At 37.3% G+C, this 576716-nt stretch overlaps 3 protein-coding genes across 3 annotated transcripts; 2 read left to right on the top strand and 1 right to left on the bottom strand.

The window, feature by feature from the left end:
* The first annotated feature begins 18182 nt into the window (after positions 1–18182).
* On the top strand, positions 18183–34695 carry LOC150103695 (uncharacterized). The gene is made up of 4 exons (XM_090396497.1): positions 18183–18707; positions 25411–25540; positions 31469–31546; positions 33112–34695. The coding sequence occupies exons 1-4, from the start codon at positions 18192–18194 to the stop codon at positions 33264–33266; spliced, it is 879 nt and encodes a 292-aa protein (XP_090252623.1). The 5' UTR covers positions 18183–18191; the 3' UTR covers positions 33267–34695.
* A 1852-nt stretch (positions 34696–36547) lies between these two features.
* Positions 36548–73619, top strand: LOC150103694 (Golgi-associated plant pathogenesis-related protein 1-like). The gene is made up of 6 exons (XM_090397056.1): positions 36548–36652; positions 44443–44667; positions 51611–51703; positions 54790–54910; positions 58470–58559; positions 73465–73619. Exons 1-6 carry the CDS (start codon positions 36548–36550, stop codon positions 73617–73619), a joined length of 789 nt encoding a protein of 262 aa, XP_090253182.1.
* A 61773-nt stretch (positions 73620–135392) lies between these two features.
* LOC150103693 (solute carrier family 53 member 1-like) lies at positions 135393–427071 on the bottom strand. The gene is made up of 16 exons (XM_090397054.1): positions 426869–427071; positions 398871–398922; positions 374329–374430; positions 338517–338622; positions 318402–318582; positions 300948–301049; positions 284181–284261; positions 283849–283927; positions 275447–275634; positions 243371–243550; positions 220722–220869; positions 203509–203706; positions 167619–167827; positions 165902–166035; positions 148606–148794; positions 135393–138536 (listed from the first exon to the last, which is right to left on the bottom strand). The coding sequence occupies exons 1-16, from the start codon at positions 426935–426937 to the stop codon at positions 138464–138466; spliced, it is 2091 nt and encodes a 696-aa protein (XP_090253180.1). The 5' UTR covers positions 426938–427071; the 3' UTR covers positions 135393–138463.
* Between the last annotated feature and the right edge of the window lie 149645 nt (positions 427072–576716).

Here is a 576716-nt window from a genome sequence, read left to right as displayed (position 1 = left end):
TAAGGTTTTAATGGTATAACACACTAACTAACTAGTTTCGGTTTTTGACAGCCTTCTTCAGGTGTCTTCTAAGAATAGGAAACAGTAATAAAAACACTGAAGTTTAAAACTGTGAAGCACAGGAAAATTGCACTACATAATTAACATAAAAACGTTGTATTTACATTTAAGTTCTTACAAACGTGGCATTGTTTGTTGAGTGCGTGCTTGCAGACTCTCGCGAACGCCGGTACCGAACAACAGCAGAGTGGCTATCAGGGATGTTGTAGCTCAAATTGTTATTTAAATTCACAATTAAGGATGATTTCTCTGGACTCCACAATTTTTCTCTCAAACTCATCATGGCAACGAAAGATGTTTTCGGATCTATCCAGCAGGCTGAATGACCCTGGTGTTCATCATCAGGATTGTCCGAGAAAAGAACATGATAGACAAAGCACTGGCATAAACAAATAAATCTATCGAATTACGTATGGAGGAACATAGGAGAGACATCTCTTACAAAAGAACACATGTGAGCGCCTTGTCTAGTCATGTTCTTTTCTCGAACAATCCTGATGATGAACACCAGGGTCATTCAGCCTGCTGGATAGATCCGAAAACATCTTTCGTTGCCATGATGAGTTTGAGAGAAAAATTGTGGAGTCCAGAGAAATCATCCTTAACCGTGAACATTTAAATAACAATTTGAGCTACAACATCCCTGATAGCCACTCTGCTGTTGTTCGGTACCGGCGTTCGCGAGAGTCTGCAAGCACGCACTCAACAAACAATGCCACGTTTGAAAGAGCAACTTAAATATAAATACAACGTTTTTTCATATCAATTATGTACTGCAATTTTTTCCTGTGTTTCTCAGTTTTTTTAAACTTCAGTATGTTTATTGCTGTTTCCTATTTTTAAAAGACACCTGAAGAAGGCTGTCAAAAGCCGAAACTAGTTGTGTTTTTATTTCAATAAAGCCTTACTATTATTCTCGGTTTAAGTCATTAAATCCTTTTATTAAATACACACACACACACACACACACACACACACACACACACACACACACACACACACACACACACACACACACACACACACACACACACACACACACACACACACACACACACACACACACACACAAATTTCCCAGTAAGATAAGAATGCAGCTCAAGGACAGTGCTTTCAGATAATGATCAGCATGAGACTATTTGCATGAAAGCTCCTGCACCACAGGAAAAATAACTCTCGTGTCTTGCAATGCATTTGGATAATTGTTTCTTCAGTCCGTGGTTTACTTAGTGCGTCGTACTCGTGAATTTGTTATTGTAAATGCTATTTTTTCGTTTAATAATGAAATCGCTTTTCTGGTTTGCTTACAGAAAACTGCCTTTTTAAAAATGATCTACTGACTCTTTACGTATCATATGAGCATCGAATTATTTCTAACTTTCCCACGAAATCTGCCGCTCTTCATAAATTTTAGAAGAAGATCTCTGTATTTACTGCATTTTTATTCCGATTTTTGAATGAATCTCCTGATTCGTTCAAAACTTCCTTTTATCTGTGACTCTGGATTTTGGGAGCTTATGATACAGTTTATGAGTTTTTGACATCAGATTAAATAAACGTGTGAACAGAATAACACCCAACATGATGTGTGAACGATGTCGTAATTTCTGACGCAACCAATTGTTTCAACCGACTTTTTTTTTAACGCAGTTCGAGTTCCCCAGCAGAGGAGTAAGTTCAAGTTGCATTGGATAATTTAAGGATTATCGCGTTTCGCACGAACCCAACCCTTCACAATCGCTGCTGACAGAGCAATTGTGTTTCGCAAATCGGTATCCTGCTCCGATAATGTTGTTACGGTGAAACAGCCGATTGGGAAATGCCGGCAGTGGAATTTACAAACGCATTTACAGTCGATCGATTGTGAAAAGGTTTTCGATAAAACGCGTCGAGATAAGCTGGGCGAAATTCCAAATATAAAAAGTAGTTGCAGGTTTGATTGATGTCAGTTAAAGATTAAAGAAATGACGCCGATCACATGACTTCCGGTAAGAGAAATAAAATTCACAAAACTGAAATAAAAAAGATCAATTTTATAAACACCAATAAATACATCGACGGCCTTTTATCAATGAGGTTTAAGATGGATTCATAGGGAAGTGCTTGTTGATAAGTTTTCTTGTTTCAACGCCAACACGCACATTTTTGTTCCCTCAAATCGTAAAATTAGATCTGCCTAAACTACCTTGATGGACCTGTGGTTTCAGTCAGGATTTCTCCATGACTGAAGGTCGTAAACAGTCCAGCTATTGCTGTCTTGGATCTTTCTTCTCCATTTTCTTCCGGCTTTCTTAATCATTGGGTCTTCCCACCTTAAGGCTGGTCTTCCAGGTTTCCTTTGGTATCTCTCGGATACCAGTTTGTAACTCTGACTGTCCATCTGTTGTCTCCCATTCTGGCGAGATGTCCTGCCCATCTGCTTTTGCTGTTGTAGATTGCTTTTATTACATCTTTGAGTCCAGACTTCTTCCTGATTTCTGTGTGTCTTACTTGGTCTATTTTGTTTACATTGCACATTCTTCTTTCTATTGCACGTTGAGTTGTTATTAAGCTTTGTTCTTCTTTTAAAGTTGTGTTCCATGTTTCACTGCCATAAGTTAATGCTGGTAAGATGTGACTATTGAAAAGATGGGCTCTTATTTCTATATCTATGTTTTGGTTGGTAATTGTTGTTTTTATTTTGTTGAAGGCTACCCAAGCAGCTCTTTTTCTACTTGCTATTTCATTTGATATGTCGTTATTCATTTTTATGGACTGGCCAAGGTAGATGTAATCTTCAACTTTTTCGATGGTGTGGGATTCTAGAGTGATTGTATGATCTTTACAGTATTTGTTTTTCATCCATCTTGTTTTGTCAGGGTGTATTTCCAATCTATTTTTCGGCAGTTTTGGTTTATGTTATTCAGCATTGATTCTGGGGTGAGTGAGATATCAATACCACATCATCGGCGAATAATAGGATATTTAATATTTCACCATCAATGTTTAGTCCATCTTTCATCTCAATTTTTAGGATGATGCTGTCCAGAGTAGATGTGAAGAGATTAGGTGATAAGACATCACCCTGACGTACTCCTCTACTTAAGTTAATTTTAATCGGGTGATTGCAAAGGGTGATATTTGTTGTGCCTTCTTTGTAAATATCTGTTAGGAGTTGGATGTATGCTTTTTCTGTGCCTTGTTCTATTAAAGCTTGGAATAGTGCGTTATGCTGAACAGTGTCAAATGCCTTTTTAAAATCTATAAAAAGAAGACAAAGTGGGATCTGGTATTCTCTGCATCTTTCTGTTAGCTGAGTAATAGTTTGAATGTGATCTATTGAGTGAGTATCAAAAGGCTATTGTCGAAAAGTCTTTTTTGAAATCGGCCTGTTCTTTGCAGCTGTTTTCGTTGATGGAGGTGTTTGTATTCTGTTTAGAATGACTCTGGCGAATATTTTATATGCGTGTGCTAATAGACAGATGGGTCTGTAGTTACTGATGTCTTCTGTATTGCCTTATTTTTATGCAGAATATGGTCTTTGATGTTTTCCATTCAGTAGGTGCTTTCCTTAATTGTATATATCGGGTAAACCTTTCTGCTAGAGCTTTAAAGAGTATTTGTCCACCCATTTTTAATTCATCGGATTTTATACCATCAATTCCTGGTGATCGGTCATTTTTCATATGGTGGATCGCCATTTTTATTTCTTCAGGTAGGACAGATGGTATTTTTCAAATTTTCATCTGATACTGGAGCTGTTATTACTTCTTTAGGTGAGTAAAGGTTCTCATAAAACGATTTTAGTATTTTGTCCATTTCACCTCTGTTTGCGTGTCTGTTTCCTTGAAGGCTGACGGAGGAAGGCTGAAGGCTTCCTCAAAACGTAAAAATAGATCTGTCTAAATATTCAACGAAATACCAATCGTCTAGTTATAAGCTTGCGCTCCGAGCAAATCTCAGGAAAAATTTCACCGACTTTAGTGCAAGGAAGGTTGCTTGAAAGTGGTGGTGTCAAATTTGAAGTCAAGTACGATTATGAGAAGAAAAAAAAAAAAAAGAAAAGAAAAAGAAAGGAAATTACAACACGTGCAACCCAGAGGTTGTGCAAGAAAAGAAAAACTGCATTTGTTAAAGACACGCTCTGATCATTAAAGTACTTGACGAAATCAAAGGCTTTCTTGAATTCCATGATGCAGTTCATTGGGGAGTTATTAATGATCGAAGGAGTTTCAGATTTCCTGGGATTATAAGAAAGCACTAATTGATCATTTTAATGCAAACAACGAGAGCATCGGCGATGGCAGAAACATTTAACAGGATAAACATGCAAAGCATTTCCGTTGGCTCCGCTTTCGAGATAAGAAATGCGATCTCCAAAGGCAACTTCGCCAATTAAACCACGTTACAGAAATGTGCTCGTGTTAGGAACTGAGAAAATGGAAGTCATCGCTCACCCGAGGAAACTCCCACAGAGAATTTTTGATTAAGTGTTTTGAAAAGTTTCATTACCCTATTAATTACCATTCAGCGTGTTCTGATGTGTGCGTTGGTTCCAGTATGAAGGAGGAAATGCGAAAGTAAAGCAATAGGATTGTCCAAATCATCTGTGGGCGGCTGATATTAAGGGAAAAAAGCTTCTTCAGGAAAAAAATACATTTCGGGAGACCATTTACTTGTCGAAGATGGAAAAGAAAAGCGACATTACGGAGAACAAGAATTGGACGGGCAATGGCAGTCACTAAAGACAAGAATCTGAAACACTGCGTGAGGCAGGTAGATGGCAGCAATGGAAAGGTTCATCAGTTTTATCGTACAGCGACATGTTCGAGTGATGTCTTTTTTACTAAAATAATAGAAACAAATATCCCAGTGTGTTTGTGGGTTTATTGCGTGTGTTCTTCTAACAGGTTCGGATGATTGTGGGATGAAAAACTAACGGTTTCGTTGATACCGGCTAAGCTATGGAGGCTCTCACAATGCCTTTAGATACGGAATTTCTTCTGGATTGCTGTAAGCGGGAGAAGTATTGCTTAATGACGATTGATAGTTCCGAAGAAAGGAAAGGTCGCTGTATTGAAAGAAGAAACAACCAAATTTCAAAATGACCGAAACAATCCTAAAAAAAAGTGCGTTTGTAACAACATTCTTGCGTGGAGCATTCATGATGACAACTGGAGTCGTTTTCTAGCATGTAATTTTGTTTTGGTTAAGTTTGCCATTAAAATGGTCCGAAATATTAATTTTTATTCAAATCAGTGCAACGAAAGCAGAGTTGCTAATATAACTACGGCACGTGGACAGACCAAAGCAACCTAATACGCGATTACGAATTCTGAGTAAAACCTCTTAAAGACCTCGCTGTAGGAGTTGTTTTTTTCGCTACAAACACTACCCCCTCATAATTCAGATCTCCCCCCAAATCTCCTAAATTTGAATTAAAGAAAAAAGATGAGATGTAAATAGACAGACCACTTAAAAGGAATGACCTTGAAAATAGAAGAGTTTGAGAAAAAAATTACCACCTTAATCCATGAGGGGAGTCATGAAGTAAAAATTAAGGAATTGAATTCCTTAAAACTCTTAATTAAGAATCGTCGTAATGATTTATTCCACTCATGGAAGTTGTCTGCACTGAGCGACTGCAAATCCCACTCTCTCGGGATGGGATGGGATGGGATGGGATGGGATGGCTTGTAGAGCCTCTGAAGACGACAGACAGGAAATGTTTCTCTCGAGAGGGGCTCATCCCCATAAAGCAACACGAGGAAAGGACCTCACTAAAGGACTCAAGCACAGGATGGGCGGGGAGTGAAAAAAGGGCCAATCGGGTAATTGGTGAACATTCGGAGAGTCCGTCCGTAATTTCTTCGTAGGTCAGCAAATGCCTTCTTATTCGGACAGCGTCTTCCACTTTAGTTACGCACACTGAAGTGGTGTAGCCGCAGATTTCATCCTCCCAAGCCGTGCTTGGGCAGATAAGATCCTTTTTCGTAACAAACCATTCTTCGTATGCAAATGCGATTTTGGCGAATGGAAATAGCCTGAAGGATGTCAAGTCCACGATGCAGCCACTCGCACTTTCACTCACTCACCCACCTCATGGAATCGAATTTTGAGTATTCTTTTCTAGGAAGCAAAATTGTCCTTCAGAGGAGAAAAATTCTCGTACGAATTGTGAGATATTTTTGTCACTTCTTTAAATACTTCGTAAAGTTGAAGCTGCTGAATGAGACACAACCTTCGTCTGTGGAAACCACAGACGAAGGTTGTGAATGACCCAAGTCCCAGTCGCTTTCTGAAGAAAAAAAAATAAAAAATGTGCCGATCAGGAGTCGTGTAAGCAAAGCAAAACCAGAACATTCGAAATCGGGAAGTGTTAAGACAAGCTTGCGTTCACACACACGAATTCCACTTACCGTGTCGTTCTTGCAGCACGCTGTGTGTGACTCCGCATGCATCAAGAAAAGCTCTTCGGGGAAGCTTTCCCCACCTAAGCCCCTTCCCTTCCCACCCACCCAAAGATGTCGCCATCGAAACGGACGTTCGTGATTGCAACTAATGAGCCGGACGAGTTACAGTGCAGCTGTCGATCCTGATATTTTGTGCCGTCTCTGTAGGTGACTCAGTGCCACTACGCAGCGGTGTGTCGATTGAGCTTCCGTCCGTTGACGAGACGGACATTGCGAGACTAGCGGAGATTCCAACAAAAGCGAAAGAGCGGAGTGTGCTCGGGTCGCTCCAGTAACAGTATTTAAATATTTTAACTGCTCTGACCTCGTTGACCCGAATTACGGAGACAGAATCAGTGGCGACGCCACACTCGGAGATGACTTTCAGCACCATTCGCTTCTGGTCGGTCTTTCCGCTTACGACGACAGCAGCGTTGATTTGTTTCGTGGCTGCCGAATCCGGTGAAGTAAGTTCCCGAAATTATTAAACCCTTGTCGTCTGCATCTTCCTGTTTCATTCTTTCTTTCTTTGACGAGTACAGAGATGGCGACAGCTGAAAATTCTTCCGGAGAGTGGTCTCCACTCAGAAATGAGGTCACTTGATCTGCACGAGCAATTTGCCTCGTATCAGATCCGTTCGAACTTCCACTGAGGTAAACCCAAGCAAAAATGCGTTTCTCCTCTCGCCCAGCAGCACTTAACGTGAACCCCTCATTCTGCCCTTCACCCTTAGAGCCAGGGTAGCCGCCAACCTTCCGTTAGTCCGTTGAAGTCTATTGAACAAGTTTTAAAAAGCACCGGCATCTGCAGAGATGCCCGCGACCCGCTGGTGAGCGAAGTGTGTTCAAGTTTCTAATATTCCGGCCACGCAGCGTATGCGTGATTGTCTGGAAGAGTCGGAATCCGCGCGTGCTCTTTTATCTCCCCTTTCTGTTAACAGGCCACTTCCGTCCGGTCTCTGTAACTTCCGATCTCGCGCGCTCGTGGTTTGAAGGATCATTGGATTTTGTTGGATCCCTTCAAAGTGTTTCGAAGTGCAACCGCGCTTCTTACAGCGACACAACGCAGGTCAATTCTCGCAGCAGATCGTTCGGTTGAAAGTGGTTTTCGTCTGTTGCCCGCTTATTAAGGGTGGCCGCGTAGAGGTCGTCGTGAGGTCACCTGAAGGGCTTTGTCAGTGGAGTGGAATTTCATTTCGGTGAGTTTTTGTTCGACTACAGAAATCTCTCTCTCTCTCTCTCTCTCTCTCTCTCTCTCTCTCTCTCGTGTGTGTGTGTGTGTGTGTGTGTGTGTGAGCGACAGGGTTGTGTTTGTCCTTCGCTTTCAGACATGCGCTCCCAGACACAACGTCTACCCCAACACGTGTCACACATCTTTCTGCACACACACGTACGTACGTGCGTATACGTGTACGCATTGTCTGCACGCTTGACAGCTTTCGGTTCCATCGGTAACTAAAGTGTTATTTCACGCGCAACTTCCCCGACACAATCCGCAAACGATAAACACGAGCCTCGCAATTCTCCTCTTTTGTGAATGATTATCGAATCGACTGGAACTTACCTTCCCCCCTTCAACCCCCCCAAGCGAGCCTGCCCGAAAATCTCGACCTTCAAAGGACGGTGGATGCAACGACGGATTCCCAATCTGCGATTCGCCAGCGTGTTGCGTACACTTCCGGCCGCCATCTTGGAGCAGTAGGGGCACCCGCATTGTGTGTAACCTTTGCCCGAAAGATTAAACGTAGCGACCTACGTAGAAGTGAGCACAATAAAGCCGACCGTGTGGATATCACGTCCGCCACACGAAGAGAACGACTAAGAAAACGTAAGTACTCTTTGCTGTTAGTACTTTGATTAGATGACTTGTTTGCTGTAAGAGAAATGGCTTCGATTCTTTTCATTTGCATAATAGTTCCTCACCCCCCCCCTCTGTGGTCCTTTTCTAGTTCAACACGATTCTACAGTATTTGATTCATTACTTTCGATGTCTGTCGTTTCGAGCATCTCAAAACGGTCTGAGACCTCCGCTTTTACATCCACAGCGACCGAAAAGCGCGGATCCTTTAGGTGAGCGTTCATTTTGGGTAAAACGTAGAAGTCGCACACTAAACGTTCAGACAAGTGTCACTTCTTTCAATACTTCTATTGATTGCTGCTGTTCCTGACATCTAGTGGTGAATATGAAATGATTATTTCATGATTATTTCGGTGAAATTGTGAGCAGGAAATATGCAATGTCGAAATTGTGCTGTGTGTGTGTGTGTGTGTGTGTGTGTGTGTGTGTGTGTGTGTGTGTGTGTGTGTGTGTGTGTGTGTGTGTGTGTGTGTGTGTTCAGTGCTCAGTTTGTTTACTTGCCTGCTTTACAGGTGAAGGAATCCGAGTAATACAGAGGGGGGAAACCCTGCCATCTACATATGGACCACCTAACCCGGTCTCATCTTAAATGTGTTTCTAAAAGTCCTCTGGTCGTTGAAAGAGGTTCGGTCGTAACGATCCAAGGCTTTTGCATCCACCAGTACAATCTTCTTCAGTGCAATCGCGTCTTGAACAATTTTCCTTCGTATCACCGAAACTGGTGGAATGCGATTTCACTATTTTCAATGCTTTTCCTGGTTTTTTCGTTTCCTGGTCTCTTTTCTCTATAAAATGATCACACACACTCCAAATCGTTGGACTTGGCCTGGCAACTTCTATGGGAAACATTCAACAGCGCTTGAGGATACTCTGCATCAGCCAGAGTATCCTCATGTCCGAAGGAGATGTGGAAGGATCTAAGCAATCCTCTTAAGGCCTTTGATTTAAAATGTTTATAGTGTTGGTAGCAGATGAGACATCCGTTGATGTTTTCTTAATTATTTTTATTAAGTTATTTTAATCCACTCTTCAATGCTCTTTTAGTTCTTGTCCTTTTTAGCACAAAATTTCTGATTTGCGTCCAGTCTGACATTTGGAGTTGTGGTCGTGTTAATCCTTCCAGCTGCTTCTAAGCGATCGAATACTCTTACGATACTCCCAATATTCTTCCAGTACTGTACAGAAATTAAATATTCGGCTGTCCAAAAGAATACAAAGTTGTTAGTTCAATATTCGCTCGAAGACTTTTGGCAATCGCAGAATTCGGTTCCAGTGCTGGCCTTCTCCTTCAGCAATGAATTAACCACCAACGGAAAATCACACTGGAGGGCCAACCTTCGTTGTACCAAAGATTTCCAGCTGCTAGAAAAACAGTGTTTGTGGCTAACAAGTAAGTTCGCCCTATCTGTTCCTCTACTTCTGCGCAATCGCATTTTATTGGCTGAGCGACGTTCCTTTGGCTTAATGAACATCAAAGGATCGGGGGGGGGGGGAGAAACAGTCGGACGAATAGCCCTTCGAGCGAATTAGTAAGAGTGGTGCAGATGCGTTAATAACAGGCTGCATTCCAGCCATCGCGGTGTCCACATTACGAAGTGCCGATTAAATCTTCACGAGGTTGGCAAAGTGTCATGGAAGGTGCGTACGTTTCTTCAGCTACTCGAGATTAAGCTTTTTTTATTCCTCCATTACGATGGAAATGCCAATTCCGGGGCTTTCTCTCATTGTTCCATCTGATCGAAAAAATAATAACAATCTGATCATTCGCTCGAAATTCCCTTTCAGCCTGCGGACTTGGGCCACCTCAGAGAAGTATTCGCACCTGAAATACCCACGGGGTGTCCGCTGTTTGCATAACCTCGCAGCTGATTGTGAACTGCTCCTAAAAACCAGAAACAGTTCAACAGTTTCGCCGTAGTCATCGGGAAAGAGTGCTATTGTTTCCGAGGTCTGCAGTCTCATCTGTGACTACAGTGGAACACAGTGGCTTCCCGTGGATCCATCAATCACCGATAAAAGTGCGTTATCGAGGCCTTGAGCGAGATATGACGGGTGGCAACTGGAAGCCACTAATAAAGTTCCCTTATCGGGGGTCAAGGAGCTACTTGTAGCGGTGATTAGATATCGTCCGTCAGCATTCCTTTGACGACGAGCGAGTGACTCATGCTCGGATGATCGTTCATTAAGCATCGGCGCTCGGCAGCTGCGTTTTGTCTCCGTAGCTGTGCTAGTGTCCACGGGATGCTTCGTTCGAGGAACACGCACACACAACGCTGAGATCAGCTGACAAAAACGTACTCTCACACGCTGCAGATAACTTCGTATCACGTGCGGTAATTGAACTCCCCAGGAAGTTTGTGTTTCCAAGGGCATATTTTTAGTTTTACTTTCATAAACACTGTGGCAAGTTTGTGGAGCGATGCGAACGCGGATAAAAACCACCCGGTGGGTGGATGCGCAGCGATCACGAGTGTCATGTGATCCCACGAAGGCCGCGCAATCATTGGGACAAGCTGAGCGTGCGAAAATGCAAGAAGCAAAACCTTCTCCGAAGACAGACTTCTGTTCTCTGCACTTCCTTCGCAGCCTTCACGTACTTCGGGGCTGCTCTAAGAGAATTCCTTGCCCGAAAAGTCCCCCCCCCCCTCTCTTATGAAAGGTTCAGCAACGTTGACAATAATTCAAAGCCGGTTACCTTGAAAGTGGATTCGCTCGAAATTTCTCGCCAAGCAATTCACCAGCAGCTCCTTAATGCTCGCTGCACAGCGAACAGCATACGGTTCGATAAAAAAGGAGAACTGCTCGAGACTGTTCTTCATTTTCGATTAAAGTCCTCCACGGAAGTGATCCAAACCCGCATCGAGGTTTTCTCTGTTTCTCCTAGATTGGAGCAACGACATGTCTGAAGTACTTTAGTACAAGCTTCAAGCAAGTTCCAAAAGCAAATAAAGAAGCAACACACAAACAGTACACTTCTTTAGCGACAAAAGTATTCACCACACTACCATTTAACAGTAAGAAATGAAACTAACCCAAACAAATACAAAACTCTAATCAAAGAGTATTTATTTTCCCACAACGAGGAAGCTCTGTTCAAAATAATTGTATAAATTATTGGTTTTTAGCATATTTATATTCAAAGATCCAGTCTTATGTGTGAAACGTAAAATTTAAATGCTATTTCACTGCTTGGTTTTATTTTGTTCCTAATTAATTGTTATGCAACTTTCTCTGTATGATGAAATTTTATTTTATTTTCTATTCTATTATGTAATTATATTATAATAATATGTATAGTATATGAATATACATATGTGTATATAATGAAAATGCATTACATCAATTTTTGTAACTTTATGCATAGCGTAACCCGGATGAGCTGTTGCTCTTAGGCGTGATATTCTTCAACATTTGGTACTATTATAGGAAGCATACAAATAATAAATAAATGACATGTCATTGCGTGTCTGTCATCAGCACAAAGCACTAAAGTACTTCGTGCTGATGAGCTCGCGGTTTGAATTGAAAGGTAGTTGTTGCAATCTGAGAACGCGCAACGACGAAGGAGCATTCGAAGTTGCAAATCTTTGACATCGTTCCCCCCACTGCGTTACCTTGGGGGATGCGAACAGGATTTGATGACGACGCGATGACTTTTCAATATTTTTCAAGTCGTGGAGGAAAAGAAGACACCTATCCGTCCGTCGAAAGCGATGAGTAATGAGGCTATTCTTTCACTAAACTGAGCGCGTTGCTAGGTCACAGGTCATCCAACATTTCTGTTCGGAATCATCTTCGCAATGCCGCCGAAGAGAAGGGTCGGGGAAAAGAAACTTTCCTGCACAGCCAGCTCAAAGTGGGCAGCCATTCTGGTCCCTGAAAACGGAATTGGTTCAGTGGTGCGACGGTCTTCGCTTGTGACCCCCCCCCCCCGTCCCCGCTCGACAATCCTCGAAAGGCAAATGTTTGTTTGATGACACGAGTCAACAAATCAGAAACCGAGTTCACCTTCTGGTGATGACAAACTTTTTTTGTCACAAATTGCACTAACAGAACTACTCCACGTTGAAGGGGATTCATTGCTTCCCCCATCTCTCTCTCTCTCTCTCTCTCACCTGTAAATACAAGCTTCGACAAGGGTAATTTTATGGTCCCCAGATGGCGCTGATCGTAGAATGAATCTATTTTCTAAAATTAAGCGAACAGGTGGAAATTAGCGCAGATGTCGGAATGGCAATATGCACCGCTGCATGCAATACTCGAACACGTGCAATCCCCCCCCCCACATCCGGGAAGTCGAGGAGTCCCCGGAAGTTCCTGCTCCTTCGTCGATTAATCTGCCTCTTGCCAGGATGGCCAACGACTGCCTCGCACTGTTAAAGGTCGTTTCCAGGACTACCGAATTTTTTTTTTTTTTTATTGTTGTCCGCCGTTAGATGCCGGAGAGTCGCTATTGCTGCTGCATTGCGACACCGCCGGGTGATGCGAGGAGAAATTAATCGGACGGGCAGTTGCAAGGCGCGTGCTTGACTAGGAGCGCAGCGGAGAAGACCGAGAAGCGGTAAGTACCCTTAAGGGGGATTCTGTTGCAATTAAAGGGGCGATCACTGCTTGGAGTGTTTTATGGTTAACTGCAGGCAGCGGTCATGGGGACGCGTAAACAGAGGTGGGGGGAGAATCATCCGTGCTATCTTTAAAGACACCGACCCCCCTTGTGCGAACCCATGTGACCTCTCTTAGTCAATAGCCTCAACTGGGTCGAATGAGTTGGGGAGGGGGGGGGGGGCGAGTGCGCAAGTTTTCCAGCTGTTTCTTCTGCTCGCTAAGAATGCGGTATGAATTGAGCTCTGCGATGCCTCCGTTCGCACAGCCGAGACGTCATCACAGCAGAGAATGCGGTTGCAGTAGCTGAAGAGGCTACGACTGCATTCGGCTCTTAGCGATTAGCAATTTACCCGATTTAACCTTCTCAAAACTCATTCGATACGGAGTAGCGCAAACAGTTGCAGTCGCGAATTATTTATTAAAAAAAAACTGTAATTGGAGTATACGAAGTGACGTTTTAAAAGAAACATCTTTAAAACGAAGCACTGGACTTTTGATTTCAAAAAAGATGTCGTAAAACCTCACGCGCCGCTAAATGAATACTTCAGAATAGCGAGCCAACGCGTGCCAAGGACTTTGCATCGCATGTGAATTTATGTAATCAGCAGCCTCACGTGTTTATCCAGGAGTACACCTCCTCGCTACTCCGTGATTTTAGGGCAGATTCTTTTTTTTTTTTTTTTTTTGCTATCCTTAGTTTGGTCCGGGAACAATATCTCTTTTGGAAACACTATGCGCATGCGTGGAAGAACAATAGCCCATGCACCACCCTGGGCAAGAGCGTCTACTGAAAATTTAACGAATAAACATCTTTTTAACTTTCCATTTCTTGCAAGCGTCTTGAGCATTCTTTCTTCTCCAAATGGTGAGTTTTCTGGTGCAAAGCGGAATCATTAACTTCGTCTGAAATGTTGAGATTCTTCTTTTGGTGAGTCGGGAAGGGAGGATTCTTCGGAGAGTCTCCAACATTTCAATGTTGTAATTCCAGAGTGCAGCAAACGACAGTTCTCTTGGGCTCGAGTCCGATCTAAGAAACGAAGAATCCTTATATGGAAGCAACAAGGTTTTGCTATCTACAAACTCAAGTTTTTGCCTCTTTTTCTGAAGCTGCCGCGTGTGTTACGCCCATCTCGCGTCGTTAGTTACCTGCACGTAATTGTAGCCAATTCCAATATGGTTGGAATTGGCTACAATTCAAACCGAGAACTCCCTCAAGTCAAACCGCCCGCTTTCACTTGAGGGAGTTCTCGTCATCTCGCTTGCTGCACTTGATGAACGCTTCATGTCTTTTTATCGTGCATCGCACTGTAATTCGGAAGCCACACGTTATTTTTACGGAAATTCTAAACACGAGAAGTTGTTCATCTCACACAGCACTGCGGATGGGTAAAAGGTTGAGAAGAAAGAAGGAAAAATGTTCAACTAGGTTAGGAAAAGTAGCGTTTAGGACGCACATACGAAGAGAGCTCATTTCGAAATACACCAAGGAATGGAAGGAACGAAGAAGAAAATGTTTTACCGATGAGATGCTGTTTGCTTTAACAAGCTTACAGAAGAGCGTCATCGATGCACATTCTGATGGAAATATTTGGGGAAAATATAAGCGAGAGGACATTTGTGGGGAAAGAAGTTTCACTCGAGTTGCTTCTTAGCTGATCTGACTGAGGTATTTTTCACAAATATTTAAGGCAGAAAGAAAATAATAAATCAGATTTGACTTCGGTGCGAAATTTGCCTTGCTACGAACCAATTTCCAAGAGGATCCCTGCGCACCCGGTACAAGCACATCAACAATCGAATTTGATCTTCTCCAAAGCACAGACAACCTTTCTGAATGAAACAATTGCTATTTCGTGAAACAATTCGCATTTACTGTATCACATTCGTTGGTAAATGCAGTAACTTCATAATTCCATACCAAAATTGCAGGTTTTTTTCCCCTCTTTACGAATATCAAAGTTAATATTCGCCATCAAGAATTCTCTGTTTTAAATTTATAGTCTGCACATAAAAAGGGGCAAAATAACTTTTACGGCCAAGACTGAATCCAGAGGTGTTGTCGGGGATCATTTCGGCATGGGACGGAGCTTAGAAACTTAGATAGATGAACTGGGAAAAGGTTTGCGGGATGGGGAGGCACTGAGAAGTGAAAGTTATTGCAGTAAAAGCAGACGTGGCGTTTTCAGACCAATGAAGAAATGGGCAGACATAAGATGGGGAACTTCCAAGTCGCGTGGATTTGATTACGCTCCTGCTGTGGATGTTGCACAATATAAACTCCATTATTATGATCAATCAACCTTGAGTTTTATCTCGAATTTCTTTCAAACGGGTGAAATTCTACCGGGAATTTTAAATCTTTGTGGAGTTCGGTTGTAACTTCATTGCAGAGAAACTATGCCTAGCGCATGTATTTTTTTTTTGCGTGTGTCAAAGCAATATGACTAAGGTAGAGATCCTTTACTTCCTTCTACGAGTTGTTCTCTCTTATATCTACTTTCCCAAATAAATTCCTGCAGTTGAAATGCTCTCCACTCAGCATCAAAGACACTTAATCCCAAAGCCAAACTGAACTTGATCCAGGTGGACAGGTAAAATGCGACAGCACGAACTTTGTTATTCCCAAAGTAAGTTGACTCGACTGTAATGCAACAGTTTTCCTTAATAATGCTACTCCTAAAGAAAATTTAGGACGACATCCCCAAAACTCGGAAGAAATATCAAATGCCTCGCTCTTCTCCTCCTTTATTATGCGCCGTCCAAAAGCTGCGGGGAAAATTAAAAAGCTTTTCCAGACGATTTAAACTGCGTCGCTTATGACTCGTCTACAAGTTTTTCTTGTTCTTCCCTGTCCAGCCTCATGTCATTATTTGACTGGGGGGGTGGGGGGGGGGGGGGGTGGGGGGGGGGGGGGGTGGGGGGGGGGGGGGGTGGGGGGGGGGGGGGGTGGGGGGGGGGGGGGGTGGGGGGGGGGGGGGGTGGGGGGGGGGGGGGGTGGGGGGGGGGGGGGGTGGGGGGGGGGGGGGGTGGGGGGGGGGGGGGGTGGGGGGGGGGGGGGGTGGGGGGGGGGGGGGGTGGGGGGGGGGGGGGGTGGGGGGGGGGGGGGGTGGGGGGGGGGGGGGGTGGGGGGGGGGGGGGGTGGGGGGGGGGGGGGGTGGGGGGGGGGGGGGGTGGGGGGGGGGGGGGGTGGGGGGGGGGGGGGGTGGGGGGGGGGGGGGGTGGGGGGGGGGGGGGGTGGGGGGGGGGGGGGGTGGGGGGGGGGGGGGGTGGGGGGGGGGGGGGGTGGGGGGGGGGGGGGGTGGGGGGGGGGGGGGGTGGGGGGGGGGGGGGGTGGGGGGGGGGGGGGGTGGGGGGGGGGGGGGGTGGGGGGGGGGGGGCTTAATAACAATTAAACATGTTGAACAGGAATGCGTTCAAGCTCGTATTTTTAAATCGAGCTAAAGCAGCCGAAGATTCTTAAAATAAGTTTCCAATATTACGACAGTCGCATCCAACTCAGACGTCGTCTACATCCAGCAAGAACAACGCGTCTGGCACTCGCTGCTACAAGGGATGCAGGAACAAGGGGGGGGGGGGGGGGGGGATCGTGACATGCACGTCTAAACAAACGGAGTTGTTTAGACGCGTGGTGTTTTATGGTTTGTTCCAAGGGAATTTATTAACATCACATTTTATTAATTTTTAACCAATTCGACTCGAATTTTAAACTGTTTTTCAATTTTTATTTTTAATTTCGGCAAATCTGATTGTGCACATGCTACACACTGCACAATAATACATCGATATATTTTTCACTATGGAGGACACCCTCAACTTCAGAACCCCCCCCCCTGGAGGAACTTTTGATATTCCAATGAAAAACAAATTTCCCAAGCACCATTCGAAGTCGGAGATGCAGCGAGTAACCAGAAAGAAAAGAAAGAGAAAAAAGCTCCTCTGGTTTTTAATGTTGATATCGACTCTACCGATCTTCACTCGCGTGCACCGAGCATCTCGGCGCCATCGTTGGGTTAATAAAGGAGCGAAACAGTTGGCCACGATACAAGTTCGGTGCCCAAAGCAAACAAACAAATAAATAAATAAATAAAAACTTTTCGTGATTTACGAGCACTCTCCAACTAAATAAACACCCTAACTGAAGCCATTCACGCCAATCCGCATCTGATTTCAATTCAGCCCCAACGGAAAGTACTTCAAATGTTCCTCATCCACGGGGAGGAGATTTTCGCACGAATCAAAAAAATCAGCCGCGCAGCCACGCCGATCTGTCCACTCGGGAGACGCAGCCAAAACGAGGGATTAGGAAAACAGACGGAGGGGTGAAAGAATGCGCGGAGGTTTTTCCACACGGCACGTGTAGACTTTCAAAAAAAAAAATAATAAAGTAAACGTACAAAAGCAGTTTCTGCACTTCGAACTGCAGGAAGGGCGGAATTCACTGCGGAGAGATTTCAGAATACGTGCGGAGAAAAATGGGAAAGAAGGGAAGCAAACTGAGCCGAGCGGATAAGAAGGAGGTGAGCAATTCGTTCAAATCCAAATGAGGTTTTTGTTTATTTCAATTCAGGTCGCCACCGAAAATTTTCGAAATGCAGTCGTAAATTTGAGAGAAATTTGTAGCGGGGTTTGCAAAATAACTTGGTTATAAAAACGATTATTATTTTTACATTATTTTAATGAGGACGTTAAAAAAGAAATAAAAGTAAGTAGAGGGGGAGGGGTGTTCTCTTAGATTTTTTTTAAAGCAGCGCCAACAATCATGTGTTCTTAGGAATGTCTCAAAGACCAACAACATTACGCACCTCCACTCCAGGGAGGTCTCACCCCTCATTTAAACGTGAATTTCGATACCCGAGGTCAACTGAACGGTGTGTAATTAATCGAAACTAATGTCTTAGAAATAACAGCAATGAGAAGGCACGGAGTGAGATACACTCAAACACGTATTAATCTTATGTCCATCGAGTATTGTAAAACAAATAATTGGCCTTATTTCATAACAAATAATTATAGTTTATAAGAATTAATTAGCTTCAATATAATTACTTTACTGATGGATTCCTTGGGTTAAAAAAGAAAATCAACGTAACAAAAAGATCACTTTAATTCCCAGAACTCGTTTAATGGGGGTTATTTAATGAATATTAATTTGAATTAATAAGAATGTGACGAACTTTCGCCACATTCTTCTTGGTGTAACGGATCTTTCCTGTTCTTCGTTTCAGGATAGCAAGACCATGGTGAAGGAGACCATTACGACGATGAGGACGCAAGATGGAATAAGACGGGAGGTGAAGACCTTCAGCACCACCACGCTCACTGAAGGCGACTTCAAATCTTTGTCTTTGTCCGATGGCGCCTTCAAGTCTCCGTCGGTCAGCGAGAGTCGCACGGTCACTTACACCACCTCCGACAAGCTCATGTCCTCAAGAGAGGAATTCTTCAAGAAATTCGACACGAACTCCACGGAGGACTTCTTCAAGAAATTCGACACGAAAACCTTTTCCAGCGGATCGGATTTCAAAACGACAGTCCAGCAGAAACCAAAGATCCAGACGGCAACGGCTTCGCCCCAAAGGACGACGACGACGAAGACCTTCTCGAAGCCAGCCCCTAGTGCGCCAACCTACTCGCCTTCCAAAGCAGCTCCCTCCAGTCCGGCGAAAGCAGGAAGCTTCGAAGAAAGTTGTCTCAAGGCTCACAACGACTACAGGGCCAAGCACGGCGTTCCTGCTCTGAAGCTTTCGCGAAAGGTGAGTGTCGTTTGCCGTAATTTGTGTTTGCGAGTCCAGAATGGTCAATAATTCCTGCATCGCTTGAAAAGAGCAGGCGAGAGTTTTGTATTTCTCAATTGCTACTTTTGGGGGTGGGTGAAAACCAGATGCGTTCAGCAGTCTTGGAAGTATGTTCAATAGAGACGAACCCCCCCCCCCCAAAAAAAAAACTTAGGAATGGTGAACGCTCAAACACTCCCAGCTTTAATGGGGTTTCATTAAAGTTGTTCAATTTGTACGCTTAAACTCGAAGAACAGGCTGCTTCTGTATGGTTATTCCACCAGAAACGGTGATCGACAAATGTAGGTTCAAATCCCGTAGATGACAGCAACGCTATCTTACAGAATTTTACGATCACCGTACAATAGTAATGATTTTCATCAATTGATGAACCACCAACTATTCCTGTAAAGGATCTCAAAGTATTGCAGAATCACAGTTCGATGATTAAACTCCAGAGCATACTTTTGCCGTTCACAGACACCCGGATGTAACTCGTAAATTTTATTTTTGCTCATAACGATCACTTTCACGTGCATCCTCCTCCTAATCTTCGGAGTCTAAGTGTCTCGAACGAAATAGCCGCGTTCCCGGCTTATCTCTGAATGGCCCATCAGTGGTACAAGCGAATTTTGGGGGGTGAAGGAGAGGAAAAGCAACCATAACGATAGTGTAATGATGGGAGGGGACTTCTTGACAATATCTGCCATCGACACTTTTTCTGAAACAAACAAGAACCGGAAAGAGGTTTTTGTTGGGAGTCCTTCCTGACCTAGCGTACGGCATCCGATTCATTTCCACAGCACGAGAAAGCGCTTTCTATCGCACGTGTTTGTGGAAGGAAGTGTGGGCTTATTTATTCCGTCATTCGCTTCCTTCCTCAGCGGAAGGAAATTTAATTAGTCGCAAACCTCTCGGTGGCAAGGCGGATCTACTCGATCACAAGAGAACGCACGCACGCACTGACACACAGCTCGCATTCATTGAACGCAGGCGTTCTCAGAAATGAGTTTTATCGCCGGCGCCACTCCAGTTAGAACTGGACGCGTATTGCAAAAACGGCGCGTTCGTCAGTGAACATTACGGCAAGGAGGGGCGTCACGGGCCTTTTACGAAAAACAATTAAATTCACCGCATGCCAATGTCTTTCGTCAGTTTTCTTCTGTCCGTCCTCTCCACTGTCTCAGCTGCGAGGTCTCGAACCATTCGTGCGCGAGTGCTTTGAAACGATGCGAATGTTTCGCCTGATCACGAGGTGGAGGGGAGTGGGGATAATTATTTCCTCGTGTAATTAGGGCAGTCCTCGTCACGTGACTGGGTAAAAGTAGCACCGGTGCGAATCCACAATTGGCTCAGCCCCAGGAATTTTCACACTCAATTATAAAGAATCGTCTTCATTACGAGATGAGTCCTAAGTATCCGAAATAAAACCTTAAAACAAGAAGCGGCATCAAAGTCTTCAGAGCCGAAAATTCTGCAAAAAAAAAAAAAAAATGCCTGCCAGGTTGGTTATCGTATCCTCTCTCCAGCCAAGAGGCTGCGGGTTCGAATCCTGCGTAGGCATGAATGTTTGTGATTGCCTTCCACATTCTTTCACCCCAGTACAGATACTCTCCCAATACGGACTGGGTCACCATGGGAGTAGTAGACCCAAAACCTCCCGCAATGGGAGAGGCCTGCGCCCTGCAGTGGGTAGAAAAATAGGCTGATCATCATCATCGTAGTAATGCGATCTTTTCGTTTTATAACTATGAGGATAGCCTTTTTTTTGAGGGGGGGATTGACGTTCTGCATGATGAACTAGTCAATACACGGCGCTGCTGTACGTTTCCTGAAAATGAACGAATCTTTAAAGAGACCTCTTGAGAAAAAAAAAGTAGAAGCGGACGCACTGGAGCATCCGCTGCATCCTTCTAATGCAAGTTCCTACGCATCGACTTGCGTAAGTGTGGAAGGTCAATGAATCTCCAAGACGGGGCTTTCATTGCAGACAGATTTTTTTTTTATTACCGTGCAGGCAGGAAAAGTCTGCAGAATCTTGCCGGATGATTTTTCGCACTCGGTCTCGAATCAATAACCTGTGGGATCGAGTCCTGCTCTTACATCGCTCGGTGTGAGATCAGAATTCCTTCCCCTTAATATGGGTTTGAACTGGCTTAATCGTTGGTATCCAGCAAGATTCCATATTAGATAAAAAAATAGGAAAAAATTCTTAGGCAGCCCTCGGTACTATTTATTTTGAAACTCATTTAATACTCGTGGGAGTTAAACAAAAGAAAAACGTAAAAATTCCTCAACCATCGTAGCTGGGGACAGCAGAAATGTTGTGAAGCAGAGTGCTGCCATCTTGTGATGGGATACTGTAACGTGTTTTTTGTTATATAAGGCAAAAAATTCTTGCTAGGCAGCGCGTTAAAAGAGTCAATCACGAGTCTTCCCCCCAGCACTCTGCAGCTTGGTGAACACGATTTCAGTGGATGTCGATAAAAAATAATTTGATCACTCCTCGCGCAACTACCAGCAAGCTATCGTTGCCAGGATATCGGACTTTTACGCATGAAAAGCATTTCCGCAGCTCAGGGTTGGCCGTAAGGCGAAGACGGCTCATCCGAAAGCAAACGAACATTGGGAACGAAAACAGCGAGCGGGGGGGTGGGGAGAAGATGATTTTAACGAGGCGCGTTTACCGAATGTTTACAGGCAGGCGGTAAACGATGCTTCTCCGTCGGATTAATGAGAATCTACGGACACGCGCAAGTCGGTGGATGACATATTCATCATTCGAGCTACGCAGGTTGGGGGGGGGGGGGCGGTTCTGCCTTGTTGCGGCCTCGTTATTAACTCGCCTGTTGTTTGTTATTAACGGGTTGGCTAACGTGGCTTTCATTTCGCAGAGATCGATGCGAGTGGAGGACGTGCCTGCTGTTTGTTAATTACAGAAGTGAAATTGAACTTTGCGTCGGAACTCCGAGCTTGATGAGGGTTGATTGCGCAATCCGTTTTCTCCCGACTGAAAAGTGGACTTCGTAATGTGACACGCAGCTTTGATTGGACGTGTTTCAGTTTGGTTCGTGAAAATTGTCCCAAAATCTTCGGAGTTATTTTGAGTTCACTCAGGAGCGCGCCAGTAGTGTCCGGCGCCTGCTGTGTGCAAAACTTTAGTTGCCGCCCCTTCCCCTCCCCCTCCAATAAAAAAATCACTTTAAAAAAACGTTTTTTTTTTTAAGTATTTCCTCCTCTTTGGCGCCTTTACTATCCTGGCGTCTGTGTGCGTCGCACACATCGCACGTATGGCCGGTGAGTTCACTAAAAACAGATCCAGAAATGATTTTTACTCTGATTTTATGAATTCGTTTCACTTTTCTTGATCTGGTTTCTCTTCTGTTGACTTCGCTCCATTGCACGAGCATTCTCGGTGTGTCGTTTGTCCACTGATTAGCCATAAACTGATACGCGAACATTTTTAGACATTTCAAAATGATCAATTTTGTAACTCGAGCATCTTTCCCTTATCTTATATGCGTTGGGATTTGCAAACGCAGAAAAATCGGAATCCCTGAGTGCGTGCAGTATTAATATGTACACTTCGGGGTTTACTTCCCCCCCCCGCTCTCTCTCTCTGTCTCCTTACATTCTGGTCCAGTTCGGCAAAAACTGTCAACGGAACCGTAAACAACGTCGTAAGGAATAAGTATGATTGAAGAACGCGATCTGCAGAAAATATACCCGTGCAATTCCCCCCCCCCCGTTTCTTTTTTGTTTGTTTCAAGTGGGCTCGGTTTCTTAAGGCACGCTAAGAAATAGATGGATTCCAGATTTAGTCTGGTGAGCGTTCAGAGAAGCGGATGAAGAGGAGAGAGGAAAAAAAAAAAAAAAGACTCGTTTTGGGTCTGTTTTCAAAGTACTCTTTTTTTTTCGATTACATTCGTGCTTTGTATTTGCCTGGATCCTGAGCAATCTCGTGGCTGAGCGATGATATTCAGCTTAGAACAGAATTTGCAGCAAATCGAACTTCAGCCCTTGGAATAAGAGTCAGAAGCACCGAACTTAAAGCTGGATCAATCGGGCATGCGCTGTGTGATGAAGTAAGAGATTTTATAAGATTCTGAAAAATATTGCTGATCCAAAAGGAAGAAATTTTATTTTAATATTTTTTTGTAAAAGTGTAATCAATAAACATATATTATTTAATTTTCAATATCGCTTATCCCCAATATCTCCTGATCACAAATTAGAAGCCTCCCAAAGTGCCGCATACTAAGCCTATTACGGTAACTCTGTGATAGGCTTAGTCGCTTCCTCGACTCGCAAAACTTAGATTGGAATGAAAGCTGTAATTTTTGGAGAAAAAACGTGCCAGTTATATAAACACACGCGCAATTCCTCGATCTGCATACTAAGTGATCGAGGATGAGGCAGAAGCTACTTCGATACGCTTCGTAATCAACCTGACACATCTTTTTAAAAAATCATGCAAATTAACGTTTTGCTAAGCCCTGTTCGGCAATTTAAGCAAAATCTTACGCGCCACACAAAAACATATACTCGCCCAAGATCCTTTTTAATATCCCAATAATTCAGTGAGTCCTAAAAACTGACTGATTTGGTGGCGCTGCATCTGTTTTCTTTAAGATGAAACTCATTTCGAAGCAATCTTTTATTTCCAGTGTGCAGCCACTCGCACAGAATTTCTCGAACAGTGGCTAAGCCTATCTCACTTATCGAAAGGTCGTTCTGAAATAATTGAAAACTAAAATCAATGTGGAGGCAGCAAACATCATTTCCTCCATTTTACGAGAGGAACGAGGTGCGGAAGAAACAAATTTGATAGACGGAAATATTTCTTCATGGCTGACGGACTGCGCTTGGATGGATTTGGAGTTGCGCATCTGGAGAAAGTTTCATTCGATGAGAGGACGAATGTGTAAAATGAGGGAAACGAAACCAAAGCTATTGGGCTGATGCAGGTAAGCAAGGGTCCCTTGAGGTGAGAGAATCGAGAAAGAAAGAATTGCGGAACCTTATGACGTAGAGTGGAGTCAATGGGGATAGACATGAAACGGGTGACATGGATTAGAGGGGGGCTAACGGAAAAAAAAACATCGGAGAGTATGCGATGGATCTGAATCAGAGAGGAAGCGGGTGGCCAGTGATGTGTACTTGAGCTCATTGAGATTGATTTCGGGGCAGGGGGGGGGGAATATCCTGTTGTGTGCATGAATTTACCCTCAAAAAAAAAAAAAAAAAAAACCGGGTAAAGAGCACTGAGAGGCGAGCCAAAATGGCGATCGTTCTTTTGAGTGCTTCGCATGAGGACAGCAGGATGAAGACTTGTGGGTTACAAGGTTTTGCAGAAACAAGGGGATGTGATAAAGCACGAGTTATTAAAGGGGTCTTTATAGGGTAGACGCTGAACACTATTTTAATGCACAGGGAAGAAGAGAACGAGGGTATCTCACAAAATTGTTTTCGAAATGTGGTCAGCAAGAGGTGGACAAGATTTTCTCTGATGGAAAGGCTGCCAGGTGTAATTGTGAGTGGTGTTTCCGTGATAGTCAGTCGTTGAGTGTGCGATGGATGGTCAGTGAGAGTTTTCAGCAAATGAGATTTCATCGCAATAATACTTACATTTTGAAGTACTGAAATTTGAATGGATATTAACCAATAGCTGCTCGTATTTTTTAGATTTAGAAGATGCTTTTCACGAACCATCCCGAATATGCCGCAAAAATTCCACGATTGGCGAATTTGCGATGTTCAGAAATGTTTTAAGGCGGAAAATGCCTTTCCAGATTTTTGGAAGGATGAGAAAGCCACGAATACGTGCTACGAAAGAGGAGCATGCACTGGAAGAGAAATCCAATCTTATCATTGTAGAAGATTTTTTAACATTGTTTGATGGAACTGTTTTTTTTTTTTTTTTTTTTTTTTTTTTTTTTTTTTTTGCGAACACTCATTTTCACTCCACTGAACAATGGTAAGGAGAGCGTTTCGAGTGGCTGTCACGGCCAAAACTATGGACCGGTTATGAAATTAGTAAGAAAATATTATCTGTGGGTAAGTGGCGTATTCAAGAGGAGGATGAACTGAAGTACGGAGTCTCGAAACATTCCTGAATTGGTGAGGAAATCTGAAGATTGGAAATCCGTTTACCAAGACGCGTAATAAACGATGTGAGAGAAAACGGACCATTCATTTGCAAAGTGGGAGGGGATCATAACAAAGTAGGGCTTTATGCCAGACCTGATCAAATGACCTGCGAAAGCCAAAAATGATCGCACAAGTTCCCTTCAACCTTTCCCATGCCTTGCATCCAGAAGAGGATGTTGTGGGCTGTGAGATGCATTTCTCGAGTGTCTCATACGAGATACGAATGGGGCCGAATCCATATTGGTAGTCGCTGATTATTTAGATGGTCTCCAAGTGCCGAAGAAGATGGTTGTTGCAACCATCTTCTTCGGGAGAACTAAGATTAGGATGATAAAAAGATAGTTTCTGTGGTCAAATTTTATGTCCTTTTCTGTTTCGAAATGGGCTAAATATAGGCTTACTTCCATGCTGTAGGAAAAATTCTAAATGTGTGAGGTGAAAATAAATTCTCTGTAGATTATTAATGGTACGCGAGAGATAAACGAAGCAAATCGATGTTTGTGATTAATAAGTGCGGTGTTTGTCTTGCAGCTCTGCAACTACTCTCAGGAGTGGGCCAACCAACTGGCCAAAACGGACTCCTTCCGACATCGCGATGAGCACAAATACGGGGAGAACATCTACATGAAGTGGAGCTCGGATCCAAACTATGTCGTACCAGGTAAGCTCTCTCTGTCTCACACACAGCTTTTTGTAGAAGTGTTTAGTACCGGATTGGTAGGCTTTTAGAAAAATGCCCGTTTTAAGTTCTATTGATTAGAGGGAACTGTTCTTAAGTCTTTCTTTCTTTCATCCTGTTCGATGGAGTAGCTGAAACTTGAGTTTTTACATTTGATCTCACATTGGCCGAGTGGCTAGTGTACTCGCTCTCCAACCAGAAGGCTGCGGGTTCGAATCCCGCCATGGGAATGGATGTTTGTGATTGTTTTTAGGTGCAAGATGAACTTCACTGTCCGGTGTGAGACCACTTCCCCGTCTATTCGAGGCCTGAAAATTTTCCAGTTTGGTCTCTCCGGAGACTATGCATAATAATATTAATAATAAATAAATAAAAATAGAAAAACAATTCTTTAGCCCACCCAAAATACAAACTTTACTCTAGGTTTGCAAATAACCTTCCGTGGATGGGAGCATCATAAAGTAAAATAAGAAAACTCGAACAAACTTTAAGTGACAGTTATAAACAACATAAATCACTAGATGGCAGCAGTTTTCTGCCGTGCTGTTTTTCGATACTTGTAACAGTTACCGATAATCATTGGCTCGGCTACTGGTGACCGGTAAGAGTGAAATCTGGCTCCTCTAGTTTCCTAAAAGCTAAGGCTGAAGCAGCCTTGCCTGCTGCCTTTGACGAGTAAAAACGCATGAGAAGATGTGTTTGTTTTTATGCAAACTGTTCATACGGCTTTCGACTAGAAACGGACTGTTTCAAATTCTGCTGAAATAGACTTGCTCAGGGCCGTAACCGAGGACGTGACGAAAGGGACCCCGCCTCGGGCGCAACTAGATTTGGGGCGAAAAACGTTAACAATAAATAAATAGATATAAAAGTCCGCTATTTTATATTGTATTTTTAAATTTCGGCAATACGCCGCTTTAGACACACGAATTCTGCAACTCATTTTGATGGAGTTAATAGTAAGTGTTTAACATGTTGCATTTAGTAAAATGATTTTGTCATTTTTGGGTTGGGGGCCGCAAGTTAGACACTTGCCACAGGCGCTTCATATCCTCGTTACTGTACTGGACTTGCTAGTAAATCCGTACTCGCGCTACAGCATCGTCCTTCCTACTTCATTATGGCACGCGGTGGACTTCCCTCCAAGCCCTGGAAAATTATCGTCTTAGTGACCTCTTCCCATCATAGCAGCTTACACGTAATAATTTTCATCTACTAGAAATGAAGGGAAGCGGATGGAAATAGTCAAGGGGCCGACAAAAACTCGAAGAGATACCCGAATACTTGTTGCTGAGGGAGGGGGGGGGGTGAAGGAATTCGTAGTAACGCTCCTTTTTTCCAAGTCCATAAATAAGAATCTATTTCACCTATTTATGGATTCAAATTGCCATCGATTGGGGAAAAAAAATATTTTTGATCTCTGAGACGTTATTAAATGCAAAAGAGTCCCAAATATTTCGGGCTTCGACTGAGATTGAATGCTTCGGGACAGGTAAAGAAAACGCATACAAAACAAAAAAGAGAACACACCTTCCGCATGAGATTCGTTTAACTAATCGAATGTAAGCGGTTTTGCCTAAAACCATGCAAGCTACATCACCTCATGAACAAGATCTCTCAGTCTATTTCTGATCCTGAACTGCACGAGAGGAGGATGATCCATTAGCATGGCGATATTGGATGAATAACATCCTAACCCGCCATCAAACAGCCAACAACTGAGAAGGGATTTTCATCCACGTGGATGAAATAAAGGAATTGCTTGCGAAGAGTTAACCGAATAATGGTGAACTTAGCAATCCATTAATTAAACCTAACGAGAAAGCGTGATTGTGGTTGGGAAACACCCCGGTGAGTGATGTCACAGTTAACCGAACAGTAAAAGCTGTTTCGGGGTTCCAACAACACATTACGACACCGCAAACGCTTCCTCGTGACTCAGACACGCCTGCACGAATGATGTTGCGCGTCATGTCGTTTTAGAGGGACCTTGAGAGCGAAAAATGAAGGGGTTGTGAAAGGAAATTATCACGGGACCAGAAAGAGGTGACGCAGATGATTTATTGCGACGGGAGGAGACGCGTAAGGAACAGCAGCTCCTTCTTTACAGCAGTTCCAGGTGATATTCTTCGGAACAGCAGTTAAAACACTCCGTTTACAAGAGATGCGCGCGCACATAAACACGCAGCCTTCGCTCTGCAAGTATTCATTACATAGCGTGCCCCTACTGATAACGAAAGCCTGCTGTACTGACATGCTAGATCATGTGACGTCTTTGGGAAGGAATGGACGTAATACGGTGCACTGTTCATGTCACGTTCGTGACTATCTCGTGATGGCAGGATCGAATCTTCTCAAAAGGTGACGCACTGAGGACTCTTGTTGTGGGTCGGAAGCCCTGCGTTTCTGATATTGCTGTTAGTGATGTTTTGGTGTGAAATTTCAGAAACTGCTACTGTCAACAGTTAACTTTTTTTTTTTAAAAAAATATCGACAGTAAAAAAAAAAAGCCAAATGACTGTTTTAATAAACTGCAGATAACCTCTTCATACTTCTCTCGCTTTTTATTCATGTAAGATGTTTTTTTATGAGAAGTGGGCAAAACTGTCAAAATCGGTTAAAACATTGTGACGAGCACTTCCCCTGCTCCCCCCCCCCTTATCATTTTGATCCGCCAGCGTCGTTATTTTCAGCGGAATTGAAGCGACATTCCAATTTCCTCTAAACTACTCCATCGATGACATATGAAGACGTCAGAATGTTTTTGGCACTTTTAGCTTCAAAAGGATGCATTTCCTTTACTCAAATGGATTGAATGCTCCGAATATGGCAAGCTGCTGTGGCTTGTCTTTTGGGAAGAATCCATCTGATTTGGTAATATTCAATTTCAAATCAGAATGACAGAAATGGAATTGGGATCGTAGTGATCCGCGTAATAAAAGGGGTTCACGTACTCTTCTCAGTCTGAAAGGTGATTTAATCAGTCTCACACAGAGGGCGATGGGTTTTCCCCTCCCGGCATTTCATCTCTGAAAGCAGGGAAACAAACCTGTCAAGAGAACAGGCAAAATTCGTAAAACACTGGCCTCATAAACTTAACTGTTAAAGCCAAATCCCAAACAACTCTCTTTTCAGCGCTTGGCTTATTGAATCATCACTTAATTCTTCAACACGCTTTATTTTCGCCACAATTCTGGCCACGATTGCTCAGACAAGCCCACATCTATGAAGGTTCAGCTTCTCATACAAGAACCCACTTATGAAAAACTTCGCCACGATAAGAGATACTTGTGTCCACATCTCATTTGAGGACGATTTAATATTTAGTTGCTTTTTTTTATATAGAAATTATGGACTTTACAACCGTGTTATAAATAATTATTTTAATTTCCTAACGTTTCGACCTTCATATTAAGGTCATCTGGAGTATGGACAAGGTGAGTTATATTTCACACAGTATGCTAAAGAGACAATGATTTGATCAACGGTTATTCTACTGGCATGACCTCTAGTGAAATTATAATATATATAATAAAAAAAAAAAAATAAATAATACAAATAAAATTAATTAGAAACTACATCAAATCTATATTCTATTTAAGATAACACCAGAGAAACATTCTTTCGTATAGATAGTTTTCTTACGTAACAGTGATGTTCTGATTTAACATGGCAATTGTTATATTAGATTTAAGATTCTGGATTATCTACAGTCCTGTTTATAGTTAACTCTTAGGGAGAAAGGTTCCGTGGGTAGAATATGTGCCTTCCATGTGCTTGGGATTTTTAGACCATCATTATTGTTCAGATTAGGGTGAATGATAAGAATCTCACAGGCTTTCTTAAATTTGGGTTCATACCATGTTTTGGTGTGATGTGAACAACTGGTGCTTTTCCATCTGAGGAAAGTGTCTAATGTCTGGAGATCCCATGGCCGCCAGACATTAGACACTTTTACCTTAGCCACCTAAACAAACAACACAAACGCATACAGTTCACAACTGAAATTGAAAAGCAGAACACGCTTCTGTTTCTAGTCTTCCTTCAGTCTTTCCTTCACTGTTTAGAAATCGATAGATTATGGCAAATATATACACATAAACTCCTACCATAACTCAACACAAAAAAACTAGGTGTCATTAATACTCTAAAAAAACAGGGCTTTGAAGATTTGCTCCAGTGAACAAGCGCTTAAAGACGAATTTAAAGTTATCAGCAATACTTTTCTAAAAAAAATGGTTACAGCCACAATACTATCAACAAAATTTCTACTAGACCTCACTAAGAAACAAAGATAAACTAGACTATAATAAAACTATAACATTCCATACTTTAAAGAAACATCAGATAAAATAAACAGAAAATACAGAAATATAACCTCAAAGCCACCTTCAAACTTCCTGCAAAATTAAAAAGCTTACTCAACTCATCCAAAGAACCCCTCCCTCCGCTCGCCCACCATGGAGTATACCGTATTTATTGCACCTGTAATCTACCATATATAAGGGAAACAGGACGCACAATTCCTATCAGACAAAAGGAGCATAAATGACAGATTAAATATAATAACTATGGTGAAGCTGGCTGATCATGCCCTGAACACTTTACATAGGATTGACTTGAAAAGCACCAGTTTACATCACGTCAAAACATGGTACGAACGTAAATTTCAGGAAGCCTGTGAGATGATTCGTATCATCCACCCTAATCTGAACAATAATGATAGTCTAAAAATTCCAAGCATATGGAAGGCACATATTCTACCCACGGAACCTTTCTTCCTAAGAGCTAACTATAATATAGATAATCCAGAATCTTAAATGTGATATAACAATTGCCATGTTAAATCAGGACATCATTGTTACTGCAAGAAAACTATCTATACGAAAGAATGTTTCTGTGATGTTATCTCAAACAGAATATGGCTTTGATGTAGTTTCTAATTAATATATTAATTTTATTTGTATTTTTTATTTAATTTTTTTATTATATACATTATAATTTCACTAGAGGTTATGCAAGTAGAATAACCGTTGATCAAATCATTGTCTCTTTAGCATACTGTGTGAAATATAACTCGGCTTGTCCTTGTATATTTGTGTTATACTCCAGATGATGACCTTCATATGAAGGTCGAAACGTCGGGAAATTAAAATAGTATTTATAACACAGTTGTAAAGTCATAATTTCTAAAATGAATGCTGATCACCATGTAACACTAAAAGAAAAGAATATTTAGTTGCATTTAAATAATGACAAACGTAGAAAGGCTGCTGCTTAATCTCTTAGCGAATAATGAGAAGAGTAGCCAGTTCTAGAAGAGCGTGTGTGTGTGCGCACACACAGGTGGCAAGATTTGCAGCAGCCTTGACTCTTCAGGCAATCCAAATCAATCCAAATCAACCGAAAATCCAAACGTTCAGGCAAAAGTGAACAAGACGCTTGTGTGGAGGACTTCTCTTCAAAAGAGAAGAACAGATTGAAATGCTCTGACATCGGTGCAGATTGAAGAGGCACTGAAGTCGCGTAGGGAAGTTCTTGCTTTAAAAACGAACTAAAATAATAACAAAAAATCCTGAAGCGTTGGGACTGCAGTAAGAGAATGAAATTTCTTATAAGTTTGATATTTACATTTAAGCAGTGAGAACCTCGACCTTGCAAAACTGCTGTGGATCATTCTATACTTTCAGGAAAGTCTGCGTTCAGTTCGTTTTCATTCATTCGGCCAAAACAATCGGGACGGTCCCCACTCGACTTCATATTTTACAAATCAAATTTCAGAGTAGTTTTTGCCGCTAATTGAGTAAAAGAAAGCGAATTGTACTTGATGGTATTTTAGTACGTAGATCGAATTCAAAGAGAATTTCCATTTCCTTTATAATTTTTTTTTTTTCTTTCTTTGACCCGCAGGAAACGAGCCCGTGGACAGTTGGTACAGCGAAATCCAGTTTCACACGTTCGGAGTGGAGCCGAGGAGTTTAAAATCAGGTAAGAAGTCGCTTCTCTTTTTAACATCCTCAGGTAGATTTAAGGATTCCACCAAACCTCACTTCATTTTCAGATAAATACAAATGAAGAGATTATCTGTTTTGATCCGCATTGGAACCTTTCGATGAGAAAGAACAGTTTCTGGCACGAATCTGCCATCAAAAGATCCACGAAATGAGCGGGTGAAACGGCCCGAGAAGGGGGGGGGGGGGTTGTGCAGTGGTTGTTTTCTACGGATATTTGCACAGTCGCTGGTCATCATGCAAATCTGTTTTAAAACATGCGCGTCGACTTCCATTTGTCCGTCCGAAGTTCAACTCGTGCAGGAGGAAATAAGCAGAATGTGGGTCAAACACTTCGCGGAGAATCAAAAGTTTAGCGAACTTTTCAGTCATCGCCACACGCGAGAAACTTTGTAAGCAGATTCCTGCGGCTCCGACAGGCGCGTTAATACAAAGGCAATCGCCAGGTGATGGCAGAGGAGAAGTCCCACCTTGTAAGAGCTTTCGGGGGGGGGGGGATATCGAAAATTGATACACCCTCAGCTCTGGCGTAGTTGAAGAGATGACGATTAATGGGTTCGTCGGCTGTTTGCGGAAGATCAAAAATAAGTCGATGAAATAACTGCTTCCCTTTCGAACGAATAACTTGGACTCGCAAATTTTCTTGCCACGTGATGAACACCAGGTCATTGGAGCGATGCCGTCCTGGGGAAATCCCGTCATGCTTAATCCAAAATCTTCATTCTGTCTTAACGCTTCCGGGCCACTTTCTGCATGCAGACTGGGTGGAATTAAAAGTAAAAAACGATGTCTTATGAGCCCCTTCGGTGCTGGCATTTTCTTGGGAGTTTTTTCTGAGTATTTCTTCGTCGATGTGACCACCACATCATTCTTATGGACGGCTAGACGAGACAAAATCGTTAAACCAATAAATTAAAAAAAAAAAAAAAACAGATAATGTTGCAGTGAAGACTGATTCAGTCGTTCCGACTCTTGGTGATCTTGAGAACAAAATCTCTCCTCTTGTATTTTCTTTCAACAATCATAAGTAGGTAAGTTCCTCCGGGGATCGAGAGTTAGAAAGATTGAATGACAGGGAGAATGTGTCGCGAGATTCGGAAGTTCAATTGGATTGGATGAGGCAAGAATTAGTTTAATCCTTTATCCAGGTGTGAGCAAACAAAGTTTGCGCCTGAAAGTATCTTCAGGACTGAGGAAGGTAGTACAACACCGGGCAACTCATAGCAAAGGTGGAGCAAGATAACATCACTCCTATCCCAGTATCTCCCTTAATGCAAAACACATCTCCTTGCGGATATGTTATGTATTAAGGGAAGGGCCTACCCAGACCGGTTTCGACCTTTATTGAGGTCTCGTCAGTGGGAGCCAGGCCCAGATGTCAGGCAGAATGCCATTAATACAACTGATCACACAAATGTTCATGAGAAATGATTTTCATTAATCCCAATAATAGTTAATTTGGAGCACGTTGTTAATAACCGAATTAATGTTTTTCGAAGCAAGCATTGCAATTCGGACTTCATTTCTTCTTTCTCTTTTCAGGCCACTTCACTCAGGTCATCTGGAAGGGCAGCACAGAGGTCGGGATGGCTTTCGCCCGCAGCAAGTCGGGAAAAATTTTAGTGGTCGCCAATTACGATCCAGCTGGAAACATGATCGGCAGTTTCGCAGGAAATGTGCCTCCTCCAAAGAAATAATAAACAAACTTTTCTAGTCCATGCCACCCCCATTTAAGGGGTTCACTTATTCAAGGGTTCCTTGTGCAGCAGCAGTTTGTACGTTTCCTTTGTTATGAGCACTCAATTGTTATTCTCGGTGTTGAACCTTTTCTATCGTATTAATCGAGTTAATTATACCAAAGATGTCACGTGACACGCATTCCACTCTACATTCCACGAATCGAAATATTAGAAGCAAATGCCTCTTTGTAAATTTGTAACGGAGTTAGTTTGAACGGTGTGAAATATTCCCGTTTTCTGTACGTAAACAAAAAAAACATTCCTTTTTCATATAAAAGCTTGTTTCTAGTCGACGTGAAGCTCGAGGGGTAGTTTCTCTTTTGATTATAACTTTTATTTTACTAAGTATTTATTCGTAATAATCTTCCTTCCGAAGACCGGAAAACACGTAATCTCAATGTGGTTTTGTGCGATTTGTCCTGAGTCATTAGAATCAGACAGGATCCTCCGAAAAGCTGTCTTCCCTGCACTTGTACCGCTGGGCTGCTTGAAGCACTGTAGGTCGCGGTATTGCTTGACCTTCCTGCTACTTTATATACTCCATACGTTACTGTATGGCAAACGAAGCCTTTTCACAGCGCTTCTTCGTGTACTTTCACGCCAATCCTTTGCTTAAACAGCCTCCATTGTCACGCGGAAGAACGTGGAATTCTACGTCGGATGTTGGCTTGCAGTCGCCTTCGTTGAGCTTCAATATTTGATGGCGCTGCCCTGTTTTAAGTGCCTTGTGATTTGCGGAGTGAGCCTCAACTCTTGTGCCTTTTTCTTTTGTAAATAAGAATGCTACAAGAACGGAGAATCCAACCGAAAATGCACTATTTAACCGTCTTTTAAGGAATGAGCTTCATCCAGTATGTGATAAAAAAAAGTCCAGCCAAGCCATCTTTTCACTTGTAAGACGATGTAAACTCTTTTCGTTTGATAGCCGTTCAAGGCTTTCATTTTCGCTAATACAATTGCAGAAAGAGAGAGCGAATTATAGAAAACAACCTTCCGTGATATTTAAGATGCTCACTTTTTTCGTAAGACAGGGAAGTCATGGGTTCGAAATACACAAAGTTCATAAACCTTGCTGCGGTCTTTCTCTACGATTTCTACCACGTCCACTGCACAAATCATAAATGAGGACGAAACGATTCTGAGTGAGTACACAAGTCCGTTCCGGGGGAGGGGGGTGATTTCAACGTTTTAAACCAAGGTCGGCCAGTCATGATCTTTAGAAATGTTTTTCGATGTTCCGCTTGGCAGACAGTCCCTTAACATTCTCCAGAATTTAGAGCTTCCTTCTCGTACAAAAAAGAGAAAAAAAAAGCATTTCTGAGTCTGTAAAGTTTTCTTTTTGTAATTATTGTACAACTGAAAGAATAAAACCTTCGTTAGTGCGTGATTGTGTTTCATTCACTTCTTTCAGACGTACACCCCTTAAAGGAGAGCGCGACATGAACACAAAATGACGCAGGATATGTTTGTTGTGAATTATAAATCCCAAGCAAATAAATTGTCTGTCTCAAGGCAGAAGAAAAATTCCTTCCGTTGAATGAGACCAACTCACTTGCTTTACATTGAAAAACCCTTAGAACAGTTCTTTGAATCCTGGAGAGAGAGAGGAGAAGGAACACCGAACCGAGTTCTGTCCGACCAAAAGGCATGTATATATATATATACATGCCTTTTGGTCGGACAGAACTCGGTTCGGTGTTCCTTCTCTCTCTCTTTCACACACACACAAAAAAAGAGAAAATGAAGGAAGAGCCTTAATTTTTTTTTTTTTATGTGCATCCCATCCACGGAAAGGTCGTGAGTGTATGAGTACGGTGAGTGGGCTAAGGAAATACAAGAAATGTTCACGAGCAGAATTTACCGCATGAGACGAATTAAACTTTCCAAACAGAGATCGTGTTCACAAACTCTATGCATGTGCTGCATCCCATCCACAGAAAGGCGAAGATTGCAAATACAACTCAAAAGATAATTGCAATGCTGAAACGAACATTCACATGTAAAGATAAGGATGCTATTTTGCCTCTTTACAAGGCCTTGATGAGACCTCACTTGGACTATCGTGAGTAAGTCTGGTTTCCGTTGTGATTCTGATATATTGGAGAGAGTACAAAGGAGAGTGTTAAAAATGATATCAGGATTGTGGAATACTGATCATGAAGACGGATTGAGAATTTGTAGACTGCAAACACTAGCAAACAGGAGGAAGAGGGGGTGATATGATTAAGACTTACACACTTCTGAAAGGGTCATACAGGATTTCAATTGATGGAATTTTTCAATTTATGGAGGGTGGAGAAAAGACGAGAGGGCATCCTTGGAAGCTGAGAATGAAGGCCGCCAAGATGGGTGTGAGGACTAGATTTTTCTCTCAGAGGGTGGTGCATGATTGGAATAGATTGCCTTTGGATGTTGTGAGTGCAAGCAGTGTGAATGAATTCAAGAATAAGTATGATAGCTGGTGTGTGTGTAGCATGTGGCCTCCCTCTACGAGTCCATGACTCCCTGGAGGTCTTAATAATAATGTGGATGGGCTGGAGGAAAGAAAAAATGACACATCGTTATGAAAGCAGTAGGCTATAGTTTTTAGAAAATAAATAAGAAAGGGCGTTGCGAAAGACAGCAGTAAGAAAGAGAAAATGAAGGACGAGCCTTAGTACGGTGAAAGTACGCTGAGTGGACTAAGGAAATAATCTGGACATCCTGCTCTAGACGCCAAACAGCGAACTTACTTCAAGCCATTTCTCGACTTTCTTAACGAAAGTCGAGAAATAGCGTCTAAACTTTTTCTTGTGAGAGTGGGGAGTCTCACGAGACCCACGGTGGAGATCGAATCCCCAACTTGCCGGTTGGAGAGCAGATGCATCAAGCGATAATCCCCTTGACGTTATTCGCAGTCGAAAAAGGACGTGAACTGGATATCATTTTAATCGCTTAACCTCAAAAAATTTCGGTGTTTGTTACTTTTGAACTTCTGACATGCGTATTAGCGACATTAAACTTGGTAGAATGCAATTGGAAATCGGTCCTGCAAGAAGTTTCTGTTCAGAAGCGATCTGATCCAAAGGCGCTGTTCACAATTTGAGAGACAGCCTCCAGTGGTTGCGTTTTTAATTACGAACGTCTCTTGGTCAGCAAAAAATAACTGGCAAAACAAATAATGTCGTTAAGAATACGACGGCAATCGAAACTATCCGCGGCAGAATTTTTTTGAAGAGAAAGTAATAACGGTGTCAACCATGTGGAATGTTTCACAGCAGCTTCTCAAAACATCGTCCGTCCACAATGGATCCACGAATCGAGGAGGTCAGAAGAAAGCGCGAGCACTTGAAAGGCGTAACAAAGTAATTCCGTAGTCTCCTCAGATCTGGCATCTCTAGAACTTTCTCAGTTCTACGGATGTTAGAACCGAGGGAGTAAACGTCTTCATTTTGCCACACATGGCGAAAGAAAGCTGTTGTGTAATTGAAAACGCATCGAATTTCGTTATTGCAACAGAACACGCAGCGAAAGAGTCTTCATTTTAGACTTGTGATGCAGAACTCGAAAAAAAATCATCGCAAGAGGTCTTTTGCATAAAACTCCTAATCAGAAGTGGTGTGTGTGTGTGTGTGTGTGTGTGTTTGTGTGTGTAACAACACCGCAATACGCAATAACAACCTCCAATCTGTGCTTGATCGTGCTCTCTAAAAGGAACCATCCGACAAATGAAACGAAAGTCCGGTCTCTGCTGGTTAATGAAAATCAGAAAACGAGAAAGAAAGAAAAGAGCTTTCTCTTTAACTCCCACAGATTGCAGAGAGTGGAAATGAGTTTTGGGATATTGAGCAGCTCTCGTGTTGCTGGTTACAAAAACGAGGGTATTTTTTCAATTATAGAAGAAATGAACGGGCAACCAATAAATCTGTGAAGGCTTTGCCTGCACAGGTGATACGTGGATGGCCGAATTATTTTGAAAAGTTCGCTTTGATACCCGTCTAGAGTAGCATGAAATATGTGGACAGAATGGCGTGTCCGTCGACCTGTGTCGCTTGAAATAACACAGATTAAGTTAGAACGGCCAGTGCAGCTAAACCAGTCATCTTCCTTCCCTTCATTGCGCAGCAATCTGGATATCGGCAAGTTTCGACAGATGAAAGATTTTAAGTTCTCACATCTGATCACAAACGCAGAGAGGATCAACTATAAAGTGGCGTCGAAATATAAGTGACGTTTCGGTACAGCAAACGATCGATGACTGAAAACATATTCAAAATTGCGTCTTCATTTAAAATCATCTCCGAAAGTAATCTTAGACTGCTAGTCCAAGATCATCTGAATGCTGTGAACCCACATCTATTACACAAAGAGTGCCTTTCATCCGAATAGGCTTAAACGATGGTGCAAGAAGGATGAGGACCCGCGAATATCTTTAGAAAAAGCAAAAAGCGAACATCTGTGAGAGATTGTCCTCTTCCGATCCGCATCGAGAATTTTTACAGAGCTTATTTGTGCACCACTGGAATGGTGAGAGCGGTGTGATGAGTGGGATCGAATTTCGCACCATTGGCACCGATGAGAAGTAGTTTTGAGTGGAACAGGATACTTTGGATGATTTGGGTAAAGCCCAGAATGGGGTGTGTTTGTGTCCCAGTAAGGAAGCAGGTGTAAGTCAGCTCAAGGAGAGAAGCACGATCCTCAGTGGAGATGATTTTAATGAATGAAATGCGATTTAACTGGAGATTTGACGTTATCGAAGGGAAGTGAAAGGAGTGTTGAAGTGGAATATTTTTTCCTCAGAAATAAGACTTGACTGTGTTTTGGTGCCATAAAAGGTCCCGAAGTTGTCCTGAGATCTCAGGAGAATGCTAAGGAGGACGATGTGTAAAGTATTAGTGGAATGATTGCATGCTACGAAGTTTGTGAGATGAAGGAAAGAAAAGAAATTGTGTTAACATCAACAAGACAAACTGTGGAGAGCATGCGAGGTCATTAAAAGAAGAAAGGTGGATGGAGTCGCAAAACATCATCTTTTGCTGAAGCTTTACCATCCATAAATCCAAACAATAGTTGATGTTTTGTGACTCCATCCACCTTTCTTCTTTCAGGAAATAGCTCAATCTAATAATAATAATAATACATAACGGGCACGTACATAAGAAACAAGTGTGTGTAGATATTAGTACAGCTATAAAACTGATCTTTCTTTTTTCAGATCTCAAACGACTCAGTTCCACATGAGCTTAATTGCACAGGCTGTAATTACGATCAAAGCTAACGAGGTCAACGTAATTCTGTCTTTTAACCCTTCCTAGCCGGTTTGCCTGCTAGAGAGAGCACTCGTGAGACTGGCTTAAGTAGCTTTCACTTGGAGAAGTCATATTAAAGGTTTCTCGAGTTCTAGACGACATGATACGAATCGAAGGTTCTCTCCAAGTAAAAGACGAATGTCCTGCGATTGCTCCACGGAGATGTTCTCAAAGTAGCAACCTTGAAAGTCAATACTAAGCTAAATAAAATTTAATTCAATTTGTTTTTAGCAGCTTACAGTATCAGATTTTTTTTTATCTAAACAACTGAGTAACTATTCAGCAGAACGATTTAATATTCAGCATGATGTGTGCGGCAGTGGAATTTTATTTTGCGCAAAAACTGAAGCTAGTTCTAAAAGTTGCCATTAGGACGATATGTGGCGCTGCAATATATGTAAATTATGTATGATACTTCTGGTATGCAGTGAAAGGCTGCGACCGTACTATTTATGTAAATGACAAATGTTCCCAATGACGTATGCTTCGAAAGGAGCTTCTATAAAAGCAGGTAGCTGCGGAATGCTTCAGTTCATCGTCTGTGAGCAGACAACGTGTTAAAGCAAAATGTCACCTTTACCGAAGGCCCGGGCCCCTCTCGTGAAGTTGTTTAGCGAAAAGAACAGCTGTCTTGACAGCATTTACCAAAAGAACAGCTGTGCCTTGTATCACTACTCAGCAACCTCTTTAAACTCTATGAACAATTAATTTCGAATAGGCTACAACCTCCAATCGAACTCCATCTTATTGCTGAGCAGGCTGGTTTTACACCAGGCAAATCCTGTACATCACAAATTCTCAACCTCACTCAATATATAGAAAATGGTTAATTTTCTAAAGATGCAGATTTTTTGGGAAGGGTCTAAAATAGAACATTCCTGAACCTCAATCTACCTCGGTGTAACACTCAATCGCACTCTTTCATATAAAACAGACATAGAAGAAAAAAAACAAAGGAAAAAGTGAATGCGAGAAACAATATACTAAGAAAGCTTACCTCCTCCAAATGGGGTGCAGACCCTATCACACAGCTCTTCTGCCAAGGCAGAAGAGCTGTGTGATACCGGTCAGGCATATTCAGCAGAAGAATAGCCCTTTGCTTTTCTTCTGCTGAATATGCCTGCCCGCTATGGTTCAGATCCTGCCGTGCTGAAACATTTGACCCAGCACCGAATGAAAGCTGCCGCTTAACTACAGCTATGCCTTGTGGTGTTGGTTTCGGGCAGTGACACCACTAAGAGACTGTATACTCTGGCTGGTATTGCACCCCACCTTCAATCCGAAGATCTACATTCTCAGCTGACGAAAGAAGCAGACAAATGAATGATGAACGATCCCAGTGCCCCAAAGAACTAAGATCCCGACATAGCTTCCTAGCAACTGTCGAGCCACCTAAAACTCTCCAGGGACAAGATTTCAACAGTGGCTTGCACTATACCCAGAGAATAATACTAGGATTCCAACAGCCAAACATCTTCCACGTGGTGCCCACTTGGACTGGAATACGTGGAAAAACCTCGATAGACTTCGAACGACAGGACGCTGAAAACAAAACCTCATCAAATGGGGCTACCTCACTGGACCAGATAATTGTGAGTGTGGGACAACCGAGTTCATGCGCGGCAATCGCTTTGCACAAAAGAGGACCTTATATCCTGCGCAGAAAGAGCAGCTGATTGCGCAAGATACTGGAGGAACATCTGACCATATTTATTGTATGTAACTTATGTATATATTTTTTCTTCATATTTCACCTGTGTAATTCACCTACTAAATTTAAGCTGTTGTTATTCGTAATGTATCCTAATTTGTTGTAAATAATGTTGTACCACTTACTTACTACTGTACCACTTGTGTTTAGATACGAAATAAATAAATTGCCACACGAAATAAAGTAAATTGCCACATACTCATAGTAACTTAACTTCGAAAGCGAAGTAAAAATCACCGAAATCTAAATAATTGCAGCTCTCCCAATTATCAAAAAACTGTTCAGAAGATTAAATTTGAAATATTACAGCTCCGTACCGGAAAGCGCATATCTTCCCAGGATAACGATGGAAGCGATTAAGTCAATTCGAATTCCTTCGTTGCGGTTGCAGTATGGAATCCGTGCTCTATCTCATCAGCAAACGTATAAATCTAGATTGTAATGCAGTGCCCTCTTTAATGCCCTGTTTCAACACATACACAAAGCTAATCTTTCTTAATCCCAAGAAAAAAAAATATTTCAGGAGATTTAATCGAATTTTCAGTGGGCGAGCTGAAGTCATAAAACACCTACTTTATCAGGCGCCATATTGAATCAAATAACGAATTCAGTCGCACAATGGACTGCACCTGCTGTTCATTATTCGACTCGATGCCGCGCGGTATGCGACACGCACTCACCTTTCCTCACGTTTGATTTTAGCTTATAAAATCTTTCCAAGTAATTTCCGTTATCGCTAAACGACTTTGTAAAACACAGGAGGCTTAGTATATGATTGGTTCCCCATGTCGAACGTAAGCTTTCAATTTGCTTCCTAAGATTTTCAAATGCACTTTTAAAACTTTGCAGATGATATTATTAATGTTTACAACAGTTATTACCAACTGTCTGTTCTCTAATAGATTTTTTGGCCGAAGGCAGCGCCCTCTTTAATGCCTTATTTAAACACATACACAAAGCTAATGAAAGATCTTCCTTAATCATAAGAAAAAAAAGAAAAAAAAATGTTAGCGTATGCTTGTGACAACAACGGATCGAAGCCTGTGTCCGACTTAATCCGTAAATTGCGCCAACAATCTGCGTTGAGTGGTAACAGGAGTGTACGTCGAGATATGCGTTATTTATGTGGCCACCATCGAAGGCAGCGTATCGGGAAATATGCAGGCGCTGCTTGCTTATGATAATCAATCAGTTGCGTACAATTAACCCGCATGAGGTCATCATTAATGTCGCGTTTGTTTATGAATGCCTGGAGCGCTACAAGGAGTGGGGAAGGAAGGGGTAGAGAACTTTTCGTCATTCTCTGAGCGTGTCAGGCTCGACGGTCTGCCGTCCCAACCAGCTCGCTTGACTTCGTAGAAGCCTCACTGATATCGCAATAAGGAGGTCAATCCCACCTGCATAGTCCGCCGTGTCTGAAAATTGCTTGCTTATCAGAAGAAAAAAACCTCTCTCTACCGTACGAGGTCAACTAACTCAGCTTTAATTAGAGGCTTTCCGTTCTTATGTGCAGTTGGCAAACCACATTTTTCGTCAACTTAAACGTTAGTTAGGCTGACCGTATTTCCTTGAGACAAAAACGAGACATTGGGATGGCAAAAACGGGGCGGAGGTTATGTAATATTCTGTATTCATGAAAAAGTGAGACGGTAAAAAAAAAGTTTTATTACATAAACATATTTTGAGCTTCCGATTATTCTTCAGTGACAGAACCCAAACAAAAATTTAGGTTGACGTAAAGGGGGGGGGGGGCTGTATTTCACTACGATCGCAAAATGAATATTTCTCCGATGAAGTGATCTTATGTTCGGTCAAAGTTCGGTCTTTCAACATCTCATCATAAAACTTCTCACACTCCATTATGACACAATTTTGTCTTACAACTAACACAGCCCTCATTGTCTCACCATTTAATCTAGATTTTGACTTTGACTGTTCATAACAGAAAATATTCTCTCAACAGGTGCTGTACTTCCTGGAAGACAAAGAATAAACTCTCTACAATATTACAGTCTTGAAAGTGTGGGCGTTTTTCTCTCATTTCGGAAAAAATCTGTCCCCATCTATCAGATACAGGAATGTTTTTTTTTTTTTTATTCCATGTATTCAACTGTCTCACAATTATAGATATTTTGAGAGGCCACTGATCGAATACATGAGTGTCTTCTGTTTCTGTGCGTGTGATGATTTCCTCGTTCAGGCTCTCCTGTACTTGTTTATTACATAACAAAGCACCGGTTAGCATCCAGGCAAAATAAAAACTAATGCTACAGCAGAACAGACGCAGCGTTTGAGACGCGCAAGTGTTGCCAACGTGTATTTTCTATTTTCTCTGAATAAAGCACTGCAGATATCGATATTTAGTATCGAACAATGCGACTCCATGTTGATACAAACTACTGCGATCCATGATATTGATATACGAATGAATAATAATTTATGATTGACCAATATTCAAGTATATTTATAGTTTTTATTAAAAACGGGACAAAATTGACATTTTTATCAAAACGACGAGACGGCCACATAATATGAAAAAAAAACGGTAGTGTCCCGTTCAAAACGGTACTTATAGGGTCAGCCTATTATTAGTGGACTATTTTTCTACATCTGGAATCCTTCCAGACATCTTTCCGTCCATCGCAGTTTTCGTTCTGATCAGACGTGTAAAATTGGTTGAAATGTTTGGAAATTTCACGAACCATAAACTCTTCCCTCGTCCTTCAGGGATGGGCGTGGAATTATGCGCATCGATACTGAGCATGAAAGCTTTTCGACGAATTCCATTTCAGCTTCTTTCTTGTAATAGCCAAAGAACATTACACCATCATCCCCACAACTTGGTGCCAAAAACCATTCTGGATGGTAATGAGGATGATGAAATGAATCGCTATACTCTCATCAGCCAAAACATTGCGACCACCCAGCTAATTCTTACCTGGCGATTGTCTCGGAACAGGTATTGCCCTGCATGTGGCCCGATGGATCTACAGTCTTCCAGCAAGACAACACTCCGTGTCACGAGGCTCGCACTACGGAAGCACGGTTCGAAGAGCATCCGAGCATTTCGTGTGCTGTCCTGGTTCTCTGCTTCTCGTGATTTGAACCCCGTCGAATATTTGTTGGATTACGTGTAACGCAGCATCTGCTGGTTCTTCCCTCGGACGCTGACGTCAAGTACGTTATTCTGTGTATCTGTTCTGTCCAGAACACTTGTGGACACCTTTTGTGGTCCAGTAGAGTGAATACAAAAACAGGAGCATGTGGTTATCTTGGCTAGAGAAGGCGCAAAACGCTATACAGCATGGGGGGGGGGGGCATAATGTTTGACCTAATGAGTGTACAAGAATGAGATTAGGAACTGCATTTTTTTTTTTTTTTTTTTGATCGAATGGTAGTTTCTGAGGGTCTAGACAGGACACGAACTCAGACTTTTCTGATCAAGAAATATCGTGGGTGCCAATCCAGTGATAATTCACTTCCCTTCATGTTTTTGGCTCAATTTTCTGGAAAACAAAATATTAAAAAATCCATGGAGTCCTCTTTCTGCTCAAGAAAGAAACCGAGTTTCATGTACCCCTCTCCCCCCCCCCCCCATACACATACACGACTTTTCTTTTCACGCCTTCAATGTTCAAGTGGATATAAAAGAAAAGGAAACCGCAAGCTCCATGGAAATCGGGTTGCGCTTATTTTCAGGCTTTCATCTGAAGTGCGGATTGGATAGTTGAGAATTTGCGTGAATTTAATTTCAGTCGTTTCTTGTATTTGCAATGCACACTTCGGTTAAATGATTACCAAGAAGATGTGATAATTTTTTGTTGATAATAGTGTCGTTCATGCACTGAACGACATTACATCAGAGTTAAAAAAAAAAAAAAGTGTTTCACTGCTTCCACTTTGCGACTGCTGATGACATTTCATGTGAAACGATACGCGATCGCTTTTCTCTTTCAGTATTCACAGATTTGACATGTCTCGTCATTCACGAAATTATTGGGATTAAACAGACCAACCTATCATCGTTCTAAGATGTGTGAAAGAACATCCATCTGTGCATACATGCTTACAACTTTTCGGGTTTTGTTAAAAAGTGCATTTTTATTAATCATCCTTCGTTATTTCAATATTGCAGGCCGGTGAGAAGACTAATTCAGCGCCACAGAAGGAGGACAGCAAAGACAATGAAAGCGAAGCCAAAAAGGAAAGGTCCCCACCCAAGGAAAAGGTGAAAAGGGTGACGATACTGGACATCAAGCCACCATCAAAGGTCCAAGCCCCGCTACATTTAGAGGCAGCTGAAAGAAGCGAGAAGGAAAATCTTGACTCTGTCGAGAAAGTGGAGCCGAAAAAGAACAAGGTGAGTGCTGCTTAGTCCATTAAGAAGGGTGGAAAGAGGCCCCCCCCCCCCTGAAAGTGGGAAATATTTTAGATGGCCAGTTATTATCAACATACAAATATATACGAATATTAATATTCGTATTGGGCTTCCTCCTTTTTTTCTAGTCCCTTTGGAATTGCAGGTTGAGCCCTCCAGATGAAGGATTAATTAAGTATATATATTTTTATTATTGTAAATCTGTGTGTGTTCACGAGATCGGTTTGCCTCAGAGGGACGAAAAACCCGAGACCGACTAACTCACCTTTAGTCCAAAGAGACCAGATGAAGGTTCCTCACGTCATGAACAGGAATCAAACCCAGGTCTTTCTGACCAAAGGGCTTCGTCTATACCGACTGAGCTACGGAGGCTCAATGAATGGATATTTCTGTGAGACTCGAAAGCCAGTTTTAAGGTCTGCGGGGAATTACGCTGCAATTCCTTCATAAAGGCTACAAAGCGGAAACAACAGGTGAGAGAGAGAGAGAGAGAGAGAGAGAGAGAGAGAGAGAGAGAGAGAGAGAGTGAAACGTGTGCATATTTTCAACATGAAAAAGTGATAAATTGCCAGCACTTCATTCTTCCACTCCCGAGGGAAGCCTCTTTCTCCATTCGCTTTCCCATAGTTCATCTGTGCATTCTCTTCCGCAGGTCACAATGAATGTCATCCCCCTAAAGCACCTTACTCGAGAAAGGATGACCTGATTTTGCTTAAATTTAATATTTCAGACTCGGAGAAATAAAATAAAATAAAAAAGTATCTCACAATTAGTGTTGGAGAAACCGCACCCTAACACCGAAAACATTTTTCGCAGCTCAACTTCACCGTGCGAATGGCGCACGCAGTGGACTGAATTTACCTCCGGGCCGCCCCCGGATTTTTAATCTCTTCTTGGACGTATTAATTGCGATCGGCGAACGTAGATATTTCGTGCTTCTCTTCTCCCGCTTGCTTCTCTTCATCAAATTCTCTGACTCCGTAAGCACATTTGCTGACCCTTTTCCACTCTGGACGATTCGATTGACGTCGCTGTATTTCTGGTTTCAGATTTTCGTCGGATGGAGGGAGAAAGTGCGAAATTTTACGCTTCTTCCTCTAAGCAGTATTCAGGCTAAAAATGTAACTTCAGTTCCTTCCCTAGTTCTCTTTTTTTTTTTTTTCTTTGCTTCTTCACAACACCTTGATACTCTCTCTTCTCGTCGATGCCTACCAAGAAAGAAATGAAGGTGCCCCGTTGATAAAAAATAAATTCCGTGCGATGATACAGCGTTCCCCCTTTTTACGGTACCATCTAGTCCCCCCCAAATTTTATCCGGGCTCAGGAACCGGCATAGGTTGACGAATCAACCTATGCCGGTTCCTGACCCAACCTATGGCTGGGTCAGTATTCCTGACTGTAATCCGTGTGTCCTCAGACCGGTTGGCCTGCTTGCGGGATGAAAAACGCCAGATAAACTGGCGGAAAAAACCCTGCTGTCCACGCCCAAGATCGGCTAACTTGGCTATGGCTGAGGAAGATCCTTAAGCTCCTCACGTCGTTGACGGGAATCGAACCTAGGACACTCCTTCGCCAGGTATATGGTTGCAAAGCCAAAGCCACTAGGCGTTACGTGCGGACGCCCTGTTGATGACGTCACACGTTTATATCGCATTTGTCATGTTCACTTCTCTGCCCTGTTTTGGGCGTTTAATGATTTATGTGTGTGGGGAGGGTGGAGAAGGAGGACTTCTGGGCCTTAAAAACGTGTTGAGTATTTCCCTAACGATATTGGATTATCATTTGGAAAATCTGTATCGATTTAGAAGGGATTCCGTTCAGCCAAATTTCAGATTACAAGAGAAAGTTTAGTACAGCTCGAAAAAACTTTATTAATTATTTATTAATTAAAAAAAATTAATAAATGAGATCCCCGCTGCAATTATTGACGAGACTCACGTTTCTCGATGGGCCCATCCTGCTACGGGAACTCCGCTTAGTTAATCGTTCATACAATAACGAAGAGTTGGCTCGCTTGCGGTATGCTGAAGATTCGTGACTTCGAGGGGACGAAAGTGTAACGGTGGGAGGTGAATTTCATGGCCCGATGTGAGACCACTTCCCCGCTTCCTGGAGCCACTTCATGCCTCCAGGAAGCTGGGGGGAAAGTTCGATGTTTGGCCTCTAGAAGCAGTTTCTGGACATGATAAAAAAGAAATGAAAAAATACAAAAAAAAAAAGAAAAGAAAAGAAAAAGACACACACACACACACACACACACACACACACACACACACACACACACTATTAACAGCCGTAATAATAACGCTGGCCGCAGAGCGTCAGTTGTTTCGTCGGTCATTCAAGCCAATCACGATCCCACTGAAACAGCAAAGTTAATTGAAAGTGATTTTGAGTGTCACAGAAGTTCTGCAGGTTGCAAAGAGTTCCACATAATATAATAAATAATAAAAAAATAAAATCAGAAATAACAATAAAGTGTGTTGGATTAACCTTTATTTTAAAAAAGGAAAAATTTCCTCGAAATGTTTTTATAACTCATCCATCGCTAGGAAAGGAAATTCGTATTCCTTGTAGCGATGTGGCTAAATTCCTTGACACACACACACACACACACACACACACACACACACACACACACACACACACACACACACACGTGGTCCTGAAAATACGACTGGGAGCACTGTGATTTCTTCGTGACAGAGACAGAAGAAAGCTCACGCGTGGATTGGACGAGGAGGAATAACAAGATTTGTTGTTAATGCAATTTTTCTAGCACTTCATATTCCCTGCGCACGTGTGTGAACACTCACATAAACAACAACAAAATAAATTAAAAAACGAAGACCAAAACAGCAGTCGGAAGCCCTTTTTCCAGGGCTCAGATCCACCGGTAATATAAATTGTTCCGCTTACGTCACGCGAACGCTATTTCCGGCACTTTTTCGCGGCAGTGTGGATTTACTGCACATCAGGGACATCACCGAATTTACACTCGGTTCGTTTTCGCATCCCTGTGGCGCCAATAACCTTCATTCAGGTGTTTGTTTGTTTATTTGGTTGGTTGGTTACCCTTGAAAAAGAGAGCACTGCGACAACACGACCCACAAAAAATAGAGAAACTCCGCGAGGAAACAAAACTTCGGAACATTTATTCAAGCGCAAGAAAGCTAAAAGTGGTGGCCATGAGATTTCCCTTCGGAAAGTCTTACAACTTAAAGGATGGTTGCGGGAATCGCAAGCGTAGACAAAGGCACGATGTGCATGAGCCTCTCCAAGGATTCTTTACTGAACTACGGAGCTTTCCCTCGTGCTGGAGAACCACAAGGGTAAGTACCACTTAAACGCGGTTCTTTTTCTTCTCCCTATTACGAAAACGTGTCCCCGAAGTCGTCTGTAACTTCCATAACGCTAGATGAACAACAACAAGAATAAGAGACAGGAATAGGAATTTTCGTATTTTCGCACTCTTATTTATTTTTATTTTATTTTATTTATTTATTTTTCCATTTCCGACGATAGTAAATCTACCATCGAACTAGCTGGTTTGGGCAATCTTATAGAAATTTCTTAGGGTTAGGAACACAAAATGGCTGCAGTTCTTTTGCTGCATTGTCGTCAAACGTAAGTGTACACATTGTTCGTAGAGATGAACTCAGTCCGATGATCGAGAGCGGACATCGGCTGCCTGCGGATTTCAAAAGTTAGGGAGACTAAAAGTTACAGTTCCACCTTTTAGGAAATGTTAGAGAATTCTTCGATTTGTTTCAAGGATCGACGGAGTCAACATTCCCAACAAGACGAGAATTGAAACAAGATGGGACGGCGTCGGGAATATTTCCTATTCCATTCCTGTTCGATTCTCATCAGATTGTTGCATGAATGAAGCCGCACTGGTTTCTGGTCCTTTGGAAGAGTTCTTATACGCTTTGCGATGCAGTCTTTGTGCTGCCTGGTTATTAAGACTTCTCGAAGATTTTGTGGAGCGATGTTTCATGAACCAGCTGCAGACAGATAACCTCGTCAACTTCAACGCTAGTAAAACGCAGTTCTGTCTTATTTCCCACAAAAAAGAACCATTTTCCCCCAGTATTGTTTTCGATAACACTCAAATTCCCAGACAAGATGAGATTTCTCTTCTCGGAATTACCCTGACATCAAGCCTCTCCTGGAATAAACACATCCCAACCATTGCATCCTGAGCTTTCAAACAACTAGGCTTTCTCTTTCGCTCAAGACGCTGCTTCACCTCTAAACAGCTGTTAACATTATACAAGTCACAAATCTGCCCAGCTATCGAATACTGCTCCCATATTTGGAGTGGGGGCTCCTAAAAGCTCCCTCAAAATACTCGACTCAATACAGAGGAGAGCAATTAGACTGATAAACGATCCATCTCTTACCAACTCACTCCCCCCACTTTCACATAGACGTTTAGTCTCTGCGATTTGTATATTCCATAAATACTTTCACGGGAAATGCTCATCTGAAACAGAATCAATAATTCCCCTACTCTGTACTAAACCCATTGGAACACGTACAGCCACCTCCCAACATCCCTTCACAGTACACCTCGAAACCCACCGAACAAGTTTCTTTTCCTCCTCCTTCATCCCTGCTACTGCGGTACTGTAGAACAGCCTTCATTTCCCAAGGAATACAACACACAGGCTTTTAAATCGAATGTCAACAAGTTTCTCCTTTCACATCCCACTACCCATACGTGGTACTGACGTACTATAGGTTGACCAGACAATCTCGCGTATATGGGCCAAACATAAAAAAAAAAAAAAAAAAAAAAGACAAGAGCATCTCTGGTGTCAATGCATTTAACTCCAAAAATAAATGTAACATGACCGGTCAATTCCTCATATTAGCAACTTGTCTTTCACTACGAGGGCTTAACTGAAGGCGGAAGTTGCTAATCCTCTTTTACCAGCACTCTGCCGTGGCTATTTCGTAGGCAGTTTCGTCCGCTAAAATCTTTGTCGAAACGTTTTTAAGCGTTTACAATTCGACACGCGAATATGAAAATGCAAATCGCTGTTACAAACGCAAATATTCGACTAGTCTAATTAATTTTACAAATTTCGGATTCACAATTGCTCGTATTTCATCGCTAGAAGTAGCTTTGATTAAATTCTGAAACAGAAATCCTGAAATTATAGATTGACGTTTACAAGTGTACTGTATTTACATTATAGTAATTGCAAAACTGCAAATCGTTATTTTGAGCGATCAGTTTTGACGATATTTGTTTAAAATTTTACAAATGCAAGATGAAAAAATTCTCCACATAGCACGCCTTATTATATAACACAAACGAAACAGTTTTTCGGTTTAAAATGAATGACTTCTGAGCAGGTCTGATTTAAAATAGAAATTTAACAGAGCATAGCTTAGATTTTTTTTCCTATTACCAATAAATAAATAAATAAAAATAATAAATAAATAATAAAAAACATGGATTACTAGTTGTCTGCTTATCAAATACAAATTTAAATAAAAATTAAGACAAAAATTTTATATCAATTATCGCAGGGTGCAAATTAAGATTTAAAAATTGCCAGATTTTTTTTTATCTTAATTAATTTCTGGGGGGGAAAGGCCACAGTTCCATTGCGAGAGAAACTTTACTTAGGATATAGTGCAGTTTTTTCTTCTTAATTACTTCCTTCTTAGGAAGAAGGAAGTAATTTAGAAAGAAAAGCCGCAGTTTAATTTTTCGAAGAGAAGAATAATCCACTCAGAGTGAGGGAGAAAGAGGAACGACCTGTCTGAGAGTGATGACCAAAGTGCCTCCACTCCTCCAGAACTGAAATAGGATACAAGGACATGCCGTGCAGATAAATCTCTTTCTTGTTCTCTACCTGAATGGAGGGGGACAAGGGAAAGCACACTCGACTTTGTCACATTGATATTTAGACCTGAAAGAAGCCAGCTGCTAAATTAAAAAGTTCCTTCAAGTCCTGTCTAACAGAAGCCATGAGAGTAAGATCAGAGATGAATGCCAAAGAATTAACAGTGCTGTCAAGGGAGTAGCCAATGCAACGAAAAAAAAAGAAGTTGAGGGCCTCCTTGGCTACATCACTCCAAAGTGCAGAAGCTTTCCGTACGCATGTTTTTCGAAGTAAATGTCCGAAGAAGAAGAACATATGCACGGAAAGCTGGTGGACCTCTTGCACACAGCGCTAGAAGTATAACTTCAAGAAGAAGGTCTTCTGGAAGTCCGAGGGAGTCATAAAGGGAGGCCAAAGTTGGCTTCTGGATTCAGAGAGAAGAGGAAAAGAATGAAAATATTCCCAGCACAGCCATTCGCAGGGATGAAGGCTCCATCTAATATCAGTTGGATGTATGACTAAGACGTATAGCTAAGACCTTATGAAAAATGACGTAGAACATAAGCAACGGACAGTTATGAGGGTGCCGATGGTATACATTTGGTAAATAGTACGAGATCAATTAGCTCTTGCAAGATAAGCAGTGGGACCCGTTGAAGCTCATTAACAGTAAAGCCGTAAAAATCTGAAGTTCTTTCCGTGTGCAATTGACAGTATACAGACATGCGGTTGGATCCGAGAAAGTGTTCTTAATAGTGGAAGTAGAAAGACGAAAGTGTTTCAAGGTGCAGTCTTACTCGTCGAAATTTAGCACGTGTTTCGAATGGCACATCTTTAACAAGGTGTTGTGTGGAAAACGATTGCGAATCCATCCAGAATGGCTGCATGGTCTCCTTTCTTTGGCACCCTTTGCCTTTCTTCGAAATGTTCAACACGTTTGCGAGTTCAAAGGTTAAACACGATGATTTTCGAGCATTCATTTCGGTAAATCTAATAAATTATTGTAAATCTAAGAAATTATCTGCAACACATTTTCTTCGTTCTCTTTCCAAAGTGTTTGTTTATTCTAAATTCTACTGCAGATCGACAGACAGAAATTCATCAGTGAGTGTCTGCAGCAGCATAACATTCTACGCGCCAAACATCGCTGCGATCCTTTGATTCCCTGTCCTGAGGTAAGCTTTTCACATGTACTTCATTTATTATATATATATATATTTTTTTTTTTTTCGAAGTCTGAAAGTTCTTTCCACATGCCGTTGACAGTACAGTGGTATGTAGAAACGGGCGCTATGTGTATATACAGAATTCAAACAGGCTCTAGATCGAAAATTAGAGAGCTGGTGAACCAGCTCTCTAATTAGAGATTAATTATTCAAATTAGAGAGAAATTATTCAAAACAAAAAAAAAAAAAAAAACGGCCCCGAAGCTTTCTCAGTACCAATACAAGGAAACAAACACGCTCTGACCAACATCTCCCCCCTCCCTTCAAAGAAAGGTTAAAGTGCGCACATACGGGTGTGTCCATTTATGAGTGCACTCGCTTCCACACCCTAACCGATAGACTAATACACATACATGTAATATATATAAACAATTATCGCAGATGATTCCAAACCACGAAACCACCACCGCCATCTAATATCTTCAGATAAACATAGCACGTGCTTCGAGAAAACCTCACCAGAACAACAACAAAATAAATAAACAAATAACTATAAAAATAAAAAGGGCAATGCAGCAGTGAGAAAAACAGTTATGGGTATTTACCAAAGAGAATGTTCTCAGTATCTTAAAGTGAACAGTAAAGAGGTAATAATAAAGTCTTAACTCTGCATATGTAAATATTCCGTAAGATTAAGATATAAAAGCCGATTGTGATGTATAAAAGTTATTATTATAATCGCTATTGTCAACTCACTGAATATCCATGTTCAAGTTTTTCTGTGTAATTATCATAAGATACCCTTATTAAGTCGTCTTAATTATCAATTTAATTAAATAAATAACTTAATTAGTAGATGAAAAATTACAGTCATTGCAGGAAAAGACGAGACTGTACCAGCACCTCATTGCAGATTCTTGTAAAAGAAAACGTTGAATTGAACTTAAAATGTTCATTGTAAATAATTTTGCAATAAAAATTTAAAAAAATCAGAGAACGCCTTTTATTCCGTTATATGGAGTAGGCGAGGCCGTTTTAGCCCTAATATTTGGAGACTGAGGGGAGAGTTCAATCTCCACCGGTAGCCGGTCACAGTTAGCTGGCCCGAGATTAATTTTTAAGTGGCATCCAGTGAAGAGATTGGCAGACGAGTGCTTCTGTCCTCTGATCCCTAATCCTAACACAATATGTTATTATCTGAATTTGTGTGGGTTCTACAGTCGATTTTCTTGAGTTTACAGGACGAACAAACATGAGTTTCCTAGTTGAAACCCTTCTCCTGTCAAAGATCGACTAAACTCGGGAACTGGTCGAAGAAAGGCTTAGAATAAGTTTTTCTAATCGGCAACTAGAATTGAACTTTGGCCGGCAGGCCGAGGAAAACAGAGATCTCCAATAAGTGATCGATTGGTAATGTTAGAATTGTTCCAACAATTCCTCCATTCATCCTCAGGAGTAAAGTTGTGAGTTTCCAATAAATGTCCCTCAGTCCAAAGGGAGTGCGTGATCTGAGAGAGGGCAAAATAGGAGAGAAGTCCTATTTTGCCCGCTTTCCACTCCATTCGCATTTTCCTAGAATTGAGACTGAACATCCTGAGTAGAGTCGAGCTGCCAATTTGATATTCCATATAATCCTATTAAAATCTTTTCTTCCTGGTTCTGCAATATGCTAAGACCTCCAATTCATCTACCATTGTTCTCAGATCAGTTTTTGTTGAATGGTACAACTTGTAGAGTGGTCCCTTAGGAATTGAACTATTTCATCATCTTCAGTCGCCTTCCACCATCAGCATTTGTTATCTTTCCGTTTATCGAGAAAATGAGGAGGAGCTTTCAGGAGCTGGATCTAATTCGGAGGATGCATAAAGAAATGAATTGTTTCTTTTTAAGTTTTGCGTGATGTGAAGTCTTGAGTTATTTTTATAGGAAAACAGGACATCTTAAAAACCCATTATTTAGCTGTAATACTGCTAAGGTATACAAATTGTTGGGGTTGGAAATTCGAACCAAACAAGGAAACCAACCTGAGAAGCGCATGCGATTAAAAACGCGATGCCCCGTAGTGGCCTCATAGCCTTAGCCGCTTCGGATGTAATTCCAAACGTCCAACCGTATTAAAAGATTCTCAACTAAAGCAGCCAAAAGACTGTTTCCTTCTTTCCTCTCAGGTTTCTAAAACATCAAAAATTTTCAATTGTTTTGTTTGCGTCCCTAAGTTTGTCGCACCATCCATTTGGTTGTGAATCCACTATCAATGCATGGGCTTGATTCTTGCGAATTCATTAAGCTTTCTACTCTTCCTTTTTTTAAAGCTTTTAATTCAAGAAAAAAATTTGCGCTCCGAGTTATTTTGACATTTGTAAATATTATTTACTACAAATTAACAAAAATAAAATAAAATAAATTACAAACTTAAGTATAAAGAGCTAATAAGCTTCATTTCGGCAATGAAAACATTACTTAAATTAAGGGGATATTAAATTCCACATTGTTTTAAAACCGAATAAGAAACTCAAAGATTGGAATCAGAGAGTTTCTTGCCGAAATACGGTTTTAAAACTATGTGGGATTTAATATCCCCTTAATTTAAGTAATAAATTACAAAGTTATTTCTGTAAGCTTTTGCGTCCGTTTTCAATCTCTTGTTTTGTTGATTCAATGTTTATCAACTTTGCAGTAGGACATTCGACAGTACATCGTCATCTAATACGCTCACCTACTCGCTTCATCCACTGATGATGCTCTTTAGATTCTTTCCCCCAGCAAACTCTAACGCAAACACGTGATTTAACTCACTTAAAATATGAAAAAAATCGAATTTTTTCCTCCTGTTTGACTGTAAGGCGATTTTTACCTCTCTCAAATGGATGTCTCGTCGACACTTTTTCCGATCTACGAGCATTCAAGCGTTCCACTGTAATGTGCTCGTTTGCTTCATTCGTGACGGCGATTTCTACTTAAAGCCAAACCCTGAGGTCCCCTGAAACGTCCAGTGTGCCACTTCATGCTTTTGCAATTCGTTTTAACAGAATGAAGTGCAAATTTCGCCTGTGGAAAATGCAGATTAAGATTTCATTTTACTGTCTTTCTATTAGCTGTCCCAGTTTTCTCAAGATTGGGCTGATAAACTCGTTAGTCAAAGGAAAGTTGAACACCATCCGGATCGAAGATACGGGGAATGTCTGTACGTTGGCTGTGGATCAACATTGACTTCAGGTAAGAAAGTCGTAATTTAATAATCCGTATCTTTGACGTGAATCCAAAATAATCACGCTGTGAAAAATAAACCAATAAATAATATATATATATATATATATATATATATATATATAGGATCTGAAAAGTTCTGATAAACATCTAGAACAAAAATGATATGAAAGCAACTTGTGGTTTATCAGTTGCTTTGATATCATTTTGATTCCAGGTGTTTATCAGAACTTTCAACACCCTTTCGCAAGTAGAAGTCAACGGATATCCACCATGAGTAAGGTGCATCGTGCCATGTAATGTGCTTGATCGGTATCAACTGGAGGAATGCGATGCTCCCAAGTCAATGCAACTGGGTCCAGGTGAAATAGCTGCGAGAAGGGAACTGACAGAGTTTAAAAGAGGCGTTGTGATAGAATGTCATTTTGCAGGCCTATCTGTTCGGCAAATTTTGACAAATTGGGTCATCCCAAGTCAGAGATCAGTGATACCATACCCAGGTAGAAGCATAGGGAATCAACGGTAAGTGCCACCCGAAGTGGACGACTCGAAAAGAAAAAAAAAAAACACTCACTGTACATGCACACCGATTGCTATGAAGGATATGTAAAACCGCCATTCGTCGACCACACGTTGAATGTGGAGTTCCAGGCATCGACTGGAGCACGAATCTGCTCATAAACATTCAGAACCGAAGCTCACAACAATGGGTTTCCTTGGTCTGACCACAATGTGCAAGCCCCACATTACCCGAACCAATATGAAACGTTGTCTTCAGTGCTGCAAAGAGTGTGTACATGAGACGTGGAAGCTTTCGAATCTTCCAAATCCCACGTCGCTCCATAATACGGCTTTCCAAGCTGTGTTATGGAGCGACGAATCATGCTGCACCCTGTTCCGAGCAGATGCCCGGTGATACCAGAGTGCGTAACTCCAACTACGAAATTTGGAGGTGGCGGTGTGATGGTATAGCACTCTCCTGTTTTTCCTGGTTTGGCCTCGGACCTTTGTTTGTTGTGCCACGAACACTGAACTCCAAGAGGTATTTGAATATTCTGGACAATGCAATGCTTTCTACTCTTTGCCGTTTCTACGGAACTGTCCATTGTCTCTTTCAGCAAGACATGCACTGTGTCGTAAGTCTACGGCTGTAACAGCGGGTTTGTGGACATGAACTTCATCACACTTGATTGGCATCAAAAGAGCCCTTATCTCAACCCTCTTGAACATTTGTGGGATGAACTGAAGCGTCTGGTGACATCAACAGACGTTCGCCCCACAACAGTCCAGGACCTCATTACCTGCCTACAGGAAGAATGGTCCAAAATTCCCATTGATCACTATCGTCATACACTTGTGGAAAGAATGTCACCGTAGGATTGCTGCAGTCATCACAGTGAAAGGAGGGAGTTCATCTTATTAAGGTGGGCGTCATGGCTGCTTGTTCCCCACACTATGGTGTCTGTTGACTTCTTTCTAAGCAAAACTAAAGATATTCTAAATATTTAAATTAATTAATTTCAAATAATTAAATGAAACAAGCAGAATTATGGTTGGAAAAGAAAGCTATCAAAAAGTCTGAAATATGGAAAGGTGGTTGGATTTATTAAATTGGAAATTGAATATTACACATTGAGTATTATTCCATTTTAATAGAACATGTTCGTGCTTCCCAAAACATATTTTCAGAACACCAATATATTCCATTTTTCAATATCCCATTTCGAAGGTAAAATGAGAAAGAAGGGTGGGAGAGGTTGGCAATGAAAGCAAGAGGAGTGATTTTACGTGATTTCATAAGAAAAAGGGATGTCAGTCAGAATGAATAAAGCTCGTTGTGTGCATTGTAATGCCTAAAGATTCGATGTGCAGAAAAGTTAAAATAATGCTTGTCTCAAACGAGCGACAATATAGGGATGATCAGAGGTTGGTGACAGAGAGCAGATGTGTATCGGTAGTGAAAGATTTAAGAGAAAAGTCAGAGATTATGTATTATGTGACGTGTGTGTGTGTGTGTGTGTGTGTGTGTGTGTGTGTGTGTGTGTGTGTGTGTGTGTGTGTGTGTGTGTGTGTGTGTGTGTGTGCGCGTGCGTGCGTGCGTGCGGTGAGGGGAAGTATAGTAATGTACTTCGCACTATATTTCACACACTTGTATGAAACTAGAAACTTGAGGACAGAAGAGATTGCATGATGGAAAAGAACTGTACAAGGGATTAATTGGATTTGAAAAAAAGAGGGATTTAGCATCTGAAAAAGTTGCTTTTTCTGTGATCAAGGAATGGTTTTGGAAATGGGAGGTTGAGTGGCATGTATTGGAGTAGAGAGAGTAATAATGGTCATGGACACTATAGGACTAATTGAATTACACCGCTTTTTCCATAAACTAATACTAGCATTGTGAGAATAAGGAGAATGAGTCTATAGCTTTCATGGATTGATTCTGCCGTGAGATCAGCGAACAAGATTGACGAAAAATGTTCAGCGTTGGAGCGATTTTCCAGAATTGAACATGGGAAAGAGACAACAATAACAAGGGATCACCCCTGGAAGTGTAAGCAAGGGAACGAAAATACTGTACATTTCTTGCATGAAGGTGTTTGGTGCGTGGGATTCATTTCCTGAAAGGTGGCTGGTGAGCAAAGAAGCAAAGAAGTTTAAGCAAACTACCACAGACTTTTGTGCCAACTGGAGCAGAACCTCCCGCAATGAACTTTTTGCCTTAATGCAAGTTCTGTTATAATAATAATAATAATAATAATAATAATAATAATAATAATAATAAATTTAAAAAAAAGAAAGAAGGATTTATTCTAGCAACTCAAGAACAGACATTACAAACTAATGCAATGAAAGCAAAAATTTTGAACATCAATAATAACAGCAAATGCAGATTATGCGATCAGAAAAATGAGACTGTAGAACATCTAATCAGTGCCTGAAGCAAGATAGCTCAAACTGATTATAAATGCAGCCATGATCAAGTGGCCAAAATAATTCATTTTCATATATGCAAAAAATATATGTCTTTACTACTTCTGATAACTGGTGGCAGCCTAAAATAGATATAGCTGGAAAACGAAACAGCAAAAATTCTCTGGGACTTTAGAATACAAACTATCACAATTATCGAACATCGACAGGTTTGGATTATTGATATCGCAGTACCCAGTGATAATAACATTAACAACAAATAACTGGAAAAAATTATTAAATATAGAGATCTGGCAATCGAAGTTGACCGACTGTGGCTTAAACACGCCAAAGTCATCCCAATAGTTATCGGTGCACTTGGTGAAACTTCAAGCTATCCAACTATTCACAGCAATTAAACATCAACGAAGTGACCCCATATGACCTACAAAAAACAGCATTAATTGGAACAGTCCATATTTTACGACGTTACCTGACGGACGATTCTTAGATTCTTGGGTAGAATCTGAATTGTTCTGTATCACCAGTGAAGTTGTTTAAATCTTGTTTTAACTGTGCATCAATTATGTGAATAAATAATAATAAATATTGTCTCATTCACTAGTGACACCTCAATTCTTTCGGGTTCTCTTCACAGGTGCGGATGTTGCTGATAGGTGGTACGAAGAAATCAAAGATTATACTTTTGGAAAAGAGCCAGAAGATATCAACAGTATTATGAAAACTGGTAAGCAGAACCGACGCTAGGGTCTTTGTCGCCCGCATGCAATTTCTATCTAAGCGCCCCTGTAACGATTCGGGAGTGTGTGGTTCTTTTACGATAATAAAAATTTAAATTATTTTAAATTTATTAAATAAATTTCGACAGAACAGCCACACGTTGGTTCGCTAAATGTAACAAACCGGGAGTGTTGACTAGGCAGGATTCTCAAAAGTTAAAGCAAATTTTGATAAAGCCACTTCACTTTAATCGTTGAATATAATGATGCAGGGATTATAGCCTTCTCACTGACCCGAATCGCTAACAAAATTAAAACGAATTTTAATGAAAGTTAAAATTTATTTGAACTAAAGTTTAAAAATTCTTGCATTTTACAAGTTACTAAATTCTTAGTAACTTGTAAAATTTTTTAATAATTTTTATAAGTGGAACTATCTTTTAGGAAAATAAAAGAAACTCAAGATAGATGAGAAAATAAGAAAAGAATTCAGAAATAATTAGAATATTTAATATAAGTATTCAAAAAATAACATATTTACAGAATAACAGAATATAAATTAAATTACATAAATATACTTGAAATTTTTTTAATTAAAATTTTAGGGTTTTTGATTTCATATTCACAAAATTAGAAATAGTTGTCTTAACGTCTAATTCCGCACATATATCATTTTCAATAGCTATTAATGCCAAAACTAACAAGCTTTTTTTGTGACATACTTGTTCTTAAGTAAGTTTTAATCAATTTCAATTTGGAAAAGGAACGTTCACCGTTCGCTACGGTAATAAATAGGTAAGGTTAATAGTATTCTTAAAGCAATTGAAAAGTTAGGAAAAGATAAATTATTGGACACAATAAAATTAAGAATATCGAAAGGGTTTTGAATATTTAAATTATTCTTCCGAAAAATATCCCGGAAAGCACATAACTCGTCATATAGTTCTATTGCATTTACGTCTTTATTGTCGCCGTCCTTCAAGAGAATCTCTAAATAGTCACAATTTTTTGGTCAATCTTCGTGATTAATTTGTAGGTTTTCGAAAGATTCTAAAGCAAGTGTGATGTTCATATTTTTGTTCATTTTACTCACAGGGTTTATTCTGATAAGTAAATCATGCCAAGTTATAAGAGAGCAAATAAATTTATAGTCCTTCATTTTAGCACATAATGTTTATGCTTAATGCTGAGTTTCTTTATTAAAATTTTCATTATTTAAATTTTCAAAAAGTGCATCATAAATTTCTCCTAGCTGATATCGTAGAGGGCGGATTGCATTAATTTTACTTTCCCATCGCGTTTCTGATGGCTGTTTCTATGTTCAATTTTTTACGATGGCCCAACGTTTGTAAGAGAAAAAAGAAATTGTATATTTCTTGAATAATTGCAAAGAAACTAATTGTATCTGCATTCACTTTGGCTGCATCGTTAATGATTAAATTTAGAGTATAAGCAGCACATGGCACGCAAAAAGCTCGAGGATTTTTGTTCAAAAGCAATGTTTTTTCCTTTTCATATTTGCCCCATTGTCATACCCTTGACTTTGCATGTCTTCAGTGCGAATGTTCCATTTTTCCAGTTGTTCCATTATTGTTGCACATAAACCACGTCCTGTGGAATCTGATATATCTGCAAAACCTAAAAACTTTTCCCTGAACTTGACAATTCCATTGTCACAGGAAACAAAGCGAATAATAATGGTCATTTGTTCTGATTTACTTGCATCAGGTGTGCAGTCTAAAATTATGGAATAATATTTAGATTTTCGAATTGATAATAAAATTGTATCCCTGATTGCGTTACTTAAAGTTCCAATATTTCATTTTGGCTGTCTTTACTCAAATAGCGTACTCTATTGTTTCGTTGTGGGGTCCTTTCAACATGATTTTCCATAACGGGATCAAACTTCGCAAACAATTCGACTTATTAAAAAAATTGCCGTTATTCCTTTTATATAATTTATCAGATAATTCGCGAAAAGCTAAATTTTGGCTACCAAGGAATTTTATAATTTCAATCAAGCGTTCTAAAACACTCGTTTAATGTTTCTTTTCCATTTCATACACGCTTTGAGTCTGGCAATCAATAGTAGTTTTGTTTTTTACATTTTTATCAAGTTCCTTCCATTTTAAGAAACTTTTCATATGAGTTAAACTAGTCTCATGTCTGTACAAAGTTGTACTTACATTTCTCCAATCGTTATAACCGTCTACAAGACTACTTGATTCAGTAGGTGAATCGTTTGTACAAAAAGTTTTGTAACAAAAAAAACGTTTGTTACAAAACGTTTGTTAAAACGTTTGTAACAAAAGCAAAATGCAGAATTTAAAGTTTCGGAATAAATGAGCCATGTTCATGGCACGAGCTCCCGTTTTCCATTTTTCTATTATAATACGTGTCGCCAAATTTATGACCATATGTATCTCTGGGATATATTATATTTTTCTTTTGAACAGGCCCCATTTCAATTAAAACAACTCGTAATTTTTCATCAATATTTCCCCATTCACCTTGTTCTTCTAAATTTACAGAGACTAACAATGTGTTAGTTTCGTGGTCAACTACAACTAAATCTTGTCACTTAAATCATGTCTTGTTGTCTTGTTCAATAGTTGCAATAGATCTTTCACGAAAACTGGATGATGTGCACGGATCGTCAACTCAGATTTCTGATGTATCGAGTTGGTTACAATCTGCATCAGAATATTTTAATATTTTAAGGAATTTATTAAGAGCCCCAGTTTGTTTCTTAATATCTGCTTCTTTTGCAGCATGACGTTTACGATTTTGTACACCGGATAACTTTTTTTTTAAATTTTTGATTCCATTTCTTATTTATATCCCCACATTATTACACAACGCCACACAGAGACAAAATAATAGTCTGCACTGTGCTACTGTTAATAGCCTACTGAGATGCGTATACCATATGACAAGTTAACTAGGAACAAAAGTTTTGTACGAAAATTCGTTTCTGCGCATAAAAACCGTTCACTGTTTCACTTTAGATAGACTGCAGTAGACACAACATTCTGCAGGCAAGCATTTAGCCTGCTCTCGCTGCAAAATTGTCAACAGCCCGCTGATCAAAGAGGCAGCAACATACATTTTTTTAAAAATTTTTATTCAGTGTATCCGGCCTTATTTATTTTAATATTGATCATTCTAAGAATTATTTGTTTTTATGATAAAAATTTTTTCTTAAAAATGAATTTATGAACTGTGCACTGGCAGCAGCACCCCCTTTGTAGCAGCGCCTGCATGTATTGCACCCGCTTCTGCCAGCCCTGCTGATAAGTGTAGAATCAGATTCAGGTCTGAGGAAATGGCAAAAAGGAATTCTATTTATTAAACAAATAATAACCTCTATATTTATTTAGAACTGAAAAAAACAATGAGAATTTCCTTTTTCAAGTAACAGAATGTTGTTGTAGCTCAACTTTCATTTTACTAGCTAATATCAGTACTACTAAGGATGCCAATTGCTCATTTAAACGATTTTGCAGGCTTCGTATGAGAAGCATATGTCTGACTCTCTTGATTCCATTCTAACAAAATAATAAATAAATAAATAATATTTTAAGTAAAATAACCGAAATGAAATAGAATTCATGAATACCTTAACCAGCCACTCCAGAAATACAGACTTGTGTATTTATGTACATTCTTCGATACTTAACTTCAACTTTCATCCTACAGATATCACAAAAGGATTTCCACGTATATATGAAGTATGTGCATCACCCAAACAAATAAATCCCATAGCTTCACAAGTTGTCTTTATGTGAGATGTTGAGGGGGGGGATTTTGAAATTGTATAAGATTGTTAGTTGGAGTCGAATTTTGGTAGTCCAGATGAATTCTGCAGAACTGGCCATTTTGTGTTAGTAGTAGGGTGGTAACTAGTGACAAGATCAAGATCAACATAAGGGATTCGTGACGTCATTGTGTGATAAGATCATTGACGTCATTCTGATGGAGGCATGGCATTACGTCATGAGATTGGAATGTTTGAAATTTTTCTGAGGAACATTTGTGTGGGTGTCGTGCCGTGACGTTTGTTTTGTTTGTGTATGGCATTATGGGTGATGGATAGTGATAAGATAAATTTTGGAATGTCTGGAATTTCGCTCGGGGTACCCCCTTCTGTCAGTGACATCATGTGGTGTGTAGGGTTTGCACATAGTATTGTGGGTGTTATTTAGAGATAAGAATCCTAACGTTATGTGTTTGGAAATTCCTGGGGAACATCTGTCTCTCTGTGATATCACATGGTGTTTTGGTTTGCCTATGGAATTGTGGGTGTGTTTTTGTGATTAGATATCTTGGAATTTTCCCAGGGTGACACATCTGCCATTGTCATCATTTTTGTCTTTGGTTGTCTATATTTGGCTGTGCTAATTTTCAAATACATTTTGGGGTATTTCTTTCCTGTTAAAGGGTGGGAATTCTTACAGAGTCGTGATGGCGGCAGTGATTAGGCTTTTCTGAATAATTTAATTTTATCCTGGTGTCGCACAAACAAACACACACACATTAGACATGAAAAGTCGCTAATGCAACCATGTCGATACTCTAATATGTACCTTATGATTATTTTTATGGAAAAAAAACTATTTAGTAATAGAATTATGCTTACCAAAACATATGAGCAGTGATTATTGAAATGAGAGTTATCAATTGTTATGTTTAAGTTAAAAAAAAAATTAACGTACATTTCTTTACAGAATGGGAACATCTTGATACTCTCTAGGATTTCTGAATATTCCAAATTGTTGATTTTTAACATATATTCACAGCACAGAACACAAACACAAGTCTGAAAATACAGTTGACTTTTTCATTATAGGTTACTGGGGCTAACATATTCACAGCACAAAAATACACAAAACATAGGAGTTGAAAGATATTTCTGTAAATAACCAGAAAAGCTAGTTGACTACTTAATTTACATTACTATTCGATTGGTTCTCTATATTAATTCCTTCCCACAGTTGCTCATGCTATGTTTTCCTAAGTTTGGTGAGAAAGTCTATGCACCGTTTTGTTTAGGGTAAATGTTATTTCCTGCTTCGAATCCAGAGTGCTGTTAGAGTATGGAATTCTGACAAGTGAAATGATTTTTTTTTCCAAATTGATTGGTTATTTTCACTATTTCACTTTTAACATTCAATTTAATTACATATTCTAACAGAAGAACTGAGCAAAATTAATAAATAAATAAAATTGTATGTGAATTTATTTTCCAACACTGTAGATTTCTCATTAAGTCTTATCTTAAAGATATCTCTCTTATCCGATTGCCAAATTGTTGTACGTAGGTGAGAAATCGTGTGTTTAGGTTGGAACTCTTGGTTCCCGTGGGAGATTATTGCTGTAGTAAATTGATGCTTACATTTATTTTTTTTAAACCAAGGTGACTATTAATTTTACCTTCGATTCCATGTGCTCATAACCTCTTTCTATAACTGAAATTTATTAATTTTATTTATTTTTCCTTAGCATTAGTAATTTTAAGTAATGGATATGAGACAAACAAGGTTTCGAACTCTCCGCAGTGTTTTCTTTTAGAAATTCTTTTGCCAGCACAACAAATAAATAGTCATTTCTTATTATTTCAAAAGAATATTATACTTTGTTAATTTCTCTATAACATATACTTTGTTAATTTCTATGTTATCTTTTATTTGATTGTAATATTATTAACAAATTATATTTACTGAATCTAACATACAGAAATTAAATGAAGTGAAAAAGACAGTATTTTTTTTCGTATTCTTCTGATTTAACATTTGCACTGATGTTTTCATAGTGTATGATTTTCCACTAGGATTTACATGTAATTCATGTGATTTGTCTCCATGTGACATTTCAAAACAAGTTGAACTATGGTTTATACATAGTTCAACTATGTAAAACTCATTTCCGTTAGTCCCAATTGACTGTTGACCTTTCAGCCCGACATTTATTTCACAGTAGGGATATTTATATATATATTTTAACGCAATTATTATATTATATATTCTTTCCAATGCAAATAAATAATTATTTATTCTTATTTCAAATGAAAATTACCCTCAGAAAATAAGAAAGAAATAAAGAAAAATTGTAAAGAAAAAAAAATGTTTACCCTCAAATAAATATGATCACAGCAAACAAGAAATTCATCAGCTTTTTCAAAGTTTTTGAAATTCATGCACATATTGTTTTCATCATTTGGTATCATTTAAATGAAGAACAGGTGTGGCTATTAAGTTCGTTAATGTTTTTTGATTTTTCTCTTCCAATGGCAAGTATTTTTGGATATATGCATGTTGATTTACTTGTTATTTTTTTGTCACTTTTCAGGTGAAATATTCTCCACTAAAATTGTGCCTATTAATTTAATACCCATTTCCTTTTGCTTCCAAGAGTTTACACAGTTTCTCCAAGTGGATTTTCAAAAAAAAATTTCTCTGGTTAGTTTGTGGCATGAAATATCCCAAGGGAAAAAATTTTATGGTCTTACTTAAATTTGTATAACACATTAACGCCACCCAATTTGTTCATTTAAATTTACATATTTTATTTGAATGAAATATTATTTACAAATTGTATTTACTGAATCTAACATACAGAAAATAAATAAAGTGAAAAATACAATCTATTTTTTGTTCCTTAATCTTCTTATTGTTAAATTTGCACTGTTGTTCAAAGGTTCTTCCCATGCTTGTGGAATTGCCATCATGTGGTTTTTGACAATGCGACTCTCATCTGAAAGTTAATTTTCATTTGGTGATCGTTGGGAATTTATTACTGTAGTAAAATGAAGGGTTGTATATTTATTTTTTTGAAACCAGTACATACATTTCTGAGCATTATGAAAAGGACTGAATTTTTTATTAAGTTTCCAAAACATTTAAAAGTACATGTGTTATGTTTTCACGTTTTGGGCATTCAATTTCATTTAAATCAAGAAGAGGCCTTTCTATTAAACTCTTTAATGTTTTTTTTCTCTTCTTTTGGTGAGTAATATTGGATATTTGCATGTTGATTCTATCATCCAATTTCTTAGTTTGTCCAGAGATAATGTCCAATTTCCCACTTGAGCTGATGGTTATATTTTATTAACCAAGAATTCTGTTTTTTAACTTTTTCAGATAATTCTTTCCAAATACAAGGTGATTTTGTCAATGTATATCTTACAATAATTCCATCAGAAATACAAATTTCTTTAGAAAATAAATTTGAAGTCTTATTCAAAAGAAATTGTACATCAATTATACCAATGATAACTAAAAATTCGTATTTTCCATCCCCACTGTCGATTTTTCATATTCATTTTCCTTCATTCTTCTTCTTAGATTACTTCATATGGCACCACAAATAAATAGTTATTTATTATAATTATTAATATTAATTCACTGACTATTAGCTCTGATCTTATATTTTATGTTATCTTTCTGTTACAAAATTCTGAACAATTGGAACTTTTCACAAAGAAACTTTCAAAGAATTTTGTGGCTCACCCATTATTTTTAGATTACTGAACACAAAACACCACAACACAATACAGCAGCTGCAGTGGATGATAAGTCCAAAGTCACTTGACTCTATGGTTTTATCTTATACACTGACTGTTCCTTCAAAAATGAACCTTTTGCACAGATGACTCAATGACATGATTTTGCATACTGTTGGATATACTGTTGGTGTGTTTTTTATCTTACTTTGTATGGGGAAAGGTAAAATTGGTATTTGTGTTATCTGGAGAGTACGAATATTTTTTCTATACCAAACTTTAAGAGTTAAAGTCATGTTTTTGAGTTAATTATCTGCTATCTTTCTGTAAAACAATCAAATTCTAGCAGTTTTCACTTTTAATTATGTGAACGAATTGTTTTCAGATAACTCAAACAATGTCAATAGCCAATTTCTAAAATAATCAATTACATGGATATCAGTTTTCAACATTTTTTTTTCTGTTCCTGGCATTAATTTCACAGTAGTGATTTTTTTACAATAATTAAACAGAATGCATTAAGGTATGAAGTTATGGATTTAAATATCAAATTCTAATCAGAATAACTCAGTAAAAATTCACTGTGGAAAAACACAACAACAAAATCACCCATCTTTGTTAATTTCAGTTTACAATTGCATATTTTATTTTGCTGAAATACTATTTAGAAGTATATTCACAGAGAAAAAATTGAAACATGTAATTAACAAAAAATATTTCACAATATTTAGTTTACCCTCTTAATATTTTCCAAATAGTTCAAAGAAGAAAATTTTCGTTACTCATTGTTTCTTGGTTACATTACATCAAAATAGCTGGTCATGCAAAATAGTTTTTAAATCGGATACCATGGTAAGCACAGATCCATAGATTTGATATTGTGTCAGTCTGGAAATGACACCATGCCTCCCTAAACTTTCTGTGTATTCTTCTATCAACAAATATTCACAAACAGTTTTCGTAAAATATTTGTAAATGTCCCAAAATAAAGAATCTTTATCAAATTGGATAAAATCTTCAAAGTCAAATTATCGCTAAATGATTAGCGATACTTTTCTCCATGATACGAACAGCTGGTAATTCTGTTTCCAAAAATAGTAAATGATTATCAATGTCATACATTTTTGTTGAAAATCTCTCAGCTTCTTCACAACTAATAGAGAAAACTTTACTTCCATCAGCTGCTGTATCATCGAGTATTAGTTCCCCAGCATGGTATTTCAGAATATACTCTCAGTGAGGTCCATTTCGTAGTCAACTCTTCTTTGCAAGTAGCCAAGGATATCAGACCACTTCCTGCTTAACTTTTCCCAACTGGTCCTGGATTAATACCACACAATGTACATGTCTTCTAAAATAATAATCGGTTTCCGTCCTTTTAGAGCTATGTGAAGAGTTTTGTCTCATGCTATTTTCTAAAGAAATAAAATTTCGATGACTTTTGTGGCTCACCCATTATTTTACTTTAGTTTACTGGACACAAAACACCACAACACAATATGATATCTGCACTGCCTGTACAAATTTGACGTAACTGCAAAGACACTTGACTCATTTGTTTTTCCTTATAGTACTGTTTACTTGACCCTTCACCCTGACCGTTCCTTCCAAAATGAAACTTTCATGCAGATGATTCACAGATATGTTTCTACATGCTGTTGGATGTGATGTTGATGTGAGATTATCTTACTTTGAGACATCATAGGGCAAATCTTATCTCTGTGGCTCGAAGGGTATTCTATATTATTTGTCCTTATTATGTTAAGTATTTTATCCATAAAAAGTGTTTTGATGTTAGATCATGTGACTAGTTCTCTCACTCATATGTCCGAAATTGTTGGGATGGGGAAAAAATAGCATTAGGTGGTGGAAGTGAAAATGTAGTCAAGAAGGTGACAGAGGTCTTCCCTGCAATGCTTCCTCACCATGCCCCTCCCCCTAACCCCATTATCCCCTTAATCTCCCCCCTCTCCTCCAGAAGATGTCTGCTCAAGCTAGTGGAAATGAGCGAGCTCATCATTTGCAAATATCTTTTAGTGATATCACCTCCAACTGATAAATGAGGAGCCTGCTCATCTCCACTAGGCTGAGCAGACATATTCTGGAGGAGAGAGGGGTGAGAGGTTAGAATTTGGAGTGGGGGAGCATTGCAGGGAAGCGTTTCTTTGTTTTTGCTCTGCATTTATCAGTATCAGTTGGAGGTGACATCGCTAAAAGATATCTGCAAATGATGAACCATCTCTACTAGCTTGAGCAGACATCTTCTGGAGGAGAGGGGGAGAATAGGGGATGATGGCATTAGAGGTGGAGTGGGGTGGTGAGCATTGCAGGGAAGATCTATGTCACCCTCTTGACTACCTTTTCACTTCTGCCACCTAATGCTATTTTTTCCCATCCCAACAATTTCAGGCATATGAGTGAGAGACCTAGTCACATGGTCTAACATCAAAAACACTTTTTGAGGAATGAGGACAAATAATATAGAATACCCTTCGAGCAACAGAGATAAGATTTGCCCTATGATGTCTCAGAGTAAGATAATATCACAGCAACATCATGTAGAAACATGTGCATGAACCATCTGTGTGAAAGTTTCATTTTTGGAAGGAACAGTCAGGGTTAAGGATCTTGTTAATAAAATATAACCATCAGCTCAAGTGGGAAATTGGACATTATCTCTGGACAAACTAAGAAATTGGATGATAGAATCAACATGCAAATATCCAATATTACTCACCAAAAGAAGAGAAAAAAACATTAAAGAGTTTAATAGGAAGGCCTCTTCTTGATTTAAAAGAAATTGGATGCCCAAAATGTGAAAACATAACACATGTACTTTTAAATGTTTTTTGAAACTTAATGAAAAATTCAGTGCTTTTAATAATGCTTAGAAATGAATGTATTGGTTTCAAAAAAATAAATATACAACCCTTCATTTTACTACAGTAATAAATTCCCAATGATCACCAAATGAAAATTAACTTTCAGATGAGAGTCGCATTGTCAAAAACCACATGATGGCAATTCCACAAGCATGGAAAGAACCTTTGAACAACAGTGCAAATTTAACAATAAGAAGATTAAGGAACAAAAAATAGATTGTATTTTTCACTTTATTTATTTTCTGTATGTTAGATTCAGTAATTCAATTTGTAAATAATATTTCATTCAAATAAAATATGTAAATTTAAATGAACAAATTGGGTGTCATTGATGTGTTATACAAATATAAGTAAGAAAATAACATTTTTTTCCCTTGGGATATTTCATGCCACAACTAACCAGAGAAATTTTTTTTTGAAAACCTACTTGGAGAAACTGTGTAAACTCTTGGAAGCAAAAGGAAATGGGTATTAAATTAATAGGCACAATTTTAGTGGAGAATATTTCACCTGAAAAGTGACAAAAAAATAAAAAGTTATTGCAGCATGCAGATAACAAGTGAATCAACATGCATATATCCAAAAATACTTGACATTGGAAGAGAAAAATCAATAAACATTAACGAATTTAATAGCCACACCTGTTCTTCATTTAAATGATACCAAATGATGAAAACAATATGTGCATGAATTTCAAAAACTTTGAAAAAGCTGAATTTCTTGTTTGCTGTGATCATAAATATTTATTTGAGGGTAAACATTTTTTTTTCTTTACAATTTTTCTTTATTTCTTTCTTTCTTTCTGAGGGTAATTTTCATTTGAAATAAGAATAAATAATTATTTATTTGCATTGGAAAGAATATATAATATAATAATTGCGTTAAAATATATATATAAATATCCCTACTGTGAAATAAATGTCGGGCTGAAAGGTCAACAGTCAATTGGGACTAAGGGAAATGAGTTTTACATAGTTGAACTATATATAAACCATAGTTCAACTTGTTTTGAAATGTCACATGGAGACAAATCACATGAATTACATGTAAACCCCAGTGGAAAATCATACAATATGAAAACATCAGCGCATATGTTAAATCAGAAGAATAAGACAAAAAAAATACTGTCTTTTTCACTTCATTTAATTTCTGTATGTTAGATTCAGTAAATATAATTTGTTAATAATATTACAATCAAATAAAAGATAACATAGAAATTAACAAAGTATATGTTATAGAGCTAATATTCTTTTGAAATAATAAGAAATGACTATTTATTTGTTGTGCTGGCAAAAGAATTTCTAAAAGAAAACACTTTGGAGAGTTCGAAACCTTGTTTGTCTCATATTCGTTACTTAAAATTACTAATGCTAAGGAAAAATAAATAAAATAAATAAATTTCAGTTATAGAAAGAGGTTATGAGCACAAGGAATCGAAGGTAAAATTAATAGTCACCTTGGTTTAAAAAAATAAATGCAAGCATCAATTTACTACAGCAATAATCTCCCACGGGAACCAAGAGTTCCACCCTAATCACACGATTTCTCACCTACGTACAACAATTTGGCAATCGGATAAGACAGATGTCTTTAAGATAAGACTTAATGAGAAATCTAGTGTTGGAAAATAAATTCACATACATATTTATTTATTAATTTTGCTCAGTTCTTTTGTTAGAATATGTAATTAAATTGAATGTTAAAAGTGAAATAGTGAAAATAACCAATCAATTTGGAAAAAAAAATCATTTCACTTGTCAGAATTCCATACTCTAACAGCACTCTGGATTCGAAGCAGGAAATAACATTTACCCTAAACAAAACGGCGCATAGACTTTCTCACCAAACTTAGGAAAACATAGCATGAGCAACTGTGGGAAGGAATTAATATAGAGAACCAATCGAATAGTAATGTAAATTAAGTAGTCAACTAGCTTTTCTGGTTATTTACAGAAATATCTTTCAACTCCTATGTTTTGTGTATTTTTTGTGCTGTGAATATGTTAGCCCCAGTAACCTATAATGAAAAAGTCAACTGTATTTTCAGACTTGTGTTTGTGTTCTGTGCTGTGAATATATGTTAAAAATCAACAATTTGGAATATTCAGAAAACCTAGAGAGTATCAAGATGTTCCCATTCTGTAAAGAAATGTACGTTAATTTTTTTTAACTTAAACATAATTGATAACTGTCATTTCAATAATCACTGCTCATATGTTTTGGTAAGCATAATTCTATTACTAGTTTTTTTTCCATAAAAATAATCATAAGGTACATATTAGAGTATCGACATGGATGCATTAGCGACTTTTCATGTCTAATGTGTGTATGTTTGAGGGACACCAGGATAAAATTAAATTATTCAGAAAAGCCTAATCACTGCCGCTATCACGACTCTCTATAAGAATTCCCAACCTTTAACAGGAAAGAAATACCCCAAAATGTATTTGAAAATTAGCACAGCCGAATATAGATAACCAAAGACAAAAATGATGACAATGATGGATGTGTCACCCTGGGAAAATTCCAAGATATCTTATCACAAAAACATCACCCACAATTCCATAGGCAAACCAAAACACCATGTGATATCACAGAGAGACAGTTGTTCCCCAGGAATTTCCAAACACATAACGTTACGATTCTTATCTCTAAATAACACCCACAATACTATATGCAAACCCAACACACCACATGATGTCACTGACAGAAGGGGGTGCCCCCAGCAAAATTCCAAACATTCCAAAATGTATCTTATCACTATCCATCACCCATAATGCCATATGCAAACAAAACAAATGTCACGTCACCCACAGATAGGTTCCTCAATAAAATTTCAAACATTCCAATCTCATGACGTCATGCCACGCCTCCATCACAATGACGTCAATGAGCTCATCACACAACGACGTCACGAATCCTTATCTTATCTTGATTGTGTCACTAGTGGCCTCCCTACTACTTATGTTAGTGCTTTTATCCTAAAAATTCCGAGTTTTGCAAAAATGCTGGCCAAACTATAACTGCATGGTAAGCATTTTTTTAAGCTTCTGACTCCTCACATTGACAGACATGGAAAAACAAATAGATGAAACGATATTTGAGGAAGTATATCGTGAATTCATTAGACTAGGTGAGCTGCTTAATAAGAACTGGCCAGGAAAGGTGAAACTTTACGATACTTTTCCTCCGCAAGCGTCACAGGTGTTGACACCGATAAATGAAGGAAATTCGAAGATAACTTCATCATTCGGTAATTACACTGAAAAAAAAAATTTTATAGATAAATGACGAAAGAGCTCAGGGTGGTTATTAGAGTATGGAGATCGACAGAGACAACAAATGAAGCAGATAAAAAGAGAGAATTTCAGGGTATTCCTTGTGGTAGCAGGATTTAATGAATTATGTTCTTCTGGTGTCTTTGTAGCCCTGTGAATATCGCGTTCTCACCAATAGTGCTACGTCGCTCGAAGAAAGATCATTATAAGTTTCGATGCTAGTCGCTGACTAGAGAAATTTCTGAGCCTTTATTCAACAGTTCCCTAATAACACGGAGTCACTCAGTGAAGGCTTGGAAGATGAAAACTGGCTGTCCACCTGTTTTCAAAAAAGACTACAATAGATTTGCCTATACCTTTTGGGAAATAAAAAGGCATTAGATGATTTATTTTTAATTTTGTTAAATTATTTTTTTAATTTTAATTTTTTTTTATGAAATATGTACTATCCTTTCTACAGAAGGAATCGAGCAGAGCATATTATCAATGAAATAACCACATGCCTTCATTTCAGCTAAGTAAATTGTAGAGGATATGAAAGATCCAACCTTATTTCTATGTAAAGCATAGTTTGGATAGATATAAACAGCTGTTGTTGAAGCTGGCGATACTTTTTGAGAAAACAGACCAGTTTTGATTAATGTAATTTTTTGCTCTTATCATTGTTATTATTATTAGGGACACCTTCAGGGAGTCACAGACTCATCGAGGGAAGCCATACATCACCCACACCAGTTGTCATATCTTCTCGTAAACTCAATCACACTACTTTCACTCACCACCTCCTGTCTCCAAAAGTTATATAGGCCACTAATTATTCCCATTCGCAGATTTGTTTATAATTATAATACTTATCAATATAAATACCAACCAAAACCTGTTTTCAGTAAATCATCTTGTAATAGAGATGGGATCAGAACTGATGCATGGCAAAACTCTGAGTCAATGATGAATGTCAGGTTAACTTACTTGATGTTGTGATGGGTTCCAAATGAAATATTCCATTGTTAATATAAAGTTGGAAAGAGTAATAAGAGTGCAAGATGACTATGACTTTTTTTCAACTCCCCCCCCTCCCACAGATTTCAGTGTATTGGGGTCCCTTGAGAGTTTTACAAAGTAGGTCCTTGTAGCTTACACAGAATGCATTGAACACTTGGTATTATTGCCTTTTTTTTTCAAGCAGACAGAAATCAACTTTAATTAATTTATTAGTGTTTTGTATCAGTTTTAAAAAATGCTGTTTTAACAGGTCACTTTACTCAGATGATATGGAAAAATTCAAAGACTATTGGAATAGGAATAGCAAAGGCACCTTACAGCAGCACAATTGTGGTTGTAGCGAATTACAATCCTCCAGGAAACTTAATTGGAAGTTTTGAGAAAAATGTTCCTCTCCCTACTTAATTCCTTGAGGTGCACATGATTTGGTGATGTGCGGAAAGATTTTAGTGACTAAATTAAGTGAGAAAGGATAAGTGACCCCTACCTGTCTGGAATCAGCAAAATGGATGTAATTTTATTAGTTTGATTTATTTTTGCTGTTTATACAGTTTTTAGAAAATTGATGCTTAATGTACAGAGATATGTGTGTATAAAATGGAATTCGTGTTTAGTTATGTGCATATACATTGTGTTTTGTTAAAGTTATAAACTGAAATTAAGAAATTAAAACTGAGTATTCCATTATTAATCAGTAATGGTAATAAGTTTTAATACACACACACACACAGTGATACCAAAGTCATGGGAAATGTGCAGGTCTAAAAGAACATGTCCAGAGAGCTAGAAATTAATAAAGCACTGTTCCTCCGTAATAAATGCTTCAGTGCATTCTGTAAGCCGTTTTATTAAATCCTGGTAGAAAGTTGGTGGCTGTGTGTTCTGCTTCATTTCTTCCACTAATAAAGAGGACATTCTTGGCCAAGTCCTAAATTAAGAAGTCCACTTCATACTGTATATGCATTGTATCTCTGTGCTGACCTACAATGTTATATTGATTCAAATCATGTATTTACACCGACAAATTTGTAAGCATGAGCATTATCGTGTACAAAGATGTTGGTACCATAAAATTGCTGCAGTTGCATATACAGGGTGGCCATAAAATAACTTTCCCTCTTTGGAGGCATCTGTAGCTAAAACCAATAAACGGAATGAGACCAAATTTTATACTGAGACTTTTGAAGGGATGGGGAGATGATTTCTGTGAAATAAAGATTTAGTACCAAAAGTCGCCGATAGGGGAAATTTTGGCACTGGTGGAGCCGAAAACAAGCGGATAATTACATTAAAGGCAGATAAAATGGAATAATAACATTTCAACGGTGTAAGCGACAGCCACGTCACTCATTCCAGCTGGATATGTGGCGTGTTACGCATTACAATGATAATAAGAATAATAATTATACATAATACTGAATTTATACGGATAGAAGTGAAGCAGTTTCAGTAAGATTTTCCAGACTATACCATAAGCCATATCAAGTTTGCGAGCTACAGCACGAGCGCTTGGACCAGTACTGGTCCCTGTGTCGTTGAACACCGCAGTAGCAACATCTGTTACTGTCTCTTCTTGCACTGCTTTCTGTCCTCTGCTAAGTCTAACTCCTAGTGATCCAGTTTCTTCAAACTTCTTAATCATAGCTCTCAGTGCTAGCTGACATAGGACCTGTACACAAGTTATGGAGCCTTCTAAATTCCCAAAGGGTCGCTACGGCATTGCACTGTTTAAGGTAAAACAACTTAACAAGTAAAGTAGGCTGAGGCAAGGTAGGATGCATATTGTTGCATCCTGAATTTAAAGAAACAATTCATTCAGGATTTAACAAGTCAGAAAAATCAGCTGAGAGAAAAAACTTGTACTCGAACAGAAGAAATAAAGTACTAACTGTAAATAGAAATAGAATTACCTCCTTTTAGTAGAATTGTAATACCATGTAAAGAACTTCGTGTATAAATTAGTATTATATGAAATACATCATGTATACAATGAATGGGTAAATTAGATGTAAACATTAGTCCAAAGATCACGGGCGGGTCTGAGGCATTGGCAATCTCGGAAAGTGATGCATATTCGTTTCCCGGAAGACGCTGCTATGATTTCGCGAGGTGCCGAAGTTGCCGCAGACGGGAAAAGATCGCAGAAAGTAGTAAGAGGGCGCTATCACAGCTAGTAAGAGGATGCTAAAAAGGGGGGTAGTGAAGAGAGAGAATAAAATGGGTTTGCACCCCTTTCTCAGGGCTTTTTTCGCCTGTTTTGCTTTTGCTGTATGATGATTTGACTTCTCTCATGGACCGGTGGTTCCTGATGGTGTTTCTTGGCGATAGTTCAATATCGGAGGGTGCGCCTTTCCCTTCGATGTCTGAATTTCTGCCGGTACTGAAGTGTGAGATGTTGGCATATGCTGCCTTCGCTGAAAGTTCTGACAGAATACTATCATGGACGTATATTATGAACCAGCAGCTAGAGATGAAGATGGCCCGAAACAGATCGAGAATAGACGAGGAAAAAAATGCCAGGCGTAGAGCATAGTTTAATCTGATGACCATAGTGACCCATGGCATGGATGCATGCTCATGGAAATATCGAAAGAGAATTCAAACAAAGGACAGTTCAGACGGACCTGGAGACCCTGCCCCAAGAAATGGTAAAATACAGATTTTGTTGTATAATTACCCAGTTGGAAAGATCATTGTAGTGTATTAATAGAGTATGGACAGTATTTGAGAATTTTAAATGATTATTTATCAGTGGCTGATATCCATAAGACAAATTGTTAGGAATGATTATCGATGATTGCGACTAGTTTATTATGCAAGACTAAAATAGTAGGTAGAAAATTTGGTAGAAGTGTATAATGTGTATATTATGTGTGTTAAATCTCTAACTCAAAAGAAGGATTTATTGTTCATGTATTAGAGTATTAATCAGTTTGAAAAAGTTTGATTTAGCATGTCATTGAACTAATTGAAAGTGAGATTGGTCTAAGTGTATATTATGTCTTTAGATTCCAATAAATATTTTTTTCTTTTATACCTGAGTTTTGCCTGAGATATGAACCAAAACTACAACTCATTAATCTGAACCATAGCAGGGGGGGGGGGGAATTGAAAGAAAGGTATAACATGTTGTTATAGATGTTGCGACTGCAAACCAGAATTAACTTAGCCACAGTAGAGCATTTGATTTATGAGTATAAGCACTAAATTTATTCTCCTATGTGCACCAAGAGTCTGGAAAAGTCTCCCTGAATAAGAGTCCTCCCCTCTATTCTAAGATATTGGCTGGCGCAGCTTTAAAAAATAAATTTGTCAATATCTGAAGAGGAGATGGCCCCAGAAAGAAATTAGAGGATTCGTTTCTTTTAGCAAGGAATGACCTTTAACAGTCAGGGTAAGCATGTGAGTAAAATCAGGAATCGACTAGAGATAAAGAATTTGCTTTCCTTATAGAATGAACATGTAAGAAGTGATACAGATATTAGAGTCAGGGAAATTTTATAAGTCTTGTAGTTATTATAGAGAGGTAAATTAATAAAAGAAGTAAATTATTATAGGAAGAGCAGTGACATAAAAATGGTGCACACAAGTAAATATAACAATATTGAGCACAATTCATCAGTCATTCTAATAACTGCCTGAACATTCCCAATCCCTTTTTAAGTGGAATTGGTGGCGCTGCTGTCACATGCGCAGAGTAAAATTTGCATAATCATTTTTACCTGCATTTACTGCAAATATATAACTGCTTTCGGCTCCTCCAGCGCCAAAATTTCCCCTATCGTCAACTTTTTGTACTAAATCTTTTTTTCGTGCAATTCATGTCCCCATGCCTTCGAAAGTCTCAATATAAAATTTGGTCTCATTTCATTTATTGGTTTTAGCTACAGATGCCTCCAAAGAGGGAAAGTTATTTTATGGCCACCCTGTATTTCAAATGCCATACATGACTCAAATGATACTGTTCATTGCAAGATATGTTTCTAATTCTAATTTCCCTTATATGTGTTAAGCCAGTTTTACAAGTATCATTAAGTACAGAGCCGTGTAACACCCCTGGTCACCTCCCTTATTGATTTCACTTCATCATATGCTACTCTCTGATGATTATCCATTAGCCATCCTCTTATCCATGTCACCAGCTTCATGTCCATCCCCATTTGCTTTAATATACATAATGTATTTTCACATATGTATATGTAACCATTTTTTGTATATATAAACAGTTAAAAGCCTGAAGGCCTAGTTCAAAAACAAACCAGACTAAAAGTATACAATGCATTAGCCCTACCAGTCTTAATGTATGGAAGCAAAATCTGGACAATAAATGTCTGTTCAAAGAATGAAACCAGAAAGATTACCAAAACAAGCCTTAAAGTACAAGCCATTAGGAAAAAGAAAACCAGGATGTCCTCTTAATCAGTATTATCAGAAACAACCTACATTATCACTTTTAAACTACGCTATTCAGACAATATATTCAGATAAAACACATTCTTTAGGTATCTACCCAATATGTCCATCTGAGTGAAAAAACATATGTTACTCCACAGGATCACTTTTCTTTGCTTCAGTGCAGGTTCTATGTGCCCATGCCAATCAGTGATGTGTATTTTTTATTGTAACAAATCTTCACTGGCTGAAGTGTCTTCCATGAAAATTCATTGAAAAGCATGTATGGAAATACTTGTGACTACTTACACTTCAAAACAGATTGTCTAGGCTCTGACAGTAACATGAGGTAACTAAGTGGGAAGACTTTCCCAAGAAACATCGACTCCAAGAACTTAGTATTTTATGCCTAGATGATCATATTGTGAGGTCATTGTCACATGTGGACTTAACTTTCTTCAGTACACTGCTGCCTGCAAACTTGGAAGTACCTAATTGCTGTGCAATACATGTACAAACATTTCCCCTAAATGACATATGATAATCATTCCCATCTGAAATGCGGTTAGCTCCTTCCATATGCTCATTCAGCATACATTGTTAAAATTGTTTTTTCTAAGCATAATGCTCTTGTCCTTTATATAGGCCAAAAAACATTATAATAGTAACATCTACTTTTCTGCAATCAGAGGAATAGACTCACAGTTAATGGTAGGAATTACTATTACATATGTAATAGACGAATCAGATTTTTTATTTTTATTTATTTTTAATATTTAACATATGTAAACAACATCCATATACTGTAGCATGACCAACTCTTATATTTGGGGTTTAAAGCAAGGTTATGTTAAAGAGTCCCATTTTTAACTCTCTGGAAACATAATAAATATAAATAGGTAACGTTCCCTACCAATACACTATTAATCTTACTTTACTTCTTATGTGCCAGACTTTTACATAATATACTTATGTACTTATGACTTCTCAGTACGTTTGACAGGATGTAGCATAGAGGCAGCCTGCCCCACGGCACAGCTAAGGCTCTAAACTATTTAGAGCCTTAGGCGCAGCTTAATAAGTACGATCATTCAGTCATATTGCGGTAGACGGTGTTGTTACACTAACAATTCCTGTTAGCGTAGCAAGTTCGGAAAGAAGTTTTTCCAAGCTTAAACTGATTAAAAATTATTTGTGAACAGTAATGACCAAAGAAAGATTGGTTGTTCGAGCTACTATCTCGATAGAGGCAGACATAGCTTATAATTTAAATTTAGAAGAACGTATAAACAGTTTTATTGTGCGATATCCCCATAGAGCAAACATTTAATTAATATTATCATGTAATTGTTTTGCATTAATGTTTCTCTTGTAATAAAAACAAAATAGCAATTGGAGATTTTCTTATTATTTTTGTCTTATAATCCATCAGGAGCAATATTTAATTGTTTGCCTCAGGGCACGATCTAATCTGGTGACGGCCCTGTGACTTCTATTAAACTTTCAATGGACATAAATGCATTCTTCTGCACTTTAAAAATGAATGGATTGTTTACAATCATTTGAGATATATGATGTTCACTAATATGTGCTGCTACCTCAGTTATATTTTTAAGAGGAAGTGACATTTTCTTTTTGGTTCTTGGCAGAGTTTATAATGGGAGTGCACTTGAGCTTGGAAGGCACATGGATCCTACATATAAGGCACTGATGCATAGTAAATTATCAAGCATGTATACTTGTCTATAAGAATCATCATCATCAAATTCCTGATATTTACCCTCAAGGGATGTACAGGATATGATAGTACTACTATCATATCCTGGGGTGCTTAAGGGTCAAAGCTGTATAACTGAGAGGAGACCTCCACATAGCCTTTACAGGAACGTAGAGAACCAACCTGGGCTTCTGACCTAATGTCCAATCCTCACCTTCTCGTAGTGCACCCTGTTAGGTATCTGCCTGGATACTGAATAAACGAGGATGGGCTGGCAATTTGGGACTTAGCCAACCAAATTGTATTCTTATTGGCTTAAACCACAATATTAAATGGTCTATAAAAATTACTTTCCTTATTTTCAGTGAGTTACAAGACTCCTTGCAAGTAGTCTTCTACATATAACAAAGTACATCATGGATCTAAAAGTGATTTTAATATTACTACATTACCGTAAACATTTCAATTAATGTAAAGTGCATGTGACTAATACTAAGAACATAATCATATTAAATCACAGAAAATAATTTCTTCAAGTTTATATACAATTTGGTTAATGAACATTCTGTGATGAGAATTTCCAATTTTTTTAACTCATTCACTATCATTCTTGGTATCTTTAGCATATAATAAACCCAAGGCAAAAAAACTTTCAACATCTTTCTCTCATCCAGAGATTATTTTTTTTTTTTATTAATGAGGTCGAGTACTTTTTTGTCTACTTGTATAGGAGATATATATATGACTTCTGCATTACTTCGCCCATGGTATCTCTCCCGGGTCTGGCTCCCACCGATGAGACCTCAATAAAGGTTGAAACCGGTCTGGGTAGTGGCCCTTATGCATAGTATTTACATGTATGAAAGGAGTGTGTGCTTTGCATTATAAGATACATACTAAGTATTATCCCATAACGTGGGATAATACTTAGTATGTATTATCCCATAACGATGAGCAAGTTGATGTGAAGTCATTAGCTTCTATTATACAAGTAGTCCAGACGCGAATATATTTCACGTGCAAAACATTGTTTTGCTTCCTTGGTAAAGGATTAAAACCAAGTATATAATTTCTTCGTATCTTTAATGTATAATAAATCCAAGGTAAAAAACTTTCAACATCATTCACCATCAGTTCATATGGACATTCCGAAGGCAATGATAACTTCATCTATCTGTATGTTCTGTTATTTTCCAACATCAGAACCCAAAATGTAGAGTGAATAATTGCTAAATTTATATTCTGATAGAGGATAACACTTTGGATTTTGTCTAAGACTGGCTAATTTAACTTTATCATAAAAAGTCCACTATGGGCTAAATTTATGAGGAGAAAACCAATTCCTTATGCAGAAGAAAACAAGTCATACCCATTTCAAATTCATACCCATTGTTTTAATAAAAAATATAAATTATAATAGACAAATTATATTCTTGATTTAATCTTATACCCAAACATCCGTCCATTTACTGGACATCAAGAAATGTCATAAGGTGCTACACCAGTCCTCGCCATGTGGTCCTATTGATTGCTTTTCTGGAGGCTTCAACTCTCTGAAGTTCAGTCACTCCAGACAGATCATCGATCTATCTCATTATTGAGGGTCTCCCTCTTCCTCTTTTTTTCCAGGGACTTTACCTTCTATTACTGTTTTGAGAAGTTCTCCTTCCTCCTTTCAATGTGTTCAATGAGACTCTTCTTTAGGTTCCAAGTTTCACATCCATAAGTCACTATCGAAAAAACAGCTACATCCAGAATCCTTAGCTTTGTTCCTGTGGAGATAGGTCCGTTCTGCCAGATTTTAGACAAGTCCTTGATGTTGCCAAACAAATAAAATTTGTGTGTTAAATATCTACACAACTAGGCTACAAAGGCTGTTGACCTCACATCATGGAAAGGGTCACCACCCAGACTGGTTTCAACCTTTATTGAGATCTCCTCAGTGGGAGTTACCCAGGAAGCTACTGAGGTTAAACCAATGCAGAAGTCATATTTTCCATATGCAAGAATATTATTATTATTATTACTATTATTACGGGCAACTCCAGGGAGTCATTAGACTCATCGAGGGAGGCCCCAAATCATATTCATCATAACTATCTGACATTCATACAGTATCTATCATACCTCGCCTTAAACTCATTCACTGTCACAGCATCCACTACAGACTCAGGGAGCGCATTCCACTCATTCACTACTCTAAAAGTAAAGAATCCAGCTCTAACACCTTTACTAACCACACTTTTGCCCAGTTTCCATGGATGTCCCCTAGTCCTCCCACAACCAGCCCTGTTCTCAAAAATATCTTCTGAATTAATTTTATAGAAACCCTTCAGTAATTTGAATGTCTCAATCATATCTCCCCTCCTCCGCCTATCAACCAATTTTTGCAACCCACAAATCCTCAACCTGTTCTCATACGGTTCATTCCACAGACCTGCTATCATCTTGGTCACTCGCCTCGGATCCTCTCCACATCCTCCCCATCAAGAAGAAACCTAGGTGACCAAATCTGAACACAGTACTCTAGATGGGGTCTTATCAAGGCTCGATAGAGAGGAACAATAACCTGCTTGTCTCTGCTTGTCAACGTATTCTTCAGCAACCAAGTGATTTGATGAGCTGTTTTGGTCACTTTTGCAATGTGTCCCCTAAATTTCAATTCCCTATCCACCAACACTCCTAAATCTCGTGCCTCATCAATTTCCTGGAGCAGGGTTCCACCAATGCAGTAAACTGCCTCCAATCTTTTCACCCCAAAATGCATAACCTTACATTTTGCCACATTAAACTGACATCCATTCTCCTTAGCCCAGACCTCCAATCTACCCAAATCATCCTGCAAAATTTTGACGTCATCTGCATTCACTATTGCCCTACCCAACTTCGCATCATCTGCAAACAAATGAACTGTTCCTCTCAGATCATTTCCTATATCATTTATGAACAAATTAAACAGCATTGGTCCAAGAACAGATCCTTGTGGCACACCACTAGTCACAGGCCGTCTTGTGGACTCTACTCCCGAGTAAACCACTCTCTGATATCTCTCCGTCAACCACCCTCCTATCCATCTCACCAACCCTATGTCCATTCCCATATGCTGCAATTTACTGATTAGAATTCCATGTGGAATCCTGTCAAAGGCCTTGGCAAGGTCCAGTAGAATCACCGTAAACCCATTGCCCTTATCCAGTTCAGCCGTCACTGTGTTATAATACGTGAGCAAGTTACTGAGGCATGACCTACCCTTCACAAAACCATGCTGTCCCCGATACAGTATCCCATTTTCTTCAATCCAATCTTGTATTTTCCTTTTGACTATTTTCTCTAAGACCTTTACAATGATTCTGATATGCTAATCGGTCGGTAATTTACAACAGCAGTCTTGGAACCACCTTTATGCAGTGGAACTATTTTCCCCTCTTTCCACCCGCTCGGGACTAACCCAGACCCGAGACTCAAATTAAACAAAATGGTCAAGGGTACTGACAATTCTTTAGCTGCTTCTCGTACAACACGAGCTGGTATACCATCCAATCCCACAGATGTATTGACATTGAGGTTATGCAATAGACTACTCACCTCCACTTCATTAACCACAATTCCCGTATAATCTACTGGTTTATTCGTTTCTGCAATGTCACCACCTTGATGATATACTTTTGCAAAGTGCTCACTCAGTAACTCAACTATCTCAACTGATTCAGTTACCTTCCTACCATCGGCATTCTTTAAAATCAATCTGCCATGTACATTTTTCCTTTTACTTGCTACATATCTAAAAAACTGTTTAGGATTCTCTTTAGCCTGCATGGCCAATGTTCTTTCGTAATCCTTTTTTGCTTTTCTTACCACACTCGTCACCCTTCTGGCCTGCGCTTTATACCGTTCATGTGCCTGCCGGTCACCCTTCTCCTTAAATTCCCTCCATAGTTGTTTCTTTTTTTGCAACTCAAGCTTAATGGTGTTATTCATTCATTTAACCCCTACTTGATTTATTATTCGGACTCTAGGTATACAGTCAGCCATTGCTTCATGCAAGCACTTCTTAACTACCTCCCATGCACTATCAACTTCTAGTCCTTGCAGTTGTACATGCCATGGCACTGAACCAATCAAACTCCTAAGCTTGTCATACTTTCCCGCCCGATAATTCCACATGTACCCTGTCTTAATTGAAAATTCTACACCTTTAGCCACCTCCCAAGTTAAGACCCTATGATCACTCTCACCGATTGGTGGCAATGTGGTCATATTTGTTACAGCCAAATCCTCAGATGTAATTACTAGGTCAAGCACTCTCTGACCCCTAGTATTTTCCATTACATGCTGTCGCAGATAGTTATCCCTTAATAACCGCATAAAATCCAGTTCCTTCCTCCCGTGTGTCCTCTCCTCACTCCAATCAATGCGACCATAGTTGAAATCTCCCATAATAATCACCCTCCTTCCACCCATTTCTTCTATTTGCTTGTGCATACTGTCACCACCATCTTTTCCATCACCTTGTCTATAGCAGCACCCAATTGTATATTTAGTTCTGCTAGCCACAATCTCACACCAAATGGCCTCAAATGTGCTCTTTTCTCTATCCTGCAATTCAACTTCTATTCTCCTTGGCTGGAGCTCATCAGCTATCATCAACAATACTCCTCCCCCCATTTTATTCTCTCTGTCATTCCTGAACACACTATACCCATCACATTCAATCCCACTAGTTATATCATCTACAGTCAGCCATGTTTCACTAATGCCTATAACCTGTGGTCTGGAAGTGCCAACCATGGCCAAAAACTCTTCCTTCTTGTTCCTAATACTCCTAGTATTAGTGTACATGAATTTAAGACCCCCATTAGCCCCAACCCTACCTTGATGCCTTATATTAACTATCCCACTCTGATTTGTTGTCCTTATTTTCTCTGGCATATTATATTCATTCTTACATTCAACTGCCTCCATAAGGACTGTATCTCTACCCACCCCCCCTAACAAATCTAGTTTCCCTGAATTTGCACATCCACTACATTCAGCAACACTTTCTCAAGTCTTCTTACACCGTAACCATTCAAATGCAAGCCATCCATCTTATATAGATCCTTTCGCCCATCAAACTCACTCCACACATCCACAAATTCCACACCACTCGTCATACATAACCTACGCATAAAGTAATTTGCAATTATAGCCCTCCTTTTAAACATTTCACTGTCATACCGTGGCAAAAGACTAATCATTCTAACTCTCTCACTCTTTTCTTTTGTTACCTCAAACAATTCATTCAGGTCTTCTATCATTTCCATTTTATCTCCTTTCAAATCATTCGTACCTGCCACAACAATCATTTCTTTCACCCTTTCCTTTTGCTCTCTAATAGACGCAGTTACGTCCTTTATGGTCGCACCAGGTTGGTACGATTTTGTCAAATCCTCTACTAACACACCTCGTACTAACGAGTCTCCATACAGCACTCTATCCTTCATTTTGTTCATGTTCACATTCATACGTCTATTTTTCCTGTCATACCTTTTATTATTGATTGGTTCATTGAGTCTACTTTTGTTCATGCACTCTAGCTGCTGTTTTGCTCTTTCTATCGCACTATTCAACAACGCGATCTCACTCAATGTATCTATCTCATCTTTTTTGTTCTCTGAGAAACCATTTATACTATCATTCACACTTTCTACATTCACACTCTCACAATTTTCATGTACAACTTTGCCGTTTCTTGTCATATCCCTATTTCCTTCATTTTGAAGGTTGACAAAAATATCACACTCACGATTCGAAATACGCTTCAATTCCGCATTCTCCCTACATTTTCTACACACATTCAATCCTTTATCATCATCTAACCACACTCCGACCGCACTCCGCAAAGCGTACATTTCACAGCTAGTACACTGACTCATTTCTTTTATGCTACCGTTCTTTGATAACGATGGCGAACCTCCATTACTGGCCGCCATTTTCCTACGCACAGGTGCCATATTTATCCGTAACGTGTTTTGTCAAATTAAACGTTATAACACACCAAAAATAGACGCACTAAAATACGCAAGGCAAATAAAACAAAACTACACAATATTAAGTAATTTGTATCGATAACTGAAAATGATACTTATCTTATCTGGAGCTTGCACGAACACTACTCATTACGAATTCATCTAGCGGCGACTTCCGACATAGATTATGTTATAAAACACTTTAGTACACTAACCACGTTAATAAAGCTCTAATAATATACCAAAATTAAACACTTAAGTCCATTAAATTGAATCCAAAACACCAATAAATCAGCAAAAAACACAAATCTCTCAGGAGCTCTCCGATAGCACGACCGTTCACCAGCTAGCCTCGACACCGCAACCCAAATATAATTTAATTCAGTTGATAACCAAGTGGAAAAAAACAAAACAAAACTTTCTACAACTATCTCTGATTCAAAGTATTTTAAAATATGGTGATATACATTTTCTTACTTCTTGTATATGGAAAATGATGAGCAAGCTGGTGGAGGTGTAATTTTTTTTCCCCCTCCCTCAAACCTCAAAACAAGCAAACTGGCCAGTAGAACACATGCGATAAACAGACATAGGACACTAAGGGAATAAGGATTAACTATCCTGGTCCTTGGATTTAGTTTTGAATGTCTGCATGAAATTGTAAATTAGGAAGGAAGGATACGAAAAATATATGACTTCTGTATTGATTTAACGTCAGTATTTTTCAAAGACAAATGTCCCCAGAGGAAGAAGTGGTCATTTTGGCACTCCAATTCCATGCTAGCCAGCAGCCAAATAACTTAGGAGTATAACTAGCTAAAGGGCTTTGCTTCACAACTCATGTTGATAATATCTGTTGAAAAGCAAATAGAGCAACAGGATAGCTATATCCATTACTTAACCACAGAACTTATATTACTCCTATACAAGATGCTGATCAGACCAGTCTTGATCCACCTATTCACATGGTGGATTCAAATATTAAATTAGGGATTATCCAAAACAAATCTTCACAAATAGTGTTCCACACACCATGGTTCATAAGAAATATTCAGCTTCACCAAAAAGCCCTGAAATCAAAACTTTCTGATGCAAAAGGGCTGCAAAATGCTTCCTCCAGTGAGCATGACCCATCAAAACACAAACATCCCGAAACCATACTGAACAGATAATTTTTTTACCTCACTGCCAGAAGCCTAAAATGGTTAAGCCAAAAGCCTCAATAATATCCCAAGTCCACTGTGGTCTACTACCTAGCAACAGACTAACAAATAAACATTTTGGGATAAGTATCGCAAACCCCTGCATTGAACAGGTAAATTTTTTTTTTTTTTAATTTTACCTTCATGAGAGTGCCATGTGCTCAATAATTACCCTTAACCCAACAATTTACAGATTGGACAAAGAAATATGAGACCGCAGGTTTAATCAATTCATCATGCCAGAACAGTTAAAAGATAACCTCAGTATCTTTCTGGGTCTAGCTCCCATTGAAGAGACCACAATAAATTTTGGAATTGGTGAGGATAGTGAGCTCCATAATTATAATTACAATTTATTATACAGATCTCTTCATGGAGTCAGAAAATTCATTATGGAAGACCCATTATTCACACATCTATCATACCTCTCTCTTTGAACTCATTCACTAACAAAGCACTCACAACCACCTCAACTTTTACCCATTCATCATCCTCCAAGCAAAACATATAGTCTTAAATATCCTAGATAACCACACTCTTAATGTATGGTTAAGGCATGCATTCTGTCAATTTCCATTGGTAACCCCTTGTTCTCTCCCTTCATGATATGTCTTCAGTGTCAGTACTATAAAAACCTCTTGAATAAGTGACATGCTTCTATCATGTCTCCTCATTTTTGTCTGTCAGCTAGTTTTTGAAGTCCACAGACCTATATATTCTCATAGGCCTGCCACAATCTTTTTCACTTACCTATGGATCCTCTACACCTAATCAATCTGTCACCTATCCTAATTAATGTTAAGCTCATCTAATGCTACATGCAAGATGTCCTGAGCATAGATACTAAACAGGTGAGGAGAAAGTAGGCAACCTTGCTTAACTCCCTTGCCAACCTGAAGCTAGTTGGTTTATCCAAACCTGTTTTTTTAGCATGGCTTCTTGCTCACTGTACAAGTTATCTATCATGCTGATAGTATCTGGAGGAAAACCCATTATTTTCATTGCCTTCCACAATTTCATGTACTGAACACAGTCAAAAGCTTTGGAGTAGTCTATGAAACACATTACTATAGAGAGAGTAAATTCTTTATATTTTTCAATGATCTGTCTAAGACAAAGCATCTGATCTCTAGAATCCTTGCCTTTTCTAAAACTTGCTTGTTCCTTGGGCATCTTTGTCTCAACTTTGGCCTCAATCCTATTTCTTCTTCTTATTATTATTAAGAGAGACTTCCAGGGAGTCAGAGATTCATCAAGGGAGCCACATACTACACACTAGCTATCATATTTATTCTTGAATTCATTCACACTGCTTGCACTCACAACATCCAGTGGCAATCCATATCAATCACGCACCACCTCAGAGAGAAAAATATAGCCCTTGCCCACTTCTTAGCAGCCTTCATTCTTAACTTCCAAGGTTGCTGACTTGTCCTTTCCCCACTTTCCATAAACTGAAATATTCCATCACTTGAAATCCTATATGACCCTTTCAGGAGTTTGTAAGTCTCAATCATATCACCCCTCTTTCTCCTGTTTGCTAGCATCTGCAGTCTACAAATTCTCAATCTGTCTTCATAATCAGTATTCAACAATCCTGATATCATTTTTAACACACTCTTTTGTACTCTCTCCAATATCAGAATCATAATGGAAACCAGGAGATCAGACCTGCACACAATAGTTCAAGTGAGGTCTTATCAACACCTTGTAAAGAGGCAAAATGACATCCTTATCTTTACATGTGAACGTTTGTTTCAGCACTGCAATTATCTTTTGAGTTGTATTTGCAATCTTTGCCACATGGTTCCTGAACTTCAACTTCCTATCTACTAGCACTCCAAGATATCTAGCCTCATCAGTTTCTTCAAGCATAATAACACCAATATATAATACCACATTGGATATCTAATCACACCGAAGTGAATGACTTTACATTTACTGACACTGAACTGACACCCATTTTCCCATGCCCACAATTCCAGCCTATTCAAATCATTCTGCAAGTACTGCATATCAGCAGCATTCCTGATTCCCCTACCTATCTTTGCATCATCAGCAAATAGCTGTATATTGGTTGTCAACTCCTTCCCAATATGATTAATGTATACAGATTGAATAACAGTGGACCAAGCACTGATCCTTGTGGAACAACGCTTGTTACCTTAAATCTCGCAGACTCACATCCCCATATACCACTTTTTGATATCTGTCAGTCAGCCATCCTCTTATCCATGCTAATATTGTATAACCCAAACCTATTTTCTCCACTTTATGCAACAGTCTACCTGCTGTATTCTGTCAAAAGCCTTAGTAAAATCCAAAAACATCATGGTGTATCCATTTCCCTTGTCTAGTTCAATGGCAACATTGTTACAGAATGTGAGCAAGTTGCTAAAACATGACCTTCTCTTAGTAAACCCATGTTGTAGAGATAGAGATTCACTGTCAACCCATTTCTGAATGCGATCCCTAACCAATTTTTCAAAATCTTCACCATCACTCCTGAGGTACTAATTGATCTACAGTTGGATACATCGGTCTTTTTTCACCACCCTTGTGCAATGGAATTACCATATATTCCTTCCATTCCTGCAGAATCTTCCCTGTTCTGAGACTAATGTTAAACAGTTTGGTCAAAGGAATGGCCAGTTCTTTTAGCATATGTGCTGATATTCCATCAGTCCCTATTGCTGAATTCTTATTCAATTTGTGCAACAGCTCTAATACCTTGTCCTCATACACCTGCATTTCTTCATCTAGTGAAGAGGTAACAATGAGCTCAATGTTGCACACACTAGGTTGATAGTTTTTAAAATGGACACTGATTAACTCGACAACCTCTTCTGCATCTGTAACCCTCACGCCATTAGGATTTAGAAGAGTTATTGTTTCATATTCATTCTTTCTTTTACTTGCAGCATATCGATAGAATTCTTGTGGGTTGTCTTTAGCATGCAGAGCCAGTTTCTTTTCATACTCAGACTTTGCTTTCCATACAACAGTTGCGACTATTCTAGCCTGCTGCTTATAACGCTCATAATGGACGTCTTAGTATAATAATGCACACGGTATTCTTTCCACATCGTCCTTTTCTTACGAATCTCTTGCTTAATAAGATTACTCAACCATTTTTACTCCTGCTCTATTTATTCTTCGAACTCTAAGGAACATTCTGATATCTCACATAACATCTTACTTGCATGAGATATTAAACTAATAGTTCTATAGTTATTGCAATCCTTCCTATCTCCGTTCTTGTGCAGTGGTATGAAAACCAAATTGCGTGTGTTCTGAAGGGCCGATTTGCTACATTTACGCTAATACACAGATGCTATATTTACCCTAACCAAACATGGCACACTCAGGACTGACTTCCCAAATTCTCATAATGCTCATGTTCCTAACTCTCAAGAACGCCTTCATGAAAAGACTGTACTGAAGAGCACATTATTTTCATAGAATTCCTCATTCTCTTCATCAGGCCTATCCATGTGGGATGCATAAATTACCATGATTGGCACAGCCAAATACAAAGTATCCTGTCATTAATGGGGTTATAACCAAGAAGAGCTCCTGCGTGAACTTTCCTCACTACCACAGCTATCCCATGATGCATTGAATCGCCTCTGAATAAACGAGCTTACCATCCTATCTTTTGAAATTATGTTCTCTATTCCACCTGGTTTCTGTAATTCCCAGGATGTTAATTTTATACCTAACCATCTCCTTACAGACAATATCAAGATGTGACGTCATTAGCCTCTATATATATATACAAGTATCTTAGTAGTAAAGATACTTCATGTGCAAACTTCGTTTTCTTATGCATGAGTATATGATTAAAACAAAAATATAATTTCTTGTCTATTATAATTTACTTGATAAGCAATTGGCTAATGAAACCAAAAAGAATCCTAAAGAGTTCTTTCGATATGTAGCCAGCACAAGAAAGAATGATTATGGAAGGATGACATTGATTGGAGAAAATGTTATAAAGACAGCTGTTGCAGAAGGTGTGGTGGAGATACTTAAGCAATTCATAAAGGATACATGAGCAATTCATAAAGGTCTTTCAATCTTGTGAATGTGACTTTATGGAGAGATTGAGAGCAGTTGAGACTGACTATAAGTGAGCAAGAGGTGTATGGGGAGTTGAGCAAACTAGATGTAAATAAGGCTGTGGGACTTGATAATATATTATTATTATTATTAAACAAGACCTCATGGAGTCAAAGACTCATCTAGGAGGTCCTTTTATCTTACACACACATCTCATCATACCGTGTCTTAAACACATTCAAACTACTTGCAGACACCACGCTCTCAGGCAAGGCATTCCAATCACTCACAACTCTGCACGAAAAAAACCTGCCTCTCACTCCCTTACTCACACCCTCCTTATACAGTTTCCAGGGATGACCTCTGGTTCTCCCCTGATCTCCCACTATTCTCTGTAGAACTTCTCCACCATTGATCCTATAACAACCCCTTACCAACTTGTAGGTCTCTATCATCATCACGTTTCTATATCATCTATATCATCACGTTTCTGCAGGAATGTGCCAGGGAGTTGATGCTGGCCTTGACATATTTTTTTAATATGAGTCTTGCACTCAGTCAAGTTCCTAAGGAGTGGAAGGAGGGCAAAATTGTGCCACTTCATAAAGGAGGTGATAGAACTCAAAGCATCAAAACTATAGGCTTATCTGTATGTCAGGTGTTGAAAGCTTGTGAGAACTAGAATCCAGAACTGGGTTGACAACAATGGTATTATCTTTGATGGATAGCATGGATTTGCTAAAGGGAGGTCATGTTTTAGTAATCTACTTACTTATTACAATAAGGTGACTGCTTCCATGGACAGAGGAGAAGGATACACAGTAATATACTTAGATTTTGCAAAGGCTTTTGATAGATTACCACATGATAAGTTGATACTCAAACTGGAGTGGATGGGGTTGGATATTAGATTGGTGCAGTGGATTGGAGCCTGGCTATCTGATAGGTATTAACAAGTTGTGTATGGGGGAGAGATATCCAGAAACAGGAAAGTTACTAGTGGTGTGCCTCAGGGGTCTGTTTTAGGGCCAATGCTGTTGAACTTGTATTTTAATGATATTGGTGAAGATTTGGATGGAGATATTCAGTTTTTGGAGATGATGCAAAGTTGGGATGAACCATGAATAGTAGAGAGGATCTTGTGGTCTTACAAGAAGACTTGAATGAATTGAGTGATTGGGAATGGGGATGTGAGTTCAATGTTGCACAAAATGTAAGGTTTTAAAATTTGGAAAACAAAAATGGAATGAGAATTTATTCTTGGTGAGGATAGATTGTCAGAGGTGGAGGAAATAAAAGATCTGGGGGTGATAGTGGATAAGGATCTGAAATTTAGGGGACACATAGCCAAAATTCTGAAGACAACACAAAAGCTTGTGGGAATGATGCAGAGGACACTGACTTGTAGAAGTAGGGAGATTCTTATTCCATTGTATAAGGGTTTCATTAGGCCACACATGGACTATTGTGCCCAGATTTGGTCATCTGGTTTTCAGATGGATGAAAAGGCTCCAGAGGTGACTGCCTAAGGTAGTTATTATTATTATAATTATTAGCACCACAAGACCTCATGGAGTCAAAGACTCATCTGGAAGGGCCTTTTATCACACACACACAGCTCATCATACCGTGTTTTAAACACATTCACTCTCTTTGCAGACACCACATTCTCAGGCAAGGCATTCCAATCATTCACAACTCTGCACGAAAAAACCTGCCTCTCACTCCCCCTATTCACATCCTCTTTATACAGTTTCCAGGGATGACCTCTGGTTCTCCCACTATTCCCTGTAAAACTTCTCCAGCATTGATCCTATAACAACCCCTTACCAACTTATAGGTCTCTATCATATCTCCCCTCTTCCTCCTGTCCACCAGACTCTGCAAATTAAATCTTCTCAATCTTTCCTTATACTCGACATTCCAGAGGTCAGAAACTACCTTACTCAGTCTCCTTTGGACCTTTTCCAATATCTCTTCATCCTTTTGAAAACCCAGTGACCAAATCTGGGGATTGGAATAGCCCATGTGTGGCCTAATCAAAGCCTTATACAACGTAACAGGAATCTCCCTACTTCTACACATCAGTGTCCTCCGCATCATTCCCAGAAGCCTTTGTGTTGTCTTCACAATTTTGGCGATGTGTCCCCTAAATTTTAGATACTTATCCACTATCATCCCCAGATCTCTTATTTCCTCTACCTCCAACAATAACAATATATTCTCACCAAGCATAAATTCTGCATCCCATCTTTGTTTTCCAAATTTTAAAACCTTACATTTTGCAACACTGAACTCACATCCCCATTTCCGTGCCTAATCACTCAATCTAGTCTAGTCTTCCTGCAAGGCCACAACATCTTCACTACACTTCATAGCTCGTCCCAACTTTGCATCATCTGCAAACAACTGAATATCTCCATCCAAATCTTCACCTATATCATTAATATAAAGTTAAAACAGAAATGGACCTAAAACAGACCCCTGAGGCACTCCACTAGAGACTTTCCTTTTCCTGGATATCGCTCCCCCATACACAACTTGTTGATACCTATCAGATAGCCAGTCTCCAATCCAATGCACCAATCTAATATCCAACCCCATCTGCTCTAGTTTGACTGTCAACCTATCATGAGGTACTCTATCAAAAGCCTTTGCGAAATCCAAGTATATTACTGTGTATTCTTTTCCTCTGTCCAAGGAAGCAGTCACTTTATTGTAATAAGTAAGTAGATTACTAAAACATGACCTCCCTTTAGCAAATCCATGCTGTCCATCAATGATAATTCCATTGTTATCAACTCAACTCTGGATCCTAGTTTTCACAAGCTTCTCCAACAACTTAACTACAACACCTGACACACAGATAGGCCTATAGTTTGATGCTCGAGTTCGCTCACCTCCTTTATAAAGTGGCACAATCTTGCCATCCTTCCACTCCTTAGGAACTTGACCGAGTGCAAGACTCATATTAAAAAATATGTCAAGGCAGGTGTCAACTCTCTAGACAATTCCTTCAGAATACGCAGTTATATATTATCAAGTCCCACAGCCTTATTTATATCTAGTTTACTCAACTCCCCCAAACACCTCTTGCTCACTTACAGTCAGTCTCTCCTCCCTCTCATTAACTGCTCTCAATCTCTCCATCATGTCATATTCACAAGATTGAAAGATCTTTATGAACTGCTCATTAAGTATCTCCAGCACAAATTCTGCATCAGCTGTCTTTATACCATTTCCTCCAATCAATGTCATCCTTTCATAATCATTCTTTCTTTTGCTGGCTACATATCGAAAGAATTCCTTAGGATTCTTTTTGGCTTCATTAGCCAACTGCTGTTCATACCTCTCTTTAGCTACCCTCACCAACCAAGTCACCCTCCTTGCTTGGTCTTTGTAGACCTCGTGGAATTGGTTATTTCCACTTCTCTTATGCTGCCTCCACAATGCCCTTTTTCTCTGTATCGCATGCTTAATCTCTTTATTCATCCATCTCACACCCACCTTATTTAACCTTCTCACCCTTGGAATACATTTAGACATTGCATCTACTCAACAGTTTTTGAAAATCCCCCAAGCTGCATTGATCTCTTTTCCAGCTAACTCCTCATTCCACGCTACACCTGCAAGGTGTCTCCTGAGCTCTTCATAATCAACCCCCTTGTAGTTCCACATATACCCTTTTCTCACAGAGGTCCTTGAGCTGCTGGCAACTACCCAGGTAATCGCCTCATGGTCACTCTCGCCAATTGGCGGATGATTTGACACTGCATTTATAATTACATCCTCTGATGAGATGACCAAAATCCAAGACCCTCAATCCTCGTGTGCCCTCTGTTACATACTATCTGAGGTAGTTATCCCTCAAAAACTCAAGAAACTCATTTTCTTTACTTCCAGTTGCTATCTCATCATTCCAATCTATATTGCCATAATTAAAATCACCCATAATGATTACCCTTTTCTTATTTGCTTGGCTTATTTGACTATACATTTCACTATCACCACCATCCACATTACCAGGTCTATAACAACATCCCACCAAGTATTTGATTCCATTCATCTCTATCTCACACTACTGCCTCAAAACCACTGGCACTATTTCCCTCTTGCATCTCTACTTTATATGGACATAACTCTTTCTCTATCATCAATAGCACTCCCCCTCCCTTTCTACCTCTTCTGTCCTTACGAAACACATCATACCCTTCGATCTCTATTCCTGTCAGGATGTCATCCTCTTCCAACCATGTCTCACTTATTCCAACAATCTTTGGGTGAACAATCTTCGAGTTTCTGACCTTTGGAATGTCGAGTGAATATCTCCCCTCCTCCTGTTCATCAGACTCTGCCAACTTGCAGTATGGTGGACAGGAGGAGGAGGGGAGATATGATAGAGACCTACAAGTTATTAAGAGGTTGTTATACGATCAATGCTGGAGAGGTTCTACAGAAAATAGTGGGAGATCAGAGGAGAACCAGAGGTCATCCCTGGAAGCTGCATAAGGAGGGTGTGAGTAAGGGAGTGAGAAGCAGGTTTTTTTCATGCAGAGTTGTGAATGATTGGAATGCCTTGCTTGAGAGTGTGGTGTCTGCAGAGAATTTGAGTGTGTTTAAAGCATGGTATGATGAGCTGTGTGTTTGATAAAAGAACCTCCTAGATGAGTTCTTTGACTCCATGGGGTTTTGGGTAATAATAATAATAACCAATCATAAAATTTTCTACAACTATATTCTATAATGTTATTTTTCTAAAAGCTTAAATGGAAAAAATTTTAGTCTGTTCAAGTTTAAATGTAAGTTGTTTTCTATTAGAATACACAAATGACTACAAAAACATTAGAAAGAGTGCCATTTATTAAATTAAAACCAACCTAGTTATGTAGTGTGTATGTGTGTTTATACAACTAGCCCTTCAATATATATGCAGTGTTAATATGCAATTTTTTCATTAAGAACAAGAGATATGACATGACATTCTGGTCTAAATAACACCAAGTAAAATGGCAACAAATTACAGGACTTTTGGAAATTTTGGACTCATCATCAACAACAAAATGCAATGGATGATTTAGAAAGCCTGTAGTCTAAATCTCATTATACATGTATATCAATGTGCTGAATATTAGCTACTGTTCTTGATAATGTAATTTATTTGTACCCTTGGTGACAAACAATCACAGCATCATTATTTTGCGAATGAGTGCTTTCCCCGTGAAAGCACAGTAACAAAGTATTTCAATAATAAACAAAATTATCACAACAATAGTCATTGCCATGATTATTTGTATTAGTGAACATACTCCATCATTACAACAAAATACAGTATTTGAACTTTCAAGTTACACATGCTATGTTACACTCCTCTCAAAGAAACAAAGCTTTTATATAAGAGCCTCTGCAGTTCAGTTGCAAGGATGTTGCAATATTTGTTTTTCAGTTGGAAAAGCCTAGGTTTGAATTCCCTTGATAACACAAGGAATTTTTATAGAACTTTTCAAGGTGAAATTAGCACTGTCTCATATGGAGGTGACAGAGCTTTTCCTGCAGGAATTCAGTTTTTTTTTTCATTTTACATAGCATGCATATCAGCCAGAGGACACGCAAAATTAACCGAAATAGCTGGATTTATTCTCATTGTTTGCTATGTCTGTTAATTCTGTGTGTCCTCAAGCTGATTTGCATGTTATCTTAAATGAAAAAAACTTAATTCCTGCAGTAAAGCCCTGTCAGCTCCATATCAGACAGTGCTAATTTCACCTTGAAAAGTTCTATAAAAGTTTGAATGACCATATAGTATGGTGTGGAATGTTAAATAAACATCAACTGCAGTGGTGATCTTTCTCTCACACACAAACGCACACCAATCAAGAATTTAAAAATGTCCATATATACATTATGAAGAATGACTAAAATACTACTATTCCTGTATTTTCTCAAGAATACTGAACAACAAAGATATATCTTGAATATTTTTCCAGCATTCTTATATCATGAAAATAAATAAAATATACAATAAAAGACATCAATAATGTTACTATAAGTTTACAAATGGTTGATTCATAAATCACACTGAATGTTTCTAAATTAAGATCTAGTCAAATGACAAATATACACAGAAAATGGCACTTTTCTAAGGCATTATAAATGTCTGGACAGTTCATATAAATCCTTGGCTATATTAATGAAAGGCAAATACCCATGGTCCAGGTTATTCATTAAGAAAAAATTACAAAAACTTCTGAATTCAATACTAATGAGTTTTTACAGATTACATAAACACCACATTGTCTAAGACAAAGGCAATATTCAAACTATATTCATAATAGAAACAAGAGTGTGAATATGCCAAGCAGTAAACCATCTGAATGTTACTCTTCTTCATTACATATCTTTTTTTATTACTCCAGAGCCCATTTTATGCTTATTCCATACTGCAAATGAAAACTTATATTAATGACCAACTTACAAAAGTTAGTATTTTATCGCATAAATCCAAATAATATTTGTGTAAAGTGGAAATATCCTGCTTTGAGTGGCAATTATCATGAACCATGCTATTGCATGGTTCTTCTCTCTTCTTCCACATACAGGCTGGAATATTAGCAATACACAGCTTATTATTTTAAGAAAATTTTTATTAATTTTATTAGTTTCACAACTTGTCTGTTCTAGTAATTATTTTAAATTTTCTTTACACACTGCATGTAGTTCAATAAATTAGGGCTACTCAAGACAGCAGTACCTTATTGGGATGTCTGTAATAAGCAATGAATGTAAATTTTAATTTCTGAATTTGCTTAGCAGTACACTATACTGAGAGCTGACCCTTAGGAAGCTAATTAAGCTATACACCTAAAATAAAACTAGAAAATACAGAACTATACAACAAAAAAACATACAGGGCTTCCATGAAGGAAAAAAATGCCAGTATTTTAAAAGTAAATATTTTTCAAACGAAACTGTTGATAGTTTTGTAAAATAGCTGTTCACCTACTCAAAGAGTTTTATCACATAAAATGTATCTATTCCCTTCTAATAAACAGGCATTCAGATGATGCTAATTCAACAAAAAACTTAGTTTTATGTTGAATACTGACTACCAAAATTGTAGTCAGTGATTCATGTGCAATGAGTATTCAGATGAATCTATCAGGGTTAATCCACTTAATGATAAACATATCAAATGGTAGTATAATAAATTTATAGAAAATTGTAATACTGAGAGATCTTAAGCCTAGAAGATATAGAAAAAATATCAATTTTTCCAAATAGGAAGTTGGGTAGATCTCACACTTAGATTGTTTCCTATGGGAGTTGAGTAAATTATACTGTGTACATGAAAAGTGACTTCTGCAAGAGTTAAAGGAAGTCACTTTTTATGTCCACACTTGAAAGTAACAATTTTGGAATACCTATACATTGAAGCAATAGTTACTCCAATAATGGTAGAGTGCACATGACAAGAGTTCAGTTGCAAATTGAATGCATGTGGAGTTACAAATGAAATTTTCATGGAATTTGTTTACCCCAAACAAAAAAACTTGACTATCATTCGAAACTATCACATTTGTTACTTGTATCCAATTTACTTAATTTTTTGATTGATGCAATACAAGAAAATCAGTCAAGAGAAAACATGCAGTTCATAAACAACAAAACTTTGGTTAACAGTAGATGTTATTATGTCCAGATGGAGGATAAAGTAGTAGAGATAACCCTCCCATGTTGAGTCCTTGGACTAGGTGGAAATGTCACAAACTAATAATTTATTTGAATAAATCTTGATAATTAAAATACTAGCATTCTTTCGTGGGAAACCTTTATAATTTTGTTAATTACAATGTATTTAATGTATTAAAATATAGAGCACAAACACCAGATTAATAACTACAAACAGATTTTTCTTCATCCTTTTATTAGCTCTACAAGCAGCTGTTTATTCTTTGCATCTTGCTCACTCTCTCACACACACACACAATAAAAAAAGGGCAAAAGAATTAATAGATGTATGACTAATAAGGATTGACCATCGCACTGTAGATCAAAAATAAAGTTCTCATTGCATGTACAAATTTAGATTGCTATTGCTGCATAGTATATATATATATATATATATATCAAGTAAGCTTGGTTATTTTGCTGTTCTGACATATTTCTATCAATGCCACAGCTAATAAAACCCTATTGCTAAAATAAGGTTATTTGACAGGTTTCCTATTCAGTTCTGCATCGATACATGTATTAATGCAGAACTAACTCCTCTATTCAAAAATTATCCTCTATATAGGAGGACAATTTCTCTAAGTTTTAATTAGGTAAAGAGGGACTGTTCCTTGAAGTTTTGTGTCAAATTGTATTATGTCAACGTATCAATTAAGTACCTATGGAAACAAAATGCCTTTAATTCTTCCTCTAGACCAGTGGTTCCCAATCTTTTTCTACTTGTGTACCCCTTTTAAACCCATTTCTATAAATTATATCCCTTGTTTTTAAAAACTGACACTTTTGTTCAGTGTCAATCTTAATGTAAAATAGTTTACTTTACTTGTTTTTCCACCATTACTGATTATTCTTCGTGTATTCCTGACTGGCCCAGCACGTACCCCCGGGGGGGTACGCATACCACTGGTTGGGAACAGATGCTCTAAACTATTAGGCTTCTCTTTATACATACACACACTTCCCATTCCTTGTCTATACCACAGATAAGGCATGTGAAAGAAATTTAGGAACATGATCTACTTGAATATAAAAAGGAATTACTCTCCCTGTTAACCATTCCTTAATTTCTGGGCTTGTGTTCTCCTGAACAAGACCAGAAATATTGCAAAAGTCCTTTCTGAAAACCCAGATTAATTTTTTAGGAGGGAGATGAATTTCATCAACTGGTGTGAGATTACTGCCAAGCTTATCGGACACCTGAAGTGGCTTGAAAAAAGTTGCATGTTTGGTTTCTGGAGTAGGGTTTCAAAACTATATAAAACTAAATCATGAAAAAAAAAAAAAAATACATATATATTTAATAAAAAAAAAGCAGAGATAAAAAATCCTTATTCTACACATAGCACGAACATACTAATGGTTTGTAAATACCTTTTGTGGGAGGAAGTTGCATTCAAAAAAAAAATAATAATATATATATATACACATGCTGAACAGCCTATTTTTCTACCCACTGCAGGGGTGAAGGCTTCTTCCATTCAGGGAGGTTTGATATATATATATATATATATATATATATATATATACACACATACACACACAGAGAAATGGATAAGGGCTCATCCTTATGACATCAACCCTGTTAACTGAGGATCAAGCATTAAGAACATGAGAAGATACAAGACAAATAATGTTATTAAATTTAATTTAATTTTTATAATTCAAAATTGACTGTAGAACATATGAAAATAGGAAATAATCCAATTAATAGGCTATCAACAGGAACTGTATTAACAAATTCATTAATTACTTTTTAGTGTATTTTTTGTCCACAGATAATTATGTAAATGATGTTGAACTAAGATATATAACCTAATTATACTGTTTATAGTTATGTTTCTTTTCACGACAATAACCTCAATGCAGAGGTTATATAATTATATCATGAATTATGTTCTATTCAATTTTTTAATAATTCAAAATCAGCTATTATCACGTAAGGAGAAATCCAATTAACAGGACACTAATCTATCAGAAGTTTATTAAAATAATCCTTTTAAATAAACATTAGGCTATCAGAAGTAACAAACAGAATCCATTAATTAGTTCCTCTTGAATGGCATTTATTTAAAATCAGAAGTAGATTAGTATACATTTCTAAGTATAGTTATAAGTCTACAGTATCTTTCCAATTGGATTAAGATATATTCTAATTACATCTACTTATAATTAATAGATAAGTTTATGCTTCTGACAATTACTTTGATACAGTTATACCTGCATGTGCCAAAGTGTTTAGATATTTTTGGAAAATTTGGAACTGGGTGTTTGGATGCATTATAAGAATCAAATGGGATCATCCATATTCTAAAATTATCTAGAAACTCTATTAACAAACATATAGTACATGGTTGGGTTAAGGATTTTTTTTCCTATTCTTATATTTAAACTCTTTTTGATGAGGTGGGTATTAGTGAGGATCTTCCATTAATAATAATCATGACAAAGTCCTAATTTGTCATGATTATTATTAGTATTATTTAGGACCTCCATGGGTTCATCATAATTATTAAATCATTAAATAATTATTAAACGTATGCTACAAGTACACTATACTTCTCCCCCACTCCCCCAATATAGCATTTAATTTTTCTAGATATGTGAATGCCAGGAAATGCCAATTTAAATAACTTAATATTAAGTTTTCTTATCAAGTTCATATTTAATGAATCTGTAAGAGCTGTAGACAGAAACTGTTATTATTATTCAGAATCTCTATGGAGTTACAAGACTCATCAGGTGCAGACCATCTTAGACGACACAAAATCCATCATACTATTCCTTAAACTTTCACCATCTGCACTTTTGCCATCTTGTCCGGCAATGCATTCTATAGTCTAACTACCCTCCATGAAAAAAACTGCTTCTGACTCACCTCTTCCTTTTAAGACTTACAGGAATGCCCTCCCCCCGCCCTGTCCTTTCTCTTGAAATCTTCTGTCAATCCTGTAAGTACCTCTCAACTCTGCAGTTTGCATGACCTCAGTCTATCCTCATACAGTCCTGATATTTTTATTATCTGCCTCTATACTCTTTCCAAGGTTACCTCTTTCTCTCAAAATTCCAGTGACCAGGAGCATGACAATTCAGATTAGGTGTGCGCAGGACTTTATACTATTGAATCACCACTCTTATCTCTGATGGTCAATGTCTTTCTCAGCACTGCAGTAATCTTCTGGGTTAGATACTCGTATATCTTGGTATATCCCAGATTTCAAGACCAGATGCATTAAACTGATATCCCCATTTATTTGCCCACTTGCTCAGCTTATCCCCATTTAATATTACTAATAACCAGTGGTAAACTATGGAAATTTTAACAAAGGGCTTGCATCGCCGAGAAAAAAAAAAGGCCTAACTTAGTCCTTATAATACTTATATTGCGACTTTGTAGAGCTTCTGACACATATGATAATTCCTATAGGATATCAATCATTAACACTAGATCTTTTAAAAATTCCAAATTGAGAAGTCGGTTGAAAAAGCCCTTATATTTATCATTCGATGCAAGCTGGGTAATTTGTTCACACAGCAAGCGCCGTTTGTAAACTGCAAGCTGCCCATCATGGTCCAAACACACGGCCGATCTTTAAAATTTCGATACCAAGGTCTTTTGCAATCGTATTTAATTATTACTATCGTGTGACACCTCTAGGGAGTCCAAAGACTCATCGAGGGAGAGCGTGCCAACAGCATCGAACGATTTATCCCCTTTCAACTACTAACCTCACTCAAACTTTCTTAACTTTTTGCTGAGCCATTAGTAGCAGAGGCTCTACCAATCGACCAACCTTTAATTCTCATTGATTTTTTGGTGATTGATGATAAAAAGCATAAATTTATCCATAAATATTTCAAAATGATTTATTTCTTTAATGTTTTTTATTGAATCGTCTAATGCTAAGTGTAAACAATGAGCGTAATGGTAAATCTCAACGTTGGGAAATTTTTGTAGATTTTTTGATACATGATTGCAACACCTGATTTGTTTCCTAACATTACACTAGCTCCATCAGAACAAAATGCAGTGAAGTGATTTTTTATATAATTATTAGTTATCATATAGAAAATCCATACGAATTTAAAGTAGCAATTATAGCAGCATGTATACATTCCACGGTGGTATTTTCTACAAGATTATTAAACAAGAAGAACAAGGGGCTCGCAAATTTGAGAAAAAATTAACAAAGAGCTTGTGCGAGCCCCTTATAGCTCACCACTGCTAATAACCCTTCCATGATTCATATTATCTGCAAACAATCAAATATCACCCTGTAGTTCAGAGACAGTTTTTCTTTCATACTATTAAGAATTTTTTATATTACTTTATATACTGCATTAATATTACATTTTTTATATACTGCATTAATAATTACATAGACAAATCTAATTTGTGTGCAGAAATAATCTGTAAATCGTGTTAATGAACCACATACATGCACTGTAAAGATGAAAGCAATAAGAGGCAATTAAAAGATTTGGGGGGGGGGGGAGATTAAATTTAACTTCATAAAATTCAAATATGTAAACTTTGAGGAATGTAACTTATTTGAGTCAAGACAGCCTGTATATATAATGATTATAACAGAAAAATAGTCAACAGGTAGAATACACCTAATAATAAAAAAAATAATACAATAAATCCCTAAAAAACAGAGTAGATGGAAAGAATAAGGAGAATGCATTATAATCTTAATGTTACCTTTTATTCTCTGAAGATGCAAAACTAAAAATGTATTCAACTCTCCCAATGATCACTTTTCCTCAACTTGTAAGCCAAATTAAGTGCATTGGTAACTTAGCCTGCATGAATAGCAATCTTTACAGAGAATGTAAATAACACATCACATTTCTAAATAATGGCAAACTAGGCCTTTCTATGCATGCCTTGGAAACTTACAGATTGAGGAAAGACACATGATTACTACATTATACCAACACATGGGATGCACATACTGGCTGGCCAAGCAGTTAGTGTACCAGCTCTCCAACCAATAGGCTGTGGGTTAACATCTTGAGCACCCACCATACCTTCCTAACAAAAATAAGAATAGTATCTAAGTCATATCAAAATAAAGGATTTATCATCTTCCTTTAACTTAAGGATCTTAATGCAAATAGCTTTCAAATCCTTAAAATAAGATTTAAGTATACCTGGTTTGGGACTACAGTACTGTCTGAAATGAGTTGATAATTGTAAATAATGAAATTCCATTAATCAGTTTAATCTATAATAAATTAATTTATAAATTTTGCTTAACTTAATTTTATAATGAAATTCCAGATAGGCATCAAGTTGAGTATGAGGAGTACAGTATCCCAAAAGAGGAAAATTCACTAGTAGTGTGTTGCAGGGGTTTGTTTTGGGGCATGTGTCAACTTTGATATTATTGATATTGGAATATGTTTAACTGGAAATATACAACATTTTTGCAGATGATGCAAAACTGGTGGGAAATTTTTCTGAAGGAAGTAGAGGAAACAAGAGATCTGTGAGTGGTGGAAGACAGCGACCTGAAGTTTACAGGTCACAATGCACAAGTCGTGAAGTCACCAATCAGATTTTGGCAATTTGCAAGGCCCTTAACATACATACAGAAATAAAGAGGTTATGGTTCTAATGTAAGGCCTTGATCTGGCATTGTAGGGATTATTGTGCACAGATTTGTAACCTGGTTTTTCACGGAGATGGAGATATATTAGAAAGGATCCAGAAAAATGGATAAAGATAGTACCTACTCTTTGAAATGTGGGGTTATGAAAACAGGTTGAGGGAATGCAATTTGCAAAACCTCAGTGAATAGGAGGAGGCAGAGGGGGATATGACTGAAACATATAAATTAGTAAAGGATTACTACTAGGTTAACGTTGCCCATCTCTCATTCTATGCTTTCATAGAATAAGAGATGGGCAAAACAAGAGGTAATTGGAAAATATATGAGGCAGGTATGTGCAAGGAGTGAAAAATAGGTTGGTGAATGAAATGCATTGCCTGACAGCGTAGTGAATGTTGATACAATGAATGAATTTACAGCATAATTTGCTGAGCTTTGTGTGGGGTGTATCTCTCACGATCAGTCTTTTGATTCCATGAAGGTCTGGTTTTAATATTTGTTGGATAAGAGATATTTATATAAGGTGGTATTTTTACACTTCACAAATGTATTTGAAAGAATACTGAATGACAAGTTGGTGTACATTCTAGAGAATATGAGGACTGATCAGTCAACTGGATATGAGGTTTAGGTGTCCCAAAAAAGGATAGTAATTAATCACATGCTGCAGGGGATTTCTGTTTTCGATACTTCATGTGAATTATTATTATTACTGCAGGCAACTTCAAGGACTCCTTAGATTCATTGAGGGAGGCCCTAAACATCATATCAAGAACAACTATTCTGCATTCGCACAGTATCTATCATACTTTGCTTTGAATTCATTTACAGTCATGGCACCCACAACAAACTCTGGCAGCTTATTCCACTTATTCACCACTCTCCAAGTAAAAAACCTAGTTCTAACACCCTTGCTAACTACACTCTTGCTTAGTTTCCATGGATGGCCCCTAGTTCTCCCATCACCAGAACTGTTCTGAAAAATTTCCTCTGAATTAATCTTGTAAAAACCCTTTAGTAATTTGAATATCTCAATCAGGAATATCACCCCTTTTCTGCCTATCAACCAATTTCTGTAACCCACAGATCTTCAACCTGTTCTCATAAGGTTCATTCCATAGGCCGGCTATCATCTTGGTCACTCGCCTCTGGATCCTCTCTACCGCCTCCCCATCAAGAAGAAATCCAGGGGCCAAGATCTGGGCACAATAGTCAAGACGGAGGGATCTAATCAAGACTTGATAAAGAGAAACAATAACTTTCTTCATGTTGGAGGCTTAATGGATTGTATACAGCACTCGGAAAGGATTAAAACAGAATTTAATACTTCCTATATTTCATCTCAGTCACTGAGACATATTCAGGGATTACAAAAAAACTAATGTAACATCTACACAAATATCACACAACACTAAGCCCAACCACGTGGGTGACTCTAAAGTCTTATCTAGGTGGAGCACCCTCTAAGGGCGGTTGTAGGTGGCCTGGAATGTAAGGTGGGATCTCTGATGATAAGTGTTTCCCAAATCTTAGAAAGCTTAATACAACCTACGGCCGTGGCACATCAGAAAAAATAGCCAAGAGTTTAAAAAGTACAGCCTACATGCTGCATTTAAGCCCCACCACAAACTTGCTTCCCTTATCCGTTCTACAAAAGATCAGCTCCCTCCTCTCTCAGTGACTGGAGTTTATAAAGTATCCTTTCCTGGCATACTTTGGACAGACGGGCAGATCAGCAATCATCAACCTAAAGGAACACGTCATACATCTGCAACCATGACTATGGTCAGTCAAGCCTGGCTTACCATGTCTTGGATACAACCCACAGGATCACATGGAAAAAACCACCATGCTCCACCACAGCAAATTTAAAAAAGAGAGGCTATTTTTAGAATCAGCAGCAGCTCTCAGAAATCAACCAAATCTTAATAAAAACGGTTGCATTAAGCTTCGTAAGATTTAGGAAACACTTATCAGAGATCCCACCTTACGTTCCAGGCCAACTACAACCGCCTGGAACGTAAGGTGGGATGTAAATGTTAGAGAACGTAAATGTTAGAGAATGCTCCACCTAGATAGGACTTTAGAGTCACCCACGTGGTTGGGCTTAGTATTTTGTGATATTTGTGTAGATGTTACATTAGTTTTTTTGTAATCCCTGAATATGTCTCAGTGACTGAGACGAAATATAGGAAGTATTAAATTCTGTTTTAATCCTTTGAGTGCTGTATACAATCCATTAAGCCTCCAACATGATGTCCTCACAGCACTTAAGTCTCTATACATGGGCAATAACTTGCTTATCTTCTCTGCTCGTCAAAGTATCTCCAGTAACTAAGTGATCTGATGACCTGATTTAGCCACTTTTGTTATGTGCCCCCTAAACTTCAACTCCCTATCCACCAACACACCCTCTGGTGTGTTGGTGGATGGCTCTCTCTCTCTGGCTTCATCAACCTCATGGAGTACAGTTCCACCAATGTGATATACTGCTGCTAATTTTTTCACCCCAAAATGCATAACCTTACACTTTGCTATATTAAACTGACATCCATTCTCATTAGTTCAGACTGCCAATCTATCCAAATCATCATGCAAAATTTTGACATCATGCAGTGGCGGCTCGTACATAAGCACTGCGACACTGCAGCACCCCCAAGGAAAAACAATGAAAACATTTAATTTTGTTTGTGCTTATAAATAATAACAATGCTTACAACATTATATAAATGCAATACAACATGTTAAAGATTACAGCTTATGTTTTGACATTGAATAGTTAATAACTGGAATTGTTCGATTAATGCTTTAGATTATGAAACAAATGCACTGCAATCTAACGCAGTGTCAGAATTATCACATTCGGCTAATTGCAGCTAGACTCCCCGATATTCATTTGCGCTTCTCATTGCATGTTATAAGTGATTCTGACACTGCTCGTTTGGGCAGTGTATCGTATGCTTGCATGCGTTATTTCTGTGAGATACGAAACTTTTATTATTGGTTAGTGTGAGGGTGAACTATTTTTTCTAAATCTTATTTCATTTTTTAAAATAACATATTTATTTATTATCAATACAAGGCTGAATTATGACAAGTGTCACTGTTGAAAATATGAAAAGAATTATATTTTTCAATTATCATTATGCGAAACAAATGCACTGCGATCTAACGCAGTGTGAGAATTATCGCTCCAATTGTAGCTAGACTCAACGATATTCGTTTGGGCAGTGTAGCTTACAGATAACTTGTATGCATGCGCTCATTATTTCTGTGAGATATGAAACTTTTATTATTGGCGTTTGTTCGTGGTGAGGGTGAAATATTTTTAATAAAGCAATTTTTTAATATATAAGTTTATTTATTAATAAATCGGTTACTGATTAGGAATAAAAGAATCTATTATTTTATTTTATTTTGTATATGTAGCACCCCCACTTAAAATTTTCACCAGCCGCCACTGACATCATGTGCATTCACTATTGCTCTACCCAACTTGGCATCATCAGCAAATAAATAAACAGTTCCTCTCAGATCCTTTCCTATATCATTAGTGAACAAATTAAATAGCAGTGGTCCAAAAACAGAACCCTGCAGCACACCACTAGTAACATGACTTCTTTTAGACTCCACTCCTGAAAAAACTACTCTCTGATATCTCTTCATCAACTACCTTCCTATCCATCTCACCAACCCTACATCCATCCCCATGTGCTGCAGTTTACTGATTAGAATTCCATTTGGTATCCTGTCAAAGGCCTTAGCAAAGTCCAGCAGTATCACTGTAAATCCATTACCCTTAACCAGTTCAGCTGTCACTGTATTATAAAACGTGAGCAAGTTACTGAGGCATGATCTACTCTTCACAAAATCCTGCTATCCTACATACAGTATCCCATTTTCATCTATCCTTTCTTGTATTTTATCTTGACTAATATCTCCAAAACCTTGACAATTCCTGATATACTGATCGGTCAATAATTTGCAACAGCAGTCTTGGAACAACCTCCTTTATGCAATGGAACTATTTTCCCTTCTTTCCACCCAATCAGGACTAACCCAGAGCAGAGACATAAATTAAACAATGTGGTCAAGGGAACTGACAATTCCTTTGCCACTTCACGTAAGACTCGAGCTGGTATACCATCCAATCCCACAGATGTATTTACATTAAGGTTCTGTAATATACTATTCATCTCCATTTCATTCACTTCGTTTCCTGTATCAGCTATTCGTTCTGTCATTCCTGAAATATCACAGCCTGGATGATATACTTTAGCAAAGTGTTTGCTTAGTAGAAAGTTTATTTTTCACTTGGTTAGAGTATAATAAATTTAGTTTAATCCTTTATCCAAGTGTGAGCAAACAAAGTTTGCGCCTGAAAGTATCTTCAGGACTGGGGTAAGGTGGAACAACACCAGGCCAACTCGTTGCAAAGGTGGAACAAGCTACCTACTCAGCTTCCCATTCTGAGATAAGAGTGTTAGTATCTTGCTCCACCTTTGCAACAAGTTGCCCTGGTGTTGTACCACCTTACCCCAGTCCTGAAGATACTTTCAGGTGCAAACTTTGTTTGCTCACACTTGGATAAAGGATTAAACTAAATTTATTATGTTTGCTTAGTAATTCTACTATTTCAGCTGATTCAATTACCTCTCTGACATTAGCATTTCTTAGAATAATTTTGTCATATACATTTTTTTCTTTTACTTGCAGCATATCGAAAGAACTGTTTGGGATTCACTTTAACTTGCATTGCTAATTTCCTTTCATAATCTGCTTTTGCTTTTCTTACCACACTAGTTACCCTTCTGGCCTGTGCTTTGTACTGTTTGTGTGCCTGCAGGTCACCTTTCTCCTTAAATTTCATCCACAATTGTTTCTTTGTTTGCAGCTCAAGCTTAATAGTGTTATTCATCCATTTAACTCCCGCTTGATTTACTCTACGGACTGTAGGTATGTAAGTCAACCATTACCTCCCTCAAACGTTCCTTAACCACTTCCCATGCACTATCAACATCTAGCCCTTGCAGTTTAACATGTCATTGCACTGATCCACGCAAACTCCTAAGCTTGTCATACTTACCAGCCTGGTAATTCCACATGTACCCTGTCTTAATTGAAAATTCCACACCACTTCTCAGGTCAGGCCTTTCCATCACCCTCATCAATTGGTGGCAATATGGTCATATTCATATAATAGTCAATTTCTCAGATGCAATTACTTGGTCAAGCACTCTTGAACTCCTAGTATATTCCATTACATGCTGTCTCAGGTAGTTATCCCTTAGTAACTGCATAAACTTCATTTCTCTCCACCCATTTGTCATCTCCTCCCTCCAATCAATGTTACTATAGTTGAAATTCCCCATAATAATTACCTGTCCTCCACTCATCGAGTCTATTTGCCTATGCATACTGTCTCCATCTATTCCATCGCCTGGTCTATAGCAGCACCCAAATATTCTTCTTCTGCTGACCTCAATCTCACACCAGATAGCCTTAAATGTGCTATTTTTACTATCTTTAAGTTGAACTTCTATTCTCTTTGGCTGAATTCATCAGCTATCATCAATAACACTCCTCCCCCCATTCTTTTCTCTCTGTCTTTCCTGAACATCTTCTGTTAGCCATGTCTCTAATGCCAATAACCTGTGGCCAGGAAGAACTAACAAAGGCCAAAAATCCTCCTCCTTATTTCGAATACTCCTGGCATTAGTGTACATAAAATGCAGAAATCCCCTAGGCCCACCCCTCTTTTGATGCCTTATATACTGACCATCCAATTTTGGTTTGTTATCCTTCGTCCTAACTCAGGCATATTATACACGTTTTTACACTCGACTGCCTCACTGATGTCTGCATATCCAATTAACAGCATCCCCACCCTGCCTAAAAGTTCTAGTTTCCCTGATTCTGCACATCCACTTTCACTTCATTCAGCAACAATTTTTCCAGTCTCCGAACACCAGATCCATTCAGATGCAAACCATCCTTCTTGTATATATAAGTCCTTTTGCCCATCAAACTCCACACCACTCCTCCTGCATAACCTACGCATAGAGTCATTCGCAATTATGGCCCTCCTTCTCAACTCTACTCTGTCATACCATGGCAACAGACTATCTATCTTAACTCTCTCACTCATTGATAGGGATAATTTCTTTGCTAATGTCAACTCTCTTTTCAGGAAGATTTGAATAGTCTTTCAGCTAGACAAATGAGTAGGATTACAGTTTTGGCATTAATGCTAGGATATGTCTCATGCTGACCATTGTAAAATAATGAATGAGACGCAGCCCAGTGTGAATATATTCATAAGTGAAAGATGTTGCACTCTAGAGTACAAAGGTGTTGTACTGTGTAAACCATAGGTGGCCAACAGCAGGCCTGCAGGAGGATAAAAACTATATTAAATTGTATTATCAATTTAGCTATTAGTTTCGACCGCAGATTTTCTGATTGATATACTAGTTATATTCATTATTTCTGATGACGGAAACAATTTATATTCTCGGCACGGAATCAAAATCGCTTTATAAAGATTACTCAATTTATAAAATCTACTGCTTCACTGCGCAAGTTGTAGTAGTGGGAGATTTCTATGCACTCCAGAGTAACGCATCATTGAAAGTCACTTGCTCTGGTTACAGTGATCAGTTTCACAGTTAACAGTGTTATTGTTGCAGTTTGTGTCCCCTGGTCAGCTTACTTCAGCCTTTGTGTACTATGAGTAAGAAACATAAGATCTGTGAAGAAAACCGGTCATTTCAGGAGAAATGGGAAAACGAATTTCTGCTTATAAACAATAATGACAACAAACCAGAGTGCCTTGTGTGTTTGCAAGTATTGTCTGTGCACAAGGAATATAACCTCAAATGCCACTACATACAGCACCATTCTGCTAAATACCAATAATACGTTGGACAAGTATGTATTAAAATTGTACGTAATTTGAAGAGAAAGGTTAGTGCTCAGAAATCTATTTTTACTAAACCAACATCAATACAAAAAAGCTCACTCTTGGCATCGTTTGTTGTAAGCACAGAGATAGCAAAAGCAAAAAAATCATTATCTGATGGTGAATTTGTAAACCACTGTTCTGTGAAGGGCGTGCATTTGGGGAAGATAAAATTGCCAGCGAGTTCGAAAGCATCCCAGAAATATGTAATTAAATTAAATTTAACAAGTTATATTTAAATCAATCAAGTATTTTATATTGTTCTCCCAGTAGTAAAATGATTTAATAAATATAGTAATTCAGTACATATAACCATTGCCTTGAAAAAATGGAGTTTATTTTTTATTAAGTTCTGTTTTAAAGTGTACGGCCCGTGACTCTACCACTCATCATATATTAGCCCTTGTATAGAAGGAAGTTGGCCACGCCTGGTGGAAACCATACTTCTGAAGTGAACAAGATTAGAGATCGTGAGGTGATAGTCAACAATAGCCAGAAGTTGTGAAGAAATGTTGCAAAAACTACACAGCACAACACTGCAGCTATAAGGGGCATACAGACTAATAAAGAATGGCTGTGCCAATGTATAAGACTACTGTGCTCAAATTTGGTTGACACTAGTTTTCATTATAATGAATTATTATAAAGTAATGGAATGACACTTCTGTAGAAAAAATTATTTCATATCCGTAGCAATTTTGGCTAGGTTTCTTAGTCATTATCAATGCCTTTGAAAAGAGAAAACACAATTAGAACAATACTTAAATTACAAGCACTTGACAATATATGAGGGCGAGCTGGAAAGTTGTGATAATCACCATGAAGGAATTGATTTTATTAACTGCAGGAGGATAATTCTATTTACAACAATTAGAATTTAATGAAATAAATTTAATTACAATTTTATGAAACACAAGAATGAGATGTGCTACTTAGCACTACTTCCCAAAATTGGAAAAGTTTAAGGCAATTGTTTCTGTTGAGGTTTGGTCTATGAATGTGGGCTTCAACAACTTTCTTTATATAATTGTTCAAAAAGGAAATAATTTTTGTGTAAGAATTCAGTTTTTATTACGACACCTCCAGGGAGTCCAAAGACTCATCAAGGGAGGGCACCTACTCTAAAACTCTGTCCACCACTCAATCCACCATCTACACGAACGCCATCTATTGATCACCACCACTAGTATTTTCAGACAATCACAAACATCCACGTCCACAGCAGGATTCAAACCTGCAGCCTTTTGGCTGGAGAGCGGATACACTAACCACTCGCCCAACCAAGCCAGCATTCCAATGAATTCTATGCCTAACGTACAAGGCATAGCTAGCCAAATCAGACTTATTTGCTCCTGAAGCAAAATAGAAATCTGATTTTCTTCTAAACAAATCTGAGATGGATGACCCATCTGCCTATAACACAAAGAACAAATAAAGCTATTTTCATCTTGAAAGATTATATAAAGTTGTGTAGTCCACATTCATAGACCAAACCTCAACAAAAACGATTCCCTTTAATTTTCCCATTTTGGGAAGTAGTCCTAAGTAGTAGCACGTAGCACCCCTCATTCCTGGGTTGCAGAAAATTGTAATTATTAAATGTCTCCATTGCACAATTTGAAGAACGACAGTACATTGTGCCCTTCGATTGGAAAAGGCCATGGAGGTAAGCAGAGTTTTTTTCTCTTGGAAACACAGGTTTTTCATCCCACATACAGATAAATGAGCCTTGAGAACACATGCAATTTACAGCCAAAAAAATAAAATACGATGGTAATTGTGGTTTACTGCAGTTGGTGGATTAAGTGGTGGAGACACTGTAATGTAGATGCCCTACCTCGATGAGTCTTTGGACTTCTTGGGGGTGTCGCATAATAAAATTTATTTCTCTGAATTCTAATAGTCATAGATGGAGTTATCCTTAATAACATATTGTTAAGTGCTGTTTTGTGTTTCAATGTTTTTCTAATATATTGAAAATCTCTAGGAAACCTAGCTGAAAATTCTATATGTATATTATTATATTAAATTAAATAATTTTTCCTACATAATCATTCCGTTACTTTATAATTTAGCACCTCTGTAATGCAACTGCAAGAACAATGAAACACTGCACCCTTCAATTGGTAAAGAAATAAAGAGTTTGATTCTCATCATGCCAAGAGGAATATTTATGTGGATTTTTTCAACTGAAGGTGAGTCAGTCAATCTTATATATGGAGTTAGCAGGGCTTTTTCTCCTGGAATTTGGGTTTTTCATCCCACATACAGGCAAACTGGCTAAGAGAACATATGCAATTTACAAACAGGACATCATGCCATCTACTGGTGGGCAGCAGATAGCATGATGGTGGTAGTGTTGTTGTGTGCAACTGGAGAATTAAGTATTAAGAAAGATGGTGAGATGTTCATGAGATTATCAAGTCCCACAGCCTTATTTACATCTAGTTTACTCAACTCCCCAAACACCTCTTACTCACTTACAGTCAGTCTCTCCTCCCCATCATCAACTGCTCTCAATCTCTCCATGAAGTCACATTCACAAGATTGAAAGATCCTTATGAACTGCTCATTAAGTATCTTCACCACACATTCTGCAACAGCTGTCTTTATACCATTTCCTCCAATCAATGTCATCCTTCCATAATCATTCTTTCTTTTGCTGGCTACATATCGAAAGAACTCCCTAGGATTCTTTTTGGCTTCATTAGCTAACTGCTGTTCATACCTCTCTTTAGCTACTCTCACCAACCAAGTCACCCTCCTTACCTGGTCTTTGTAGCCCTCATGAAATTGGTTACTTCCACTTCTGTTATGCTGCCTCCACAATGCCCTTTTTCTCTGTATTGCATGCTTAATCTCTTTATTCATCCATCTCACACCTACCTTATTTAACCTTCTATTTGTGACACATTCACAAAGAGCTAATCTTAGTAGGCCACATTGGGAGATGAGGGTAGTGAAACAGTTTGATGGCAGGAAAATTACTCAGAGGAAGTTTAAGATCTAAATTGATCTTGGCATAGAAGACTGAAATGTATAATCTCACAATGTTGTAGACAACAAACTGATTACATACTCTGTACCTAGAAACTCATTTTTTCATTCCACAAAACAGGTACAAATGGCTAGGCTTTAGGCATAAACAGCCTATGCCATCTGAGGATGCTCACATAAGGCATTCCAATAACTATAATTATTCTTTATGCTATGTATGAACTTTTTTTTAGTGTGCCAACATGCACATGCCAAGCATGTATATTGATGTATGTTGCTCTGTCTTTGTTATAAAACTAAGATAGTAGAAATACAGTAATAATTGTTGTGCCTGTTATATTTAAATTTAAAGCCAACTCTGAGATCCATTCTATTGGACAGTCATAAAATGTATACTGCATTTGGAATGTAAAAAAAGGTAGCAATGAAAGACATCTGTAAACTTCAGCTAACTTTTAAGGATGTTAACAAAGCTCTTGCAAAGCACGAAAACTGATCTACACAATAACCAGGTATTATTTGAAGGTAGTAGAAGTTTTAACTGACAGAGGTATGAAAAATTAATTCCAACATGCATGTCATTTCCTTTGACATTTTAAGCCTAGTGACCTCCATTGCCACATAACTTGGCTTCACAAATGTTATGATGAGCAATTAATCCTATATATGTAGTCTGCTGTTTTTCAACTACACATTTTCAATAGAAAATGTGTAGTTGAAATATATATATATATATATATATATATATATAGCAAGTATTTCAACTTGCTATATATATTGCAAGATATATATTTATATTTAAAAAAAAACTGTGACCAACTACTGCGCCTTCCATTGAAAAGTCTTTATATAAAGGTTCTTGAATCTTCTAGGTGGGATTTCACCCCAGCTCTTTCCAACCAACGAGCACTGCTTTTGATGACTAAACTAAGAAATGGTTCTAATTTCCTGTCTATATTAAAGAAAATTATGTGAGCATTTTCAACGAGTCCTGGGATTACCCTTATCAACGATATCACGTCACTGAATTCTAGGACTCATTACAGGAAATCACACTATTCTTCATTCACACAGTGCCTGTCACACTTCTTAATCACTAAGATTACACTCAACTACCTCTGGAAATCTATTCCGTTTTTTCACCGCTCTACAAGCAAATATCTAGTTCAACATCCTTACTAATCTCTCAAAGACATTCAATTTCCAGAAGTGACTCCATTGCTCTTTCAACTGGAGGCGAGTTGGCTGATCTCCTTCTGGAAACTGGTTTTTCAGGACACAACAGATAAATCCAGTCATAAGAGCACACACAATTAACAGACATTGGCTTCATAACCTGAGTTGCTTTGGCTGTAAATCCAAACCAACCAACCAACTCAAATGCTCTTTCCCACCCATTAAGTATTGAAACATTTTTCATTAACCTATAAAATCTCCTTAGTAACATGATTCTATTATCTCTCTTTTATGCCTAACCATCAAATTGCCATATCACAATCTTGATTACTAACTTCCAAATCCTCTCCACAATCATTTTTATCATCACAAAACCCATGTAACTTAATCTAAACAAAGAAGCACAGATAGAGCCAAAAATATATAAATGTAAAGCCAGATGACATTTAATCCACCACAACCTTATAAAATCCTCAAATATAACATTTAATTACATCACCTATTGATGTAACGATACATCAATAGGTGATGTAATTAAATGCTGTGGTGAAACAATACTGTAGTTAATTTTTCAGTTTAATGGTAAACTACATAGATGGGTCATTTTTCACGATTAAAGCATATTAAGAATGTGGTGTAGACAATAATGTTTCAAGCAAAACTAAGCATTCAAAACATGATTGTATACTGAAATCAAAAAATATTTTCTCATAATTTTAAGATATCAATGACGTTGCTATTGAAAAAAATTAAGACATTTTCTTTTAACCAGAACAGTGTGTATGGGCAAATGATAAGAGAGAAGGAATCTATTAATGTCTTTGAGTTCTGGGTTGCACTTAATTTAAGGATCCCACTAGTTTTAAACAGAACACTGGTGGATGCTCAGTAGGTGTTGCAGGCAACAAGGATGGCCAACTTGATTGCAAGTATAACTGGCTACCAGCCTAAAAAACATTAAGACCAGTTTCTGCTCAATAGCAGACAGAAAATTATGCCTAGGGAAATGACCATCTTTTTAAAGACAAATGTACATCAAGCATTCAAATTAAGGAAAGGTACAAAAGAGAACATGAGTTCTGAAAAATCAGCAATGATTGAAAAAAAATCTAAGAAAATACACCTTGCTGACTTGTGCAACTCAAGGCATCTGCAGAGCCATCAAAGAATGTCGAGGAATTCTGCTCAAAACCCAAAAGAACAAAGAATGGATACATGGCTGGAGCCATGATTTTGAAAACAGCTGAGCTGATAGTTCTCAAAGGGTGAGATATTCTGGGTTTTTAATCAGTGGAAAAATAGCCCAATTGCTTGTCTAAGAGGCATAACTGTGATCCTCAGAGTGTTGGGAATGAGATCACTGTCATCTGAGAAGGCTTGTATAGACAAACAGAACTTCATGTGTGCAACAATTGACTGAAGCATTTAATGAAAGCTGTTCCCAATCCATATCCTACCAAACTATGTGCAAGGGATTGAAGAGGATCAGTATTGTCAGACAAGCCTATACAGAACCCAGTGATTTCTGCCAAGAACCAGCAAGGTGGTCTACAATGGTGTTAGGAACACGACACTGGAAAAAAAAAAAAAAGTCATGTGGCCTGACAAGTCACAGTGCAGGACAGAAAGGTAATGAGCATGGTAAAGAATGAAATTGTGTGGTAAAAGGAGAGCTCAAGCCAAGGTTAACTCGAGGGAATTTTTCTGCAATATAACAGTTGCAAAGGATATAGTGGAATTATTGAACAAGCACTTTATCATCATATATCATACTGATGTTAATGGTGAGATGCAATATATAGAAGGGAGGCAAGTATTAGGAGAATTGGAAGTGAAAGAATCAGAGGTATATCAGGTGTTGGTTGGGTTAGATGACGTGTATTCGTAAGGAATGCGCACCACAGTTAGCTATGCCCATGACCTGGTTATTCAATGAGTCTTGCAGTGAGTAAGTTTCCTAAAGAATGGAAAGAAGGCAAAATAGTACCACTCCACAAGCATGTTTCTAGGATAGAAGTTTATAATTATACACCAGTATATATAATTGCAGTCAAGGTGCTGGAGAGATTGGTTAGATGGACGTAGCATTCTTTATGATGGTCAACATGGATTTGTAAAGAGTAGGTCCCGTTTTAGCAATTTACTTGCATTTTAAGATAGGGTAATGGGTGTATGTTAGATAAGGAAGAATCACACGGTGATATTCTTGGACTTTGCAGAAGTGTTTGATAGATTACCACATAAGTTGGTGTACAATCTGCAGATGATGGGAACAGTATATTGGTTAGGTGGATCAGAGATTGGCTCCCTGAACAATACCAACAGGTTGCATATGATAGAGCAGTGTCTCACAAAAGGAGGGTAACCAGTGGTGTGCCCCACAGTTCTGTTCTTGGGTCCCTGCTGTTTAACTTGTTTGTAAATGATATATCATGTGGACTGACTGGAGATATTTAACTCTTTGCTGATGATGCAAAGTTGAGAAGAATTATAAGTAGCACTGCTGATGTTAATTCCCTTCAGGAAGATTTGAATACTTTTTTTTTTTTTACTTGGACAAAGGCATGAGGTTGTAGTTTCAATAAGTGCAAGGTGTTGCATTTTGGAGTGCAGAAATATAAGGCTGTGTACTACATCAACAGTGCTGTACTGCAAAAAATGATGAGATTAGCAATTTGGGGATGATGGTTGACTGCTAGTATTGCAAAGGCTGCACATCATAGTGCTGCTAATAAGAAATACTCTAACATGTAAGGATAAGGAAGTGGTTGTGCCACTGTATAAAGCACTAGTCAGACCACACCATCTATTGTGCTCAATCTGGTCACCTGGTTTTCAGTGTGATGTGAAGACATTGGAGAGAGAGATAAGTGATTAAGACAATATCAGGACTTTGGACTGCTGGCTATGCAGAGGTTGAAAAAGCATTGATTACAGAGTTTGGTGGGTAGGAGGAAAAGAGGTGATATGATAGACATTTAAGTGAGAGGATTTTATTAGATTAATCCAGATGAGATTATAAAAAGAGTAGAAGGTGATAGAGGAAAAACTAGGTTATCCCTGGAATTTTTTTTTTTTTTTTTTTAAAAATCTTAGTCTATTCCACATATTACTCATCCATATGTAAGAGTATGGTGAAGAGGAGTATTTTTTACATCAAGAATTGTCAGTAAATGAAATGCATTACCAGAATGTGTTGTTAATGCAAGGAGTGCTAAGGATTTTAAGACTCAACATGATAAATATGTTGTCAGTTGAATGAACCTCCCACAATGAGTCTGCCAACTCCACGTAGGGTGCAATAATGTTTTCTTTCCTGGATGACACTTATAAGTTCTATTTTGCAGAAGATTCACCTCGTTCAGAATGATTAATTCAGATAAAATTTAGACACTTTGTGGATTTCATGCTATTGCCAATATAGATGGACTTAGCACACTTGGAAGCTACTAATGTCTAACAGTATTGTTTAATTACTTCTTTTCAATCAAATGGTTTGTTAACAAATCAACTCCTTTCATCTGATAAACTGTAGTGATACTGATCAGTTCATACAATATCTCATGGAGACAATGGAGTATGTGCTGGAAAAACCAAAAGGAGTTATTCCTACTATAACAGTTATAAGTTTATGAAATACCAAATGTTTCATAGAAAATTCAGATTATATGCATTAAGCAGATCTTTTATTACAAGATCTCCAAATTACTTCCAAAAGTCAATTTGGACTTTCTCTGAATTAAAACAGAATTAATTTCAAGTCCTGCTGCAATGAGAGAACTCCCTGCTTTTTTTTTTTTTTTTTTTAAATCTTAGTCTATTCCACACATTACTCATCCACAGCCTCTGGCTTGTATATATGTTACATCTTATAAAAATAAGATCCTGATAGCTTTTATTCTCTGCCTACTCTGAAGGGAATAGTCTTGTTCAGTGTTTGATAGTAAAGTTTACATCTCATGAATTTGAAAATCCAGATGAAAGTACAGAAGACAACTGCTGCCATCTCATATTTCTAAATCCTAACTTATATTAATGCACATAATACTAGTCCGATTAAAAAAGTCAGATAGCAAGATTAAAAAACCCAATTTTCAGGGAAGGAAAAAAGCCTATATTCCTGCACCAACAATCAACAAAAAGCTGCCTAAATTTGAACTAGTTAGAAAATTGGTAAAAAAATTTTGTCTATAACTAGAATTTAACCTAAAATGGTTTTTCTTCTTGCAGTCTAGAATTAATGAGGTAAAGCAAGACTAGTGAATTTTGTACATTAATTAATTGCAGGACAAGTATGTTGTACTACTCTTGCTAGCTTACCTGTTTATGGAATGAAAACCTGAAGTTTTTTGGGAAGAAATTTGCTACTTCAATGTGAGATTGCCAATTTACTTTCTGGTGAAGCATCCTTATAAGAGTTCATCTGGGATGCAAAGAAGGTTCTTTGCATCCCAAATGAGAATTGAACTCCAGTTTTTCAAATCAAAAGACATCACTGACACCAACTGAGCTATGGAGCTCAATGAGTGTTTCAACTGATGTCCAAGCATAAGAGGACTCTAACAGACAATGTATTACAGTATTTTTCTTTTTTTTTTTATTAAGATCCCACTGATGAGAGGGTGAACAAGCTAACCACAGATGGTCAAGAAGAAACATGTTCCCATTTGATTTGAAATGTGGATTGCATTTCTTGGGAAATGCAAGGTTGGAGGACCGATCAAGAGGGCAGAAGTGGAAGGGATAGACAAAGAGGAGCAAAAGTTTGTGGTTTGAAGATGAACCGTGGGGTAGTGTTGATTAGCTGCCACATGTTGGAATAGATTTAAGGTAGTGGGAGAATCTCTTCTACAAATACCAATAAGTATTTGTAGAAGATGTAAGCAGCAGAAACTGAATGTCTGCATGCAAGTGATTGAACTATATTAATGAGAGGAGTCCATCTAACTACTCCTTTCTGCACAGAATCTGGTCTTGATGGAGCTGATAGAGGCACTATCCCAGATGTAAAATCAATATTCAATGACCAGATTGCTGCAATTTGGATCCAAAGTAATGCCTTGAAAAAGGAAGCCTAATATTTTGGATACATAAGAGGCAATATTTTATGTTTGTACCAAGAGAGATTTGAGGTTAAAGTATCCCAAGATATTTGTGTGTGTGTGGAAGATAAAACAGTACTGTTTTGAAAGCACTGAAATAAGATTACCCTCCAAACCATATTGATGAATATTTTGGAGGTGATAATTTAGGATGGCAGAAATTAAGGTTATAATTTATGCATTGCAAGGTTTGTCAAATGAAAAGGAGCGAGCAATGCTCTACCAGAGAAACTAATACCCTCACTCAAAATTTCAAAAGGAAACTTCAGTGACTAATTTGCAATTTATATTGAATTACCTAGTATTGTTTTAATTAGGTGATTGGGTGTAATCTGTGAATAACTCAAACTTTTGATTTGATATTTTTACTAGTATCAAGTTGGTAACACACATTAAGTGTGTACAATGCTAATTTTTTCCCCTTCTAATGACATATTTTCTAAAGGACCAGTACTGCACCGCATACCACGATTTGATCTATTATTATTATTCTTCAGGCCTCCATAGTCAAAAGACTCATCACAGGAAGTCCTTCCTAAGAAACAGTCTATCAAGACTCATCGTTGGAGGTCCCTAATAGGAAATAAAGTCCATCATACCACTCCTTAAACTCATTGACCTTTCTTGCTCTCACCACTCTATCCGGCAATGCATTCCATTGTTCAACCACCCTCCATGCAAAGAAACCACTCCTCACACTATTGCTCACAGTTTCCTTTCCTAACGTCCAGAGAAGTTATCCTATGTTCTCCTAGCCACTGAAGTATTAAAAGATATCAACCAACTTCAATAAGGGAATGTTTGAATAACTTCATGTTAAAGTCCTTTGAAATTTTATATTAGTGAATTTAAAGGCATAAGGGGAAAAAAACTACCTGCCATTAAAAAGTTCAAGTACTTTTCTTCTAGAGGAGTAAATATCATAAAATCGAATTATCAATTGATGGCATATTTTTAAGAATGGAATATATTGATAAGTATGAAATAGGAGTTAAACAGCAATTTAACTCTTATTTAACACAAATGCCAAATTTCACACACAAATTTGTGTGTGAAATTGCAAAGTACAGCAGTATCAGTGTATCCAACCTTTATCCAACTCAGTCACTGTATTATGAAATGTGACCAAGATACTCAGGCATGATCTCACCTTCACAAAATCATGCTGTCCCTCCCCCTCCATACAGTATCCATTTCCATCTATCCATTCCTGTAGTTTACTCTTGACCAACTTCTCCAACACTTGGACGATTCTTGATATGCTGATCAGTCAGTAATTTGCTTCTTCAGTCTTGGAGCCTCCTTTATGCAATGGAGCTATTTCTCTCCACCCCCCCCCTCTCCTCTTTTCGCTCCCTCAGGATTAACCCAGAGCTGAGACTTAAACAATACGGTCAAGGGCACTGACAATTCCTTCCCTGCTTCATGTAAAGCTCAAGCTAGTATACCATCCAATCCCATTAAGGTTCTGTAATATGCTATTCACCTCCATTTCATTTATCTCAGTTTCTGTATAAGCTATAATAAATTTAGTTTAATTTATTTATCCAAGTGTATGCAAACAAAGTTTGCACCTGAAGTATCTTCAGGACTGAGGCAACTCATGGTAAAGGTGGATCAAGTTCTCACATTACTCCTTGTCTCAGTATCTCCCATAATGCAAAGCACATCTCCTTGCAGACATGTATAATGCTATGCATTAAGAGAAGGGCCACTACCCAGACCGGTTTCAACTTTTATTGAGGTCTCGTCGGTGGGAGCCAGACCCAGAAGTAGGGATACCAAGGCAGAAGCAATGGAGAAGTCATATTTACCTATACGAGTTGCCGAAAAGTGCACCACCTTATTAAATTACTCTGGATTTAGAGAAAGATGTCTGAAGTTTTTTCCCACTTGGTTAGACTATAATAAATTTAGTTTAATCCTTTATCCAAGTGTATGCAAAACTCCTGACTATAGTATGCAGTCTACCATTATCCCCTCAAACAATCCCTTACCACTTCCCATGCACTATCAATGTCCAGCCCTTGCAGTTTTACATGCCATGGCACTGAACCAAGCAATCTCCTAAGCTTGTCATACTTACCAGCCCTGTAATTCCACATGTACCCCATCTTTAATTGAAAGTTACACACATTTAGCCACCTCACAATAACCTGCTTGTCTCTCTCTGCTCATCAAAGTATTCTTCAGTAACAAAGTGATCTGACGATGATAGCCTCAAAACCATATGATCACTCTCGCCAATTAGCAGCAACATGGTCATATTCATAATATGAAAGGGGGATGATAAATCCCTTTATGTTTTTGGTCATATTTAGTAGAGGTAAGTTCATGTTCACTTAAAACCTTGATATTCCAGGTCTACCTACTCACTGATGAGACCTCAAAAAAGGTTGAAACCGGGCTGGGTAGTGACCTCTTCTCATAATGTAAAACAATATACATATATATATATATATACACACATCTCTTAGGAGCTGGGTTTTACATTATGAGAGAATATTAAAATTAGTGAAGGAGCTTGCTCCACCTTTGCATGGAGTTGCCCTGGTGTTGTACTATCCAAATGATCATTTACACTTGGGCCTGCCAATATTTTTTTCGGCATGAAACTATGGATTTCGATCCAAGTTTCGTACCCGGCTATTAAAACAAAGGGATTTTACCATTTCCTCCCCATTTCTATTAACATATTCGCCAGTAAAATAGCCTTTCAGCTTATTAAAATGGTCATATTCGTTACACATTCTCAGATGCATTACTTGATCGAGCACTCTCAAACTCCTAGTATATATATTCAATTACATGCTGTCTCAGGTAATTATCCCTTAGTAACTGCATTTCCTTCCTCCCATGTGTCCTCTCCTCCTTTCAATCTACGTTGCCATAGATGAAATCCCACAATAATAATTACCTGTCATCTAAACATCAAGTCTATTTGCCGATGCATACTATCTCCATCTTTTCCATCCCATTGTCTATAGCGGCATCCAATACACACCACATAGCCTCAAATGTGCTATTTTCACTGTTCTCCAGTTGAACTTCTATTCTTTGGTTGCATTCATATTTAAGGACATAAGGACAAAAAAACACACACATTGAAATGATTATTTTACTTATTAATAAAATAACAAATGACGTTTCAACCCCTGTATTGAGGTCATCATCAGAAAAATACATATGTATATGAAAACAAGCTACATGCTCTTGCACTCTACAAAGGTAAATTGAATCTATGCTGTTAATTGATCTTTTACTTAGCCTGACCTCTAGTTAAAAAAAAATACTTCAAGTCTTCATGTATTGAGATTTTTCTTTGGTTTGTTCTGGTTGCTATAATGGTTCCTACACATTCTTGGAATGGTTAGACCGTCATTTTTTGTTCAGGTTAGGATTATGTTTGAGCATTTCACATGCTTCTTTAAATTTCCTCTCAAACCAGGTGTTGGTGATATTTAGGGATTTGGTACCTTTCCAATAAATTCTGTGGTATATCTGGAGTGCATGGTCTGAAAACCCGGTTTTTCCGAAGTGGATATATTTAATGTGTTGTTCGTGTTTGTTCTTCCTAATTGGGATGGTTCGCTCTGTTTTCCCTATGTATGGGTTTTGAGTTAGTTACATGTGCGTTTTATTTTGTAAACCCCTGGGTGGGCTAGATGTGGATCTTTGGAAGAACTGAGTAGGTGTCTTAATTTTGTTAAGAGTTTAAAGGTGGTTTTGATGTATTTGTGTAGTGTTCTGTCAATTTTTTCCAAAATGCCTCTAACATAAGGAATGGCAATGGAATTCTTCCTGTGGGCATAGGAAGTTAAAGAGGCAGTGAAAGAAAAGAATAAAGCATATCAAAAGTTCCTGGCAAATAAGTCAGCTTGTGCTCATAGAGAATATAGACACAAATGCAAGAATGCCAAATACTATGTAAAACTAGCTAAACAAAAGTCATGGGAGGACTTTGGCAAGAATATAGAAAATAAATATCAAGAAGGTGGCAAAATATTCTGGAGGTTGTTGAAGCTTAGAAATGGAGGAAAAAGTGCTGTAAAAAGGAGTTAGAGATGATAAAGGCGACATGAAAATGGGAGAAAAAGATATCCTTGAAGAATGGAGTAATTACTTTGAAAAACTGCTAAATGAAACAAGCAGTGATTACAGCACAGTGGTAAAAAAACACTGACCAGGCATGCAGTCAGGAATACATATCCATACTTGAAGTAGAAAAAGCCATCAAAGGCCTGAAATGTGGAAAGGCAGCAGAAATAGATGATATTTGACCAGAAATGCTAAACTATGGTGGTATAAAAGTCTTACAGTGACTGCATTGCATAGTTCAGAGAGCCTGGACAGAGGGACGAATTCCCGATGATTGGAGTAGAGGTCTAATAGTACCCATATATAAAAAGGGAAATAAAACTGAATGCGAGAATTACAGAGGTGTTTCCCTACTGAGTGTTCCTAGCAAGATCTATGCAAGTAGACTTGAGAAACGGTTGAGAAGAATTATGGAAAAAAAGCTGGGTGAAGAACAAGCTGGATTCAGGCCAAATAGAGGCTGTCAGGATCAGATCTTCACTTTCCGACAAAAATTCGAGAAATCATGGGAATATAACAAAGATCTGTATTTAAGTTTTGTCGATTTGGAAAAGGCATATGACAAGGTGCTAAGAGAGAAGCTATTCAATACGCTACACTTATATGGTGTCAATGGGGCATTATATCGAGCAATACTTAGTCTTTATTTCAGTTGTAAGTCAGCGGTTAGAATTGAAGTACAAGAAGGTGGTTTAATGTTAAATCTGGTGTGAGACAAGGATGTACATTATCCCCTCTGTTATTCATTATCTATATGGATCACATTATGAAGGAAAGTGGTATTAAACCCAGTATCAAAATTGGAGATGTTAATGTCAGCTCTTTACTTTATGCGGATGATGTTATACTTCTAAATAAATCCGCTACAAGTCTGCAAGATTCTCTGACTAAACTGAATAACTGTTGTAATAGATATGGTATGAAGGTCAGCAATAAAAAGACAAAGACAATGAAAATAGGCAGAATCATTGAAAATGTCACCTGTGTTGTGAATGGAGAACCTGTGGAACAAGTAAAACATTTCAGCTACTTAGGCACAATTTTTAGTGAAAATGATAAATATAAAAATAGACAACAGAATCAGCAAAGCTGGTATGGTGGGAAGTCAATTAAATAAATTCATATGGAATAAGAGAGAAATCAGTCAGAACACTAAATTAGCTGTATACAAGACAGTGTTCAAACCAGTTTTAACTTATGGATCTGAGAGCTGGGTCAGAAGTAAAATACTTGACCAAAGACTAGAGACCGCAGATATGAGAGTCCTGAGAAAGATTAGGGGCATGAACAGATGGCATCAATGGCAATATCATATTAAAAACGAGGATATTAGGAAAGAACTTGACATTGTCAGCATCCAGGAATGTGTTAGCAGAGATAATCTCAGGTGACATGGTCACTTAAACAAAATGGGAAAGGAAAGATTAGCCAAACAAGTGTTCTCTGCCAGGTTGGCAGCAAAACGACCCAGAGGAAGACCAAGATATAGGTGGATTGATACGGTACAAAGTGCCTTAGATGATCGAAATATAAGATCTGATAATGTTGGGGTCTTGACAAGTCACAGACTGATTTGGAGGAAAATTGTAGATAGGAAGCTAGTAATGATGCAATTTTTTTTCATGTAGTACTATCACATCCTGTAGACCCCTTGAGGGCACATGGCAGGAATTTGATCACCCAACACAAAATGTATGGTTGATGATCTCGTATTCCTGGTTTAGAGCTTGCTCATTTGAACAAATAGTTTGAGCTCTGTGTTTAAGGGTGCTTATGACACCTAGATTTTGTGTTGGGTGGTGATAAGAATTTTTGTCTATGTAGTGGCCTGTGTGTGTAGGTTTGCTGTAGACTCAGAAGGAGAGACAGCCTGAGAGGAAATACATGTGACAAGTGTATCTAGGAAAGGAAGAGAGTTGTTTTCTATTTCAATGGTGAATTGGATAAGTTTGTGTTGTTTGTTCAGGTTACTAAGGAATGTATTTAGTGCTTTGCGGCAGTGTGGCCAAATGGTGAAAATATCAACGTATCTGAGCCAAATTTTGGGCTTTAGACACGCTGACTCTAAAGCTCATTGCTCAAAGTCTTCCATATATAAAAGTTAGGTATTGGAGTGGCAAGCCCATGGCTGTACCTTCTTGAAGGTAAAAATTGTTTTGCCACACGAAATATCTGGAGCGGAATACATGGGCAAAGAAAGTCATGATGTTGTGTGGAAATATGTTCTGTAGGAGCATAATAGTATCATTGATTGGGACATCAGTGAAAAGGGCAGTTATGTCAAAGCTAACTAATAAATCTTGGTCGTTGAGTGTAATGTTTTTAATTTTGCTTATGAAATGTGTATTTTTTTTTATGTAGGAAGGGGAATGACCTAATTCCTTCAGTGTGGGCACTAATTTTTTATATAAGTAGTAATTCAAGCTGTTGATTCCTTCAACAATCGGACGTAGTGGCTGTTTTGTGTATTTTAACACATCAAAAAAGATGTGTTAAAAATACACAAAATCTAAAATCTACTGTTTCCAGTAGATTTTAAACACATCAAAATGAAAACAACTGAATTAAATTCATTAACACATGGAAAGAAAGAAACTGCCAAAAAACTAATACCTCATTATGCCTGTGTGCCCGGATTTAATTCAGTTGTTTTCTTTTTGATGTGTTTTGTGGGGTTGTACAGTTTACCATTTGGTAGGTGTTGTGGTCCGATATCAAATGGTTCATTTTTTTCTATGTAGGTTGTCCGATCTAAAACAACAGTAGCATTCCTTTTATCTGCTTTTGTAATTATAATATCCGTGTTATTTATTTTATTAAGGGATTTTACAGCCAGTTTTTCTATTTTGTTTAGGTTGCTGCTTAATTTTTTGTTTGAGTTTAGTATGCAAGATGTTTCCATATGTATTTTGTCAGCTAGATTGGCAGGGAGGGATCTTGGACCTCTCTCAATAAGATAAATGATATCCAGTTTGTTTACTGACCTCGGCACAATGGCATAGTTCAGGCCTTTTTCCAGTAGCGAGAGTTCACCTTGGGTGAGGTTGTAGTTTGATTTTTTAATAACCAGGCCGTGGTCAGATGGTGGTTGATTGCTCCTCTCCTAACTTCGTTTGTTGGTGATTGGCTGCTCCTTTGGTTATGGCATCCTGGAAAACACTACTGGAAAAAAATCATGCACTCCAGACATACCACAGAATTGATTGGAAAGGTACCAAGTCCCTTCATGGCACCAAAACCTGGTTCGAGGAAATTTAAAGAAGCATGTGAAATGCTCAAACACCATCCTAACCTGAGCAAAAATGACAGTAACCATTCCAAAAATGTGGAGGACCATTTGCATCCATTATAGCAACCAGAACAAGCCAAAGAAAAATCTCAATACAAGACCACTTGAAGTGTTTTTTTTTTTTTTTTTAACTAGAGGTCAGGCTAGTAAAAGATCAATTAACAGCATAGATTCAATTCACCTTTGTAAAGTGCAAGAGCATGTAGCTTGTTTTCATATACACATGCATTTTTCTGACGATGACCTCAATACAGGGGTCAAAACATCGATTGTTATTTTATTAATAAGTAAAATAATCACTTCAACAAGTTTTTTTTATTATTATTTATTATTATGCAACACCTCCAGGGAGTCCAAAGATTCATCGAGGGAGAGTGTGCCCACGGCATCAAATGATTGATCTCTTCGAACTACTACCGTGCTCAAACTTGCTCAACTTTTTTGCGAGTCATTAGTAGCAGAGGCTTTACCAATCGACCAACCTCGTCCCTAAATTCTTAAATATGAATGCTGATCACTGCGTAACCTTAACAGAAAGATTCTTTGGTTGCAGTTTATCAGCGATCATCAATAACGCTCTTCCCCCATTCTTTTCTCTCTATCCTCCGTGAGTACATTATACCCTTCACATTCTTCCTACTAATTATATCATCTTCTGTCAGCCATGTCTCACTAATGCCAATAACCTTTGGCCAGGATGAGTCAACCAATGTCAAATATTCCTCCTGCTTATTCCAAATGCTTCTGGCATTGCAAAAGTCCCTTAAAGCCCACCACTATCCTGATGCTTTATACTAACTAGCCCATTCTGGTTTGTTACGTGGTGTTAACATATTATACATATTCTTACACTCAAAAGTCACCCCCCCCCCCAAAAAAAGCTCTAGTTTCCCTGATTCTGCACATCCACCTTCACTTCATTCAATACTTTTTCCAGTTTTTCACTTCATTCAATACCAAATCCATTCAAATGCAAACCATTCTTCTTGTATAAGTCCTTTTGCCCATCAAACTCACTCCACACCACTCCTCCTGCATAACCTATACATTGAGTCATTTGCTATTATGGCCCTTCTTTTCAGCTCTACTCAGTCATACCATGACAGACTCAATATCTTAACTCACTCTTTTCTTTTGCTACTTCCAGAAATTCTTTCATGTCCTCTTAATTCCATACTTTTCTCCTTTTAAATCATTTGTTCCAGCCACTACAATCATTTCTTTCACCTAACTCTTTTTTTTTTTTTTGCTCGAATAGCTTCACTAACATCATTAATTTTCGCATCAGGAAAGCAGTTTGTCAAACTCATTGATTACACCATTTACAATTGAATCTCTGTATAACATTCTCTCCTTGATTGTTTTTCTCAGCCAAGCCTTCATTTTTCTTATCTTGACCTTTGTTACCAGCTGATTCACTGCCAGACATCTTTGCAGTCGCTCATGCTTTGTATCACTGTGCAATCAAGCAAAGGAACAACTGTAAAGTTTCTGCAGACAATAAGCAATTATGAACAGTTAATAGTAATAATTTTTCAAAACTTGACGATTGGCACAAAGTCAAGAATTATACTTCATAGTGTTTCACGTTTCAAGGAGCAGATAATCAAATCTTAACCTGCTGGAATGAAGAATCTGTCTAGTTCCAATGAACTCAGCACCTGGCATCAATAGCATGTGAAGCAAGGCCAGATTTTTTGTATTTCAACAAGATCAAGTTTCAGTAAGCAATTCCAATGATTTTAACTGTAGAAACTTTTACAATTGTTCCAATGAACTAATAGCATAACCATAACCCAGTCAGCACAGCTGTGACTAAGACATGAGCTAGTAAGAACATGCCACACAATTCTTATGATTTGAATGTAGTTATCATTCTTTCTCCCTGATAATGTTATATTAGATCAGTGTTTCTCAACCTTTTTTGGATCATGCCCCACCTCAACGACATGTCAAAGATTTTGATGCCCCCCCCCCCCAGCATAATAGTCAGCCAAATTCTGAAAAAGTATAATATAAATATGTACATGTACATTTTCTAATCCCCCCCATGGGCCACATGCCCCATGTTGAGAAACACTGCATTAGATGAAATATATCACTTTCTGAACAAAATTTATATTTTTTCTACATATGTAAGCAGTATAAGTATCTAACTATATCTAGTACAGAAGTTCATTTAAAGCAGTGTTTATCAAACTTCAGATATCTGCATACCTCTTCTTAAATTTTGATTATTACCAAGCACTCCTTAATTAATTAAAAATAAATAAATTAATCAATTAATTAAAATTAAATATCTATTTTATTTGAATTTATATGTTCATGTAAATAAAAAATTATTTTTAAATTTTGGTTCTCTAGAGATGCCAGACGACACTTTCTTATCAATGAAATTGATAAGAAAGTGTCGTCTGGAAAGTTTCTTATCAATTGATAAGAAAGACACTTTCCTATCCATTTCATTCGATACAGATGCAACATCAACGTTTTCTTGTTGCTTACAGCTACTTTTATTTGCTATATTGCTCTCTTTTGGGGGTTTTATAAATCCAATCTTTAACCAATGATCCATAAGAATTTGAAAGCTAAAAAAATACTGTATTTACTCGAATATAACTTTTTTCCCAAAATTGAAGCTAAAAAATCATGTTGCACGATACGTGCAGAAATTTTCGGAAACTAAAGTTTTCAGAAAAAAAGTGAAAATGGTGCGACTTACCAAGAAGTTCCTACTCACTATCACTACTTTTGGTATCGAGAACAGTTTCTTTGTGTGCATCGTCAAAGTCATCTACCCAAATAGCGTCATCTTCTTTTCCATTATTTCAAGCAAAAATTACCAGTAATTTACAAGACTTGAGATATGTAGAGCAGCAAAGAATTTATATGATTGGTGTGGTATTAACAAAAGATCGCGCGAACCAAAGACAAATTAGCATTTCAACAGTTGAGTTGAAATGCTAATTCCCTTCAACCGAATTCCATAATATCTGAAACACACATTCACTATATATTTCTTAGTTTTAACACGTTAACGACAGGGTGGTGTCAAGCAAAACCATATGTTCCACTGGCAACATATGATTTTGCTTGGTTTATATAGCAGCTTTTGTTGGAAAGGGAATGTGCAATTCATTAGTTAGTGCCGTTTTATCTTAGTTGTCTCTAATTACACTGTTTGTTGAAAAATATAATGAACTTTAATTATGCATAGCCGAAAATTGCCACGTACCCCCCGGGGTTACGTGTACCACAATTTGAGAAACACTGATTTAAAGCATTAGCGCACATCATTAAACAAAAGTAATTTGCGAATTCATTAATTTAGTCTAATACAGACTAAATTTTTTTTGTTTTTTTATTTACTATACTATAAATTAAAGATGCCAAGAAATTATATTATTGGTTTCATCCTTTATCCAAGTGTAAGCAAGCAAAGTTTGCACATGAAGTCACTTCACGACTGGGTTACTTGTATATAGGCTAATGACTTATTTATTATTATTTCCCAAGACCTCATGGAGTCAGACTCATCTGGGAGGTCCTTTTATCACACATCTCATCGTCTTAAACATGCTCAAACTCCTTGCAGACACCACACTGTCAGGCAAGGCATTCCAATCATTCACAACTCTGCATGAAAAAACCTGCCTCTCACTCCCATACTCACACCCTCTTTATACAGTTTCCAGGGATGACCTCTGGTTCATATCAATTGCCTTAGTATCCCATAATACAACACGCATATCCTTACGGACATGTATAAAGCTATGCATTATGCAAAGAATCGCTACTCAGACCGGTTTCTACCTTTATTGAGTTCTCATCAGTGGGAGCCAGACCCAGAAGTGATATCATGCTTGGAGTGATGCAGAAGTCATATTTGAAGTCATTAGCCTCTATATACATAGAAGTACCCGAGTCGTGAAGTGACTTCATGCACAAACTTTGTTTGCTTACACTAGGATAAAGTGATGAAACCAAGAATATAAGTTCTTGGCATCTTTAATTTATTCTAATACAGATTAAGTATGAAGTTTTTACAATGTTTTTAATATGCAAAATGCATATTGGTCTCCTCAGTCTATGAGGAGACTGAACTCAGTGTACTCCTAGTGCTAAAATGCTATAGGTTCAGGGGTGTAGTCCTAAAAGAAATAATGCCAGGGCTCTACCTTGGAAACAAAAATCCAGAACACGAAGTGCAGCATTATTATTATTATTATTGCGACGGCCATATGGCAGAGATTGCCTTGTTTTCTGAAACAAAAATGTTTCAGAAAACAAGGTTTTAATTCTTATAATTTATTATAACGAATTTAAAAATTTTGATAGTTTTAAAAAAGTACCAAGGCATCACCCTGGCCCGACCGCACCCCTGTATAGGTTCCCAAACTTTTATGAATAGATTTATGTATCAGTACTTGAATATATGTTTACAAAAAAAAAAAAAAGTCTAATAATATAGGAATAAATCTAAAAATCTTATTAGCTAGTCACATCACTTAGCAACAGAAGTGACAAAGAATGGATAATTTATTAATTTATTATGCTGTTTAATTTGTTCATTGATGATACAGGAAAGGATCCGAGTGGAACAGTTCATTTGTTCACAGATGATGCAAAGTTGGGTAGGGCAATAGGTGAATGCAGATGATGTCAAAATTTTGCAGGATGATTTGGCTAAGGAGAATGAATGTCAATTTAATGTGGCAAAATGTAAGGTTATACATTTTGGGGTGAAAAGATTAGCAGCAGTTTACTACATTGAGGGAACTGTACTCCAGGAAATTGATGAGGCAAGAGATTTAGGAATGTTATTGGATAAGGAGTTGAAGTTTAGGGGGGGCACATTGCAAAAGTGGCTAAATCAGCTCATCAAATCACTCGGTTGCTGAAGAATACATTGATGAGCAGAGACAAGCATGTTATTGTTCCTCTGTATCGAGCCTTGATAAGATCCCATCTCGACTACTGTGCCCAGATTTGGTCACCTAGGTTTCTTCTTGATGGGGAGGAGGTTGAGAGGATCCAGAGGCGAGTGACCAAGATGATAGCAGGTCTGTGGAATGAACCTTATGAGAACAGGTCGAGGATTTGTGGGTTGCAGAAATTGGTCGATAGGCGGAGGAGGGGAGATATGATTGAGACATTCAAATTACTGAAGGGTTTCTATAAAATTAATTCAGAAGATATTTTTGAGAACAGGGCTGGTTGTGGGAGGACTAGGGGACATCCATGGAAGCTGAACAAGAGTGTGGTTAGTAAGGGTGTTAGAGCTGGGTTCTTTACTTTTAGAGTGGTGAATGAGTGGAATAAGCTGCCAGAGTCTGTAGTGGGTGCTGTGACAGTGAATGAGTTTAAAGAAAGGTATGATAGATACTGTGTGAATGTCGAATAGTTGTGATGAACATGATTTGGGGCCTCCCTCGATGAGTCTAAGGACTCCCTGGAGTTGCCCATAATAATAATAATTAAGTTGTAATATGTTCTTGTAACAAGATCATTTGTGTATGCATGCACAGTCATAGGTGGCAGTGTTGTGTGTGCATGCGCACCCTTTGTTTTAAATCCTTTTAAGTGTAAAAGATCTAACTGCTTATAATCAAACCCCAATTTTTAAAAATAATGAAATCTTATCAACAAGGACATTAAGAATGCAGTAGGTTATTGTGTAATTAAGGTATCTTAGAAGATATTTTTTCTAAAAGTTGAAATGGATCCCAGGATGTTGACTGATCAAATGTGTTAAGTGGTCAAAGTATTCAAGACCTGGACAAATAGAGAACACATTTACAATGAGCAACCAAATAGCAGGCCTATGCAGGATAGTTTAAATTATATATTTAAACTATCCTGCATAGGCCTGTTATTATATTATATTATAGATACACCAATAGTAAAATTACCACTGCTTCCATGCTTCTAATAAGTATAGCAGAGTATATGTAAAATGATGTCCTCACTACTGAACTAAACCCAGATACATATGCCATACCTTTTTAGAAAATATCAAGAACTTCCAATGGATCAAAAAAATAATGACACCACATACACCACCCCCCCACTCCAACCACCAGACACTATGGATCAATCATCTTTCTCATATGTCTATAGCACTTCTGAAAAGTTATCCAAAATCTGATGACCACTTTGATTATATAAAAAAACTGTCTGCTCTTCCAAAGATCAGCTACAAGCCTTAAGACTTGCAGGTATTTACCAAGTATCCACAGCTATCATCTGTCTTACTATGGCAATACCAGCAGGACAGCCAATACTAGAATCTGATATTGGGTGTGAAGAAAATGTAAAGCACCCATCCTTGGACCACGGGACCAGAGTGCCAATCAAATCTCGCCAGTCTCCTTTATGTAATGCTTATATGCATGAATATTTACTTTTTGTTATTATGATTCCAATTTAACTTTGGCAACATATAGGAAAGATTATTTAAATTTAGTTATATCATCTACATTCATTTTCTAAAAAATATTACTATGAGTAACAATGTATCAACTTGAGCACCAGTCATGAAATCCCCCCCCCCCCCCAGTGCAACTTTCACCCTTAAAAACTAAACCAGCAGCACAGTACATTAGAAAGAAAAGAAAAATCCTTATAGCAACTTTATATTATTTAATTTTTTGTATTTTTTTTTATGCATCTCTTATATAATCCAAAAACTCTGCACTGGAGACCAAACACGAGTTGTTTTTCAAGGTACTTCACAGATCTCAGATATGTGAAGCAATTATCTCGCACCAGAAAATGAAATTCATCTCCAACATAGACAATCATAATCAATACCCACAGCAGGATTCAACCTGCAACCTGTTGCAGAAGTAGATGGTCTCTTGTCTTAGCCAACAAATATGGCTAAGACAAGAAAAGAGGAATAAGAATGACTCCTTGTTAAAAAATAAATAAAATAAAAATTCGTTGTTTGGAAAGCACCAGGCAAGTGGAACACACTGCCATTGAATGCCAGTGCAGAACACTAGATAATTTAAGAGGGCATGTAAATCTTACAGGTATAATGGCAAACATATACTTATTAGCAAGTCTTGCAATTCCTTACAAGTCAAGGTAGTAACAGATATAAATTCAAAAATGTAGTCATGTATACTAAGTTGACAGACTTATCATTTTGTGGATTTCTCTGAGAAAGTAGGCCCCCAATTTTTCAGTGTTTTGAAATTTTAAGCTTTGCTTCTCTATGAACATTATGTGCATGGTATAAGTTCTAACACATCCCATACCAATTATTAGGATGTGGTTATACAAGAGGAATTTCAAGGATCATACAGGATTCTGGCATATTCCATGCACACCTTCAAGAAATTTGAAGCTAGCAATCTAATAATAAACAGTGAAAAGCTATATTCTAAATCATAAATAAATCTCACTTTGCTACATTTCATCATTGACTTTGCAGTGCTTTCTGGATGTTATATTGAGATCATATCTGCTATAATTTCAATATCAGCAAGACAGAATCTAATCCATATCCGCATATAACAAGATTTCAGTCCTACCATAATTAAAAAAATAAAAATGATTCTTTCCATTGCATTGCTCATAACGATTCAATTTTTTTTTTTAAAGCAAATCTGGGACTGTGTGATACCACTACCTCCAAGTCAATAATCAGCTAATTACTTTAAATTCAAATATTTGGATGCTATATTCTATGTATTACATAAAGGAGATCTATCTAAATTCACTTTTCTATTAGATGAAAAATGCTACAAACAGATGTTTTTAAGATAATCTTTTCATAAGAATTCGGCAACATTCTTAAAGTAAACAAATCAAATAACACAAGCTGGATAATTTAATTTATTTTGCTCTCAGTTACTATAATTAATACCAAAAATGGACAGTTATAAAGATGTACAAAACTTCTCCCTCCCACCCCTCCATATAAATGCAAAAAATAAGATATTTCAAATGGTATGATTATTCAAATTAAACACCAAGCTGACAATTCTAGTTCAGGCATAAGACTTCATACCAATGAAGCATTATACTCAAACACCACAGTTTTCCCTATGGCTTTGAAGACAACTTTGTGAAAACCGATGCCCCCTTCTCCTATTAGTTATAACTTCTGCTTGAGTTTAAAAAATGTTTTTGATTCCTCATTCAAAGAAAACCTAGCAGAAAACTTCAGGATATACCAAGTGGAATCAAGAAAACACAACTTTACATTTTCCAAAACCATTCAGATATCTAAACTAAACAAAATAGTTTTATGTAACATTTAATGTTAAATGACATCAGGAAATATTTACATCTAAATTTAAAATTGTCTGTTTAGGATGTATTATTCAAACTTAGCTCACTTCAGTTTTTTTTTTTTTTTTTTGGTATATTAGCTACATGACCTATAACTAATTAGAAATTAAATGTTCACATCGTATCTTGCAACAGAAATGGAAGAATTTGAAAGTCAGTTCCATCTCTTTACGAAGTGGAAAGCAAGAAAGAGGAAACAGTATTAAAATTAATATGAAACATATCACAAATTGCTACTGTAAACTAACTATTTTGAAATATATTATCAGCATGATGAACTTACATTTGTGAAAAAACATTTGATCTCCAAAAAAAAAAAAAAAAAAAAAAACTATATTAGTACTATTAACTTTGCAATTTGTATAAAATATGTTGGGCAATTATGCTACTTCACTATGATATTAAGTTGCTGATTAGAATATATTTTTAACATAATAATCTTGATGAATGAGTGTTTCCTTTAGTCAGTTTTGACTAATGAAAATATTGTATAAGCAAATGAAGCAAATTTTCAAATAATTCAATTTCAGATTAATCTAAAATAAATCTTAAGGCTATTCATTATGCTTTATATATGAAGTGCAAGTACACTTAAACCTTTTGACAAAATTTTCCACAATTTTATTTGGAAAAGTTAAACTAGATCAATTAGAAAATAATTTTAGATAAAATTTTATCCAAAACATGTTGCGATAACAATTCAGAGTATAAAGTCATAAGGAGAAAGCAATTTTTTCGAACATTTGTTCTACAATTATAGCACAGCATATATCAGAATTAACTGAAATAATAATAAAAAAAAAGTTTAATTTTGTGCAGAACAATATTTTTTGAAAGATTTTACAATACTACTGTTTTATGCTGTCAAAACACACCCACCCACACAGATTTAGTAAGATATAAATCGATTAATTATATTATCAATTGTTAGCAAAGATTTCAAACAAAGAAATTTGAAGTAAAAAAAAAAAATCCATGAACCAATCCTAAACACTTTAATTAGGGGGTGGAAAGTAGGTGAGAATGCTTATACAAACACAAAAGCCAAATCCTTTATCTGGCTGATTAGTATAATAAATTAGTCTGATAAAATAGTGATTAGTCAATCAGAAAGTTAACTTAAATGAAGCTCTGGTTATTCCTAAATTATTAAATAGACAAAAAGATTGAGAGCTGAAGAATAATTATTGATTTTCAAAAAGAGAGAACAGATGGAATCAATATTAAATGTCAAAACATGACTAATTTAGCCATATAAATTAGGGAAAACATGAATCAATGAGACAAAGAAAGAAAAGAGAACTAGTGTAATGTATAATGAATTTTGTAGTCACTGACTGCTGAAACTGATGTTTGAGATATGCATAAGATGGTAGATAATAGAAAATACAAATTGTATCCCAACAATTATGTTGATATATATACATCTAAAAAGTAAAAACTCATTAAATCCCGATTTTGCATTATGCACAGATTCCCACCAATATTAACTTGTGTTTCATGGCTGAAATTAATAAGCTATAATTGTAGTCAACATAATGAATAAACATTACTTTCTGTAATAAAATATTCAGTAAAACAATAATTGATAACTTAAAATCTAATAAATACAAAACACAAGACTAGTTCAGTATACAAACTAATTCCAGAATTCACAAAACACTATTTACATAGCACAGCTATTTAAAAGAAAAATATATAAAAAATATATTTATATGTATTTGTGCATAATAAAAAGGTATGTATTTCCTAATGAATTATAAAGAAGAAATTACTTTCACACCATTAAAATCATTCCATCAAATTATTAACAAAAAAAGATTAACAGAATGGCACAGAATTTAAAGAACTGTTGCACAAATGAAATTTTTTTTTAAATATACAGGCATTTCCAAAAACAATTAATAAAATAAGCCTTTCCAATTTAAAATCAATTTGTTTTCATTCAAAAAATGCATGTTATTAAATTATGAAATGCAAAATTAAGCTTAGAATTTTGATTTTTTCTATTTGTATGCAAAAATTTAAGATTATCTGGATATCCAATTCTATATGAATGCACTTTTAAAAAATCCTTTTAAGCATGTCAGCAACTGAACTTTTTTTTTAATTAAGAAAAACTAAATGATAAATTCAGAATATATCTAAAAATCCAGAAAAATCAGCAAGACAAAAAAAACATTTAAAAATTGTCTTCAAAATTCACTTTCTAATACGTTCATAGCTTTTTCACTAAATAGGAATTTCATAGTGCATTAATATAATGCCACCCGAAATTATCTGCATTTAATGCAGCATTATCCATGATCTTGTTCAACACATACCTTCCATTTCACAATGCTCAATATGAGCCACATTTAAGAACTAATGTACATGATTTGTTGCTTTTTACAAATTCACACAAATGAAATCTAAAAATATTTCTTACAAATTAATATTACAATATTACAACTACATACACTTTGAAGTCAACCTCCAAATCAGTAATAATTGCACAATGTTTTTTCATGGAATGGATTGGGCTTGCAGCTAAATAGAGAATTGCCACTATTCACACTTTTGAATATGTATCAAGTTGTAACAGAAGTGGTCAATAGTTCATAATTCTTGGTCATCTGTGTCATTTCCTTCAAGCAAGACTCTCGTTTCCTTATTATCATATTTCTTTCTTCTAAAAAGACAAAAAATTATCCCAAATTAACAAAAAAAAAGCAACATATATAATTAAACATTTAACTCTTATGAGAAAGGGAAGCATGTGCACAGACATACCATTTCAGCAAATGCCAAATTTGGCATTCTCTTTGAGATGTCTAAAAATTTCCTCACTAATTCTAAAAGTAGCTTCAGAACAATTTTTTTTCCTTCAAATAGCAAACCCACCTATGGAAGTTCAAAACCTGAATTACAGCAATACAGTTAGGCTAAGGAAAGATTATGTGGACCCACAAATTAGGATAAATCACAAGAGTATTAAATGATGAACACTAAACAAAGAGCAGCTTGGAATGTAGGTAAAGAAGCAATTACAAATTTTCTTGAAACTGAGGCAGAAAATGAAGTCACTGTTGATAAATGTCTCAATACCTACTAAATAAAAAATGGGAAAATTCACTTTTTGAAATCTCATTGGCAGACAATTTCCATGCAGATGTGTAGATATTTCAAATTTGTAATACAGTCATATTTTAGCAGGAAAAAATATAATTTTTTTTAATGTTATATAACATTTAAAAGCTATAGGAGCCATGGGAAGCATTATCCCCATCTCAGGTTAATTATTTAAACTAATAATTTAATCTAATTATCTAGAGGATAATTTTTTTTACTATTCATCCTCAATCTTTCTGGGTCCATTACTGATAGATTAAAGGTTTATGCACTGCTCGAGTTGTAATAGCAACTATGGCTAGACTAGGTATTTTATCTTTTTCCTTTTTGTACAGACAGGAGCATACCAAATATTGTTTACAAGATGCCACTATGTATTGTTCAGTCTGCAGAGTGTGATCAGAACAAACTAACAGCGAGTCAAAGGAAACACCAGTCATATTCAAACAAGAAAATTCATAAATATAGTGACATTTATTTGTCTGTTGTTTTATTTATGCTGGCTCCGTTGATAATCAAAATTCACAGTATGTGTTTTGTTATGAAACATTTATCCAACGAATTCATGAAACACGCAAAGTTGCAGAGACATTTAAAGACAAAGCATGAATGTTATAAGCCCATTAACCTTTTTTTCAAAATAAACTCAGGGGAACTATGTGCTAGTAAAAAATTAAAAAAAAAAAAAGAAGCAAGTATCCTTGTTAATTGTGAAAAAGAGGGACCTCACAATATAACAGAGGAACTGATCTGATAGCTGCAAAAGTGATGGCACTGGCTATGTTGAGAGAAAAAGCATCGAATAATTTAAATGCGATTCTGTTGTCAATTGAAGAATTCAAGAAATGGTATAAAATACAAAAATTAATTATCAGTGTATGGAATAGTCAGTATTATTCTTTATAACTGGAAGAAAGTATATATGCTGTGAACTGCATTATTTGCATAATTTAAGAAAATTAGTCAACTCAGGTCCACAGGGGATTTTGCTATTTTTTTTTCAAATTAAAATAGGGGTCCTACACTTCCAAAAAGTGTTGAGAACTGCTGGTATATACAACTGCTTGCAGATGAAACAAATTGAGATGAACTATGAGGAGTAAAGCAGATTATCTTTACTGGAGGATTTGAATGAGTGTGCAGTGAGAGAAGCTGCCATTTCAATGTTGGAAAGTGTAAGATTTTAAAGTTTAGAAAGCAAATGGGATGGCTAGTATACAATCAGTGAGGATATCTTATAGGAGGTAGAGCAAATAACAGACCTAGGTGATGGAAGATAGGACCAAAAATTTAGGTGAAAAAACACTGCCATAATCCAAAAACACATTGATTATGACAGTGTTTTTTCATCTTTTTGCTTATATGGCATCTTAAAGGAAATATCAAAAACTTTGCGACATCCTTCATTAAGAAAAAGAAATAAAGGTTTTATTTATAACAAAGAAATACATAAATTTCGTAACTCTCTACTGAATTGAAACATTGGGATGTTGCTATACCATACCCCTGTTTGAACACTGGATCATGGCTATGATGCAGAGAAAGCAATGCAAGATTAAGTTTAAGAAGATTAAGTTTCCTTTGTACAAGGACTCGATGAGGCTGCATATTGATTAGCAAGAGAATGAGAAAATACTGGAAATGGTCCAGAGAAAAAAGAAGTGGTTTGTTTCAAGTCTCAAATACTGGACATGAAGAAATTGAGTAAATGCAATTTGAAGAGCCTTTTGGTCAGGAGGAAGAAACTCAAGTGAACAGTGTCAAACACAGTAATCTAAGATGTAGCCATAACAAAGTCTTATAAAGAGGAATGATAACTTATCTTTGGTAGTGTGTTTTTCAGTAACCAAGTAAACTTATGAGCTGTCTTAGCTTTTTTTTCCCAGTATGTCCTTTAAACTTCAGCTTCTACCAACACGCCCATACCCCTTAAGTTCAATTTCATGAAGTACTTCATTTACTGAAAAGATCACACTATGTTTTTATATTTAAATTTTATTTTTAGAAATTTTAGAGTTAAATGTGTGCCAATATTATCTAAATTGCAGATTAAGTATGACAGATATTTGGATGTGGAACATAGTGTTTATGATAATATCTAAGAATTTATTTAAATTCACGGTTTTTGTTAGCACACCGATACCAGATGGAAATGAAAAGCTAATGATTGTGTCGGTCTGCATGGAAGACAAAGTAAAAGGTATGGATTTCTTAAATATAAAATGGTAAGGTACCATAAACATGTGTATGCATAGGAAGATGTCATAGATGTTTACGTAGAGAGGATGAATAAGAGAAAACAACGAACCTGGGTATGTAGGAAATGTGACATTCTGATGAAACATTAAGCTTAACTGACATGCCATCTTCTGACACGGCAGTTGAAGATTGCGCTAATGTTCAGAGTGTGTGGAAGTGATAGTGAGAAAAAAAGTTCGGCTGACAAAGTGGACAATAATGATATTGAAAACATTAAAATTAATGGTAAGGTGGCAAGCAGGGTTGATGGCAAACAAGTGTGTGCATGACCAGCAATAAAATAGCCAGAGTGAATGAAGTAAAAAAAAAAAGGACTCAAGATTCAAAAGCTGAGGTGAATGGAGTGAAATGAAGAGAATTGGAAATATGTAAAAAAGACGAAAGAAATGATAGTTATGAAAAAAAGTAACAAAAGACCCAGGAGTGGCATTGTATGGTGATTCAATTATTACAGGTGTAATAATTTTACACCTGTAAAATTAATTGTTTGTTACAAGTGGAGTAAATGAAAGGACGCACATTTACTTTTACATTTACATTTATTTTTTGGGAATTAAAATGAATAGTGATCGAGACAATAAACATGATAAGTAAACAAAGCAGTTGATAGTGGTAGTAGGGATGAATGACTTATTGTGAACAAAGAGAATGGAAGATTGGATATCAAGAGGTTGTAGAGAAGGATAAAATAGTGTGATTGGAAAGGTAGTCAAATTGTTGCTCAGTGATGAGATGAGGCAGAGAGCAAGAATTATGAATGATATGTTAGCAGAAATGTTTGAAGAGAAAGAAGTGCAGTTTGTTAATGTGTGCAATAAGAGCAAAGGAAGAATTGAACTGTATAAGAGTGATGGACTGCATTTGAAAGGTTTTGATGAGTCATTTGGAGAGACTGCTGCTGCTGAAAAGGAGAGTAATGAGTTCAGAGAATGAATTTCAGCAAGTAAGAAGCAATGTGAAATAGCAGGAGAGTAAGGAAGAAGAGATTGAAATGCTGCTTATAAATTAAGTGGATAGCATGAATGTAGAGAATGAGAGAACGTGTGCAAGACAAACAGAAATGGGGAGACAAACATTAAATGGGGACTGGAGAACACAGCATGAGAAAGGTTGATGCTCCAAGAGGATGTGAATGCGTGTGTAGAAAAATAAGGGAAGGGGATAGCCTGGGATGTAGGGAAAACAGTTGGATTTGAAGGTTCTGGAATGAGTAAGGAGAAAAAGAAATGGCTTCAGGAAAGTATGGAGAAGTCACATCTAATAAATGGTATCAGTGAAACTTGTTATAGATCCAGAAATGAGCTGTTATGTTTGTATCCAAATATGGGAAATGAAATGGTTACATTAAGTTTGTTCACCCTAAAAATTGTTGGAATAAATGAGACGTAGTTGGATGACATCCTGACAGGGATAGAGATGGAGGGTATGATGTATTTTGTGAAGATAGAAAGGGTAAAAAAGGTAGATGGAATGCTTTTTATCTATATGACAGAAAAAGAGTTATGTTCATAGAAAGTACACATGCCAGGGGGAAAAGAGTGGTCATGGTTTTGAGGCAGTATGGTGTGAGACAGAGGTGAATAGGATGAAATACTTCTTTTCTGTGGATATGGCTATAGACTTTACCAGGTCTATAGCAATAAAGTGATGAAGAAATGTATAAGCAAATGAGAAAAGGGCAACTTTAATTACAGCAATATAGACTGGGATGATAAGATAGCAACCAGAAACAAAGAAAATTAGTTTTTGAGAGAACTTTTTTATGCAGTATGTCACAGAGAGCACACAAGGACTAAGAGTCTTAAATTTGATCATTTCATTAGAGGATGTTATTATAAAATAGGTGTCAAATCTCCCACTAGTTGGTGAGTGTGACCATGAAGTGATTACCTGGGTGGTTGCCAATGTGATGGCTTCTGTGAAGAAAGGAGATCAATATTGCTCGATCAAGATCTATCTAGTAGAAGCAACAACTAAATGTATTCTAAAGGTCAGAAAGTTAAATAAGGTAGGTGTGAAATGGATGAAGAGATTAAGCATGCAATAAAAAGAAAAAAGACATTATGGATGCAACATAAGAGGAGTGGTAATCAATTCCATGAGGAATACAAAGAACAGGAAAGGAGGATGACTTGGTTGGTAAGGGCAGCAAAAGTTCAGTATGAGCAGCAGTTAACTAATGAAACCAAAAATAATCCTAGGGAGTTCTTTCAACGTGTAGTAAAAAATAGCTTATGGTAGAATGGCATTGATTGGAGAAAATGATATAAGGACAACTACTGCAGAGGATATAGCTGAGAAATTTAATGAGCAGTGCATGTGACATCATGGAGAGTGAGAGCAGTGAATATGATTTTCCACAACTCTAAAGATACTGATTCATCTATAAATTTGCTACTGGAGTCTTAGAGTCCCTTTAAATCTCTTTACAGCCCTCTTTCAATCCCTTGGGAGTTCACAGAGCTGAGACTTGAACAGCCTAGTGAGAGGCAGTGACAATTTCATTGCATATTCTCTTAAGAAAGTTGATATCTAATCCCATGGCTGCTTTTGCAATAAAATTCTGATTGAGATTTAACTCAATATTTTGTCTACTTCTGTCATCTTGTTACCACTGGCACTTGTTATAATTATTCTTCCATAGTCATCCTTCCTCTTACTTGCCACACAGAAAAGAACTCCTTGGGGATTTCAATAGAATTTTATTTGAAGTTGGCATTTGTGATCTGTCTTAATGACATCAAAAATTTCAAATGCAACTGAACAAACACTTAATCCATGTAATTGAAAATATGGACAAATGTTAGGACAATTGTTTTTACTGTGTTTCGTGAAACGTGTGGGAAGGCTGATGCGTTTGTCGTACATGTTGATTAATTTTAATGGTACAGATGAGAGCACAGACTGATAAGAAATAATTTATTGCTGATATTTTGCTGGCATTCTATCCAGAATCTTCAGAGCAGAAAACTAGTTTGTCACAGCACGCAAGACAACAACAATCCAGTATAACAATGGGTTTGAATAATTGCAATGTACAACACAAAGACTAAAGTCCTAATTTAGGCACCATCTATGTTGGGAAAAAACAACAGAAAGAGAAGGCAGGTATTAATTTAGTCTCAAGATGACTGTCTCCCAAATCTTTAGCAAATTTATACAGCCATACTTGTTGAGAATTAGAGTATGTTTCAAGGCTTCTGTTGATTCCAGGATTACACCCTGGCACTACTGCTATGGCAAGTTAGGTCTAGCAGACCATGATTTAGATACCCCTGCACACAGGATCAATTGGAAAAAAAAAAAAAAAAGTGCCAGAAGCTTTTACAAGTCAGAGAGGTTGTTCTCGGGATCAACACAAGCCTTGAAACGTACTCCAAACCTGAAGTATGGCTGTATAAATTTGCCCAAGATTTAGTAGATAGTCATCTTGAGACCAAATTAATACTTGCCTTCTCTTTCTATTGTTCTCTCCCCCCCCCCCCCCCCCCAACATAGATGGTGCCTAATTAGGAGTTCAGTATGTTACAATTGTTCAAATCAGCCCCATTGTTATACCGGATTGTCGTCTCGTGTACTGTGACAAAGTTTTGTGATCTGAAGATGCTGGATAGAATACCAGCAAAATACCAATAAATAAGTTAATAAATAGTTATTTTCTTATCAGTTTGTGCTCTCATCTATACCATTAAAATTAATCAACTGCATTTCATGGTACAAACACTTCTGCTAGTCTATGAAGCATAGTTTCTGTGGAAGGGGACATGTTTCATTAGGTAGTGATGTTTTTATCCCAGTTGTCTAATTGCACTATTGTTGACAAATATATTACATAGGGTGCAAATATTATTATTATTATTATTATAATTCAGGCCTCCATGGAGTCAAAAGACTCATCGTGGGAGGTCCTTCCTAAGAACAAAGTCTGTCGAGACTCATCGAGGGGAGGTTTCCCCCTAAGAAACACAAAGTCTATCATACCACTCTTTAAACTCACTGACCGTTCTCGCCCTCACCACTCTATCAGGTAATGCATTCCACGGCTCAACCACCCTCCATGCAAAGAAACCACTCCTCACCCTCTTGCTCACGGTTTCCTTTCGTAACTTCCAGGGATGGCCTCTTGTCATCACTCCTTCCTGCTGTTCAACCAAGTGAAAGAACTCCCCAGTGTCGACCCTGTAACCACCTCTCAACAGTTTAAAAGTCTCAATCATATCACCTCTCCTTCTTCTATCTGCCAAACTCTGCAGTCCACATTCCCTCAGCCGATTCTCATAACTATCCTTGTATAGTCCTGAGACCATCTTTGTCATCCGTCTTTGTATCTTTTCCACAGTTAATTTATCCCCTTCAAATCCTGGGGACCAAATCTGAGAACAATAATCCAAGTGTGGTCTGATCAGAGACTTATACAACGGAATAATAACCCTCTTATCTCTGCAGGTCAGTGTCCTTCTCATAATTGCAGCAATCCTCTGTGTTACCTTCACCACCTTTGCAATATGTCCCCTAAACTTCAGGTTTCTATCAATCATCAACCCCAGATTTCTTGTCTCCCCAACTTCCTCCAGTATAACCCCTCCCATAGAGTATGCAGCATCCCATCGATGTTTCCCAAACCTCAAGACCTTACATTTTGCTGCATTAAACTGGACACCCCCATTCATTTGCCCATCTATCTAACTTATTCAAATCCTCTTGCAGGGCTACCACATCTGGACTATTACTAATAATCCTTCCCAGCTTCGCATCATCTGCAAACAACTGAATATCCCCTTGCAATCCACTGACAATGTCATTGATATAAAGGTTAAACAATATAGGTCCTAGTACTGAGCCCTGTGGGACCCCACTTGTAACCTTCTGTCCCCTTGAAACTGCTCCACCATACACAACTCTGATACCTATCAGACAGCCAATCCTGAATCCAGTTGACCAATCTGACATCCAGACCCGTGTGTTACAACTTAAATATCAGCTTATCATGTGGCACCCTGTCAGATATCTCTGTACCTTATTCAGTGATACAATAAAACTACTTGTTTTTCTTGTATCTGTAGTATAGTGGCTGTTGGGGAGAGCCTGTTGTTCACTATATAGAGACATTGCTTCCAGCCTCCGGACAGTATACACGTAGGGAATAAATATTCATCTATTCCTAACTGAAAATAAATTCTATATTCTATAAGTTTGCATCCAATGAAAGACAACACATAACAAGAACAATAAATTGCAAAAGATGATTTGCTCCTCCATTGACATGCATTCCTGCCACACCCACACAAATCATTTGATCAGCATTATTAGACATAAGATAAGCCCCTCCCTATAGTTATTTATTGAGCTAGCAGTGTATATAGCAATGTTTATTAGTTAGTGATTTTATATTTCACAAACAAATCCCTTTCCATCTATTCATAAGGTCTTTTTTTAAATTATGCCTATCATAAATGCAAATATGAAAGTCTACAGTTTATAGGATCTAGTATTCTTCACTCCACCCCAGATACTTATAACCAAAGCAAGCATTTAATATCACAGATACAAACTATTCATAATCCATTTTACAGTACTGAAAATATTTTTATTCACATCTATTCTTTCTCTTCCTTATATTTGCTATTCTTTACATCTTTTAGTAAATCAAGTATAGTAACTAATAATCAAATATCATTCTCTTTAATCTGTTTTTATAATATATTCTGAAAAGACTGTTCCTTTCACTCCCCTCTACCCGCTATGTGGGATTAGTTACAATCGAAGAAACTGTCACGAAAAGTGGCACATCTGGCGACAAGCAAGAACGAAATTGCCAGTTATTCCACTCACTTTGCTAGATGGTTAGGTTTGTGACAAGAGAATAATATTGGGATGGATTTAACTTGTGATATGCAGCTTTTACAGATGATGCAAACTGGGGAGAGCAATGCAGAGTCAAGCAGATGTTATGGCCTTACAGGAGAACTTGAATAGATTACATGAATCAGCAGGTAAGTGGAACTGTCAGCTCAATATTGCAAAGTAGTGGGGGACCTTTAAAGGAAGTAGAGCAGATGAAAGATCTGGGAGTGGTGGACAAGGACCGAAAATTCAGGGGTTACATTCCACATGTTGTAAAGTCATCACATCAGATGATGGCAATAATGTGGAGGACCCTGACATGCAGAAATAAAGAGGTTATGATGCTATTGTATAATGCCTTAATCAGGCTTAATATGGATTATTGTGCATAGATTTAGTCACCAGCTTTTCATGGTGACAAGCAGTGCTTTTTTTTCCTGGCAGTACACAGTACTGGCACCTTTTTTCTTAAGTTTTAAAAATTTGCAATTTATTGACAGCAAAAATATTCCAGTAGTTGGTACCCTGCTTTCCTGTTTCATAGGTTGGTACGGAACCGGAAACAGGAAGTTGTGCTCACTTCCAATTGCTTCCAATATCAGTTTTATCAGTTCTATATTATATAGAACTGATAATACCAAAAGCAAGAAGCGATCTAGAGATGACAAGGGTATATTGAAGGATATGTTAAAAGTGTGGAAGTAGCTGTAATAACATCTTCATTGTGAGTACCGGCACCTTTTTTTTCCCAGAAAAAAAAAAAAGCACTGGTGACAAGGATATGTTAGAAACAGTCCAGAAAAGATTCACAAAGGTGGTCAGTGGTCTTTGAAATGTGGAGTATGCAGAGTTCAGATTGTGAGAATGTAAATTGCAAAGTCTTGTAAATAGGAGGAGTGGGGGATATGATGGAGACATAAGTCAGTCGGGGATTGTTATCAGGTTCACATGGAAGAGATTTTTTAAGGAATGGGAGAGAGGGATAGAACAAGAGGCCATCCCTGGAAACTATAAGGAGGCAAAGAAAAGAGCTTCTTTACATGGAGTGGTTGGTGAGTGTTGTGAATGTAGACATATTGAATCAGTTTAAGACACAGTTGGATGAGCTTTGTGTGATAGCATGTACCTCCCATGATGAGTGACTCCATGGAAGTCAGATGTTAATAATATTCCAACACTTCTATCAAAATCCAGGCTATTCAAAATCTTTCTGAAATCTACCAACAGGATTTTTCACTATTTTCTACAAATAATATTTCCTTTCAAAATCTTTGACTATCAAGACAACTACTCCTTTGTTAGGCTCAATGGCCTGCCACAGTTGAGTAACATTGCTGTGACAGAGTGGATAATTACTATGCATAAATAGCACCTAGAGTTCAAAAGTACTGAAGGCAGGATGGGATGGGTTGCATTCAATGCAATGCCAGTTAAGAAATTTTCTTGGAGGTGTGTTCAATCATGCATACAGTGTCATAACTATAAAACATAATATAACATGAACTAGCAATCAGTGATTCACTTACCTGTGTCCTTTTTTCTTCTCTTTACTCTTCCTGTTAATAACTCCATTTATATCATCCATCATCTTGATGAGAAGTGCTGCTTGATCACTAGTATCTATTGGTGCCACAGAAATATCTCTGACTGCACGAAATTTACCACAGTTGTTCAAGTGTTCATTCTCCAACCGAAAAAAATTCCAGACAAAACGCCTGTAGAAAGAAGGGAGAAAATAAACTCAACCACCAAAATAACTTATTCAGAAACATTCCATTAATCAACATGTGTGTGTGTGCACACACACAAGAAATAGTATATCAAACATCTACAGGAATATTGTATGGGGGGGGGGGGATTACTTAAAGTCAGTGAAGTAACTGGGAAACTGCACAAGTTAAAAGAAAAGCAAGTTACAAGCACTTGCTGGTTCTCCAATGTCCAATACTCACCTCGTAGAATGTTCTTTTTGCTAGGTATCCATCTAAATGCAGAATAAATAAGTTGACAATTTAGGACTTGACTGATGATTTATATTGGGCTTTTATATCATGATGAAATGACATGATGGTACAACATAATCAGATATGTGGGCTAAGGCAGGATACACTTATACAATATCTCCACCTTATACTCTTCGTTAAGGAACCAAGGCAAACAGTGAGAAGTCAACTATAATAACTTCAAAAGAAGTATAGATAATGATGTAACAGGTATTGATAGAAAAGTGGAGTTGCAAACAAGAATCAAACAGAAATGCCATGGATGTATTTGGATCCTAAATTATTATTGCAGCAAATCAAATCTCAGAGTCCTCCATATGGAAGGTCTCACTCAGCAAGCACATTATCTTTCACTCATTCACTTCTAGCATTCAGTGGAACAAAGCATTCCACTCACCCCAACATACTACAGTTAAAATATACTGCTTACTCCTCTTTTTGCATAACTTCCAGGGATGGCCTCTTATATTTACACTTTCCTCATATCCTCTTAAACCACTTCTTCACCTATACCATGAACTTTGCTATATAGATATCTTCAAATCCTCACCATATCCAACATTCGAGAGCACTGACATATTCTCCAAGTTTCTGGCCCTCTTCAGCTTATCAATGGAAACTAGACAACTACATTTGGAGATCACCAAAATTATTTCCATTGTAACTATTCTATAAACACTTGCACTGCTCTTTCTAATGTTGACAATCATCGCCTCAGATCCCAAATCTCTTCTACCACATGAAGCACAGTTCCCAATGCAGAACACTCCTCTGCACTCTAAAGTTCAATATCTATTTTGCATTTATTAATATTAAAACTGTAATCCCATATATTTGTCCATGTAATATCTATTGAAATCTTCCTGAAGAGAAGTGACTTCAGCATCACCCTTTCTAACTTATAAACAATCAGCAAACTGAATATATCCCTCCCCAATTTGATCAGATTTCTCTTCTTCGACTACTGCACCTCTAATTTTTCCTGGCACAACCACATTTCATCTATAGCTTTTCAGCAGCCAGAAAACTTGGTATACTTTTTTGCACAAGAAACTACTACACACCTTTCACAGCTGCTAACTCTATACAAAGTCCAAATCCACCAAGCCACTGAATATTGCTCCCATATTTGAGATGGTGCACCAAAATTCTAAGATTGCTCAATTCTATCCAGACCAGGACAATCCAGCAAATTAATGATCCTCTCTCAAAGATGTTCAAGTTTGACATATGCCTCTTCTACAGATAATTTCATGGAATTGGCCACTATTATTCCTCCACTCACCTCCAAAATCATTAGAACAAGAACCACTGCTAACCAACATCCTTTTACAGTCCATCTTGAAACTCAATGAACCAACTACACTGCCTCCTCTTTCATTCCATCTACTTCTGTCCTTTGGAGTAGTCTCCTCACTCTGCCTTCCCCAAAGATGACAACTCTCAGTGTTCAAGCAAAATGCGAACAGATTCCTCCTATTACTCTTGTCCACACATGGCACTAATGTGCTCTAAGCCATGTGGCTTTTCACATGTGTGAATCAGATATAAAAAAATAAAAAAAAAATGGTATCAGGGGACCTAATGGTGCCAAAAACATTCCTACACCATTACATCCCCACCATCTGCCTGAGCTGTTGTTTCTTAGAAGAAAGGTCCATGGCCTCATGTTTTTACTGCCATATTCTGGTTCTGCAATCAGCATGATGTCAGAACTGGAACTCAGACCAGATGACATTTTTTCCAATCTTCAGCTATCCAGCATTAGTAATCACATGCCCACTGAAGCTGCACCTTCCTGTTCTCAGCTGACAGCATTGAGACTCAGGATGGTCATCTGCTCCTGTATCCCATTCATGACAATATGAAACAAGCTGTGCACTCCAAGTGTACAGCTTAATTATTCTTGCAGCTTTTAAGGTAGACTGCAACAAAACTTGCAAAAATTTTTCCTGAATTAATTGGCAATAGGATTAATTATCTTGTCAATCAATGTCAGGAAAAAATTTGTGGTGTTAGGAGGGAAAAGGTCTTCAAGGATATTGATTTTTCAATTGGAATGTTTGAGAAAGACACTACGCTTAAACTGGCTAAAATACCTGAGGTTGATTTGGATGTCTGCTAACCTACAAAATACGCAGATTTTTTTTTTTTTATGAAGGCGTTTTCAGTGCCAGATATGGTTCATGAGAAGCTTGGAAACACGTAGAGAGAAGGTATGTGGGGCAACTCATGCCATCTACCTTTTGGGTGAGACAAATATCAGATGTTTTTTTTTTTTTTTTTTTTTTTTTTTACATGCTATATAAGCCAGGAGTCACAATTTAAGGATGTCACAATTTAAGGTTCTCTTTTTTTCTTTAAAATCCTTTGAGAAACCAGTGTGTTAGATTAGATTGGTCTGACTGTGAAAACGAGTAGGATCACATTCTTTTCTAAAGTAGAAGATTGAATAAGTGAGATTTTGACATCATAGTCAATGCAGTTTAAGATAAATGTGGTGTAAAAGAGTTTTACACACACACACACTACGAGCCATTGTACAAATTTTACTTTATGTATATACGTATGCATTTCTCTCTTGGCTGTAAGTGGTATTAAATTTCAATATTGCAATACAGGCACACAAGTTTGATCTTAGATAAATAAATTTGCTAGGATAATTTTCTATGCTTAAAATCAACCTAACTTCCTGAATAATTGAAAGGGATAAAAAAATAAAAAAAACCTCAGTTGTTTCACTTCCATATGCAAAAAGTTTAATGATTCCAAGATATATAAAATTGAAACACTAGAAATACGAAAGTTAAATTTAAATTCTTAAAATAGAATTTAAGTTTAACAACAAACTCATCTTAAGGCCCATGATAAATCTTAAGACCCAAATAAATTACATCTTATCTGAGGTCAAAAATGGGCTGGCATTTTTAATCCAATGATTATTTTAAACTTAATTCACACAAAATCGGATGTTTCTCTACTAAATCTGCACTTCTAATAAAAGTTTAAAGAAGCAGTTTACCTCTTCAGCTGGTAGTTCTTTATCATGTTATGGAAAAAAACAAAAAGAGCCAATTGTTCTTTAATCAAATGTAGTAATTTACTGGTGTCTAAAGCAAAGGAAAAACTACATTTTTACCTATATATGAAAAAAAAAAATGACTACAGCCAAATATGGACATAAATTTTGTTACGCATACTAATAAATTATATTATACAAAAAAGTGTGTTATAATTTTCATATAAAATTAAATTGGCAAAAGTTACAAATTTTATAAGGATAGAGTTAAGGAATTAACGTATCTGCTAATGCGAAAGACAGAAGGGATTGTTGAAACAAATTGGTCTGTCTAATAAGAAAAGGGTGATTATTATGAGTGATGAGAACTTAGTCCACCTTTGCCACAAGTTGCCCCAGTTGAAGTATCTTCAGTTGCCCTGAAGATACTTCAGGTGCAAACTTTGTTTTCCTTATACTTGGATAAAGGATTAAACTAAATATATAATTTATAGTCTAACTAAGTGGGGAAAAACTTCCAACTTATTCAATATGAGACAAAAAGGTTTGCAAGAGAAATGACCATTGTTGATTTCACAGGAAAGGCAAAATGGTGCTTCAACTTCATGAGGTGAGAAGGGTTGGCCATGAGAACATGAACCAGAAAACGATATGTCCAGAACTGAGTGAGGCATAATTTCTTAGTATGTATCTTAAAAAATATTACCTAATTACTAAATATGCTTGAATATTTTAAAAAATATTCAATGTGTTCTGTTTTATGGTTAAAATATTGATTTCTTAATTTTGGGTTCGAAGAAATAGGGTTCGTCTTATACATTGGGGCATCTTATACACAGAAAAATATGGTAAATAAAAATACTATACTGTAACACATCTGTATACATAGCAATTGTCTACGGTGGCATTTCCCTTGTCTGCTTTGAGGATTGCTTTAAGAGACCCCCCCCCCCTCTAATGCAGTGAAATAGCTTCTTTGGAGCTTAGTTAGAAATAAAGAGAATGAAGTAATTAAACTCATTTTTAAAGTCACTTCTTCAAATAAATAGTGGCTTTTTCCACACTAACCATATCTACTTTTGAATTAAGGAGTAACTGATAACCTAAAACTTTAAAATGGAAGTTCCCACATGGTTAAGTTTGCAAGATTTACAGCTGCTTTCTCCACAGTAAGAATAGAAGAAACTTAAATCCTTTGAGCAAAAGTTAATTCTCAAAAAACTCAAAGAATTTAAGAAGTGTAGTCTGACTCTCCCCCAACCCCATCTAAATCTTCAATGTATCTCCCATGAAGACAACATATCGATGATAAATTGAGGACAAGAGTTAAACTGTAGGCTTTACTCTTAGATTATAATAAGAAGTGCTTCACTGTTTATCTTCTTGAAGCAGATAGTTTACTATCTGCTTCAAGAATTTTATATATTAGAGAATATATAAAACATCTGAACATATGCAGAATTTATGCTAGTGAGAGTATATTGTTAGAGGTAGAGGAAATAAGAGATCTGGGGGTGATAGTGGATAAGGATCTAAAATTTAGGGGACACATCACCAAAATTGTGAGGATAACAGAAAAGCTTCTGGGAATGATGCAGACACATGTGTAGAAGTAGGGAGATTCTTGTTCCATTGTATAAGGCTTTGATTAGGCCACACATGGACTATTGTGTCCAGATTTGGTCACCAGGTTTTCAGAAGGATGAAGAGATGTTGGAAAGGGTCCAAAGGCAACTGACTAAGTTGAGACATGTGAGAGTGAGACCTCAACATGATAAACTTCATGAAAGTTTGATGATAATGTGGTCCTGCATAATTTATCTTAGGCTATCATACATTTTATCTGAGTCACTACCCAGACCAGTCTGGGTAGTGACCCTTCCCATAATGGATAACATTACACGTCTGTAAGGATGTGTGCTTCACATTATTATTACGGGCAACACTAGGGAGTCCTTAGCCTCATCGAGGGAGGCCCCAAATCATGTTCATCACAACTATTCGACATTCATACAGTATCTATCATACCTCGCCTTAAACTCATTCACTGTCACAGCACCCACCAGACTGAGAGCCCATTGCACTCATTTACCACTCTAAAAGTAAAGAACCCAGCTCTAACACCCTTACTAACCACTCTTGCCCAGCTTCCATGGATGTCCCCTAGTTCTCCCACAACCAGCCCTGTTCTCAAAAATATCTTCCGAATTAATTTTATAGAAACCCTTCAGTAATTTGAATGTCTCAATCATATCTCCCCTCCTCTGCCTATCAACCAATTTTTGCACCCCACAAATCCTCAACCTGTTCTCATAAGGTTCATTCCACAGACCTGCTATCATCTTGGTCACTCGCCTCTGGATCCTCTCAACCTCCTCCCCATCAAGAAGAAACCTAGGTGACCAAATCTGGGTGCAGTAGTCGAGATGGGGTCTTATCAAGGCTCGATACAGAGGAAGAATAACATGCTTGTCAACGTATACTTCAGCAACCAAATGATTTGATGCATTGATTTGGCCACTTTTGCAATGTGCCCCCTAAACTTCAACTCCTTATTCACCAACACTCCTAAATCTCGTGCCTCATCAATTTCCTGAAGTACAGTTCCACCAATGTAGTAAACTGCTGCTAATCTTTTCACCCCAAAATGTATAACCTTACATTTTGCCACATTAAATTGACATCCATTCTCCTTAGCCCAGACCTCCAATCTATCCAAATCATCCTGCAAAATTTTGACATCTTCATTCACTATTGCCCTACCCAACTTTGCATCATCCGCAAACAAATGAACTGTTCCTCTCAGATCCTTTCCTATATCATTAAAGAATAAATTAAACAGCAGTGGTCCTGAATAAACCACTCTCTGATATCACTCTGTCAACCACCCTCCTATCCATCTCACCAACCCTATATCCAACCCCCATATGCTGCATTTTACTGATTAGAATTCCATGTGGTATCCTGTCAAAGGCCTTAGCAAGGTCCAGTAGAATCACTGTAAACCCATTACACTTATCTAGTTCAGCCGTCACTGTGTTATAATATGTGAGCAAGTTACTGAGGGATGACCTACCCTTCACAAAACCATGCTGTCCCCGATATAGTATCCCATTTTCATCTATCCAATCTTGTATTTTCCTCTTGACTATTTTCTCCAAGACCTTGATAATGATTCTTATTATGCTGATTGACTGGTAATTTTCAACAGCAGCTTTGGAACCACCTTTATGCAGCGGAACTATTTTCCCCTCTTTCCACCCCCTTGGGACTGATCCAGACCCGAGGCTCAAATTAAACAAAATGGTCAAGGGCACTGACAATTCTTTAGCCGCTTCTCGTACGACATGAGCCAGTATACCATCCAATCCCACAGATGTATTGACATTGAGGTTCTGTAATAGACTATTTACCTCCACTTCATTCGTCACAATTCCAGTATAAGCTGTTGGTTCTTCCATTCCTGCAATGTCACCACCTGGATGATATACTCTTGCAAAGTGCTCGCTCAGTAATTCCACTATATCGACTGATTCGGTTACCTCCCTACCCTCAGCATTTTTTAAAATCATTCTGCCATGAACATTTTTCCTTTTACTTGCAACATATTGAAAAAACTGTTTGGGATTCTCTTTAGCCTGCATGGCCAATTTTCTTTCATAATCTGCTTTTGCTTTTCTTACCACCCTTGTTACCTTTCTGGCCTGAGCTTTATACTGTTCCTGCACCTGCTGGTCACCTTTCTCCTTAAATTCCCTCCACAATTGTTTCTTTTTTTGCAGCTCAAGCTTAATAGTGTTATTCATCCATTTAACCCCTACTTGATTTATTATTCAGACTCTTGGTATACAGTCAACCATTGCCTTCTGCAAACACTTCTTAACCACCTCCCATGCACTATCAACATCCAGCCCTTGCAGTTTTACATGCCATGGCACTGAGCCAAGCACACTCCTGAGCTTGTCATACTTACCAGCCCTGTAATTCCACATGTACCCTGTCTTAACTGTAAATTCCACTCCTTTAGCCACCTCCCAAGTCATGACCTTATGATCACTCTCACCAATTGGTGGCAACATGGTCATGTTTGTTACAGCCACATTTTCAGATGCGATTACTAGGTCAAGCACTCTCTGCCTCCTAGTATTTTCCACTACATGCTGTCGCAGATAGTTGTCCCTTAATAACAGCATAAAATCCAATTCCTTCCTCCCATGTGCCCTCTCCTCCTTCCAGTAAATGTTACCATAATTGAAATCACCCATAATAATTACCCTCCTTCCACTCATTTCTTCTATTTGCCTATGCATACTATCCCCACCACCTATTACATCACCTGGTCTATAGCAGCACCCAATTGTATATTTTGTTCTGCTAGCCTCTATCTCACACCAAATAGCTTCAAATGTGCTCTTTTCTCTATCATGCAGTTCAACTTCTACACTCCTTGGCTGCAACTCATCAGCTATCATCAATAACACTCCTCCCCCCCCCCCTTTTATTCTCCCTGTCACTCCTGAACACGCTATACCTGTTGCATTCAATCCCACTAGCTTTATCATCTTCTATCAGCCATGTTTCACTAATACCAACAACCTGTGGCCTGGAAGTGCCAACCAAGCCCAAAAACTCCTCCTCCTTGTTCCTAATACTCCTGGCATTAGTGTACATGAATTGCAGAAGCCCATTAGTCCCATCCCTACTTTGATGCCTTATACTAACTATCCCATTCTGATTTGTTGTCCTTCATACTTGCTCGGGCATATTATACTCATACATTCAACTGCCTCCCTAAAGTCTGCATATCTACTCCCCCCCCCCCTTAATAAATCTAGTTTTCCTGAGTCTGTACATCCATTTCCACTTCATTCATCAACACTTTTTCAAGCTTCCGTACACCAAATGTAACCCATCCATCTTATATAAATCCTTTCGCCCATCAAACTCACTCCACACATCCACACCACTCTCCATGCATAACCCACGCATAGTCATTGGCAATTATGGCCTTCCTTCTAAACACTTCACTGTCATGCTGCGGCAAAATACTCACCATCCTAATTCTCTCACTCTTCTCTTTTGCTACCTCAAGTAATTCCCTCACATCCTCTATCATTTCCATTTTGTTTTCTTTCAAATGATTTGTTCCTACCACGACTATCATTTCTTTCACCCTCTGTTTTTGCACTCCTTAGTATTATGGAATAATAAGGCAAGTGATGTGAAGTCAATTTCTATATACGAGTTGCCCAGTTCGTGAAATTACTTCACATGCAAATGTTGTTTGCTTACACTTGGGTAAGGGATTAAACCAAGAATACAATTTCTTGGCATCTTTAGAGTATAACCAAGTGGAAAAACTTTCAACTTCAGTTCCTTATCCACCAAAATCCACCTCTTGGAGAGAGGTTCGTTCAAAGTAACAAATTTTGTTCCAACAAAGCAAATAAAACTGCAGGACACACAGACTAGCAAGAACCATACATGAAGTACACAAAGAACAGAAATAGAAACAAAGAAATAAGAACTAGGAGAGTATGAAATTAAAAATGAAAATCTAGAATACCAGTTCTCTAGTACATTCTTGCAAAACCTTAGCTGATATCCCATCTAATCCTACAGCTGTATTTACATTGCGATTCTGCAATATCGTAAGAACCTCCAATTCATCCCCCTCTGTTCCACATTTGTGCCTGTCACATAGGTTAAAGCAGTAACCTTACTAGGAAAATATATGCTTGCAAAGTGGTCACTCAGTAACAACAATTTTTATCTGCTTCCGTCTCCTCGTGACCACCACTCATTAAGGTTAATCTTCCATAGTCATTCTTCCTCTTACTTGCCACATAACGACAGAACTCTTTGGGATGTCCTTTGGCCTGCTCAGCTAAATTCTTCTCATAATCTGATTTTCCCTTTCCTGCCATGCTGGTCACCTTTCTGCCTGAGCCATGTTATACTTACCCTGAAGTGTTTTATGCCATGGTACAGATTTAAGCTTCTTCCTGAGCATGTCATAATCACCTGCCTAGTAGTTCCATAAATATCCCTTCTTGATAGAATATTCCTCATGTTTTATAATTTCCCAAGTCAAGACCACATGGTCACTTTCACCAATTAGAGGCAATGTCACTTTGGTTATTGATAGCTCTTCTAATCCTATACCAAGTCCAATACTCTCCTGCCCCTAGTCCCCTCCATCAAATGCTGCATTATGTAATTATCTCTCAGCATGTCTATAAATTCTATTTCCTTTCTGCCATGTGATCTTTCTTCCTTCCAGTCTATAGCTCCATAGTTAAAATCCCCCATAATAATCATTTGACCTGTACTCAGATAAATGTGCACCCTTTTTTCATACCTGCTTTTTACCTCAAAATCATCTTACTATACCTCCTCCAAGTTAGACTGCAGACTTACAGCTTAAATAGCTTTCCTCTTGGCACCTTGTATTATGTCTTTTACAGATCAACAAAGCATATATAAATCCTCGTTATATTTCCAAGATTTCAGCTTCAATCCAGCTTGTTCTTTGTTTCAGTCACCCCTATTATGTCGATCTGGTACTTATCTAATTCCTCAGCTAGCTACATATCTTTGCCATTCAGATTCTTATGTTGATAGTACCGATCTTTAACTCTGGTGATGTTGAGATGGGGTGTGCTTTCAAATTTGTTCCAGTAGCTGAATTTTGTTTTCACCAGGGAACCAGGGTGAACAGCGAATGGGTGCCTTATTTAACCGGGCGACACCTCAGCCGGCATGAAATTTTATCATGTTGTACCATCATTTTGTATATTGGTTTAAGTCAATAAGAATACAATTTGGTCGGCTAAATCCCAAATTGCCATCCCATCCTTGTTCATTCAGTATCCAGGTAGATACCCAACAGGATGCATCACGAGAAGGTGAGGATTGGACATTAGGTCAGAAGCCCTGGTCAGTTCTCTGCATTCCTTTAAAGGCTATGTGGAGGTCTCCTCTCAGTTATACAGCTTTGAACCTTTACAAGGAACACTCAGCAGTGAAATATCTCCAATTCTCACATTCAGTTTCTCTTTTTTTATAGATGGATACTACAAAAGCTCTGATCCAATCATCAGAAATTTGACCCTCTTCCCAAGCCTTCTAAAATTACGCAATACAGTCATTGTAAAACCTTCATGCCATATTTGAGTATTTCTGATCAAATTTCATCTACTTCAGCTGCCTTTCCACATTTCAGATTTCTGATGACTTTTTCTTCAAGTATGGGTATGTATTCCCAACTGCAATCCAATTGATTTTTTTTTTTTTTTAATCACCATACTGACATTGTTTGTATCATTTAGCAGTATTTCAAAGTAATCACTCCAAACATCTAGAATATCTTCATCTTCAGTTTTCATATCATCTTTATCTCTGATTACTTTTACAGTACCTTTTCTTCCATTTCTATGCTTTTTCAATAGTCTCCAGAATATTTTGCCAACTTCCTGATATTTATTTTCTATGTAGAAAGTATTTTTAACTTGGGTATAGTTATGTTAAAGATACCAAGCAATTTTAAACCTGGTTTTACTCCATTTTTTCCAAGTAAGCAAACAGACAAAATGTCAAGTTTGCGCCTGCAATTTATGCAAGACTAGCTGATCCCACAGGTAGTGCAAAACCAAGGCAACTCGTGGTAAAGGTGGAGCAAGCTCTGATCACTAATCTTAATATTTACCCTTAATGCCAAAACATATCACTCCCTTCTTGGAGATGTGTTTTGGCATTAAGGGTAAATATTAAGATTAGTGATCAGAGCTTGCTCCACCTTTACCACGAGTTGCCTTGGTCTTGCACTACCTGTGGGATCAGCTAGTCTTGCATAAATTGCAGGTGCAAACTTGACATTTTGTCTGTTTGCTTACTTGGAAAAAATGGAGTAAAACCAGGTTTAAAATTGCTTGGTATCTTTAACATAATTTATTTTCTATGTTCTTACCAAAGTCTTCTCATGACTTTTGTTTAGCTAGTTTTACAGAGTGCTTCACTTTCTGATATTTTTCTCTGTATTCTCTAAGAGCACAAGATGACTTACTTTTATTATTATTATGTAACACCTCCAGGGAGTCAAAAAGACAAATCATTCATCTACCTCTTCACTCTCCCAATATTCTTGATCTCTTATTCACCAGTTCTTCCAGATACACCGAAGAGTTCATCTTTCCTCTCAGCAACTCAGACCACAATCTTGTACAAGTCCAACAAACCCTCCCACCTCCAACCACTCCCAGCATCAAATCCTCTGGCACTACAAAGGAGCCAATTGGGATGACCTCCAGAATTCCTACGCTTCCTTTCTTGGTCTGACTATTCCTTCTTTGCAACCTGACCCCAACAGTTGCTGCAAACAAGTCATAAATTATTCTCACAGGAATGAGGTCCATCATCCATTCAACCCATAATCCTCATCCACTTTCTAAGCCCTGGTTCAATCAAAAATGTGTCCAAGCAGTTGAAGAAAAAAAAATTTTCAGCTTACCTCATGTGGCTCACATCAAACTCCAGCCTATACCTATACTCTGCCTATACCAAAGCATGCAACATATGCACATCAGTCAACAGCAGATGAAAACCTGATTTCAGGAAACCCAACAGCAGAAAACTTGACTCCTGTCCATATTATTCTAGTCATAAATTATTCTCACAGGAATGAGGTCCATCATCCATTCAACCCATAATCCTCATCCACTTTCTAAGCCCTGGTTCAATCAAAAATGTGTCCAAGCAGTTGAAGAAAAAAAAATTTTCAGCTTACCTCATGTGGCTCACATCAAACTCCAGCCTATACCTATACTCTGCCTATACCAAAGCATGCAACATATGCACATCAGTCAACAGCAGATGAAAACCTGATTTCAGGAAACCCAACAGCAGAAAACTTGACTCCTGTCCAAATGAAAGCTGTGCCCTCTGGTCCCTTGCTAAGGCCATTGGATGTAACAACTTCAGCTCTCCTGAACTCCCCCCCCCCCCCCCGTCTCTCATCCTGATGGCACCACTGTTGCCTCATTCAAAGATAAAGCTGACCTCCTGGCATCAATCTTTTCCTCAAACTCCTACATGAATGACCTAGGGAATTCATCTCCTAATCAAAGCATCGTATGCCTCCTCCTAGTTTTTCCGACAAAAAGACATCAGAAAACTATTAAACTTGGATACTGAAGCATTCTGGTCCTGTTATGGCATTTCTCTGGTTGTTCTCATACATTATGCTTGAGCTGACACTGGTCGTGCATCCTCTCTAACTTATTATAGATATCTGGTACTTATCCTATACCAAAAAAAAAGGGGAGATAGAAGTCTGCAAAATGACTGACCAATTGCCATTACTGCAGTCTACCCAAAAATAATGGAGAAAGTTATCAATAGCTAACTGCTCCACTACTTAGAGGCTGACCAATTAATCAGTGATCAGCAGTGCAGATTCTGCCATTCAAGATCCACAGCTGACCTTGTAGTTACACCCACCACTGGACACCTACCATTGGAAGTAGTCTGAAAATCTAGACATAAGCAGAATTCATTATAAAATATTAATATCAGAAACACTTACGTTTAAGTATTTTTATTGTAAAATTTTTGGCTAAGTTTCATAGCCATTGTCAATACATTTATAGGAAAACTCAAAAGAGAACAATTTAATTGAATGCATGTGATATGTGCTATATCGGTTGCAGGAAAATAGCTCTAGCTGCATTAATAGATATTCAAAATAAATGACAATAAATTGATTTGGTTAATTTATAAATTATAACAAAATTTAATTATAATTATGGAACACATGAATGTAAGTACTGGTTAAAGTAACTCCAAAATTGAGTAAGTTGTAAGCAGTAATTTTTGTTCAGATTCGGGTTGTGAATGTGTGCTTCATAGCTTTCTTTGTAGAGTCTTTCTAGAATAAGAGTATAAGAGTCTTACAGTGGCTGCACTTCATAGTTCAGAAAGCCTGGACAGAGGGACGAATTCCCAATGATTGGAGTAGAGCTCTCATAGTACCCATATATAAAAAGGGAAATAAAACTGAATGTGAGAATTACAGAGGTATTTCCCTACTGAGTGTTCCTGGCAAGATCTATGCAAGTATACTTGAGAAACGGTTGAGAAGAATTGTGGAAGAAAAGCTTGGTGAAGAGCTGGATTCAGGCCAAATAGAGGCTGTCAGGATCAGATCTTCACTTTACGACAAATAGTCGAGAAAGCATGGGAATATAACAAAGATCTGTATTTAAGTTTTGTCGATTTGGAAAAGGCATATGACAAGGTGCCAAGAGAGAAGCTATTCAATACGCTGCAGTTATATGCTGTCAATGGGGCATTATATCAAGCAATACTTAGTCTTTATCTGAGTTGTAAGTCAGCAGTTAGAATTGAAGTACAGGAAGATGGTTTAATGTTAAATCTGGTGTGAGACAAGGATGTACGTTATCCCCTCTGTTATTCATTATCTATATAGATCACATTATGAAGGAATGTGGTATTAAACCTGATATCAAAATTGGAGATGTTAATGTCAGCTCTTTGCTTTATGCGGATGATGTTATACTTCTAAATAAATCCGCTACAAGTCTGCAAAATTCTCTGACTAAATTGAATAGCTGTTGTAATAGATATGGTATGAAGGTCAGTAATAAAGACAAAGACAATGAAAATAGGCAGAATCATTGAAAATGTCAACTGTGTTGTGAATGGAGAACCTGTGGAACAAGTAAAACATTTCAGCTACTTATGCACGATTTTTACTGAAGATGGTAAATTAAATATAGAAATAGACAACAGAATCAGCAAAGCTGGTATGGTGGGAAGTCAATTGAATAAATTCATATGGAATAAAAAAGAAATTAGTCGGAACACTAAATTAGCTGTATACAAGACAGTGTTCAAACCAGTTTTAACTTATGGATCTGAGAGCTGGGTCAGAAGTAAAACACTTGACCAAAGACTAGAGACCACTGATATGAGAGTCCTGAGAAAGATTAGAGGCGTGAACAGATGGGATCAATGGCAATATCATATTAAAAATGAGGATATTAGGAAAGAACTTGACATTGTCAGCATCCAGGAATGCGTTAGCAGAGCTAATCTCAGGTGGTATGGTCACTTAAATAGAATGGGAGAGGAAAGATTAGCAAAACAGGTGTTCTCTGCCAGGTTGGCAGGAAAACGACCCAGAGGAAGACCAAGATATAAGTGGATTGATACGGTACAAAGTGCCTTAGACGATAGAAATATAAGATCTGATAATGTTGGAGTCTTGACAAGTAACAGAGTGATTTGGAGGAAAATTGTAGATAGGAACTTAGTAATGATGTAATTTTTTCATGTAGTACTGTCATATCCTGTACACCCCTTGAGGGTACATGGCAGGAATTTGATGATGATGTCTTTCTAGAAGAAAGTAACTTGTGTAACATTTTGGTTTGGTTCTACCAAATTCTGTGTTTTGTAGATAAAGCGTGGTTTGTTAAACCGGATTTGTTGTTGGGTTCATTAAGAGAAATGTATTCCTGATGTTCTTCCAGATGAATTGATGCAGATCAACTAGTTTGTTCATAATAAGATAAGCCACAAGAGCAAGAGATTCTATAAACTCCAGGATAAGATAGAGAAGGAAGATATTTGTCTTTTGGTGCGATAAGGAATGTATAAAATTTGCAAACTGAATGGAAAACAATTTATACATTAATCTGTCTAAGTAATCTTGCTATTTTTTCAGAAAGTCCCTGAACATATGGAATACAAATTCTGCTAATTTCTTCTTGGAGGATTTAGGATGACAGCCGTAATTATTTTTTTTTGATAGTTTTTGCATTATAAACATTTACAGGAAAGATAGATTTGATAGTAAACTTGATACAGAACTGTAAACTGCAATTTACAGTTCTCTGCAGTTTTTCTCATGCAAAGGAGATACCAGTCAATCTACCCTTACCCTCACAGTAATACACAACTCAGCAGACAACATTGGACTAACATTTAACTCCATTCCTTCCTAGCATAAACATGTCACACCAATAGCCTTCTCAGCATCCAAGAAATTTGGATGCTGAGGAGGATTTTGTTCACGAACCATGTTCCTACAATTCCAAACTCACTCATGTTTGGGATGGTGCATCTAAAACTTCCATTATAATCCTTTATTCTGTACAAAGGTAAGCAATTAGGTTCATGGATGATCCCTCTCTTACAGATTCACTTCAACCTTCATTTCACAGATGCAGTATTTCAGCACTGTCTATTCTACAGGTCTTCCATGGTCACTGCTCCAGTGAATTGACAACCATTGTTCCTCTACCTTCTGTTGAACATGTTAATACAAGAGCAGCAACTTCCCAGCTTCCTTTACTGTGCAACTGCAAACATGTGAAAGTTGCTTCTATTCTTCCTCTTATTCCATCCACTTGTCCTCAAAATATTTCAGCTTACCTCATGTGACTCAACATTGAACTCAAATTTAAAAAAAATAAAAAAAAATTAAAAAACCATCTAACTTCAATCTCAGTCTTCATCTGCAACCCACACATGGCACTGATATGCTTATAGGTCCCTTGACCTCTCACATATGGGATTAATATTAAAAATAAATTAAATAAAATTCAGGAATGCAAGTAAAGCTAATCATAGGTGATATGATCACAAATAGATTTAGTGTATCTGCTCTCCAGGAAAGATTAGCAGAGCAGGTTTTTGATGCTAGGAAAGATCCAGAGGAAGACCAAAATTTGTGTGCAATGATTAATTACAAGTGTCTTAGAAGACTGAAATAAGATCTGACAATACTGGAGTTCTTGAAGATAAAAGTAATTTGGATGAATATTGACAGGAATTTAGCAATAATGTGAACTTTACATGTTGTACTATCATAACATTCTGCACTCCTCTTTGAGGGTATATATATTATGAATGCATCTTTATTACAAATTTAAGTCTTTCACTGCCAACGCTTAGGAGTGCATTTTTATGTTAAAGCATACAAGAAAATTGCAGGTTAACGATAAAATGATCATAAACGAAAAAGCATGGACTGTTTACAAAAATTAGTAACACATTCTTGTAAATACCAAAAATTTTAAATTCATATCTAAAAATATAAATTCAAAAATATTGTCCACATTGGTCAGAATAGCCAGCCTGGCTGGCCGAGTGGTTAGTGTATCTGCTCTCCAGCCAAAAGGTTACGAGTTCAAATCCCGCCGCGGACATGGATGTGATTGTGAAAATAGTTGTGGTTGTGATGGGCAGTAGATGGCATTGGTGAACTGAGTGGTGGAGACAGAGCTGTAGAGTAGGCACCCTCCCTCGATTAGTCTTTGGACTCCCTGGAGGTGTCACGTAATAATAATCTTCACTTAAGAGTATTTCCCTCAGAATGTATGCAGTGAACAAAGATTTCATAGGCATGTAGATGGAAATGATATATCAGGGATGGTAGAAGATTAATGTGCCTCTTAAAAACAGAATTATGCATGCACAAGAAGAAAAAAAATTAAGTTTTAAAATACTTTTTTTTTTGTTTTCAATTCATTTTTTTAACAATTTTATAAAATTGTATCTAACTTATTTTGTTCAAATGTTGAGAAACATCTGTAATGTATTTTTCACTTCATGAATTTTTTTTTTTTAAAAAAAGGAAATTCTAAGTAAACCTTCCACCCACCACCAAAAAACATGCCACCATTACATTTCATAGGTTATTTAAATGTCAACCCTATTCAACAAGTTTTGATTTAGATGTCTATTAGATTTATCAAAAGATATCAGTTAAATTACCTGAAGACTTCCAGTGGAGCTAATATTGACACCATTAGATCACTATGAATAAGACCCATTTCAGTAAGGGAAACTGATAATGTCCAACCAAACCTTAGTATGAAATCTTCCACAATTGCGAAGTAGTAGTAATTCTAAATAGAAGATAAAATTGGGTAAGACATATTATATATATAAATGAGAGAATTCTAGAAGCAATTCAGGTATAGTTTTCCCCATAATAATACTTGTTTCCTCTTGGCTATGTGGCAAATTCTATATTTGTTCTACAGTGAATCTATAAGCAACACCACTATAACAAAACACTCACTAAAACTGCCTAAGGAAAGTCCCATAGCCAAAGCTATAACTATTACTGTGTTTTACAAGTTCTGTATAGTGAGAATTAACTATAAACAAAGTTCACTGTCATTTTAAAGAGAATGATAATTGTAGCCCATATCCATAAAAATGGTGCAGTTAGTTTTGAAAGTTTTAGGTGTTTGATAAAATTATTGCTAGTTAAATATATCATGAAAAACTTAAATTTTTTTTTTTTTTTAATATAGCAATCTCAAGCATGGAATGTTCAGACCAATAATATCACAGAAAAAACGAGGGTCAAAAAGGAAAAAGCCAACTTTTTTTGAATGATTTTTGATCTAAATTTGGGAATACTGGTGAAGGAACCCTCTTTCACAAATGTAGGTAGTACAGTTTAAAGAGGAGTAATTAGCATGATTGGTGAGGCTTAAATTGAAGTGTAAGCTGAGTGACTGCTTTGAGTTTAATGGACTTGAAAGTGGTAAAACTATAGCTGTAAGCCAGTTAATATCCACGCATTAGTAAAGAGCATAAACTAAACACCAGGTGAAAAGGGAAATGATTTAACAATCAAGAAAGGATTCAGTTGATAGTTGATTATCATTTTTCAGGTTTTAGAGAACTTTTTTAAATGGAGAATTTTATAAAAGCACAGATCTCAAATTTACAGTATGTATTGAATGATCTGAAATCAGGATGGATGGATTCATTTTTGCAAAGTGAGCTAGAATTGATTTTTTATTTATTATTATTTTTTTTTAGAGACTGAGTTAGGTTACCTTTTTGAATGATGGATATGAAGATCAACATTTAAATTTGATATTCTTGATATATGGCTTGTTTGCAAATGCAAAGTTTTTTGGGGAAAAAAAGTTATGAATAGATGACTGCTGAGATTAGTAAAATCTATGAATAGACTTTCTAGTAAGTGAAAGAAAATAGGTGAACAAAGAGAACTTTGCAATATAACAATAGAAGAACTCTAGAAGTTCAAAAACAAAAAAGTATTTACATGAAATAAGCAACCAAAGAAACATCTAATTGCAGAAAAAGAGGAAGTGCAGAATCTCTCCATCAAGATGGCCTTTATGCCAAACAATCAAATGTCTAGAGACCTGTGTGGCTATCCACATAGGGCTCTAGTCATAGCACTTGTCTAAGGCAAGATCTCCTGTGAAAAAACAGATTAATCCATATCTGATTATGTTCCATTCCCATACCCCTTTCTTCCTATAATTATGATGTATAGAGCAAAAACAATAGGCTGTTTTTGCTCTATACATCAATTATTTAACTAGAGAACCAGGAGCTCTTCCAATAAAGTAGTTTCAGGCAAAGTATCCAGCTGCCAGAAAGTATACAGAACTGAACATAACTTTGGGATGCTTAAGTGATGAATAATCCTACTGCTTACTAGGCCAGGTCGTGTCTGAAGAGAGTTCACAGGGGACGGTGTGCAAGGTGTCCAAGCACTCCCCATGAAGGAGCAGTGATCTGAGTCCATCTCCCCACTACAAGCCCCTGAATCTTTTAATTTTCCTTTTTTTTTTCCACTAACAGACCATGACAGTATAAAAATAATACCAGTCACTGCAGTTAAATCTCCCACAAAAACCAAAGGATCTTTAAAAATATCAGAAGTCCATGCAATTAAAAAATAAACAGATTGATATTAGAATTAAGACCTCAGATACTGGTCAAGTCAATGATGTGCACCACCACCTATGGACATTCAACATATCTGATATGTTATTCATCACTGATCCTCAGCTGGCATCCTCTGCAACATTTCAACATAAACTTTTTTCATTATATCTTCCATAATGCCTTTCATAAAAAAAACAGGACTAATGCATTTGTCAGGTCTAATATCCCATGCAAAAGGATCCTGAATCTCCTTTATATGATCTACTTTGGCTTAAGATTTCCTTATCTCACACTATGCTGCCTCAGCCATCTTAACTAAGATGCCTTTACTGCCCTATCTGACCATCTCTGAAAGTTGATCATATGCTATCTAATTACTAGAACAGTGAGATAATCTTTCTTTGCACTTTCAATGTCCACAATTGTGGCTTCCCTTCTGACTTTGCAGACTTAAACAGTTCAGCTTCTTTTCCAGCTATCAGTAGCGATTTGACAAATTGTTCCCTTACCAACCACCCAGAATTCCAAATAATCCTCTTCATTCTCCTAACACCATGGACTTTAACTAGCTCTCCCTCCAAATACACCACTGATACTAGTGCTTGTCCATGTTGTCTCTTATACGGATCATCCTTCTCTCAGCCTCATATCCTATGGCACTACAAATGGTGTCAACTGAGATTACCTTCAGGACATCTATGCTTTTTCCATGACCTGATCTGCTCTTCTAATCCTTGTACCTGCTCTAGTAACAAATTATTCTTGGGATGAATGCATTTCTCATTCCACTCAAAACCTTCAGCCCTTATCCTAACTCTGGTTCAAAAACTATGCTAAGAAGTCCAAGCCAAAAACTCAATATACATAGGCTGTTCAATAAGTTATAAGACTATATTTATACAGAAAACAGATTACCTTTAATCTTCATCATTTACATGGTCTTTTTCGAAGTAACTACCATGAGACGTGATGCATTTGTCCCAACGTTGCATCCACTTCTTAAACACATGTGAAGGTCCTTTTTTTGAGAGTTCTTTCAAAACCACCTCCGCAGCTTTTACACATGCTTTCTTGCTTTCGAAATGGCGGCCTCCTAGCGGTTTCTCGAGCTGAGGAAACAGCCAGAAATCGCACGGTGCGAGATCAGGACTGTATGGAGGGTGTGGTAGGATATCTATGTTGTTCTTCTGCAAAATGTCCACTACACAACCAGCAATATGTGGCCTTGCATTATCGTGGTGCAATAAGAAGCCATTCTTCAGCAATGGACGCTTCCTTTTGACATGCTACCAATGTCCGTAAAACATCTGCATAGTACGAGCCGTTTACACTATTCCTGGATTCTACAGCGTGTTGGTAAGCAATGCCTTCATAGTCAAAAAACATTATGGTCATAACTTTACCAGCCGATTTTACAATTTTTGCTTTCTTGGGGGTAGGCGAAGACGGATGCTTCCATTCACTGCTTTGTTGTTTCATTGTAGGGTCATAGTGATACAACCAAGCTTCATCTGCTGTAATGATGCGTTTTAAGAAGTTGTCGCCTTCTTGTTCCAGTCTTTCTATTCTGTGCACACATCCACTCGATGCTGCATTTGCTCTGGTGTCAAGAGTTTGGGAATCCATCAGGCGCAAACACATTTCAGTCCCAAATGTTCAGCCATGATTGAGTGAACACTTCCCACAGAAATATTCAGGACAACATGCAGCTGGCATACTGTAATTCTGCGATCCTCCTTGATGATAATCGCTGCTGTTTTGATCATCGTCTCTGATGGATGTTGAAAGTCTTCCCTCACGTTCAAGATCGTCCACATTTCGCCTTCCTTCCTTAAAAGCTTTATGCCAGCGAAAAACACCTGCTCTTGACATTGCTTCAACGTGGAAAGCTTCGCGTATCATGTTAAAAGTGTCAGATGCCAATTTTTGCAAACACACACAAAATTTAATCGCATAACGCTGTTCCAAGGATGCTTCCATTTCGACGACTGGTTGCAGCTTGTAGGCGCGGCAAAACAAGCTTACGTTTAGTCACGTGACACTCTGGCACATCAGCCCATATCTATCAACCTCTTTTGTTAATACAGACAGCAACATTTCTTTATTCCACAGAAATTAATATTGTGATGAGTGGTTTCACGACAGTAAAATTAGTCTTATTACTTATTGAACAGCCCTCATATATATATATATATATATATATATATATATATATACCCAATGGTTGAAATCAAAAACTTCAGCCTTCCTCTCAGCTTATATTACAGCTCATATCAACAAAAAAAATCATCAAATCCAATGCAGTTCTCCAACTATTCCACAAACTACACATAGTATGCCAGAAGAATCAGCAAAACAATCAGTGGCATCTATACCAATACTACCATGCTCCTGGTGGTATTCCTCCAATTATACTAAAATTTTGTGCTCCAGAACCCACTCATCTTTTATCACTACAAGCTGTCAAAACTCAGCTCTCCAACAAACTTTGAAGCAAGCTTTCATCCAGCTCTCAAAAATAACTGAAAATATCAATAGCCAACTGCTTTGAGACTTGCCAATTAGGTGATTGCCAATATGGATTTGTCATTCTCACCTCTGGATGCAGGTTGAGGAAAATTTTATAGAAATTGCAGTGCATGCTCCTGATATTTCCAAGGCATTTGATCAAGTCTGGCATTGTGGCGTTCTTACCAGGCTACAATACTACAGTATTCCTCCATCCTTCAATGAAATAATTGCCAGCTTCTTCTCTGGTCAGTCATTCATTGCAAGTTATGGTGGATGGTTTTCTTTCAGATTTTTCAATCAATGCCGGTGTACCTCAAGAGTTTGTGCTGAGGTGAGAAACACTATAATGAATTGGTGAGGGATATGTTAAAGTAACTATTCTTTCCTGCACTAGTCAAGGAATTAAAGACTCTTACAGCTACTGCCACAACTTACATTCTTCTTATTCTTCCTATACATCAATGATCAATACAGAGTAATGGGTTGCCATAGGATTAACGCTGAGGTTTTTCATAAAATGGTGAGAGATTGGGGAAAAACAAGAGGTCATCCCTGGAAGCAGCATAAGGAAGGTGTGAGCAAGGGAGTGAGAAGCAGGTTTTTTGCATGGAGAGTTATGAATGATTGGAATGCATTGCCTGAGAGTTTAAGGTAAGGCATGATGAGCCGTGTGTATGACAAAGGGACCTCCTAGATGAGCGACTCCATGGGATCTTAGGATAATAATAATCTGACATCCAATCCTATTCATAGCTTTGCTGATGACAGCATTCTCCACTCCTTTTTCATTTTCAAAACCTTGTAGTACTCAGATAATTTGCACTTCAAGATCTTTAACAAACATTTAAACATTGATCTTCTTGCCATTTTTAAGTGGAGTGAGGATAGCCTGGTGAATTTTAATTGCACCAAAATGCAATCGTGTCATTACAGGAAGAAAGACCAGGATCAGTGTTTGTTTTTAGGTTGACTTGCATTAAGCCCATCTCTGCACAGGCACATCAAGGCCACATCTTCCAGACTTAGAAAGGAATAGTATTCTTTTTTATTCCAAATATCATTTCTCTCCTTCTCTACTCCTGACAATTTACAAAGTTCAAATCAACCTAACCTCACAGAGTTTGGGTGGTGCATCTAAGAGCACCTTCGGAATGCTTGATATCCAAAAGCAAGCAATTTAATTCATGCCCACTATGACTTTCTCATAGATGCTTTGTGTTGCTTTTCTATATGTATTTCAAATGGGAATTGCTCCACCTCTATTCCCTCCCACTTTCGTTTAATCGCATAAAAACATGAGCAGCTGCTGATCAACACCTACATTCAACTCCACTTATTAAACAAACTCATCATCCATTGCCTTAATTCCCTAACACCTCTCCTCTTTGGAATAGTCTTTGCCATACTGTTTTCTCTAATGATTACAATGCTTAGATCTTCAAGAAATGCATCAACAAATTCCTTTCTTCCTTCTATCCACTACAGACATATGGCATTGCCATATGTCAGAAGTGGATAGTTCTTTGGAATGTTGTGTGGACTAATTAAAAAATAAAAGTAATCCCACATATGATAAGTTATTCAACCTATAGTACATCAGAACTGTGAATGGAAAAACTTAAATATGCTTGGAAATAAGATTTAAAGACTTGAAGATTTTACTTTAGAACTTCTACTGTTCTAAAGCACAGTAGAAGAGAATGAACAAAGGTTATTTTATAAAAATTCATTCATGATTAACCAAGAGTGGTGATAAGTCATAACATTTAGAGGATTTGGAGAATTAGACATTTTGCTACTGTGTAACATATGCTGCTGTCAGCAAAATTGTGAATTAAATTTGAGGTCAAATGCTAATATATAGAAGAATGACAATAAAACATCTTATGTATTGTGTGACGAGAGAGAGCTGGCAACCAAACTGCAAAAGTCAGACCAGTTATTAATAATATCATGTTCCAACATAAAGATGAGCACAAATTCACATGGAGAGAAGATACAAGAAATGAGATGTCTCATTGACATATTGTTGATAGCAATATCTTTAGGCTCAAGACAAGAGTATACAGAGGATCTGAAATCAGAAGTGATCATCTTAAATTTATGCAGGATAAAATTAAATTCAAGATCAGTGCTATTAACATAAGAACTCTGAATGTCAAAGAAATGGATAAGTGCCAGATCAATACAATAGGGGTGACTGAAACAAAAAACACAAACTGGTGAGATCTCTCTAAGTAATAAATACAAAATGTTATATTCAGGCAATGACAATTAAGGAAAAGAAGAGTAACCAAAGCATTCAACACTAAATGAGGCTAATCTTCTTGAATGACAGGCAATATCAAGTAGAATGACATGGGCAAATATCAGAATGGAGAACTAGAATGACTTATTTATGCCTATGGTCACACAGAAGGTTCTATTAAGGTAGAAGTGAAGGATTTTTTTTTTTTTTTTGAAGCTTTAGAGAAAGCAATTGACACAACGAAAAAGGAAAAATTGGTTCTTGTTGGGAATCTAAATAGAGTAGGAAATGATTGTCTGACATACAGAAATATTTTGGGAAAATTTGGAGAAAGAGCAAAGCTAATAATAATGGCAAATATCTGTTGGATTTCTACTCAGGACATGGGATTGGTTATTGCTAACACAATGTTCCAACATAAAAATGTGCATAAATTCACATGGAGAGAAAAAGGCAAGGAATAAGAAATGTTTCTGAAGCATATAACAGAGTGAAAGTGGCCATTACCTTAAAAAATTTTAGTTGTTTTCAGTCTTCCTTTAGACTGTTCCACAGATTTTCTGAAATTTATTTTTTCATCTATATCTAAGATAAGCAGGGGTCTTCAACGCATGGCCTGTGGGCCACCTGTGGCCAGCCGGCCATTTTGAAAAAACAACTACTTAACATTAAAATGCGATTAAATAAAAAATAATTCCAATGAAGCCCATGGCCCACTAAGCTAAACTGCAATATTTAGAATTGTGAGATGCTTTCCAGATTCACAAGGAACGATTTGCATTTGATATGTTATGTTCCATCGAGTCATTTTCGACTCCTTGCGATCCCATGAACATACGTTCTCCATTCTGACACTGACCATGTCTTTCAGAATTTCCAAGTGCACTCCAGTTGCTTCTGTAATTCCATCTACCCATCTAATACTTGGTCTTCCTCTTTTCCTGCTTCCATCAACTTTAGCAAGCATCATCATCACCTTCTCCAGACTCATTTGCTCGCATTATATGTCCGAAGTATGACAACTTTTGCTTGATGATCATAGCTTCGAGGTAGCAATCTGGCTTTATACTGTCTATTCATTGATTTATTGGTTTGCTTTGCAATCCATGGTATTCTTAGTAAGCATCTCCAAACCCATAATTCAAATGCATCTATCTTCCTTCTTTCACTCTTTTTCAGGGTCCAACTTTCACATCCATACAGTACCACAGGAAATACCATTGCTTTAACGATTCTGATTTTTGTTGCGAGGCTAATATCTTTAAAAATCTTGCTTAGATTTGTCATTGCTTTCTTTTCGAGTAATAATTTTCTTCTAATTTCTTCAGTGCAATAACCATCTTTATCAATTCAGGATCCTAGGAGCACAAAATTGTTAACTGCTTCCATTTTCTCCCCATCTACTTCAAAATCATTAAGTTCAAATGTTGCCATAACTTTTGTCTTAGTGAAGTTAAGTTTAATACCATATTTAGCACTTTCTTCTTTAACTATCATAATAAGTCTTCTTTGCATTCTGCTGGTAAGGTGGTATCATCTGCATACCTCAAATTAATATTTTTTCCACCAATTTTAATTCCAATTGAAAATTCCTCCAGCCCTGTCATTCTTAAAATGTATTCGCTGTACAAGTTAAACAGGTATAGAGATAAATTACATCGTTGTCGCACACCTTTACCTATTGTGAAATACTCAGTTTCTCCAAGATCTGTTTGGACAGCAGCTTCTTGTTCATAATAAATATTCCTCAGAAGGATAATGAAATGCTCTGGGACTCCCATTGTTCTTAACACATTCCACAGTTTTATGATCTTAAGACTTTACTTGCATGAGAAATCAGTGCTATAGTTCTGTAATTTTTGCACTCTCTTGCATTGCTTTCTTCAATAAAGGTATATAAATAAACTGATTTTTTCCATTCCCTAGGCCATGTAGTTGTGATCCAAATTCGCTGACATAGCTGTTAAAATTTTAACTGTCCCTTCTCCCAGGGCTTTGAGCAGTTCAATGGGTATTCCATCTAATGCTTTCTTACTGGATAGCTGTTGCAGTGCCCACCTCACTTCACTCTCCAGTGGTACTGGCTCCTGTGAAAATAAAAAAATATCTTGCTCTTCAAATTTCTCAGTAATTTTGAAGTCCTTTCTGTAAAGGGCTCTGTATACTTTTTCCATCTTTCTTTGATGTCTGCAGCTTCTGTAAGATATCCTTGGCACTAAACTTCCCTGTTAGTTCTCTAATCTTATTGAAAAGATTTCGTTCTCCACATAGCCTTTAAAGGAATGCAGAGAACCGACCAGGGCTTCTGACCTAATGTCCAATCCTCACCTTCTCGTGGTGCACCCTGTTGGGTATCTACTTTGATACTGAACGAACGAGGATGGGCTGGCAATTTGGAATTTAGCTGACCAAATTGTATTCTTATTGGTTAAACTAAAATAAAAAATGATGGTACAACATGACAAAATTTCATGCCAGCTGGGGCATCGCCTGGTTAAACAAGGCCCCCGTTGTTTTCGCCAGGGAACCAGGGCGAACAGTGAAAAGTCAGCTACTGGAACAAATCTGAAAACAAACCCCAACTCAACATCACCAGAGTTAAAGATCGGTACTATCAACGTATGAAGCCTGAATGGCAAATTAATGGAACTAGCTGAGGAATTAGATAAGTACCAGATCGACATAATAGGGGTGACTGAAACAAAAAAGACCAAAACTGGTGAGATCTTTCTGAGCAATAAATACAAAATGTTATATTCAGGCAATGACAATCAAGGAAAAGAAGGAGTAGCCATAGTATTCAACACAAAATACGAGGCTAATCTACTTGAATGGCAGTCAGTCTCAAGTAGAGTAATGTGGGCAAATATGAGAATGCAGAACTGGACAATGAGACTTATTTGTGCCTATGGTCCCACAGAAGGCTTTACTAAGGAAGAAGTGGAGGAATTTTTTGAGGCTTTAGAAAAAGCAACTGACACAATGAAAAAGGAAAAGTTGGTCCTTGTTGGGGATCTAAATAGCAGAGTAGGAAATGATTGTGAGACATACAAAAATATTTTGGGAAAATTTGGAGAAAAGAGCAAAGCTAATAATAATGGCAAATATCTGTTGGATTTCTGTTCAGGACTTGAACTGGTTATTACTAACACCATGTTCCAACATAAAAATGTGCACAAATTCACATGGAGAGAAGATGCTAGGAATAAGAAAAGTCTCATCGACTATGTTATTGTTGATAGTGATGTTTTCTCACTGGTGCAGGACACCAGAGTGTACAGAGGATTTGAAATTGGAAGTGATCACTATTTAGTCTTGAGCAGGATAAAATTGAATTTCATATTGAAAAGAATAACATGTAAGAAAGTTTTAAAGCAAATAAAAGTTGAGCAGCTCTCAGATGTGAACTGTAGACTAAAATAGAGAAAGATTATTGAAAAGAAAATGAAAGACTTTGAGAACAGATATCAAGCCTTGGAGATTCAGTGGCAAACTCTGAAGAAAATATTGATCGATTCTGCCAGAGAGGCATGTGGTGAGGTTGTGTGCAAGTATAAAAAAATCAGAACTCCCTGGTGGACACCAGAAGTTAAAGAGGCAGTGAAGGGAAAGAAGAAAGCATATCTAAAGTTCCTGGCAAATAAGTCAGCTTTTACTCTTACAGAATACAGAGACAAATGTAAGAAAGCTAAACAGTGTGTAAAACTAGCTAAACAAAAGTCATGGGAGGATTTTGGCAAGAATATAGAAAATAAATATCAAGAAGGTGGCAAAATATTCTGGAGGTTGTTGAAGAAGCTTAGGAATGGAGGAAAGAGTGCTGTAAAAGGAGTTAGAGATGATAAAGGTGACATGAAAACTGGAGAAAAAGATATCTTTAAGTATGGAGTAATTACTTTGAAAAACTGCTAAATGAAACAAGCAGTGATGACAGCACAGTGATAAAAAAACACTGCCCAGGCATGCAGTCATGTATACATATCCATACTTGAAGTAGAAAAAGCCATCAAAGGCTTGAAATGTGGAAAGGCAGCAGGAGTAGATGATATTCGACCAGAAATGCTGAAGTATGGTGGTATAAAAGTCTTACAGTGGCTGCACTGCATAGTTCAGAAAGCCTGGACAGAGGGACGAATTCCCGATGATTGGAGTAGAGCTCTCATAGTACCCACATATAAAAAGGGAAATAAAACTGAATGTGAGAATTACAGAGATATTTCCCTACTGAGTGTTCCTGGTAAGATCTATGCAAGTATACTTGAGAAACGGTTGAGAAGAATTGTGGAAGAAAAGCCTGGTGAAGAACAAGCTGGATTCAGGCCAAATAGAGGGGAGTCAGGATGATATCTTCACTTCACAACAAATAGTCGAGAAAGCCTGAGAATATAACAAAGATCTGTATTTAAGTTTTGTCGATTTGGAAAAGGCATATGACAAGGTGCCAAGAGAGAAGCTATTCAATACGCTGCAATTATATGGCGTCAATGGGGCATTATATCAAGCAATACTTAGTCTTTATTTGAGTTGTAAGTCAGCAATTAGAATTGAAGGAAGTACAGGAAGATGGTTTAATGTTAAATCTGGTGTGAGACAAGGATGTACATTATCCCCTCTGTTATTCATTATCTATATGGATCACATTATGAAGTGGTATTAAACCTGATATCAAAATTGGAGATGTTAATGTCAGCTCTTTGCTTTATGCGGATGATGTTATACTTCTAAATAAATCCGCTACAAGTCTGCAAGATTCTCTGACTAAATTGAATAGCTGTTGTAATAGATATGGTATGAAGGTCAGCAATAAAAAGACAAAGACAATGAAAATAGGCAGAATCATTGAAAATGTCAACTGTGTTGTGAATGGAGAACCTGTGGAACAAGTAAAACGTTTCAGCTACTTAGGCATGATTTTTACTGAAGATGGTAAATTAAATATAGAAATAGACAACAGAATCAGCAAAGCTGGTATGGTGGGAAGTCAATTGAATAAATATTCATATGGAGTAAGAGAGAAATTAGTCGGAACACTAAATTAGCTGTATACAAGACAGTGTTCAAACCAGTTTTAACTTATGGATCTGAGAGCTGGGTCAGAAGTAAAACACTTGACCAAAGACTAGAGACTGCAGATATGAGAGTCCTGAGAAAGATTTGGGGCGTGAACAGATGGCATCAATGGCAATATCATATTAAAAATGAGGATATTAGGAAAGAACTTGACATTGTCAGCATCCAGGAATGCGTTAGCAGAGCTAATCTCAGGTGGTATGGTCATTTAAATAGAATGGGAGAAGAAAGATTAGCAAAACAAGTGTTCTCTGCCAGGTTGGCAGGAAAACGACCCAGAGGAAGACCAAGATATAGGTGGATTGATACGGTACAAAGTGCCTTAGACGATAGAAATATAAGATCTGATAATGTTAGAGTCTTGACAAGTAACAGACTGATTTGGAGGAAAATTGTAGATAGGAAGTTAGTAATGATGTAATTTTTTCATGTAGTACTGTCATATCCTGTACACCCTTTGAGGGTACATGGCAGGAATTTGATTATGATGATGACAGTCTTCTTTAGATTTATTTTCAATGCTGCCGAAATGCCAGGCTCAGTATAAATGGAGCTGCTTGAATTTCAAAACAACTCTTCTTTGAGAGAAAAATTATTCAATGTGCCCTTGCTTACATTTTACAAAAACTACATTTCTGAGGATGCATTCTCTAATCTTCGCCAACATGCTTTGAAGATGTGCGCTTTGTTAGGAAGCACATATTTATGTGAGCAGTTCTTCTTCAGAATGAAGTTTAAGACAAGAACTCAGATTACGGACCAACATCTCGAGAATACTCTGCGCATAACGACTACCAACAATGATAAGCTGCCCATTGACATTGTAAAAAATGAATGTTTTCTTTATTAAATTATCTTTTTTCAAGTATTGATTGTATTTACTTATCATGAACCTGACTCCTACCTACATTCTTAAAGAAGAGTTTGTTTATTTTTATAGGACAGTATAGTTTAGCACCCATGAGCTTTATTGAAATTTTTAATGCGGCCCGCACTGTCTGAAAGGTTGAAGACCCCTGGTGTAGATGGTGGTTCAATGTAGTTGGTGGATTAAGTGGTGGATACAGTTATAGAGCAGGTGCCCTCCTTTGATGAGTCTTTAGACTCCTTGGAGGTGTCACGTAATAAATTATCCAGCCTAAATATTTAAACTAGCACTTGTTCATTTTATTTTCTATGACTATTTTTGATCTAACATGATCTCTACCTTTAAATATGATGACTTTTGTTTTCTTTTGTGAAATTTTTAAATTTTATTGCTGGCTTATTTTAATTCATAAACTGATTTTTGAATGCTATCTTCATTGTCTTATAATGTAATCTGATCATCTGCAAACAGCATTGTATTGATGCCAATTCTTTTGGTTAACTGGATACTTTCTTTCATTGTTGTTTTCCATATTTTAATAATTGATCTATCTGTCTATCTATATATAGATATACCAGGTAATCCAAAAGTAACAGAAAAAGTAAAAATTCAATAATTCTGAAAGTATAGACAGTAGCATGATGCAGTTTTCACAGAAATGCACATAAAGACATGGGATTTTTTTAATAACGAAAAATTTTATTGCTAGAATAGTTACATTTGTCACTGACAGGTGGCACTGTAGCGGTCCCAGAGCTGCTGCCTGTAGCTATTTAAACCGTTAGGTATGTAAATTTCAGATGTAGTGAATACTGAAGTTAAACTTTCAGCATTTAACGTTTATTACCGAAGTTAAACGTTCTACCAAGGTGAGGCATGTTATCGTTACGGGATAAAGCACTTTTAATTAAACTGTATTATCAGAACTCCGAATGTGCAAGTGCAGCTTTGCGCACTTATCATTTGATGCGGGGTATTAGAAGTGGAAAGGGACCGATGTCTTGTTCCTCACTGATAGCTATTTTCTTCTTAGTATCTTCCCATAATACAAAGCACATCTCCTTGTGGAGATGTATAATGCTATGCATTAAGGGAAGGGTCACTACACACCAGTGTCGACCTTTATTGAGGTCGAAATCTCTTATCTCCAATCCAGAGAATTTTAATAATAGGGTGTAACACCCTTTGGCAACACATGACTTCTCCATTACTTCCACTTTAGTATCACCACCTCCGGGTCTGGCTCCCACTAATAAGACCTCAATAAAGGTCGAAACCGGTCTGGGTAGTGGACCTTCCCTTAATGCATAGCATTATATATGTCTGCAAGGAGATGTGCTTTCTATTATGGGAGATACTAAGGAAAGTGATGAGAACTTACCCCACCTTTACCATAAGTTGCCCCAGTCCTGAAAGTACTTCAGGTGCAAACTTTGTTTGCTTATACTTGGATAAAGGATAAAACCCAATATATATATATATATATATATATATATATATATATATATATATATATATATATATATATATATATATATATATATAATTAGTAGCATAGCCAAGTGAAAAAACTTCCGTAAATTGTTACATTTCTTTCCACAAATAAGTGAAGGTATATGAAGATAAGTTTTAATATCCTCACAGATGCTTTTAACTGAATCATCAATCTTTCTTCTATTTTCTAATGTCTACAGCCTACAAATTCTCAATCTGTCTTCATAAGTCAGTATTCCACACTCCTGATATCATTTGCCACTCATTTGCACTTTCTCCACTGCATCAGAATTGCCATGGAAACCAGAAGACTAGATCTGCATGCAGTAGTCTAAGTAAGGTCTTATCAAATCCTCGTAAAGAGGCAAAATTACTTCCTTATCTCTACCTGTCAAGGTTTATTTCAGCATTGCAATTATTCTGAGTTGTATTCACAATTTTTGCTATATGATCCTTGAACTTCAACTTTCTGTCTACTAAAACTCCAAGATCCCTAGTCTTATCAGTTTCTTCTAGCATAATCCCACCAATATAATAAGACATTGGTGTGATATCTAATCACACCAAAGTGCATGATCTTACATTTATTAACATTAAACTGACAGCCATATGCCCACACTTTCAGCCTATTCAAATCATTCTGCAAGTACTGCATATCAGCAGCACTCATGATTACCCTACCTATCTTTACATCATCAGCAAATAGCTGTATGTCACATGTCAAATCCTTCCCAATATCATTAATGCACAGAGTGAATAATAATTCCTTGAGACACACCACTGGTTACCTTGAATCTTGCAGATTCACCCCCCCCACCCCCCCAATACAGGACTTTGATATGTTAATCAGCCATTCTCTTATCCATGCTAGTATTTTGATAACTAATATTTAAGGAATTGACAGCGTATACTAGAAATATAGATTAAATAAACTTTAATATATACTTTCCGATATTTCGGCGAACGTCACATTGCCATCTTCTTGGGAACTTACTACAAAGACACGTGCACACAAGTACTAATAACAGCAAATGAGACTGAAGCTAGCGTTTTCCTAAAGTCCTGATGGTGCCCCCTGGCGGGCTATATTGGTAGTTCTTGGCCTTTGGGCTGAAGTTCTTCTGATAAAAGTTTCCCAAATTTGGGGCAGTTTCATGCATCCAAATTTGTTGAGGTTTGGCATGTTCCTAAGGGCCGAGGCTGATTCCATGAATAGTCTTTCATACTTGAACTTGCTGCGGTGTATTACTGTGGCTTTCTTCCATCTTATTCTGTGGCGAGTATCTAGAGCGTGGTCTGCAAGCCCAGAGTGGCTTGCAGACCACGCTCTAGTACTTGTGTGCACGTGTATTTGTAGTAAGTTCCCAAGAAGATGGCAACGTGACGTTCGCCGAAATATCGGAAAGTATATATTAAAGTTTATTTAATCTATATTTCTAGTATACGGTGGCAATTCCTTAAATATTAGTTATCATGTTTAACCAGCGTATAAGCCTCTCAACAAGAATAATGCTAGTATTTTATAATCCACTCTCATATTCTTCTCCAATTTATGCAAAACTCAAATTCCTGACATGTATCCTCAAGGGGTGTACAGGATATGATAGTACTACATGAAAAATTTACACCATTACTAACTTCCTATCTACAATTTTCCTCCAAATCAGTATTACTTGTCAAGACTCCAATATTATCATTATCAGATCTTATATTTCTATCATCTAAGGCACATTGTATCGTACCAATCCACCTATATCTTGGTCTTCCTCTGGGTCGTTTTCCTGCCAACCTGACAGAGAACACTTGTTTGGCTAATCCTTCCTCGCCCGTTCTGTTTAAGTGACCATACCACCTGAGATTAGCTCTGCTAACGCATTCCTGGATGCTGAAAATGAACCTAATATCCTCGTTTTTAATATGATATTGCCATTGATGCCATCTGTTCACACCTCTAATCTTTCTCAGGACTCTCACATCTGTGGTCTCTAGTCTTTGATCAAGTGTTTTACTTCTGACCCAGCTCTCAAATCTATAAGTTAAAACTGGTTTGAACACCGTCTTGTATACAGCTAATTTAGTATTCCGACTAATTTCTTTCTTATTCCATATGAATTTATTCAATTGACTCCCCACCATACCAGCTTTGTTGATTCTGTTGTCTATTTCCATATTTAATTTACCATCTTCACTAAAAATCGTGCCTAAGTAGCCGAAATGTTTTACTTGTTCCACAGGTTCACAACACAGTTGACATTTTCAACAATTCTACCTATTTTCATTGTCTTTTTCTTTTTAATGCTGACCTTCATACCATACTCTTCCATGCTACATTCTGTCAAAAGCCTTAGTAAAATACCATGGTATATCCATTCCTGTTGTCTACCTCAGTGGTAACATTATTATAGAATGTGAGTAAGTTGCTAAAACATGACCTTCCCTTAATAAATCTATGCTGTTCATTTTGCAAATTAGAGATTCTCTGTCAATCCATTTCTGAATGCAAGCTCTAACCAATTTTTTCAAACTCTTCATGCTACCACTTCTGAGATACTGATTGGCTGATAGTTAGATACGTCAGTCTTTGCACCACCCTTGTGTGATGGGATTATCATACATTTTTTCCACTCAAAGGAATAGCCAGTTCAGCTGGAATATCAAATCAGTATTGCTAAAAGCTATCAGTGCTTTTAGCAATATGACTACTCATTAGTTGAACAATCATTTTTGCATCAGTCACCCACACACACAATCTGCATTCAGTAGTTCTTTCAAATTCATTCTTTCTTTTACTTGCAGCACAACAATAATATTCTTTTAGGTTTTCTTTAACTTGCAAAGCTAGTTTCTTTTCATACTCAGATTCAGCTTTCTGTACAACACTTTTGACTCTTCTGGCCTGCTGCTTATAATTATCATAAACTGACATCCTTATGAACATGGTATTCTTTACACATCATCTTTTTCTTACAAATCTCTTGCTTAATTAGATTACATATTCATTTCACTTTACATATTCTTCAAACTCTAGAGACACATTCTGATATTACATCATTTAAGTATTTTTAAACACTTCCCACGCACTGTCGATATCCTTCTCATCAAACAGCTAATGCCATGGCACAGAATCCAACATATCCTCAGATGGTCAAAATTTCCTACATTGTAGTTCAGCATGTAACCTTTTCTGGATGGAACATTCATAAACTTAGCCACTTGCCAAGTGAGTACCACATGATCACTGGCACCAACTGGAGGAAGAATAGTTATGCCTAACTGAAACATCTGACACTTTACTCTGATCTAACACCGACCACAAGTTCCTTCTGTCATATGATGGTTGAGGAAGTTGTCTCCCAAAAACTCAGTAAGTTCAGTTTCATTCGTCTCATGTAAGTTTATAGCTACCCGAATAATGTGTGGATAATTAAAGTCCCCATTATGATTACTCTTTTCACACCCATTGGAGATGAATTTTTTTTTTGTTACCACAACTGATCCACCAGGTCTGTAATAACATACCACTATGCATTTGGTCTCATTAGACTACATCTCATACCAGATGGCTTCAAACTCACTGCCACATAAAAACTTACCAGTATTATAGTCCTAGGCCTCAACTCTAACTGGATTCAAGTCATCTGAATGCAGTACACCACCCCTCTTCTCCTATCCTGCCTATCCTTCCTATACTGTATTCTTTGAATTCGATACCAATTAGTATGTCTGCTTCTGATGGCCAGGTCTAACTAATACCTACAATATGAGGTCCCAATATATACACCAAGGCATTAAAACTCTGCTCATTTGTTCTGATACTCCTAGCATTTGTACACAGACATACATTAACTGCATGCTTTATTGTATACTCATCTGTGGTCTGCATGACACAGTTCAGCAACTTGCAGTTCTGTTCTTATCTAGTTCCTTAATTATTGCAGACATCTTCACACATGCTTGATAGGTCCAAATCAGATGAAGACAATCATTCTCTCCATAATTATTTCCATAATCATTCCCATCATTAACACAATAACTTAACATTCATTGCTACTCTTACACACAGATTCTAAGAATTCCTCCCATCAGAATTCAGTTTCCTGATTCTCTGTTAGGTCCCATATCAACAATTTTTCCATCCCCTTCCCCCGATGGTGTCTCCACCTTGTGATTGGGGGGGGTCACACATTCCAATGATATTGTGAGCTATACTGGTAGTAGCATTGTTACCAGAAGGGCCTCCTGGGCCAGACAGGTCCTCCAGGTTGGATGACGAACATGGGGCTGACAACCCCATTTTTTAATAGGCTCATGAAACATGAGAAGCTTATACAGAGTTAGAGTCTTTCAAGAATTCATACATGAATTAAATAGATATAAAATGGATATGGTATCAATACAAGAGACATGGACAGGAAAAGGAAATTTAAACAAAGAACCTTTGCTACTTTGTGGTGGAAACAACTGATGAACATGAATTCAGAACAGGTTTCATCATTAGGAAAAAACTGTAGTTATCACTGATTGAATTTGAAGCTTTTAATGAAAGAATAAGTTAAGAGTAGCAAAATGTTTCAAGTGCATTTTCTGAGAATAATCTCAAAAAATGCACATGTACCTACAAAAGTCCATAAAAAATGAATACTATGAAAAACTAGAATTAATCCTGAGGAAAAAATTCCCCAGCAGGATATAATAATTTTATTAGGAGATTTCAGTGCAAAAATTGGAAAATAAATTTCAGGGAATATTAGATGAAATAGGAATGCCTCATTAGATAACAAGCTTATACAAAATTTGCACCACTGACAGCATGGTATTAGCTAATTGAGTTAGATGTGAACCTACTGATGTTAAGACAGGACTGAAGCAAGGAGATGACCTTTAGCTCATCCTCTTTAATTTAAGCATTAGAAAAACGCATTTGAGAAATTAAAAAAAAATAAACAGAACAGTAATATTAGGATATGCAGATAATATAACCTTGTTGGAGAAAATGAAGACATTAAAACAACATTTAAAAAATTCAAAATCGCTGCTGAAAAACTAGCATTACAAATCAACCACAATAAAACTGAATTGTAAAATCTTGTACAGAATAAAAACAGAAGCTTTTTTTTCTATGTTGATTTTACATGGGCAATTAAATTACATAAAACACTTGCAATTGAAATAATGTATAACTCATTTCACTGTATTAAATCTGGTAACAGATTGTTAGAATATTTAAATAAGAACCACTAGAATTGTAACATAAATTAAGCTCAGACAAGATTACGCAATGACAATCATCACGGAAAAGAAGGAATAGCCATAGTATTCAACACAAAATAAGAGGCTCATCTTCTTGAATGGCAGGCAGTGTCAAGTAGAGTGATTTGGGCAAATATCAGAATGGGGAACTGCACAATGAGACTTATTTGTGCCAATGGTCCCACAGAAGGTTCTACTAAGGTAGAAGTGGAGGAACTTTTTGAGGCTCTAGAGAAAGGCTACTGACACAATGAAAAAGGAAAGGTTGGTCCTTGTTGAGGATCTAAATAGCAGAGTAGTAAGTGATTGTCAGACATACAAATCTTTTGGGAAAATTTGGAGAAAAGAGCAAAGCTAATAATAATGGCAAATACCTGTTGGATTTCTGCTCAGGACATGGACTGGTCATTACTAACACCATGTTCCAACATAAAAATGTGCACAAATTCACATGGAGAGAAGAGGCAAGGAATAAGAAAAGTCTCATTGATTATGTTACTGTTGATAGTGATGTTTTCTCCCTGGTGCAGGACAATAGTGTACTGAGAATTTGAAATTGGAAGTGATCCCTATTTAGTCTTGAGCAGGATAAAATTGAATTTCATTTTGAAAAGAATGAAATGTAAGAAAGTTTTAAAGTGAACAAAAGTTGAACAGCTCTCAGATGTGAACTATAGACTAAATACACAAAGATTATTGAAGAAAAAATGAAAGAGTTTGAGAACAGGAACCAAACCTTGGAGATTCAGTGGCAAGCCTTGAAGAAAACCCTAATTGATTCAGCTAGAAAGGCATGTGGTGAAGTTGACTGCAAATAGAAAAATTAGAACTCCATGGTAGACACAGGAAGTTAAAGAGGCAGTGAAGGAAAAGAAGAAAGCAAGCATATCAAAAGTTCTTGACAAATAAGTCAGCTTGTGCTCTTAGGACAGAGGGACGAATTCCCGATGATTGGAGTAGAGCTCTCATAGTACCCATATATAAAAAGGGAAATAAAACTGAAGGTGAGAATTACAGAGGTATATCCCTACTGAGTGTTCCTGGTAAGATATATGCAAGTATACTTGAGAAACGGTCGAGAAGAATTGTGGAAGAAAAGCTTGGTGAAGAACAAGCTGGATTCAGGTCAAATAGAGGCTGTCACGATCAGATCTTCACTTTACGACAAATAGTGGAGAAATCACGGGAATATAACAAAGATCTGTATTTAAGTTTTGTTGATTTGGAAAAGGCATATGACAAGGTGCCAAGAGAGAAACTATTCAATACGCTACAATTATATGGTGTCAATGGGGCATTATATCAAGCAATACTTAGTCTTTATTTGAGTTGTAAGTCAGCAGTTAGAATTGAAGGAAGAACAGGAAGATGATTTAATGTTAAATCTGGTGTGAGACAAGGATGTACATTATCCCCTCTGTTATTCATTATCTATATGGATCACATTATGAAGGAGAGTGGTATTAAAACATTAATACCACTCTCCTTCATAACTGCTTCAACACTGACATTAACATCTCCAATATCAAAATTGGAGATGTTAATGCGAGCTCTTTGCTTTATGTGGACGATGTTATACTTCTAAATAAATCTGCTACAAGTCTGCAAGATTCTCTGACTAAATTGAATAACTGCTGTAATAGCTATGGTATGAAGGTCAGCAATAAAAAGAAAAAGACAATGAAAATAGGCAGAATCATTGAAAATGTCAACTGTGTTGTGAATGGAGAACCTGTGGAACAAGTAAAACATTTCAGCTACTTATGCACGATTTTTAGTGAAGATGGTAAATTAAATATGGAAATAGACAACAGAATCAACAAAGCTGGTATGGTAGGAAGTCAATTGAATAAATTCATATGGAATAAGAGAGAAATTAGTCGAAACACTAAATTAGCTGTATACAAGACAGTGTTCAAACCAGTTTTAACTTATGGATCTGAGAGCTGGGTCAGTAGTAAAATACTTGACCAAAGACTAGAGACCGCAGATATGAGAGTCCTGAGAAAGATTAGAGGCATGAACAGATGACATCAATAGCAATATCATATTAAAAATGAGGATATTAGGAAAGAACCTGACATTGTCAGCATCCAGGAATGCATTGGCAGAGCTAATCTCAGGTGGTATGGTCACTTAAACAGAATGGGCGAGGAAAGATTAGCAAAACAAGTGTTCTCTGCCAAGTTGGCAGGAAAACGACCAAGAGGAAGACCAAGATATAGGTGGATTGATACGCTACAAAGTGCCTTAGACGATAGAAATATAAGATCTGGTAATGTTGGAGTCTTGACAAGTAACAGACTGATTTGGAGGAAAATTGTAGATAGGAAGTTAGTAATGATGTAAATTTTTCATGTAGTACTATCATATCCTGTACACTCCTTGAGGGTACATGTCAGGAATTTGATGATGAGGATTATGCAGATAGATCTGAGGCTAGCGACAATCATGAAGGTCACCAGATTATGAGCTTTCCTGCCAAAACCCAATGATAGCATGGGTGACGGAGGAAAAACCCTCCAGTAAATCCAGGGTACTTAATTTGAAGAAGGGCCAAGGTCAGGAGATTGATATGAAGGGCTGAGATTGAGGGGCCAAAGTGCAATCGTTTCGAAGTTTATTCCTTTGCCAAGCCTTTTCAGAGGATGGGGGAAGTCGCATTCCACAAGCAGCAGTTTCAACAAAGATAGGAAGTTCGATAGCAGCAGAAACGATCCTTTCAAGATGTCCTACGATATGATTCTTCAATTATCTAGGTGTATGCTGAATAATTGCTGCCGTAACCTAGTGCCCGATAGGAAGTTTTTTTTATGAAGAAGCAGAACATGCCCGTAAGCCTTAAGGATCTAGGACTGTGTAATGTACTGGCAAAGATTTTAAGTAGAATGTTTTAAGTAATATCCTAGATTGTGAAGTTCAAGCGATGAATGTTAGTTCGGTTATCTATTAGCATAGAAAGTACTAGAGAGGTCGGAAAGCCATATTTCAAGTTGAATATGAATAGTAGAATATAGAGATCTAAGATTTGCTAATGTTGTGCAAGGCAAAAAATTTGAACGTGGTTTAAGTTTTACATTTTCTGTTTATAACGTGAGTGAAGTTATAGTATGTTAAATTCTATGCAAGTGACTGAAAATTTATGTGTATTTATATTGTCTTTGTCTTAAAGCTTGAGCAAAAATGCTTAAATGATCATGTGGAGAATTAGATACGTGGTTGTACTGTTGTCTTAGTTAGAACCAGACGTGATATGTGTTTGAATTTTGTAAATAATTTGTCTTAGAATTAATAAACATGTTTGTTTAGTTAATTGCCCTGATCTTGTTTTGCCAATTCACTGTCTCATAAAAATATCGAACCTGTATGCCTAAAATTAGAGAAATTGCCACGACTGACTATTTAAGGTATTAATTTTAAAAGTTTGTTATTCTATAAGTGGTATAACTATTCTTCCTGTGCCATAACTTTGATTCAGGGTGGTGCAGTCGATAAAACATAAATTTTCCTTGAATTATATCATGTGGGAAATAGTTAACACTGTATCCATGAATTGCTTATTCTAGGTCTTTTGTAGGTAGTATAAAGGATTACAAGCTGGGACTAAATTAATTGGCTTAAGATAGAGAATGGTAAAGAGAACTTATCCAAAAGATTTAAACGAGTAGAAGTAAAGTAGACATAAGGAAAGAGAATCACAGAAAAAAATAGATATTACGATAGCGCATTAGTAACTCAAAACATTAAATATAAATAAAACCTTTTTTTTTTAACAGAATATTTAAATATATGCAGACATCACAATCAAGGGCAAAACGACCATTTTACCATTGATAATCTGAAATTTACAAGTGCCATATCCTTCAGATATCTTGGAACAATGATTACTCATGATAATAAAATTAGTACAAAAATAAAAGCTAGAATGCTGGGGGGTGGGGGGGGGGGGGGGTGGGGGGGGGGGGGGGTGGGGGGGGGGGGGGGTGGGGGGGGGGGGGGGTGGGGGGGGGGGGGGGTGGGGGGGGGGGGGGGTGGGGGGGGGGGGGGGTGGGGGGGGGGGGGGGTGGGGGGGGGGGGGGGTGGGGGGGGGGGGGGGTGGGGGGGGGGGGGGGTGGGGGGGGGGGGGGGTGGGGGGGGGGGGGGGTGGGGGGGGGGGGGGGTGGGGGGGGGGGGGGGTGGGGGGGGGGGGGGGTGGGGGGGGGGGGGGGTGGGGGGGGGGGGGGGTGGGGGGGGGGGGGGGTGGGGGGGGGGGGGGGTGGGGGGGGGGGGGGGTGGGGGGGGGGGGGGGTGGGGGGGGGGGGGGGTGGGGGGGGGGGGGGGTGGGGGGGGGGGGGGGTGGGGGGGGGGGGGGGTGGGGGGGGGGGGGGGTGGGGGGGGGGGGGGGTGGGGGGGGGGGGGGGTGGGGGGGGGGGGGGGTGGGGGGGGGGGGATAAGGATGTGTATTAGTTTCGTGGATCTGGAAAAGGCATAATGACAAAGATTCTAAGAGCAAGGTTTTTCAAAATTCAAAATGGAAAGAGAACAAGACCATAAACATAGTTCATATTTAAGTTGTAGTCAGCAGTTAGAATAGAAGGTAAATGAAGATCGTTTGATGTAAAATAAGACAAAGATATGCAATGCAGTCTTCATTTATTCATATATATATATATATATATATATATATATATATATATATATATATATATGTGGCGATTAGTTTTTACTCGGTTGTTATACATTTCAAAAAATAGATTTAATGACTCCAAGACCGAGATAACATATAAAGATTTTAATGATAAATACTACTAGTTTCGGCATATAGCAGCCTTCTTCAGGTATTTATAAAGGAAAGGAATACTAATAAACATTGAATTATTTAAATAAACAAACTGGAAATTACAGGTACAAATTGCCTCACATAATCGATACATAAAAACGTTGTATTTTTCAAGTTGTTCCAACTGGCGTGCCATTGTTTGTTGCAATTGTGCGTGCAAGTTCACGTGAACGCCAATATTGAATAACTGCAGCATGGCTATCTGGGATGTTATAACTTAAATTATTATTTAAGTGGACCGGATTCAGTAGGATTTCCCGTGATTCTACGATTTTTCTTTCAAACTCATCTTCACAGCGAAAAATATTTTCTGATCTATTCCAGCATACAGAGTGGCTTTGTTGGTCATCATTAGGATTATTTGAAAAAAGAACATGACTGGATAAAGCAGTTGCATGAGATCTTTTGTATGAGATGTCTCTCTTATGCTCTTCTATGCGTTGTTCAATAGATTTGTTAGTTTGACCAAAGTATGGGATATTGCAATCACACCACAATTTATATACTCCAGGGTACTTAAGGTTGTGATGAGTAGGTTTTGGATGGCTGATTAGAGAGCGGATTTTTGGAAGTGTGGTGAAGAAGGTCCTGATATTATATTTTTTAAGGACTTTAGCTATTTTCTTAGAGACTGTGCTAATGTATGGAATAGAGATGCTACCTTTAAAATTAATAGTCTCTGTTGTGCACTGCTTAGGAGGGTTCAGAAGAAGTTTCTTAATTGTTTTTTCAGAGTATCCATTTTGTTTAAAAATAAGAGTGAGGTGATTCATTTCTTTTTGTAGTTCATCTTGTTCATTTAAGAGAGAACGTGCTCTGTGTCCTAAGGTAGATATAATTCCAAGTTTTTGTGGTGGAAAATGATGAGAAAGATTATGCAGATATCTATTGGTATGCGTAGGTTTTCTGTACATAGAGATTTTTAATCTTTCAGAGTATCGTGTAAGCATAACATCCAAAAAAGGTAAAGAGTTATTATTTTCTATATCAGCAGTAAATTTTATATTAGGATGTTGGATGTTTAGATGACGAAGAAAATCTGTGAGAGCTGTGTGCCCGTGATTCCAAATAATGAATATATCATCAACATATCTTTTCCAAACTTTTGGTTTAAATGAGAAGGAAGATATGGCTTTCTTTTCAAAGTCTTCAAGGAAGATGTTAGCTAGCACAGGGGACAAAGGGTTGCCCATTGCCAGGCCTTGTTTTTGTTGGTAAATGGAATCCTTATATCTGAAGTAACCAGAATGAATGCAATGTTTTAATAAAGTGAACATTTTTTTGGATAATTTATCCTGTAGTAATGTAAGTACCTCGTCCGTAGGAACGTTAGTAAATAAAGATATAATGTCCAAACTAGCTAGAATATCATTATCATCGATGGGAATATCTTTAATATGAGAAACAAAATCTGTGGTGTTTTTGATGAAAGATGAAGATTTATTGGAGAAACACTTGAGGTACTTTGCTAAATATTTTGAAAGTTTATATGTAGGTGAATCAATTCCTTCCACAATTGGGCGAAGAGGGATGTTTTCTTTATGAATTTTTGGAACTCCATAGATGCGTGGGATAAGAGGATGTAGAGAGCGTAATGAGAGCCGAATATTATGAGGAAGTTCACTCGCAGTCTTTAACAAGTTGTTTGTACGGTTTTGTAATTCTCTTGTAGGATCTTCCTGAAGAATTGAATATATTGAACTATCTTCAAGTAATTGAAGCATTTTGTTGTGGTAATCTACAAAAATAGAAAAAGCATGTTCACTCATTCCTAATCATTTGGCGAAACTTCTTCGTATTGAATCGATTTTCATTATAAATAATGCCAAACCTCCAACAGATAATATTTCAGTGGCTGAAAGAAAAGCCCTAAAAAATCTAAAACAGAACAGTAACATTATTATTTTACCTGCAGATAAAGGCAACTCTACGGTCATCCTCAACTCTGAAGATTACCACAACAAAATGCTTCAATTACTTGAAGATAGTTCAATATATTCAATTCTTCAGGAAGATCCTACAAGAGAATTACAAAACCGTACAAACAACTTGTTAAAGACTGCGAGTGAACTTCCTCATAATATTCGGCTCTCATTACGCTCTCTACATCCTCTTATCCCACGCATCTATGGAGTTCCAAAAATTCATAAAGAAAACATCCCTCTTCGCCCAATTGTGGAAGGAATTGATTCACCTACATATAAACTTTCAAAATATTTAGCAAAGTACCTCAAGTGTTTCTCCAATAAATCTTCATCTTTCATCAAAAACACCACAGATTTTGTTTCTCATATTAAAGATATTCCCATCGATGATAATGATATTCTAGCTAGTTTGGACATTATATCTTTATTTACTAACGTTCCTACGGACGAGGTACTTACATTACTACAGGATAAATTATCCAAAAAAATGTTCACTTTATTAAAACATTGCATTCATTCTGGTTACTTCAGATATAAGGATTCCATTTACCAACAAAAACAAGGCCTGGCAATGGGCAACCCTTTGTCCCCTGTGCTAGCTAACATCTTCCTTGAAGACTTTGAAAAGAAAGCCATATCTTCCTTCTCATTTAAACCAAAAGTTTGGAAAAGATATGTTGATGATATATTCATTATTTGGAATCACGGGCACACAGCTCTCACAGATTTTCTTCGTCATCTAAACATCCAACATCCTAATATAAAATTTACTGCTGATATAGAAAATAATAACTCTTTACCTTTTTTGGATGTTATGCTTACACGATACTCTGAAAGATTAAAAATCTCTATGTACAGAAAACCTACGCATACCAATAGATATCTGCATAATCTTTCTCATCATTTTCCACCACAAAAACTTGGAATTATATCTACCTTAGGACACAGAGCACGTTCTCTCTTAAATGAACAAGATGAACTACAAAAAGAAATGAATCACCTCACTCTTATTTTTAAACAAAATGGATACTCTGAAAAAACAATTAAGAAACTTCTTCTGAACCCTCCTAAGCAGTGCACAACAGAGACTATTAATTTTAAAGGTAGCATCTCTATTCCATACATTAGCACAGTCTCTAAGAAAATAGCTAAAGTCCTTAAAAAATATAATATCAGGACCTTCTTCACCACACTTCCAAAAATCCGCTCTCTAATCAGCCATCCAAAACCTACTCATCACAACCTTAAGTACCCTGGAGTATATAAATTGTGGTGTGATTGCAATATCCCATACTTTGGTCAAACTAACAAATCTATTGAACAACGCATAGAAGAGCATAAGAGAGACATCTCATACAAAAGATCTCATGCAACTGCTTTATCCAGTCATGTTCTTTTTTCAAATAATCCTAATGATGACCAACAAAGCCACTCTGTATGCTGGAATAGATCAGAAAATATTTTTCGCTGTGAAGATGAGTTTGAAAGAAAAATCGTAGAATCACGGGAAATCCTACTGAATCCGGTCCACTTAAATAATAATTTAAGTTATAACATCCCAGATAGCCATGCTGCAGTTATTCAATATTGGCGTTCACGTGAACTTGCACGCACAATTGCAACAAACAATGGCACGCCAGTTGGAACAACTTGAAAAATACAACGTTTTTATGTATCGATTATGTGAGGCAATTTGTACCTGTAATTTCCAGTTTGTTTATTTAAATAATTCAATGTTTATTAGTATTCCTTTCCTTTATAAATACCTGAAGAAGGCTGCTATATGCCGAAACTAGTAGTATTTATCATTAAAATCTTTATATGTTATCTCGGTCTTGGAGTCATTAAATCTATTTTTTGAAATATATATATATATATATATATATATATAAAGTTGAACGAATCTGGCAAAAGAAAACAAAAGTTGTTCCCATAATAATAGGTGCTTTAGCCACCATCCCTAAAACATTGACAAAACATCTAGAAGCACTCGAGTTAGATGGATTAAAAATTGGGCAGCTGCAATAAAAAGGCCGCTTTGTTCAGCACAGCTTTCATTTTCAGAAAGTATTTCCACAACTCATAGGACCTTGGGTAGGGCCTGAATTGGTGGAATATAACCAGCCTTTTCTTAAGACTGAGGAAGCAAATTAAGCTTTGATGAATATATATATATATATATATATATATATATATATATATATATATATATCGCATTATGAAAGAAATGTGGCATTAAGACATATCATAATCTGAAATATTTAAACTAATCTTGATATAGATGCTTATATCAAGATTAGTTTAACAAGGATAGTCTGGAAATTTGGGATTTAGCCAACCAAATTCTATTCTTATTGGCTTAAACCAAAATAAAAAATGGAACAACATGACAGAATTTCATGCCGGCTGGGACATCACCTGATTAAACAAGGCACACCCGTTGTTCTCGCCAGGGAACCAAGGCAAACAGCGAAAAGTCAGTTACTGGAACAAATCCTAAAACCCACCCCAATTCAACATCACCAGAGTTCAAGATCGGTAATATCAACATAAGCCTGAATGGCAAAGAAATGGAGCTAGCTGAATTGGGTAAGTACCAGATCGACATTATAGGGGTGACAAAAAAGTCAAAAAACTGATGAGATCTTTCCTAACAATAAATACAAAATGTTACATTCAGGCAATGACAAACAATCAAGGAAAAAAAAAAAGGAATAGCCAGAGTATTGAACACTAAATACATGGCTAATCTTCTTGAAGGACATGCACTATCAAGTAGAGTGGTATGGGCAAATATCAGAATGGGGAACTGGACAATGAGACTTATTTGTGCCTATGGTCCCACAGAAGGCTCTACTAAGGTAGAAGTGGAGGAATTTTTTTGAGGGCTTTAGAGAAAGCGACTGACACAGTGAAAAAGGAAAAGTTGGTCCTTGTTGGGAATCTAAATAGCAGAGTAGGAAATGATTGTCAGATTTCCCAATACAAAAATATGTTGGGAAAATTTGGAGAAAAGAGCAAAGCTAATAAAATGGCAAATACCTGTTGGATTTCTGCTCAGGACATGGACTGGTAATTACTAACACAATGTTCCAAGATAAAAACGTGCACAAAACGTTCACATGGAGACAAGAGGCAAGGAAAAGAAAAGTCTCACTGACTATGTTATTGTTGATAGTGATGTTTTCTCCCTGGTGCAGGACACCAGAGTGTACAGAGGATTTGAAATTGGAAGTGATCACTATTTAGTCTTGAGCAGGATAAAATTGAATTTCATATTGAAAAGAATAACATGTAAGAAAGTTTTAAAGCGAATAAAAGTTGAGCAGCTCTCAGGTGTGAACTGAGACTAAAATACACAAAGATGATTGAAGAAGAAATGAAAGAGTTTGAGAACAAGAACCAAAACTTGGAGATTCAGTGGCAAACCTTGAAGAAAACCTGATTGATTCAGGTTTTCTTCAAATAAGTCAGCTTCTGCTCTTAGAGAATACAGAGACAAATGCAGGAAAGCTAAATACCGTGTAAAACTAGCTATACAAAAGTCATGGGAGAATTTTGTAAGAACAGAAAATAAATATCAAGAAGTGGCAAGACATTATGGTTGTTGAAGCTCAGAAATGGAGAAAAGAGTGCTGTCAAAGGAATTAGAGATGATAAAGGTGAAATGAAAACAGGAGAAAAAGATATCCTTGAAGCATGGAGTAATTACTACGAAAAATTGCTTAATGAAAGAGAAGTAGTGATGACAGTTCAGTCGTAAAAAAACACTGACCAGGCATGCACTCAGGAATACATATCCATATTTGAAGTAGAAAAAGCCATCAAAAGCCTGAGATGTGGAAAGGCAGCAAGAGTATATATTTGACCAGAAATGCTCAAGTATGGAGGTATAAAAGTCTTACAGCGGCTGCACTGCATAGTTCAGAAGTCTTGGACAGAGGTACAAATTCCAGATGATTGGAATAGAGCTCTCATAATACCCATATATAAAAAGGGAGATAAAACAGAATGTTAGAATTAGTTATTTCTCTTAGTGTTCCTGGTAAGATATATGCAAGTATACTTGAGAAACGGTTCAGAAGGATTGTGGAAGAGAAGCTTGGTGAAAAACAAGCTGGATTCAGGTCAATTAGAGGCTGTCTGGATCAGATTTTCATTTTATGACAGATAGTTGAGAAATCATGGTAATATAACAAAGATCTGTATTTAAGTTTTGTCGATCTGGAAAAGGCATATGACAAGGTACCAAGAGAGAAGCTATTCGAAACACTACAGTTATATGGTGTCAATGGGGCATTATACTTAATACTTAATTAAATAAAGATTAAGTAATACTTAATCTTTATTTGAGTTGTAAGTCAGCTGTTAGAATTGAAGGAAGTACAGGAATTAATGTGCAATCGTGTGTCAGACAAGGATGTACATTATCCCCGCTGTTATTCATTATCTATATGGATCACATTATGAAGGAAAGTGGTATTGAACCTGATATCAAAATTGGAGATGTTAATGTCAGCTCTTTGCTTTATGCAGATGATGTTATACTTCTAAATAAATCGGTTACAAGTCTGCAAGATTCCCTGACTAAAGTGAATAACTGTTGTAACAGATATGGTATGAAGGTCATAACCCATACATATTAGCAAGGTAGAATAGTAGTAAATATAGAAAGTTTATTTTTCACTGGGTTAGACTATAATAAATTTAGTTTAATCCTCTATCCCAGTAAGAGCAAACAAAGTTGGCGTTCTGAAGATACTGGGATAAAGGATTAAACTAAATTTATTATAGTAGTAAATGTAATTGATATAAAGCTCTTACAAAAGGATTTGAATAGAATGACACTGTGGACAGAGGTTAGTGATTGCCAATTCTTATATGCTCATACACATACATAACCCATATGAAGGTCGCAACCCATACACGGTACTCATGTACCATAGGTTGATCTACCAACCTCTCGTGTATGAGCTCAACATAAAAAAACTGGTATGGTAGGAAGTCAACTGAATAAATTTATATGGAATAAGAGAGAAATTAGTTAAAACACTAAATTAGCTATATACAAGACAGTATCCAAGCCTATTTTAACTAATGGATCTGAGAGCTGCATCAGAAATAAAATACTTGACCAAAGACTAGAGACTGCAGATATGAGAGTCCTGAGAAAGATTAGTGGCATGAACGGATGCATCAATGGCAATATCATTAAAAACGAGGATATTAGGAAAGAACTTGACATTGTCAGCATCCAGAAATGTATTAACAGAGCTAATCTCAGGTGGTATGGTCACTTAAACAGAATGAGAGAGGAAAGATTAGTAAAACAAGTGTTCTCTGCCAAGTTGGCAGGAAAACGACCAAGAGGAAGACCGAGATATAGGTGGATAGATAGAGTAAAAAGTGCCTTAGACAATAGAAATATAACATCCGATAATGTTGGAGTCTTGACAGGTAACAGACTGATTTGGAGGAAAATTGTAGATAAGAAGTTACTAATGATGTAATTTCTCATGTAGTACTATCATATCCTATATACACCTTGAGGGTATACATCAGGAATTTGATGATGATGATTATATTTCTGGGAAGATTCACATGTTATTCCTCTAAGTAAATATTATTTTTATGGCTTTTTAGCCTTTTTTTTTTTTTTTTTTTTTTTTTAGGAGTTCATGCTATTTTTCTTTATCTTATAGCAGATAGCCTTAAATGAACAGCCAGAATCTGTCCACATTATACACTTTTTGTATACATATACCTATTTCCTCATCCTAAACATAATATACCATTTGCATTCTATCATTACAACATTTATAATAATCTTAGATCAACCAAGTCTCACTAATGATCATAATTTTTGGACAAGTTAACTAACATTAAATTCCTGATATATCATCAAATTTTTGCAATGTACCCTCAGGGGTGTACAGGATATGATAGTACTACATGAAAAATTTACATCATTACTAATTTCCTATCTACAATTTTCCTCCAAATCAGTCTGTTACTTGTCAAGACTCCATCATTACCAGATCTTATATTTCTATCATCTAAGGCACTTTGTACCGTATCAATCCACCTATATCTTGGTCTTCCTCTTGGTCGTTTTCCTGCCAACTTGGCAGAGAACACTTGTTTCGCTAATCTTTCCTCTCCCATTCTATTTAAGTGACCATACCACCTCAGATTAGCTCTGCTAATGCATTCCTGGATGCTGACAGTGTCAAGTTCTTTCCTAATATCCTGGTTTTTAATATGATATTGCCATTGATACCATTTGTTCATGCCTGTAATCTTTCTCAGGACTCTCATATCTGCGGTCTCTAGTCTTTGGTCAAGTGTTTTCATTCTGGCCCAGCGCTAAGATCCATAACTTGAAACTGGTTTGAACACTGTCTTGTATACAGCTAATTTAGTGTTCCGACTAATTTCTCTCTTCTTCCATTTGAATTTATTCAATTGACTTCATACCATACCAGCTTTGTTGATTCTGTTGTCTATTTCCATATTTAATTTACCATCTTCACTAAAAATCGTGCCTAAGTAGCTGGAATGTTTTACTTGTTCCACATGTTCTCCATTCACAACACATTTGATATTTTCAATGATTCTGCCTATTTTCATTGTCTTCGTCTTTTTATTGACGACCTTCATACCATAGCTATTACAACAGTTATTCAATTTAGTCAGAGAATCTTGCAGACTTGTAGCGGATTTATTTAGAAGTATAACATCATCCGCATAAAGCAAAGAGCTGACATTAACATCTCCAATTTTGATATCATGTTTAATACCACTTTCCTTCATAATGTGATCCATATAGATAACGAACAACAGTGGGGATAATGTACATCCTTGTCTCACACCAGATTTAACATTAAATCATCTTCCTGTTCTTCCTTCAATACTAACTGCTGACTTACAACTCAAATAAAGACTAAGTATTGCTTGATATAATGCCCCATTGACACCATATAACTGCAGCGTATTGAATAGCTTCTCTCTTGGCACCTTATCATATGCCTTTTCCAAATCGACAAAACTTAAATACAGATCTTTGTTATATTCTCCACTTTTTGTCGTAAAGTGAAGATCTGATCCTGACAGTTTCTATTTGGCCTGAATCAGCTTGTTCTTCACCAAGCTTTTCTTCCACAATTCTTCTCAACCGTTTCTCAAGTATACTTGCATAGATCTTACCAGGAACACTCAGTAGGGAAATATCTCTGTAATTCTCACATTCAGTTTTATTTCCCTTTATATATGTGGGTACTATGAGAGCTCTACTCCAATCATCGGGAATTCGTCCCTCTGTCCAGGCATTCTGAACTATGCAGTGCAGCCACTGTATGACTTTTATACCACCATACTTCAGCATTTCTGGTTGAATATCATCTACTCCCGATGCCTTTCCACATTTCAAGCCTTTGATGGCTTTTTCTACTTCAAGTATGGATATGTATTCCTGATGGCATGCCTGGTCAGCGTTTTTTTTTTTTTTTTTTTTTTTTTTAAATCAATGTGCTGTCATCACTGCTAGTTTCATTTAGCAAATTTTCAAAGTAATTACTCCATACTTCAAGTATATCTTTTTCTCCTGTTTTCATGTCACCTTTATCATCTTTAACTCCTTTTACAGCACTCTTTCCTCCATTCCTAAGCTTCAACAACCTTGAGAATATTTTGCCACCTCCTTGGTATTTATTTTCCATGTTCTTGATAAAGTCTTCCCATGACTTTTGTTTAGCTAGTTTTACACACCGTTTAGCTTTCTTACATTTGTCTCTGTATTCTCTAAGACCACAAGCTGACTTATTTGCCAGGAACGTTTGATATGCTTTCTTCTTTTCCTTTACTGCCTCTTTAACTTCCTGTGTCCACCATGGAGTTCTAATTTTTCTATCCTTGCAGACAACTTCACTGCATGCCTTTCTATCAGGCTGAATCAATCAGGGTTTTCTTCAAGGCTTGCCACTAAATCGCCAAGGTTTGGTTCCTATTCTGAAACTCTCATTTTTTCTGCAATAATCTTTGTGTATTTTAGTCTACAGTTCACATCTGAGAGCTGTAGAACTTTTATTCACTTTAAAACTTTCTTATATGTCATTCTTTTCAATATGAAATTCAATTTTATCCTGCTCAAGACTAAATAGTGATCACTTCCAATTTCAAACGCTCAGTACACTCTGGTGTCCTGCACCAAGGAGAAAATATCACTATCAACAATAACATAGTCAATGAGACTTTTCTTATTCCTTGCCTCTTCTCTCCATGAGAATTTGTGCATATTTTTATGTTGGAACATGGTGTTAGTAATAACCAGTTCATGTCCTGAGCAGAAATACAACAGGTATTTGCTATTATTATTAGCTATGTTCTTTTCTCTGACATAGTATATCTGACTATTCACTTCCTACTCTGCTATTTAGATCCCTAACAAGGACCAACTTTTCCTTTTTCATTGTGTCAGTTTCTTTTTGTAAAGCATCAAAAAATTCCTCCACTTCTACCTTAGTAGAGCCTTCTGTGGGACCATAGGCACAAATAAGTCTCATTGTCCAGTTCCCCATTCTGTTATTTGCCCAAATCACTCTACTTGACACTGCCTGCCATTCAAGAATATTAGCCTTGTATTTTGTGTTGAATACTATGGCTACTCCTTTTCTTTGATTGTCATTTTCTGAATATAACATTTTGTATTTATTGCTCAGAAAGATCTCATCAGTTTTTTTGACTTTTTTGTCACCCCTATAATGTCGATCTGGTACTTACCCCATTATTCAGCTAGCTCCATTTCTTTGCCATTCAGGCTTCTTATGTTGATAGTACCGATCTTTAACTCTGGTGATGTTGAGTTGGGGTGTGTTTTCAGATTTGTTCCAGTAGCTGACTTTTCGCTGTTCGCCCTGGTTCCCTGGTAAAAATAACGGGGGCCTTATTTAACCGGGCGACACCCCAGCTGGCATGAAATTTTGTCATGTTGTACCATCATTTTGTATTTTGGTTTAACCAATAGGAATACAATTTGGTCGGCTAAATCCCAAATTGCCAGCCCATCCTCGTTCGTTCAGTATCCAAGTAGATACCCAACAGGGTGCACCACGAGAAAATGAGGATTGGACATTAGGTCAGAAGCCCTGGTCGGTTCTCCACATTCCTTTAAAGGCTATGTGGAGGTCTCCTCTCAGTTATACAGCTTTGACCCTATTCTCAAGGGGATGTACGGGATATTGTGATAGTACTACATGAAAATATTTACATATAGTACTAACTTCATATGCGGCTGGAGAAAGTTGTCTCGCAACAGCTCAAATTCTTCCTCGAGATTTTGCTACCCAATCAATGTTCAGATAAATTATCGATAATGATTGCTCATTTAGTACCAGTCAAGGTAATTTGGCAATGCATTTCATCATCAACAGCTGAACCTGTAAGTCTATTATTGTTTGGTTCCCCCATTCTTATCCCTTCTGTCCTTTCTTAAAAATACTATACCCTTGACACTTGATTTCAATTACTACATGACAGACTGGTTTCACTAATGCAAAATGTATTCAACAACACAATGAACTTAATGCCACTGTTCCTGATGAGGAGCATTTGTGTATGAATATAAGTTACCTCCTAGCTTTTTCATGTACTGATATATACAGTTCTGCTTGGTCCAGATGGGCAACTTTCTCTTTCCCAGATACACTCAAAAAAATCTGAAATCAAGTTCATTTCCACTCCTTCACCAGATACATAACCACACTCAGTGATATTCTTATTCATTGTCATGTTTGAATACCTTAACTATATTTACACACATTCTCACTGATCCCACAATAATCTAGCTTCCCTGTTTCTCTATATTAGGCCTCATTAAAATATATTTCTCTAGGCTCCTCATGTCAAATTCTTTGAAAACAGGCCATCCGTCTTATACAAGTCTTTTCTACTCAAACTCGCTTCACAATCCACAAACTCATACCCAGCCTGTGGCATATCAGAAAAAATAGCCAGGTCTTTAAAAAAGACCAACTTCTACAAAGCTTTTGAGCCCCACCAGTTCTTGCCACCCTCATCTGTTCCACCAAAAATAAGTTCCCTCCTCTCTCAGTGCCTGGAGTATATAAAGTACCTTGTTCCTGCAAGTTGGCTAACTTTCAGACTTGTAGATCAGCTACTATCCATTTAGAAATGGAAATCTTGCATCTGCAATCATGATTATGGTCAATCTGGCCTTGCAGACCATGTATTGGACACAACTCACAGGATCTTCCGGAAGAAAACCATCATGCTCCACCATAGTAAATTTAAAAGGGAAGACTTTTTAGAATTTGCAGTGGCATTCAGCAATCAATGCAATTTAAACAAATACAGATGCATAAAACCTCCCAAAATTTGGGAAACAATTGTCAGATTCCAGTTTACATCCTAGGTTGCCTACAAACACTCACAGAAGGTGCACCACTTAGATAGGACTTTAGAGTCACCCATGTGCTTCATTAAGTTTTTTTTCTGTGTGTGTGTGTGACGTTATTTGTACTCCCTGAAGATGTCTCAGTGGCAGTCAAATATTAAAAGCATTCAAAATTAGTTTTTAATCCTTTCCTAGTGCTGTTAATACTCCATTAAATCTCCAACATGCCCTTCCAGCACTTAACCTTAACACACAAATACAAAACTTTCATACTTCCATGTTTAAGCATTTTTGGTCAAATATCATTTAATCCAGTTGCCTTTCCATATTTCAAGTTCTGATGGCTTTTTCTATCTGAAATATTGATATGTACTCTTGTTTGTATTCTTCTTGAAATTTTCTCTGCTGCCGTTCTGTCATTGCTCGTTTTATTTAACAGTAACAGTTCACCCTGGTTCCCCAACAAAAACAGTAAAAGCATTGTTTAACTAAGTGATGACTCAGCTAGCATGAAATCTCATGATGCTGTACAATGATATGTATCCATCCTTGTTTGTTCAGTACCCAGCAGATACCTATCAAAGGGCAGCAACGTATGAAGGCGAGGACTGAACATTAGGTCAGGAGCCCTCCAGTTGGTTCTCCACATTCCTTAAAGGCAATGTGGAAGTCCCCTCCCAGTCAAAGATTTGGCTTTGATCCTAAGAGACTTTGTCTTCACTGAATGTCTAAAATGGTTAGACAATGCCCGATTTGAATTAGCAAAATAGTAGATGTTTAGTTTAGCAAACAAATCAAAACTTCATTCCTGTTTGTTTTGTTGAAAATTTTTGAATGGTTACAGATATTAAAAAATATCTTTTGAATTAGGGAAAGAAAATTATTGGAAATATTTGGTAAAACAAAATCGTTAAAACAGTAATTAAAGCATTAAAAAGAAATTGAGATTTACAACACAAAATTATGTATATATAATACCATATGTAAAAAAATAATTAATTCAACTTAACTAGTCAGTAAACAATGTGCGCCCACATACACAGTATATGTTTTTAATTTACCTTTAAAAACATTGAACAGAGTGGAGAAAATTACAACAAAGAAAGTTGTAGAATATTTTCCAGCATTAACAAGATGTGGAAATGCTTCTTTGGTATCTCGATATCGCCTCAGGCATTGAGCAAAACGAAACCAAGCTGGCAGGCAGGCTACTATAGGACGAAGAACAACTCCTACATTGTCTATACATTTCACTGCATCTAGTTAGAAAAATAAAAAATAAAAAATAAAATTAAGAAAAAAATTAGATTAAAAAAATACACAAGACTAATTCAGATAGATAAAACACTTATTTTTACTTGCTGATGATGCTATTTTGATAGTGTTGTTTTCAAACTAGTTCAGGATGCAAAAATAGATTTGAAACAGGAAGTGATATTGTTTATTATTAAGAGAGAATTCCAGGAAGTCAGAGGCTCATCGAGGGAGGTCAAATACTACATATACCAGCTATCATACTTATTCTTGAATTCATTCACACTGATTACACTGACATCCAATGGCAATTCATTCCAATTGCACACCGCCTTCTGAGAGAAAAATTTAGCCCTCACTCCCTTTTTAGTGGCCTTCATTCTCGGCTTCCAAGGATGCTCTCTCATCCTTTCCCCATCCTCCATGAATTGAAAAATTCCATCAATTGAAATCCTGTATGACTTTCAGAAATTTGTAAGTCTCTATCACATCTCCCCTCTTTCTCCAGTTTGCTAGTGTCTGCAGTCTACAAATTCTCAATCTGTCTTCACAATCAGTATTCCACAATCCTGATATCATTTTTAGTACTCTCTTTTAGTACCATACTTTGTACTCTCTCCAATATATCAGAATCACAACGGAAACCAGGAGACCAGACCTGCGCACAATAGTCCAAGAGAGGTCTTATCAAGGCCTTGAAAAGGCAAAATAACATCTTTATTTTTTACATGAGAAAGTTCGTTTCAGCATTGCAATTATCTTTTGAGTTGTATTTGTAATCTTTGCCATATGGCCCCTGAACTTCAACTTCTATCTACAATTCAAGATCCCTAGCCTCATCAGTTTCCTCTAGCCTAATCCCACCAATATAATACGACATTGGATATCTAATTACGCCAAAGTGAATGACTTTAAATTTACTGACACCCATTTTCCCATGCCCATAGTTCCAGCCTATTCAAATCATTTAGTTATGAGAAGAATAAAAACAGACCATTATACTAAAAGGAAAAATAAACACTTCAAAAAAGAATAAAAGTTAACCAGCTTTCAGAAATTGTAGACTCAAATACAAATACCATTGGAGGGAAAGTGAAGATGAAAAACAAGAACCAAACCTTTGAGATGAAATGGTAAAATCCAAGTACCTATTTACATGCTTCAGGAAAACATGAAGTTATCTGTGGAGGGGAGAATCTGCACTTCCTGGTATACTCAAGACATTAAAAACAGTAATCATATCAAAAATTTCTAGCAATTAAGTCAGAACCTGTCCATAAATAATAGCATAAGAAACTAAGTACATAAAAAGTTATGACAAAGATTTAAGATGCATATACAAGATAAAATTGTAAAGGTGGCAAAACATTCTAAAAATTAGAAAACCAGCAGAAAAACTTCAGACATACAGGAAAGTACTATAAAAGGAATCAGATATGATAAAGGTGATAAACTGAAGATGAGGCAAATTCTGAATGCCTGGAATCTAATTACCCACAAAAGTTATTAAATAAGAAACAATTATATAACACTGGAAGAAAATACAAGAATATAGTCAATGAATACATCTCAGTATACTGCAGGTAAGAAAAAAAAAAGTCATTTCTGTAGTACATATTTCATAAGAAATGCTCATATATCATAATTAGAAGAAACACACGTATAAACCACAGTGAAAATTATTTAATTCTAAATATTTCATCATAAGTATCTTAGGACATCATCAGTACAGTATTTAAACAAAAATTAGGAATAACATACAATTAGGGCGCATGATTACAATAGAATCTCATGAAAACGTGCATAACGTGCTAAAGTAGTACAAAAAAAAAAAAAAAAAAAACGTTAATTATTTAACACAGTTTTGCATGATAATTTCCCATACTTTAGGAATAGTAAGAACGTCGTTGCGGTTTAGGTTTGGTCTGTGTAGTAGGGCTTCAGAACTTTCTTTGTATAAATGTTCATGTTTAAATAAAGATCTATGTAAAAGTTTAGCCTTTTCCGAATGGATCCTATGGTTTGGATTTTCAATTCCGTGTTGAGAGAGGCCAGATTTCTGCGGTTTAAGAAGACGAATGTGGTCTTGATGTTCCGAGATGCGTTTCTGAACAGACCTACCTGTCTGTCCAAAGTAAGATAATTTGCATGAGCATGGAATCTCATAAACACCAGGTAACATCAAGGGTGAGAATTTGTCCTTAGAAGGTAATAAGTTGTAAATTTGGTTGATAGGTTTGTAAGTAGTGGCAAAATTGTATTTCTTCATAATTTTAGAAAGACGTTCTGAGATGCCTTTAACGTAAGGTATGGGAATCCTATGCACTTCTTCCTGTCTGGTTTGATGTATGCAGAAGTGACTGATGATTTTTTGAGTTGTTTTGGGATTATATCCATTTAGGATGGCTATATTTTTGATAACTTCTAATTCCTGGTTTAAAGATTCTTCAGAGGAGCAGAATTTGTGTGCTCTGGAAACTAGTGATTTAATAATGCCAGACTTCTGAGATGGATGATGAGCAGAAGAATTGTGAATGTAGCGACCTGAGAATGTAGGCTTGCGAAAGACGGAAGTGGCGATGGAACAGTCTTCTTTTCTTTTGATGTGTAAATCCAAAAAAGAGATACCCTGTGGAGATTCTTTTTCTAACGTAAAGTTGATGCGATGATGGAGGAGGTTAATTTTATCTAGAAACAGTTGTAATTCAGGTTCGGGATGATTCCATACTGCAAATACATCATCGACATATCTTAGTCAAATTTTTGGTTTGGGTTCAAAAGTGAATATTTTTTCCTCAAGGTGTTCTAGAAACAAATTTGCTAGGTTTGGTGATAAAGGAGATCCCATTGCTGTTCCTTCCTCTTGCTTGTAAATTTGACCTTTCCAGGTGAAGTAACCTGATGCAATAACAAACTTGAACAATTCAACTATATCAGACAGAAATTTGAGTTAGTAATTCTATTGTTTCTTTATGGGGAATGTTAGTGAAGAGGGAGACAATGTCGAAGCTGATTAACAAGTCAGTTTTTTATAGTTGAATGTCTTTAATTTTTGTGTGAAGAGACTGAGTGGCCTATGTGAGGGCAGAGAAGGTTAGATAAGAATCTTGAAAATTTGTGATGAAATATTTACAATTAAATAATTTTCACTGTGGTTTATACGTGTGTTTCTTCTAATTATGAACGCAAATTTATGGCCTCTTGCAAGAGGCCATAAATTTGCGATTTCACCAAAGTGTTTCCCATCTTTAGACTTTATACATAATATAGAAAGAAACATCAAACATCTCTCCAGTATTGAAGCCAACGAACTTCGTTTCGAAGTAGCGAAAGTGATCTACAATGCCAAACCTTCAGAATTAAATATCCCACCGTCCGAATTGAAAGCTATTATTTCCTTAAAACGTAACAAAAATTTAATCATTACTAGAGCTGATAAAGGAAATACCACTGTGGTTCTTGATACCAATTCATATGACCGAAAAATTAATTTACTTCTTCGAGATCGTAATACTTACTCCAAATTGCATTTTGATCCTACGAATCGTCAACTCAGAAAATTAAATAAGCTACTTAATGAAACTTCCTCCTTAGATGAAGAAACAATCAAAAAACTTAAGACATACCATGCAAGACCACCTAGAATTTATGGCTAACCTAAGCTACACAAAACTAATGTTCCACTTAGACCTGTCGTAGACTGTATTGGCTGTCCAACGTACAAGTTATCAAGATTCTTATCAACCTTCTCCGCCCTCACATAGGCCACTCAGTCTCTTCAATCAAAAATTCTACTGAGTTTCACACAAAAATTAAAGACATTCAACTATAAAAAACTGACTTGTTAATCAGCTTCGACATTGTCTCCCTCTTCACTAACATTCCCCATAAAGAAACAATAGAATTACTAACTCAAAAATTTCCGTCTGATATAGTTGAATTGTTCAAGTTTGTTATTGCATCAGGTTACTTCACCTGGAAAGGTCAAATTTACAAGCAAGAGGAAGGAACAGCAATGGGATCTCCTTTATCACCAAACCCTAGCAAATTTGTTTCTAGAACACCTTGAGGAAAAAATATTCACTTTTGAACCCAAACCAAAAATTTGGCTAAGATATGTCGATGATGTATTTGCAGTATGGAATCATCCCGAACCTGAATTACAACTGTTTCTAGATAAAATTAACCTTCTTCATCATCGCATCAACTTTACGTTAGAAAAAGAATCTCCACAGGGTATCTCTTTTTTGGATTTACACATCAAAAGAAAAGAAGACTGTTCCATCGCCACTTCCGTCTTTCGCAAGCCTACATTCTCAGGTCGCTACATTCACAATTCTTCTGCTCATCATCCATCTCAGAAGTCTGGCATTATTAAATCACTAGTTTCCAGAGCACACAAATTCTGCTCCTCTGAAGAATCTTTAAACCAGGAATTAGAAGTTATCAAAAATATAGCCATCCTAAATGGATATAATCCCAAAACAACTCAAAAAATCATCAGTCACTTCTGCATACATCAAACCAGACAGGAAGAAGTGCATAGGATTCCCATACCTTACGTTAAAGGCATCTCAGAACGTCTTTCTAAAATTATGAAGAAATACAATTTTGCCACTACTTACAAACCTATCAACCAAATTTACAACTTATTACCTTCTCCTAAGGACAAATTCTCACCCTTGATGTTACCTGGTGTTTATGAGATTCCATGCTCATGCAAATTATCTTACTTTGGACAGACAGGTAGGTCTGTTCAGAAACGCATCTCGGAACATCAAGACCACATTCGTCTTCTTAAACCGCAGAAATCTGGCCTCTCTCAATACGGAATTGAAAATCCAAACCATAGGATCCATTCGGAAAAGGCTAAACTTTTACATAGATCTTTATTTAAAGATGAACGTTTATACAAAGAAAGTTCTGAAGCCCTACTACACAGACCAAACCTAAACCGCAACGACGTTCTTACTATTCCTAAAGTATGGAAAATTATCATACAAAACTATGTTAAATAATTAACGCTTTTTTTTTTTTTTGTACTACTTTAGCACGTTATGCACGTTTTCATGAGATTCTATTGTAATCATGCGCCCCAAATGTATGTTATTCCTAATTTTTGTTTAAATACTGTACTGATGATGTCCTAAGATACTTATGATGAAATATTTACAATTAAATAATTTTCACTGTGGTTTATGTGTGTTTCTTCTAATTATGAATGCACCACAGGTTTCGTTATTTAAAAAAGCTCATATCATGGTAAAGAGTTTTACAGTGGTTGCACTACGTTCTTCAGCAGACCTGGTCAAGTCTAATTCCAGATAACTTGTATATAGAGCTTTCATAATACCCATCTGTTAAAAAAAATAAACAAATAAATGCCAGATGTGAGAATTACAGAAATGTGAATGCTGTGACAAGATTTATATAAGAAATAAATTTTGGGGAAAAAAAAACAAAACATCGTTCAGGCTATTTAAATAAAGACTATCAGGACCAGAATTCCACTTTAAGGAAGCCATCAACAATTCATAAGAATCAAGACCTACATTCAAGTTTTATAGATCCTGAAAAGGCAAAAGATACTAGGAAAATTCTTCAAACAATATAGTGTTTTGGTGTAAAAAGAACATTACATAGGAATGGAATATATAACATACTTAAATTAGTCAAGTCAGCATACAAAAAGATGGTTTGATGTAAAGTCATGTGTAAGACAAAGATACATACCATCTCCACTGTTATTTATCAATATGGCATTAAGCATAAATCCAAAATATTTAACCCAAACTCTTTACACCAGGCAATGATAATCAAGGAAAAGAAGGAGTAGCCATAGTATTCAACACAAAATACAAGGCTAATCTTCTTGAATGGCAGTCAGTCTCAAGTAGAGTAATGTGGACAAATATGAGAATGGGGGAACTGGACAATGAGACTTATTTGTGCCTATGGTCCCACTGAAGGTTCTACTAAGGTAGAAGTGGAGGCTTTAGAAAAAGCAACTGACACAATGAAAAAGGAAAAGTTGGTGATCTAAATAGCAGAGTAGGAAATGATTGCGAGACATACAAAAATATTTTGGGAAATTTTGGAGAAAAGAGCAAAGCTAATAATAATGGCAAATATCTGTTGGATTTCTGCTCAGGACATGGACTGGTTATTACTAACACCATGTTCCAACATAAAAATGTGCACAAATTCACATGGAGAGAAGAGGCAAGGAATAAGAAAAGTCTCGTTGACTATATTATTGTTGATAGTGATGTTTTCTCCCTGGTGCAGGACACCAGGTGTACAAAGGATTTGAAATTGGAAGTGATCACTATTTAGTCTTGAGCAGGATAAAACTGAATTTCATATTCAAAAGAATAACATGTAAGAAAGTTTTAAAGCGAATAAAAGTTGAGCAGCTCTCAGATGTGAACTGTACACTAAAATACACAAAGATTATTGAAGAAAAAATGAAAGAGTTTGAGAACAGGAATCAAATCTTGGAGATTCAGTGGCAAACTCTGAAGAAAACATTGATTGATTCTGCTAGAGAGGCATGTGGTGAGGTTGTCTGCAAGGATAAAAAAATCAAAACTCCCTGGTGGACACCAGAAGTTAAAGAGGCAGTGAAGGAAAAGAAAAAAGCATATCAAAAGTTCCTGGCAAATAAGTCAGCTTATGCTCTTAGAGAATATAGAGACAAATGCAAGAATGCTAAACACTGTAAAACTAGTTAAACAAAAGTCACGGGAGGACTTCGGCAAGAATATAGAAAATAAATATCAAGGTGGCAAAATATTCTGGAGTTTGTTGAAGAAGCTTAGGAATGAAGGAAAGAGTGCTGTAAAAGGAGTTAAAGATGATAAAGGTGACATGAAAACGGGAGAAAACGATATCCTTGAAGTATGGAGTAATTACTTTGAAAAACTGCTAAATGAAACAAGCAGTGATGACAGCACAGTGGTAAAAAACAGTGACCAGGCATGCAGTCAGAAATATATATCCGTACTTGAAATAGAAAACGCCATCAAAGGCTTGAAATGTGGAAAGGCAGCAGAAGTAGATGATATTCGACCAGAAATGCTGAAGTATGGTGGTATAAAAGTCTTACAGTGGCTGCACTGCATTGTTCAGAAAGCCTGGACAGAGGGACGAATTCCCAATGATTGGAGTAGAGCTCTCATAGTACCCATATATAAAAGGGGAAATAAAAGTGACTGTCAGAATTACAGAGGTATTTCCCTACTGAGTGTTCGAGATCTATGCAAGTATACTTGAGAAACAGTTGAGAAGAATTGTGGAAGAGAAGTTTGGTGAAGGGCAAGCTGGATTCAGGCCAAATAGAGGCTGTCAGGATCACAGAGGTATTTCCTCTGTGATCCTGAGGAAATACCTCTTTACTCACTTTACGACAAATAGTCAAGAAAGTATGGGAATATAACAAAGATCTGTATTTAAGTTTTGTCGATTTGGAAAAGGCATATGACAAGGTGTCAAGAGAGAAGCTATTCAATACGCTGCAGTTATATGGTGTCAATGGGGCATTATATCAAGCAATACTTAGTCTTTATTTGAGTTGTAAGTCAGCAGTTAGAATTGAAGGAAGAACAGGAAGATGATTTAATGTTAAATCTGGTGTGAGACAAGGATGTACATTATCCCCTCTGTTGTTCATTATCTAGATGGATCACATTATGAAGGAAAGTGGTATTAAACATGATATCAAAATTGGAGATGTTAATGTCAGCTCTCTGCTTTATGCAGATGTTATACTTCTAAATATAGCTGTTGTAATAGATATGGTATGAAGGTCAGCAATAAAAAGACAGACAATGAAAATAGGCAGGATCGTTGAAAATTTCAACTGCGTTGTGAACGGAGAACCTGTGGAACAAGTAAAACATTTCAGCTACTTAGGCACGATTTTTAGTGAAGATAGTAAATTAAATATGGAAATAGACAACAGAATCAGCAAAGCTGGTATGGTGGGAAGTCAAATGAATAAATTCATATGGAATAAAAGAGAAATTAGTCAGAACACTAAATTAGCTGTATACAAGACAGTGTTGAAACCAATTTTAACTAATGGATCTGAGAGCTGGGTCAGAAGTAAAACACTTGCCCAAAGACTAGAGACCACAGATATGAGAGTCCTGAGAAAGATTATAGGAGTGAACAGATGGCATCAATGGCAATATCATATTAAAAACAAGGATATGAGGAAAGAACTTGACATTGTCAGTATCCAGGAATGCGTTAGTAGAGCTAATCTTAGGTGGTATGTGACCATACCATCTAAGATATGGTCACTTAAACAGAATGAGCGAGGAAAGATTAGGAAAGCAAGTGTTCTCTGCCAGGTTGGCAGCAAAACTGCCCAGAGGAAGACCAAGATATAGGTGGATTGATACGGTACAAAGTGCCTTAGACGATAGAAATATAAGATCTGATAATTATTCTTGTTGAGAGGCTTATACGCTGGTTAGACATGATAACTAATATTTAAGGAATTGACAGCGTATACTGGAAATATAGATTAAATAAACTTTAGTATACACTTTCCGATATTTCGGCGAACGTCACATTGCCATCTTCTTGGGAACTTACTAAAAAGACACGTGCACACAAGTACTAATAACAGCAAATGAGACTGAAGCTAGGAAGCTAGCGTTTTCCTAAAGTCCTGATGGTGCCCCTGGCGGGCTATATTGGTAGTTCTTGGCCTTTGGGCTGAAGTTCTTCTGATAAAAGTTTCCCAAATTTGGGGCAGTTTCATGCATCCAAATTTGTTGAGGTTTGGCATGTTCCTAAGGGCCGAGGCTGATTCCATGAATAGTCTTTCATACTTGAACTTGCTGCGGTGTATTACTGTGGCTTTCTTCCATCTTATTCTGTGGCGAGTATCCAGAGCGTGGTCTGCAAGCCCAGAGTGGCTGTACTGGTGAAATCAGATGTAATCCTTGTGTCTGAGATTCTGATATTTGCTGTCCTGCCTGTTTGGCCAAAGTAGGACAGTTTACAGCTGCAAGGGACCTGGTATACACCAGGTAGGTCTAGGGGAAGTGGTTGGTCTTTGGTGGAGCGGATAAGGGATGCCAGTTTTCTGTGTGGTTTGTAACAGGTGGTCAAGTCATGTTTTTTTAAGATTTTATTGATTTTTTCCGAGGTGCCTCTGATGTAGGGAATAGTGATGGATTTAGAGTAATCTTTTTTGTGAAGGGGAGGGGGTGGTGGGTTGTGGATAACTGGGTTAAGTATTTTTTGGATTTTTTGGAGGGGGTAGCCGTTGGCTGAGAAAGTGTCACGGATGTGGTTTAGTTCAGTGGTTAGGGCTTGATCATTAGAACAGATTATTTTTGCCCTGTTGAATAATGTTTTAACAACTCCATATTGTTGTGAGGGTGGGGGGATTGTTGGTGAATGTATCTGCCTGTATGGGTGGGTTTTCTATACACTGAGAAAACCAAGGTTTAATCAGGTTGGCAGGTGACTAGTGTGTCTAGGAAGGGGAGGTTATTGTTTTCTTCTTTTTCCAGGGTGAATTTGATTCTAGGGTGTTGGTTGTTCAAGTGTGTTAGGAAGGAGAGGAGTGAATCCAGGCCATGTGGCGAAAACATCATCAACGTAGCGAAGCCATATGGTAGGTTTTTGTGGGGCTGAGTTTAAGGCTTTCTCTTCAAACATCTCCATGAAGAAGTTGGCCAAGGGTCGGGAGAGTGGTGAACCCATGGCTGTCCCCTCTATCTGTTTGTAGAATTTTTCCTGCCAAACGAAATAGCCTGAGTTCATTGTAAACTGAAATAGGGCTGAGATATCGGGAGGAAATTTAGCTTGGATTAGCTCTAAGGTTTCTTTGAGGGGGACATTCGTGAATAGGGAGGAGACATCAAAACTGACCATTATGTCATTATGTTGGAGTGTAAGGTTTTCTATACTGGCTTTGAAGTGGGCTGAGTTTTTTGTGTGTGATGGTGTATTGCCAGTATAGTGTGAGAGTGCTTTGGCTAAATGCTTGGCTAGTTTGTAAGTGGGGGAATCAATGCCATCCACTATGGGACGTAATGGCACATTTTCTTTGTGTATTTTTGGGAGCCCATATATGCGGGGGGGGGGGGGGGTCTAGAGTTATAGGGTTTTAGTCTGTTGGTAATCTCCACAGGCCAAGAAGTGACCTTCTTAAGGAGCCTATGGAGTTTTCTAATTTGTGAGTTGGTGGGATTGTAATCAATGGGGAGGTAAGTGGAACGATCTAATAATAAAGCCTTGAGCTTACCTGTGTAATCTTTAAGATGGAGTACCACAGTGGCGTTCCCCTTATCCGCTTTGGTGATCACTATTTTTTTGTTTCTCTTCAATTCTTGTAGTGCCTTGTATTCACTAATGGATATGTTGGATTTTGGAGGTTTTTGCTTTATTGAGAACACAAGCTACATCCAATCTAATGTCGTTGGCGATGTGGGTTGGAAGTTGGCGAATCCCGCGTTCAATTTGAATCATTAATTCCTCGGTCGGTAATTTCCTAGGAGCAATGGCGAAGTTGTGACCACGTGACAGAGCGTGGAGTGCTTCTGGCTTTAAGGTAGCTGACGATAGGTTAACAACAGTGTTGGTTTGTAGTTTGGACGCCGAGTTCTTTGTTAATTTATCAAACTTGTTGATATGTCGGCTTCGTACTCGTTCAAATTCTTTTTTAGCTGCCGAACGAGACGTCATGTAGGATCGACCAAAGTTCGTGATTCAGCGTAAGTGAAAGCTCATTTTCTAGCATTGATATAGCTCTGTTTATGTCGGCTAAGAAATCGCGTGTAGCGGTAATTTGTTCCCGAAGTAATGCCTGGCTAGCACGGTTGTAAATACGGAGAGCTTTCTGTGAGATGAAGCGGTGTTTAAATTTAACACAGTTAGGGATGACATGATTATCCTGGCAGCGTTTTAGGAATGCCAGACGGTTAAGTTGTCTGGATAATTTCAGCCTCAGTTTGCCGTAATGGCGGGCCTTGCGTGCGAAGAGATCTCCGTGGATGATCATTATTCTTGTTGAGAGGCTTATATGCTGGTTAGACATGATAACTAATATTTAAAGAATTGACAGCGTATACTGGAAATATAGATTAAATAAACTTTAATATACACTTTCCGATATTTATATCAATAAAGCAAAACCTCCAAAATCCAACATATCCATTAGTGAATACAAGGCACTACAAGAATTGAAGAGAAACAAAAAAATAGTGATCACCAAAGCAGATAAGGGGAACGCCACTGTGGTACTCAATCTTAAAGATTACACAGGTAAGCTCAAGGCTTTATTATTAGATCGTTCCACTTACCTCCCCATTGATTACAATCCCACCAACTCACAAATTAGAAAACTCCATAGGCTCCTTAAGAAGGTCACTTCTTGGCCTGTGGAGATTACCAACAGACTAAAACCCTATAACTCTAGACCCCCCCCGCATATATGGGCTCCCAAAAATACACAAAGAAAATGTGCCATTACGTCCCATAGTGGATGGCATTGATTCCCCCACTTACAAACTAGCCAAGCATTTAGCCAAAGCGCTCTCACACTATACTGGCAATACACCATCACACATAAAAAACTCAGCCCACTTCAAAGCCAGTATAGAAAACCTTACACTCCAACATAATGACATAATGGTCAGTTTTGATGTCTCCTCCCTATTCACGAATGTCCCCCTCAAAGAAACCTTAGAGCTAATCCAAGCTAAATTTCCTCCCGATATCTCAGCCCTATTTCAGTTTACAATGAACTCAGGCTATTTCATTTGGCAAGAAAAATTCTACAAACAGATAGAGGGGACAGCCATGGGTTCACCACTCTCCCCACCCTTGGCCAACTTCTTCATGGAGATGTTTGAAGAGAAAGCCTTAAACTCAGCCCCACAAAAACCTACCATATGGCTTCGCTACGTTGATGATGTTTTCGCCACATGGCCCGGATTCACTCCTCTCCTTCCTAACACACTTGAACAACCAACACCCTAGAATCAAATTCACCCTGGAAAAAGAAGAAAACAATAACCTCCCCTTCCTAGACACACTAGTCACCCGCCAACCTGATGGAACCTTGGTTTTCTCAGTGTATAGAAAACCCACCCATACAGGCAGATACATTCACCAACAATCCCACCACCCCCCTCACAACAATATGGAGTTATTAAAACATTATTCAACAGGGCAATACACTACTCTAATATCCAACCCCATCTGCTTTAGTTTGACTAACAAATTATGTGATAGACTGATAGGTGGAGGTATCTTGTAAAAGGCAGTCTACGTTTCTCTCTCAGTCAGCCTTATCCATTACCGCTTTTCCTTTATCAGCTTTACAAATATATATATCTACTCTATACTATAAAATAAGCTGAAATTGGAAACGGATGTGAGTAGGCAGTAACGTTTTTGTGTAACGTTTTTGTCAAGTTATATGAAATGTTTTGAAACTCGGAGCTACCCTGAGTGTCGAGTCTTCAGAATTCAATTAGAACTGGCCTACCAGTCCAGAACACGAGGGGTTGGGCACCACAGGCGTCAGAGCCCCCTAGTGTGTGTGTGTGTGTATATATATATATATATATATATATATATATATATATATATATATATATATATATATATATTTTTTTTTTAATGAGGTTAGCCACAGGTTAGTGCACCTATCAACAAATCAATCATAACCCTACAAAAATGTAAATTAAATAATTAAATAAGTTGCTTGATGAAGTTGTCAGTTAGCATCAAAATAGACAAGTTACACTCATTTTAGAAGAACTCATTTATATGGCCTTCCAAAAATTCATAAAGAAGGTTATCCAGTAAAAACCATCGTGAATTGTATTGACTCTTCCACTTATAGAATTGCTAAATTTCTGTCATGTTTATTAACTATCCATAGTGGACAATTCAGATCTTTTATCAAAAATTTCACACATTTTCTTGAACAAATCAAGGATGTTCAAATACAAGAGTTGGACTAGTTTGTCAGTTTTGATATTGTTTCCCTATTTACTAATATTCCATTATACAACACTGTTAATTTACTATATGATGATTACTCTCCAGATATTGCAAAGATTTTTGCATTTGTTATACATTCAGGATATTTCAGCTGGAAAAACAAGATCTATAAAGAAGTTGAAGGTACTGCCATGGGTAACCCTCTGACTCCACCTTTGGCAAACTATTTTTCTGATCCATCCTGGAAGACACCTTGTTCTCATCCATTCATCCCCAACCCTCTCTTTGGTTTCATTACATTGATGTCTTTGCTATTTGGTCGCATTCTGAAGAGGAATGTACTACTTTCCTACAACAGATCAATAGCCTTCACCAATGCATTCAGTTCACCATGGAAAAAGAAAAGGCTGGTAATTTACCATTCTTGGATATCCTTCTTACATGCACAGCCTCTGGTAATTTATCAACCAGTGTTTATCAAAAACCTACCTTTACTGGCAGATACACTCATCAAAAGTCTGCTCATCACACCTCACAAAAAAATTGGTGTTATCAATCAAGTCTAATTAATAGAGCACATAAAGTGTGCTCCTCTCCCTCAAGCTTACAAGAAGAACTTTTCACTATCAAAACATTGATGGAATTTAATGGTTACAACCCTAATCAAATCCAGCAGATAATTGACTACTATGTCCCAACACCTCAGGATTCTTCAGACTGCAGGGCTCCAATCCCTTATGTTTCTGGCATCTTGGAACCGACAGGGAAAATTATGAAGAAGTATCATCTCATTCCCACATATTTTCCAATCAACAAAATTTCTCACCTATTGGGATCTACAAAAGACACACTGGCACGTCTATCATTGGATGACATTTACCAGATACCATGTGAATGTAATCTAATATACTTTGGATAAACAGGCTGTTCTGTGGGAAAAAAGAATGAAGAATACTATATTGTGCTAGACCAGACTGTCTGGCACAACATAGTATTGACACTAAACACAATATCCAGTGGGATAAAGCTCGTCTTCTCCATAGACAAGTTTAAATATGAACTTTTCAAAGAATGCTGCCTTTTACATTGGCCAAATCTGAATTGAAACGATCCTCCCCCCCCCAAAAAAAAACCTTTGGGAGATTCTTATCTTATGTAACCATAAAAAAATAGTTTAAGAATAAAATTTTAATAATCTTTATTAATATTAATTTCTAGGATGTGGCAACAGTTTAATTGGCAATCCACCGACTGTTATGTACTTTGTATTCCATTCCTTTGAATTACTTGTCTACACTGATGTACTGTTCATTTCAGTATGAAATCTGTACTTTTATTTCATTAAAGTTAATTACTGTGGTTATCATGTAATTTATTATTTATAGTTATGAAACAGGTATCTTAAAGATACCACTGTTGTCAACCCAATTCTAGATCATGGTTCTCACCAGCTTCTCTAACACTAACCACAACACCTGACACAGATTGGCCTATAATTTGATACTAGAGTTCTATCACCTCCCTTATGAATCGGTACAATCTTCCCTTCCTTCCACTCCTCTGGAACTTGTCCCAATGTAAGATTCATTAAACAAATATGCTAATGCAGATGTCAACTCTTATGCCCATTCCTTCAAAATACATGATGATATCAAGGCCAATTAGCTTTATTAATATGATTGTTTTATTTTAGTTCTTTTTATATGTGGTACTATGAGAGCTCTACTCCAATCATCTGGAATTCAAAACCAAGACTTCTGAATTATGCAGTGTAGCCACTGTAAAACATTTATACCTCCATTTGAGCATTTCTGGTCAAATTTTATCCACTGCTGCCTTTCCACATTTCTATTTTTCGCTGGCTTTTTATGTATTCCTGATTGCATTCCTGTTGAGTGTTGTCTATCACCATGCTGTCACTGCATATTTCATATATGCAGTCTTTCAAAATAATTACTCCAGACATCTAGAATGTCTATCTTCAGTTTTCCCCATTACCTGTATCATCTTCGATTCCTATTACGGTATTGTTTTCTCTAAGGTTTTCAATAACCTACAGAATATTTTCTCACCTTCGTGATATTTATTTGCTATGCTCTTACCAAATCTTCCCATGACTTGTTTAGCTAGTTTTGGCACAACTACACTGTTTTGTTTTCTTACATTTTGTTTTTCTGTATTTTCTAAGAGCACAAGCTGACTTACTAACCGAGAATTTTTGATAAGCTTTCTTCTTCTCCTTGACTATAGCTTCCTGAGTGCACATGGAGTTCCAATTTTTCTATCCTTGAAGACAACCTCACCACAAGCCTCTTTGACCAAATCAATGTTTTCTTCAGGCTTTACCATTGAATCTCCAAGATTTGGTTCCTGTTTAAATTTTTCATTTTTTCTTGAAAAATGTTTATATGTGTATGAGTCTACAAGTTCGCCTCCAAAAGCTGCTCAACTTTGATTTGTCATAAAATTTTCATACACAGTCTTCTGTTCAATAAGATAAGTTTGGTAAAAATTCAGTTATCCTTCTGAAAAGGAAAAGGGATAAAATATTCTCCACATATCTTAAATGGCTACATGGATGACTTTTCAGTTATCCAACTTTGACAACCTCCCAGAGAGAAAACCAAGGATTTTTAAATTTTCTAGAAGCCTGCAGGTTCATGTAGTTTTGCAAAAATTACTCCATGTGAAGATGCTAAAGAAGCATCTCAGATCATGGCGGTCTTATGAACACAATCCAGATGGCCCTCAGCCACATTTTTACTTCCTCCACACATTGTTTGCTGTATCTAAAGTCTATAGCAGAAACTAAAGAACAATGGTTGAATGTTCTGTGCAATGCTAGAGAACAGTCCCACTAATAAACAATTTTATGAGTAGCTGATGGGGGATGATGCTGTGTCCAGACATAAACATTTCAATAGTTTATGTCAGACAATTTCTGAAGTGGACAATCAATGGCCAGCAGCCCAACTTGGTAGAGAAACTGTATCATTTACTAGCAAGTGACCAATTAATGCTGAGAATGCTTAAGTATTCTGCAATTAAGCAGGTTCTTTTTTTAGAAAGAAAAACTTTCCTTCCACTTTATTCTGTTCTGAGCCTTCTCTTTCAAGGCTGTGTATCTGTCTCCAGCATGTCATCTAGCATTGTTTTCCTCACTCTTCCTCTAGGTCTTTTTCCTTCTATGGCATCTCTGATTATTCCATTTCCTTTCAGGATATATCCAATCTAATTTCCCTTTCTTCTTTTTAACAGAATGAGAATGCTAGCAAGAGTTAAAATATGAATGAGGAATTGGATAAGTTCTATAATTACCACAAACTTGGAGAGGGGAAAATATTAGTGAAGTATGTTCCATGCTGTCTATGTGATGAAGAAAAACTCAGATGAATGAGTACTTACAAAGATTTTGTTTAAGCAGAATAGTTAAACCTCACAAACAGTTTCCAGAAATTACACCAATCACATTCTTCAATAATAGAAAGGGATAAACCATTACAAATTTGTTTCAGAAGGAAGGCCCATTATTACTGAAACATTTATGAGAATCAAGCAGGTATAGCCAGATTTGTAAGTCTCAAAAAAAAAAAAAAAAAAAAAAAAAAAAAAAAAAAAAAAAAAAAAAACTGCACATTGCTACTTATTCTTGTTGCCGTGGCTTCAGCAGATTGTTTCCTAGGTTGAAATTGAGAGTGTTCTGATTTAATAGAGTTTATAAAATCAGAACTTGAACAGCAAAATTAATTGCACACCAGATGAGTTTGAATTTTCCAAGTCTTTCCAAAGTGTGCATGAATACCATAACAAGTACATTTTACCTTCTACGTACCAAATAATTTGTTACAGCATTATATTTTGAGGGAGAGAAGAAAATATTTCCTTATCCATAATTCTGGCTTACTTGAGTTCAGTCTCTCATTGCTTTTCTGCAATACTATTTTTAAATAATAGTCTAATAAAAACCACTAACTGCAGAAAATGAAATGCACTATAATACTGAGTATTTAAATATGTATTTTCTTTAACTTAAATGACTTACCACTATTTTCTATCCAGTCAGAGCTGCTGATGTAAAAACAGAGGAAATACTGGAAGTCTACAAATACTGGCACTAAACTATTGAGCTGATCAGCCAACCAGAAGTCAGCAAATCCCACATAAAAAAATGGAGCTGCTATTACTTTCCCCTATAAATATAAGAGATTATATAAATATAAGAGTTTCAACATTGTAATTTTTTTTTTCTGATGCCTTTAAAGGATACAGAAGTAAACCCTCACCAACTCATGAGTGAGAATGGTGCTGCCATTTGCTTTTCTAACCAGGTCAGTAATTCTGACAAAAAAAAAAAAAGCCAATTTTTTTTTCTACAATTGCTACACTTATGCAGATATCAGAAATCTATGGCATATTCATACAGCATGAAATTGCATGAATGAAATCAATGAGTCAATCTATGGAGGTTTGTTATTATAATAATAGTAACAAACTTCCATAGACTGACTCATCATGGAAATTATTACGTGTGAAACAGATTCAATGACTAGTTTAAGGTTCGTATTGAATCTGAAACTCCTTCAAACTCTAAGCATTCATAGCACATTCCAGCAATACATTTCACTCATCCACCATCCATGCAAAAGAATTATTTCTTCATTTCTCCCTTTCTGCACTACAACTTCCATTCTTTCCTCTGCCTTGTGTATAATCCCTTCTATATGTATCTGGTAAATTATTCCAGAAGAGGTAAACCATAAACATTCCAGAGTCCTGATAGTGTCTTGGTCATTTGTCTCTGAACTCTCTACAGACTTTCTATATCAGTAAAAACCAGGTGACAAATCTAAACATGTAGTCTATGTGTGATCAATGTCTTATACTGTAGCACAACCACCTCATCTATCAGTGTACTTTATCACAGCAATATTCTGTGTAGCTTTTGAAGCATCTGCAACCTGCCCTCTGAATTTCAGTTTACCCTCTACTGTGTGAAGGTTTATCAATGCATCTACCTCTGAGAACAAAAAAATATTTGTTCTAAGATAGATTCTAACAAATGTCTGTTCACAGTACGCTAATTCATAATTACAAGGTACTTCATGCAATCCAGGATGTGATAGAGGATGGAATCTCTAGGTGAACAAATAGGTGTTGCTAATTTGATTGGTTTAATGCAACATGAAGCTTGTATTGAGCATATCACAATTATTCTTTCTGATGTTCCTTGAATATATAGGGGTCACTGTTTTCCTGTTTCCGTATGAAGTAGGGGATGGTAACGATTAGTATTATCTTTATAGAGGTGAAAGCCATGTGCTAAGAGTAGCAACGACAGGAGTGTTCAGTGGCAAGAGTTGTACAATTGAAACGGTCTTAACCTGATATCGATGCTAAGATACTGATTCTCCCCCACCCCTTTAAGGAAGAAAAATGTTTTAAGTAATTCTTTAAACTCATGCAATTATTAACCATTGTACTAGTCCTGATACGTTTACACATTAAACACATGGATGTGAAGTGTCCATTGAAATAACACTTGGATACCATTGATATATTTCATGCACACTGCTATTTGGATGGTTAACTATATTTTGCCATGCTCATGAAGGCATTTTCATAGGCACTGAAATGATATATGCACACATACAACTACAGAAAGGCAAACCCAGCAATGGAGGTCTTAACTGGTGCCCAGTATATGCACAACAAAATTTTGATATTTCAACTGCCAGTTTCATGATCATAGCCTCCCAAATTGAGACAATTTTTTTTTTCCCTCGTACTAAGCAAATGTTGTAAAGCTGTGGTAGATTCCAAAAACAGTAAGATTTGCATTTGAATAGTAGTGCAGATATATATCCAATTAGCATCTTGAATTACACAGAACCCAGCATACCTCAGGGAAAAAAAAATGTTTTTAGTATATTAACCCATCAGAATATTGATTCCTTCCAGTCTGATCAAAATATGTCTACAAGAACAAGAAATATAGATGCCAGAATAATCTAGGCCAGTGGTGTCCCATAATGCCGATCACAAAAACTTAATCAATTGCTAACAATATATTCATATATTCTTGATTCTAGATTACTGACTCATTGCAGTATCAAACAAGCAATGCAAATTTCTAGATTTGGGGAAGTTCAAAATAAGTTTTTTTTATTTTGTATTATTAATAATGCTATCATAAAAGCATTGTTGTCACTGTCCAAATATTGTAAATTAAGTGTTTATTTACAGAGTTATTTGGTTGATTAAAGATGGATATATATTAGAGAAGCAGATCTTATATAAAGATTGGTGGACACAGTGATCTAGGCAATGGAATCTCTTGCTGAACAGATTAAGGGAGATAATTTTTGGTAAGGTCTGAAAGGTTTCAAAATTCTTCGTATAAATATTTCTTATGTGCCCAGGATCTAAAGGATGGTAATGGATTTTTTGAGATCCTTTTTCAGAGAGGGTTTGGTTTATTAGTGTGGGTGGCCATCAGTTAAAAAAAAAGTCACAATTTTCTGTGAAGAAATTGGAATAGTATAAAGAGATTATGTGAAATGTAATGAATACCCCTACCAGCACGGGCAGGTTTCCTGTAGACAAATATGCATTTGAGAGCTGGTAGGGTGAAGAAAAGTAAGCAAATTATTTTCTTTTTAAATGAAAATAAAATCTAGAGTGTTAGCTGTTAAGGTGTGCTAAAAATGTTTCTAACATATCCAAAGCTATGGGGACAAATAGAAAACATCAACACACCACTGCAACATTGAGTTTGGAGTCTGGTGCAATTTTAAAGTTTTCCATGAAAAATTGACAGGGGAAGAGAGCAATCAGCTGTGATACCTTCAATCTGTTGAAGTTTTAATAGCATACTATTGGGAGGAGGTGATGGTGGTATGACAGGCAAATTATGTATCTACCTACATGGGTATTATTTTTTTGCTGTAGAAGGATAAACATCCATTGAGTATAAAGCAATGAGGGAACCAAAGAAGAGCAGACAATTGTCTTTTTGTTAAAAGATGCTAAAAACATTTAACATATAGCTAGAAGGAATACAAATCTAATTAGCATAGCCATATTGTGATTTTGAATGGACTTTAATTTTTAATTTTTTTGAAAGTCTTCCATGAAAAGACTGCTAATTGGGAAAGAGATGCCCACATTTATTCTTTCTATTTGTATTTTTCCTACAAAAAATTATATATATATATATATATATATATATATATATATATAACGATCTGTAATATTAACTTGGAATTGGGATATGTTCATATTTATATATACTGACTTAGAACCGAGAACTAGAATAACAATTAAATTTATTCAAAACGCAACATGTTTCATCAGATTGTCCGACTTCTTCAGGCATGGGAACATAGAAAGCAAATAAAGAACACTAAGAAACATTGTATCACTATAAAAACTACTATTATAAAATTCAGTTAGCTTTGAACTGTAGCTACAGTCCATGTTGAAGTTCTATTGTTGGACATCTGTGCGCACGTCTGATTTCATGAGTGTGCCAATATCGGATAGCAGAGCTGAAAGAGTCTGGTAGATTATAACCAAGGTTATTATTTATATGATGAGGGTCCATAACAATTTTCTTAAACTCGACTCATCGACTAATTTCCTTAGTATCATCTCAACTCTAACAAATCGTGCCAGATCTATACTGTCAGATGATGAAGAGCTAAAAAAATTAACTACAACATCTACAAAGAACTTCACAAGTAATGGCTACTCGTCGAAAACTATTAATAAGCATCTATACCGCCGCCATCAAAACAACTCAGAAACACAAGACAACCCCAAAGGTTATATCTCCTTACCATACATCAGCTCGCTCTCCATGAAACTAAGAAGAATTTTATGGAAGTTCAACATAAAATTCTGCTTCTCTACACTTCCTAAACTAAGATCGATTTTAAGCAAATACAAACAAGCTCACAACCATCTACAATTCCCAGGAATGTACAAAATCACTTGTGAGTGCAGGAAACAATACTATGGACAAACTGAAAAATCCATCCTCCGTCTAGAAGAACACCAGAGGGACATTGCTTACAAAAGAACTAGAGCAAGTGCCCTGTCAAGCCATGTACTGTTTGCATTTGTGTTTACTGTCAACATGAGATAAACTGGACAACAACTTCAAACCTTCATATATGCCGTGACGAGGTGGAGCACCACATAGTCTAGTCTAAGGAAATTGTTATGGACCCTCATTATATAAATAATAAACTTAGTTATAATCTACCAGACTCTTTCAGCTCTGCTATCCGATATTGACACACTCGTGAAATCAGACGCACACAGGTGCCCAACAGTAGAACTTCAACACGGACTGTAGCTACAGTTCAAAGCTAACTGAACTTTATAATAGTCGTTTTTATAGTGATATGATGTTTCTTATAGTGTTTTTTATTTGCTTTCTATGTTCTCACGCCTGAAGAAGTCAGACAATCCGATGAAACATGTTGCGCTTTGAATAAATTTAATTGTTATTCTAGTTCTCGGTTCTAAGACAATATATATATATATATAGAATGAATGATTGGTGCAGCTTTATCAGAGGGAATGAGTCTGGAATAAGTTTGGTTTAAGAAGGGTTTGGTGAAAAGGAAGGCTTTATTGCAATTGAGTATATCTATACGAATTGTCTGTCAAGCAAGATATGAAGTGCACAGTTTTTAACATGAGAGAAAGTTTGGCCAGTAATGCAAGCTCTTGGGCTAAGTACTTGGCCAGCCCATAAGTCTGAGAACCACCAATACTATTGATTGTGGATTTGAGCATCTTTGGCAATCCATAAATGTGGAGGGAGAGAATATCTAGGATTACAGGTTCCATTTTTTAAACTATAATCCTAGGCCAGTTTCTATATGTTGTGTAGGGCTTTTTTCATGTATGGGTGGGATTCAAGATAAATGATAATTAGCTTGCTCTCTGAGTAGGAGGAGGAGGAACAAAAATCATATTCATATCAAGCAAGAATTACCATAACACTACCCTTACTACTTCAGTGATAATTATATTTGGTCTCGCATAGCTTGATCAGCAAAGTGAATTTAGATGAGATTCATTCATCTTGTGGCTTTCTATCTTTCAAGATACTAATTGTGACAAAGTGGCAATGCCTTGTTCTATGTAATCAACAAGTAATTGTTTCAGGGCACTATTAGGTAGTTATGGCTGAGGATCAGTAGCTTAAGTTGAAGCTAACACTTATTGGTTCAAGTGGTAAACACAGTTTTTCTATTTTTTTGGTAAGATCAATACATTTTAATATCCCATGCCTACATTAAGTTCTTCTGCAACGAAGAATCCAAGACATTTCTGAAAATTAGACAAAACTTGATGTTCAACATGCAGGAGGATCACACCCTACAATTGCCTGAAGCATACCAAGCTAGGGTGCACATGGCATTTATCTGCTCTCTTAAAACAGAGCTAATCTGATAGTAAATGCACACAGCTTTTGGAAACTTACATTCATGCTCGACTTTCACAAGTGGCAATGTCCAAATCTTAGCAGCACTGTAAGAATGCTAGTCTATTCAAGTGTAAAAAAAGGCATCCCTAAAATACTGAATAATTGCATAGCCTGGCCACCAGAAACTATTTAAAAACTGGAACCATATAATTCCAGACTACACCTCTGCAAGGAGGGATTGTCATGGTAAGCACACCTTTAAAACTCAGTCCACAGTAATGGATCCCCCACTTAGTGTCCACGCTTGCTGCCTGAATGGTTAGCATATCTGCTCTCCACCCAACAGGCTGAAGGTTTGAATCCCATCATAGACATGGATGGTTATGATTGTTCTGAAGTAGGAGATGAAGTTTATTGTCCACTGAAATTTCTGCTTCTTGTTTGAGGCCTGAAGTGTCCTGAAAAAAGTTGTTTGGTTACCAGCAGGGTTTCTGGATTATGCAAAAATAAAAATATGATAATATAAAATTAATAATAATATTGTAGAATTCTGGTGTTTAACTTTTATGTTGATTATTATTACTTAAGTTTAAGAGAATTAGCAATGTAGATAATATAACTAAACTTCAGTTATTTCCAAATATTTTACCAAAGTTAAATTGGCATCAAGAGAATAATAAAATAGTATCAATGTATGCACATAAGCACTCTTTTACTGATATAGCACCGTGTGAACTGAGACCGAAGTTTCACTGATGTGTCTGCATATAGATACCATTACTTCCCTAATGTCAATTTAACTTTGGTGAAATATCGGAAACAAATGGTTTAGTTATATCATCAGTATCAATTTCCTTAAACATTAGGTGTAATAAAAATAGAAAATTTTTATTACACCTACTGCACAAAAGATACTATAAGGTTTACCACATTTCACAGAATAAGAGTTACATCAAAAGTCTATGTTAAATCTGTACTTCAAATCTTGAATGCAGAATCTTCAAAATGTGGTGACATTTGATATAGTCACCAAAAGTGAACCACACCTATTCATTTTTTCACCTGATATAGCTATCTTGCTCACCTTTACCATGCCCTCTAGTTATTTAGCATGAAAAAAACAACATAGGAAATAGATTGAAGGCACAACTACAGGCTCTCTCCCATTCAAATCTGTTTATAATAAGTTTAGTTTAATCCTTTATCAAAGTGTGAACAAACAAAGTTTGCACCTGAAAGTATCTTCAGGACTGGGGTAAGGTGGTACAACACCAGGCACTCCTTGCAAAGGTGGAGCAAGCTACCAACACTCCTATCTCAGTATCTCCCATAATGCAAAACACATCTCCTTGCAGATATGTCTAATGTTATGCATTAAGGGAAGGGCCACAACCCAGACTAGTTTCAACCTTTATTGAGGTCTCTTCAGTGGGAGCCAGGTCCAAGTGGAGATACCAGGCAGAAGCATTAGCAGGTCATCTCATAAGAGTTGCCAAATGGTGTGCCACCATTTTTTTAATATATTACTCTGGATTTAGAGAAAGATGTTGAAAGTTTATTTTTCACTTGGTTAGAGTATAATAAATTTAGTTTAATCCTTTATCCAAGTGTGAGCAAACAAAGTTTGCGCCTGAAAGTATCTTCAGGACTGGGGTAAGGTGGTACAATACCAGGGCACTCCTTGCAAAGGTGGACGTCTAATGCATAACATTAGACATATCCGCAAGGAGATGTGTTTTGCATTATGGGACATACTGAGATAAAAGTGTTGGTAGCTTGCTCCACCTTTGCAAGGAGTGCCCTGGTGTTGTACCACCTTACCCCAGTCTTGAAGATACTTTCAGGTGCAAACTTTGTTTGCTCACACTTTGATAAAGGATTAAACTAAATTTATTATACTCTAACCAAGTGAAAAATAAACTTTCAACATCAAATCTGTTTATAAAACACTGGAGAAAAAAAAATCAGACTCCAAACACCTCAAGAAAAAAAGAAAAAAAAATGTAAATAAAGTTACCAGTTACTTTAATAATAAATTTAGTTTAATCCTTTGTCCAAGTGTGAGCAAACAAAGCTTGTGCCTGAAAGTATCTTCAGGACTGGGGGTAAGGTGGTACAACACCGGGCAATTCGTTGCAAAGGTGGAGCAATCCTAGTATTCAAACAAGGTATATACAAATTTTTTCACCTCTTTTATTCTGCTATAATTGCCTTCTATACTCACCCATAATGCCCTAAAATATATATACCCCTTTGAGTAATAATAGCCAATGTATTTAAAATAAGGGACACTCCTAAACAAAAACAGGCTATAATAGCTGTAATTGTAATAATAGTGTGTGTGTATAAATGCTCAAATATAGAGGTATAGAAGTTTTGGTGGCTTCATTACATAATTCAGAGGGTCAAATTCAATCTGGAGTAGAACTGTCAATTATCCATAAAAAAAATAATAAAGTAGCTATTTACAACAAACGGTTCAGAAATTATGGGAACATAACAAGGATCTGTACCTTGTTATGTTCCCATGTTTTGTAGATCTTACTGGTGATGACAAAGTGCCCAAACAACTTTTTTTTTCCAAAATACAATTTATTTAGTGGGCAAACTACAGAAAATGTAAGAGCATATATATAAATGATTAAAAGCATACATTTAAAGAAATAGACATTAAAATAATAAGGATTAAAAGCATATATATTGAAAGACAAAAATGCCACTTGCATAAAATATCAAACAAAAACATAAAATATCAAATCTACTCTGTGTAGTCCTTCTGATGTGAGGAGGTGCAATATACCAGACAGCGAGCATAGACGGTCAATTTTTGTAGGATTAAGGCAGCCGGAAATGTGCCAACACGTTTCATTAAGAACCTTATCAATAATTTTGAAATGTGATGATCTTTCCCAAACAGGGCTAGCATACCTGGCTGTCAAAAAACAGAATGCCAGTGCAGAGGTGCACAGTACTTGTGGATTTGCACCCCACTGAGATGATGTTAATCGATGCAGAATATTATTATGTGTTTGAGTTTTAGCTGCCATCTTCTCTATGTTTCGCTTATAATTTTAGGTCCTATCTAGTTTAACACCTAGGTAAGTTGGATTTGGATAATTGACCAATTTCACACCATTCCATTCTACTCTTTCCTTGCCTCCCTATTATTGAGATGGAAAAGACATTTGGGTTTTACTGGGATTTGGTTTCAGTTGGTTTTCCTTATAGTAAACTGTAAGGGTTTCTAGCTCTTGTGTGAGCTGCTTCTCAATGTCATCAAAGGATTTTGCTTGATAAGCTATTGCCCGGTCATCTGCATATAAGGTTATTGACTGTGGGTTTATAGGTTGGTCATTAGTATATACTAGCACACTTCCCTGAGGTAGACCATTTTTCTGGATACGCCATCTGCTCTTTTTTCCTTAAAAATCAACAAAGAATCTCCTGCTGAACAGCAGTGATCTAAATATCTCCACTAACTGATAGCTGTTTGTCATGCTGTAAATTTGTAGGAAGTAGGTAGGAAGTCAGTTGAATAAATTTATATAGAATAAACAAAACAGTCAAAACACTGTTCAAACCAATTTAAACTCATGGAGCTGAGTTATAAAAATGTTCTGTATTTTTATATTACCCTGCTCTGTCTTTTTTTTTTCTTTATTTAATATTCGTGGATGGACAACTGACTTATCTATCGACTGCTACCATTTATTTCTATTAGACTACATCCTCATGCTCTATAGTCAAACAAATTTGTTTGTTTTACGACTGTGCTAGGTAGACTATATATTGAGTGCGAGATTATAAGATTTTTAAACTAAAGGCAAAGCAGATATCATTTGTATTCCCCACACATTTTAATCCTTACCTTAAATTAGTCATGGCTTAATTATAAATTGCGCAAACTTCTATCTTATGCAGGTTCATATTTTTTAGGATAGTACATTGGCACTATCCTGATTTAGGTTTGTGTTGTTCACAAACACAAATCAGGATAATGCAATATCCTGATTAAATGGTTTGTGTTGTTCACAAACCATTTAATTAAATCAAAAAGGAATATTTACAGCATGATTCACATTAACATATACATACATACGCACAATTTCATTCCAATTCTTGTTATTCTCAATTCTTCCTAATCCAAATTTAGTTCTAATTTTCTTCCTTTAAAGCTAATTCACAATCTAGAATAACCTGCCGATCATATATACATTAACTGACAATACAGCATACCTTGTGCAAGCCTAATTCGATATCAATATAGATTATCTCATAAACACACACACTTGATATACATTCTTGTTCAGAATTATCACATGTATAACTACTTACAATTCTCGTTCAACACATTGCCTTTTATGTGAATCTTTTGTTCGCACGTAAGTGCTCCTCGTCTTTCTTTCCTTTTGCTAGCTCGTTCTTTATTTCCTGCCAAATTTCTTCCTGGACCGAGTCAATTATTCCATGCCCTATAGGACCTTTAGTGTGGCAGCAATGAGCAGCTTTCTTAGCGAGTCAACACTTCTCACAAGGTGGCAGACAAAGGTAGAGATTCCGAGACTATGATGCTTCTCTTTAGATTACCAACAGCGGACCTAATGTAATGGTGGACCCAGGTAAGTGAAGAAATGGAAAACCCTAAGACAAAATTCCTTCTCGATGTCTCACCTTATATACACTATGACTTCTGTTGTATGCATGCACGTTTCTCGAACTTTCCATACATGATCATGTATTGACTTTCGGACATGCTGAATTCATTCTTCGCGCATCTTTGGAAATTTCCCTCTATAGCAATTCTTAGAATTCTTCACTATTCTCAGAATTAACTTACTGATTTGACACGTTAACATTACATGATGTCACGTGCCACATTATTTCAACAAAGGCTCATTTAAGTTATTGAAATTAAAAGATTATTACAGACAAAATTAATATTTCTCTAAGTAGATTCCTCTTTAAAAAAAAAGATGTAAAAGTGAACATGAGTTACATAATTACACATCATGAGAGATTTTACAGAGAGCTGGGTTGGAAATATAACACTTGATCAAAGACCAGAGACCTCTAATTCAAGTCCTGAGAAAGTAGTCAACTAATAGCATCAATGGCAGTATCATATTAATAATGAGGATTAGGAAAGAACTTGGCATTGTTAGCATTCAGGAATGAATTAGCAGAGCTAATCTCAGGTGGTATGGTTACTTAAATAGAATGGGAGAGCAAAAATTAGGAAAACAAGTATTCTTTGTCAGGTTGGCAGGAAAAAAGACCAAGAGGAAGACCTAGATGTAGATCGATTGATACAGTAAAAAATGCTTTAAAAGACAAATGTAAGATTTGATAATGTTGAGTCTTGACAGATAACATATTAATTTGGAGGAAACTTGTTGATCAGAAGTTAGTAACTTTCATGTAGTGCAATCTTAATTATCCTGTACACCTCGAGTGTATACAGGATAATTATGATATGGAATTTTACGATGACAAGATATCATTGATAATATATCCAGTTGTTTGATGTTAAAATGGAAAATACAGAAATAAGTGGTCAGAAATCTTGCAAGATGATTTAATAAACTGATATAGAAGACAAGGGATAATAGTTGTCACAGTTCAAAGTGACAGTATGGAGTATTGAATGTTAGCTGAAAAAGACAATTTCTCTTCTATCAGTACAAGCAATGCACTGATAGAACAGAATTGCAGGAAATTTCAATGGATAAGGATTTGGGAGTGATCATGGACAGGGAGTTGAAGTTTACAGATCATATTACAATGAATAAAATAGCTCATAGTAAAATGCAAACACAAAAGTAGTTAGTTTTTATTCTGTATTTGTCTATAATACATAGCCAAACAAAAGATCATTGATGGGATCAAGCCTAGAGAATGCTTCATATGAGAATAGCATATCACAAACTTGTTTTTCTATGTTGTTATAGTATGCTGTTTGAACAGCACTGAGAAAATGTTTAAATTTTGTGTTGCTTAGATAACTCCTATATTAGACATCAATTTTTCATGATGTATTATTTTGTCTGCCCATACAGAAATGGGCAGACAAACAAGACACACTCTGAAAGAGCAGCATGGGTCCTAAAGGAAGATCATGTTTTAAGCAATTTGCTCATATTTTATAATAATGTTATAAAATATGAGCAAATATTTTATAACAAGCTAAGTTGGATAAAGGGAATGGATACACTACAATAATCTTGGATTTTGCTAAGGCATTTGATAAGATACCACTATTGCATAAACTGGTCCCTTGACAACCATCCATTGATCCCTTAACTTGGATCAGTGGATGGTTGACAGATATGTGGTATACAGTGGGTGTGAATCTGCCAGAGTTAAGGTGTCCAGCAGTATACCTCAGGGTTCAGTCCTTGGGCCATTGTTTAATCTATGCATTAATGACATTAGAAAGGGTGTAACAGGAGATGTGCAATTGTTTGATGATGATGTGAAGATAGGCAGGGCCATCAGGGATGCTACTTGATATCAAACACTTACAAAATGATTTGAATAAGCTGGAAATTTGGGCAAATGAAAATTGCTATCAGTTTAATGTTTGTAAGTGTAAAGTTATACACTTTGGCATGACAAGAATTCCAGTAGCATATTGTATTAGTAGAGTTATGCTACAAAAAACTGATGAGCCTAGGGATCTTTACATATCCCAGGTTCCAAGGGGATAAAAAAAAAAAAAGCTGTGAAAAGGATGCAAATTGAAGATTATATCTGGATTATGAGATTTAGGTTATGAGGACAGATTGAGAGTATGTGAGCTTGAACTATCATTAAATCAGCCTGCTCAATTTCTCCCAGGTTCCAAGGGAACCTGGGAGAAATTGAGCAGGCTGATTTAATGATAGTTGTTGACACAACTTGAAAGGTAAAAACAAGGGGGAAAAAAAGCTGTGAAAAGGATGCAAAGAAGAGTTGAAGATTATATCTGGATTATGAGATTTAGATTATGAGGACAGATTGAGAGTATGCGAATTAGAGACTGGTTAACAGGAGAAAAATAAGCGATATGACAGAAGTCTATAAAGTTTAGAATGGGTGTTATAGGATATTCTGAAATTGTTATATGGAAGGTGGGGAAAGAACTAATTTGGGTGATTTATAACCTCTTTTAATGAGTCCTTGATTCCCTGAAGGTTTCAGATGATAATATCAGTCATATTTGTTTGGTGGTGGTGGTGTGTGTGTTTACAATTTTTTTGTATTCCTTACTAATGGAAAATATAAAAAAAATTCAGCTGCAAATGGAGTTATCTGATCTTCCCTAGCAGAATGAGATGTGAAAACTTAAAGTGAAAGATTTATAGATAGATAAAAAGAATGAGTATTTATGGTGTATGAGAAATGAAACAGTACTGGTGCATTTGAAAAAAAAAAATGCAAACATAATAAATTCCCAAAAGATAAGTAGTTTCAAGTAGTAAAAGAGGAGTGGAAGAATATATGCAAGAGTTGGTGAAAATGAAGAGCAAATTGAAGTGTATAGAGAATGAAACTGAAAATATGAAGCTATTGGCTAATGTGAATGAGAGGAAGTCACTAAGATGAAGTGTCAAAGTGTGTTTCTTTGGCAATATGGAAATGTGATCGTTAGGTGGTGTGCTAAATAAAGTGCATATGTTTTCTAAGTGATACAATGAGATAAATGAAGCATTACATGGATGAAATTGAGCAGGCTGATTCAATGATAGTTGTTGACACAACATGAAAGGTAAAAACAAATGTTGAAAGGAATTTGAGGAAACTTACAGATGAATAATAGTTTTGGAAAGTGGTTAACATGCTGCCCATTTACAACAGCAGTAAGTTGAGGGGAGCAGAGATTATGAAGAGTATGATAGCTGAATTGCAAAACAAAGGGTGTACAAAGTATAGACTGAATGTGAAGGGAAGTTAGAATGGTTTAAGGTAGACAGGATACATTTGTATGGGTCTGGTGTTGGATATTTAGAGCAACATGTTTGAGGGGAGATTGCATTGAAGTGAAGATAAAAATCGGTGTGGCCAAGACTCAGACTAAAACATAAAAACCAGGTTGTGGGAAACAAAGACAAACAAGTATTATAAAGCTGACAGAATGACAGCTTTCATGCATATGAGAGAAACAATGAAAGGAAAAGGGAAATAAAGTCAGAGTGAGTGTATAGCAACCAGTGATGAAATGTTGCTTGCAGGAGGGTCTCAAGGAGTGGAACTTGTCTGTATATTGACAAGAGAGTATCAGAAAATAAGGGACTAAGCTTGTGGCAAATGAGTCAGTATGCCCAATAATTGGCATAAGCAAAATTTAATTAAATCAGGATGATATACAAGCAGGAATTAAAATGGAACAGTCAATCTTTCAGAAGGATAAGAAGGAGAAAACAGGAGGAGGAGTATACTGCTAGAGCAGCTGTACCTGATGAGGATGGAGGAGTATATACAATGTATATAATATAAATACATTGCATAAAATATATACAATGGCTTTGAGGCTATTTGGTGCAAGAATGAAAATAGAATAGTATATCCTAATAGGATGCTGTTATAGGGCAGGAAACAAATGGCACTAACTGAAATATTTAGATAATTAGTTGGGCAAAGTAAAAGGAGAATGATCTTAATAGATTTAATTATAAGAATGTGGATTGAAAGAAGACAGCATATGGAAAAGAGAATTTGTGGAGTTTCAGGGATAATTATTTTAGGCAGCATGTAATGGAAGCAATAGAAGGTTTTAGAGTAAAAGCTTTGGTTATATCCTCACAACACTGCAAGAAATTGGTGAGCAAACTCATACGGTACTGGCAGGTTATTAAGTGAAGGTAATCATGAAGGTATGTGGAAGTAAGGTGAGTGATTGTGAGGGGGCACCATAGCTAACTGACTTCAATACCATGGGATAAACTGGAGAAAAGATGCAACACTGGAATTATTTAGGATTCATCTGGCACAAGCAGTGTGCAATTGTACACCAAGAGTTAAGGAATAATTCCTGTCAGAATGAAATTAAACAACTAGTGTGACAAGTTCTCCTTTTGTCTGATAGGAATTGTGCCTGTTTCCCTTATATATGGGATATTACAGGTGCAATAAATACGGTATACTCCAGGGTGGGCCAGTGGAGGGAGTGGATCTTTGGATGAGTTGAGTAAGCTTTTTAATTTTGCAGGAGGTTTAAAGGTGGCTTTGAGGTTGTATTTTTGTGGTATTCTGTTTATTTTATCTGGTGGTATGGTCACTTGAACAGAATGGGCAAGGAAAACAACCCAGAGGAAGACCAAGATATAGGTGAATTTATATGGTACAAGTGCCTTAGACGATAGAAATATAAGATTTGATAATGTTGGAGTCTTGACAAGTAACAGACTGATTTGGAAGAAAATTGTAGACAGGAAGTTAGCAATGATGTAAATTTTTCATGTAGTACTATCATATCCAGTACATCCCTTGAGGGTACATGTCAAGAATTTGATGATGATGATGGTGGTGTGACAAGTTCTTATGAAAGATTAACACTCAAATTTAGAGGAATATAAATTGCAAGACAAAAATATATACAACATGAAAAGAAACTAAGCAAAAGAAAATTCAAAGGAGAATGTAGCATGCAAAGAAAGAATTATAGAAGGAATGGTAGATGTTATAGTAAGTAGGGACAGCCACAAAGAATGTAGTGTTTTATTTTTTTTTTTTAAATCTGACTCCCACCTACTGAAGGTTGTAAACCAATGGCACCACAGCTAAGGATTTTTTTTTTCAATTAATTTTCGTAATTTTTTTTTTTTTAATTTATTTTTACTTGATTCAGGAAACTGCTCTAGAGACCAAAAATGATCTCACACCAAACAATGAAATTCACTGCTCACTTAGAGCCTCTGTAGCTCAGTCGGTATAAACAAAGCCCTTTAGTTGGAAAGACCTGGATTTGATTCCCATCCATGACGTGAGGAATCTTTATCTGGTCTCTTCTGACTAAAGGTGAGTTAACTGGTCTCATATAGAGATACTGCTTTTTTCACCTAGAAATTCCAGGTGAAAAAATACTTAACCACTATGAGGGGGCTCAATCCATACAAAGGGATGGGGGGAGAAAAGGGGGACTCCATATGAATAAATAAGTCACTCACCTAAAGTCAAAAAAATACGTGCTGAGGAAGGATTTGAACTTGCAGCCTGTTGATCAGAGAGTAAACATGCTAATCACTAGGCTGACAAGTGAGCACTTCAATGTATAGCATACTGGTTAGACATGTATTAACATCAATCTCATTATTTCTTTAAACTTTCCTACTGATCTGGCATCTACCTGAATGCATTTAAACAGGCAATTATTTGGTCCATTTTTCAATAAAGGGTGAAGTGATATGTCAGCTAGGAAATTACTGATCACACTGTAAATTATACATACTTTACAAGAAATTATATAACTGTTTAATCCTGTACCTAAATATAAGCAAACAAAATTTGCACATGATATACCCTCATGGCTAGGTTACTTGGTATATTGAAGCAGTTGACTTCACATTATCTCATTATATATAATGCAAAGCACACTTTCTTTCTGAAGCACATATTGCTGTTCATCAGGAAGGGTCACTGCCCAAAACTGGTTTCATCGTTTGAAGCCCTATCAATGGGAATTAGATTCTGAAGATACTTAATGCAAACTGTTTATTTATGACTGAGTAAAGGATTAAACAAGAATATAATTTGACAAGCAAGTATAATTAACTTTGTAATCAAGTGAAAAACATTTTATAACTATCTTCCCCACTGCTTTCCTTTGAATTTTCTGAAAAAACATGAAGGCCATTAACAATTAATTTCTACACTAAGTGGACATGCAAAGTATTGTAACTTGTTGAAAATGTTGAAAATTTATTTATCACTAGGTTAGACTATAATAGATTTAGTTTAATCCTTTATCCCAGTGAGAGCAAACAAAGTTTGCGCCTGAAAATATATCTTCAGGACTAAATATAGTGTTGTACTATCTTATCCAGTAAGTAGTGCAACACCAAGGCAACTCGTGGCAAAGGTGGAGCAAGCTACCAGGCACTTCTAACCCAGTATCTCCCATAATGCAAAACACATTTCCTATGTGGATATGTATACTGTTATGCATTAAAGGGATTGGCCATCTACCCAGACTAGTTTCGACCTTTATTGAGGTCTCTTCAGTGGGAGCCAGGCCCAGAGCTGGAGATACCAGGCAGAAGCAGTAGCAAGTCATCTGTGCCTATGGGAGTTGCCAAAAGGTTTATCACCTTTTTTTAAAAATTACTCTGGATTTAGAGAAAGATGTTGAAAATTTATTTATCACTAGGTTAGACTATAATAGATTTAGTTTAATCCTTTATCCCAGTGAGAGCAAACAAAGTTTGCGCCTGAAAATATATCTTCAGGACTAAATATAGTGTTGTACTATCTTATCCAGTAAGTAGTGCAACACCAAGGCAACTCGTGGCAAAGGTGGAGCAAGCTACCAGGCACTTCTAACCCAGTATCTCCCATAATGCAAAACACATTTCCTATGTGGATATGTATACTGTTATGCATTAAAGGGATTGGCCATCTACCCAGACTAGTTTCGACCTTTATTGAGGTCTCTTCAGTGGGAGCCAGGCCCAGAGCTGGAGATACCAGGCAGAAGCAGTAGCAAGTCATCTGTGCCTATGGGAGTTGCCAAAAGGTTGAAGTGCCTGGTAGCTTGCTCCACCTTTGCCACGAGTTGCCTTGGTGTTGCACTACTTACTGGATAAGATAGTACAACACTATATTTAGTCCTGAAGATATATTTTCAGGCGCAAACTTTGTTTGCTCTCACTGGGATAAAGGATTAAACTAAATCTATTATTATTGTAACTTGATTGGATATGGCACAGAAGCCTGCTCACTAAACTATAACCGAGTAATTATTCAAACCTTCAGGATCTTCCATATCAATGCTTTACATTTACTTGTCATTTTCCAATGGGACAAAAAACCTTAATTCTAATACTACTGAAATGCAGTCTTATCATTTTTCGCACAAATAAAGTTCATTTCACTTCCCCTTACCTTTCACCCCTTAATCCCTTGATCAAGGGATGAAATAACTCTCTCTTAACATTATGAAATCCCTCTCCTTGGGTCTGACTTATACCTCTCACTTTTTTTAATGGCATAATCTCAGGCACAACTTCAGCCACCAAAAAGCTGGGTACTCAAGACCTCACACCTGTACAACTTCAACTTCTAACACTATAAATAACAAATCTGCACAAACTTGGAATAATGTTCCCACATTTTTCCACATCTCTGGTGAGGTACCAGAAAGTTCCTAAGAATATGATGATCCAGAAGAGAGCAACCTGATTACATGATTCCTCCCTTCACTCAAATCACTCTCATACTATTTCTGTATTATGCCTCTTGTACAGGCATTTTCAGATATTTTGCTGATGTGGCCACTATCATCATTCCTCCACTTTCTTCTAAGAAAGTGAACTGTTGACCAATCAACGTTTACTGTCCAGATTCTAAACCTGCCAAACCAACTCTGATTTATCAACTTTCATTCCATCTGCCTCTGTATTTCTGAAAAACGAACTCCCTCTAGCCATTTAAGAACTCTTATTTTAACTTCTTGCACATGCATGGTATTGGTGTGCTCTATAGTACTTTGCAAATGAGACTAACAAAGTTTTCAGGAATACATGTTTGTTAAAATATAAAACTATGCATTGTTCCATCATTTTATGAAAAACTTGGTTTTCTACTTTTCTTATATTTTTCTACTTTGTTGTGTCTTAAAATAAAATTAAGCTTACTTGAGTTCAATATATATATATATATATATATATATATATATATATATTGAATTTCAACGTTTTAATGCTAATTATGTATAAAGACTGTCTATAATGTTCATATAACTGGTAATTAATTTACGGAATTAACAACGCATATAAAGTAAATTAATTAAAGATAACTTTAATGAATCACTTCTATATTTCGACAATGTCACACTGTCATCTTCAGGAACATAAAGATATGGTATGTGCACTACAGGAACTAACAAAGCAAATGAGGAAGAAATTAAGACACTAATTTTGTTCCTAAAGTCCTAATGGTGCCCTCTTGCGGGCTAATTTGGTAGTCTTGGCCGTTCGGCTGAAGTTCTCATAATGAAAGTCTCCCAAATTTGGGGCAGTTTCATGCACCCAAATTTGTTGAGGTTAGGAACGTTTTTTAGAGCTGCTGAAGATTCTTTGAATAATCTTTCGTATTTAAACTTGCTGCGATGGATTATTTTTGTCTTCTTCCAACGAATTTTATGGTGGGTATCTAAGGCATGGTCTGCCAGCCCAGAGCGGCTGTACTGGTGAAACCGATGTAGTCTTGGTGTTCTGAAATCCAGATATTTGTTGTTCTGCCTGTTTGGCCAAAGTAGGACAATTTGCAGCTGCAAGGGACCTGGTATACACCAGGTAGGTCTAGGGGAAGTGGTTGGTCTTTGGTAGAGCGGATAAGGGATGCCAACTTTTTATATGATCTGTAACAGGAAGTAAGGTCATATTTCTTGAGGATATTAGTTATTTTTTCAGAGGTGCCCTGGATGTAGGGGATAGTGATAGACTTGGTGTAGTCTTTATTGTTGAGGGGGGGAGGGGGGTTGTGGTTTTCAGGTTTTAGTATTTTTTGGATTTTTTTGGGGTTATAGCCATTGGCTAAGAAAGTGTTGAGGATGTGGTTTAGTTCCATAGTCAGGGCCTTGTCATCTGAGCAGATTAATTTTGCCCTGTTATATAGTGTTTTTATCATCCCATATTGTTGTGAGGGGGGGTGGTGAGATTGCTGGTGAATGTATCTGCCAGTGTGGGTGGGTTTTCTGTAAACAGAGAAAACCAAAGATCCATCAAGCTGGCGGGTGATTAAAGTGTCTAGGAAGGGGAGGGTGTTGTTTTCCACTTTTTCTAAGGTGAACTGGACTCTGGGATGTTGGTTGTTTAAGTGTGTTAGGAAGGAGTGGAGTGAGTCTGAGCCATGTGGCCAAATAGCAAACACATCATCCACATAACGAAGCCAAATAGTGGGTTTTTGTGGGGCGGAGTTTAAGGCTTTTTCTTCAAATGTCTCCATAAAGAAATTGTCCAAGGGTGGGGAAAGTGGTGAACCCATGGCTGTCCCCTCTATCTGTTTGTAGAACTTTCCTTGCCAAACGAAATAGCCTGAGTTCATTGTGAACTGAAATAGGGCTGAGATATCGGGAGGAAACTTGGCTTGGATGAGCTCAAGGGTTTCTTTGAGTGGGACATTAGTGAACAGGGAGGAGACGTCAAAACTGACCATTATGTCAGTGTGTTGGAGTGTGAGGTTTTCTATACTGGCTTTAAAGTGGGCCGAGTTTTTTATGTGTGATGGTGTGTTGCCAGTGTAGTGTGTGAGCGTTTTGGCTAAATGTTTGGCTATTTTATATGTGGGGGAATCAATGCCATCCACTATGGGACGTAATGGCACATTTTGTTTATGTATTTTTGGGAGTCCATATAATCGGGGGGGGTCTAGAGTTATAAGGTTTAAGCTTGTTGGTGACTTCCACAGGCCAAGAAGTGACTTTCTTAAGGAGTCTGTGGATAGTTCTAATCTGAGAGCTGGTCGGATTATATTCAATGGGGAGGTAAGTAGTATGGTCTCATATTAAGGAATTTAGCTTACCTTTGTAGTCTTTTTGATTGAGTACCACAGTGGCGCTTCCCTTATCAGCTTTGGTGATTACTATTTTTTTGTTGTTTTTTAATTCTTGTAGGGCTGTGTATTCGTTTTTGGATAAGTTGGATTTTGGAGGTTTGGCTTTAGTGAGAACACCGACTACATCCAGTCTCACGTTGTTGGCGATATGGATAGGCAGGTTGCGAATTCCACACTCTATTTGAATCATGATTTCTTCAGCAGGAATCCTTTTTGTAGCTAGGGCGAAATTGTGACCACGTGAAAGTGCGATGAGTGCTTCAGGCTTTAAAACTGCTGACGAGAGGTTGACTACTGTGTTAAGTGGTGACTGGGGTACAGAAGTAGAAGTCTTGGTCAGGTTTTCGTATTTTTTTACGTGCCGACTACGTATTTTTTCGAATTCCTTTCTTGCTGATGACACAGACTCCTTAAGAAAGTCACTTCTTGGCCTGTGGAAGTCACCAACAAACTTAAACCTTATAACTCTAGACCCCCCCCCCCGATTATATGGACTCCCAAAAATACATAAACAAAATGTGCCATTACGTCCCATAGTGGATGGCATTGATTCCCCCACATATAAATTAGCCAAACATTTAGCCAAAATGCTCACACACTACACTGGCAACACACCATCACACATAAAAAAACTCGGCCCACTTTAAAGCCAGTATAGAAAACCTCACACTCCAACACACTGACATAATGGTCAGTTTTGACGTCTCCTCCCTGTTCACTAATGTCCCACTCAAAGAAACCCTTGAGCTCATCCAAGCCAAGTTTCCTCCCGATATCTCAGCCCTATTTCAGTTCACAATGAACTCAGGCTATTTCGTTTGGCAAGGAAAGTTCTACAAACAGACAGAGGGGACAGCCATGGGTTCACCACTTTCCCCACCCTTGGCCAATTTCTTTATGGAGACATTTGAAGAAAAAGCCTTAAACTCCGCCCCACAAAAACCCACTATTTGGCTTCGTTATGTGGATGATGTGTTTACTATTTGGCCACATGGCTCAGACTCACTCCACTCCTTCCTAACACACTTAAACAACCAACATCCCAGAGTCCAGTTCACCTTAGAAAAAGTGGAAAACAACACCCTCCCCTTCCTAGACACTTTAATCACCCGCCAGCTTGATGGATCTTTGGTTTTCTCTGTTTACAGAAAACCCACCCACACTGGCAGATACATTCACCAGCAATCCCCCCCCCCCTCACAACAATATGGGGTGATAAAAACACTATATAACAGGGCAAAATTAATCTGCTCAGATGACAAGGCCCTGACTATGAAACTAAACCACATCCTCAACACTTTCTTAGCCAATGGCTATAACCCCAAAAAAATCCAAAAAATACTAAAACCTGAAAACCACAACCCCCTCCCCCCCTCAACAATAAAGACTACACCAAGTCTATCACTATCCCCTACATCCAGGGCACCTCTGAAAAAATAACTAATATCCTCAAGAAATATGACCTTACTTCCTGTTACAGACCATATAAAAAGTTGGCATCCCTTATCCGCTCTACCAAAGACCAACCACTTCCCCTAGACCTACCTGGTGTATACCAGGTCCCTTGCAGCTGCAAATTGTCCTACTTTGGCCAAACAGGCAGAACAACAAATATCAGGATTTCAGAACACCAAGACTACAGCCGGTTTCACCAGTACAGCCGCTCTGGGCTGGCAGACCATGCCTTAGATACCCACCATAAAATTCGTTGGAAGAAGACAAAAATAATCCATCGCAGCAAGTTTAAATACGAAAGATTATTCAAAGAATCTTCAGCAGCTCTAAAAAACGTTCCTAACCTCAACAAATTTGGGTGCATGAAACTGCCCCAAATTTGGGAGACTTTCATTATGAGAACTTCAGCCCAACGGCCAAGACTACCAAATTAGCCCGCAAGAGGGCACCATTAGGACTTTAGGAACAAAATTAGTGTCTTAATTTCTTCCTCATTTGCTTTGTTAGTTCCTGTAGTGCACATACCATATCTTTATGTTCCTGAAGATGACAATGTGACATTTTCGAAATATAGAAGTGATTCATTAAAGTTATCTTTAATTAATTTACTTTATATGCGTTGTTAATTCCGTAAATTAATTACCAGTTATGTCTAACCAACGTATAAGTCTTACCACTAGAATTATGATGTTCATAGTCTTTTAACCCTCAATGTTTAGTGTTTTTTCTTTTATAATGTCACCTGAAGAAGGCTGTTACAGGCCGAAACTAGTAGTGTGTTTATATTAAAACCTTTTTAATTAAATCTCGGTTCTAGTCATTCAATATTTTTCATAATACTATGTATGTTAACCGAGTCAATGATCATTCTGTCATATATATATATATATATATATACACACTTTTTTTTTCTTTTTTTTAATCAGTCCTAACCTAAGTTTTATATCATAAAGATCATCATTACATAAATTGATATTACAGAAAAATAGGAGGTACAACTGTTTACTGTTATGTAAACAGTAATGCTAATTCAATTTACTCACCAAAACCCTTAGAAGCCAAAAACGTGCATGATGATATAGTGTCCTAGTAGGATTGAAGAGAAACGCAAGCATCACAATAACAAGAGTTAAGGGATTTGCATAGGCAGGGATGGACAAGGCATTACTATACAGGAAGGCAAGAGCACAAAGAGCCCACATTACTCCAAATATTGCTGCCAGCTGAAACAAAACCCATTTATGTAAATTATTTAAGTTTGCCACAAATTTTTGGAAGTAAAATAGCTTTCATTAATTTGAAGTTAAGACACTGGAGAGTAATATTAAAATCATTCACTTTTTTAATCCATCATAAGCTAATATAGAAACCAGGGAATATTCAAACATGATGGTGTAAATTTTAATATTTTGCAAGGAGATGAGCGCTATCTGAAAATATAAATTTAAATCAAAATGCAAAATTGTTTGGGTATAACTGTTTGGTTAAAAAAGACATTTTAATTATTTGATATATTGTATTAGATGGTAGAGGGGAAGGAAATCAAATGAGCTTTAACAAGATTAACTACAGGTAGTATTGGCATTTATTACTAATATGAACAAACATATGTAAAAAGGTTACCATAACAAAATTCTCACCCACTGAAGATAGCTGAAATGAACAGAACACAAAAACAAATGGCTAAAGGGAAAAAAGCAACAGTGCAACAGTGCAACTTGACAACAACAACTTGTCAAGAAATTGACAAGCAGTCAAGAAGCAATCATTTCCATCAAGGAGACAAAACTGTCCATAAAACCTGATAACATCAAGCCAACTTAACCACCCAAATAATCATATGGATGAAATGCATCAAATGATTCATGCTTTATATCCATGTTATCATTAGACTTTAGTATTGATTGTTACCATACTAAAGCATTAATATATCAGTGATTTTTCTGTTAATGTGTACATGTTTTTTTTTTTCCTATTCATTTCATACTAAATGATTTCTATGAAATGCAGGTGAAAATTATAGTAATTTTTTTTAATGCAAGCTCAATTTAAGAAGTTATGTGAAATCACTTATTTTGTTTATTCATTTAGCAAATGAATGCTAAAGGTGCTTAAGGGTCAAAGCTGTATATAACTCACAGGAGATCTCCACATACCTTTAAAGGAAAGCAGAGAACTGATCAGGGCTTCTGACCTAATGCCCAATCCTCACCATCTCATGGTGCACCGTCAGGTATCTACCTGGACACTGAACGAACGAGGATGGGCTGGCAATTTGGGATTCAGCTGACCAAACTATTCTTATTGGCTTAAACCACAATATAAAATGATGGTACAACATGACAGAATTTCATGCAGGATGGGGCATCGCCCGGTTAAACAAGGCTCCCGTTATTTCTGCCAGGGAACCAAGGCAAACAGCGAAAAGTCAGCTACTGGAACAAATCCTAAAACCCACCCCAATTCAACATCAGAGTTCAAGATCAATACTATCAACATAAGAAGCCTGAATGGCAAAGAAATGGAGCTAGCTGAGTAATTGGATAAGTACCAGATCGACATAATAGGGATGACAAACAAAAAAGACAAAACTCATGAGATCTTTCTGAACAATGAATACAAAATGTTATATTCAGGCAATGACAATCAGGGGAAAAAAGGAGTAGCCAGAGTAGACTAAATACGACACTAATCTTCTTCAATGGCAAGCATTATCAAGTAGAGTGGTGCGAGCAGATATCAGAATGGGGAACTCGACAATGAGATTTATTTGTGCCTATGGTCCAACAGAAGGTTCTACTAAGGTAGAAGTGGAAGGATTTTTTTGAGGCTTTAGAGAAAGCAGCTGACACAATGAAAAATGAAAAGTTGGTCCTTGTTGGGGATCTAAATAGCTGAGTAGGAAATGATTGAAACACAATATTCAAACAAAAATGTGCACAAATTCACACGGAGAAAATAAGGTAAGGAATAAAAATTTCATTGAGTGTTATTGTTGATAGTGATGTTTCTCTCTGGTGTAGGACACTAAGTGTACAAAGAATTTGAAATTGGAAGTAATCACCATTTGGTCTTATTATTATTTGACACCTCCAGGGAGTCCTAAGACTCATTGAGAGACTGCACCTACTCTACAGCTCTCAACCTCATCCACCAACTGCCTCATCTACACCAATGCCATCTACTGTCCACCATCACCACTATTATTTTCACAGACAATCACAAACATCCATGCCCACGGTGGGATTCGAACCTGCAGACTTTTGGCTGGAGAGTGGATACGCTAATCACTCACTCAACCAGGCTGGCTTGAGCATGATAAAATTGAATTTCATATTGAAATGAAGAATATGTAAGAAAGTTTTAATGCAAATAAAAGTTGATCAGCTCTTAGCGAACTGTAGACTAAAATACAAAAACATTATTCAAGAAAAAATGAAAGAATTTGAGAACAGGAACCAAACCTTGGAAATTCAGTAGCAAGCCCTGAAGAAAACATTGATTCATCCAGAGAGGCATGTGGTGAGGTTGTCTGAAAGGATAGAAAAATCAGAACTCCATGGTGGACACAGGAAATTAAAGAGACAGTGAAGGAAAAGAAGAAAGCATATCAAAAGTTCCCAGCAAATAAATCATCCTGTGCTCTTAGAGAATACAAAGACAAATGTAAGAAAGCTAAACACTGCATAAAACTAGCTAAACAAAGGTCATGGGAAGACTTCGGTATGAACATGAAAAATAAATATCAGGAAGGTGGCCAAATATTCTGGAGGCTATTGAAAAAGCTCACAAACGGAGGAAAGAATGCTGTAAAAGGAATTATTATTGACACTCAACCTCCATGGAGTCAGACTCATCGTGGGAGGTACTCACTATTGCATACAATGCTCATCTGACCGCGTCTTAAACTGATTCAATGTGTACACATTCACAACACACTCAGCCAATGCATTCCACTCACAACCCACCCTCCATGCAAAGAACCTTCTTCTCACTCCTTTGCTCACAAAAAATATAAAAGTGACATGAAAACTGATGGTACAACATGACAAAATTTCATGCCGGCTGGGGAGTCGCCCGGTTAAACAAGGCCCCCGTTGTTTTCACCAGGGAACCAGGGCGAACAGCGAAAAGTCAGCTACTGGAAAAAATCTGAAAACAAACCCCAACTCAACATCACCAGAGTTAAAGATTGGTACTATCAACGTAAGAAGCCTGAATGGCAAAGAAATGGAGCTAGCTGAGGAATTAGATAAGTACCAGATCGACATAATAGGGGTGACTGAAACAAAAAAGACCAAAACTGGTGAGATCTTTCTGAGCAATAAATACAAAATGTTATATTCAGGCAATGACAATCAAGGAAAAGAAGGAGTAGCCATAGTATTCAACACAAAATACGAGGCTAATCTTCTTGAATGGCAGTCAGTCTCAAGTAGAGTAATGTGGGCAAATATGAGAATGGGGAACTGGACAATGAGACTTATTTGTGCCTATGGTCCCACAGAAGGTTCTACTAAGGGAGAGGAATTTTTTGATGCTCTAGAAAAAGCTACTGACACAATGAAAAAGGAAAAGTTGGTCCTTGTTGGGGATCTAAATAGCAGAGTAGGAAATTATTGTGAGACATACAAAAATATTTTGGGAAAATTTGGAGAAAAGAGCAAAGCTAATAATAATGGCAAATATCTGTTGGATTTCTGCTCAGGACATGGACTGGTTATTACTAACACCATGTTCCAACATAAAAATGTGCACAAATTCACATGGAGAGAAGAGGCTAAGAATAAGAAAAGTCTCATTGACTATGTTATTGTTGATAGTGATGTTTTCTCCCTGGTGCAGGACACCACAGTGTACAGAGGATTTGAAATTGGAAGTGATCACTATTTAGTCTTGAGCAGGATAAAATTGAATTTCATATTGAAAAGAATAACATGTAAGAAAGTTTTAAAGCGAATAAAAGTTGAGCAGCTCTCAGATGTGAACTGTAGACTAAAATACAGAAATATTATTGAAAAGAAAATGAAAGAGTTTGAGAACAGGAATCAAACCTTGGAGATTCAGTGGCAAACTCTGAAGAAAACATTGATTGATTCTGCCAGAGAGGCATGTGGTGAGGTTGTTTGCAAGGATAACAAAATCAGAACTCCCTGGTGGACACAGGAAGTTAAAGAGGCAGTGAAGGAAAAGAAAAAAGCATATCAAAAGTTCCTGGCAAATAAGTCAGCTTTTACTCTTACAGAATACAGAGACAAATGTAAGAAAGCTAAACAGCGTGTAAAACTAGCTAAAAAAAGTCATGGGAGGACTTTGGCAAGAATATAGAAAATAAATATCAAGAAGGTGGCAAAATATTCTGGAGGTTGTTGAAGCTTAGGAATGGAGGGAAGAGTGCTGTAAAATGAGTTAGAGATGATAAAGGTGACATGAAAACAGGAGAAAAAGATATCCTTGAAGTATGGAGTAATTACTTTGAAAAACTGCTAAATGAAACAAGCAGTGATGACAGCACAGTGATAAAAAAACACTGCCCAGGCATGCAGTCATGTATACATATCCATACTTGAAGTAGAAAAAGCCATCAAAGGCTTGAAATGTGGAAAGGCAGCAGGAGTAGATGATATTCGACCAGAAATGCTGAAGTATGGTGGTATAAAAGTCTTACAGTGGCTGCACTGCATAGTTCAGAAAGCCTGGACAGAGGGACGAATTCCCGATGATTGGAGTAGAGCTCTCATAGTACCCATATATAAAAAGGGAAATAAAACTGAATGTGAGAATTACAGAGGTATTTCCCTACTGAGTGTTCCTGGCAAGATCTATGCAAGTATACTTGAGAAACGGTTGAGAAGAATTGTGGAAGAAAAGCTTGGATTCAGGCCAAATAGAGGCTGTCAGGATAAGATCTTCCTTTATGACAAATAGTTGAGAAAGCATGGGAATATAACAAAGATCTGTATTTAAGTTTTGTCGATTTGGAAAAGGCATATGACAAGGTGCCAAGAGAGAAGCTATTCAATATGCTGCAGTTATATGGTGTCAATGGGGCATTATATCAAGCAATACTTAGTGTTTATTTGAGTTGTAAGTCAGCAGTTAGAATTGAAGGAAATACAGGAAGATGGTTTAATGTTAAATCTGGTGTGAGACAAGGATGTACATTATCCCCTCTGTTATTCATTATCTATATGGATCACATTATGAAGGAAAGTGGTATTAAACTCAGTATCAAAATTGGAGATGTTAATGTCAGCTCTTTACTTTATGCAGATGATGTTATACTTCTAAATAAATCTGCTTCAAGTCTGCAAGATTCTCTGACTAAGTTGAATAGCTGTTGTAATAGATAGGGTATGAAGGTCAGCAATAAAAAGACAAAGACAATGAAAATAGGCAGAATCATTGAAAATGTCAACTGTGTTGTGAATGGAGAACCTGTGGAACAAGTAAAACATTTCAGCTACTTAGGCAATATTTTTAGTGAAGATGGTAAATTAAATATAGAAATAGACAACAGAATCAGCAAAGCTGGTATCGTGGGAAGTCAATTGAATAAATTCATATGGAGTAAGAGAGAAATTAGTCGGAACACTAAATTAGCTGTATACAAGACAGTGTTCAAACCAGTTTTAACTTATGGATCTGAGAGCTGGGTCAGAAGTAAAACACTTGACCAAAGACTAGAGACCGCAGATATGAGAGTCCTGAGAAAGATTAGAGGCGTGAACAGATGGCATCAATGGCAATATCATATTAAAAATGAGGATATTAGGAAAGAACTTGACATTGTCAGCATCCAGGAATGCATTAGCAGAGCTAATCTCAGGTGGTATGGTCACTTAAATAGAATGGGAGAGGAAAGATTAGCAAAACAAGTGTTCTCTGCCAGGTTGGCAGGAAAACGACCCAGAGGAAGACCAAGATATAGGTGGATTGATACAGTACAAAGTGCCTTAGACGATAGAAATATAAGATCTGATAATGTTGGAGTCTTGACAAGTAACAGACTGATTTGGAGGAAAATTGTAGATAGGAAGTTAGTAATGATGTAATTTTTTCATGTAGTGCTGTCATATCCTGTACACCCCCTTGAGGGTACATAGCAGGAATTTGATGATGATGATGAAAACTGGAGAAAAAGATATGGAGTAATTACTTTGAAAAATTGCTAAGTAAAATGATGTGACAGTACAGTGGTAAAAAACACTGACCAGGCATGCATATCCATACTTGAAGTAGAAAAAGCCATCAAAAGCATGAAATGTGGAAAGGCAGCTGGAGTAGATGATATTCATCCAGAAAGGGTGAAGTATAGATGTAGGTATAAAGGTCTTGCAGTGGCTGTATATATAAAAAGGGAAATAGAACTGAAAATTACAGAGGTATTTTTCTACCTAATGTTGCGAGTAAGATTTATGAAAGTATACTTAAGAAACGGTTGTGAAGGATTGCAGAAGGGATGCTTGGTGAAGAACAAACTGTATTCAGGCCAAACAGACTGTCAGGATCAGATTTTTACTTTACAACAAATAGTTGAGAAATCATGGGAAGATAACAAAGATCTGTATTTAAGTTTTGTAGATCTGGAAAAGGCATATGACAAGGTGCCAAGAGAGAAGCTATTCAAAATGCTACAGTTGTATGGTGTCAATGGGACATTATATCAAGCTATACTTAGTCTTCATTTGAGTTGTAAGTCAGCAGTTAGAATTGAAGTAGAGGAAGATGGTTTAATGTGAAATGTGGTGTAATACAAGGATGTACATTATCCCCTCTGTTATTCATTATCTATATGGATCACATTATGAAGGATAGTGGTATTAAATTTGATAGCAAAATTGGAGATGATAATCTTAACTTTGCTTTATGTGGATGATGTTATCTTTTTCTTCTTCTCTCTTCCATCATCTATGCGGATGATGGCAAGGTCGAATGAACTCTTTCCACTTCTCTCTTTCCATTTCCACTTCGGACCCGGGAGAGTCCGAACAATTCTGTCCAGTTTGGTGTTGCTTGTTGTGATTTGGTTTTCAGGTCCTCTTTTAATTTGTCTGGATGATGTCATACTTCTAAATAAATCCACTACAAGTCTGCAAGATTCCCTGACTAAATTGAATAACTGTTGTAATGGATATGGCATGAAGGTCAGAAATAACAAGACAAAGACAATGAAAATAGGCAGAAGCACTGAAAATATCAACTGCATTGTGAATGGAGAACCTATAGAACAAGTAAAGCATTTCAGCTACTTGGGCAATATTTTTAGTGAAGATGGTAAATTAAATATGAAAATAGACAACAGAATCAAAGCTGGTAAGGTAGGAAGTCAACTAAATAAATTTATATGGAATAAGAGAGAAAATTAGTTAAAACACTAAATTAGCTGTATACAAGACAGTGTTCAAACTAACTTTAACTTATGGATCTGAGAGCTAGGTTAGAAATAAAATGCTTAACCAAAGACTAGAGACTGCAGATATGCTAGTCCTGAGATAGATTAAGGGTGTTGAACCAATGGCAATATCATTAAAAATGAGGATATCAGGAAAGAACTTGACATTGTTAGCAGCAGGAATGTGTTAGTAGAGCTAATCTCAGGTGGTATTGTCACTTAAACAGAATGGTATAGGAAAGGTTAGCAAAACAGGTGTTCTTTGGCAGGTTGGCAGGAAAAAGACCCAGAAGAAGACCAAGATATAGGTGGATTGAAACAGTAAAAATGCCTTAGAAGACAAAAATATAAGATCTGATGCTGGAGTCTTGACAGGTAACAGATTGATTTGGAGAAAAATTGTAGATAGGAAGTTAGTAATGTTGTAAGTTTTTCATGTCTTACTATCATATCCTGTACACCACTTGAGGGTACATGTCAGGAATTTGATGATGATACTGAAGCCAGTTACTGATGGGGACATGAATAACAGACACCTAATGCTTGTGATCTGGCCAAATTCTGGGAAGCAAAAATTTGACAGATCCTCTAGCATACATACTTTTACTTATTGTATTTATGATCTAAATTGTTTTTATTCTTCATTTTAACTCCAATCTTATTTATATATATGTAAAAAAAAATGTTGCTTCTTGACACAAATAAATAAAATAAAGGGCAGAGACAGTAAGAGTCCTTGGAGAGGTTACCAGTACCTTATCTCAAATTCTTGTTCTCAAATTCATGATTCTAATTTTGCTTCTGATCTCATGGTTGACAGTACTCTAATCCTGAATTGGATTTTTCTTAGGCTTAGTCTTGAAGATACTTCAACACAAACCTTGCTTACACTTGGATAAAGGATTAAACAAAAGTATAATTTCTTGGCAATTTAACTTACTTAGGCATCAGGAGATGCCTAAGAGACAGGTCCCATTATCCCTTGGTTTATTCTCAGCCAATGCTCTGCATTCAAGTACACCTACAGTGGATTCTAATTATTGCCCAGATGTTCTTGCCTAAACAATGTATACATATATGATTAATGATAGTCTTTGTAAGATGCAAAAAGTTATTCAAAAGGAAAACTGCCAGCTCTGTGACATTGGACAACTCGCATTCAATTAAAAGTAAGCAACATGGATTACTATAATGATAGTAACAAATGTCAGCAGTTCTTGTCTGAATTAGTCTAACTTGCAGGTATAAACATTTAGACATGATCAAGGATTGAACATGTCTTCAATGAATTTCTAGTTGGAAATGTAGCTAAAAAGTGCTGGAATGATTTATTTAATATCTCAATATCTTTCAGATAGCCTTTGGTTATAAGGGATAAAAATGTTGCTATGATTGTGTTGTGGGAAGTGGCATGCCATTTTACCTACTCATGAGAGTTGTAGCCAATGACTTAAATTGTGTGGCAGATAAGTGGTGTATTATTTAAACAAACAGCCTTGTTATTACAAGTATATGCATAATCATATATGCTAATATTTTAAGGACACTATTGTTAGTCTAGGTTGAGTTGGTTGGATTTAACGTCTTGATTGCACATGTTCTCTAATGTGCTGAGGAAGAAAAGCCCTGTCACTTCTATATGAGACTGGCTGAATACTTTCCATTGTTAGTTTGGATAACTATTTACTATTACTAGTATTAATTAGGTACCAGAGTATGTCAGGGACTGGGTTTCAATTAATAGAGCTGTGGACCTTTAGAAAGATGTACAAGTGTTTAAGAAAGTAATCCTCTATTACATAGTTTTGGATGCCAACTATATGCATACATTTCATCAAAATTGTAAGTAAATGTGTCTAAGCATTAGGCTAAATAGTTAATGTGGCACAGCAAACTGTGGGCCTGAGTATCAGAAGGAAAAGTTGTTAAGTTTCGTTTATAGAAACTGGGTAATGTAGGGAGACCTACATCAACTAGCTTCCTTTCATAATTAGCTTTGGTCTTCTTTATCACACTAGTCAACCCTTCTTGGTGGTGTTTTTTACTGCTCATGAGCTTGCTGATGACCTCTTCATATACATCCTTCACAACTTTTCCTTTAACTCCTGCTCAATGATGCTGCTCATTGCCAATTTATCCTCCTGAACCTGGCCTGTACATACAGTCTGATACCGCTTTCTTCAAACACCTGCTTGACCATTTCCCATGCCAAGGCACTCTAAACCAGCTCTCTTCGATTTGTCATAATCACCTGTTTTGTAATTTCATATATATCCCTTCTAAACTAGAAATTCAGCATTTCAGGCAATCTTCCAGGTCAAAACTGCAGGATCATTCTCCCCAGTTTGAGGCCAGCAGATTCGACCTGGAAGATTGCTGCCTTGTTTATCTTCGTTACCGCCATGCTGTCTGATACTATCACCACATAAAACAAACATTTGCAGACCCTGAGTCCCCTTCCATTACATACTATCTGATGTAATTATCTCTTAGCAGTTATATAAATTCCATTTCTTTCCCTCTGTGTGAGTATTTCTTCTAGCCTCTCTTGATAATTGAAGTTTCTAGCCTTTCTTGATAATTGAAGTATTCCATAACAATTAGAAATATATACACGTTTACATAAGAATAATGTTTAATTTGACAAATATTTCGGTCTGAATATTACAGACCATCTTCAGTGGCTACATAGAAATAGTTTTAAAAAACAAGGTGGAATACGAACAACTGATCATTCACACAGTGATATGATATCACGCGGCTCGTTCTATGTGTGAATGATCAATTGTTCGTATTCCACCTTTTTTTTTTTTTAAAACTATTCCTATTTAGCCACTGAAGATGGTCTGTAATATTCAGACTGAAATATTTGGCAAATTAAACATTCTTGTGTAAACGTGAATATATTTCTAATCATTATGTCACAAGTATCGTTAAAAAAATCAAATTACATAATTACTCATATTGCACTCATTGTGCTAATTTGTACACAATATATGCCATCTACATTCTCATGTATCTCTTGGACAATTGCAGTGACCAGCTATATATTTCATTCAGTTAGTTTCACACAAAAATCACTCCAAATGAACTTCCCTCTGCATTGGTTTCCTCCTCCTCCTCCACACACACACACACACACACACACACACACACACAAAATGCACTTTTTTTGTCTAGCTTTAATTTCACTATCATTATTAAAATCCATTCCCCCATCCTGTCCTGTCTGGCTTTGCTGAAAATACTAACCCCCTTAGTATTGTATCCCTATATCATCTTCTGTCACCTAGTATCAACCAAGTCCCTTATTCCAAACACTTCTGGCATTGGCATGCGAAAACTCTAATAGCCACTTCATCCCACAACCTCATACCGTCTGTTGTATTATTCCACTCAAGTTAAGAACATGAGAGGCTAGAATCCTCTTATCATGAAGTCTCAATACAAAATTCCCTTCTCTCTTCTGATTTCATTTCTCTGCCCTACTACATGCCAAGCATTTCTCCAACCATTTTACCATGTTCAGTCCTGCGAAGGACTCCACAGGAGTGTGCTCTCATCATTCACCATCTGGTCATTCTCTTCATTTTCTGCAATTTTATTCTTGCAATCACTTATATATCATGCACTCACTACTTTATAAAAACCTCAGATATGCACATCACATCTGTACATGCTGCAACTAACTAAATTCTACATATTGAAATCTGCCATTTTTACAACCATCTCGAGAGTCTGCTATTTTAAGTACTTTATTTTCTATTAGTTTTTCTAAAAGCCCTTTCAATCTTTGTGTGTGTCCAAAGTATTTCAAGCTTTCTTCTGTCAAAGTTCTATAAATCCATTCTAGCACTCTTTTTTTTGTCCACTTTTCAGTATGAGATTCTCAGCCCTTCTTGAGATTGTTGCCATAACTCGTCTCCCATATCCTTATGATCAATGTGAAACTCATCTCTCCATCTCCCGTGGCTTAATTCTGCCCAAATTTCATCTGTATCATGAGCCCTACTGCTATTATGCTAACCTCATGCCTGTGTGGAAGTGGTTTCAAATCTAAATTCTCCTGGTAAAGGGAATCTTATTTCTTATCCTCTCTGTTGTACACTTCATCACAGTAATTTGTTTTCAATTTGGTCTTCCTCTGTTAATACTGCTCCATTTCTATCATTTTATAACATTGAATTTGAGGTTAAATGTGTGCTTAAGATTACAAACTAACTCAAACATTCTTTTATTACTGTGTCTCACCTGATAAGGAGGCACATAACCAATTATAATACATTACATAGAGATGTTAGAAAACACATTAGGCAGGACAAAGAATAATCTCTTTACATTTCTTAGCATATTTTTCCTTGCCCTACCTTATGTCTTTTCTGACTTCTCTATGTAATTTTATATTCTTCAGTACCCACATATTCGTCCAACCACTCCTTTTAGATACCATGTATGATGAATCTGAGATCAATGGATCTCTTGGTATTTTATGGACATAGATTCTTCTTGGCTCTATCCTGTAATAAAACCTTGATTCCTTCCAGAACATTTCAGGAGTGGCCTAGTCTCAAAAGAGCATCTGTTTTGATGCTTCTGTGAATGAACCTCACTAGGTCCAACATCCAGTCTAGGACAGGACTGACCTAGAAGGTTTCAGAGTATCTTTGGCTCTTACTAGTTGGTCACTCTGAAACCAGAATCTGCTCTAGGACAAGTATATACATCAAAGATGATCATAATCCAACACTGGGAGTGTTAAGATGTAATCTAGTACCTTGACTATCAATGTTTGATGTATAAGTAGAGGTACATTGCCGGCATTTCTGAAAGAAGATTAGTTGTCACTAATCTGTTAGCAAGGGCAAATTCCAACTTTCACCATGGATGTTCCATTCTCTCAGTCCAAACCTACAACACTCAAGCCTATCGCATTCTCTTACTTTTGCATCGAAATCCCATATAACAAAAAGAACATCTCTCCCTGGTAGATAGTCCAGAACAGTTCTGTTTTCATAGAACTAACTCACTTCATCAAGTTAATCTGTGTGGAATGCATAAACAACCATCATTTGATATCCTGGTAGAATGAACAGCCTCAAGTATAATAAAAAGTATTGTCATTAACAGGCTCATAACCAAGAAGAGCTCGTCAGTTCTTCAATCACTACAGCTACCATCCCATGATGCTTCGAATTACCTCCAAAAAGAAGCTTTCTATTCTCCCTTCTGAAATGACCTCAAATACATAGGTCTCTAATTTACAAAATGCCAACTCTCTCTCTCCACCCCCCCCCACCACAATATCAAGAGTGCCTCTTTAATCTTTTAATCCTACATATGTAGGATTAACAGATTAAAGAGGTACTCATTCACCATAACACTAACTTGTGTGAAAATTAATATACTTCTATGCCCCTGAACATGGCTCCAATTATTTTGTGCAACAGTCAATGCAGCATATAAGTTGTTATAAAGCAAAACCATATTAGTATTTTGGAGAAATAACAGCTCTTAAAAGCAAATAAGAAACACTCAAAAATCCAGTAAAAAACAATAATAAAATAATTTGCAGCTTTTGTAGTACCAATACTATGGTTGAATATATTCTTATTTTCATATGCTGAGATATGATGTTGACTAAGTATAAAACACTGTCGAGATACTTTGAAGTACAATTTCTATGTATAACTAAAGAGATGCTATCAAAACCAGGACTTTTTTTTGGTATCCAAGTTAAGATTTTTTTTTATTTTTATTTTTTATTATTTTTGTCTTTTTTGAAAAAGTTATATATTAGAACTTTTTTGTGGTAGAATGATTTGTTGGTCGTAATGCAGAAGCTGGAGAATGATGATACATCAGCTTTATCCTTTAGGTGCTGTAATACTGGTGCCATCTGGATGAGAGAGATGGAAACAGGAGTTGCATCACATGACTTTTGCAAGGGACCAAGAAAGCCTGAATACCATTTGGTTCAAGAAGTAAATTTCCTGTTGCCAGGGTTTTCAAACATTTAGATTTGCTTTGCCTTGATAGGCAGATCAACAATTTAGAATATAGCCAGTAGTTTGCAACAAGAACCAGTTGCATATTCAGCCTAGGTTACGAGAGTGGTCTGAAAAGTTTTTGGCCTAACAATGAAAAACAAATTTATAATTTCAAAATTATTTTTATTTTTCAACATATAGACTAATACATTTATTCCTGTGATACTCCAGCACCATTATCCTGTCCCCGTAGTGGTTCTCACTAAGATCTACAAAATACTGCTCTACAGCTGCAATCACCTCTTGATTTGAAGAACTCGAACCAGCGAGGAAGAGTTAGTTTTGGGAAGAGATAGAAGTCAGAGGGAGCCAAATCTGGGGAATAGGGTGGATGTTCGAACAATTCATAGTGCAGATCCCTTCATTTTCTCATTGCCAAAACACTTGTGGGCAGCTGCATTGTCCTGATGAAAGATGAGATTTTTTCCTTCTGGAAACTGGGTCTTTTCTCACGAATTTTTTCATCTAGTCTGGTTAAAAGATTGGAATAATATTCTCCGGTTATTGTTTTACCCTTTTCAAGATAATAAACAAAATGCCTTTAGCATCCCAAAACACTGCTGCCATGGCCTTTCCTGTTGATGGAACCGACTGTCTTCTTTGGCACTGAACAACCAGCTTCTGTCCACTGTTTTGACTGCTGTTTGGATTCTGGTGTGTAATGGTAAATCCAAGTCTCATCCATAGTAATAAATTAATGCACAAAATCAGTTTTATTCTTGTTAAAACAATCCAAGCACTGTTCAGAGATTTTCATGTAAGTGCATTTTTGATCTGCTATGAGCAAGTGTGGCACCCATCTTGTGCGAAGCTTTTTCATATGCAATTCTTCATGCAAAATATATCCTACACATTCTTTTGAAAATGCCTATAGTCTCAGCAATTTCATGCACTTTGACTAGCCAGTCATTCAATACCATATTGTGCACTTGATCAATGATTTCTGGTGTTGTTACACTTTTTGGACATCCTTCGATGTGGATCATCTTCGGCCACATTTAAACTTGGCAGCCCATTTCTTAATTGTCGAAAACGAAAGAGAAGAGTGCCTATAAACTTCGAATGAATTTCTTTTGCCGTTAGAACTTTTACAAAGAATTTTATAATCACACCATACTCAACTTTATCCATTTCAAGGGATACAGATAACACTTTTGCTTCAGAGAGCTGTATAAAACAAACTACTTGATAGAATGACTTGCAATTTCACATGGATGGTTATGACATATGTACCAACCTATATATATATATATATATATATATATATATATATATATATATATATATATAAAAATCTCTTGCTGATAGTGTTGCCATCTTATGGTCGAGAACTTTTCACACTACCCTCTTATGTTAAATCTTGGATTGGAAAGTTGGCATGAATTTGATGGAGTGAGAATGAATGCCTTCATGCCAGTGACAGTAATTTCTGAAACTCAAAGCAGGTGTATGGATTAGAGGAGGTTGAAGTAGTCTGACTAAAGAAAGAGCAGAAATTCCAAAGTATATTCCCTCCCTTGCAGCCAAAGAACATGGAAGTTGGGAATGACTGAAAACATTATGGAAGGGAAACTTGCACAAAATTATGTTCGACAATAATTAGAAAAGTACCTTTTTAAAGAAATATCAAGGGCACTGAGTTGGGGTTGCTAGTAGTTGTATGGTTGGAAGATCAATGCATATATTTCCACATCTCTTCTAGTTTGGTCAGTGAAATTTAAAAAAGGAAAGTAAGCTTGAGCTGTTTCCTTTCACATTTTTTTTAAGCTTTTTCTCAAGTGTGCTTGTGCATAGTAACATTTTATGCAATGGTTCATAGAAGCAATTTGTTTTAGTATATGTTTCATAACATAGTTATTGGTAGTATTTTGCAATTATTTTGATTACTACATTTGTGAAGCTTAAGCTTAAGTTACATAAATAATGTTCATGGCATCAAATTGAACAAGAATGGCCAGAACATCATTCAGGGGGATTTGACATGAAGGATTTCCTGCAATGTATCCTGTGTGCACTCTATATAATCTTTATCGAGGAAAAGGGATTAATGGTAAGAAAGCTAGAGTGGAGAAAGAGCAATGTTTTATGAGTGGGTGACAGAAGCAGGAAAATGAAGTGACAACTTTAAAGTTCTGAAAGGATTGACATCTAGTGTGATAAAGAATGAGGCTAAAGGAGTGAGCAATAGTGAAAGAAATATGAACAAGAATCTATTTTTTTTAAAATATAGATTCTTGTTCCTATTCAAAAAAGTTGAAAACTACTTTGAACATATTCTTGTTCAAAAAAACTGATGGAGGGAATGGTAAGGTAGCACACGAGAAAGAAGATGTGAAAGGCAACAAAAGAGAATGCAACTGACAAGGTAGAGAACATGAATGCCAGTGAAAAAATATGAGGGTGGTTCCATAAGTTTCAAGCCTAACTTTTAGAGACGACAGAAAGAAAACTGTCACTTTTCAACATAATCTCCCTTTACTTCACACATTTTAATTAACATTTTATGCCCTTGAAAGAGCCTGTGTAGCTCAGTGGATGTGGTATTTGCACACCACGGCACTTGACCACACGAAGGAAGACTTGGTTTCGAATCTAGTCGTTGACTAGAGGTTATTTTTCTAAGCCTTTTTTTCGACAAGTTCCCGAGTTAGTCGATCTGACATGGGCAAGCAGGTTTTTTCTCCCAGAAACTCAGGTTTTTCGTCCCGTAAACTCAGGAAAATCGACCATAGAACCCACATTATTTCAGTCAATAAATATATTGTGTTAGGATTAGGGACCGCGAGATGGCGGCACTTGAGCTGTCTCTCTTCACTGTGTGCCGCTTAATTAGTTATAGCCTCGGGCCAGCTATCTCAGATTGGCTGCCAGTGGAGATTGAACTGCCCACTCAGTCTCCAAAAGTTAGATAGGGCTAAACAGCCTCACCTACTCCCCACACGAGAATAAAAGGTGTTAGCTGATTTGATGAAAAAAAAGTCTGTACTTTTTTCTGCAAAATGGCCTAAGACTGCATCTTTCACCTTATTGTCATCTACAAATTTTCTTCCTCTAAAGTCTTTGGTTTCAAGAAGAGGTAGTAGCCACTGGATGCTGGATCTTGGCTGTAAGGTGGATGTTCCATCTCCTGGAAGCCACGGTCCTTCCCTGCAGCCTTTGCAACAATAGCCATACGGACTGAAGCATTGTTGTGAAGAAGGTAAACAACATGACTCAGTATTCCTCATCTCTTCTCCTTTATGGCATTGAGCAGTGTGTGCAGCATAATATTCTGCATTCACAATGCTAATCCTTTCCTTGAAGTCAATCAAGAGAATTTTCTGGCAATCCTGAAAGATTGTTGCCATGATCCTCTTGGCAGACAGTGTTCTCGGCAGTGCTTCGTCTCGTTTGCACCATTTCATGGAGTCCCTTTTGAATAGAGGACCATAATAAAAGGACAATGCTTACATTCCCAGTGATAATGGATTCCAATAACAATTCCCTTAGAAAAGCTCTAAAAACTTGCAGGAACAGGTCACACGATGCTCCTTCTGAATTGAAGAAAGAAACCATGGTAATCCACCTTGCATTGACCTTCATCATGTGAAGCTGCTCGTGAATGATGCAAAAGACTTATAGAAAGCCCCAACCTTGTTGATTTGAATTTCAGGTGTCTGTCATTGAGCAATTCTCAACAACAGACATTTTCCTCAATCATCACTTCCACAGGCTGACCATTGTGAGGATCATCTTTGATGCTCTCTTTCTAAGTGAAACTGTTTAGCCCATTCCTTCATCATGGAATATGAAGATAGCACTTGGAGAAAGCCTTTCATTGGTGAAAAACTATCACAGTCCTGTACTCAATTTTTAACATTAGTCAGTTAACATACCATGTGTTCGTCAAACAAGTGCCTCCAACTGAATGATGCAGGTAGAGAGTAGAAACTGGTACACTAATCTCCCCATAGATAGTGCTATTTGTCATGCATGCCGTTTTAAAATTCTCATGCACGAATTTTGCATGTCAGGCTGGAAACGTTTGGAACCTACCTCATAATTCAAGACATGAAAGCAGAGTTGGTGAAGATGAGACATATGGAATAAAATTAGAATTATCAATATATATGGAAGAGTTGAAGTAGATGAACAAAAGATGGTCATGGTTATCGGGAAGTTGTTCAGAAGAGTAAGATAAGTATTATAGAAAAGGTAGTATATGAAGCTCAGATATGACAGTGATGACAATTTTTTTTTTCACTTGGTTATATTATAAATTAAAGATGACAAGAAATATTCTTGGTTTCATCCTTTATCCAAGCGTAAGCAAACAAAATTTTCACGTTGAAAGTTTATTTTTCACTTGGTTAGAGTATAATAAAATTAGTTTAATCCTTTATCCAAGTGTGAGCAAACAAAGTTTGCACCTGAAAGTATCTTCAGGACTGAGGTAAGGTAGTACAACACCAGGTCAACTCATTGCAAAGGTGGAGCAAGCTACCAACACTCCTATCTCAGTATCTCTTATAATGCAAAACACATCTCCTTGCAGATATGTCTAGTGTTATGCATTAAGGGAAGGGCCACTGCCCAGACTAGTTTCAACCTTTATTGAGGTCTCTTCAGTGGGAGTCAGGCCCAAGTGGAGATACCAGGCAGAAGCATTAGCAGGTCATCTCTACAAGAGACTAAAAGGCAGCACGAGTAATTTGTACAAGCAATAAGTTTGTCATTGTACTATGCTTCAGCATAAGCAGAAGTTCAAGATGATTGTAATACAAATTCTTTCATTGGATTGCTTTATAACATTACTTTTTGAACTATAGTCTGAGTTTGGACAGGTGCATCTTCAATCTTCATAGGTACAAAAGGTATATACTATCCGTGAACACAGGCACAACAGTAGGAAGGAACACAGTATAAAAAGAGATCATACAGGTCTAAAGCTGATATGGGTTATACTTGTCCCACTGAAGGTTTTCAAGATTGTTTCCCAGATTTTGGATAGGGTGAGGCAGCCATATTTATTCAAATTTGGCAAATGCGCTGTAGAAGATTTCAAGAATAGTCTTTCAGATCTTTATTTGCTTCTATGTAACACTGAGGTATTCCCACCGGATCCAGTAATCCATGTTGATGGCATGTCTGCCAGCCAAGAACTGTAGTAATGGAGGTAACGGGCAATGTTCATTTCTACATTCATTCTCAGTTGGACTCAGATAAACAAATCTTTTGGTGAACAGATAAGAATAGTCTGTATGATTTACATGAAGTCTGTATGTTGTGTCTTAAGAGTACATGAATTTTTTTTCTGAGTATGCCCAAGATATGAGGAAAATACAATAGATTAAGATTTTTTTTGGGGGGGGAGGTGAAGTTTAAGGATGAAATAAGGATTCCTCAAACTAAATTGAAGAACTGGAGTGACAAATTTGGTATGAAATTCAACAATGAAAGATTATGAAAATAGGAAGGAACATTGAAAACAGCTTCGTTCTGAACGGGATAACTTATACAGATTTCGATTCAGGATGATGTTAAAACATCAAACATTTAGGCACAATTTAATGAAAATGGCAAATTAAATATGGAAATAAATAGAATAAGTCAGTATGGTAGTGAGTCAAGTGAATAAGTTTATATAGAACAACACTGTTAACAGACCTGGCATCGGTCAATCATTAGGTAATTTGAAACATGAGTGTCATACTATGCATATCTTATTTAATATAAGAAAGGTCATTAGAGTGTGTGGAGAAGAGCAAGCTATTGTAAGCCAAGGAGATGCTGCACCACTGAATGAATAATAAAATTGACAAATTAGTTCTTATGTTGCAAACTTAAAATACTACATGCACAATTACCACTTGAGCCTAGGGAAGGAAAGACCCAATCAAAGTTTGGGGGTACAACTGAAGTGCTTTGGAAAGAAAGTTCTTACGATTTAATGAAAGCTTGTTGCCAGGTTGGGTGAAAAGTCATTTATCTCAAAAAAAAAATGACTTGCTTGAAAATATTTTTTCCAAAGAACTCATTAAAAAAAAAAAAAAAAAAAAAAAAAAAAAAAAAAAAAAAAAAAAAAGGTTGAATACTTTCCTTTGCACCAGTGGTCCATTGGAATTTGTTATAGTGACTGCACTATTATAATTGTTTCTAAATTGACATAGCACCAAAACCTTCAGTCTGATTGTTCAGAAGACTTTCTGCCTTATGCCTTTTCTATTAGAATCTACATGGCTGCTAATCAATGGCACTAACATTCAATAATCCATATAATTAAAAACAAAAACAACTGGCCAACATCTATATCTAGTCCAACTATATCCAACCATACTGCTTCTTTCCCACACACCCTTTTTCATTCTCACCATAACTTTGGAATACTTTTTCCCTCCAGTTTAAGGACAACTTGCAGCTGTTGAAAACAATTTTAGTTTTAGTCCTATTCCCATCTTTAACCCACATTTGCCAAAGTATTAAATGTGTAATCATGTTTCATGACAACTCCACTAATGAAAGATTGTAAATGTATGCCATATTAGTAATCTGGAAACTACTCGAGATCAAACAGTACTTTTTCAAGCAACTTCAAGCTTCTAATTATTGAATTTAATGAATGAAGAACATTTACAATGTCATGGATAAGACATCCAGTCAATTCTCACAACAAGTTCCAATGTCCCACAAATACAATGTTAAGCAAATCTACTATAACAAAATACTATTCTGTGCTACCTGCAAGTTTGCTATAGGAACAGCGGATTGCATAAAAAAAAAGCCTTTTTATTACGACAATACAAATGAAATTATGTCAGTATAAAGCAAGTGAAATCAGCAATTTTTCAAGTCAAGCTCTTCACTTTATGCAGATATTATATTTCTAAATTTTTCAGGAAAATTCTCAGGAAAAAAGACTCAGAGGTAGACCAAGATCTAGATGGCTTGATGCAGTAAGGAGTGCCTTAGAAGACAAATATATGATCTGATAATACTGGAGTCTCAACAGATAAGATTAATTTGGAGGAAAAGTGACAATAAATAATGTAACTTTTTTCATGTCGTGTTATCAAAATATCCTGTACACATTGGGAACTTAAAGTTCCTTACATTAATCTAAGATCAGAATCTGAAGAAATAATTGTTAAAGTGAACACTTTGTTTTAATCATTCAAGTGAAGACATTGCAGTTGCCATTATAACAGACTGATGTGAGCACTGAGATGAACTGGAGGTACTCAGCATATTGAGAAATACAGGGTGGCCATAAAATAACTTTCCCTCTTTGGAGGCATCTGTAGCTAAAATCAATAAGCAGAATGAGACCAAATTTTATATAGAAACTTTTAAAGGCATGGGGAGATGATTTCTGCAAAAAAAAAGATTTAGTACCAAAAGTCGCCGATAGAGAAACTTTTGCAGCTGGCGGAACCGAAAGCAGTCAAATATTTGCAGTAAATGCAGATAAAAAGGATTATGCAAATTTTACTATGTCAGCTGTAACACTGAGAGATATGATTAAAAAGTTTGAAGAAACTGGATCACTATGAGTTTGACCTGGCAGAGGACGGAAAGCAGTGCAAGAAAGGTCAGCACATCAAAAATCGTGTATGTGGTCCAGGGGACCCTGATTCTGATGAATAAAACATTATTTCCTGTGAGTTCAATCACTACATTAATTTCTGTCTCTCTCGCAAGTTGTTGTTTTAGTTCATTATTATTAGACTGGAAGAAAATTTTCAATAATTTTCATTCACTGTAATGCCGCTAGAGGGCCAGGGGAACGGTCGTGTTTTCAGGGAGCTCCTGAAAGCTAAGTACAATTTTGAATGGAAATTAGAATATATGTTAAAAATCATAACGTAATATTGTCTAAATTTGGTAGCTTGTTGTGTCTGTGTGATTTTGGTGTAAATTCCGTAAATTAATTTAGTCTTTAACGATACGTTTCATATATTTGAATATGGCACCAATGCGACGTAAGATAATGGCGTCCAAAAATACGACGCCATTGTTCAAAAACTATAATGTGAGAGAATTTGTCCAATGTGATGTGTGTGGAATGTATGCATTCCCGAATGAAGCTGGAGTATGGATTGAAAGTGATAGTGGTGGGAGAATGTGTAGAAAGTGTATGCAAAATGAGGAGTCGAAGTATGAGGAGTCGAAAAACATGTACAGGTTGTGAGACAGTTATGGTTGAAGAAAGCCAGAATGCGAGTGAAAATAGTGGATCGATAGGGAATTGCGGTGTACAAGATGGCAATGTGAGCGGTGATATAAGAAAGAGCGAGAGCAATTATACAGAAAGAGAAAATGGTTTGAATGATAAAAAAAATGAGGAATTATTTGTAGGAAGTTAGATCGCTAGGCTGAGCGCAGTGATACAAGATGCGCAGCGGCAATTAGAGCACCTGCAAAACTCTTTCCAGAGTGATTCGGCTAACGTAAATAAACAGCGTGGGCGAGTTTCTGAAATGAAGGAGAGAGTGTTGTATGGTGACTCGTTATTAAGAGGAGTAATAGATGGGAGTGTAACTAAATCGTACTTACCGGGTGCGAAATTTAAGGATGTAAGTGAGAGCATTAGAGCGCAAAAACAGAGGGTGAAAGAAATAACAATTGTGGCTGGTACGAATGAATTGAAAGGTGATAAATTTTTTATGAGAGAGGACTTGAAAGTATTGTTAAAGGTAGCGAAAGAAAAGAGTGACAGTGTTAGAATGGTGAGTGTTACCGCAGTATGACAGAGAGGAGTTTAGAAGGAGGGCCATAATCGCAAATGATATTATGCGCAGGTTATGCGGACGGTGTGGTGTGGAATTTGTGGACGTGTGGAATGAGTTTGATGGGCGAAAGGACTTATACAAGATGGATGGCCTGCATTTTGAATGGACTTGGTGTGCAGAGACTGGAAAAAGTGTTGCTGAATAAAGTGAAAATGGATGTGCAGAACCAGGGAAACTAGAACTACCAAGGAGGGGGGGAAGTGGATATCCAGACATCAGTGAGACAGTTGAGTGTAAAAATGTATATAATGTACCTGAGCCAGCAATAAGGACAAAAAATGGGAATGGGATATTTAGAATAACGCATCAAGATAGGGGTGGGACAAAGGGAACACTGCAATTCATGTATACTAATGCCAGGAGTATTAGGAACAAGAAGGAAGAATTTTTGGCCTTGATTGGCTCTTCCTGGCCACAGGTTATTGGCATTAGTGAAACATGGCTGACGGAAGATGATATAGTTAGTGGGATAGAATGTGTAGGTTATAGTATGTTTAGGAGGGACAGAGAGAATAAAATTGGGGGAGGGGTGTTATTGATGATAGCTGATGAACTGCAGCCAAGGAGAATTGAAGTATTGCAGGATAGTGAAAGGAGCTCATTTGAGGCTATTTGGTGTGAGATTGATACTGGCAGAATAAAATATACAGTTGGGTGCTGCTATAGACCACGTGATGGAATAGATGGTGGAGATGGTATGCATAAACAAATTGATGAAATGAGTGGAAGGAGGATAATTATTATGGGGGATTTCAAGTATGGTAACATTGATTGGAAGGAGGAGAGGACACATGTGAGGAAGGAAATGGATTTTATTCAATTATTAAGGGATAACTATCTGAAACAGCATATAATTGAAAAAACTAGGGGTGTGAGAGTGCTTGACCTGGTAATAGTATCTGAGAATTTGACTGTAATGAATATGACCATGTTGCCACCTATTGCTGAGAGTGATCACAAGGTCTTGACCTGGGAGGTGGCTAAAGGTGTGAAATTTGTGATTAAGACAGGGTATATGTGGAATTACCGTGCTGGCAAGTATGACAAGCTTAGGAGATTGCTTGGATCAGTGCCATGGCATGTACAACTGCAAGGGCTGGACGTCGATAGAGCATGGGAAGTGATCAAAGAGCATTTACAGGAGGTTATGGCTGATTGTATACCTAAGGTCCGAATAGTGTAATAAGGAGGGGTTAAATGGATGAATAACACCATTAAGCTTGAGCTGCAAAAAAAGAAACAACTATGGAGGGAATTCAAAGAAAGGGGTGACCTGCAGGCACACGAACGGTATAAAGTACAGGCCAGAAGGGTAACGAGTGTGGTAAAAACAGCAAAAGCCGATTATGAAAGGAAACTAGCTATGCAAGCAAAAGAAAATCCCAAACAGTTCTTTCAATATGCTGCAAGCAAGGAAAAAACTGTACATGGCAAAATGATTTTAAGGAATGACGATGGTAAAGAGTTCACTGAACCAGTCGATATAGTGGAGTTACTGAGCGCGCACTTTGCAAAAGTATATCATCCAGGTGGCGACGTTGAAAAAATGAAGGAACCATTAGTTTATATGGGAACTGTGATGAATGAAGTGGAGGTGAATAGTCTATTACAGAACCTTAATGTGAATACATCTGTGGGATTGGATGGTATACCGGCACGGGTCTTGCATGAAGCGGCTAATGAATTATCAGTGCCCTTCACCATGTTGTTTAATCTGAATCTCAGGTCTGGCTTAGTCCCGAAGGCATGGAAAGAGGGGTGAAATAGTTTCACTGCATAAAGGAGGATCCAAGACTATGGTTGCAAATTACCGACCGATCAGCATATCAGGAGTCGTTGTCAAGGTCTTGGAGAAAGTAGTCAAGGGAAAAATACAGGAATGGATTGATGAAAATGAGATACTGTACAGAGGACAGCATGGCTTTGTGAACGGTAGATCATGCCTCAGTAACTTGCTCAAGTTTTATAACAAGGTGACGGCTGAACTGGATAAGGGAAATGGGTTTACAGTGATACTGCTGGACCTGGCAAAGGCGTTTGACAGGATACCACATGGAATTCTAATCCGTAAACTACAACATATGGGAATGGATATAGGGTTGGTGAGATGGATAGCTGGGTGGTTGATGGAGAGATATCAAAGAGTAGTTTACTCAGGAGTAGAGTAAACGGCCTGTGACTAGTGGTGTGCCACAGGGTTCTGTTCTTGGACCACTGCTGTTTAATCTGTTCATTAACGATATAGGGAAGGGTCTAAGTGGGACAGTTCATTTGTTCACTGATGATGCAAAGTTGGGTAGGGCGATAGTGAATGCAGAAGATGTCAAAGTCTTGCAAGATGACTTAGATAGATTGGAGTTCTGGACTAAGGAGAATGGATGTCAATTTAATGTGACAAAATGTAAGGTTATGCATTTCGGAGTGAAAAGATTAGCAGCAGTATACCACATTGGTGGAACTGTACTCCAAGAGATTGATGAGGCCAGGGACTTCGGAGTGTTGGTGGATATGGAGATGAAGTTTAGGGGGCACATTGCGAAAGTAGCTAAATCAGCTCATCAACTCACTTGGTTGTTGAAAAATACCTCGGCGAGCAGAGAAAAACAAGTTATTGTACTTCTGTACCGAGCCCTGATAAGACCTCATCTCGACTACTGTGCCCAGATTTGGTCACCTCAGTTCCTTCTTGATGGGGAGGAGGTGGAGAGGATCCAGAGGCGAGTGACTAAGATGATAGCAGGTCTATGGAATGAACCATATGAGAACAGGTTGAAGATTTGTGGGTTGCAGAAACTAGTTGATAGGTGGAAAAGGGGAGACATGATTGAGACATTCAAATTGCTAAAAGGATTCTATAGGATTAATTCAGATGATATTTTTGAGATCAGGTCTGGTGGTGGGAGAACTAGGGGACACCCATGGAAGCTGGGCAAGAGCGTGGTTAGCAGGGGTGTTAGAGCTAGGTTCTTTACTTTTAGAGTGGTAAATGAGTGGAATAAGCTGCCAGAGTCTGTTGTGGGTGCTATGACAGTGAGCGAGTTCAAGGCAAGGTATGATAGATACTGTGAGTATGTTGAACAGATGCGTGAACATGATGTTTAGGGCCTCCCTCGATGAGTCTAAGGACTCCTGGAGTAGCCCGTGGCAATAATAATAATAATAATACAAGAGTAAAGAGAACAAGGTTGTCATCCTTGGAAATTGTTTAAGTTTAGTTAGTAAAAGTGAAGACTAGTTTTTTTTTTTTTTTTTTTTTTGTTTAGAATTGTGAATGACCAGAGGTAGTTGTAAATACACACAATGAATAAAGGAGAGGCAGTAGCATAGCTTGGGGGGGGTCCGCACTTTCAAAAGATAGACAATTTTATTTTTCGACGATTCTTCTATTTATGTTAACTTAGTAATTTTATTACTTAATTAATAATCAGTTTTCAACAACTATACTTACAACTAACATAAACATAGTGTTTTAATTTCTTTCCCTATCATTTTGACTTTTTGTAATATTCTTGGTGTATATTGAGAGGGGTGGCAAACTCAGGGACTGCCCCGGACGGCAAAAGCTCTAGCTACGCCACTGAAGAGAGGTATGGCAAGTATTGTCGAATAATGGTTAGCATGAGACTCCTACAATGAAATACTCCATGGAGATACCTGTAATAATTTAAAGTTCAGGAAAAGCAATAAGCCTATAGATCCTACTATACTGACATGGTAGAGGAAGTCCATGGTGATTTCAATGCAAAACTATATTTTCTGAACATCCCAGATTGTGGAAGCATGATAGTTATATATCATCATCATCAAATTCCTGCCATGTACCATCAATGGGTGTACAGGATATGACAGTACTACATGAAAAAATTACATCATTACTAACTTCCTATCTACAATTTTCCTCCAAATCAGTCTGTTACTTGTCAAGACTCCAACATTATCAGATCTTATATTTCTATCATCTAAGGCACTTTGTACCGTATCAATCCACCTATATCTTGGTCTTCCTCTGGGTCGTTTTCCTGCCAACCTGGCAGAGAACACTTGTTTTGCTAATCTTTCCTCTCCCATTCTATTTAAGTGACCATACCATCTGAGATTAGCTCTGCTAACGCATTCCTGGATGCTGACAATGTCAAGTTCTTTCCTAATATCCTCATTTTTAATATGATATTGCCATTGATGCCATCTGTTCACACCTCTAATCTATCTCAGGACTCTCATATCTGCGGTCTCTAGTCTTTGGTCAAGTGTTTTACTTCTGACCCAGCTCTCAGATCCATAAGTTAAAATTGGTTTGAACACAGTCTTGTATACAGCTAATTTAGTGTTCCGACTAATTTCTTTCTTATTCCATATGAATTTATTCAATTGACTTCCCACGATACCAGCTTTGCTGATTCTGTTGTCTATTTCTATATTTAGTTTACCATCTTCAGTAAAAATTGTGCCTAAGTAGCTGAAATGTTTTACTTGTTCCACAGGTTCTCCATTCACAACACAGTTGACATTTTCAATGATTCTGCCTATTTTCATTGTCTTTGTCTTTTTATTGCTGACCTTCATACCATATCTATTACAACAGCTATTCAATTTAGTCAGAGAATCGTGCAGACTTGTAGCGGATTTATTTAGAAGTATAACATCATCCGCATAAAGCAAAGAGCTGACATTAACATCTCCAATTTTGATATCAGGTTTAATACCACATTCCTTCATAATGTGATCCATATAGATAATGAATAACAGAGGAGATAATGTAAATCCTTGTCTCACACCAGATTTAACATTAAACCATCTTCCTGAATTTCCTTCAATTCTAACTGCTGACTCACAACTCAAATAAAGACTAAGTATTGCTTGATATAATGCCCCATTGATACCATATAACTGCAGCGTATTGAATAGCTTCTCTCTTGGCACCTTGTCATATGCCTTTTCCAAATCGACAAAACTTAAATACAGATCTTTGTTATATTCCCATGCTTTCTACTATTTGTCGTAAAGTGAAGATCTGATCCTGACAGCCTCTATTTGGCCTGAATCCAGCTTGTTCTTCACCAAGCTTTTCTTCCACAATTCTTCTCAACCGTTTCTCAAGTATACTTGCATAGATCTTGCCAGGAACACTCAGTAGGGAAATACCTCTGTAATTCTCACATTCAGTTTTATTTCCCTTTTTATATATGGGTACTATGAGAGCTCTACTCCAATCATCGGGAATTCGTCCCTCTGTCCAGGCTTTCTGAACTATGCAGTGCAGCCACTGTAAGACTCTTATACCACCATACTTCAGCATTTCTGGTCGAATATCATCTACTCCTGCTGCCTTTCCACATTTCAAGCCTTTGATGGCTTTTTCTACTTCAAGTATGGATATGTATTCCTGACTGCATGCCTGGTCAGTGTTTTTTTATCACTGTGCTGTCATCACTGCTTGTTTCATTTAGCAGTTTTTCAAAGTAATTACTCCATACTTCAAGGATATCTTTTTCTCCTGTTTTCATTTCACCTTTATCATCTCTAATTCCTTTTACAGCACTCTTTCCTCCATTCCTAAGCTTCTTCAACAACCTCCAGAATATTTTGCCACCTTCTTGATATTTATTTTCTATATTCTTGCCAAAGTCCTCCCATGATTTTTGTTTAGCTAGTTTTACACACTGTTTAGCTTTCTTACATTTGTCTCTGTATTCTGTAAGAGTAAAAGCTGACTTATTTGCCAGGAACTTTTGATATGCTTTCTTCTTTTCCTTCACTGCCTCTTTAACTTCCTGTGTCTACCAGGGAGTTCTGATTTTTTTTATCCTTGCACACAACCTCACCACATGCCTCTCTGGCAGAATCAATCAATGTTTACTTCAGAGTTTGCCACTGAATCTCCAAGGTTTGATTCCTGTTCTCAAACTCTTTCATTTTCTTTTCAATAATATTTCTGTATTTTAGTCTACAGTTCACATCTGAGAGCTGCTCAACTTTTATTCGCTTTAAAACTTTCTTACATGTTATTCTTTTCAATATGAAATTCAATTTTATCCTCCTCAAGACTAAATAGTGATCACTTCCAATTTCAAATCCTCTGTACACTGTGGTGTCCTGCACCAGGGAGAAAACATCACTATCAACAATAACATAGTCAATGAGACTTTTCTCATTCCTAGCCTCTTCTCTCCATGTGAATTTGTGCACATTTTTATGTTGGAACATGGTGTTAGTAATAACCAGTCCATGTCCTGAGCAGAAATCCAACAGATATTTGCCATTATTATTAGCTTTGCTCTTTTCTCCAAATTTTCCCAAAATATTTTTGTATGTCTCACAATCATTTCCTACTCTACTATTTAGATCCCCAACAAGGACCAACGTTTCCTTTTTCATTGTGTCAGTTGCTTTTTCTAAAGCCTCATAAAATTCCTCCACTTCTACCTTAGTAGAACCTTCTGTGGGACCATAGGCACAAATAAGTCTCATTGTCCAGTTCCCCATTCTCATATTTGCCCACATTACTCTACTTGAGACTGACTGCCATTCAAGAAGATTAGCCTCGTATTTTGTGTTGAATACTATGGCTACTCCTTTTCCTTGATTGTCATTGCCTGAATATAACATTTTGTATTTATTGCTCAGAAAGATCTCACCAGTTTTGGTCTTTTTTGTTTCAGTCACCCCTATTATGTCGATCTGGTACTTATCTAATTCCTCAGCTAGCTCCATTTCTTTGCCATTCGGGCTTCTTACGTTCATAGTACCGATCTTTAACTCTGGTGATGTTGAGTTGGGGTTTGTTTTCAGATTTGTTCCAGTAGCTGACTTTTCGCTGTTCGCCCTGGTTCCCTGGCGAAAACAACGGGGGCCTTGTTTAACCGGGCGACTCCCCAGCCAGCATGAAATTTTGTCAGGTTGTACCATCATTTTTTATTTTGGTTTAACCAATAAGAATACAATTTGGTCGGCTAAATCCGAAATTGCCAGCCCATCCTCGTTCATTCAGTATCAAAGTAGATACCCAACAGGGTGCACCACGAGAAGGTGAGGATTGGACATTAGGTCAGAAGCCCTGGTCGGTTCTCCGCATTCCTTTAAAGGCTATGTGGAGGTCTCCTCTCAGTTTACAGCTTTGACCCTTAAGCACCCCTAGTTATATATTTGGTGTGTATTTAAATTGCTAATTCAGTTATCCCAATAATACATGTCACTGCAGCATTACTGTATAATGCTATAAGTCTGGGAACTGAGCTGGTCAGCTTCCAAATTTAAATAGCCAGCATATAATCTAGAGCAGTGGTTCTCAAACTTTTTGAAGTCGGGGCACATTTAAAATCCTACAAATAATTGTAGGCGCACTATATACAAATTTCTGAGAAATATGTTATAATAATTAAGTCAAATATTACAGAAAAAAAATAATGTGATAAAAAAAATAAATAAATAAAATGAAACATATCTTAAGTTTATTCATTCTTGTGTTTATGAGAAAAATGAGCCTGATGTGTCCTAGCGATTGCTTCAATGTTTGGGCATATATTTGAAAGGCAAACTCATTTCCTCGTCAATATATTGAAGAGTTCCTCTCTTTTTACACTTAATTGTGGTGAGGGTAGAAAATCCTAATTCACATAAATATGATGTTGAAAATTGTAGTAAAATGTTCAAAGCTTTTTTAGATATTGACACATATTCTTCTTTTATAGAAATCCAAAAGGCTTCAAGAGACAATTCCTTATGTTTAATCATCAATCCACGATCAGTGGATATAGCTGCCAGTTCTTCTTCTTCTGTTAATGTTAAACCAAACTCACTTGAAGTTTCCATAAATGGGTTTCTAATCCAATCGTATTGTTCAGTGTTAAGTATGGAAAATAAGAACTAAATTTTTCTTCTAAACTTGTTAAATGTTCGACTATTATTGGAAGTGTTTCATTTATGCAAGTGTTACTTACCAATGGAAACATTTCCAAATTACCTTCAACAGCTTTTCTTTTCCAAATATGTAGTTTTCTCTGAAACGCTTTCATTTTGTCAGGATGCGAGAATATTTTCTTCTTTCTCTTGCATGCTAGTATTCAAAATATTGAGCTGCTGAAATATATCGGCCAAATACTGTAACCTGGCAATCCAAAATTCGCACCAAAGGAGGTTACAAAAATGTAATTGTTTCATCTCTTCAAAAAATGCAAGAAGTTCTTGTCGTAACTCGTGTACACAGGTAAGTACTTTCCCCCTTGACAGCCACCTCACCTCAGTGTGTAAAAGCAGCCGTCTATGTTGTGAATCCATATCGATACAAAGCTTTTCGAATAAACGTGATTTGACAGGTCTCGTTTTAATAAAGTTTACCATCTGAACAACTTGATCCAAAACTTCTCTTAATTTTTCTCCCAATGTTTTTGACATCAAGGCCTCCCTATGAAGAAAGCAGTGAGTTACGATAACATTCTCATTTTGTTTTTGTTACAAAAGATGTAAGGCCCTTAACACAGCCTACCATAGGGAAGGGGCTCCATCTGTACAAATGCCTACACACGACTTCCATGTTAACTGCCATTCATCAAGATAGCTATTCAAAATGTTAAAAACGTCCTCACCTTTTGTAGACACACTTAATTCTTTGCAAAAAAGAAACTGATTTACTATTTGATCTTCATTAATAAAACAGACGAATAATAAGAGTTGCGCCTTGTTGGTAATGTCTGTTGACTCATCAACTTGCAATGCAAAATTTGAATACTGAAGTTTATTACTGCATACATTTTTCTCGATATCAGAAGATGTTTCTATAATACACCTGTGAACTGTATCGTTGGAGAGAGGAATCTTGCTTATTTTCATTGCTGCTTCATTTCCTAGCATTGTCATGACCATTTTTTTGCATGCAGGCAAAATAAGTGACTCACCTAAAGTATGATCTTTCATATTTTTTGCTATTAGTTCTGAGACTTGATAAGAAGCAATTTGAGCTTTATCAGAAACAGTCATACTTTTAAAAGAATTTGCCGCTTTTGTTTGCTGTTCAGACAATCTCTTGAAAAAACTTACAGATTTATCTTGTAAATTAGAGTGTATAGTTTTAAAATGTTTACTCAATTTACTAGGAAGCAATGATTCATTCACCATTTTACATCCACATACTAAACATAGCAGCAAAGGATGATCTTCACTTCTGGTCCAAGTGAAACCAAAGCTTAAATAACTTTCATTATATTTGCGAGTAGGCTGCGATTTTTCTTTCTTACTTGCACTTAACTTTTGCTCACTTCCAGAATCTGATTCTTCAATATCACGCTTCTTTTTGAGAAATCTATTCATTTTATTTGGGTGTATTTATCTGAAAATAAGTAATATGCACATAACATCCACTTCCAACACTTTTAAAATAAGTAATATACACAACAAGAATAAACCATATTCTTGTTCTCTTTGCAAGAAAAACCACTGTTAATTAACATAATAATGATGTGTTGACAAAAAGAGCGGTATATCCGTAATGAAAAGGTATAATAGAGTAACTATTTATTTTTATATCTGGACATATTTCTCTGGAATACCACAGGGTGCACCTGGAAATCTTCTAGGGTGCACCAGTGTACCCTGGTGCACCCTTTGAGAACCACTGATCTAGAGGTATATATAACCAGGTGACACTGAGCTGTAGCATGTATCTGAATTTGCATATGCTACTAGATGAATTGCACATTAAAATATTTAAACTTTTGTTAGGCATGCATAATTTTTTTTTGTACCAAATATTTTCACCTTAACACTTTCAAAGTTAAAAACAGGCAATGTAAATCAATATCACAAATTTTTAAATTTTATTTCAAGTGGTCAGTTCTACAGATATATCAAGTGATTTTTAAAAAGTATAAAGCCAAATGGCAAATGATTATTTTAAGTACCATTATAAATTAATACCTCCATTAAATGCTGCTCTGATAGATGATTTCTAGGATCTAATTCAAATATAAGGACATGATTCACACCTGACGTCCTCCATCCATAAACATTAATTCCAATTAAAAAAAGAAAAAGAATAATTAGAAGTGTTCCTCGATAGAGCCTGAAAACTATACGCCAATCATCCCTTGAGTGATGAAAAATACCTGCAAATATTAAAACAATTAATTAGCTCTTGAAAATAATATATATGATTTCCATATTGCATTAGTTTGATAATGTTGTCCCTGGATTATATAAAAAAAAAATTATTCCCAGACCTCCATATAGTTGGTAATCATAGAGGCAGATCTTGCAGAGAGATGCCTTAAAAATCACTGTTTACACATACACACACCTTACTATTGTGTATATGCATTGATTAATTTCATGCAATCAGCGCACACTTCATTTTAGTTCTTCCTTCATTCCACATGCCTTTGTCTTTTGAAATGATCTTCCCCATAACATGTTCATCATTGAATATAACACCTAACGCTTCAAGAAACATTAAAATTTCCTTCTCTAATCACTTATACACATGAGGCACTATGTAGAATAGGTTTGAGATCCTTCATGTATGGGGCAGACAAAAAAAATAAAAAAAAAACAGTTAAATACTTAGAACTTCAGAGGACAGATTTAACTTCAGGGCACTGTTAATTACCACAGTATTTCTCTTATAACAATAAAGATATTATTATCCATGACACACCTCCAAGGAGTCCGAAGACTCATCGTGGGAGGACACCTATTGTAGAACTCTCCGTCTCCACCACTATACTGAACCTCTACTACCAATCATCAATATCAGCACCATCTACTGGCCACTACCACCACCACAGCTAGTATTTTTTTGTCTGTAAATTGCGCGTGTTCTGAAGGGCCAATTTGCCTGTATGCGAGATGAAAAATCCGAGTTTCCGGGAGGAAAACCCTGCTACCTCTGTATGAGATCAGCTAACTCACCTTCGATTGAAAAACATCCATATAAAGATTCCTCCCGTCATGACGAGAATCGAACTTAGTCATTTTTTAATCAAAGGGCACAGCATACTGTCATTCTTCCAATTGCGCTACGGAGGTGCTTAAATTTTATATCCATTCATGTTCCCAAATAATGAGCACTCGCTAATGGTTGAAACCTCTGATTAGCGACACTTCTCAATGCATAGCAATATACATGTCTTAAAGGAAGTGTGCTTCACATTGTGAGATACTAAGGCATTAGATGTATATAGAGGCTATTCACTTCACAAGTAAAATAGTCTAATCATGGGTAAGCTTAAACATTTTTGCAAACTTCTTAACTTCAGTATTTGAAGTGTAAAGCATGTCCAAAGGTTAGAAATAGTATATTAGTAGCATATGCTGGCTAAAGGCTGATAATTCATCAAGTCAAGCTCTGAAGTCTGGTTTTCACAAGCAGAGCCATACTTTTATGCACAGGTACATAAGGCTCTAGCTGGGGAGCCCCAAAAATTAGGGTCAATTTAAGTGGCCCTCAAACAATGAGATTGGGGGGGGGGGGGCACTGGACCACTCTAGCACCTTGGGTCCTGCCTACCTCGGGAAAAGTAAAAGTACGGCCCTGTTTTCAAGCAGTTCAACTCCCAAGTAAGAAAGGTGTGAACTTGTGCTTAACAATTAATTTTAAACCAAAGTGATGAACTGCAAATAAGAACCATCAAATTCATAAAAATTTTGTGAAGTGTCACACACCAGAGCAAAATAAATTGTGGGAAGAACCATAAAGAAGCACTGTAATTCCTGATGTAGTGCTTCATTATGGTTCTTCCCACATCTGAAAATTCAGCTAGAAAGTATTCCACAAAATTCTTTAAAAGAATATTAAACTAATAGCTATGGTAAATCACTTTCATAAATATGCTATTTTAGATTAGTGAATGAAGTACTGCTGTAAATTATACTCAACAAGAAATTATATTCCTGCTTTACCCAAGTATAAGCAAACAGTTTTCATATGAAATATCTAGGTGACTTAGAGGTTGACTTCCCCTGAACTGCCTTACTATTCCCATAATGCAAAACACTTCCTTTCAGAAATTCTACAACCTTTTTACTACTTGTAAAATGGTATCTTCCTGGGTCATGTTCCCAAATAATGAGCCCTTACTAATGGTTGAAACCTCTGATTACGACACTTCTCATAATGCATAGCAATATACATGTCTGAAAGGAAGTGTGCTTCACATTGTGAGATACTAAGGCATTAGATGTATATAGACGCTATTCACTTCAGAAGTAAAATAGTCATGAAAATACTTGATATGCAAACTTTGCTTACACTTTGATTAAGAATTAAGCAAGAATATAATTTTGTCAAACGTGTGGAAAGGCTTATGTATTCGCCATACAAGTTGATCAAATTTAGCAGTATAGATGATAACAAACTTATAGGAAAATAACTATTAACTTATTGCTGATATTTCATTGGTATTCTATCCAGCATCTTCAAAGCACAAAAACAGTGTCACAGTATGTGAGACAACAACAATCAGGTATAACAATGGGACTAGTTTGAACAATTGTAACATATTGCACAAAGAAATTATAAGTCAGAGATTGTTCTTGGAATCAACAGAAGCCTTGAAACATACTCCAAACTTCAACAAGTATAGCTGTATAAATTTGCCAAAGATTTGGGAGACAGTCATCTTAAGACTTAATTAATACCTGTTTTTTTTTTTCTTTTTCCAAACATGGAGGGCACCTATTTAAGACTTTAGTCTTTGTGCTGTACATTACAATGGTTCAAACTAGTCCCATTAAAGATATCGGGAAATTATATACTTGGTTTAAACCTTTACCCAAGTGTAAAAGCAAACAAGTTTACACTTGAAGTATTTTCAGGACTCGGGCAAGTCGTATATAGAAGCTTATGACTTCACATCACTTGTTTTAGTATCCCATAATGCAAAGCACATATCCTTACAAGTATGTATAATGCTATACATTATGGGAAGGGTCACTATCCAGACTGGTTTCGACCTTTATTGAGGTTTCATCAGTGGGAGCCAGACCCAGAGATGATACCATGGTTGAAGTAATGCAGAAGTCATATTTTCATATACGAGTTGCCAAAAGGTGCCACATCTTATTAAAATACTCTGGATTAGAGATAGTTATGGAAGTTTTTCCACTTTGTTATACTATAAATTATCTTGGTATCTTTAATTTATAGTATAGTATAATCAAGTGGAACTTCCAAAAACTAGTTCCATTGTTATACCAGATTGTTGTTGTCTTGAGTACTGTGACAAACTGTTTTTGTGCTATGAAGATGCTGGATAGAATACTAGCGTAATATCAGCAACAAGTTAATAAATAGTTATTCACTTATAAGTCTGTGTTCTCATCTATACCATTAAAATTAATCAACATAATTTTGTCAACTTTCACTTTTCACTAGAAAGCTTTCACTCTTAACCAAGTGAAAGCTTTCTAGAAGTACTGCTGCTAAGATACACTTTGAGAAACTAATTTGTTTTCTAATATTCGCTAGTTCAGTCAGCCCAAAGTAAGATTACAGTTAGTCAGGTATAACTTTACTTTGAATAGAATTACTTTAAGTGGAAGGTAATACAGAAGAAAATGTGAATTACATGTTATATCTAGACTGTACCCTAATTTCAAAGAGGCTAAAGAAAGGTTCCATATTTTAAAAGAATGCTTTTGATCAACATGAATTTTCCACCAAAAGCTTATTCTAATATTGTTAAAACTTTATCAGCTCTGGAAACAAATCAAAATGTTCTATTACATTAAATCTAAGCAATGTTTAAACTGTTATTCTTGTAATAACAAGCATAATAGTGAAATAAAAACTTACCCTGAATTAGGAGTGTCAAAGTTCAAAATATTACCACAAAAACTTCATTAATTGCATTCCCCAAAAAAATTACAATTTTTGAAGGCCAAAGAATTTTCATCGATAGATTCTGAATTAATGTTACTTATATTAGAAAGAGGTGGCGAGTTTCTTCAATTACCTTGCATTTATTTTGATTAATAGGTTGTACTTCAGCTTTTAACTGAAAATATGCATGAATAACAAATAATCCCAACTAATTTTGGTCAGCCTGATTGGCCGAGTGGTTAGTATATCCGCTCTGCAGCCAAAAGGCAGTGGGTTTGAATCCTGCCATGGGCAGAAATGTTTGCAATTGTCTGTGAAAATATTAGTGGTGGGCAGTAGATATCGTTGGTGTGGTTGCAGTTCATTGTAATTGGTGGACTGAGTAGTGGAGACAGCTATAGAGTAGGTGGCCTCCCTCAATGAGTCAGACTCTGGAGGTGTCACGTAATAATTAATTCTTCTACTTCTCCCAACTAGAACTTTTTGCAGAATCAAGAAGGCACAGATAAATCAACTGATTATTTTTTAATTTTGAAATTAGTCTGCTTCACTACTTTAAACTGGATTCCATTCAAGAAGTTTATCTTGATGTTTGGTGCTACTTGATCCTCTATACCAGAAGGAATTTTTTTTTTTCAATACTTATTTAAAAAGATATCCTGTATTTTCATAGTATCGACATGGTATTCCGGAAATTGCAATTATTTTTCATTAATGCTACTTGCAATGAAGGTGCTTATCTTCAGTTTTGCCGAGATTTTCCATTGTTCCTACAAGTAGCTAACCTGGTGATGTTTATTCTACCAGACAAAAAATAGCAATGGCCTTGTATAACAGGATGGCCATCCTAGCTGGCACAATATCTATTTCATTTTATGTGCGAACATAAAGAAAACTTCTTTAGAAGTTTTCTTTATGTTTGCACACATGGAAGATCCTGCTCTACAGTTTATCTACAGACCAAACATGGAACCTTATTTCAAGGCTCTTCAGACCTCCAATAAGCAGAACAGCTGTCTCAATATCAGGAAATGAAATTCATCTCACAGTAAGATATTAACAAATATTCATGCACTCTATGGAATTTGAACCTGTACTTGTTAGTATGGAGAACAGACACACTAACTACTCAGCCAACCAAGGCTGGAAGGATAATTGTAAAATGTTTTGTGATTTTTTTTTTTTTTTTTTGCAGATTATATTATACTTCACAAGAAATTATGTTAATCATTTCTCAATTTTTTTGCATTATATGATACTCAGAAAAGTGATGTGGAGTCTGCCTTTATATATAAGAATATAATTTGTCAAATACAATAAACCAATTCAACTTCACATTATGTTTCTAAATTGCCATTCCATCCCTTTTATTCGGCATGTAAGTAAATACCTAATAATGAAGACAAACCTGGGAAAGTGCAGATTCAACTTTTGATCAATCCCAATCAGTTCTCTGGAAAGGGAATACTGATACCCTCACAACTGCTACAAAGCAAGGAAGCCCAAGATTAGGGCTAGGAATTTATTCAATTTATCTAACAGGATTTATTTATACATTTATGAACGGATAATTTCCTGAAACAGCATGTCATGGAGGGGGACTAAGGGTTTGGGAGTAACTGAATTTGGAAACTGCATCAAAAGATGTATTTGTTGGGAAGACGATCATGCAATCTTGTTCTGGGAAATTGTTAAACATGTGAAATTCTCAGTCAATGGTTTATATGGAACTACAAAGACAGCATTCATAATAAACTTAAGAGGCTTAGAGCAGTGCCAAGACTTAAGCTATAAAGAAAGAAGTTTTCTTTGTAGAAAGCTTCTTTCTGCAAAGAAAGTTTGTTTCTTTCTTTGACAGAAGTGTATCCTATGTCCGTAGTGTTGAGTTCTCAAGGCTGGCTTGCCTGGGGTTTTGCATCCCACAAAGGGATGAAAAACCCCAGGATAAACTGGGGAGGGGGCTAGTGTCCATACCCAAGACCAGTTAACTTGGCTATGGCTGAGGAAAATCCTTCAGCTCCTCATGTCTCCGACAGGAATCGAACCTAGGATACTCCTTCCCAAGGCATATGGTTGCCAAGTGCACAGCCACTAGGCTAACTAACCATGCAGACTCCAATATTATCAGATCTTATATTTGTCTTTTAAGTTACTTGTGAATTGCATCAATCCACTACATCTTGGTCCCCTATGGGTCTTTCTCCTGCCATCCTGGCAAAGAACACTTGTTTAGGTAATCTTTTCTCTCCTATTCTGTTTAAGTGGCCATACTACTGAGATTAGTTCTAACACATTCCTAAATGCTAACAATATCAATTTCTTTTTCCTAATAACCTCATTTTTAATATGATACTGCCATCGATGCCATCTGTTCAGTCCCATAATCTTTCTAAGAACTCTCAGGTCTCCAGTCTTTGATCAAGTGTTTTACTTCTAACCCAGTCCTCAGATCCATAAGTTAAAATTGGTTTGAACACTATCTTGTATATAGCTAGTTTAGTGTTTTGACTAATCTCTCATTTATTCCATATAAAATTTATTTTGTTGACTTACTATCATACCAGCTTTGCTAATTCTGCCATCTATTTCCAAATTAAATTTGCCGTCTTCACTAAAATTTGCCTAAAATAGCTGAAAAACATTAAATATTTAATGTTTTTAATGAACATTTTAATATTTAATGAGCATTTATGAATTATTAATTTACTAATATTATACTGAAATGGTTTGAAGGCATAAGAAGGACAAACACTCTCCAGTAAGTCATCTGTATGAATTAAACAAAAATGACATTAAACCTGATATCAGAATCTCAGATGTTTAAACTCAGCACTGCATAAATATCTAGTACGTATCTTCAGGAAAAGTAAGTGGAATAACTTTTTTTTTTTTTTTTTTTTTTTTTTTAAAAGGCACATATATAGTGTGAAAATCAGCTATGAAAAGACACTAGGAAACTAGGCAGAAAATCAGAAAATTGCATTCTCAGTATGGAAAAAACAAAATATCTAAGTTATTCAAGCATAACTTGCTGGGTTTTCATGGTGAAAAGGATATGTTAGAAAGGGTCCAAAGAAGATTCACAAAGGTGGTCACAAGTGGTCTTTGGAATATAAAGACAGACAGAAAGAATGTAAATTACAAAGACTCGTGCATAGTAAGAGAAGGGAGATATGATTAAAGCATTAGTCAGGGATTATTATCAGGTTGATACAGAAGAAATTTTTCTTAGAATGGGGTGGGGGGGATAGAATAAGAGGACATCCCTAGAAACTGTATATTTTCTAGGGATGCATTCCAATCTTTCTGAAATCTTTCTAGGGATGCAAATCAATCTTTCTGGACAATGCATTCCAATCTCCATTGCATGGAGATTGGAATGCATTGTCCAGGTGTGTTATGAATGTAGACACACTGAATCAGTTTAAGGCATGGTTGGATGAGCTTTGTGTGTGTGTCTCACATGATGAGTGAATCCATGGAGGTAAGATGCTAATAAGTTTAGTGAAGGTGGCCTAAATTTGGAAATGGATAAGATGATGGATGTCTTCAGGTCTCCTTTCAACCTGTTTGAAAATTAGCATATTTTCTATGCTCCCCTAAAGATTAATTTTTCCATCCAAGAGCACTAATATACTTGCAGACTAATATAGTATGGAGAAACAGGAAGATCTGCATTGGTATGCTTAGAGAAACATCAAGCTTGTACTAAATTTCATGAATAATAAACCTGGTCTTGCCATTTCTTTTGGACACAGGGTTTCACTAGAAAGCTAATATCACATCAAAATCATTAATGAAAAGACTGTATAAAGAAAGTTTTGAAGTTGTTATTCATCAACTGAATTTAAATAAGAATGACTGCATGAAAATTTCCTAGTTTTAGGAAACTTATTTATCAGTAGTAACAAGTATTTTTTTTTAACACGGTATTTTTAGTATATTTTATTTGCTTTGGACTAACGGCATTACAGATAGTTCTCATGCTCGTAATAACTTGATGTGCTTATTTGTAATTTTATTCTATTTTCAAGTTACTTTTATATTAAAAATGCAAAAAATAGTTAGGAATCTCGCATTTGAAGAAACTACTGAAATTTTTGTAGTAACAGTTTTTTTTTTTTTTTTTTAATGCATATAACTGCCATTTTTATTATTAATGCCTACTAAAAGGTATTTCTCAATCTTTCATAATCCCTAAATTTGCCATCACATTCGCAGCATCCATTTAACAATTCATCACAAGTCAACTGAAAACTAATTTTTTTTTTTCTCTTCATTCCTTCTAATCCAATGTTAAGAAGTATTTAACTTATGGTAAATCTAATCAACTATGTAGTTATAACAACTAAAAATAAGTATAAATTACTGGTTACCTGCAACGAGAAACCATATATTTAAACACAAATATACGTCAATAAACTTAAATTATGTAGTTCAGATATAATTAAAAATTGTGAAACATAGCTTGATATGAAAACAGATGAAAGTGCATGAATACCTGAAAGAATTACGGCAGCAACTAGAACAAGAAAGGCACCAGAAAATAACCCAACCTTGAAAGTAGTCCATGGAGATTGCTAAGGGAGGAAAAAAAAAAAGTTGCTAGGCAGATTACAAAAGTCTATAATTTGAAATATTCTTTGAAAACTTAAAACAGTCAATTGTATCTGTTGGACAAATGCTAGATTTAGTGATATATTGCATGATATACACAAGTTTATAAAATATTAACATTATGTACAAATTTATCAGAAAGTTTACAAAACTTTGATAAAGTAAATGACTTCTAAACCATAAAAAATAGCACCAAAAAGATTAACAGAGGCCTACCTGATCATTCAAGGGGGGTACCCTTAACCTCTTCATTGCTTTCTGACGATCTCCACCTTCCAGCTCTCTTGTGAATAACCTCTTAGGAAAGATAAAAAAAGTTTACTAATCAACAGTTTCAATTAATAAACTACTTCAAATATAAAGTAGTTTGTAATAACAATATACAATTAAATTTTTCTGTCAGAGCTCTCATTTGTTAGATAAAATATTGGCACAATAAACTCATTAGTGTTAGATCAGGAATGGTAAACTATTCACAAAAGAGTCACCCACACAGGATCTAACAGAATGTGCTTAACTGAATCAACATACTTGCCCTTTTTAGCAAATAAACTTAAATTCACTAAGGAAATGACATAATATTAACATAGAAAGAATGAGATAGAAGTATTAAGTCTGAGGTTTTATGCAATCTAAAACAATGTAATAAATAATGTAATTCGAATATATGTTAAAACTTAACCATTAGAATTAAAACTGCATGCAAGAAGGTTAACACACTGCCAACGAAAGGTCAAAGGTTGCAGAAATACTACAGTTATGATGCATCGATCGAGGCTGAAGAATTTGTGGAAGACGTTCGGGAGCACACCTTCCCGAAAATAAGGTGTGCTCCCGTAAGGTGGAAGAATGACGTCACCCAGTCAGAATAAATAGGGAGCCTTCCATGTGAGTTTCGAAGTCAAAAAAGAGGGCACTGAGAAATGAAATAAATACGGCAGCGCAGGTCAGAATCTGCCCCGTTTATTTCTCCGTTCTCGCGATCTCATCGTGCTAAGACGGCTATGTCGAGTCTCTACATTCCCGCAGCTGATTAGCATAAGTTCCGGCAAGACGATGCACCAACCAACGGCAGATCCAAACCATGGGCCATCGGCGAGAACAAGCCGATGTTAGATAACAAAGACGAGTGCCAGATTCGTATCATGTATGTGATTCCCACGTGGCTGCGTGTTGTAACAACAGTGAAATTCCACTAGAAATGACAGCCGAAAAGATCTCGATGCAGACCGTGCAAAGTAGATAAGTACTGTGAATTTCTTATTACATCGTTTAGATATTTGTAAATGGAAGAAATATAGATCCTTTCTGAAGGGAAGTGAACTTTGATGACTTAAAATAGTCAGGGACACTCGAAAATCTCATTGGACTGTTTGTATGAGAATCCTAGTATTGTGTGATAACAGCAGTTATTGTAATGAAACTGATATTAGAACTTGAATGATCTAAGAACCTGAATAATGTTTTGTGCCAAACATGCACCAGAGAATGTATAATTAATGTAGAATTGCTTAAATGATTCTTTAATGCAACAATGATTTGTATATTTAAAGTGAGAGAGTTGTGCATGAGATTCTAAGCAATTCTTTATCTTAGCATTGCCATTAACATTGTGTTTTCCTACATAATATTTAGTTGTAAAATAAACATGTTTTCTAATTTATACTTTGTGTGTTCAGAGCATGTTGACTGACTTCACCACTCAAAATATCGAACCTATGCATGCGGGGAATATCCAAAGTAAATTAAGAGTAAAGGGCTACGACTGCAAAGCTAAGGTATCCACACAGCTCCCTGATCATATTTAATATTATTGGTGACACTTGATCTCTGCAAACTTTCCTTAGGATAAGATATTTCTATCCTTAGACTTAGGCTGACTTTTTTTTTTTTTTTTTTTTTTTTAACTCAGACAAATTTGCTGGAGTTATAAAAGGGGATGTCTCACAGGAATCAAGTTAAGAGATAACCTTAGAGGCTCTATAGAGTAAATAAAATAGACAAATCACAGAAGGTAACGAACATAACATTAGGTACAGTAAGATGTGATGTTAAATCATCTGTATGAAAAGGGTGCACATTATCTCCATTGTTATTATCTATATGGATCACATTATGAAGGAAAGTGTTATTAAATCTGATAAAAATTGATGTTAATCTTAGCTCTTCACTTTATGCATATGTTATACTTCTGAATAAATGCAGTACAAGTCTGCAAGATTCTCTGAATAAAAGACAGAGTTTAGTCAAAACACTAAACTAGCTGCACACAAGACAGTGTTCAAACCAATTTTAACTTGTGGATCTGAGAGCTTGGTTAGAAATAAAACACTTGATCAACGACTGGAGACCTCTAATGAGAGTTCTGAGAAATATTAGTGGAGTCAACAGATGGCATTAACAGCAGTATCACATTAAAAATAAGGATATTAAGAACTCAGCAATGTTAGCATTCATGAATGAATTAGTAGAGCTAATCTCAGGTGGTATGGTCACTGAAATAGAATGGGAGAGCAAAAATTAGCAAAACAAGTCTTCTTAGCCTTCTCGATGAATTGATACAGTAAAAAATGCCTTAAAATACAGAAATATAAAATCTTATAATGTTGGAATCTTGACAGATTAATCAGGAGGAAAATTGCTGATCAGAAGTTAATAATAATGTAACTTTTTCATGTAGTACTATCAATTATCCTGTACATCCCCTAAAGGTACATAAGGAATTTGATGATCAACTCATTAGCAAGGAATGAAATGAGCAATTTTCATGCAAAATCAGCTATTTGGAATTATGGCTAATGCAACTAAGACTACAAGTTCGTGTATTATGTATGTTGATTGTGTGTATTATTTTGGCCAGTTAGTCTTTAATTTGCAAGATGCAGGTTTTGAGTTTCAAGGAAGAAAACAATACCACTTCCATATGAGACTGGCTAACTCACCTTCAATTGAAAAGCCCATATGAAGGTTTTTCTTCCTAGATGATATTTTAATCCAGAAGTTCAAGCAAAAAAAGCATCTGAGTGAGATGCTTTTTTAATGATTTCCCCCTGGTCACCTAAAGACAAGACTATCTACTGGTACCATTTCTCTCCAATTCCTGCATTAATGATGAAAGGAAATGCATCCCTCACTACCAAGAACTGCTAACTGCATGCCACCTTTATCAAAGAAAAAGGTGGCATGCAGAATCCTGAATAGCTCAGATGCCAAGTCATCTGATCCTGATGGTATTCTTCAAACTACAAGAAACTGTTCCAGAATTAATACCTATCCTATACACTTCGTAGAACTTTTAGTTCTATATAACCTTTAGAGAACTATTAATTTAATGGTTCTATAAAGGTTTAATAGTTCATGCAAGCAAAATTTTATTGAATATCATGCTAAATAGGATTCAGGCCAAAGTTGAAGCAAAGATGCCTGAGGAACAAGCAAGTTTTAGGAAAAGTAAGAGCACCAGAGATCAGATCCTTTGCCTTAGACTGATCATAGAAAAACAAAAAGGAATCAAGATTCCCTCTGGCAATGTGTTTCTTCTCTAAAGCTTTTGACTGTGTTCAGTATGTGAAACTGTGGGAACTAATGAAAAGAATGGGTTTTCCTCAACACACTATCAGGTTGATAGCCAACTTGTACAGGGAGCAAGAAGCCACGGTGAGAACAGGTGTTGGGTTGACTGATTGGCTTCAGGCATGAAAAAGAGTTAGGCAAGAAAGTTACTTTCTCCTCACTAATATACATGTGGAGGACATCATGTGTGAAGCATTGAATAAGCTCAAGACATGAATTAGGATAGGTGGTAGACTGATCAGTAATCTGAGATATGCTGATGATACCTTACTGCCATACATGTCTTAATGACAAGGAAGAACTAGGATAAATTCTTGATAAAGTTAACAAGTTCAGTAATAACAGAGGACTTCAACTCAATCCTAGCAAGACAAAGATTATGGTTTGAACAAGAAATACAAACAGGAAGGCTCTTGAGAAACAAGTGTAGCCAGCAAGTTTCAGTACCTGGGATCCACTATTAATGTGAAGAATTGCTGTTCAGAAGATGTCAGAAGATTAGGAATGGCTAAAACAACAGTCAGAGACTTGTCTCAAATCTGGAAGGATGGATCTATCCCCATGGAAACAAAGTTGAGGATTTTGGATGCAGCTGTTTTTCCGACAGCAACTTATGGATGTGAGACATGAAACCTAAAGAAGCCAGATAAGATAAGAGTAGCTGCTTTTGTGTGGGTTACAGAAGGCTGTTGAGGATATCTTATACTTAAAAGTATACAAATGAATGGGTGTTAGAAAAGATCAGTAGAACTTTAAGGCTCCTTAAGGATATTGACAGAAGTAAAAATATTTTGGACACATTGAAAGGATGGAAGGAGTACTTCTTAGAATATTAACAAAAGGTAAAGTTCCTGGAAAAAGAGGAAGGGATTGACTGCAGTGAGATGGATGGCTGGAGTGTGTTCTTCAGAGTTTAAGCCTCCAGAAAAGCATACAACAGGACTACATGGCGAAGCCTAGTATAGCACATCACCGAGCATCGGAGTGACTATACGGTATCTGTCGATGTCCAGTGAACATATGGATATACACACTTTTGATCTTTTCTATTCAACTGGAATCTACCCTATAGCACAGAAACAAGCCTATATTATGTAGCCCATTCCAAAAAAGAAGTGAAGTGGGGGGGGGACTATTTTATATATTATATATATATTTTTTTTTTTTTGTAAGTATTCATATTTTAAGTTCTTCCATTCTCTCTGGATGGAAGAACTTAAAAAATACTTACAATCAAAACATCCTTTGATACCAAGAATATATGGTGTTCCAAAGATCCATAAGACAAATATACCTTTAAGACCAATAGTAGATGGAAGAGATTCACCAACTTTCAACTTGGCGAAATACCTCACTAACATGATCTCACAACATATAGGAAAAACATCTTCCTTCATAAAAAATAGTAAACATTTCATAGAAAAAGTGGAAGATATACATATTTGGTCCAACAGACATCTTAGCAAGTCTAGACATTATCAGCTTGTTTACAAATGTCCCGAGACAAGAAATTTCGAATCTCCTAGAAGACCTCTTCCCTCCAGACATCTTAAATCTTTTTAAACATTGTATAAACAATACTTTTTTCACCTATTAAGACAGAATCTGGAAACAAAAAGAAGGACTAGCCATGGGTTCATCATTATCACCGGTATTAACAAACCTCTTTATGGAAAAATTTGAAAACAATGCTCTTAATTTTTTGGACGATATTTTCATCATATTCAATGGAACAACAGATGAACTTATCAATTTCAAAGATTATCTCAATAATTTGCACAACACCATAAAATTCACTTTAGAACAAGAAGAAAATAAAAAACTTCCTTTTCTGGATATTCTGTTAAAAGTTAATGAAGAAAGTAAACTCTTCTCAGTATATAGGAAGTCGACAAACACTGGAAGATTTCTAAATGCAACCTCACACCACCATCCTTGACAAAAAATAAGCTTAATTAAAACTCTTCAAGACAGAGCATACAATATCTCCAGCACACAAGAAAGATGTAATGAAGAACTAAAATACTTAACACAAATCTTCCAACAGAATGGATATGAAACAAAAACCATCAAGAGAATCCTTAAAATGCTGCCAAACTAACAACACAAAAAAAACAGGATTACAAAAACGCAATCTCGCTTCCTTATATCAAAAATGTTACAGATAAGCTAGCCAAATTAATGAACAAACAACATAAAAGTAGCCTTCCTTCCTATGGAAAAAATCTCAAGATTCCTACATCCACCAAAACCACCTCATCATCCTCTTAAAAAACCAGGAGTCTACAAAATCCATTGCACTTGCAGGATTTGCTACGTAGGACAGACAGGAAGATCTGGAGAAATACACATGGCTGAACACCAAAAAGATGTACAATACAAAAGAGAACAAAAAAGGGTCTTGCTTTCCATACCACTTCCACTGGACACGATGTACTCTGGCAAAAAAAACAATGTCATACATAGATAACAACAGTTCATCATCATCATCATCATCAAATTCCTGCCATGTACCCTCAAGGGGTGTACAGGATATGACAGTACTACATGAAAAAATTACATCATTACTAACTTTACTAAAAAATAGTAAAGTAAAAATAGTTTAGTAAAAAATAACAACAGTTATATAAGAAAATTTAAACAAGCTGCTAATATGCTAAAAAACCCAACCCAATGCAATAAAAATCAAGGTTTAATTCTCTCAAGTGTGGTCAGCTCTACCTCAATCTGAACTCAGACTGTATGAACGAGAACATGTGACATCATCCAGTATTGTTCAATGTCAATAACGTTTTATATCTGCATTCTGTTATTTGAGTTTATGAATAGCCAGACGGTTATGATTTGTATTTATTAATTCTCTTGTTTAAACTTTAAGTTATACTATTTACCCTCTGAAGATGTAAATCCTACGATTTACAAAACTTGTCGGGAACTATTATTTCAGTATTTTGTATAACTGAATAATAAAAAATATGGTGTAATCACCAAAATATATATTTTAAAAGATACAATCATTTCAGTTTTATTAAAATCTTTAAATCTTGAATTTATTTCTTCCTCAACTAATTCTATTTCACAAATAAATTCTTTTAAATCATAGCAAAGCATTCTTTTATTTTGTTCAAAAATTTTTAATAAATATGGGAGATGTCTAAATTTGCAGTCATTTATATTTTTCTTTAATAAAAGTAAGTATTGTTGGAAAGTTTTTATTGAACTTAACATGTCAATTAAATTTTTATCTCTACCTTGGTAACTCTAAATTTAAATTGCTTATTTTTGTACAGAAATCTACTAAAAATGATAAGTGTAACAACCATCTTTTATCACTCAATTGTAGATAAATATCCCCTTTTTCATCAAGAAACTTTTTTATATTTAATTAATACAAGAAATATTTCTAAAAATTTACTTCTGCTGAGCCAGCGAACATTATTGTACAACAGAAGTTCCCTATCATCATCTGCGTGTAATTTAAATAACCACTGTCTCAGGGATTTTCCTCAGACAGAATTTACAATTTTAAGTATAATACCCAAAACATCTTTGTGTTTAATCTTTTACTGCACAGTAGTTTTTGGTGGATAATACAGTGGTACGTTAAAATATCTGGATATTTGTCATTGTTTTTACATAATGAAATGAAGCCCGATTTATTACCTATCATTGCACGAGAACCATCAGTAGTAAAAGACAAGTTTAAAAAGCAGAAGTTTGTGTTGTTTCACAATTTCATCAAATGCCGAAAAAATATCTTCTCCACTAGTCCTTCCCAATAATGGTACAATTTTCAAAAGTTCTTTACTTGAATAATCTTGAAATACCATGCAAATAAATACCATTAACTGAGCAGTATCAGTGAAGTTGTTTGATTCATCAAATTGTAATCAAAACACAACACACTGGTGAATGTCTGACATTAACTGAGTATTCAGATAGGCACTTAAAATTTCAACTCTTCTCATAACCGTTGTTCTGGAAAGTTGTAAATCTTTAATATTCGAAATGATTTCATTTTTATTTTTAAAATCAGAAAATAAAGATTCTGCCTCTGCAAGAAACGATTATTTTATTAACTCTCCATCAGTAAAAGGCTTTTTTGCTTTTGCTAATAAATGACACTTTCAAAGATGCAATAGTGGCTGATATTGGTTTATTTATTACTTTCGAAATCATATTTTGTTGTCCAGAAAGTTCTGCCTTTAAATTTATAATTTTTGATTCACATATTTCGGAATTTTGGGGAAGATCATATTTTGCATGTAGCAATCGAAAATGTCTCTCAATATTATCTTTTTTTTGGAATTGCTACAGATGAATTACAAATCAAACAACACTTTCCATTTACCATTGTAAAGAAATAATCCATTTCCCATTCCTTGTGAATATGATGCATCTTCGATTTCTTTGATACACTGATGATTATCCTCAAATTAAAAAAAAAAACTTTAAAATATTTTATTAAAATAAAAAATGTTTATAACTTATCAATTAACGAACAAAATAATGGTAAATCCAACGATAAATTTAGAGCAACTGAAATTCTAACAGTGGGAAGTGTGTGATGTAGTTACGAGTAAGCACGATTATAAACGAAACGCATACGATGTGCTTTGCTTATAATCGTATTCACTCGGCTCTGTTTGACTTCCACTGATCCAAATTAATTCATTTACCCGGACTTATAAGAAAATTACTGATTTGACAATTTTAACAAAAAATATATAAACAATAGCAATACACTTAAAGAGAATTAAAAAATAATACAAAATAATGATAAATAAAATACGTTTTCAGTTTCAATTAAATTTGTAAGGCGGAATAAACAAGAGATCGACCAAAAATCGCTGCGATCAACGGGTTGACCACCACTGGTATATACTATCATTTGCATACTAAGTGTGGGTGAGAGTATTGGGATAGTCTGGCAGAAAATCATACTTCCCTTCTGAGCAGTGGTGAGCTGCAAGGGGCTCGCGAGCCCTTTGTTAAATTTTTCTCAAATTTGCGAGCCCCTTATTCTTGTTTATTTTTTCAAAAAAAAAAAAATAATAATAATAATAATTTGAAACATATTAAGCGACAAACTCATGTGGTAACCTAACAAAAATTAGTCTATTCGGCAGTGTATAGATTATTTGGAATTATTGTTTCAACTCCTCTATAACGAATGCACCCAAGTTTGAAAATAAAATAAGCGCATGCGCTATCTTTATGCTTCTCCCTTCTGGTAGCCAATCGTAGGGTAAAACCAGTAGCCAATCAAATGTTTAATAAAATAATGTATTTTGTATAAAAGATTGTATTATATTTTGATAGTTAAAAAATGTTTCTTATACAAGATAATTAACACAGTTGATTCTGTGCAAATATTTCATGTTTAGATCATGAAATATTTGTTTAAAAATGATAGCCTTTAGAGAATGATTGTCCTTTTTGATTGGAATTTGTACACAAGCTGTATTAATAAAGTTTTGGTGTGAAATACAGCTTTTTTTGCTTGACGATGCGAGCCCTTTGTTAAAATTTCCATAGCTCACGACTGCTTCACACCTCCAAGAAATTTTTATACTTTTCTGCTCGAGATATTTCTCATACACGACTACTGATACCAAGTCCCAAATCTTCCCAACCTTTCAATATTGCTCAGACATTTGAGCTGGTGTATCTAAAATTTGCCTTACGCTACTTAAATGCTATCCACAAGAGGGTGGCAGATTAAGTGATGACCATCCCCCCCCACCCCTCTGATAGCCCGTTTCTACACATTAAGCTTCTTCTATAGGTATTTTTATGGACAGTATTCTTGGTGACCATCATGCCTTCATTTTCTTCCAAAACTGGAAGTATCTATGGTCAATATCAAATTATCATCTACTTTAATTTACAGAACCTACTGCTCATCCTCCTACTGGAACAGCATTTTCCCCTTTTCCATTGTTCAAGAGATATTGGATTCCTTCTTTTCTCTTACAACTTTTGTAGTGTAGTAGTCTGATTTAAAAAACAGGTGTTTTATTCAAGGCATCACCTCTGAGCAGCTACTGACTAAACAAAATCTGGTCATTACTGAATAGTATTTTCACATGTGGGATGATGTCCAAGGAACTTCTAATTTTTTTTTTTTTTTTTTTTTTTATAGATGACCATAATATTAATGATACATATTACCAACATTCAATTTGCTTCTTGCTCTTCTAAAAATACATGATTGCTGTTCATTTTAATGACATTGATAACCGCCTACTCTACTAAATCTAATGAACCGGCTTCCATGCTTACATTTTTCTTCCTCTTCATTCCTACTGATGTCAATTGAAACAACCTTCCTTTTTTATGTGTTTCCTAAGGATTAGAACCACCAGGTGTTCAAATCGAATATGAAGTTTCTTCTTTCAACTTTATGCCCATCTACAGTAGTAAATGTACTCTAGGTTGCCCAACCAAGAGTGTATTGAATTACCATAAAAGTTTGACATCAAAAGAGATATGACAGCATAAGTCACTGCAGAATATGACTAAATGCTTTTGACATAAAAGGAAGCATTTAATTCCAAACTTTAATACAATTTGTCCAAAATTTAGCAAGACAACTAGATCTTCTGTAGAAAATTATCAGATACTAGCTATTGGGTTGCCCAGGATACAGAGATGAGTGTCAATGATCAGGTATTACTTTAAGAACCAAAGTGAGAGAACTAGAAGATATTGATAGTAATGTTGCCCTACTTAGGAATTATTTGAATATAGGCCAATTTCAAAGCTGCAGGATAAATGACTATGAAAAAGAGAATAAAACAGTGATAAAACAGTTGTCAGCAAAAACAAAATCTGGAGAAATTGCAACATCACCAAGAGACTTTTTTGGCATCTAGTTTTGATCTCAATTTTGGAGGAAAAAAAACCCAAAGAGGTGGGTCATCAAACATTGTGTTTGAATAGTAAGAGGGATAATTACCAAGAGCATTAGATGAACTGGAAGAGTGGTTCTATATCATTACCTACAGAAAAAAACTAGAGACAAGCTTTTGCTATAGGCAATGATACAGAACTGCTGAAGCACAAGAGATAGTAAAAGCAGGGTTTATAATATACTACAGGCTAACTTTTCAAGGATGGAAGCCACATGAAATGACATTTGAACATGATGCAAGTTTCCTTCTTTTGGCCTTTTCAAAACCAGTTTTAGATGCAAATAATTTGTTTATTTGTTGGTTTAATGGTTTAATGTTAAATCTGGTGTGAGACAAGGATGTACATTATCTCCTCTGTTATTCATTATCTATATGGATCACATTATGAAGGAATGTGGTATTAAACCTGATATCAAAATTGGAGATGTTAATGTCAGCTCTTTGCTTTATGCGGATGATGTTATACTTCTAAATAAATCTGCTACAAGTCTGCAAGATTCTCTGACTAAATTGAATAGCTGTTGTAATAGATATGGTATGAAGGTCAGCAATAAAAAGACAAAGACAATGAAAATGGGCAGAATCATTGAAAATGTCAACTGTGTTGTGAATGGAGAACCTGTGGAACAAGTAAAACATTTCAGCTACTTAGGCACAATTTTTAGTGAAGATGGTAAACTAAATATAGAAATAGACAACAGAATCAGCAAAGCTGGTATCGTGGGAAGTCAACCGAATAAATTCATATGGCATAAGAAAGAAATTAGTCGGAACACTAAATTAGCTGTATACAAGACTGTGTTCAAACCAATTTTAACTTATGGATCTGAGAGCTGGGTCAGAAGTAAAACACTTGACCAAAGACTAGAGACCGCAGATATGAGAGTCCTGAGAAAGATTAGAGGCATGAACAGATGGCATCAATGGCAATATCATATTAAAAATGAGGATATTAGGAAAGAACTTGACATTGTCAGCATCCAGGAATGCGTTAGCAGAGCTAATCTCAGATGGTATGGTCACTTAAATAGAATGGGAGAGGAAAGATTAGCAAAACAAGTGTTCTCTGCCAGGTTGGCAGGAAAACGACCCAGAGGAAGACCAAGATATAGGTGGATTGATACGGTACAAAGTGCCTTAGACGATAGAAATATAAGATATGATAATGTTGGAGTCTTGACAAGTAACAGACTGATTTGGAGGAAAATTGTAGATAGGAAGTTAGTAATGATGTAATTTTTTCATGTAGTACTGTCATATCCTGTACACCCCTTGAGGGTACATGGCAGGAATTTGATGATTATGATCATAATTTGCTTGAAACTAGAGCCTAGGATAGGCAGAAAAAATGTAGATTTCAATGAAAGCCAGTTGTAATATGCTTGATTCTTCTCTTATACAGCATTAGAGAGCCAAGGCTTATAAAAGAAAAGAATTTAAAGTGGAATGGGAAATGTAATTAATAATAATTAGAACTGTTAGTGATACATTCCATGCAAATGCTTTTGAATCGGGAGACTAAAAACAATCCAAGGAAATGAAGTACAGAAGTCATGAAGATAATCCTATGTCATTCTTAAAATATGGAACTGGATAGCATGAACTGATTGGATTCACACTGAAGCTTGTAGTCTTTGGGGAAGACAGAATGGGAAGCCATTCCAAACGATGAAGATGAAACAAAAGGAAAGATGATATAACAGGTTAAGCTATACAGAGTAAATGGATGTTGAATAGCAGCTCTTCATGTTCTTAGTCTGAGGAAAGAGACAAAACATTACCAATGGAAATATCTGCAGAGGACAAAACAAAACAAACACAGAGAGTGATCAGAGCGAATCAGATTGCCCTCTTTTGTATAAGAAATGTTTCTTAGATATGAGGTTTTTGTTGCACCAACCCAAATGTGCAAGGTATTCCAGCATTAAGCAGATTTCAGATTTGTATAGTGTCAGCAGTGATACAGGTGAGAAGTTAATGTCTTAAGAAAAAATATATACTAGTTCTTCAAAAGGTAGAAGAAAATATGGCTGAGGTATTTGTAACAGGAAAGGCTAAGGGTGAAAATAAGCCCAACAAAACTCTGATGGTGCTTAAAGATTTGGGTATTATTAGACATAAGGGGAAGTGAAGTCTTTAAATCTTTTGTCTTGTAAAGATGAATTCTTTACAAGAAGATGGGCCTGTGTTTTGGTGACATGAAGTTCACAAGGTTATTTATGTAACTGGTAAAGAGCAAGGTCAGAGTTTAAGGCATTGGCTATGGAGAAATCTTGAAATTTATCAAATGAGGATAAATGAAATGTAATATTAGCATGCTATGGATAAGAGAGATCATTTGTAAATTAACTTTAAAAAGAATAATTATTTAAAGAAAAAGAAAAAATATTTATATAATAAAAAAATTATTTACTGTGGCATGTCATTCTATAGTTTAAGAGAAAGAGCAGGTGAAAGTACACAACTCTGCCCAGTGAAAGTACACTGTCACTGGGCAGAACCTCCAAAGCTCAGTCAGTTTAGATGATTCCCTCTGGTTGGAAAGACCTAAGTTCGAATCCTGTCTAGAATGCAAAGAAGCGGTAAACTTGCAAACAGGCGGTAAACTAGCCATTAGGATACATCAATTAAGAGACATAATACACTAGCCTCATAGCCTAAGTTGCTCCAGCTGTAAATAAACCAACTTTCAATGGGTTCATGTGTCATGATTGATACATACAAGGAAGGAGGCTGGTAACCCAAATGCAAAGAAGAAAAAAAATGCAGACTATAAAGATGGAAAAGACTTCATTACAGAAGTCTGCTGAATAGGTTTCAGTACAAGCCTGATAAAATGACCTAGAAGTATCAAGGGCAATAATGCAAATTTCTCCAAACCTTTTAATGGCATGTCCAAAAGGTGAGTGATAATGGCTAAAAGATATCAGCCATGGAACAAGAGGGCCAGGATCCTTATTAATGAAGGCTAATCAGCTGGTCTGCTGCTAGTGGTAAAGAAGCTTGCTGTTTATGATGTTCCATGATTTTTGAAAGAACTGAAGTGCAAGAAACTAGACTACAGTTGTTAGCCAACTTAATATGTTTATTATTAATAGGCTGAACATGGCTTCCATGTTGCAAAGTAGATGCCTGTCCACAAAGAAAGGCAAGGAAGATTGAAAAGCAAAATAGGATAAATGCTAATTCCAGAGAATTGTGACAAGAATATCTTAAGTTGGTATACTGAATTTATACCCATTCATTTGCCCTATGTTATTAAGTCTATAGTAACATACTTCAAGTATGTAACTTTAGTTTGTTCCAACGAGGAGAGTTAGAACTTTAGTTCTTTCCTTGTTCCAACGAGGAAAGTTCGAACGAGACATACTGTACTGAAAGAAGATAGCTGCAGGAGGTAGAGGTGTAAGAACTATTTGTGTTGGTGGAATACAAGGAACTCGAGTTTTAGCAATTTTCTAGATAACCTTTACAACATTGCAAGGTGTTGTAAAGGTGTAAAGATTATCTAGAAATTTGCTGCTGTAATATAAGTAGTGACAAGGAAACAATAGTTCAACTCAGTTTAAAGCAACAATCAGGTCACATCTGGATATCCATACACAGATTTTTTTTTCAACTTCTGTGGTCAATGGATATCAGGTTGTGTCCTCCTACTCCTTTACGAGAAATTTAGCTTTGAGTAGGAAAGCCAGTTTGTTTGGTTTCATATGAATTAATAGATGGCTGACTGTTTGATAAATTACACTGGTGGTGTGAGAATCTTTAATGTATGCCAAGGGACACTGGTAGTTATTTGATTAATTATTGCTCTCTCTCACGGAGGTAGAAGATTGTATTACCACCCACTTTCCTAGTACTTGCTTGAAGCGTTAAATGAACGTTTAATGAGAGTATCCTGGTTCAAAACCACGTAAGAGGGCATATTTCTTAAGTGAACTCTCAAGCATTTGTTTCCTTTGCAGACCATAGGCCAGACATTGTGGAGTTCGGTTTTTTCATTTGCACACCACAGCACTGTGGTTTTATAGCTTAGTTTGGCTCCTCCTCCTTAATGATGTCTCCACCTTGATGCAGTAAGGAGGCTTGCACTCACCAATGACCTCAAGAGCTATGCCAGCAGTAGCTAAGCTACTGGTAGGGCCTACCTAGTTGGACTGTTCAAGAGATAGGGGCTAGACTAAGAGAGATCCTACTCCTCCAGGTTGGAGGTTTGCATAAGGATGGTTACCTTACCAAGTAAAAAAATTTCTATAGCTCAGATGCTGAAACTGGAAAAATTCAGACTGAAACAACAGAAAATGACCACAAAAGAATACAGGTAAATGATTAGGAATATGACATTTTAAAAATAGCCATGTGGAATGTGCAAAACATAAAAAGGAATTAGAATTCGTAAAACTAAAAATATTAATATAGCTGTGATAACAGAAACAAAAAAGAAATTAAAGGGAGTAAAAGATAGACTGTTTTACTATGCTATATAGTGGAATGGACCAACATATTAGAGCTTCTAGTGGTGTGGCCATTTTAAATCAATAATAAATAGGAAAAGTAGAATACAAAATTATGTCTTTAAAATAATTTATCCATATATTGTCTTAGTTAAATTCAGGTTTATGAAAACAGAAATATGAGGTACTGCAGTTGCATCCTAAAATATAATTTCAAAATGCATTATCTATTATTGGTTTTGTGCAACTTAATGCATATTTCATAAAAGTTTTAATCAGACTAATAAATAAGACTAATCTGAAAACCACCGTTATCACTATCAATCTGCTTGATATTGCCTGTGATTTAAAAAAACTTATCTTCAATGTTCAGTGCTTATTATAGCCACCCCCCCCCCTTTTCCTGATCATTATTGCCAGCAAGTTCAAAACTTAGGGTGCTCCTAAAAAATAAACATGCCATTATACTGACAATACCCTTTGCATTCTATCCCTGTAACTTTTTTTCCCATTGTCAACCAGGTTTCACTGAAGTTATAATTTCTGGTTAAGTTGAGCTAACCAACACCAAAAATTGTATTTCTGATACTTCTGGCATTCATGTACATGCATTCCAACATCCCTTTGGATCATTACATAATGTCATTATAAACTCACTCAGATTTGAAACCTGTGAAACTGCATTTCGCATTGCATAATCATTTTTGTATTCACACTCATTTGTCCCAGTAGTGGCTGACCCCACATTGGACTGCATCCCCTCCATCAATATTTCTATTAGTTCCATGAGTTTGTACTTTCAACCTCTCACTGAAGATTAACTCCAAAACCACCAAATGCAGTCTATTAGGCATATACATATTCTTTTGTCCATCAAATTCCCTCTAAACATCTACAAACTGCACACCATTCCTTCTGCACAATCTTCAACTCAAACAACTACTGCTCTTCTCAGTTCATTCTTATCATACTGAGGCAGCAGATTACTTTTTTTCTTTTAGTATCAACTTTTTTGATATCTTTTCTCATTGCATTTTCTCACCTTTGAAATCATTTCTGGTCAAAACAGTCCATTTTTTTCCCTTCTCCCCTCCACATAACTAACAGCACTTCACTAACATCCTTGATAAGAGGTGTACATCACTGAATATCATACAATCATGTCAATCATTTCTCCAATCCCTCTAGCTCACATTTTGTTCCTGTGAAGGATTCCACTATTTCACTCCTCATTATCACATCATCCACATTACTTTTAGACACTTCTTTCATACTCATATTTCATCCACTATCGTTCACTCCTTTCTACAACACTTTCACTATCCTGTCTATCATGAATGTTACTTATCTCCTACTTTCCACAAAACTTGCTTGAAATATTTCAGATATTCTCTCTCTCATACTATAAATCATTATTGGTGATGAATACATTAAACACATACATCATATGAAATCACTCATACTACATCAAGGAAACTCCGGCCTCCATTTTCCTCGCATGCATGAGTGCCATTAGAAATGCTTTGTGATGAACATCCCATATTAAAATTTGAAACACACAATCTAAAATAAAACACTACCAATAATAATTGGTAAAATTACTAATATTAACTAAAATAAGACTAATCTGAAAACCACCGTTACTACTATTGCTCTGCTTGATATTGCCTGTGACTGAAAAAACTTATCTTTGTCTTTAGTGTTGATTATAACTACTCCCTTTTCCTGATCATTATTGCCTGAATAGAATATTCTAGTTTATTTGGAACCTTGCTGTGTTTTGGTAACACCAATTACATCAAACTGGAGCTCTGCAGTTCCACTTTTCTATTGATGCTGCTTATGCTGATGGTACTAAGCTTATATTTTGCTAATAGTGATTTAGGGTTTGTGAAGGAGTCATCTATATATCTAAGTTACTCTTGTTAAAAAAAACAGGGGGGGATTTTGATTGAATTAGCATACAATGTTAACTCAATGAAGCTGTCCTTGGTCTTTGGAATTTCAGTTCAAATAAACTGAAAAAAATGCATACTTACTTCAGTTTCTTGGATTAACTTGTCGATGTCCTTATTCAAATAAAATGGGGCAACTTCAACTTGTAGCTGTCTCCACTTGGCTCCTGCATCAGTACATAGTAACTATATATTGAAGAGAGAACAATTAAATATCTGCCCATAGCATTTATAACTAATAACATATCAAATTCTTAATTATCTGGACAAAATGGCCATCTCTCCCCCCCCACACACATACACAAAAAAAAAACAATAGAACCTTAGCAAACAAATGTCATGTGTGGACAAGGGTAAATTAATTGGGAATGAGATTAACTTTTATCACACTAGTACCATGTACAAACAAGAATTGAGGTTAGACAAATGTCTGTGTAGTGCTACTCAAAGAATCAGTTGACATGCTCACCTATTCAAGGATTAAGCAAACTGATGACTTGGTTATTTGAAGGAATGACAATTGAGAGCTCGCCATATTGTAAAAATAATCTTAAGTAATCTTAGGAAGAAATAAGAGGAATATTTTAGTTTTTATACCTGCATTAAAATTGAATGCTCCTAATATTGAGCATCTATGGGAGAGATAAGTGATTTTCAATCAAGATGGTCAATGTTCCACACAATTGAACTGCCAATAGTAATATGCAACTTGGTACAGGTCAGTTTTTATGCAATAATAATAGGATACAACTATAAGTTGCATCCTATTGCTACTGCATTTCAAAATTTCATAAATGATGTTTGGGAATGGAAGGTACTACAAAAGAGAACAGCGCCATTTTGACACAAAAAAATTCTTTCCTGTATTAGTTTCATATGGTTAAATACTGCTATAGTTAAACTTTGTACTTTATATGTACATATTGTTGCCTTTAAGGTTTATAGTATTTTGAAATAATTGACTGTTCTCATCTTTTCTTTTTTCACCTTTTTTTTTTTTTTTTTTTTGTTAGAAATCAAGTGATAAACTGAATCAGCAAACAAAATCTAAGTCTCATGGAGTTATTCTGCAAAATCAGGTTAATCCATGCCATCACTGAAAAAGAAAATTTTGCAAATCCCCAGTTTTTTGGTATATTGATTAAAAAAAAATAATAATAATCAAGTATCCAAATACTTGAATTTTGAAGAATTATTTTGGAGAATTGAATTTGTTCTACAATTTGTAAAAAATCATAGTGGCCTTGCCATAATGCATTACATTATGGCAAGGCCACTATGGGATACTAAGGCAATTCATGCTAATGACTTCACATCAATTGCCTTAGTATCCCATAATGTAATGCGTTATGGCAAGGCCACTATGATTTTTTACTACCCAGACCAGTTTTGACCTTTATTGAAGTCTCATCAGTAAGAGCCAAACCCAAAAGTGATGCCAAGTTTGAAGTAATGCAGAAGTCATATTTCCATACACAAGTAGCCAAATTTTTATATATAATAGTGTGTAGGTTAAAATATGGATGACAATCATTATGTAGAACAAATCGAAGGAGATTCGATTTGTTCTACATAATGATTGTCATCCATTTTACGATACCTCAAACAAAAACTATAAAACCATTATACTTACAACAATGTTTGAATCCAAGACATGGACACTCAAAGAAATACAGAAAATCAGAGTATTCAAAATACTGCATTCTTTCAAAAGTACTTCCCATATATTTGAAAATGTGCAATCAATGCCTTCTTTAAAAGACTATCACCTCAGTTTTCTCTTCATACAATGCCTCAAGTTGTGGCTCTGAAGGAGATTCGATTTGTTCTACATAATGATTGTCATTCATATTTTAGCCTGCACACTATTATATTATATTATATATATATATATATATATAAAATATAATAGTGTGTTTTTTTTTTTCAAATATATATATATATACATATATATATACATATATATATATATATATATATATATACACACACACAGGGTGTTCGGGATAAATTTGACAGTTTTGTAAGGAAAAAGAAAATCTTCTTTGTATCTATTAAATTTAATGAATTGACAAAAAACATTACAGGCAGAGTTAATTACAATACTATCAACAAGATTTACTCAAAATAACCACCATTAGCATCGATCACAGCTTCAATCCTGCTTCGGAACTTCGAACAAGCTGATGCTACAGTCTCCCTGGGAAGGGCCGCAAAAACTGTTAATTTTATCCATTAACTGGGCTTTTGTATTACTGGAAGTGCGATTGGTGTCTTTTTCAACTGCGCCCCATACAAAATAATCCATGGGGTTAAGGTCTGGGGAGTTTGGAGGCCAAACATTTGGACTGGTGAAGTCGTAGAAATTTTCAGACAACCATTTTTGACTTTTCCCAGAGGTGTGGCAAGGGGCCGAATCCTGCTGCCATACATACGGCCTACCATTGGCTACCCTTGTTATCCAGGGCTTGACTACAGTGTTTAGCAACTCCACGTAGCCATCTGAAGTCAACCTGAGGCCCTCTTGGAAAAAATGCGGAGGCATCACATTGCCTTCAGAGGATACACATCCAAAAACCATCACAGTTTGGGGAAATTTAGTCTGCATTACACGAGGAATGTCCTTTGTACTGTATGCAAGCCATCTGTTATTCTGCGTGTTGTGTTTTTGATCCTGGCAAAAGTTTTTCTCATCGGAAAAGAACCAGATTGTTTGTGGTTCCGCAGGATGTTTCACTTTGCTTAGAAGTTTCTTCGCGTTTATCAAACGTTTTTCACGGGCCTTTTCTGTAAGCAGCTGACCTTTGCGGCGCTTGTATGAGTAGTAGCGGAGGTCTTCATTGAGTGCAAGCTTCATAGTAGAGGCTGCAACATTCATTTCACGTGACAAAGCCCGAATTCCAATGCCAGGGATCTTCAACACCTGTTCCTGCAGATTTGCGAGGAATTCTGCTGTACGAACGCAATCAGATCATCTGCTAGGGATCTTTCTTCTTGCTACATCCTCGTAGTCACCATTGCAAGTCTCTAGTTCATGCCTGATTATTTTTACTGTATTCAGGGAGCATTGGGCAGCAGTCGAAATATCCTTATTTTGATGGCCGGCACGAATCATCATGATACAAGTTATTCTCTTCCATGATTCAGGTGGGTTCCAGCTATCCATCCTTTCTGACATCTTGTATATGAATGAAGAAGGGTCCAACCTTTTAAATGAAGAGAAGTGTGTGTTAATACATGTAACTTACGGAAAAATATAATTAATTATAAATATGTCAAATTTATCCCGAACACCCTGTGTGTGTGTGTGTGTGTGTATATATATATATATATATATATATAAAAAACAATAGGTCTGGAAACGTGAAATTGCAAAATTGAATAGTAAAAAACAATAACAAAATAGCCAACTTAGGAACCGAATGAAGAGGATTAACAATTCTATTTCGATTAATACATATATCTAGCAAATTACTGAAGCCTCTACTTCAGCACAACATCTAAACTGTTAATAAAAATCTTGTTGAAAGTTTTCACTTGGTTATCTTGGTTTCATCCTTTATTCACGTGTAAGCAAACGAGTGTTTGCATGTGAAGTTACTTCACGCTATGCTAGTTGTATATAGATGCTAATGACTTCACATCAATTGCCTTAGTATCCCGTAATGTAATGCGTTATGGCAAGGCAACTATGATTTTTTCTACCCCGACCAGTTTTTGACCTTTATTGAAGTCTCATCAGTGAGAGCCAAATCCAGAAGTGATGCTAAGATTGAAGTAATGCAGAAGTCATATTTCCATACACAAGTAGCCAAAAGGTGTCGCACCTTATTACTAGAATACTCTGGATTAGAGATAGCTGTTGAAAGTTTTTTTACTTGTCAATATTATAAATTAAAGATGTAAAGAAATTATATTCTTGGTTTCATCCTTTATTCAAGTGTAAACAAACAAGTGTTTGTACATGAAGCTGCTTCACGACTGGGTTTACTTGTATACATAGAAGCTATGTATCATCAATTGCCTTCTGCATTACTTCAACATTGGTATATGGGTGACTTCATGTACAAAATCTTGCATGTGAAGTCACCAAGGTTGCAATTTAAATCTTATAAATTGTTTATTTCTGGAATTTTCCATTTAATATTTTTTTTTGACTGGAGTTGACCGTGGATAACAAACTGCAGATGGGGGGGGTGGCATGGTATTTGAACAATTAAAGCAATTTACATATCTTGGCAGTCTCATTACAACCAGTAAAACAGACTTAAAGGATGGTCTAATATGAATAAATTAAAAATGTGGAAAAATTATGCCATTTTAGGTTACCTGAAACTAAAACTATAAAACCATTATACTTACAGCAATGTTTGAATCCAAGACATGGACACTCGAAGAAATATTCACAGAAAATCAGAGTATTCAAAATGAAATGCTAAAAAAATTCACTGGTCAGAACACAACAAATGAGTCAAGTCAAAACAAATTAAACTATAGAGAAGATATTCCCTTCTTCCATTCTCATCCGTCCCTTAGGATGGATTGAGTCCACCTAATGAGAGGTTTAGGACAAATTAATGCTGCCAACTTGTCACTCCTCTGATGCATCTCCAAGGACAAGTATTTGTGACTAGATCCATGTGTGTTCATGAACTGGTTTGCCTGTTCTGAGGGATGAAAAACCTGTGTTTCCAGGTTAAAAAACCCTCCATATGAGACCAGCTAACTCACCTTTAGTCAAAAGAGACCAGATAAAGGTTCCTCATGGCATCGATGGGAATCAAACCCAGATCTTTCCTACCAAAAGGCTTCATCAATACTGAATGAGCTACAGGAGGCTCTAGAGAAGATATAGCTATAATTCTTAAACAGCAATTAAGATAGTTTGCATACCTCCAGAGAATGTCCTTTCAAAGATTACCAAATATAGCCTTGAATGGACCAATGCAGGAAGACCAAAAAGAACTTGGCTATGTCTTTTGCTTGTCAATTATAGTCTTGGCTATAACTGACCTTTCCATCAGAGATGACAGAAATGGCCAGAAACAGAGCCAGGTGGCAAAGATTTGTTCATAGGAGATTTAACCCATCATTTAACAGGAGAGAGAGGGAGGCACTTTTCCAGTTCTGTAACATCGATTTCCTTTTCATTAACACTTCTTTTATTGATGGGTGCTATCTTCAGTTTTTCAGACATTGGGTTTGTTCATCTAGGCATTGGGCTCGAGTCTGTTTCAGTAGCTGATTTTTCAGTGCGCGGCCTGATTTCCTGACAAAAAATAACAGAGGCCTTGTTTAATGGGCAACGTCCCAGTCAGCATGAAATCTCATATTGCACATCGTATTTGTGGTTTAAGCCAATAAGTAGTAGAGTTTGGTCAGCTAATTCTCACACTGCCAGCACATCCTCATTTGTTCAGTACCCAGTGGATACCTACCAACAGGGTGCACCATATGAAGGCGAGGATAGGACATTAGGTCAAAAGCCCTAGTTAGTTCTCGGCATTTCTAAAAGATGATGTGGAAGCCTCTTAATTATTTGGCTTTGACTGTTAAGCTATCTCTCTGCTTGCATTGAAAGTTGAAATTCAAATAGCTCAGATCACACAAATCCAACATATTTCATTCGATTAGATAATCATATTGTATTTTTACATACATGACTTTTTTTAAAAAAAAATCATGTAAAAATGCATTATGATTATCTGCATTTGAATGAAATATTCTCCCAAACTGCGTTGCCAAGAGTGGGTACACTTGTGTTATTAAGACATTAAAAATATATGTAGTACTAAAAGTTTGGGAAATATTGCTCTAGGAGAAATGGAAAATGTAGTTGACAAGGCATATATTAAGCTAAGAATACTATAGAGTACACACTCGCATACACCTAAATGTATTATTAGGTGTGTGGGTAACTCATTCACGTAGTTTTAAGATTTTCTCAGATAATAAAATATATACAAATTCAGAGTAAAAAAAAAGAATCTTGGGAGAAAAAAAATTAAGATTTTTGAATCGTGTTTTATCTCATATACAGTAGTATCTCACTAATCTGAACAAATAAAAACATGGTCGTTTGGATTAGCGAATTTTTCCCCCAAGAGACAACAATAACTAGCATTTAAGACAAAAATAATCAGATTCTAATGGTACACCAATTTAATTCTGTAAGAAGTAACTGATAGAAAAAAGCTACTGTACTGTAATGTAAAACTTAAAAAATAATACAAGTTTATTTTAGTAAAAAATTTAGTTTGTATATATCTGTATTGTTGATTCTGATTTAATAAAATTGCATAGTTCAGTACATAACTTAATTTGCATAAAAAATATCACTTTCTTGTACGCAACACAAAAAAAAGGTTTCACAAAATCGCACAAAAAAGTTTTTTTATTTCTCTGTAAAAATCACCGATTTTCTTTTGCTTCTTGGAAGCTAAACTTTTTCGAATGCTTCTTCTCAGAGCTGCATTAACAATATTTTGTGGAATGGCATATTGTTCTGCTTAACCCATTCGATATACATATTAAAACTGTCAAAACTGCCTCTTCATGCTTTATTCTTTTTTTCTTAGAGTTCTTTATCGTCATCCTCATCTTTTAATTCATTCTATATCGTCATATTTATAATTTCAGCATCTGATTTGATTTCGAATTCACTTTCGATGTAATCCATTCCTTAACATCTGTTTGTGATGTATCAACATCTGGATTTATATTTTTAACTAAATTATGCACGTTTTGAATTTCGTCTTTTTGTATATCACTGTAGTTATCTTGGTAAATTCTAGAAGGCCACAGTTTTTTCCATGACACTTGAATTGCTTCAGTTTCAAGGCTTCTCAAGAAGCAGCAACTGAGAATGCTACATCCTTCAAATTTATATTTTTTATTTATGTGGTAACGTCATAAAAGCAGGTTTTTACGATCTTTGAATTTAATGGATTGTATTATGCTCTGATTCATTAGTTGCAACAACAGAGTATAGTTTGGAGGCAAAATAATAGTACACAAAATAATAATATATAATAAATATAATAAAAATAATATATGAAACTTTTTTTCCTTTCAAATCACAGTTCGGATTACTGGGGGGGGGGTCGGACTAAAGCGGTTTGGATTAGCGAGATCAGCACTTGGAAGATGAAGGCTGCCAAGCCTGTTGGCTTCTTTTCTGGTAAGGAAAAAAACCAGAATGAAAAATTCATCATAAAGGTTCTTAATCCTAGACAAAGGCAGGATGCTGAAGTTCATTTTTATGAAGACTGTTTTTTTTTTTTTAATGAGATGTAGAATTTTTCTTTTGTCAGTTTCTGTAGTTTATTGAACACAGCTTTAAAAGAATAAAATTGTATGTATGCACACAAACATATTAGCAAATAAAATGCTTTGTGTCTTTTTTTGCAGTTTCCTGCATGAGATTTTTTTCTTCTGGTTGATTTTTCTGTTTTTGAGTTTAAGTTTATTTGCATCTGCCCAGAAGTCAAAAAGTTCCCTAAGCAATATTGCAATCTTTGCATTACAAGATTATCCTAAGAGGATAATCTTAGTAATGCAAATTAGTGATCATATTATTGTATACTGCAGTGTGCTGCTTAAAAAATTAAACTAGACAAAACAGTAAATCAATTTAATTGCTGTGCACTTCTTCCAACAAGCATACTGTAATAGGGTCATTAAGTATAAATTAAAGATGCCAAGAAATTATATTCTTGGTTTAATCCTTTACCCAAGTGTAAGCAAAAGTTTGTATGTGAAGTCACTTCGTGACTAAGCTAGTTGTATATAGAGGATGATAATTTCACATCACTTGCCATAGTATCCCATAATGCAATGAACATATCCTTACGGACATGTATAATGCTATTCATTATGGGAAAGGCCATTACCCAGACCGGTTTCAACACCTTTGAGGTCTCATCAGTGGGAGCCAGACACAGTAGTGATAAAGGTTGCATTAAAGCAGAAGTCATATTTCCATACACAAAAGGTGTCACACCTTATTACTAAAATACTCTGGATTTGAGATACATGCAAACTGTTTGCTTACACTTGGATAAATGATTAAACCAAGAATATAATTTCTTGGCATCTTTAATTTATAGTATAATGAAGTTGAAAAACTTCAAGGTCATTAAGTACTCACATAGAAACCAGAAACTATTAGAGTGAGACGGTGTTAGTGTCTCATGTCAAAAATATGGAAGTAAACAAAGTGGTTGACCATGTTCATACCATTTTTAGAGAAAATGGTGACTAGTAATTAATAGTGGTGCTTTGAACATTACCTGTAAACAAAAGGTGATGCACAAAATGGCAAATACCGATCCCTCCAAGAAAGGATATAGTACTCACACAGAAACCAGAAACTATTAGGGTGAGACAGTGTTAGTGTCTCGTGTCAAAAATTTGGAAGTAAACAAAGTGGTTGACAAGGTTCATACCATTTTTAGAGAAAATGGTGACTAGTAATTGATAGTGGTGCTTTGAACATTACCTGTAATGTTCAAAGGGATCGGTATTTGCCCTTTTGTGCATCATTGATAGTGGTGCTTTGAACATTACCTGTAATGTTCAAAGCACCACTATCAATGATGCACAAAAGGGCAAATACCGATCCCTCCAAGAAAGCAAAGGTTCTATTGCAGAAGTCTGATCAAACGTTTTTTGGTTTTATTTTTATGCTCATGAAAAGGAATTTGATGAACAAAAAATTCCATCTAAGAATTTCTTCTAGAGGACCAAACACTCATTATTATTTGTGTCATGCCATTGTCTTAATCAGTGCAAGAGATAAGAGAGGAATTAGTACTGAACAAACAGCTGGTTGCTGCTATACAACAAGGTACCTGCATGTTGTATTGTTATGTCCTTTTTTTCGTTGTTTATTATCATTACGAGCTTCGGTGTTAGTTATAGAGGTTATCTATACAATCTGGCCGATTCCTAGATTGATCACGTGCATTAATTACTTAGACAAAGGGTTTACCTAAGACTGGAGACAAATCCTTTGTTATTGCTGTCTAAAGATGTTTGCGACTTGATACTGGCAAATTTATTTGTTTCGCTGTGCCATCCAATATCATTAGGTAAGAAGGTTTTCTTAACCAAGGAAAGCTCTCAGATAAACATACAGTGATGATCAATCTACCATTAATACTTAGCACTTATCACCTTTGTCAATTGTCGTTTGCAGTCGTGGTTATTGACATACTATTCTATCCCACCCTGGTTCTAGGTCAAATGAGTGGTGCATCGAATTCAATCTCAGGCCAAATTTCAGGTAAAATACAAAGTACATTTATTGAGATTATAACATTACAAGTTCACATATATACACTACTAAATTAATATCATTCTAAGTTATAGAGCAATTTAGGACAACTAAATCTCAACTTGACTGGATTCTATCATGAGCTCTCTCTATAAGGTTAAACATTCCCTCTATGCAACATATTGACAAAATTTGCATCCATACAATTATTCTACTTAATTTCATTAATCGCTCCACATATCATTATTGACACAATGCATTTATTTAACATTCTCTAAAGAAATGTTCACTGGAGTTATGCAGTTGCTATCTGCAATAATCACTTAAGAGTTCTACACTAAATGTCCTTGCACACTATCTTACATTTCTTCTCTTCAAAAGGAAGGAGGAAAACTCATCATCATCAAATTTCTGCCATGTACCCTCAAGAGGTGTACAGGATACGATAGTACTACATGAAAAATTTACATCATTACTAACTTCCTATCTGCAATTTTTCTCCAAACCAGTCTGTTGCATGTCAAGACCCCAACATTATCAGATTTTATATTTCTATCATCTAAGGCACTTGTAGAAAGTTTATTTTTCAATTGGTCAGACTATAATAAATTTAGTTTAATCCTTTATCCAAGTGTGTGCAAACAAAGTTTGCACCTGAAAGTATCTTCAGGACTGGGGTAAAGTGGTACAACACTGGGCAACTCCTTGCAAAGGTGGAGCAAGCTACCAACATTATTTATTATTATTATTTCGGGCGACTCCAGGAGTCCTTAGACTCATCGAGGGAGGCCCTAAACATCATGTCCACACAACTATGCGATTACATTCTCACAGTATCTATCATACCTTGCCTTGAACTCATTCACCATCATAGCACCCACAACAGACTCTGGCAGCTTATTCCACTCATTTACCACTCTAAAAGTAAAGAACCCAGCTCTAACACCCCTGCTAACCACACTCTTGCCCAGCTTCCATAGGTGTCCCCTAGTTCTCCCACCACCAGCCCTGAACTCAAAAATATCCTCTGAATTAATCCTATAGAATCCCTTTAGCAATTGGAATATCTCAATCATATCTCCCCTTTTCTGCCTATCAACTAGTTTCTGCAACCCACAAATCTTCAACCTGTTCTCATATGGTTCATTCCATAGACCTGTTATCATCTTAGTCACTCGCCTCTGGATCCTCTCCACCTCCTCCCCATCAAGAAGGAACCGAGGTGACCAAATCTGGGCACAGTAGTCGAGATGAGGTCTTATCAAGGCTCGGTACAGAGGTACAATCACTTGCTTGTCTCTGCTCGTCAAGGTATTTTTCAACAACCAAGTGAGTTGATGAGCTGATTTAGCTACTTTTGCAATGTGCCCCCTAAACTTCATCTAACTATCCACCAACACTCCCAAGTCTCTTGCCTCATCAATCTCTTGGTACAGTTCCATCAATGTGGTATACTGCTGCTAATCTTTTCACCCCAAAACGAATAACCTTACATTTTGTCACATTAAATTGACATCCATTCTCCTTAGCCCAGAACTCCAATCTATCTAAGTCATCCTGCAAGACATTGACATCTTCTGCATTCACCATTGCCTTACCCAACTTTGCATCATCAGCGAATAAATGAATTGTTCCACTTAGATCCTTCCCTATATTGTTAATGAACAGATTAAGCAGCAGTGGTCCAAGAACAGAACCCTGCGGCACACCACTAGTCACAGGCCGTCTTTTGGACTCTACTCCTGAATAAACTACTCTTTGATATCTCTCCATCAACCAACCACCTATCCATCTCACCAACCCTATATCCATTCCCATATGTTGTAGTTTACGGATTAGTATTCCATGTGGTATCCTGTCAAACGCCTTTGCCAGGTCCAGCAGTATCACTGTAAACCCATTTCCCTTATCCAGTTCAGCCGTCATCTTGTTATAAAACTTGAGCAAGTTACTGAAGCATGATCTACCCTTCACAAAGCCATGCTGTCCCCTGTACAGTATCTCATTTTCATCAATCCATTCCTGTATTTTTCCCTTGACTACTTTCTCCAAGACCTTGACAACGACTCCTGATATGCTGATCGGTCAGTAATTTGCAACCGTAGTCTTGGATCCTCCTTTATGCAGTGAAACTATTTGCCCCTCTTTCCACACCTTTGGGACTAAACCAGACCCGAGACTCAGATTAAACAACATGGTCAAGGGCACTGATAATTCCTTACCAGCTTCACGCAAGACCCGTGCCGGTATACCATCCAATCCCACAGATGTGTTCACATTAAGGTTCTGTAATAAACTAGTCACCTCCACTTCATTCATCACTATTCCCGTATAAACTAATGGTTCCTTCATTTTTTCAATGTCACTACCTGGATGATATGCTTTCGCAAAGTGTGCACTCAGTAACTCCACTATATCGACTGATTCAGTGACCTCCTTACCATCGTCATTCCTTAAAATCATTTTGTCATGTACAGTTTTTTTCTTGCTTGCAGCATACTGAAAGAACTGTTTGGGATTCTCTTTTGCTTGCATAGCTAGTTTCCTTTCATAATCCGCTTTTGCTTTTTTTTTACCACACTCGTTACCTTTCTGGCCTGCACTTTATACCGTTCGTGTGCCTGCAGGTCACCCCTTTCTTTGAATTCCCTCCACAGTTGTTTCTTTTTTTTGCAGCTCAAGCTTAATGGTGTTATTCATCCATTTAACCCCCACTTGTTTTACTATTCGGACCCTAGGTATACAATCAGCCATAACCTCCTGTAAATGCTCCTTGACCACTTCCCATGCTCTATCGACGTCCAGCCCTTGCAGTTGTACATGCCATGGCACTGATCTAAGCAATCTCCTAAGCTTGTCATACTTGCAAGCATGGTAATTCCACATATACCCTGTCTTAAACGAAAATTCCACACCTTTAGCCACCTCCCAGGTCAAGACCTTATGATCACTCTCACCAATAAGTGGCAACATGGTCATATTCATTACAGTCAAATTTTCAGATGCTATTACCAGGTCAAGCACTCTCACACCCCTAGTATATTCAGATAGTTATCCCTTAATAATTGAATAAAATCCTTTTCCTTCCTCACGTGTCCTCTCCTCCTTCCAATCAATGCTACCATAGTTGAAATCCCCCATAATAATTACCCTCCTTCCACTCATTTCATCAATTTCCCTATGCATACTATCTCCACAATCTATTCCATCACCTGGTCTATAGCAGCACCCAACTGTATATTTTATTCTGCCAGTCTCAATCTCACACCAAATAGCCTCAAATGAGCTCCTTTCACTATCCTGCGATACAACTTCAATTCTCCTTGGCTGCAGTTCATCAGCTATCATCAATAATACCCCTCCCACATTTTATTCTCTCTGTCCCTCCTAAACACACTATAACCTACACATTCTATCCCACTAACTATATCATCTTCCATCAGCCATGTTTCACTAATGCCAATAACCTGTGGCCAGGAAGAGCCAATCAAGGTCAAAAATTCTTCCTTCTTGTTCCTAATAGTCCTGACATTAGTATACATGAAATGCAGTGATCCCTTAGACCCCCCCATATTGATGCATTATTCTAAATGACCCATTCCCATTTTTTGTCCTTAGTGCTGGCTCGGGTACATTATATACATTCTTACACTCATCTGTCTCACTGATGTATGCATATCCATTCCCCCCCCCCACACTCCTTGGTAGTTCTAGTTTCCCTGGTTTTGCACATCCATTTTCACTTCATTCAGCAACACTTTCCAGTCTCTGCACACCAAGTCCATTCAAATGCAGGCCATCCATCTTGTATAAGTCCTTTCGCCCTTCAAACTCATTCCACGTGTCCACGAATTCCACACCACACCGTCTGCATAACCTGCGCATAATGTTATTTGCGATTATGGCCCTCCTTCTAAACCCCTCTATTATAGTCTAACCAAGTTAAAAATAAACTTTTAACATCTTTCTCTAAATCCAGAGTAATTTAATAAAAAGGTGGCACACTGTTTGGCAGCTCCTATAGGAAGAGATGACCTTGCTAATGCTTCTGCCTTGGTATCTCCACTTGGGCCTGGCTCCCACTGAAGAGACCTCAATAAGGGTCGAAACTAGTCTGGGTAGTGGCACTTCCTTTAATGCATAACATTATACATATCTGCAAGGAGATGTGTTTTGCATTATGGGAGATACTGAGATAGGAGTGTTGGTAGCTTGCTCCACCTTTGAAAGTTGCCCGGTTTTGTACTTTATCCCAGTCCTGAGGATACTTTCAGGCACAAACTCTGTTTGCACGCACTTGGATAAAGGATTAAACTAAATTTATTATAAGGCACTTGAACCATATCAATCCACCTATATATTGGTCTTCCTCTGGGTCGTTTTCCTGCCACCCTGGCAGAGAACACTTGTTCTGCTAATCTTTACTCTCCCATTCTGTTTAAGTAACCATACCACCTAAGATTAGCTCTGCTAATGAATTCCTGGATGCTGACAATGTCAAGTTCTTTCCTAATATCCTCGTTTTTAATATGATATTGCCATTGATGCCATCTGTTCACACCTTTAATCTTTCTCAAGACTCTCATATCTGCGGTCTCTAGTGTTTGGTTAAGTGTTTTACTTCTGACCCAGCTCTCTTGATCCATAAGTTAAAACTGGTTTGAACACCATCTTGTATACAGCTAATTTAGTGTTCTGACTAATTCCTCTCTTATTCCATATAAATTTATTCAGATGACTTCCTACCATACCAGCTTTGTTGATTCTGTTGTCTATTTCCATATTTAATTTACCATCTTCACTAAAAATCGTGCCTAAGTAGTTAAATGTTTTACTTGTTCGACAGGTTCTCCGTTTACAACGCAGTTGAAATTTTCAAGGATTCTGCCTATTTTCATTGTGTTTGTCTTTTTATTGCTAACCTTCATACCATATCTATTACAACAGTTATTCAATTTAGTCAGTGAATCTTGCAGACTTGTAGCGGATTTATTTAGAAGTATAACATCATCCACATAAAGCAAAGAGTTGACATTAACATCTCCAATTTTGATATCATGTTTAATACCACTTTCCTTCATAATGTGATCCATATAGATAATGAATAACAGAGGGGATAATGTTCATCCTTGTCTCACACCAGATTTAACATTAAACCATCTTCCTGTACTTCCTTCAATTCTAACTGCTGACTTACAACTCAAATAAAGACTAAGTATTGCTTGATATAATGCCCCACTGACACCATATAACTGTAGCATATTGAATACGCTTCTCTCTTGGCACCTTATCATATGCCTTTTCCAGGTCGACAAAACTTAAATACAGATCTCTGTTATATTCCCATGATTTTTCGACTATCTGTCGTAAAGTGAAGATTTGATCCTGACAGCCTCTATTTGGCATGAATCCAGCTTGTTATTCACCAAGCTTTTCTTCCACATTCCTTCTCAAACCTTTTCTCAAGTATACTTGCAAAAATCTTACCAGGAACACTCAGTACGGAAATACCTCTATAATTCTCACATTCAGTTTTATTTCCCTTTTTATATATGGGTACTATGAGAGCTCTACTCCAATCATCTGGAATTCGTCCCTCTCTCAAGCCCTTCTGAACTATGTAGTGCACCCACTGTAAGACTTTTATACCATCATACTTTAGCATTTCTGGTCGAATATCATCTATTCCTGCTACCTTTCCACATTTCAAGCCTTTGATGGCTTTTTCTACTTCAAGTATGAATATGTATTCCTGAGTGCATGCCTGGTCAGTGTTTTTTTTACCACTGTGCTGTCATCACTGCTTGTTTCATTTCTAAGCTTCTTCAACAACCTCCAGAATATTTTGCCACTTTCTTGATATTTATTTTCTATGTTGTTGCCAAAGTCCTCCCATGACTTTTGTTTCGCTAGTTTTACACAGTGTTTAGCTTTCTTAAATTTGTCTGTATTTTCTAAGACCACAAGCTGACTTATTTGCCAGGAACTTTTGATATGCTTTCTTCTTTTCTTTCACTGCCTCTTTAACTTCCTCTGTCCAACATGGAGTTCTGATTTTTCTATCCTTGCAGACAACCTCACCGCATGCCTCTGTTTGAAACAATCAGTGTTTTCTTAAAGGCTTGCCACTGAATCTCCAAAGTTTGGTTTCTGTTCTGAAACTCTTTCATTTTTCTTCAATAACCTTTGTGTATTTTAGTCTACAGTTCACATCTGAGAGCTGTTCAACTTTTATTCGTTTTAAAAGGAAAAAAAATTATAAATTCGTATAACATTACAAATTTTTTTTGAAATTTGTTCAACCTATTGAACAAATTTTAGTGTTCAATAGGTTCGTCACTTAGTTCTTAATTCAGCTTGCACTGCTCGGTCCTTCTTCCTCTAATGTGACTAGAAAGTCACAGTCTGGCTTTGACTCACGTGGTCACTCATAGCGGTCCTTCAACCTGGCTATCTCGAAAGGCTGTCGTTGTGCCCGCTCTTGACTCACTCAGCTGCCATTTGTCGCTGTCCACTTTGTCGACCCAAATGCTGTACTAAGCTATTCCTCTCCGAAAACATACCGAGCCAGAACTCTGGAATGACAGTTGTCGACATCAGACTACCGAAGGTGGTCCGGAATCCATGAATAGGTGAGAGAGAGATACCTGACATCCACGAAAAATGAAAAGAAAAAAAAAGCCTTCTCGAAGAGGAGCAGACTCCTTTTATCTTGCACCTTTGGCACACTCTTTACCGCTACGTTTTTTCTTGCTAGGTACCGATCCTTTTGCTTTGGCACGTGGGACGGTCCCTTATACCAAGTCTCCTAGTGCACACGGGACAATCCTCTCCTCCGCATCTTCCGAGAAATATGAGTGCGTGCTGTTCTCCGTGCAATGCCACTGCCTTAGGCTAAACATTCACCCAAAAGTTTCGCCAGTGAACTTTGAACTTTTGGTTTTACCGCATGACAAACATTTCATATAAAATACCTCTTAATTGTTACAGTTTACAAAACAGATCATATTACTTAGATTAAATAAATTCCATATTAAGGTATCCAAATTTATAGCACTTTTTACAGTCTGCTTCTTTACTTAAGCACAAGCCTCTCCTTGTCGATTTATTACACTTGTTAAATCCTGAATGAAAACTCTTTATTCAAGATCTAACAGTATTAAATGTGATAGTTTCTCATACAAAAATCCACTCTATGTCAGATTTTGCACTTTCTAAATTTAAAACTTAATTCTAAGAACACCAGTTTGATTTTTGATTCAAGTGGAGGTCATCCAGAAGACATGACGGCCGAGTTCAATGCCATACTTTCAGATTATTACCAATGGTATTTCAAAAATTGGTACAAGCAATGTAAATTGTGTTGAGTTAAGGGTCTTTCCTTAACTCATTACACCTGAAAATATACTAAAAATAAATTATTCATCTTTGCATAGTTGCTCTATTTTTATGGGTGTTTTCTTTATTCAACAGGCATATGTATAATTAGGCTTTACTTTGTATAACAGCACAGCAATATTTTTGACTAATACTGATCTATTTTATGGTTATCTAATGTGTCAGCTATACTACCATTTAAAATTTCATAGGCACCTCAAAATAAGTCTGGCATCACAGGAGATAATGAACAAAGCATGCTCTCAAATTTTTAAGTTAAAGAACTAATTAGCCAGTTAAGAAACTGAATATTTTTGAAAACAGTATGGAGTATTAACTACTCAGCTCAATCTGAAAAACATAACATCTAACCTTTCATTAAAAAGAAATAAGTTTGCTGTATAAAATATCTTTTATAGTTCAGTTAGTTTTTAGAACACGTTTTCATATTGAAAAGAGCAAAAATCATTTGTTATACTGCTGTTTCATGTGTATGTATGTATATATACATACAGCATAACAAGGTTTTATTTAAATCATTATTGATAAAAATATCAATTAAATGGGTAAATTATAATTTTGTGAATAAATCCCATCTATTTTTTATTTTTATTATTACCTGGCTTTCCATTATTTCATATAAGGAGAGATTCCATTCTCTATATACCTTCATTGTTTAATTTAACTTATTATACTGACTATGATCCACGATACATGAATAGAAACATCTAATTAATCTTAAATATTTTTCAACCTGTCTACATAACTTATACAGAATGAATAATGCACAGTTATCTCTCAGTAAACAATTATTTCAATGATTCAAATAAATGAATGTATATCTATAAGAGCAGCTAGAGAATATATAAGAAAAGAATACTAACCTTATCATGTTTCTTCAAGATCTTACGAAAACCAGTAAAATTGAGATTCTGATAGTTTTGCAAAAGGATGAGACTTAGATAAAACTCACTGAATGCAAGCTTCAGATCATGAATCTTCCTAGTGTGAGTACGTACTTGTTTATGTGCCTGCCTATCCAGAGCTTTCAGCCTAAGAGTTGGTCTGGAAAAATGGCAAAAGATTTTCAACTTAGATAAAATCCAAAAATAAATCATTATTTTTCCCTTAATCACTAACATACTCAGTTTTAGGTAGGAATTACACAAAATTTTCTTAAAGATGTGACTTGCAGACTTGTGAGGGGCAGCATCCGAATTTATATTCCAAATTAGTTATACACAGGAACAATTATACTACACTGTAATAATTACGTTATGGCCTACTCTAAGGGTAACAAATTGCAAACAATTATGCTACAAATTTCTTCACTTGAAAATAAAATTCCTGCTACAGCCACAAACCACACCTTTCCCCAAAAAATAAATATTTTCATTAATGCAATGCTGAACACACTGTTATTGACAAATTAAACTATCAAGCATAAATTTAGAAAATTAAAAACTGATCCACTTATTAACATAATACTAACAGTATATCAGACTAATCGTTCTAAAAACGAGACATAAGAGGAAGAATATCATAAATTATTATTACCAGAATCACTTAAAATTTTCAGCTAAGTTTCATAGCCATTGTCAATACAATTATAGGAAAACACAAAAAATCTGGTTGAACATTATCTACTAAACACAAGATTCAGTGGAACAAAATCAAAGTGTTACACAAAAGTTATTTTCCTCTGGAAAGACTGTACAAAGAAAGCTTGAAGCACACATTTACAACCAAAACAAAAAAGGATTGCCTTAAATTTTCTCAATTTTGGGAAGTTACACTAATACTATTATTATTACCCAAGACCTCATGGATGCTCACCATTTATGTGTTCCTTAGTTTGTAATTAATTTTTTATATTTAAAAATAATTTAAATTATTTCCCTGTAATTTATTCTGAATATCTATAGTGTAGAAGGAGCTATTCTCATAGGGCACATATCATGCACTTTCAATTGAATTGTTCTCTTTTTCATGTTTTCTTATAGTTGTATTGACAATGGCTATGAAACATATCTGAAAATTTTACAAATAAAGACATTTAAATGAAACTTATGTGATTCCAGTAATAATATTTTATGATAAGTATGTCAAAGTATTACTAGTAAGGATGATTAGTAGCTATCTTTGGAAAGAAAAATACATAATGTGGACAGCAATATATTTTTCTTAATTCAACAAATCAGTTATAGTGGTAATGATATACATCAAGTTGAAGAGCCCAGTCTTGGGGACAAGATCCTCACCCTCAATGCTGGGTTGCTCAACTTATACAATGCCTTAGATGAAACAGGAGTCACACTGATTCCTCAAATTCATAGCAAAATAAATCTTATGAATAAACCTTCAAATTCCTTCTTGATAAAATAAAGGTATGTACAGGATACAATGATGATAATAATAATGTTGCTTTTTCTCTTCTAACTTCCTATCAACAATTTTCAACCATAGTCTGTCAGGACTCCAATACATTTCCTAATATTTTAGCCTTCTAAAGGTACTTCTAAATACAGTTGACCAAGACCTTGGTTATCTCCTAGATCTCCATTAAGGAATCAAATACTAGTTTTTTTAACTTTTACTCTCATCCTGGGAGTGACTACACATCTGAGATTAGTTGTAATAAATGCCAACAATGTCAGATTCTTTAATATTGCATGCAGTTTATAGATGTGCGGAATGAATTTGATGGACATAAGGACCTGTATATGCCTGATGGACTGCAATTAAATGGTTTTGAGTTAGGTGCTTTGAGAAAGAATGTTCAATAAGAATTTGGAAGTGCAAAACCAGGGAAACTAAAAATATTAGGTGGGAGGAAGTAAACAAGCATATGTCTAGCCACCCCTGGAACAAATGAGTGCACAAGAATAGCCACCCATGTGATAGATAACTGAGTGTGGGAATTATTGTGAAGAGGAGGGTGCAGTTTCCCAGTTTTTTGAATCTGAATGGGTAGGTAATGACATTAAGGGTAACTGTAGACCCAAGGGAATGTCAAAATGCATGTACACAAATGCCCAAAGTAACAGAAAAAAACGTTTTTGGTATTGGTCACCTTGATTTGGCCAAACATTATTGGCATGAGAGACCTGGTTGTCAGAGAATAATGTAGTTATAGGGATAGAATGTAAAGGATATTGTATTTTCAGAGAAGACAGAAATAGGGCAGGATGAGGATATTATTAATGATAGCTGAAGAACTTCAACAAAAATAGAAGTTCAGAAAGACAATCTGATGGAAATGGTTCATCTGAGGTTGTCTGATGTGAGATAAAGGCCAATAGGATAAGTATATTGTTAGTTGCTGCTATAAATCTGCAGTCCAGAAGATGCAGATTAGCACAATGAACAATTATCATTGGAGACTTCAACAATGGTGATATAGATCAGAAGGAGGAAAGAGCAAATAGCAAAATGGAATTTATATAGTTACCATACTAGTTACCTAAAACAGCATATAACAGAAGAGACCAGGGTTTTGAGAGTTGGATCTTGTACTAGCAACAGAAGATCTATCTGTAACTAGTGGTGAGCTGTAAGGGGCTTGCCCGAGACCTTTGTTAAATTTTTCTCAAATTTGTGAGCCCCTTGTTCTTGTTTACTTTTTTTATTTCAAAAAAATAAAATAAATTGAAATATATTAAGTGACAAACTCATACGCTAACCTAACAAAGTGATTTTATTAAATAAAATATTATAGTTACTGTTACTACCATTTTACAAATAAGAATTCACTTTTGGTAATCGCATATAAATAGGACTATAAAATAATGCCCCTTGATTGGTACCGCTGATTATCACTTGACATATAAAAACAAAGAGAAATATAACGCACTTCAATATTATTGTGTTTAGATAATATTTATTTATAGATTGTTTGTCATAAAAACTTCTATCCCAAACAAAATTTATTTTGTTTATAAAAAATGCAGACTATTTCATACGTGTGATTATAAAAGATTTTATTCTTATTATATTTTGATAGCAAAAAAATGTTTTTCTTATGTAAGATAAATTAACACAGATGATTGCGTGCAAATATTTCATCTTTAGATCATGAAATACTGGTTTAAAAATGATAGCCTTTACAGGTTGTCATACTTTTACTTTTTGATAATCGCATATAAATAAGAATAATGTACACAAGCCATATTAATAAAAGTTTTTGTGTGAGCCCTTTGTTAAAATTTTCATAGTTCCCAACTGTCTATAACTATAGTAGCAACTCTACCTCTGACTGGGGAAAGTGACCATGCAGTCTTGTCCTGGAAGGTTGCTCAACATGTGGAAATTTCAGTCAAGACAGGGTTTATACAGAAGTACAAAGCTGGCAATTATGATAAACTTAGAAGGCAACTCTGAAATAGTGCCATAGCATAAGACACTACATAGAATGAATATCAGTGCATGAGAAGGAGTTGAGGATTGTTTGAGCAAGACATTATCAGAATGCATATTCAGGGTTAGGAGGATAAACCAACCAGGAATTAAGTGGATGACTAGCAATATAAAACAGGAGCTGCAAAAAAAGAAAGCATAGTGGAAGGAATATAAACAAGGTGATCAGCATGTCCACGAGCAAGTATAAGAAAGAAAGGTAACTAATATGGTAAGAAAGACTAAATCAAATTTTGAGAGAAAAGCTAAGAAGGCCAAAGTAAAGCCAAGAGTTTTTTTTGTTTTTTTTCCTCCATAGTGAGAAAGATAGAAAAATAACTTTACTCAGTGTTGATAGTAGGAAAGTGACAGAAGCAGAAAAAATTTCAGTTACTAAATGATCACTTGGCAATAGTATATCATCCAGGTGGAGACTGCAATTACAGAAGCAAACAGACTGATGTGAGCATTGAGGTAAATGAACTGAAAATACAAATACTCAGTATATTAAAAAATATACTGAGTACAGCAGTGAAATATGTAAATACAGCAGTGGGCCTGGACAGTATATTAGTTCATGTGCTATGAGAATGTGCAAGTGAACTGACAGTGCCTCTGATGAAGTTTAATCAAAGTCTCAGCTCTGGAAAGGTTCCAAGGGAGTGGGAGAGTAGAGATAATTCCATTTGTTGGATTCTGAATAAAGAGAAATTAAATTTCTTAATACTCCCTTCAGAATTCAACATAATCCACCATATCAAAGGCTACATTTGTAGATATTATTTAATGTAAATCTCTTATTATAAACTATTATTCATATAATTACCTTTGAGTTTTTTTTTATTTAATTATTTAATCTAGGATATGTATTAATGATGGAAAGGACTATATAAAAATAACATTCATATTATTTTATTTATTCCTACATTAATAGTAGAAGAATTTGTGTTCATATTAATTATATATTATTTGAATTGAAAAATATCCTTTTATTTAGTTTCTGTATGTAAAGGAAAAATGTTATGTAATGCTTATGCACTGCTCTAATTGTTGTCATGGAGACGGAGTTAAAAATAGAAGGCATGAGCGTAGTAGTGTGCGAGTTATGGAATGCGAGATAGAATTGATATAAGCTAGACGGTGAGAACAAGTTTTGGCGGGAAAACGGAGTGAAAATATATAAACGGAAAGTGAGAGTAAAACAGAGCAGTGAGTAGCAGTTGGTCGGCAGAGAGAGCACCAGAGAACTAGGGACTGAATACAATTGGAGTGCACAGCACAGTAACGGCACTGAGAATAGTACAATAGAGATGAGGAAATAATTTATTAGCAGCATGGAGTTAAGTAAGAGGCTGTAGTACAAAGAATTAAGTGCTGTGATCATATTACAAAGGATCGAAATGTAAATTGACAACTCAGAATATTGATATGGAATTCTGAAGTTAATGTTGCATTCCAGAGCTTTCAAGGAAGATAAATGAAAGCCGATTCTATTGTAAAGTAGTATATGAGGAATAAGTGCATTTTCTAGTGCAAGTGTGTCTGCATTTGTGATGTGCTGAAGTTAAAGATTAAGTTAATTTAAAGAAAATTACTTTTGAAATGTGTAGCTCCAGTGTGATAATTATCTAAAGTTTTAAATGTGCCTCAGTGAATAATTTGTGCAAAGATTTATTCCAGTAAGAATAATTGTACTTTATAGCATTTTAGAGTGAAGTTATAAGAATCATCTCCTTCTTGTTAAATCCTAACATTAACTGTTTATGCTGAAATTAGCCGAAGCTAGAAGATTAATAGTCTTCCCCCCTTAAGGTGATAGCTATCTCTTGACTGAGCTATGTGATTTCTGACTAAGGGATAGATAAAGAATACTATTGTAAAAATAGTTGCTGTGAATTTCAGTGGTAAAGAACTTTAGAACTATCTTTGCCTATTAAGGAGAAATTAGATTTTGAAGCTCAGTGTTTAATACCAAAAGTTAAGTGAATGTTATGTGTAGTTGAACTGAGTTAATTTTGCATTATCTTGTATCCAAAGTATGATTATGTATATATTATATAACCTTGCATTAAATGTTTTGTTTTATTGATTTTGATTTGTTGTTAACCTGATTCTTTTCCACTGCACCGTTCATAAAATTATCGGACCTAGCAGGAACCTCAAATGCTAATGTAAAATTTGGCCTATATATAAACATTAGACTGCTAAAGTTAATTAATATTTGATTACACTATTTTGCACAGACTAATCTGAACATAGGGTGGCACAGTATAATAGAAATTTCCCTATATTTGGATTAGTAATCAACATACAATTAATTAACCTTAATAAGAACAACGTTAAAACAAGATGGCGGATCAAAAGACAGGAAGGATGATCCAATACATTACATAAAGGCAGCTCTAAGACAGAAATAACAAATTACAGAACAATTAGTATCTCCAGAGTGCTGAAAGTTGGTTAAAAGTAAAATTCAGGAATGGGTGGATAAGAATACCATACTCTACAGGGGGTAAACAAGGCTTTGTAAAAGGTGGGTACTGCCTCAATAATTCATTCACATTTTATAATAAGGTGACTAAAGAATTGGACCAAGGAAATGGCTATACCATGATACAGCTGGACTTTGCAAAGGCTTTTGAAAGAATAAACTTGTGAGATCAAGGATCCAGAGTTGGGTTGACAACAATGGTATTATCTTTGATGGACAGCATGGATTTGCTAAAGGGATGTCATGTTTTAGTAATCTACTTATTACAATAAAGTGACTGCTTCCTTGGACAGAGGAGAATATACACAGTAATATACTTGGATTTTGCAAAGGCTTTTAATAGAGTACCTCATGATAAGTTGACAGTCAAACTAGAGCAAATTAGGTTGGATATTAGATTAGTGCATTGGATTGGAGACTGGCTATCTGATAGGTATCAACAAGTTGTGTATGGGGGTGCAATATCCAGGAAAAGGAAAGTCACTAGTGGAGGGCCTCAGGGGTCTGTTTTAGGGCCATTACTATTTAACTTTTATATTAATGATATTGGCGAAGATTTGGATAGAGATATTCAGTTGTTTGCAGATGATGCAAAGTTGGGACGAACCATAAAGAGTAGTGAAGATGTTGTGGCCTTGCAAGAAGACTTGAATAAATTGGGCGATTGGGTAAGCAAATGGGGATCTGAGTTCAATGTTGCAAAATGTAAGGTTTTAAAATTTGGAAAACAAAGATGGGATGCAGAATTTATGCTTGGTGAGAATATATTGTTTGAGGTAGAGGAAATAAGAGATCTGGGGGTGATAGTGGATAAGGATCTAAAATTTAGGGGACACATCACCAAAACTGTGAAGATAACACAAAGACTTCTGGGAATGATGCAGAGGACACTGATGTGTAGAAGTAGGGAGATTCTTGTTCCGTTGTATAAGGGTTTGATTAGGCCACACATGGACTATTGGGCCAGATTTGGTCACCGGGTTTTTCAGAAGGATGAAGAGATGTTGGAAAGTGTCCAAAGGCAACTGACCAAGGTAGTTTCTGACCTCTGGAATGTTGAGTATGAGGAAAGATTGAGAAGATGTAATTTGCAGAGTCTGGTGGACAGGAGGAAGAAGGGAGATATGATAGAGACCTAAAGTTGGTAAGGGGTTATTACATGATCAATGGTGGAGAAGTTCTACAGAGAAAAGCAGGAGATCAGGGGAAAACTAGAGGTCACCCCTGGAAACTGTATAAAGAGGGTGTGAGTAAGGGAGTGAGAGGCAGATTTTTTTTCATGCAGAGTTGTGAATGATTGGAATGCCTTGCCTGAGAGTATGGTGTCTGCAAGGAGTTTGAGTGCGTTTAAGACACGTTATGATGAGATGTGTGTGTGAGAGAGATAAAAGGACCTCCCAGATGAGTCTTTGACTCCATGAGGTCTTGGGGTAATAATAATAATAATATCATGTGGAAAACTATTACATAAGTTGGAGCAAATCAGAATAGATATGAGGCTGGTGGCATGGATAAGGGGCTGGCTGACAGACATCAGAGATTGGTAGAGTGGAATCAAGGCAAATAAGGGTGACTAGTGGAGTGCCCTAGGGCTCAATAATATGACCAATGCTGTAATTAGTATATTAATGATATAGTAGAAGATTTGAAAGAGATATTCAGTTGTTTACCACTGATGCACAAGTAGGGAGGACAATAGTTAATAACATGTAGCTATCTTACAGGATGATTTAAATAAATTGGCAGTGTGGGCAAAGGACAATGGTCAATTCAATGTTGTAAAATACAAGGTAATGTACTTTGAAATGGCAATTAGTACCCATATTGATGGTACTAGTTTAGAGGAAATTGATGAGACTAGGGATCTGGGGGTGATGGTGAACAGAGATTTGAAATTCAGAGTACATATTGCAAGATTTGGCAAAATAGTTCAGAAGATTACTTGGATGCTGAAGAACACATTGACAAGCAAAGATAGGAAAGTTATTATTCCTCTTTATAAGCTATGATTCAGCCACATGTTGACTGCTGTGCACAAATTTGGTTACTATGGAATGTTCCTTATGAGGATAGCTTAAGGGTGTGTGTGGGTTACAGAGTTTAGCTGACAGGCAGAGGAGAGGGGATATGAAAAATTTCTTCTGTGTCATTCTATAAGATTGACACAGAAGAAATTTTTCAGATGGGGAGTAGGGAAAAAACAAGGGATCACACTTGGAAGTTGTCTAAGAGTGTGGTTAGTAATGGTGTGCAAACTAGGTTCTTTACTTGGAGTAGTAAATGAGTGGAATGGATTGCCAGAGGTAGCTGTGAGCACCCAACTGTAAATAGGTTTAAGGAGTGCATGATAGGTATTGTGTTAATGGATAGGGTGGGTTTCCTGCAACGAGTCTTGACTGCATTGAGTACCCATATAAATGATATTGTCTTTAATCCTTTTCCCACTGATACAATCTGTTCATTCCACTAAATTTTCTCAAAGACTATTTGGAGTCTAGTCTGATCAGCTTTTACTTCTAACCAGATATTTCATCCTTAAGCTAAAACTGGTTCAAACTAGGGATGGGAAACAAATGAACATGTTGAGCTTATCTGTGTTTTCATTCAAGTTCAAAGATTTTAGAAATATCAATTCAGGTTTCAATTGCAGTTTTATATTTTCTGGTTCAAATTTTTCTTTTAAATCAATTTTAGTTTACACATTGGTTTCAGTTTATCATATAAAAAATAAATAAAACAAAGAAATTCATAATTTCCATCAAAAATATAAATAGTAAACTTTCCAAGAAATGATTTTCTTTAATCCTTTATCCAAGTAACCAAACATAAGTTTGCTTGTGAAGTATCTAGGTTGCTCAACCAGAGCCGCTGATGATTTCCCATTATCTTTGGATCATTTTATGCAGAGATGAGATCACCTGGATGATAACTGGCATGCAGGACAACCTGCCATTTCAAATGAACATGTTGAGCTTATTAAAGGACTCCTTGTGGTTGACTGGCAATGGACTGCACCATTTTGGCCCAGGAAACTGGAATAAATCACCAAAGTGTTTGGCACATCCTAAAAGAGGCTCAGTATGCATAAAATTTTAGCTTTTTTGGATTCAAAATCACTTGACAGATGCAAAAAATGGCACAGGTATGTAGTTGCTGGCTTCCATGTGGAACGATACAAAAATGAAAGATGCATTCCTGAATCTTAGCCATTGATGAAACTTAGGCAAGGGCTTAATCTAATGACTAACTCCAGCAGAGTTAAAGTCATGCTGATAGTTGCTTGTGACATTCAAGGTGTCATTCTTCATCATGCTGTGCCCCAAGGGAAAACGTAACGCACGGTACACAGGCAATTTCTGGAGTGTCATTTTGTCTGGCTTTAAGGAGAAAGTGACCACACTTTTACACAAGTTCTCCATATTTGGTTGCACAACATCATGTGTCACAATTAGTGATAGAGATATTGAACAGGTGGCAATGGGAAGTATTAAAACATTCTCCATATTCACTAGATATAAGTCCTTGCAACTTGTTTCCCATTCACAACTCTCCAAGCAAAAATCTAGTCCTCATACCCCTACTAACAACACTTTTATTCAACTTCCAGGGATGACCCCTATTCTGGACTAGAGAGAGACAAGTGCTGAAACATTTCACACTGCACCAATTCTATAAAACACTTTAAGCAACTTAAATGCTTCTATCATATAAGGGGTTGTTATAGGATCAATGCTGGAGAGGTTCTACAGAAAATAATGGGAGATCGGGGGGAGAACCAGAGGTCATCCCTGGAAACTGTATAAAGAGGGTGTGAGTAGGGGAGTGAGAGACAGTTTTTTTTCATGCAGAGTTGTGAATGATTGGAATGCCTTGCCTGAGAATGTGGTGTCTGCAAAGAGTTTGAATGTGTTTATGTGTTGGTATGATGAGCTGTGTGTGTGATAAAAGGACCTCCCAAATGAGTCTTCGACTCCATGAGGTCTTGGGGTGGTAATAGTAATAATAATATATCCCCTCTTTTTCTCCTATCAACTAACTTCTGCAATCCACACACCCTCAATCTATCCTCATAAAAAGAATATTCCACGAGCCATTAACCATCTTGGTCACTCATCTCTGAATCCTCTACACTGCTTCCTCATTCCCAAGAAACCCAGGGGAATACAATTCAACCCAGTAATCCAGATGTGGACAAATCAAGGACTTATATAAAGAGGAATAAGTTCCTTATTGCCACTTGATTGGTGTATACTTCAATAGCCAAGTAATCTTATGGGCAACCTTAGCAATATGTCTTCCAAACATGAACTTTGTCTACCACCACCCAAAAATCTCTAGCTCATCTATTTCCTGGAGTACAGAGCCATCTATATGATATACAGCTCATAACAGAAATGGAAATAATGGAAATAGAAATGGAGGAATCACAGGCAGTCACAACATCTTTTGACAATTTGCTCCAAGATCCTATGTTAATCCCAGTAATGAATAGGATGCCTATTCTTAATACTGTTGAGTTAATTGAAACTCACTCAAATAACATAGGAATCGAGGCCAGGTGGGGATGGTCAAAAATTAGTTCCTTATTCTGTGTCACTTGCATTATCTACTTCTTGTCAAGTTGCACAAAGTCTGATAAAAGATATTGAACCTGGTGTCTCACTCTTATTACCTGGAGCTACAGTTTCATCTTTTGCCAGTTCTTCACATCAAGATTATAGTTCCATGATGATATCTTGAGATACATCCAGGCCTACTGCTGTTATGCCAAGCATTCATAAAATACATGATCAGCAGCTTCCACTACAAGATCAGAATGTCACTCAGGAGAAGAAAAATTAGTCAATTATCATTGGATATCCTTGTCAGAACATCAGTGTGAGGTCTGCTGCAAATACTGCACAACCAAAAATATCCAGACATAACATGAAACTACATCAAAATGTCAGACATGAATATATACTGGATCCAGACATGAAAGCAGAGTTGATGATGATGAGGCAAGAGATGAACTGCATGCGAAATGAAAAGAATTACGGACATATATGGAAGAGTGAAAAAGAGTAGAAGGCCATGCAAAAGATGTAACGAATGATTTGAGAGCGGCTCTCTATGGAGATTCCATTATTAGAGGTGTGGTGAATGAGCAGGTGCATAAGGTTTGTTTTCCTGTGGTAGAATGGAGAGGGTGATTGAAGCATTGGACACCAGGAATGAGAGAAAGCACAAGAGTTGGTTGTTGTAGTAGAGACAAATGATTTGGATGGGAACAAGGAAAATACCAGATTGAATATAAGGAGAGTAAAAGATAACAGTGTAGTAGGAAAGGTAGTCAGTGTGTTGCCAAGATATGAGAGTGATGAATTGAGGAGGCAAGCAAAGTCATGAATGATATGTTAGCACAGTTATGCGAGGAGAATGGAGAACATTTTGAGAATGTGTTCGAGGAATTTGAGGGACAGATGAATTTGTATAAAGAAGATGGGCTGCATTTAAATAGTTTTGGTGTGAGTCGGCTGGAGAGATTCTTACTGGCAGGAGAGGTAATGACTGTAATGAATAGATCTGAGGTGGTGCAAGGTCAAATGAAAGAGCAAAAAAGCAGGATAGGGAGAGGTGTATTTGCTCACTTGCAAATGGAAAGGTGAATATCATGAATGAAGTAAATGAGAGAGTGAAAGCACAACACAAACAGGGAGGAGGTATGAGGAGACAATTTATGAAACATGCAGACTGGATTCAGAGGTGAATGTGAGAGATTGAGATGGCCTGGGATGGGTGTGGGGAAAGTTGTAGAATTGGTGGTAATATAGAGGATGTGACTGGGGAAGGTATTGAAGAGTCACATTGGAGAAGTGAGGTTCGTAGGAATTGTAGAAGCAGTAATGATTTCTTATTTAAGTATAAAGAGCTAATAAGCTTCATTTCGGCAATGAAAACATTACTTAAAATTAAGGGGATATTAAATCCCACAGTTTTAAAACCGAATAAGAAACTCAAAGATTGGAATCAGAGTTTCTTGCCGAATATAGTATACTATAAAGTATCGGTGAACACTTAGCGTGATTGTACTATGGTCACTTGCATTAGCTCACGCTAAGTGTTCGCCGATACTTTATAGTTTACTATATTCGGCAAGAAACTTTCCGATTCCAAACTTTGAGTTTCTTATTCGGTTTTAAAACTGTGGGATTTAATATCCCCTTAATTTTAAGTAATGATTTTTTATATTTATTTACTAATGCTAGAAGTATTTGAAATAAGGGGAACAAAATTGTTGCTTTGGTTGAGTTTATTGGCCCCAAAATTGTTGATATAAGAGAGACATGGTTAGTTGACGATGACATCCTGACAGGAATAGAGCTGAAAGGATATATTTTTCATGAAAACAGACATGGAAGAAAAGGGGGAGGAGTACTGTTGATGGTAGCAGATGAGTTGTGCCCATCTAAGGTGGATTTGCAATGTGCAAAATTAGTGGCCATGTTTTTCAGGTAGTATGGTGTGAGGTTGGTAGAAGTAAACAGGATGAAATATTTAGTGGGTGCTGCTATAGACCTGGTGATATGGAGGGTAATGAGAAGGAAATGTATAGGCAAATTGGCCAAGGTAGCAGGAAACTAGTGATCATTACGGGCAACAAATTATGGTAATACAGACTGGAATCAAGAGGCTGCATCTGGAGGTAAAGAAAATGAATTTTTGGAGTTTTTGAAATAATTACCTTAGGCAGTAGGTAACAGAGGGTACACACTGATCAAGAGTATTGGATTTGATCATCTCATAAGATGATCTTATTATTATAAGTGAGGCGTCAAATCTTCCTCCAGTTGATGAGAGTGACCATGAGATGATCACTTGCAGGGTGACCAGTCATTTGAGGACGTGTCTGTTAGAAAGGGACATATGTGGAATTATAAGATTGATAATTATGAAAAGCTCAGAAACAGCTTGCAATAATAAATTGCAAAGAGGAACTGGATGGAAAGGATATCAATGCTGCTTGGGCCGTACTCAAGAACTATTTGGTGGAGGCAATATCAGAATGTATTCCAAAGGTTAAGAGGGTAAATAGAGCAGGTGTGAAATGGATGAAAATCAAGAGATAAAAGGTATGCAACCTGGAAGAAGAAGGTATTATGGAAGAAACACAAGATGAGTAGTTATAACAACCAGTTGCATGAGAAGTACAAAGAGTAGGCGAGGAATGTGACTTTCTTGATAAGGGTAGCAAAAGTGCAGTATGAATGGCAGTTAACTAAAGCAGCCAAAAAAAATCTTGAGTTTTTTTTTTTTATATGTGCCCGGTAGAAGAAAGAATGATTATGGTAGGATGGGACTGATTGGTGAAAACAGAGGAATGATAACTGCTGTGGAGGATATAGTTGAGATATTTAATGAGTAATTTATAAACGCTATTTCATTCTTATGAATGTGACATCATGCAGAACTTGATAGTGGGAAAGAAAAAGGAACTGTTAGTAAGTGAACAGGAGGGATATGAAGAATTGAAGACTTGATATAAATAAGACTGTTGGATTCGATGCTATTTCACGATGTGTTTTGAGGGAATGTTCCAGAGAGTTAACAGCTTTTGCATATCTTTTCAACATGAGTTTCTCACTGGGTCAAGTTCCAAAAGAGTGGAAAGAGGGTAAAATTGTTCCAATTCATGAGAGAAGTGATGATAAGAGTAGGGCTTTGAATTATAGACCAGTCTATGTGTCTAGAGTTGTGGTTAAGATATTAGAGAAGTTAGTTAGGACTAAGATTCAGAATTGGGTTGACAACAGAAAAATACTCTTTGGTGACCAGTATGGATTTACTAAAGTAAGATCATGCTTTAGCTATCTGATTACTTTTTATAATAAAGTAACAAATGCAGTGGATAATGGTGTTGCATATGTAGTGGTATATTTAGATTTTGCAAAGGAATTTGATAAACTGCCACATGACAAGCTGGTAATTAAATTGGAAACTGATGAGGCTGAACAGTAGATTAGTTTGCTGGATTAGAGATTGGCTGTCTGATAGGTATCAGTGAGTTGCCTATGGAAGAGTGATATCCCAGAAGAGGAAAGTTACTAGTGTTGTACCCCAAGGGTCTGTTTTTGGGTCCATTGCAGTTTAATTTGTATGTAAATGATATTTGGAGAGGTCTGAATGGTGATATGCAGTTGTCTGCAGATGATGCAAACTTGGGGAGTAGAGCAGATGCTATAGTTTTGCAAGAGGACTTGAATACACTGGCTGAATGGGTAAATGATTGAGGATGTCAGTTCAATGTTGCAAAGTGTAAGGTTTTGAAATTTGGGAAGCAGAGATGGGATGTAGAGTACACAACCGGTGGAAATATCTTGGAAGTGATAGAGATGAGAGATCTGGGAGTGACTGTAGACAAGGACCTAAAATTTCGAGGGCATGTTACTAAAATTGTGAGGACAACACAGCGGATAATGGGAAATGATGCAGAAGGAACTGACTTGTAGAAGTAAGGATGCCATGGTTCCCTTGTGTAAGGCTTTGATCAGGCCACACATGGATTACTGTGCACAGATTTGGTCACCTGTTTTCAAAAAGATGATGTATTTGAAAAGGTTCAGAGACAATTGACTAAGGTGGTTTCTGGTCTCTGGAATGTTGAGTATGAAGACATATTAACAAAATGCAATTTGCAGAAATTGGTGGATAGGAGGAGGAGAGGGGATATGGTTGAGACATAAGCTGTTAAGAAGTTACCAGATCAATGTCGGGGAGGTTTTGCACAGAATGGGTGAAGATAGGAAGAGGTCATCCATGGAAGCTGTAAGGCGGGTGTAAGCAAGGGAGTGAGGAGCAGGTTTTTTGCATGGAGAGTGGAGAGTGATTGGAATGCATTGCCTGAAAGTGTGGTGAGCACAGAGACAGTAAATATTTAAGGCACAGTATGGTAAACTGTGTCTATAACAGTGGACCTCCCATAACGAGGCTGACTCCATAGAGGTTGTTTTTATAATAATAATCATCATCATCTGTCTTTCCCAAAATGCTTAACTTCACATTTCTCCACATTAAACTGATACCCATCATCTTTTACCCATACTGACAGCCTATTTAAAAATTGTCCTGCAAGTTCTCCACATCACCTTGATCCTCTATTAGTACCTAATTTTGCATCATCAGCAAACAACTGAATATTTCCTATATCATTTATGTACAAATTAATCTGCAATGGTCCCAGCACTGAACCTTACAGCTCACCACTAGTCACCTGTTTCTGCCTCGAATATGCCGCTCCACATACCACCTTTCATATCTGTCCAGCAACCACTCTCTTATCCACTTAACCAGCGTCATGTCCGTCCCCATTTGTTCTAATTTTCATAAGAGATTTCCATGTGCTATTCTGTCAAATGCCTCTGCAAAATTCAGCAAAACATTGTATAGCTATATGCTTTATCCAACTCAGTTGTTATCTATTATAAAAAGTAAGTTACTAAGGCATGACAAACCCTTCACAAGGCCATGTTGATCCACAGAGTATCATTTATCTAACCATTCTTGAATTCTTTTTGACCAATTTTTCTCATACTCTTAATACCATGCCCAAGATACCGATTGGTTTATAATTTGCAACTGCAGTCTTAGAAATTCCCTTATAGAAACTCCGAGACTTAAAAAGCCTAGTCAGAGGCCTCGCTAGTTCCTGTCCACATTCTCTGAAAACCCTAGCTGATATCCCAACTATTCCCACAGCTGTATTTACATTGAGATTCTGCAATATCCTTCTTATTTGGTGCATCAATCTGAAGACTGGTTAGTTATAGCAGCATTTTACATCTTTCTCCATCATAACATCCTGTCTTGTGACCTCCTTTTTATCTCTTCATAAGTCTTAGCACCGGTTATGTTATTTATATATGAAATTCTTGGTCTGCCTCGTGGCCTCTCTCTTTCTACAGTCCCCTCCATTATTTCTGTCAATCAGTCCCCCAGGCCTCAGATGGTGTTCAATTAGGATTTTTATTCTCTTATTGATGTGGTTCATTAGTGACCACTCTTCATGAACTATATTTAGAACTTCATTACTTTTTCTTTGTCCAACTAATTTTCATCATCTTTCTCCAGCATAAAAGTTCAAATGCCTTCAACTTTTTGGTGTCTTGTTTTGTTAGTATCCAGGCTTCTTAGTACCAGGCATTTTTACCAGTAAAGGTGCCAAGTCCTTTACTGGTAAAAATGTTTCTTCTGTCATAGAATGCTTTTTTGGCCAAGATCATTCATGTTTTAATATCTGATTGGTTTCTTCCATCTTTGCAATATCCTAAGAACCTCCAATTCATCTGCCTCTTTTCCCAGATCAGTATCTGTCACATATGTTAAAGCAGTAACCTTCACAAGGATGATATACCCTTGCAAAGTGGTCACTCAGTAAAAACTATTTTATCTGCTTCTGTTACCTCGCAACCATCACTCATTAAAGGTTAATCTTCCATAGTTATTCTTTCTCTCGCTTGCCACAAGGAATTCTTTGGGATTTCCTTTAGCCCGCTTGGCTACATTCTTCTCATAATCTGATTTTGCTTTCCACAGCATTTTCTTCTTTTGTAGCTTGTGCTTAATTATTCATCTAACTCTTATCTGATTAAACTTCGTTAACTTAGGTATATAATTTAATATTGTTTCCTCTAGATGACCCTTAACTATACCCCATGCACTAACATCCTTACCCTACAGTGTTTTATGCCATTGCACAGATTTAAGCTTCTTCCTAAGCTTGTCAATCACCTGCCTGGTAGTTCCATACATACCCCTTCTTGAAAAAGGTTCATGTTTTACAATCTCCTAAGTAAAGACAGCATGGTCACTTTCACCAATCGGAGGCAATGTGGTCACCTTGGTTATGGATAACTCTTCTGATCCTATGACCAGGTCTAATACTCTATCATCCCTAGTCCCCTCCATTACATACTGCTTTAATATCTCTTAGGTGTATAAATTCTAATTCCTTTTTGTCATGTGATCTTTCTTCCTTAGAGTCATATATATATAGTTGAAATCCTCCATAATAATCACTTGGCCTGTACTCATCGTACTAATTTAGCAATGCATGTCTTCCAGATCAATTATGGAACTCGCTGGCCAATAGCAATAACTGACTGTATATTTCGTCTTACTGGTCTTAATATCACACCAGACTACTTCATACGGACAGCCAATCTTCCACCTATCTCTTATTCTTTTTGGCTACAATTTATCCACTATCACAACAGTACCTCTTCCCACATCTTATCTTTTCTGAAAATACTAAACCATTCACATTCTATCCTTGCAACTACATCATCTGCTGTTAGCCAAGTCTCACAATGCCTATAACTTTCAGTGAGGTTGCACTAACCAATGCAACAGACCTTTTATTTCCTCTCTCATCTGTATTTTTCGCTACTTAAATTGTTAGTACCTAGTGGAACTACCATCATTTACTTTTCTTCAATTACATTTGTCATATCTACTTTTTGCCCTGTGGAAACTAGAAATAGTGACTCCCTAAGCAAGTGCAAATTTTGAGACTGAATCGCCATACCAAATCATCTATTTTTTTTTTTTAGATTTTACTTGACTTACCTTGCTGTTATTGATATTATGATTACCAAGTTCAGTGCTTTCCCACCTCTTCTTGTTCTGTTACTTTTTCTTATCCTGTCCAAGTTTCGTTAAAAGTTTTTCCAGTTTTCTAATTATCTGGTAAATTTTCTAAATTTCTTTTAATCAGGATATTTCCAATGGCAGATTATCCTTGGACAAATTGTCATCATTGCATCAATGCTTTTGCTCATCAGGACAAATCTTCTCAGTAGTAACAACTTTAACTTGAGCTTTAGACAGTGCCCTTTTGTGACAAGTTTTCGGCACCATTCTTAAAAGTAGTAAAAACTAATAATATTTCTACAATATGTTATTAAATGCTATAGTGCAATAAATACACCAACTACAGTAATATACTAAAAATACACAAAGAAAACCTAAATAAATCAACAAAAATTGCCAATCTTTCAGAAGCTTCCTCACAGCACATCTTTTCAGATAACTTCAAAGCCAAAAATGTATAAATATTATTTGAAAACATTGCCATTTATTGAAATAAATTTGAACTGTTTTTCTCTTTCCTTCAAAATACCATTACATGGATCATATGATTTTTTTTTTATTTATTTTTATGAAAACATGAGGTTAAATTGCATTACTTGCTTGAGTGCAAGAAGTGTTTTAGTGTCAGCAATTTAGATCTAAATATTTCTGCAGAATCTCAGGTCACTTTCATTTTTACTAATTTTTTTTTTTCCTCTCTTTGTAGGATGCTCAATTTAATAATATCCAACATTTAATGTATAGAATGTGGTGGGAAAAAAAAAAAAATATATATATATATGAATCAATCTGTATAACATATTTGCTATACAGATTGATTGCAAATTTATGCTCATTATTCATTTTAGAAATTATGAACTTTACAACCGTGTTATAAATAACTCTTAATTTCCCAATGTTTCGATCTTCATATTAAGATCATCATCTGGAGCATATACAAATATACAGGACAAGCTGAGTTATATCACACACACAGTAAGCTAAAGAAACAATGATTTAGTCACTGGTTATTCTACTGGCATGATGACCTCTAGTGAAAAAAAAAATTACAAATTAATAAATTATTTAGAAATTACATCAAGCTAAATTCGATTTAAGATAACATGAGCAAACATTCTTATTTTCTTTCAGTAACAATGATGTCCTTTTTAGCTTTACAATTGTTATTTTTGATTTATGATCCTGGATTATCTACAGTTCTGTTTATAGTTAACTCTTAGAGAGGAAGATTCTGTGTGTTGAATATGTGCCTTCTATGTGCTTGGGATTTTTAGACCATCATTTTTGTTCAGATGGGTGGTTGTTAATAATCTCACAGGCTTCTTTAAATGTGTGTTCATACCATGTTTTGGTGTGATGTAAACAACTGGTGCTTTTCCAGTCAATTCTATGTAAGGTGTTCAGAGCATGATCAAAAAGGCTAGCTTCACCATAGTTATATTTAATGTGTTGTTTATGTTCTTTTTGTCTAATAGGAATTGTGCATCCTGTTTACCCTATATATGGTATATTACAAGTGTGCCTGTAAACAGAATCTTAAATAGAATTTAGCTTGATGTAGTTTCTAAATAATTAATTAATTTGTCATTTTTTTTCCCACTAGAGGTCATGCCAGTAGAATAACCGGTGACCAAATCATTGTTTCTTCAGCTTACTGTGTGTGATGTAACTCAGCTTGTCCTGTATATTTGTATATGCTCCAGATGATCTTAATATGAAAATCGAAATGTCGGGAAATTGAGTTATTTATAACACGGTTGTAAAGTCCATAATTTCTAAAATGAATGCCGATCACCGTGCAACACTAAAAGAAAGGATTATGCTCGTTTTGAAGATCCAAATCTTATTCCTTCTCTCCGTTTTCCATAAACCGAATTATAAATTAATTTTCTACTAGCTTGAAAGTTTAAAAAAAAAAGTGCACAGAAGAAAATCATATGGAATTAGAAAAGTCCTTTCATTCAAGTTCAGTATGCACAACAATAGCTTTAAATGGTAGAAAGGAGAATAAAGTCAGATCATTTAATTCCAATGGTATTCATTTTTGAAAGAACAAGTTTGATGAATTGAAAACAGGACAATGAGAATTATACCTCATGTGATCATAGTGACTAATTAATTTAATTTTTTTTGGGGGGGGGGATTAGTTTTCTTGGATTGTAATTATAGGCAGGCTTCTTTCTCTATTTCTATTTAAACTGACAGATTTCAATTCAGATTATGTTTTCCCATTATTTCAACTACATACTCATTAAGGTTTAAGACAAGATGACATTTATCTGTCATACTCTCCTTCAAAATGCCTCTGAAACCACTGATAATCAAATCCAAGGCAAAGATCAGATGCCCACATATCATCCAAAATTTAGGACTAAAAGAACTCCTCTGCCTATTCCCATAAGGAATAAAGATACTAGGATTTTTGGGGGGCTCATAACGGTCAAAGACAATACTTGAAAGTATTGAATCTACCTTAAAAACTTACTTTCTATCTTCATCTTCCCATCCTCTTCCAGGTGCATTTCTGGACTTATAGTTATTCAGTTCACTTTTTAGATTACCAAATTTTCTGGTTCCTTCTGCCATTTTTTCTGCAATTATATTAATAATACTATTTTGTAAAAAAAAAAAAAAAAAGCATAATACTATGGTTATGTTGTAGTTATATTAATCAAACTTGCATGGAACTAAAAGAAATACAGCTTACCACATAAAACAGCTTACCATGCAACTCCTTGTTCTCAAACATGAAAATTTGGCTTGATGGGAAAATATTTTCTTCAAACAAGGATGTCATCACGGCTGTCAATGACTATTTTGCACAATGACATAACAGGATGATATTGTACTGAAAGCCACGATAAAATATTTTTTCATTCTAAGAAACTTGGGAATAACAACATGGTCCCAGCATCTATTGAGAAAATCTAGTCTGTTAGGAAATATCTTGCGTTATATGTAACTTCTCAAATTTGTGGTACATATTGAAAACAGACACACCATGAGTGCATGAGCACTCGTAGCGATTGTTTCCACCAAGTACCACAAATTTGAAACTATATGTATAAAACAAGATATTTCCTAAACAGACCTCTTCCTGCTATATATCAATGACCTACTGCAATTGACCTCCAACCCAATACACAGTTTTGCAGACGACAGCACACTACACTCCTCACTTGCATTTGATAAGCCTTACCCTTCAGAACTCACCTCAACCTACAGAACATCAACCACCACCACCCTCAACTCTGATCTCCGAGCCATCCTACAATGGGGTTTCGGATAACCTCATAAATTTCAACACCAATAAAACCCAGTTCTGTACTATTTCCCATAAAAAAGAACCATTTTTTCCCAGTATCCTTTTTGACAATACCCAAATTTCCAGTTTGAGATCTCGCTTCTTGGACTCACCCTTACATCAAACCTCTCCTGGCATAAACATATCACAACCATCACAGCCTCAAAAAAACTAGGATTTCTCTTTTGCTCAAGATGCTACTTCACCCCTGAACAGCTACTAACATTATACAAATCACAAATCTGCCCAGCTATTGAATACTGCTCCCACATGTGGCGTGGGGCCCCTAAAAGCTCTCTCAAAATGCTCGACTCAATACAGAGAAGAGCAATTAGACTTATCAATAATCCATCCCTTACCAACTCTCTCCCCCCCACTTTAACACAGATGTATGGTCTCTACAGTACGTATATTCTACAAATATTTCCATGGGAAATGCTCATCTGAAATAACATCAATAATTCCTCCACTCAGTACTAAGCTCATTGGAACATGTGAAGCTGCTGCCTAACATCCCTTCACGGTACACCTAGAAACAAACAGAACAAGTTTCTTTTCCTCTTCCTTCATCCCTGCAACTGCTGCACTGTGCAAGTCTCCCATCTGCTGTGTTTCCCAAGGAATACAATTTAAAGTCATTCAAATCAAATGTAAACAAATTCCTCCTTTCCCAACCCACTACCCATACACGGTACTAATGTACTATAGAGGTTGACCAACCAACCTCTTATGTATGGGCTCAACATAAAAAATAAAATTAAATTAAAAAAAAAAAAAAAAAAAAGACTAAATTTTCTGAAAAGATGCCAGGATCATGATGTTATTCCCAAGTTTCTTAGAATGAAAAATCATTTCATAACAAAAATTCCAGTATAATTTATAAAATAGCCTCTTTAAGCACTGCTGAGAGAAAGTCCATGTACTCATGGACTGAAACTCATGGACATAGAACTTAAAACTTCTAGTTATAAGTTTGTTTTCAATGAGTACTACAAATTTGAGAAGATGCATATAAAAAAATATTTAATTTTTTTTTGCATATTATCATGCAAAATTTATAATCTGTATAATGACTAAATATTTAAATTTATTCATTTAAAATATACAAAATTTATACAATTTGACAGGGGGCATATGCTAAACACTCAGCCTGGTTGGCTAAGTGGTTAGTGTATCCACTCTTCGCCTAAAAGGCTGCAGGTTCGAATCCCACTGTGGGCATGGATGTTTGAGATTGTCTGTAAAAAAATAGTAGTGGTGGTGGTGGTGGGTGGCAGATGGTGTTGGTGTAGTTGTGGTTCGTTGTAGTTGGTGGACTGATTGGTGGAGACAGTTGTAGAGCAAGTGCCCTCCCTCGAGTCTATGGACTCCCTGGAGAGTCCATGTAATAATAATATTCATTTATGTGCTAATGATACATTAAGACAAGTTATAAGCTGATACTAATGCTAAATCCCTCAGGAGGAACAACATGAATTCTTTGCTTGGAAAGATAAGCAGATGGTTGCGATTTTAGTAGTCAAGTACGCGTTTGGCACTTCAGAATGTGTGTATCAGTTCATATTGAAATTGCGCTCTAAGAAATATATAAAATTTGGGTTGATGGTAAGAGATCTGAAGTACACAGAAAGTGTGCCACTTCCCTTCATTTATATTTTGATTTGATGAGAGCAACTAGAAAAGATAACATAGATGTACCAATGCACAAGATCTTGATCAGATTACATGACTAATGAACTAGGAGTTATTTAAATAGAGCCAGATAACTAGAAAACACCTTTAGTTATAAGACTTGGATAGCTGTAAAGAATGCAGAGAACCAGCAAGGGTATTATACTTAGTATTCACCTGAATCCTAAATAAACAAGATTGGTCAGCTAAATCCCAAATTTCCAGCTTAATTATATCCTGCACTGGCTTAATTTCAATGCAAGATATAGTTTGCTCCAACAAAATAGTTATAGTGATAAAATGTCATTCTCCAGGTGACTGGAATAAAGCTAAGCAAGTACGTAGTGTACCTTTGTCATCTTTGACAGAGGTACACTATTAAAAAACTAATGAGCACACAACATAAGACAAAGTGGACATTAAACTTAAGACAAAAGTACTAGGTATGCAACAAGTAAACTTGTAGACAAGAGGTATAACAACCCCTTATTAAATCAAATATTAATATCTGAATAACAAATCAGCAATGTAGAAAACAATTTATTTCTAAAGATATGAAATGCACACTAATATATACTATAGTCAATTAAGAGAGATAATTAAAAAAATCTACGTACTGCTTGCAACTAATAAGGAGATAAGATTCCTAAATTTTAAGGTAAAGAAAGAAAGGTCATTAAAGCTTGAGTTAGGGTGATGTATTACTGCAAAACACTCAAATTTGAGAGTAGCAATGAACAGAAGATTCCATAGTCCAAGATTCCATTAGCCAGACTGTGCTAGACTAGTCTACCTCTCAGGCTTATTCTGTTTGTCTGAAGTAAACACCTGGAAAGGGAGGAGAAAGACTATCACTGGAAGATAAGTTTATGACAGGAAAAAAAATGTGGACACTATTTCTTGAAAATCTTAAATGTTTAAGATTTCAGCAACTAAGAATAACAAACTATGTATGTTCAAGCATTCTTTAGGAATAGGTCTACAAGTGTAAGGATGTGCTGAATCCTCTATGGGGAAGAACTATTCTGTGCATAATAATAATATAGAAGTTCTAGTTTGAGATCATTAGGGTTAAAGCAGACAATGAGCTCTATTTAGCAAAGTTTTGAAATAGATGACAGAAACAGAAAAGAATGAAAAAGTAGTCTTCATGGAACAGACATTCTCTTCCACTCTCCTTCTGATATGCTGGTTACTTCTGTTTATCATAAACAGACTTTCATCAGCTGTTACACTGTCACAGCAAGATTCAGCATATCATCCATATCATAAAATGGGTATTATCAAAATGTTGAATAGATTGTCTGCTTCAACCCACATGATCTCTAACTAGAAGTTGATATTATTCTATGTATTATACAGCAGAATAGCTTCTCCCATCAAAAGATTCAGCAAACCCTCCACCATGCAATTTACTAATGCTCCTTATTATGATAAGGAGCATTAGTAAATTAGGATGAAATACCATGAATTATTCATTGAACTATAATCATCTAGACCAGTTCCCAATCAACCATTTTCACACATTAACATCTCTAATTGATATACTACTTGTCACATATTGAAAGAACCGATTCTTTGACTTAATTGACTAATTTCAGCTACTATACTTTACTATAATTTTGCTGTCCTTACCAAGTCACATTCTTGCCTGTTCTTTGTACTCATGCTAGCAATTATCAACCCTCATGAACTGCCTCTACAATACCTTCTTGAAGAGATGAACACTTAATTTCACACCTACCTTAGTTAGCCTTTGGAATACATTTAGGTATTGCAGCTGTTAAAAGAGCTCTTGATCAGGGACCAAGCAACATTTATCTAATGTAAAAGGGTTGTTTGAAAAATTTGGTAAATTTCCAATAGATTGCGACAATTCGTTCATTCATACCAGTGTTGGCATGAATCATCTTCTTCGTGACCCCTGCCAAAAGTTTAGCATTGTGCAATGCGTGGTTCTCGATTGGCAAACATTCAAAATGACCATGTTTGCATTTTTCATAAAAATGGAGGAAAAATGAGTTTTGTGCAGGGATAAAACACTTATTTGAAGAAGTGGATGGCCGTGCAGATCAAAGTCAAGTTAGATGCAGTTCATGGGGACTCTGCACCAGCATTAAAGACTATTTATTTTTGGATAAATGAGTTTAAATGTGGTCATAAGATGAAGCACACTTTGGATACCCGACTGAGGTAACTACAAAGGAAACTATTGACAAAATCGATGGTATTATTATCCATGGATTTTGTTATCAACATGGTATTTATGTTATCAACTGAATGGGTGTATAACATCCTGCATGAAAAAGCTGTGCACACGATGGGTGCAGCGATTGTTGACTATCGATCAAAAATCGCGTGCAAAAGGACATTTCAACGCAGTGTTCGGTTATATTTAATCACAATTCGCAGGATTTTTTTTGCACTGATTCGTGACTATAGATGAAACCGGATACACCACTACACACCTGAGTCCAAGCAGCAGCCAAAACAGTGGATAATGCCTGGTGAAAGAGCACCGAAAAAAGTGAAAACCGTTTTGTCAGCTGAGAAGGTGATGGCTACTGTTTTTTTTTTGCGATTCCCAAGGAATTATGATAGACTATTTGGAAAAGGGTAAGACAATGACAGGAGTCTATTATGATTCATTATTGGACTGTTTAAAAGAAGAACTGAAGAAAAAATGGCCAAGATTGGCACACAAAAAAGTGCTCTTTCATCAACACAATGCACCGTCCCATACATCGGCTGTTGCAATGGCAAAATTGCACGAATTGCGGTTTGAATTGGTTCCACATCCACCATATTCTCCGGACTTGGCCCTGTGCAACTTCTTCTCATTCCTAAACGTAAAAATTTGGCTTGGTGGAAAAAAAATTTTCTTCAAATGAGGATGTCATCAAGGCTGTCAATGACATATCCTACTTTTCAAATAGGATGAAAAAATTGGAAACTTGCTGAACCAAATGTGTACACTTTGATGGAGACTATGTTGAGAAATAAAGGTGATTTTTTCCAAAAAAATGTGCAACTTTTTTTGTACTAAACTTTTCAAATAACCCTCATATGCTTCTTACTTCCATGTTACAGTCCCCCAGCTGTTTAAGCTTTTCATAATCACCATCCATGAAGTTCTACTTTTTTTTTTTTTTTTATCATAAAAAGCATTTAAGACTTGCAATTGAAAACTGAACAAATAGAGGAATTCTCTTGTGCCCTCCATTGTGTACTGCCTAAGATGATTGTCCATCAAGAACTTTTATTTCTTATTCCCAGATATGATGATCACAACTCCCTTGTTCACTAAAAAAAAAACTTCTGTCATTAGCCTCCTATCCACATTCCTCAGACTATAACAGCATTAAAACAATCTCTTTCTGATGTACACGCTGGTTTCTGTGGTTAAGCAGTTCTGTCTGAAGTTGTCGGTATTGAGACCACATAGTAATATAAGGAGCATATTAAAAATAAACAATAAAAACCCTACAAGTTTCGTGAGTAGTAAGACTTACATCATCAGGGATAGTGGTACATAAGTTTTACACAACAAAAGCCTATTAACAATTAACTACACATTTACAGGTTTTTGATAACTTAAACTGTTAAATAATTGATAAACCAGAATACAAATGATAAATTTATTACTGTATGTGTAATGGAACATTGCTAGTTGTTGCTATCACATTCTGTGGTGTCACACATGCTATATCCTAGATCTGTTGCAGTAAAATTTTTGATGAAAGCACACAATACTTTATATAAAATTAAGCCTTGATTTTTACTGTGTTATGTAGGGATCCTAAGCATTTATGAGGTTTCTTGAAATTTTCTTGTTAAACAGTTATTATCAATATGACATTTTTGTTTGTTGCTAGAGTACTTAATGGCCAATAGCAGTTGTGTGGAATGCTAGGCCTGATTTATGCTCTCTTCTTTTTTTGATGTCTTATGTATTCAAACATGTGGATCTTATCCAACCTTCCTGTCTGGCCTACATAACAAATGCCACACGAGCAATGAATCTCATAGGTTATGTAGGAATCTTACAAAAAAAATAAAAAATAAATAAAAATAAGTAAATAAGCCACTTTTATGTTGTACTCGGGGAGCAACGCAGCCACTTGTCTCTGAGATTTTTAATGTAAGGCAGCGTGAGTGATTGCATCCGTGAAATTTTGTTTATAAGTATTGAAGTGGCAGAAGATGTATTAAAAGTTTTTCTGATCGCCTTGGGTTCAAAACCAAGGTTCTGTTTCAGGTAGTACAATTCTTCATTCCTTTTAAATGACATGCTTGATATATTGTATGCACTGTCTTGTAAAGTTTTACTTATGCCTATCTTTTGCAATGGATGGTGGTGTGAAACAGCATTTAAAAATCTTCCTGTTGTGGTAGGTTTTGAATGCAAGACTCTTAATACATCTTAAGACTCTTAGTATGCAGAATTCTTAATACATCTTCTGCAACTTCCTTACTTAAACAAGATTTCAAGAATGCAATCACGCTGCCTTACATCAAAAATATTACAGACAAAGTGGCTGTGTTGCTCTGTGAATATAACATAAAAGTGGCTTATTTACCTTTATAAAAAAAAATATCAAGATTCCCACATCCACCAAACCTCCACATCACCCCATGAAAAAACCAGGCACTTATGGGATTCATTGCTCTGTGGCATTTGTTATGTAGGCCAGACAGGAAAGTCTGGTGAGATCCACATGTCTGAACACGTAAAAGACCGAAAAAAGAAGAGAGCATAAATCAGGCCTAGATTCCACACAACCACTACAGGCCATAAAGTACTCTGGAAACAAACAAAAATGTCATATATTATTATTACGGGCAACTCCAGGAGTCATTAGACTCATCGAGGGAGGCCCAAATCATATTCATCACAACTATTTGACATTCATACAGTATCTATCATACCTCGCCTTAAACTCATTCACTGTCACAGCATCCACTACAGACTCAGGGAGCACATTCCACTCATTCACTACTCTAAAAGTAAAGAACCCAGCTCTAACACCTTTACTAACCACACTTTTGCCCAGTTTCCATGGATGTCCCCTAGTCCTCCCACAACCAGCCCTGTTCTCAAAAATATCTTCTGAATTAATTTTATAGAAACCCTTCAGTAATTTGAATGTCTCAATCATATCTCCCCTCCTCCGCCTATCAACCAATTTTTGCAACCCACAAATCCTCAACCCGTTCTCATACGGTTCATTCCACAGACCTGCTATCATCTTGGTCACTCGCCTCTGGATCCTCTCCACCTCCTCCCCATCAAGAAGAAACCTAGGTGACCAAATCTGAGCACAGTAGTCTAGATGGGGTCTTATCAAGGCTCGATAGAGAGGAACAATAACCTGCTTGTCTCTGCTTGTCGACGTATTCTTCAGCAACCAAGTGATTTGATGAGCTGTTTTGGTCACTTTTGCAATGTGTCCCCTAAATTTCAATTCCTTATCTACCAACACTCCTAAATCTCGTGCCTCATCAATTTCCTGGAGCAGGGTTCCACCAATGCAGTAAACTGCCGCCAATCTTTTCACCCCAAAATGCATAACCTTACATTTTGCCACATTAAACTGACATCCATTCTCCTTAGCCCAGACCTCCAATCTATCCAAATTATCCTGCAAAATTTTGACGTCATCTGCATTCACTATTGCCCTACCCAACTTCGCATCATCCGCAAACAAATGAACTGTTCCTCTCAGATCATTTCCTATATCATTTATGAACAAATTAAACAGCAGTGGTCCAAGAACAGATCCTTGTGGCACACCACTAGTCACAGGCCGTCTTGTGGACTCTACTCCCGAGTAAACCACTCTCTGATATCTCTCCGTCAACCACCCTCCTATCCATCTCACCAACCCTATGTCCATTCCGATATGCTGCAATTTACTGATTAGAATTCCATGTGGAATCCTGTCAAAGGCCTTGGCAAGGTCCAGTAGAATCACCGTAAACCCATTACCCTTATCCAGTTCAGCCGTCACTGTGTTATAATACGTGAGCAAGTTACTGAGACATGACCTACCCTTCACAAAACCATGCTGTCCCCGATACAGTATCCCATTTTCTTCTATCCAATCTTGTATTTTCCTCTTGACTATTTTCTCTAAGACCTTGACAATGATTCCTGATATGCTAATCGGTCAGTAATTTACAACAGCAGTCTTGGAACCACCTTTATGCAGTGGAACTATTTTCCCCTCTTTCCACCCGCTCGGGACTAACCCAGACCCGAGACTCAAATTAAACAAAATGGTCAAGGGTACTGACAATTCTTTAGCTGCTTCTCGTACAACACGAGCTGGTATACCATCCAATCCCACAGATGTATTGACATTGAGGTTATGCAATAGACTACTCACCTCCACTTCATTAACCACAATTCCCGTATAATCTACTGGTTTATTCGTTTCTGCAATGTCACCACCTGGATGATATACTTTTGCAAAGTGCTCACTCAGTAACTCAACTATCTCAACTGATTCAGTTACCTCCCTACCATCGGCATTCTTTAAAATCAATCTGCCATGTACATTTTTCCTTTTACTTGCTACATATCTAAAAAACTGTTTAGGATTCTCTTTAGCCTGCATGGCCAATGTTCTTTCGTAATCCTTTTTTGCTTTTCTTACCACACTCGTCACCCTTCTGGCCTGCGCTTTATACCGTTCATGTGCCTGGCGGTCACCCTTCTCCTTAAATTCCCTCCATAGTTGTTTCTTTTTTTGCAACTCAAGCTTAATGGTGTTATCCATCCATTTAACCCCTACTTGATTTATTATTCGGACTCTAGGTATACATTCAGCCATTGCTTCATGCAAGCACTTCTTAACTACCTCCCATGCACTATCAACTTCTAGTCCTTGCAGTTGTACATGCCATGGCACTGAACCAATCAAATTCCTAAGCTTGTCATACTTTCCCGCCCGATAATTCCATATGTACCCTGTCTTAATTGAAAATTCTACACCTTTAGCCAGCTCCCAAGTTAAGACCCTATGATCACTCTCACCGATTGGTGGCAATGTGGTCATATTTGTTACAGCCAAATCCTCAGATGTAATTACTAGGTCAAGCACTCTCTGACCCCTAGTATTTTCCATTACATGCTGTCGCAGATAGTTATCCCTTAATAACCGCATAAAATCCAGTTCCTTCCTCCCGTGTGTCCTCTCCTCACTCCAATCAATGCGACCATAGTTGAAATCTCCCATAATAATCACCCTCCTTCCACCCATTTCTTCTATTTGCTTGTGCATACTGTCACCACCATCTTTTCCATCACCTGGTCTATAGCAGCACCCAATTGTATATTTAGTTCTGCTAGCCACAATCTCACACCAAATGGCCTCAAATGTGCTCTTTTCTCTATCCTGCAATTCAACTTCTATTCTCCTTGGCTGGAGCTCATCAGCTATCATCAACAATACTCCTCCCCCCATTTTATTCTCTCTGTCATTCCTGAACACACTATACCCATCACATTCAATCCCACTAGTTATATCATCTACAGTCAGCCATGTTTCACTAATACCTATAACCTGTGGTCTGGAAGTGCCAACCATGGCCAAAAACTCTTCCTTCTTGTTCCTAATACTCCTAGTATTAGTGTACATGAATTTAAGACCCCCATTAGCCCCAACCCTACCTTGATGCCTTATATTAACTATCCCACTCTGATTTGTTGTCCTTATTTGCTCTGGCATATTATATTCATTCTTACATTCAACTGCCTCCATAAGGACTGTATCTCTACTCCCCCCCCCCCCCTAACAAATCTAGTTTCCCTGAATTTGCACATCCACTACATTCAGCAACATTTTCTCAAGTCTTCTTACACCGTAACCATTCAAATGCAAGCCATCCATCTTATATAGATCCTTTCGCCCATCAAACTCACTCCACACATCCACAAATTCCACACCACTCGTCATACATAACCCACGCATAAAGTCATTTGCAATTATAGCCCTCCTTTTAAACATTTCACTGTCATACCGTGGCAAAAGACTAATCATTCTAACTCTCTCACTCTTTTCTTTTGCTACCTCAAACAATTCATTCAGGTCTTCTATCATTTCCATTTTATCTCCTTTCAAATCATTCGTACCTGCCACAACAATTATTTCTTTCACCCTTTCCTTTTGCTCTCTAATAGACGCAGTTACGTCCTTTATGGTCGCACCAGGTTGGTACGATTTTGTCAAATCCTCTACTAACACACCTCGTACTAACGAGTCTCCATACAGCACTCTATCCTTCATTTTGTTCATGTTCACATTCATACGTCTATTTTTCCTGTCATACCTTTTATTATTGGTTGGTTCATTCAGTCTACTTTTGTTCATGCACTCTAGCTGCTGTTTTGCTCTTTCTATCGCACTATTCAACAACGCGATCTCACTCAATGCATCTATCTCATCTTTTTTGTTCTCTGAGAAACCATTTATACTATCATTCACACTTTCTACATTCACACTCTCACAATTTTCATGTACAACCTTGCCGTTTCTTGTCATATCCCTATTTCCTTCATTCTGAAGGTTGACAAAAATATCACACTCACGATCCAAAATACACTTCAATTCCGCATTCTCCCTACATTTTCTACACACATTCAATCCTTGATCATCATCTAACCACACTCCGACCGCACTCCGCAAAGCGTACATTTCACAGCTAGTACACTGACTCATTTCTTTTATGCTACCGTTCTTTGATAACGATGGCGAACCTTCATTACTGGCCGCCATTTTCCTACGCACAGGTGCCATATTTATCTGTAACGTGTTTTGTCAAATTAAACGTTATAACACCAAAAATAGACGCACTAAAATACGCAAGGCAAACAAAACAAAACTACACAATGTTAAGTAATTTGTATCGATAACTGAAAATGATACTTATCTTATCTGGAGCTTGCACGAACACTACTCATTACGAATTCATCTAGCGGCGACTTCCCGACATAGATTATGTTATAAAACACTTTAGTACACTAACCACGTTAATAAAGCTCTAATAATATACCAAAATTAAACACTTAAGTCCATTAAATTCAATCCAAAACACCAATAAATCAAAAAACACAAATCTCTCAGGAGCTCTCCGATAGCACGTCCGTTCACCAGCTAGCCTGGTGAACGGACGTGCTATCGGAAAATTTAAAGAAGCCTCACAAATGCTTAAGATCTCTACACAATGCAATAAAAATAAAGGCATATTTCATAAAGTATGGTTTGCTTTCATCAAAAATTTAACTGCCACGGACCTAGGATATAGCACGCGTGATAGCAACAACTAGCAACGTTCCAGCACACATCCAGTAATGAATTTATCGTTTGTTTGTATTCCGGTTTATCAAATATTTAACAGAGAAGTTATCAAAAACATTCTAATATGTGAAATTGTTAATAGGCTTTTGTTTGTGTAAAACTTTTATGTACTACTACCCTGATGATGCAAGTCCTATGATGGACGAAACTTGTCGGTTTTTAATTGTTTATTTTTAATAAACTCATATTACAATGTGGTAATAATAACAAAAACTTCCTATAAATCTTTTCCTGTCAATGTCTATCTCAAACTCGAAACCACTATTTCAACCTTGTGCAGGCATAATTCACCTACGTCACCAGTACCCCCCCCTTCTTGTCCTATCTATCATGGTGAGAAACATCCTACCACTACATTGCTCTTCATGTCAGAAGATCCTTCTCATCCAACCATGCTCCTAATTCTAACAATTTTTGGGCATCTAAACTAAATCATGCAATTCATTCACCCTTAATTTTGACATTCCTAGTATTTATTATTATTATTACTAAGAGACACCTCCAGGGAGTTGGAGACTCAACGAGGGAGGCCACATACTACACACTCCAGATATATACTTATTCTTGAATTTATTCACACTGCTTGCACACACAACCACCGATGTCAATCCATTCCAATCACACACCATTGTCTGAGAGAAAAATTTAGCCCTCACCAGCTTCTTAGCGGCCTTCATTCTCAGCTTCCAAGGATGCCCTCTTGTCCTTTCCACACCTTCCATAAACTGAAAAATTCCATCGACTGAAATCGTGTATGATCCTTTCAGAAGTTGTACGTCTCAATCATATCACCCCTCTTTATCCTGTTTGCTAGCATCTGCAGTCCACAAATTCTCAATCTGCCTTCATAATCAGTATTCCACAATCCTGATATAATTTTTAACATTCACCTTTGTACTCTCTCCAATACATCAGAATAACAACAGAAACCAGACCTGTGCACAATAATCCAAGTGAGGTCTTATCTAGGCCTTGTAAAGAGGCAAAATGACATCCTTATCTTTACATCTTCATTTCAGCATTGCAATTATCTTTTGAGCTGTATTTACAATCTTTGCTACATGGCCCCTGAAATTCAACTTCTTATCTACTAACACTCAAGATTCCTAGCCTCATCAGTTTCTTCTAATTCCACAATATATGACATTGGATATCTAATGACACCAAAGTGAATGACTTTACATGTACTGACATTGAACTGACACCCATTTTCCCATGCCCACAATTCCAACTTATTCAAATCATTTTGCAAGTACTGCATATCAGCAGCATTCCCGATTGCCCTCTCTATCTTTGCATCATCAGAAAATAGCTGTATGTCACTTGTCAAATCCTTCCATAAATATGTTCATTTATGTAGTCATCAATGAACATATGGAAACTATTGTGTCATAAGATTGGGGTATGCCTAAACTCCCCTTATATGAAGGCCATTCAACTCTTATGACTACCCTTCACTATTTAGACCAACATCTGCTCCTTATGCAGTTTTCCCCACCCTGTCCATCCCAAGTTCTTGATTTCTCTATCTTGCATTCTTGTTCTTCTCTAACACTACTCCATTTATTCACAAGCAGTCACCTCTTTCCTTCTATCCTGCTCTTTAAGACTACTTTTTATATTCTGATCTGTTAACTGATATTTCCTTTTAGTAAGTCTCCAGTTGACTCAATTTCCTCTAAACTGAATTCACTTCTATAATTCCAGCTCTCGAGTGAACTAGATATTAATCTGCACTCCTTTTTCCTTGCACAACTTCAACATTCATCATTTTTTGATCATCATACCTTAGCATGGCAACAAAGTAACTACCTTTCCTAGTATGTCGTGGTTTTTCCTGTCCAATTTTCTGATATCCACCCACACGTTCTTTTAACCAAATTATTCATTAACCCCAGGAGAAAGACTGACTTGCATATACTATACACTAAAATCATTTGCACCCTGTTCATATTCCCCCTCCTAGAAAAACCTGCTCATTCACATCTTTAATAATGGAATATCCATACAGCATGAGCTGTTATGTATTTTTTCATTCCATTTTTTTTTTAAATATCCTTTTCATATTCCAATATCTGATTTCAATGTGCAAATGCCCCATCTTGTTTCTCATCTTGAAGCTGTTCTTAATTCCTGCAATTCTTTTGATCCACACTTGTTCTCTTGTATTTCAGCAATCGCTCATCAAGAATCACACCTACATTTCTTCATTGTGCTATTTTGCTCTGTCAGGCTGTTGTACTCGAAACATTATCAGTATACTTTCTCACTCGCCTTTTTTTTGGATAACCAACCACACAACCTTAACACTTCTCACTACTTTCTGTCATCAGAAAGCTTATAATTTGACAAACCTTTTGTAAGCAAACAAAGTCTACAGATGAAATATCTTCATGATTAATCTCTTGTACACTGATGACTTCACATCAAATGCTTATGGACATGCATATCGTTATGCACCATAAGAAGGGTCACTACCAAGTGCAGTTTAAACATTTCAGGTCACATCAACAGGAGCCAAATCCAGGAAGATACCAAGGTTGAATTAACGTAGAAATCATATACCAGAAGTAAGACAGTATATCATGATATTTTTAAAATACTCTGGGTCATAGACAGGTTGTATGAAGTTTGCATTATAGGAGATAGACAGTAAGGGAACCAATGATAGGTCAACAGAATATTTACAAGTGGACTAGTCATGAATTTCAAAGTGCTTTGAGCAGAAACAGCAAGGTGAAGTGGGGCTTTGCATGTCTTACTGACTCCCTCCAGGTACACCTGATAGAATAGCAGCAAGATTTTTAGCTGACCTAGAAGACTCCTAAAATACCATTAAGTCCATATACTATCAGGCAGCTATAATAACTTTTTAAAGCTGTACCATCTCAAGAAATGAGACTCTCCATGACATCTGAGGTAATTCTGAAAAACACTGCATGCTAGAAGAAATGGAGAGAAGTAACTAGGACTATGCACTATGATCCAATTATGGTTTTTGGCCACTTCCAACTTCTATTACAAAAATTATAATTATCATACCACCCAATGAAATTATCATCATAGTGACTTAGCACACAAGAGGTTTGGCACTTCCCCTAAAGTGTATAGGTGCTTAAATCTTGCTTATGTTTTATGTTGAGCCCATACATGAGAGGTTGGTTAATCGACCTATAGTGTAAAATCTCTATGTAGCTTAAAAATATCAAAGAGCTTTGCATCGATTTTTTTTTTTTTACATAGGTCAAGTCCCATGCGAACTGTAAATAATCTTGTTTCTATTTATATTTTGCTAAATATTAATGTAGTTAACCCTGTGGGAAGCAAATGTATTTACTATTTTAACATCAAAAACAAAGGCAATGCTTTGCCATTGGAACTTTGTATATAATTATGTGTAAGAGCGCAGGAAAGTTGTTTACTGGTTTTGTGAAAGTTTTAGAGTTAAAGAGATTATTTAGTGTTGAAGTGAAAGGGTTCTAATTTTATGCTAAAGATTTTATAGATGGGTAGAGAAAGCAATCTCCCTGTCATTTGATTCATGTATATTTCATATTAATGTAAATAAATATTAGATATATGAAGAGCCAAAGGCTTCAATTCGGCGACATATAACATGTTTAAGTTAAGGGATATTACATCCCATATAGTTTCTCAGCCGAATAAGAAACTCAAAGAGTTTCATGCCGAATATAGTAGATAGTAGAAACTATGTAAAGTTCGGCGATTACAAGCGTAAGCAAATACCTGGATACTGCCGCAACTGACCCTAAAGGTAGTGCAAGCTGAGGCAACTCGTGTCAAAGGTGGAGCAAGCTCCGATCACTATTCTTGATATTTACCCATAATGTGAACTTAGCTCCTAGGAGCTGTATTATTGTTCGACATTATGAGAGAAGGTCACTACCCAGACCGGTTTCAACCTTTATTGAGGTCTCATCAGTGAGTAGGCAGACCTAGTTAATATCAAGTTTGTAGTGAACAGAACTTACAACCCTTCTACGAGTTTTGCCATGAGGTGTCCTAATAAATTATTAGATATATGAAGAGCCAAAGGCTTCAATTCGGCGACATATAACATGTTTAAGTTAAGGGATATTACATCCCATATAGTTTCTCAGCCGAATAAGAAACTCAAAGAGTTTCATGCCGAATATAGTTATATGTTATATTATATGTTATATAAACATGTTATATGTCGTCGAATTGAAGCCTTTGGCTCTTCATATATCTAATAATTTATTAGGACACCTCATGGCAAAACTCGTAGAAGGGTTGTAAGTTCTGTTCGCTACAAACTTGATATTAACTAGGTCTGCCTACTCACTGATGAGACCTCAATAAAGGTTGAAACCGGTCTGGGTAGTGACCTTCTCTCATAATGTCGAACAATAATACAGCTCCTAGGAGCTAAGTTCACATTATGGGTAAATATCAAGAATAGTGATCGGAGCTTGCTCCACCTTTGACACGAGTTGCCTCAGCTTGCACTACCTTTAGGGTCAGTTGCGGCAGTATCCAGGTATTTGCTTACGCTTGGAATCGCCGAACTTTACATAGTTTCTACTATCTACTATATTCGGCATGAAACTCTGAGTTTCTTATTCGGCTGAGAAACTATATGGGATGTAATATCCCTTAACTTAAACATGTAAATAAATATGTTTTAAGTTTTTGTTAAAAGAGTGCTGCCTGATTATTTATTTTACACTGCACTGTTTCTAAAAATAATCGGACCTGTGAGCGGGAGACAATTAAGGCCATAAAAGTGCAGTTTAGTTACTTATGAACCACGACTGTTAATGTAAACTTTGTTAAAGGAAATTTCACTCGTAAGAGAGAGATCTACCAGACGTTTTATTTAGTCTTATGCCGATATTGATATACTGGATGGCACAGTCTGACAAATAAATTTTCCAGTGTTCATAGGCATACGACTAGTAAATACGGAAGATGGATAAATATAGTGCACAGTAGAATAAGTGAGAAAAGTTATGAGAGAGAAAGCACTATTTAGGGCACAGCTAAATAGAATAACAGTATATAAAGTATGGAGAAAAGACATTTTAAATAATAGCAACAAGTAGACAGCATATTATTACAATAGTACATTAATACTGTATACAGGTTGGGAAAGGAGAAACTTGTTTACATTTGATTAAAAAGCCTGTACATATATTGTATTACTTGGGAAATACATCAGGAGAAGACTGTTCCACAGTACAGCAGTAGCAGGGATGAACGAAGAGAAAAAGGAACTTGTTCTGTGGGATTCAAGGTGTACTGTGAAAGGAAGTTGGGCAGCAGCTGTATGTTTCAACGGGCTTAGTATTGAGTGGGAGAATCATTGATGCTATTTCAAATGAACATTTGCTGCAGAAATATTTATAGAATATACAAATTGCAGAGACCAAACATCTGTGTGAAAGTGTGTGTGTGTGGGGGGGTAACAGATGGGTCATTTATCAACCTAATGGCTCTCCTCTGTAAGCACCACTTCAAATGTGAGAGCAGTATTCAAGAGCTAGGTGGATTTGTCATTTGTAAAACGTTAACAGCTGTTTAGAGGTCGAGTAACATCTTGAGCAAAAGAGAAATCATAGTTTTCTTGGAAGCTGAGGATGCAATAGTTGTGATGTGTTTATGCCAGGAGAGGCCTGTGTGGGTAATTCCAAGAAGAGAGATTTCATCTTATCTGCTAACAAAAATACTGCAAGAAAATGGTTTTTTATTGAGAGAAACAAGACAGAACTCTGTTTTACTAGCAATGAAATTGACAAGGTTATCTAAGCCCCACTGGAGCATGGCTTGGATATTAGAATTGAGGGCAGTGGTGGTTGATGTTCTGTAGGTTGAAGTGAGTTGTGTAGAGAAAGGTTTGTCAAATGACAGGAAGGAGTGGTGGAGACAGAGTTGCACCTACTCTACAACTCTGTCTCCACCAACTACAACTAACCACATGTTCTCTACTGCCATATAGCGCCCACCACCACTAGTATTTCCACAGACAATCACAAACATCCATGCCCACAGCAGGATTCAAACCCGCAGCCTTTTGGCTGGAGAATGGATACGCTAACCTCTTGGTTAGCGTATCCATTAGGGTTGGCGAGAGAACAGAATCTTATAGAACCCTAGCATTAGTTGTGTTGTGTCCCATTCCTGTTTAATTATATATTTCCCTTATACTTTCCTTTCCTTTATATATCTTATCCTTTTTCTTTGTGTATCGTCAGCTCCGTACTAGAAATCTAAGCTCTTGCTCCTCTTAGTATCCTAAAACATTTTTTAAAGCTGCTCCATTTAGGATATTTAGTTTATAAAGAAATTTAAAACAAGTCATCAGATTCGCCATGAGGATATCCACAATTTCTATTGATGATCTCCTTCTTTTAGACTAGGGTTGGCTTAGTATACAGTAAATACCTTTCTTCCCAACGGTAGGAAAACAGGACCTAAAATCCCACTCACTAATACTCCATGTCATGGCAGACGGAGGGGGCTCTTGACCGTCACTCAGAAAACTCAATCTCCAAACGAAAACTAGCAAAAGACCTCAGGGGGGGGGGGGTCCTGACCCTTTTATATTATGACCCTACCGGCACCTTGTGCAACTAAATTTTTCCCCCTGACATTAGGATACGTTTATCATAACTTGTTAGGGTTGAATCTCCCTTCTGAACTTTCCATCTTTGGTGGGCCGTGTGCATGCGACTGACCCGTGGCAGTGTCTAAATCGGGACCTTGGATTTTACTTTGGTTCTAGTTAATCCTATGAGTCAGCTTTATCAAACTCTATCAGCTCACCCAATTTTTCCAAGAATTAGCATAACTTACAATCTCTTGTTTCAAGTGCATAATAAGCAAGCCTTTTACATGCAAAATCCTTATAACTAAATACTGTAAGTTAATTATCTTATTTGTCTAATGTTATATAATTAATGTTCTTATGAGAGTTAATTATTTTTTTCAATATATTTATTTCATTTATACTTAGAAGCAAGCACTATTTTCACATTAAGATTTCTACTTGTTAAATTGTGATTAAGTAAATTCTCTTATGAAGTTTACAAGGATCACAAATTTAACTGTATGTATCTATTTCCTTTCTTTGTGATAGGCACATGACCCACAATATCCATGGCTACAGCCTGAAAAGGACATGTAGGGCTTGAGAAGGATTGGGGGGGGGGGGGCCTTACCCACAATGCTGGACTTTTTTTGACATAGATGACAAGGTTACATATGACTCTACATCTCTCCCTTCATTCCTTTCCATATATAGCGATCAAGCAACTCATTCCAAGTTCTATACCCCTTGGTGACCTGTCAAGTCAGAGTCATGAAAGGTGTATAGTACCCATGGAATCATGACCTCTGGAACTATGATTCTGTCCTTCCATCTCCCTGTATTGCTTTGTTTGGACAATAAAAGCCCATCCAGATCAATGTACAAGGCTTGATGGAAAGAATACTTATCAGGGGACCTTTCTCCTCTCAAAACTCTCTCATAAACCTCCGCCCAACTGGATCCCTCCTTTGCTCCTCAATTATGTGAGATTTCTCCCAGACTTGATGCTCAATGGGGGGAGGTCCCCTTCTTGTCTAACTCCTTTTTTTGAATATAGAAGAGATTATTTCCTCATTATGGCAGGTATCATTATCATGTGTAATATCCAGAGATCTGGACAGATAGTCTGCAACCATGTTTGCTGAACCTGGGATGTATTTTATTTCCAAGTTAAATTCCTGCATTTCTAGTGTCCATCTAATGATTCTCTGATTTTTATCCTTCATTGAGGATATAAATGACAGAGGTTTGTGGTTAGAACGTAAAACAAGCTGCTGTCCTAACAGCATGTATCTAAACTTCCTCAGAGCATAAATAATAGCAAGCGCCTCCTTTTCAATTAGAGTAATTTAGCTCAAAGGAGGAAAGCTTGCTGCTGCTAAAAGCGATTGGCTTAAACCCCCTTGCTTCTTCCTGCTCCACAACAGAGGCAATTGTGTCGTTGGATGCATCAGCTGAGAGGTAAAACACTTGACCTACCTTGGGGGTAAGAGAGGATAGGCGACTTAGTTAAAGCCAGATTAAGAAGTTGGTGTGCAATCTGTTGTTCTTGTCCCCACTCTAATCTCTTTCCCTTCTTTGTGAACCTGACTATAGGCTCCATTAGTTTGGAGCATTCGGGAATGAACTTCCTGTAGAAGTTGATCATTCCCAAATACCTCCTAACTTGCCTTATAGTGGTGGGAGTTGTTGCCTTCAGTATGGCAGTCACATTCTTTTGTGGGTGTTATTCCGTGTTTGTTGACTATAGCCCAGATGTTCAATTTCCCTGAGGAAAAAATTGGCATTTGGAGCACTTCAGGGATAGCTGAGCCCTGTCAAGTCTTTCGATGACTCCCATTAGTAATCTCTTGTGCTCCCGGATGCAGGACGAGTAAACCAGAAGGACATCCTGGAAGCAGATAACCCCTTCTCCCAACATGTCAGATAAAACAGAGGTCATCAGACTGAAAACTCATGGCTGAGTTCCTGGCACCCTGAGGAAGTCGACATGGTTGATACTTATGCCATCTCGTGGTGAAGGCGAAGGAACCTGGAAGTAGCCAGAGTTCAGATCTAGTTTAGAGAAGTACTTAGCTCCCCCCCAAGCCAATCAACAGGTCCTCAATCTTGCACACAGAAAAATCTATGGGTTTTGTAACTATTGATTTCTCTCAGGTCCAGTACAAATCTCAATCCACCATTAGGCTTCTCTACTAAGAAAAATGGACTATTCCATCTGGAATGAAATTTCTCAATAATTCTAGCTTTCTCATATTCCAGAAGCAACTTCTTGAGTTTGTCCATATGCTTGAGTGGGGTCTGGTATTGTTTCACATATATGGGTATATCGGAAGTGATCTTGACAGTATGTTGGACCTTATTCATACAAGAAAGCGTGCCGTTTACCTCTGAATAACCTTGGATAATTGTGGAATACAGAGTTAAAGAACTTCGTTATGTGAACCCTTTCCTGCTCTGATCTTAGATGCTTGACGGCATCCTGGATTAGCTTTTTGCTCCACATGTTGGATTCCTCCCCCTCCCAATCCTTCAATTTGATTTCCATGACCTTGCCTTTCCCTTCATTATCTCGCATCCTGAACTGCGGCCTGTACCTTTTTCCACATAGAGATAGTATTCCACTAGCAAAGTCACACATAAATTTATTTTTTTCTAAATAATCAATACCTAGTATGACTTGATTGCTAATGTCAGCAGTTTCGGCGGCAATTTCAGTTAGACCCTTCTCATTCTCACCTGACACAGAAAGACTCAAGTCTTTTAATTCAACTGCTTCTGAAATAAGAAGCCATTCTTCAGTATTACATTGCTGTAACCTCATTACCTCCGTCTCCCCTTTTATCATGCTTTGATGTAGCACAACCGATTTTGAGGGACCAGAATTCTCCTTGAAACTAATCAGGTGCTCAAAACCTGGGGGAGGGGGGGAATATGTGTCCCCAACCCCTCTCGTAATCCTCAGAGAGGAGGCTTACGCCATTTCCTCTAAAATTCTTTCCCTCTTTCTGGCCAGGTTGAAGCATACATCCAGGTCCTGGGCCCCTTTCTTGAATATCATCTCTCTTAGTCGGTCACAATCCAATTCTGAATTGTTGGAAGACTAACCACTTCATGTGGGCCTCCTCTTCTGGGGATGAGAATTTCGTGGATTGCGATATATGCAATATTCTGTTTCAAAAATCAGATACATTTTCTCCCTTCTCTTGCACGCAACCATACAATTCCCTCAACACTTGGGGTCTCCCCCTTTTCGTATCAAATTTTGAGATCAATATTTGTTTAAATTGCTGATAATCTGGGGCTTTCCTCAGCATAGGAGAGAGATCTAGGAAAGCTTTGGCTCTTCCAATCAGCTTACTATGGAGCATGACTAACAACTGAAAGTCGGTCCATCCTCCAACGTTTCTAAGTTCTTCTATGTAACAGAAAGAACCAATGACGTCGTCAGAATCTTCGCCGGAAAACCGAGAGAACACTTGCTGGGGTTAATATACCGAAAAAATTCACTATCATTCATGCCTAAACTACTAGAGGGATCCGTCATACTTGCATCCAGTTTACAGCAAAATAAACAAAAATTTTCCAACAATACACAAATTATAACTTTTGCCTTTCAGTTGTCTGATCCGCATCCAACTTGCTGTGAATAGCTTATACTCCAAGTTCAATTAGCTAAACCACATCCTGTCGGCTGCGACATTTATGTTGTGTCCTATTCTTGTTTAATTATATATTTCCCTTATACAGTAAAACCTGAAGTTGCACAGTAGGTGGTACAAACAAAGAGCGCATAAGTAGAATTCACGTAACTCGGGATATAATTTTGCATGCAATTTATATATACAAACATACAATTGGGACCAAAGGTTTACAAAAACACCTATATTTTTTAAGGAATATAATCATAATTGTAGTTTTTTAAACATAAAAAAAGAAACTTATTTCTATGTTAATGGTTCATAAAATCTAATAGATTCGTCTGACAGCATAATGTCTTTTTCTTCACGCAAAATTTCTTCATAGCAAGCTAATGAATTTTTTATTCCTTGCCTTGTGGCTACAATTCGTTCCTCGTTAGAATCTGTGTCCTCCAAAATCTGTAAACGTTTCTTTTATGATTGTTCTTACTGTGGATTCCTGTAGATCGAACTTCTTTGCTAGCTCACAAATTTTCATTCCCCCTTCAAAATTCTTAATAATGTTGAGTTTTGTTTCCAAAGTCAATGTTTTTCTTTTCTTGCTAGCTGTAGAAGAATCAGATTTGCTTCTTTTGGATGACATTATTTTTTATGTGAAAAATTTTTTTATCAAGAACATAACATTAAACAATCGCAAGGTTTGTAGACTATAAAAATCATGTATGAATGGAGACTGCACGAAACATGTCAATGCTTGTTCAAAGGATGTGCGACATTGGCGAATGCTGCCGGCACCAGAAAGATACGACTAGTGGTGATGTGTGAAGCGGGACGGGAATAATGTACATATAAGAAACCACGTAACTCCAGATTCGCGCAAGTCGGGGTATGGCTGTGCTTTACTTTCCTAATATATATATATTAGGAAACTTGACTTTTAGTCTGTTTGCTTACTTGGGAAATGGAGTAAAACCAGGTTTAAAATTACTTGGTATCTTTAACATATTTATACCCAAGGTAAAAATACTTTCTACATATACATACATACATATATATACATATATATATATATATACACATACATACATACATATATATATATATATATATATATATATATCTTATCCTTTTTCTTTGCATATCGTCACCTCCGTAGAAATCTAAGCTCTTGCTCCTCTTAGTATCCTAAAACATTTATTTTTTAAAGCTGTGCCATTTAGGATATTTAGTTTATAAAGAAATTTAAAACAAGAAGCAAATTCCTAAATAAGTCTAGAAGTGAATCAATCATGCAATCGTAATCTTGATCTCGCAACTTAACCTTTTCTTCACCCCCGCGCCTAGGTTCATACATTATTACAAGCGGTGCATTGAATGGCAATTACAGAACTGAATATCTGATAAGCAAAAGTTTATTAAAATACAATACAGTACATTAAATTCTAAAACCTACAATTCAATACTAAGATGATACAATGTTAATAAGATAAGCAAAATACAAAAATGAAAATTTCACACTAGCACGTGAGATAAACTGTCATGCCACCACAAAGGACTCTACATGCACAAGATAAAGGGGCTTTCCAGTCAGTGATTAAGTTGGCTTAAATCTTTCACATGCTTATGCACAATAATATGATACAATAATTCAATTAGACAATTGGATTACACACATTAATTTAAAAGCGTTATGTGGGCTTAGCAATTCTGTTACTACAATGAACACCACATTCAATTCTCTTAACCTTTCTCAGTTAAGGGTAAATTACATATACTAGTATCTATACACACTATCGCTCATTCAGTAATACTGATAAACTAGTTCCCTCTTTCTCTATACTATTAAGTGAGCTAAAGTCCTAGTTCAACTCTCATTCAAGTCCTTCAATTGCTTAGTAATACGAATTACAATTATAGCCATATTAAATTAACAGAATTAACATAAAACTTTTCACAATACCATTTGATGAAACTCTTCTACTAGACGTTACTTGTCTGCGATTCCTGAAGAAAATCTCCTTCTGTAGTGGGACATATTTGAGGTACTTAGGAACATAAGGGCCATCTCATTTGTAGCATATCAGGCTTCTTCTAAGGAAACACGATCTATCTGCTGTTCTGCAGTCATCAGATTCACCATGAGGATATCCACAATTTCCACTGATAGTCTCCTTCCTTTAGACTAGGTTTGGCTTAGTATGCAGTAAGTACCTTTCTTCCCGACCATGTGGCATCCTTTGTTCTCGATGGTAAGGAAAGAAAACGGGACCTAAATCCCACTTACTAATATTCCATGTCGTGGCAGACGGAGGGGACTCCTGACCATCACTCAGGAAACTGCATAAGGTAAGCTCCAAATGAAAACTGGCAAAAGACCTCGTGGGGGGGGGGGTCCCTAACCCTTCTATATTATGACCTATCAGCACCTCCTGCAATTAATTTTCTCTCCCGCCCCCCAACATTTGGATACATTTCTCGTAACCTGTTAGGGTGGTGTCTCCCTGCTGAACCTTCCAACTTTGGTGGGCCGTGTGCACACGACTGACCCATGGCAGTCTCTAAATTGGGAACCGTGACCTTGGATTTTACTTTGGTTCTAGTTAATCCTATGAGTCAGCTTTATCAAACTCTATCAGCTCACCTATTTTTTCTAAGAATTAGCATAACTTACAACCGCTTGTTTCAAGTGTATAACAAGCAAGCCTTTTACATGCAAAATTCTTATAACTAAATACTGTAAATTAATTATCTCATTTTTCTAATATTATACAATCAATGTTCTTATACAAGTTAATAATTATTCTTTTCAATTTATTTATTTCATTTTATACTAAGATGCAAGCATGATTTACTTAAAGGTTTCAACTTGTTACATTATGATCAAGTAAATTCTCTTATGAAGTTTACAAAAACCACAAATTTAACAGTTAGATGGTGAGAGGATAAGGAACCTCCTACCATTACACAGTGTGCACCCAAACAGAAAGCTGCAATTCAACTGCAGAATTCCTGCAACAGTCCAAATGATAGTTTGCTTAGTAAGCCTTTATGCCAGACCTGGTCAAAAGCTTTAGATATCAAGTGATTTGTCAAATTTCTCCGTGGCATTTGTCCAGAGATGGGCAATATATGAGAGTTCTCCTGTTGATTGGCAGCAATGGAATCTGTACTAGTGGTTGCTTAATTGCTGGGTGCTTTCAAGGTAGTGTAGAAGTTGGAAATTGGTTTTATCCATCACTTTAGATACGAGTGCAATGAATAAGGGGGAGGGCGATTAGGATAGGAGTCAGTTCTGATGCACAAACCCTCAGGACAATTGGAAGAATGCCATCAAAGCCAGAAGACTGTAATTTAGATAAGTTTCTGATCTCTTTCTGGCAAGGATATAGAGATAATTGTATGTAGGGCAGCTGGAATGATTGGGGGCATTTACCATCATCAGTTATGCATGTATTATAGGCAAAGTGTTAAGCCCAAAGTTTGGCTTTTCTGTGGGTGATGATACAATAGAGCAATCTGAGTATGATGAAGGTGGGAATAGTGTTGGGCAAAAGTTACGACCAAATGCTTGGAAGCATTGGTAGTTTTCTTGCATCTATTTTGGAATTCAGTATAAGCATTAAAGGCAGATGGAGTTCTTGATTTGAGCCAGTTGTAGTATGCTTGATTTTTCATTTGTACAGCCTTGGCACATCTTTTGGAGAACCAGGATTTAGTTAGGAATGGCAGTTCAAAGTATAAGGAATGTATGTTTCCATGCCAGTGAGCATTACTTTGGTGATACGTTCGATGCATATGTTTGGATTGAAAGCATAAAAGTCAGAGGCTGTCCACTTAGCACTGTTATAATGCCAAACCACTCGTGTGGGAGTGGCTGTGTAAGCATTGCTGTATGAGGAAGAAGATGAGCACTAGATTGTGGTCAGAACTACCTAGGGAGCTCACTACATTCACAGGGGGTAACGAGGCTGAGGACTAAAAAAGTTCTGATAAACATCTATAACAAAACTTATATGAAAGCAATTGATATAATAACTAGAAGAAAGAACATATATTAAAACCCTTTAACTCCCATGTTTCATCAAATTGTAATAATTTGTTCTTTTTGGATATATGAAAAGACATGTCAGAAGTTTTGAAGAAATCTGAAGACAGAGGACTTGGACCAAGTATCACTTAACACTTCTGAAGATATACTGAGCCTTGGCTGAAAGAGGGAAAACCTTCAATAATAAAAATCAATAAACAAGCAATTGGTTGAAATGTGGATAACACATGTTTAATTCAAATTTGACAAAACAGCAAGGGAAGGCAGAAGTGATAAAACCATATTGTTATTCACTTCATCCCTCTTTTATTACTCGTCATTCTGCCGCTACAAATTATTGTAGCAGCAGAATATTCATGGAATGAACTTTCTACCGCTATTTGTTGTTGTTTTTTTAAGTATTCCATTTTATTTCAATAATTTTTACTTATTTATTCAATTTTAAATTGTTTTGTTTGGATAATTAAAAAATATATATTTATTTAATTTAAGTCTGCCTGCAGACCACCTGTCCCATCATCGCGAATCACAGGTTGATAAACTGACCTAGAGGATTCTGAAGCTTAGGATAATAATAGTCTGTTATAATTGCATATCTCGTTCATCAATTTTCCTGCATAAACAACAAAGAAGTTTCCAGGAGAAACACCTATCTCCATTTTAGATCAGATAACTCATCTTCAATTGAGAAGCTTACATTAAAATTCCTCTCATCATGAGAAGTATCAAATTCTTTTTTTTTTTTTTTTTCAAAATCAAAGAGCACACTCTTTGTTTTTTCAACTACAAAATTGAAACAATTTTAAATTTACCATCCGATAACAAGACACTCAAAATTTATTGATTGGCTAGAGAAAAGAAACAAGAATGCAGATTTAAAAAAAAAAAACATTTGCAATTTTATGGAGGGAAACAAATTGAATTGTACCACCTTACAACAAGTTATGTGTTGTACCACCTTACCCCAGTCCTGAAGATACTTACAGGCGCAAACTTGGTTTGCTCACACTTGGATAAAGGATTAAACTAAATTTATTATACTCTAACCAAGTGAAAAATAAACTTTCAACATCTTTTTCTAAATCCAGAGTAATTTATTAAAAAAGGGTGGCACACCATTTGGCAACCCCTATAGGTAGAGATGACCTGCGAATGCTTCTGCCTGGTATCTCAGCTTGGGCCTGGCTCCCACTGAAGAGACCTCAATAAAGGTCAAACTAGTCTGGGTAGTGGCCCTTCCCTTAATGCATAACATTAGACATATCCGCAAGGAGATGTGTTGTGCATTATAGGAGATACTGAGACAGGAGTGTTGGTATCTTGCTCCACCTTTGCAATGAGCTGCCCTGGTGTTGTACCACCTTACCCCAGTCCTGAAGATACTTTCAGGCACAAACTTGGTTTGCTCACACTTGGATAAAGGATTAAACTAAATTTATTATACTCTAACCAAGTGAAAAATAAACTTTCAACGATGATGATAGTTGTAGTTCATTGTAGTTGGTGGAGACAGTTGCAAAGTAGGTGTCCTCCCTCAAGTCTTTTGACTCCGTGGAGGTGTTACGTAATAAATATATTACAAAACATGATTTTTTACCCCTCTCATCAGTAGCCCAAGCATGTAGGAATGTGGATGGACCTGACCAAGGAATAGAAAATCTAGGAATCTTTAAACAAGACACTGAACTTTTTCAAGATATTCATAAGCATTCCCCTAATTTTTATATATATAAATACTAATGGTTAAGAGCTTGGGTGGGGGGGGGGGAATCATAATCCTACCAGACATGTCCCCAAGGTGGCAGATGAGGGAAACATAAATGGGTTGCTCTGAATAAAGAGCCATGGATCAAAGGATGTGGCAGAGGCATGGAAAGCTGGCTACATTATTATGCCAGTAACTTCCATGAGCCGGAGAAAGTCTACAAACCAAGATAGTGCTACTGCGTACGGGACAGCTGACATGCCTACTCAAAGACCACCTAGAGTAGGTGAGAAATCAGCAATGTGGTCAGCCAAGGACGTGAAGCACGTGGCCACCCTCAACATAAGATTATACCGACCTGGAAAATTGCAATTAGTCCAGGAAAATTTAAAAAGACTGAAATGGAATAATTTAGGTTTATCAGAGACGCATTTGTGCAGAGATGAATTCATGGATTTACCAGAAGGAAAACTATACTTCTCAGGAAGAAAAGATAACATATACAGAGAAGGAGTTGCATTATTAATTGAGAAGAAATTTACACTCAGTAATTGAAATAAAACCAGCGTCTCCTAGAATAACCAGCCAAATTTCAAGCAAAAGAATAATCCAAATATATGCACCAGACAGTAACCATTCAGAGGAAGAAATAAAAAATTTCTATGAAGAACTACAACAGGAAATAAATAATTCCAAAAATAGAGAACTCATGATAGTGATGGGAGATTTTAACACTAAAATAGGACACTTCGTTCGCAGCAGACAAAAAAAAAGATGTGATGGGGAAATTTGGATACAGAGAGCTTAACAACAGAGGAAAACAATTACTCCACTTCTGTAAAGTGAACAATCTAATGATTGCAAATACATTGTTCTATCAACGCCCTGTCTGTCTGTGTTCACTGGGCATCTACAGATGCCATATGGTCACTCCGATGCTCGATGATTTTCCGCACTAGGCCTCGCCATGTAGTCCTGTTGTTTGCCCTTCTGGCAGCCTCAACTCTCTGAAGATCAGTCACTCCACACACGCCATCCATCCATCTCATTGATGGTCTACCCCTGCCTCTTCAGGAACTTTACCTTCTATTACTGTTCTGAGAAGTCCTCCTTCCATCCTTTCTATGTGTCCAAAATATTTTAACTTTCTTCTGTCGATATCCTTAAGGAGCCTTAAAGTTCTACTAATCTTTTCTAACACCCATTCATTTGTATGCCTTTCAGTGTATGATATCCTCAACAGCCTTCTGTAACACCACATCTCAAAAGCAGATATCCATTTCTTATCTGACTTCTTTAGGTTCCAAGTCTCGCATCCATAAGTCGCTGTTGGAAAAACAACTGCATCTAAAATCCTCAACTTTGTTCCCATGGAGATAGATCCATCCTTCAGATTTTAGACAGGTCTCTGACTGTTGTTTTAGCCATTCCTAACCTTTTTCTGACATCTTCTGAACAGCAATTCTTCACATTAATAATGGATTCCAGGTACTCAAACTTGCTAACTTCCTCAATTCTTTCTCCATTAAGATACATTTGTTTCTCAAGAGCTCCTTTGTTTGTTTTTCCTTTGAGAACCATGATCTTTGTCTTGCTAGAATTGAGTTGAAGTGCTCTGTTATTACTGATCTTGCTACCTTTGTCAAGAATTAGTCCTAGTTCTTCCATGTCATTACAAAGGAGTACTGTATCATCAGCATACCTCAGATTACTGATCAATCTACCTCCTATCGTAAATCCTGTCCTGAGCTCATCCAATGCTTCACGCATGATGCTCTCTGCATATATACTAAACAAGTGAGGAGAAAGTAAACATCCTTGTCTAACTCCTTTTCCAACTTGAAGCCAGTCAGTCAATCCAACACCTGTTCTTATTGTGGCTTCTTGCTCCTTATACAAGTTGGCTATCAACCTGATAGTGTGTTGAGGAAAACCCATTCTTTTCATTACTTCCCACAGTTTCACATGCTCAACACAGTCAAAAGCTTTAGAGTAGTCTAAGAAACACATTACCAGAGGGAGTCTGAATTCTTTATATTTTTCTATGATCTGTCTAAGGCAAAGGATCTGATCTCTGGTGCCCCTACCTTTCCTAAAACCTGCTTGTTCCTCAGGCATTTCTGCCTCAACTTTGGCCTCAATCCTATTTAACATGATCTTTAATAAAATTTTGCTTGCATGAGATATCAAACTAATAGTTCTATAATTCTTGCATGCCTTCATATCACCTTTCTTGTGTAGTGGTATGAAAACTGACTTTTCTTGTGTAGTGGTATGAAAACTGACTTCTTCCAGTCTCTAGGCCATGATCCTGTCTCCCACATCCTTGTAATCAATCTATGAAACACTCTTATCCCTCCATCCCCGGTGGCCTTAATTAACTCTGCTGGGATTTCATCTGCACCTGGGGCCTTATTGCTGTTGAGCTGCTTAACTGCTCTTTTAACTTCATGCCTAAGTGGAGGAGGTTCCAAATCAAAATTTTCTTGGTGGGAGGACTCCACATTTTCTTTATCCACTCTGCTGTACAGTTCCTCACAGTATTCTTTCCATCTGTTTTTGATTTCCAACTCTTCTTAGTAATGATCCATTCCTGTCTTTGATGACATTCAATTTAGGCTTGAACTTGTGCTTTAAGTCACAAACTAAATAAAACATCCTTTTATAATTATGCCTTCTCATCTGGAACTCTATTTCTTCACATTTATTAGTATAGAACTTTTCCTTATCCTGCTTGATGGCTCTTCTGATTTCTCTATGTAATCTCTTGTATTCTTCAGTCCCTGTGTCTTTGTTTTTCCAACCGCTTCTTTTGATTAGTTCCCATGTTGAATCTGATATCCATGGGTCTTTTGGTTTTCTTATTGGGCTGAGATACTATCTCAGCCCTTTGGAAAGGAGTCAAGATATTATCATCTTGATTCCTTCCCAAAGCATTTCTGGCAAGATTTCCTCATTGGTCTCCAAAAAATCATCCAGTCGAGTTGATGTTTCTTCTGTGAATCCAGTAGGAATTACTCTACATCCAATCTAGTGGAATGTGCCTGACCTGGAAGTTTTCGGAGTCTTAGTCTTACTTTGGCTCTTACCAGCTGATGGTCTGTACCACAATCTGCTCCAGGACAAGTATGCACATCAGATATGCTTGTCTTCCACCGCTGGAGAACTAGGATGCAATCAATCTGGTCCCTTGACCTATCAATGTTGGATGTCCAAGTATAGGTCCGTCGTGGATGTTTCTGGAAGCAGGTATTGGTAATAACTAATTTGTTAGCACGGGCAAATTCCAACAGCCTTTCACCATGGGTGTTAAGTTCACCCAGACCAAACATGCCGCACTCCGGCCTGACTCTCATACTCTTTCCCACTTTTGCATTTAAGTCTCCTAAGATGTACAGTATGTCTCTCCTTGGTAGGCAGTCCAAAATAGTTTGTAAGTTTTCATAGAATTCTTCACTCTCTTCTTCAGGCCTATCCATGTGGGGTGCATAAACTACCACAATATACATTGGTAGGCTGAGCCTTAAGTCTAATGGAGTGTATCCTATCATTAATGGGGTTATAACCAAGAAGGCTTCTTGCCTGAGTTGTCTTCAGTATCACAGCTACCCCATGATGTTTTGAGTCACCACCTGAGTAAATAACTAGCTTACCATCCTGCCTTCTGAAGTGACCTTCTCCATTACATCTGGTCTCTGTAATTCCCAAGATATTAATTTTATACCTATCCATCTCTTTACAGACAATCTCAAGAGTACCCATCTGTAAACCCCAGACATTCCATGTACCTATGTAAAATTCCTTTCTAAGATTAATCTCATACATTCCGTGTTGCTTTGCACATTCACGGTATCACTGACTTTTGATGGAGACTGTAATATACTTCTCGAACAGGACCCTCTGCCTAAGCCCTGAACGCGGCTCTGATTATTCTGCGCGACAGCCGATGCAGCATGAGATGCATTATTAGGCACAATCATAGTAGCATTTTGGAGTGAAGTCACTGCAAGAAGAAAGTGGTAGGGTTGCAGAGGCCCTTTCCACATAAGATGAAATAGCAAAATAGGAAAGATTCACCTCTAGCCCTCAAATAGTCTAATAGCATTGGGGGGGGGGGAGGTAGCAAGAAGAAAAGAAAAAAAGGGGAGGGACCAGCCTACAGATAATATAACAGATGTATATTACATGAAGTAAGGCATGGTCCAGCATCAGGTACCTCGAGTTTGCCATGCCCATACTCACTAAAGTGAGCCCTTGAGGAATATCAACGCCCTAATAATAAATATACATGGACAACCCCAGATGGTAATATAAAGAACTGCATAAATAACGTACAAACATTAAGAAGCTTTGATTTCGACAGTGACCATGAAAGATAACTGTCAAAGTGAAGATAAAATTCAACAGGAAAAACTATCATAAAAGAAGAAAACATCAACTTATCAAAACTAAAAGATAGCTCAAGCAGAAGTCGATTTTTATAGAAGATGTGCTTGAAATTAAAACCCTCCATCTTCCAGGACAGCAGAAAATACTGGGAACAAGAAAAAGAACACCAGTGTTATCAATTGCAAAAGACACTCTAGGTACCAAACCCAAAATAAACAAACAATGGATAACCCAATAAATTGTAGCTACAATAGAAGAGAAAAGAGAGGCCAAGATGATTGTAAACCAACAAAACAATGAAGAGAATAGAAAAAAATACACAGCACTAAAAATAAAGTTGATAACCTATGCAAAAAAGAAAAATGGTTAGAAGAAAAGCTAAGAAATGCCAACAAAACAACCTAAAAGTCTTCCATGACACTATAAGAGAAATTACAAAGGAATTCTCAGCAAAAGCAGTAACAATGATAAACAACAAGATGACAAACCAGGAATATTGAAGATAAGAAAAATCTGGTCAAATCATTTTAAGACTATCTTTCACCAAGGAAACAAAACCACAATTCCAACAATAGAAGAAAATAACGATCACCCAAAAATTTTACAAGTAGAAGTTAGATATGCAATAAAACATATGAAAAACAATTAAGCACCAGGCATTGATACTATCCCTACTGAACTGTAGTCATATGGAGGGGAAGTACATCAATAGAACATTTAACAACCCCCTATTCAATAAAATACTACAAACAGGACAGATCCCAGATGACTGGAGAACTGGAAAGATCATCCCAATATATAAGACAGGAGACAAAAGAGATCAATCAATTTACTCTCCCACACCCATAAAATATTCTTAAGAATTATACAAAATAAGATTAAAAACACCTATGAAGAACTGATAGGCATAGAACAAGCTGGTTTCCAAGGAAACCATTCAACAATAGACCAGATTTTCACATTGCACCAATTAGCAGAGCTCAGCTGGGAATACCATAAAGAACTATATTGTTGTTTTGAGGACTTTAAACAAGCTTTTGATAGCATCAACAGAGAAATCATTCTTAAAGTTCTACTAGAAAAAACAATAGACAAATATATAATACAGTTTCTGATAAAATATTTCTCTAAGACAAATGCAATAATTAAAAAGGACACACTTGCAACAGAATCCATAGAGATCCAAAAAGGAGTAATGCAAGGATGCTGATTATCCCCATGCCTATTCAACATATATCTAGACAAAGGTGTAAAGAAGGCAATGGATAATGAGCCTGGAATCAATGTCAATGGTTTAAACATAAATAATAACAAATATGCAGATGATCTCCTCCTTATTGCAAGAACCCCGAATGAACTACAAAGGTTGATAAACAAGCTAAATGAAACCTGTAAAACATATGACATGACAATAAATATACAAAAGACAAAAGCGATGAAAATAGGGAGGTACAGAACTACCATCTCAGCCACCCTAATTGGAGAACAAATAGAAACCTTCATATATCTTGGATGAAAACTAACAAACAATAGATGAACTCAAAACAATCAAACACAGAATAGCAATAGGATGGACCACCATGGTAAAATTACAGAAAATCTGGAAAACAAACAGGATATCTAAACAAGCCAAAATCAAATCATATGAATCAATAATTATACCAACAGTCATCTATGGAGCAGAAGCATGGACAGTTAAGAAAAGAGGAGAAAAAACTGCTGGCATTTGAAGTGAAATGCTTAAGAAAAATGAATAGAAAAAGTCAGATAGAAAAGAACACAAACAGCACAGTCAGACAAGAATTATTATATAAAAAGATAATAGAAAAAAATTAGAAAACAACTGAGATGGTTTAGCCACACTGTATGCATGGACACAGACAGACTTCCTATATTTTATGTCCTAATCAGTACTTTTCCAGCTAAAAAAAGAAGACCCGGAAGACCAAGAATTACCTGGCTGAAATTAATAAAGAACATCGTGATTCAGAACATGAGGAACTTTTTCGAACATCAAGGAATAGAGAAGATTGGAAGATCCTGCTCAAGAGAAGACTTAAGCAGTCTTAGACAGAAGAGAAGAAGAATGGTTTAGAGAAACAAGCAGATAATTATGTTGAAAGGTTTATGGAAGAAATGAGTTCTTAATTTGAGAGCAAAATATTTCAGTATAGGAGTATGCCTCATCTGGATTTAATTCCAATAAGTAAATTCTAAATGCAATTGCTGTATCAATTTCCTTGAAAAATTATTCAAGATTATATGATGAATTTTTATTAAAGATCTTTCTATATCTTAAATTCATAAATCATGAAAAGTGAATTATTTTCCATTATGTTTATATTATTGTTCTCATTTTAATCTTTCGTTCATCTAGCTTCAGATATTATTCAACTACTAGGGTGACTCCGCCCCCTGATACCTACGGCACCCAACCCCCTCAAGTTCTGGACTGGTAGGCCACTTCTCCTTGAATTCAGATGACTAATTTTAAAAACTCGGACAGGCCTACCAGTCCGGAACTCAGGGGGGATTGGGCACCTATAGCGCCCAATCCCCTTGAGTTCCGGACTGGTAGGCCTGTTCTCCTCGAATTCTAATGACTCGTCACTCAGGATAGCCGAGTTTCAAAACGTTTTAAATAACTTGACAAAAAACGTGACACAAAAAACGTTATAAAAAAGGCTTATCATTTTATATTATAGAGTAGTGTGTATAGTTCAATAATATAGTCAATATAGTATACTGTGCTGTGTAGCATATTGATGGCACTATACAGCAAGAAGTGGACGAGATTCGAGATTTGGGAGTGATGGTAGACTAAAGTTTAGAGGGCATATTGCAAGTGTGGCAAAAGCTGCACGTCGTAGTGCTGTTATGATAAAAAGTACTCTAACATGCAGGGATAAGGAAGTGGTTGTGCCACTGTATAAAGCACTGGTCAGACCACACTTGGACTACTATGCTGAAATTTGGTCACCTGGTTTTTAGTGCAATGTGGAAACATTGGATAGAGTCAGAGGTGAGTGACTAAGACAATATTAGGACTTCGGAATGCTGGCGATGGAGAGGATTAGGATTAATCCAGAGGATAAGTGGGTTTGATGGTATTACAGAAGGAGTAGAGGGTGAGAGAGGAAAAACTAGAAGCCATCCCTGGAAGTTATGTAGAGTGTGGTGAAGGAGTGTAAGTAGTGGATTTTTTACACAGAGAATTGTCATTGAATGGAATGCATTACCAGAATGTGTTGTTAATGCAAGGAGTGTTAAAACAAGGATTTTATGATTTGGTACGATAAATGTTGCAGTTGAACGAACCTCTCACAACAAGTCTGCCGACTCCACAGAGGGTGCAATAATACCTGGAAGGAGCCCAATCTTATTGCAGGTTATGCAAATATAATCAACTGTGATATCTTGTGATTAGGCAGTTTTTAGTCCCACATTGAAATATTTAACTGAAAATTAAAAATTGCAATAATTTTGTTATACTATATTATACAACCAACTTTTCATAAGACAAATATCGTTAAGAAATTGCTAACCTAAACAATGTGAGCAATGAAAATTAATCCAGTACAAAAAATTATATGACAATATACTAACCTGAAAAGAATGTATTAATTTTTTCTAACTCCTTCTCACAGTGGTGGAAAAATTCTTCATCAAAGCTGGCAAAGTATCTTGTTATGACACTCAGTTCAACCACTACAATGAAATACATAAAATGTCAGACCATCAAATCTGATTTTTTTTTTAATAGAAATCTACTGATAAAAAACATCTAAAGAAAATTTAGAACTGATTTTTTTTTTTTTTTTTTAAACTGAATTACTCTTACAAAATCAAATTATAGAACAGTCCATCCATCCAACAGAGGTGTAGAAGACTAAAACTGCACAACAGCAGTGGTCACAGCAGTAGAAAAATCCATAAACAGTTATTCTTAGTTGATCAATTTGTCTGCAGATTCTTATTCTGCTTCACACACACACACAAATACAAAACCACCACACCAATTCATGTAAAAGCATGCATGGTGGTGATGATTTTATGGTTTTAATGGTGTAAGGACAGCAAAGGTCATACTGCACCATATTAACGGTTATAATAGTAGTACACATGGTAATCATAAATCACAATCATAAACATCCATGTCTGCTGCAGTGGGATTCAAACCCTTGAAGCATGCATGGTTAAGGAGGAAAAAATCTGCTGATGTATATCCTGAATAAGAGCCCAAAGAGTAAAGCAAGTGGAATGAAAGAGGATAAGTGGGTTTGATAAATCTGAAGCTAAATTATGTATAGATGTTGACAACTGTTTGTCAACATCCATACATATGTGTTCCAATAGTGCTCAAATAATACCTATAGAAAAGGCAAAAAACAAGTTTATGAAAAGCTGAAAAGGATAAGAACTATTAAGCATTCTAGACAATATCAATCATTTAAGTTTTCATTGCACCACCCCAAATGTGTGAACATAAGGCCAAGCAAATGATTATGGAATTAGAACAAGCAACTGAGGTTATAATGAAATCTTGTTTTAAAGCTATATGAAGATGAAAAGCCTTGCCATTATCTAAATGAGACTGATTAAGGACCTTCCTATTGCAATCACCAACCTAGGAAGAAACCTTCTCATTTAGATAATGAGAAGGGTTTTTCATCTTCACACAGCTTTAAAACAAGATTTCATTGTTTTAAATCTGTGTAATCTTTTAATCGCCTTCTTGTCACAGTAACTGTCAAGAAGGCAATTAAAAGGTTAAACAGATTTGGGATTTATATTGGGTTATCAGCTGTACATGTAGGAATGAGAATCTTGAATAGAAAAGGACAGACTTGGAGCCAAAGAAAACTATGAGTGTGTTTGTGCCTAGGAAAGCTACATGTACTTTAGCCCAAAAAGAAAAAAATTTAACTTTGCATAGAGATCCGAGTATTAAAATGTAATGATCTATTGGTTTGTTTTGGATTTACTAGCTCAAGGGTAGCAAAAGTCATACTGTGCCAAAGGTTATGGCAATACAGGATGAGAAATAAACAGATCAAGTAAATAGGCGGTAGATGTCTTTTATCACTTAGTGATCACTTGGTGAAAGGCCACCACCATAATCTTCCTTCATGGAAGACTGAAGTTGATTGCAGCCATGTTTGGTCACCAGAGCAATGTCCCATTTCTATCCCTTTCATGTACAATGAAAGGAATACACCCAAGGACATGCCAATAACACTGTGCAGTCCAGATCCTCTCCAATTCAAGAGTACATCAGTAAAATTGTTTCCTAGGCCAGCTGCTACATAGTACATACAACCAAACCAACTAATAGTAATGAATATGTTAGGCTTCCTGATCTTCCTAAGGCTCCAAAGCTCAAATCAACACCACTGGACCTCTTGGATTTGTTGCCTCCATCTTTGTCTGTCCAGTCACTTCTCCAATTTAGAGATTGGAATATGTTTCTTTCATTACTAATCTTAACTATTCATCTTGTTTTTGTTGGTATTTTACCAACAATTTTGCTATTTATAGTCTATAAAATACTGAAATTTTCCATACAAAAAACATGTCCTGTCCACTGCAACTTTATGAACTTGATTATACTAGATATTGTAGGTTCATTGTAGAGATGATATAATTCATGGTTGTATCTGATCCTCCAGACTTATTCCCTATGCCATTTTTTTCCTCCCCAAGGATTTTCCTTTCTAAAGCTGAAATCAAATTCTCTATCCTTGCCATCAAGGTTTCACATTAATTAGGTAACAATTGAACGAATTATCAATTTATATATTTGCACTTTAGTCTTCAAAAACTCAATATACACGTGAATAAAAAGCCCAATTACGCCCCCCCCCCCTTTTTTATTCAGTTCTACACTTCCCCATCTCATTTTATTCCACTTTATTTCAAGGTTCCCAATTTTCATGTTTATCAATTAAATGATTCTACCTGGTATTAATGATTTAGTTTGCTGTTGATTAATTTTAGCCCTATTTTTCGAACTCCAGATGTTTCTTCTGCATATGCTACAGTCTGCACTGATTTATTAGAGTATCCAATTGATGCCAGTGGATAATGTATTCCAAAGAAAAGCTCAAAAGTATTGTAACTGGACAATCTCCTTGTTTTAATCCTTCAGTTATTGGAAGGGATCTGTGTAATCATTTAATACTTTAGTCTATGCTTTAGAGTTTATCCATTGTTAATCTTTTAAGTATCACTAACTTATAAGATGACACAGTTTGAAATTCACATAATTTTTCTCTACTAATGCTGTCATATGCTTGGTGACGATCAAAAATCTGATGAATATCAAATTCCCAAAATTTCTCTAATTGTTTAATTATATAGATTTAGTTTAATCCTTTATCCAAGTGTAAACAAAGTTGCACCTGTAGTATCTTCAGGACTGAGGCAACTCATGGTAAAGGAGGACTAAGCTCTCATCACTTGTCTTAGTATCTCCTATAACGCAAAGCACATCTCCTTGCGGACATATATAATGCTATGCATTAAGGGAAGGGTCACTACCCAGCCCGGTTTCGACCTTTACTGATCTCTGGTCAGTGGGATCCAGACCCAAAAGGTGGAAGTAATGGAGAAGTCATTTACCTATACAAGTTGCCAAAAGATGTCTCACCATATTATTAAATTACTCTGGATTTAGAAAGATGCCGGAAGTTTTTTTCCCACTTGGTTAGACTATAATAAATTTAGTTTAATCCTTCATCCAAGTGTAAGCAAACAAAGTTTGTGCCCGAAGTAACTTCAGGACTGAGGCAACTCGTGGTAAAGGAGGACTAAGCTCTCATTATATGTCATCAAATATGACTCAGTCCTGAAGATACTTCAGGTGCAAACTTTGTTTACACTTGGATAAAGGATTAAACTAAATTTATTACAGTCTAACCAAGTGGAAAAAAAACTTCCAACATCTTTCTCTAAATCCAGAGTAATTTAATAATAAGGTGACACACCTTTTGGCAACTCATATGAGTAAATATAACTTCTCCATTACTTCCACCTTAGTATCACCACCTTTGGGTCTGGCTCCCACTGACGAGACCTCAAAGGTCGAAACTGGTCTGGGTAGTGGCCCTTCCCTTAATGCACAGCATTATACATGTCCTCAAGGAGATGTGCTTTGCATTATGGGAAATACTAAGACCAGTGAAGAGAGTGTTTAGTCCTCATTTAAGAGTTGCCTCAGTCCTGAAGATACTTCAGGTGCAAACTTTGTTTGTTTACACTTGGATAAAGGATTAACCTAATTTATTATAGTCTAACCAAGTGGGGAAAAAAACTTCCAACATATTTAACTATATGTATCTGATCAATTGTAGATTGCCTTTCGTGAAACCTGATCAGCTTCTCAATCAGCTAATGCTAAATCATGCTGCCACTTACTCTGCCAGTTTGCGATTGGAGGAAGACCAAATATAGTAATATGCAGTAGGGGGTACTGTCGAGGCCACATAATGGGCCGAGTTTCCTCTGTGTGAATGGCATGTTTGCAAGTGTCCAACATAGTTCCTCTTACTCCATTACAACTCGATAAAACACTTACTGCAGATTATAAAAAAATCTTCACAAAAAAACAATTCCAAAAGTAAAAATATAAAATAAAGCATAAAAAACAAACCAAGCAAAAAACTTATATTGCTGTTTAGGTCACAAAAGTTTCCATATCCATTTTAACACTTGTGACCTAAGCAGCAATATAAATTACATGCACAACCTACAGTTATAAACTACATTACTCACAGAACCTCAGCTGGCAACCAAAACAATTAGTACTATCATCAAATTCCTGCCATTTACCCTCAAGGGATGTACAGGATATGATAGTACTACATGAAAAATTAACATCATTACTAACTTCCTACCTACAATTTTCTGCCAAATCAATCAGTTACCTGCCAAAGCTACAACATTGTCAGATCTTATATTTACATATCTATCTTCTAAGGCACTTTTTACCGTATCAATCCACCTATATCTTAGTCTCCCTCTGAGTCTTTTTTGACCCAGAGGAAGACTAAGTAAGACTAGGAAGACCACTTCTGACCCAGCTCTCAGATCCAGAAGTTAAAATTGGTTTGAACACTGTCTTGTATACAGTTAATTTAGTGTTTTCACTAATTTCTCTCTTATTCCATATGAATTTATTCAATTGACTTCCTACCATACCAGCTTTGTTTATTCTGTTGTCCATATTTATTTCCATTAAATATCCAGTATTTAATTTTCCATATTTAATTTACCATCTTCATTAAAAATCATGCCTAAGTAGCTGAAATGTTTTATTTGTTCTATAGGCTCTCCATTCACAATGCAGCTGATATTTTCATTATCTTTGTCTTGTTATTGCTGACCTTCGTACCATATCTATCACAACAGTTATTCAATTTAGTCAGGGAATCTTGCAGACTTGTAGTGGATTTATTTAGAAATATAACATCATCCACATAAAGCAAAGAGCTGACATTAACATATCCAATTTTCATTTCAGGTTTAATACCACTTTCCTTCATAATGTAATCCATATAGATAATGAATAACAGAGGGGATAATGTACATCCTTGTCTCACACCAGATTTAACATTAAACCATCTTCCTGTACTTCCTTCAATTCTAACTGCTGACTTACAACTCAAATAAAGACTAAGTATATTGCTTGATATAATGATCCACTGACAACATACAACTGTAGTGTTCTGAATAGCTTCTCTATTGGCACCTTGTCATATGCTTTTTCCAGATCTACAAAACTTAAATACAGATTTTTGCTATATTCCCATGACTTTTCAACTATTTGTCGTAAAGTGAAGATCTGATTCTGACAGCCTTACCAGGAACACACTTTAGAGAGTGTTCCTGGTAAGAATTAATTACAGAGGTATTACTCAGTAGAGAAATACCTCTGTAATTCTCACAATCAGTTTTATTTCCCTTTTTATATATGGTACTATGAGAGCTCTACTCCAATCATCTGGAATCATATGGAGGTATAAAAGTTTTGCAATGGTTACACTGCAAAACTTTCATACCTCCATACTTGAGCATTTCTGATCTAATATCATCTACTCCAGTTGCCTTTCCAGATTTCAGACTTTTGATGGATTTTTCTACTTCAAGCATTGATATGTATTCCTGATTGCATGCCTGGTCAGTGTTTTTTTTTTTTTTACTCACTGTGCTGTCATCACTGCTTGTTTCATTTAGCAGTTTTTTGAAGTAATTACTCCATACTTCAAGGATATCTTTTTTTCTCCAGTTTTCATATCACCTTTATCATCTCTAATTCCTTTTACAGCACTCTATCCTCCATTTCTGAGCTTCTTCAACAACCTCCAGAATATCTTGCCACCTTCTTGATATTTATTTTCTATGTTCTCACCAAAGTCCTCCCATGACTTTTGTTTAGCTAGTTTTACACAGTGTTTAGCTTTCTTACATTTGTCTCTGTATTCTATAAGAGCACAAGCTGACTTATTTGCCAGGAACTTTTAACATGCTTTCTTCTTTACCTTCACTGCCTCTTTAACTTCCTGTGTCCACCAGGTAGTTCTGATTTTTCTATCCTTGCAGACAACCTCACCACATGCTCTCTGGCAGAATCAATGTTTTCTTCAGAGCTTGCCACTGAATCTCCAAGGTTTGATTCCTGTTCTCAAACTCTTTCATTTTTTCTTGAATATTGTTTGTATATTTTAGTCTACAGTTCACATCTGAGAGCTGCTCAACTTTTATTCATTTTAAAACTTTCTTACATCTTCTTTTCAACATGAAATTCAAATTTATCCTGCTTAAGACTAAATGGTGATCTTTTCCAATTTCAAATCCTCTGTACAATCTAGTGTCCTGCACCAGAGAGAAAACATCACTATCAACAATAATATAGTCAATGAGACTTTTCTTATTCCTTGCTTCTTCTCTCCATGTGAATTTGTGCACATTTTTATGTTGAAACAAGATGTCAGTAATAACCAGTCCATGTCCTGAGCAGAAATCCAACAAGTATTTGCCATTATTATTAGCTTTGCTCTTTTCTCCAAATTTTCCCAAAATATTTTTGTATGTCTCACAATCATTTCCTACTCTGCTATTTAGATCCCCAACAAGGACCAACTTTTCATTTTTCATTGTGTCAGTTGCTTTTTCTAAAGCCTCAAAATATTCCTCCACTTCTATCTTAGTAAAACCTTCTGTGGGACCATAGACACAAATAAGTCTCATTGTCCAGTTCCCCTTTCTGATATTTGTCCACATCACTCTACTTGAAATTGCCTGGCATTCAAGAAGATTAGTCTCGTATTTAGTGTTGAATATTATAGCTACTCCTTTTCCTTGATTGTCATTGCCTGAATATAAGATTTTGTATTTATTGCTCAGAAAGATCACCAGTTTTGGTCTTTTTTTTTGTTTCAGTCACCCCTATTATGTCGATCTGGTACTTATCTAATTCCTCAGCTAGCTCCATTTCTTTGCTATTCAGGCTTCTTATGTTGATAGTACCGATCTTTAACTCCGGTGATGTTGAGTTGGGGTGTGTTTTCAGATTTATGTTGTTATTATAAAAAACCTCCATGGAGTGAAAGACTCATCATGGGAGATCCACTGTTATACACACAGTTTATCATACCGTGCCTTAAATATATTCACTGTCTCTGCACCAACTACACTCTCGGGCAACGTATTCCAATCACTCACCACTCTCCATGCAAAAAACCTGCTCCTCACTCCCTTGCTTACACCTTCCAAGGATGATCTCCTGTTCTCTTTCTATCTTCATCCATTCTGTGCAAAACCTCCAAGACATTATCTGGTAATAACCTTTTAACAGCTTATATGTCTTGATCGTATCCCCTCTCCTCCTCCTATCCACCAAAATGCAATTTCTGCAAATTGCATTTTGTCAATCTGTCTTCATACTCAACATTCCAGAGACCAGAAACCACCATAGTGAATCGTCTCTGAACCTTTTCAAATACATCATCTTTTTGAAAACAGTGACCAAATCTGTGCATAGTAATCCGTATGTGGCCTGATCAAAGCCTTATACAAGGGAACCATGGCATCCTTTTACTTCTACAAGTTGGTTCCTTCTGCATCATTTCCCATTATCCGCTGTGTTGTCCTCACAATTTTAGTAACATGCCCTCGAAATTTTAGGTCCTTGTCTACAGTCACTCCCAGATCTCTCATCTCTACCACTTCCAAGATATTTCCACCAGTTGTGTACTCCACATCCCACCTCTGCTTCCCAAATTTCAAAACCTTACACTTTGCAACATTGAACTGATATCCTCACTTGTTTACTCATTCAGCCAGTGTATTCGAGTCCTCTTGCAAAACTACAGCATCTGCTCTACTCCTAATAGCTCTCCCCAACTGCATTATTTGCAAACAACTGCATATCACCATTCAGACCTCTCCTTGTTTACATACAAATATCTATATGTAAAAAAGGAGATACAAATATTTTTACATACAGATATTTGTATGTAAATATCATTTACATACAAATTAAACAGCAATGGAACCAAAAACAGATCCTTGGGTACAACACTAGTAACTTTCCTCTTCTGGGATATCACTCTTCCATAGACAACTCGCTGATACCTATCAGACAGCTAATCTCCAATCCAGCAAACTAATCTACTGTTCAGCCCCATCCGTTCCAATTTAATTACCAGCTCGTCATGTGGCAACCTTTGCAAAAACTAAATAATCACTGTATATGCAACACCCTTATCCAACATATTTGTCATTTTATTATGTAAAAAGCAATTAAATAAGTATATATTTTGAACAATCAAATCATTGAATAAATAAATCTTAATTAGTGGGACAGGTGAGCCTGTTGTTCACTGCACATCTCAAATCTTGGAATCAAACTTGTACAGTGTCCATTAAATGTCCTTCCTATCATTGCATCAACGGTCTGATTCTAAAACCATGTGGGCTAGGTAGCATTTCAGTGAAAATATTGGAGTATTTCGCGGCGTCCCACTGTTACAAAGGAGAAATAAAAATTATCTTAAGCCATGAGTCAAAAAAATTGTACCTCAATAAGTACACTGTTGCATGAGATCCATAGTCAATGGGAGATGTTTATCATCTCACAATGGATGCCATCAGGCAATATAGTATACTAGCATTGGGAGAGCAAAGTCATCTTTTCAATTCATCCTTAATAAATGGTCGGTTGTATAGGTCTGCCCAGTTTGCAAATGTGTAGAGTACCATTTCTTGTTTTTCAATATCAAAAATTCAGCAGGATATAACTGAAGTGAATGCAATTCCTTTGGGTTTAGTCATTATGCATCTATCACCATCAGGGTAGATTAATGATGTTTCTTATGTATTCCTCACTTTCCAGATTTTATCCTACACCATTGTTATACCAATTGTATGATTGACAGATGAAGTAAACTGCATTCAAGATTGTTTTTGACAGATGTCTAACCATGATATACTAAAAAAAAATAAAGATACTAGAAATGACTTTCTTGTGATCACTTCCATATACTGAAAAATTCAGAGGGAATTATAGCAACAGTGATTTTAAGAGATGAAAGAAAAGTTTTCAAAAGTAACTGATGATTTTTGATTCATTTTTAAAACAGATTACTGTAATTGTTTGCTTATTTACTTTTTAGATAGACTGGCAGTATGTGCAACATTCAGGCTATGCAATTTACAATGAAGAGATGAAGACAAGCTGTGCACTACACTGATGGAACTAAACTGCAAAAAATTGAAGATTACAGAACATATTGCAAAGGTAACCAAAAATAGCACATCAGATTACATGGCTGAGAACATACAAACAAGGATAGGGAGGTTATTGTTCTTTATAAGGCCACACATGGCTGTGCACAGATTTGGCCACGTGGATCCAAATAGGAAAATGAGGAAGTGATGGAGAGAACCCAAAAGGTAATGAACAAGATTATGGCAGATCTATGAAATGCTCCCTATAAGGATAGGGACATGAAATTAGAGTTCTTTTATAGAATTGACACTAAAGACTTTCAATACATGATAAGAAGGGAGACAATAAGAGAGGGACATCAACCCTGGAAAATGAATGAGTGGTTGGCCAAGACGTTAAGACTGTGTGTGTGTGCGCACGTGTGTGTACGTACAGGCTTGGAAGTAGGAATAGGTGGAATGAATTACTAGAGGTGGTTGTAAGTACTTCAGTAGTGAATGAGTTCAAAGAAAGGGGTGGTAAAAATATTTACAATAAGAAATATATATGGTCTGGATATTCTTTCACATGGGGTTAAAATGTGAGAATAACTCTGCTGCAAAGAGGCTGTATAGGTCCCAGATGTTAATCAGCCATGAGGCATTCTTCCTAACCTCAAGTATGACTGCATTAATCTGCTAAAGACTAGGGAGACGGTCATTTTAAGGCCACATTTAGCCTGACTTCTCCAAATGAATTTTGTTTTCCCCCTACCAAAACCTTGTTAGGATACTATCCCTTTTCAGCTACAATTGTTTCTACACCATTCTAATTGAATGCAGTGTTTGATAATTCATACGATTAGCATAATTCATATTATGAAAGCAATTAGTTACATTAACATAAGAGTTCACTAGTAAGGTCACATAGGGGAAAAAAATAAAAATAAGCAATATCTGCTTAAGTACCAGTTATCTAATCTAGCTAAGAAAAATTCCAGTTCTTTCAATATGTAGCCAGCAAAGAAAGAATGATAATAGGAACTGCTATTATCATTCTTTGTAATAAATGATAATAGAAAAGAATGAATTAGAAGAACACAAGTAGGCATAATACTAGAGATTAAAAAGGATGAATACGATTTTATTCAATGATTTTTAGCGGAACCTGTGGCATAGTAATTAAATAATCAAGTAACATGTAAAAACCACAATGATATCTTTAATTAGTAAAAGGACAGATATTTTGCACTAAAATTAATAGTACATCTTCAGTGTCTGTAACAGTAATACAAACAAAATGTTCGGTGGATCACCGATTAAAATACAATTGTTACCGCGTGCTAGGAAATGATAGAAATAACAAATTTAATCTATTGAGATCGAGATGAATGTTTTTTTTTTTTTTTTACATAAGATAAAAGTCTCCCAGATCTTTGAGCGAGACATACGGTCATTTCTATTTAAATTCGGTCGGTGTAAGATAGTTTCACAACTTTCTTTGAATAAGCATTCATATTTAAATCAGCATCTATGGAGGTGAACTGCCTTATCCCACTAGACACTATGAGTAGAGTCAATAATGTGCTGCACCAGACCAGACTTCAGAGGTTTGTTATAATCAATATAATATTGATTTTCTTTTATTCTTTTTTCCAAAAAACGGCCAAAATAAGAGACATTGCATTCGTAAGGTATTTGGTAAACACCAGCCAAAGATAGAGAAGACAGTTTATCCTTTGTAGAAGGTAATAAAGAAGAAATTTTGTTGATAGGAATATATGTTGGAATCAATTGATACTTTTTCAGAATTCTACCTATAGGTTCTGAGATTCCTGGAATGTACAGAATAGGAACTCTGCAGACTGTTGAAGAAACTGTTGGAACATAAGAGTCAAGTATCTATTGGATTTGATTGGAGTTGTAATCATTTGATTCCATTAACTTTTTAATAATGGAAAGTTCTTGTTATAAGATTATTGGGGAAGAGCAAACTTTATGTGCTCTATGAATTAGAGATTTAAGAATGCCAAATTTTTGAGAGACATGTGGTGCGCAGACTTTTTGTGAATGTATCTGACAGTAAATGTGGGTTTTCAAAAGACGCTTGTAGATAAGGTACCAGAAGACCTTCTAGTAAGGAGGATGTCCAAAAATGGTAAAGTACCAGAGTTTTCTTTTTCCATAGTGAATTGGATGTGTGGGTGAAGGTTATTTATCCGTTGTAGAAAAATGGAAAGTTCATCTTCAGTGTGTGGCCAAACAGCAAAAACATCATCGACATAACAGTACCTAAAGAGATGGTTGAGGATGAATGGATGAGAACATAGTATCTTCGAATTGTTTCAAATAGTAGTTTGCCAAAGGTGGAGACAGAGGGCTACCCATGATTTTATTCAATGTAAATAATGCAATTCTTTTATCAATAATTACTGTTATAGAAGTTGATGACAATGAATTGAATAGGTTGAAGATACACTTAATATGCAGGCCATCAATGGATTTCAGGTTGCAAAATGAATTAGTATTTAAACTGAGACAGTTGCATGGATGGTAGATTAGCAAGCTGGACAAAAGACTGATGGGTTTCAAATCACAACCGGCTTAAATTAAGTCAAAGAAACTAAATATAGGTCATTGTATGAAGTCTATTAACACCAACCATCCAGCAAAATATGGATACGATTCTGACACCTATTCAATAACATGGATAAGAAGTGCAATTTGGTATCACTATTTCATCCACCATGGCCGGTAGAGAGGTTAATAGGAATATTCCTTGGATTAAAGTTTTGTTTGTTTTTTTTCAGTATGGAAATACAAATTTCCAGGAACAGCTGTAAATGGAAAACAGCACTGCTGAAAAGAGAGAGAGAGAGAAGTCACTAGTGCTGTGCTAATGTATTTAGCAATGTGTTATTACAGCAAAACTGAAGTTGGTTGCCAGGCAGATATGAAGTCACTGAGAAAGCAATTTTGCTAATTCAACATTCAGTAGTGTAAGGTTTACAAATTTGCAGCCAAATTGTAGGAACTTTTAAAAGAACAATAGAACTCATGACTATGAAAAACATGCAGAAATCAGTGTACTAAAGGTTTGCTGGATCACTGCATACAGACTTTACTGCTTTGCTTTCAAACTAATAAAATTTTGGAAAAGGTTAGGAATGAATAAGGTAGCACCGATGGTCATTAGCAAAGATTGAGAGAATGCGTATACAGTTTAATAGACAGGTGTAGCAATTATGTGGTACACATAAGCTGGTAAGGAGGTTATACCAAATTAATGCAAAAGATTTTTCATAAGAGTCACAAAGAGAAGAAGGACCATCCTGGAAATTTTATAAAGAGAATGTTAGTGGGCGAGTAGCTTCCATGGAAAGAGCAATAGGTGAATGAAATGCATTGTCAGAGCATACAAAAGTATGTCAGATTAAGGCTTAATCTGATGAGCTTTGATGAATCTGTTTAGAGCGAGGACCTACTATGATGAATATTGACTCATAGAAGTTTGGTGATAATTACATCTAATCAACTATTAATTTTTTGGGGTGGGCAGGGGGGGAGGGCATTATGGTATGTAAAGCCTTAGCCTACCTACTGTGGGTGGGTAGGCTAAGGTTTTTTTTTAATACATAATATAAAAACATGTTGGAGCAGCATTTCTCAACCTTTCTAGGTCCAAGGACCAGCAAAGTGCCTAAAACAATTCTACGGACCACTAAGTTATGTAATTTGTTTAAAAACCTAAGTGGGGATTACCAACAACTGGGAAAATCTGTGCCATTTATAACATAATAAATTTAAAAGCATGTTTTGAACACATATGGAAACATAATTAAATTGGAAGTAAACAATTAAAAGTGTATCATCATTGAACAAATTGTAATTTTATTAAAGAAATAAATATGATATAAATTAGGTTACTACTTATTTTTAATGAGATGGTTGAGCTTCTCGGCTCTTGCAGAGTTGCTGGATATCTGGCTCAATATTGGTCAATTTCAGTTGAAGATCGGCACACACGCACTAAGACGATTTCTGTATTTTGTTTTTATTTGAAGGAGCAATGATAATCCTTTCTCACAAATATAGGTTGAACATGATTTTCAATGCTTCTTCAGATAATTCAGGAAATTCGCTTCTCACTGAACGCGAGATCCAGAATTGAGCCAAACCAAGATCATGGAATTGCATTTTAAGTCCACTGTCATCACCTGAAAGCTCATTAACTTCTGTTTTCGATAATGAAAGGTCGTTCTCGCGACTGAAAACCTGAAATGGATCACAAACCCACAGAAATTTCTTATAAAAGTTATTCGGAAAATATGTTTCAAAATTCTGTTTCAGAGTTTTGAGGTGGTCACAAACCCTTTCCAGAACCTCAGAATCAATAAAAATATCATTTGTCACTAAAAAGGATTCCAATGTGGAAAAGGTGCAAATTGTCTGTCTTTTACATAAATAATCCATAACACCAGTTTATTCTTGAATACCTTTATTTTGTAGTAGGAATCAAGAATAGTCAAAGAATTTGCCTGAAGGGAGAGATTTAGTTCATTTAATTTTGAAAAAATGTCTGAAAGATGGGATAGTGTTGATAACATCAATTGTACCATGCTTCTACGACGAGTGATGCAAAATCAGAATTACGTCCATTTACAAACATAAAATTTTGTGCCTTAATTGAAAGGTTAAAATCTGTGCCCCTCTTAAAGTTAGTACCTAAAAGGTACTAACTCTGCTCCTGGAAAGCCAGTGAATTTCAGAATGAAGCGAAAGTTGTATATATTCACTGCCCATTTCATCGTAGAATACTGAAAATAACATGTTATTTAACGTGTATAAAGTGTATTTATACACGTGTATTTAACGTGTATAAAGCCTTAATAATAAAATTAACTAGTTTTACACTGTTGTATAGCACAGCTTTAAATCCTAGTGGCATTCCTTTGGAGGCTAATGCTTCCTATGTATGAAACAACGTACCCAATTCATATCCAGAGCTACTTTGACCACAAAAACAACTCCCACTATGCCTGCCTGTAAGGGTGCGAGCACCATCCGAACAGAAGCCCATACATTTTCCCCACTGGATCCCTTTGTGTATTACGTATTTATTGAGAGTGCAAGATATTTCTCTAGTTGTTTGGGATGAAAAAAGGTTTTACAAAACAGAATATCGTCATGAATGTTGTTATCATGTGAATCTTACATAGCATATTAACTGAGCATTATTTGTAACATCAGTAGTCTCATCTGTGTATTTGTAACACATAAGGGCTCTTCTTTACTCTTTTGATTAGCTGAGATTCTACGTCACCTGCCATATCATTAATTCTGCAACCAGCAGTGTCATTTGAAAGAGGAATTTAAATTATCAGAAATAGTAAATTTTCCATGATAAAATGAAGTTTTCCTGTTTTTGCTATGAGCAAACTTAAGAGATGGAATGCTTCCAGTGCCTTGCTATTAATCAACCCATGGGTGAAACTATATCTTTTCCGTGATTTAATGTCCCTAAGCATCATTGAAAAAATTCAAATCTGCTTATTTTTTTTTACATCACAATGTTTAGTTTCTAAATGTCGTTGCAGTTTTGCAGGTCTCATACACTCGTTTGACAACACAAAACACATTGAGGATTTCGACTTCAAGGATCTTTTAACTCAGCAGTGGCTCTGCTCATTGAGAGGCTCCCCCTACCACTGAGCAGAACAGCTCAAATTCCAGAGAAAAGCTTTCTTCGGCACAGCCCTGATAGAAGCCATGCCGGAAAACACTAATCCCAGATACTTAAAATGTTCTCTTAAAGCAGAAACCTTAAGAGTGCAAAAACTCTTACAATAATAAGGAACTTAAAATGCCAGAAAGGTGTATATTTTTTGTAACCGAACTCTCGGTCAGTGTGTAAAAGTATTTACTAAAATAAAGAGCCAAAAGGCTTCAGCTCGGCAATGCAAAAATTATAAAAATCAAGTGGATATTACATCCAGTATTATTTCAAATCTGAATTTAGAAACTATGAAAGTTTCGTAAAAATAAGTTGACCAGAGCGCTTAAATAATTTCTGCATCGCCGAACTGAAGCCTTTTGGCTCTTTATTTTAGTAAATATATATATATTTATTTAAGTCTGCCTGCAGACCACAGGTTGAGAAACACTGTGTTAGAGTAAACAATGTTGGAATCCTGACAGATTAATTTGAAGGAAAATCTGTCAATAGGAAGTTAGCACTACATAAAAAGAATTAAGTAGGACAATAGTCTCACCAGACGCAATTTATTTCCCACCTAAAGATCCATGATCATAGCAGGATTTCAACTCAACTTGTTAGGTGAAGAGCAGTTAAACTCTGAAGTTGTCTAAAAATTCGACACTGTGCAGAACACATTAAGAGCTGTTAGATTCACTCCAATATGCAATATTTGCTTCATCTATTGCTAGATATTTCCATGGTTGCTGTTCAGAATTATCAATTTCCTCATTTGTCTCAATCTCTACACAGAACTACTTTCCTCTCCTACTTTTTTTCATTGTTCCCTTTAACTATCTTTTAAAACAACTTTTTAATATATTATCTACAAGTTCTCTAATCTCATGTTGGTGCAATATAGTTCTAGCATAAATAAGATTAAAGGTTACCAAATATTCATTTACAGCATAATGAAGAATAATGGAAAGTAATTGACAAAGTGTCAATTATTTTCCATTATTCTCGGTACTCAGAAAAGATATATGACCACCTTTATTATTGGTGCAATTTTTCAATTTTTAAATACACAACCATGTATTATCCAACATCTTTCAGTATCACATAATTTTAGGTTTCTGGTAACCTGAATTTATTAAGGTTTAAATAAACTGTGCCCATCACACATACAGGAATACCTCGATTATCGCGATTCTCGATTTATTGTGGTTTACAATTTGATACCAAAATTCCAATTAATGTGCTCCAAATTCGAATTATCATGGCCGCAAGATGTAGTCCACTACATATGCAACCAGTTCGAGTCGCCACTCTCCAGGTATCGCTCTCTTGTAGTGCTTCATTTTTATCCGACGACGACGCCTTCTCACCACTTACCAGTAACTATCCACCCTTGCCTGAAGTACATGTGGATATTTATTTCTCTTGTTATTTACCCTTACAATGAATGCTAAAATAAACAAGGATGATTTCAAGTCTACAACTATGATTTCAAGAAGAAATGTAGAGTGATCAGCTTAGAAGATAAGTTGCATATGATAAATAAGTATGAAGCAGGCATAACCAAAGCAAAAATTGCAAGAGAGTACAGTCTAAATGAATCAACTGTTCGCCATATTTTAGATCACACTGCAAACTATAAGCAACTAGGACAAAGTGCATCGACCTCGTCTGTGTTCCAAACTATGAGAAACAGAAGCCATCTTACGATTGAAATGGAAACGCTTTTGTCAGTGTGGATAGAAGATTGTAACCAAAAGAGAATTCCTCTTAGTCAAATGACTATAAAAACAAAAGCATTGAATTTGTTTGAAACTTTAAAAAGAAAACAATTAGAAAGCAAAAATGATTTGGTGTCAGTAGTTGAAGAAACTTTCTCTGCAAGTTCAGGGTGGTCTGATCGATTCAAAAGCAATCGAGCATTCATAGTGTTCGTGTACAAGGTGAAATTGCAAGCGCCGATGAAAAAGCAGCAGCTAGGTTTCCTGGTGAATTGCAACAGATCATTGAAGAAGGAAATTATACCGTTGATCAGATATTTAATGCTGACGAAACAGGCTTATTATGGAAAAAAATTCCTACTAAAACATTTTTAGCAAAAAATTAAAAATTGCAGCCTGGCTACAAGGTTTCGAAGGAGAGCGTGTAACACTTACTATGTGGCAATGCTTCTGGAGATTACAAGATGAAGCCTCTCTTTATTTATCGTTCACAAAATCCTCGCCCGCTTAGAAGTTTAGATAAAAATTTTCTTCCTGTTCATTGGAGATTCAACAGAAAAGCTTGGATGACGAAAACTATTTTTGAGGATTGGTTTAAAAACTGTTTTTGTCCTGAAGCTGAAAGGTACTGCAAGTCATTAAATCTTGATTTTAAAATCTTGTTGATATTAGATAATGCACCTAGTCATCGAACAGCACTGAATGATTTGTGCAAAAATGTAAAAGTTATTTACCACCTAATACCACTTCCATCATCCAGCCAATGGATCAAGGCGTAATCGCATCCTTTAAGGCATATTACCTATGAAGAACTTTTTCACAAGCAATAGAAAAGACTACAGGAGATGAAGCTATGACTTTGACAGAATTCTGGAAGGCATTCAATATCAAAAATTGCATTGAGAATGTCAAGGAAGCATGGAGTGAAGTAACGTCTAGCAACCTGAGAGCAGCATGGCAAAAGATTATTTCTCATTGTGCAAATGATTTTAAAGGATTTGAAAATGAAGTAACCCATGTTATCAATGACATAACTGAGCTTGGCTTTGATCAAGGACTAAAAGAAATTGAAAAAGGCGATGTTCAGGGACCTGCTTCAGGCACATGATAAGGAGCTGGATGATGAAGATCTAATTAACCTCGAGAGAAAACGTGCTTACGAGGCTCAAATCTATGATAATGACAAACAAATTGACTCGGCAAGAAGGAATAGACGAAATGTTTAGAATTGCTGAAAATTTTAAAGAAAAAAATCTTGAACGGTGATCCTAATCTTGAGCGATCACTGAAAGTTCGTCAGGAAATTGAAAATTCCATCCATTGCTACCGAGTTTTATACGAAGAAAAAAGAAAGAAAAAATTCCAGACAACTCTACACCAATTTTTATCTAAGAAAGAATAATTGTGTGTACTGTATGTACTTCTTATATATAAATAAAGATTAAAGAATAATCTTTAATCTTTATTTATATATAATTAATGATATATTAATGAACCTTCATTTTTACTTAACGTTTAACGCATTTTTTTTTTACTTGATATATAAAATTTAATTAATAGATTTGAAAAATCCTTGGCATTGATCACCCATTTTACACGCATTATTTATCCCGATTATCATGGATTCGATTATTGCGGTATTTTTCGTGGCAACAATAACCGCGATAATCAAGATATTCCTGTACTTACCAGAGATATTATAATTATGCCGGCCGAGTGGTTAGCATATCTGCTCTCCAGCCAAAAGGCTGCAGGTTCGAATCCTACTGTGGGCATGGGTCTGTGGAAATACTAGTGGTGGTATTCATTGTTGAGATGTCCGCACAGTTAGCCTAATGGCTATGTGCTTCGGAACCATATGCCTGGGGAAGGAGTGTCCTAGGATCGATTCCTGTTGACAATGTGAGGAGCTTAAGGATCTTCCTCAGCCATAGCCAAGTTAGCCGGTCTTGGGCATGGACAGCAGGGTTTTTCACCCCAGATTATCTGGGATTTTTCATCCTGCAAGCAGGCAAACTAGCCCCATGAACACACACACACGGATACAGTCAGGAATACTTAAGACAATCCCTCCAGCCATAGGTCTGAATTTTCAGCTATGCTGGTCCCGAGCCCGGATAAAAAATACGGGGGGATTGAGGTGGTGCAGTACCTGCCCGTAAAAGGGGCTCAAGGCTGTTGAATCACCATACGAAATGAATGAATTGTTGAGATTATATTTGGTGATTCACACATACAATTAAACTGAAATATATATTGATCAATGATTTATAAACATCTATTGCCAACAAGTTTCGCCAACGGGACTGTTCAGCTTCTTCAGGGCTTATAACAGTAAGAGAAAACTCAAAGTGGCTAGTACAGAGAAAATGGAGTAACACTATCGTATAAATTAAAACAAAGCGTAAAATTACATGCATGGAGCGTGTTGTGTTAGTTACTGTTGTGAGAGCACGCTCTGTAGTTTTGAACAAAATTAAATTCTGGCAGACTGAGCGATCTTATTAAGGTTTTCCATATGTCAGCTATTATCATTCCCTGGTTTCTGTTAACATCTCTCCAGCCTCCTAAAAGAACATATCAGAAAATCGGACACTTACATTAAGAATTCAAAGCACTTTATTGAAAAATATCTCTATCTTAAAGACAGACATGCTTGCTAGCTTGGATGTGGTATCTTTATTTACCAACATACAAGTTTAAGTTATCAGTATCCTATACAATCTCTTCCCTGAAGATATGCCTCACCTTTTTCGTCACTGCCTTAAACCTAATTATTTTAAATAGAATGAGATGATATGAGCAACTAAATGGCTTAACTATGGGCAGTTCCCCTTTCACTACCCTGCAGATCAGTTCATGGAAAATCTATAAACAGACATCCTCTCAAAATTAGACCTAAAGCCTTTAGTGTGGTGGAGGTATGTAGAAGATGTCTTCATAATTTGGAGGGACACAAAAACAGCTCTTTTGGACTTTTTAACCAAAATTACTTCTTTCCATCAAAAAATACAATTCACTTTGGAACCGGAAAAAAATAATCAATTACCATTTTTGAATACCCTAATCGAGAAACTAGCAGATGGGCATATCAAACTAACAGTCTACCGCAAACCAACACACACACTGGACACTACCTTCATTTCAAATCAACTCGCCATATTTCCCAGAAGCTCAGCATAATACATATGCTCAAAAATAGAGCCACAAACATCATCTCAGAACAAAAAGAACTCAAGAAGAATGATGAACTTACTCATATATCAGAGACATTAATAAAAAAAATGGCTATCCAAAGAATTTAATCAACAAGATTCTTCATAGAAACCCCCGCACAACAACAATCTATCATCACTCAATACAGATCATCCATAGTTATTCCTTATGCAGGTACAGTGTCAAAAAAGATTGCAAAACTTTTTAAGCCTTTCAACATCAGAGTTGCATTCAAACCGGTCAAGATTGGCCATTACATTTTAAGATCGCCAAAAGACAATGCTTTTTTCAAACGCTGGAGTATACAACATCCCATGTGCTTGTGGTCTAAACTATATAGAACAGATGTTGAGAAGCCTCAAAATCCAAAAAAAATAACATATAGGAGATGTTAATAACAACAGAACAGACAATTCAGGTCTAGCCCATCATTTCGCGATTACAAACCATACCATGGATTGGGATAGCAGCTCCACGCCTTATTTAGAAGGACTTCCGTTGTAGAAATTTCCTTGAATTTTCCTCGAAATTTCTTTGTAGAAATTTCCTTGAAAAGGAGGACTACCACTTCTAAAAGTGGTAGTCCTCCTTTCTGGAGAAAATCTTAACAGAAACCAGAAAATGATAATAGCTGACATATGGAAAACCTTAATAAGATCGCTCAGTCTGCCAGAATTTAATTTCACTTAAAACTACAGTGCAAGCTCTCACAACAAGTTCCATGAGTGTAATGTTACGTGTTCTGTTTTAATTTTTAATTTATACAATAGTGTTATTTATTTTTGCATTATTCTAATATTTTGAACCACGAATTACTTTTTAATTAGAATTAAATATAATTCTAATACATAGTTATATAATCTACAAAGTACATAGATTTACATGATGCTAATTCATATTTGGTAATAATTATTTTCTATGCAATAAATTAGAATTGCAAATCATTCCACACATTTTCTTTGATTTAGAAGTGTAGAAGTTTATAAATTTCTAGCATGCTTTTGAATTTTCTTAGGTTTGATAACATTGTTCATCTATTATCTTTAGGAAGTTTAAAATGTTGGTATCAATAATAACCATCCAAAAACTTCCATGTACATTCCATGAGGCTTTCTATTTTCTCACCTTCTAGCTTCTCATTTGTAAAATATGAAACTGATTTTATCATACTAGATAAAGTTCTCTTAATTTCATTCATTTTTAATTTAGACATGTCATATTTCACCCTTCCATTCCGATTTCTTCCCCCCATGCAATTTTAATTTAATTTTGGCTGTTACTAAATAATGATCTGATTCTGCATCAGCTCCTCACCGTACTTTAAATTCAAATAGTGAACTCTTAAAATTACCCTTGACAATATGATCAAATTTGGTTTTACCATCTGGCAATAACCAAGTCATTTTATGTATGTCTTTATGCTTAAAGAAGATTCCTTCTATCACAAAATGACACTAATAGGTCACCAGTGTCATTTCTTGAACATGCAAACTTTAGCATTCGTTACCCATAAGAATATTCATGTCATGTTTCAGTACTTGTACTGTACATTTTTGTATCATAAAAATTCTTCTCTTCAAGATCCTTCATTTGTTGGTGCATATATTTGTATTATGGTTAATTCAGTACATCTTGAATATAATTTAGCCGTTACCCACTCATTTATCGGCTTCCAATTTATCAAGCTTTTACTTGTCTCTGCATTAAATAAGTGCCACACCTCTTTCATGACTTTCATCTGATCCTGAGTACGACATGATATCCATCTGCGGTTCACTGTTCCAAAGCCAGTCCATCTCAACTTAGTTCTTCCTAAAATACCTATTCTCCTTTCCCTGTTTCCTTTATAACTTCCTGTTTCTTTCCAATTGAAAACCTACTTCTAACATTCCACGTTGCAATTAACATTTTCTGGTTAGGTGAAAGTGGTGATCTCATCTGTTTCAAAAGGTTCCTGTAGGCTTTATCCTTGAAACTTCATCCATGCATTATCCTCTTGCCAACTTACATAGTGGAAAGGCTTGTGTTCACAATACATGTTATTTATTTTCAACGGTATTGATGACAACACAGAATGATATTTATTAACTTATTTGCTAATATTATATCCAGCATCTTCAGATCACAAAAACAGTTTGTTACAGTACGCAAAAGAACAATTTGGTATAAAGTGAGACTAGTTTAAAATAAAAAATAGTCACAGACAACACAAGGAACGAAAGTCCTAATTAGGCACCATCTATGATGGAAAAAGAGAAAAATATTAATCAGATCTTAAAATGACTGTCTCCCAGATTTTTGGTATATTTGCATAGTCACAATTGAGGTTTTAAAGCTTCTGTTGATTCCAAAAACAAACTGACTCATGATTTCTGTGTAGCACTTTGGTTTCTCCAAGTTGATTCTGTGTAAAGTGGTATCAAAGGCATGATTTGCTAAACTCGACTTGCTAATTCATAACAACAGTGCTGGACGTATTTTTTTTTTATGTTCACCAAGGCAGATGGATGTCAACAGTTCTGTCTGTCCATAGTAGTAAGCATGGCCACAAGAACAGGGCACTTCATAAACTCCTGGATATGATGAAGAGAGTCCTTAGGTGAACAGATGAGAGTTGCCAATTTGACATAAGGTTTAAATATGGTGCTAGCTGATATTTATTGAGCACTCTAGATATCTTTTCAGATGTCTTTGAATGTATGGGATGGTAACAGTTTTTGCTGCGGGCTAGTGACAAGACCAGGAGTTTATAAAGATCTAAATAATATTTATTTAATACCAATGAAATGCTAGTGACTATGCTTACTATGGACAGAGAGGAGTAACTGTTGACATCTATCTGCCTTGGTGAACATAAAAAATATATCCAGCACTATTGTTATGGCAAGTCGGGTCTAGCAGATCATGCCTTGGATACCATTTCATACACGATCAATTGGAAGAAAACAAAAATGCTACACGGAAGTCATAAGTCAAAGAGATTTGTTTCTGGAATCAACAGAAGCTGTAAAACACTCCAAACCTCAACAAGTATGGCTACATAAATTTATCAAAAATCTGAGAGACAGTCATTTTAAGATTAATATTTTTCTCTTTTTCCAACATCGATGGTACCTAATCAGGACTTTAGTTCCGTGTGTTGTCTGTTACAAATTTTGTTTTAAACTAGTCCCACTGTTATACCAAATTATTGTTTTGCATACTATGACAAACTGTTTTTGTGTTCTGAAGATGCTAGATATAACATTTATTAATAAGTTAATAATATTTATTAACTTATTTGAAATATCAAATAAGTTAATAAATATTATTTTCTTTATTGTTCTGTGTTGTCATCAATACCATTGAAAATAAATAACTTAAATAGTGATCATGAATCCTGCAGGCTGATACATGGTATACTGGTGTTCTTGGGCTCTTAGTTTCCATAATCAGGGATCACTAGATAATATCAGTTTCCACATAATCAGATTGTCTTGAAATGGCTTACACCTCTGGATTATTACGCAGGTATAGTATGCTCACAGATGCGAGACCCTTCAACACTTCTGCGCATGTCGAAAGAAGGAGAATCCATTCCGATAATAGGGTAATCAATCCTTGTGGGATGAGCTGTTTATTATTATCGGAAAATTAACTTCTCTTTTTATGATCACTGTAGTTTTTAAAGTGGTAACCATTTTGCTTGTAACAGTTGGAAAATTTTACATATAAAGCATGTGATTTTGCATGTTGGTGACCAATTCATACATCACCTTATTTCTTTCTCCCCTTCAACATGAATTGACTCTTGTTAGCAGTCTGCCAATGACAGCTCTCACTTCTGTGGTCGGACTTTATCTCCAGTTGAAGTCTGGAAGACTCATTGCACAAGACCCACACTAAACTTTATCATACATAAAGTTTAATGTCAAGGCACTCAACTACTTCAGCAATTCATTCCACTCATCCACCACTAAGAAAAAAACTAGCCTACACACCCTTACTAGCCACACTGATACATAATTTCCAGAAAATATCCTGAGTTCTGTCATACTGACTAATTTGGGTCAAATCTTATAGAACCCCCTTTAGTAACTCATATGTTTTTACTGATCTCCAAGAAACCCAAGTAACGAATTCTGTGCACAGTAACCAAGATGCATCTACATCAGACTTATAAAGAAGGATAATAACCTATCTTCATTGTGCATGCATGTGCATGTGCACGTGAATTTAATGAAGCAGTAATAGCAAAAAAATACATTTGAGTATATTCTGCATTAATGTTTAAATATATTACAAAAACAGTTTTAAAAAAAAGGTTGAGAACTAACTTATCTGATTGCAAGAAAAACTTAATAGAATAGTTCTGGTCTAAAAATGGATATTATAAGCAGCAATTATTTAGAAGTCTGCAATAAGTGATTAATGCTAAATTTGAGCATTCATCATTGAATTGACAAGAAAGCAAAAATAGAGTAGAAATTAAATATGCAACAAAGATAGGAAAAATATAATTGACTTTCTAAGGTTATGAATGAAGAGACCTTTCTGTTATGGTATGATATTTGTCACTACTTTTACTAGCAAAGATGTAGTTCATAAACTTAAATATTTACCTTTCATAACAGCTACAGCACTTTTAATAAAGTTGCAAAAATACTTATCTAAAAAAAGGCATCAAATAATATACTGAAAAAAAAATACTAATAGTGAATAATGTCCTTGCTAATCACTTGGATTAGAATGATTCAATTTTTTAACTACAGCAAAAATTTTTTAACTAAAGCAAAAATTGTACAAAATACCTTCTGAAGATGGAGACCTTTCCACTGCTGCATATAACATTGCTTTCATTTCCTATAAAATATAAAGGAATTCATAATATTTCAGTAATTCAGTAAATATTTCCTTTTAAACTAGAAAATGAACTTTCAATTTGACTATACAAATTATCAATACTTTAAAATATAACAACAATCAAAAATGCATTTTGAAATTATGAAAAGGAATTCCTGAATACTGGTTGGGAATGCCAATCCTAAGCAGATATTTGATTAGTCACAAAGGGCACTGCCACTTCTGTAATAAGTTCTATAATAGGATTTCAACACGCCAAAGAAATCAAATTTGTAAAGAGTGACCAGAATAAAGTGGGAAGAAAATGGACTGCCTCTTTCACAACAAGCTGCAATTCTGGCTGAGAAAAGTTTAAGAATTTTATAGTAGTTCTGTCTTATTTATTCATTAAGCATGGAAAAATAAAATAAAGATAAAAAAAAATAATAATAAGCTTGTTATCAACAAGATGTGCTAGATTAATGAAAGTAACACTCAACAGGCTGGAACTACTGTTTTTTTTTTGTTTGTTGAAAAAAATAAATGAATAAATAAATACACACCAAATTCTTTTTATACCTCAAATATGTTTCAATAGCAGATGATAATTTGCCGTCACCTTAAAGACAAATATATACAATTACTGATAAGTTTGATAAGTGACAAGACACTACACACTCATCTAGCTGCTTTTCTTTAAGCTACTAGAAGAGAGAATTTAATACTAGAGATTTTTTTTTTTTATTTTTTATGTAATCCCACCTACAAAAAATAAAAAAAATCTCTAGTATTAAATTCTCCCACCTATTGTTTGTAGGTGGAATTCACTGGTAGCCAGGAGTTATATATAACTTGGTTTTACTCTGAAGACTAAAATTATTAAGTAAAAAAGTCAAATAAGCAAGGTGATGGTCTGACAGCAGATGATGAAAATGTGACTACCGCCTAAAAAACTTTCACAAAATCTATATCACACTAGAATTTCAATGCAACAGGCTATTTATTACATAGGATTTTCATTAATTCACACTATAGCAAGAAGACAAATCTTTCCTTTATGGCAGCAATAACAAATATGAGGTACCTTTTTTCAACCACAAACATCCAAGAATGTAACTGACAACTTTTCTTGCAATACAATACAATCTTGTCTAAATTAGGTGCTAGAATCTTTGAAATGCAGAAAAAAGGAGTAGACTAAGGAAACTTTCTACATGGAGGACAATGAATGAAATGCAGAGAGATACAAGTATATAGGCTGTGACCATGTAAAATGTGGATCAGATTGAATCTACAGGTGTGTTATATCTCAGGGAATCAAGACAACTATCAAATGACACTGTGGCAATTACTAAAAGGTGAACACCCAAAGAAATTACACAGTTGGCAATTACCACCTGTGTAATTTCTTTGGGTGTTCACCCTTTTACTTATTGTGAGAGGCTGATGAACACTCAAAGAACTTAACATTTGCAGTTTCTACACTCCTTCAAGGCAATGCATTCCACCCAAATGCTTGATCCTCATGCAACTTTCAAGGAAGACTTTTGTTCTGCCTCTTTTCACTATATGATAAACTCATTTGTCTCTTATTTTTCCTGTTCTATCCACCAGGTTCTCAAGATGTCATTCCTTAAATTCATCTTTGTACCCAACATTATGCAAACTGACATCTGACTGCTTTCCTCTGGATTATTTTCTAAATCCCCTCATTTCCTCAAAAGCAACCAAACCTATACAAAATTCAAATGCAGACTTATCAAGGTCTTGTACAACTATTGTCTATTTCTACTTCTCATTATCTTGTTAATCCTTATTGCCAAAATTCGCTGTGTAATTTCTGCAATTTGACCACAAATTACATGTCCTTAATTAACTTCATCACAGGTAGATTCTTTTTCATGTAGTACAATACTCAATCTTTATGCATACTGCTCTCCCAACATATACAAAACACCTTGATATAGATGATATACCCAATTCACTAGTTCTATCCAGGCAGCTTAAAGCAATGTTTTGACATGAGAAACTGCAAGCGAAAGATGGCATGGGAAGTAGTTACAAGGCATTTGAAGAAAGCAGTAGACATTACCCAGTTAAAAAAAAAAAAAAAAAAAAAAAAAAAAAAAAAAAGGGGTAGGAGCAACAAAGGGACCCAGTATGGTAAGGAAGGCAAAATGAAATTATGCCTGAAGCCTTTGGGATTTCATCATCTGGCCAGCTCAGGCAAAAAGGAGGCAATTAAGTTTTTGCATATTGTGAAAAGTAAACAAAATGATTATGGAAGGAGAGCTTCAATGAATGCAATGGTAAGTTGAGGAAAGCAGCAAGAAATAGTTGATCATTTTGCAAAGATGCATCATTTTGTTGGTGATAATGCAGTGAATGATAAAGGAACCAAATGTGAGAACATAAGTAAATGAATTGCCGTTTAGGATATTATGAAAATTCAGTACCTCTACCCCAGGGTACATATCAGAAATCCTCAAGGATTAGGCATACTGCCTGCTCCAATTAATCTTTCAATCTTGTGAGTGATCTTCCTTTTGATTCCCCCCTTTTGGTGATCAATATCTTTCATCTTATATAAATCCTCTTTCCATTTCTCTACATTCCTTGATCTTTTTATTTAAACTATAAATACCTAATTCTCTTCTGATGTCTCATTTTTTTTTTTATATATATTGTCTAATTTTGTGCATCCCTTAATTGTTCTTAAAAAAATCTCATTACTGTTGCCTATATTCTTCTACTTTGATCTTTTTTTAAGTCCATATTTCTGAACTATGTAAGAGTGGGAATGGCCATTATTTTATGAATTTAAATCCGATTTGCCTTATTATAATATATATTATTCAGTGTCCTTTTAATTGTTCTACAGATTTCTGAAATTTTCTCATTAGTCTTTTAGATTATGTGACCCTAAATAACTGAACTTTCTCCTGTTCTATAATTTTATCTTTATGACTGTTTTTAATCTAAAATCAAATGAGTTCAGTGAATATACAGTCATGGCACTGAATGGGAGATCAATTATTATTATTATTATTCAGGTCTTCATTGAGTCAAAAGACTCATCACGAGAGGTCCTTCCTTGGAAACGTAAAGTCTACCATAGCACTCCTTAAACTCAGACCGTTCTTGCTCCCACCACTCTATCAAGTAATGCATTCCACGGCTCAACCACCTTGCATGCAAAAAAACCACTCCTTCCCCTATTGCTCATGACTTCCTTTCATAACTTCCAGGGATGGCCCCTTGTCATCACTTCTTCCCGCTGTTCAGCCAAGCGAAAGAACTCCCCAGTATCAACCCTGTAACCACTTCTCAATGGTTTAAAGTCTCAATCATATCACCTCTCCTATCTACCAAACTCTGCAGTACACATTCCCTCAGCCGATCGTGATTTGAGACACATCATCCTAAAACAACTGAATATCCCCCTGCAATCCACTGACAATGTCATTGATATAAAGGTTAAACAATATACCATATTTTCCAGTGTATAAGACGCACCCAAGAAATTTAATACAATTTTCTGGAAAAAACAAACTTTACCTAAACCAAAACAACACTCACAGGCTACATTGCATGTATACGAATCATTTTTGTTGAAATGGCAATACCATTTTGCTGATTTTCTTGCATCCATTTCAAAACTAAGGTCTCTAGTTCTGGCCACTTCACAATTTTTCCACGTTCCGCGCACTTTTCATTACACAAATTGTACAAAATCCCCTTCTGACCACGCCAAGTTCTAATAATTTTTTCTGTAGGCGGAGGTCCAAAATGTCTTTCAGTTTCCCTATTCCCATGTTCTTCCGCATATTTTACAACCTGCAATTTGTAACTTGAAGTATATGAATGTTGCCTTTTTCCCATCACCAAAATCTACAGGGAAATATCAAACTGAACACAAAATATCTCAACACGTCAACTCAATACTGATAAACATTGGTAACTGATTACTCGGATAAGATATTATGAAACTTGAATAGGGACTCCCCGTTCTTAGCCAATGACGCTCTAGAAGTCACGTGAAGGTCATGCATCAATTTGATTGCGCCATTAACCGCCTACAAAAGATCTTGGAACATAAAAGGGAGTGTGTATGACTTTGAAAAGAGGAAACAATCTTTACCTTCATTATATAAGACGCACCCTATTTTTAAGATGAATTTTTAAAGGTAAAAAAGTGCATCTTATACACCGGAAAATACGGTAGGCCCCAGTACTGAGCCCTATGGGACCCCAGTTGTAACCTTCTACCTCCTTGAAACTGCCCCACCATACATAACTATCTGATACCTATTGGACAGTCAATCCTTCCAGTTGACCAACCTTACGTCCAAACCCATGTGCTGCAACTTAAATATCAGCTTATGTGTCGAATACCTTTGTTAAATCCAAGAAAATGGCAGTATATGCCTTTCTCTCATCGCTCTTGTAACTTTATTATAAAAGGCTAGCATATTACTAAAACAAGAGCACCCCTTAACAAATCCATGTTGAATCTCACAGATAACATTACCCTCATCTGCCCAATGCTGTATACGGTCCCTCACTAATTTCTCCAAGATCTTAACTACTGATGACACACAAATTGGCCTATAATACTCCCAGTCTGCTACCACCCTTATGCAATGGCACTATCTTACCTTCCATTCCCTGGGCACCTTTCCCATAGCCAGACTTTCATTGAAAAGCCAGGAGCTATAAAATAGAAATTGGAACTGGCTGTGATCAGGATGTTAAAAGTATGATCACATGGCCAAATCATAGCCTTAAAGAGGAAATAACCTCCCTATCTTTACATAAAAATGATAGCCAAGGTTTCAGGAAAGTTAAGGCCAAAATTCAGCAGGATAGATACAAAACATACTCTATGGGATGCACAGTTTTGTGAGTAGAGTGTACTGCCTTAGTAACCTACTTTCTAAAATAACATAATAGCCAAGTTGGAGAAAGGAAATAGCTGACTCTGCAAAACATTTGCTACAATACTGCATGGGAAGATGTTAAGTAACTTGGAATAAATAGCTGCTGTGTTACCACCAGCTTCATATCGCTTCATGTGGCTTTCTCAATGCTCGGATGCAGGACCATGTCCTTCAAGTCCTCTATTGGCAGCTCTTCTTTTTGTTTCAGCATAGTCACATGATCCTGTCCATGATCTTATCAAACCATGTCCTTTTTTTACCTCTTGATCCTCTTCCCATAATCTTTCCTTCTGAAGTGTTTAGTGTCCTCTGTGCTGCTGATCCCCTCAATACATATCCTGCCAGTCTAATCTTTTTCTGGATCATTTCCTGCAATGAAGATGTCTGTTTTCATTCTCGTAGTAGCTCTGCATTTGACACATGCTCTGTCATGAGATTTTCATGACAGAGCATGAAAATCTCTGTTGTCTTACTCTCTTCTTGAATACCTTAATCTCCTTGAATCTTACTTCCATATGAAAACTAGCCAAACAAATGTTCTTATCATTCTCTATACTGACAGAACTTCAACAGATCTTTATTTTTCAAGAAGGCATTTTTAGCTATGGCAGTTCTTATTTTTATTTCTTTTTGTTTTCCATCTGCTGTAAAGTAGGTACCTAAATATTTGTATTCTGTTGTATGCTCAATTTTTATATTATTTATTTCTGGTTCTGATCCATTTTCTTTTGAGATTCTCATAAATTTGGTCTTTCTTGAATTTAAATGTAGGCCAAAATCTTTACCTTCTTCAATTAAGAGGTGCAGTAATTTGATTAATTTGTTTCTATTTTCTGCAATTAGAATGGTATCATCAGCATATCTAAGACTGTTGTATTTTATACCATTGATACTGATTAATATATTTTGTTTTTCAATCTTTTTCATCACTGTCTTACTGTAAATATTAAATAGATTTGGTGAAAGTATGCAGCCATGTCTAATTCCTCTTTTTATTTATGCACTATTTTTGTAATAATCATATTGTTTGCTGATTATGCAAAATGAAAGAAGGCAATAGCAAATGAGTTTTTGCCAAATGTCACAAATTTCCCAAGGACATAGTTAAGGAATTAATGTACAGTTCTTATAGTAAGCTATGCAGAGAGACATTTCAGTATGGAATATATCCACCACACCACCACTGCAATGAAGCTCTCACAATGACATACTATGCTTAGCACCAAGTGATTCAGGAGTTCTTCAGGCAAACTAGCCCACTGCTCCTTCAAATCAAGGAGCCTTGTTTGCTTTCTAGAGAAATTTCAAGCAGCAATGCATCACCCTATTGCATACTAAACATGTTCTATGAGACTGAGATCTGGGGCAACATGCAGGCCACTCAATTTGATTAATATTCTCTGTCTCCAGAAGTATCTCCACTGCTCATGTATGATGTGGTTCATCCATAAAAATGGATTCTTTGCCTGCAGCACCACAGGACAAATCGAACATGACATTTAAGAACTTAGTTGTAATATTGTTTAGTCAGTCCCTTTATCTAGCATTTGTAGGTCAGTGGATCCATTAAGAATAATGCATCCTTGAGCCCAGCAAAGCCATATCTATCTGGCCTGGTTGGCTGAGTGATTAGCATATCCACTCTCTAGCCAAAAGGCTGCAGGTTCGAATCATTGCTGTTTGCGATTGTCTGAAAATATGATTGGTGGTGGTCGGCAGTAGATGGTGTTGCTGTAGGTAATGAAGGTAGTTGCAGTTGGTAGAGCGATGGTAAATGAGAGTGGTAGAGTAGGTGCCCTCTCTCGACGAGTCTTTGGACTCCCTGAAGGTGTTACATAATAATAATCCCTTTCGAGAACATTCTCACGATGGTAAGCAGTATCACTTTCATGCCAAATCAAGAATCATCTAGAATTGCAGGAATGACAAACAAAATCTGTAAAGAGTACATTAGTCCATTGTCTTGTCCAATTTTTATGGATACAACACCACTGAAACGTGCTCTACAATGAGCTATGGATAAAGAGATGCAAGATTACAGGCAATATAAGCCTACTTGACAAACTGCAGCAGATGTCTTGCCATAGTTTGTCAAAATATCCACATACCTGTGCTTGAATGGAGCAACTCGCAAGCTGACCTGCCATGGTGCATTGATTACATTTTGCTGTTACAGCCAAAAATGTCTATGCTCTGTGGTAATGTGAGGACAACCTCTTAGCAAAGATCTGGAACACATTCCATTCATTTGAAATGCTACCCAGAGCCAGGATAAACACTATGATATTCTAAATTCTCTGGCAATCAGTAATTCTGCAGCCTTCGTCAAGCTTTCCAATAATTCTTCCCTGCATGAAATCATCTAGATGTCTTTCAGACATTACAAGGCATCTAAGTTTGCAACTGTATTCCTTTGAAAAGAGCTTCCTACAAACACAATTCATTTAGCACAGCTTTTTTTTTTTTTTTTTTAATCTCGTTGAGTGCTACCATGATCCTTCTGCATGCAATTCAAATTTCTGAATGTGTACCTACTTTCTACTCGAAATCTTCAATTATAGAAATTGCCACAATCTAATTCGTCCGAATTTGTGGTTTCAAATCTTCAGAAATATATAGTGTTTGCCCTTAGGTTTTTGGACACCAATGTACTTAATGCTGCAAGCTACATTATAGCTATGGGAACGAAATGCAAGAAACTAAGTAGTCAGGGATTTGGGTGGGATAGAGATTGAAAGTTTAGGGGACATACTACAAAAGTGGGAAAATATTGTCAGACATGCAGGTAAAATATTGGCAGCTATTCATGTGTAATTCTTCAGTTTAAATTTACAACATCGAAGGAAAAGTGTTTATTCACAAGTACTCTTGTAAACTAGCCTACTATGGAAAAACAGGAAGATCTGTTGACATCTGCCTTGGATATCAAATACATTCACCACCACTGTTAGGGTGAGACAGGATTGGCAGACCATGCTTTAGGCAATCCCTTCACACAGGATTAACAAGAGAAAAAAAGTGCTATATAGAAGAAGTCATTATAAGTCACTGTTTTTGGAATCAGCAAAAGGTATATTAATTTAGAGCCATACTTTTTAAGGTTTAGTTTCCCACTGCTGAATAAGTATTGCTATATTCATTTACCAAAGAAAGGCTAAGACTGATTTTATGATCGCCTGAAATAATTGTGAAATTCTTTATCCACCAATAGATGGTGCAAATTAGGACTTTATTGACATTGTCTGTTACAATTTTAACATTTTCCCACTAATAAATAATTAATGTTGACATGCGAGACTGACTATTTGTGGTCTCAGGTTACTGGATATAAAACCAGCAAAATATTAGGAGATAAAAGACATCGCCGGCCTGGTTGGTCGAGTGGTTAGCGTATCCGCTCTCCAGCCAAAAGGTTGGAGGTCAAATCCTGTCATGGGCATGGATATTTGCGATTGTTTGTAAAAATACTAGTGATAGCATTTATGTGCGGTAGATGGCGTTGGTGTAGTTGATGGATTGAGTGGAGACGGAGAATTGTAGAGTAGGTGCCTTCCCTCGATGAGTCTTTGGACTCCCAGGAGGTGTTACGTAATAATAATCTTTGTTCCTCTAGTGTTGTGCTTGCAACTGCACACTTAGTTAAATAAAGTGGAAAAATAGCTGAAAGGATCACCTGGATGTTGCAAAATATACTGGGATCAGAAAATTATCTTTCTATATAAAATTTTGATACAATGCAATTTGAATGCCTGTACTCAGACTGTGACCTAGATTTCTCCACCATAAGAAAGTAGTAGAGATAATCTGAAGCAGGTGATCAAGAAGGTTTTAGGTCTATGGAACTATTATGAAGACAGACTGAACATTTTTGTGAATTATGAAGTGGCTGATAGGCAGATGAAGAAAAATAACAGGAACAATTTGCCAAAGGTAATAGATAACAGAGAATTGGGAGTTTTGTCAATACATTGTAGAAGGAGAAAGAACACACCACCTGTAAATTTGAATAAAATTTATCAGGAATATGACAACTAGATTTGTTTACAGTGGAAAAATTAAGGGACAATTTCTGGAGGTAGTGGTTAGTGCATTATTGGTGAATGACTAATATAAGGCAAACCTGTGGGAGGGGAGAAATTGGTATGGGATCCCATGGAGATACCCAATTAATAAAAATTAATGAGTGTTAAGCTTTATTCTAAGATGAACTTTTAAATAGCAGCAATTAAAAATCTAGTAACTTTATATTCTGATAATTCATAAATGCAAAAGAAAATTAGATCAAGTTTCAGCAATATTTCCAAAAGATGAAACATTAATTTCACAATACACACACAGAATCACATGATTTGTAACTACCACTGATAGTACTGCCATACAGCACTAAAAATAAATATCCAGCATACACATCGCCAAATGTTAGTAAAGATGTTATCTCAGTAAACACTGCAATCTGACCTTATATCATCAACAGTCTGAAGTATCTCACAGAAGATTAAATAAACAGTGCAAACAAGATTGGGTAGTTCACAGTATAAAGAATTAAACTACACACTTATTCTCCTCATCAACAGATCTTATCAAGCTATGATGAGAAGAAAGAAAAGCTTCCACACACTTTTAGGTCACTATTTGATTTTTCCCTTTAAATTCTATTTAATACTATTGCAAAGGTTATTATTTGTATGTATGTACAAATATTTCTAATTCGTGCTCAACACAACTGTTGCATTAGGAAGGCAATTTTCATAATCTGAAAACTTTTGAAAATGTGTGCATTTCATTGCAATGAAATATGGTGATTTTTTTAAAAAACCTACAGGAAAAGACCCCCCCCCCCCCACACACACACACAAATGCACCAGTAAAAATGTATGAAAAATCATGTACATAGTGAGAGTGGATTTTATATAGAATATTTTAAACATGCACTTTTATTGGAATCCATTTAAATTGAATGAATCTAAAAAAACACTCAGGTCTGAATACTATTATGAATGATGGAGCTCCATAAAATCTAGAAAGGGAGGCAAACGCTAGAAGCATTAGTAAAAGAATTTAGTATATTGTAATAAGTGGGCTATGTCAAAATCAGTAAGAATAAACATATCACTACCTATTTTCAGGAAATATGTGAAAGTTGGCTATACTTTTTCAACTAAGTGTATAAAAAGTCAAAATGGGGAATGGTTACTAAGGAGTGGAAACAAGGCAAAATACTATCATAATACAATGGTGATAAAACAGCTGTTTTAATTATTAACCAGTCTGTATAAAATGCAGTTGTAGTTAAGGTAATGGAGAGGTTGACCAGGAAGAGAACACAGGACTTTCTATGACAGTCATTTCCACCCTTTTGCTATGATGAAAGGGTAGTAAGTAATGCATCCTTCAGATAATCTGAACACATCTATGAATAAAAAAAGAGAAAGTTGTCCAACTGGCCCAAGCAGATTGTAAATGTAAGTATGATAAAAAGCTAGGCAGTAACTTATGTCTATACACAAATTCCAGGAGTTTCAGAAAGAAACCTTGGTGAACATGTTTTAGCCTAAGATTATTGGAATTAGTAAAACCTGGCTATCAGTCCCATGTAACTAATGGGTTACATGCAAGTAATGGTATAGCATTTTTAGGACAAAAGATATAGAAGAGGGGAGAAGGGTACTACTAAATGATAGATGATTTGCATCCAGTTAAGGTAAAACTTATTAAAGCAATAATAATACCCAATATAACAGATTTGAGGCTATCAGGTGTGAAGTCAAGACTAAGAGGATGAAAAATATGGTGGGGTATTCCTACTTACCTGGTGATTCAGCTGCTGGGGATGATGAAAAGCATTGTCAAATTACTCCGAGAGGTATGGAGTAATTGCTATGGGTGATAAATTATCTAAATATTGATCAGACAGAAAAGATCTCTCATAAAAATGAACACGAATTTGAGCTGTTCAAAATAAACTGTCAAGCAGCATCTGAAAGAAGCTACTCAAAGTGTTAGATTTGATCATAGAAACATAAGGGGGATCCCAGTTAAGAATGACTGTTTTTCAACCAGTTGGTGATAGTGATCATGCTATACTGTCTTATGCAGTGGCTAACTATATGAATATTTTAATTAAGATGTGTTACATGATAAACTACAAAGCTAGAAATTATGCCAGACCCAGAAGAATGTCATCTTTGAATTACAGGATAAAGCATTAAATGAGAAGGATTAAATTAAATTTAATTTAATTAAATGTTAATTGGATTTAACGGTATAGATGCAAACACAGATTGATAAGAAAATAACTATTTATTAACTGGCCTGCTAATATTTCGCTGGTATTATATCTAACATCTTTAGAGCATACAAACAAAGTTTGTTACAGTAGCAAGACACCCACAATTTGGTGCAACAGTGGGACTAGTATGAGTAATTGTAGCGTGCAACACAAAGACTAAAGTCCTAATTAGGCAGCATCTAAGTTAAATAACAAAAAAACTAAAATAAACATTCATTTAGTCTTAGAATGATCGTCTCACAAATTTTATACAGCCATACTTGTTGAGGTTTGAAGTATGCTTCAAGGCTTCTGTTGATTCCAGGAACAACCTCTCTGACTTGTAAAAGCTTCTGTGCAGTACTTTTGTTTTTTTCAATTGATCCTGTGTGCAAGGGTATCCAAAGCATGGTCTGCCAGACCCGACTTGCCACAGCAAAAGTGCCAGATATATTTTTTGTGTTCATTGAGGCAGATGTCCACAGTTCTTCCTGTCTATCCACAGTAGAGTTGCCAATTTCACATAAGGTTTAAATAGAGTGCATAGTTGGTGTTTGTTTAAGCACCCTAGATATCTTTTCAGATGTGCCTTTAATGTATGGGATGGTGATAGTTTTGTTGTAGTCTTCTGTGGTAGATAGCGAGGGGATTTTTGGGGAGCATTTAGTATTTTATCTATCTTATAGAGATTATAGCCATCAACAGAAGCCTTGAAACATACTCCAAACCTCAACAAATATGGCTGTATAAATCTACCAAAGATTTGTGAGACAGTCATTCTAAGACTGTTTTTTTTTTTTTTTTTTTTTTTTAGTTTTTTTTTTTTTTTTTTTTTATTCAACTTAGATGCTGCCTAATTAGGACTTTAGTCTTTGTGTTGCATGCTACAATTACTCATACTAGTCCCACTGTTACACCGGATTGTGGTTGTCTCGCTACTGTAACAAACTTTGTTTGTGTGCTCTGAAGATGCTGGATATAATACCAACAAAATATTAGCAGTTAAGTTAATAAATTTATTTTCTTATCAATCTGTGTTCACATCTATACTGTTAAAATCCAATTAACATGTGCGATGAACACATAAGCCTTTCCACGCGGTTAAATGAGAAGGATATTATCAGCAATGTATGGGAAGCTTTGAAGAAGTTTTAAATAAGACAGTATCTGAACATGTATCTAGAGTTCAAAGAACAAATAGAGCAGAAGCAAAGTGGATGTGCAATCTTATTAAGCAAGAGATTTTATAAGATGTGAAAGGACTATCATGAGAATAAGATCAGTTACCAGTCATTTAAATGGAAATATGCATAGTAGCCATATTTAAAAATAATGATATCACACATGCGAAAGAAATTACAATTTATTAAATACTCCTAGACACTTCACTGAAAATAACATGAGCATCATTCAGAGAGAAAGAAAGAACTGGCTAAAACATTAAAAGATGAACACAAGAATAAGACAGCTGATGCAGAATGTGTGGTGGAGATACTTAATGAACAGTTCATAAAAATCTTTCAATCTTGTGAATGTGACTTCATGGAGAGATTGAGAGTAGTTGATGATGGGGAGGAGAGACTGACTGTAGGTGAGCAAGAGGTGTATGGGGAGCTGAGTAAACTAGATGTTAATAAGGCTGTGGGACTTGATAATATATCACCACGTATTCTGAAAGAATGTGCCAGGGAGTTGGCACCTACCTTGACATTTTTTTAATATGAGTCTTGCACTCGGTCAAGTTCCTAAGGAGTGGAAGGAGGGCAAGATTGTGCCACTTCATAAAGGAGGTGATCGAACTCAAGCATCAAACTATAGGCCTATCTGTGTGTGTGTCAGGTGTTATGGTTAAGTTGTTGGAGAACAAAATGCTGTCCATCAAAGATAATACCATGGATTTACTAAAGGGAGGTAATGTTTTCATACAATAAAGTGACTGCTTCCTTAGACAGGGGAAAAGGATACACAGTAATATACTTGGATTTTGCAAAGGCTTTTGATAGAGTACCTCATGATAGGTTGACAGTCAAACTAGAGCAGATGGGGTTGGATATTAGATTGGTACATTGGATTGGAGACTGGCTATCTGATAGGTATTAACAAGTTGTGTATGGGGGAGTGATATCCAGGAAAAGGAAAGTCACTAGTGGAGTGCCTCAGGGGTCTGTTTTAGGTCCATTGCTGTGTAACTTGTATATTAATGATATAGGTGAAGATTTGGATGGAGATATTCAGTTGTTTGCAGATGATGCAAAGTTGGGACAAACCATGAAGTGTAGTGAAGATGTTGTGGCCTTACAGGAAGACTTGAATAGATTGAGTGATTGGGCACAGAAATGGGGATGTGAATTCATCATTGCAAAATGTAAGGTTTTAAAATTTGGAAAACAAAGATGGGATGCAGAATTTATGCTTGGTGAGAATATATTGTTGGAGGTAAAGGAAATAAGAGATCTGGGGGCGATAGTGGATAAGGATCTAAAATTTAGGGGACACATCGCCAAAATTGTGAAGACAACACAAAGGCTTCTGGGAATGATGGGGAGGACACTGATGTGTAGAAGCAGGGAGATTCTTGTTCTGTTGTATAAGGCTTTGATTATGCCACACATGGACTACTGTGCCCAGATTTGGTCACCAGGTTTTCAGAAGGATGAAGAGATGTTGGAAAGGGTCCAAAAGGAGACTGACTAAGGTATTTTCTGACCTCTGGAATGTCGAGTATGAGGAAAGATTGAGAAGATGTAATTTGCAGAGTCTGGTGAACAGGAGAAAGAGGGGAGATATGATAGAGACCTACAAGTTGGTAAGGGATTGTTATAGGATCAATGTTGGAGAAGTTTTACAGAGAATAGTGGGAGATCAGGGGAGAACCAGAGGTCATCCTTGGAAACTGTATAAAGAGGGTGTGAGAGGCAGGTTTTTTTTGTGCAGAGTTGTGAATGATTGGAATGCCTTGCCTGAAAATGTGGTGTCTGCAAAGAGTTTGAATGTGTTTAAACACAGCTCATCACACGGTATGACAAGCTGTGTGTGAGATAAAAGGACCTCCCAGATGAGTCTTTGACTCCATGAGGTCTTGGGGTGGTAATAATAATAATAGTAAGTCATACAGCATATGAATACTCTGGCTCGGTCACAGCTGAGACAGCAGGAGGCAACACTATTAAAGTTCCAGGGAAACAGGTATAGTTCTGTCATTTAAAACATAAATAAAAACCGTAAGCAATATTTGTATAAGATACAGAAAATAACTGATTATAATCTTTTTTGCCAGACTGTGATCTGATGTTAAAAGGATCTGCATATCCTACCTTAGAAAGGACTTCTGAAGAACTAGCAAGAATTCTTTGCAAATATAATCTATATACCACCATCAAAAACAGCCTGGAAGTTTTCTTTCCTGCCACCTATTAAGGATAAATTATCATTTCTATCCTGGCGTTATATACTTTGTTCCTGTTGACTTTGCTACTTTGGATAGACTGGGCATTTTGCTGAGATCAGAATCCAAGAACATCAAGATTATATAAGATTTCTGGAATCAGAAAGTTGAAGTCTTGCTTCTAATGCCATTGACAAAGACTTCAGTGGAATCAAAGACATTGCACTACAACAGGTTTTAATTTGATAATTTATTTTTTGAATCATGGAAGTCCTACACCACCATCCTAATCTTAATACCTATCTCTAAGTTTTGGGAACTAACTGCATTAATTGTTTATAATTTTATTTTTTAATTACATAACTATACATATTCCCCTGGAACGTTAATAGTGTTTCTTCCTATTTACTCTGCTGAGACTGAGATATGTAGACATATACAGATACTGTACTGCTCATTCTTGTGTTCATATTTTAAATGTTCTAGAAAATCCAGTTCTACATTCTCTCTGAATGATTTCTCAAGTTACACTAAGCAAAATATATAGGAGTATTTAATAAATTCTAGTTTCCTTTACATTGTAAAATCATAAGAGTAAGAAGAGTTATGAAATATATAAAGCAGAGGCCATAAAAATTACAAATATTATATGGAAAGCTAAATTGAAATACGAAAAGAATGGTTGTGCAAGCTAAAGTAAACCCAAAGAATTTTAATCACTATGCTACAAACAAAAGAGAAAAAACATGTGGAAGAATAACTTTAATGCAGACAATATCCTTGTGTCACTAGCAAGCAGATGCAATTATTGCATATGCTTGTTTCTAGATGCAAAAACATAAATGCAATTGCGTTTATATAGATACATACAGATTCAATAACAAGTGCACAGTGCTATCACTATACTGGCAGCATATAAGAATAAGATTCAAGAGCTGCTGCATAACCTGGACATCAGTTCACCAATAAAACCAGATGGGATATCAGCATGTATGCTAAAGAAATGTTCAGCCAAATCAGTTTGGTCCTTGACATGCTTGTATAACTTTAGTCTCAGCTCAGGAAAGATCCCGCAGGAATGGAAAGAATGCATGATGTGTCTATAGTTAGACATCAGTTTTTGTATGCCCAAAGTAGTTTCTGCAGAGTGGTGGTGGTGAAGAATTCAAAAGTTAGAAGGAACTCAACATACAGAAATGAAATTGCAGATGAGCCATACTCTAAAGAACAGTATGGGTTTTGCTAAAGGAAGGTCATGTTTTATTATTATTAATAGAGGAATTAAACTTTCTCCTACAGTAAACTTAAACACTCTCCTCTTTGCCAATGACCAAATAATAATTACAAATTCTGAAGATAAACTACAGAAAGCTATTTTAGATCTAAATGAGATATCCAAAGATTATGGTATGATAATATAAACAAACAGAAAAATCAAAAACTATGGCCTTTAAAGGACAAGATCCAGCAAGAACTAAAATAGTAATAGATAACAAGATCTTAGAACAGGCGAATTAATTTAACTACCTAGGATGTATGATCACATATGAAAATGAAAAAGATATAAAAGGTAAAAACTGCAAAATATTTAAAAATAACAGGTGTAATTAACTATATTTAAACCAAACCAGACTAAAAGTATACAATATATTAGCCCTACCAGTCTTAATGTATGGAAGCGAAATCTGGACAATAAAACAAAAAGACAAACAAAGATTAACAACAGCAGAAATGAAGGTTGAGAAAAACTGCAAAGTATACCCTATTTGATCACAAAAGAAATTATGAAACAATTAAACCAATAATCAGTAATAGAAAAAATTAAAAAATATAAACATAAATGGATGGAACACATTCAAAGAATGAAAACAGAAAGATTACCAAAACAAGCCTTAAAGTACAAGCCATTAGGAAAAAGAAAACCAGGACATCCTCTTAAACGATTACTTCTAAGGCCAGGCCATGCTAGGCCTAAATCCTTGATACACATGATGATGATTATTATTATTAATAGAGACCTCCAGGGAGTCAGACTCATCGAGAGGAGGCCACATACTACACACCAGCTATCATACTTATTCTTGAATTCATTCACTGCTTGCAATCACAACATCCACTTGCAATCCATTCCAATCACCCACCACCCTCTGAGAGAAAAATTTAGCCCTCACTCGTTTCTTAGCAGCCTTCATTCTCAGGTTCCAAAGATGCCCTCTTGTCCTTTCGCCACCTTCCATAAACCGAAAAATTCCATCAACTGAAATCCTGTATGATCCTTTCAGAAGTTTGTAAGTCTCAATCATATCACCCCTCTTTCTCCTGTTTGCTAGCATCTGCAGTCTACAAATTCTCAGTCTGTCTTCATAATCAGTATTCCACAATCCTGATGTAATTTTTAACATTCTTCTTCTTTGTATTCTCTTCAATATATTAGAATCACAATGGAAATCAGATTTGTGCACAACAGATCTTATCAAGGCCTTGTAAAGAGGCAAAATGACATCCTTATTTTTACATATGAACATTCGTTTCAGCATTGCAATTATCTTTTGAGCTGTATTTGCAATCTTTGCCACATGATTCCTGAACTTCAATTTCCTATCTACTAACACTCCAAGATCCTTAGCCTCAGTTTCCTCTAGCACAGGGGTCAGCAAACTGCAGCTCGCGAGCCATATGTAGCTCTTTGGGTACGTACATGTGGCTCTGAAGTAAAATTGAAAATGAAACTATCGTAGTTTCATTTATAAAATTTTTAAAGGATTTTTATTCACATAATGGTGATTTTATTTGTTTTATAGGTCTTGCAAAACTTCGTGGCACTAAGATGCACGATGTCAGGGAGGGGGAAGCGAGCATTGAGGGGAGTATACAGAGGGAGTGGAGGGGGATGGTTGAGCACATGGTAGGCAGGGCAGCCAAACAAAGTGACTAATTAAAATTAGGTTTTAGGGTGCCTCGACATCTGAGGTCATTTGCAGAGCAACAAAGTGACTAATAAGTGAACGCACAGGCTCCCTCTATTGGACAAGGCAACGTTGGCAATGGCGAAATGTGAAAGCGGAGTCCCTGTTGCTTTGCTGTTTCTGCAACTTAGTATTCTCTTTTGGCTGGGTGCATCCAGAAACTGCATTAAGGTGATAAAGGCAACCTGGCAATTATTTTAAATATATATATTGGTTTTATTATATTTAGATATGCTGATGGTCACGATTTACTTTGGCATGTTTTATTTCACATGCAACTGTTACAATAAAACTGGTGAGATTTTTTATTAGATTTTCGAATTATTGTCATTTATTATTTTGAATAATCACTTAGTTCTTTTTTGTTTTCTTTTTATATAATGTATTTATATAACGTGCTAAATAAATTATATTGTTTAGGGTGCTTTTCAATATGGCTACAAAGAAAAAAACTAAGAAAAACAACAGATGAGCAACGCGACTTTAAAACTGAATGGACTGGATCTTTCGCGTTTATCTCAAACTCAGATGGCCTTCCAACCTGTCTTATTTGACAAGAAAAATTCAAATCTGGAGAGACACTTCACAACAAAACATGCCACATTTGCCAAAAAATATCCTGTTGGTGACACGAGAAAGAGAGCAGTTGAAGAATTTCAGAAAAATGTTGAAAAATCAAGTTCTGTATTTAATTATTGGAGAGAGTCTGCCAATGATGTTAATATAATGCAAGCTTCGTAGCGAGTCAGGAGATCTCTAAGAGAGGAAAACCATTCACAGATGGCGAATACATAAAATGTTTTGTTAATGCATCTGATAAACTTTCCGGGATTTCAAAAACAAAGCAGAGATTTTAAATAAAATTAAAAACATACCGTCATCTGCCAAAACAGTAGCAGTTAGGACAGTTACAATGTCCTGAAATGTGACCAACCAACAAGTCGAAGATGTTAAATTAGCTTCAGCTTTATCAAGTGCGATAGATGAGTCTTGCGACATCAAGGATACAGCCCAAGTTTCCCTTTTTGTGCGGTATGTATCATCTAAGGGTCCGAGAGAAGAACTTCTGGGACTGCCACTCAACGCCCAAACGTGTGGAGAGGACATAGCAAAAGCCGTCCTTGAATGCATGGAAAAAAAAATCATATCCCACTCAATAAAATTGTATCAATTGCAACCAATGGTGCAAAACATATGACGGGAGTGAAAAAGGGTTTTGTTTCTATTTTAAAAGGAAAAATTAATCATGAAGCGATTACTTTCCATTGTATACTTCACCAGGAAGCACTTTGTGCACAAACATTTACAGAAGAAATTGGTAAAATTACGATATTGGTAATTAAGATTACCAACACCATTATAGCAAGGGGACTTAACCATCAACAATTTAAAGAGTTGCTGCTAAGTGAAATGGAGAGCGAGTATGCAAATCTTCTCCATTACAACAGGCTTCGACGGCTTTCCAGAGGCAACATGTTAAAGCATTTTGCATAAATGAAATCAAACTATTCCTCGACAATAAGGATGTTCAATATCCAGAATTCACAAAAGATCAGTGGTTGCAAAAATTGTACTTTATAGTGGATGTTACATCACAACTGAATCAGCTCAATCATAAATTACAAGGCAAGGGAAATACCACTTTTTCAATACTAGAGGAAGTTATTTCGTTTGAAAAGAAATTGATTCCGTTCGCTGAAGATTTAGAGAGGGGAACTTTAGTTCATTTCCCAAACTTATTATTATTATTAAACAAGACCTCATGGAGTCAAAGACTCATCTAGGAAAGACTCAACTTGTCTCAATATCGCCTAGAAAACAATGCCCTCATTAACAAAGATTATTTCCAGACAGCAGTTTTAAACATGAGAGAATCTTTTCTTCAAAGGTTTCAGGAATTCAGAAATAATAACACGACTCTAGCTTTTATTACAAATCCTCTTAATACATTGTGAAGTAATTAAATTTCTTTCCATTTGATATTGACACGGGAAATTTTGAAATACAATTGCTGGAGTTGACAAACAAAGACTTGCAGAGCTCCAAATTTGTGCGTCTTGGTACTGAAATAGAAGAACTGGAAAAAGAAAAATGCAATCTGATTTCACAGCACAAACAGTCTGCTATAAAAGAACTGCAGAAGGCAGACTCGATGATTTTCAATACTTGGAATAGTCTTCCGGACTCGTATCATGAGTTCAAAAAATTTGCATTTGGTGTTCTCAGTATTTTAGGGTCTACATATTTATGTGAGCAATCATTTTCTAACATGAATTTCATTAAATGTAAATTGAGGAGCCAAATTATTGATGCCAACTTGGAATCGTGCCTTAAATTAAAAATGACTAGTTACAAACTGGACATACAGAAACTTTGTAGGGAAATGCAAGCTAACACTAATTAAAACCAATGAGAGCAATTCAATTTTTTGTGTGATTTTTTTCTTCATTTAATAAAGATATAATTTATATTATAGCTTGTTATATATTACTATAATATTACTTTAAATTTTCCTTATTTGTAAAAATATATTTATGGTTCTTGAATAATTTTTAAATTGTTGTGAGGGACGGGTTTGGCTCTTCAGTCTCAAAAGTTTGTCAACCCCTGCTCTAGCATAATCCCACAATATATGACATTGGATATCTAATCATGCCAAAGCTAACCACTCGGCCGGCCGAGTGGTTAGCGTATCTGCTCTCCAGCCAAAAGGCTGCAGGTTCGAATCCTACCGTGGGCATGGTGGATGTTTGTGTCTGTGGAAATACTAGTGGTGATGGTCGGCGGTAAATGGCGTTGGTGTAGTTGCGGTCAGTTGGTGGATCGAATAGTGGAGACAGAGCTGTAGAGCAGGTGCCCTCCCTCGATGAGTCCTTGGACTCCCTGGAGGTGTCAAGTAATAATAAAAAGTGAATGACTTTACATGTACCAACATTGAAATGACACCCATTTTTCCCTGTCCATAATTCCAGCCTATTCAAATCATGCTGCAAGTACTGCATATCAGCAGCATTCCTGATTACCCTACCCATCTTTGCATCATCAGCAAATAGCTGTATGTCAGTCACTTGTCAAATACTTACCAATATCATTAATGTACAGATTCAACAACAGTGAATTTCATCAATTTGTTCATATATAATAATGTTACAGCTGAGTTAGATAAGGGGAATGGATATACTATAATACTGTTGGACTTTGATAAGTCATTTGATAGAATACCACATGAAAGGCTGGTCCATAAACTGTAGAACACAACCACTTCCTTATCCCTATGCATTAAGAGGTACTTCTTAATCACAGTAGTGACAATATAATATGCAGTCTTTGCAACACTTGCAATATGTCTTTTAAACTTCAGTCTTTCAACCATCAGTCCCAAATCTCAACCACTTCCTGCAGTACAGTGCCATCAACATAATACACAGCCTTATATTTCTGCGCTCCAAAATGTAACACCTTGCACTTATTAATATTAAAATTACAACTCAAACCCCTTTGTCCAAGACAAAAGTCTAATCAAATCTTCCTGAAGGGAATTAACATCAGCGGTGCTACTTAGAATCCTTCAACTTTGTTTCACCAGCAAACAACTGAAGATCTCCAGTTAATCCATATATCATTTACAAACAAGTTGCCACTGGGCACACTCCTTTTGAAACACTACTCCATAACTTGCTGGTATCGTTCAGAAAGCCAATCACCAATCCATCTAACCAAGTGTTTGTGCATATATCTTTTCATCCACATGAATGACCTATAAAAGCATAATACTAAAATGTTTTAGATTAAATTAAAGATGGAAAGAAAAAAAAAAGCTTTAGAGTAACTTGGCAGATGTGAGAAATGCCTTTGTAGTATTTATTCAAATGACTAAATGAACTAATTTTTTAAAATTTCATTTTGTAAACCAAATTAAAAATATACCATACAATTCAGTCATTAGCAGAGTGCTTTAAAAATATCATCTGTTTGATCTTTTGACACATACTGCAGAAATTAACACAAAAAGCTCAGTCCAGAATGACATGGAAATTTGAATCTGTCACAGAAAGACAAAAATGGATAAGCAACCATCTGAGCTCTAAATTTTAACCATATTAGATTAAAGAATGCCAAGGCTGATAGGTAACAACTTATGGCAAATCTCTGTTTATTGTTCTAAATTTGGACTGAATATATGACCAGGGATATTTTTAGTTGTAATGCAATTTCTAGTTGATCAGAAATCAGTCTGGCATCAATTATCTTAACTCTCACCTCTTAGTCACTTGAGATTTTCTATTTCAAGTGCCCCAAGCAAAGTCCTTATTTCAATAGTTATCAATCAACAGGATAATTCAACTCACTAATATCAACCTGTCATTTTGTCAATATTCATTTTGTTTTTATAACAACAGGCAAGCAATGACTTAATACTAAATAAACTGTTTAATCAGCAAAAAAATAAACAAATACAAAATAAGATGCATATATGGCAATATATTGCCATATATAAATAACTAACTAAATAAATAACCAAAGTACTATTTTTGAAATAGAAGCTACAATGCTTCTCAAAACCAACTTTAATATGTACTTAATGATAGTAAAATATTTGGAATTTCCCCTCTAAAAAAATCTTTCTAAAAAGCAATTTCACACAACATATAGAATGTATGATTATGGCATTTTTTTCTACAATGAGTTTTACAATAGAATAAAATTGGCAATAGTTAACTGATTTTTAAAGTCTTACAGGAAGACAAGTGAATTAAAGATAAGAAAAATATTCACCTGTATGACAGTATACTTTATTAATGTGTCAGCTAAAACTATCCTGGCAACTTCATTTTTATATATTTCTCCCACACATGAAAGGCAAAAGAGCCTACAGCAAACAAATGCTATGTGTGGGCAGAAGCTAAAAATTAAAAGATAAGCTAGAATGAACATTTCAACAAAAAAAAAAAAAGATTAAATACCGATGCTTCCTCTACAATTCAAATGGGAATTCTCTCCTTCTCCAATTTTATATAAATAAAATTTACTAAACAGAAATTAAATTTCTGCATCTATATATAATGTGAAAGAATTAAACTAAATCAAAACTTATTCACATTTACAAGATGTGGTCCAAACAATCCAAAAATTTATCAAGGTGAAGCTAAAATAAAAAAATTAAACAGGTTTAATCATTTCAATATTTCATCTCAGTCACAGACATCTTCAGGAAAAACAATAAGAAATGAGATTGTAATAAATTCACCCAAGCTTCCCTTACAGCAGAACTGGCCTTTATTTGCCAAACCTTACTGTTGAATGGTTACATTGAATCTACAAATTATCTGCCCCTTCCACCTCCCTCCCCCTCAACAGAACTAGAAAAACACAGAAAATACATCTGCCATTACAATTATAGTCAATCAGGTCTAGCAGAACATGCCTTGGATGCCATGCACAGAATCAGATGGAAGAAATTACCATGATCCATTGCTGCAAATACAAACTTGACTAAAATCTGTAGCAGGCTTAAAAAAAGATCCTGATCTTAATAAATATGGTTGTATTAAACTTCCCAAATTTTGGGAAACAAATCTTAGGTCTCCAGTCCAACATCTAAGGCTAGCCAACAGCATCCACAGAGGGCACCCTTCATACAACTTGAGTCTTAATTTATTAATCTCATTTCTTACACTTGTTATTGCAACTTTAATAGTATTGCAACTTGTAATTGCAACTTTAACTTGGGTTTTTCATCCCGCATATAGACAAATCAGCCCTTCAGAACACACGCAATTTACAGACAAAAAATACTAGTTGTGGTGGCCGGTTGATGGAGATGATTCGTAGTAGAGGTTCGGTGTAGTGGTTGAGACAGCTGTAGGTGTCCTTCCACAATGAGTCTTCAGACTACTTGGAGGTGTCAGGAATAATAATAATATTCCTGAAGAAGTCTCTGTGACATGAAATATTATTACATGACACCTCCAAGGAGCCCAGACTCATTGATGAAGGGCACCCACTCCACAACTGTCTCAATCCACCAACTACAGCAAACTGCAACCACCATCATCATCATCTACAAAAACACACTCTACTGCCACCACCACTAGTATTTTCACAAACATCCATGCCCATAGCAGGATTCGAGCCTGCAGCCTTTTGGCTGAAGAGTGAATGTGTTAACCATATTGAAACAATTAAACCTGTTTAATTATTTCTCTGTTATTATTCCATTAAAGTGTGATATGAATGGTTGAATCAAATATGCATTTCTAAAAAAAGTAATCAAAACATTTCAAACAGTGCAAGTTGCAAAATGTAAAAGATGGTCACATGAATCTTTGTAATCCTCAAATTTATAAACGTGATGCTAAGAGACTACTTATATTGCATATCAGGAAGTGTTAATGCAGGTGTGACCATGACCAGACTACAAATCAAACATTAGCAAAAATTGAAGTGGAGATAGACTAAACAATTAATATCATATGACAAATCTTTAAATGAGCTTTTTAAAGTGAAGGCAAGTTCACTGATGTAGCAAGATTTTATCCTTGGAAATTTTTCTTTAAATCAAAATAACAGTCAAATCAGCAAGAGAACAAAATATACAGTTAACATACATATATAGTGTAATGGACAAGTAGATAGGGTGGTGTAGACAGCAGTTCATGTACACCTCCAAACCACAAAGGACTATAACTGAGCAAATGGCTTTGCTAGTTGGGCATCTAAAATTGCCCAGTGTACACGCACAATGAAGTTAAAATTACAAGAAAATTAGGGTTAATGAAGTCACAAGGAAGATAACCATTATTATAATAGCATGAAGTCTGAGTATTATTATTAGATTGTGGAGTCACTCCACAATGAATCACTCACCTGAAGCTAATATTGTCTATCACTGAATCTTGGAATCATTTATGCCCTCTGCATTCATAACACATTCTGGCAAGGAGTTCTGCTCACCCACCACTATGTAAACAATCTACTCCAGTTCTGCTCACCCACCACTATGTAAACAATCTACTCCAGTTCTGCTCACTCACCACTATGTAAACAATCTACTCCAGTTCTGCTCACTCACCACTATGTAAACAATCTACTCCAGTTCTGCTCACTCACCACTATGTAAACAATCTACTCCAGTTCTGCTCACTCACCACTATGTAAACAATCTACTCCAGTTCTGCTCACTCACCACTATGTAAACAATCTACTCCAGTTCTGCTCACTCACCACTATGTAAACAATCTACTCCAGTTCTGCTCACTCACCACTATGTAAACAATCTACTCCAGTTCTGCTCACTCACCACTATGTAAACAATCTACTCCAGTTCTGCTCACTCACCACTATGTAAACAATCTACTCCTCACGCTTTCCAGAGATGGCCATTCATTCTTCCCCTCTTTTTACAATCTCTTCTGTATTAATCTAATAAAATTGCTTCATAATGCGTCTATCACATCACCTCATTTCCTCCTATCCATCAAACTCTGCATTCGACCCTCAACTGCTCTGCATTACCAACATTCCAGAGTCCTGATATCACATCAGTCATTTATCTCACGATTTTCCAGTGTTTCTACATCACAATGAAATCTAAGTATTTAGAATGCTTCAAGAAAATTTTGATAAAGTGTTACTATATACTAGTTTCACTAAAAATCCATTGCAATATATCTCTCATGCTGCTTTAGGCTTAACTTTAACAATTGTGAAGTTATGTCACAGTTATTTAGCTACTTAAAATAAGTGGAAGTAACTAATGTTCATGATTTTATAAGTAGCCCATGCTATCTAAAAAGTGTAGGCATATGTAGCCTAGTTTTTAAAAAAAGGTCAGGCACAGAAGGGAAAAGTGACTTCCTAGACTGTATATACTGTTTTCAGCTGAAAAATATTCTGTTATGCTCAGTTGTTTTTACTTTATAAGATTTTATCATCCCAATAACCACTGCTATCTCAAAGGGTAGCTAGGATGGATGATCTTATCTGGTTTTCTTTTTTCTAATGGTTTGTAATTTAAGGCTAGTTTTGGTAATCTCTAGTATTTTAAGTGCTAAGTGATTTTCACTATAAGATAACTATACTTCAGCCTTACCAGAAGCTTTAAGTAGATTTTTTAAAAAAAGTATTGATGTTTGGCTGTAGAGCAAAACTTCCTAGATTATCTAATTTAAGCTATTCATTGAATCTGGACATGAAATATATTCTGACATACCAGGTCCATATCTCCTATATTTAATGTCTTTCCCTTGGGTGGGAATGTCTAATAATGTTTCCAATTCATGCTTCCTCATATTATACACCTTTACATGACTTAAAAATTTCATCTGTGCTTGCTATTGTAACAATCATTTTGTAATTTGGCTACACTTTCACCATATTCCAAATGTGGATTTTTAGTGTGTGTGTGTGTGTGTGTGTGTGTGTGTGTGTGAGAGAGATTCCATAAAATGGTTGATTAATTACATGTTTTCCTTAGATGAAATAATTATTACCCTTAACATTATGCCAAGGATGTTTACTTACCAGAAGACTGAAGTAGTTTTAAAAAGGATATTGATGTAGATTACTAGAAGACAAAATGCTAAGGGGGTGCTTATCAAATAGATACTGAGGATATTTTGCAACTTCTTACAAGTTGTATAAAAGTGTAGCGTATTGCCAAATGAAATGGTGAGTGCATAAACAGCAAACCAATTTAAGCTGAAGTATGATAAATATTCTCTCTGTTGGAATGCATCTTACTGTTGCCCCCCTCAATGAGTTGACTCCAGGAAGTGTTTGTATAATAAAAAAATTATTATACACACAATTAATAATAATTATAATAAGATGGAGTCTCACAAGTATTATTATTAGTTCAAAATCTATTGTTTTTATAAAAAAAAAAAAAACTCATAAAAAGATGCATGTTAAAAGATTAAGAGATGCTTTAAAAGGGTCGATTTCATTTTCCTTAAGTAGTGTAATATTCAAGTCTCCTGTAATGCTGAGTGTTTATTTTCCAGAATTATTTGGCCATTAATAAACAATTATCTAATCCTTCAAGACTTAATATTTCAAATGATAAATATTAAAACAGGAAGTGATAGAATTTATCTTAAAATGTCTAAACCGTATTGAAGATATTTAATCTGAAATTACCACACACTTAAAATTCATAATTATATTTTTACTGTTGACACAGATCATTCCCTTTAATGATCTTGTATAAAATTATATCAAGGCTCTTCCTAATTAAACAGCATCAATTTCTTATGCTGAATTATCTTTTCTGTATAAACTGCATTCTAATTGTAAAACAACCATTACTCAATGTTTTATTTAGTTTGTGAGTGTACTTGAAAGGCTTAAGTATTTCGATTTTTTCCTTAAACAGAACTTTAACCAAACCAATCTCTTATTTTTTTTTTTTCACAGAAATTAAAAAAAAAATCCCTTGACGATTTGGCATCAAAACATGATGTCGCTAAACAACAAAGAATATCTTCATATAAATAATCTTCAGACAAGGTCAATCTTTTTTGCAATCACCAGACAACCTGATAGGAGAAAATATAGCAACTAGTATCCAAACGTTTCTCTGTAGCTATTATCAATAAATTTTCAGTTCGCAAAACCAAACACATGAGCTCTTGCCAATATTTCATGCTTTTTTTGGTTTAATAAATTTAGTGTAATATATATGTCACAATTGAGGAATGCTAAGCTACAATTACGTAAGAAGCAGCAAATTTATAAGATATTGTAAATGGTACTATTACCAAGTTCAATTCACATACAGTTTAAAATCTGCGGATTAAAAAAAAAAAAACTTCATAAAATATCTGAATAAATTCTGTTCCAGTATTTAATTACACACCTCAACGCTTATTATTGATACAAGGCAAAAAACGTTGTTCGCCATAACTCTCCTGTGCCTCCTCCTGAAAATGTCCATGTTCTTGTCAATCAAGTGACTGATTATTTAACAAAGTTTTAATATCTATTCACGGATATAAATATAATCATTTCATGTTATTATTTTGTCTTTGTGTTAGTACGACAGTGTTTCGCAAGACAGCGTACGCGATCTAGTGTATTTGGCTTTGTTTGCATGAAACGGGAGGGGTAGGGGAATAGACTGCAATTTCTGTAGTACTTTCGCAGATATCTCATTTTTCCTATATAGTGTTCCACGTGCTCAGTAGTCACCATAAAGTTCTGGGTTAAAATCCGTTAGGTTCATTTATAATAGTCTGTAATTTTAATTTATCATGGATACCATCCTTCAGTAGCACGGTACCAAAGAAAGCCTTCCGAAAACAACAGAAACAACTTTAATCATTATGGAATAATATCCGCAGTATTACTTAACATATTATAGAAGCATGATTATGTTTCCTTCCTTTTCACGTTCGTTTAGGCTTACCTCATACTGAATATACTGTTTTCGCCATTCAGGAGTGATGTGGGCTGACAAATGTTCAGCAAACTTCATAATAAGAATAATAAAGAAAGAGAACAAAATAATCACTGCAAAAAATTACAAATTTGCTCTAATATGCTCCTGCGATAAACCATTTAATTTTTGAGCGTATGCATTTACAAATCAGTACACACTTTACGAGCAACATGATATTTAAAATCTGTGCCTAAAGTACGACTAGCAGGCACATTATCTGAGCAGCACAACGAAGCCAGCTGATAACAATCCCGCTCCGACGGCAATACTGTGTTCCTATTGGTCTAGAAATGCCCTTCAGGTGCACAGTACCTGAGTGTTGTGTATGGAGTATGATTGGCTTGCATAATCCCTACCCTTGAGAGAGAGTTTGTTGTTAATACTGGCAGGTGGCACGTGCCATAATATCTATTCACCCACATGCAGACAATTCACGAGTGCGAGGGTAGTTTCGGATGTGAATCACAAGTCCTAGAAGGTAAGTGACATCTGCCGTCATTCCTTCTCCTAAGAGCAACTGTTCAGTCTTATCTATTAGAGAAATACACTATTTTGGACCTTTGAGGATAAAATTGATTAGTCATAACACCTGATGGTACAACTATTTTGATTTTTGTTTTTGTATTAGTCATATGTCACTCAGTTATAATACACGTGTTTTGTAAAGTTATGAATGTTTAGATAGATTTTTACAGATTTCAAAGAAACCTCCTTTAAAAAAACCTGCACTAAAAGAAAGAAATTATGTCAAATTAATACACTAATAACTTAAAGTGTATTTTAAATTAAAATAACACGAACACTAGTTCGGGAAATAAGGATGATATTGTGTTTCTTATATTTTTTTCTTCCCTCGGTAGTACAATTTTTTTAAGATTTGAGATACAGGGGAAGTTCTACAAATTGGTAACAATTTAAATAATAACGAATATTTTTACTTTTGGTGCCTTTTAAATTCCTGTCAAAGATGTAACCTCTTTTTTTTTTTCCCCCACATGAAATGGGGAAAGGTAAGCTTGTTTATTCCACTGAATTGTCATCACTTCTAATGAGTCCATATAATTCATTCTTGGAATATTTTTATACGCATGCTTGTTAAATAACAAACATATCTATATCACAAAGGCTTTCCTTTAAAAAGTGGCACATTTAGTTTTACGTTCTAAGTCATGTTGATCGGCCATAACCACGAACTTTATTGATAAAATTTTATTTTCAATGTGGAGTTTTCATCCTTTATATTTCTAAATAGCGGTGAAAGAAGTAGTTTGCGAACTGATCACTATTCGGATGGACAAAATGCAATAATGAGGTACAGTATTTTATTTTATTTTAACAATATAATAAGCAAAAATTGATTATAGAACATGTGGTCCTCCTTATGTTAATTTGGTCATTGAAAAGCTTATGGATAAACAGTAGAAATTTAGATTAGTTAAATTAAAGAATGACTCGTCTTTTTTTTTCCCTTCTGTTACTCTTATCTGTCTTTCGAGGAAAGGTAACCCTCTGTCGCAGTAGTCTTATTCAACGTTAATGCCTGAAGAGTTCAAAGGGAAGGGAAGCCCTCGTCTTCTGTGCGGGTGGTAGTATTTGTTATAAACATATGGCAACTTGCGGAGTACATCTTGCAATGTGATATTTATACTTTAGCAAGCAACAACACTCAATTATTGGTAGTCTAAATTATAAACAAAAAAAAAAAAAAAAAGGTTAAATACCTTGGCTGTCCCACTTTATAAACCCTTCAAGCCACTTACCAGTTTAGGCTACATTCAAGTCGGTCTCATATTAAGGACACTAGGGCCGGCAAGTGCATGCTTGGGGCCTTACATTTCCAAAGGCGACATTCCATCAGTATACAAATATGCATATTGTGATTTTGTAAATATGATAGTATTAAAATAAAAATGGCTACATTCTTAGGAAAAGATTTTATTTTATTTATATATGAAATTCTGAGGTGAAAAAAAAAAAGTCACCTCAACAGAAAAGCAGGGATAAAAAAAAGTTTGCTTGGAGCATCAAAAAAATCTAAAGCCGGTTCCGTAGGTGGTTTTTTTTTTTTTTTTTTTTTTTTTGTATGTGTGTGTGCGCGCGCGAGTTCGCTACATAACCTAGCGGTAACTTACATAATGCAGACGAATTATTCCCATTTGCGATTTTTGCCACTGACCGACCAGAGGTACGTTTTTAAGAAGGCCTTGTGTGTGTAATGAGTTTAATTTACACAGTCAATAGAACTTTTTCCACGAAGAAACTCACATGTTAAATTCGTCAGTTAGCACATGTGTGATAGCCATATATCACTCAGTTACAATACATCAATAACGTATTCCGTAGAACACATGATTGCATTAAAATAAATACTAGTTATGATGGGAACAAACCAAAACATTGTTCCCTAGGAAAAGATTTTATTTTATTTATATATGAAATTCTGATGGGAACAAACCAAAACATTGTTCCCATCCTAACTGATATTTATTTTAAAACAGTATTTATTTTTATTCACTTGAAATGTTAATATTTTCTCTGAATACATAATCATTTTACTTTGAATATAAAAACGAAAAAAAAAGGTATTACTTCATAACGTGTTGGTCTTTCGTGTGCATTGTTAATAACATCATAAAAAAAACTAGTAAAAACTTGAGGTACATGTATAGCCTGATGATGATGACACGTGTATATATATACACACCCTCTGTCCAAAAAGAGACCGAACTTTTCGAAAATAAAGAAACTAGTGGCGTCACCTGTTGTATCTTTTTGTTGTCGGAAGCAGCAACCTTCATTAGTGTTGTGTCAACTGTTTATGACGTTTGTTTCATTAGAAGCCGAGTTATAGTGCCAAGAGTGACAGTATGTTTTGCGAACGGTCGGAAAATGAGTTTCAAACAGCTGCGATTGACTTTTGTGTTAAACTTGGTAATAGTCAGAGCCGGCGCTAGGGTCTTTGTCGCCCGCATGCAATGTCTATCTAAGTGCCATTGTAACGATCCAGGCGTGTGGGGTTCCTTTACGATAATAAAAATGTAAATTATTTGAAATTTCTTAAATAAATTTTGACAGAACAGCCACATGTTGGTTCGCTAAATGTAACGAACCGGGGGTGTTGACTAGGCAGGATAATCATTAAAAACCCGAATTCAAAAAATTCTCAAAAGTTAAAGCAAATTTTGATAAAGCCACTTCACTTTAATCGTTGAATATAATGATACAGGGATTATAGCCTTCTCACCGACCCGAATCGCTAACAAAATTAAAATGAATTTTAATTAAAGTTAAAATTTATTTGAGCTAACGTTTAAAAAATTCTTGCATTTTACTAAAGTCTTTGTAAGTTGTAAAAATTTTTTACTAATTTTTATATGTGGAACTATCTTTTAGGAAAATAAAAGAAACTCAAGATAGATGAGAAAATAAGAAAGGAATTCAGAAATAATAATTAGAACATTTTATTAATATTAATATAAGTATTCAAAAAAAAATCTTTACAGAATAACAGAAAATAAATTAAATTACATAAATATACTTGAAATTTTTTTATTAAAATTTTAGGGTTCTTGATTTCATATTCACCAAATTAGAAATAATGGTCTTAACGTCTAATTCCGCACATACATCATTTTCAATAGCTATTAACGCCAAACTAACAAGCCTTTTTTCTGACATACTTGTTAAGTAGGTTTTAATCAATTTCAACTTGGAAAAGGAACTTTCACCGCTCGCTACACTAACAGGTAATTTATAGTATTCTTAAAGCAAATTGAAATGTTAGGGAAAGATAAATTATTGGACACAATAAAATTAAGAATATCGAAAGGGTTTTGAATATTTAAATTATCCTTCCGAAAAATATCCCGGAAAGCACATAACTCGTCATATAGTTCTATTGCATTTACGTCTGTTGTCGCCGTCCATCAAGAGAATCTCTAAATCGTCACAATTTTTTCGTAAATCTTCGTTATTAATTTGTAGTAATCTATACAGAAAATTGAAATTATCATAATATGTTTTTAGTTGTTCAAAACGTTCTATTAACGAACATATTGCAACGTCTAGAAGTGTATAAAACACATTCACTCTAAATTTATCTTCTGGCGATTGTGGCGTTTCGTCATGATGCTCGTAGTCAAATTGTCGTGTCTTCTTTCGTCGTCGAACTTCCGTATACCAGTTTTAAATTCTTGTTCTCCATCCACCTCTTCACTCAGTTCTTTTGCCTTTTTTAGAACTTCTTTAAAATTTGTATCTAATCGATACTCTTGTAAGAATACTTTTAAGTTTTCGATAGATTCTAAAGCAAGTGTAATGTTCATATTTTTGTCTTGAAGCATTTCACTCAGAGGTTTTATTCTGTTAAGTAAATCATGCCAAATTATAAGAGAACAAATAAATCTGTAGTCCTTCATTTTAGCACATAATGTTTGTGCTTCATGCTGAGTTTCTTTATTAAAATTTTCATTATTTAAAATTTCAAAAAGTGCATCGTAAATTTCTCCTAACTGATATCGTAGAGGGCCAATTGCATTAATTTTACTTTCCCATCGAGTTTCTGATGGCTGTTTCAATGTTAAATTTGTTATGAACTTCAAAAGGATTGCCCAACGTTTGTAGGAGAAAGAAAAGAAATTATATATTAAGCGCCTCCGTAGCACAATTGGAAGAACGATGGTACATTGCGCTCTTCGATTGGAATAGGCCTAAGTTCGATTCTCGTCACGACGGGAGGAATCTTTATCTGGTCGATTTCAATCGATGGTGAGTTAGCCGATCTCATACGGAGGTAGCAGGGTTTTTTCTCCCGGAAACTTGGGTTTTTCATCCCGCATACATACAAATCGGCCCTTCAGAACACACGCAATTTACAGACAAAAATTACTAGTTGTGGTGGTGTTGGGGGTGGGCGGTAGATGGCGTTGATTCGTAGTAGAGGTAAGGTGTAGAGATAGTTGAAGATGTCCTCCGCGATGAGTCTTCGGACTCCTTGGAGGTATCAGGAATAATAATAATAATTGCAAAGAAACTAATTGTATCTGCATTCACTTTGGCTGCATCATTAATGATTAAATTTAGAGTATGAGCAGCACATGGCACGTAAAAAGCTCGAGGATTTTTGTTCGAAAGCAAATTTTGGAGCCCATATTTTTTCCCTTTCTTATTTGCTCCATTGTCATACCCTTGACCTCGCATGTCTTCAATGGGAATATTCCATTTTTCCAGTTGTTTCACTATTGTTGCACATAAACCACGTCCTGTGGAATCTGATATATCTGCAAAACCTAAAAAGTTTTCCCTGATCTTGACAATTCCATTGTCACAGGAAACAAAACGAATAATAATGGTCATTTGTTCTGTTTTACTTGCATCAGGTGTGCAGTCTAAAATTATGGAATAATATTTAGATTTTCGAATTGATAATAAAATTGTATCCCTGATTGCATAAAGTTTCCAATATTTCATTTTGACTGTCTTTACTCAAATAGTGTACTCTATTGTTTCCTTGTAGGGCCCTTTCAACATTTTAAAGTCGAACTGTTTGCGAAGTTCGACTAATTTGCATCTTCGCAAACAGTTCGACTAATTTTAAAAAATTAGTCGAACTGTTTGCGAAGATGATCCGTGAAAAGCTAAATTTTGGCTACCAAGGAATTTTATAATTTGAATCACGCGTTCTAAAAACTCGTTCAATGTTTCTTTTCCATTTCATACATGCTTTGATTCTGGCAATCAATAGTAGTTTTGTTTTTTAAATTTTTATCAAGTTCCATTTTAAGAAATTTTTCATGTGAGCTAAACTAGTCTCATGTCTATGCAAAGTTGTACTTACATTTCTCCAATCGTTATAACCTTCTACAAGACTACTTTAGTAAGTAGTCTTGTAGAAGGTTATAACGATTGGATTTAGTAAGTGCGAAAAGTTTGCAACAAAAGCAAAAAACAGAATTTAAAGTTTCGGAATAAATGAGCCATGTTCTTGGCACGAGCTCCCCGTTTTCCATTTTTCTATTATAATACGTGTCGCCAAAATTACGACCATATGTATCTCTGGGATATATTATATTTTTCTTTTGAACAGGCCCATTTCAATTAAAACAACTCGTAATTTTTCATCAATATTTCCCCATTCACCTTGTTCTTCTAAATTTACAGAGACTAACAATGTGTTAGTTTCGTGGTCAACTACAACTAAATCTCCTAACTGTTTTTCACTTAAATCCTGCATCTTGTTATCTTGCTCAACAGTTGTAATAGTACTTTCATTCAAACTGGATGATGTGCACGGTTCTTCAAATCTGATTTCTGATGTATCGAGTTGGTTACAATCTGCATCAGAATATTTTAATATTTTAACAAATTTATTAAGAGCCCCAGTTTGTTTCTTAATATCTGCTTCTTTCGCAGCATGACGCTTACGATTTTGTGCACCAGATAACTTTTTTTTTAAATTTTTGATTCCATTTCTATTTTATACCCACAAGAAATTATTAACAACATGACACAGAGACGAAACAATAGTCCGCACTGCGCTACTGTCAATAGCCTATTGAGATGCATACTGTTATAAATCTACTGTTGCTTTCCTGTCATTACTGCGACATTGTAAAATTTTATTATTATTTTAACTTTGTATATTTGTAATTTCTATTAATTACTTGTGATGTCTTTTTTCTTTACTTTATACTTCATTCTCCGTAGCTGTGCGCACTTTCTCTCTCTCTCAGAATATCTTGTTTATATTATTACGTGCTATGTTTACAAGAAAGTCGAATAACATTTATTTACATTACTATGAAATGTACACGAATTATTATTATTATTATTTGACACCTCCAGGGAGTCCAAAGACTCATCGAGGGAGAGTGTGCCAACAGCATCGAACGATTGGCCCCCTTCCAACTACTAACCGCGCTCAAACTTACTTAACTGAGCCATTAGTAGCAGAGGCTCTACCAATCGACCAACCTTTGCCGGCGAATTTAAACATTAGGGAGATTGCTTTCTCTGTCCTTCTATAAAAACTCTTTAGCAAAATTTAGAACCTTTTTCCTTCAACTTTAAAATACTTTCTTTAACACAAAACGTTATCTACTCTCAGTTTACAAATTTTACTTATTAAACTCCAAGCTTACTCGCAAAGAGATTACCTAAATCTCTCTGTTAAGTTATCTTTACAAATTTGATATCAACTTCTAACATGTCAATTCTCTTAAGGACACTTCTTAACCTTATTAAACATTAAACATACAGGGTGTTCGGGATAAATTTGACATATTTATAATTAATTATATTTTTCCGTAAGTTACATGTATTAACACACACTTCTCTTCATTTAAAAGTTTGGACCCTTCTTCATTCATATACAAGATGTCAGAAAGGATGGATAGCTGGAACCCACCTGAATCATGGAAGAGAATAACTTGTATCATGATGATTCGTGCCCGCCATCAAAATAAGGATATTACGACTGCTGCCCAATGCTCCCTGAATACAGTAAAAACAATCAGGCATGAACTAGAGACTTGCAATGGTGACTACGAGGATGTAGCAAGAAGAAAGATCCCTAGCAGACGATCTGATTGCGTTCGTACAGCAGAATTCCTCGCAAATCTGCAGGAACAGGTGTTGAAGAACCCTGGCATTGGAATTCGGGCTTTGTTCGTGGAGTTGCTAACTGTAGTCAAGCCCTGGATAACAAGGGTAGCCAATGGTAGGCCGTATGTATGGCAGCAGGATTCGGCCCCTTGCCACACCTCTGGGAAAAGTCAAAAATGGTTGTCTGAAAATTTCTACGACTTCACCAGTCCAAATGTTTGGCCTCCAAACTCCCCAGACCTTAACCCCATGGATTATTTTGTATGGGGCGCAGTTGAAAAAGACACCAATCGCACTTCCAGTAATACAAAAGCCCAGTTAATGGATAAAATTAAAACAGTTTTTGTGGCCCTTCCCAGGGAGACTGTAGCATCAGCTTGTTCGAGGTTCCGAAGCAGAATTGAAGCTGTGATCGATGCTAATGGTGGTTATTTTGAGTAAATCTTGTTGATAGTATTGTAATTAACTCTGCCTGTAATGTTTTTTTGTCAATTCATTAAATTTAATAGATACAAAGAAGATTTTCTTTTTCCTTACGAAACTGTCAAATTTATCCCGAACACCCTGTATATCTTAAAAGTCTTTCTAATACAACTATAAGAGGAAATTATATAAAAGTTTTGAACTTACAAAGGCTCTGTAGCTCACAATTAGTCAAAAGTCTTTTACTAAAAGTTCTATGGCAATTCTTTCATCTCAGATCTTCATCTGGAATTTTGGCTTCGGCTATATCAATTGGGAATGTAGCGAGACTCCTACAGTTCCGGAAAAATGTTATTCTCCCACGGCTAAAAGAAAAACTTACGAGCGAAGGTACTTCGGGAAATTTGCCTCGCCTTTTCTCCTCTACTTGGGCTCGCCAAAAATGCCTGGACGACTGCCGTCTCAGTCGTCCAATTCAAGTAGCTTGAATTGCCGCCTCCAAGAAAAATGAAACTGTTGTCAACTGTCAACCAGGATCCCTCTGGACTGGAAACTTCTATGGCGTTTGGGACTTCTCCTTTCGGTAATTTGAAAGCCCTGTCTGTGGCCTAGAAGTTGTTTCTCCCTAGCGACGTCTCGAACCGAGAAGCTCCTTTCTGGAAGTGGAAAACTCTCTCAACCAACGTCTGGATCTGGGTTGCTCTCTTCGGCAACGTCTGGGACCAGGAAGCTTTAGCAATGTCTGGAACCGAGCTGCCTCCTCTTTGGCAGCGTCTGGAACTGGGCAGCCTCTCCTGTCTCTCTGTGGACGTCTCTGGAACCGGGCCTCTCTATTTCTACAGCAATCTCTGGATCTGCGCAGGCCCTTTTGTTTGCTTCAGTCCCATTTTATTATACCTCCTCTGAGACCTTGCATGAAGTTTCACAACTCCCAAAGAATCAGTATGATTCTTTCATCTTAAGTTTCAAGTTCGGCATGCCTTTTGTTCTCCTCCACTTTCTTTTAATTGTAAGTTACTAGGCATCGGAAAGTTGTTTGAACCTTTCTGACTGACTTAGCAGATGTTTACACCTAGAGCCTGCAAGCCTTTCTCATAAAAACAAATTTTAATAACAATCTTTCTAATGCCGTCATGTAGATCTATTACATGCAGCTTTGGTGATATAAACATTGGCTTTGTTTTTAACACTCTAACATATTCTTATTAAAGCAGTATATACAGTTAACTTCCAGAGTGTTATTTACAATAACATCTAAAACAAACTATACAGAGAAAAACAAACTTTATTTTTACAATATTCACATGGGACTTAACCTAAGTAAACAATCGAATGTAATGTGCTTTGGAATATATAAGCTACAATCGAGTTTTTACAGTACCATACCATATGATTGGTTACGCAGCAACAAATGTTTTTTACGAAAATTTGTTTCTGCGCATAAAAAACGTTCACCATTTCACTTTAGATTCTGGAGGCAAGCATTTAGCCTGCTCTTGCTACAAAATTGTAAACAGCCGGCAATATACAATTTTTTCAAAATTTTTATTCGGTGTATCTAGCCTTATTTATTTTAATATTGATCATTCTAAGAATTTTTTGTTTTTATGATAAAAATTTTGTTTCTTAAAAATGAACTTATGACTCGTGCCCCAGAGCCTGCATGCCCGCTTCCGCCGGCCCTGGTAATAGTTTCACCGAAACGCATCAAATGCTTCAAAAAGCATACGGTGATGAATGCTTATTCCGTACTCAAGTTTACGAGTGGTTTAAGCGATTTCAAAGTGGTCGTGAGACGCTTGAGGACGACAAAAGCCGGGCCATCCAAAAACTGGACTGAGCGAAGTTAACATCCAAAAAGTGCGTGATTTCATCAAAGAAAACCCGAAATCGTCTGTGAGATTGATTGAAGATGAATTGGGAATTCTAAAATCAGCTGTGTACAACAGTTTGACCGGGAGTTTGGGCCTTCGTAAATTGAATTCGCGATTTGTTCCCCACAAGTTGACCGACGACCAAAAAATGTATCGAATTGAACACTGCAAGGACCTCATTAAAACTGCTCGTAAGGACCCAAACTTTCTTGAAACGCTCGTTACTGGTGATGAAACGGGGTGAAAAGTATGAGCCCGAAACAGAATGCTGAGTGGAGACCACCAGAAGAGGTGCATCCGAAAAAAAAATCGCTTGGAGAAGTCAAAGGTAAAGACAATGCCGATTTGTTTCTACGATTCCAAGGGCATTATCTACAAAGAATTCATTGTGCCTGGCCAAACGGTCAATGGTGAGTTTTATCTCGAAGATTTGAAGCGATTGATAGTGAGAATTGGTCGCGTACAGCATGAATATCGTGACGACCAACCGTTCGTCAAAACGGTCGGAAACAAATGTCATAAACAGTTAACACAACACTAATGAAAGTTGCTGCCTTCGACAACAAAAAGATACAACAGGCAACGCCACTAGTTTCTTCTATTTTCGAAAAGTTCGGTTTCTTTTTGGACAGGGTGCATATATATATATTCTAAAGGGTTATAACCATCTAGAAGAAGCAAACAAAGAGTAACAAAATCATAACCGTGTTATATTCAGTGTTGCAAAGTATAAAGTTTAAAAATTTGGAAAGCAAAGAACAGATGCACAGTATATAACTGATGGGAATATCTTGGAGGAAGTGATGGAGATGATTCTGGAAAAAGACCTAAAATCATTAGGACATGAGGATAGTATAGTGGATGCTGTACTATCCTCACGATTCTAGCAATGTGTTATGGTTAAGACATTATGGCAACGATGCAGAGAAAAGTGAGGTTCCATCATATAAGGCTTTCATCAGGTCACATATGGACCATTGTGCACAGATCGAAGAAATACTGGAAAATGTCCAGAGACGATTCACAAAGTGCAAATTACAGAGATTGGTTGATAGGAAAAGGGGGGGGGGGGCTGTATGATTGAGACATAAGTTAGCAAGCGGCTATTACCAATTCTTCAAGGAAAACAAGATTATCCTTGAAGCTGTATAAGTAGGGCATGAGGAGCAGGTTTTCAGCATGGAGAGTGGTGGATGATTGGAATGTACTGCCTGAGAGTATTGTGAATGCAGAGACGGTGAATTATTTATGACGAACAGTGTGTGCAATAGTGGGAACTCCAGCGATGAGCCTTTTGACTCCATGGAGGTCTGATAATAATAATAATTATTATTATTATATTGTTATTAGAGTCAGCCAGGATGGCCAAATCCATAATGTATCTGCTCTTCAATTAACAGTATATGAATCTCATGATGACTTAGATGTTTTTGAATATTATTATTATTATTTCGTGATACCTCTAAGGAGTCCAAAGACTGTTTGAGGGAGGGCACTTAATCCACCAACTACACTGAACCACCATCATCTACACCAACGCCATCTACTATTCACCACCACTAGTATTTTTTCCTATAAATTGTGTGTGTTCTGAAGGCTGATTTGTCAGTATGTGGAATGAAAAATCTGGATTTCTGGGAGAAAAACACTGCTACCTCCACATGAGATTCGCTAACTCATCTTCAGTTGAAAAATTCCCATATAATGATTCCTGTCGTCGCAACGAGAATTGAACTGTCTATCTATGTGTATATCTATATTAACTATCTTTAGGATATCAGTTCCACCTTTAGCCAACACTAAACGAGGCCATAGCAAATGATACTTCCAAGGCATGAGGAAGAAGGAATAGCAGACAACTGCCGCTATTTTTAATGCTAAACTCCATGGAGTCAAAAGACTCATCGCTGGAGTTCCCACTATTGCACACACAGTTCATCATAAATAATTCACCATCTCTGCACTCACAATACTCTCAGGCAGTACATTCCAGTCATCCACCACTCTCTGTGCTGAAAACCTGCTCCTCACACCCTACTTATACAGCTTCAAGGATGACGTCTTGTTTTCCCCTGATCTGTGTAAAGCATAGTCATGGATGGGAATCGAGCCCAGGTCTTTCCAGCCAAAGGGCTTTGTCTATACTGACTGAGGTACAGAGGCTCTTATTATTTTATATATCTTTTACTTTTTTTTTAATGTTTTTTTGTTGTTGATATATTTTGATGTTGTTATAATGGCAGGTTATAACCTGAGCTGTGCAATCGAGGTGCTTGGTGAGACATCTGGAATGTTTAGAGAGCAGAAGGAGGGTTGATGGTGGAATAATGATGTACAAGTGGCAGTAACAGCTAAGAGGAAGGCAAAGCAGAAGTGGAATGAGTCAAGAGTGGAAGAGGACAGAGAGGTGTACAAAGAGAGAAAGCAAGAAGCCAAGAGAGTTGTGGCACAGGCAAAGGCCATGGCATATCAAGATCTGTATGATCAATTAGAAACAAAGGAAGGACAGAGAAAAATTTACCAACTAGCAAAATGTAGAAATAAAGCAGCTAAGGACATCTTATATGTGAGGCAGATCAAAGATGCTGAAGGAAGAGTATTATGGAGGGATGTGGACATAAGAAACAGATGGAAAATATACTTTGAGGGACTTTTGAATGAGGAAAATGCAAGGACTCACAGAGGAGATGGGCAGCCTTCTGAAGGGATGGTGCAGAACATCAGTAGAATGGAAGTGACAGAGGCCATGAAGAGGATGAGGAATGGAAAAGCGATGGGCCCCTACAGAATTCCAGTGGAGGCATGGAAGGCACTGGGGGAAGAAGGAATTGACCTGCTGTGGGACCTGTTCATGAAAGTTTGCCAACAGGAAAATATACCCGAGGAATGGAGGGAGAATACTCTTGTTCCCATCTACAAAGGTAAAGGGGATGCACAAGACTGTAAAAATTACAGAGGAATAAAGTTGATGTCCCACACAATGAAGATCCTAGAAAGGGTTCTTGATGGTAGATTGGGGGAGGAGGTGGAGATTGCAAAGGAACAATTTGGCTTCATGCCTGGTAGATCAACAACAGTTGCTATCTTTGGGTTATGACAGATGATGGAAAAATATCGAGAGAAACAAAGGGAGCTACATCTGGTATTTATTGATCTGGAGAAAGCATACGATAGAGTGCCAAGGCAAGAAGTCTGGAGATGTCTGAGGGAGAAGAAGGTGCCGGAGAAATATGTCAGGTTGGTGCGGGAAATGTACAGAAATGTGAAGACAAGTGTTTGGACCTGTTTGGGACAGACAGAAAGTTTTCAAGTAATTGGCTTGCATCAAGGGTCAGCATTAAGTCCGTTTCTGTTTAATATTGTGATGGAGGTGGTAACAGAGGAGGTGAGAGAAGATGCAGCTTGGACAATGTTGTATGCAGATGACATCTTGCTGTGTGTAGATTCAACAGAAGAAGTGGAAACTAAACTGGAAAGATGGAGAAAAGTACTGGAAGAGAGAGGTATGAGACTGAGCAGAAGTAAGACAGAGTATATGTGTTGCGCAGTGGGCAGTGGCCAGGAGACAGATCTGGAGCTGGAAGGAAATGTCATCAGGAAGGTGAGAGACTTTAGATACTTAGGTTCAACAGTGGAAGAAGATGGAGGAGCTGAGAAGGAAGTGGGATGCAGGATACAAGCGGGTTGGAGGAACTGGAGGGAGATGGCTGGAGTGTTATGCGATAAGAGGGTGCCGATCAATCTGAAAGGCAAAATTTATAGGACAGTAGTGAGGCCAGCTATGACATATGCTATAGAAACTGTGGCCCTGAGGAAAAATAACATCAGCAGGATGGAAGTAGCAGAGATGAGAATGCTTAGGTGGATGTGCGGTGTGACTAGAAAGGATCATCTGAGAAATGACTATGTCAGGGGAACAGTGAAAGTTACGAACTTAGGAGCGAAAATACAGGAGACAAGGTTGAGATGGTTTGGTCATGTGATGAGGAGGGAGGACGAATATGTGGGAAGAAGGGTCATGAAGATGGATGTGCAAGGAAGGCAGAAGCGTGGGCGGCCAAAGAAGAGATGGAGGGAGCTGATAGAAGAGGACTTGAAGATCAAGAACTTGGATGTGGTGACAGCCCAAGACAGGAAGGTGTGGAGGAGACTCATAACAAACAGTGACTCCACTTAAGTGGGAGAAGCTGTAGAAGAAGAAGATATAATGGCAGGTTAAATTGTTGTAATGATATTTTGAAACACAGTTTTCTATGATTGTCTGCAATCATTTTTATTACTATGTGACACCTCCAGGGAGTCCAAAGACTCATCAAGAGAGAGTGTGCCAACAGCATTGAACAATTGATCCTTTTCCAACTACTAACCATGCTCAAACTTGCTTAACTTTTTGCATGAGCCATTAGTAGCAGAGGCTCTACCAATCAACCAACCTTCTGTTTTCTTGCTTTTTTATCATCTTCGTTTTTAACAGGCCCAACCATCCAACCAACCAACCATCAAAGTATCCTTGATTTTTCAACCATAGTTCCAGGGTAAGGTGGTTAGCCCTATGCCTATTAAGTATAGCTTATATGTAAACTGCATGTGTTCTCTTGTATGCGGAATGAAAAATCCGAGATACCAGAGGAAAAACCTACCACCTCCTATGAGACCAGCTGACACCTCCAGTTGAAAAGCCATGATAAAGATTCTTCGCGTCTTAGACGGAATTCGAATCCAGGTCTTTTCAACCAAAGGGCATCATCTAAACTGACTGACCTAAACTATTTTGTCTAAACTACAGAGGCTCACCTTTCTTGTTTATAAAGCTGCAAATTTATAAATTATTTTATCCTATTTCAGGGGGGAAGGTCATTCCACTTCCCCTGAATCCGTATCATCACTTAAAAGTTTGAAGTGGTGTGATATCAAAACTGGATGTGTTAATCTCAGTTCTTTACTTTATGCAAATGATGTTATCTCTTAAATAAATCCAGTACTGGTCTCCATGATTCCTTAACTAAACTGAATGACTTGTATAACAGATAAATTGGACTTGAAAATCAGCAAAAAAAAAAAAAAAGGACTTTGAAAATAAACAGGAACAATGAAAACATCAACTACATCCTGAATGGGAAACCTATAGAACAAGTACAACATTTCAGCTATTTTAGACACAGTTTTTAGTGAAGGTTTCAAATAAAATCTGGAAATAGACAACAGAATTAGCAAAGCTGGTATGGTTGGAAGTGAACTGAATAAATTAATATGGAAAAAGAGAGAAATTACTCAAAACTCTGAAACAGCTATGCAATGTAGTATAGTATAGCTATTTTAGAATATAGCCTATATTACATAGCTATATAATTGACTATACAAGATAGGTTCAATCCAACTTTAACTTATGGATTTGAAAGTTAAATTAGAAACAAAAAGTTGATCAAAGCCCAAAGATATAAGAGTTGCGAGAAAAATTACTGGCCTGAAGAGACGGCACGAATGGCAGAATCATATTAAAAATGAAGATATTAGAAAAGAACTTGACATTGTCAGCATTTGAGAATGTGTGAGCGGAACTAATCTCAGGTAGTTTGTTCACTTAAGAAAAATGCAAAGGTTAGCTAAACAGATATATGATTTCAAGATGGCTGGGAAAAAAAAAGACCCAGAGGAAGACCAAGATCAAAGTGGATTGATGCTATTGGAAGTGCCCTAGAAGAAAGAAATATAAGATCTGATAAAATTGGAGTGCTGAGAAGTAATAGAATAATTTGAAACAAAATTGTTGATAGGAAATTAGTAATAATGGATCTGTACATCCCCGAGGATACATATCAGGAGGAGGAGGAGGAATAAGATATCCAAAGGGTGCAAATTTTTCTGCTTTATTATTATTTAAACGAGTGAAGTGAATCAGGCCTCCAGTGAGCTGAAAATACATGCTTGGGTCATTGATTCTCATCATTACCTGATTGCTTCAGCTGACGTTTGATGAAAATACTTTGGACATTCGTGTCTGAAAGTTATGTCTATATATGGGACTACCATTAGTGGTAGTCCAATACGAGTGTTCAAGATATTTTATTTGACATTGGATAAAATCACCCATATTAAACAGAGGTAAACAGATGTTCTTTCAGAACTTCAAGTGATATTTCAGTTTCTTAACCAACAGTATACCGAATTGATATAATTTTTATACTGTCGATTACACTTTTTATAGAGATACAAGATATCTCATGCATGATTATATCTTTTCTTTAAGAAAGCTAAACTTTTATTTTGAGTGTGGTATTATATTTATTATAATATATTAATTTAATATAATAATAATATTAATTAAATATCTAATTATATGTTTAATTTGTTTATTAATGATATAGGAAATGATCTAAGATATATTCAGTTGTTTGCAGATGCAAAATTCGGTAGAGCAATAGTCAATAAAGATGATGATGTTGATATTTTACAGGATGATTTAAATAGACTCGCACTATGGGACAGAAGAATGGATATCAATTTAATGTGCCAAAGTGTAAGGTTCTGAGGAAAGTTTTCGGTATTGAGACCACATTATAATAATAAATAAGGAATTTAATAAAAATAAGCAATTAAAACCCAAGTTTCATGCGTCGTAAGACTTATCATCAGGGGTAATGATATATAAAAAAATTTACACAACAGAAGCCTATTAACAATTAATTACACATATTAGATATTTTTAGGAATTAAAAAAAATTAACCCTGCCTTCCCAGTACAGCTGTTTTGAATCAGCATTCAAAACAGCTCATTAAAAAAATACTATGTGCAACAACTACCTTTGATTTTCTAGCTGCATTAGACCATCTAATATGCTACAATTATATATTAGTAGGCAAACAGATATCTTCACCAAACCAATAATTCCTATTATATTTTTAAAGTGAATTATTCAGTTTTTTTATTACTAGGATGACATTTTATTTTGTGAGATTTCTCTAATAGAAACATATAATCGAATTTCAAAAACACTCATTTAATACAAAGATTCTGCCCTGAAAAAATTAAAACTAACAATTCTATAAATATTGGTCAGAAAATGAGCCATGATGCAGAAAGGATGCAATACATGGTGTAGCTAGTTCCTGACGGATGCAGAATATGCATAATTTATACATCATGATAAGAATATTTACATTTTGTGTAATAGAGAACCAAGTTCACTTCAAATTGTACATTTTAAATTTTGTTCTCTAGAGATTTACACAATTAATGAATTATGGTTTTCTGAAATATTCATTAATCTATATTCATGTCATGATTTTAAGTATCAATTAATAATTACAATGAGTTTGACTAAGTCATGCAACTAACTTTATAAGGTAAAGTTCACATATGTAGCAAATGATTCTATAATTTAAAATTACATAATTAGAAATATATATTTTCTTATTAAGTTGCTATTAAGTTTATTTATTTTTTCTAGTACTTTATATTAAGTTATGAGTAATTTCTCAGCAGAATTTAAATGACATTGAATGCCATAGTTCTGTAAGAAATCTGTGGCCTATATGAAGAGCTACCACAGAGATTCCATGTGCTGTTAATGTTATATTATTATTATTTCCCAAGACCTCATGGAGTCAAAGACTCACTCATCCGGGAGGTCCTTTTATCACATACACATCTCATCATAACGTGTCTTAAACACACTCAAACTCTTTGCAGACACCACACTCTGAGGCAAGGCATTCCAATCATTCACAACTCTGCACGAAATAAACCTGCCTCTCACTCCCCTACTCACACCTTCTTTATACAGTTTCCAGGGATGACCTCTGGTTCTCCCCTGATCTCCCACTATTCTCTGTAGAACTTCTCCACCATTGATCTTATAACAACCCCTTACCAACTTGTAGGTCTCTATCATATCTCCCCTCTTCCTTCTCTCCACCAGATATCTTTTCAATCTTTCCTCATACTCAACATTCCAGAGGTCAGAAACTACCTTAGTCAGTCGCCTTTGGACCCTTTCCAACATCTCTTCATCCTTCTGAAAACTCGGTGACCAAATCTGGGCACAATAGTCCTTGTGTGGCCTAATCAAAGCCTTATACAATGGAACAAGAATCTCCCTGCTTCTACACATCAGTGTCCTCCGCATCATTCCCAGAAGTCTTTGTGTTGTCTTCACAATTTTGGCAATGTGTCCCCTAAATTTTAGCTCCTTATCCACTATCACCCCCAGATCTCTTATTTCCTCTACCACCAACAATATATTCTCACCAAGCATAAATTCTGCATCCCATCTTTGTTTTCCAAATTTTAAAACCTTACATTTTGCAATATTGAACTCGCATCCCCATTTGCTTGCCCAATCACTCAATTTATTCAAGTCTTCTTGCAAGGCCACAACATCTTCACTACTCTTTATGGTTCGTCCCAACTTTGCATCATCTGCAAACAACTGACTATCTCCATCCAAATCTTCGCCAATATCATTAATATACAAGTTAAATGGTAATGGCCCTAAAACAGACCCCTGAGGCACTCCACTAGTGACTTTCCTTTTCTTGGATATCGCACCCCCATACACAACTTGTTGATACCTATCAGATAGCCAGTCTCCAAGCCAATACACTAATCTAATATCCAACCCCATCTGCTCTAGTTTGACTGTCAACTTATCATGAGGTACTCTATCAAAAGCCTTTGTGAAATCCAAGTATATTACTGTGTATCCTTCTCCTCTGTCCAAGGAGGCAGTCACTTTATTGTAATAAGTAAGTAGATTACTAAAACATGACCTCCCTTTAGCAAATCCATGCTGTCCATCAAAGATTATACCATTGTTGTCAACCCAACTCTAGATCCTAGTTCTCACAAGCTTCTCCAACAACTTAACCCACAACACCTGACACAGAGATAGGCCTATAGTTTGATGCTCGAGTTCGATCCTCCTTTATGAATGGCACAATCGTGCCCTCCTTCCATTCTTTAGAAACTTGACCAAGTGCAAGACTCGTATTAAAAAAATATGTTAAGGCAGGTATCAACTCTGGCACATTCCTTCAGAATATGCGGCGATATATTATCAAGTCCCACAGCCTTATTTACATCTAGTTTACTCAACTCTCAAACACCTCTTGCTCACTTACAGTCAGTCTCTCCTCCCTATCGTCAACTGCTCTCAATCTCTTCATGAAGTCACATCCACAAGATTGAAAGATCTTTATGAACTGCTCATTAAGTATCTCCACCACACATTCTGCAACAGTTGTCTTTATACCATTTCCTCCAATCAATGTCATCCTTCCATAATCATTCTTTCTTTTGCTGGCTACATATCGAAAGAACTCCCTAGGATTCTTTTTATGTAAAGATTTCTTTTTATATGTAAAGGCAACTGGACAAGATCTGGGTGTATCATTTTAATTTTGAAGCAAAGTAGGCAGTAGAAGCCTTCTACATTATACAGTCATCTCAGTAATTTGGAATGCTGAAGAAATATGTAATGCTCATTTAGTAATTGATTTAAAAATAAGCATAGCATATGAGTTCTACGGATATTTCAGTTTTTCTACAACAGTTATAAAAATTAATTACGGTGATGTGTGTAACTTCTTAACAGTGAGCATGACCTAGCAAACTAGTTTTGGATATGAGATCAAGAAGGAATCAATCCCCCCCCCCTTTCCCCAAGAAAAGGTGGAGAAGAATATCGGTATAAAGTAAGTTTTTCCTCCTATTTGGACATGTTTCAGGACTGTATGAAGAAAATGCTGTGTAGCATTAACAGAATACTTCAAGCTGATTTTGCACAATTAGGTGTGTGCATGGCAATTTCATATTAAACAAATTCCATAAGCTGATAAAAAAATTAAAATTAAAAAAAAAAAAATATATATATATATATATATATATTCTAGTATACAAAAGTAGACCAGAAAAGAATCACAAATTGAACAGAAGTATTGGTATGTAATAGGAAATCAGCTGTCCTGACTTGAAACTGAACATCAGAAAAAAAAAAAAAAAAATAGCCACTTTCAAGTAACATTTAGATATATTTGATAAACTTCAGTGTCACTCTTTCCATCCCAATATTACAATTCATTTTCATCTATCTCACACCCATCAGCTACTGGCAAACAATTATCAATGTAGGATTTATATTTGTTCCAGATTTTCTCTGTTTACCTTGTTATATTCTGAGTATAATCAATTTCAATATCCATTCTTTAAATTATATAATCACACTGGAGAATGATTTTATGAAAGCAATGGATCACACCAGACTCACATTTTTCAGGTGAATTACAAAACAGATGCAGATCATTTGGAACAATTCCTGAACAATATGCTGAAAAATAAAACTATAAATTATCTTCAAATCCTTTTTTTTTTCTTAATAGCCACAAACTTTTTGATCAGCCTTCATATGTTCTAAATATAAAGGCAATATCAAAATGAGCTGAGCTCAACATAATGAAAGGCTATCACAACCTCACAGTTGGATTTCTTTTAGTCTGCATTACTTTGCCTAAATCTGATGTTTTATTGTTTTTACATAAGATAATCTTCACTGATGGATATTTCATTCGATTTAGAATGAAGTTCCTATTAGTGAAGATTGTTTTATACATCACAATAAGATTCACGATATAATAGAGTTTCATAAAAAAATTGATAATATTCGTGCATACAAACAAGGAGAAAAGCTTATGTGTTGGCAGTACATGTTAGTTCATTTAATGGTATTGACAATTGACAATTGACATTTATGTCTTTAGGGGTGAAGCAAGATGCTTTTCATATTCCCCGCTATCTGTTGTGGTTGCAGTGAAGGTAAAATTTATGAGCAGAATGCTCGCCCTGATTGGGCATGGAGATTATGCATCACTAAAGGAGGCCAATATAGCTTTTGGTCTTCTGTATTTGAATATGTCCGTTGGATTGTATGCTGTAGCTTGTTGAACCAAATCGCTGGGATGTGTGGACGTCTTTAGGAAAAACTTGGTGGCTAAGGATCGTAGAAAAGAGAAGATATAGGGAATATTTGTGTCTCTGTGGAGTTGAGTGTTTCTAACATACCACGGGGCATTCAAAATCATTCTCAGGCACTTGTTCTGCACTCGCTGTATTTTGATGATGTTAGCATTAGAGGTGTGGCTCCAGGCCGGAGAGGCATAGGTGATTATAGGACGAATCGTCAACTGGTATAGCTGCAATTTGATTCTGTTGCTGAGCTTGCTATTTCTATTAATTAGCGGATAGATCTGTGCTATGGCTTTAGATGCCTTTATGCATGCAGACTTGGTGTGTTGATTGAAAGATAGCTTTTTGTCGAGAATTACACCCAGGTAATTTGTTTCTGACTGCCAGGGAATTTTAATATTGAATAGTAACAAATCTCCTACAGGAGACATTGGCCTTTTTGAGAAAAGAACGGCTGAGCTTTTCTGGGGGTTGACTTCCAATCTCCATTTAGAGAACCAACCCTCCAGCTTTAGAATGTTTTCTTGAAGCTTTCTGGTAATGAAAAGGGGTCTGAGAGATCTGGTTAGTATTGCCGTATCGTCTGCAGATAGGGCCAAAATGGAAGTCATCGGATTGTGTGGGATGTCTGACATGTATACAGAGAACAGCAATGGAGCCAGTAGAGATCCCTGCGGCACTCCAGCAAAGATGTGGCGCTGGGAGGATGTAGAACCTTTGATTTTTACTTGCATTGATCTATTTTGAAGATATGAGTGGATTAAATGAACCATTTTAGGTGAGATGCCGGCTGAGATAAGCTTGTGCAGGAGTCCAAAATGCCAGATTTTGTCAAATGCTTTGGATAAGTCTAGGAAAACAGCGCCTGTGCACTGGCGCCAGTTGTAGCTGGTTGTGATGTATTCAACAATTCTGTGGATTTGCTGGGTAGTACTATGGTGTTGCCTAAAACAAACTGTTCTTTTGGAAGGATGTTTAGGTCATTTATTGAGGTTTGAAGTCGTGAGAGGATGACCTTCTCTGCAACCTTACCCAGATTTGAGATGAGACTGATTGGACGATAATTTTGGGGTAGGTGTGAGTCTTTGCCTGGTTTATGTATGGGAATTACGTCAGCCAGTTTCCAGGTGGAAGGAAAATAGTGAAATCTTAAAATTGCATTTATTATACTGGTCAGGTACACTACTGCCCTCCGGGGCAGAAGTTTAATCACACGATTAGTAATGCCGTCTGGTCCAGGAGCTTTTTTGTTCTTTAAATATTTAATAATGTCATATATCTCAGCACGTGATGTTGATGCAATATGGTCAGTGCTGGTGATAGGAAGTTTGAGTGAGTGTCTGACCTTGCTGTGAATCTTATGTATGTGGTCAAAGTCAAGGTTTCCATACGAAGGCCTGCATTGCTCTTCCAAGCCGTGCGCTATAACCTCTGCTTTGTCCACATCTGTGTGAGCAAGGCCCTGATCAGTTAATATTGGGGGAAGGGATCTGCCTTTGTTTTTGGTATTTTTCAGTAGTCCCCAGATGGAGTGATCATTAGGTGAAATGGAGGATAACTTTTCATCCCATACATAGTCTCTGTGAGCTTTCAGTGCATCTCTTACTGCCCCATTTAGTCTGTTTAGATTTGTTTTGTCTTGTGGTGCACACGTGTTACGGAATCTCTTTCGAGCTCTGTTTTTATCTCTGATTAAGTTCATGATGTCTTCAGGCAAACGATCTGGCTTGCGGGCAGATTTGTAGGAGGAAGCTACCTTTATAGCAGAATTAATTTGTTGTGTGAGATTTGTAACTGCAGTTTCTACTTCTTCTTTTGTGCGTATGTGAGGAACAGGTCCAATATAATCCTTGAGTGCTGCTGACAGTCTTTCCCATACAATGTAGGAGTGAGAAAGAGGACACAGGAATTCCTGATTTCCCAGCTGCAGCAGTATTGGATTGTGATCGGATGATAGTTCATCCATAGATATGATACTGTACTGAAGTTTAATATCCTGCAGGATAGCTATATCCAGGATATCAGCAGTGCCGAACGTACTGAGATGAGTTGGTTCGGTGGGGCCTGCCACAACAGCGTTGCTTGATCCTAAGTAATTGAAAAGGATGCAACCATTCTTGTTTGTGGTTGGACAATTCCAGGCAGGGTGCTTGGAATTCAGATCCCCGGCAATAATGGTGGGCCCTCTGATGCCTAAGATGGCATTTAGATCAGAGTGAAGTAGAGATTTTTGGGGAGGGTTGTAAGCTGAGTAGATTTTCAGTTTGCCAGTGGAGCTGGTGACTACTTCCACTCCTGTGATCTCAAGGTTAGTGGTTGAAGGAATGCTCACAGAGTGGTGCTTAATGTAGTTTTTAATGAAGATGGCAGTGCCACCACCTCTGTAGAGTAGTCTGTCATTTCTGTATAGGTGATAGCCCCTTATTGTAGGGTTGTCTGAGGGTCTTAGATGAGTTTCGCTGATTAGAATAACATCTGGCTGATACCTAGATGTGAAGGCACGGAGTTCCAGGATTTTGTTTTTGAGGCCATTTGCGTTCCAAGCAACTATTTGAAGAGATGCTGGAATGAGTTTGTTACTATTCATTTATGAGAGCTGTGAGGATGACCTGTGTTTCACGAAGAAATCTTTTAGTGGAGGTTTCAGTAGGGTTTGATAGGCTAAAATTTTGTAGCATGTTTGCTAGTGAGGCCGTGATAATAGCTGTTAGGTTTTTAGGTGCTCTTGGTTGATTTTGTTCTGGAATTGGCCTAGTTGTATGGGTCACATCGGCATAACTTCTTGTTTGCTTTTGGTTGGAGGTCTCCGACTGTGGTCGCTGAGTCTCCGGTTTTGATGTCTGGGTCACTGGTGTTCTTGTACTGTAGGAGGAGGGCTGATTGATTGCCTCCATCCGTCTGTTCTTTGGGTGTTGAGTACATCCTTTGTAGTTCGCCGGATGAGGGCCACTGCACTTGGCACATTTGGCCGAGGTGGTCCTTGGCTTAGTGCAGGTATTGGTTGGGTGGCTGTCTCCACATTTTAAACATCTATATTCTGCTCGGCATAGATTCTGGGCATGGCCAAACTTTTGGCACCTGTGGCACTGCCCAGAAGATGATCTTTTACGGAGTGGTTCCGGTGTGACGATGAGACCACAGACTGTTTTTAAGTTGTAGATATCCTTATATATTTTGTGAATCTCAACAAGGACTAATGGCATGGGAGTTTTGTCTGCTTTGTACATTCTGCTCACTTTGACTGGTGGCAGATCCTGAGAATTTAGGTCAGCAGCGATTTCTGCTGTGTCAATGTCTTCACAGACACCACGAAGGACTACTTTTAAATTTTTTTCTGAACTGAGCGCAAAGGTATGATACTGGATGCCTCTGTTGTCCAGTTCCTTGGTCAACCTTCTATAGTCTGTCACTGTTGCTGGCTGAATCTTTATGCCTTCATCCATGTTTTTGGCCTTAATGAAGCCAATATGCAGATTGGACATTGTGGATCGTAAAGCTGCCCACTTTTGTTTTTCTCTAAGGATGACCGGAGGCACCTTTTCTTTGGGAGAAGTAGCGGCGTCCGAACCCTGAGAATCCTGTTCCATTACAGTATTGTCATTGTGCGGTTCTTCGCTTTTTGCGAGCACGCACTTCTACAAAGTCTGAAGGTGTCGAAGGCATCGACTCTAAATGATCTTCAGCGACGACTTTGTGAGCACGCACATCTGCAAAATCTGAAGGAGTAGAAGGCATCGACTCTAAATGATCTTCAGCGACAGCGTCTGCGACACATTCGGGGGGAAACGTGTCATACAGTTTAACCTTTTCCGGCCAATTATCACTCAGTAGCTTTCCCAGTCTGAGGAATTCCCTGTAAACTTCTTCGAATTGGGTCTCATTTAGAAGTTTTGTCATTTCAAGAAATAAAAATGTGTTGAGACACAGATGGAGAAAGAGTAGAGGTCCCTCAGGTGCCCCGAGCAGGCAAAGACAATCTTGTGGACTTTTGAGGGTCCACTAGCAGATCCCGTAGACACTCTTAGGTGTCTACCACCAATAAAATGTTACTCTATTATATATATCCCGTAGATCAAATCGATCTACCAGCAACGGTAGCAAATATTTCACCTTAAAAAACCTCAGAAAATGAAGAACACTTACCTCTGTATATATCATTTATCATTCAAAACTATCGCCACTAATTAACAACACAATGACTCAGCTGACTCTTTAATTTCATCATCAATAATACACTACACAAAACACTAACACACGGGCCGCCATTTTTTCCCATCTCTTTAATGGTATTGATTCACACCCCTGATAATGAAGTCTTAGGATGTACGAAACTTGCTGGTTTTTAATTGCTTATTTTTATTAACTCCTTTATTTATACTATAAATAAAGGAGTTAATATATTTATGAATATTATAAATGTGCTCTCAATACCGAACTTCCCGCATAACTGTTAAACCACAGAAACTTACATGTGAAGTGTAAGGTTATGCATTTTTGAGTGAAAAGATTACCAGCTGTGTGCCATATTGATAGGACTGTACTCCGTGAATTTGGAGTTATTGGTGGATAGGGAGTTGAAATTCAGAGGGCATCAGTGCTGTAACGAGCGCATGGCGAAAGAGGCGCCTGCCACGGGTGCAACTAGGTTTGGGGTGCAAAACGTAAAAAATAAAAATAAATAAATAGATATAAAAGTTCGCTATTTTCTATTGTATTTTTAAATTTCAGCAATCGGCGCTTTAGACACACAAATTCTACAATACGCTGCAACTCATTTTGATGGAGTTAATAGCAAGTATTTAACATATTGCATTTAGTAAAATTTAACTTGTTACATTTAAATTTTTCAAAATTTTTGTTATTTTTGGGTTGGGGGCGCAAGTTAGACACTTGCCACGGGCGCTTCATATCCTTGTTACTGTATTGGAAGGCATATTGCAAAAGTGGCAACAACAGGTCATAGTATTACATGGTTAGTGAAGAACACATTGATATGCAGAGATAATCAGGTTATTATAAGGCTTCATCTGGATTACTGTGTACAGATCTGGTCTCCTGGGGTTTATTGGATATGGGGACGAAGTTAAGTGGATTCAGAGACTAGTGACCAAGATGGTGGCTAGTTGATATTAAAAAAAGTCAGGGGAGGCAGTATGATACAGACATATAAGTTGCTTAGGAGCGTTTATAGCAATGATGTAGAGGAAATATTTCAGTACATGAATAATGTGACAAAAACTAGAGAGCATCCACGGATACTGAGTAAAAACGTGGTTAGCAAGCGACTAAAGACTATATTTTTTACTTGGAGAATGGTGAATGAGTGGAATAGATTACCAGAGTCAGTTGTGTGTTCTTCATCGGCGTATGATTTCAGGGCAAAATATGACAGGTATTGATTATTAATGATTTTGGAAATGGGCCTCCCGCAATTAGTCTACGGGCTCCATGGAAGGTGCCCATATGGTATTATTATTATTATTATTATTCGTGGTGTTGTGTGTAGTATCACACATACAAGTGCAACAACTATTCCTGATATTGATGACTGTAGCGATGATGATAATAATACGGAACATAAGGTGGGAAAATATTTTTGCTTCTTAGCTGGGATTGTCGTTTACTTTGATACCGAAACATTCTGTACTCAAGGGGAGGACTCAGTGCCGGCTCGAGGGTATGTTGTGGCCCTAGACTAGTTTTATCAACGTATCGTAAGACAAGACAGGCATCATAAAATTCTTTATTGTTAAAAGCAGTTTATAGTTATTTTAGATTATACTCTATAGTTATAAGTTATCTATAGTTGCTGCCTTGTTGGCCAAGTGGTTAGCATATCTGCTTTCCAGCCAAAAGGGTGCTGGTTCGAATCCCACCTTGGGCATGGATGTTTGTGACTGTCTCTGAAAATACTAGTAGTGGTGGTTGGCAGTAGATGGCGTTGGTGTAGATGATGAAAGTACTTGGTGGAATTATTATTATTATTATTTCAGGCTACTCCAGGGAGTCCTTAGACTCATCGAGGGAGGCCCTAAACATCATGTCCACACAACTATTCGACATTCTCACAGTATCTATCATACCTTGCCTTGAACTCATTCACCATCATAGCACCCACAACAGACTCTGGCAGCTTATTCCACTCATTTACCACTCTAAAAGTAAAGAACCCAGCTCTAACACCCCTGCTAACCACACTCTTGCCCAGCTTCCATAGGTGTCCCCTAGTTCTCCCACCACCAGTCCTGATCTCAAAAATATCCTCTGAATTAATCCTATAGAATCCTTTTGGCAATTTGAATGTCTCAATCATATCTCCCCTTTTCCGCCTATCAACTAGTTTCTGCAACCCACAAATCTTCAACCTGTTCTCATATGGTTCATTCCATAGACTTGCTATCATTTTAGTCACTCGCCTCTGGATCCTCTCCACCTCCTCCCCATCAAGAAGTAACCGAGGTGACCAAATGAGTGGTGGAGACGGAGAGTTGTGGAGTAGGTGCTCTCCCTTGATTAGTCTTTGTACTCCCTGGAGGTGTCATGTAATAATAATAAGTATAGAGTAAAAAGTGCGAGCATTTTTGGGGACCACTGCTCGTAACACCAACACTTCGACTAATAATGTTTTTTTGTTTTTTTTTTACTGTGTTGGCGCCCCAAAGCCATTGCGCTCCTAGGCCGGTGCCTCTTGTGCCTAAGCCTAGAGTCGGCCTTGGGAAGACTATTACCCATGACTTCCATTCCCTCCGGCCAGCCACAGAAGTTAAAAGTATGTGACATAATTTAAGAATGGTCTGCAAGTTATAAACCACATGCTGTAATTAGCTGAAGTAAATACAAGAACGAATTCAAGTTTTTGTAACCACCTTGACGGGCTTTTTTAGAGACCTCCCCCCCCCCTTCCTCTGCTATTAAATGTATTTGTTAATGACATTATTCCCAGGCTCAGGTGTTTAATTTGTATTAGAGAAAATGAGTCCTAAGAATGAAACTGCTTAGCCGAACCTCATTTCAAAGAAGCCTTGTAGATGTACTTAACGTATTGGTGAGATTCGAGCGTATGTATGTTTTTTTTTTTTTTTTTTTTTTTGTTTTCAGCCAGTGGCCTTCTGTTGCATAGTCCTTATATATATATATATATATATATATATATATATATATATATATATATATATATATACACACAGTATATATATACAGTATATATGTATGTATGCATTAAAAATAGTTTTATAAATTTTATGCTAATCTGTAAGCATGTATAATTTTAATTGTTTTGCTGTTATTAAAAAAAGTTGCTAATATATGCATACTTTTTGGAAATACAAGTCTGCGTTTCTTCTGTGATGGATAAGATTTTGGAAAGGTAGTAAAGGGCAATTGGATTATCCCGGTCAAGTTATTAATGGAAGACAACATGGGATTGTTAAAGATCGGTCTGGTTTTGTTATGCTGCCAGTTTTCATAATATAAAGTAATAAATTCACATAAAATGATCTTTCTACATTTTGCAAAAACATTTGAGAGATTGCATCATGAGAAGCTGATAATTGAACTTTCAACGAATGGGTTTGGATATCTAGTTAGCGGATTGGATTAGCAATCATTCTGCCCACGAAAGATAGCCGACCTGTAGTGGATAAGAATTAAAACTATCCGAAAATCCACCCTGGAGTACCATGTTTGGTCTCTACCGTTTTAGCCGCCTTGAGTAAGTTAAGATGACATTCTCACACAGCACACTAAAAATTGTTACTACCTGAAGATATTCACAGACATCCATACCACAGTGGAATTTGAAACTTGCGTCTTATCCAAATAGTAGCCAAGCGCCATTTGCTCTCTTGACAAAGCAGTTGGTCATAATTTTTGCCTAACACTACTTCCGCCTATGTCAGACCCAGATGGCTGTATTGCATCATCACCCACGGAAAAAGCCAATCTCCTGGCTTCGCACTTTTCCTCCATTGCACGCATAACCAACCATGATAAATTTCCCCCAACCATTCCAGATGCCCAGTACTTAATGCTTCCTGACCAGAAAGAGTTAGAAATATATTGTGCAAATTAGAGATTAAAAAGTTTCCTGGCCATTATGGCAATCCTCCAATTGAACTGAAGGTTTGTTCACCAGAACTGGCCCTTGTCTTATGTCATCGGACACTTTTGCTCCACTGGTATCTACCCCGACAGCCTGGAAATTGTCCTATGTCCACTAACATCGAAATATTGCCCTATCTCATTCACCTCAGTCCTGCCTAGCATATTGGAGAGAACTATAAATACTCCAGTTCCTGTGCTATCTTGAAGGCGCTCAGCTAATAAAGGACGACTAACATGGATAAGAGATCTACTTATATACGTCACCTATCTCTGAATAAATGCCATAGAGAATTTTGGCGGCTCAAGTGGTTGACTTGATATATCCAGCTTTTCACTGGGTCTGGCACAAAGGCCTATTAAGCAAAATCCCATGAATTTTGCAATTGGATTTCACAATTGTGATGATGGTGGGTGGTTCCTTAACCTTTCAACTACTCGACTAACACTGGGGTTCCACAATGTTCGGTTCTCTTCTCTCATCAACCCTCTTCCTTCTGTATATCAACAACCCACAGTTGACCACCGATGCTATATATAATTTTCAGATGACAGCACATTGCACTCCTCCCTTTCATTTGATAAACCTTGCACTACACAAATCACCTCAACTTACAGAACATTAACCTCCACTGCCTTCAATTCTGATTTCCAAGCCATCCTCAATGATTCGGAGATCATCCGATAATTTCGTCAATTTCAATACCTTATTTTCCACAATAAAGAATTGTTTTCTTCCAGTGTTATCTTCGATGACACTCAAATCTCTAAAAAAAAAAAAAAAGACGAGATCTCTCCACTTGCAATAACCCTTACATCAGTCCTCTCCTGGCATAAACACATCACAACCATTTCCTCGTTAGCTTCCAAAAAACTAGAATTTCTCTTTAGCTCAAGTCATTACTTCACCTCCAAACAACTGTTAACCTTATGCAAATCACAAATCTTCCCAGCTATTGAATGCTGCTCTCACATTTGGGGTGGGATCCTAAGAGTTTTCCTAAAAAATACTTGGAACACGTGCAATTGGCATCCAACATCCCTTCACAATACAACTTGAAACCGACAGAACAAGTTCCTTTTCATCCTCCTCCATCCCTGCTACTGCTGTATTTCGGAACGGTGTCCCTGTGATGTGTTTCCCAAGGAATACAATATGCAGGCTTTTAAATCCAATATGAACAAGTTTCTCATTTCCCAACCCATCACGTATGGGCTCGAAATGAAAATTATAAACAAGTAAATATATTTCGTGTCATAGCTCAGTATTCTGTAGCATGTTTTTGTTTTCTTTGGGATCGTGGGGTTGCAAAAGATAAGAAGTAATGTAAGGCAGGTTTAAATATAATTCTTCCCTCCCTTTTGCTTATTTCAAAAACAAAAAAATATTTCTTTATTTTAGTTTAATTTTGTAATGTGACGCATTTGAAAATTTCCAATTATTTGTCTGGTTGCAACAGAAATAATGTAACGATTTTAAAATGAAACAACTTTCTTAAAATAAGCAAATAATTTTATTAGTAACATTTTTGTTCTTATGTAAATGACGTTATAGTTTGTCACTTCTTGAAAATAAGTTTCTTAAATGAGCACCGTCACTTTTCATTGCCCTACTGGAGTGTAGAAACTTGTCTTCACTTACCAGAGCATTTTCTTCCTAACCGCTTCAACTTCTGGAAGTTGTGCGGGTGGCCACATTCTTTTCATGCAATTGCGATGTGTCCACAGAAAAAAGTGAGGTTTGCTGAGGAAGGGCACGTTGTGGGAACGACTTAAAATCAGAATTTTTCGAAGTTGGATTTGAAATCGTGGCATAAGAAATGTTTCCACCGATGTAAAATTGTGATGCAACTGTAACAGTTTTAAGTCTCAAAGTGGACGTTTGTGAAGTTCTCTGAATTGCGATCAGCCCAATATTAACACATTTCGTTACTAGTTTTGCTAAGTGCAAATGTCTCCCATAGGTCAATAACATCAGTAGGTTTGGATTGGTATTGAATAACTCTTCTAGCTGATTATATCATTATAAACATCCTTCTTTGTCACGTGTACATGTAGCTGTTGCACAATCGGAATTTTATACGGTGAAAGTTCAAGTCAGAGTGTAAGATTATCCGTAGTGCACTTTACGCACAAACCGCTAGCTACACACACACGCCATATTCTACTACTGGGTGTGCCAACAGAAAGATGGCGAAATAGTTTTTATTATTTTTATTTATTTATTTATTTGTCACAAACCTTTCTTCAAGCCACCCACGTCGGCAAATTGCGTGAAGAAGAAAAAGATCTTTCTGCTGATTCAGTTGTCGTCAAAATCCTCGTTGTGAATGTGTAATTGAAAGAAAAAACTTTCCGACGCTCCATGCTAAACTACTCGTAAACTGCACGCTCCCTAATGCAATTCAATGTCTTGCATACCTGCATATCCTCTAGTCGCGTTAAAAGCTAATTAAAATGGCAAAGCTTGTCTTTTTTTTTTTTTTTTTACTTCCAAAGGCATAGAACACTTGCATCGTTGATATGCTCACTTTGAAGACTTAATTTTCACGAAGTGAAACGCCGAAGCAAAATGCTGTTTACATAAGAACAAGAAATTTTGGTAAGAGATGAAGTTGTTTCATTTTAAAATCACTGTTATATTTCTGCTGCACGCTGCACATATGCGTGGCACGTGATTGACGATTCTTCTTCGCAGATCTAAAACTGGTATTATAACGATGTTATAATATCAGTTTCTGTGAGACAGGATTTGGAGGACTTAATGATAGCAATGAATGCAAAGAGCGAGAGTGGGAAGATCATGAGTGTGTTACCAAGATTTAATAGTGATGAATTAAACAGAAGAGCAATTATAGTAAATGGGATGATGTCAAGATTGTGTAAAAGCTTTTGCAAAGAAATGAAACTGAATATTCATTTTATAAATGTCTGGGATGAGTTTGATAAAAGGAAGGAGTATTTTAAGAGTTTGCACTTAAATGGATTGGGCGCTTGGCATTTAGAACAGTTATTGATAGAGGATAGAGTAAATGGTCAAAAACAGGGAAATGGGATTTGCGAGGGAGGCAGCTGACAGAGTCAGCCGTAATTAGTACTAAGGTCATTAATCGCTGTGAATTTGGGATTAATTGTTCTCAGAAAATTAACAGAGTGGGCTAACTCGCACACAGGGAGATTATGGGAGGAAGGAAATATTGCAGTTTATGTATACTAATGCTCGAAGTATTCGGAATAATTGCGAAGAATTTTTGTCATTACTTAGTACAACTTGGCCAAAAATTATAGGAATTAGTGAGACTTGGTTAACTAAGAATGGTATAGTTATAGGGATTGAATGTAAGGGATACAATATTTTCAGGCAGGATAGGGAGGAGAGAATGGGGAAGGGGTTTTACTAATGATAGACGAAGCGTTAAAGCCAAAAAAGGTAGAAGTGCCTCAAGGTGACAGGTATGTAGAGGGCAGTTCATTCGAGGTTGTTTGGTGTGGATAGACATTAACAAGGTGAAATATGTAATCGGTTGTTGGTATAATCCAAGGGTTATAAGGGAGAATGTAGATGGTATGCATTGGCAAATTAGCATGATGAGTGAAGATCGAGTAATTATTATGGGGGATTTTAACTTTGGGGACATAGATTGGGAAAAGTAATGGTCACAAGGAACAAAGGAAATGGAATTTTTAACAGATAACTACCAGAGACAGCATGTAATGGAAGGGACGAGAGATTCGAGAGTGTTAGATCTGGTCATAGTGTTCGAGAACTTATCAATAAGTAATTTAGTTACACTGTTACGGTTTCCTTTCAATTTGCACATATTAGCCGGGATGTCAAAAAATGACAGATTCGGCTCCCAATAGTCGTGAAAGTTTAGCTGCCAAAGATGTCGCCCAGGTGCACCACAAGGAGTTATGGAAGTAACGCTTGCAAGTCGCTTTTGCAGTTTTTCTCTAAAATTCTAGAAAGTGGAACATCCCAAAGGAATTCTTGAGAAGCAAAGTTATAGTCATCCTAAAACCTGGAAAGGAGTCTACTGATGCAGCAAACTATCGACCAATATCTTTACTAAGTATTCCCTGTAAACTGTTTGAACGAGAACTCTATAATCGAATTTACCTATTGATTAATGCCATAGTACCAAATGAACAAGCCGGATTCAGAGACTCTCGCAGCTGCTGCGATCAAGTACTTGCCCTTACTACACATATAGAAGCCGGTTTTCAAAAAGGCCTTAAAACCTCAGTAGCATTCATAGACCTGTCCGCTGCATACCACACAGTTTGGGTGAATGGACTCATACTGAAATTTGAACTGTAGTACAAGACCCAAAGATGATTAACATCCTAAAGCGCAAATTCCAGGTACAACTGAATGGTAAAAGTAGTCCCTTTAAAATACTAAAAAATGGACTACCACAGGGCTCTGTGCTAGCAACGCCCCTCTTTAATTTATACATTAGTGACATGCCACAAACCTCATCCCGAAAGTTCGCATACGCAGACGATCTGGCGTTGGCAACTCAGACTAAACACCTGAAAGAGGTCGAGACTGTGATAGTTCTGACCTTGAAGTTCTGTACAACTATTTTACACCAAATGGCGTTTCTGCCCAACAAATCCCTCTAAAACTGAAGTTTGCACGTTTCACTTGAACAGTCATCAAGCTGATAAAAGGCTGAAGTTTCAAGGATAAAAGGCTCATTCAAAGGAGAAACTTAGAAACACAACCCCTACCCAAAATATAAAATTCAGGAAACGCCTGGAAAATGTCTGCCAAAAGCTAAAAACTAGAAATAATATCATCAGGAAGCTTTCTCTGACAAGACCATGGCCGAAAAGATCCCTTCCTCTGACGATATAGCTGCATCCAAAAACTTAGCTGTCATGTTCCTTCCACTCTATGAAATTGTCCGTTCAAGAATTTTCAGATACTGAATTCCCTTTTATTTCCTCTGTTCAATCTTTATTAGCCCCTTAACGTACCAATTAAAAATCAAAAAGCGGTCGTTTTTCTGCTAATTTTTTGGGAGAGGGTGATTTGCTGGATCAAATTCATCATTATTTGAAAAATAATGATGAATTTGTGCAAACGCAAACGAAATAGCCGATGCACGCCGTTGGCAACTTTTCTCGGCTGAAAGAAAATAAGCACAAGATTGTCTAGCGTCTATATTCGGTTGTATTTATATGTGAAACCAAAATTCAAAATCAATTTTGGTGCAATAAACAAAAGACGTGTCACAGACGTTTTTGTATGTTAAGGGGTTAACAGTATGGGAAATATTCTAAAATAATAATAATCCGTATTGCACTTGCTAAGCTAATTTGTCACACATTTTCCCCTTGTCACCTTCTCTATTCCTTGACTTATAGCAACCTCTCCCACTCCCAGACACATTAAATATTCTGTTCTTCCCACCTCTGTGTTTCATACCATACACTCTCAAAGCCTAGTTCTTAACTATAAGTGTGCACAATTTCCTTGTGCAGTTTCTACTTTCTGCTTTTCCCCAATTATGCTGCATTATTCAAGTACAGTGTTTATGTCAAGTACAATAACACCTTCCATCGACATTAACAATCTTCGGACGATATAAATTTCCTTGTAATTTTTTTCTTCTATGAAACTGAAGAAGTAAAATCACTGCTTTGGACCTCCAGTTAAAAAATAAAATAACATAAGCAATCAAGGCCTGGTTGAGTGGTTTATAACGCATATCCGCCCTCCGTTCAGTAAGCCGTGGATTTGGATCCAGCTGTGAGCATGGGTGTTTGTCAATGTTTTTAAGTGGGAGATGAATTTCGTCGCTCGATGTGAGGCCATCCCCCTCTTATCGGAGGCCTGAAGTGGCTTGAAAAAGTTCCATGTTTAATTTCAAGATTGGTTCCGGATTATTTAAGCTTTGTCCCAATACAACAAATGTTCTGTAGGCTACTAGCCTTCGGTGGGATTCACATAAAAAAAACAAATATGCAAGTAAAACATTTGTCATATATATCCTACCGATGTGTTTATTTTTTGGAACTCAATAACATTATTGTATAGTTTAAATGTGACATATTTCCATAAAAGTTCTTAATCTCTCCAAAAATATGGTGCGATTTCTATATTTTAATCAAATGTATTGTCGCTTTTCTTTTGCCATATTCTGTTTTAAATACGGACTGTGGAACATCATTCATGCGATACTTCGTTAAACCTTCTACTAATTTGGCTTTGATATATCACAGACTGACAGAACGGCTCTTGCAAAAGGCGCTCTTTGTGTTCAGTAAGGAATGCTGACTGAAGGAGGACAAAAAAAAAAAAAAAAAGGCGTACTCCTCACGTTCATCTTTCCATTCGAGTTTTCCTCTACTGTTAATTTATGCTTTCGTTTGGATGTCCCTTGCTTGTTCACGCAATTAAGTCAATGACCACCTTTCTACCACCAGGCATTTGAAAACTGTAACTGCCAGAAGAAAGAAATTGTTCTGATGCCAGTTGTATGCTATTTCCGCACAACGGCGTTGCTTTATAAGCAGTTTAGTGGCAACGGCGCTATTGTTTGATTTATCCGTGGCAACGAAAACTGTTAGTAGGATTCAAGTTAATAACAGACGGCAGTGCAGCTGTTGTCTGACTCTATCAAACACTGTATACATATTTCGGTTGCGAAATGCTTCCCCAAAGAAGAAAATATACTTTATTTATTTATTTTATGATAAGCGTTTACGTCTGCACTTTTCGTCAGGCCAGAAAGATAATGATCAGTGTGAAAATCGGTATATCTTTAAAATAGGAAAATGTTTTATTTATTTATTATGACAACATGGACGTGTTCGAAAAACATCTGGTAATTTATTATTACGTAACACCTCCAAGGAGTCCATGGACTCATCACGGAAGGGCACTCCATACAACTCACTCCATTCCATACTCCATCTGCCACCACTAAGTATATTTTGTGTGTCAATTGCGTGTTTTCTCTGGCCAATTTGTCTGTTTGCAGAATGCAAAACTCCAGTTTCCGAGAAGGAAATCTCATATCTTGCCATGAGATTGGTTAACTCACCCTCAGTTCTGCTTTTATTTGAGCAAAATAAATCGTTACTAAATGCATGATATTGGTAAAGTTAGTACCAAAGAAATTTAAGCATGAATCGCCAAGTGTTTATGTCAAGTACATGTCCTTAGGTTTGTCAGTTTGAAGGAGAAAAGCTTTGCTGATTCTGTTGTATGTTTCCATATTGTATTTAATTTGCCATCTCTTCACTAAAGATTTTGCCCAAATAGTAAACTGTAAAGTTTCCCTAGTCAAAATGCAGCGGCCAATATTGGTGGTTGTTTTCTTGGTTTTTGTCTTTTTATTGCTGACGTCAAAAAGATTTGCTACAGCAGTCATTCAGTTTACAGAACATTTGTTCGGAATACTAGTAGTGAATGTATTTAGGAGTAAATAAATTCAGTCCCACTGATAACTGAGTTGAATGTATGATTTAATATTATTAGCTACCGCTTTCTTCATAATGTGATCCACGTGGATGATAATTAACAGCGGAGTTTGTGTGTGTACATTCTTGTCTTTCACCTGATCATTGCCTCAAATTATCTTCGTGTACTTCATTCAGTTCTAACTGCTGACTTAACTGTGCATTGACTCTGTACAATGCATGAATTAGTTCCGTGTTTTCCCAATATAAGTATAGTGTAATGATGAGTTTTCTCTTGGCACTTTATATTTTCTCTTCTTTTAACTATTTAATTGTTAAATTGGTGTCTTTTTTTTTTTCTCTCTATCTTTCCTTTTTTTTTTTTTTTTTTTTTGTAATCTAATCTCTGGTTTAACTACATTCGGTGTGTTTTCTCACCTGAAAGAAGAAAGTTGGCATTGAAGAACCTATGAATACCCTCATGAGCTAAAACATTATGACCACCTACCAAGCAGCATGGACCTCCTGTGGCTGAGTTAATCGTTTGCACCCGTCATTGCACTCACTCCGTTAAACTGCGGAAAGTGTCCTGAGGTATTTTGGTCAAATTGGACAGAATAACCTCCCGGAGTTCAACGACCGAGCGAAGCGCTAACGTCGACCGGCAGATGCTGCGTTCCACATGATCCCACAAATGTCCGACGGGATTCAAATCAGAAGAATTAGGCATTGGTATGCTCTTCGAACCACGCTTGCACAGTGAGAGCCTTGTGATACGGGAACTTGCCTTGTTGGGACCCATCGGACCACGAGCGTGGTCAAATGGGTCCCAACAAGACACCTGGTCCGAAACTATCCTCAGGTAAGAATTGGCGATCAGTCTCATGCAGTTGGTTGGCCGGAAGCGTTCTGGGTGGTCATAACATTTTGGCTCGTGAGTGCAAGTAATGGCAATTTGTGTATCTCGAAGGGAATTTGATATCGTTGATCATTTCACAGAACAAAACTACTTTGTAATGTGCCGCTTGCACATTGGAATTTAATCGGTTAATCGAGGGGGAGGGAGATGAAGTCTGTTATGCGCATATGATTAAACATAGAAATAAGTTCTTCAGTACCTTAGCCGTCATTTAAAACTACTATGTGCAAAATGAAACATTCCGAAGTACGTGCACCGCACTTCACGACACTACTCCAGTTAGTACAAACCTCTTCCGCTAGGTTTTGCTGGACATGAATCTGCCGAGTGCCACGCGCTCTTAATTTTCAATTAGTAGCTTGCGATATTGAGAAAGAACAGCTTCTCAAGCGCGACTATTCGTGTTGCGGCATTGGACTTTCCATCAAAAATGGCAAACTTCAACGGTCTGCTTTGAACGGGTGTGTTGGGGGGGGGGGGGTAGGAACAGCCAGAAGAAACTCTGATTTAAGAAAGGAAACAAGCGGGTCTTGATTGGTTGTTCAAGTGCCCAAAGTGGAGCGATGTTTGAACGTTGAGGATAATCCAGGTTCGAGCAAAACGAAAGAAAATATGAAAACCGCTGCATCACCCTCCTGCAGTTAGACATCTCATTTATCATGCCACAGCATTTTGGTCATGAAATCTGTTCACGCAACCTCATGCAGAAAAATTCGTGTCTCGTTTACTGGTTAAAAAGGTCAGGTCATAAACGACACATGGCTGTTGTTCTGCGCCCTTCTTACTCCCTGCTTTTTTTTTTTTGGAGAGGTCTCATTAATAATTCAAAAAAAAAAAATCTTCACTATATTCAAAGTCAACACACGTCCGCCTGAATGGTCGAGCCGACACTGTTCCCGCATCCAACTAACAGGTCGTAACCTAGCGGAAGTGCAAACCTAGGCGATGTTTGAATCTCATATGATCCGTAAAATCGTAAAAAGACTGCATTAATTGAAAGTTCTCCCCTTTTGTAGGCGGAATGTTCAGCCTCGAATTTAAAATTGAGCAGCTGTGTTTTCAGCACGAGCCAATGGTTGTTAGGTGAATGATGCAATGTACACATACGCCCACCCCGGACTGGGCAACTTCGCAATCTCCAAGGAAACAGCAGTAAAATGTTGGTGCATGGAAAGGAGATTTGATTCCTAAGATGGTACATTGTCTCTCGCAACTTCATAGGTTAATTAACTTCAACATCGACACTTCAATTGTATTCAGAGTATAGAGTAGTAACCATTGCACCTTCTTTGCATTCACGTAGAGTTACTTTTCCTTGGCCTTTCTTTCTCGCAACCTGTATTCCTCCAAATGAAGGAAATTAAAGGTTTCACATGTGAGTCAGAAATGTCGGTAAAAAGAACTATAAGCCGTACAACTTCGGCGCATCTTATGATATCTTTAATTTTTCTCTCTATAAAATCCAAGTGACATAGAAACTCCATCCTCAGAAAACAGACCGGTAGTCGTGTTCATACGATTCATGCTATTGAAATATTTTTGCATATTATTATTATTATTATTATTATCCTCATCATCATCAGACCATCATGGAGTCAAAAGATTCATCGCGGAAAGTCCCACTGTCATACACACAGGTCATCATACCGTACCTTAAATATATTCATTGTCTCATTCACAACACTCATCCAATGCATTCCAATCACCCACCACTCCCCGTACAAAAAACCTGCTTCTCACCCTTTCTTATACAGCTTCCGGGGATAAAGTCTTGTTTTCCTCCGTGCTATGTAAAACCTACTCCACATTAATCCAGTAATAACCCCTTGTCAACTTATATGTCTCATTCCTATCCAGCAGGCTCTGTAGTTTGAAACCACCACCTTAGAAATCACCTTAGTCAATCGCCTGTGGACCTTTCCTAATATCTCTTCATCCTTTTGAAAGCTAGTGACAAAATCTGTGCACAGTAGTCCACATGTGGCTTGATCAAAATCTTATACAATAGAACCATAACATCCTTACTTCTATACGTCAGTGTCCTCCGCATCTTTGCCATAATCCGCTGTGCTGTCGTCACGATTCTAGCAGTGCGTCCCCGATATCCTAGGTCTTTGGATATATCTCCACCACATCCTCAAGTTGTATATTCTGCATCTCGTCTTCATTTCAAGTCGTATTGCTAAGCCAAGTCATCTGCTCCACTGCTCATAGTTCTACCCAACTTTGCATCAATTGCACCATTCAAACCCCTCCCGATATCATTAGCATACAAGTTAAACAGCAACTACTCAAAGGCCTTTGCAAAATCTACCACTGTGTATGCACCATCTTTATATATATAATTTTTGTAAGTGATTTTGTCCATCGTTTTGTTCAACTGGTTTTATTGTGAAAACAATTACCTCATTTTCATTACAACATAGTCTTTTCCCCCCCCAATAATATCGCTTATTAGAAATTAAAAACCTAATTCGTTTAGTAATTAGTTTTAGTTTTTATTTTTTTACATTATATATTATCTTTTAATAACATTATATGTGCATAGTGTAAGATATGGGCAATAATATTACATTTTAATACAAAATTCAGTGCCGAATCCCTCATGTATTTATATACATAATATTGTAATTATGAAATGTACGTCACACGGCAGTGGTGTTCTCGAACGTTGCGGGCTGAATGATTGATCTGAAGGATCGATGTAATCCATCCCAGATTCATTTGTAACATGTACTCCAGTCTTCATGAGACGGGCAGTTCAGTTAACCTTGTGCATATAAATTACTAGCATAACAAGCAGCTCAAGTATAAATTAGAATGATTAAGTAAGTTGAGCGAAGCAATTACAAATAAATAAGAACAAGTGGGAAATATTAATGCTGAGGAAATGAATGTGGAAACAATGCTCAGTTTACATACATATCGTACAGAAATAAATATTGTGCATTAGACATACACATTGTAAATAGTAATTGTGCATGATACTATGCAAAACAAATTAATACAAAACTATGTACGTAGTCATTGCATTACTGTCTCGGTAAAAGTAAGCAATACATCAGCGTCATTTATGGCTCCAAGCAGGTTTTAATCGGCTCTTAACTATTTCTGATTTCCGATTTTTTCAATTCTGCGCTTTTTATTAAGATAGTTTTTAAAAAAAAAATTCTTGGTACCAGGAATGTGAAATAGCTACGTGTTGCGCTTTGTTTGCGATATCTGGTAAAGGACAGCATGTTTTCTAAGGATGTCGTGCTGATCACTGAGCCTAATCTGACGTTCATTTCCATGTAAAAATAAACGTGTGCAGTAGAAGTGTACCTGTCTGATATTGAGGAGGATGGGATTTGAGTTACTGGCTTTTTTGTGTTTTGTATAGTATTTTTATGTTTATTAAGGCTGTAGTTATTCATGAAATTTTTATTTCTGTGTTTCTCTTTGAGATCTCTATTTCTTTCCGTTTTTTTTTTTTTTTTTCGAAGTTAGGTTGGAAATCAGCATCCTGTAAATTGGTTGTCGTCGTTCATATAAAGAATAATTGATGTGGAAGTTCCTGATATCATCTGATATAACTGCGTAATCAATTTGCTTTTCTGCTCTTTCTTTCTTTCTTTTTTTTCCCCCCTGAAGTGTCAGAATGTATTTCAGTTTTATTGCTGTATGGAAACGATGTGCTTGCTATATTGCATTCACGTATTCTTGGTAGATGTATTGACATATTTGTAACCTATCTCCATCTTCTACCTTTCTGGTTGGTTGTAAAACATACTGTATTAGGCCCAGGTCACACGTGATGATTACACATTCATCTGTTTCTCTAGTATATTTAAGGACTTCTGTGCTTACATCGCACTGTGTAATAAAAGAAAGTATTGTTATCAGTATTGTGTAGGTGCACGCAATATCAAGTATTCAACATGCAGTCACGCTGAATTAAATTACATCGTGCATCAAATAGTTCGATTATATCAGGCCTTGTCAGTATAACAAGACTCTTGTCCAGATTTTGTCTCAAGTTTGTGATGCGTATGTGTGGTGTCAAGAAGGCAGTTTCAGACATGAAGTTTTGTAGGTCCTTCAAATCTTCTAAATATTCCGTTGGGGCGTCTGGTATGTCTTCCTCATTACGACAAAATTTCCCAGTTCTTCTTCGGTCTTTGCATTTTGACATTGTCATTCCTTAAAAATAGTTTACCATCTCTTTAATCCAGGCAAATTGCAAGCCGTTTGCTATCTTGAATTATTTTACAATATAAAGCAATTCTTTTTTCATTGTTTGTAGCTTTTTTAGTCGTATGTTGGTTAAGTTCTATTTTAATATTTAAAGCAGTTTGCTTTTCTTTTAATGCCTTAGCTTTTTCACCCACTTGTTGTCTGTGAACTTAGCTATAATTAGTTTAAGTTTATTTTCATTGGTTACGGGACAGTCAAAACTTCATCCGCATCTGGAATTCGCAAAATATTGGTGGGTTTGATAACGATACTTGGAATATTCTCCTTTGACTCTTCAAGAATGCCTGCACTTTCCACAGTAACTTTGATAGCTTGTACTTCTATAGGTCGTTTAGACTGCACTTAAACGCTGATGTCTTTTCTAAGGATTTCGTTTTCTCTGCTGACTTTCTGATTTTCTTCTTTTAAACTGCCGCGTACGGGATGATATTATTCCTGGAATGCCAGAAAGCATTGTAATAATCAATTTCGCAAAAATCCTTACCTTCGCGGATCTTGCAGTTGTTGTGTTTCTTTTTTTCCTAACATATCTTGTCGAGTGATCTTGAGAATGGATTATGTATCAGTGAGCTGTCGTCCCTAAGCGTCGAAGGGTTCTGTCTGCGTCATCATTGAAACAGATACGTTTATTATGTTGGAGAAAAAACCTTTGAGATGCGTTTCGTGTGTTACTCAGTAAGTTTATAAAAGGACACTCTTAAGTTTATAAGAGTGTCCTTTCCTGTCCTTTCTTCAGGAATCAGAACAGCATGAGAGAAATACTACTATTTATTTTAAAAGAATAGTTTAAGAATACGTAAAACAGTGATCCATTTCTTAGCTCACTAATAATAAATAAAGAAAGAAATAAAAGTCAAGTACAGAACTGATTTGAGACTCCATTGAAGTCTGATGATGATAATGTGAATTTTGATCTGCAGATACGTAAATACAGTAAGCTAAAGAGATTTTAATAAGCAGCGGCTCTGCATACCGCTGCTTATTAAAATCTGCTTCAGGTTACGAGGCCTTTCCACCAAGTAAAAATCCAAATACACGAACCTCTGTCAACGGGAATAATCGACTAATAACGACTGCCGAATGATTGGATTACCAAGACGAAGAAAAGAGTGCAGACATTCTGTACGGAGAGTTTGGTGTTGTGTTATAAAGCGCACTCAAAGCATTATACGTTGTATGTGGAAAAAAAAAATTGTTTGACGCAACTCATTTTTGCTGGGAGCAGCTGAAAAAATCCCGCGTAGATCATGGATTCTCAATCGCTTTTCTTCGCAACCACAACGAATGTTGCGGTCACCGCCGATAAACGAAATTTAATAAAGCAGAACGTGAGCATTACATTACACGTCACATTTTTATTGGTTATTGCTGAATAACCAATAAAAATGGGCAGTATTTAAATCATATTGAATGAATCTTTTTCTACGACGGTTGCTCAAAATACGAAACCGAAATGATCAGCTACGACATCGCCACTTGCTTTTCAGTTTCGTCAACGATGCTGATTCACATCAGCGCGACACTTGCGTACTTGTTACATCATTATTTCTCGGAATTGTTCGCTGAATTTCAATGAAGTGAAGAAAGACGTGGTCATTGATTGAGCTACGCTGAAATCATGCACGATCTGTGAAAAATAAAAAAATAAAAATAAACTGGCACGGGGCCATTTGAAAATTCCGCAGTGTAGACTGTTCTTGAATTCTTCGAGTTTCTTGGAATAAAACATAATCCGTTATTATACTAAGGTATTACAAGTTTACCGTCTTTCCTGAGTTCGTCCGTGCAATATATATACACTGGGTTGTTCAAAAAAAAAAAATATATATATATATATATGCACAAAATGTACTTCCTGACAGTGGTCATTAGTAGTGCATTATTCTACATCGCACGTTTCCTGCTCTAATGTAGAGTAACATAATAAGACAAGGAATCTGTAGAGATCCCATAATTGATTTTTCGTATGAAATAGAAATATCTGTGAGCAATAAAGATCCTTTTTTGTTTCACGGAAATAAATGTTCGCATTTAATGCGTTGTTAAGCGAAAGCATTTCAGGTGAAGCCATCTGAAATGCGGGTTTCCAAGAATAGTAGCGGGCAATCAGCCGAGGGAACAGTCACGTAAAATGCAGACGTGAATCTGCACGAAATTATTGACAGAAATAAAATTAAGGGCATTCACTCTGGTCGTGCATGTTGCAAGATGTCACTGCTTTGATATCGACCTGTCTTCTTGGACGAGAACAGGGTCATTGGTCACTTAATTTCACATAATTACAATGCATTTAAGAATTAAAACTAATCTTCTAGGTATGACTGGCTTGCTAATTGATAAAGAAAAAAAATTTAATAATCTTACTAAATAAAATTGGGAGCCAAAACAGAGGTCACAGAATTCCTTGGAATATAAGAGAAGATTTGCATTCTTGCTTATCCTCGTTAACACTTTGGCAATCGCGGTCTGTCAGCTTGAACAACAGAAGCCTAATCTGGAGACTTTCCGAAATCAAGGAGATTGCTTTGTTCCAAGAGATAATGCTTCGAAAATTTTAATAAGCAGACGCTGTACGGTAAATGAAAAATAAATATTAAACTATGTTTCCAAGTAGAAGTGACTCTTCTGGCATGCAGTGGAAAGAGAAAATGACGCCACGAATCAATATCGACGTGGATAAAAACCAAGTTTTTTGTGATATGATGAAACGCCTGCGGAGAATTAATTTTGTCCAATTTTACCGCGTAAAAAAGGTGAATGGGATCTGAAAAGAAATTAATTAATGTTTATAAGAGCAGTCTAAATATTATTATTTAAAAAAATTCTTAGGCTCAACAATGTTGGGACGTTCATTTAATCTTCTTTCTGGTATTTTCGCACAGAATTTTTAACCGCACTGTGGCATCTGATAGAATGCGTATAAAATATATTAAGCTTTAATATATGATAAAGATTTCTTTAAAACAGTTCATCATCTCATCTCATCCACTTGATAATGGGTTGAGTCCACTAAGAAGAAAGGTTTTCCACTTATCGCGATTTTAGCCATCTCACTCATGACTCTATAGCTTAAACAGTTAAAACAGTTACAATGAGAAATTGTTCATATTTATCGAACGTCTTTCTCCTCTAGAGCGGAGGAAACAAAATTATGCACATAAAAATGAACACAATTCAGTTATCTTTTCGCTTTTTATGCGACTAAAACTTCGGTTCTGCTTTAGAGGCTTCCATTCATCGTGTAGTAGTGTGCCAGTGCCGAGTTGATTTTGCCAGCTGGTGAGTTGCTGCAGTAGGAACTGCTGTAGTTTTTTTTATCAATAAAATTAACTTTCTGAACAGTTTTTTTTTTTAACTTTAAGAAAATATAGATGCAGCAGGAATTCCTGTTGACTTGTTGTGTCATACGGACGTATCATTTAAAAATTGGGGCGGGGCGATTACATGTTTTGCATGGCGAGTACGTTTTTGCATAATTTGTCGAGTCCTAATTATAATTGGAAGAATGAGAGAATACGAGAAAGATTTTTCGGGTAGTGGGAAATAAGGATGGGGCAAGAACTGGAGGCCATTCCTGGAAATTGTGCAAGGAAGTGGTGAATAAGAGGGCGAGAAGGCTTTTTAATATAATTATTCCAGTTTTGTGACCACATATTTATTAAAGAAAACTGATTTTAAAAATAAACAAGTACTAAAAACAACACCCGACAAGTTTCGTTAGTCGTCAGACTAACATTTACAGGGGTAAAGAGAACTAAAAGTTTAAAGCACAAACTACTAGAAATTACGAAAATTAGTTCATTTGTTGGTATTGTGAACATCAAAACAGTTCGTTAAGATCGAATCAATCAATGAATAGAGAAGGCTTTTTTTTTCTTTCTTTTTTTTTACGTGGAGAGTGGGGGTTGAGTGGAATGCATTGTTTGAGTATGCTGTGAATGCAGAGAGTGTGAATGAGCTTAAGCTTCAGTATGACAGATGCTATTATCACATTGTAATGTAACATAATGTATATCTTTTATATAATTTATGTAATTGTTAGTGGTATAAACCTCTCTCTCTCTCTCTATTTCCCTCGATGAATCTTTGACTTCAGGGAGTTGACGTAATATTTTTTTTTTTTTCAAATGTCAAATAATACTTTATCTGTCAAATAAATTATATACATATACATACAATTTATATAAATACGTGTATATATAATACACATACAATTTAATATAATTTAAAGATAATGGTACACTTTTTCACTTGAGGTTCAATTCGGATTCCAATTTATCGCATTCTTTGTACAGTGCGCAAGTCATATACTTCAACAATTCGTGCGTTATTAGTAGTAATAACGATTTTAGTAATAGTTTATAATCAGTTATAGTTCAGTTACACAGGATGGATTACATAATTATCTATCTATCTATATAATTTTTTTTCTGTGCAGAATGTTAGGAAAATATCTTATTTAAATTGCATAAATAATGATAGTAACTAGTATTGCCAATTTAGCTCTTTTGGAGCTAGATCTAGCTCTTTTTTTCCTTCCCTAGCTCCAAAAATTTTAATCTAGCACCTAGCTCCAAATCTAGTTCCTTCAGAACTAGTTTCAGCTCTTTTTAGTTGTTTTTGTAACTTACTGTTAAAGAAATTGTTTTAGAAGTTTTCCAGATGTTCACATTTGATAAGGAATTGTATTGTACGTTTGGTACGAGCATCGTACACGTTTCAAATGCATGATGATGTCAGTCAGTCACGTGGCCCAACAGTCTGCCATTTTGTCGTTTTAAAGTTGATAGCACCGCTACAAGTTAGTCTTTGCACAGTTTTCAAAGACTGGTCGTAATTCGTTGCAGTAAAGAGTTGTATACCCTTCTTTAAAAATGAGCAAAGAGAAAAATAAAGCTTAAAAGCAAAAATTTAGGAGGGAGTGGTTGCAAATGGGAATGTTTAGTAAATAAATGGTTGTGTGAAGTTCCTGGTGACGCTACAAAAGACCACTGCAAGTTTTGCAGATGTGATCTAGCTGCTAAATATTATCAGCTTGTAAAGCATAGCGAAACTAAGAAACTCCTTGCTGCAGTTCCATATAAGGCTGTTCCTATTACAAATAGCTTTTGAAAAAGTCTGATGAGATCGCGAATTTGAAGGTAGGTTAGCATTATTTCTTTGTTGTCACTCATCATTCAACAGTTGCAATCATCTAGTAGATCTTTGCAAAAAATATCATCTCAGACAGTCAAATTATGCCAAAGGTAAAAATGCACCGAACTAAGTGCTCTGCAATTGTAAAGAATATTCTAAGTGAGCATTTTGAAGATCTAATTGCAGACATTGGAGATGAAAATTTCAGCTTGCTAATAGACGAATCGAATGATATCACAGAATAAGATTTTAGGAATAGCCATCATTTATTATAGCAGGAAATTCAACAAAATTATGCGCACATTTCTGAGCATGATAGTTCTAGAAAAGTGTGACGCTAGTGGCATTGTGGCTGCACTGAAAAAAGAGCTCTTGATCAAGAAGCTGGACATTAAAAATCTCATTGCAATCGGTACAGACAATGCCTATGGAATTGTACCGATGATGTTCATAAACGCCATAATGGCGTTTATGAACAACTGAAGGCATATATATTCCCTCCTTAATTTTAATTAGATGTGTATGCCATTCATTGCAACTGGCAGTGCCTCACACTTGTGCAGAATCTCTCCCAAGAAAATTAGGATTTTTAGTTGCCGAAACGTATACGTGGTTTTTACATTCTTCTTCAAGACAAGCAGCATACAAAGAGCTGTATCAAACTATCAACGAAAATGATGCTCCTCTGAAAATTGTAAGCAATTGTGCAACAAGGTGGCTCTCCATTGAACCTGCAGTAGACAGAATTCTCAGCCAGTAATTGGAATTAAAAACTCACTTCGAAGTCGTGAGTGTGACTTAGAAATGTTACAAAGCTCAAATTTTGTGAGAGATGTACAAAGATGAAAGGAATCTGTTGTACCTTTTATCTTTGCATCCTGTTCTAGTTCAAGTTCAGCAAGTTAACAAAATTTTCGAATCTAACAGTGCGGATAAGATGAGATTATTTGAAGACCTTTCTCGTTTGATTCGCTCTATTGCTAATATGTTAGTGCTACCATCATCCGCAGTCGAACCACTAGAGTCAGAGATTGATGACTATTTGGATCCCAGTCCAAATCTTGGTTACAGATTTGAAATAAAAATTTCAGAGTTGATACAAAAGAAAATAACGCAAAATGATGAGCGAAATCTTAGTAGAGCAAGACGGTTTCTTCTTGGTCTCTTCAAACAGCTTAAGTAAAGGTTTCCTGAACACTTGAATATTTTAAGAATGATGCCTTCTTTTTCTGTTGACAATATCCTGAAACATATAAAAGAACCTGCTACTCACATCTTAGAAATAATGCTGACAACGGAAAAAGATGTTGCTGCTGCTGAATACCACACAATACTATCCACTTAAATAAATGGACAAATATAGAAAACACTGAGCTATTCTGGACTGAAGTACGAGAATAGAAAGATGCATCTGGAATTAATCCATTTAAAGAAATTGCTCAGTGTGCAATAAATTTATTAATACTGCCAAATTCTAATGCGGAAATTGAATGAATTTTTAGTTCCATGAATGTCGTTAAAACTAAATTAAGAAACAAGATGAAATTGCCAATGCTGACAACTATTTTGTCAGTCAAGTATGGCCTCAGGCGTAAAACAACAAGTGCTGTACAGACTATCATTTACCAGCATCTACACTGAGTAATATTGGAACGATGGCCACATATAATAAAGCTGAAAATCTAAGTGAAAACGTGGGTGAATTAAGCGCAGAAGATCACATGGAAGATGTATTTAGCCACCTACATCTGTAGGTGGCTAAATACTTTCTGTATTCAAGTTGAAGTGTCACTTCAACTTGAATACAGAAAGCGACTTAAAAGTATCAGCTACTATTTTTAAAATTTTAGCTTCAAATTTTTATTTTTAACTCCTTTTTAGCTCTTTTTAGTTCTTTTTTTTTAATATTTAGCTGTTTTTAGTAATTTTCATTTGGCAACACTAATATTAACAATGTGTTTTACATTTTTTTTCACATTCATATTTACAGTGATTAATTTAAAGTTACAATGATTCACTTTTTATTAAATCGATTATATTATTTACTTGTTTCTTTGGGTGGCTTCTTCCTCGAAGCTTTCCATAGCTTATCTGAATAATGTTACCAGTATCTTCATTACTGTTATACACCTTATTGACTGTTTTGTTACATAATCTGCAGTCTTTGATTATGAGGATTACGTGTAGATGAATGAGGCAGATTAATCCCACCTACTTCGAAGCTTGGATTAGCTTTTGTGAAGAGAGCGAGATTAGCCTTCACTATTTATGCTGTTGTTACTGTTTATGGATAGGATGTAGGCATTGGATGCTGGTGATTTGTGATGTGTGTATTAGTGTTAATGGTATATTAAATTTGTTGGTATATTTTCCAGAGTTCGTGTTTTAATGTTCTGTAGTTATCTATGTCTTTTAAATATCTTGGTAAGTTGTTGAGTAGCGTGGGTATCTGATGTGATCTCACGAAATAACCGCATGAGTTGTTGAAGGGTGTGGGGATGTAGAGAGTTGTTGTAGGTCGCGTTATACGATATGTGTCTCTGTTGTTTCGGTAGATGAAGTTGAAGTAGTTCCTTGTTAATGTTATGTAGTGTTTCAGGTTTTTAATGCTCAGAATTCTGTGTATCGCCATGTGCTGGTCGGATATTGGTTGTTGCATGTAAGGTGTCCAGATCACTGTTGACACAATTTTCCTGTGTAATATTTCTAATTTTGTTAGATGGCTGTTTGATGTGTTTGTATAGACTGCTATACTGTATCTGAGTAGTGATTCGCAGATTACCGTGATTAATAATAACAATAATAATACATATACATATAATACTGTTGTGGTGTTTTAATAATAATAATGGCCAGCTGTGGCTTAAACAGGCTATAGTCATCCCAATAGTTATGGATGCACTTGATGCAATTTCAAAGAAGCTGTCCAACTATTTACAGCAATTAAACATCAACGAAGTGACCCCATATGACCTACAAAAAACAGCATTACTTGGAACAGTCCATATTTTACGACGCTACCTGACGGACTATTCTTAGATTTTTGGGCAGAATCTAAATTGCTCTGCATCACCAATCAAATTGTTATTTAAATAATATCTTGTTTTGTGTGTGAATTATGTGAATAAAGTAATAATAATAATAATAACAGTTTCCTTGCTGATGGTCCTGTCAATTATTTGTCAGGCCTCTGATTTTCATCAACGCTTACATTTACCTTTAAAGTATTATATTCCCAATTGCATCAATCTATCTGGTCGATTTATTCACCTTAGTCTTTCTTCTGCTATTTTTGCTTCAAAAATTGTTTTGCTAACCCTTTATCCCCCCCCCCCATTCTGTTTAAGCGATCATACCATCTTAGATTAACTCTGCTCACACGTTCTGTGACTGCTAATTATGACATGTGATTCTCTGATAATTCATCAGCAATCTGCAGATTTTGGTCCACGATTTTATTTTTTTTAACACACCATTCTTTTCCATGTCTCGAAATTTTATGAACACTGCCTTCTCTATTACTGTCGTGGTGTTTTAACTGATTTCTTTATTGTTCACATACCTTTATTTAACCTCAGCATTATTTGTCATCTTACTAAGATTATATCTGGTAATACAGTTACCGACCTTCTCAATTATTATTATTAAAAAATTATTAAGACTGAAGAAGTGGTCCAGATGCAAACATGTTACAATAATGATGAATATTACAGCTATGCAAGTGATGATAGAATAGAGAAAAAAGTAATACTATGTATATTATAAATATAATATATATATATAATAACTTCATGTAACACTTGAACGCACATTGTACGGTAGGAACTATGCAATGTGTGTAAGCCTTTGGTTACACACATTTTACTGTTTAGCAAAATAATTAAATTTAGACGATACGGTCACTACAAAATCAAATGACTGTAATTATGAAGACTCACGTTACATGTACCTAGTTATAATCTGTTAGAATCATAATTAGACATAATATACATCTTTTACTTTTTAAATAAAAGTCAACATGATTTATTCCCGTGAGGTAGTCTCTCAATCTTTTTCTAAAAGTATATTCTGAGGCTTCCCACTTTATTTCATTTCGCAGTTGATTGTAGCTGCTTGTTGCTGTGTTCAAACGATTATGAAAATCTTCTTTGTTTGCCTTGGGAACTGCCAGCAAGTTCCAGTCACAGCATAAACCATAGTCTACATTATATACTGAAAAATTGACAGTGTTATTTCTGACGTATAATATACAACTATAAAGATTCTGTGATGGCAATATATTATGAATGGCAAACAGGTCACTAGTACAATATGCGAAGAAATCAGTAATGACTATAGCTGTAATTATTCTGGTTTGTTTTATAGACTATGTACGTGTGGTACATAGTCTATATTTAAGTTATAAGTCAGTATTTAGAATTGAAAAAAAAAAGGTAGTTTGATGTAAAATCAGGTATAAAACAAGGATGCATATTATCTTCACTGTTATTCGTCACTGTATGAATTACATAATAAAAGAAACTGGAAGTACACCAATATCAAAATCGAAGACGTCAATCTCAACTCTTTACTTTATGCATGTGGCGTAATATTCGAAATAAATCTTTTGCGAGTCTTCAAGATTCCTTAACTGAACTGAATAATACAGAAGCACATTAAGCATGAAAAATCTGCAATAAAAAGACAAAAGTATGAGAATAGGCAGAAATGTCGAAAACATCTGCTACATCCTTAATGGAGGACCTGCACAACAAGTAAAACATTTCAATTATTTTGGCATAAATTTTAGTGAAGATGGGAAATTAAATATAGAAATTGACAACAAAATAAGTGAAACTGATATTGGAGTTTCTGAAAATATTAGCAGAATGAACAAGTGACATCGGTGGCAGAATTATAATAAAAATATTATTATTATTATTATTATTATTATTATTATTATTATTATTATTATTATTATTTCTGGTTAAATGAAGAATGCAATCCAGAAATGGAAATAAAAGTTAGAATTGAAATGTCAAGAAAAAATTTTCTCCTGATGAAATCAACACTGTGTAACCGCAGTTTAAACTTAGAGCTTAGAGTACGCATGGGAAAATGCCATGTGGGATTACACCTCCGCTTGAAATTACACTGTACTGCTGTACGGTGCAGAAACTTGGATCTCGAAGATAACACCGATAAAAACTTGAAGCTTTTGATATGTGGTTATACAGACGAATGTTAAAAATCTCATGGACAGCAAAAACGTCCAATCAGGAAGTACTGGAACAAATGGAGAAATCACGTGAAATTTTAGATACCATAAAAAGAAGGAAAAAAACTCCATATCTTGGTTACTTGCTTTGTAATGAAAAATATAAGATACTTCAGTTGATTATAAAAGGGGAAATAAATGGAAGAAGAGACAAAGACGAAAAAAAATCTTGGCTGGACATCATACAGTGGACTGGCATGAGCTCTGAGGGACTGTTCAGAGTAGCAGAGGATCGCTCAAAATTTGCCAAGGTGGTCACCGGTCTCCGATAAGAGATGCACTCCAAGAAGAAGAAGATTATTATTATTAAGAGAGACCGCGATTACTATTTGCACCAGCTGTCATACCTGTTTTTGAATTCATTCCATTCCAATCACGCACTACTCTATGAGATAAAAATCTAGTCCTGATCCCCTTCTTGACAGTCTTCATTCTCAACTTCCATGGATGTCCTTTCTCCACCCTCCATAAATTGAAAAATTCCATCAATTGAAATCCTGTATGACCGTTTCAGAAGTTTGTAAGTCTCAATCATATCCCCTCTTCCTCCTGTTTGCTAGTGTCTGCAGTCTACAAATTCTCAATCTGTCTTCATAATTCCACAAACCTGATACGAGAGACGTCCAGAAAGCAAGTTCCGTTACTAAATATCTTCACTGCAGTGCTGCGATCGCAATGGTGCGCATGTGTGCTGAGTTAGTCGATTCCTTAGCAAGGCGTTGGTGCCATTTTCAGACATTCTCGCAGTGCGTACGCTTCTTGGTGTGTGTTAATAATGTCTAAGAAAATCGAATCGCCCGCCGCATGTGAAATTAGGTCAGTTATCCGTTTTTTGAATGCGATCCAGAATAAATGACGTGGCATACTTACCAGGGGCGTTGTTTTGATTCATGATAACGCCTGTCCACACACGGCCGGCGTAACACAACTTCTCGCCACCTTCGGCTAGGAACAATTCCAACATCCCCCATATAGTCCTGACCTCGCGCCAAGCGATTTTCACCTGCTCAAATATCTGAACGTTTTCCTTGGCGGCCGGCGGTTTCAAGACGACGACGACGAGGTCAAAAAAGCAGTCAATACGTGGTTTGCATCTACGACGAAGGTATACAACTCTTCGTGCCCCATTATGATAAGTGCCTGAACAGTAGCGAAAATTATGTCTCCAATAATTTCTCTCTCTCTCCCCACTGTATCAGAATCACCACGGAAATCAGGTGACCAGACCTGCGCATAATAGTCTAAGTGAGGTCTTATCAAGGCCTTATAAAGAAGCAAAATGATTTGCTTATCTTTACGTGTCAAAGTTCGATTCAGCATTGTCACCATTCTCTGAGTTGTATTTACAATTTTTGCTATATGACCCGTGAACTTCAACTTCCTGTTTACTAAAACCCCAAGATCCCTAGCCTCATCAGTTTCTTCGAGCATAATCCCACCAATATAATACGACATTGGATATCTAATCACATCAAAGTGCAAGACTTTTCATTTATTAACATTGAAATATTAGGAAGGAACTTGAACATTGTTCGCATTCAGGAATGAGCGAATGGAGTCAGGTGGTGTTTACTCAAGCAGAATATACTGTATGTATATAATAATAGTAATTATTATTATTATTACAAGACCTTCGGGGAGTCAGGGATATCGATAGAGGCCACATATTCACACCACTTGCCATACATGCTCTTGAATTCATTCACGCTGTCTTCATTCACAATCTGCAAAGGCAAGCCATTCCACTCACGCTCTCCTTATGACAGAAAAATCTAGTTCTCACCCCCTTTCTTGACTGCATTCATTCTCAACTATATCTTTCAACCTCCATAAAATGAAAAATTCCATCTACCTCTATCCTGAACATTTCATACTCAGAAGTCTCTATCACACCATCCCTCTTTCTTCTGTTTGTTAGCGTTTGCAGTCCACAAATTTTCAATCTCTCCTCATGATCTACATTCCACCCGTCATTTCCAGTACTCTCATTTGCACCCTCTCAACTGTATCTGCATCACCACGGAAATCAGAAGACCAGGTCTGCGCACAGTAGTCCAGATAAAGTTGCATCAAGCCTTGTAAAGAGGCAAAATGACCTCCTTATTATTAAATGTTCTTTTCAGCATTGCTGTTCTGAGCTGTATTTCCAATGTTTGCTATATGGCCCTTGTAAGAAACTCCCTTGTCAGTTTCTTATAGCATAATACTGCTAATATATACGCCAGTGGATATCTTGTTTCACCAAAGCTCAACTTTACATTTACTTAATTTGAACTGAGAGCTATTTTCACGTGCCCACACTTCCAGCTTATTCAAATCATTCTGCAAGTACTGTATGGCAGTTGCATTCCTGATTACCTTGCCTATTTTTGTATCATAGCAAATAGTTGTATGTCTCCTGTTTAATCTTTTCCAATGTCATTGATGCAAAGATTGAATAACAGTGGGCCAAGGATTGATCCCTGGTGTACACCACTGGCCACCTTAAATCTTGTAGAGTCACATAACGCATAAACCACTTTTTGATGTCTGCCAGTCAACTGTCCACTTTTTCCAAACTAGTAGTTTATAATCCAATCTCATATCGTCTAAGAAACTTATGCTACAACCTTCCATGCTGAAGCTTTAGCAAAGTCCAAAAGTCTCACGGTGGATCCAATCCTTCTTTAACATTGCTATAAAATTTGAGCTCGCCCTAGCACGTTCATCGTTCATGCTGTTCATTGAAAGATATGCATTCTGTGTGAAATCATTTCTGGATGCGGTCTCTTACCAACTTTTCCTAATATTCACCACCACTCCAGACATACTGATAAGTCAATACGAAGGCACGTCAGTCTTTGCACCAACCGCGTGTAATGGATTATCACATATGCTTTCCACTTCTTTGGATAATTCCATCTGCTGAGACTCAAATTATACAGCCAGTTCAGCTGAGTACTCTCAGTATTTATCCTGATATCTCATCAATCACTATAGCCAAATTATACCGCTCATTCAGTTTACAACTCCAGTACCTCCTCATATATCTGAGTTTCTTTCTCCAGCATAGAAGGTTCTCTGTTGCGTGCATCTGGCTGACAGCTTTTAGCAAAATGGGCACTCGTTATTTGAACTCCAATCTGCATACCATCCGGACTGACTAGAGTTATTCTTTCACATTCATTCTTTCTTTAACTTGCAACATGACGATAGTATTCTTTTGGTTGTCTGTTGCTTGCAAAGCCAGTTTCGTTTCATACTCAGGTTTATCTTTCTGCACAATAATAGTTATAGCTCTTCTTACCGCACCTTATACTTTTTTCATAATGCGCATCATCCTTATGCATGCAGCATTCCTTCCACATAATATTTTTCTTAAGGATTTCTTACTTAATAAGATTGCACATCCATTTCACTCCTACCTCCATTTATTCTTCGAAATCTATGGACACATTCCAGTATTGCATCATTGATATATTTTTTGAATACTTCCATGTTGCCAATATTCTTCCCATTTAGTAACCAATACATACCATGGATCGAATCTGGTATTCTCCTCGGGTTGTCATAATTTCCTGCTTTGTAGTTCAGCATGTAACCTTTTCTAAATGAAATTCCCACATATTTAGCCACTTCTTAGGACAGTGCAGCATGATCCCTGTCACCAACTGGAGTTAGAAAAGTCGCCTCTTTTAGTGAAGTCCCCTCTGATACTATAATCAGATGTAATATTCTTTCACCTCGAGTTCCCTCTGTCGCATGCTGCTTGAGAAAGAAGTTATTGCGATAGTTCAATACGGCTTCATTCTTCTCGTGTGGTTTCACTGTTACCCAGTCATTGTTCGGATAATTGAAGTCACCCATGATGATTATTGTTAATACCCATTAGATTTATTTAGCGAAGCATTTCTTCTTCTCTAGCACCTGATGCATTAGGTACTGCATACTTAGTTGATCAGCTGGAACACCCCACCATGTATTTGATCTTGTTAGACTCCACCTCACACCAAATAGTCTCAAACTCATTGACAGATGGAAAATTTTTACTAATGTTAGAATCATCGCTTCCTACCCTAACTAGATTCAGGTCATCTGATAGCATCACACTCACTCCCTATCTTGTCTACCCTTCCTCAAATTACCGTACCCTTTACACTTGCTGCTATTTAGTATATCTGCCTCTGAGAAGCAAGTCTCACTAATGCCAACAATCTGAAGCCAGAACGTATTTCTTCTTCTCTTCTGTAGACCTAAATGGACCGTTGGCTCATTTATGGCTGGTAGGTGATATTCTTTGTTAGCCGCCTCCAATCATCTCGGTCCCTTGTTCTTGATGTCAGTTGAGAAAGGGAGGAATTTGTCCATTTTTTGATGTTATCAGTCCATTTTAATCGAGGTCGGCCCCTAACCCTTGATCCCGGAACGATTTCTTCTAGTGTTTCTTTTGGAATGCCATTAGCCCTCTCCACATGTCCGAACCATTTCATCTGTCTTCTTCTGATGACTGTCAGAATATTATCTCTTCTTCTCCCGTCTATTGAATCAATCAGTTTTCGGGAATATTCATTGGTTTCTTGAGCGGTATAGGGAATTCTCAAAAGTCTTCTGTAAGTTTTCATTTCAAAAGACAGGAGCCTCTTCTCATCTTCCCTCAATAAAGTCCAGGCCTGACAACCATACGAGAGGATAGAATTCACCAAGGTGTCAATTAGTCTTAGTCTGGTTGCGATTGCTATTCTGTTATCTCTCCACAAAGGTTTTAACTTCTGTAGGGCCACGGTTGCCTTAGCAATTCGGTATTTAATGTCGGTTTTTGAACGACCATCTTGAACGTATTTACCAAGGTAAAAAACTCAACCCCGTTATTCCTTATAATCCTGGCATTTTTCGTCTAGACATAATAAGTTAGCCCGATTCTGTTTTGTATTGTATACTCTCCTCTGTAGTCTGCATGACCCAATTTAGCAAATGTGAGACTCCTGTTCATATCTAATACTGCACTTATACAGACATAAGGAAAATATTTAATAAGCCGAACTGGATGAACACACTATCATATTTTTATTATAACACTTCCACTACAAATTAGTCTCGCCTACTCCCTATACGAGAACAAAAAGGCGTTAGCTGATTTAAAAAAAATTTTTTTTTACTACAAATTAGCATATAGCGTATCAGTAATATACTTGAATGACTCATTCAGATTTACGCAAATATTTTCATCATAATCAAATTTCCCTGACTCTCTGTGTTAGGTCTCATACCAGTTATTAGTTTTTCAAGACTCCTGATACCAAACGCATTCAAATACAGGCCTTCCCTCTTTTATAAATCCCTTCTCCTTCAAACTCACTCCACACTTCCAAAATTCGTAACCACTCTTTCTACACCGTCTACGCATCGAACCGTTTGCCATCATAGCCGTTCGTAATTCATTTCCATGATATCTAGGTAATATATGCAATTTCCACCCTCTCACCCCTCACTCTTGCTTCTCAGTCCTTTCATATCCTCTCTCATACTGTAATAAGTCAATTTGTTTGTTCCTACGAAAACTACTACCATCTATTTTAAATATCATGCAGAACAGGAGAGCAGTGGGGAGGGAGGTGCTACTGATGGTAAATGAGTAGGAGGTATATGAGGAATTGAGTAAACCTGATGTCAGTAAGCCGTAGGACTTGATGGCATATCACCACGTGTCAAGGGAATGTTCCAGATTTAACAACAGCTTTAATTTACCTCTTTAATATGAATCTTAGATTTTCTCAAGTTCCAAAGGAGTAAAAATAAGAGGACAAAATTGTTCCATTTAATAAAGGGGATGATAAGACCTAGGCTTCGAATTACAGGCCAATATGTTTGTCTGGAGTTGTGATAAAGGTGCTCAGGAGGGCTAGTGAGGACGAAGATTCAGAACTGGGTTGACAACAAAAACATTCTCTTTGATGGGCAGCATGGGTTTGCTAATGGAAGATCTCTTGTTTTTGCAATCCACTTACTATAACAAGGCGACGGATGCGTTGGACAAAGGGGATGCATATACAGTGGTGGATTTAGATTTAGATTTTGCTAAATCCTTCGATAGATTGTCACGAGACAAGCTGGTAATTGAACTGGAACAAATGGAGGTTGATAGTAGATTAGTACACTGGATTGACGATCGGCTGTCCGATAGGTATCAGCAGTGGTTTTTCTATAAAATTACTGTTGCCAGTACTCATTTTTTGCTAACAGGAAAAAATTGAAAATTTAAAGGATATGAAAAGAAAAAGAAAAAAATTATTTCCCGATATGTTTACTTCATATTGTGATGTTTTTGGAATAGGAACAGCAAATTTTAAGTACATAAAATACAGTCTGTTCATCATGAATATTATTGTACAAGTATATAAAAAATAAGTGAAATGTATGCGATAATTTTTAATAAAAGTTTTATACAGCAAGTATTTTACCAATTAAAGCAGAGTGTAACTTTCATTAAAAGGGTTAAGCTTATTTGCATACCAGGTGAACGTGTAAAATTAATATAATCTGAAGATTAATCTGAATTTTACAGATTACTAAATGTCCCGCATCTGTGCCACACGTCATTAATAAAGGTGACGGTATCGTTGCGTACCGCCCCCCCCAAAATAAAAAAATAAAATAAAATAAAATCCCTGCGTATCAGCAAGTTGCAGGGGCGAGCGATATCCCAGAAGAGAAACGCCAATGGTGAGGTTCCATAAGGGACTGTTTTGCGGCCACTGCTGTTTAATTTGTAGGTAAATGATATTGGGGATGGGAATATCCAATTGTTTGCGGATGATGCGAAGTTAGAAAGAACTATGAGGAGTAGACGGATGTTGTAACCTCCAAGTAGATTTGAATACACTTTGTGAATGGGCGAATGAATAAAGCTCCAGTTCAACGTAGCAAGGTGTAACAGAAGGTGGAGGAGATGAGCGATCTGGGAGAGTGGACGGAGAGAAACCTGAAAATTCGGGGACATTTTTTTTTAGATTGTGAGGACGGCACAGCACATTATCGCAGTGATGCGGAGACTTACGTATAGGAGTAAGTATTCCCTTGTATAACGCTCAGTCCGCATATGGATTACTGTGCACAGATTTAGTCACCAGATTTTCAAAAGGATGAAGAGATGTTGGAAAGAGTTCAAAGACGGTTGTCAAAGGTGGCTTCTTGTCTCTGGAATGTTGAGTATGAAGACAGATTAAAGGAACGCAAATTGCATAATCTAGCGGATAGAAGGAAAGGGACTGGGATATGAACGACACATATAAGGAGTCAACTTTATGGAGTCAAACGGTCCATGATCGTTTGACTCCATAAAGTTTAGATAAAGAAGTGATTACATTGATACGATGCCCTGGTTTCCAAAGGAGCGGTGACTTCGGTATACTTAGATGAGAAGAGATCGAGAGCATTGACGAAAAATTGCAGATTATAAGAATTTGCTGTCCTTCATTTTTTTTTTTTTAATTTATGATGTATCACGTCTTCCTTCAGTGAGAATTTGAATTTCGGAGTAGGGAAAGAAGAAAAACGTTGAAGGGCACCAGAGCAGCAGATAGTAATGGGCAACAGTCATCATTTTAAGTCCGATATCCTCACAGCACCGATCCGCTGTGAGGAATCTACTGGAGTCGTACACATTTCCGGAAACACACTTTTCGTTATCTGGAAGAGTGCTGTTTGTGGGCTCTTCTTTCAACCAGCTTGTTTGACTTTCTTATCGGAGAATACACAGACACCTCTTATCACGCACCTGAAATGTGATAAGCGTTCCTTTCAGTCGGGATTGTTCCGCTCTTGAGAAGGAATTACTTTTTGTAAATATAAAACCGAGTTGTTTGCTTTTGACTTGAGAGGCGAAGTTTATTTTAAGTAGTTCATTCAGAGTTGGAGTAACGCCGTCAGTAAATTTAGTCCACGATATGTGAGAGTGTTATGATTGCCTTCTTATAAAAGAAAAACAGGATCTTCCATGTAAGGAAAAAAAATCCTCTAACCATCGTACGGTTCTTGTTGCGATCAACGGAGCCAAAATGCAAACAGTTAAAAGTACGCAAGTATGTACTACCTTTGGTGTTATTGCAGGACCCATATTACGGACAAGCAATAAGCACTGCGTACAAAAGCAAGAACGCGACCGAGACACGCATTCGGACCAATTCGACGGATCTTTTCGGTCGTGCATCCTCTTCTTCGACTCAAACGATAGCCACTCTACAATAGGACTCATCCGAAATGTTCCATCGATGTTATCGAAAAAGAGAAATTGGAATCCACAGAAATTATAATCCGCCGTGGAATATAAACCGTAGTCCAACCTGTCAGACTGTGATTCAACAGAGGATCAGTTTCTGCATCAGATGATTTGCAACGGTCCCGACAATGCCAGCATATGCAGAGTGGCTTCGAACAGTTAGAATCCTTTCTTACAGAGTGAGAATTGCTATTTCTGATGTTTATATACGTGTTACTCCGGACTTTTCTTCTCTGTGTATTTGTACCCATGATACGTTTGATAGAACGATGAAAGCAGTAGTTTCGTGAATTCCATATATAAAGTATTCTGCCTATTAGATGACTCCTCTCATTAACCCCCTCCAATCGTTTTCTCGGAGACATTCTTTTAACATTGAGTCCTTTTTATAGGCATAGAAGCTCTTCTCCACCGATATAAACGTAAGAACGTAAGGCGGATTACGTAAGAACCCGACCAGCCACTGGTCAACATCCATACACAGTTCAACTCGAAATATATGAAATCAACTTCTCATCTCATCGTTCCATCTGCTTCTGTTCTTTGGAACAGCCTTCCCATATTGTTTTTTCTCAATTAATACATTCCCAAGAAACTCATGAACATTCCATCTTTCTCACAAATATCGCTTTCTCACACGCGGCATTGTCGAGTTATAGGCTTTGTTACCTCTATTGATAGACGGAATATCAATCCGTCTGGAATCAAGTGGAGAATATGTGTAGAGAATAGTTTCGTGGGGTGGTTCTTTGAAGGGTCTTTGAAGGAAAGAAGGAGCATTGTTAATGGTAGCGGATGAGTTGCGTCCACTTCGAATAGAAACGAATGCAGGTGTGTGTGGGGGGAGGAGGAAGGAAGTAGGGACAGATATACTATATATTGTGAGGTGAAGGCGAGTAAAATGAAATATCTAATAGATGCTATTATAAACTTCCGAAGACAGGAATAAAACGTTTATGAAGATTAACTCATTGAACGTAATGCGAGTTCGCTTAGTTATGTCAGCATTTAGGGGAATGGGAAAGTAAGAAGTAAAGAAAACATTTCTAGAGTCCTTGAGAGAGTGGACACGAGGAATAAGAGCACTGTTGACTTTGGTGGTTGCATCAGTCAGATGCCGTTTATTCTTCTCTGGAAGGAGTAATCATTCTCGGGTGGTGAGTAGCCACATGCAAGGCCCCTTCCTAAGGGAATACAAGTGGAACTATAAGTCAGAAAGGATTTCGAAGGACATTCGTGGAGATTTCGTGGAATGAAGAGTCGAGAGGATCAGCTAGGTCTAGAAATACAGTAAAGGTGCGAAGTCAAGTGAATATCTACACTTTGATTAAAATACGCGAACAAAGTCTGTCTTTTATCTTTTAAATATAAACAAATTTGTAGCTGCTGTGCTCATCAGATTTTCTTCCCCTCCAACTGCTTTGGCTGAATCAGATTAGAAGGTTGTATGACCTTTTATAGCATTTCGGATATTTAAGAAATCGAGGACTACGGTGTACGTGATGACCACGAGACACACAGTCTTGTGAATGGTTTCAGTACTTTAATTCAATTTACCAATTGTCTTCTAAAAGAAGTTTGAATGAAAGACTCTTTAAGAGTACATGCCACAAACTCCACCCTGTATGAATGGATTTTAAGAAAATTTGGTATTTTGGATCTGCACTGATCTTTATTAGCTTTCGTAATTTTTGGTTTCATTTGGACTATTTGTAGTGAAAAAAATTAGACAAAACAAAACTGTATCTGCAGTACATAAGCATTTTGATTAAACGCGCACGCACGCACACACACACACACACACACACACACACACACACACACACACACACACACACACACACACACACACACACACACACACACACACAGGCTTATGTCGTCACGAAAAAATTCTGAACACGTTGATTTGCATATCATTTCCTGTATCGCAGTGCTGGATTACCAAATAGGCAGAGTAGATGTACCGGCCTATGGGCCCACGCCATTTAGGGGCCCCGCGATAACTGATCAAAATAATATTGATTTGATCTTGAAAGAAAATTACAATCAATCTTTCTTAAATTGTTGCGAAAAGATAGAAAACTCAAAGAAACGAAAACGTTATGTTAAAGACTCTATAGAGAAAATACTTTATTAATGTAATGTACCCATTAACACCTTAAAGTATATAAACCATAGAAATCAGTTAATAACATGATATGGTTATTTGTTTAATATCATCAATAATTGTTAGTGTTTGTTTTGTGTGATAAAATTGGTTTATTAAAATTCTTGGTTGGTAAAATTAAAAAGTATTAGGAGATAATTCGCGAGGGATCCCCGAGATTTCGACTGCCTAGGGGCCTCCACAGAGTTTAATCCGGCACTGCTGTGTCGTAAGAGTTTCTTAACTTTGGAAACTTGTTCGATCATTCATCATTAAAAGACATTTTTGTTGCTGCCCAGAAGCAACATCGGTTGCCTGAGTAAAAGAACCTGAAGAACAGTGGTGAGGAATAATACGATGGTCAGAATGCGTAAAAAAAAAGAAAAGAGGAGGAGAGAAGCCCTGGAAATTCTTTCGGTTTACATCCACTTATTTTGATTGCGTGAATATGCGGGCCGACTTCAATGGAAGAAAGGAATTATTATACCAGAGATGGGCGGCCTTTGAATAAGAATATGCAAACAGCCTGGGAGAATTGTGGTTAAATGGGAACGTGGATGTGTCAAGAAATACGAGGGTTATTTGTAAGATGGGAGGAACAGAAAGTAACTTCGCAGGGTGGGGGGGGATAGGAGAGTAGGAGAAGGAAGGTTTCAATAGTTTGTCCTTACGCAAAATTGGAAAGAAGAGTCTTTCGTCTGCTTTTGTAGCACTGCAGAAACTCGGAGGAAAAGGTACAACGACTTCAACCAACGATTATCGAGGTCACTAAAACAGAACTGATACAACCTTGACAGATAGAAGCAGAACAGTCATTTCTTTCAGTAAAGGAGCAATAAACGGTAAGAAGGCTTCAGTGCCCATTTAGGTTTCAGAAACTATAAGAAAATGGTGACTGGTTTTAGATATGTCCCAAATGAGGTCAAAAATTGTCAGAGGGAAAGATATTTTTGGAATATAAAAAGGAAAGTACCAAGTAAGCTAAATTTAGGAAAATTTGATTTTACTTGTACGAAGAAAGTCTTCCTGATGGGGGATTATGGTAAAACTGTGAAAATGTAAAGCGGAAGGAGAAAATAGCAAACGGAAGTAAAGAAATTGAATTTCTGAAGATGGTGAATTGATGACGTATTCATTACATTATGCTATGGTAGAGAAATACTGATTCAGAGTGCTATACTTAGATGCAGTTATGATGTGTTACATTTTTTGTTCACTACACAGATTCAGTGTAATTTCTGACCTGTTCGTTGTAGATTCGTGTGTGTTTACGGGGCCTGTTCGCCTGTTCTGAAGGACCTAAAACCCGATTTTCCGTGAAAAACCCTCTACCTCTGTATGAGATCGGTTAACTCACCTTTAGTCGAAAGAGACCAAATAAAGGTTCCGAAAGAATCAGAAAAACCTGGGTTCTATTCACGTGACGTGAGTCACGTGAATAGAACCCAGGTTTTTCTGATCAAAGGACTTGGTCTATACCGACTGAGCTGCGGAGGCTCAAAACATTAAGTGAATAACAGGGATGCGAACATCTGCTGTTAAAATGTACTTACCCTCATAACAACAATTAGTGGTTATGAGGATAAGTAGAAGGAGAAAGTAAGGATGAGTAGATTAAGGCCTATTGAGGTGTTTAATCCCACCGAATTCGGAGCAAAGATTAGCTTTTATGACTACGAATAATAATAATGATGAATATTTTATAAATAATAACAATATTAACAATAATGCTAATTATTAATGATGAGCTTTTATGAATAAAAATAATAATAATATCGCTCGTGTTCATCTGTCAAACGAAGAGTCAGAGTCATCGGACGATGCAAGTTCGCAAGCCTGCCTTGATTTGGTGTATGATTTTTTTTTTTAAATTAATTTTGTGGTGAGGCCATCCTTAAATGATGTGACACTTTTCCAGGACTGTACTGTCCTCCCTCTGTCTACGCGTTACTGATCTTTAAACTAGTTTTCATTACGAAGGAAATCTTGAAGATCATTAAAGCTAGAATTTCGCATTACTTCTATTTCATGATTTCGTAAATTATGGATCATTTAATAAGAACGCTTAATTTTCTAGAGAAAAGATCATTTTGTTTCGTTTTCAGCAAACCCATTGCTCTGATATGCGTGAGAAATGCACCCTAGCAACTGGAAGTGTACGCGTCACTTTCGGTTCTGTAAAGCGCTGCCCTCTAATGGTCAAAGTTACTAATAATGTGAACTGGCACAACCAGACGATTAGAATCTCACACGTTTCATTTCGTTTAGGGAAAAAAAATTCAATATGAAGCGTATTTCATTTATTCCATGCGAAGCAATGTTTCATCATCACACACAAATAAAACTCTCCTCCAGACATAATTCATTACACAAGCCCAAAGTATTTGTGCAATGAATAAAAAAACACCGACCCTCCAAGTATAAGATTTCAGTGATAGATTTTCCCAGAATTGCGCAACATCTGCTATGATGAATACAACCACACGTGCACTGCTGACAGAAAGATGATAAAAAGTATCTGTGTGGACGTCATCTCATCTGCACAATCGCTGTGCTGTATTTTATTATAAAGTTACCGCTTACATTTGGCAAAAGATTATTCAGAAATTAATCATATTGATTAATATGATGCTAAGAAATGGATATTAAACATAACAATATTCTTCTACATTCGTGTTGGCGATTTCGTAATGATCTATTTCCTGGCTCCTCTACTCTGCTTTATTGCGAAAGGAAGCAGGCAGCATTTTGTAGCCCTAAATTTCAGGATTCGTTAGCAGCCGGTCTTTGTTGTTCGCCTGAAGGTGCGATTCTACAGGCGAGCATAGATGAATGTACCTAAGGATGCAACAGATACTTGCTGTCACTCCGGGTTTGAATCATAAACAGGCAGTTTTTGTGTAATAAGCTAGTCTGAGTGCTGTGCTCAATTTGTCCCGGTTATGCGATTAAAAACAAAAATAATAAAAATAAATAAAATAAAAACGAATTTCCGATACAAAATAACCTACTTGCCTGCCCCAAAGATCGATTAATTCTGGAATTTGCTTAAAAAAGCCTTCTACAGAAAAGTCCTCTATTGAGGCACTAGAATCAAACCTAGAATCAAAACCAACCACGAAATGAAATAAAACTTACGTAATTTCCGCTCTGATCCCAACGACCTTGTAGGTTCGAATCTCACCGTGGTCATGGATGCTTTACTGGTGTTTTGTCGTAAATTAATTCCATCGGCCGTTGCGAGTCTGTAATTCTTCTTATTGGAGGCCTGAAGTAGTTTGAAAGAAAGCTTCATGTTTGGTTCCTAGAGCAGAGCAGAGCAAGGCTTCCAAATTACCTAACCATTAGTTCACACGCCAATTACCAATTGGCGTGTGTTGCTATAACTTTTCATAGATGGGATTCTCATTTAAAAAAAAAAAAAATCTGAAATCTGCTTCAGATACTAAAAACACTTTTCCGGGTCTCCACCAAGCGGGACTCCTGGCAACGAAAATCGTTTACCACCAATCTTCTAATTAACGTTTACTCAATTTCCTTGCTTTTCTTAATTTCGTTGTTAATTGGTAAATGAATGATGAAAGAAAGATATAAAATGTTGACCTTAAATATGCTTCTTCTGGTCTGAAAATGCAAATTTAGGCCAAGTGTTTTTTTTTTTCTCTTTTTGTTGGACTTTGTGTTAAGAATTAATGTGTCATTAAATTTGCCGAGCATTTCTCTATGAGACTGAGCAGATCGATAGAAACCTCGATAGTGTAATATATGCACAGCTTCGTATCTTCAATCAACGACGGCTAAAAATAGTCTTGTGGTCGAGTGCTCGGTCAATAGTAGTGCCTTTCCGGGGAGACAGAGTAATCCGGAAATGAAGAACTTCAAGTGATTTAAACAGGGTGTGCACGTTTATTCCCGTTGTGTGCACCTACTGTACACTTACTGCCACCTGTTTCAGAGTGGTATCGCAATGGCAAGTATAAGTCACGTGACAAGGAAATAAATTATTGCTTTACCTCTCGTATGCTTCAGAGCCTAAGACCTTGTCGTCTACTATCGCAGTGGCTGAAACACAAAAGTAAAGTTTTTATTTTTCCTGTCCCCTCTCTCTCTCTCTCCCCCTCTCCCTAGTAAACCACGCAACACCCAAAGTGTTTCTCTGTCTTCTATCTCCTTCCAGAGTTAGAGTTTCAGAAATATTATAATCCTCATCATTTTCTTTAAAATTCCGCGTTCAAAACAGTGAGAATAAACCAACGACTACAATCAGAAAACATTTGGAGATAACTGTGGGTTCAAAGTTTCAAAGTGTGATCGTTTACTTCCCAGATATTCTTCTTCGGTAGAATTCTTCAGGAACTTTTGTTCTGCATTTATTTGGCTGGTACCATCCTCTATTTCGTGCCATCCTCTATTTCGAAAACTTTGAAAGGTTTCCAAAGCGAAGTGAGGGAAAAACAAAACAAATCATAGTGCTTGATCGATGTTTAAGTGTGTTTCTTTCCGTGGGATTTTGATTATTTTATTTGCTTTATATATCTTAGTTCTATGGTTTTCTTTTTACTGTTTACATAGATAAACGCAGAGCTAGATTTAGACAACGATGAGATAAAGAAGCTGATCTTTTGCAGTTAGGTTGCGAGAGAATGTTGACCAGCATTTGCTCGGATTCTCGCAGGCGAAGAAGAAAAGTAAAGATTCAGTAGAACAGAAGCCACGGAATAGGAGAAATTACACAACATAGAAAAAACAGAACGTGTCTGTGTGTGTGTGTGGGGGGGGGGGGGATTTTATGAGAAGACTGTCAATGAACGAACCATCATCTTTTAGACAGCATCAACAATTTTTCAAGAAGTCTTTGGTGCATCATCCCAATCAAGATTTGTCGGATTTAGGATTACACAGAGGTCGGCTTGTGCTCATGTGAAAATCAGAGTCTTGACGAAAAAGGTCACAAATTTGCGGAGGTTTCAGAAGCTATGCTTATGCTATAGGAAGGGCTTGAGAAAAATGTCATCTCAAGGGGAGAGAGAGAGAGAGAGAGAGAGAGATCTGATCTTGTCTGAAACCTGAGTATTATAGTTAAGAGGAGGTAAATGAAGATTTTTTTTGCAAAAATATAATACAAGTCTGTGTTTAGTAGCAATTGATTAGCTGGAATTACGGCTAAAAATAAAGCTAGGTGGGCAGTGAGGCTTATGAGTGTGTTCTTTAACCGGTTATCTCTTTTGCTGGTTGGGAAACTCTGCCACTTCCGTCACTGAGGCAGGAGAACTCAACTTCAGTTGAAAAGCCAGTTTAAAGATTCCTCGCGTTCTTTACCGGATTCGAATATTTTTAGTATTTTAATATTTTATTCGATCATTTTAATAGTATTGAAATTGCCAACAAGGCTGTCCTCAGTTCACTGGACCATCATAAGAAGATCAGTATTTAAAACATGGTTAAGAGATATTTTGAAACTTGGGATGTTTGTGTACTAAACAGCTTAGCAGAGTAAGCGGACTGTAATATCCTGCCATCAATAAAACTGTGAATAACATTTGAAGTCATTTGTATGTAAAAGAAGAGGGGAGGTGTGAGAAAACATTGAAAGACCACCGAAGCGCTTCGTTGTTGAGGTGTGTGTGTGTGTGTGTGTGTGTGTGTGTGTGTGTGTGTGTGTGTGTGTGTGTGTGTGTGTGTGTGTGTGTGTGTGTGTGTGTGTGTGTGAGAGAGAGAGAGAGAGAGAGAGAGATGGGTAAAAAAAATGGGCTGAACTTGTACTCCATACCTTCTCTGTAAAGAAGAAGAAAGAAGACAGACTGTTATTTGAAGAAGGGGTGGTGTAGTTCAGTATTTCGGATTCTGAAAGTGTGATTTTTTGCTGATTTTGCGAGCTTCCGTGCAGGCTAAGAATGAAGTCAGATTTTCTCCGAATCCATTTATGATATGCTTTTTACGCACATTTTCCCCTCGGTTGGAAAAATGTTTTCGAGTCCCATCTAGGATGCGAGGATCGCTTACAGGGGGTTTTCACCTGAAGCTACATTAGCCAGTAACCAGTCTCAAACGGTGGGTTATTCGTCCGTGAAACAGGCGAACCGGCCGTAGAACATGCACAATTAATTGACTTAATTCACTGGCCTTTCGAACATTAATTGTTTGGCTAACCAACCAACTAGGCGGGAAGCTTGGTTTCAGTGGAAATGGTACTGAAGGGCTTGATTCTCTCAATCTATCATTCATCACTTTTATTCGATCAGGAATGTGTCATTGCAGAAAATTAAGCTTCATTTAGCTTAGGAGGTTATTTTCTAAATTTAGTGAGCGTTTTAAATTGCGAATGAATGTAAGAACGAAATTTTGAGTCGGAGAAAATTAAATCACAGGATTGCTCTGCCGAGGAATTTCACATTAAACGAATGTCAAGTGGCAATTCCCCCCCCCCCCAATCCTGAGTTAAGATGAACAGCGGTTATACAGCTGCGAACTGAGTTTCGCTTAGAAATAGAAGGTTGGGTTTGGATGTTTGTGAGTAGCGGTGCACATAAAGTTTGTTCGTGGGTTATGTGGAGTGTGTTGACGGAGCAGATATTATTTTTTTTTTTATTGAACTGTTTCTTTTTTTTTTAATTTTTTTATTGTTTTTGTATGAGACTTTTTTTGTGCATCGCTTAGTTGCCTTCATTTCTGCTCTTTCTCACTGTGCTGAAAAACATTTGAAGAATAAGGGAATAACACTGCCAGGTGATAGACTCTTAGATATATCTTAATCCTTCCTGTTTCACCATATAAAAACCAATCGTAGTCTCTTGACCACACAGTTGGTCCTTGATAGTTTCTCGATGTGTGCTGCTCGTCTTCACTTCACATGGGAGTAGTTGGGAGCAGGATTACGTGCAAGCTGATCGGGAATCCTCTTATTGCGTCCATCACTTTAAGTGCATTGCTAGGTATTTCCCAAACTGAACGGTACTACTTGCTGAATTGACCTATTACTGTCACCTTGAATGGAGGAGATTGTAGACCTACCTCCATAATACGTTTGGCATAAACTTAATTGTGTAGAGAAAGAGAGGTAGACGCAATAAAAAAGCAGAGGTCTTCGTCTAAAACCAAACACATAGCTTGCAAACAGTGATGTTAGGTCTTTCGAGCCCATTATGAAACTGTTAGTCTACATCCAGTACTCAAATGTATGATGGGATAGCAACCTTTCATGGCGGAATTCACATAAAAGTGACCTGTTTGGATTCGCTATACTTACACAGTTTTGAATGCATAAATGTTTTGAGGTTCCTTTCTGGTATCTTTGTTTTTAATATATAGTATATTCTGTCATGCAAGACGACTGGGCGTGTAAGACAAAACCCAAAATGTATCCATTTTATGCTCTGCCAGCCGTATAAGACCACCACAAATTTTACACTCCCCGCTGACCGTTTCTTACACATTACTTTTATTAAAATTTCTGCGAATGATGGTGGATAGAGATTTGAAATTCAGAGGACATGTTACAAGAGTTGGCAAAATAGCTCAGAAGAATACTTGGATGTTGAAAAACACATTGACAGGTAAAGATAGGGAGGTTATCATCCCGCTTTATAAGGCTACAACTGGACTACTGTGCACAGATTTGGTTATCTGAGTTTCTTGGGGAATCGGGAGGTCGTGGAGAGGATTCAGAGACGGGTGCCCAAGTTAGTGAGATATCTGTGGAATGGACTATTTGAGGATAGATTGAAAGCATATGGGTTGCAAATTCCAGTTGACAGGCAAAAAAGAGGGGACCTAATAGAAACTAATAAGTTAGGAAAGGGATTTATAAGGTTAGCACAAAAGAAATTTTTCAATACATGGGGAATAAGGAGAAAACAAGGAGTCACACTTGGAAATTGTCTGAGTGTTGTTGGTAAGGGCTGCAGACTCGATTGTTTGCTTGGAGAGCGGTGAGGGAGTGGAATGGGTTGACAGCAAGCTGTGAGTGAATTTCTGAAGAGATGGAATAGGTAATCTTTATATAAAGATTAGTGTGGGTTACCCGCGATTAGTCTTCTGACTCCATAGAGATGCCCATGTAATAATAATAATAATAATTTCTGTGTAATGTGTAAATATAAAGCAGCATATCCTGTACGAGACGATCGGTAAAAAACACATAACATTGTTTCGTGTGCTTATAGACTTCAGTTTATAATTCATATGATCACTCCGGTAAGGTTTCATTAGCATTTAAATTAAAAAAAAAAAAAAAAAAAACTCTATGCTTACCTTGGAGATGGATTTATTAAATACAAACATTTATATACAAAATATATTAATATACTGTACTGATATATTATGCTGGGACTGATTTTCCCTTTCAGTCGTTTCCGACCGTAGGTGACTTTGTAGGCTTTGCTCACAAAGTATTCCTGATGAGATTTTTACAGGGTAGTTCACCATTGCTATTTTCAATCCCCCACCCCCCAATTTTATCCGGGTTCAAGACCGGCATATGGCTATGGCTGGGACGTATTTATGACTGTAATCCATGTGTGTGTGTGTGTTCACCGTGCCGGTTTGCCTGTTCTGGGGGAAGAAAAACTCGAGTTTCTGGGTGAAAAAAACTCTACCTCCCTATGACACCGGCGAACTCACTTTAGTCGAAAGAGACCAGGTGAAGGTTCCTCACGTCACTGACGGGAATCGAACCACGTCTTTCCGACCAAAGGGCTTCGTCTATACCAGGGGTCGGGAACCTTTTTGAATCAAAGAGCCATTCCACCAAAAAAATTAATTACAACAAAATTTCGGGAGCCGCAACTTCAATTCGATTTTTCCTGTGACTCAAAGTTGCAGTTAGTTCAAACTTAGATAAAAATGTTTTCAATTCAGTACTTCCAGATATCAAATACCCCTTTTATGTTTGCATATAAATTTTTTATATGCAAAATAAAAGGGGTATTTGTATTTAAGTGAGTATAATATCGCAAAAAAGTCAGAATTTGTATTGCAAAAAGAATTAATCCGAACAAAGATACAATATTGTGTATTTTAATAGATATATGATTATTTTAATTTAAAATTCACTAAGGAGACTTTTGATTTTGCATCTTCTCGGCGAATTTACTTAAATCTGGATGGTATGTCGTGCACTTTAATAATTCGGCTTTAAAACTTTCATCAGTCAGTTTGTTCCTATTCTTATTTTTAATGTAATTCATCGAAGAGAAAAAATTGTTCGCAATTGTTCGTTGAACCGAAACTAGTCAAAACCCCAAAAGCAAGTCGCCTGGCATTTGAATAATTAGTTGGGAAAGAATCCCAACATTTAAATATAATTTCCTGTGGTGTATCTTCCATACTTTCCTCATTTTCTTCCATTTCCTAAAGTTTTTGTACCCAGATGCTTTTGTTCTGAATTTTCAGAAGCTCGATTTGTAGTTCTGCAATTGATATTCCGGGAAAAGCTTCAATATCTCTTAATTTTAAATTGCAATTTAACGGATGTAGTATAAATTTCATCATCTCCTGATGTTTTTTTTTTTTTTAAATCCTGAAATCTGCTTGTAAATGAATCAAAAATTACAGAGGAAGAGAATATTTTGCAATCAACTTTCTCTTGATTTAAATTCAATCTGTAATTTTTTTAGATTTTCAAAATATATAAATTTTTCTTCAGTAACATCTTCGAAAAACACTTTTAGTTTCTGTTCAAAGGCAAGGACTTCCTTTAGTAATTGTTAGGCTGCGTTTCCCTTCTCTTGCAACTTCAAATTTAGCTTATTAAAGTGTTTTGTCATATCAAGCAAAAAACAAAAATTTTGTATCCATTCGGGATTGCTGAGAAGTTCCACATGATTTACGTTATAATTTGTAGTGGTTAAGAAAACTATTACTACTTTTAAGCACTGAAAAAACGTTTAAATGCTTTTCCTCTTGATAACCATCGTACAGATGTAAATGTCACTAAATCTTTATGTTCACTACCTAGTTCCTCTAAAAATGTCAAAAACTCTGTGATTTAACGCCTGAAATCGGATGAAATTGATCATCGGCACAACAACATCCATCACTCTTTTTACTTGTGGTAATAATCCCAAAGAATTTGCAACTAAAGCTTCTTGATGCAAAATGCAATGAAATGAAATAACTCCACGTGGAATATGAGTGGAGAATAATTAAGAAAAAAACCCTTATTTTTCGCATCGGTCGCAATGCATACTATATTATTTATATTTTTATTCTGTAAACTTGATAGAAGGTTTTCTGAAATATCTTGACCTGTAGTGTGTCCTTTTAGTGTTAGCAGATGAAGAAGTTCTTCTCGAATACCGGAAGATGTGATATATTTAACCATCGCGCAGCATTGTGCCATATCGGAAATATCATTTGATTCATCAACCGCAGTAGAAATAAAATCGGCAGAATTAATATCCATAATTTGCATATTTGAAACTTCTGCAGAAATTGTTACAATCCGTTCCTTGTCAGTTCTAGCCGAAAGAGGTAAATCTTTAATTTTTTGACGTATCTCGTCCTTGTTTTTCATATCCTTAAATAGAATTTCAGAGACATTATGCATGCCATTTTTAAGAAAATCGCCATCGGTAAAAGGCTTTCCGCTTTTGCTATTTCAAAGGATAACAAAAAACTTGCTTCAGTAGTATTCGACGAAGATTTCGTCCAAGTTGACAAATTTCTTTGTGAAGCAATGTTTTCTTTTGTAATTCTTCAATAGCTTTTTTTCTATTTTCACCCTCAGGATATTTTTTTACTGAAGTCTAAATGTTTTCCTTGAAAATGTCGTTCGACATTACTTGATTTGTTATTTTGATGCCGTAGATGGCAAATTAAACCTTGCGGATTTCCATTTACTTCTATAAGTGCAAATTTCTCTCTCCACATTTTATTGAATCCTCTGTTTTCTTCAATTCTTTTTCTTTTTCTTGAACTCATAGGAGGGTTATTATCACAAATTTACCTGCAAGTAAAAACACAAATTCAACAGAATAAAAATTAATTTGTGCATAACATTACCTGACACTAAATTAAACACCAGTTTAGTACCACAATAAATAAGTTAACTAACAGAATATTTATTTTGACAGTTAAAATCCGTATGCATCTAAAAACCGTGGTGTTTGACAGGACAACTGATCAATTAGTTCAAATTTTCGCGTGGCGCTAGTTACCTTTAGGTATGCGTAACAAATTTCATCCATAACACGCGTTCCCGACCCCTGGTCTATACCGACTGAGGTACGGAGGCTCCATATTATGCTATTTAACATAATATAAAAGCAAAATCCCGATTACCTTAAAAACAAATTATAAAATGTTTCGTGAGTATATTTTAATGAAACGTTCCTCACTTCGGACTGTTAAACACCTCCCCTTTGAATGGCTTCGACTTCACCCTCACCTTCCCACTTAACATTTCTTCCTCTGTTGCCATATCCAGATGACATTTTCCATTATGGGATTCAAAGGTTTCGATTTTTTACCCGGAGATTTTACAGGAGATAACCCCTTTTTTAATTTTTTTTTTTTTTTAATTCGGATATCATGTTATATGCAGCCATACACAGTAGCTGCAGTTTCACTTCGGTAAGAAGTGAAATTGCGTCTCGTCAGACGTGCATCAAACTATTTTTGATGCACGTCTTAAAAGATAAACTGGCGTGAATGTGATGAATCCACGGTGCTTGTCTTGTCTTGTTTGGTGGTGCTTGTGGCAAGATTTCTCCTATTCATTTTCGTTCATATGCTAAGTCAGTTGTACTAAGTTTGCTAACCTCTTATTTACCGCCTTAAAATCCGTTTTCTTTCTTTTTTGCTAAACATTTGATTAGTTAAAATTCATTAAGTGCTCTGCTCTTCGTTATCGAAAATACATTTGACCTGTCTTATTTAGAAAAAGATATGAAGCACTTCTCCCAAGCACAACGCTCGGGCTTTTGATTTTTTTATTATTTTTAATATCAACCCCCAACATTGCCAACACGACAATGCTGTGTGTACGTTCAATTGATCCGAGAGGAGGAAGAAATCTTTTAATGAGTTCCTTGAAGATTTCGAGCTTGGATTTTTTGGGAAAAACGGTATGGGAAAGACTGCCACTCTCAGCTTTTGTGCATCTGGGAGAGTTTTTTCTTCCTCCATTTCAGGACTGTTTCAGTCATTTTTAGCGCATTATGCCCACCTTCTTTATTATCAGTAAGTGGCGACTCGTGCTTTGAAATCGTGGGGGTGCTGCAACTTTCGAAATATACACACTGCAAGTACAGTGTGTATGTGTTTGGATAAAATATCAAAATTGTGGTAAAAATTAAAAAAAAAATTGAACATGAAAAAATATTGTTTATTATCGATAAAATTATACAGTTTGGTATAATTCAAAATTACGTAAAAATAAAATCCATTATCATAACCCCAACAATGTTCAAAAATAAAAACTATAACAAATGTTATGTCTTGAATTGTAATGTCCAAATATTTAAAGAGACGGAGTAAACACGATAAGCACTACGAACACTCTACTCTCTACTACTGGCGCAAACTGCATATAAACAACAGTGGAACTGCGCGACGGACAGTGCCGTATTACGCTAATAGCTCGCATCTCACTATGACGTGCATATGCTACGCTAGTATATGCACGTCGAAGGACGCTAGCATATGCTAGCGTTCTTCGCCCTCCTTAAGTGCTACAAGATGGATTTTTATTATTTTTTATACAAAATAAGAGAATTGTATAGGATTGTTGGTGATAAAATTAAATATTACAAGCAAATATAAAGAAATTAATAAATATATTTATATATCAAAACAAATTGGGGGTGCTGCAATTCCTCAGTGCCTATGCACGAGCCGCTCCTGATCAGTACCGTCGACAGGGTGTAGCATAGAGGCAGCTTGCCTCATGGCGCCGCTTAATAAGGGCGCTCGTTCAGCCATATTGCGGTAGGCGCCATATTAGGGCAACAAGATATTTTACTACATCTGATGCAGATGCAATAGATTTATTTGAAGAATTAAAAATTCTCTCAGAAATAATACAAGACGAAAGTGGTCCTCACCAAATTTTATCATATATAACCAAAATCTTGTAGAAATTTATCCCAATGTAACCACCGCCCTAAGGATATTGCTAACAATTCCTGTTAGCGTAGCACGTGCGGAAAGAAGTTTTTCCTAGCTTAAACTGATTAAAAATTATTTGCAAACAGCAACGACCGGAGAAAGATTGGTTGGTCTAGCCACTATATCGATAGAGGCGGACGTAGTTTATAATTGAAATTTCGAAGAGCGTATAAACAGTTTTATTGTGCGATATCCCCGTAGAGCAAACATTTAATTAATATTATTATGTAATCGTTTCGCATTAATGTTTCTCTTGTAATAAAAACAAAATAGCAGTTGGAGATTTTCTTATTATTTTTGATTTATAATCCATCAGGGATCGATATTTAATTGTTTGCCTCAGGGCGCGATCTAATCTGGCGACGGCCCTCTTTATTATATACTTTCTATGTCTATTTCTCTCCCAAAAAATCTTGTCGTTTTACGGCGGCGGGTCATATTGCTTCTGTTTTGATTCGTTTAAGATATAATTTAGCTTCTCTGCATTTTTCTTGCTATTTTGTAAACCCGTATTCCAGCTGATCCCTTGTTAACAAAGCGACATCTTCTTTTCCCTCTTAGAAACAAGAAGTAAGACACGAAAACTTTAAACCCCACAGAAAGGTATTATTGTTCTGTTTTTTTTTTTTTTCCCTCCAGGTTCAATGGTGCAAGATTTTTGTTGTTGTTGGAACAAAGTTCACTTTTTACCAGAACGTTTGTATATTTAAATAAGACATCTGAAAGAAATTAGAAATCATCCTGAAAGAAACAAGAAACGAAAAATCACCTGGAGAAGATAAGCTAGGTTCAGAACTATATAAATACGCAGGAACAAGATTCAAAGAAAGACTCTTATTATTTTAAAATAAAATTTACTCAACTGGTATCCCCCCAATAGAATGGAAAAAAGCAATTGTGATTCCTATCTTTAAGAAAGGTAATAGAGATGACCCTAAAAACTATAGAGGTATCAGTATACTAAATTCATGTTACAAAATATACAGCAGAATCTTAAATAACAAACTAATGAAATATTCCGAAAACTTTATTCTAGAGGTACAGAATGGATTTAGAAAAGGACGATCATGTATAGACCCAGCCTTTTGCCTAAAATTAATAATAGAGAAAAGAAGAGAATATAATTTAGAAACACATATTGCATTTATTGACTTTGAAAAAGCATTTGACAAAGTTAAAAGAAACATATTATTTAACATATTAAAAGAAAGACAAATACCAAATAATATCCTAAAAGCTGTCACAAGTATTATATGAAAATAATCAAATACAAATAAGATTAAATCACGAGCTATCATATACGAGAGAGATAAACCAAGGGGTCCGACAGGGATGCCCCCTCTCAGCAACTCTTTTTAATATCTACTTAAATGAAATAATAATAAAATGGAGTAAAAATTTACATCAAGGAATTAAACTTTCACCTACAGTTAACTTAAACACTCTCCTCCTTGCAGACGACCATATAATAATTACAAATTCTGAAGATAACTTACAGAAAGTTATTTTAAATCTAAATGAGATATCCAAAGATTATGGTATGATAATATCAACGGAAAAATCAAAAACTGTGGCCTTTAAAGGACAAGATCCAGCAAGAACTAAAATAGTAATAGATAACAAGATCTTAGAACAGGTGAATTCTTTTAACTACCTAGGATGTACGATCACATATGAAAATGAAAAAGATATAAACGTAAAAATTGCAAAATATTTAAAAATAACAGATGTAATTAACTCTGTAGTTAAACCAAACCTAGTTAAAAAAAAAAAACCAGACTAAAAGTATACAATACATTAGCCCTACCAGTCTTAATGTATGGAAGCGAAATCTAGACATTATTGTCCAAAATTTCATACATTAAAACAAAAAGACAAACAAAGATTAACAACAGCAGAAATGAAGTTTATGAGAAAAACTGCAAAGTATACCCTATTTGATCACAAAAGAAACGAAGATATTATGAAAGAATTAAACCAAGAACCAGTAATTGAAAAAATTAAAAAATATAAACATAGATGGATGGAACACGTTCAAAGAATGAAAACAGAAAGATGAATTACCAAAACAAGCCTTAAAGTAGAAGCCATTAGGAAAAAGAAAACCAGGACGTCCTCTTAAACGATTCAACGATGATTTCTAAGGCCGGAACAGGCCATGCTAGGCCTAAATCCTTGATACGTATGATGATGATGATGATCTGAAAGAAATGCAGCTATGATTTTTTTTAAAGAAATATTTCTGTAAAATTTTTTAAACTTTCTTCTAACGTTTTCTGGTGTTTCAGCGTGGACAGTTAAAAAGTCATCAGTGTAATCCATAAGAATGTTCTTAATGCCTTTGCGTGAATGATTATCGTTGTGGTCGACCGCTGTTTCGGTAATAACAGCTCACTATCAAAAGCGAGTTGTTAATGAAGCTAGAAAAAAAGCTTCGAAACGCAATTGGGACGGAAGTACGCGGGCGGAAAGCAGGAAGTAAGCTATAAGGAAGAAAACTGAAGTAAGGCACACGCGAACAGGAAAACCATTTCGTAAATAACTGTTTGTAATGTTTGTAATATAATAACTAGAGAAAATATTTTGTATAATATGGAGGACGGATTGAGGGTTTGCTACTAGTAGGTGAATGTTTTAGCGCCATTTTGTGAATCGGAATATGTTCGTGAGCTGCAAAAGTAATCGTCTGCCCGAAGTAAGAAATTACGCAAATAGATGGCGCTCGGAGAGGAGGCGAACGAAGAGGAGCGGTAAACTTGAAAAGGCCTGTTTCTCGTCAAAAAGGCTGTAAATCTGAATGCGGTGCTGCTGCTCGAAATTGTTACTACGGTGTGAGGAAGAGTTGCTGATTTGGAATAACTAGTGAACATTGGGCTGGTTTGATTTATTGTTTAGTTCAGGTGGTGAGTTTCGTCAATTAATTTTATGAGTTGATGCTAAACATACATTTATGTTCTCTTCTGGTGAATAATTTGTTTAAACCTTTTAACCTTTTATTACTATTATTATTATTATTATTATTATTATTATTATTATTTAAGAAACCACCGTCTTAAGAGCTAACACACATTAATTTTGAGTGAGTTCTTGATTAGTGTCAACATCGATTCACTTCGTCATGGGTGGGAATTTTGAATGAAACTTAACATCTGAACTCTGAGGAAAAATTACAAGCAATTAACTTTCTTTCTTTCTTTTTTTTTTCTTTTTCACTGACAAAGAAAACTACCAAATCGCTTGAAGAACAAAGTGTATTTTCACTTCGCCAGTGTCGCAGTCACTAGACTTCGCCTTGGACCTGAGTGATACTTTTTTCTCCCCTATTGCGGGCATTTGGTTTTGATGAAACCAATGACAGAGGATATAAACTTATTGACTTTGCCGTTTAACATAATTTGACAATTAATAATACTTTATGTCCTCATAAACCATCAGGAAAGTGGGCATGGACTTCACCTAATGGATCTGCTCGTAATGTAATTGATTCTATACTTGCTCAGGCAACGCATAAAGCATCAGTTAACCTTCCTATGACTAGATTTTTCCCAGGAGCCGATATCGGCAGTGACCACAGCATGATCATTGCTACCTTGAATCTAAAATCGAAACGAATAAAAGGTAACCAAAAAACAAAGAAAAAATATATAGCGTTGAGAAGTTGGAATCTCCTGATATCAGAGAACAATAAATCCCACATTACTAATTCCTTGAATACCTTCCTAGAAAAATTCAGAGGTATTGAAAATGAATGCGGACAAACTATCTTACAAACTATTTTTCAAAGCAGTTTTAGAGCAGTTGGCACCATACTAGGAACGTCTCGTAGGATAATGAAACCCTGGATTCCAACTATGCTATCAAAGTAAAACCTTAAAATCCAGCATAAACAAGAACAATGGCAGGGGGGAAACATAATGAACTAGACAAAATAGTAAGAAATATAATTAAAATCAACTGGATTCTGGATGAATGTGGAAAGATTGAAGAAAAACTAAGAAACAACTCTAGAAGTGCTTTCCAAATGATAAGGAGATTACCCGAAACCTTCGCTATTACTAATTGGTCAGTTGCGGATGAAAATGGAAGGCTTTTGACTGGAAAGGATGAAATCTTGCTTTCGTTCGCATGTTTTTTCCGCTAACCTTTTCTCAGAAGAGATTAGCCTTGTTACTGAAAACCTTAAAGACATTGGACTATTTTAAGAGAAGTGAAAGAGCACTTAATTCTTTGAAGATGGGAAAATCATCAGGCATAGATGGAATAACTTCAGAATCGAAAGCAGGGGGAGAACCTGTCATAGATGCCCTCATCAAAATTTGTCAAAATGTGTGAAACAATGAATCGTGACCTAAAGATTGGTGCACCTCTTTTCTGATCCCTAAAAAAAAGGTACAAAATGTAACAATTACAGATTTATCAGCTTAATCAATCATCCAAGCAAAATTTTCCTAAAATTGTTACTCTCTAGGGTTGAGAGGAAAATAGAAAGTACAGTATAGCTCAGTGGATGTGGCGTTTGCACACCACAGCGCTTGACCGCACGAAGGAAGACTGTTTTGAATCTAGTCGGTGACTAGAAGAAATTTTTCTAAGCCTTTTTTGGACCGGTTCCCGAGTTAGTCGATCTCTGGCAGTGGCAAACGGATTTTTTCTCCCGGAAACTCGGGTTTTTAGTTCCGTAAACTCAAGAAAATCGACCGTAGAACCCACAGTATTTCAGACAATAAATATATTGTGTTAGGCTTAGGGACCACGAGATGGCGGCACTTGTTGAGCCATCTCTCTTCACTGCGTGCCACTTAATTAGTGATAGCCTTGGACCAGCCATCTCTAATTGGCTACCAGTGGAGAATGAATTGCCCACTCAATCTCCAAAAATTAGATAGGGCTGAAACAGCCTCGCCTACTCCCTATACGGGAATAAAAAGGGGTTAGCTGATTTTTTTTTTAAATCAGAAGTCTGTAAAAATAACAGAGTAGAATAGATCACTTATTTACAATACATCTCGTTGGAGAAAAAATATTGAACACAATAAAATATTATGTCACAATTTTATAGATATACAGAAGGCCTTCGGTTCAGTATGGCATCAGGCATTGTGGGGATACAGAATCAGTGTGGAATAGGTAATAAGACATTAAGACTCTTTACCATTCCTCAGAAATGCTAATAGAAATCAATGGCAACTACAGCAAGCCTTTCAAAATGGGTAGAGGTGTGCGTCAAGGATGTATACTTTCGCTGATGCTTGTTAACCTTTATCTCGAATATATAATAAACTTAGTCTTGGAAAACAGTTGTAATGGAATTACAGTTGGTGATAAAAAAAAAATCAGTAACCTTAGATTCGATAATGACATTGACCTAACATCAGAGAATGGACATCAGTCATAAGAATTAACAGACAGAGTTTCTCAGGCACTTAGTGATTGTGGATTAAAAATCAGCATTCACAAATCAAAAACGATGTGTCCAGTCAATAAGCCTATGAAAATTTCAGTTAATGATGAAAAATTGGAAGAAACAGAAAGCGCACTTGGGAAGCGTACAACACAGAGATGGCCGTCTAAATATGATATTTCGTGCGCAATGCTAAAGCAACTGTTGCTCTTCGGAGGTGGTTACAGCCACTTTGGAAGGACAGTAAAATACGAGAGCTAACTATAAGATTATCTCATCGACACCCTTGTTAACTCTGCCTTACTATAAGGTTGTGAGAGTTGGACGTTACTAAAGGAAGATGAGAAAAGACTATTGGCTTTCGAGATGAAGTGCTACAGAAGACTTTTGTAATAAATGACGAGTTTAGAAGGATACTATAAAGGGAATGATCCGCTTCATTGCCAAAACAGAAGAAAATATCAGCACGAAAATAGCACTAGAAGGCTTGACTTCTGTTTAAAAAAAAAAAACACTGGAGCGACTTAGAATCAGCTGGATAGTTAAATTAGAAAATGGTTAATTATATATGAAGAGCCAACAGCTTCAATTCGGCGACATGAACTTATTTAAGTTAAGGGATTTTACATCCCATATTGTTTCACAGCTGAATAAGAAACTCAAAGAGTTTCATGCCGAATATAGAAACTATAAATAAAGTTCGGCGAGTCCAAGCGTAAGCAAATACCTGGATAGTGCAACACTGAGGCAACTCATAGTAAGGGTGGAGCAAGATCCGATCACTATTCTTGGTATTTACCAATAATGTGAAACCCAACTCCTAGAAACTGTATTACTGTTCTACATTATGAGTGGGAGAAGGTCACTACCCACACCGGTTTCAACCTTTATTGAGGACATCAGTGAGTAGGTAGACCTAGTAATACCAAGTTTGTAGCAAACAGAACTTCCATACCCTACTATGAGAAATGTCAAGAAGGTGTCCTAATAAATTATTAATTATATATGAAAAGCCAAAGGCTTCAATTCGGCGTGAAACTCTTTGAGTTTCTTATTCGGCTGTGAAACAATATGGGATGTAATATCCCTTAACTTAAATTAGAAAATGGTTTTCACAGAAAATTCATGCGGGAAAATTCATCGCAAGGAAAAATCATCACAAGGAAAATTCATCGCGCGAACTATTCATCGCGGAAAAAATTCGCTGAAAATGTTTTTCTCTAGAAAATTGAAATGATATTATATTGATACCGATATATGAAAAGTAAATGCAGTTCAAGATAAGTTTCACAAAATATAATTTTATTAGGTATCTATGTATTAGTCCTCACGGTTAGCCGAGTGGCTGGTTGCTTCACAACCACATGCTTGGGAAAGGAGTGTCCTCGGTTCGATTCCCGTCGCTGACGTGAGGAGCTTAGGATCTTTCTCAGACATAGCCAAGTTAGCCAATCTTGGACGAGGACTGTAGGGTTTTCCTCCCCAGTTTATCTGGTATTGTTCCTCCCGTAGGCAGGCAAACCGGCCTTGAGAACATAACGCCTCTACAGACATAGGATACACTGGGGGCCACTTTATCCTCGTATAACGGTTGCGGTTATAAGGAATAGAAACCCTCGACATCGTAGAGGTAAAAGAGGGAAAGACCTATGTATTATTTATTTAGATTTTAATTAGATTTTCATAATATTTTTATTCTTATACAGTGAAAGTAATATTTTATTGATCGGAGAGTTTCCTAATTTCTGTTTCGTCTTCAAACTGTATAAATATTCTTTCTTACTTTGATACTATAACTTCTGTCGATGGAAAATTAATATTTACAAAACTGGAATAGGGTGGTTTAGGGAGAAAGGGCACCATATTTAAGAATTTTATTTATTTAGTTTATTTATTAGTGGTTAGGATTCCTGCCTTTCATGCAGGCGGCCCGGGATCGATTCTCGGCGTGGGAACCAGAGCCTGTGTAGCTCAGTAGAAGTGGCGTTTGCACTCTACAGCTGTTGATCGCACGACGAAAGGCGTTCGAATCTAGTCGCCGACTAGAGGAACTTTTTCTAAGCCTTTTCTCAACCGGTTCCAGAGTTAGTCGATCTCTGGCACGGGCTAGCGGATTTTTCCTCCGGAAACTCTGGTTTTTCGTCCTGTAAACTCAAGAAAATCGGCCGTTGAACCCACACTATTTTCAGACATTAAATATATTGTGTTAGGGTTAGGGACCATCAGATGGCGTCACCTATTAGCCGCCTTCTTCACTGCGTGCCGATTAATTAGTGATAGCCTTGGGCCAGCTATCTCTGATTGGCTACCTGTGGAGATTGAACTGCCCACTCAGTCTCCAAAAGTTAGATAAGGCTTAAAACCGGCCTCGCCTACTCCCTATACTGGAACGAAAAGGCGTTAGCTGATTTTTTTTCTGATTAGTTAATTATTATACGTAGTTTTCCAGGCATCTCTGTTTTGAGCCAGTTGAGTTATTTCTCGTGGAGGGAGAGAGAGAGAGAGAGAGCGTATCTGTGCTGATAAGGTGGTCAATATACTGCCAGAATTGTTTAGTTGTTTTCCTCTCCGTCTTTGTTCATTTGAGGGGCATATAAAAATGAGATGTCCAATTATGGAGAAAGAGGATGCTCCAGTTGATGTCCAAGCCAATCAAGTTGACGTCTGGGTTGGGGGTTTTGGGGTTTTTGGTTTGCTTCTAAAATACTGGAATTACGAATATGATCTTTCCAAGAGTAACTGAGTAACAGTCTTAAGCAGCTTGTATTAATGCTATTAATGGTTTTTATTGCGTTTTGGCTGGAACTGTCCCATGTTTCTCCGCGATACAAGAAGATAGTCTGAGAGGTTGCTTTGTAAAGCCTAATTTTTATTTCCAAGTTAATGAGGTGCGATTTCGATATATTTCTTAGATTTGTGTGTTGATTGAGAGTTTATATTTTCTTAATAATATGTCATTTACACTACTATTTATATTTGAGCCTAAGTATTGGAAGTCTACTTTTTCTAAAGGTTGGTTGTGTTCTGTAATGATGGAACCTTGTACTATATTTGGGAGTATTTTAGTTTTATTTCAGTTAACTGTCAATCCAAATATTTTTGCAGCTTGGCATAGTTTGTCAAAGTGTTGTTGCGCCTTGACTAAAGATGAGTCTATTAATACTATATCGTCTGCATAGCTGAGGTTGTTAGTCGGTTGATTAGGTTGTTAACGACATGATATTTCTGATTTCAGTTTACTTTTGAACGATTCACAAGAGAAGTAATTAATTCATATTTCACTTTGGGAGCATCCATCTATATTATTATTATTATTATTATTATTATTATAACGGTATCTCCATTGAGTCAAAAGGCTCATCGCAGGAGATCCGGCATTGACACACTAGCCATTATTTACACAATACCTGTCATACTTCTTAAATTCATTCACAGACGAAGCATTGACAACCGCCTCTAGCAACGCATTCCACCCATTCACAACCCTCCAAGTAAAAAATCTAGTCCTAACACCCTTGTTAACCACACTCTTAAATAATCTCCAAGGATGGCCCCTCGTTCCCTCCCTTCTTGCACTGGTCTTAAAAATGTCATCAGTATTAATCCTGTAAAATCCCTTTAATAATTTATTTGCCTCTATCATATCTCCTCTCCTACGTCTATCAGCTAGTTTCTGGAGCCCACAGATCTTCAATCTATCCTCGTAGGGAACAGTCCACAGACCTGCAACAATCTTTGTAACTCGCCTCTGAATCCTCTCCACCATTTCTTCATCATCAAGAAATCCAGGTCAGCAGATCTGTGCCTAATAGTCCAAATGCGGTCTTATTAATGCCTTATAAAGTGGGACAATCACTTCCTTATCCCTGCTTATTAGCGTGTTCTTCAAGAACCATGTAATTTGATGTGATGTTTTGGCAATCTTTGCAATATGCCCTTTAAATTTAAGTTCTCTGTCCACAATAACTCCCAAGTCCCTTGCCTCGTCAAATTCTTGCAGTTCAGTTCCGTTAATATAGTAAACAGCATGTGGTCTCATCCTCCCGAAGTGCATCGCCTTACACTTAGTCACATATCGTTTACCTTAATCCATATCGTCAGCCTATTTAAGTCATCCTGCAAGATATCTACATCATCTGAATTGACTATCGCTCTTCCTGATTTTGCATCATCAACAAATAAGTGGATATTTCCTTTCAAAGTATTCCCAATATCATTAATATACAAATTAAATAATAGAGGACCAAGCACTGAGCCTTGAGGTACACCACTAGTCACTTGCTTTCTCCTGGACTCAGCTCCTCCGTAAACCACTCTTTGGTATCTATCCACCAGCCATCCTCTAATCCAAATCACCAGCTTCGGATCCATACCCATTTGCTCTAATTTATGCAACAGAGTTCCGTGTGGAATCTTGTCAAATGCCTTTGCAAAGTCCAGCAGGATCACTGAGTAAGGATTTCCTTTATCCAACTCTGCTGTTACTTTATTATAGAAAGTAAGCAAGTTACTGAGGCAAGACCTACCTTTCACAAAACCATGTTGCCCCTTATAAAGTGTCATATTGCTATCCACCCAGTCCTGAATTCTAATTTTTACCAATTTCTCCAAAACCTTAACCACCACTCCCGATATACTGATTGATGTATAATTTTCAACCTCAGTCTTAGAGCCTCCTTTATGCAGTGAAATTATTTTCCCCTCTTTCCACTCTATTGGTACTTTACCAGAACTGAGGCTTAAATTAAACAGCCTAGTTAGAGGAGGTGCTAATTCTCTTGCACATTCTCGTACATGGGCCTATATGCCATCTAACCCAATGGTAGTGTTAGCATTAAGGTTCTGTAATATATTATGCACCTCTATTTCGTCTATCTCTAGACTCTCATCATTTCAATGACACATTTGACACTGCACTATCACAACCAAGATGGTACACATTTGCAAAATGATCATTAAGCAACTCAACTATTTGAATTGCTTCTGTAATTTCCCTACCATCAACACTTTTTAAAGTAATCTTTCCATGATTATTCTTCCTTTTACTTGCCACATAACGAAAGAACTCCTTAGGGTTTTTTGGATTCATCAGCTAGCTTTCTCTCATAATTCGCTTTGGCTTTCCTTACCATACAGGTTACTCTCTTTGCCTGTACCTTGTACTGCTCATGGGAACGCTCATCACATTTTTCTTTATACTTCCTCCACAACCTTTTCTTCATCTGCAACTCCTGCTTAATAATATTATTCATCCATCTTACTCCTACTTGATTTCTCCTTCTGACTCTGGGAATACAGTCTGATACAGCTTTCTTTAAATACTCCTTGACAATCTCCCACGCACCATCAGCATCTCTTCCCTTCAAGTTCTCATGCAATAGCGCTGCTGAAAGCTGACTCCTCAGCTTGTCATAATCACCAGCCTTGTAATTCCACATATACCCCTTCTTAACAGAATATTCAGCACATCTTACAATCTCCCAGGTCAAGACCACATGATCGCTTTCCCAAAGTGGAGGCAGTGTAATTAAATTACTTATTGATATGTTCTCCGATGTTATGACCAGATCTAACACTCTTGAATCTCTTGTCGCTTCCATTACATGCTGTCTCAGGTAGTTATCTCTTAAAAACTCAATTTCCTTTGTTCCTTGAGACCATTCCTTCTCCCAATCTATGTCCCCAAAGTTAAAATCCCCCATAATAATTACTCGATCTTCACTCACCATGCTAATTTGCCAATGCATACCATCTACATTCTCCCTTATAACCTTTGGATTATACCAACAACCGATTACATATTTCGTCTTGTTAATGTCTATCTCACACCAAACAACCTCAAATGAACTGACATCTACATACCTCACCTTGACGCACTTCTACCTTTTTTGGCTTTAAACCTTCGTCTATCATTAGTAAAACCCCTTCCCCATTCTCTCCTCCCTATCCTGCCTGAAAATACTGTATCCCTTACATTCAATCCCTATAACTATACCATTCTTAGTTAACCAAGTCTCACTAATTCCTATAATTTTTGGCCAAGTTGTACTAAGTAATGACAAAAATTCTTCGTACTTATTCCGAATACTTCGAGCATTAGTATACATAAACTGCATTACTTCTTTCCCCCCATAATCTCCCTGTGTGCGAGTTAGCCCACTGTGTTAATTTTCTGAGAACAGTTAATCCCAAATTCACAGCGATTAATGACCTTAGTACTAATTACGGCTGACTCTGTCAGCTGCCTCCCTCGCAAATCCCATTTCCCTGTTTTTGACCATTTACTCTATCCTCTATCAATAACTGTTCTAAATGCCAAGCGCCCAATCCATTTAAGTGCAAACTCTTAAAATACTCCTTCCTTTTATCAAACTCATCCCAGACATTTATAAAATGAATATTCAGTTTCATTTCTTTGCAAAAGCTTTTACATATATTTTTATAAAATATATATATTTTTATATATTTACATATAAAAGCAGGAGCTTTTATATATATATATATATATATATATATATTTTTTTTTTCCCCCCCAATAAAAAAGACTAAATATAAAATTTAAAATTTCTCAGTGTGTCATAAAATACTGGTATTGGAAGAAAAGGTAAAGACTAGTATCGAAGCAGCAGATTTACTTATGCTGATTTACATCATTATCATAGCATTTACGTAATTTTATTACCATTTTCTTTAATATAATCACTCAAAAGTGCACCTGTGGTCTTAAACTAGCTCTGCAAACGATAACAGCGTGCAAGATTTCTTTACTATACAGGAAAAGTGGAGTCATTTTCAAAATGCACGTGTATTCAATAACTGAAACACGCCACCTTCTGAATTAGTTCAGATAAAAAATATATCACACTTGGATGGATGTCTAAATGCGCAGAACAGAAAAATAGTTCTCCCTAACCGTCCTATCCCAGTTTTGTAACAGTTAATATTCCATCTACAGAGCCTGTAGTAAGAAAGAATATTAATAACTTTATACAGAATTTAAAAAAATTCACAACGCTCAGTATAATCGAAATAATAAATCACACATAAAATATTTCTTTCTTTTTTTTTCTTCTTTTTTTTTTTCATATATGAGAATGACATGAAACATAATTTCAAATTTTCTTGCGATGAATTTTCCCCGAGATGAATTTTCTCGCGATGAATTGTCGAGACTCGTTAGAAAATGGAGTAATTCTTCGTTCTCAACTTATTAAGGATATCCCAAGAGAGAAACACCTGGAGAGAGAGAGCATGTTAGGACTTCACCTTTATAGTATCCCAACGATCTACACAGACTGTGGGCGAAGAAGAAATAGTATTTAATATATATGCTATTATTCGATAGCATATAGTGTGGTAGATATAGGAAATGAGGATAATGGTTGTTTTGTGTTGGGTATGGTAAGGCTATTATCGATTCCTTAATCAACCTTTCAGCCTCCGTAGCGCAATGGGAAGAACAATGGTGCATTGCGCCCTTCCATCGGAAAAGACCGATTCTCGTCGGAACGAGAGAAATCTTTATGTGGGGTTTGTCAATTGAAAGTGAGGTAGCCGATTTCATACGATAGTAGCTGGGTTTTTTCACCCGGAAACTCGGGTTTTTCATCCCGCAATAAAGCAAATCGGCCATGAAAACACACGCGATTTAAAGGCAAAAAGATACAAATGTTGATGGCGGTTGGTTGCATGTGGCGTTGTATGTTAATGTTAGTAGTGTCGATGTGTGCAGTAGGAAAGATTAAGTAGGAAGGACAGTGAATTGTGCAGATTAAAACGTCCTTCCACGATGAGTCCTTGGACTCCTTGAAGGTGTCACGTAATGGTAATAACAATAATATACGCAGTTATCCTATTCAGTATTTATTTGATGTTCGCCATTTAAAATGTTATCAAATCATTCTCGAATGCGTTCGCTTTTCTGGGAATTTTAGCAAGTCGCCAGTCTGTATTGATGACAGTCGTTTTCACTGTGAAGTACATTACATTGTGTGTGTGTGTGTGTGGCAACACTCCATTGTTTGTAGCACGTGTGGAATGACATGCAACCTAGAATTGTGTCATTATTTCGTGATTGACCCGCAGTATGACCTACTGTACTACTTCAACATACGGTTGAATTTAAGAAGACCTCATCGACTTATTTTCCAGTTGATCTTCGCCATACAAATCCACTGCTAGGACTCGAACTCTAACGAGATACAAATCGATACCCACTTAGACCTCATTTGTGCCTCCGGAGCTGCCTTGGCCGTATTTCGGAAATGCACCTCTGATTGGTCCGTCGGATGATGTCACGACCGACACAGCGGGGGACTAGCAGCAATGGCGATGACTTTGCTATTCCACTTTGCGATGAACCGGTGAGAATTGACGTCATTTCCTGAAATATCTCCTTTAGAGAGCTTCTCTTTTTTCAATTCGACAAAAATTAACTGACAACAGCCTTTGGTCTAATTAAGGGGATACAAATCCCTTGTTGTTCAACTGCCAGTAAGTAAAACGCTAAGATCGAGAACTACGAATCTATGAGTTTCATATATACCGAAAAACTATCGGCGAATCCAAGTGTAAATGACCACTTGGTAGTACAACACTAGGGCAACTCGAAGCAAAGGTGGAGCAAAATCCCTCACCTCCTTGATATTTTTTCATAATGTAAAAATACATTGTTTGGCTTTCAATTTATGTAATAATATACAAACACACCTTTCTGGCATTCGTATAGTGAAGGTATGTAAGTTCTTTTCACTTAAACCTTGTTATCCTCCAGGTCTACCTACTCACTGATGAGACCTCAAAAAAGGTTGAAACCGGTCTGGGTAGTGACCTCTCCTCAGAATGCAATTACAGTATTACATCCCCTAGGGGCTGTGTTTTTACATTATAAAAAAAATAAGGTTAGTGAGGGAGCTTGCTCCACCTTTGCTTCGAGTTGCCTTGTGTTGTACTACCAAATGGTCATTTACACTTGGATTCGCACTTGGATATGAAACTCATAGATTCGTAGTTCTCGATCTTAGAGTTTCGCTTACTGGCAGTTGAACAACAAGGGATTTGTATCCCCTTAATTATTATTAAGGATGCCAGAAAAATAGCCGTTTGGCTTTCAATTTAAGCCTTTGGTCTGTTTTTGAGGGCCAAAACTACATCTCTCTCTCTCTCTCTCTCTCTCTCTCTCTCTCTCTCTCTCACACACACACACACACACATGCGTAATTGCAAAAGAGTGTGACTAAAGAATAAACAGTCCGTCGTGTATCCAAAGGCAGGAGAATGAAATTCTAGACTTCTCTATGTTGTTCAGTAGTGCTACAAAGCGAGAAATAGAATAGGAAAGATTGTTAGGAGAAAAATCCTCGCTCATTCCCTTAATGAAGCTAAACAGAGTCGAAGCTGCAGCGAAGAAAAGCCAACATTTCTAGAAACCTGCCTTCACGTTGAATTTACTAATAGGCAGAAGAGCTCGCCTCGCGACGGCGTAAGCATCAGCTGTGATAGCTTCAGTTGGTTCGTTCGTCTTTGTACGTCTGTGTGCGCATCACAGAATAGTTCTTCCTCACCTTTACAAGAAAAATACTCTCGTGCAAGTTCAATTTTGGTTCAAAGCGGATTATTGCCAGCACGTTGTGTTGTCATAAGCGGGCCAAGTGGATGCGACCTTCGCGTTGCCAACAATAAGCGACAGTTTCGACTTCCAGTGTGGGCGTGGATGTTTGTGAACTTCTTTAGATAGTAGATGAATTTTATCGTTCGATTTGGCGTAACAAAAATTTCACATATTTGGTCTCTAAAGCGGGTTTCCGTGTTATGTAATAAATAAATAAACAATATATAAACTATGAATAAATCAACTACGAAAAACCCTTGCCCATCCACGGCGCTAATTATAACATCGATAACTGGGTGGGCTGGATTTCTTGAACGAAAAAGAAAATTGAATTTTTTGATTTTACAACGAGGTCACAGAAGTTGGAAAGACGTTTCTTTTAAATATTAAAATGTGTTTTCTTTTAAAATCGTTTTCCATAGTGGCGGGAAAGATCAAGTGATATTGAAAGGAGCCGATTCCCTCCAATCACTTCCACTATTTCAGCTGAATTCGGCAAAAAATAAATAAATGCGAATAATAAAATAAATAAATAAGCATGCGATCACTACGCTATGCATTTACTGAGATGGGAACGTTAAGAAATAGTAAAAATTGAAAAGGTACGCGAGGATGGAAGCCACTTCATTTCGTGTCACTCTTTTCGGGTGGTTTCAAGAAGGTCAAGTTAAGGTTAAGTTAGACTGCTTCTGCAGTTCTTAACAGGGGTAAGAGGCGTAATCTTGCTACGTTAAGGTCGACAGGTCACCCGATGAATGTTTCGTCAAGAAGTTTCCGCGCTTGCCTACAGTTTCGTGCGGAAGAGTTGACGGAAACTTCCGAAAGAAGAAAGATCGGCGAGTCGACTCCTAACAGCAGTTCTCTACTGATAACCAGAAGGGAGGAGGAAATCCTTTTTACTTGAAAAGGTTGCCTGGCAACTGAAACAATTGGATCCATTCGAAAACGAATTGAAACACGCGCTGTTATTGATTTCGCATCCGAGCTCAAGCGAACCACTCAAAAATTCTCCGATGCAACTCCCAACTGGCTTCGATGCCCCGAGGACGAATGTCTCAAGCGCTTTGAGGGCGATCGCATATTTGTTGGCGGTTGTTTGCGACGAGCAACGGCGTAGTTGTTTAAAACCCATAAAGCATCATTAACGTTCCGTGAATCCGATGTAACAATTACTGTTTTTATCATATTTTCGTTTGGGCGTTTCCGTCCTGGAAAAACTGTGAAGCGAAAACTCAGAATCATCATAACGTCCAAGGACCACTCCCCTCACGTGCATGTGCCTTTGATAGTAGTGGTGTGTGTGTGTGTGTGTGTGTGTGTGTGTGTGTGTGTGTGTGTGTGTGTGTGTGTGTGTGTTCGTTCGTTTTGTTTTTGTTATATTTTTTTAATCACGTGTTTTCCCGTGAATTATTGCTTGTAGAGTTTGCGAAGCCAAAACAAAAATGCCCTCAGCAGACACCGAGGGCAGATAAATCACAGTCTTCTTAGCCGGGATAACCTCCTAATCTGCTATTATGAATGAATCTTGGAAATAACTTTCTTTGTTTTGCGTTTTTTCCTTTTTTTATTGTCGTTTTAATGTTAATTTAATAATACAGCTACAATACAACTAGCAATTTGATGGAACGGCTAAATTGATTTTTAATTTTCAAGTCTATAAGGTTTTGTGGTCTGATCGTGTCATTAAAATATTTTCTGACGAAAGCCTTCAGCACTAAATGAGACTGCCGCTTAGAATTAAACGAGAATATCGCGTTTGTAGTGGAATACAATCCCTTATTACACTTGGCTGCGGCTAAAAGCTTACGCCATCTAGTGAGAATAATAGATAATACTCGTGATTTAAAATACAGCATTGACTATATCCTAAATCAGTTATTAACTCCCACCCCCACCCGCTTTTTTTTTATCGGAATAAAACGTAATATTTAAATTGACACAAAACTGGTTACAACATGAGTACAGAATTAAATTTAATTGTGAAATGCAATTTTTATTTAAGATGATTAAAAATAATGACCTATGAAATAAATTATGCAAAATAATTGAAATGTTTTCGAAAACGGTTTCACTGTGGTGAGAGGTGTTCGTTCTCGTCATGCGATTACGCACCGACCAACAGTTCTCTTATGAAAAATACAACTGGGAGATAAAGAATTCTGTGTGGGAAGGGAATCTGCGACCCTATTTTATAAGTCCACATCGCTCCCCTCAATGTTATTCAAATTCTTTCAGTTTGCAAGCAGAACTCGCTGTCAGCCAAGGTCTGGACACGAAATAAAATGAGATCCAACGAACGGAGTGTTGCTTTGATTGAAAAAGCCTCTTCGAGGTTCCGATGATTTTCCACTAAAACGAATCTTCTTTTCGTAAATTGGACGTCAATCCAGCAGTTAACTCCTCGTGTAGAAAGCATGCGCATCGAAAATAAAGCGTGAAAGGTGGATGCGTGTTTCTAATTCCAAGTGAGCCTCGCGGTGCCTTGTTCGTAGGGGATCACGACTTTCGGCACACTTTAAGCAGCCTTTCTTCAAAATATGAACATTCCCTCAGGAAATGTCTCATCTGCACCGAGGATTGTGCTGCAGACACTTCCGCCATTTCTCTTTAACGGACTCATTAATGATAACTAAGTGAAAGTCTTCTACTCAATATCATTCTCTTGTTACGTTTTCTTTTGTGCCACCCAATCAAAGTGACTTCCGTCCTTCTCTTTCAGTCCTGCGTGTTCTTTGTCGACCATCTTCCTCAACACCGATTCCTCGAGAAGACGAAACGTTTCCCTAAGAACGTTTCTTCTTAATCACTTGACCACAAACGGCCGTGAGGTTTTGCGGCCCCTCATGAGCGGACGTGATTTTAAAAAATTTGTGGTTTCTGAACCGAAATGGTGACGTCACTGAAATATTACGGTAATCATTGCTTTTGCGCAGTAAAAGTGGGAGATGAATTACATCACCCGGTGTGAAACCACCGCGCCGCTCGGGTCTGAAATGGCATAAAAAAGTTTCGTGCGGGGGGGGGGGGTGAGATTCATATCAAAAGAAAGTTCCGTGAAATAAGCGGGCTCAAATCTTAGCACTGAACCCTACATTATGTGCAATTAACTCGTGGACTCTGGAAGTGATCCGAGACTCAAATTCTTGGTTTACTTCAGTCTGACGACAAATCTTCATTGAATTTCCGTTATGGAAACATGTTTCTGAACAGATTTTATTAAAATAAACTCCCGACAAATTTCGTAAGTCGTCGGACTTATAAGCCTTGTACCCCTGATGTTGTAATTCCGAAAATTAAATGAAGATTACTTCAATCCGTTTCAACATCCGTAGCTTCAAGCTATCTCTCTCTCTTTTTTTTTTTTTTTTCTTGCCACCTTTATTTTCCATACACAAGTTAAAGGCGGCTATAAGAAGCCTCAATCTCCACGTAAGGCAACAGGAGCAAGCCTTTGGTGTTCATGACTACTCTGCTCAACACTCGGTGAGCATAGATGAAATAATCTATTATTGATTTTTGCTCACTCTCCCCACTATGCCTTTTGTAGTTTAGTCACTTTATTTTTTTTCTCAAACGAGCAGTTTTGAATTTTGAGATCATGACGCAAAAATCTAACAATTTGCTGTCCTTCCTCATTTCTTTCAACCAAATGACCCCACACTCTTCCTACTCGTATTTTTTCTTCTCCAACCTGCGCATTAAGATCTCCTGAAATGACAACACTCGCACTGCGAATAACATCCTGCAACTGTTCCTCCGATAATGTCTTTTTCTCCACATCTAAACCTTGTCGTGGTGCATCTACCTGGAAAAGTGAGGTTCGTTTTCCATTACATTCAAACACAAGCCTCGTTATTCTGTCACTAATTCCATCACACTCTCTGACATTTACTTCATTTACTAATGATAAAACCAACACTATTTTTAATTGGTCATCCGCTCCTTTCAAAAAAGTCTTAAACTCTTCTTTCCTTTTTTTTTTTTGTTTCCCCATTCTACTTTGCTCGAAACCAAACTATCTACCCCCTCTCCATCATAACACCCAGTAACACCCCCCCTCTTTACGTGTAAATGTGGATATGTTCAGTGTTTCCAATCTTAGTTTTCTTTTCTGTTCAGGTCGTTTATCATTTAAGTCCGTCGTTTTGATGTATTAATAGCTTTTTCTGAAATATTTAAATTTAAAGGCTTTTTTGCACTTTTGAAGTAGTTTGAAGAAACGCTGCTCATCTTAGAAGAAGAAAATTATTAGTTTTGATTCGAATTATCAGTTTCAGTAGTAGCATTAGTTGTTATTCCAGGTTCTCTCTCGAAGTCGCAAGGCTCATTTTGCAACGTAACATTTTTTAGCCGTTTTGTTTATCAGTCTATTCTCGATAATAAAAAACATGTGGACCAGGCGAGGTTGCACTTCCAAGGATCGACTGGCGATTGGGGCACTTTATTACCGTCAGCTGCAGTCAATTTTTACATTCCATTCAACTGTGACATTAAAAAATAAGGTGATGATAACATCGTAGTATGTAAACCTCGAGGCCTGATTTACCATGTTTATTTGGGAGCGCTCTTTGAAGGTTACATAAATAGACACGAAAAGTATCTTCATATGATACAAGGATCATTTTTCATACTTGTTGCTTTGGCCCTTCACTTTCACGCAGCGTGCTTTGGCAACATTGCCAACTGCTGTTAACATCTCTCTCTCTCTCTCTCTCTCTCTCTCACACACACACACACACACACATAACTGCTATCGAGAGAACAATCCAGGACGTTGTCTATTCATAGTATAAGAGCACAGTCGCTGATTAAAAAAAAAAAAGAATAAAAGAAACTAAACTAGAACAGACGTTGCGAGCCACCTGTGGAAGATTCATAACAGCTGAATACGTTACGGAATGATTAATGATCAAAAACGGAGTGTGAAAAGAAGAAAACGTAAGTGATCGTCCCACAAATAGAAAGCAGGCAGTGTGCACTGTCTTTGAATTGTGCAGGGCTTGTTCCGAAATACTAGCGTAGCGGTACGGTGGCTACGTGATCAGGCATGAAGTAGACAGGCAGACAGTGTATAAATATAAAAACTCGAGAGAAAGAGAGGGAAAATACGTGGGTGGGTGGTCCTGAACCCCACCTAAATGAAATTTCACGTCATGAAGTCGTTAGAAACTTTATTGGTTTTTTCCCCTAGTACACGTTAAGCTATTAACTATCTTTTAATGATCTGATTTACTTTGCCATCGTTGTATTTCTTTTATTACATTTTCCTTATATTATATAAGGAAAATGTAGTAAAAGGAAAATGGAAAAGGGAAAATGTAATAATTAAATAAGGTCAGCAAAGATTTGAAGATCATACACGATAAAGCAACCTGAAGAAACTTAGGAGTAGCCATAAAGTTGAGCCACGTCAAATAATCCACATAGAAGTTGCCAGTGCAGTATTTACGCAAGAGCAACTACCACACCGTGCCAAATTATGAAATCACCAAATACTTGAATTTTCTTCTAAATGAAATGCAACCGTTTAAAAGTTTAATATAATTTAATCTCACCTTATAGGAATTATTTCCAGTTGCCATAAATACGCAATAAATTTATGCTACAATGTTTGAATTTTTATGTAAAAATCATGCATAATTACTATATTGATAAAAAGGGCGAAAGACCTGAAAAAAATTTCCGTAGGCACCATAAAATTATTTTCAGCTTTGATTATTTACTGGTTCATATTCAGTTTTCGTTGATTGCTTGTCTACCTGAAAACTACCTGAAATTTCCTTGCAGCTGATTGGTCTATGAGCTCAATGAAAGCGTAAACAACTTATAGTCAAAAAAAAAAAAAAAGAAGAAAAAAAAAGACCAAACGACTAAAGTTTTTCGAGCCCCCTCTAGTGGCGTTTTTCACGATCGCTACTCTTTAAATACAATTAGTGATGTATTCAATTGCTTCAAAATGGTGCTACGCAAATTATGTGAATTACAAACATTCCTTTGTTTCCTTTTAATTTCGCCATGTCTTTAAAATTAAAAGGGATAGTCGGAACAGAAAACAAGTTATTGCGGAATTTTTTCTCTCCAGTGTGCATCATTACCGAAAAATGCAAATTTACATAATGACACAACACTAGCTTCTGCAATCTCACTTTAAGCGAGTAATTTACATTCGCTAAATAATACGCGATTGCAACGTGATAGTGAGGATAAGAAAGTGAATTTATGGGGGTGGGACTATTTGCGTGTACTCGTTTACGTTCTTTACATTCAGCTATGTTTACCACCTGACAGGTAGTGGGAATTGTGTGGGCTTGTTCAAAACGATCTTCCTCTGTATTACAGGGGGAAATAAACACGCTGTGGTTTTATTTGGAGGGGGTCGGTATAAGAAAATTGATATATAATCAAATAATTTTGTTTGTAAGTGATCTCGGCCCACACATACTCAGAGCTTATTGTAGGCAATGGCGCGTTGTCAACAGCACGCCGTGGGTTGAGTAACCATGTGATTCACATCCGTTGGCGCACGTGCGTTGTTGATTTTTGATAACGAGATAGTAAGTTGTTCTTAATTAAAATCACGTAGAGGCCGCTGTTGTTGAACTACGACCGAAGCAAACAAGGCATCAGTGCATTTACGAGTATGTCTGCTAATCGCGTATATTCTTCTTGCCCTGTTTGGCTGTTTTGTGAGATCACCCCCCCACCCACCCTCCACTTCCTTTTGTAAGGCAACTAATCATGATGGTAAGCTTATCATGCCCCCAATTCCGATTTTGAGTCTTCGTAATTAAGTTGAAAATTTAAAACAATAATTTAATCCCCAAAGCTTTTATAATGGACTTGTCATACACGAGATCCACTGAATTTTGTCATTTTCACCCCGAGAAAAGCTATTTCCACCCGTAACCTATAAAAATGGGGAGATTCATAATACGTGGACCTATTTCGGCACCATACATGGAGATGAATCACTGGCCAAAAAATGTATCAAAAAAGGGAAATAACTGAAGTGTTCAATCTTCGTATTTATAATGATGTTTAATAGCATATATTTTTCACGACAAAAGAGAAAATGAAGATATGGTCATTGTTCTCGCACTCCATTAAGCTTATGTGTTGTCCCTTGCATGATAAATCCGCCACTGCAATGTCCCGTTTCTGAGATTTCAAATCTCAAAATAAGATCATCTTAGTTGTTACGACCTGGCTTATTATAAAATAAAAAAAAATATAAAAAAATGGCTTATTATGTTTATAAGAATCTCATGTAACAAAGTGCTCGTACTGCGCAGGTTGTTGCGCGTGTTTCAATAAATAAAGCGAAAATAGTCTAGTTTTGCCATTGTACTGATTCAGAATACTAACGATGCACCCGCCATCTAGCGGTAGCTTTCGAAAGCAACTCGAAGAAACACGAAACTGTGAAAAATGAAGTAGTAGCAAGTCGACCTCATTTGCGTGCTTTGGGAGAACCATCTTGAAAAGATGCTGCTCAAGATAATAATGGAAGGAAGTGTTTTGCAAGCGTGAATAATAAAGCAAACAAAAGCGAAAATTATCATCTTTCACTTCGCAGTTGAACTTCATCCAGCTCACCTAGATGTCGCTGTAGGCGAGTTCGTTTCCCCTGACCTGACCTGTCTTCTTAATGACATCGAACAATTCTCATTCCTCCCACTTCCCGTGCAGGGGGGGGGGATTCGCAACAACCAGCTGTTAGGTAACGTCCGCCCACGCCCAGTGGACGGAATGAGCGTCTCTCCGACGCGCGCGCGCCCCGCCAAATCGCAGGTGGGGAAAGCCGAAGATTACGCGCGTGTGTTCTCTGCACGTTCCGGTGCCGCTAATGGCCGAGAAATGCTCCTAATGACGACTCTCGCTACTTGATCGCTTTCCCCATTCCGGTCGGGGAATCGGAGAGGCTCCTCCTCCTCCACTCCGCCGGGTAGCGCGTGGCCGGACTGGACGTCTGAGGGGTTTCCTGGCAGTGCGTGCGAAGGAATTTTTCTTCGGAAAGAAAGTCTTTAATTTATTGTGGACACCTTTCACGAGGGGTGCGAGGGCCTCATTCCAAGCGGGGGAGGAGGGTGATTAAAGAAAAAACGCACGAAGCGCAAGAGAGTGCGTGTCGTGCTTGATGGAATGCGTTTTTCGGTTAACTTTTGTCCCGAAGAGCTGGAAAAATAAGCACTTGGAACACCTTTCGGTAGTTCGAGTCCAACCGAGAGTGTTCGCCTTGCTGTCCGAACCTATTTGGAGTTTTCGGCATCGCTACGGAGTTTTCTTGATCGCGTTGAAAGAAGCGGGCAGGAAATATTTTGAAAAGGACGTAGCATCTCTGAAACTTGACAAGGAAGTCACGAGGAGTTCCCGAAGAGAATGACGGGATATTTCCGTAGCAAAAATGTATTGCGACGAACCCTTGTCAGGGTTTTCGACGGCGAAAGGTGAGTTAGCTGCGCTCATATGGTGGTGGGATGTTTCACCTCGTGATGACTTGGGTGTTTGTCGTCGCATCACACGCGAACCGGGCAAGGAACGCACGTAAGTTACAGACATCACACACTGGTGCCATAGCCTCAGTTGCTTCGGCCATAACTCCAAATAGCCCATAAAAAATATTTATTGGGGGGGGGGCAGAATAAGAGCTAAAATATACGACAATATTTTGTGAAAGAAAATTTGGCATGAAATTTTTTTTTTTTTTTTTTTTTAAATGGGCAAGTACACTGCGAGCTCGGTGTGCTTCTAAACTGCAGTTATGTTCTTCAATATCCCATTGGATAGTCTGAGACGTTGGAGCACACACAACAAGTAACCTCAGCAACCGCTTTTCTACTTTTTGATCTTTAAATCTCGTGGTAAAGTCAGTTTTCATGCTGGCTACTTAATCATCGTAACCCCATTCAGACCGAGACAGGGTGGTCTCAGCGTTACATTCGAGACCATCCTAGAGAAAACGGCATCCAGATGTTGTCGTATATTTGGATATTTCCAAACTGCAGGGGGGGGGGCGTCCTCATCAGGCTGAAAAACGATCGTAGAATAACCTCTCAAGGCATACAAAGAAATACAAAGGGCAGCACTAATCAGTGGCGCACCCAGATGGGGGAGAGAAAGGGGCCCTGGCAAACCCCCCCAAAGAAAAAGGGAAAAAACACTAGAAAAATTTCCAAAAATCTTTTCCTAATTAAAATTATTATTTTTTGTTTATGTTGTGTCGCGTCTCTTTCTGTCGTACTTATGAATTAGCGATCATTGCAGATGCGCAGTCATAGGTCATACGTAATGCGTAGTGTGTATTCCCAGATCGTCTACTCAACTCGGCCTCCTCCAAGATTAAATCCTGAGTGCGCCACAGGTATTAATAATAATATTCGTATGAGGTGTTCCCCTTTATGATGAGGGATTAAGTGTGCAGAAAGTTTTTTACCTTGGGTATAATATACGTTAAAGACACCAAGCTATTTTAAATATAAACTTGGTTTTAATCCATTTCGTGGGAAAGGTGTAATAAGCTCTGATCACTAATCTTAATATTTACCCTTAATGCAAAGCACATCTCCTGGAGGAGATGTATGATGCTATGCATTAAAGGCAAGGGGGGGGGGGCCACTACCCAGACCGGTTTCGACCTCTATTGAGGTCTCATCAGTGGGAGCCCGGCTAAGAAATACTAAGTTTTAAGTAATACAGAGCTTATAAGTATTTTACCAAAACAAGTTACCATAAGGTGTTTTAACCTTATTAAATAAAAATCTCAGGATGAGAGATAGATGTAGAAAGTTTCTTACCTTGGGTATAATATACGTTAAAGACACCAAGCTATTTTTAAATATAAGCCTGGTTTTAATCCATTTCTCAAGTAAGCAAACAGACAAACAAGTCAAGTTTGCGCCTGCAAGTAGTGCAAGTCTGGGTGACCCGCACGTAGTGCAAGTCCAAGGCAACTCGTGGTAAAGGTGGAATAAGCTCTGATCACTATTCTTAATGTGCTTTGCATTAAGGGTAAATACTAAGAATAGTGATCAGAGCTTATTCCACCTTTACCACGAGTTGCCTAAGACTTGCACTACGTGCGGGTCACTACTTGTAGGCGCAAACTTGACTTGTTTGTCTGTTTGCTTACTTGGGAAATGGATTAAAACCAGGCTTATATTTAAAATAGCTTGGTTTCTTTAACGTGTGTATATATATGTTAAATACATATATATTGTAAATCCGTGTGTATTCATGGGGTTGTTCTGAGGGACGAAAAACCCGAGTTTCCGAGTGAAAAAAACCTACCGGCTAGCTCACCTTTAACCGAAAGGGACCAGATAAAGGTTCCTCGCGTCTTGGACGGGAATCGAACCAGGTATTTCCGACTAAAGGGCTTCGTCCATACCGACTGAGCAGCGGAGGCTCTAAAGGGCAGTCATATATTCAGCTCTCTGTGCAAGAGAGAGAGATAGAAAGAAAAAAGGCTCGCTTGGCACTTTTTTTTTTTCTTTTTAGTTAACTGCTGCTATTTTGACACCTGATTAGAATGGGGTGGCTAGGTATTAACAAAAGTCAATGAGCGGGCGAAGTTTCTTACGTTGGGTGATTATCAATAATTGGTTTGAAAAATATGTACTTTTAAAATTTATAATTTTTGGATGGACACAAATACAGTGAATGGTCACTTTTTATTAGGAATACTTCCCTTATACAGAAAAAAATATATAAAAAGTTTTTACCTTGGGTGTAAAATACGTTAAAGATACCAAGAAATTTTATACTTGGTTTTAATCGTTTTCCCAAGTAAGCAAAACAAAATTTTGCTCGTGAAATATATTCACGCCTGAGCCACTTGTATAAAGAAGCTAATGACTTCATATCACTAGCTGATTCCATAATCCCATAATGCAATGCATAATGGAAGGACCATATAAATTCACCTCACTGATGGACCAGTAGCGCGACCCGTAATTTAGAGCGCAGGATTGTGTCAGATCAGAAACCATCACGTGATATTACATGTGTTCCAACGTACAATATCCTCGTGGTAATATCTGATCTCACAGGGGCATTCTCCCAACTTGTTCTTGCAAGGTGTGTGCTGGGGAAGAACGGACACGAAATTCTCTGATATCGGTGGTGGCGTGTTTGAAGGCCACAACATATTGCCGACCATATGCGTCCTCCAAACTCGCCGTTTATCCAACCAGACTTGGTGCTTTATCCTGCTGGAAGTAAACTTTCTCGTACTGGAAAGAAAGTCCCAGGAGGGGCGCACCACATTCGGGATTTATCGACCAGCTTGCATCTTTCAAATCCCCGGTAAGTAGCTTCGATATCTCATGCGGTACGTTTTCCCCTACACGTTCGTTTAGGGGGAGACGCTGCTCCCTCTGGGTCGATGCGCGTAATAAACTGGTCACTCGGGATTCATCACTGCTGCGACCGAAAAAGAAAACCAGTCATCCTCCGCACTGTCAAGACATCGCCACAAAGCGCTGGCTCCATAGTGGATTGGGAAATCCATCACCAGTCGTGGGAGGGGCGGGCGATTCACAAATGAGGGATTCTTTCGAAAAAGTTCCAGGATTTCTGGAGTGTTTAAAAAAAAAAAAAATGGATAAATAATAAAAAGTAAACACAAATCCTTAGCCTGCCCACAAGTATTCATATAGTGTAGATGGACTGCCTTTCGTGGGTGGAAGTCGCATCAAAAATGAGGTCAACTGGATATTTGTTCCTTTTAATAAACTACGAATTTTAATTTGTGAGAATTCAAAATAAAAGCAGACGAAGGTTTTCGTTAATTCAGTTGAAATTTACAATATTATTTCCCTCCCATTGCTTGAGGGAAAAGACAGTCATCTCCCCCTCCCCCGGTTGTATCCGCCACTTTATTAAACACACCTGCAATGAACTGTTCGCAATAAAAAAAGAAATAATAATAATTAAAAAAAGCTCGCAGTTGCGTTTCGTTGGCTCCCTGCGCTTTGCACGTGCTGTTTATTTATTCATTTATTTATTTTTTTCTTTGCATTATTCCAAGGCAAGCGCTGATGAGAAATGTGTCCTTTAATAGGGCACGTTGCGGGTCTGTTGTCGTTCGCACGTGTTCCCTGCTAACCTCATTCCTCCCGCAGTTGGCTTTCGTCCAGACCTTTGTTGACCTCCTTCCAGAAATTAGAAAGCGAATTGGCCGTCTGCTCATGACGGACGAAACGCGCCAAACGATCGTTCACTTCGGTGATTGTAATAGTTCACAGGCTGCCGTCGAGGGAGGGGGGAGGGGGGGGGGATCGCCGAACTCGATTCATGGAAGCGATCGAATGATGAGGTTTTGTCTCCGAAAGAGGACGAGAGAGCGCGCGTGCTCGGTCGGAAGATCTCGATTAGCCTGTCGTTGTCATGGCAACTTGGTCGTTCTTCGTTTACTAACCGGGTTAATGAACGTGTCGGTGGGTGTCGCCGAGCGTAATTCCGAACGCCGTTGTCCAGCGACTCCCATCGGAAGGAAACTTGGGAGTTGGTTGGAAAGACATTGTTTAGTTTGATATTGTTCGCAGTTGGTTTTGCTCGTTAGTTAAGTCAGCGATTGCCGACTAACTAACTTGCTCAAATAAATGCCGAGTCACGTTCCAGTGAACTGGGATCGGTAATTGGGTTGCTTGGACTCGCGTCCTGTCGCCCACTGCGAAATTTTTTTTAAATAAGAAAGTTATCATAATTAGATACCAGATGGCGCCACAGTCAAACTCCAGATAACTTCCCCGTTGAAACGAGTAGTTCAGAAACCAGCTGCTCGTAAATAAACGAGACCTCGTTGACGGAATCCTGCAAGAACGTAGCTGACAACCTGTGGACGGGAAATGCATTTAAGTTATGGAGCAGCTCGGGCTGCTTCCACGAAAAACGTTTTGATGCGGGAAAGCACTTAATAGCGGAACGAGCATGAAAGGGATTCGGAGGCCTCTCGTATTAAATCGACGAAGAACATCGCGAGTTTTCTGATAAAACATTTGGTCTGCTTTTTAAAAAGGGTGATAATAACGGGCATTAAAAATGTGGAGGACTGTTTTTGTGACAAATTAAAGAAATCTTATTCGTGGATTCGTCAATCTCTGTTCGCCGAATCTTCGCCCGCTGAACTTCGGCCTGCGCAGCAAATCTCTTCAAAATCACGACCGACCAACGCAACAGAATTGAAACGTTTTCAGAAAGAATCTTCCTCTCTCTTCGAGGCAGTAACCAAAACAGTCTTCTTCTTCTTCTTCTTCTGCAGCTTCTCCCACTTAAGTGGGGTCACTGTTTATTATGAGTCTCCTCCACACCTTCCTGTCTTGGGCTGTCACCACATCCAAGTTCTTCATCTTCAAGTCCTCTTCTACCAGCTCCCTCCATCTCTTCTTTGGCCGTCCACGCTTCCGCCTTCCTTGCACATCCATCTGCATGACCCTTCTTCCCACATATTCGTCCTCCCTCCTCATCACATGACCAAACCATCTCAACCTTGCCTCCTGTATTTTCGCTCCTAAGTTCGTAACTTTCACTGTTCCCCTGACATAGTCATTTCTCAGACGATCCTTTCTGGTCACACCGCACATCCACCTAAGCATTCTCATTTCTGCTACTTCCATCCTGCTAGTGTTATTTTTCGTCAGGGCCACAGTTTCTATAGCATATGTCATAGCTGGCCTCACTACTGTCCTATAAATTTTGCCTTTCAGATTGATCGGCACCCTCTTTTCGCATAACACTCCAGCCATCTCCCTCCAGTTCCTCCAACCCGCTTGTATCCTGCATCCCACTTCCTTCTCAGCCCCTCCATCTTCTTCCACTGTTGAACCTAAGTATCTAAAGTCCCTCACCTTCCTGATGACATTTCCTTCCAGCTCCAGATCTGTCTCCTGGCCACTGCCCACTGCGCAACACATATACTCTGTCTTACTTCTGCTCAGTCTCATACCTCTCTCTTCCAGTACTTTTCTCCATCTTTCCAGTTTAGTTTCCGCTTCTTCTCTTGAATCTACACACAGCAAGATGTCATCTGCATACAGCATTGTCCAAGGTGCATCTTCTCTCACCTCCTCTGTTACCACCTCCATCACAATATTAAACAGAAACGGACTTAATGCTGACCCTTGATGCAAGCCAACTGTTACTTGAAAACTTTCTGTCTGTCCCAAACAGGTCCGAACACTTGTCTTCACATTTCTGTACATTTCCTGCACCAACCTGACATATTTCTCCGGAACCTTCTTCTCCCTCAGACACCTCCAGACTTCTTGCCTTGGCACTCTATCGAATGCTTTCTCCAGAAAAAACAGTGCGAAAATGAAATAAAAATCTCGCACCGCAATTTGACGCACAGTCCAGTTAACACTGAAAGCGATGAAGGCTCTTTCCGTATCGAAATAGGGGTTCGGGGGTGGGGGGGGGGTGAAAATGCAGCCTATATCCGAACAAGCTTCAAGGTCAGGTCGATATTCAGCAACGGCACGTCCTCGTTAAGATCTTTCATTATGTTGAGCCGAGTCAAGCCCCAGCTGGAATCGAAATACTTCGGAGTTGATGAAGTCCGTCGGATTTCAATTTTTTCATATTTTTCAACGAAAGTGCGGCGATATTTGTTGCCGCATTTTGATTGTTAGCATTCGTTCCAGTCACGTCTAAAATGGAATCGCTCGGCGCGTGTCGAAAGAAAAATGAAAAGTCTAAAATGAATAACCCTTTCTTCCAGTCGACGGGAATAAACTCTCAAAATGTTGTTCGATTAGCAGATTAATTTGAGGAGGGGAAATTCTTCAAGGAAGCGCATTAGAGGGGTTACTTTTGATCACTTCGCAGAGAACAAGAAAATAATAAAAAAAAAAAAGCGCACAGACACGTGTCTATTTAATTACATTGAATAGTTAATATTTACATTGAATGGCTGCTGCCTAACTATCTGGAGCCACTTCACGCAACCCCATTTTAGTTCCTCAACGAATTCAGTTTGATAATGGAAATGCTCCCGTTCGTGTCTCCATCCTTCGCTGGCTGCGTGGTGGAATGTTGGATTTGAATCTGTGGGTGAGGACGTTCTGAACGTCTTTGCGAATTGGATGGATATCAGTATTAATTATGATTTTTAGCTCGCGGTTTGATCAAGACCCCGTATGTATATTCTCACCCTTTCCCCCCAGTGGGGTACCTAGAGCTTTTGCCGCTGAATTTTCCCTGAATTTGCCGTCCCTCTCAATACACACCAAGAATATTACAAAAAGTCAAAACGATAGGGAAAGAAATTAAAACACTTCGTTTATATTTATTTTAGTTGTAAGTATAGTTGTTGAAAACTAATTATAATTAAGTAATAAAATGACTAAGTTAACATAAATAGAAGAATCGTCGAAAATTAAATTGTGTCTCATGTGAAAAGTGCCGCTCGGGGAGGACCTCCCCCCCCCTTAGCTACACCACTGCCCTCCCTCCTTTCTTTGCTTAGTCCAAGAGCAATATTGAGGATCTCAGAAGCAATGTGGTCCTGAAACGGAGATTTCCGTGAGAAGAAGAAATGCTGTTCGGCCAACCCCGAACACGCACAATATTCTGCTGGCGAGAATACTTTCAGTTGAACCTTGCAACTGAACAACCTTTCGTAGGTGGCATCCCTAGATATGTGTGTTCTGTTACGCTCCATATGTATGTTCCCAAAAGTAATCTGGAGATGACAATTGTCCTCACGTGACGTTGCTCGTGTGGACAAGCTTTTATTAGGTTTGGCCAAAGATACATTTTTCGAAATGCGTTTGTCCTCTTCTTCCAAAGAAGTGTTAGCGAATATGCGACTTCCGAACTTCAGGAAAATGAGCTCCCAAATTCGCTTTTGATGGACGTGGTGGTGGCCATTATCAGCTTCCATCGTCACCCTCTGAAAAAGGGTGAGGATGGAAGCTTATGTGATGATGCTGCGCAGTGCAGGAGGATCTTGATGGTAGCTTGCGGTTCCTGAGAAATTTTTCCGACGCTTCAAACAAAACTTTTTCAGTTCTTTTGAGAAGTGCTGGTTAACGATCAACGTTAAACATACTGCTGGGCACTGCTACGGAATATGTACTGTTTTTTTTCTTTCCTAGAAACTGAGGACAGTTTCATTTTCACGAGCTTCAGTTTCCACCATCAGTATCAAGTAAAAATGCAGGTTGAGCTTCTAAAACTTTCCCAAGATGACCAAACCCTGCAGTTCCACTTCTTTTGTAGCCGATTGCTGGATGCAAGTTAAGCCAAGAATATGTTTACATCTTTCTTGTCAATTGGTTGGGGGATCCTTGAAGTTGCTAAGCTGGAATCGAAGTAATTCGCCAACCATTTTTCTTGACTGTATGGAGGTCATTGTTTGTTTGTTTCCCATCTACTCGTTGGAGTCTTCTGGTGTCTCCTCACACCATCCAGGGCTCTGTCGTTTAGTATTTACGTCACCTTGTATGATTATTCCGAGAACACGCTTTCCTAATTCCTAATAATCTGTCTTAGACTACACTCACTTAAGAACTCGCAATTTGCGTCACTCAACCCAAATCCAACCTGGGGTTGTCCTCATAACTGCGGGAGGAATTCTTGTTGGGTGCAAGACGGTGCTTCTTCCTTTAGTTTCCGATTAGAAAAGCCCTTTTTAAAGGATTTTGAATAGAGAACGGCCGGGGGGGGGGGGGAATTACTTGCATATTCCTGGACCTCAAACGTAAATCCGAAATTAAGGAATTGAATATGATGAAGAAAAAATGAAAATTTTTTCAATCGCCAATGACTGGATTATTCCTATCTAGTGTGTGTGTGTGTGTGTGGACTCAGTTCGGTGATATTCAACGATGTTCTACAGAGAACCTTTGGGAGTTTGCAAACAATATTTTTTATAAAATTCAAATATTTGTAGTTTTTTATTATATTTTTAAACATTTTCATAATTAATTTGCATCGGACTATTTGAAAATATTAAAAAATCTTCATTACAAAGAAAAACATCTCTCGAAGATTTTTAGATTATCTTTTCAAAACCGCACTCTTCCCGGAAGTGTACTTCCGCATGCCGAGTCTTCATGACCTGAAACAGTTGAATCGTATTGGCATTATTATTGTTATTATTTTTGAAAATAAAATATAATTCTGAAAACTTTAACATATTTTTATATCCAAACGCACGCACTGAAGCATGTCGTCCGTGCTCAATAGGGTTCCATAAAAGTAATGTTTAGAGCCAAGGGTTTAAAAGAGGTGTTGGAAATGTAAAGACCACTGGGGTGGTTTAATGTAAATTTTGTGCGTAGAGTTGAGGTCACCAGCAGGCCTGAAGTGTTCGCTTCCGTTGCGCTCTTTACTCGCATTCTGATGTCCTTCCACGAAAGTCCGTAATCTGTCCTTGCGAGTAGTCCGAATATCTCTCTTGCTTTCTCTCTAGAGATGCAGCGCAGTTATCACATAATCCGGGATTGCCGGGGAGGGGTATTTACCTAATCATCGATGTTTGCTGACCCCTTTCCTCCCCCTTATCCCTCCGGGTGATTTCCCCAAACATTTCTGGCATTTCTTTCCACTAACAACTTTCCTCAGAGGTGGATTCAAAAATACAAACATCGGCAGATGTCGTGCGTACACTCTGCCCCTGTGCGTGTGCTCGCACGTGCGTTGAGCGCATATTTTTAGGCATTGCTTTGGTAAATACCCCCTAAATATTCGCATAATTCGGCGGATTTTCATTCTGGACGATTCGGCTCGTTTATTTCCTGGGATCAGTGGTCTCCGAGCATTCTCTACTCGTGGGAGTGTGCGGCCGCGATGCTCCGGTTGGGTACCCACTTTCACCCTCGTGCCGTGCTGCTCATGGAGTGTGTAATCGGGTGGGTGGCCGAACACTGTGGGAACAGACTCGTCAGCTCCATCCTCCAAGCTTTATCAGCGGATATAACTCCCTGCCCTCCCTCCCTCCCTCCCTCCCTCTATTGCATAAATGAATTCGTTTGTTGTTTTGAATAAGAGAAACTTCTTTTATTTAATTTTGAAAGCGTATTTCCATCGAAAAAATAAGCTTCGTCTGTTTTGTAAGCCAGTTCTTGATCACAATCACTTTATTCTGAATTCCAAACTTTTGAAGAGTCGCACGTGCAACTAAAGACCAGCTGCTCATCTCCATAATACAAACATAAAAGAAACGTGAAGGGAACTGAAATATATTAGTTCCGTTTTGCAACAAAACACAAAGACGTGGAGTAGTTCGCGAGCCACTCCACGTTTGTTTGTTATAGAAAAGAAAACACGAAGATTCTTGGCTTCCTACACGGGATTCGAACCCTGTGTTTCAAAGAGCACAGCATCGTTTTTCTCGCTGAAGACAACCTTCCATCACGCCAGTATTCCAGTTTCCCTGCTATGGACACGAGTATTCTGTCTTCACGGGTGTGCTTCGTATTCATTGCTGTGCGAGATGCACGGAAGGTTCTTGCCGGGTGGTCCACAAACAAGCATCAACTTTCTGGAAGATTCCTGGTGTGTCTCAAAATATGAAGCTGGGTTTTGTTTCAATTAAGAAGAAATCTTCATTCGTGTAGCTGACTCGTTTCATTCCAAACATTTCAGATTGTCCCTGAGACGAATTGAAATCTGTAACTTGGCCATTTAATTCGTTCTCTTCAACCACAGAAACTTTGTTGGCAACCTCATAACTAATGTAGTGATGACGATGGAGCTCTCTCTCTCTCTCTCTCTCTGTCCTCAATGAAAACGAAAAAGTCATCGTCCGTCAGTACCGCAATGACTCGGTGGTAGAGCAGATGCTGGAGGATGTAAAGGGGAGGCTTTGGACTTTTTTTTTTTATGACATCGAATGCCTGTTTATCATTGACTATTCTGCTACATTAGTTATTTCGTTATTTTATATTTATTTATTTATTTCGTTAAGAATAGCTGGGGGGGGGGGGTCACTGCCCTCTGGGAATTTGCGTGTTTTGTGCTTTGTATTGCTACTTATCCTGTTCACACAAGAAAGAAATTTTGTTAAGAGGTGGAGTTCTTTTTCTTTTGCTTGCGTACTTTATTTTTTCATTTTTTTTTCCCTTTAAGCGTTCAGAGAAATTTTTATCCTCATTTTCAAACGCGAAATTGGGGATTCTTCTTATGCTTATTACTGTATCTAGCTTTCCTTTATTTTAGTTCATCAGAAATCCAGCGTATGCGAGGATCCTTTTTTCCATTATTCGTGTTATTGTTTTGCGATTTGCAGTCTGCACATTTAGTCATTTCGATGAATTGCTCGGTGCACTCTACTTCGTATCAGTGGGTTGTTTTCGCGACTAATTGCGCAGCTGATATCACCGCTATCGGGAAACACATTCGATAGCGCAGAGTGATCATCTGACAAAATGGATTGCGGGGGTTATCAGTCCTGGATGCCTAAAAAGAGGTGACTGAGAACTGATAAGTCAACGAATAGAACTAACAAATGAAAGTAAATTGTGCAGTTAACGAACTGAAATGGAAGGCGAATTAAATTCGGCAGAGTTCCGTGAATAATATTGAAATAAACGGCTTATTAAGTTAATTTCTAACTTCTACCGGAAAATTTTTGTTTCCTCGTTTGTTTGTCTTGCCTGGTAAGTACATTAATTCCAGCTTTGCTTATTTCTACAGTAATTCTAAAAAAAAAAAAAATAAATAAAAAAACCTAAAGAGGAGAGAAGAGAGACAGAGAGAGAGAGAGAGATGGAGCCCTATTTTTCAAAATTATTTTGATTCCATTTTTATAAATCGGCAGTCACCACTGCCTTCTTGAAATCCGATGGAAATATGCAAGCCATCAGCGACACGCTAAAAAAGGAAAAAGAAATAGTGCGCATGAGCGATTTCATTGCACGTGCACGGTCTATCAAAACCCAGAAGGGATGGGTCCTTCTCTGTAGGAAAAAACCCGGATATAGTCTCGTATAGGGCGCCTTCGACTGGGAATCCTAGCTACCTCATTTTCAAAGTATTATTATTATCACTGAACGATGTAAACATTGTCCAAATAAACATGCAACATGGCATCACTTGGGTCACCAACATGCAAAATATTAATATTCAGAAGTCTACTAAGTCAATCAGCGGACAATAAGTACGTAATAATTCAACATCCGTGCTCCTGCACACGGAACACGTACATCAAGAAAACTCCCACCATCGCTCAAGTCGAATCGATACGATACCTTGGAATTCACCTTGGTATAGGAACGGGAATAGCTACGCAAATCGGCTACGCACCTCGGATAATAGCAAGCACACTCTACTGAATAGAAGCCTTACGCACACAAAAATTAAGGTGCAAAGCGCTGTGTGTATTATTATTCGTTCTGTGCAGAGTGCAAACTAAAGAGATTAACATCTCTCTGCAGTATAAAATGGTGAAGTTGATCTTCTGGGACCAAAGAGGTGATGTCAGCCAACTTTATTGAGATCGGAGTGGTGCACATGAAGTGCGCTGCAAAACACTTAACTGTCAAACGTCATTACGCAGTTATTCTAAAAACTGATGCTAACTACAGAACGGTGTGTCGAACAAGGTCTCAGCCAATGAATCGCATCAGATAGAAATACAACAGTCGCTGTGGAAACGCTATTGAAACTTCTACGTTCCAAATGTGCTAAACAGACCGACATTCGAACCCATAAAATGGCCTTTAAGGCATATTTTGAAAGCCAAATCCGCACTCTATAAATATCTTACCGATCTCACGAGATGCACCTCACTAGCTCAGGCTTTCCAGTTCAGTAACGCATCGCCGCATTCCCAAGTATCAGTGTGTGTGTGTGCGTGCATGCACATTTCTCCACGCTAATGCGGCAGTATAGATCAGGTTCAGCGGATGCAAGCGCAGCAACAACAACAGCTAATATTAAGCAAATGCCAACGATGGTCAGAGATGAGAAGAGCTCAAGGATGCAAGCTGGTACGTCATCCGCGATTAATATTAAAAAGGCGATTTCATTTCTGAATACTTATTAAGCTTCAGTGCAAAATAAAAAGTAATATTACAGTTGAATGTAAAAGTATGAAATGAAATGTGCTGCACATAACCGCATGTGTACACGCGGATATAATCGAAACAAGTTTTAATCGATTTAAAACTTTCTCGCTAATATCAGTAGTACTATAATAATACTATAATATCAGTAATAACGTATAATACTAATACAATTGTTCAATGTGACCCTGATGTCGCCGAATGAGTGCGGGGTTGATTTTGGGTTTAAGTCCGGTCTTGTCCACGCTCACTCGCTCGGGACATTTCCGTGAAGAGAGGTTTCTGGTGCTCGAATTTCTTCGCGGGGATGTCGGAGAAGTCGTTTAATTGCTTTGCGGTATCCGTCACTGTTACCATAGCAATCAGTGCTGCACCGTATCGACCCCTCGCACCTACGATTAATCAGCACGCCAGGAATGTCTTCTTCTACCGACCGCCCTTTGAAATTTTGGGAATCGAATTTTGGAATCGACATTTCAAACACGCTTCGTTTCGCAACGCCACCCACCGCAAGTGGTGCAGCGCGAGGAAGGCTGTTACCCTTTCGTCGGCACGAGGCGAAACAACACTTTCGTTTCTTTCTTCGACTATTCACACGGCGTTTGACCGGTGGAGATTTGCTTCAAGCGGGAGAACAACGGTGGGGGTGGGGGAAGGATCCTTCCGTAGCATTGCTGAGACTCTGCGATTGGCGACATTCCGAGAGGTCATCTACGGACCAATACTCTGCAAGTAATCCCCCCCTCCCCTCGGACGGTGTCCTTTCCGCACCTCGTTCGCAACAATAATGAATGAGGGGTGGAGGACTGAACCCCAGTGGGGAAAATAGTTGCGCACAACATCTCCGCAGTTTGTTCCACACTTCATAGTCGGGTCCTCGATTTCTCGTCAGTCCTCGCGACGGGGGTCAGTTTTCGAAACGTAAAGTGGGAGAAAGGGGAGCAGAATCCCTCGATTGGTGGCGTGCGCAACCTTTCCGTTCTGTTTCTGGATCGGATTATCTTCTCGACGAGCTTGTTTGTGTCGGTGTTTCCATGGCAACCCCCGAATCATCTGACTCATCCCCGTATTGATCTCTGGGTTCGTGGCGGAAAGTAGCAGGTGAATTGTCGGTCTCGTGTCACGGTCTGTTCTCGCGACTGCCCACTTACTACTGCACTAATTGGATACTATTCTTTCTCTCTCTCTCTCTCCATCGATCTCTGTTGCTTTGCAGAAATTGTCACCTTGACGAATCTTCATTATTTCCGATCATATTTCACGTGCTTCCAAACTATCCCCACTTTCATTATTGTCATGAAAATTATTCCTTTCTCGTTTGCATTTCAAAGAAAATTTCTTCCGATTTCGAGAATCCCCTGAACTACTTTCGAAGAGGATCCCCGTGAAACTTCTAAAGTCCCAGAAGTCAGTTCATCGTTTTGTGTCCATCGTTGTTGCCATGGCAACCTGAGCGTTGTCGTAGTCCTTTGAACATTTACGCGGTGTTCGTGCGTTATTAATTGAGATATTCCCGTAGAAACCTCTTCCAGTGTAGAAGCGGTCCCGCTCTGCTTCATTTCTGGCCTCGTTTATTGAAATTCCGATTGAATTCTATGATTGAATTAGAAATTACACATTTTGTTATTTTCCCGATTACAAATGTGGAGAAATCCAGAAAAGATCTCGATCTGACCTCCTGAACTTCACGACGGACAACGCAAAAGGTTGAACTCAAGTAAGGTCTTGCGATGTGTCTGACAAGATGGTCTCTAATGCAAAGAACTGCGGGATCAAAGGAGGTCAATCAAATGCACTCGCATTGCCTTTGAAGGACAGAAATAGATGGGGTGAGTGCGTGGAGAGGCAACGCGACTCTAAACAGGACTCGGAGTTGAGCTCCCCTTCGTAAGAGCTTGCGACCCTGGATTCATCTGAGTCTGGTGACTTTTTTTCTTAAGTCGTCGCAGCGGCCCAATCGTGTACACTTTAGGAGACGACCGCCCTGTGAGCTTCCCAGTGCACGGGGATTAAATAAAAGACGAAAGGGACGAGGGAACCCGCGGATATCTCTGCAAAGGTTCCGAATTGCTGTTCATGAGCGATTCCACTCGCGTACGTCGACCGCTGCCTAAAACACGACTCGCTTTTTTCAAGATGCACCTCCCTCGCTCGCGCAGTCTATCAGTGCATCGCGATAGTATAAAAGCATTCGCGTCTGGTCGCCGGAGTTCCCTCATTGCAACCGAACTGAAATATGTGGGGCGTATTAATACCGCGAGGTGAGGTATCGTCATCGCTGCACGACCGAATACTTTCCGCTGCTTCCATTTCACCCGAACTTTGCGCTTGTCATCGAGGCCCGGAGAGATCCTGCCCAGTGGGATTCGGTTTTCTAATTTTTAACGTCGTTCGTGCATTGAAGGCTGCGCATTTTAGGAAGAAATTCGACCGCTGATGAAAGGGGGAAAACATCTTTGAAACCACCATAAAAAATACCTTTGAAAAACTTGAATATTCGAAAATGAAGTAAAGAAAGTAAAAGTGGGGATTATTGGTGTTGAGAATTTCATCAGATCGCTCCTGTTTCTCTGAAGAAAGACAAAAAGTATGTCGGCTGAAAAGAAAAAAAAAAGTGAATGAGTTTCGAGCTACGCCACGTCCTTTTGACCCACTTGGAGGGGGGGGGGGGAGTGTCTCCGTCTGCTTTTCGTGCGCTACCCGAGGATGAGGGCAACCCACCGAAGCCGTGCTTGCTGCTGGCAAAGGAAATGTCTTATTTATTGCCGATTCCCGAGTTCTGCTGTCCGCGGGGCTGTCGGATAATCGTCGCGACCTTCGGAGGAAGTCGCAATTACGGCATCGTAATGGAGCTCTCTTTTACTGCGGCTCTTTGACACGACGACGACGACGCCCCTTTCGCGTGAGGGGTACCGAAGGCCCCATTCATGCCTGGCCACGCATCCGATGCACGTGCGTACAAACGGCACCTCTTGGGGCGGAGGGGGAGAGGGGATTCTTCCCGTCGCATTCACGACTCGTTGCGATTCCCACCGCATCGGCATCGAGATGGGGCACTCCTCCTGCGCGTTCCAGCTGTTAGTGTTTTAGCCAAAAGAATTCCACTTTGAAATCGTGCTTAGGTTCTGGACGAAGAAGGGGGGGGGGGGACTTTGATCGGCATTCCTTTCAGTGCAAAGTTCCTCCAGAGAACCAGATTAGATTCTTTTTTTATGAATCTCGCATAAGAAATTACGGAAATCTATCAGTGACGTGTGTGTGTGTGTGTGTGTGTGTGGACGGAAAAGGTTCCTTTGTGCGCTGATGTATATAACGAAAATATAACTAGTTATGAAACGAGGAAAAAAGCAATGACACGCAAGCAGTTATGTATATCCCAGACATCTCAAAAAAAAAAAAAAAAAAAAAGAGGACTTCAAAGAGACGGTCGTGTAGAACAGTGCTTCCCAAACTTATGGATGTAAATATTTTGTAAAGGCCCCCTTTGGAAAGGTTAAAATATTTCACGGCCCCCTCCACCCCATCGAAAAAAATCGTAATACAATTATTAGAATATTTATTGCATTCTATTTAATACAATTTCTAGTCAAGATTTTGCGTTTGTAAGCTTTTTTGTGCTTCTTTTCAACACCTTTGAAATGAAACTGATATGGATGAGCGTATTTCACTAAGATTCACGAAGCGCTGAAACACTCAGGAGGCAAAATTTGCAAACCAACACCAACGTGTGATTTTTTCCATTAAAAAGTAACAGAAAAGAAATAATAAAAATGAAATGCGTTTCTTTTAAGATTGAAAAAAGAACTACTTAGTCTCAAATCATTTTAAATTTGTTTTCATTATTTCACGGCCCCTCAACAAAACTTACGGCCCACAGTTTGGAAAGCGCTGGTGTAGAAGGGGTTTTCCTTTGAAGGAGGTGAGAATTTGAATCCCGTAAGTCTCTCGCTCGAAAGAGATCGCTTTTGCATGTGAGAAAAAGGACTGCCGGGAAATATGAATCCACAAACAAAAATCCATTCCGTATGGATTCGTGGTCAGGTGACTTGGCAAGTCCGTCTGTGGCTTAGCAGACGGACTTATTATTGACGCGCAATTATTGGAAAATATCGGATTGCGCTCGTGTTATTTCTTTCTGACACACCTTAAAGGTGAACCGAATGTATTAAGTTTTATTCGACATCCGTCGATTACTAATTTGGAAAAGTAAATACCAAATACTCCGTTGATGATATCCAAGAACTTGCGTCTTCACAGAAAAGTGACGCGTCGCAACTACTTTTCTGCATGCTGTGATTCATGCGTTGTATTCACTCTCAATCCACGAGTTCCGCTGAGACGGATTCGATTTGCTGCGATTTGCCTTAGTCGTCCTTTTGCAGCTTGGAAAAGCAATTGTCGTTCCGAGCTACAAAATACTGCTGGAGGTGGTCGGTGAATGTTCTGGTTATTACTACGGAAAGTGCGAATCTGAAATGTCAATTAAAGATTGGAACTGAGTTGATCCCAACTCCAGATTTAACACGATTTCAACAGAGTGGCGAAATTATCGATTCATGTTCGGATGAACTTTGCGGAGGAAAAATGTAAAAAGAGCCAAAAAGCAAAGCGAAATGACACAAGGGGTTTTTAACCTGATCGGGTTCCTCTAATCTGTAGAGCTACCCGTGGCATAATTATAAATAATATTTTTATTTATAGATGCCACAGTAATTAAATTTAATGAAATAAAAGTACAGATATTTCGTACTGAAATTAACAGTGCATCATCAGTGTAGACCAGGGTTTCCCAAACAGTGTTCCGCGGAAGGTGAATAAGTGTTCCGCTAGAAGTTCTCCTGGAATTTGTCACTTTAGTTTTCTAAGCACTTTTCATGGATAAATATTTTATAGTGGAAATCCGAGGAGAATAATATTCGTGAATATGTCGAAAAGCTCAGACCCAGAACGCCTAATAACGTCTGTGTATCGTTAATTTTCACACATCAAAACCTTTCAACATTTGGAAAAGGGAATGCCGCTGTTTATGACCGATCATAAAAATTGCCTGCAAGCGAATTACAACAATGGGCGGCGTATCCTCTGTTCTCAAAACTGAAAGCAATAACATCTGTGTTGCAAATGTTAGTGACCAATCAGCAAGAAAGTATAAAGAAAATTTTTCCACTGAAATTGAAGATCAAGGTAGTCTCTATCCGGTTCTCAAATCTAGTAATACTGAATACTTTCTTCGCAAGTTCGTATTGTAGGGTGAAAGTTTCGAAACCGTAGTGCCATGAATTTTTAAAAGTAAATAAGCCTACAGATTTAAATCTTAATATGAATAAGAGACAATTCACTTTGTTTAATTTTGGTATTAAGAAATCTCTTATTGAAGGTGTTTGTGACGCAACAGATAGTGAGTCATCCACCGCCAACCTACAAAGCGACCTCCAGGATGTACAAAGGGAGGGGAAAACTATCAGCACACAGGAGAAAAAGTCTGCATTCACTCGTAAGTACTTATGATAATATTATAAATATATTTCGTGATCAGAATGGGATATGTAAATGAAAATCAGAACAAATTAATTTAATGATGTTTATGTTTGTTTAATTAATTATTAATAAAAAAACAGCTAAATCAACAATTAATTATTAATTAATACATTACAGCAAAATAACGAAGGTGTTCCGTGAAAATTTCAGGATTTGTGAAGTGTTCCGTCGTAGGAAAAGTTTGGGAAACGCTGGTGTAGACAACAAGCGGTTAAAAGGAATGGAATGCGAAGTACAGAACAGTCGGTGGATTATTAATTAAAAGTAGTTGCCGCGTGCTAGAAATTAATACTAATGAACTATTATTAAATAATTCTTAAAATGTATTAAGGTAAAAGGTAAAGTAAAAGGGCTTCGCAACTTTCTTAATGTAATCTAACGTACTTTGGACAAACAGGCCGTTCTGTGGGAAAAAAAAGAATGAAGGAACATCAATATTATATCGAATACATGAAACCTCAAAAGTCTGGTTTGGCACAACATCGTACTCCCACTAATCACAAGCTCCAGTGGGATAAAGCTCGTCTTCTCCACAGATGCAAGTTCCAATGCCTTTTCAAAGAAAGTTGCGAAGCCAAATTTGAATCGGAGCGATTGTCTCTCTCTCTCTCCCTCCCAAAAGTTTGCGAGATTCTTATCTTATGTAACCATCAAAAATACTTTTAATAATAGTTTATTAATTTCTAGCACGCGGTAACAATTTTTAATTAGTAATCCACCGACTGTTCTGTACTTCGTATTCCGTGCTTTTGATTTGCTTGTTGTCTACACTGATGATGTACTGTTAGTTTGAGTAGAAAAATCTACCTTTTTATTTCATTGAAGTTAATTACTGTGGTTATCGTGTTAAGTTATTATTTTCACTTCCTCTGTTGAGCAGTGCAGGCAAATGAAGCAGAAACAGTCCCACTACGGGATTATAAGTCTCATAACGTGGCAGGTGAACTATTCCTAATAACGCCTGCGGTGTTAAACAAAGTTCTGTCTTACCCTCGTCTTTGAGAAATCAGCAAAATTCACTCGTGGTGGAATTGCAGAAGAGCTGAAAGCAGGATGCGCTGTTAACTTTTTGACAGTTTCTAAAACGACAAGACAAAGGCAAGCAGATACCGACTTTTCAACTGAAGGTGAGTTACGAGTTACGCAAATAGGGGATACAGTTTTTTGGGTTTTTTTCATGGAGAATTAAGAAGCCGTTGAACAAACGCATATTTTTATCAGTCAACTTATTCTAAGAGCGTCCGCATATGCAATAGCTCGCCCAGTTTACAAAATATTACTGTTACAGTTACACACAGCCACCTACATCGTGATTACACACACACACACACACACACACACACACACACACACACACACACACACACACACACACACGTAGCAGGTAAGGAGTGCAACTTAATATATTGAGAAATTGCAGTTTACAAAAATGGCTGAGCATCGGAATGAAATAAACTAAGCAGTAATTACGTAACACTGATTACATTTTATATACGCAAAGGCCTTGAATTTTACATTTCACATTAATTTATAAATATTTTGAACAGACTTTCCTCATCACTGGACAAAAATAAATATCTTTGATCAGATTCTTGCATAACGCACGCGCACACATACACACACACACAGAGAGAGAGAGAAAAATCTGTCGCTCACCATAACCCTGCATTAATAAAACTGCTAACTGTGGTTTTGACCGTTTGAGAGGTAGCATTTAAATAACTTTTCATCTAATTTACGGCAGTACCTCGTATTCAGGTCATCTCCACATGTCTTAATGAAACTTCACGAGGCGCTGTTGCTTCATCTAGCGAGATATCGACCGAGTTGTAAAGGTCAGTAAAGCCTGTTCGGTGCTAAACTTCGGTCTCAATCCAATTCGTTTTTAAAAAATAAGTTATTTTTCACAGAAAAAATATGAATTTATATTTTATGAATTTCTCTGTTTTCGGAAAAATTCGATAACAGAAAGAGGTCGGGTCTGTGATTTCTGCCCTTTCCCTCCTCATAAACTACGGCCTTCTTAAAATCCGTCGATGAAGCCCTCTGCTCAAAGCAGAGTGCGTACAACCACAGCGCTTCTCTGAATTGGCAGAAAAGACAACAAATGTTGAAGCCATTCGCTAGGACGATGAACGCACGGTGCTCACGATGTCTGATCAATCCTTTCAGCATCTTCGTATAATATTTGTATCAAAAATTTAAATGAAACCTACCTTTTCCGTCATCACTTCGATATGCAAGTTACTTCTGGGAGATATATTATTACAAACACAAATTGTTTTCTTGCGCGATTTTTACTGTGCAAGCATCTTTTTCTAATTTCGGCCCCTGGGCGCACTTGGTTCCGTTGCATTTTGAGTAGAAATTCCTCTTCCTCACTGATGTAATAGGAGATCTTATTTGATTCTTGACTCAGGAGTTCGAAGATGTCTCAAGATGAGCCTCGCGTGTTGAAGTTCGACGAGGCAGATATTGAGTTGGGGAATCTGATGGAAAACGCAATTCCCTTTAGGAGGCGCTGCTGTTTCGGAGGATTAAATGAAATTTACTTCGTGAGAAGCTGAATTCGGACTCAGAAGGAGTTTTTACCTTGTTTTCGAGGGGGGGGGGGGAGAAAGCAGTGAATAAAGGAGCAGGAGTGGAATGATGGGGCAGTTACTCGACGACTCCAGAAAGAATCATGCTTATAATGTGGTCCGAGAACAAATGTGGGAGTGAAAGGAAATAAGGGATCTGATACGAAGCTGGCAGAATTATTTCGTGAGAGAGTTAATCTTTATCGAGGAAAAGGTCGGGGTTGAGGACAGGGGGGGAGTGAAGAGTATCCGTTCTATTTATGGACAGGCGTAGCGTGTCTCTAAACACCGCAAGCGATCTTCGACGTGTGGAAGTCGTAAAACTGCAAACAAATCGAAGGAATTAAAAGGAGAAAGCGCAGCGTTGAAAGTGAGAGAGTGGAACCATCCCGACGAGGATTGGCAAACGAGTCACGTAATCGAAGTGGGCTTTTGCGTGTTCCCCTGTGTACACAAGCACCGATTAGCGTACCTCCGGGTCTGCTTTCGTGCCGCACTCGGGTGCGTCTGACATTGGCCCCCGAGCGAGACACTTATGTTTGTGCACATCGCGGAACAGCAGCGATTAGTGCTTGTTAATCGCGCCTCCCCTGAACTAGAAGTCCCCTGAAGTACTCTCGAGACGAAGACACTTCGGGGTGAGGGATATGTAGGGGGGGGAGAACGAGATCTCTATCGCCCTTTCCTAAAATCCATACAAGCACGTCATAAATAAAGTCGGTTTCTGTAGAAGCAAATTTATAATCGCGTTCTTGAGGTAAACAAAAAAAGAAAAAGTATTAATTGCGTTGTTCGCCGTCGATTTGGGAATGACCAAATTTTGAAATCAAATGAAGGTTCTTCCGTATCACTGACACGAGCTGCTCAGCCAGACCGAGCCTGTCCCTCCACCGCCCGTTCTTGGCTCGCCCCAAAAGTTTCTCCGCTATCGACATAAGCTTTTTGGGTCCACTCTGGCGAAGTTTCAGAAGGAAGTGAATTTGCTTGGCGACGACCCTCCTCCGTAATCGTTGGAACAAACCTGAAGCCGATGATAAGAACCTGATGGCGCCTTCTTTAGCTTTCAGTAACGATTTCAGCACGAACATGATCCAAAAATAATCGCACCGTGTTTCGCATTCGTTGTTCCGAATTACAAGCGGCACTTGCCAACACTCTGTGCTAAAAGCACGACCTTTACCCGATGGTTCAATCAGCTGATTGCGCATTCAAATCGTGGACTTCTCTGGTCCTTAATGGTGGGTGGGCTGCGTGGATGTTTGTTCCTCTTCTGCTTGCTGCACATTTAATCTTAGTTGTTCGTAGAAGCGATTTTTATTAAGGGATTCTTCCCAGAAGGGTACAAAGTGGAGTGCCCCTTCTTTCATTCGACTAGTTACATTCTTTTTTTCTTCTTCCCGAAGAAATCGTTTGCAGTCGATGGCCGGGCCCATTTGTGCCAATAATGAAGCGATGCAAATCCGTGATGTTTCTTCGGGATATCGAAGGAAGTGCTCAACGTAGCTATATAAACAGTTCCTAGTGAATAATAGTGCATGGTTTGCATTGTCAGCTGTACTACATCGGCGTGTGGGAAAATTAAAGTTATTTTCGTGTTTTTTACACACAAAAAATGCTACAAATTGGAGTATTTGAGTATATTTAAGTCATTTTTCGTTATATAGAGAGAGCATAATTTAATGGGCGATTGATAGATAACACAGCATACGTGAATTATACGGTATTTCGACATTCTGCCACTAGAGGGCGCTCAGATGAACAAATGTTGGATATTTTTATTAATTTGCATATCATTCGATTTACTTCTTATTTGCACGGTTTGATTGTTAGCACTGCCACAGAAAAATCAAGGTAGCGATGGAAGCATTTCCTAGTGGCCCATACGTTCGCATTGTCAGCTCTGCCACAACAAGGTGTGGGAAAATCAAGGTTTTTTTTTAAGAGAAAACACAAAAAATACAACTTTTAGCAAAGTGCACAAATTCTTCGGGATATCGAGGGAAGTGCTCATGATTTCAATTCTTCCTCGAGATATCCCATCGCTCTAGAGATCAAACGTGAAACCTTTTAAGCCACTTCTGGTCTCCAATAAGCCTGGCGGGTGAAAATACATCTTCTACGTAAACGGATTCACAAAATATCTTTAGGTGGTAGATTTTTTATTATTCTGATTTAATTCATAAACTCGTCGATCATTGGAAAAAATGTTTGGTCTACATTATACAAAAAATAAATAAATATCAACATATATGCATTCAATAAAATTGTATTTTTTTTTAGAGAATGATGCACATACGTATAGAAAGCGATACTATGGGTACGTAAAACAAAGAACGCATCGTACTTGAAGTGATTGTAAATCTACGATAAAGCTTCCGGTTTCATGTGAAGTCCACATAAGTTCCAGGATAAGAGAACGCAGAGAAGTCACTAACGAGATGGTAATTGATCTGCGCTAAGCCGCCACAATCACAGTATGGAGAGTCGGAGCATTGCCATTTGTGGAGCATCTCTTTGCATCTTCCATGTCATGTCCTTATCAGTGGAGGCATCTTAGAAGGTGAAATCGTTTAGTATTGTAGTTGACTCAGGAACCATAACATGTAAATTAGAGGCGCGTTCCTGCCAGAAGGGTTGGCTGATGCGATGCGATATCAAAGACCTCATGCAACATTTGCACGGCAGTGTTTTCCAGGCAGGTCGTCTAGTCTAGAGTTCATTCTCTGAGCAGTAGCCGTGCGAGATGTCTTTGTGTATGCGCAAGTCACCGTTCTACGTAACCTTACTCCACACAGAGAAGGAGAAATATTACCAAGAGTTAGCAGCCACTAAGTGGGTGCAGATCTTATTATTCCAGGAATAAATCTCGTTGCTCGGTCGAGATGGACATCAGTCAGTGAGGTGTGAGCGCTGTCAAGCCACAATAATTTCTGCTGGGGAATACACGAATGCCAAGCTCTTGGACGTTTGCTAAATCCTGAGCAGTCCTCTTTTTATTTTCTTTTGCTTCTCGGCCAGGGAGAGTTTATGCTTCATTCGAACTCATAAATATGGAGGCCGTTTGTGTCACATCCGTTTTCAGGTGGACGCGACATGTTTTTTGAGACTCCCGCAGTAAATATCTTTTTCGGTTCACGTAACAGCGATTGACCTCACGCGACACACGTCCGATGTATTCTCTCTCGATTCTCGTCATGAATCGCGAATTTGGTTTTCATTTGCCCCGAGCAAACGTCCTTTTAGTAGGCGAGGACAACGGAACGTGCTCGTCATGACTCTGCCGCAGTGTGAAAGAAAGTCCGCGCAGTTAGCCGAGTGGCTTTGCGCTTCGCAATCCCGTGCCTGGGAAAGCAGTGTCCTGGGTTCGATTCTCGTCGCCGACGTGAGGAGCTTAAGGATCTTTCTCAGCCAGAACCAAGTTAGCCGGCCTTGGGTGGGCAGCAGGGTTTTCCCCCCAGTTTTTCTGGGATTTTTCCTCGCCCAAGCAGGCAAACCGGCTCCGTCAACACACGGATTACAGTCAGGGATATTTAAGACCTAGGCCTAATTCGTCAGCTATGCCGGTCCTTAAACCGGATAAAATTTGGGGGGATTGAGATGGTACCGTACTTCTCCGTAAAAGGTCCTCACGGCAGTTATATCATCATACGAATAAAAGTGTAAAAGAGAGTCTCCACCAACAGAATGAGGAATCGAAAGGGGATGAAGTCCGTTCCACCTCTGTGACTCAAAGAGCTGAAATAGTTGGGTATATTTTAATGAGAGAGAGAAAGAGAGACTGAAGATGAAGCGATTTGCAAACCAGTTGATTCTGTTGATGGAAGGAGATCTGCAACCAGGTTTTAATCTTGGGGGGGGGGGGCGAGTTGGGTAGACGATTCGAGAATACACACTACGCATCGCATACGACCTATGACTGAGCATCTACAATGATCGCTAATTCATAAGTACGATAGAAATAGAAGACACGAAGCAACAAATTAAAAAAAAAAAGAATTTTATTAATTAGTAAAAGATTTTTGGAAATTTTTCTAGCGTTTTTTATTCCCTTTTTCTTTTGAGGAAGGCTCCCCTGTCTCCCCTCTGGGTGTCCACTGTCTGGAATAACCACAAGAAGTGATGAAACTGCTCTCTAATAATAATAATTTTTTTTTTTTTTTAGTTTCCACAAAGGAGAAATTTTTATTAAAAATTATCAACATACAACATGCGAGGAACAGTCTTGTGTAAGCTGCGTATAGCAAGCTATTAAGATTTGTAAAAGATCTAAAACAAAAAAAAAAGGTTAAATAAGATAAGATAAAGCCGAACGAATTTACTGAAACTTTAAAATGCGAGACCAACACAGCAAAACAATCTAATGGAATGCAATAAACTGGTGAACACACAGATGAAAGTTACTCATTCACAAAAGCAAATGCGGTAAAGAATTTGCTTTTGTAAATGAGTCACTTTAAAGAATAGCCTAGAGTTGACACAAGACATGGGAAAAGACTAATAATAATAATAATAATAATCAATTTCTCTCCTACTCACTGAAAATCGTATCTTGCCATGTAGATCCCGAGCAATCGATGCATTTCTCAGACTTACTACAAGCGGACTTCTTGTCAAGCGACCCAAAATTCTTTTCATTCGCTCGTGTGGTCTTCTCACAGTAAACATCTTAATTCAAACGTGGGATTGACGAGAGGTCCTGTTCGTGTTGAAACACTTGCCTCACACAGCTTAAGATATATTTACACAGATTTACTTTGTCAGCAGTGGTTAAATTCAGTCGGGACCCTCCCCGGAACATTTTTATGTACTGGGCCCGGATCCGGAACATTTTTCTCTTTTGTGACTTTTCTCCCTTCACGGTAATTAAGCCTAACGCGAAACAGACAGCAAAGGCAGGTGATTAAAACGTGCATATGATTGGTGGGTATTAACAAAAGATCGCGCGACCGAAAGATAAAAGCATAGCTGACAATTGAGTTGAAATGATAACTCTCTTCAACGAATTCCATATGTGAAACTGCCATAACAACATTCACTATACATATATTTCTTAGTTTTAACACGTTCGATTGAATTTTATTGCTGCCTTGGGAAATCGAACTCACACACATCTAATTAAAAACAATAGTTTTTAGTTAGATACTGTGTTTGCCCATGCAACATGTGGTTTTGCTCGAGTCTGTACAGCATAGTTTCTGTATGAGGGGACATGTGATTCATTAATTAGTGTGTTTTTATCCCAGTTGTCTCTAATTGCACTATTTGTTGAGAAATATATTACACAGACTGCTCATACCTTATTCACTGGCATAATAAAAGTACTCGTTTTTCTTGCCTCTGCAGTATAGTGGCTATTGGGGAGGGCATGTTGTTTACCACGGGAGCAAGTTACTATCGCCCTGGTCTGAACGTGTTTCAGCTTTTTTCATTTGCGAGGTATATGCGGAACTTTTTAATTTCTTTTTTCAAAAAGTAAAGTCAGGGATGCGAGTTATATTCGAGTAAGTACGGTATTTCAACTATGGATAAGTACATTGGAAACTTCTTTAAACAGAAAAAAAGATCAGATGATAGTGACAATACAAAACGAGTTTGTAATGATAGTTTGTGCGTAGTTTCTGAAGAGAGTAACGAATAGTGTGTCTGTAACGAATCCACAGAAACACAGGATTCCCATCAATTGCAATGCGATAATATTAATACGCTGAACGAAAGGAAAGATTTGCCGACTTGCTGGACCAGTGGATCGCATTCAAAGGTAAATGCAGTCGGTTATTTTGTAGGAACATTTTTCTGTTTTGTGACTTTTCTCCCTTTACGGTGATTATGCCTACATTATTGTGTTATTATTCAACAGTCGTTTACAGTTTTGAATGCGTGTATAAAGTCAATATCAACAGTTACGAACGCGTGATGAAAGGGACGGGGAGGCTTGGCGCTTCCCCGGATAGCATTCAAAGGTAAACACAATTGGTTATTTTGTATCGGGCCCGGAACTTATTCGTTTAGAATTTAACCACTGTTTGTCAGCCAATCCTTCAATACGACAAGCATTGCAGGGAAGGGTTTGCCCCCAAAACGTTTGTGTCTTCTGGTTGGAGGCTTCGAGTGAATTACACACACACGTTAATCCGTAAATGGAATTCTAGTTTTGCGAACGTGTTCTTTATCACTGAATGGTTTCTGTTTGCTTGGACATATATTATCTTTTCAATCGTGCACTTAATTGTGTGGCAAGCTCATCGCCATTCTTTTCACCTTCGTTCTTTTAAGTACGAATTTATCATTTTTAAAGTGTTTCTCAACATCATTATGAAATGTTTGGGCAGTTATTTACGATGCGAAAGATTTCTTGATGATATGGCATATTTGAATTGCGTATATTATTATGGGACTCATCACTTTTTCCGTCCGTGGTACTTTTCCCGAATTTTCGAAGGATCCTCCACCACCAGGAAAAGTTGGAAACTGGCGTGTTGTTAAACTGCTTTATTTACTTCATGGGTTTCAATTCACCACGCGCCATGTCTCTTTTAGACGGCATAAAATCACGATCTTTTTTTTTTTTGACAGAATAAAACAAACCATCGGCTTATTGCGAAAAGTTCCTGCTACCAAGGACTCTGCATTCACAAAATAAGTGGACCGATTCACTGTTACAGTTTCAACACCCCACTCCAGTAGCTACTGATGTGCAATTCGCCGCATCGTATCACAAGTGGGGATCCTCACATGCTTACAATTTCGACTTTTCATTCTGTCAACTGCTAACCAATGAAACCGTTTTTATTCGTTGAACCATTTTTTTTTTCTTTTTGTCACGACAGAGAGGAGTCTGCGCATTAGCCCTGTAAATAGATTTCTCACCAACCGAGGTGCTCATTAGCGTGCTTGTTTAAGCCAAAATTTAATTCCGTCCCAAATGCGTGCTTGTTGCTATTTTAATCCCCTCTCTACCCCCTTACCTTCAGCCTTTCCCTCGAGCTTCGGGAGAAGTTGCCAGAAAGCGATGACAGAACGGTTGATTAGGTGGTTGACATGAGAATATGTTACTGCCCGGACCAGTAATGCGCCAGATAGACGGCCTTTGGGGGGACTTAGCTTCGGGGGAATGTAATGAGATCAGTCGATGACAATTAAACATTGCAGTCGCGTCTCTAATGATGAAGGGTTGGTTTTCGATCGTTTTTCCGATGAACCCTCGTGTGTCTCTCACGCACACACGATGAAATCGCCTCCTGACTGAACCATCGGACAAATTTTTGATGTTGGTTTCCTCGATGCTCTTTCGTAGTTGTAACTTCCGACCGCTTGGAAAACAGGAGCCGAACTTTTCAGTTTCATTTCAAAACACACAACACTTTGGTCAGCTACTTCTCTTTAAGAATGTGGTCAGCTTATTAGTCGCAACAGTCGTAGAGTTACGAAGAAGAAAGAAACCTTAAATAAACAAGTTTTTTTTTCCCTGATTCACGAAGCGTTGGATAAACGTTTCTGAATGACCCACCCTCGAGATAATATTTTTTTTTTTTTTTCAGTCAGCTCAAGACTTATAAACCCAAATAACTCTTCATGCTCATCTAGAAGAAGCTTTTACAAACCCCTATGCTCAAGGTGGAATGCGAACCCGCAACCTGTTGGTTAGAGTGCTTCCCACTAGGCCGGCTTTGTTCCGTGGTGATTTCGACTCTGTTATCGAAAATATTTGCACACGTTCTCTGACGCGAATTTTTTTTTATTTTGTGTGTGTTACCTCCAGTGGATCTTTTTTTCTGCCAACTTGAGTTTTGATTAACGAAAATATGTTGCAGGCTTTTAATTTGGGAATTAAAGAGGAAGTGCAGAACAGACTGTCGAGCCATCTAATGCAACGCTAAGGGGGTAACTTCTGCCCTTCCTTGTTTCTACCTCTCAGACATCAGAAAAATCTCATTATTTTTCACACTAATTAAGTTTCTAGACCAAATTGTATCTCTCCATAGTTGTGTTCCAAAATTACCATCCACCATCCTGTACCGCCAATCCCAACTGTCATGCTCATTTGGAACCTGCCCAATAACAATCCTATATTCATCGTGTTCCCAAGAGAGAGAAATAAGCCGTATGACTGTTGCTGTCACCTCACCTCAGTATTCTCGAAAATGATGGAGAAAATCATCAAAACCTGACTCCTTCACCTGGAGACCCATCAGCTAATCAATCACAAGGTGGATCCCGCTATTCTCGTTTCACATTGGACCTTCTTGCCAATCTCACTGGACACAGGCTGTGGATAGATTTGGAGAACTCGTGTGGATACTTTTGACACCGAGACATTTGATCGTGTCTGGCCTCCACGTACCATCCTATGGTTGTCCTTCTGCCGGTTGTGCTTGGATTGCTACTTTGCTCTCAAGTGGTTCATTGCATGTCCTGGTGGATAGCTTCCTGTAATCACATTTCTTTATAAATGCTGGATTCCAGGATTCTGTATTTCAATGATATTCTCTCTTTCTCTAACTTCAAAACCTTGTTCGGGAAACGTTTTCTTATTCGGGAAACCTTGCAGTACTCGAATGATTCAGCTTGACGATCTTCCAATGTCTTAAGCATTTATCATTCTAAACTTGGGTGAAAATAGTCGAGTGAATTTCAGTGCTTTTAAAATGCAGCCCGCCTTATCACCTGAAACAAATATTCCATTTTACTTCTATTTTTAATAATGCTCTACTTTCCAGATCAGTTTTCTCTTTGTGGTAGCTTCCATCCAGCTTATCGTCGCACAAACACATCGCATCTCTGCCTTCCTCAGCCTTGATGTTCTCTTTCGTTCAAACATGAATTCAGCTACTACATTTTACGAATCCCAAATCCAACCGACCTTTATGGCTCTTACATTTCGGGTGATGCACCTAAAATCTCCCTAAGAGAAGGGTCATCTATGCATTCCATCTTGTATACAGAAGAAAGTCTGATAGGAGACGCTTCTCTCACGGCCTCCCTCCAGTCACATTTTAGAAGCGCTCTGTTTCTGAATTGTGCTTTTTTTTTTTAAGTATTTTGATGGGTATTGCTCCACCGAATTGGCCACTACCATTCCTCTGCTTTTCTCCAATTTTGTAAGAACATGAATAGCCATTGAGTATTCGTATACACTTCGACTCGAGACCGTCTCATATTTTTCCTTCTGTTTGAAATTCTTTTCCCAATGAGTATATCCCCCCCCCCCCCAAGTTTTTTAACAAACTTTTTATTGGAGTTCTTTCTCTCACATCCACGGGACTGTTGTGTTGTAGGTTTTGTGACCTCACCGTATGGGATTAATATATTAAAAAAAACTTTCTCAAGTCACCTCAGTGTTTTTCAAGAAGATTCCTTCACTACAATAATGTGGAGCAGACAGGAATCTCTTGGAGGAGAGATGTGGCTTTTGATTCGATATCATATGACATAAAGTGAAAACGATGTCGTTTCGCTGTTTTACTCTAATTTTGACGGGGCATTTCAAAAGTTCCAGTTCGTCTTGATGGAAGCAAATTACCCCCCTCCCCCCAATGCATTATCACAATCTTTGTGCACATCACTGCAGCAAATATTTTTAAAATTTGCCACAAATAACATACAAATGTGATGAGTGGCATCGCCAAGATGAGTATTCGGTGGAAGTCAGCCAAGTGTATAATATCTGTAAGGTTCACGTGTTTTTCGGGATAGAAAATCCTGGTTTTATGGAGAAAAACCTTGAAACCTCACATGGAACCAACTAACTCACCTTCAGTCGAAAGAGCCTTCTTCGAGTCCAGTTCTTTCCGGTTGATGGCGTTCCCCTCTGCGATGGAGAAGCTAGCAAAGGGAAGCAGGTGGGTATGTTTCCCTCGAGGGGATTTTTTTTTATTATTATTATTTTCTGTTAGCTATTTATTTCAACAATTGACTCCCAGAGGCATATCACCTTCATTCTCGAGAGCGTAAAACCTTTTGCTGAAGTTAACTTCTAATTTTGGGAAAGCGTCATTTAGTTTGTGTCACTAAGCGATTATTAAATTCCCTGCGCTCAGTCAATAATAATCAATAAAATAAATGTAATCTAAGTATAAGGCCAGTTTGATATCTCATTAATATCAGGCTACTGAGGTGTTCGGACTTCAATCAGCTGCGCTTTACTTAACAGGGATTACGAAGAAATCTGAGTGGCGATCCTGAACTCTGAAAAACCTCAACGTTCATAATCATGTCTGAAATTGATCAAAAGTCGCACGAAAATATCTTTTGCACACCACTGGGAAGGCGAATAAAAACATTCACGTCTGATATTTGCAAGAATAAATTACAAATTGTACCGCCATCTGGATCTGGTAGTACACATTTTAGGTATCAGAAACAAGTGAATAAAGCTTGGTTGCACGAAAAAAAAAAAATTAATTAATCTCAGTTTCCTTTTAATGGCGTGGCAGTTCACCGTACGAAATAATGCAATTAGTTCAGCCCAACAGCCGGAGACGAGAGCCACACTTGATACAGCGCGCATGTCAGTTGAAAACTTTGTAGCAGTGAGATGTTGCACCTGCCAGCCGACAACATCAGAAGGGTGACGTCGCATTTGAAAGGTCGATTGTAACCAGCAGTACTAATCTTGTGGCTGCCGCATTCCCAGGTGCCTCTGCGGTGAGTCACTGTACAAACATTCGAGGCTTTTTTTATTTTTATTTTTTTTTTTTTGAATGCGTCGTCCGATGACAATGGCCACCACGTGAGTAAACACTGTTAGCCCCGCCTACAGCACGCGACGTTCCAAAGTGTGCGGAGAAAAGGCGCTTTGTCCAGTCGAATAGTTCAACAAAAGGCCAGGTCAACGAATTTCCCTTTCTTTTACACACTCGCAAAGCTGATTACTGCGGGGGGGGGAGTAAAAAAAACGAAGTAATCTCGCCACCAGCATGCGAGCTTCTGCTGTCAAGTGCACACAATAGTCAAAGAGTTACAGCAGGGTCTCTCGTCCTTTTGCTGCGATGCAGTTGTGGGAATGGGGACGAATTCCAAGCGTTGTACTCGTAGAAAGAGAATTTTTTACGGGGGGGTTTTGATCACGACTGAGAGGTTTATTGAATAGTTTATTTTTCTATTTTTTGTTCTTTCTGTTATATTTGTTGTGTTCTTAATTGAGACAAATTATATCAAAATTAGCCGAATTTCAAGCCAATTGTTGTGTGCGCGCGCGTGCATTGTTATCTTATTCGTGCAAATGGGGTTTCGGATCGAAAACCAGTAACGGGTTGTTGTTGTTTAAAAAGCGCATGCACATTAAGCAGTGGGCAGTAACATCGTATTATATTACAAAAATGCTATCGCACGTGGTGTTTCCGAGGTAATGGGAACCGAGCAAGCATCACATGAGCACGTGATCTCGGCAGTGACTCAACCTCTTGAGTGCTTCCTCCTCATATCACGAGAATCGTTAATCTTAAAATTCGCACTTTTATTTAACAGAGACTAAAAGAGAGAAGTCGCCACAAACTGGAGTTCTGAATCCAATTAATAGAGAAACGAAGGCACTCTGAAAATGGCGAAAAACGTTCCTTCCAGAATTTTCTTTAGCTTTTTTTTTTTTTTTTCATTTTGAAGTTTTCAGTTCTTTTGTGAGTTTCCTTCTGATGATTCTTTTCATCACACACGAACTTCTGGAGTACACGAGATGTCTCTTCCTGGGATTACTGTTATCCCCAATCTCTCTTGCGTCAGTATTACAAAAAACAGCATCCGAATTGATTTCACATTTGGACTGACGCATTTCAGAACTCCCCAAAATCACTTGACTCAGAAGAGGGTGGTCAGTAGATTAATGATCCACTTCTCACCAATTTGCTGCAGTTTCTTTCATGCAGACATTCAGCTGCAGCTCGCATTTCCTGCAAATATTCCCGTGGTCGCTGTTCATCAATAATTTCTCTTTTCTCTCTCTCTCTGTTTTTAATTCTAAATTCTTTATTTTAAGCTTCCTATTATAGTACCAACTTATGAATGCTCGTGTGTGTGTGTGTAAAACCTAAGAGCAACAGCTCGTCCAGGTTACCATATGCATAATATGTAATTGATCTGCTCTGCTAGAAATAAACGGGGGTGCTTTACTGGCATTGCAATGAAGAAGGTTAAACAAGACTCACGACCCCACTGAAGAATGATTGGAAAATCGGAAGAAGTTTTGTTAATTTGTGCAGTGGAAGATTTCTCAAATGAAAAAGAGAAATGGGTACCTTCATCAACGAAAGTATCGAATTAAATTCGGAGTCAACTCGAGAAAGCCATTGATATACAGAAGAAGAAGAAGAGAAGGCGAAAAGGGTAACGTGCTCTCTGGCTGCAAAAGTTGGAGTTGCAAAATTTGAGGATTATAGTCTCCCTTCCTCTCTCTCTCTCTCTCTCTCTCTCTCTCTCTCTCTCTCTGTTTTGTGACATCTGGAACTGGTTTTAGAAGAGACGAATACTCTTAATGCGTCTTCGTATCAAACCCGATTAAATGCTGGCATATATCGAGAGAAACTGCTCCAATTCTTTTTTTTGTATTTGTCAAAAAATGAATGACATAACCAGGAAGAGCTGTCGATCAAGAGTCCACTTTTGATCGTTTCTTAATGAAAAGATTTCCAGGCTGAGCACTGCTGCGATGGCTTTTCCATTACTTCAGAAAGAAGTGAAGTTAGTGGAGTTCGATCATCGGATTTATCTCCCTTCTTAGGAATGGTGTGAGTTAACTTGGTATAAAGTTCCGGTATGTGGGATAATCGCCAACAGGTAATTTTTCGACATCCAGTTTGGACACGATTCTTCTGGTCTCTTTCTGACAAAAAAAAAAAAAAATCAAAGGGGACGCTGAATGGTTTGTGTTTGGAAGTAATGCAGTCGTGGAAAATGTCCTTCAACAATTACTAGATCGCCTTTGCAAGAATTTGAAGAAAGTGAGATTTTTTTTTTGGTTAACAATGCAATAAAGCCATCCATCCAAATGCAGAAAATATGGAAGCAGGGGTGGACGAAAGTTAGTTTTCATAAGGGATCAGAGACGAGGACTATCATTTGGACATCGGCGAGATTTTTTTTGTTTGCTTGTTTTAGCACTTCGAAAATTAGTTTTGAACGTGTTGGTTCTTTGCTTGCAACTCTTTCAAGTTTTAGCACAAACGGAAAAAGAAGATTTCGAAGAAGTTAATTACGATGTTCCTTATGAAAGAAGCCTCGTCGTGTTTCTTGAAGAAATGGGACTGAGATAGGAGAAACGAGAGTTTAACGAATGTTCCACACACCAGAATCGCTTCGGTGATGAGTTCAATGCGGATGTTTGGTTTCGAAGACTGAAATCAGTAATCGAATCAGGGAAGTCACGAAGATCCCCTCCGTGCTTTTTCGTAATGTCACACGACACTCGGTGGCTTTTTTTCAATGTGAATCTCGCACACTTACGTTCGTAATCCTGTCATAAATCGAGGATCCAGAAATCAATCCTGTTTTCAGACTAATCCTTCCGTCAACTCGTGTTCCGCATCTTCATTTCCTTTAAGAATAATTTCTTTACCTTTTCTTGAAAACTCGTTTAGCTTAATTAAAAAAAAAAGTGAAATGATTGGAAACCACTCCCTCGTGTTTACTGAATTTCAACGCGTCTTATTTCTCTTTGGATTTCATTGGGAAGATCTGCTTGTTTATGAAAGAAGCCTCATCTTGTTCCCTGAAGAAACGAGGAGAAACGAAGGGTTTAACGAATGTTCCACACCATCAGAATCGCTTTCAGATGATATCCGCGACTAATCTAATCTAATCTAATTTAGATTAGACTAAACTCCACTCAGGATTTTTAAAAGTTAGTGTAAACCAAAAGTCACCTAATAATGTCCATTTATCTATTTAAAAAAAAAAAAATTACTAAAGATCATTGCGTAGATTAGACTGCTTTATTGCGTCATGTAGGTTCAGGGATTGCAGGAAAAAAAAATATTTTTATTTATATATTTTTTGAAACAGAAGTAAAAATCTTTCTTCATTACACTTATCCTTTCTCACTGTGACAACCCTCTTCCCACTGGATTGGCGTCGTGTAATTTTTGGATAATCCTTTCCGTTTCTGTCTGCATTTTGCCGTCTGTGCTCTTACTGCTCGCTTTGGTTTTTATACGAATACTCCTCTATGTATGTGTGGATATATAACCGGTCGTTCCCGTTCGTGCTTCTCTCTCTCTCCTGCATATTCTTTCTAAGATGAGGACTCCTAACTTGATTGAGGCCTGATTGTTGTTTTGTATACGAAAATAAATGCATTTCTTGACTTGCAAATTCACGAAGGATCCCATTTGCAGCCAGAACTGTGGTGCTGTTTCACCTTTTTCACTTTTTCCGCTTACCCTTGCCGACATTGGACGCTTTCCTTGAATCGTTGCGACCAGATGAAGAATTTACATCTGGCGTTAATTTTTAATATTGTGCTACGCAGCAAAACGTTGCGTTGTAATTATACGATTAATTATAAACTCCGTTCTCGACGCTCGCTTCATCAGCTTTGCACCCCGCCCCACTAAGTTTTGGGGTTCAAAAGAATCCTGAAAAACTAAACGATGCTCATTTTGGATTATTTAGACCACCGTTCATACACACACACACAAGAAGAAAAAAAAAAAAGCTGTTAATATTTTTTCTGCCTACCCGTATATGCGCGTGGTAGTTTCATCTAATCTCTTGCCGATTATCAGTAGGTAACGCTGATGCCTCTGGTTAAAGTGATCTGGGTTCAAATCCTGTCTAGGACGCGAAGAACCTCTGATTTCACATGCTGAAGAACAGAAAAAGACACGAAAGTCTCATTGTTTTGGCTGAATTCAAAGCAAACCGATTCATGCTGCGCGTGTGTGTGTGTGTGTTTCTCACTTCCTCGTGCAGTGTGAATGGTTCACAGTAAAAATATCTCTTCAGATTGTAATATTCATTCCTCATTCTCCTCTGAAGATGGTTTCGCTTCACCACTAAAAATGACAAAAATTCTCCCTAAAACGGATTCATCTTTCAAAATACAAATCAACTTTTTCTTTTCGTTGAAGAGCACAGAAGTTGCTTTTCTTTCAGGCATTTCTATTTTTCCAATAAACTTAATTATTATTCTTTTTTTTTTTTTAACAAAGTACGTTGAAATGGCGCTTTAGTAAAGTGAAGCTTGCTTCAGGTGTAGACAATCCTGCTCAAATGAGGCTTGAGCAGGATTGTGTACACTGGAATTTATTATTATTATTATTTGTCTTCCCTGCAGTAGTCATTCTGTGGAAAGTGCATTTCAGATGAAGGGGAGCAGACTATCCCCTATTTTTGCATTTAAAGGATTTTTTTTTTTTTTTTTTTTGAAGAGGCGGCAAATAGGAAGAATGCGAACGCCGAGAATTGATTCAAGTTCTCTCTCTCTCTCCAAGCAATGCATGGTCTTATCACAGTTTCTTCCAGGAGTGACACGCGAAGCCCCTTTTTCCTCAGTTGGCATGGTTACCACGACGTTCTCCTGGACTTGTCCCTCGAGCCTGCAGCAAACACCCAACAACATGAGCGACGACCATCCACACTGAAGACAGTCTTGTTATCAGAGCGAAGAAACGGACACGCGGGCCTTGGTCACTACCCTCTTCGAGAATCGCACAACGTAAACCCACCTTCGTTGAGAGTACCTGCGGTTCCCGCATCGACCAGGGAACTCTCCCTCCACGCGAGCCCTTTTTTTCTACAAGGCCATGAAAGCGGCATTGATGCGATGGGAAGTGCCTCGCTGGTTCAGGACTTATCGGAACAACGACCTATCCGTGCGCGAACATGAATTATAATTAGAGTGTGAGTGACGGCACAGCGAATTCATCCTCCTCTTTTTCTTTCTTTCTTTCCAAAGCTCCGAGGCACCTTTTGGGGCTATATTATGAACCGAGAGTTAAACACCCCCCCCCCCTTGTCAACGGTGACATAATAACCACCAGAAGGGCAGCACCTGGTGGACAACAAACGCATCTTGTGGCCACAGATGTAACTCACGTCCACCAGGGGGCGTACGGGAGTCCATGGGGGGGGATACTCCTTTTAAACGACATATATGCACCTCAGCATCAGTTCTGTTTATTGCCTTTCTCGACACGAGCGGGTGAATTCAAAGCAATTGAAAATAATGAATTCATTCAGACTCCCCCCCCCCACCCCCCCCTCCCGGACTTTTTCTTTGCGCTCGGAGGAAGTCTGCTTTGTACTTTCTCAAACTATTCGAGAAATTCGTGAAAAAGGAGAAACTTGAATGAAACAGCGCCTCCTAGCGAGAGTCGAAGTCTCTCTCTCTCTCTCTCTCTCTCTCTCTCTCTCTCTCTCTCTCTCTCTCTCTCTCAACAAAACGACAAAAACGAATACGAATGAGGGGTGAGTTGAGGGGGGATAAACTTCCAACCATTGAGATCGCGAGGGAGGTTTGCAGCCGTCAGTCACACCGACATAACGCCTTGTCGTCCCCGTTGGAATTTTGATGATGTACGTTTGCAGTGAGCACGTGCATTTAAGTCAACACTCCCGTTGAAGGTGGGGGGGGGTCGGAAGGAAAGAAGAGTTTTGCATGGCCTCCTCATGACGAGAAAACCGCCGTAAATTGCGGCGAAGTGACGTCCGTCTGCCGCTCATCAATTATCATTCATTACGTTCTCGATCCGCCCTCGCGTTCATTCGGTTCTGTTCCTCCGAGTCTTTGTGACGGGTGTGGAACGCCACAGGTCCGTCGACCCTTCAAAAAGGGCAGCGAGAAGGACGTGCCCGGGAACCCCCGAATTTAAGGGGCGCCTCAGACGTGAAAATATTCCGAAGATTTAATTTTTTTTCGAGCCGCTCGGAGGTGTCGCAGCGTGATCGGACTGCATCGCTCCTTTTCACGCGGTCGTTTCGATTTCGGAGATGCCGCGGCCAACTCGGCCCACAGGATTCGATTTTAATTTGGCATCCTCTCAATATACGATCGCACGAGGTGCACGTACAGACTTGACTGGAGACGATTCGGACATTTGTGGGTGGGGTTGGGAATACTTTTTTGTTGGTTTAATATTCTGTTAGAATAATCTCCTTTGATTTGTCCGCATTTACTTCAAACTTTTTATTTCCTTTACACGTGACAAAGATACTGATTGGAATTTTAACGCTCAAAAAATTTCCGATGTTTTTGCTCTGATTTCTCAAGAGAACGAGCGCTGCACACGTCAATCGGTGCACGAGTTCAAAGATTGAAATGGGACTTTCTGCTGTTCTAACTAAGTCCTTTGGGCTTTCTTTCTGGAAAAGTCCACGGAACTCGCGCTTGACAGCGATGAAAAACTGCATCGTACATCAGCGCTACCTTGTCGCGATTCCTGTTAACCCTTTCCTCCTGTTAGAATGCAGATCCGCCGGTTTAAATCCGCCAAACGTCCGCAATATTCGTAGCTTGCCTCCACCGACAATGCACACAAATTCTACGAACGCAGCCGCCTCTTTGTACGGCCGAGGACCACCGCACTGCAGTTCGTTGCTGGATGATCGGTTCGATTTTTCACATCCTTGCATCGTTCGCACACCGACAGCTATTTCGGTCCCACGAAATTCGAGCGACTTTTCTGAAATACCAAATTTCATCAGAATTCGTCCATCCACGGTGGATTTGTGATCGAAACGTTGTTAAGATGAACATGTGGCACGAGCCGTAATCTCATTTTGCAGCGATATTAATGCTGCTTGGACGTCTGTACTCCCGTTCGGTTTCCGAGAAATCGCAGCGTAGAGGAAAGAGGTATCGGAGGATGCTTTGCTGGAGACCTCGCGAATAAACGCGAGGTCTCCAGTTCTGGTCTCGAGGTCTGAGTTCTGAAAAAAAAAAAAAAAAAAAACGAGGCTTACAAGCGAGCAGATCACATCGTCAACATTCGTGTGTAAGCTGCACCGGAGTCATTTTTCAGCACACCCCCTCCGAGTCCGTTGCGCAGCCAGCGATACATAAAAAAATTGAAGAAGAAATGATTTGAATTCAGCGTTGAGGCAGATTTTTGAACGACCAACCACGTGACGAAAATATCCAGTTCAAACTTTCTCGAACTCTCACGAGAGAGTGAAAGTGTAAAACCGTCGCAAAATTGGGAAAAGCGAGCCTTGATAGGAAGGACCGCGGGTAGTCGCATCATGTAATTCCGCTGTCTGTCGGGATCTCGGATGTGGGAGGCGTGGATGTCCCGCGCGATGTGCTCGGCCGGTTGAACTTCCTGTCGGTTCCGTGCTCCGTCCGACCAGGAAGTTCTCCTTTCGCGCACTCAACGGTAAGACCACCAGAGGGAGCTTGGGTGTGCCACACGCACGCGTGCACCATTTGTACCGTTCGAAGGTGCGCGTTGCCATAACAACCCGCGTTTCTGCTTCGAGTCAGTGGCTTCTCTCGGACGTGCTGTGTCGGGATGGTCCTCGGAACCCACGGGATTTCGATCTCCGTTTAAAGTGTCGCCGGCTGGATTCGCTCCAAGTAAGTGCGTGGGAATCACTGATTAGGGGGGGGGGGAGAATTTTATTCCCTGTTTGCATTTGAACGTTTTGATTTTCTTTGCAGATCTACTAAAGATGTCTCCCGTAGAATGCGCGAGAAATGCTTTACGTGGGACGTGGGAAGTCGCTCACCATTTCCAAGCTCCGCCAGACGGCGTTAATTTTTTTTTTTTCGGTCCTTAACATTCCTGCCGATCCTTAAACGCGCTTTCCTTCTCCCAGCGAGCGCTGCGACAGTTTTGTTTTGTCGTCCCTTCGGTCGAGGTCACCTCCCATTAAGTGAGAGGACGCAGATTCGGATTACCGGGTGTTGCAACACCTCGGAATGATCCACGATAGCCGCGTGTGATTAACGACAGCATCCTCATGGTTCACCCCCTTCTCGGTTTCTTTTCTGCTCCTCTCGTCGGATCCACGCTGAGCTCACCCAGCCGCACTCGACACCCGGTGCGGAGTTAATTGTGATTGCTGGATGACGAGAGGAATTCTGGGAACGATGAGATCTCGCCAAAGTTGGCCACACTCGCTGGTTAACCTGCACGCTCCCTGGTGGCGTTGTGATATAGCTGGCTAATGACGATGCCACCTGGAGTTTCGTCGTCCTGCCCGCTGAGAAGCGGCCTCGCAGTGGGATTTCGTGCCAGATGCGATGAACCCGCAGTTCTTTCTGTTCTCGTTTTGAATTTCATGCCGAGATTCCCCATAACGCGACTGACCCGAGGAAAGGGACGGGTGGAGAGCTCTGTCATTCAGGAAGTGCCTGTCAAATTTTTGGTCCATTTTTTTAACTCAAGTTGATTCGGGAGAGATGTCCCCCACCCCCACCCTACCCCACCCCTTTGAACGGTCGAATCGATTTCTCACTAAACGGTGAAATTGATTTTCTTAGATCTGTGAAACTTTCCACTCGTCTGCTGGTTTGTGTGCCCATCGGAGTCAGAAATGCAAAGCGGGAATGCGATCCGAGTACATGAACGTCATCGCCCTGTTTGAGACTCCCGTGCCTGCTCAGTGGAGACCCGAAGTGGCTTGAAAAAAGTTCCGCGTTTGTTCCTCAGAGCAGCGTTTCCAGTTTCATTTAAACTTAGCCTAGCACGGCGCTACTTGAGCGCAGACTGCGGAGTATTCAATTAAAAAAACGAAGTGCTTTTTTTTTGCTTTCGGTTTATTTACATTTTCTTGATTTGTTTTGCAAATTGTGAAAAATAAACAAAAACAATCAAAAGAAAAAAGAAAGACTACAACGTGGCGAGAAACAAAATATCACTAGAAACGTTCCTGGACCAAGCGGGGCGTAAATGTCCTCTCTCTTCACGTGCTCTGTTTTCGATTAAATCGAGTTTATGGTGGAAACTTAAAAATGATTGAGAGAAAGAGAGAGACAGTCGTTGTTGCTAACCGTTTCTGCTCTTCCCTCTCCGCTACAGTTTAGTTTTTAGACAAAACGTAAAACCCATTTGAAGCGTTCCTTGACGGAGGACACCGGCATGCACGTGATGAGGATAAGTGACGTTTCTTGACCATGCGCAGTCTCTCTGAAGGGACTGCATGTGTGTGAAGCACTGTGACAGTGCACCACCCGAGTCCAGTTTCCGATTAATTATTTGGCCGCTGTAAGAGGTTAATTGGGGTCTCGAAGGACACTTTTCGTGCAAAAGCGCGTGCTGGCTGCCGTGAGCGAAGACCTCTCGTTTCACAGAGCACGTGACTTCGATGCTATTGACGACCCACTCATCCCAACGAGCAGCATTCGACGGTGCTGCCACCTGGGAATACAGCCGCGTGGACACGAGAAAAGCAAATAATCGAATAAACTGAAAAGCGATTCCGAGCCCCACAAGAGCGGGACGGAAGTGCGATTAAGTAGATGAAGGACGCGTCGTCCTCCTCGTGCCCTGCTATCTCCAGTGAGGCGTGCGTGCGTGGTCTGTGGGAGTAGCGCATAATTCGGGCTGGTTTCGCTCCGCGTAGCGTGCAGTATGGCATCCTGGATTCCGAATCCATTGAGCCACTTCCTTCCTACCCGATCTGACACGATTTCTCGGCGGGCACGTGGGAGGCCTTCATCGCTCCCCACTCGTAAAATGTGCCGACAAATGGAGTTTTCACACACCCAAAACCAAATTGTCGACATTCACTACAGTCTGACGATGACCCCCCCCCCCCCCGTCAGTAAAGAAGGTGAGACTCCCTCACCTGGGGGGGGGGGGGTTTCGATGATGAGATTTCAGAATAGAAAAGCGAGAAAGGAAAAGATTTTAGCGCAGTTTCTTTCTTTCTTTCTGTTTTTACCTTCCTGTTCTGTCTGTAACGCCAAACCATAATTCTTTAATGAGAAAACTGATGAACCAGAATTGACCCCAAACATTCCGCTGTTTAGCGAACTAAAAAGCGATCAAAATGTCCTCAGAGACGGAGAAGAACTGAAAGAGAAAACAAACGGACTTTTTCTGTTTTGTTTTATTTATTTTTATTATTTTTTTAAATGAATCTGCATTGGTGTTTCGTGCGTGCAGAACACCGACAGACCCGTTTGGGACATCCGCACTTTTCTCAGTAAGGACCTCAAGAGTAACAGGCGTTCCTTGGGTCCTTAAATGAAAAAGACGCTTTCTAATTTTTTTCTTTATTTTCCGAGTCGCACTTCCAAACAGCACGCAGTTGCAGGCAGAGAGTCCCACTGCGCAAATCCTTAGAGGGTGGAACCTCTAAACAGACGCTTGTGTGAATTTATTTGCTGTCTGAGAATAAGATTGCAAGCCATGGCGATGACTCGGTATCGCTTTGCTTCCCGGCAGCTGCGGGAATATTTTTTATTGTCTTCTAAATTCTTCATTGTGAACTTCATATATTGTAGTACGAAGTTTTGAGTAATCGCATGTCTTACTTAAGAGACAGCAGCTCGTTTACGTTACGACATACTTCTATGTATACAGAAATGTATGCTTATACATTTAAAAAAATTAGAAAGCGTCTTTTTCATTTAAGGACCCAAGGAACGCCTGTTACTCTTGAGGTCCTTACTGAGAAAAGTGCGAATGTCCCAAACGGTCTGTTGGTGTTCTACACGCACGAAACACCAAAGAAAAATCTGTATGTGTGCTTATACAGAAAGTTGCATACAACGTTAATTAGGTTTGGGAACAAAAGAAAACAAAGAAGTTAAATAGCATTGAAATTTTAACACACGAACCTCGATGTGCTGAAATCGATTACCTAAAACCAATCATTTATGCAATTAGTTTGAACAGAAATCACTGGTTTGTGTGGGGAAATAAATATCCTTTCATTAGAGTTCTGGGTTGGTTTTACTTCTCAGTGTTAAGAGGTGTTTATTTTGGGCGCTAAATAAGTATAATGTTTGCGTGTTGCTTCTTTATTTGCTTGAGGAATTAAATATTTTAGGTCCCTGTGTCTACTAAGGAAAGCATCTTGTTTGATATTTACTTATTCGTTGTCGTTTTTTATGAATAGTAGTTCCCTATACGCGTATAAATATCTAAAGGGTAGCAAGTTTAGTACGTGCGTCCATTTCGAGTGACTAATGAATTTCTGAGACATGTTCGCGTCAAACTAAAAATATTGTGAACAAATCCTTTTTACACTTCGAATCGTACCTTTGGCTGCAGTCGTTTTTATTAAAAAAAAAAATCCATTTTCTTCCTTAACTTTCACTTTTTTCTTGACTGAATATTCTGATATATCCTATCAGCCGTGTTTTATTTTATTTATTTTCGAACAACTGAAGGTTGTGACCTCCAAGTGGGCTGTTCAGATTGCAATTAAAAAGAAAAAAGGATAAGAATTTGGCTCGATAAGTTTCGAGTCGAACTGCGTCTGGATATTGATTAGCAGCCGCTCCTGGTCTTACATGGTCGAAGGAAGAATGGCGATGGCCCTTCGGAGAAGGGGGGGGGGGGGAGCAACTCTCAGAAAAAAAACACCGATTAAAAATGCAAAACAGCTTTGACAAACTGACTGGAGTGAGTTTGTAAGAGAGGGGGCGCTGTTATCACGGAAGACACCCTCTTCTTGGAAGCAGAAGCATTTTTCAGGAAGTACGCCACCCCTCTTGTGAGATCTGAATTGGTGGCGAAGCCAAACGATTTTAACGGCTTCCATTTCTTAATATTTAATTAGCGTTCGTTGGTTTTCCATTTGAGGTGGTGCACGAACGGAAAGACGAAGTAGCTTATTTCGTCTAAATAATCTGAGCAGTGCGCGCGGTTAGCCTAGTGGCTGTGCGCTTCGCAACCCTATGCCTGGGGAAGAAGTGTCCCAGGTTCGATTCCCGTCGACGATGTGAGGAGCTTAAGGATCTGCCATAGCCAATTTAGCCCGTCTTGGGCGTGGACAGCAGGGTTTTTCTCCCCAGTTTATCCCGGGGGGTTTTTCATCCTACAAAGCAGGCAAAGCGGCCTTGAGAACTCAACACTACGGACATAGGATACAGCGGGGCGTACGGCTGACCACCTTCTCCTGTGAACGGTTTGAGGTCCGATGATTAATGAAACCATCGACACCGCAAGGTAAAAGAGGGAAAGGAAGATGAGATAACCTGAGCAATTATTTCCCGCTGTTCATCTGCGGGAATATAATTTTTTTTTAGCTGTAATCGAAAAGGAACACTCGAGGAGATATCACTGCTGTGTAGCCTTGCGGCAATTTTTGTTTTGTTTAGTTTAGTTCAGGTGGTCCGAGCGTTGTAAAGGAAGTGCAGAAAGCCGTGATGATTACACCAGGAAAGGCCTTCGAACATGACCCTGTCGTATGAACTGATTTGTGTGTTGTAAATATAAAAGAAATAAAAATCACGGCCACCCTGATAAATTTTTTTGGTACAACGTACATTCCATACGCATAAGAAGTGTCAGAATTGTAGCTGTTTTTTATTCATTTTATTCTTTATTTATGTATTTTTGTCGGTTGCTTGTTACGTGCGTTTTCACCATAATTATAATAACAGAATTGTTATATAAGTGCTGTTGGTTGAGTCTTCTTGAGTCTACTTTTAATTAAATAATTATGATTTTTTTTCTCTTGTCGGCTGAATATTTCTAGTAGATTTTATTTATCATTGAAATGAAAAGAGTTCCGTTATTTGAAATTACACAGAATGACAACGCAGTCAAGGGAAGCATCGGAAATTAGTTTTGAGACTCCTGCCATATTCTGCACATGTGCAGAGCCAAACTGTTTATTTAAGTTTTCTTCGCTCATGAACAAGCAAAAGTCAATTTTATCGAAATATTCCAGAATCTAAAATAAAAGATGCCAGAATATCAAAAACGAGACGTCTTTTCGTCCTTATTTGCGCGAGTTTCTCCTCCAGAGGGCGATAAGAACCGCAATCATGACGAACGCGTACAAGGTGAAAAAGGTGTGCAAACGTTACCGTGTCGTAAGAACGTAACTAACCCCATTCCGTGAAATGCGTGGGAGGGAGGACAGTCGACCCTTCCAGACTCGACAACGCTGCGTCTCCAATCCCGCAAGCACGTGCCACTCTTCCTGTTTGAAAGAGTGCGACTGATTCAACAGTCCTTCGCCAACGAAAAGGAATTTGCCAACGTCGTTTCGACGACATCTCGTCCTCCCTCGAATAACTGCAGAATTAAGTCAGCACAGGGTTGGGGTCTCGTTCTCACGCCCCACCCGCCAGCCTCGATTCCCTCTTCGCATTCAAATTGCTCCAAACAGAACAAACAAGCCGCCCACGTGTTGTTGATTCCTGTTGGGTCGATCGCAATGGAGCAGTTCCGTATGATCATGATGGAAATATAAGAACATGCAGTATTAGAGGACGATAACCTCCTTATTCCCGACAATTCGTCTTTCTTTCTTTCTTTCTTTCTTAGCACCTCTGCAGTCCTCTGTGTCGTCTTGATCTCTTTTGCTACGTGCTGTCTGACTTCGCTAAACAAAATCATTTTCCCACCATCCATCGCTTTATCTGCATTGAAGTCCGCTTAACGTAACATACAATCTGCGCTGCTTGTTTTAAATTCCCATCTCTGTCATTTTCCCAAAATTCTCTTGGGAGTACACTGCACGAGAATCAAAATTTATCAGAACTTAAAAACCCCAGCGAACAGACGAATATCCTCCTCATCCTTATACATACACTTATTCATCTCTTCTTATCTGACAATAATTTCCATTCCAGAACTATTACATTACTCTGGAATTTCTTGTTGTGCAACCCTTGGGCGGTTGAACCGTCTCCCCCATTCCTTTGAAATTCTGCCGCTGCTTGGGCTCGTATTCAATAAGCAAATGAGTGCATTGATAAGAGTGAGATGAAATCACATCTCTGATTCCGCTGCTGTGATGTGAAAATATTGCTCGTCTCTAGCTCGCTGGAGTCCTCTTTGCGCCAGCTCGTTTACCCCCGGTTGAGAGACATGCGCGACGTGGGATTCAACTATTCGACGACTGTTTACTCATCGCAAAAAGGGAACTTGTGGAATCCGAGATGAATCCAAAGCGTCTGCGTTGTTTAAGTAGAACTTCCTTTGCATCCTTTGCATCCTGTTCCAGTTTCTTCTCATTCACTCATCATTGAATTGAAAACGATTTATTTTCGGATCGCGCGTGTAGTGAATTCTACTCTCTTCTATTCAAATTAATTTTGCAAATTTCCGCAAGGCTTAAAGGAAGCAGAACTAATAGCAGTCATCAGCAGCTGCGCTTTTCTCTCATACCTTCGATGCAAAACCCCTTTTGATGTTTTCCTCTTTTGATGTTTGTGCTTTACCGTGATTTAGTGATTTGTTCATTCAGTGATTTAAGCGGCTAATTGATTTGACCTTTCGTTTTTGAATTCAGTACGGGGATGAATGGACTAACTGTAGGTGCGATTTGTGAAAATTAAAATGAAGACTGGAAAACGCAAAGAAAAACTAAGGAAGAACATGAACCTCTCTCTCTCTCTCTCTCTCTCTCTCTCTCTCTCTCTCTCACACACACACACACACACACACACGATTGTCATGGCAACGCAAGGAAAGTCGCTTTGTAGAGGAAGAATTCCTTTTACTGAATTTGTGTTGTCTTAAATTATATTTCGCTTCTGTGTTGACTGCGCTAAATAGAAGTTCGTAGTTCCGTTAGACGTCAGGTTCATAAATCGCCGTTGCATAGCGGAACAAAACATCTGAAATGCGATCACAGTGCGTTCCGATTCCTGCTGTTTTAACGGAATCGTTTCGCAACGTTGTTTGCTACGCCCTCGGGTTCATTCTGAGTCCTCGCAGAAATGCGAGTTGGAGTTCAGAAAATGAGAAGGGCACTCGCCTGGGAGGGGGGGGGGGGGGCACATGTTTGCGACGCTGAAGAGATCAAAATGAAGTTTCGAAATTTTGGAGGCTCTTCAGAGATTGGTTAGACGCTTTTTAAATGGAAAGACTTGAAGAATATACAGGTTAGTTAAAAAATATTTCAAGCAAACGCGCGTGTTGTCAGTTTGAATCAGAAAATCCCACAACTCGAAGCTTTTTTTTTTTTACATAACCGACGTATATTCTTCATTAGGCCTTAAAGATTGATGATTGTCAACTCCCAGTGCGAAAGAACACCTTGCTCTTATTGGTATCCTGAAATGACTTGAAGAAGCGCCTTGTTAGATCTCTCCGGTAGGGATCGCGGATTATCTAATCCCTAGTCACCGAAGAGTCTGCGAGAGAGAGCGGATCTCTACCGCAAGAGTCCATTTCATCGAACGTGTCTGGTGATCGATGGCACTAAGCTTAGATACTCGTTTCAGGTCACCGGTGGCGATATCGTTCGCAGAAAGAAGTCGCGTGGCATGTTTGGTGATCCCGAGGAACAGAACAACCACTTCACATCTGCTATGATGACGTTGCAAATGAGCACGATGTTCATCGTCATCAGCGCGTGATGTGTTCTCTTACATGCTTACACAAGAGAACGGTTCTGCGGCCTTCGTTGTTTGCCGCAAAATGGGCCACAAAGCAATTCTCCTGAAGCGGGGTGTCTTGACCTGTGGATCATGAACCGTAAGTAATGAATCTTCCTCAGGCTTCAAACTGCTTACACCAAATCTCAACTGATCTTGTTAAATATTTATTTATTTTTATATTATTTTCGCGATTTAATTCAAGTCGAACACTTGTCACTGACTTTATCTTCGTGTTTGAAAGAGCGCTTCCTCTAGACGACACCGTTTCAACTATTTTAAGAATAAGAAGCAGAACCCTTTGGGAGAGTGTTGCAAAGTAAAAAAAACACAAAAACATTTTTTCATCGTACTGTTTATTCGCTCTCTTCCATTGTCATTAAACTCATAGCCTGGGTTTGATGACAGAAGTGTACGCAGTCGTCTTTCTGAACAGCGTTGTATATAATATAAATTGAAAAATATTTTGAGTTTACGTATGCGGGTTTGTGTTGTGATAGAAAGGTAAAAATGTCATTGGCCTAAGTAGCGAATTATTAATTGAAATCCCAATCCGTAGCTAAATCAGATTGCGTGAACGTCTAAAAAACGTGATGAGCAATAATTACCAGCTCTGTTGATGAGGTCTCCACTAATGAAAGAGACAACGAAAAGGGACTCTTCAACTTGGCTCATCTGTCATTCTAAAGTCTTCATAGAAGACATAGTGGAGTTAGGTGACTGAGAAGTAACCTGCTGTCAATATAAAAGGAAAGGTGGCTTTGTTTCATTAGCAGACTCAACGAATGAAGTCGAAGGTCTGCTATTTGAATGTGCAGCATTTGTAAAGAGTTTGGATGAGGTGACGAACAAGAAATGAGAACAAGGAATTAACCAACCGCGTCAGTGCAGTTGGTGTGATGAAAAGTGTAGTTTGCCACACTTTTCATCGATGTAAATTGTAGCAAGTTAAACTTTGTTGATCAACCAACAGGCAGGAAGGCTGTTTGCGCTGCTGGAGAAAAAACCTTATCAAGAACCAAGATCGTGAATTCGTAGATGGCAAGCAAGCTGTGGAGTGGTATGATCTGGTCGGATCTCCATTCAGTTGAGCATCCGTGGTGCAAACTTGTTAAATAAAGTAAATCCTGTCAGCCGGTATCGGTGCGGGTTTTGTGAATGGACAAGTGAGCTGGAAGTATTATTCCGGAAATCTTTTTCGCTCCTCAAAGTAAAGCGCTTGTTCGTAATCATATTTTTTGTCGGTATACCTCTTCAATGTATCCAATTTCTTTCTTTCTATCGTTCTGATTATTAACATTACTACCACTTGGTTTTACATTTCAACGCAGGTGTGTCGAGGAAGTCTGAAGTTTTTTCGGAACCCGCTTTCTCCATGAAGATAGTTTTCGAAATCACAAATGTTGTTGGGTGTGAAACTCTCGTAGCCATTGGATTCGTTCGCGACGGGTTGTTTCAAGAAGGCTTTCTTTAACTGAGTCAGTCCGCTGTTGGAATCCTCGGCTAGTTTTTCTCCAACGCGCATTAATGAGAAGTGGGGTGAGACGCACTGCAGGAGGAGGGAGGCCCGATGACTCGGCCTTAAACCACCCGATATCAACCTTGAATTCGGTTTCAGTCTGTTGCCTCCCAGCAGGGGCGCCTCCCCTGAAGAAACGGCTTAATGACGGACAGAAGTGAGGAGTTCCATTAGCACAATTGAGATCGTCACCCACGCGCGCAGAGAGTTGCTCCGAATCTCTCCTAATGGCTAATTGCAGGGCAGAGTGGGTGCAACGAGTAACCCGCCCTCCCCCGACTTTCCAAATCTATTTTCGTCCGCCGGTGCTTTGTTTCAATCTCGGCTCAGTTGCGTGCGGTGATAGATGGCGCCACTTCTAAGCGAAATCTTCGATTGTCTGCTGCTCCTTCCAGAGGAGATGAAGTGCTCAAGAAAAAGGGGAAAGAAAGCCCAAATACTTAGAAGGGCCCACGCTGAGAGGCAGCGAACCGTTGCGTGGCAACACCTTATCGTCCGATAGCAGCTATCCTTCATTAAGCTGAAAAATATGAGAAGCGTCGAAATGACTTTCTCGAGTTTCAAAAGAGTAATTTTGCTTATTAATGTTGAGTTCGGGGGATTGTAACCGCTTTGCATCCACGTGATTGAACTGAAATGTGTTGAAGTAACGGACTAAAATTTTCCTCTCTTTTACTCGTTTGTTTAGGATTTATTTTGGCCAGTGCCTGTCCACACGCGAGTTTTGAATAAGGCTTTTCGCATTTCTTAATTCATTAACGAAACGATGGAACGAAGCCGCTGAGGATGGAGCGAAAGATCCAGTACGAGTCCTAGCTTGTTGTCGCGATAGGAAAGCAGACAGCATCCCCTTTATAATGGACGACACTGCCGCGCATGTAAACCTTGAAAATCCCAGCAAAGTTGGATATAATTCCGATTATTGTTATATTCGCATAACGATGCACTGCGTCTCTTTATTCGCGGCCCCACCTTACTAATATCAGTATTTCTCCAGCTTTCTTAATAATAAACACTCTTTCTTATTCTCTATGTAGGATCATATAAATATCTCAACGAATTTTCCCTGGAGCTTCGAATTTTCACAATCAACACTGGCGCCACTTTTACAGAGCATTTTTTTTATGTGAATGGTTTTAAACCTGAAGTTCATTAGTAGCGTAAGGCTCAGGGGATTTTTAATTTATTTTTTATGATTTTATCTGTTTTATTCCATAATCCGGAAACCCAGCTCTAAAGACCAAACAAAGAAATTTTTTAAGCCTTCAGGCCTCCAGGAAATGGGCTAGTGGGCTCACCCCTGATTTCGGGTGAATTACAGGTGCCAACTAAAGACAATCACAAACATCCGTTCCATCGTGAGATCCGATTCCACAGTTTGTTAATTGGACAGCAGATGCACGTTAAACATCGGCCAGCGGGATTTATGTACAGTTAACAGTTGTACAGGTAAGAAACCGTTTTCCAGCAGAAAAAAAAACACACCATTTTATGAAATCCGTGATTCGTATTATGGCTGTGAAGATGTTTATACTAGAAAGGTGCCATCAGTTCAAAAAGAGAAATGTGATGTGGACTAAGTCTTGCAAGAAACGGAACCAGTAGCTCGCATCTCACAATGACGTGCATATGCTTGAGCGCGTAACAATAGGACACAGCGCTGCTAGCGCCCTCCTAACTGCTACAAGATGGATTTTTATTATTTTTTATACAAAATAAGAGAATTGTACAGGATGGTTGATGATAAAATTAAACGTTACAAGCAAATATAAATAAATTAATTAATATATTTATGTATCGAGAAAAATTGGGGCTGCTGCAGTTCCGCAGTGGCTAAGCACGAGCCGCCCCTGAACGGAACGCCCCTGTGTTTGTAGCATCGAATTAACCCCCTTCAATGCTGAAGCATGACAAGGAGGAGAGGGTGTGGGATGTAGCGAGAGAAGATCATTGATGTTACAGGAGGGCGAATGTAAGCGAACGTACAGAGTCCGGGTTATCCCGACATTAGTGGAAAAATCAGGAGAGAGAGAGAGAGAGAGAGATCTACCGTGACACTTCGAGAATGACCTGACAGGAAGAAAGCGACCTAATTACAAAAGGGTAGACTACAACGGGGTTGGGTTGTTTGACTTTGACAAGGAAGCCTTTGCGCCATATCCAATGAAATGATCCGGAAATAGTCGACCACACGAGTTTCTTCAAATCTTTCTTGGCTTTTGTTTAAAGCAGGGTAACATTGGTTAATAGATCCACGTTGTGTCAGGAATGCGGAATCCAT

This window comes from Typopeltis vanoorti, chromosome 8 (genome assembly GCF_054136105.1).
Source record: "Typopeltis vanoorti isolate ZY-2024b chromosome 8, IOZ_Tvanoo_1.0, whole genome shotgun sequence".
Classification (NCBI taxonomy): domain Eukaryota; kingdom Metazoa; phylum Arthropoda; class Arachnida; order Uropygi; family Thelyphonidae; genus Typopeltis; species Typopeltis vanoorti.
This window is presented reverse-complemented; position numbering and strand designations above follow the sequence as displayed.

Excerpts from the sequence above, each read along its gene's own strand:
- LOC150103695 (XM_090396497.1), top strand. The coding sequence starts at position 18,192 with ATGGTGAAGGAGACCATTACGACGATGAGGACGCAAGATGGAATAAGA. Across the intron at positions 25,541-31,468 it reads TCCAAACTATGTCGTACCAG|GAAACGAGCCCGTGGACAGT; the intron begins GTAAGCTCTCTC and ends TTTGACCCGCAG. Across the intron at positions 31,547-33,111 it reads GCCGAGGAGTTTAAAATCAG|GCCACTTCACTCAGGTCATC; the intron begins GTAAGAAGTCGC and ends TTCTCTTTTCAG.
- LOC150103694 (XM_090397056.1), top strand. The coding sequence starts at position 36,548 with ATGTGGAATGTTTCACAGCAGCTTCTCAAAACATCGTCCGTCCACAAT. Across the intron at positions 36,653-44,442 it reads CACTTGAAAGGCGTAACAAA|GCCGGTGAGAAGACTAATTC; the intron begins GTAATTCCGTAG and ends TCAATATTGCAG. Across the intron at positions 44,668-51,610 it reads TGGAGCCGAAAAAGAACAAG|ATCGACAGACAGAAATTCAT; the intron begins GTGAGTGCTGCT and ends ATTCTACTGCAG.
- LOC150103693 (XM_090397054.1), bottom strand. The coding sequence starts at position 426,937 with ATGAAGTTTGCTGAACATTTGTCAGCCCACATCACTCCTGAATGGCGA. Across the intron at positions 398,923-426,868 it reads AACAGTATATTCAGTATGAG|GAAATGAAAGCAATGTTATA; the intron begins GTAAGCCTAAAC and ends TATATTTTATAG. Across the intron at positions 283,928-284,180 it reads TACCCCCCTTGAATGATCAG|CAATCTCCATGGACTACTTT; the intron begins GTAGGCCTCTGT and ends TTCCTCCCTTAG.